Here is a 572,789-nt window from a genome sequence, read left to right on the forward strand (position 1 = left end):
TGAAAGCAATCCAGAAAGAAAGCCAAACTGAGAGGTGTAGACAAGGCTTTGCTTTGTCAAGTACCTGGATCTAGCCACGCTGAAGCCAGTGCTACCCATAAACATCTCAGTCCCACAAGCCAAAGAACTCCCCATTTTTGTTGAACCAGTTTGAGATAAGTTTCTCACACTCGCAAACAAAGGGGCTCAGATGAATACAATCAGTGAATATCATCACATTTTCTATCAGTCAACAGGCAAGGTCAAAAACATCTGGAAATCCTGTTCACTCTAAGTTCTAAATATAACCAAAATCCAACCATGGCTCACCGGCCTGGTGCAAGCCACAGTCGTCTTCTTCTTCTATTTATATTTTAAATTTTTTTCTTTTTGAGACAGAGTCTTGCTCTGTCACCCAGGCTGGAGTGCAGTGGTACGAGCATGGCTCACTGCAGCCTTGAACTCCTGGGTTCAAGGGATCCTCCCACCTCAGCCTCCTGAGTAGCTGGAACCACAGGCATGCACCACCACACCCAGCTAATTTTTAAAAATTTTTTGTAGAGACAGGCTCTTGCTACCTTGCCCAGGCTGGTCTCAAACTCCTGGGTTCAAGTGATCCTCCTGCTTCAACCTCCCAAAGCGCTGGGATTACAGGTCTGAGCCACCTTGCCCTGCCTTCTTATTCTTCTTCTTTTTTCACACAGGGTCTTGTCTTGCTCTGTTGCCCAGGCTAGAGTGCAATGGCCCGATCACAGCTCACTGCAGCCTTGACCTCCTGGCTCGAGCAATCCTCCCTCCTCAGCCTCCCAAGTAGCTGGAATCATAGGCATGCACCACCACACCCTGCTTGCAGTCTTCTGACTCATCCACCTGCTTCTATTCAGGCCCCTAGAGTCTGTTCTCAACCAGTGACTAGAAAGATGCTGCTAAAACTGAAGTCAGATCCCACTCTTCCTCTGCTCAAAACCCTCCAATGTGTTCATTTCATGGGGTAAAATGTTTACACTGGTCTCAAAAGCTCTCATGGGCCGGGCATGGTGGTTCATGCCTGTAATCCCAGCACTTTTGGGAGGCCGAGGTGGGTGGATCATTTGAGGTCAGGAGTTCGAGACCAGCCCAGCCAACATGGTGAAACCCCACCTCTACTAAAAATACAAAAGTTAGCCGGTCGTAGTAGTGGGCGCCTGTGATCCTAGCTACTCAGGAGGCTGAGGCATAAGAATTGCTTGAACAGGGAGGTGGAGATTGCAGTGAGCCAAGATTGCGCTACTGCACTCCAGCCTGGGCAACAGTGTGAGACTCAGTCTCAAATAAATAAATAATAAATAAAGGCTCTCATGATCTGGTCCCACTCCACTCTGGTCACACAAGCTTCCTAGCTGTTCCTCAGACACCTCAGGGGCTTGGCACATGCGGTGGCCTCTCTCTGAGTGCTTTTCCCCCCAGAGGTCCCCGGGATCACTCCCTCAGTTCCTTTAAGTCTTTGCTCAAATGTCACCTTTTTCATGAAGCCTGCTCTGCTTTTTTCTTTTTTCCATAGTACTTGTCACCTTCTATCATCCTTGATAGCTTCCTTATTCCATTTATTGAACTTTTTTTTTTTGAGACAGGGTCTTTCTCTGTCACCCAGGCTGGAGTACAGTGGTGTGATCTCAGCTCACTGCAACTCTGCCTCCCAGGCTCAAGTGATCCTCCCACCTCAGCCTCCTGAGTAGTTGGGACCACGGGCAAGAGCCACCATGTCCAGCTAATTTTTCATAAAGATGATGTTTTGCCATGTTGCCCAGGCTAATCTTGAACTCCTGAGTTCAAGCGATCTGCCTGCCTTGACCTCCCAAAGTGCTAGGATTACAGGCATGAGCCACCACACCAGGCCTAAATTATTTTATTTTTAAGACACGGTCTCAATCTGTTGCCCACGCTGGAATGCAATGGCACAAGCATGGCTCACTGCAGCTGCAAATTCCTGTGCTCATGTGATCCTCCCACCTCGGCCTCCAGAGTAGCTGGGACTACAGGTGCACACCACCATGCCTGGCTACTTTATCATTATTATTATTTTATTATTATTATTATTATTATTAGTAGTAGTAGTAGTAGTAGTAGTAGTAGTAGTAGTAGTAGAGACAGGGTCTCGCTTTGTTGCTCAGGCTGGTCTTGAACTCCTGAGAGATGGTCCCATCTTGGCCTCCCAAAATGCTGGGATTAGAGGCATGAGCCGCTGTGCCTGGCCAGCTTCCCTATTCAGTGACTGTGAAAACAGCTTTTATTTGTTTGTTGTCTGTCTCCCCCACCTAGAATGTGAGCTACAAGAGCACAGGGCTCTTAGCCTGTTTTGCTCTCAGACATATATCCCTAGCACCTAGAACATTGCACGGCACATGGCAGGTGCCCCATACTGGGAAACCATAAGCTGGGATGAAGCTGACCCAGGAAAAAGGAAACAGGTCTGAAAAACAGAAGGGTGGTGTCTGGGAGACTAGACAAACATGAGCCAGAGCCCAGAGGGTGCCCAGGGACGCCTCCTCCATCTGCCCCCAGCCTCAAGGTGGTATCTGGGCTCAGCCCACCCTCTCCCCTCTTGGTTCCACCTTACTGAAGACCCCAGCTACCGTCTTAGCAGACAACTAGGGGCAACCGGCTGCAAGGAAATGTGATTATACACATATGACTAAATAGTAGCGGGGGAAAGTTCTCCTCTTAATCTGAGTTAATTTAAGACTGCTCTTATTATAGTTAATCTGATCAAACAATGACCAGCTTCTCAGACCTGTAGCATGCTACCAATGAATTTTTCATAACTCTGCAGAGACATTTTCTGCCCTGCTGTTAATCATAAACCACAAAGCAGGAGATTTCAAATGTATTTCCGTTTCACCACCTCTTTTCTCCTGGCTTTATTTCCCCTCCCTCCACCCTACCCTTCTCAAGATCTTGCCCATCTATTATTATTATTATTACTATTATTATCATTATGAAGTGGCTTGTGTTTGTTCTGGTGTTAAAGAACCTGCCTCTACCTTAGGGGACCAATAAATTAATGTTATACTTTCAAATCATATTTGAGAAGTGGAGATCATATATTAGAGAGTTTGATTCAATTTGGCAAATGAGACTGCCTTATTTTCCTATAATAAGGAGATGAGGCAGGAAGGAGACGCAAAGGAACCCAGTTTAAAGACAGGAAAATATGTGGTCCTATCCCTTTGTCTCCAGATGAGCCTGAGCCAGGCACAGTGGCTCACCCCTGTAATCCCAGCACTTTGGGAGGCTGAGGCGGGTGGATCACTTGAGGTCAGGAGTTCGAGACCAGCCTGGGCAACATGGAGAAACCCCCATCTCTACTAAAAATACAAAAAAAAAAAAAAATTAGCCAGGCGTGGCAGTGCACGCCTGTAATCCCAGCTACTCGGGAGGCTGAGGCAGGAGAATCTCTTGAACCAGGAAGCAGAGGTTGCAGTGAGCCAAGACAGTGCCACTGCACTCCAGCCTGAGCAACAAAGACAGACTCTGTCTCAAGAAAAAAAAAAAAAAAAAAAAAGCCTGAAACATATTAGACTCCTCCCATGTTGGACTTCATTTGGTTCCTCAAATGCCCCATGCTATCTCCTAACTCTTGGCATTTGTGCATACTGTTCCTGCTGCTTGGAACACCCTTTCCTCGTCTCTAGCTAATGCTGTCATCCTTCAGGTCTTCGCTTTAGCATCACGTCACCAGATCCACGACGTGAAGGCATGTATTCTGTGTCCCAGTACCCAGCACGGTGCCTGACGTGCAACACATATTTGTACATCATTATTTCCACACATGCCAGACTGACATTTGTGTATCTAATGCATTTAACGTAAAGTGGAATAAATGAAGGACTGAATGAATGCTGAGCTCAACAACCAGCTTGCCTTTCAAAGCAGACATCATAGGCCAGGTGTGGGGGCTCATGCCTGTAATCCCAGCACTTTGAGAGACAGAGGTGGGAGGATCGCTTGAGTCCAGAGGTTCGAGATCAGCCTAGGCAACATAGAGAGACCTCATTTCTACAAAAAATTTAAAAATATGTAACTAACCTGCACATTGTGCACATGTACCCTAAAACTTAAAGTATAATAATAATAAATAAATAAATAAATAAATAAAGGCAAAAAAAAAAATTAACCGGGCATGGTGGTGTACCCCAATAGTCCTAACTACTCAGGAGGCTGAGGCAGGAAGATCACTTGAGCCCAAGAGTTCAAGGCTGCAGTGAGCCCATAATCATGCCACTGCACCCCAGCCTAGGCAACAGAGCAAAACTGTCTCTAAACAAACAAACAAAAATAACCACCAAGTAGACATTATAAATGGCTGAATTCTTATCCCAACACCAAAGCTATGACGCTGCTTCTTGAGTTCCCTTTCAGATACCGTGTCCAGAACATTATCGTGATCATCATCAATGGCAGCACATCTTGTTAAGAGTGGACTGGACTATTTATGCATTTTAAATGAACAAAAATCACTGGGAATCAGTCAAGCAGACACAGTAAATGCTACCATCTGGGGTCAAAAAAAAAAAAAGGAAAGTAAATAGACTTGTTTTCCTGTAAAGTGACTGAAGACAGCGTGTAAGAATATTTTAAGTACTGTCAGCAGAGCTAGGGCAAGGCAGATATAATCACAGTGACGACTTCAATAAATACAGTCCTCTTTTGTGTATAAATATTTCATTTTGTTGTTTCAGGAAATACCTGATTGAGGAATTGTTGGTATGACAATAGCACTGGTTGTGCTTAAAACATAGTACTTACTGTTTATGAGAAACATATATTGAAATGTATTGAAGATGAAATGCAATAATGGTTTGGGAATTGCTTCACAATAATCCAGGGAGATTTTTGACATGGGGAGGCATTGATTGACCATGACTTGATCATTGGTGAATTTGTGTGATGGGGACATTTTGCTATTCTCTCTTCTTTTGTATAGATTTGAAACGTGGCTGGGTCGGGTGCGGTGGCTCATGCCTGTAATCCCAGCACTTTGGGAGGCCGAGGCGGGTGGATCATGTGGTCAGGAGTTCAAGACCAGCCTGACCAACATAGTGAAAGCCCATCTCTACTAAAAATACAAAAAATTAGCTGGGCGTGGTGGCGGACGCCTGTAATCTCACCTACTCGGGAGGCTGAGGCAGGAGAATCGCTTGAACCCAGGAGGCGGAGGTTGCAGTGAGCCGAGATAGTGCCACTGTACTCCAGCCTGGGCGACAGTGCAAGACTCCATCTCAAACAAAAAACAAAAAACAAAAAACGATGTGAAACGTGGCCAATGTGGTGAAACCCCCGTCTCTACTAAAAATGGAAAAATTACCTGGGCATGGTTGCGGGCGCCTATAACCCAAGCTACTCAGGAGGCTGAGGTAGGAGAATTGCTTGAACCCAGGAGATGGAGGTTGCAGTGAGCCAAGATCGCGCCACTGCACTCCAGCCTGGGCGACAGAGCGAGACTCCATCTTAAAAACACACACACACACACACACACACACACACACACACACACACATTTTAATTAACAGCATGATGGTGAGGTTCTTGATCAGATGGTAATGAGGTACTGGGTACTGTCTGCTTTTTATAAAATACCAGGAATATAATTACCAGTTTATGCCAGAAACAAAGGCTCGGTCATATTCCCTTAAAAACGTCAATACTGGATGTCCTTCAGGAACCACTGATTCTAAGTTGTTGCTCTGGCCTCAAGGTAACTTCACCAAGGATATCACAAATAACATTACTTGGAAAATCTACCTAATGGGAAGTCTCTTTAATGCCATATCTTCAGTGACAAGACAAGGTTGAATTTCTAGGTAACTTTTATTCATACCCCAGCAAACTCTCTGTTTTGTAGGTATCTCAGAGCAACTGCAAGCCATTTATTTATTCAACTTATATCTATTCTCTGCTATCCATGTGTGTAACATATATTATAGAAACCCACGTATTTTGATTGTGAGGCACAATTTTGATTGTGAGGTACATGAACTTGGGACGCCATCAGCCTTATTTTCATCTGTATTTGAAAGAATGAGAACAATTCTTATTTTTCCCAGGGATTGAATTCAGTGGTGTACTGCAGTGTTCACAAACATAATGTATAAACCTTTTGCCACTTTTCACCAACCACATTCAATACCAATTTAAAATAGTCAAGTAGTCAAGACTGAAATTAAAATAAATTTTTGTTTGTTGGTTTTTAAGGAATATGGCAAAGAGCACAAAGTGCTCATGGGCTGAATCCAACCTACGGGTATGTATTTTTAACTTTTATAGCATTTTTTGTTTTGTGTGAAAAATTTCACACTTAAGATTTTGATTTTTGAGCCAGGCGCAGTGGCTCACACCTGTAATCCCAGCACTTTGAGAGGCTGAGGCGGGTGGATCACTTCAGGCCACGAGTTTGAGACCAGCCTGGCCAACATGGCAAAATCCCATCTCTACTAAAAATACAAAAATTAGCCGGGCATGGTGGTGGTTACCTGTAATTCAGCTACTCAGGGGACTGAGGCAGGAGAATCGCTAGAACCCAGGAGGCAGAGGTTGCAGTGAGCCAAGATCGTGCCACTGCATGCCAACCTGGGTGACAGAGCAAGATTGTGTCTCAAAAAAATAATAATAATAATAAGATTTTTATTTCTGGGGTTATATTGAAAAATGGAAATACTTGACAATGCTAGGTCCAAATCCTATTCATTGCCAACACCTGACATCTCTAAATGGATGCTGCCCAGGTCACCATGACCTCCCCACCATGTCACCCCCAAACATTCCACTTCTGCCCCATTTTCTTCCTGTGGGTTTCCTGCCTGGCCCCCAGAATCACTGTGTGACCCCCTAGAAATCAAGCAGCCTCATCCATAAAACTCACACCTCTTTCTGATGCCATTTGGGGAAAAAAAATCATCTTAAATTAGTCTTCCTTGTCATTGACATGATTCAAAATCTATTTATTTCAACTCAAAGTGTACATTTTTTTAAAACCAAGCCTGCTTCCAGCCTCTTAGCTCATCATGATCAGTTGATGCACAGATGTAGTAAAATGACTTTACATATTTTTATTAAGTTTCAGATTTATTTGAAACATTTGCCTCTACAGTTGTCATTCCTGAAGCTATAAAATCACAGGCTTTCCTTTTTTTTTTTTTTTTTTTTTTTTTTTTTTTGAGATGCAGTCTTGCTCTGTCACCCAGGCTGGAGTGCAGTGGCACGATCTTGGCTTACTGCAGCCTCCGCCTCCCTGATTCAAATGATTCTCGTGCCTCAACCTCCCAAGTAGCTGGGACTCGGGCATGTGCCACCAGGCCTGGCTAATTTTTTTTTTTTTTTTTTTTTTGCAGTTTTAGTAGAGACGGAGTTTCACCACGCTGGCCAGGCTGTTCTCAAACTCCTAACCTCAAGTGATCCACCTGCCTCAGCCTCCCAGAGTGCTGGGATTACAGGCGTGAGCCACTGTGCTCAGCCTACTCTTTTAAACTCTGAGAAGGTTATGAAGTAGAATGCTCTTTCCAAGGGATCATTAGGCCATAGATGAACAAAAGTCTTACATGCATGCATTCATGCCACTTCTAGGTATATTTCTTTCTCTTTTTGCTTACTTTTAATTTGTATGTATACATAATAGTTGTACACATATATGGGGTTCGTGTGCTATTTTAATACAAGCATACAATGTGTAATGATCTAATCTGGGTAACTAGAATATTCATCACCTCAAACATTTATCATTTATTTATCATCTCTTTGTGTTGGGAATATTCCAAATCTTCTCTTCTAGCTATTTTGAAATATACAATAAATTATTGCTAACTGTAGTCAGCCTACTGCGCTATCAAACACTCGATCTTATTCCTTCTATCGAGCTATATTTTTGACCCACTAACCAACCCACTTCACCTCTCCTTCCCTACAACCCTTCCCAGCCTCTGGTAACCACCACTCTACTCACTATCTCCATAAGATGAATTTTTCAAGTTCCCTCTATGTATATTTCTTTTTCTTTTCCTTTTTTTTTCTTTTTTTTTTTTTGAGACAGGGTCTTGCTCTGTCACCCAGGCTGGAGTGTAGTAGTGGGATCATGGCTCACTGCTGCCTCAACCTCCCAGGCTCAAGCAATCCTCCCACTTCAGCCTCCCAAGTAACTGGGATTTCAGGTGCATGCCATCACACCTGGCTAAATTTTTTTTGTGTTTTTTTTTTTTGGAGAAACAAGAGTTTTGCCATGTTGTCCAAGTTGGTCTCGAACTCCTGGGCTCAAGCAATCCTTCCGCCTTGGCCTTCCAAGGTGCTGGGATTACAGGCATGAACTACCCCACCCAGCCTATATTTCTTAAAGAAACAAATAAGAGTGCTTTACAAAGATTCCATTTCAAAAATATTTATTAAGGCTGTGTTTATGAGAGCGAAAAACTAGAAATAATCTAAGTCACTAAAGGGTGTCGTTCAACTCAATTATGCTTTACCGTATGCTGGAATGTTATATAGCCATTAGAAATGCTATAAAATATAGTTTTGACACTGAAAGACATTAATGTCTTATGTCAACTTTTCAGGGGAAATGAGGAGACTACAAAATACATACCATACAGTTACTCTTAAGAAACATAAACATACATGTTTGCATGAGGAAAACCCTCTAAGACTCTGTAACGAGGTGTCAACAATGTCCATATGTGGGTGGTAGGATCATAACAGTATTCATTTTTCTGACTAAGTACATATTCTGTTTTTTCTACAGTAAAGTACTTTGCCTTAATGACTATTAATTTCTCAAAACGACTATTTTCTCCATTTCTGAAATTAGTATGAACAATTCATAACCTGGTATATATAACCTGAATAGCCCCACTCAAATACGTTTAAGAGCTCCTGGGAATTGTCACATTGAACCATCATGTACAACTACAAAAGCTATAGAAGAAACTTCTGACTCTAGAGATCCTAACTGTGCACCAGCCTGAACCTGGGGACATTAGTTTGCTGTAGAGAACATTCCTCCTTATGTGTCCTTATCCACCTAGCCAAAAAAAAAAAAAAAAAAAAAAAAAAACCTCATAGCAGAATTATTCTCAAGAGCCACAAGTTGGAAACAACCAAATGTCCATCAACTGATTAATAGATCAACAAAATGGGCAGATACATACAATGGAATATTATTCAGTCATAAAAAAATGAAGTACTAATACATGGGTGAAACTTGAAGACATTATGTTAAGTGAAAGAAGTTGTAAAACAAAAGGCCATTGATATGGTTTGGCTGTGTCCCCACCCAAATCTCATCTTGAATTGTAGCTTCCATAATCCCATATGTTATGGGAGGGACCCAGTGGGAAATAATTGAATCGTGGGGGCAGTTTCCCCCATACTGTTCTTGTGGTAGTGAATAAGTCTCACAAGATCTGATAATTTTATAAGGGATTTCCCCTTTCACTTGGTTCTCATTCACTCTTGCCTGCTGTCATGTTAAGACGTGCCTTTCACCTTTTGCCATGATTGTGCCTTTCACCTTTCACCATGATTGTGCCTTTCACCTTCCACCATGATAGTGAGGCTTCCCCAGCTATGTTGGAACTGTGAGTCCATTAAACCTCTTTTTCTTTATAAATTACCCAGTCTTGGCCCGGAGCGGTGGCTCATGCCTGTAATCCCAGCACTTTGGGAGGCTGAGGCAGGCGGATCACCTGAGGTCGGGAGTTTGAGACCAGCCTGACCAACATGGAGAAAGCCCGTCTCTACTAAAAATACAAAATTAGCCAGGCATGGTGGTGCACGCCTATAATCCCAGCTACTCGGGAGGCTGAGGCAGGAGAATTGCTTGAACCCGGGAGACGGAGGTTGCGGTGAGCCGAGATCGTGCCATTGCACTCCAGCCTGGGCAACAAGAGCAAAACTCCAGTTCAAAATAAATAAATAAATTACCCAGTCTCGGGTATGTCTTTATCAGCAACATGAGAACAGACTAATACAGCCACATATTGCATGATTTCATTTATATGTGACGTCCAGAAAATCATTCGATTGTACAGTTTAAATGGTTAAAAGGTTGAATTTTATGTGAAATGTTATCTCAGTTTGTAAAATCCTGAAAAAAAAAATGGTCAGGTGCAGTGGCTCACGCCTGCAATCCCAGCACTTTGGGAGGCGGAGACAGGCAGACCTTTTGAGCCTAGGAGATCGAGACCAGCCTGGGCAACAAAGCAAGACCCCCATCTCTACAAAAAAATTTAAAAATTAGCCGAGGGTGGTAGCACACGCCCGTAGTCCCAGCTACTCAGAAGGCTGAAATGAGAGGATCGCTTGAGCCTGGGAGGCCGAGGATGCAGTGAGGTATGATCTCGCCATCGCACTCCAGCCTGGGCAACAGAGTGAGACCCTGTTTCAAAAAATAAATAAATAATAATAATAATAAGTTAAAACCTAAAAAAATAAAATCTGGAGTGACCATATTATATCAGAGAAAATAGTTTTCAGAGCAAGGAAAATTACCAGGGATTAAAGAGAACTTTAAGTAATGACAAAGGATCAACTGACCAAGAAGACATAACCATCCTAAATGTGTACACACTTAACAAAATATCTCAGAATACATGAAGCAAAACAGATGGAACTGAAAAGAAAAATGGATAAATCCACAATTACAGTAGGAGACATCAACACTTCTCTCTCTGTAATCAATAAGACAACTAGAGAGAAAATCAGCAAGGATATCAAGGATCTAAACACCATCAACCAACTGGATATAATTGACATTTATAGAACACTCCACCCATCAACAGCAGAACATGCATTCTTTTCAAGCACACATGGAACATTCACCAAGAAGTAACATATCCTGAGTTAAAAAAGAAATATTAAACATTTTAAGAGAATTGAAACCATAAGAAATGTGTTCATTGATCATAATTGAATTAAACTGGCTGAGCGCAGTGACTCACAACTGTAATCCCAGCACTTTGGGAGGCCAAGGCAGGTGGATCACCTGAGGAAAGGAGTTCAAGATCAGCCTGGCCAATGTGGTGAAACCCTATCTCTAAATACAAAAATTAGCCGGACGTGGTGGCGGGTGTCTATACTCCCACCCAGCTACTCGGGAGGCTGAGGCAGGAGAATTACTTGAACCTCGGAGGTAGAGGTTGCAATGAGCCAAGGTCGTGCCATTGCACTCCAGCCTGGGTGACAGAGTGAGACTCCGTCTCCAAAAAAATAATAATAACAATAATAATAATTGAATTAAACTAGAGGAGCGATGTCAGCAAGATGGCTAACTAAAGACACTTGGCACTCATCCTCCCACAAGAAAGGACCAAGGCAATGAATTAATAGGTAAGCTTTGATTGGCATATCAAAGGGAGAGTGCTAGCGTGCAAACAAAGGAGAGGAGATATACTTCTGGTAATTGGAAGTCCAGCAGAGAAACCAATAAACTAGAAATCAGTAAGAAAAATAGAATAAAATATATCCAAGCACTTAGAGATTAAACAAAAGACTTCAAAAGAAAACATGCATCAAAGAGGAAGCCTTAGAAAAAAATTAGAAAATATTATGAACTGGAAAACAATGAAAATATATCAAAATTTGTGGGATACAGCTAAAGTAGTTCTTAGAGGAAAATTTATGGCAATACTTACATCAGAAAGAAAAGAGTTCTCAAGTCAACTAGTTCTCAAGTCTTAACTATTAGTAAGTATCTGCCTCAACAAAACAGGAAGAAAAGGGCAAAATAAACCTATAGTAAGCAGAAGAAAGAAAAAATAGTAAGAATGAAAATCAATGAAATTGAAGACAGAAAAACATTAAATAAATGAAGCTGAAACCTGGTCTTTTGAAAAGATGAATTAAAATTATAAACTTCCAGCCAGACTAACAAAGGAAAAAAGAGAGAAAAAAACACACATTACCAACATCAAGAACGAAAAGAGGAGTATCACCATAGACCCCGTGACGTTAAAAGAATAATAAAAGAATACTGGGGACAACTCTATGCATGTAAATTCAACAATTTCAATAAGATGTACCAATTCCTTAAAAGCCACAAACTACCAAAATTCACCAAGAACAAATACACTACATGAATAATCCTAAAAACATTAAAGAAATTGAATTTGTAGTTAAAAACTTTCCACAAACACACAAAAAATTACTTAGGCCCAGTATTATCCTGATTCTTAAACTAAACAAAGGCAGTACAAAAAAGGAAAACCACAGATCAATATCCCTCATGAACACAGACAAAAAAAATTCTCAGCAAAATACTAACAAATTAAATCTAACAGTATATTCAAATAATATACCATAACCAAGTGGAGTTTATCCCAGGAATGCAAGGCTGGTTCAAAAATTCTACATCAAACATATTAACAGTCTAAAGAAGGTAAATCATATTAATTGTTTAAAGAAGATAAATGGGCCAGGTGCAGTGGCTCACACCTACAATCCCAGCAATTTGGGAGGCCGAGGCAGACGGATTACTTGAGGCTAGGAGTTCAAGACCAGCCTGACCAACATAGTGAAACCCTGTCTCTACTAAAAATACAAAAAAAAATTAGCTGGGTGTGGTGGTGCATGCCTGTAATCCCAGCTACTCGGAGGCTGAGGCAAGAGAATCACTTGAACCCAGGAGGTGGAGGTTGCAGTAAGCCCAGATCGCACCACTATACTCCAGCCTGGGTGACAGAGCTACACTCTGTCAAAAGAAAGAAAGAAAGAAAGAAAAGAAAGAAAAGAAAGAAAAGAAAGAAAGAAAGAAAGAAAGAAAGAAAGAAAGAAAGAAAGAAAGAAAGAAGATAAACCACATGACCATACTAATTGATACAGAAAAAGCATTTGACAAAATTCAGTATCCATTCATTATTGAAAACTCTCAAGGAGCCAGGAATAGAAAGAAACTTCTTAACCTTATAGAGAAAAGAGCATCTACCCAAATAAACAAACAAAAAACAAAACAAAAAAACTAAACCTAACATCATTATTAATGGTGGAAAATTTGAACACTTTCCCCTTAAGACTGAGAACAAGGCAAGGATATATACTCCCACTATTCCCATCCAACATTGTAATGGAAATCCTGGCTAGTAAAACAAAAATAAATACAATTTTTAAAAAATCAATTATCCCTATTCTCAGACAACATGATTAACTACATAGAAAAATCCATGGAATCCAGGGAAGAAAAGTTCCTAGTACTTATAAGTGTGTTTATCAAGGTCACAGGATACAAGGTCAACACAAAAATCAATTATATTTTTAATACTAAAAATAATCAGGAATCAAAAATTTTAAAGTAAATACATTTACATAGATCCAAAAAATATCAAATACTTGAGCGTAAGTCTAACAAAACATATTAAGAATCTATATGCTGAAAACTACAAAATGCTGATAAAAAAAGAAAAGAAGACTTAAATAAATGGAGAGACATACCACGTTCATAGTTTGGAAGACTTTAGTTAGTTAATATAGTTAATATGTCAATCCTCCCTGAGTTGAGAGACAGATTTAATGTAGTGGCAATAAAAATCAGATATTTATTATAAATATAGACAGGCTGATCCTAAAATTTATATAAAAAGACAAAATAACTAAATAGCTAAAATAATTTTTGAAAAAGAATAATAAAGGTGGAACTCACACTATTCAGTTTTTTTCTTTCCTTACCTAGATTTGACTGGTCAATTTTAAGAATTACAATAGGCCAGGCACAGTGGCTTATGCCTGTAATCCCAGTACTTTGGGAGGCTGATGCAGGTGGATCACCTGAGGTCAGGAGTTCGAGACCAGCTGCAGGTGGATCACCTGAGGTCAGGAGTTCGAGACCAGCCTGGCCAACATAGTGAAACCCCCTCTCTACTAAAAATACAAAAAAATTAGCTGGGCGTGTTGGCGTGTGCCTGTAACCCCAGCTACTCGGGAGGCTGAGGCAGGAGAACTGCTTGAACCCAGAAGGCAGAGGTTGCAGTGAGCCCAGATCGCGCCATTGCACTCCAGGCAGGGTGACAGAGCAAGACTCCGTCTCAAAAAAAAAAAAAAAATTATAATAAAGCTACAGTTACCACAAAAATGTGATATTGACAAAGGAATACACACATAGATCAGTGGGACAGGATAGAGTCCAGAAGTAGACTATAAATACAGACAATTAATTTCTTACAAAGGTGTAAAGGCAATTCAGTGGAGAAAGAAATCACCATTTCAATGAATGGTGTAGAAAAAAATTGTACATTTAAATGCACACACACAAAAAATGAATTTCAATTTAAACTCACACTATATACCAAAATGTATTAGGTTGGTGCAAAAGTAATTGGAGTTTTTGCCATTTTAAAAGTAATGGCAAAGGCCAGGTGCAGTGGCTCACGTCTGTAATCCCAGCACTTTGGGAGGCTGAGCAGGGTGGATCACCTGAGGTCAGGAGTTAAAGACCAGCCTGGCCAACATGGTGAAACCCTGTCTCTACTAAAAATATAAAAATTAGCCGGGCATGGTGGCGGGTGCCTGTAATCCCAGCTACTCGGGAGGCTGAGGCAGGAGAATCGCTTGAACCCGGAAGACTGAGGTTGCAGCGAGCTGAGATTGCACCACTGCACTCCAGCCTGGGAGACAAGAGTGAGACTCTGTCTCAAAAAATAAATAAATCAAAATAAAAACATATATAAATAAAAGTAATGGCAAAAACTGCAATTACTTTTGCACCAACCTAATACAAAAAAATGAATCACAGATTGAATGTAAATCATAAAAAAATAAACATTTTATGAGAAAATAAATTCAAAAGTGATAAATTGGACTTTATCATACCTTAAGTTTTGCTCTGCAAACAGTACTGTTAAGAGGAAAAAAAAAAAGAAAATCTTCGGAATGGGAGAAAATATTTGCAACTCACATATCTCACGAAGAATTGTATCCAGGATACATAAATAACTCTTGACGTTCAACAGTAAGAAAATAAATAGTATAATTTTGTTTCATGGGCAAGAGACTTCTCAAAAAGACAAAGCTATGGTAAAGGAGAATAGATCAGTGGTTGCCAGGGGTTAACAGTAGAAATATATTGGGGAAGCATGAAAGAAATTTTGTGGGCAAAAGAACTATTCTATATCCTGAATTGTGGCAGTAGTTACACAAATGTATACATTAAAGCTCACAGGACTGTACATCCAAAAAAGTCAAAAATAAAAAAGTACATGATGTATGATTTCATTTATATACAGCTCTTTTCCTTAGAACAGGCAAAATTCATCTATGGTGGAAAAAGAATCAGAAAAATTGGTTGATTTAAAGGTGGAGGGAGAATTAGCTACATGATGGTAAATGTTCTATATCTTGATGGAGGTTTAGGTTACAGTGGTGTATACATTTGCCAAAACTCAGTAAGTATATGCTTAAGATCTGTGTGTTTCACTGTTAGTCCATTTTACATCAAAAGAATAAATACTGAACTAATTAATGATAAATATACAGACATATATGGAAAGAAATGCACTGATGTCTGCAATTTACTTTTTTTTTTTTTCTTTTGAGATAGAGTCTCACTCTGTCTCCCAGGCTGGAGTGCAATGGGGAGATCTCGGCTCACTGCAACCTCCGCCTCCTGGGCTCAAGCAATTCTCTTGCCTCAGCTTCATGAGTAGCTGGGATTACAGGCACGTACCACCATGGCCGGCTAATTTTTTGTATTTTAGGAGAGGCGGGGTTTTACCATGTTGCCCGGGGTGGTCTCGAACTCCTGAGATCAGGCAATCCGCCCACCTCGGCCTTCCAGAATGCTGGGATTACAGGCGTGAGCTACTGCGCCTGGCCTGCAATTTACTTTTAATACATTAAACAATAAGATAGATTCATGGACAGAGAAAGGGATGGATAGATGAACAGACATGTAATAAAGCAAATATAGTAAAATGTTAATGGTACCAGGTGGCAGATGCTCACTGTAAAGTACCTTCAACTGCTATATGTTTGAAATCTTACATAAATGTTGAGGCCAAGCACAGTGGCTCACGCCTGTAATCCTAGCACTTTGAGAGGCTGAGGCAGGTGGATCGCTTGAACCCAGGAGTTGGAGACCAGCCTGGGCAACATGGCAAAACTTGTCTCCACAAAACATACAAGCAAAAAAAATTAGCCAGGCATGGTAGTGTGCACCTGAAGTCCCAGCTACTTGGAAGGCTGAGGTGGGAGGATCACTTGAGCCCGGGAGGTGGAGGTTGCAGTGAGCCAAGATCGCACCACTGCATCCTAGCCTGGGTGACAGAGCAAGACTCTGTAAAAAAAAAAAAAATAATAATAATAATAATAATGATAATAATAATAATAAAAGTAAAAATACACTGGGGGAAAACAAAATTATTTAGCATTCACTTCTATTCTCCTGGTATAAGCTATTAGGTAAGTGTGAGAGTATTTAAGGAAGGTCCTGCCAACCAGCGGTTCTTCTTATTTATTTATTTATTTATTTTTTGAGATGGAATCTCACTCTGTCACCCAGGCTGGAGTGCAGTGGCGCGATCTCGACTCACTGTAAGCTCCCGGATTCATGCCATTCTCCTGCCTTAGCCTCCCAAGTAGCTGGGACTACAGGCGCCCGCCACCACACCCAGCTAATTTTTTTGTATTTTTAGTAGAGACGGGATTTCACTGTGTTAGCCAGGATGGTCTCGATCTCCTGACCTCATGATCCGCCCACCTCGGCCTCCCAAAGTGCTGGGATTACAGGTGTGAGCCACCGCGCCCGGCGGCAACCAGTGGTTCTTCTAAGAGGGCTTTATTTGGAGCTGGTGGTAAGAAACTCATTCTTGCAGCTTAGGTTTTAAGCATATTTCTTGTTGAGTTTATCACAAAACACTGCTTCTCCAAGTCAGATATAGATAAAATAAAAACGGTGGCATCTAAACTTGCTCGGCCTCCTGATAAAAACAACGTCCATAAGTACCCACTTAACAAGTTCTCCTTTTATACCTATTGGCTTCAGTGCTCAAGTCCAAGCCACCAATCCTGACCAAGGATCATCCCAGTGCCTTCGTGGGTGGGCACACAGAGAAACACATGACTATTTCTGATTGGTGTGATACTCTGGGTAGGGGAGGTGGACAGACAAAGGGAAATTCACCATTCCAACAACTCCAGACCCCCCAGATGGATTAAGAATGGAACACACAGAGCAGGGGGATGCTGGCTGCAAAGTCTGGATCAGAGACTCATCAGAGGTCTTTGGGAGTGGCCATCTCTTGTCTCTACCTGCTAGGTTCCAGATCTTGAGACTATTTCCTCAACTAAAGGAGGGACTGGCCTCATTCCCTCTTCTCCAGAGAGCAAAATCAAAGGAGGGAGGTTCCCAGGAAGCGAATCCAACTCAACAGAAGGAGGACAATTCTAACCATCATAGGTTATCCAGATCAAAAGGCTGCCTTGTCATTCTGCTAAGTGAAATAAGGCAGACAGAGAAAGACAAATACAGTATGATTTTGTATGTGGAATCTAAAAAAGTCAAACCCATAGAAATAGAGTAGAATGGTGGCTGCCAGGAGCTGGAGGAGAAAATGGGGAAATGTTGGTCAAAGGATACAACCTTTCCGTTATGAGATGAATAAATTCTGGGGATATAATATACAATGTGGTGACTATAGTTAATAATACTATACTGCATACTTAAAATTTGCTGAGAGTAGATCTTAAATGTTCTCATCACACACACACACACACACACACACACACATACACATACACATACACACCCACACACACAGCAACTGTGAGGTGATGAATGTGTTAACTAACTTGATTGTGTGATCATTCCACAATAGATATCAAATCATCATATTGTACACCTTAAATACACACAATTTTGTTAAGTATGCTTCAGAAAAGCTGAAAAAATTTAATTTAAACAACTTTTGGGCCGGGAATGGTGGCTTATGCCTGTAATCCCAGCACTTTGGGAGGCCAAGGTGGGCAGATCACCTGAGGCCAAGAGTTCAAGACCAGCCTGGCCAACATAGCAAAACCCCGTCTCTACAAATACAAAATATTTGTAAAATATTTTTACAAACACAAAAATTAGCCAGGTGTGGTGGCATGTGCCTGTAATCCCAGCTACTTGGGAAGGTGAGGCAGGAGAATTGCTTGAACCCGGGAGGCGGAGGCTACAGTGAGGTGAGATTGTGCCACCACACTACAACCTAGGCAATAGCAAGACTCTGTCTCAAAAACAACAACAACAACAACAACTTTTGGCCGTGCGTGGCGGCTCACACCTGAAATCCCAGCACTTTGGGAGCTGGAGGCAGGAGGATCACCTGAGGTCAAGAGTTCGAGACCAGCCTGGCCAACATGGTGAAACCCCCATCTCTACTAAAAATACAAAAATTAGCTGGGCGTGGTGGCGCACACCTGTGATTCCAGCTACTTAGGAGGCTGAGGCAGGAGAATCACTTGAACCTGGGAGGCAGAGGTTGCCGTTAGCCAAGATTGCACCACTGTACTCCAGCCTGGGCAATAGAGTGAGACTCCATCTCAAAAAAAAAAAAAAAAAAAAATTTTAAAGGCTGCCTTGTGAAAGGACTTGAACAAACATTTCTCCAAAGAAGCTATACAGATGGCCAATAGGCACATGAAAAGATGTTCAACATCATTAGTCATTAGGGAAATGCAAATCAAATGCACAATGAGATACTACTTCACACCCACCAGGATAGCTATAATTTTAAAAATGAAAAATAACAAAAGTCATCAAGGATGTAGAGAAATTGCTGGTGGGAATGTAAAAAACGGTTGCAGCCACTGTGGCAAACATTATGGTGGTTCCTCAAAAAATTAAAAATAGCATTACCGTATAACCCAGTGATTCTGCCCCTGGTATACACCAAAAAGAATTGAAAACAAGAACTCAAACAGATACTCTCATACCAGTGATCATAGCAGTATTACTTACAATAACCAAAAGGTGAATATAACCTAAAAAATGTTCAACTTGATAGATGAATACACAAATGCTGACTATTCATACAATGGACTATTATTTAGCCATAAACACGAATGAAATGCTGATACATCATGAACCTTGAAATTGTATGCTAAGTGAGACACAAAATAACAAATATCATATGATGCTACTTACATGAGGTACCTAGAGTATTAAGTTCATAGAGAAAGTAGGATGACAGTTACCATGTGCTGGGCCAGGGGATGGGAGTACAGGGGAGTTACTGCTTAATGGATACAGAATTTCTGTTTGAAACAATAAAAAAACTTTTAGAAGTTGATAGTGGTAATGGTTACACAACATTATAAGTGTACTTAAGGCCAATGAATTATACACTTAAAAATAGTTGAAATGGGCAGGGCACAGTGACTCATGCCTGTAATTCCCAACACCGCTTTGAGGACAAGGTGGGAAAATCACTTGAGCCTAGGAGTTTGAGACTGGCCTGGGCAAGATGGCAAGACCCAGCCTCTACAAAAAATTTAAAAATTAGCTAGGCATGGTGGTGTGCACCTGTAGTCCCAGCTACTCAGGAGGCTGAGGCAGGACAATCACCTGAACCCAGAAGTTTAAGGCTCCAGCAAGCTGTGATCATGCCACTGCACTCCAGCCTGAGCAACAGAGCAAGACCCTGTCTCAAAAAAAAAAAAGTTAAAATGGTAAATTTTATGTATGTTTTCCATAATAAAAAATTGATTTAAGAAAATCATTTAGAGTGAGCTTGATGAGGTAGCACTCACCCTAAATCTGGACACTGGGCAAAGATGGGGCTGGACAACCTCTGAAGGGTCCCCCCTACCTTTACAGGATATGCTTTTCAGATGCTCAGACATCAGAGTTTTTAACTCTTCACCATGCAAGCTTAAGACAAGTCTAGAAGTTGCAAGGCCCAACCCCATACTTTGTTATCCAACTTAGAGTTGGGATGAGCATGTGGTTTAAAGACTAAGGCCTGCCGGCCACTGATGGGAGGTGCATCGTCTGTGGGCAAATTCAAAGATCCAGACGGAGTGTCAGGAATCCTGTTCCCTTCTGTCACCTGCAGCCTAGTGGGTGTGCCACTATGCTATAGAAGCCTTCTATGGGTTTCTTCTTCTCACACATTTGGGGCTCAGCTAACATTTACTGAATAAATGAATGATACATGCAAGGACGGTATCTCCCCAGATGGCAGTGCAGAGCTCAGCACCACACAGGGCTCAAGTACCCTCAGCTCCCTTCTGCCAATCTGCAGTGGGGATGATCATCAAAAATTGCAAAGCAAGAATTATTAAGAATTTGTGGCCGGGCACAGTGGCTCACACCTATAATCCCAGCACTTTGGGAGGCCAAGGCGGGTGGATCACTTGAGGTCAGGAGTTTGAGACCAGCCTGGCTAACATGGTGAAACCCCATCTCTACTAAAAATACAAAAAGTTAGCTGGGCATGGTGGCATGTGCCTGTAATCCCAGCTACTGGGGAGGCTGACACAGGAGAACCACTTGAACCCAGTACACGGAGGTTGCAGTGAGCTGAGATCGCGCCACTGCACTCCAGCCTGGGCAAGAGAGCGAGACCCTGTCTCAAAAAAAAAAAAAAAAATTTGCCATGTAACAGGCACTCGAATCTACTCAGCCCCTGAATGCATGATTCCATTTAATCACCTAACAACCTCATGTAAAATGATCATTTTATTTTATTTATTTTTGAGACAGGGTCTCACTCTGTTGCCCAGGATGGAATGCAGTGGCACAATCATGGCTCACTGCAGCCTCAATCTCCCTGGGCTCAAGTGATCCTCCCACCTCAGCCTCCCAGGTATCTGGGACCACAGGCATGCACCACTACTTAGACTCAGCTAATTTTTTATTTTTTGTAGAGATGCTATCTCCCTATGTTGCTCAGGTTGATCTCAAACTCCTGAGTTCAAGCAATCCTCCTGCTTTGGCCTCCCCAAGTGCTGGGATTACAGGTGTGAGCCACAATCCTGATTTTATAAACAAGGAAACTGAGGCTTGGCAAGGAAAGATCATTTGGCACAGGGTTACTTAGCTAGTTAAGTCCTGAACCAAATTGGAACCCAAACAATCTCACCTCAGAGCTCAAGCCCTCCTAACTACTAGTCTATATTGCTTAAAGCACCCATTTGAATTTGCAGGGAGTCAGGTTATTATTTCTGAGTCTTGATCTCACTTTTCTGGTTCAGGAAAATCAAACGCATCCATCTTTGGAATGCATGCACTGCTTTAATCAATGGCTGCCTGGTAACTCTCGGGGGATCAGATTTTCAGTCCTCATCAAGACCAAGATTTCTATTATGGCAAAACAGAGAAATCGCTTCAGTGCTCAAAAACAGCTCTGTTCCATAGCAATATACAGTGAGCCACCTTTGTAATTTAAAATTTTCTAGTAGCCTCAGGGGGTAAAAAAAAAAAGGAAAGTACATACAGGTGAAATTAATTTTAATATATTTTATTTAACCCAATATATCTAAAATGTTATCATTTTAACATGTCAATATAAAAATTATCAAGGCCAGCCAGGCGCAGTGGTTCACGCCTGTAATCCCAGCACTTTGGGAGGCCGAGACGGGCGGATCATGAGGTCAGGAAATCGAGACCATCCTGGCTAACACGGTGAAACCCCATCTCTACTAAAAATACAAAAAATTAGCCAGGCGTGGTGGCGGGCGCCTGTAGTCCCAGCTACTCGGGAGGCTAAGGCAGGAGAATGGCATGAACCTGGGAGGCGGAGCTTGCAGTGAGCCGAGATTGAGCCACTGCACTCCAGCCTGGGCGACAGAGCAAGACTCTGTCTCAAAAAAAAAAAAAAAAAAAAAAAAAAAAATTATCAAGGCCAGGTATGGTGGCTGATGCCTGTAATCCCAGAACTTTGGGAGGCCAAGGCAGGAGGGCTGCTTGAGCCCAGGAGTTGGAGACCAGCCTGGGCAACATAGCAAGACCCGCACCTCTACAAAAAATTAAAAATTAGCCAGGTGTGGTGGCATGTACCTGTAGTCCCAGTTACTTGGGAAGCTGAGGTAGGAGGACTGCTTGAGCTCCGGAGGTCAAGGGTGCAGTGAGCCATGATTGCACCACCGCATCCCAGCCTGGGCGACAGAGCAAGACTTTGTCTCGCTAAAAAATAAAAAACAGAAAATAGAAATTATCAATGCAATATTTTATATTTTTTTTCCTTCATACTAAGAGTTTGGACTGGGGGTGGCTGCTCACCCCTGTAATCCTAGCACTTTGGGAGGCCAAGGCAGGAGGATCACTTGAGCTCAGGGGTTCAAGGCCAGCCTGGGCAACATAGTGAGACCCTCATCTCTCTTAAAAAAATTTTTTTTAATTTTTAAAAAAAGTTTGGAATCTGGTGTGTATTTGACACTAACAGCACATTTCAACTAGGACTCACCGTATTTCCGTTGGTCAATGGCCACATGTGGCAAGTGGCTGCCATACTGGATAGCTCAGGTCTAAAATATCTCCCTCTCTTTATCTCATCCTCCCCTGTCTCTATGTTTCTACTTTGTTTCTATCAGTCCTCTATTTCTCTCAAATAATTGTCATCCATAATAGTCACCAAGGAAAGCATTTTAGAGACAGATTAAGTATTCCATCATCGTGATTGTCATTAATCCTATGGCTGCCACCTCTAATCACATCATTACCATTAACGTCTACACTTCCCCTTCGCCCTCTGTTTCTCCTCATCTTTCTTTCTTCTCTTCCAGGAGATTTCACCTTTGGGGAGTCCACAGGAGAGCAGTAAACCTCTGTCTGTTCCTGTGTCTGCGGCTGCCTTACTCGGTCAGTTTGGGTCAAATTGGTGACTCTAAACCTCAATAAACCTGCCTGTAAAGGAGCAACAACCACGGTTGTGGTCACGACCCATTGGAAGGACATTCCAAGCATCACAGAAGCCCTGCTGAAGAAAATCGTTCTATTTTTTTACTTTCTTCTCCTATTTTTGTCCCTTTTCCCTTCCCATCTTTCAGCTTCTCCATCCTCCTTCCTGGCCACCATGTGTCTCCTGTCCTCCTCAGCCTCTCAACACCTCCCCTGTCCCCACACCCAGAGCAGCACACGGTGGGCAAGAAGGAAGGCCAGGCCCTATCCCTCTTCCCAACAGTTGGGACCACATGGGTGGAAGCCCAGGAAATGACCCATTCTCTGGGGGTGGAAAGACTTCCTAGTTTTCTACTCATTGAAAGGTGATGGATTACAAATTGCCTGGTAGAATCCACTCTCAAAACCCAGAGGGAGGAGTGAACCCTTCAGACATAACATTTATCATGACTTAGAATTGTGAGTTACACACACACACACACACACACACGCACACCTTTATGAACACAAGGCAAAAGGAAAGGGCCAAGTCCTCACAGGCTGACCACCTTTTTTTTTTTTTTTTTTTAAACTGAGTCTCACTCTGTTGCCCAGGCTGGAGTACAGTGATGCAATCTCAGCTCGCTGCAACCTGCGCCTCCTGGGTTCAAGCGATTCTCCTGCCTCAGCCTCCCAAGTAGCTGGGATTACAGGCATGTGCCCCCACACCAGCTAATTTTTTTGTATTTTTAGTAGAGACGGGGTTTCGCCATGTTGGCCAAGCTGGTCTTGAACTCCTGGCCTCAAGTGATCTGCCTGCCTTGGCCCCCCAAAGTCCTGGGATTACAGGCGTGAGCCACTGCACCCAGCTGAGGTTGACCACTTTGTGCAGAAGACCAAGTATTCCCCATTACCCCAGGTACCAAGGCCCTACCCAGTTAAAAACAGTAAAGATCTCATTCTGACCTGAGACAACAGCCTCCTTAACCCTGAGCTCTTAGACATCAAAACACTCACACTCAAAAAATAAAATAAAATATACACCTGTGCTGAGGGTATGGGGAAATGAACCCTTTCCAACACTGCTGGTGAAGGGCAACTTGGCAAAACCCATGGAAAGTCCTAAACTTTTGCATATCCTTTGATCCAGCAGTTCCATTTCTAGGAGCTGAAAATAAGAATTAGCCACAAGGACGTCCACTGTGGCATTGTTATAAAAATGTAAAAGTATGAACATAAGCACCTGACAATAGAATTTTGGTTAAAGAAATGATGGGGGCCGGGCATGGTGGCTCAGGTCTGTAATCCCAGCAATTTGGGAGGCCTAGGCGGGCAGATCACTTGAGATGAGGAGTTCAAGACCAGCCTGGCCAACATGGTGAAACTCCATCTCTACTAAAAATACAAAAATCAGCTGGGTGCGGTGGAATGCGCCTGTAATCCCAGCTACTCGGGAGGCTGAGGCGCAAGAATTGCTTGAACCTGGGAGACAGAGGTTGTAGTGAGCGGAGATCACGCCACTGCGCTCCAGCCTGGGTGACAGAGTGAGACTCTGTCTCAAAATAAAGTGAGAAATGATGGGGCATCCATGTCATACTATGTAGCCATTACAAATAATACTTTTTACAGATATATAGAAAAAATAAGACCTAGTGTTGAACAAACCAGTAGAGTGAGTACAGTAAACAATAATCTATTGTATATTTCAAAATAGCTAGAAGAGAATAATCCGAATGTTCTCAGTATAAAGAAAAGATAAACATCTAAGGTAATGGATAGCCCAGTTACCTGGATTTGATTATTATACATTATATGAATGTATCTAAATATCACACATACCCTGAAAATATGTACATCTATTATGTATTAATTAAACAATAATAATACTTTAATAATTTGAAAAATTGGTTCATGGTCTATTAAGTGAACTTCGTATCTCCAGCCTTTCTCAGAGCTCCAAGCTCACACATCCAGCTGTCTACTTGACAAATGTAGCATGTCAAACAGGACTTGACTGTCAAACCCAATCTATTCCACCTCCAGTCTTACATTTCAAACAAGGGGACCCCCATTCTCCTAGCACTCAAGCCAAACACCTAGGAATAATCTTCGATTCTTGATTCTCCTTCACATCCACATCAGATTCATCAGCACCTTCCACATACTTGATCTTCTGAATCCAGCCACCTGCCCCATCCACCCCACAACAATCATACCAGTCAAAAGCACAGTCATTGAGGGCTTGGACTTCCACAATAACTACCAACTTGTCTCCCTGCTCTCATTCCTACCTCCTACAGTCTGTTTACCCTGCAGCAATCAGAAGATCATTTAAAAATATAACCCCTGGTTCAAAGGGCTTCTATCACAGTTAGAACAAAATCCAAGGCTGGACATGATGGCTCACACCTGTAATCTCAGCACTTTGGGAGGCCAAGGCATGAGCATCACTTGAGCCCAGGAGTTGGAGACCAGCCTGAGCAACATAGGGAGACCCTATCTCTACAAAATTTTTAAAATGTAGCCAGCGATGGTGATGCACATCTGCAGTCCCCGCTACTTGGGAGGCTGAAGTGGGAGGAAGGACTGAGCCTGGGAGGTCGAGGCTTCAGTGAGCCATGACAGTGCCACTGCACTGCAGCCTGGGTGACAGAGTGAGACCCTGTCTCAAAAGAAAAAAAAAAAAAAAACTTCAAGTACCTTAGCGTCTTAGCAAAGCCCCCTATGACCAGCTTCTGTCTCCCACTGCGTCCCTCTTCATCCTTTCCCTGCCCACTCCCTGCTCTCCAACCACAGTGGACTCCTTGGGGTTCCAATAACATGCCAAGCATGTTCCCATCCAAGAAGTTTGCATCTGCTGTTCCCTCTGCCTGGCACACTCTTCCCCCAAATATTTCATGGCTTGGCTTCCTCAAGTTAGTAAAACCTCCATGAAAGAGCCTTTGTTGATCATCCCATATCTTTCCCTTGCTCCCCTATGCTCTTTTTGTTTTGGTTGATTTTCATGGCTGTGGTATATTGTGACATTAGATTGTTCATTAGCCCCTCAATAAACCACACCTCCTGGAATCCATAGTCACACTGACTCTGGGCTTATCTATGTAACATGCTCTGGCAAAGAGGACATTAGCAAAGGTTGCAGAACCAGAGGCTTAGGAAGGGCTTGCACACTGGCGCCTGTCCTCTAGGAACACCGTTGCTGCCACCATGTAAGAAACCCGGGCTATCCTGCCAGAAAAGCCATGGAGCAGAGAAGTGAGGCACTGTAGCCAACCACCAGCCATGTGAGCAGGGCCATCTCGGACCCTCCAGCCACAGTTGAGCCATCAGATAAACACAACCACAAGTGAGTCAGGCAAGATCTGCAGAACTGGCCAGCTGAGTCCATACCTAACTGCAGGCATCTGAGCAAATGATGATTGTTTTAAGCTACTAAGTTTTGAGGTAGGTTGTTCTATAGCAATACATAACTGATATGACAGCTTATCATTAGCTGTGGCAGAGACTACTAGCTATTCAGCATATTTTCTTTTTCCTTTTTTTTTTTTTTTTTCTTGAGACAGGTTCTGGCTCTGTCACCGAGGCTGGAGTGCAGTGGTACAATCTCGGCTCACTGCAACCTCTGCCTTCCAGTCTCCAACCATCCTCCCACCTCAGCCTTCCGAGTAGCTGGGACTATAGGCACGTGCCACCACACCTGACTAATTTTTGTATTTTGGTAGATATGGGGCTTCACCACATTGTCCAGACTGGTCTTGAACTCCTGGGTTCAAGCAATCCTCCCACCTTGGCATCCCAAAGTGCCAGGATTACAGGTGTGACCCACCACATCCAGCCTATTCTCTTCTTCCTGAGCTCAGCTAAACTTCATTCTCCATTTTCTTTGCAGTGTTGTGACTAAATGCTAGCTAAGGGAACGCAAGCATAAGGGAATGCACTGATGAGGGCAACTTTGGGAAATAAGGCTTTGTCTTCTCTGCACTTTCTCCCCCTTCTAGATGCACCAATGATAATGCTGCAGAGGGGAAGGGGTCTGGAGCATGAGAGAATGGCCCGCCACCTGCAAACCAAGAACACCCTCCTTGGACTGTTTAGCGAACAAGAAAAAGACATTTAGGGGTCTATTTCTTACAGTCTGTCCTAATTAATACACTAACTTTGCAGCTTCTCTGACCAAGATGGGAGTCTATTTCCCCATCCTCTATACCCAGGCTGGCCATGGGACTTATATTATCTCACAACTCCAGTGGAAGTAACATCCTGTGATTTCCAAATACCAAGACTCCTTGCCACTTTCCCTCTTGCTCTCTAGGAACACTGGAGACCTGTAAGAAACCCAAGCTATCGCACCAACAGGCTGCAGGGAGAGAAAGTCTCAGCTTTCCTATCCTCCTCCCTTTCCACCAGCTGAATGTGGCCACGAGAGGAGCTCAGGCAAGACCAGCAGAACCCTCCAACCAAGCCCAACCCACAGAATCATGAAAATAACAAATTGTTGTCTTAAGCCCAAAGTTTTCCAAACGAAATTAAGTTTAAAGATAGTTCATGACACAGCAATAGAAAATTGAGATGGAATATATGAAGAGCAAAGAAATGATGGGAGGCCAGGCGTGGTGATTACACCGGTAATCCCAGCACTTTGGGAGGCCAAGGCAAGAGGGTGGCTTGAAGCTAGGAGTTTAAGACCAGCCTGGGCAACAAAGCAAGATACTGTCTCTATAAAAAATTTTTAAATTAGCTGGGTGCAGTGACATGTGGCTGTAGTCTCAGCTACCCAGGAGGCTGAGACAGGAGGATCGCTTGAGCCCAGAAGTTCAAGGCTGCAGTGAGCTATGATGGCACCACTGTACTCCAACCTGGGTGACAGAGCAAGACCCTGTCTCTTTAAAAAAAAAAAAAAAAAAAAAGCTACAATACCCTTGCTATACAAGGAGATTCCATACTTGTTCAACCTCAACTCCTAATATTTTTTTCCCCTTGCAATTTAACTAAAACAGAATCCAGCTCAAAACTACCTCTACTTGGCTAGTACTCTCCCATTCTAGTGTCACTTGCTCACCTTAGGATGGTCTCTGTCTTTCAGAGTTTTTCCCCTCTCATCTATCCTACAGCCTAGGGATTAGCAAGCTACAGCCCATGGGCCCAATATGACCCATCGCCTGGGTTTTGTTTTGTTTTGTTTTTTGGGTTTTTTTTTTTTTGAGATGTAGTCTCCCTCTGTCACCCAGGCTGGAGTGCAATGGTGCCATCTTGGTTCACTGCAACCTCCACCTCCCAGGTTCAAGTGATTCTCCTGCCTTAGCCTCCCGAGTAGTTGGGATTACAGGTACCCGCTGCCATGCCCCACTAATTTTTGTATTTTTAGTAGAGACGGGGTTTCGCCATGTTGGCCAGGCTGGTCTCAAACTCCTGACCTCAAGTGATCCACTCACCTCAGCCTCCCAAAGTGCTGGGATTACAGGCGTGAGCCACTGTGCCTGGCCACCATCACCTGTTTTTGTAAGGCCCAGAAACTACAGTTTGTACAACTATAAACATCAAAAAAAAAATCAAAAGAAAAATATTCATGACATGCAAAAAGTATATCAATTTCAAGTTTCAGGGTCCACAAATAAAGTTTTATTAGAAAACTGCCCCACCAGGCCCGGCTTGATGGCTCACGCCTATAATCCCAGCACTTTGGGAGGCTGAGGTGGGCGGATCACTGGAGGTCGGGAGTTTGAGACCAGCCTGGCCAATAGGCTGGTCTGAAACCCTGTCTCTACTAAAAATACAAAAATTAGCCAGGCGTGATGGTGCAGGCTTGTAATCCCAGCTACTCAGGAGGCCGAGACAGGAGAATCACTTGAAACTGGGAAGCGGAGGTTGCAATGAGCCGAGATCACGCCACTGCACTCCAGCCTGAGCAACGGAGCGAGACCCTGTCTCAAAATAAAAAGAAAACTGCCCCACCCATTCATGTATGTACTGCCCATGGCTGCTACATGCTACAGCACAGAGTCGAGTAGCTTTGATAAAAATTGCAGGGTCCACAAAGCCTAAACTCTTTACTATCTGTCCCTTTCCAGAAAAAGTTTGCCAGCCCCTGCCGTAGGCTGCCATCCAAGGCAGGCGAATCACTTGAGCCCAGGAGTTCAAGATCAGCTGGAGCAACATAGCAATACCTTGTCTCTATTTAAAAAATACAAAAAATTAGCCAAGCGTGGTGGTGCATACCTGTAGTCCCAGCTACTCAAGAGGCTGAGGCAGGAGGATCTCTTGAGCCCTGGAGGTCAAGGCTGCAGTAAGCCATGATCGTGCCACTGCACTCCAGCCTGAGTTACAGAGTGAGACCCTGCCTCAAAAAAAACAAAACAAAAAAGCTTATACTTTTCTATTGTATGCATTCCAAAACCTTTGAAGACTTCTATCTCCTTCCACAAAGGGATGAAACGTTGTTGGTCTGACTCTCTAATCTTTAGTTGGATCCCAGAAGTTAGTGGCCTAAATTCATTTCCTATGACAGGCTACCAGGTACCCTCCATTCTGGGCAAAATGGTCTCTAGGCTGCCCCATGAAGGCATTCAAATACCTTCATCTGGTTTGTTGTTCTTGTCCAGCATGCTCTCCCCTTTTGCTGCAATCTAAACCCTCCTCATCCTTCACTCCAAATCCCCATCTCCCCAACCAAGAAGGTTTCCCTGCTTTGCCAAATGTTTTCCCAGGTGTATCCTATGGAACAAAAATCCCAGGAGAAATCCTTGGGCCGGGTGCAGTGGCTCACGCCTGCACTTTGGGAGGCCGAGGCGGGCAGATCATCTGAGGTCAGGAGTTCAAGACCAGACTGGCCATCATGGCAAAAGCTCGTCTCTACTAAAAACACAAAAATTACCAGGGCATGGTGGCGGGCATCTGTAATCCCAGCTATTTGGGAGGCTGAGGCAAGAGAATCACTGGAACCCAGGAGGCAGAGTGAGCTGAGATTGCGCCACTGCACTCCAGCCTGGGTGACAAGAGCGAGACTCCGTTCTATCCTCTCTTGGAGGCCTAATACACATAGGTAGCATATTAAAGGCTCTGAGAAAAGTCCTGCAGTAAAGATGCCTGTTTCCCTTTGCTTAACTCAACCCTTCCCAAACTTATTAACCACAGAATTTGTTTTGTCCACAGAACACTTATTGACTACCAGCATTAAGTACAGTGCCTGGATGTCAGCATTTGTTGAAAGAATTAAAAACGCTAACATCCCACAGATTTAGGGTTCTACAGAACATACTTTGGAAATGCTACTCAAGCTCCTCCTTCTCTCTGTCCAATCTGAACTGCTCCCTTCCATGCCATCTAGTCAACACCATGTAATGCCAATCATTATCATCATCACAGCTGTCATTCATTTAGCACCTGCAGCCACTCTGTTCCAGATAGTGCTAGACCCTTGAAAACGTTATCTCTTTCAATCCTTATAACCATCCTCTGAAGTAGGGAATATTATTTAATTATTGCTGTTTTGCCAAAAACTTAAAACTATAAATCAGAAAACTTAAATCACTAGCCCAAGATAAAGTAAAAAGACAAGCTAGAATTTACAACTATATCAGTCTGACTCAACGTTCATGAACTTTCTTTTCCACCAAAATATCTTCTGACTATGTGCCATGGCTGCCATCGCTGGCTGTCCACTTACTTAATATCTACCTATGCCTCCTTCCACACTAGCAGAGCCCTGATTTTGCATGGAGTGGCAACATGTCATTTCAGGCAATGGATCATGATCCATCTAAGCCGATCCTGGTGGTGGTCCCACTTCCCCACTTCCCGGGCTCCCTTGCAGCTAGGACTCAGTTCTGGCCAAGAAGATATAATCAAATCATCTGCAAGGTGAGGAGGAAGAGATGTCCTGGGGAACCCTTTATTCCTTCACACTCACCAGGTCCTCCTCTTTCCTACCTTGAACTCAGATGTAATCGCTGAAGCTGCAGGAACCATCTTGCAACCATAAGAGAAAAGCCATGAGAATTCCCAAAGACATCAGCCCTGGTATTACTAACCTACTGAGCCAACTGAAGCAGCTATATGTCTCCAGAATTCTTGTTACATGAAGAGAAACCATTATTTGCCTTACTGCTAGGATTGGGTTTTCCATTTCATGCAGCTGAACACATGCCTAATGGGCTCACACATTGTCCCCCATATTATTTACCACTTAGACTTTATCATTATTTCACATACACATTATTATATCATGAAGTATGCTTCCTGAAGGCCAAGTCCACCTTGCATATTTTTGTTTCTACAGAAGTGTATACATGCTATTAAGTGCTGTTCATTATCACAGCACTGTTCAGGGATCATCTATTCAATTTATTACTTGCATTAGTGTTAGCAAGCAGTGAGTTTTCACCATTAAAGAGCTGAAATATCACATCTTTCTCCTAATGGTTTAGCATCTCAAAGTGTCCATTTGAAAACATGTATCAGAAATACCTGGACTGTTTATTAAACGCAGATTCCTTGACCCTCTTGCTAATCCCAGCTAAACTAGAATCTCTAGGGTTAGAGGCTAAGAATCTGCATTTTAACAAGCACCCTCATATGGTTTTGATATACAAAATTAGAAAATTCCGTGGACCCAAATGTTAGCGTTGGCTGGACTTGGCTGGACCCTAAGTTACCAGCCCCTCTGCAGGGGCCCTCCCTAACCCTGCAAATCTGGGAAATACAAATTGGAATAATTGCTCAAGAGCATTCCCTGGGCAAGATGGATGAAAGTGGTTGCATGCTCTGTAGCATACTGGGACAAGGGAACTGAAAACAGATGCATTTCCTACAACTGCAACTCCCCCATAGCCATCCTACCAGTGCCTCCATCCCCCCAGTTTAAAAGGAAAACCACTAGGCAGAAAGAAGGCAATGCCCACTGCGGCACATCCCCATCCAGGAAGCTATCAGAGGATGGAGCATGTTTGAAACAAAAAAAAAGAAAACTTCGAAGAAACTTACACAGGAATACACAAACTAGCATTTGGGACTCCTGATTCAGAGGAACAGAAGAGAGCTCAGGTGGCTTTTTTGGGGTTATTTATTGACTGCATGCAGGTCTGAAGAGTCTGCTCTTGGGCACTGTTCAGGCAGAGACAGAAGGCTGGATCAGAACATCCCACACTTTTTCTTCCAGCAACAGAGCTCCGGCCTCACCTGCTCTCCCAAGCTCCAGGAAAGGCAATACCTGTGCCTCCCAACACAATTCCCACTCTCCCGATACACCTTGACATTGATCTTATTTCATCTCTGAGGATCACATTTCCAGATGACAGGTGCACACAGACATGCATCCTAGGGTAGCAAACAGCATGTTCTCTCTCTCTCTCTCTCACACGCGCACGCACACACACACACACACACACACATGCTGTCTCTCTCTTTCTCTCTCTCCCTCCCTCTCTTTCTCCCTCCCTCTCTCTCTCTCTCTTCTTTCAAAGGGATGACCTCCTGCATGTTGACATCCAGCCAAATTTAAAAATCACGGAAAAAAAAGAAATACCCAAAGCGAATCCGAGAAAAGCACCCATCCAGGCTACAACAGGGGCAGGAGGGCCACAAGATTCACTACGGACTGACGAGTTCAGGCCTTGGGAACTCATGTGCCAGGACCAAGATGAACGTCTCAGTACTGCTCATGCCCACTCCACCACAGAGGGAACCCCTGTTCTCTCAGCCCCACTGCCCCCACCCTCGGCGGATGCCAGCTAATGGAAGTTCCCAAATTTAATCAACCCATGCGTATAGCTGGGTTGGTTTGGGAGAAGGAAGTGAGCTGAACCCTTCAAACATTTTGAACAATGCAGATGTCCAGTGATCTCGTGGACACCAGGCATTTGGCATTTCCTAAGCCTCTTTAAACCTTCCTCCTTTGACCAAATGGCCTTCAGAAAAAAATAATTTCTGCCATCTTCTTTCTGAGTAACTTTGCAACCACCCTTCATCCCATCCCACTCCCCCAAAAAACTGTTTCAAACTCCCCCTCAAGTTCTGCCGGAGAGAATGTCACAAGAAGCCAAAGATAACTCCTCCTCCCCGACCCCTTTCCTCTTTCCTCACAGTCCCACTGAGATTCAGGAGTATTCTCCCACACCACCTATGTGTGCTGATTGAGGCATATTTTTTTTTCCCTTTTGTACGTTTTAGGCCTGCAACAGCTCACTGCATCAAAACGATTGGATTGGAAATGGGTAGTTCCATAGGAATTTTTTTTTTCATGCATCTTGCCTCCTGACATGTATATCACTGATTTAAAACAAAAAATCTAAGGAGCAAAAGGAGGGAGGGGAAGAAGGCCAAGAGAAGAAGAGGTCTACACTGACAGGCGGCCCCATTCTGTGAGCAAAAACCACCTTTTGACCACCTGCAGAATGCGCAAGGTCACGTGGGTTCTCTGCAGCTCCTTAATGTATTACCCGGCACACAAGCCCCCGTGGCATATAAACAAATCCACAAGCGGAAAAAAGAGAGAACTCCCTCCTCAGCGAGGAAGCGAATGACAACGGTAACAGCCGCAACAATAATAATAAATAAAGAATAACAATTACTACTACTACTACCACCACCCAGCCAAGCGCAGACGACAGCAGCACAGTAAAAGGATATCCAATGCAGGCTTTGCAAGGAGAGAAATCACAGAAAAGCAAACCGTGCCCACCTTGCTTGCCCACACCACCACCCCCAGCCCCCAATAAACAGAATCAGAGGGAAAGGGGACCGTGGGGAGAAAGGAGGGGGAAAGAAGGATTGCTTTTTTTTTTTTTTTTTTTTTTTTTTTTCCCGTAGGCAACACCTACCTCCAGGGTCCGGATTTCTTTTTGTGTGAGGTCGTTGGAGGTAGCACATTTGGTCCTAAGCCCTTCCAGGTTGGAGATGCTCAAGTCTATCATGTTTTGGACCAGTTCGCACTGCTGTAAGGCTTTTTGCAAACTCAGAGGCTGCTGCTCCTCGCTTTTCGTCATGTTTTCCTCATCCATCGCTTGCTCTGCAACCCCCTTCCCCTCCTCCTCCTCCCAGAGAGAAAAAAGAGGGGGGGGAGTAGAGGTAGTCTACCCTCCGCCTCTCCAACCACTGCGACTTCTCAACAATGTCTCATGAAGAAGAAATCCAACATCTCACACAGGGTTGAGGGGGTGGGAGTGGGAGGAGGGGACAAGAGCCAAAATTTATTATTTTATTTTGGGATATCAAGCGGACTCCATTAGAATGTCTCCTCTCTCTCTGAGTCTCTGGTCCCTGAAAAGGAGAGATGCTGTTTCTCAGAAGCAAACCAGGTGATGTGATGCTGTCTGTACACTTAGGGAGGAGGAGGAGGAGGAAAAAGAAGAGGAGAAGGAGGAGAGAGAGGAGGAGGGAGAGGAGGAGGAGGGAGAGGAGGAGGAGGAGAAGGAAAATAGCGCTCACTCTTTACACACCGGCTCCTTGAAGGACAAAATTATATATTTTTGGCTGGCTTGCTTTTATGTCAAAAAAAATCTGGTTTTCCCCCCTCCCAGTTGCAGGGACACGGCATGGTCCACGGTTTGGAGTGCTTTAGCGCGTTCTCAAGGTGCTGTCTGCATTGCTCCCGCGGCTGCGGCGGCTACTGCGGCTGGCTGCTGTCTCCTCCCCGCGCTGCTGCTGCTGCTGCTGCTGCCGCCGCCGGGCTCCGGGGGTGACGGTTGCTGCAATCGCTCCTGCCTCGCTCCACACCGACATCTTGCCTGTCAATCAAAGGGCGGGGGGGAGCGAGGGAGCGCCGGAGAGGGATGGAGACCAAGCGAGGGACCTGCAGGGGAGCGGGTTGGTGGAGAGGCGCCGTGCGCGCAGCCGCCCCAGCCGGGCCCCGGCCCCGGCGCGCCAGGGACCCGTCGGAGGAGGCGGAGGAGGAGCGCGCAGACTCGCGCACCTGGCCGGGGGGCGGGATTTCTAGGGGCTGCGGAGCTCGCGTGGCAAAGTGAAATTACTACCGGGAGTGCGTGCGAGCGAGCAAGCGAGCGATCGGCGGGCGGGGGCGCGGAGACAGCGCGCGCATCGGGCCCAGCCTGCTCCCGGGGGCGGCGGGGGAGGCCGGGAGTGTGCCCGAGCCTGGAGGCTGGGCGAGGGGGCGGGGAGAGGGATTTGGTGGCGGGGAGCGGGTGGGGGCCACTACTCCTGCACCGCTCTCGCGAGACCGGGCCGGAGTGCTGCTCAGCAGGTGCGCTCCGGCTGGGAGCAGGTGTGCGCCCAACTTTAAAACCCTCGGTGCGCGCCGGAGAGGCGTCGGCGTGAACCTGGGCACATCCCGTCTGTCTTTAGCTCGGGGGTGGTGTGTGTGTGTGTGTGTGTTTGCCTTTTTTGTTCGTTTGTCCTTTGGGTGTGTGTTTGTGTGTGTGTGCCTTTTTTGTTCGTTTGTCCTTTCTTGTTACTGGGGAAAAAATAAAGCGAACCTGATGATCTTCCGTGAATTTCAGGAAGCTGCCTCCTAGACTTGGTAGCCTGGCCCGCCCTGATGGCTTTCCATTTGGCGAGGAAAAGGGCCTTTGCCTTATTCTGAGTATTCCCATGTCCTACAAGTGTCTGTGTGGCCTGACCCCAGCATACCTAACTGACGTTATATCAGCAAACGATGGCTCCACAGTTAAGATGGTTTTTACCTTTTGAAATTTTTGGAAGCCTGGTGAGGTGGCTCATGCCTGTAATCCCCAGAACTTTGGGAGGCAGTCAGGAGGCTCGCTTGAGGCCAGGAGTTTGGGACCAACCTGGGCAACAACATAGCAAGACCCTGTCGCTACTAAAAATTCAAAAATTAAAAATGTAAATAAAATGGTTGGAAAAAAATGAAAATAACATTTTGTGACACGTGAAAGTTATGTGAAATTCACATCTCAGTGTCCACAAGTAAAGTTTTATTGGAGTACCACCACCCATCTGTTTATTGTCTGTGGTTACTCCTGCGTTGTAAAGCAGAGTTGAGTAGCTGCAGCTGAGACCGGTGGTTCACAACACCTGAAAGATTTACTGTCTGGCACTTTACAGAAAAGTTTGCTGACTCTTGATTAAATCTTTGTACTCTATGTCCACAGTGCTCAGAACATGCTTCACCCTAATCCTCTCCTGGTGGGTTTCTTCTTGTCACTGTTAACTCAAATATCATCTCAGAGAGGCCTCATCTCCCTAACCACCTTATCTAATAGTATTCCCAACACACATTGCCCAACAGATGTATTTAGAATGATTAGCAAAAGGCACCTCTTTCTTTAGGTGAACAGAGCCCTGTGCTGAGGACTGAGTAAGACGTGATACTCAGAACACATGGTATAATATGTCACTCTTAAATGAAGCCACTTGAAAAGCAGAGCGAACAGGAGCCAGTGGTGGCCACGTTGAATGACAACCTTTATTTTTAAGTTCTGGGGTAAATGTGCAGGATGTGCAGGTTTGTTACATAGGTAAACGTGTGCCATGATGGTTTGCTGCACCTATCAACCCATCACCTAGGTATTAAGCCCAGCATGCATTAGCTATTTTTCCTGATGCTCTCCCTCAACACACTTTTTTTTTTTTTTAAGACTGCCAGCTGACCCGGTGTGGTGGCTCCCACCTGTAATCCCAGCAATTTGGGAGGCTGAAGCGGGTGAATAGCCTGAGCTCAGGAGTTTGAGACTGCCTGGCCAACATGGTGAAACCCTGTCCCTACTAAAAATACAAATAATTAGCCTGGCATGGTGGCAGGCGCCTGTAATTCCAGCTACTCCCAGGCAGGAAAATCGCTTGAACCCAGGAGGCGGAGGTTGCAGTGAGCTGAGATTGTGCCATTGCACTCCAGCCTGAGCAACAAGAGCAAAACTCTGTCTCAAAAAAAAAAAAAAAAAAAAAACACAAAGAAAGAAAAACAATACTGTAAGCCATGGGATTTATAGCTATACAGAACTGAGTCAGTATTTTCAACATCTGTCAATGAGCAGGTGAAGTAAGTTCTCTATGTTCTCAATCTTTTGGACGATGAAGTTTATGAAATCCGATTCTCTGGTAAAATTATCTCTTTTCATCTATTTTCTCCAACTTTTCATTTTTCTTAAACATGTTAATTATGGTTATTTTAAAGCATTTGTCTAACTCCAAAAGCTTGATCACCTGTGGGTCTCTTTCTATTGACTATTTTTCCCTTTATTTTCAGTGATATGGTCCTGTCTCTTGGCAGGCCTTGTAATTCTTATTGAATGTCAGACGTTGAAAAAATGTACAGTCTCCAGGTGATAATATCTAACTCTGGAGAGGACGCACCCTTTCTCTGCAAGACAAATGGCATACAGATCAATTATCTTAATCCAATCAGGGGCTGAGCTGGGTGGAGACCAGGTTATAGTTTTGATAAGACACCACTTCACTCTGTTCCCTACCTCTAATGCTGTGCCTTTCCAGGGTTCCAGCTAGGAACCTTGGGTGTTCACTAAGGCCCCTCTCTCTGGTCCTGAGCTCTAACCCTTATCTCCACAGCATGGCGAGACTGTGGGAACGGCTCTGTTTTTGAGGGACCTTCTGCTTGGCTTCTTTGCTTCTTGCCCTGCACTATTTCAAACTTTGCCAAATACCTCGAGGGGAAACCACCATCTATCAGGCTCACTTTTCTGCCCCTGTCTTCTCCCTGGGATAATGGCCTCTCAAGTCCCCAGTTTTGTCTTTCTAGCCCCATGAGGTTGCTAAAAGTTTTGTCAGTTTCTCTGTTCCCCCAAAGCAGCCTTCATGCCTGGGAAGAGTCTAGAACCTCGGCCTCTTTCCCTGTGCCCAAATGTGCAAATATCCCCAGGGAAAAATCGGCTGCAGAACATCAGCTCACCTCACCACGGTGTTCCTGTCTCCAGAATCTTGGCCCCTTTAGTCCTGGTTATTTCAGCAGTTCTCTGAATGTCTTTTAACAGATGGTGACGATGATGATGATTTAATCTTGTTTTTCTAGTTGTTCTCAGAAGAAGTGGAAGTTTAAACAATGAAAGTAGCCCATGGGGCAGATGTCATCAATGGGCAGGGCTGTAAGCAGCACACAAATGCATACTCTTCCTATGTTTGGAAAATGCCTCACATTATGAGTTCCACCTTTCCCTCAGAGAAGCCAAAGCACTTTTCCAGAATCTTCCTTGCAAACAGGTCACATGTGATCTAGGCTGTGCCATTAGAAGATCACATGAGATTTCTGCCAGGAAGTGAACAACAAAAGGGAGGAATCTATCTGATAGTGAGCCTGGCAGCCAAGCCATCTGCTTCCAGGTGCTCCACCCCTGTGTAAGCTTGGTGTCCACGGTGAAAGGCATGTCACGTGTTCACAGGGGCAGCCCCACAGCTGGTTTGGGAGTCATTTCTGGCTGCACAGACAGAACCTGGCTCTCTTGTCCTCCTGGAGATTCTACAGAGTTTTCAACCACCTGTCTTAGTGGCTGCCATAACAAAATACTGGGTGGCTTAAACAACAGAAATTTATTTTCTCGCTGGGCGTGGTGGCTCGTGCCTGTAATCCCAACACTTTGGGAAGCCGAGGCAGGTGGATTACAAGGTCAGGAGTTCAAGACCAGCCTGGCCAACATGGTGAAACCCTGTTTCTACTAAAAATACAAAAAGAAAAAAAAATTAGCTGGGCATGTGGCGGGCACCTGTAATCCCAACTACTCAGGAGGCTAAGGCAGGGGAATCGCTTGAACCCAGGAGGTGGAGGTTGCAGTGAGCCAAGATCACGCCACTGCACTCCAGCCCAGGTGACAGTGCGAGACTCCATCTCAAAAAAAAAAAGAAAAAAGAAATTTATTTTCTCACTATTCTGGAAACTGGAATTCTGAAATTGGGATGCCAGCATGGTCAGGTTCTGGGTTCTGATGAGGGCTCTCTTCCTGGCTTGCAGATGGCCACCTTCTTGTTGTGTCCTCACATGGTAGAGAGAGAGAAAGATCTATCACTCTCTCTCTCTCTTCTTCTCTCTCATCCTCTTCTTATAAGGCCGTAGTCCTATTGGATTAGGCCCCCACCCTTAAGACATCATCTAACCTTAATTACCTCCTAAAGATCCTGTCTCCAGATACAGTTACATTGAGGGTTAGGGCTTCAACATATGATTTGGTGCAGGGAAGAGGGACCACAATTCACCACCCTATTAAAATACTTCTGCTTAAACTACCTAGAGTGGATTGTGTCATTGGCAACAAAGAACCCTGACTAATGCTCTTGACAGTAGTTCCAAAATTAAGAGATGCTACCCCAAAAATGCAGATCTCTGGCCTTTCTGGAAAAATGGGAAGATCCGGCTACATTGGGCAATAATTGGTTGGAAGAGAGGTAACTGTCCTTTCAGATGGGGGCACAGACCCTCCACTACAGTGCCACTCAGTTCTCTACATTCATTATTTATATCTCCTCCCTGGCTCCTGTAGGCATTTGAGTTTGATGCCTCTGGTGTAGGGTTTTGCACCTCAAACTAATAAGAATGTCATCAATTTCAAAGAACGGGAGCTGACGGATGATAATTTTGTTGTTGATGATGATGTTGTTATTGTTGATGTACTTGACTTTAGAAACTGCATACTACCTCTGAAGGCCACATGTGTCAGAGTGGCTTTATTAATAGAGGGAATAAATTATTGTTACTGGGCTACTGAATGAGCTGGATTTGGCAGGAGGAGAGACACGTGGGAATCAAGAACTGGCTTTCTTTTCCTTCTTCCACTGCTTGTCAACCCTAAGATCCACTGTCAGGGCTCTCTCCTATGCCCGGGGCAATATCTCAGTAAATCTCTTAGCTTTTCAGTTAGTTTCAACTAAGAGTCTCATCAGACATTAGAAGTCCAGTCCAGGCCGGGCACGGTGGCTCACACCTATAATCCCAGCACTTTGGGAGGCTAGTTTGGGTGGATCAACTGAACCTGAGGTCAGGAGTTCGAGACCAGCCTGGTCAACATGGTGAAACCCCATCTCTACTAAAAAACAAAAATTAGCCAGGTGTGGTGGCGGGCACCTGTAGTCCCAGCTACTTGGGAGGCTGGGGCAGGAAAATCGCTTGAACCTGGAGGGTAGAGGTTGCAGTGAGCCAAGATTGTGCCACTGCACTCAAGCCTGGGAGACAGAACGAGACTCAGCCAAAAAAAAAAAAAAAAAATCCAGTCCAATCAAAACTTCATTCTCATATCCAGTTTAATACCTTGTTCCCTGCCCCTTCCAGCTTCACCCATGGATGGCTCAGGAATCTGCAGTGGAGACTAGGGTGTGTATGTCCTTCTCCTCCTGATCTCCATCTCACCTTGCAGGAGAGCAGGAGCTGAGGGCTAAGTGGAAAAAGTACCCTCAACGGAGAGCAGGTGAAGGGAGTCAGATGCCCTACTGTGTCCTGCCAGGCACTTGCAGGCTGACTTTTGAACATGGGGCACACTGGGGGAATCTTTGGAGACCATCAAGGGGACCTTATCGGGACTCAATGCACACACTGGGTGGCCTTTTGCAGACCAGTTTTCCATTTATACTCCAGCAAGTACCCCACATCTTCTTTCTGAGGTCCCTTTGCTGAAAGGATGCTCTCTTGGGTAAGTCTTTTCAGGATGGCTCAAGCCCAAGTATGCTCAGAGGTAGTCACCTGACTCACAGAAAACAGGACACACCTTTGCCCTGCAGAATGGTAATCGCAGGCTATTCCTCCTGCTGCCCTCTCTCCGCACCCTGCTATCTTGGGCAGCCCCAGGCAGCCTTCAGCCGGCAATGAGGTGCCAGCATATCCGCTTGGTGCACCCAAGTCCCACAAGTGACTTTTCGTTGAACCCCCTTCTCTTGGCTTGTGGTTGGGAGAGGAAAAGAAAATCCCCTACAAAGACCTGTCAAGGAAACCTCTTCTGGACAAAATCTTGATCTTGTCTTACATAGGCTGGAGGCTGATGGTTATTGATGGTCAAAGGACCAGTCTAGCTACCTCTTAATAGAAGGAGGAAGTGTCGTCACCCACTGCCCTCACCTTTGAAGCTTTAGCTGAAGTTCTGGGTCAACAAGAAAAGTCTCATTCCACATCCAGTTATGTTAGCCATGAGCTGGCCCCAATATTTTCAAAGTTGCATTGTGAGGACGCAAATGGGGAAATGGCAGATTAGGAGGAGAGGGGGCTACCAAGGACCCTGGAACTAAACAAAACTAATATTGACTTGTCCTTGAAGAGTTCACCATATTGCTTTCCCAGGGAATTTTTTTCTTTTTTTTATTTTAATAAATTTTGCAGAGACAGGGTCTCGCCAGTGTTGCCCAGACTGGTCTCAATCTCTTGGGCTCAAGTGATCCACTCACCTGGGCCTCCCAAAATGCTGGGATGACAGGTGTGAGCCACCACGCCCGGCCTCCTTTTGTCTTTTTCTACTGATTTTTGTGGGGAGAAAAAAAAAATCTCAGAATGCTATCCCCTAAGAGACAACCAAATCTTCTATAGCTGTTAGAGGATTATTATTGTTTCATTCTGACTCACTGATCCTCGAAACGTAAATGATTTTTTAAAAATACCTTCTACTTGCTGGCCAGGCGTGGTGGTTTATGCCTGTAATCCCAGCACTTCAGGAGGCCAAGGCAGGCAGATCACCTGAGACCAGCCTGGCCAACATAGTGAAACCCCATCTCTACTAAAAATACAAAAATTAACTGGGCATAGTGGCAAGTGCCTGTAATCTCAGCTACTCAGGAGGCTGAGGCAGAAGAATCGCTTGAACCCTGGAGGCAGAGGCTGCAGTGAGCCAAGATCGTGCCACTGCACTTCAGCCTGGGGAACAGAGCAAGACTCCATCTCAAAAAAAAAAACAAAAAAACAAAAACAAAAGCAAAGCCTTTCTACTTGGGAGGCTGAGGTGGAAGGATCACTTGAACCCTGGGATTCGAGGCTGTAACGTGTTATAATTGTGCCTATGAATAGCCACCGCACTCCAGCCTGGGCAACACAGTGAAACCCTGTATCTAGAAAAAAAAAATTACCTTTGATGAGGGCAGGCAGAAAGTTCCTATCTTTAACCTTGTAAGGTTTTTCTAACATCAGAAAACTGCTTTTTCACTCCAGCCTGGGCAACATAGTGAGATCCCATCTCCAGAAAAGAAATTACTATTGATGAGGATAGGCAAAATGTTCCTATCTTGAACTTGGTAAGGTTTTTCTTTACAATATCGGAAAACTTATTTTTCTAGAATTCTTCTCCTTTTGGCTTTTTGCCTCATTGTCTCTTTATTTCCATTGTGAGCAAGGCAACCAGATCACTCTCTTGATGGTGAGATAATTTGAGCTCACAGTAATGGACAATTTAGTCCAGTGATTTATGCTAGCTTTACAAATTAAGCACTCAACGATGCACTGTGAATTTTCACATATAGCACCCTAAGGATGGGAGAGGATGTGTACTGTGGTACTCTCCAAGTACTTAAAGATGTACAGCAAAGAAATATCATTGAAAATTGCAGTAAAGTAATGCCATCGACACAACTCACTCACTTCTTACGCCATCTTGTCTGTGAAGTTCAAGATCAGCATTAGCCTGAAGGGAGTCTTTGTATGAATCAGAAAAAGGCATCCACTTTGCAAAAGTACCAGAGGTCTGAACCCAGGGGGCAGAGCCCAATCTAGATTTCAGATTTGCACCCCAATCTGGGCGCCCTGTGCAGGCACAAGTTGTGTGGCATCCATCTGAGACAGCCCTGATGAAATTCCTGATTATTTTGTTTTTATTGTGGTAAAACATGTATAAGATAAAGTTTACCACTAGTGACTTTTAGTACATTCGCAATGCTGTGCAACTATTGCCACTACCTAGTTCCAGAATGTTTTTATTACCCTGAAAGAAAATCCTAGCCGGGCGTGGTGGCTCACGCCTGTAATCGCAGCACTTTGGGAGGCTGAGGTGGGCGGATCACGAGGTCAAGAGTTCAGGACCAGCCTGACCAATACGGTGAAACCCCGTCTCTACTAAAAATACAAAAATTAGCTGGGCGTGGTGGCACATGCCTGTAATCCCAGGTACTCGGGAGGCTAGGGCAGCAGAATCGCTTGAACCTGGGAGGCGGAGGTTGCAGTGAGCTGAGATCATACCACTGCACTCCAGCCTAGGCAACACGGTGAGACTCCATCTCAAAAAAAAAAAAAAAAAAAAAAAAAATCCTATACCCTTAAGCAGTCACACTGCTTATCAGCCTGTAGCAATCACTAATCTGTTTTCTGACTATGCATTTTCTATTCCAGACATTTCATATAAATGGAATCATACAATATTTGTCCTTTTGTGGCTGGCTTATTTCACTCAGCATAATGTTTTCAAGGTTTATCCATGTCATAGTGTGTATCAGGACTTCATTCCTTTTCATGGCAGAATAATATTCTACTGTACGGATAGACCACATTTTGTTTATCCATTCTTCTTATGATGGGCATTGGGGTTGTTTTGTCTTTTGGCTATTTGAATCATGCTGCTATGAACATTTGTGCACAAGTTTTTGTTTGAACACTTGTTTTCAATTCTTTTGGCTATATATGCCCAGGAGCAGAATTGAAGGGTCATTTGGTAATTCTGTTTAACATTTTGAGGAACTGATAAGCTGTTTTCCACAGCAGCTGCATTATTTTACATTCCTGCCAGCAATGCATGAGGGTGCTATCTTCTCCATATTCCCACTTCCTGACTCTTTATGCATGAATATTATTTCATTACTAAAAAAAATTAAAAACCACAGCAATGGCATACTTCTTAAAAAGCACACATGCAGCCAGGCACAGTGGCTCATGCCTGTAATCCCAGCACTTTGGGAGGCCAAGGCAGGAGGAGGTCAGGAGTTCAAGACCAGCCTGGCCAACATGATGAAACCTCATCTCTACTAAAAATAGAAAAATTAGCCAAGCGTGGTGGTGGGCACCTGTAATCCCAGCTACTTAGGAAGCTGAGGCAGGAGAATTGCTTGAACCCAGGAGGCGGAGGCTGCAGTGAGCTGAGATTGTGCCACTGCACTCCAGCCTGGGCAACAGAGCAAGAATCTGTCTCAAAAAAAAAAAAAAAAAAAAAAAAAAAAAAAAAAGCATGCATGCATTGACTTATACATTTCTTGAGTGGCTACAATGTGCCGGATATGATGCAGTATGTGTGAGATTAAAATATTAATAAAGTGTATGCATTAGTATTCTTTTAGTTGCAAGGAACAAAACCCCAACACACCCAGTTTAGGCAAAAGAAAGTAACTCACATAATCAAGAAGTTTAAAGATGACTCTTACTCTGGATAGGTACGTTTCTTTTCTGTCTGCATCTCTCAGCACTATTTTGTTGTTGGCATCATTTTTAGGTGGCTTTTTCCTAGATGTAACAAGGATGACCGCAGAATGCTGAGCAACCCTATCAGGGATACAGTCTCCCATTAGTTCTAGCATAAATTGCACGATTAACTTGCACTGACCTGGTTCAGGACACATATATACTCCTGAGCCAGTCACATTGACCAAGGGGATGGAATGTGTGTGTGGATGGGCCTGGCCTGGGTTGTAGGGCCACCCTGGAACCTAGAGAGTGGCACTGACGCTACCCAAACCATGTGGTATGAGATCAGGAGAGGGCTGATCTTTCCCTCCAAAAAGGTGGGGATGCTGTTATCAGAAGGAGCACGGATGCCCAGTCGCAGTGGCTCGTGCCTGTAATCCTAGTACTTTGGGAGAACGAGCCAGGCAGATTGAGGTCAGGAGTTCAAGACCAGCCTGGTCAACATGGCGAAACCCTGTCTCTACTATAAATACAAAAAATTAGCTGGGCGTGGTGGTGCACACCTGTAATCCCAGCTACTCAGGAGGCTGAGGCAGGAGAATTGCTTGAACCCAGGAGGCAGAGGTTGCAGTGAACTGAGATCACACCACTGCACTCGAGCCTGGGTGACAGAGACTCTGTCTCAAAAAAAAAAAAAAAAGAAGCATGGATGGATGTCAGGAAGACAAAAACATCAGCAATATTCCACCATCCTTGGGGAAGTCATAGTCTAGTTGGGGGACCTGTGTAAACAGAGCCTGTAATTATAACAAATTCTGAGAATAAAGGAGAGGAGTCCTTTAACCCCGGAAGGAAAAGGGGAAAGATTCTGAGAAGGCTCTGGCGAGATGATCCAGAGGCTAAGATTTAAAAAGGAATGGGAATCGTTCAGGTACACATAGAGGACCTGGCTTGTGAGTTCAGAAATCGCTGGTGATCACAGACAATCACAAGAAACATACGCTTGTCACTTTTTTTTTTTGTTAGATGGGGTTTCGCTCTGTCACCAGGCTAGCATGCGGTGGCATGATCTTGGCTCACTGCAACCTCTGCCTCCTGGGTTCAAGCAATTCTCCTGCCTCAGCCTCCCGAGAAGCTGGGATTACAGGTGTGCCCCTCACGCCTGGCTAATTTTTTAATAGAGACAGAGTTTCTGGTTGCCATGTTGGCCAGGCTGGTCTCAAACTCGAACTCTGACCTCAAGTGATCCACCCTCCTCAGCCTCCCAAAGTGCTGAAATTACAGGCGTGAGCCACTGCGCCCAGCCTTGTCACAATTATTTTTAAAGTTGAAACTGAAATACTAATCTATCAGATTCTATCTTAAGAAGGATTATGTTGGTGAATCACATGTGGCAGTCTCATACCTTGACTCTGAACTGGGATATTTCACTGATTAGCTTAAGCCAAGACACTACAGGGTGACCAGTCATCCTGGTTTACCTGGGACTAAGGGGGTTTCTAAGATGTGGGACCTCCAATGCTAAAGCTGGGACAGATGAAGGCAAACTGGGACAACTTCTCCATCCTAGAGATAAGTCCCCAGTTCACGAGCACCTAGAGTGTGCATGGAATTGGGATCGGTGCTACCAGAGCACACACTGTTATGTATGAAGGATCCCAGCATGCAAAGAAAACTCATACATGAATGTTCATGACAGTACTATTCACAATAACCAAAAGGTGGAAACAATCCAAATGTCCATCAGTGGGCCAGGCACAGTGGCTAATACCTGTAATCCCAGCACTTTAGGAGGCCGAGACTGGCGGATCACCTGAGGTCAGGAGTTTGAGACCAGCCTGGCCAACATGGCGAAACCCGTCTCTACTAAACATACAAAAATTAGCTGGGTGTGGTGGTGCGCACCTGTAATCCCAGCTACTCTGGAGGCTGAGGCAGGAGAATCGCTTGAACCCGGGAGGCAGAGGTTGCAGTGAGCCAAGATCATGCCACTGCACTCCAGCCTGGGCGACAGAGCAAGACTGTGTCAAAAAAAAAACAAAGAAGAAGAAGAAGAAGAAAGAAAAAGAAATGTCCATTGATGAATGAATGGATAAAGAAAAAATGGCCCATATATACAATGGAATAATATTCAGCCATCAAAAGGAAGTTCTGATACATGCTACCATATGGATGAACCCTGAAAACACTATGCTAAGTGAAAGAAGCCAGTCACAGAAGACCTCACTGTACAGGTCTTTTATGAAATATTCAGAATAGGCAAATCCATCCAGATGGAAAGCAGATTAGTGGTTGCCAGGGGGCAGGGGAAGGAGGGTGGGGAGCGACTGCTAAATGGGTATTGGGTAATGAAAAACTTCTGGAACTATATAGTGGTGATGATTGCACAATATGAATGTGCTTAATGCCACAGATTGTATACTTCGGTTAAATGATACATTTCGTAAGCGTATTTTACCACAATAAAAATGTAAGAATAATTTTTAAAAGAGTGAACCCTGCCTCTCAAAGGGTTTATTAACTAGATACACTAACAGGCAGCCCTCAGGGTCAAATTTAGCCTACACATGAGTTTCATTTGGCTACACGGAGTTTTAAAAGAGTCTGAGTTTGCTGCTAACATTTAGGAAATGGGATGTTTCACCTAAAAATTCTGACCACTAGTTTATTTTGAAAAAATCCCAAAATCTGGCTCCACTTGAGCTGCGTTTCCCGCTGGCAACATCAGGATGGGGGTGGAGTGGCTTCTCTCCTTGGGGACAGATGCTTTCCAGTTCTTTTAATCCCCTTCCCCCAACCCTCACTTTGGCTCCCTCCCACCTCTGCTGTGACTGCCTGGACCCCATAGGCACTAAAGTGTAGAATTTCCAGTACTTGCACAGAACAATTAGAAGACAGATAGATAATCAAGTATAGAAATGAAACAAAACGCATGGTGACTTCCATTTTTATTCCTTTCTAAATGAGATGTCAGTGGGTTACCATTTCACCCGAAATGCTATATGACTGTTGAAGTCTTTACCTTGAAAGGGGTAAGAAAATTTCCCCTTAAAGCAGCAGCTCATCACTTTAGCTGCACTCAGGAATCACCTGGGAAACTTGATTTTTTTCTTTGATACAGGGTCTTGCTCTGTCGCCCAGGCTGGAGTGCAATGGCGTGATCACAGCTCACTGCAACCTCGACCTCCTGGGCTCAAGTGATCTTCCCACTTCAGCCTCCCAAGTAACTGGGAATACAGGTGTGTGGCACCACGCCTAGCTATTTATTTATTTATTTTTTATTTTTTATTTTATTTTTTGTAGAACCAGGGTCTCCCCTGTGTTGCTCAGAGTGATCTCCAATTCCAAGGCTCAAAGCAGCCTTCTGTCTTGGCCTTCCAAAGTGCTGGGATTACAGGTGTGAGCCACCGTGCCCAGCCAAGGAAATGTTAAAAACTATCAATGCCCGGATCCTACCTGCTAAAGATTCTGATTTATCTGGTCTGGGGTACAACCCAGGCATCAAAATTTTTCAAAACTCCCCGGTGATTCTAATGTGTAGCCAAACTTGAAAATGACCACTTTACAGCTTCCATTTATTTATTTATTTATTTGAGACAAAGTCTTGCTCTGTCACCCAGGCTGGAGTGCAGTGGCACCATCTCTGCTCACGGCAACCTTCGTCTCCCAGATTCAAGCGATTCTCCTGCCTCAGACTCCCGAGTAGCTGGGATTACAGGCATCCGCCACCACGCCCAGGTAATTTTTGTATTTATAGTAGAGATGGGGTTTCTCCATGTTAGCCAGCAGCGGTGCTCAGCCAACTTCCTTTTGTTTATTTATTTACTTACTTACTTACTTACAGAGTCTCGCTTTGTCCCCCAGGCTGGAGTGCAGTGGTGTGATCTCGGCTCACTGCAACCTCTGCCTCCAGGTTCAAGCAATTCTCCTGCCTCAGCCTCCTGAGCAGCTGAGATTATAGGCGCCCGCCATCACACCCGGCTAATTTTTTGTATTTTTAGTAGAGACAGGGTTTCACCATGTTCGCCAGGCTAGTCTTGAACTCCTGACCTCCAGTGATCCACCCGCCTCGGCCTCCCAAAGTGCTGGAATTATAGGTATGAGCCACGCACCCGGCCCCAACTTCCGTTTAAAAAATTGTCTTCTGTTGGCCTCAGATGACAAGGACCCAACTACACAGAAGAATCTTTGTAGTTTCGCTGGCATGGTGGCTCACGCCTGTAATCTCAGCACTTTGGGAGGCCGGGGGGAGGGTGGAGAATTGCTTGAACCCGGGAGGCAGAGGTTGCAGTGAGCCGAGATTGCGCCATTGCATTCCAGCCTGGGCAACAAGAGCAAAACTCTGTCTCAAAAAAAAAAAAAAATCTTTCTAGTTTCAACTCAAGTGTGTTTTGTTGTTCTTGGTATATACCTTTACAGATACATTCTATCTTCAGCTGCCCACCAGGCATCTTGGCAGATACAAGAAACATATGAATAATCTATTTTCAGATTTTTTTTTTTTGGAGGAGAATCTGTTGATTCATTATCACATACAGCATTTGGCTGTAGCTCATGCCTGTAATCCCAATGTTTTGTGAGGCTGAGGTGGGAGGATCACTTGAGCTCAAGAGTTTGAGACCAGACTGAGCAACATAATGAGACCTCCCCACCCCTGTCTCTACAAAAATTTTAAAAATTAAAAATTAGCCAGGCATGGTGGTGCATACCTGTAATCCCAGCTACTCAGGAGGCTGAGACAGGAGTATCGCTTGAGCCCGGGATTTTGAGGCTAGAATAAGCTATGATCACGCCACCACACTCCAGCCTGAACGAAAGAGCAAGACCCAGTCTCTAAAAAATATATAGTATTTATTTATTCAATTATTTAAGAAAAACAGCATCTAAAGAATCTCATAAAATCTGAAAGTTACCCCACACTTGTTTAACTGGTGTTAACGACTCTAGTCCATAGTGTGCTATATTCTTTTTTTTTTTTTTTTTTTCTGAGACAGTCTCACTCTGACACCCAGGCTGAAGTGCAGTGGCACGATCTTGGCTCACTGCAGCCTTCGCCTCCCAGGTTCAAGCGATTCTCCTGCCAAAGCCTCTCAAGGAGCTGGTATTAATTTTTGTATTTTTAGTAGAGACGGTTTCACCATGTTGGCCAGGCTGGTCTCGAACTCCTGACCTCAAATGATCCACCCGCCTCGGCCTCCCAAAGTGCTGGGATTACAGGCATGAGCCATGTAATTTACATGGTTTGTCATGTAAATACACGTGCGCTCTTCCAAGTGGTCACCCCTTCTTTTTTTTTTTTTTTTTTTTTTTTTGAGACGGAGTCTCGCTCTGTCGCCCAGGCTGGAGTGCAGTGGCGGGATCTCGGCTCACTGCAAGCTCCACCTCCCGGGTTCACCCCATTCTCCTGCCTCAGCCTCCCAAGTAGCTGGGACTACAGGCGCCCGCCACTACGCCCGGCTAATTTTTTGTATTTTTAGTAGAGACGGGGTTTCACCGTTTTAGCCGGGATGGTCTCGATCTCCTGACCTCGTGATCCGCCCGCCTCGGCCTCCCAAAGTGCTGGGATTACAGGCGTGAGCCACCGCGCCCGGCCGGTCACCCCTTCTTAAAGTGCAACCGTGACACAATGGCTGATACCCTGGACATGCATCGTCCACGTGCTCCTGCCTGTGAGCTCTCTCCCAGCACACCGGAGCTCTTCCATGGTACATGATAACAACTGCTGGAAGAAAAAGCAAAACCCGTGCCATAGGCTGGACATATTCAAGGTATGCTTTCTACTCTAATACAGACCTTTCCTGCAGCCAGCTGTGCCCTAGTCAGAGAGGAAGCCTGCATCTGCCCTGCAGCTCCCATGTGGGTTGTCTGCCTGGTCGGTGAAAGCAGAAAGTGCCTCCTCTTTGTACCTCATCACAGCTGTCTGCATCTCGCCTTGTGGCACAGTGTTGACTCGGCTTCCAGCACCCATCTGTGACTTGGCAAAAAGAAAAAGAAAAAAGAAATGCATGTAGTGTGAGGACAAAAGAGCCCATAGAGTCCCAGATGAGCTCAAATCATCCCAAATTTGATTGCCTTCTGAAAGGTACAGACCCAGGGTTTATTAAGAACTCTCCCCATACTCCAGTCTGACAAAATGAACCGAAGGTCCTTTACAAGGATCTTCTGCAAGTTTTCAATTTTCCTTTTCTCTGGAAAAAAAATGGGGGGAGGAACTGAGAAATGCTGAGCTAAGCAGGTCACAGATTTTCCTGTTTTGTGCTTTTCTGCACAGAATCAGAAATCAGTTACCGGGTTAGTTTTCTTGGTAAATGGAGAACACTTTTTATTTTCATCATAGGAAATACACATGTTGGCTTTTCTTTTTTCAAGACAGACCTAGCCCATGATTTGCATTGAACTAGAAAGTTTATAGTCCTCAATCCTGGGATGTCACTGATTCATTAATTCATCCAATTCAAATATTGATAAATTTCTGATTGCACATAGTCTGATTGTCAATGATAGGATTGAAATCAGACTGACAGGCTAGAAGGACAAGAAGTTGCAGAATTGGAGGGGGTGATGAACTTTCATCATCACAAATAGAGGTGGGGATCCAGGAGAGGAAGTTGAGCATTGCAGGTAGGAATATTGGCCCTAAGCCAGAGGGCTTGAGTTCAAATCCCAGCTCTGCCACTTCCTGACTTTGTGACCTCAGGCTAGTGGTCTCATCTCCTGCATCTGAGTCTCCTCACCTGTAAAATGAGGGTAATAATAGAACCTGCTTCAAAGGGTTGTACCGAGGATTAAACATGTGTAAAGTGCTTAGAATACTGCCTGAAAATTACATGTAACTGCTGCCGCCTGGCAACAAAACCCACTATAGAGGCAGAAGCATATCTGTGGCATGACAGATTTATATCCAGCTAGCATTCTTGCCAATCTATTAAAAAATTTGGCTGGGTGCTATGACTCATACCTGTAATCCCAGCATTTTGGAAGGCCAAGGCAGGCAGATTGCTGGAACCCAGGAGTTCAAGACCAGCCTGGGCAACATGGTGAAAGCTCATCTCTACAAAAAACACAAAAATTAGCTGGAGTGGTAGTGCACCTTTGTGGTCCCAGCTACTCCAGGGACTGAGGTGGGTGGATTGCTTGAGCCTTGGGAGATGGAGGTTGCAGTGAGTTGAGATCATGTTACTGCACTCTAGCCTGGGTGACAGAGCAAGACCTCGTCTCAAAAAAGAAAAAAAATATATCGAAATTGGGTTAAAATGGGAAGGTCTGGTTCAGAATTTCTCTTTTTTTTTTTAATTGAGACAGAGTTTCGCTCTTGTTGCCCAGGCTGGAGTACAATGGTAAAATCTCAGCTTACTACAACCTCCCCCTCCCAGGTTCAGGATATTCTCCTGCCTCAGCCTCAGGAGTAGCTGGGATTACAGGTGCCCCCACCACGCCTGGCTCATTTTTTATGTTTTTAGTAGAGACGAGGTTTCACCATATTGCCTAGGCTGGTCTCAAACTCCTGACCTCAGGTGATCCACCCGCCTCAGCCTCCCAAAGTGCTCGGATTACAGGTGTGAGCCACCACGCCTGGCCTCACAATTTCTTAAAATGTCATATCAGTTGTACCAGAAGCACCTGGGTTGCATATGAAACTTGCAGAATCGCAGGTGACACACTCCAGACCTACTGAATCCAGCAGCTATGGTCCGAATGTTTATGTTCCCACAAAATTCATATATTAAAATCCTAACCCCCTAGGTGATGGCATATTAGAGGGGCGAATTTGGGAGGTGTTAGGTCATGAGGGTGGAGCTTGGAGACTGGTGCCCTTATAAAAGAGGCCCCAGAGAGATCCCTTGCCCCTTCCACCATGTGAGGGTACAGTGAGAAGATGGCTGGCCGGGCATGGTGACTCATACCTGTAATCCCAGCACTTTGGGAGGCTGAGGCGGGCGGATCACTTGAGGCCAGGAGTTTGAGACCAGCCTGGCCAACATGACGAAACCCCATCTCTACTAAAAATACAAAAATTAGCCAGGCGTGATGATGCATGCCTGTAATCCCAGCTACTCAGGAAGCTGAGGCATGAGAATCACTTGAACCTGGAGGTGGAGGTTGCAGTGAGCCAGGATCACACCACTGCACTCCAGCCTGGGTGACCGAGTGAGACTCCATCTCAAAAAAAAAAAAAAAAGAAAAAGAAAAAGAAACTCAGCAAGGGCTAGAGAGGTATTACAGGCTCACTAACACCACATGGAGACTTTCTCCTTGATGAAATGATTGGAAGGGAATTAAAAGGGGAATCACCTCCCCCTTGGGTGATTCAATGTCATTTAATGTTGGGTCTAAGCACCACCTAAAATCATTTCCTAGTGAGTCACAGCTTATGCTTTGTGGAGAACTTCAATGAAGTCTTTGAAAGTTTACTGACTCTGCATTTGCAAAAAAAAAAAAAAAAAAAGAACAAAACTAAAAATGACCCCAGGCGACTGGAGACACCACTGGTAGTCATGGTTCATGTAGTCCATAATTCTGTTGCCATGAAAATTTAGAACTTCTCTCAGATGTCATTCTCAAAGGGTGAGCGCATCAAAAGGATTTGGGTTAGGATCTGACCACCCACTTACTCACTGTGAACTTAAGCAAGTCTCCAGAAACCTTAGTTTTTTCACAGCTATAAAATAAGCTGATGCTTGTTTAAGCCAAGATGAAATAAAATGATGTATGAAAAGCCCTACCACAGTGGAGGACACATAGTTAATGTTCAACAAATGGCAGCTTTTAAAAATTACCAAGGCTTTATATTTTTAACCACTTTTACTAGTACTCTTTGTAAAGCACTGTTCTACTTCCTAAATGCAGTGTAACTACTGGATGACTCACGGTTATCATTTTTGAATGCTTCCATAGTCACTTTCTTGTCATTTGGACATATTTCAAACAACTTCCCATATTCGCCCTCCTTCTTGGCCATCTTGAATATGCAGTGGGCTGAGAACCAAGCTAAGTGTCCACCAATAGAGAATGGATTAAGTCAAGTATGGCAACATTACATAGGTAGCAAATAAAAATGCAAAATATACTTCACTAGTCATCGGAAAAATATTAATTAAAGCAACAAGATATTTTTGTCCATCAGCATAGCAAATACTAAAAAGTGTAATGTTATTTAAGGTTGTCGAGGATACAGCAAATAAGCACTCTCCTGCACTAATGGTGGGGGTATCAATTGGTACAAACTTTTTGGAGGGCAATTTGTTAGATGCATCAAAATTTAAGATATATATAACATTTGACCCATCAATTCCACTTCTAAAAAATCTATGCCAAGGGGTCTGTTCCACATGGACACAAGGATGTATGTGCAAAAACACAAGTGTTAGTTGGTGAAGCAGAGAAATTAGAGCCTTTGTGCATTGCCAGTGGGAATGTAAAATGGTACAACCACTACAAAAAACAGTATGGCGGTTCCTCAAAACACGAAACATAGAATTATCATGTGATCTAGCTGTTCCACTTTTGGGTACATACCCAAAAGAACTGAAAACAAAGACTTGGACAGATATTTGTGTACCAGTCACCAAGGTCCATACAGCATTATATGCAAGAACCAAAAGTTGGAAACGGTCAGGCGCGGTCGCTCACCCCTGTAATCCCAGCACTTTGGGAGGCCAAGGCAGGTGGATCACCTGAGGTCAGGAGTTCGAGACCAGCCTGGCCAACATGGTGAAACCCCATCTCTACTAAAAATACAAAAAAATTGGCCAGGCATGGTAGTGCATGCCTGTAGTCCCAGCTATCACTTGAACCCGGGAGGTGGAAGTTGCAGTGAGCCACAATCGTGCCACTGCACTCCAGCCTGGGTGACAGAGCGAGACTCCATCTCAAAAAAACAAAACAAAACAAAAAGTTGGAAACAACTCAAATGTTCATCAATGGATTAAATATATAAAATACATATAATGGAATATTATTCAGCCTTTAAAAAGGTAGGAAATTCTACAGTATAACATAGATAAACCTTGAGGACTGATATAGTTTAGATATTTGTCCCACTCAGATCTCATGTTGAAATGTAACCTCCCACCAAAAAAGAAATGAGATCCCTAATGTTGGAGGTGGGGCCTGGTGGGAGGTGATTAGATTATGAAAACAGTTTATCATGAATGCTTTAGCACCATCCTCTTGGTGCTATCTGTGACAGAGAGTGAATTCTCCTGAGATCTGGTTGTTTAAAAGTGTGTGGCACCTCTCCTCCCTCTCTCGCTCTCTCTCTCTTTCACTCCTGCTTTCTCCCTGTGATGTGCCTGCTCCCCCTTTGCCTTCCAGATGATTGGAAGCTTCCTGAGGCCTCCCCCGAAGCAGAGGCTGCCATACTTCCTGTACAGCCTGCAGAACCATGAGCCAGACAAATCTCTTTTCTTACGACTTACGCAGTCTCAGGTATTTCTTTATAGCAATGCAAGAATGGCCTAATACAAGGACATTATGCTAGGTGGAATAAGCCAGTCACACACACACACACACACACAACACCAATACTGTATGATTTTTTTTATATGAGGTACTAGAGTAGTCAAAATCATAGAGACAGAAAGTAGAATGATGGTGGCCAGGAACGGGCAGGAAAATGAAGGAAAGTTAGTGTTTAAGAGAGTCCAATTTGGGAAGATGAAAATGTTCTGGAGTGGATGGTAGTGATGCTTGCACAACATCATAAATGTACTTTATTTTATTTATTTTATTATATTTTTTTGAGATAGTCTTTTCTCTGTCGCCCAGCCTGCAGCACAAAGGTGCAATCTTAGCTCACTGCAACCTGTGCCTCCTGGGTTCAAAACATATGCCTGTCTCAGCCTCCTGAGTAGCTGGGATGACAGGCGCATGCCACCATGCCTGGCTAGTTTTTTGTGGGGTTTTTTTTTTTTTTTTGTATTTTAATAGAGATGAGGTTTCACTGTGTTGCCCAGGCTGGTCTCGAACTCCTGAACTCAGGCAATCCACCTGTCTCAGCCTTCCAAAGTGCTAGGATTACAGGCGTGAGCCACTGCGCCCAGTGTGTTTGTTTATTTATTTATTTATTTATTTATTGAGATGGAGTCTCACTCTGTCACCCATGCTGGAGTGCAGTAGCACAATCTTGGCTCACTGCAACCTCCACCTCCCATGTTTAAGAAACTCTCTTGTCTCAGCCTCCCGAGTAGCTGTGACTACAGGCACACACCACCATACCTGGCTAATTTTTGCATTTTTAGTAGAGACGGGGTTTCGCCATTTTGATCAGGCTGGTCTTGAACTCCTGACCTCAGGTGATCTGCCTGCCTCAGCCTCCCAAAGTGCTGGGATTACAAGCTTGAGCCACCGCACCCAGCACTATGTTGTTGTTTTTTTCTTTTTAGATGGAGTCTCGCTCTGTCACCCAGGCTGGAGCGCAGTGGCATAATCTCAGCTCACTGCAACCTCCGCCTCCCAGGTTCAAGCAGTTCTCCTGCCTCAGTCTCCTGAGTAGCTGGGATTACAAGCGCACGCCACCAGGCCTGGCTAAGTTTTGTATTTTTAGTAGAGACAGGTTTCACCATGTTGGTCAGGCTAGTCTTAAACACCAGTCCTCGAGATCGGTCTGCCTCAGCCTCCCAAAGTGCTGGGATTACAGGCATGAGACACCACTGTGCCTGGCCCTTTTTTTTTTTTTTTTTTTTTTTTTTTGAGACAGTTTCACTCTTGTTGCCCAGGCTGGAGTGCAGTGGCAAGATCTCAGCTCACTGCAGCCTCCACCTCCCGGTTCAAGTGATTCTTCTGCCTCAGCCTCCCAAGTAGCTGGGATCACAGGCACGTGCCACCACGCCTGGCTAATTTTTGTATTTTTGGTAGAGACCGGGTTTGACCATGTTGGCCAGGCTGATTTCAAACTCCTGAGCTCAGCTGATTTGCCCACCTTGGCCTCCCAAAGTGCTGGGATTACAGGTGTGAGCCAAAATGCCCAGCCATGAATGTACTTTAAAATGGTTAAAATGCATCCAGCGAAAGTTTGCTATCCAGAATCTGTAAGGAACTTGAAGAATTCAACAAGCGAAAAACAACCTCATTAAAAAGCGGGCAAAGGACATGAACATACGCTTCTCAAATGAAGACATACAAGCAGCCAACAAACATAGGACGAAATGCTCGACATCACTAATCGTCAGAGAAATGCAAATCAAAGCCACAAGGAGATACTATCTCACTCCAGTCAGAATGGCTATTATGAAAAAGTCCAGGGCTGGGCATGGTGGCTCACACCTGTGATCCCAGCACTTTGGGAGGCCGAGGCAGGTGGATCACCTGAGGGCAGGAGTTCGAGACCAGCCTGGTCAACATGGCGAAACAAAGACACACGTACTTATATGTTCATTGCAGCACTATTAACAATAGCAAAGACATGGACACAACTTAGGTGCCCATCAATGGAGGACTGGATAAAGAAAGTGTGGTATATATACACCAGGGAATACTACACACTCATAAAAAATAACAAAATCATGTCCTTTGCAGTGATACGAACACAGCTGGAGGCCATTACGCTAAGTGAATTCATGCAGGAACAGAAAACCAAATACTGCAGTTTCTCACATATAAGCAGAAGCTAAACAAGCACACATAGACATGAAGATCGGAAAAATACACACTGGGGACTACTAGAGGAGGGAGAGAACGAGGAGGGTGAGGGCTGAAAAACTGCCTATTGGTGATTATGCTCACACATGGGTGATGGGATCATTTGTGCCCCAAACCTCAGCATCACACAATATACTCACGTAACCAACTTGCACATGTACCTCTGAATCTAAAATAAAAGTTGAAATTATAAATAAATAAATAATAACATGGTTAAAATGGTAAATTCCTTTTTTTTTTTTTTTTTGAGACAGAGTCTTGCTCTGTTGCCCAGGCTGGAATGCAGTGGCACAATCTCAGCTCACTGGAACCTCTGCCTACCAGGTTCAAGTGATTCTCCTGCCTCAGCCTCCCGAGTAGCTGGGATCACAGGCACCCACCACCCTGCCTGGCTATTTTTTGTATTTTCAGTACAGACAGGGCTTCACCATGTTGGCCAGGCTGGTCTTGAACTCCTGTCCTCAGGCGATCTGCCCACCTTGGCCTCCCAAAGCGCAGGAATTACAGGTGTGAGCCACTGCACCCTGCCTAAAATGATAAATTTCATGTCAAGTATATTTTACCATAATTAAAAAAAATTGATACTACACCAAAGAGTGTTACTTTTAAACAGAACTTTGATGATCTGGGAATATTTTTCTTCTAATTGCAGGTTCAACACTATGTGCAATAAGAGAACAAACGATATTGGAAATCGGGTCTCAAAATAAGCAGAATGTTACTGGGTTTGTCTGTCTTTTTTCACTGTTTCTCCTATTCATCTTCATTTCCATAAAAATACAAACAGAATTCTGCTAATGTTTATTAAACAGTTAATAATTTAAAAACTAGACACTGTGATAACTATGCTCTTCACAAAGCTGACAGATTACAAGGATTCAATAAGACAATACATATAAGGCTAGGCACAGTGGCTCATGCCTAAAATGAGCACTTTGGGAGGCTGAGGTGGGTGGATTGCCTGAGGTCAGGAGTTTGAGACCAACCTGGCCAACATAGCAAAACCCCGTCTCTACTAAAAATACAAGAATTAGCTGGGCAAGGACAGGCGTGGTGGCTCACGTCTGTAATGCCAGCACTTCAGGAGGCTGAGGCAGGTGGATCACCTGAGGTCAGGAGTTCAAGACCAGCCTGCCAATATGGTGAAACTCTATCTCTACTAAAAATACAAAAATTAGCCAGGCGTGGTGGCGGGTGCCTGTAATCCCAGCTACTCAGGAGGCTGAGGCAGGAGAACCCAGGGGGCAGATGTTGCAGTGAACCAAGATCACGCCGCTGCACTCCAGCCTGGGTGACAAAGCGAGACACAGTCTCCAAAAAAATAAATAAATAAATAAATAAATAAATAATAATGAAATAACATGTATAAAGTGCTTTGCACAATTAATTAGGTATTGTTATTTTTATCTCATTTAATTCTCAAAACATTCCTATGACATTGTTATAACAATGTGATTATTATTATCCCCATTCTGCAAGCAAAAAAAAAAAAAAGGCTCAGAGAAGTTAAGTGATTTGTCCACGTTCACACAGCATATGGCAGAGCTGAGGCTAAAAGGCGAGCTGTCAGAGTCCAATGTCTACATGCTTGACCACTGTGCTGAAAACATTTTGCCAAATCTTTGATTTCCTGAGAATATTCTAACCATTGATAAATGTGCACCAAAGCAAGTTTTAATTAATTTTTTAAATTTGAAAATATTATTGGCCAGGTGCAGTGGCTCATACCTGTAATGCTAACACTTTGGAATGCCAAGGAGGGTGGATTGCCTGAGCTCAGGAGTTTCAGACCAGCCCGAACAACATGGCAAAACTCCATCTCTACAAAAAATGTAAAATAAAAAAAAAATAGCCAGGCATGGTGGCACATGCCTATAGTCCCAGCTACTTAGGAGGCTGAGGTGGGAGGATCACTTAAGTCTGGGAGGTGGAGGCTGCTGTGAGCTGTGTTCACACTACTGCACTCCAACCCAGGTGACAGAGTGAGACTTTGTCTCTCTCTATATATAGATATAGATATAGATATATAGATATAGATATGTTATTTACTAGCTCATTACTGTAGTCACACATAGTATATATCACTATCTTCAAAGTATTAAATGATGTATTCAAAATAACATGGTTCCTGGCTGGGTGTGGTGGCTTACGCCTGTAATCCCAACACTTTGGGAAGCTGAGGCGGGGGGAATCACCTGAGGTCAGTTAAAAATACAAAATACAAAAATTAGCCCGGCATGGTGGCGGGCGCCTGTAATCCCAGCTACTCCGGGGAGGCTGAGGCAGGAGAATCGCTTGAATCCGGGAGGCAGAGGTTGTGGTGAGCTGAGATGGCGCCATTGCACTCCAGTCTAGGCAACAAGAGAGAAACTCCGTCTCAAAATAATAATAATAATAACATGGTTGCAAAGTGTATTATTTAAAAGACTCTCCAATCCTATCCTTCCCCAGCCTATCTTTCATGTCCTGCTCCCCAGAGGCAGCCACCCTCAAACCTTATACCTTTTCACCTGGTACTTACCGCCATGCTTCTAAATAAGGAAGTTATACTGCAATTTCTTGACATCAATTTTTTTTTTTGAGACAGAGTCTTGCTCTGTTGCCCTGGCTGGAGCAGTGGTGCAATCTCAGCTCACCGCAACCTCTGCCTCCCAGGCTCAAGTGATTCTCCTGCCTCAGCCTCACAGGTAGCTGGGATTACCAGTTGTGCACCATGCCTGGTCTATTTTCGCTTTTTAGAAATGGGAATATGCTCTTGTTTTTCCATTTATGAATGCACAGTGGATCTAGTTTCAAGCTAGTTTCCCTTTAACTGTTTAATTCCCCTATTGACGTTCATCAAAATTGTTTCAAGTGTTGTCCCCCAAAATTTGCAGAGTACTAACTTCCTTTTGTAGTTTAAGTCCTGGTTACAACAACCTTGAAGAGTGACAGGTCTACCCCTTATTAAATCATCTGGGCCAGGTGCAGTGACTCACACCTATAATCCTAGCATTTTGGGAAGCCAAGTTGGGAGGTTCACTTGAGGCCAGGAGTTCCAGACCAGCCTGGGCAACATAGTGAGACCCTGTCTCTACGACAACTTTTTTAAAAACAGCTAGGTGTGGTGGTGCGTGCCTGTAGTCCCAGCTTCTCAGGAGGCTGAGGTGAAAGGATCACTTGAGCCCAAGAGTTTGAGGCTGCAGTGAGCTATGATTGTGCCACTGCACCCATTGTGACAGTATGGGTGACAGAGCGAGACCCTGTGTCAAACAACAACAACAACAACAACGAAAAAAAACCCATAAGTGCGACAATCTCTCCTATCCCAAATTTTCCCCTTGTCTATTGCCTACAGGATAGATTCAAATCTAAACTGCTTAGCCTAGCATACGAGGTTGTTCAGAATCTGGCCCAAAAAACCTTGCATTGTGACAATCTACACATACATCCAATGACCCACAGGCTCTCTTCACTCAACCTTATTGGTCTTTAGACTTTCAAGTGCATCAGCCTGTCTTGAATCTGGATCTTCCAACACACTCTCCTCTTTGTCTGGATAACTTTCTCTACTCCCTCATCACCAGGCTAAATGCTACTCATTCTTCAAGTCTCCATTGAAATATCACTTCCCCAGGGTCTTCTTTGACTTTCCTTCACCCTTGTCCATGCATCTTCACACTTGTAATTAACTTACTCAATGTCTGTTTTGTCTGCAATTCTCCATGCAGACAAAAGGAGGGTCTGTCTCCTTTACCCGCTATATCCCTAGCGCAATGTGTCACAGTGGGTGGCACATTGCAGATGTCAATAATTTTTTTGCTGAACCAGTGATGCTGAGTGACTCATTGGGAAATTTTACTGCTTCTAGATAATACCCAAGCACGTAGGTGCAGTCACATGTTGAATATTTGGTTCCAATGACAATGATAAGAAAGACACCAATCACTTACCAAAATAAAAGTATTCTAGTTTCTTTCTCAAAAGTGCCTTATACATTTTAAGAGATGCAATTATTTTCTAATATTTATTAATTTATTTATGGCTCTATCATTGTCAACCCATTTATTTTAAATGAGTCTTTTATAATCCAGTCATCTGAAGTAATTGAGATCCAATGTTTATTTCTACTGCCTCTTGCTCATGGTGGAGTGTTCCCTTGTGTGCTTTGTAATTTCAAACATGTAGATCTCTATATGTGGGAATCCCACACATCTAGGCTGAAGCTTTGTCATTTCCAAGTTTGTGTTTAGTTAATTTCTTGGCTTGGGGTTTCCATAGCATAAATTTGAACTCCAAATCTGTGTGAGTATAGTCTTGTTTTCTCATTCTAAAATATTTAATTAACAAATAAAGATTGGCTGGGTGTGGTAGCTCACACTTGTAATCCCAGTACTTTGGGAGGCTGAGGCAGGGGGATCACTTGAGCCTAGGAGTTTCAGACCAGCCTGGGCAATATAGTGAGACCTCGCTTTGTCACCCAGGCTGGAGTGCAATGGCGTGATCTTGGCTCACTGCAACCTCTGCCTCGTGGGTTCAAGCAATTCTCATGCCTCAGCCTCCCAAGTAGCTGGGATTATAGGCATGTGCCACCATGCTTGGCTAATTTTTGTATTTTTAGTAGAGACAGGGTTTTGCCATGTTGGACAGGCTGGTCTTGAACTCCTGGCCTCAAGTGATCCACCCTCCTCGGCCTCCAAAGTGCTGGGATTACAGGCTTGAGCCACTGCGCCCAGGCAAAAAGAAAAAAAAATAAATTAGCTAGGCATAGTGGCAGACACCTGTAGTCTCAGCTACTCAGGAGGCTGAGATGGGAGGATCACCTGAACCCAGGAGGCAGAGGTTGAAGTGAGCTGAGATCTCACCATGGCACTACAATCTGGGTGACAGAGAGAAACCCTGTCTCAAAAAAAAAAAAAAAAAAAAAAGCACAAAAAACAACAAATAAAGATTGTGCATACATATTCAAGGCATACAACATGATGATTTGATGTATGTATACGATATAAAATGATTGTCACAATCAAATTAATTAACACATCCCTCACCCGCCATAGTGCACATTAGATGCCCAGAACGTGCTCAATTTATAACTGAGAGTATAATCGTGACAAATGTAGAGGGGGAGTTTTTTCCACCTAGGACCCAGAATAAGACAGATAAGCTTCCTTGTCATTTCCCCACACTGGGTGGACAGATTTTTACGACCATTTTCCTTAAGGGTGTAACTCTTTGAGGGTCCTTATTTGGGTGGAGGTTGTAGTTCTAGTCCCACCAAAGCCTTGTCCCCTCCCTGTAGGAACTTTTAAAACTCAAACTCCAGCTGGGTGCTGTGGCTCATGCCTGTGATCCTAGCACTTTGGGAGGCCGAGGCGGGCGGATCATGAAGTCAGGAGATTGAGACCATCCTAGCTAACACGGTGAAACCCCATCTCTACTAAAAATACAAAAAAAATTAGCCGGGCATGGTGGCGGGTGCCTGTAGTCCCAGGTACTCGGGAGGCTGAGGCAGGAGACTGGCGTGAACCCGGAAGTTGGAGCTTGCAGTGAACCGAGATTGCGCCACTGCACTACAGCCTGGGTGACAGAGCGAGACTCCTTCTCAAAAAAAAAAAAAACAAAAAACAAAACCCTTCCAACCCCTTTCACCTCCATAAGGACCCAGTTCATCCTCACAGTTCTGTTTTTGTTTGTTTGTTTGCTTGTAGAGACAGAGTCTCCTGTCACCCAGGCTGGCGTGCAGTATTGCAATCATACCTCACTGCAGCCTCAACCTTCTTAGGCTCAAGTGATCCTCCTGCCTCAGCCTCCTGAAAGCTGAGACTAGTTTTTTTAAAAATGTTTTTGTAGAGACAGGGTCTGGCTATGTTGCCCAGGCTGGTCTTGAACTCCTGGGCCAAGAGATCCTCCCAGCCCTGCCTCCCAAAGTGCCAGCATTACAGGCATGAACTACCACACCCAACCCAAGTCTGGTTTTCACATCCTCTTTTTCTGATTCCTGAGGATTATCCCCATTTTCTGGCATTTAAGAGTGTGTTTGCTATATCTGGCCGGGCATGGTGGCTCACACCTGTAATCCCAGCACTTTGGGAGGCCGAGGTGGGTGGATCATTTGAGGTCAGGAGTTCGAGACCAGCCTGGCCAACATGATGAAACCCCATCTCTACTAAAAATACAAAAATTACCCAGGGGTGGTGGTGCGCACCTGTAATCCCAGCTACTAGGGAGGCTGACGCAGGAGAACTGCTTGAACCTGGGAGGTGGACGCTGCAGTGAGCCCAGATCACACCACTGCACTCCAGCCTGGGTGACAGAGCAAGACTCCATCTCAAAAAAAAAAAAAAATGTGTTTGCTCTATCTTATCCAGCATTTCTAGATGATTATTGGTATGAAAGTTTTTAGATTATCTGGCTCAAAATATTGCCAAAAATAGAAACCCAGTAGACTAATTTTTAGGCTTTTCCTCATTCGTGTTCAGGAGTCTATTTTTATAAAAAGTCACTTTGTTCCCCTCTTATTTTTTATATATTTACCACTTTTCTCTTCTTATATTTACAAGTTACATTACAGAACGAAATGCCCTATGCTAATCATATTCCTCGTATAAACTATTCTTTCTTCCCCCTTAGTATTTGGTTATCATTACTGGTTTTATTTCATCTCTTTTCCTAACAATGCTTTTATGTAATTTCCAGTAAACAGACACCTAATATAGCTAGTATTTGATCTGCTAAAATTGCCTTTTTTCAAAGAAAATACTATCCCAATCTTGCACGTTAAAAAAATACATACATTGGCTGAACACAGTGGTTCACGCCTGTAATCCCAGCACTTTGGGAGGCCGAGGCGGGTGGATCACCTGAGGTCAGGAGTTCGAGACCAGCCTGACCAACATGGTGAAACACTGTCTCTACCAAATACAAAAAAATCAGCCAGGCGTGGTGGTGTATGCCTATAATCCCTACTTGGGAGGCTGAGGCAAGAGAATCGCTTGAACGTGGGAGGCAGAGGTTGCAGTGAGCCGAGATTGCACCATTGCACTCCAGCCTGGGCAACTGAGCGAGACCCCATCTCAAAAAAATATATATATATATATTGTTGTCAACAAAACTGCTAGTGGTATTTCCATAATACCATTGGCAAAATGCTGGCAAACTTGGTAGCACAAGGTAGCTAAGTTTTTAAAAATTCAATACCAGTATTGCAAGTCATATTTATAATTCTTTTTAATTTTATTTTTTGAGGTAGAGTTTCATATGTCGCCCAGGCACGATCTCGGTTCACTGCAGCCTCCCAGTCCAGGGTTCAAGCAATTCCCCTGCCTCAGCCTCCCGAGTAGCTGGTATTACAGGCATGCACCACCATGCCCGGCTAATTTTTGTATTTTTAGTAGAGATTGGGTTTCGACACGTTTCCCAGGCTGGTCTGGAACTCCTGGCCTCAAGAGATCCACCCACCTCAGCCTCCCAAAGTGCTGAGATTACAGGCGTGAGCCACCGCACCAGGCCACAAGTCATATTTATAATTCTAATGAAAATTTTGACTTGCTTAAAACTTCCTTTTGGGCCCAGATAAGTTAAGTTTCTTTTGCTCTTAGATCTAAGAATGTATGCATATAAATATTTCTATTGTTATACAAGTATATCAGGTGTACTTCATATAGATCATATTTGCAGTCTAGGAGTGCCATAGTAGGGCACCCAGTTATTAATACTGCACATTCTTACACATAGCTTACTTGGAATTTCTCATTTACATGACACCAAGTGAAAATTAGTTAAGTACTGCAGTGACTGCTTTTGTTACTGCTATCATCAAAGTCACACATTAACTAACTTACAAAGAAATCACTCTTCATGACAGAAACACTTGCAGCTGAAACAGTTTGTAAATGCATCTATAAAGCTTTTTCAAAAGGACCTTAAAAAAAAGTTCTTATATTATGTCAGCTTGGGTCAATTAACATTCTACATTCTACCTGCTTCATATATATAGAGAGAGAGTCTCGCTTTGCCGCCCAGGCTGGAGTGCAGTGGTGCAATCTCAGCTCACTGCAACCTCCACCTCCAGGGTTCAAGCAATTCTCATGCCTCAGCCTTCCGAGTAGCTGGGTTTATAGGCATGTGCCACTATCCCTGGCTAATTTTTGTATTTTTAGTAGAGACGGGGTTTCACCATGTTGCCCAGGCTGATCTCGAATTCCTGACCTCCAGTGATCTGCCCGCCTCGGCCTCGCAAAGTGCGGGGACTACGGGAGTGAGCCACCTCACCTGGCCACCTACCTGCCTTTTTTTCTCAACCTCCAAAAACTTTTAAGAGTTTGTAAATCCCAATTTTAAGGATTTAGAAAATTGTCATTTTAATAAGTCATCTATTGCTGCATAACAGACCACATTTAAAGATAATGGTTTAAAAATAAAAATTAATTTATGTTATTTTATAGGGACAGGGTATTTCTCTGTTATCCAGGCTGGAGTGCAGTGGTTCAATCACAGCTCACTCCAGACTCTAACTCATGGCCTCAAGTGATCATCCCACCTCAGCCTTCCAAGTAGCTGGGAACTACAGGGATGCCACTATGCCTGGCTAATTTTTGTTACTTTTGTAGGGACAGGGTCTCACTATGTTGCCCAGGCTGGAACAACTGTTTTATTTGCTCATAAGTCTGTGGGTCTGGGACTCTGGCTGAGCTCAGAGGGGCAGTTCTGTATTGATATGGTTTGGCTGTGTCCCCACCTAAATCTCATCTTGAATTGTAACTCTCATAATTCCCACAGGTTGTGGGAGGGACCCAGTGGGAGATAACTGAATCATGGGGGCGGTTTCCCCTGTACTGTTCTTGTGGTAGTGAATAAGTCTCACAAGATCTGATGGTTTTATAAGGGGAAACCCCTTTTGCTTGGTTCTCATTCTCTCTCTTGCCTGCAGCCATATAAGATGTGCCTTTGCTCCTCCTTGCCTTCCACCATGATTGTGAGTCCATGTGGAACTGTGAGTCCCTTAAACCTCTTTCCTTTATGAATTACCCAGTCTCTAGTATGTCTTTATCAGCAGTATGAGAACAGACTAATACATGTGTTCCACGTGGTGTCAGCTCTAGTGGCTTCCTGTGGGGCTGGCAGATCCAAGATGGCCTCACACGGCTGTCACTTCAGCTGAATTGGCTCCAACGACTGGGCACTGGTGAGGATAGCTGGGCTTCTTTTCCTGTGGAGTTGGCTGGACTTCCTCATGAGTGTGGGGCCTGGGTTCTGGCTGTTATCTGGGTTCCTCGGGTCCCCTTTACTTCACCTCTTTCCCCAGTAGGATGGCATGGGTGTTCTCACAGGGCAGACGGTATTCCCTAGAGTTACAGTAGAAACTTCCAGACCTCAGCTTGGAAGTCCCAGAACAGCAACAGCATTTTCACTGCAATCCATTAGCCAAAGCAAGTCAAAGGCCGGCCCAGATTCAAGGATTGAGGAAAAAGATTCCACTTCTTGAGAGAAAAAGCTGCACGCACCCACTGGGATAAAGGAATTGTTGGCGGCCATCTTTGCAGACCAATCTACCACAGTCACTTTCCCCCAGTAAGACAGCAGCCATTCTATTAAAAAGTTGCTACCAATCAAAGGGGATGTTTATTAACTATAGTTTAGTACTAGTATTAGGGTAGTTCGTAGTACTTTTTTTTTTTTTTTTTGAGACAGAGTTTCACTCTTTCGCCCAGGCTGTAGTGCAGTGGCACGATCTCAGCTCACTTCAACCTCTGCCCCCCAGGTTCAAGTGATTCTCCTGACTCAGCCTCCTGAGTAGCTGGGATTATAGGTGCCCAGCACCACACTGGTCTAATTTTTTTTTTTTTTTTTTGTATTTTTGGTAGCGACGGGGTTTCACCATGTTGGCCAAGCTGGTCTGGAACTCCTGACCTCAGGTGATCCACGCACCTCAGCCTCCCAGAGTGCTAGGATTACAGGCGTAAGCCATCACGCCTGGCCAGTTTATAGTACTTTGACTAAAGACGTCAAGGTACTTTCCCAATAAAAATGTATTTAGGGCGGTGTTTGAATGTCACTGTTATTTTTTAACACTTACAATTTTAAGTGAGAAAGAGCAATCTCACTTAATTAACGTTAAAGCTTAAGCTAAATTCTCCCAGTCTTTAGGATCTGAGGGGTTACCTTTAGTTTATTACCTCTGTGTGTGTCTTCTGCCTGGTGGTCACTTAGGAGTATGGAAGACATGAATAAATTATCTTGTTTTGTTTGTTTGTTTGTTTGTTGAGACAGGGTCTCGCTCTGTTGCCCAGGCTGGAGTTCAATCACAGCTTACTGCAGCATTGACCTCCTGAGCTCAAGCATTCCTCCTGCCTCTGCCTCCCGAGTAGCTAAGACCACAGGCATGCACCACCACGCCTGGCTAATTTTTAATTTTTTGTAGAGATGGGGTTTCACCTTGTTGCTCAGGCTTACCTGGAACTCCTGGGCCCAAGCCCTCCTCCCGCCTTGGCCTCCCAAAGTGCTAGGATTACAGGCGTGAGCCACCATGCCCAGCCTTGTTTTCTCATTCTCATAATACCATATTGCAGACTTGGAATAACTTTCTAATCCTACTAATTGTTTTTAAAGAAAAAACACGATTTTGATTTCGCAAATTTTATCACACCAAGTTCCCCACATTTGGGTACACCAAGATCTTACCATTGAAACCCTTCCTGGTGTTAAGCAGATGGATAATTTTGAAATATGTATGTATGGAATTAAAGTTCTGTGACTATCCAAATATGACAACTTCTTCCATGGCATTTGGAATTATGCAATAGAAAATGTTTTCAGTGATGCCCTTTTATGTGTTAATTTTGCCAAATTTATTCTCAATTATAATTTCAAATCACCTGAGCAACAGAAGAAAACTAGAAGTTGTATCAAAACCAAGAACTTATTTGAGTTTAGCATTAAGGACAGATTTTTAATTAATTGGCTCAAACTGACGATAACCCATATTCAACAAGCCAGTTCTGGTTGACATTTCCCAAAATATGACATATTGAATATGTTATTTTTGTCCAATATCTCTTAAATTAAGAAAAAAACTAAAGCAGAGGATATAAAATGATTTACTCTCATGTGACTCAGGAAACTTTAGTTACTCTTTTAAGAAAGAAATTTGCTTTTGTTAAAATTTGTACTTTAAATGATCTTTAAATTTCAAGTCCTAATAAACAAAAACTAGCTGAGTGTGGTGATATGTGCCTGTAGTCCCAGCTACTAGAGAGGCTGAGGTGGGAGGATGGAGCAAGACTGGGGGATGGTGCCACCACTGCACTCCAGCCTGGGCAACAGAGCAAGACCCTGTCACAAAACAAAACAAAACAAGAAAAACAAATGTTTTTCAAGCCTTTTTCATGACACAATTGTCCAATCTTCATATTAGTGAATGTGCCAGATATTTTAATTTCCTGCAGATCTGCCAAGTTTCTTCAGTTCAGAGCAAGACTTACTCTAAGGTGCTTCTCATTTAAAAGAATAATCTTAAAGCATTTTAAAAAATATATTTTGATAGTCTATATTTGAACCACAAAAAATATCTTCAAGCTTAAAAATTCTCCTCCATATTGACTTGGGGCAAACTTGGTGCCTCAATTTTGTTTTCTTTTCTTTAGTATTATTATTATTATTATTATTATTATTATTATTATTATTATTATTCTAATAGAGATGAAATTTTGCCTTGTGGCCCAGGCTGGTCTTGAACTCCTGGGCTCAAGCAATTCACCTGCATTGGCCTCCCAAAATCTGGGATTACAGGTATGCAGCACCATGCCTGGCCCAATTTTCTTTTCTTTTCTTTTTTTTTTGAGAGGGAATCTTGCTCTGTCACCCAGGCTGGAGTGCAATGGTATGATCTCAGCTCACTGCAACCTTCACCTCCTGGGTTTCAGTGATTCTCCTGCTGCAGCCTCCCGAGTAGCTGGGATTACAGGCATGTGCCACCACGCCCGGCTAATTTTTGTATTTTTAGTAGAGGTGGGGTTTCACCATGTTGGCCAGACTGGTCTCGAACTCCTGACCTCAGGTAATCTGCCTGCCTTGGCCTCCCAAAGTGCTGGGATTGCAGGCATTAGCTACTGCGGCCTGGCCCAATTTTCAATGCTTACTCTCTTGCTGTAATTTTCAGCATTGCATTTATTTAAAATGTACATTTTAGGGGCCACGTGTGATGGCTCATGCCTGTAATCCCAGCACTTTGGGAGGCTGAGGCGGGGGGGATCACTTGAGGTCAGTAGTTCAAGACCAGCCTGGCCAACACGTTGAAACCCCATCTCTACTGATAAATACAAAAATTAGCCAGGTGTGGTGGTGCACATTTGTAATCCCAGCTACTTGGGAGGCTGAGGCAGGAGGATCGCTTGAACCTGGGAGACAGAGGTTACGGTGAGCCAAGATTGCACCATTGCACTCCAGCCTGGATGACAGAGACAGACTCCATCTCAAAAAAATAAAAATTAAAAATTAAAATATGCACTTTAAAAATCACATTGCCTGGCCAGGTGCAGTGGCTCACAACTGTAATGCCAGCACTTTGGGAGGCTGAGGCAGGTGGATCTCTTGAGCCCAGGAGTTCAAGACCAGCCTGGGCAATATGGTGAAACCCTGTCTCTACAAAAAATACCAAAATATTAGCCGGGCATGGTGGCATGTACCTGTGGTCCCAGTTACTCGAGAGGCTGAGGTGAAAGGATTGCTTGAGGCCAGGAGGCAGAGGCTACAGTGAGCTGAAATAGAGCCACTGCACTCCAGCCTGGACAAGAGTGATACCCTGTCAAAAAAAAAAAAAGCCATTAAACTTGGGCCAAATGCTTTGAAAGAGTGAGTTTAGAGGAACTGGAGGAATGGGATAAAATGTCTATAAACAGCCATTCTTTGTGTAGCATCTACTATATAACAAAATGTTGTGTAACTCTGCCATGCAACATAAATAATGCTACTGATTTGCATTTTCTTATTACTTGGCATTCTCAAATGAATTCTACAGTCTTTTGCCAATATTAAGGTCTATTTCTCACTTCCTTACATCCCCAGGGTCCCTAGTATGATGGCAGAGGGGCAATAAACTGTCCCCTTGTTGTGCACACAGAGCTTACAATAGGTATGCACCCAATTGCTTTTTCATCTCTGCATTTTCTTTTTTAATTTACTTGCTTTTTTTTTTTTTTTTTGAGATGGAGTCTCACTCTGTCACCCAGGCTGGGGTGCAATGGCATGATTTTGGCTCACTGCAACCTCTGCCTCCCAGGTTCCAGTGATTCTTCCGCCCCAGCCTCCTGAGTAGCTGGGATTACAGGCACCCGCCATCATGCCTGGCTAATTTTTTGTATTTTTGTAGAGACAGGGTTTCACCACGTTGGCCAGGCTGGTCTTGAACTCCTGACCTCAGGTGATCCGCCTGCCTTGGCCTCCCAAAGTGCTGGGATTACAGGCGTGAGCCACCGTGCCCAGCCCATCTCCGCATTTTTAATGTCACAAACCCAAAAGCTGTGTGGTCTCAGGCTGGACCACTGCCAAACATGGCTAGGATAATGTAAGTACTTTGACCACATCCTTATTAACACCTTTTTATCTTTCTCAGTCCCCACGACTTTGGGGTTTCTAGCCTAGGGAAATTACACGGGATTCCATGTAGGGAGAAAAAGGGAAAATTTCAAAATAAATCTTTTTTAAATTTTACCAGCCTAGAGGGACTATTATTAGTGTGACAGAATAACATGGTTGAGAAATTAACTAGACTTATTAATATTTACTGCTGCAGACTCAATACAAAAGACTAAGGAGGATTTCTTCCCCACAAGCGATTAAGCCTTAGAGTTCTGGAATATTGGGCTTGCCTCGTCCAGGGGAACTTGAAAGCCTAGAAACTTTGGGACTTAAATTTGAATTGTCAAAACGCCAGGCCCTTCAAGGGGAGGAGGTGAGAGTGTTGTATGAGAGCAGAGTGGCCCAAGTCCCTGAAGAATTCACAGTGAGGGTGTAGAACAGGCTTGAGAGGCAGGACAGTGGGATAGAGATATCAAGTTGGTGCAAAAGTAATTGTGGTTTTTGCCAATGGCAAAAACTTGATACAATGCAGTGGTATCTGGGGCTTGGCAACTGAAGTGTGCTTACCAATTGCCTGGAGACCTTGTTACAATGGAGATTTGGATTCAGGAGGTCAGGAGTGGAGCCAGAGACTGCACTTCTAAGAAGCTCCCAGGTTGTGTGAAGGCTGCTGCTCCCTGGACCTTGCTTTGAGTAACAAGAGTGCAGATCACATCCTGTCTTCATAGATTAATACTTCTCTTGGAGGAAAAGGAGGGGAGAGGTGATAAGAAGGACTTTGAAGGACGAGCACAGGGAAGTTTAAACCCCAAACTCTTGTGGCACTGGGTGCAATGAAAAATGTTCTGGGTGGCTAAGTTGTACACTGAGAAAACCAACACTATTACCCACAGATCTGCTGATCTTCAAGGGAATCGTTTCATCCTGCACAAAGAGCATCTATTACAACAGATGATATAAAGAATTGAAGACCTATAATCCCAGCACTTTGGGAGGCCAGGGCAGGTGGATCACCTGAGGTCAGGAGTTCAAGACCAGCCTGGCCAATATGGTGAAACCCTGTCTCTACTAAAAATACAAAAAAAATAGCCAGGCGTAGTGGTGGATGCCTGTAATCCCAGCTACTCAGGAGGCTAAGGCAGGAGAATTGCTTGAACCTTGGAGGCAAAGGATGCAGTGAGTCGAGATCATACCATTGCATCCCAACCTGGGCAACAAGAGCGAAACTCCATCACACACACAAAAAAAAGAATTGAAGACCAACTGGGCCCAGTGGCTCATGCCTGTGATCCCAGCACTTTGAGAGGCCAAGGCGGGAGGATTACTTGAGCCCAGAGTTCAAAACCAGCCTGGGCAACATGGTGAGACCCCATCTGTACAAAAAATTTAAAAGGCCGGGCGCGGTGGCTCACGCCTGTAATCCCAGCACTTTGGGAGGCTGAGGCGGGCAGATCACAAGGTCAAGAGATTGAGACCATCCTGGCTAACACAGTGAAACCCCGTCTCTACTAAAAATACAAAAAAAATTAGCTGGGTGTGATGGCAGGCACCTGTAGTCCCAGCTACTCGGGAGGCTGAGGCAGGAGAATGGCGTGAACCCAGGAGGTGGAGCTTGCAATGAGCCGACATCGCGTCACTGCACTCCAGCCTGGGCCACAGAGTGAGATTCCGTCTCAAAAAAAAATAAAAATAAAAAAATATTTTAAAAATTAGCTGGGCATGGTGGCACATGCCTGTAATCACAGCTACTCGGGAGGCTGAGGCGAGAGGATCACCTGAGCCCAAGGAGGTCGAGGCTACAGGGAGCCATGATCAGGGCACTGCACTCCAGCCTGAGTGACAGAGCGAGACTCTGAATCAAAATAAATAAATAAATCGAAGACAGCTGGGCACAGTGGCTCACACCTGTCATCCCAGCACTTTAGGAGGTCAAGGCAAGAGGATCACTTGAGCCCAGGAGTTCAAGACCAGCCTTGACAACATAGTGAGACCCCATCTCTACAAAAAATTTAAAAATTAGCCAGGTGTGGCGGCACATGCCTGTAGTCTCAGCTACGCCAGAGGCTGAGGCAGGAGGATCACTTGAGCCTAGGAGGTTGAGCCTGCAGTGAGCCGTGATTGCACCATTGCATTCTATCCTGGGCAACAGAGTGAGATGCTATCACTAAACTTTAAAAATAATAATAATAATAATAAAAGAATTGAAGACCAAAAGCCTTTCTCCAAATTTTCTGGCCTATTTCCACAACCTCCTAGGCATCTTGAATGGCCCCAGGGAAGGGAAGAAACCCAACCCGTCATTCCCAACAGAATCAATTTCCAAAATACCTTAGCTTGAGAGGGCAACAGTGAAGGACATTAAGCCGGATACATTTAACTGAGAAAAACAATGAAATGTGAATTTTCTTGAGCCCCAGTATATGGAGCAAATTCATATGAGTTAACCCTTCCAATCTGAAAATTAGAATCAGATTCAGGACATGGTAAATAACCATCTATTAGTTACTTAATCAACACATGTTAGAGGATGATGAACAAGAGAAAGTTTCTGACAAGAGAAAGTAGTTGGGGGAAAGAGGACCTCAGGTCTTTGAGTCCTGATCAGTCAGTCTAGGGTTTTGCCGTGGTCATCGAAGACAATGGATTTTCCCGTTATACACACTCTTCAAATTGCCCTTTGAGATGTTTTTCTCCTTCAAGTCCTCCCTGTTTATTTAAACATGATTTCACCAGTATAAACACATTCAGGAGAAAGACCCAGTTTGATTTTCTTCTGCCAGCATCTTCCAAAGATAGCCTTGAATTCCATTCTCATAAGAAGAAGTCTTAAAAATAAACAAAGGCGGCCAGGCACGGTGGCTGTAATCCCAGCACTTTGGGAAGCCGAGGCGGGCAGATCACTCCAGGTCAGGAGTTCGAGACCAGCCTGGCCAACACGGTGAAACCTCATCTCTACTAAAAATACAAAAATTAGCCAGGTGTGGTGGTGGGCACCTGTAATTCCAACTACACGGGAGGCTGAGGCAGGAGAATTGCTTGAACCCGGGAGGCAGAGGTTGCAGGAAGCCAAGATTGCGCCACTGCACTCCAGCCTGGGTAACAGAGCAAGACTCTATCTCAAAAAAAAAAAACTAAATAAATAAAATAAACAAAGGCAGTAAGTGCTTTGTCCAAACCCAAGTTTCTTCCAAAGCTGAGAGTAGTGAAATCCTGGGCTCCCTTTCTCTAATCCAATACTAAGAGCAAATGCCTTGTGTTGGTAATTTTGCTTGTAATGTATGATCCTGCCATCTCCAGGACTTGATGTTTTATTAAACTGTTTCCAAATCTGATGGTGATTATATAAGAAAAGTTTGTACTTGTGCTCATTAATGTTACAATTCACACAGATATATCACCTTTACTTGCCAGTAATGCCCCAGAAGGGCTAAACCACAGGCAGAAGGGGAAAGTAAAAAGAAATGACTACATCTTTGCCTGATCATCTGTCCTGACAAATTGGAAGTCACAAAGTGATCCGTATAGTGTTTGTGCCTGGCCAGCAGTTTGTTTTTAATTAGTTGCCAACATTTAATATAGAAGGATTTCATATAAAATCCAAATTTCACCCAGGCACCATGGCTCACACCTGTAGTCATGATGCTTTGAGAGGCCAAAGCGGGCGGATTACTTGGGCTCAGGAGTTCAACACCAGCCTGGGAAACATAGCGAGACCCCATCTCTACCAAAAAAATTTTTTAATTAGCAGGGTGTGATGGTGCATGCCTATAGTCCCAGCCACTCAGGAGGCTGACGGGGGAGGATTGCTTGAGCCCAGGAGTTCAAGGCTTCAGTGAGCTAGGATTCCATCACCCCACTCCAGCCTGGGCCACAGAGACCCTGTCTCTAAAATAATAAATAGGCTTGGTGAGGTGGCTCATGCCTGTATTCCCAGCACTTTGGGAGCCCGAGGCAGGAGGACTGCTTGAATCCAGGAGTTCGAGACCAGTTTTGAGACCCTGTCTCAAAAATAAAATAAGATAAAATCCAAATTTCTGATTTTGCTTGAAAAATCCGAAGAACTGGCAACATTTGACTATAATCCCTCATGGCGGAATACTGGTGTGATAAACACCTGTGATACCTTTGGTCACCAGCTTTTGAACCCCTCTCCTTTATTCAAGGATGTCCCCAATTCACAAGTCTTGGTGGGAGGCAGATGTCATTTCCCACTGTTCGAACAATATACCCGATACTTACCAGCATGCACCAGGCTTGGCCAATTAAGCGTGTCTCCCAGGCTTATAAATGGGGTGCTAATTTTAGGAAGAATCCAGGACAAGAAAGAATTGTTGAATTATTTCTGGCAGTGGATGGTGAAAGCAAAATCCAGTTTCTAGGAACAGCGAGGGCGGTAGGGGCAGTGGTATTCCATGGTTGGCAGCAGCAACAGTTTCTTAACTGGCTGGATTTGGTGGAGTAATTTTGATCATGGTTTCAGTTGCACAGCCTGTCTGCCCCATTTTCCAAGCTCAGTACTCCAGCCTCGTATAATAGTGATTATATGGCCGGGTGCGGTGGCTCATGCATGTAATTCCAGCACTTTGTGAGGCCAAGGCGGGCGGATCCTCTGAAGTTAGGAGTTCAAGACCAGCCTGGCCAATGTGACAAAACCCCGTCACTACTAAAAATACAAATAAATAAAAAAATAAAAATAAAAATAAGAATTAGCTGGGTGTGGTGGCGGGCGTCTGTAGTCCCAGCTACCCAGGAAGCTGAGGCAGGAGAATTGCTTGAACCTGGGAGGCGGAGGTTGCAGTGAGCCGAGATCGCGCCACTGCACTCCAGCCTGGGTGACAGAGTGAGACTCCGTCTCAAAAAAAGTGCTTATACAAGCTATCCAACATTTCATTATTACATTCCCCATCTGCTTAAATCTTATATTTAAAACTTCAGCCCCTGGCCAGGTGCGGTGGCTCATGCCTGTATTCCCAACACTTTGGGAGGCCGAGGCGGGTGGATCACGAGGTCAGGAGATCAAGACCATCCTGGCTAACACGGTGAAACCCCGTCTCTACTAAAAATACAAAAAAATTAGCCGGGCGTGGTGGCGGGCGCCTGTAGTCCCAGCTACTCGGGAGGCTGAGGCAGGAGAATGGCGTGAACCCGGGAGGCGGAGCTTGCAGTGAGCCGAGATCGCGCCACTGCACTCTAGCCTGGGTGACAGAGCGAGACTCTGTCTCAAAAAAAAAAAAAAAAAAAAAAAAAAAAAAACTTCAACCCCCTTGAGGCACGCCATAGTTTCCACCCAACCCTCTAGAGTCCTTTATAGATTAACTTCCAGGCTACTTAGAGACATGTGAGTTTGCAACTCCAGTCTTTCTCTCTCTTTCTCTTTACAGTGAAAGCATTTTGGTACTTACAAAGTAAAGACTACCTAGTGCAAGAATCAGCAAAGTTATGAGAAAAAGCTTCCCGAAAGCCCCTCCCATCATTTCATCTTACATCAAAATTGGGCAGAACTGAGTCACATGCACATCTCTTAAGCCAATCACGAGCAAGAGGTCCAGGATGGCTGTGATTGGCTTTATTTAGCACAGTAGTTCCACTTTGGCTGAATATTATAATCACCTGAGAAGCCTCTTTAAAATGCCAGACCGGGTGCAGTGGCTCACACCTGTAATCCCAGCACTTTGGGAGGCCGAGGCAGGCGGATCACCTGAGGTCAGGAGTTCGAGACCAGCCTGATCAACATGGAGAAACCCTGTCTCTACTAAAAATGCAAAATTAGCCGGGCGTGGTGGTGCATGCCTGTAATCCCAACTACTCGGGAGGCTGAGGCAGGAGAATCGCTTGAACCTAGGAGGTGGAGGTTGCGGTGAGCCGAGATTGTGCCATTGCACTCCAGCCTGGGCAACAAGAGCAAAAACTCTGTCTCAAAAAAAAAAAAAAAAAAAAGAAAAATAAATAAAATGCCAGTGGAGGCTGGGCGTGGTGGCTCACTCCTGCAATCCCAGCAATTTGGGAGGCCGAGGTGGGCAGATCACCTGAGGTCAGGAGTTCAAGACCAGCCTGGCCAACATGGTGAAGCCCCAGCTCTACTAAAAATACAAAAAAATTAGCCATGCGTGGTAGCCGGCACCTATAATCCCAGCTATTCGGGAGGCTGAGGCAGGAGAATCACTTGAACCTGGGAGGCGTAGGTTGCAGTGAGCCGAGATCACTCCACTACACTCCAGCCTGGGAGACAGAGCAAGACTCCATCTCCAAAAATTAAATTAAAAATAAATAAATAAATAAATAAAATGTCAGCGGAGGGTCCCGCTTCCAGAGGCCAAGTTTAATTGGTCTTGCTGAACTTCTGATAATGGAATTTTTTAATAAAGTTCTCCAGGTGCTTTTAGTGTCAGCCTGGGCTAAAAGTCACTGAGCTAGTCCAGTCCCTACCCCTGCCCATTTTACAGATGTGAATACTGAGGTCCAAAGACAAGTTAAGTAACTTGCTCAAAGGGCTATATCTTTAATTAATAGCAAAAACAGAAATAAGCAAAACCACACACACAAATGACATCTAGTAGGAAAACTTGGCTAAGCGCTGTGGCTCATGCTTTTAATCTCAGCACTTTGGGAGGCCAAAGCAGGAGGATCCCTTGAGGGTAGGCGTTTGAGAGCAGCCCTGGCAATGCAGTGAGACTCCATCTCTACAAAAAAAAATTTTTTTTAAATCATAATAATACTAGAACAACTTTGTTTTTCCACAATAGACATGTGAGTACTGTTAAATAAAATTTATGGTATGAACCTGACAAGTTTTCAGAAAATAAAACTTAAAAATTAAATAAAACTTATGAGAGGCATTGTTTGGACTAAGTTCCTGCACTAGGCCTTGATAGACCAGACCAAACCAAAATGGAGTCACCTACGCTAACCGCCATGCAATCAAATGGAACTTTAAAATGGGCCAGTTTTCAACCGGGCACAGTGGCTTATGCCTGTAATCCCAGCACTTTGGGAGGCCAAGGCAGGTGGACCACTTAAGGCCAAGGCAGGTGAACCACAGGAGTTCAAGACCATTGTGGCCAACATGGTAAAACACCCACTCTACCAAATTACAAAAATTAGCTGGGTGAGGTGCCAGGCGCCTGTAATCCCAACTGCTAGGGAAGCTGAGGCAGGAGAATCACTTGAACCCAGGAGGCAGAGGCTTCAGTGAACCGAGGTTGCACCACTGCACTCCAGCCTGGATGACAAAGCAAGACTCCATCTCAAAAAAAAAAGAAAGAAAGAAAAAGGCCAGTATTCAAAAAACCAGATTTACAGCAACCAATCCAAAAGGGCCTAGTCAAGTTGAACAAGCATAACAATGTCTCCTCTGCTTTAATCTTATAAGGAAAGTAGCTTTGAAATGATCAGTTCACTTTCTAGCCTGTGTTTCTGCCTTCTTTAGTTCTTCTGCATACAAAACCCATCCCTTGCTCAGCTCGCTGGAGCACCTTTCTGTTTTACAGATGGGATGCTGCCCAATTCATGAATTGAAAATAAAAGATGGCTGGGCACGGTGGCTCATGCCTGTAATCTCAGCACTTTGGGAGGCTGAGGTGGGTGGATCAACGGAGGTCAGGAGTTTGAGACCAGCCTGCCCAATATGGGGAAACCCTGTGTCTACTAAAAATACAAAAAATTAGCCAGGCATGGTGGCAGGCACCTGTAGTCCCAGCTACTCAGGAGGCTGAGGCCGGAGAATCGCTTGAACCTGGGAGGCAGAAGTTGCAGTGAGCCAAGATTGCCCAACTGCACTCCAGCCTGGGCAACAAGAGTGAAACTCCATCTCAAAAAAAAAAAAAAAAAAAAAAAGCAGAAAATAACAGACAATGAGATCATTAAATTCAATTTGATAAAATTTTGTTTTTAGACAGCATCCATTGTGTTTCTTAGAAAGTGAAGTCCTGCGGCTGGGTGCAGTGGTTCATGCTTGTAATCCCAGTATGAGCCACTTTGGGAGGCAAAGGTGGGTGGATTATTTGAGCCCAGGTGTTCAAGACCAGCCTGGGAAACATGGCAAAACCCTGTCTCTACAAAAAATACAAAAACTAGCCGGGCGTTGTGGCATGCGCCCACATTCCCAGCTACTAGGGAGGCTGAGGCGAGAGGACCACTTGTGCCCTAGAGGTGGAGGTTGCAGTGAGCTGCGATAGTGTCACTGTACTCCAGCCTGGGTGACAGAGTGAGATCCCTCTCTCAAATAAATAAATAAATAGGAAATCAAATTCCTGGAGTGCTTGAGGACTGAGAAGCAGGGTAGTATAGTGATATGACTCTCAAACCTGAGCGATTCAGAATCCCCTCAAGGGCTTGTCACAACACAGATGGCTGGGCCCCAGCTGTGAAGTTTAAGATGTCTTGGGTTTGAGGTGGTGGGAAGAATAATTAGAATGTCTAACAAGTTCCCAGGGGCTGCTGTTGATGCTGTTGTCCCAGCATGGGCTATATAGAATCAGACTATATTAGCAAGATCCAGTTCTGCCCCTTACAAGTGAGAACCTAAGCAAGGTACCTAACATATCTGCAAAATGGGGCCAATGATAGTAACTTGGGCTTCTTGTAACAATTGAGTGATCATAATAAACGTAAAGTGCTTAGAACAGTGTCTCGGCCATAGAAACTGCCTAATGGATATGAGCCATTTTCATTCATTCATTCATCAAACAGTTATGAGTTGAGTACTTCCTTTGAGCCAGGCAATGTTTCAGGCCCCAGAAGTACAGTGGTGAGTAAGTCAAGGTTCTCCTCCAATGAGCTTACATTCCATTGGGAAGGCATACAATAGATGACTTTGCAACATATAATCTAATGTCAACACAGGAGAATTCTACATTCCAAGTTAACGGAACAGCAGATGCACACAGAGTTTTATGATAAGTTGTTCTGTTCTTTTTTGAATCTTCCAGCTCAAGGAGGTGGCAGCATCATGCTTCTAATGCAAAGGTCCTTAGAAGGATGGTTCTTACCATGAATGGCTCGTACCATGATGGTAAGGATGGCCTTAACCATCAATAAGGGCAGATTATGGCATAGTTCCACTAGCCAATCCTTTGGGTTTTGTTTCAGAGGACAAATTTGAAACCAGAACAGTTTGGGTGGAGAGTGTTAGGAGGGAAGGGAAGAGTAGGGTGGCGATGTATTGGATGCTGCACATTTGTTCTTTCATTTAATCCTTACAACAATCTTTGAGTAAATATTATTGGATAAGGAGAGAAGAAACCTGCCCAAGGCTAAGTGGAAAAAGTGGCATCCCACCCCAAGGGTACCTAATGCTTGGCAAGGAGCAAAACCACTGAAGGGAGAACAAATCATGAACAAAGAGAGAAGGATCCAGAGTCCACGTGGCCATCTTCAAAAGTTTGCCTTTGCCTTGCAACTTAAATTGCCTTTCTCATGAGAAGCAAAAACATTCAAATGCACCATTTTCCTGGCATGTAGGAATGCTTTGGTCTACATGTTCACTGCACTGATTCTAATAATTCTTTAGCCTTTATAATTCTTTTCATTCTCCTGGAACACTTGAGGATTTGGGGACTTGCTTAGGTTTCTCTCCATAGGCTGTGTAAAGATTTTTAGAGTTGAACTGATTCGAGGCAGGTCTTCTGACACCCAAAGCAATGCTTTCTTGATGACTTCTCCTTTAGTTTCAAAAGCCACTGTATTAGTCCATTTTCATACTGCTATAAAGAAATACCCAAGACTGGGTAATTTATAAAGGAAAGAGATTTAATTGACTCACAGTTCTACATGGCTGGGAAGGCCTCAGGAAACTTACAATCATGGTGGAAGGCGAAGGGGAAACAGGCACCTTCTTCACAAGGCGGCAGGAGAGAGAAGAAAGAGTGAAGTAGGAAGAGCTCTTTATCAAACCATCAGATCTTGTAAGAACTCACTGACTATCACAAGAACTGCATGGGGGAAACCGCTCCCATGATCCACTCACCTCTCTTCCTGGACACCTGGGGATTACAATTCAAGATGAGATTTGAGTGGAGAAACAGAGCCAAACCATATCAGCCACCCTTTAGGATTTTACCCCAGTGTGAAGCCTGCGTCTCAACAATTAGATCGTTGGTGAGGAGGGTATAGCACCATTTATTTCTTTAGTAATCTTTCATAATTTTGCTTAGTTATTGTATCAGTTGTTTTCTAAAATTGTATCAGCTGTTTTCCTTTATTTTTATACCCATCACTTGTATTTTATGCCTTTTAAAAAACAGAAGTGGGCTGGGTGTAGTGGCTCATGCCAATAATCCCAGCACTTTAAGAGGCCCAAGGCAGGCAGATCACTTGAGCCGGGGAGTTAGAGAGTGTAGTGAGCCGTGATTGTGCCACTGCACTCCAGCCTGGGTGACATAGTGAGACCTTCTCTCAAAAACGAAACAGAACAAAACCCCAGGAGTGTTCAAAGACCCCAGAATTTGGCAATACATGACAAATATTTAATGTGTTTCTATAACTTTAATTCAGAGGCATCTATATCTCACCTCAGCATGTGTCAGCAAATTAATTGTAAACATGTGCTGATTTTTAGCCTTAGTATTTAAGAAAAACTTGTTAATCATTTATGATTCCCTTCCTGGAGATAAAAATGAATAAAACCAGTTTTATCTTAAAAGAAAGAAAGAAAAGTTTAAAAATGGCATGCTAATGATCTAAGCCCCCAGTGTTAAAGTTTCCTGGGAGCAAGCAGAGTAGGGGCACTGTCACATCACAAGCCCTAGCTGATCCCCTTCTTCGGGGTCCCCAGGCAGGGGCTAGGGTGAAGCCATAACTGCCATCACATACTTGCCACTGTCCCTCTGCTGTGTTCCTGAAGCAGGTGACAGTGATGTAATCCTATGCAAAGAGTATTGCTACCTCCTAATCAGAACACTGCTGACCCCAGGCCAGCCTCAAAAATCCTCCAGGATTTTTGTCTTCCTCATCATGTTAAAAGAAAAAAAAAAAGAAAAGACTTCAATATGGATGCTTTGCATGCTCATTGCTGGAAAATACAGACCAGGCCAGGCGCAGTGGCTCACGCCTGTAATCCCAGCACTTTGGGAGGCTGAGGCGGGTGGATCACTTGAGGTCAGGAATTCGAGACCAGCCTATCCAACATGGCAAAATCCCATCTCTACTAAAAATACAAAAATTAGCCAGGCGTGGTGGCGCGCGCCTGTAATCCCAGCTTCTCCGGAGGTTGAGGCAGAGAATCGCTTGAACCCGGGAGGCAGAGGTTGCAGTGAGCCGAGATAGCGCCACTGCACTCCAGCCTGGGTGACAGAGCAAGACACCAAAAAAAAGAAAAGAAAATACAGACCAACAAAAAAGAAGAAAATAAAAGTGATCTAGAATTCTCCTCGCCTCAGGAAAAAAACCTAAAATGTTGATATCGATTCTCCTCAGTATCTCAGATCACAAGGACCTTGTCCTCTGTGTTCATGAACTAGACCTTCCAGCGACACAGATTAACCCAACTGGAAGTTTCTGTTTGTTTTTCTCTGGAGTCGTTTTCTGGAGGTTGGTTCCCTAAACTTTTTGGGCGAGGGGCACGGATTCCGGAGATAGGTAGGTTGCAGTTGTGTTTGTTTGGGGTTGTTTTCATTTCCAAATATTCACCTCCCAGCTTGGGGGCCGAGAGGTATCTCAAGCCTTCTTTCGCAAAGGCATCTATATTCAAGACCCAGCCGTTTTACTCGGTGTTGTTTTTTTTCTTAGATTTTTTTTTTTTTTTTTGAGCCCCGGCAGCTTTTGTTCCTTTGAATTTAAGTGTTTGAAGCTTGGCGATGGCAGGAATTGGCTTTGGCCTTGAGATCTTAATATGTAATGATGACTGGGGCTGCAGGGGGCCCTGCCTCTCCCGCTGCCCTGCTCTGGAAGCGCCTGGGTATCTGAGAGTTCAGAGCAGGCTGGAGGGGCGGAGCTTGGAGGGACGCTGGCGGCCCGCGCCTCCGGTAACCTAGCAACCGACGCCCTAGCAACGCGAGGGGGCGGGACCGAGGGAGGAAGTCGGAAACTGGTGGCCGCGTCTCGCGAGAGTTGCTTTTGCGCGCGAACTGTAAGTGCCAGGGTCTCAGGGTCAGGTCGCGGCTGGTCACTGTGCAGGCGCTTGGGTGACGCGACGATCTCAGCGGATCTGGTCACCTTCGTCTCCCCGCCATGGAGACCTCAGCACTCAAGCAGCAGGAGCAGCCCGCGGCGACCAAGATCAGGAACCTGCCCTGGTAGGAGGAGGCCGAGCGGCGGCGGTGGGCAGAGGGGGCCAGGCGGCCGCGCGGGGAGGAGGTGGCTGGGGTGGCAGGTGACCGGACCCCAACCCGACCTCTTCCCGTCGTCTCCAGGCCTGCAGCCGGGACCGACCTGCAGAGGTTTCCCCCGACACCCCCCAGCTACCCAGACTCGTCCGTTCTGTTTAGGGCTTTTGCCAGTTCTCACCCTTTCACCCCCAGCTCCATTTGCCGAAGAAGAAGGCGGCTTTCGCACCTGGTGACAGCACAGGGGTTCGATCCCGCGTCTCCTGACGCCTGCAATGGCCTCCATGCCAAAATGCCCTCTTCCCACTCTTCAAAACCTGCGATGCGACTATTGGTCACATTTTAAACTAGTAATAACGCTCCCTGGTCAACTTTTATTGAATGGCATATTATTAGATTAGCAGACGCCCTGTTAGATGTTCGATCCTTACAAAGACCGTAGGAGGTAGGCACCGCTTCAAATTTTACACAGGAGGAAACTGCATTTTAGAAAGATGTAATGACTTCCCTATGGTCCAAGGGAGAAAATTGGCTTGGAGGTGAATCTAGGAAGTCTGAATTCAGATCTTGTACTCTTAACCATCCTACTTAAACAGCTATGTTCTCGCAATGCTTCCAAGACTTTGAAGCAATTTGGCTTGGCTTCGAAAAGCTGCAAGTTGTCATTGTCTAGTAACTAGTTCAATTTGTCTTTATTGTGGTTAAAAAAAACCCAGAAGATTGACAGTTGTAACTATTTTATGTATTTACGTATTTTTTTTTTTTAGAGACAGGGTCTCGCTCTGTCGCCCATGCTGGAGCGCAGTGGTGTGATCACAGCTCAGTGTAACCTCAAACATTGGGGTTCAAGCCATTCTCCTGCCTCAGCCTCCGAAGAACTGGGACTTTTAGAGGCGAGCTACCAAGCCCATCCTGTAACCATTTTAAAATGTACAATTCAGTGGCATTAAGTACATTCAGAATGCAGTGTACTGTTGTGGAGTCTTCCCGCTATCTAGTTCCAAAATTTCATCACCCCAAATGGAAATCCTTTACCCATTGACAGTTACTCCCCATTCTCCCCTTCCTCTAGCCCCTGGCAACCACTAATCTGCTTTCTATCTATGGATTTGCCTATTCTGGACATTTCATGTAAGTGGAATCCTACACTATGTGGCCTTTTGTGTCTGGTTTCTTTCACTCAGGATCATGTTTTCAAGGTTCATGCATGTTGCTGCTTGTATCAGTAGTTAATTTCTTGTTATGGCTGAATCATATTCCATTGTATGGACAGAAGAGATTTTACCTATCCATTCTTCTGTTGAAGTCTATTTGGGTAGGAGTTCAGTTTCAAATGCACTTTGCAATAGTAGGTGCCCATCAGGTTGAGATTATAGGCAAACAGCTGGAAAGATGAAGTTAGAACAGAGTTTTCAACCTCAGCACTATTGACATTTTGGGCCAGATACTCTGGGTGGGTTTAGGGGAGCTGTCCTGTGCACTGTAGCATGTTTAACAGCATTCCTGGAGACTACACACTGAGTGCCATAGGACCCTCTGCCCACCTGTGACAACTAAGTATGTTTCTAGATATCACTAGATGTTCCTAGGAAGACAAAATCACCTGTGGTTGGGAACCACTGGTCTGTTCAAACTTAAAGTGCTTTCTTATTCTTCCTTTTTAAATTAGGATATGAAAGGATTCTGTTTTTTTTTTTAAGACAAGGTCTCACTCTGTCGCCCAGGCTGGAGTGCTGGAGTGCAGTGGTGCAATCTCGGTTCACTGCAACCTCCGCCTCCCGGGTTCCAGCAATTCTCCCACCCCAGCCTTCGGGGTAGCTGGGGCTACAGGGGTATGCCACCATGCCCAGCTAATTTTTGTATTTTTTGGTATTTTTTATTGAATGGCATATTATCGGGTTAGCAGACACCCTGTTAGTTGTTCTATCCTTACAAAGACCCTAGGAGGTACCCATAGAGACAGGGTTTTGCCATGTTGGCCGGGCTGGTTGGTCTTGAACTCCTGACCCCAAATGATCCACCCACCTTGGCCTCCCAAAGTGCTGGGATTACAGGCATGAGCCACTGTGCCTGACCTGCAAGGATTCTTTTGCACATAAAATATTCTTGCATTTATATATGTCATAATACATACTAAATTGTATTTCAGGGTTGAAAAATACCGGCCACAGACCCTGAATGATCTCATTTCTCATCAGGACATTCTGAGTACCAGTAAGTATTCATGTGTCAGTTGCTCTTGTCCTGCTTGAGCGACTTGTATAAATTGCTTGGTGATGTTGTCTCTCCTAAGTAATAACTTCAAAGAATCTGATTGCGCTTTGTAGAATGTGGCTTTAAGATCATTCATTCATTTTCTTCAGGTTGCTACAGTCCAGTGGGTAAGTCACAAACATGAGCATAAAATTGCAACACAGTGGAGTAAAAATAGCATTACGGAGAATCATTTAAGTTCACAGATGTTGCCAGCACCCAGAAAGGTGCCTGTAACACAGTAGGCACTCAATAAATACTTGTTGACTGGCTGCGCTATTGAGTGAATTCCAGTTGTTCCACGAAAGTAGATATGAGGCCCCTACATCAAGTTGTATCTGCCTCTGATTTGGACATTGAATTGGGTTGAAGAGCTTTCAGCCCAACTCAGGAGCCCAGGGTGAATGAGGCAGCTCCCAAAGACTGATGGTGCCCTTCTTCCTTCCTGATCCTCAGTTCAGAAGTTTATCAATGAAGACCGACTGCCACACTTGCTTCTCTACGGTCCCCCAGGGACAGGCAAGACATCTACCATCCTAGCCTGTGCGAAACAGCTATATAAAGACAAAGAATTTGGCTCCATGGTCTTGGAGGTAAATAAGATTGTTCTTACTCTACAAATAACTTAAGAGACTCCAGTCTCTTAATTTCAGTTCTGCTGGTTTTATTTTACTTTAAAAGTAAGTTGCCCCACGGACAGTTAGGAAAGAAGTAAATTTGAATATTTTAATTCCCTTTTTCCTATAATGGTCATTTTGGTCTGGATTAGCGTTGGTCAGCTAGAGGGCAGTTGTAGGGTTTGGCACCTTTTTCTTTGCTCTTGCCAACTTCTCCCCAAACCTTACTTTATGGTGACTTGGTTGCTGCCTGTCTGCCATGGCCCCTCTAGATCAATTCTCCACGTTTCTCCACCATATTCCTGCCTGGAAGGCTGAGCCCTACTGACTATAAGCTCACTTACCCTCTGGCTCCTGGTTGGGTTTGGCCAATAGGGGCCTTGGCAGGGGTGGGGGAAGGAAGTGAGTGATGCCTGGGCCTTCCCTGGGGGCTGACACAGGCTGGCAGCATGGCCCACCTGTAGGGTACATCTCACAGGTGGTACCTTTCCTGCAGCCCTCTCCAGGTGCCTACAGCCACTCCCTTCACTAAGCCCTTCAGGCTCAAGGGTGACAGGTATTGCATAGCCCCATGGTTTTCCTATATCACACCTTTAAAAAGATCTTGTTTAATTCTCTTCAAATTGCTGCATTTGAGTATGCCATCTGTATATTGCTGGGACCTTGACTAATATACTTAGATTCAAAAATCTGAGTATTGTCTATTGCAAGAAAAGTTTAACTTACTTTTTAGACGCAGGTCTCAGAACTTTGCTGCTACTAATGTCCTTATTTCAGTTTATTAAGAACTTGGTAACTTAGGATTGTGGTAGCTGAAATTTGTATCATTCTGCTCATACCAGAGGTGCTGTTCAGTGTAACCATACCAATTAATTATTTCTCCAATTTATGTCAGTCATTGTCCTCAAAGGGTGGGGGTAATATAGCCATCTTTATTAATTTAGTGAATTTTGTGTAAAACTGATTTTTTATTTTATGATGATCTCTTAGCCATCATTAGACATAGAGAGCTAGCCTGCTGAGCTGGACTGATGAGGAAATACACTAACACCAAGAACTCACAGATAGCACAGCAACATGGTTTTTGTTTTGTCTTCTGTCTTCCACATTTAGCTGAATGCTTCAGATGACCGAGGAATAGACATCATTCGAGGACCGATCCTGAGCTTTGCTAGCACAAGGACAATATTTAAGTAAGAATTATTTGTGTAATTTCGCTCCCTTGATTTTGATTAGTAAGATGATATGGGTTAATTTTTTAATCCTCTCCTTAGCCAGTTTATATGGGTTGAAAAAAAAAGTGACTTTGTCCAAAGCAACCATGGAAAAGAGATAAACGAGAGGGATGGTAGTAAGAAGCGTTATAATGCAACTGTTAAAATAAAATGTTATCTACGCTTGTATTAGCAAGTTTGTTTTTTTTTTCTTTTTTTTTTGGAGACAGGGTCGCCCTGTATCGTACAGGCTGGAGTGCAGTAGCATGATCTCGGCTCACTGCAACCTCCACCTCCTGGGTTCAAGCGATCTTCCAGCCTCAGCCTCCTAAGTAGCTGGGACTACAGTCGTGAGCCATCACGCCCAACTAATTTTTGTATTTTTTAGTAGACATGGGGTTTTGCCATGTTGCCTAGGCTGGTCTCGAACTCCTGAGCTCAAGCAATCTGCCCGCCGCAGCCTCCCAAACTGCTGGGATTACATACGTGAGCCCAGCCTGCATTACCAAGTTCTTTAGGGAGCATTAACTTCATTTTTAGTTCCTGAGAACTGGCTAGATTACCCTAAGACTGGATGAGCTAGTTTGAATTTAAAAATAAATTGAGATCAGGAAGGACAACTAGGATGGTGGCTAAAAAAAAAAAAAGAAAGAAAGAAAAAGGGTGAGGGCCGGGCGCAGTGGCTCACACCTGTAATCCTAGGACTTTGGGAGGCCTAGGCAGGTGGATCACCTGAGATCAAGGGTTCAAGACCAGCATGGCCAACATAGTGAAACCTCGTCTCTACTAAAAATACAAAAATTATCTGGGCATGGTGGTGGGCGCCTGTAATCCCAGCCACTCAGGAGGCTGAGGCAGGAGAATCGCTTGAACCCAGGAGGCAGAGGTTGCAGCGAGCCAAGATCGCGGCACTGCACTCCAGCCTGGGCAACAGAGCAAAAACTTAGTCTCAAAAAAAGCAAAAGGGTGAGGGACTCAGGCATGAGTGAGGGAGACGGGAAAAGCAGTAGCATGGTAGGGTGCCATGTGGAGGAAAGTGAAGATGCCAGAGGACACAGCGCACAGAAGTAGAGAAGTCTCCTCCATTCCCACCAAGGGTTGAAGGAGTGATGCGGCATTTCCTCTCTGAGTGACCAAAGATGTCTGCCTTGGCCAAAGTTCTAGAAGAAATTGTCTTTCTGAGACAGGGCCCGATGGCACAATGGGAAGATATAGGTTTGAGCCCAGATGTTGAGATGAGATTGAAGAAATCTTTAGACAGCACCATTTGTTTTTCTAGGAAAGGCTTTAAGCTAGTGATCTTGGATGAAGCAGACGCCATGACTCAGGACGCCCAGAATGCCTTGAGAAGAGGTAAGCAGAGGCACTGTGGAGCGTTTGGGCTGGTGTGCACACTGGAAGGAGAATTAGGAACTTTGTGTTTGTTGCTGTTGTCATTGTTTTTTTAGGCGGGGGGGAGTTTTTTTTTCTTTTTTTGAGTCAGAGTCTTGCTCTGTCACCCAGGTTGGAGTGCAGTGGCGCAATCTTGGCTCACTGCAGCCTCTGCCTCCTGGGTTCAAGCGATTCTCTGACCTCAGCCTCTTGAGTAGCTGGGATTACAGGCATGCACCACCACACCCGGCTGATTTTTATATTTTTAGTAGAGATGGGGTTTCACCATGTTGGCCAGGCTGGTCTCGACCTCCTGACCTTGGGTGATCCGCCCGCCTCGGCTTCCCAAAGTGCTGGGATTACAGGAGAATTAGGAACTTTAAGCTTCCCAAAGTGCTGGGATTACAGGAGAATTAGGATGTGAGATATGGCTTGGCTTGTTTTCAGTTTTCATCTTCTGGCCCAGAGAAATCTCTATGCCTTTCTCTGTGTCTCCCATCTAATGACACAGGCTAGATACCTCTGTAGCGGGACTTCCCCTTCAGCAGCCTAGGGACTAAGCCCTGCGGGGACTTTTAAGTCTGGCCAGTCACTGGTGTTCAACCTCCTTTGACACTGGGTTCAATTTCAGAGTTGGGAATTCATATCTTTCCGTGGGATGGGGTGTGGAAAATCTTTCATCCTTAAGCTATCAGATAGTCCTTCTGCTAATAGTACCCTCTCCTTTCTACTAATGGTACCCTTTGAACCACAATGGCTAGGAAAAGCATATCTGAAGTTGAGGTGCTCAGAGAGCTGATATTACTTCACTGCTTGCCAAGTGAATGATTTGGCAGCGGGAGGGACAGCACCCTGCGATTTGTCTGTCTTCAGGGGCCTAGCGCAGTTCTTTTCTCTTAAAGGACACTTGTCATCTCTCATTAAGATTCCAAGTGAATCAGCTTTGAGAGAAGAACGATCTTTAGGAGTTTGTGGCGAGGGAGTAGATGGCAGCACATGTTAAGAGAAGGATGGGGGAAGGGGGAGGAGGAGGAGGGGGGAGGAGGGGAGGAAGAGGAGGGGGTGAGGAGGAGGAGGGGGAGGAGAAGGCGGAGGAGGAGGGTAGGGGGAGGTGGAGGAGGAGAGGTGGGGGAGGAGGAGGAGGAGGAGGACAGCGAGAATATCTTCTGGTCCTAGAAGCTTGGCAGCCTTTCTTCGGCATCTTGTTCTGCCGAGTGACTGTCATTCTGGGCAGATCCCCATGTGAGAACATTGGGTACCTACAGAATGGAACCGGTGTCATAAGCAACTCTTTGTTCGGGTTATTGCTCCCTTGAGTGCTCTAAGGCCTCCAGACAGTCTCCATGGAAAAGTCTGCAAAAAGCCGCCCTCCCTGCCCATAGAAGGTGAAGTGTCATCAACCTGCCAAATATAATTTTATGTAAAAGGACAAGAAGTCTCATAGTCTTAATGGGATTACATGGCAAAAGTGCCAGAATCATGGCAAATGGTAAAAAGGAAGCATTTTGTAAAATCCCACGGAGGCATGTTTACCAGTTTGTGAAAGAGGGGTGGCTAGGCAGGGCGCAGTGGCTCACACCTGTAATCCCAGTACTTTGGGAGGCTGAGGCAGGCATATCACCTGAGGTCAGGAGTTCGAGACCAGCCTGGCTAACCGATGAAACCCCATCTCTACTAAAAATACAAAAATTGGCCTGGCACAGTGGCTCATGCCTGTAATCCCAAAGGCCAAGGCGGGCGAATCATGAGGTCAGGAGATCGAGACCATCCTGGCTAACATGGTGAAACCCCGTCTCTACTAAAAATATAAAAAATTAGCCGGGCGTGGTGGCACGTGTCTGTAGTCCCAGCTACTCAGGAGGCTGAGGCAGGAGAATCGCTTTAATCCGGGAGGCAGAGGTTGCAGGGAGCCAAGATCGTGCCATTGCACTCCAGCCTGGGCAACAGAGCGAGACTCTGTTTCAAAAAAGAAAAAAGAGGAGTGGCTAATCTCTGATCTGAACAGGCCAGCACTGCCCTGTCTTGTCATAGGCTGCAGCCTCACTTGTTTACATTCTTTCTTTTTTGAGACAGAGTCTCACTCTGTTGCCCACGCTGGAGTGCAGTGGAATGATTTTGGGTCACTGCAACCTCCACCTCCCGGATTCAAGCAATTCTCCTGCCTCAGCCTCCCAAGTAGCTGGGATTACAGGCATGTGCCACCACACCTGGCTAAATTTTGTATTTTCAGTAGAGGTTTTGCCATGTTGGCCAAACCTCCTGACCTCAAGTGATCCTCCCGCCTCAGCCTCCCAAAGTGCTGGGATTACAGACGTGAGCCACTAAGCCACTACGCCCGGCCAACATCCTCACTTGTTTGCAGTATTGAATCTTTTCCTATACCCTTGTGACCACAGAAAAATTCAAGTTTTCTGGGCTCTCTGAAAAATCAGAATGGACTTTGACATGAGGTGGTTTTATTTTCTCTTACTAGTAATTGAGAAATTCACAGAAAATACCAGATTCTGCCTCATCTGTAACTATCTGTCAAAGATCATCCCTGCCTTGCAGTCCCGCTGCACGAGGTTTCGGTTCGGTCCCCTGACTCCTGAACTCATGGTTCCCCGCCTGGAACATGTCGTGGAAGAAGAGAAGTGAGTATTTTGCGGGCCTTTGGGGATGGAGTGTAGTAGAAACAGGCTTGTGGGATCACTGGCTGGTTCGTATGTAGAGGAGAGGAATGTTGGAAAACGACTTTGCAGAGTGCCTAGCACAGGGGAGGCACTGGGGACCGTCCACTGCTATCATTTTCTCTGCTGTCTCAAGGCCATTCCTCATAAAAGTCATTTGGTACTTCATTTTTCTTGATTCCATCCTCCTCCCCTGGAAGCTGTCCCAATTTCCTCCTACTCTTCTTTGTCATTGGAAACTGCAGGCTGCTGAGTCCCTTCTGCAAAGATGCTTCCAGCCTTTTTAGACTAGAAGGGAAGGTTCTAAGACATCACATTCTGTGTAGTCAGATGCCAAGCAAGTAGCCGACCTGAGCAGCTGCTTGTTGTGAAGGAGGAGTTTCGGCTGTGTGATCATGGCTTGTGCCAGGCCTCTGTCCTCCCCAGAGAGCAGAATTCAAGACGACTGGCTCCATGGGAGAATGCTTGTTCCTAAATTCAGGCTGTTCTCGATTTTGGTTGGCTGTGACTACTAATGTGAAGCCCAGGTCCCTAAAAACCAGAGTGAATTCTAGATCATATAGATCAGGAGATTATTAACTCTGTTCCTCTCCTTCCTTCATCCCTTTAAAGCCTTAATCATTCCAGGCCATCTTGTTCCTTTGGTGAATGCTGGTGCTCTCAGGGGGCCTCATAAATCCCTTTTGCTTATTTCTTTCAGAGTTGATATAAGTGAAGATGGAATGAAAGCACTAGTCACTCTTTCCAGTGGAGACATGCGTAGGGCTCTGAACATTTTGCAGGTATGGTCTCAAGCAAATCCTTTTTTTTTTTTTTTTTTGAGACAGAGTCTTGCTCTGTCGCTCAGGCTGGAGTGCAGCAACACAATCTCAGCTCACTGCAACCTCCGCCTCCTGGGTTCAAGCGAATCTCCTGCCTCCTGAGCAGCTGGGATTACAGGTGCCCGCCACCACGCCCTACTAATTTTTGTATTTTTAGTAGAGATGGGGTTTCGCCATGTTGGTTAGGCTGGTCTCGAACTCCTGACCTCAAATGATCCATCTGCCTCAGCTTCCTAAAGTGCTGGGATTACAGGCATGAGCCACCATGCCCAGCCTGGTCCCAGCAAATCCTGAGTCATTGTTTTGTAATAGTTTTTGAAGAAAGACCTAAGCAAAGGCATGATCAATCTGTAAATTTTGAAATCTACAGCTGGTAAGACCTTGGTCTCATAACCTGCAGGATTCCCCCTCCTCACTTTGTATTTTGATTAATTGAAAAAATCACTTGTTGCAGGCCAGGTATGGTGGCTCACGCCTGTAATCCCAGCACTTAGGGATGCCGAGGGAGGTGGATTGCCTGAGCCCACGAGCTGGAGACCAGCCTGGGCAACATAGTGAGACTCTGTCTCCACTAAAAAATCATGAGCCAGGTGTGGCGGTGCACACCTGTAGTCCCATCTACTCAGGAGGCTGAGGCAGGAGGGTGACTTGAGCCTAGGAGGTCGAGGCTACAGTGAGCCATGATCATGCCACTGCACTTCAGCCTGAGCAACAGAGCAAGACCCTGTCTCAAAAAACAAAGAGAGAGCAAAAGAAAATGTTTTAAAAACAAAAGGAATCATTTGTTGCAAAGAAGGCAAAGGGAGGGAAGGATTTGGCACTGGAATAGCCAACAGGCTGTGGCATCCTCTGATGAGGTGACTCTTCCGGTATTGAATATGTGGGTTCCCACTGCCTTGTGCCCATAGAACTTTGCTGCTCACCTGCATTGCTGCCTTGGCAATTTCTTCTTGGCTCCCTGCAGCTTGGTGGCAGCTGTGACAGCCACTGTGATCTCCCCTTTCCCCCTCTGTCTACACAGAGCACCAATATGGCCTTTGGGAAGGTGACAGAGGAGACTGTCTACACCTGCACCGGGCACCCGCTCAAGTCAGACATTGCCAACATCCTGGACTGGATGTTGAATCAAGATTTCACCACAGCCTACAGAAGTATCCTTTCTCATGACCTCCTGGCCACCGAGACCTGAAGGTGGCCCCAGGAGTTCAGGTTGCAGCCAGCACCCACACCTTGCTGGCAAAGGATGACTGGCTGCAGGCGACTCTGGTCAGCTTGTTGTGGGAGTGAGATGTCTGTAGGTGGAGTGGGTACTTGTCTTTAGCACTCCAGAGTTCTTCTTGGAGGGCTCTGACCTTCAAGTCAGGGTAAGGCTTGAAGCAGCTTCACTCACAGATGGGAGAAAAGCTTAGGCCTTGGCATTGAAGATGCAGGAATTTTCAAGTGGTCATGATAGTGATAGCTCTTGTGCTGTGAAATGAAAGGCTAGGAATGGTGACACAAAGCCTTTTTGGAAATGCATTTGGGGCTGGGTGTGGTGGCTCATGCCTATAATCCCAGCACTTTTGGAGGCTGAGGCGGTAGATCACTTGAGGTCAGGAGTTCAAGACCAGCCTGGCCAACATGGCGAAACCCCGTCTCTACTAAAAATACAAAAATTAGCCGGGCGTGGTGGTGGGTGCCTGTAGTTCCAGCTACTCGGGAGGCTGAGGCATGAGAATTGCTTGAACCCGGGAGGCAGAGGTTGCAGTGAGCCGAGGTCATGCCACTGTACTCTAGCCTGGGTGACAGAGGGAGATTCCATCTTAAAAAAAAAAAAAAAGAAAGAAAGAAAAAGAAAACGCAGTTGGCTTTATTCTCTACTAGAAGGAGTTACAACTCTATCTTTCAGAAAGCCCTTACTGAAGATGAAACAAAGAAAAATAAAGAATTGGAGTCCAACACGTGCAGCTTCAAGTTGAAAGAGAAACAGTTGTGTTGGGATTAAAAGCCTTACTTTAAAAAGTCTCTTGCCCGGGTTTGGATTCAAAATTCTCTGCAGTATGTTTGTTCTGGAACTTGTTCCCTTTGCCTTAACTGCTCCTCTAGATATTACAGAGTTGAAAACTCTGAAGGGGTTGGCACTGCATGATATCCTGACAGAGATACACTTGTTTGTGCATAGAGGTAACTTACATTATCCCCCAGCTGAGAAGCTGTGGAGAAGGTAGCCTGCTTTGGGGTTAAGGATGGTTAGGACAGGAGGCTTCATTCTTGAAGCAAAGAAACTAATGAATTGTAAATCAGACCCTTCTTGTTAGCAGTTCTGTCTTGCCACTGTTTAAAATTTTGTTCCAGAGCTGGGTACGGTGGCTCAAGCCTGTAATCCTAGCACTTTGGGAGGCCAAAGCAGGCAGATCACCTGAGGTCAGGAGTTGAAGACCAGCCTGGGCAACATGGTGAAACCCCGTCTCTACTAAAAATACAAAAAATTAGCCTGGCATGGTGGCGCACGCCTGTAATCCCAGCTACGTGGGAGGCTGAGGTGGGAGAATCATTTGAACCTGGGAGGTGGAGGTTGCAGTGAGCCAAGATTTGCCACTGCACTCCAGCCTGGGCGACAGAGCTAGAGTTTGTCTCAAAAAAAAAAACAAAACAAAACACAAAAAACGTGTTCCATAAACCCTCTTTTAATATCTAGAACTGCTGGGGAAAGTGAAAACTCCTGGAGGCTAACTTTATTTCCTCTAGGGGTTTATATTTTATAGCAGTAAGTAGTATATATTAATTCACATTTCTAAAAAAAAAAAAAAAGTCTGTCTATCTATCTGTCTATCTAGATATATATTCCCAGAAAAGAAAGAGAAGATATGTAAACCATGTAAACCAAAGCAGGCTTAAGGAAAACATCTTAAGTTCCACACTTGCCTGTACCTTCTACACAGAGAATTGGTTCTCAACCTTGGCAGCAGATAGGGGCACTCCAGACAAATTAAGTCAGCTTCTCGGAGGACAACCAGGCATCCGTATTCTCTAAGCTCCCCAGGTGACTTGTGTAGGCTTTCGGAGAAGCTCTTCCTTCCACAGTGGCCAACTGCAAGATGGAGACTTAACCGGGTCAATGAATGTTGGTTCTGCCCAGGCCTTCACAGGCCTCTTCCTGGCTGGCCCATGCCATGCCTTCTGCCCAAGGTATGGTTGGCTCAGGCCCAGCTCTGCACCTTGATTGTGGAAGCTGAGCATAAACCAACTTTAAAAAATCAGTTGTTTGTGCTTGGTTTTTAAATGGGGACAGGATCGGTATAGTGGCTGACGCCTGTAATCCCAACACTTTGGGAAGTCAAAATGGGTGGATCACTTGAGCCCAGGAGTTTGAGACCAGCCTGGGCAACACGGTGAAACCGCATCTCTACAAAAAGTACAAAACAGCCAGGCAAGGTGGCGCACACCTGTAGCCCCAGTTACTCAAGGGTCTTGAGGTGGAAGATCCCTCAAGCCCAAGAGGTCAAGGCTGCAGTGAGTCATGATCACGCCATGCCATGGCACTCCAGCCTGGGCAAGACAGTGAGACCCCGTCTCAAAATAAAGTAAAATATAAAATAAAAACAGCAAGTGGGAACTCAGCATTCAAGTTAACTTGTAGAGCTACCCAGCTGCTAAGAGCAGTGTGATCTTTGGTGCTCTTAGGATCACTTTGGTATCTGCTCATTTTCCTTTTTGTCTACCCTATAAAGCACAAAATCGAGTGGGTAAAAAGTATGAAACCAGCACTGTTTCTACTTTCTTAGAGGTCTGGTATCTAGTGAGCAGGCTGAGGCCTCAGGACTAGTTCAGTGTTAAGGATTTCATGTTGAAACTCATTTGTCCTCTGTGGGTTTTTTGACAGTAGAGAGTGACCTAACTCATTTGATTTTGTTTTTCCCTCAGTTGACTTTCCATCTTCAGTTCGAATACATTTATTGACCAAAATGGCAGACATTGAGTGAGTACTTCTTGCCCCAGTTTTAATTCTTTTCTTCCTTTTTTCCCCTGTTGTGAGTTATTTGTTTCAACTTTCTTGGTTTCAGGTTTTTTTCCTAAATCGTTCACATACGGTACAATCTAGTCTGGTGATATTGAATGGAATGTGGGGAAGGGTGTGAGCTGCTTAAAGAACATGGGGATAAATTCACAGGTCAAGTACAGATCAGTTACATATCTGAGATGAAGGCCTCTCCTTGGACCTCACAGGCTCGGCCCACATTGATTCTGAAAATGCCCTTGTTATTTGGGAGGCCTGCTTTGCTTCAACCACCCAGCTGTTATTAAGGCATTTTGGCATACTAAAGCATATTGGGGGGAAAAGTAAACACAAACTCAATTTTCTGCTTTGCCTGGTTCCGTAAACACTGTTATTAGCCCCCAGTGAAGCTGGCAGCTATCATTTAAGTAGACAGAGCATTGGGTTCAACATAGACGTCAGCATAGGCCAACTCTAATTTGTGGCATTGGCTTTCACAGGCACAAATTAGGTCACCTCTCCTCATTGCATTGTGAATATGATGATTTTGCTATCAGTGGCTGGGCATTTAAAAGGTGGCGAGATGAACTCCAGTGTCCTGCTTTACTGACTAGACCACAGACCCACCAATGTATCAGCCAAACTTCCCGATGAAATGGCTTAAGAGGAAGGAAATCTCTGTTTTGTTTCCCTCTTAACGTATTTTGCCGACGAAATAATCCTTCATTACATAAATTTTGTATATCTGTATAGTTAGGACAAAGTTAAGTTCAGAACACCGCTGTTGACACCTAATAATTTATTTCTTTTTTTGAGACAGAGTCCCACTCTGTCGCCCAGGCTGGAGTGCAGTGATGCAGTCTCGGCTCACTGCAACCTCTGCCTCCCAGGTTCAAGCGATTCACCTGCCTCAGCCTCCTGAGGAGCTGGGATTACAGGCATGCACTACCATGCCCAGCTAATTTTTGTTTTTTGTTTGTTTGTTTTGTAGAGACGGGGGTTTCACCATGTTGGCCAGGCTGGCCTCCAGTGATTGGCCCGCCTCCCAAAGTGCTGGGATTACAGGTGTGAACCACCACGCCCGGCCTGATACCTAATAATTTTTAAAATTGAATCGGTCCTTACAAGTTTGAAACATCACATTTATAAATCAATGTGTAGGGCAGAGAAGAAAATGTTAGGGGGACACATACAAGATTGCCATCCAGGGCACATTTGTTCTATCAATTCCCATCCCCACTCCTTCAACAGATTTTCAGCCCTAGATCTCTTGGTCCCTTAAGAAAAGGCAGCTGTGTTTGGTGTCTTTTTTCTTACCCTGTGTTTGGTTTCTGTTAGGTACAGGCTTTCTGTTGGCACCAACGAGAAGATCCAGCTGAGCTCCCTCATTGCTGCATTTCAAGTCACCAGAGACCTGATTGTTGCAGAGGCCTAGATGCTCTGAGGGCCATTCACAATTCTCAGGGCTCAGCAGTGATGGGAGAACAGAGGACAGTTCCAGGATAAACTGCTGCCTGGGGCTGTGGGATGAATCAGTCACCCCGAATCTTGGAAAAACCCCCTTCCAGGAGAGGATGGGCAGGCATTTAAAAAGTACCATTTTTGTGGTTGTTTGGAGCAGGGATGTACAAAATAATTTTAATGTATTAACTCATACTGCCTGTCTTTTATAGGGGAAAAAAATAACCTTTTTTATTTTAAAGTTATAAGGTTTTTACCTTTTAGTTGCTTGGATGACAGGGAATTAGCCTACCCCATTTTGGTCTGGAACAGAAGACTTTCAAATTTAATATGGTCCAAGTGTCTTCCTACTCAAGGTAAACATTATCTCCAAAATTACATTTATGATTCTAATATTTGGCATTGTGTCTGTATCTAATTTAAACAGATGTTAATGGACGTCTGGCCGAAACTATTATACTTTTATAAGATGAGCTGAATCCTCTTACTTTAAAAACTGGTCTTTTTATTTACCCTCTGTGGTAGAAGAGTCACCAGCAGGTTCCAAATTGATGTGTATGATAGGAAAAAAACCTTAATTTTAAATATAATATAGAGCCTTAAACTATGCCACTGGGTGGCAGAGGCTGTATAAAACGCACTTGTTTTCATGCAGGAGCGGGGCAAGTAAGGTTGAGCCTGACTGTAAACCTAGAACTGCGGAAGGACTGGGACTTTTGTACAAATTTCACATTTATTTTACAGCAATCATGCTGCATTTGTGTTAGTGTTCTTTATAATAAAAAACAAAGCAGCCTCCTGGCTGGCTGTGTTACAAGTGACTCTTCCTTAGACAGCTAGAAAGATGCTGACTTTGTCAAACTTGCATTTATATGAAAACCTTCTGTCTCTAATATCACAGAATAAACTTTCTTTAGATGCTGTTCTTTATAAAATGTCAAATTCTTAAACTGTCAAATGGAAAAAGTCACTATTCCCTTTGTTCATGGAGGACTCACCCCCTTAAGGACAGCGGCAAAGTATGAAGCTAAATATCTGATGGCCAACCAGGCCTCAAACCACCCAGAGGCTCAGCATCTGCTGTACCTGGAACTTCAAGATAACCATGAAATGTAAACGTTGGCCAATCCATTCCCAGCTCTTCTGCTGTACTACTTGTTTTATGTGTTTATTTTTTGAGGCAAGATCATGCTCTGTCAGTCACCCAGGCTGGAATACCGTGACACGATCGTGGCTCGCTACAGCCTCCATGTCCCAGGCTCGAGCAGTTCTCCCACCTCAGCCTCCTGAGTAGCCGGAACCACAGAACCACAGGTAAATGCCACCACATCCTCAGCCCCCTGAGTAGCTGGGGCTACCATGCACACCAGCACCACACTAAGTTTTTTTGGCTATTTATTTATTTATTTTTTAAATAAAGATTGGGTCTTATCTCACTCTGTTGCCCAGGCTGATCTTGAACTCCTGGGCTCAAGCAGTCCTCCCACCTCAGCCTCCCAAAGTGCTGGGATTACAGGCATGTGCCGTCACACCCAGCCCTGCTTGTTTTAAAAGGGGACTTTTTTTTTTCTTAATGGAAAAAAATGAAACAGAGAGCCAAAAGCTTTTAACTGTTGTTTTTTTCTTTTCTTCAATGAAAGCCTCTCATTTTGAAAAGACATGTTTTTCTTCAAGCAACAAAGGTGGTAGAGGAAATTCCTCAACTTTCTCAACGAGTCATGTAACGTTACACTGGCCTCCATAAAGCACCGATTAAGAAAGCTAAAGAATAAGATGTTGTATTTCTTTTAAAATAATTTAAAATATATTAAATTTTCCTAAGGCAGGTTTTGTTTGAATGAGGTGTCTTGATTAGATAACTACATGCCACTGAAGGAGAACAGTACTTTTAAGGAGCTATTTTTGTTTCGCAGTAGAGTTGAAACCAGCTGATTAATCCAATGAAGTTAAACAGCAGAGACAGATCTCGTACATAAGAGTATCAGCTAAAGTCATGACTACACCAATTCTTTACACAATTAAGACATCTTTGCAACTGTTCAATTTAAGTACTATGGTTTTTAGATAATCGAGAAAAACACAGTTGTACCTTAACATCTGTTGAGAAAATACAAATAAATATGATGCTAATAAATGGCCACTGATAACTCAGTAGCCATCTGAATAGTCATGCGGTTTAAGAATACATCCTTGTATAATCTGACATACAAATTTGTCATTTCCTGCACATGCACACCATTGTTAAAAAAAAAAAAAAAAAGCCAGTAATAGTGTCTGGATCGGTCAGGAGCACGGCCTCTGAGTCCCCTGTAATTTAGTTAAGCTAAATTAATACCTCATACCAAATGGCTCCAGGAAAACTGTCCTGCAGGTCAGAAGGGAGCCCAAGAAGAAAAGCACTTGGCCAACATCGAAGCAACTCTGACCACAGCAGGAGAGAACTTGAACCAATGCTACCACTGCATCAGAAACACAAGGATAGGTACTAGGCAGAAGCCATCGTTCCCAGCGGAGGGAGTGTGAGCTGCTCTGCCACTAGAGAGGCTCTGGAGGCCTACTTAGTTGCATAATCAAAACAACATCAGTAACTGCACTTTGAATCAAAACAAGCAGAAAGAGTTCAACACTTGCTGTTCATAACTGGACTGAAAATTTAACGTAAGGCTCTGTTGCCGTGCAAGTGGAATCTCTTCCTCTAAGACTGACTTTCACATGCCAGGGAGAGAAAGATCCATGACTAGTACACTGGAATCTGGTTTTGCTACATTCTATTCACAATCCCAAAGAAATGCTATTTCAATGCAAGACCAGATGTTTGGCCCATTATTCCAGCAACTCCCTTTGACAGGACGATTTACCCTGCTACAAAGAAGCACAAGATGTGGTGTTGCTTAAAAAGTCCTGTATGTGAGGAACTCTTTCATTTTCTTGGGGATTGGCAGTGCTAGGACTTGGTAAGTTGTTAGGAAACTTCGAAGGGCTTTCCGGCATAAGTGCTTCAGTGAGGACAGGACCCTAGGAGCTGTCCAGAACTGGACGTGGCCATCTCTTGTCCTAAAATGAAACAGAAACCGATGCTAAGACAGAGCTTGGATGTTCATGTTTTCATGAGGATGAATACTCATGTTTCTGTTTTGACTGCAAAGAGCAGGAGACTTCGGAGAGTGAAATGTAACCCTGACTGTGGAAATGGATGTAAAATTGTGGTGCTGAATAATTAAAGCTGCTGATAGGATTAGAAAAACTCAAGACACCTGTGATACCAAAGCGCTCTCTCTGTCTCTCTCTCGGCACAGCCCTTTCTAAATCTGACCACAGTTAGTTCAAAAGTATAAGGGGGAAGAGTGCCACCTACTGAATTATAGATGTTACCTGTAAAGTGGTCTTTTAGCCCTAAATGGTTTCCCATATATTATGCATCATCTCAATTTTATTCTCCCTTGTGAACTTGGCCCATTAGGTGGCATGACTTACAGATCTTTAATTACATTTAGGTTAAATATTCAGAGAAAATGGGACACCGTTATTAGCAAAATCGATCATTTGAGTTTTATATAATCTTGAATTGCCTTAAAGCTTTCCTCATAGGCAAGAAAATTCTAGATGGTTTCTTTCCTTAAAAAGCTCCATGGTATACTCAGCAGAAAGCACCACCCATCTGTTCAGCTAACAAATACATACCCTGTGGCAATGACTCCACCATGTGGAAAAAATGTGCAGCAAAGCCCATTGGTCATAGGAGCAAATGCAATGGGAGTTTTCAGTTCCAGGGCCCAGATCCTGAGGAGTCTGGATGGGGAGAGAGAACATCTGGATATTAGCTGACCCAGGGCCAGACCAAGAGGGCCTTGCTGCCATTACTTGCAAGCACTTGTTCTGAGGCCATGTAAAGAGAGTTCTCTTCGTTACCTGTCATCTGCCACCGTGGCAAGGTACAAGCCTTCTGGAGAGAAGCACACAGATCTCAGTGAGCTAATGTGGACGTCACTGTCATCCATGGCGGGGTCAACCTGGGTGTGGCTGGGAAGGAAAGAAACAGGATGGCAGGCCTGGAGTGATGGCTGCTCTCCACCCTCCATCATCACCCTAGGCAGGAAGCCAAACTGCCCTGGCTACAAAAGGGCTCAAGATGCATTGTGTGCCCCTCGTGGAAAAGCTTGGGATTTGCACACTGGGAAAAAAAAGGGTATCTCAGAAGGCTCCAGGTGTCCTGTGGATGAAGGGTTACTAACACTTCCTTGTGCTAATTTGCTTATGCAAAGTAGGTCAGCCCTCACTTTAATGCCACAGTAGAAACTGCAAGTCTTTTTTAGGCTAAGATACATGATAATTATAGGACTGCCTATTATTTGCTTCATAAAACAACAGACACAAAAGGAAAAAGGAGACCAAGTTTGTGAGAACATGAAACTCATTTTGGAAAGCACAGTTTCGATAAGAGGCTCTTTCTGAACTTGTTACTACAGTTATTAGTAAATGGAAATAAAGAGTCATATTGAGGCTTCATAATGCTGATTCCGAAGAAGTACACACAGCCACCTGAATCAGGAGACTGGAAGACACTCAAAGCTACTTGAGAGGGCTTAATTGACAAGGCATCACTAAGAAGCAATGAACCAGGCCAGGCGCAGTGGCTCATGCCTATAATAGCAGTTTGGGAGACTGAGGCGGTGGATCACCTGAGGTCAGGAGTTTGAGACTAGCCTGGCCAACATGGTGAAACCCCATCTCTAATAAAAATACAAAAATTAGCCAGGCCTGGTGGCGCACGCTTGTAGTCCTAGCTACTCGGGAGGCTCAGGCAGCAGAATCGCTTGAACCCGGGAGGTGGAGGTTGCAGTGATCCAAGATTGCGCCACTGCACTCCAGCCTGGGTGACAGAGCGAGACTCCGTCTCAAAAGAGACCCACTGTGCCTTTTTATCCAGCTTGTCCCCTCCCATGTCCCAGATTCTAAAAGAGACATGTCTAATCCCAGGCAGGTTCCTCATCAGTCCCCCCACAAAAAAGTCATAGCAGGGATTCAGTCCTTACTGGAGTGACCTCAGCCTTTCGCCGGTGTAGGGGTCCCACATAATCACATTGGTATCGTAAGAAGCCGTGACAAGCAGGGCAGAGTCGGGGGAGAAGTCACAAGAGACAACACTGCTTTGATGGCCCTCTAGCTTCCGAATTAACGTGTAGGACCTCATGCTCCATAGAAAGACCTGTGGAAAGTAAGAAGTGCCTGGTTAGGGCAGAAGCAAAGTGCTTAGGACTCAAACGGAGGGAGGGAAAGGTACCACCACCAAATCTGCAGGCCCTGCAGCCAGGGCTGATTCTCTATCCCTTTTCTACAGCTCTTCCAGAACGTGTGGTGTAGGTTTAAATAAGGCAACTGGTCTGGATTCTTGAGGATTTAAAACAATGGGCATGCTCAAGGAGCTCACTATAAGAGAGAATAAACCAGATCAGCCTTAGGAAGACCCCTGCTGAAACGCATGTGCAGAGACTTCTGAGTCTGCTTCTGAGTCCTGTTTGCCAATAGGGTAGTCGTATGTGCTGATGAAGACCTGAGCCAAGTGCTATCTTATTCCACTTAAAAATAAATGTCAGCGGCCAGGCACGATGGCTCATGCCTGTAATCTCAGCACTTTGGGTGGCTGAGGTGGGTGGATCACATGAGGCCAGGAGTTCAAGACCAGCTTGGTCAACATGGCAAAACCCCATCTCTACTGAAAATACAAAAATTAGCCAGGCATGGTGGTGCACGCCTGTAAGCCCAGCTATTTGGGAGGTTGAGGCAGAAGAATCACTTGAGCCTGGTAGGTGGAGGTTGCAGTGACCTGAGATCACGTCACTGCACTCCAGCTTGGGCGAAAGAGTAAGACTGTCTCAAATTTTTTTTAAAGGGTCAGAAGTGAAATCTGCGGCCACCCCACAAAGTAGTGGCAGGCTGCCAAGGCATTTTACACCCCCCACCTTGTGTATGGAACCATGGAAATCTGTCCCAAGACTGGGCCTCTGACCTAGCTCATCACTTTAAACCTTTGTGAGAAGCATTAAGAGGATTTTATTTTTATTCCTTTAAGAAAACCCTCAGGCCAGGCGCGGTGGCTCACGCCTGCAATCCCAGCACTTTGGGAGGCCCAGGCGGGCGGATCACCTGAGGTCAGGAGTTCAAGACCAGCCTGGCTAATATGGTGAAACCTCATTTCTACTAAAAATACAAAAAATTAGCCAGGCGTGGTGTAGCACGCCTATAATCCCAGCTACTCGGGAGGCTGAGGCAGGAGAATCGCTTGAACCCGGGAAGCGGAGGTTGCAGTAAGCCGAGATTGCGTCATTGCACTCCAGCTTGGGCAACAACAGCGAAACTCTGTCTAAAAAAAAAAAAAAAGAAAAGAAAAGAAAAGAAAACCCTCCAAACCACAAAAATAAATGATGAACCACCTGGGCTGTACCAAATGGTGAACTCTCAACCTTCCCTTCAGTCACAGCAAGTGACTCAACGCAACACAAAATTCAAACAGAACTGTTCTCAAATTGTTCTTGGATTTCTAATACCTGTTTGTTTTTTCAATTAACAGGATTTCAGGACAAAGTTCAACAAGTAACTGCACTGACATGATTTGAATGGGAAATCCGAATTAGAGGGATTCAAATTTGATGGTTCAAAGGAAATTTGGATTCACATGTGGGCTGCAACTTTTAAAATCTTAGACTCCAAGAAGAAAAGAAATTTAAAAAGCAATTGTTTTCCCATTTTATAAAGGGAAACAGCCCTCTGATGACAGGAGCAACCTGTTTCCAAATCCCTCCTGTCTTTGGGTTCGTGTTAAAGTGCAAGTCACAAGGGACTTTTGCAGGTGGTGGCCATGGCCCACCAGCATGCCTTCTATTGGGGTGGATTTGCGGACGATTTTGAGAACACTCACACACACCAGGCCACCACTTCAGACCTCCATGTCTCAGTGAATTAAAGCAATAACGCTGGAGACTCACCGACTTCTCTCCAGCTGCAGAGCACAGCATGCTGCAGTCTGGGGAGATGGAACAGCAGTAAACCCACTGCAGGTGGCCCGATAACACTTGAATCTGTTTACCTGGCAGGAAAAAGAAGCAAACAATGAGCCAGTCCTCAACAAAGCAGGAAGACTGGAGAACGGGAGAACTGGGGTGGTAACAGCCCCCAGCCCAGTATACCCATCAGCTCCTATCAGCTGGGCCCAAGGGTCCAATTTTTAATTCAGAGTAAGAAATATGACCAGATTTGTCATTTAAACACCTGTAATCTATGAATATGATATTCTAATTCCCCACGGAAACCAGTACCTATGGCTTCAACACAATCTATAAGATCAGTAAGGGTGAAGGGGTACATTGATCACTTTTTTGTTGTTTGTTTCTGAGATGGAGTCTTGCTCTTGCTCTGTCTCCCAGACTAGAATACAGTGGCGCGATCTCAGCTCACTGCAACCTCTGCCTCCCAAGTTGAAGCGATTCTCCTGCCTCAGCCTCCTGAGTAGCTGGGATTACAGGGATGTGCCACTGCGCCCAGCTCATTTTTGTACTTTTAGTAGAGACAGGGTTTCACCATATTGGCCAGGCTGGTCTCGGACACCTGACCTCAGGTGCTGATCACTTTTTTTATATAATCTTGAATTGCATTAAAGGTTTCCTCATAGGAAACCATATCAAAGGGACCTTTGATAGCAGAGAATGTTCTTTTTAGGCTCCCCAACCACCTCAAGTACCCTGAAGCATCATTCCCAATTTTAAGAGAGTGTTTATCTTCATTTAAACTCTGTAATGGTTTCTCTGTAATCACAAGGATCCTGCTCCAGACTGTCACCCTCCCAGCCTTGCCAGGATGTCCAGATGAGCAGTGGTGTGGAGTCACTAGGGGCACACATTCTAGAGTCAGACAGCTTGGGTTTGAATCCTGACTCCCCTGCTAATTCAGCAGATAACCCAGGGTGTCTCACACAATCTCTCCAGCTCTTGCTTTAAAAATAAAAAAGCCCGTCCATATAGAGGATGGGTGAATAAATGGTGGTATATCTACCCCATTAATGCAGTTGGAATTAGAGAGAGATTTTCCATGGGGTACCTACAGTTTAATGAAAAATGCGAGATGCAGGGAAAAATCGTGAAGATGTATGATTCCATTTTTGTCAAACAATGACCCAAAAGCCATGAATGCAAACGTGTGTGCACAGGATTATACAAGTAGACAGAAAAATATGGAAGGGTATATACTCCTAACACAGGGTACCAGGATGCAGGGGAAGAAGGGAGGATGGCAACAGCAGGGAGGGCAAGAGAGAGAATTGGGAAGGAAAGAGCCAAGCAAGAAAGAAGAAAAAATAATTGTTATACGCCTGTACATGGTCATATATATGAATTTATTTAAGTTTATGCGGATGTATGGATCCACAAAAATTAATATTTCTTTTTTATTTTTTTTTATTTTTTTGAGACAGAGTCTTGTTCTGTTGCCTAGGTGGGAGTGCAATGGCATGATCCCGGCTCACTGCAACCTCTGCCTCCTGGGTTCAAGCGATTCTCCTGCCTCAGCCTCCCGAGTAGCTGGGATTACAGGTATCTGCCACCATGCCCTGCTAATTTTTACATATTTTTAGTAGAGCCGGAGTTTCACCATGTTGGCTAGGCTGGTCTCGAACTCCTGACCTCGAGTGATCCGCCCGCCTTGGCCTCCCAAAGTGCTTTAATTAATATTTTTAAAAAGTTAGTCATGGTGCCTGTAGTCCCAGCTACTCCAGAGACTGAGGCAGGAGGATCACTGGAGCCCAGGAGGCAGAGGCTACAATAAGCCGAGATCGCAGCATTGCACTCCAGCCCATGCAACACAGTGAGACTCTGTCTCAAAAAATAAAGGTCAATCATGGTTTCTTCAGCTGTCAAATCTCAGGGTGCTGGGAGTACTGAATAAATTAAGGCATGTTAGGTCAGTGGGGCAGCGCCTGTCAGCTGGGAACCAACTTTATTCCCCTCCTCTCCTTGAAAAGCTCTCATAATTGGCCTACTCCATCCCGCCCACTCTTGGTCACTCTCACTTGGTCTTTCCTTCCAAGTCATCAAGTGATTTCCAGAGCCACTGCATGGACCTTCCTGAGATGGTGGCAAGCTGCCTCAGTACACACATTAAGCCAGCATTTAAAAAGGCACTGCCAGCCGAGCGTGGTACCTCATACCTGTAATCCCAGCACTTTGGGAGGCCGAGGTGGGCAGATCCCTTCAGGTCAGGAGTGCAAGACCAGCCTGACCTTCATGGCAAAACCCCGTCTCTACTAAAAATACGAAAATTAGCCAGGCATGGTGGCACACACCTGGAGGAGGCTCTGTCTCAAAAAAAAAAAAAAAAGAGGCACTGCCTTGGAGAAGCTGTCCTGATCAGCAGCACATCTTAGACTGTGGGATTACAGGTTCCACAGTACTGGGCAGAAACCACCTAGAGTAGGCCAGGCGCAGTGGCTCACGCCTGTAATCCCAGCACTTTAGGAAGCCCAGGTAGGCAGATCACTTGAGGTCAGGAGTTTGAGACCAGCCTGGCCAACGTGGTGAAACCCTGTCTCTACTAAAAATACAAAACATTAGCCAGGTATGGTGGCTTACGCCTGTAGTCCCAGCTACTTGGGAGGCTGAGACACAAGAATGACTTGAACCTGGGAGGCGGAGGTTGCAGTGAGCTGAGATCGTGCCACTGCACTCCAGCCTGGGTGACACAGTGAGACTCCGTCTCAAGAAAAAACAAACAAACCAAAAAAACACCTAGAGTTATCTTGGTGATCAGATGCCTTCAGATGAGGATGCATGTGCACTGCCTTAGTTTGTCTGACAAGTTGCTATGGACTAAATGTGCCCCCCACACATAAAGCCCTAATCCCCAATGTGATGGTATTAGGAGGCGGGGCTTTTGAGAAGTCAATAGGTCATGAGGGTGAAGCCTCAGGAATGGGATTAGTGCCCTTAGAAGAAGAGACATGAAAGAGAGAGATCCCTGCCAGATGAGGATGCAGAGAGAAGGTGGCTGTTTACAAGCCAGGCAGCAGGTGCTCACAGACACCAAAACTACTAGCACTTCGCTCACGGACTCCCCAACCTTCAGAACTGTGAGAAATAAATGTCTGTTGTTTAAGCCACCCAGTCTCTGGCATTGACTAAGATACAAGTTTTCAGGCTCATTGCTAAAAGAGCAGGAGAAAGGTCCCTCCCATGGCTGTGTGGAGCTGGACAGTCATAGCTTGGGAGAGAGTGCCAGTGCCTTCACACCATGGGGACAAGTGGCCTCTTCATGACCCTCCTTCCAATCCCTCCAGCCCCTGATCCTCTTCATGACCCTTTACCACTGCCTCCTTCCAATCCCTCCAGCCCCTGAGCCCCATCCAGGGCTGGAGGAATTGAAAGATGGCATTGCAATAAATTCCCCTCTCTTATGTCACTTTTTTTTTTTTTTTTTTTTTTTTGAGACAGAGTCTTGCTCTGTTGCCCAGGCTGGAGTGCAGTGATGCGATCTCAGCTCACTGCAACTTCTGCCTCCCAGGTTCAAGTGATTCTCCTGCCTCAGCCTCCCGAGTAGCTGGGACTACAGGCGCCCACCACCACGCCCAGCTCATTTTTGTATTTTTTAGTAGAGATGGGGTTTGGCCATGTTGGCCAGGCTGGTCTTGAACTCCTGACCTCAGGTGATCCACCCGCCTCAGCCTCCCAAAGTACTGGGATTACAGGCGTGAGCCACTGTGCCTGGCCTCTTATATCACCTTTCTAGTTAAGGATCAATCCAGAAATGTATGGAATTCCTTATTGGGCCACCCCTGTATATAGTTTGCTCGAGGCAGAATTTCACAAAACCTGATGCCCCATAGCCTGAGAGAATTATTCTAGGCTTAGAGTCTGCTTCAAAAAGAAAGTCTTTCTTTCTAACAGGAAGCACCCAACAGGGACTTCTAGATCAGTGGTTCTCAACCTGGGGAGACCTTGCCCTTCACAGGACATGGGGACTTTTTTGCTTGTCACAACTGGAGAGGATGCTACTGGCATCAAAAGAGAAGAGACCAGGCACGCTGCTCAGTGTCTTAGAATGCACAGGAGAGCCCACGACAAAGGGTTATCCAGCCCAAAATATCCATAGTGCCGATGAGAAAACCTGTTCTAGATCAAATATTTTTAACAGGGGCAATTCACCCCAAGAGGGTACAAACTAGTTCTTGGTAGCCAAAAAAATCTTAACATTTTTTTACATACAAAGCATAGACATGCATTCAGCACATAAGTAGATATACAATATATCTTCGATATTAAAATAGCCTAAATAGACACACAGTATATGTTCGGTATTAAACTCTATTTGGTATAGTATTATCTTTGGGGCGGGCAGGGGCGATTAGGAAAAAACTGTCTAAAAGGCTCCTTAAGGGGCAATCACAGAAAAAAACATCAAGAAACACTGTTTTAGATAAAAATGACACTGGTAAAGTGGAGAAAGCAAATACAGTATTTTTGGAGTTGCCGAGTAGTTCCTTCACTTCCCATACCGTGTTTATTCAGGTCCCAGATGCGAAGAGTCTTATCCCGTGACGCGGAGACCAAAATCAAACTGCCACTGGGTGTGAAGCTCAGATCTCTCACGACATCTTGGTGGCCGGAAAGATTCAAAAGCAGGAGCCCTGGCATGGGAGCAGGGGCACTGAGTCAGCCAGAGAGGGGGCACGAGGTGTGCCTGCCACGGCCACACCCCTTGGCCAACGTGAGTGGGGCAGGGAGGCGACATAGTCAGAACATGCACCCGAGCCTCCCAGAACCTTGTGCCAGCCAGGAATGACCTACCTGTCTGCACCTCCCAGATCTTGATCTGCCCATCGTTGAGTCCCGTAGCAAGAACCAGGCAAGAGACATCGGGCACTTGGGGGTGGTGGCGTGCCCAGAGCTTCCTGCTGGGTGGGGAAGGCCACGGGCTGAAGGCCAGCCCCCAGACAATCTGACCACAGTCCAGCGTCTTCTCTTTTGGGCTGCCCCGCCCTTTCGTCTCATTTTTGCTACTTCGGCTTTTGGCTTCAAACCCTTTAGGGATGCTGGGAGAAGCAGAGATTTCTTAATGAATCTGCAATTGTTACCAGTCTATCAACTTTTCATCCTGGGACACGTAAGACTTTTGGGGAGTGGAGGGAAGGGTCTGTCACCCAAGCTGGCGTACAGTGACACAATCATGGCTCACTGCAGCCTCGACCTCCCTGTTCAACTGATCCTCCTGCCTCAGATCCACCAAGTAGCTAGGACGACAGGCATGTGCCATTAGGCTCTGTTAACTTTGTTTGTATTTTTTGTAGGACGGAGTTTTGTCATGTTGCCCAGGCTGGTCTCAAACTCCTGAGCTCAAGTGATCTGCCCACCTTGCCCTCCCAAAGTGCTGGGATTACTGGCATAAGCCACCCCACCCGGCCACATAAGACTTTAAATCCTAGAAACAAGCTGGCCTTCGGTGAAATCTGCTGTGACTTTTCTTTTTGTTTCTTTTTAAGAGTTGATGTAGGCCAGGCGTGGTGGCTCATGCCCGTAATCCCAGCACTTTGGGAGGCTAAGGCAGGTGGATCGCCTGAGGTCTAGAATTCGAGACCAGCCTGGCCAACATGGTGAAACCCCATCTCTACTAAAAAAAAAAAACAATTCGCCGGGCGTAGTGGCGGGTGCCTGTAACCCCAGCTACTTAGGAGGCTGAGGCAGGAGAATCGCTTGAACCCAGTGGGTGGAGGTTGCAGTGAACCAAGACCGCACCATTGCACTCCAGCCTGGGGAACGAAGGCAAAACTCTATCTCAAAAAAAAAAAGAGTTGATGTTAACACAGGCTATACTGGCCATGGCTCAATCTATTTGCAACAGCCCTGCAATGGGGTGACCTGCCTTGTGGGATAACTAAATAACAGATGCTCCAGGGAGTCACATGCTTGCTCAGAAAGTTCTCTCAGGTTTTGATGAGTGGAAGGAAAAAGACACTCAGTTTTTCCCATGAGTAAGAAAGCATACTGCAGGTTTGGAACTAGGGCAGAACTTAGAGGCTGAATATCCACCACTCTCCTGCCTGATGAGTTCCCTTATCACTAGCTTAGAAATCCCCAAGGAGTTGGAAAATAAACTCATCTTGCCAACACCGTTTGTTTGGTACATGTTAATTTCCACCTTCACTCACGATGTTGCAACTGATTAATGAGGCTCCTTCATTTACTTCCTAACTGATGGTAACCCGCACAAGGATCAAACAGCAAGGTAGTCAAGAGAGAAAACGAATTCACAGGGCTGTGTAGAGGTATCCTGTCCTGGAAGATCTCTTAATCCCACCCTCTCCTACAATTCAACTTACAGTGAAACAGGCCCAGATAAGCTAAAACATGAGGCCCTGGCCACCACTGCGCCCAGGAAACAATGTCTCAAATGCACAAGCACTTGGCCGGCCCTGGGGTTGAGCCTGAAAACATGAAGCTTACTGTTTGCGGTACACAGCACAAAGGTCTCCATGTGACCCTGACCACACTCTGGTTGGTTAAACTGGCGGAAATGGAGATGAGAAAGCTGAACGCCAGGATGAGGTCAGATTTGATTCCATGAGAAATCCTAAACTCAATGCATACGTAGTTGAACATCTTTATGTATTAATTGGTGCGAAAATAATTGCAGTATTTGCAATTACCACCATTACTTTTGCACCAACCCAATATTATAGATGTTCCTGAAAAATTCTAAGTAAATCACATTTTTGTCAATTGTGTGGTGAAATACACAAAAGAATTTTAACTGGCCGGGTGCGGTGGCTCATGCTTGTAATCCCAGCACTTTGGGAGGCCAAGGTGGGCAGATCACGAGGTCAGGAGATCGAGACCACGGTGAAACCCCTTCTCTACTAAAAATACAAAAAATTAGCCGGGCGTGGTGGCGGGTGCCTGTAGTCCCAGCTACTCGGAGAGGCTGAGGCAGGAGAATGGCGTGAACCCGGGAGGCGGAGCTTGCAGTGAGCTGAGATCGCACCACTGCACTCCAGCCTGGGCAACAGAGCAAGACTCCATCTCAAAAAAAAAAAAGAATTTTAACCAAGCTCATTTACAAAATTAGAAGGGAGGGGCCGGGCACGGTGGCTCACACCTGTAATTCCAGCAATTTGGGAGGCTGAGGTGGGTGGATCACCTGAGGTCAGGAGTTCGAGACCAGCCTGACCAATATGGTGAAACCCCATCTCTACTAAAAATACAAAAATTAGCTGGACGTGGTGGCAGGGACCTGGTGGCGCATGCCTGTAATCCCAGCTACTCAGGAGGCTGATGTGGGAGGATTGCTTGAGCCAGGAGGCGGAGGTTGCACTGAGCCAAGATCACACCACTGCACTCCAGCCTGGGTGACAGAGTCAGACACTGTCTCAAAGAAAAAAAAAAAAAAAAGGTCTACACTCTTAGCAATTGTCAAGTGTACATTATTAATAACCACAGTCATCATGCCATACAATAGATCTTCTGAACTTACCCTGCTTAGCTGAAACTTTATACCTTTGATCAATATCTCCCCACTCCCTCTCCCACCCCCGGTAACCACCATTCTACTCTCTGTTTCTATGAGTTAGATATTTTTAGATTCTACATGTAAGTGAGATCATGCAGTATTTGTCTCTCTGTGCCTAGTGCATTTCACTTAGGATAAAGTCCCTCAGGTTCATCCATGTTGTAGCAAATGACAGGATTTTGTTCTTGTCAATAAAGTTTTATTGGAACGCAGCCACAGGCATTTGGTTAGGTATTGTCTGAGGCTGCTTTCACACTGTGACAGCGGAGTTCAACAGTCAAGACAGGGACCTTATGGCCCACAAAGCCTAAACTATTTATAGAAAAAGTTGGCCAGGTACCATGGCTCACGCCTGTAATCCCAGCACTTTGGGAGGCTGAGGCGGGCGGATCACTTGAGGTCGGGAGTTTGAGACCAGCCTGGCCAACATGGTGATACCCCATCTCTACTAAAAATACAAAAAAACTAGCCAGGCCTGGTGGGGGGTGCCTATAGTCCCAGCTACTCGGGAGGCTGAAGCAGGAGAATCACTTGAGCCCAGGAGGCAGAGGTTGCAGTGAACCGAGGTTGCACCACTGCCTGCACTCCAGCCTGGATGACAGAGCAAGACTCCATCTCAAAAAAAAAAAAAAAAAGAAAGAAAAAATTTGTCAACCTCTGGGTCTAAATCGCCAAATATAGGCTAAAACTTGTTATTCTGGCCAAACAATCTGAATGTGACCATGAATGTCACTTCGATCGGCTGCCTCTCCACAGACTGTCCAGACCTGCCTGGCTCTGGCCCTGGCACTGGCCCCTGAGTTTGTTGTCACGAGAAGCAGCACTTAAGAGGCAGGCTATGGGAAGAGGTTTAAGACAGCTTGGAACCACCAGTTAAATTTGTTTTATTTGTTATAAAATCCTGATTTCTGTATTTGTTTTATTTATTTTGGTTTTTTTTAAAGACAGGGTCTCTCTCTGGCACCCAGGCTGCAGTGCAGTGGTGTGACCATAGCTTACAGCAGCCTTGAACTCCAGGGCTCGAGCAGTCCTTCCATCTCAGCCTCCTGAGTAGCTGGGACTACAGGCGCATGCCACCATACCCAGCTAATTTTTTAATTTTTGCAGAGACAGGGTCTCACTATGCTGCCCAGGTTAGTCACTAAATCCTGGCCTCAAGCAATCCACCCCACCTCAGCCTCCCAAAGTGCTGAGATTACAGGCGTGTGACACCAAACCTGGCCCTAATTTCTGTATTTGAATTAAGGAATACACCTGTAGCTACTTTATTCCAAAAGAATTAAGGCATATTTATTATTTCATTTTAATATCCTAAATTTAATTTTTCTAGAAAGAGATACTAAAATCTCCATTTTATGGGTTATTAACTTTCCTGGGGTCACAAAATCAGGGGCAGAACTGGAACTAAGGTCTTAGGTATCCTGGCCTAATGCTCAACAAATACTTTGAGTTTGCTAATGAATCAAGGGATGAGTTACGTGAAAAGCAGGGAGGTCGTACCGTGGGAAAGAGCTGATGAGGCAAGACAGATTCATTGGCAGAATTTAGCTTCACTGAAGTTAAAGTTTCTAAAAACTTTATTTCAAAAAGCAGTATAATTATTTGGTTAATATCAATTATTTGCTCAATATCAAAAGCACTACATGATTTTTAAAAAATGTATAACTACCCTAACTAGAATATAAATGCCCCAAATTCTCTCTTTTAAAATACTTTTAAAATAGCTATTGTTGGCAGGGTGTGGCGGCTACGCCTTTAGGAAGCTGAGGTGGGAGGATCACTTGAGACAAGGAGTTCAAGGCTGCAGTGAGCTATGATCATGCCACTGTACTCCAGCCTGGGTGACAGAGCAAGACCTTTTCTCTGCCCCCCAAAAAGCCCGATTATTTTAAATTATAAAAATAATAAATAAAAATAGTAGCGAAACATGGGAGAAATGTGAAAATGAGACAAAGTAAAAATTACCTATAATCCTAACACCACCATTCTAAACGTCTCACTATAAATTTTTGTGTATATACACAAATGTCTTTTAAAAACAAATCTGATATCATACTGCATACATGGTTTTACAAACTGCTTTTTTTTGTTTTTTTAAGAGACAGTGTCTTACTGTTGCCCAGGCTGGAGTGGCCTGGTATGATCAGAGCTCACTGCAGCCTCTAATTCCTGGGTGCAGGTGATCCTCCCATCTCAGCCTCCTGAGTAGCTAGGACCACATGCACCTGCCACCACGCCAGGCTAATTTTTAAAACTTTTTTGTAGAAACCAAGTCTTGTTACGTTGCCCATGCTGATCTAGAACTCCTAGCCTCAAGTGATCCTCCCACTTCTGCCTCCCAATGTGCTGGGATTACAGGCGTGAGCCACCGCACCCGGCCATATAGCCTGTTTTTTTTCAATAAGCCTCATACTGCAAACATTTCCTCAGAATACTGTTCTTCAAAATATGTGATTTTGCCAGGTGCAATGGCTCACGCCTGTAATCCCAGCACTTTGGGAGGCCAAGGCAGGTAGATCCCTTGAGGCCAGGAGTCAAAGACTGGCCTGGGCAACATGGTGAAAACTTGTCTCTTCTAAAAATACAAAAAAATTAGCTGAGTGTGGTGGCACACGCCTGTAATCCCAGTTAGGAGGCTGAAGCAGGAGGACCACTTGAATCCAGGAGGCAGAGGTTAAAGTGAGCCGAGATGCGCCACTACACTCTGGCCTGGATGACAGAGCAAGACTCTCTCAAAAAAAAAAAAAAATGTGATTTTTCTCCAAAACCAGTAACTTCTCACTTAACATATGAAACAATAACACTTTGCTCATTATGTTAAATAATAAATATGAAAAAAAATGGTTAATACTCAAATACCTTTTTTCATTTTCCTTAGCTAATAGTGAAAAGATATATTCATCTATACAAATTTATGTTTTGTTCAGAAATAGGATTTAAATTTATGGTTTGTTCAGAAATAGGATTCAGAAAAAAAAATTGTTATTGTTTTCATTTACTGATACCAGTAATTAAAGTAAAGGAGCTTTCCCCAACCGACACATGCTCCACACTAGACCCTGAGCCACCCACAGTGCCCTTAGGGAGATGCAAGCCCAGGCCCTTCCTTCTACCCGGGAGCAGCTCTAGGTCATGTGACAGAAAAAAGACATATTTATCTATACAAATTTGAAAACAAGAGTGATTTTCAGGAAACTGACAGATCTTCCATGTTGTGCTTTTTAAAAAGAGCAGACTATAGAATTTATAATTCATATAGTAAATTTACTTACATGTCAAGTCTAGAAATGAAGGTGCATCCCTTGTATTTCAGGTAGGGAATTAGTAAACAATGTATGACCTTGGCATTATCATTAAACTGACCACAGAAGAAACTGAAAACTCTGATTAAAAACACATAACAAAATTTGATGGCTGCAAAAATATCATATGGAAATGGTAAAATTTTCGTAACCATCCTCTCATCCCTGGATTTCAAACTGTTTCCAATTTTCTTAACATGCAACTAATTTCATGATGAAGATCAGTGTATATAAATAGATGACACCATTTCTGAGATTTTTTTTTTTTTGAGATGGAATCTCGCTCTGTTACCCAGGCTGGAGTGCAGTGGCGCGATCTCAGCTCACTGCAACCTCCGCCTCCCAGGTTCACGCGATTCTCCTACCTCAGCCTCCTGAGTAGCTGGGATTACAGGTGCACACCACCACACCTGGCTAACTTTTTGTATTTTTAATAGAGACAGGGTTTCACCATGTTGGCCAGACTAGTCTCAAACTCCTGACCTCAAGTGATCTGCCTGCCTCGGCCTCCCAAAGTGCTGGGATTACAGGCATCAGGTACCGCGCCCAGCCCAGAAGAACATTTTTCAGGTCCTTGATGCATTTTGCCAGGCTTCCTTCCAAAAACTGCACAAATTTATCCCCCTCAACTCTAGCAGCATGCAGAGTACCCATCTCAACAAACTCCTGTCAACATTCCCTCTTATCAAGGCAAGTTTCATATCCAACTTATAAAAACCTTAAATCTAATGTTATTTATAAAAAATGCTTAAAGAAAAATAAATGAAAGCCTCAAGGGCAAGGGCCATGTCTGATTTATCTAACGACTCTCAGTCCCTAACTCAGTGTTACGCAAAGAAACTATGTAACCAAGGCTGGCCAACATAGTAAAACCCCATCTCTACTAAAAATACAAAAAAATTAGCTAGGGGTGGTGGCGCATGCCTGTAATCCCAGCTACTCAGGAGGCTGAGGCAGGAGGGAAGTGGAGGTTGCAGTGAGCCGAGATCGCACCATCGCACTCCAGCCCGGGCGACAGAGCGAGACTCCATCTCAAAAGAAAAAAAAAGAAACTACGCAACCAAGGCTGGCTGAATGAATAAATACAGACATAGAGTTGCCCTGGGACAAATGAAAACATACAGATGCTGGGCCATCTGAATGGGAGCTCACGGCATTCTGACACTGGGGCTTGTCCATCCCAAAGAAAGAAAAACTGGTATTAGAAACTAAACTTGGCCAAGCGCCATGGCTCACACCTGTAATCCCAGCTACTTGGGAGGCTGAGGCGGGAGGATTTCTTGAGGCCAGGAGTTCAAGACCAGCCTAGGCAAGACCCTGTCTCTACAAAAAATTTAAAAGTTGGCTGGGCATGGTGGCGCGCCTGTAGTATCAGGTACTTGGGAGGCTAGGGCAGGAGGATAGCTTGAGACCAGCAGGTTGAGGCTGCAGTGAGCCGTGACTGAGCTACTGCACTCAAGCCTGGACAACAGAGCAAGACCCTCTCTCTCTCTCAAAAAAAATAAATGAATAAAATAAACTTGGTTGATAATAAAAAGACAAAAACGAGCAAAGGCTCTGAGTAGACATTTATCCAAAGAACGTATACAAAGGACCAGTAAGCACCTGAAAAGATGCTCGGCCAGGTGTGGTGGCTCACACCTGTAATCCCAACACTTTGGGAGGCCAAGGCAGGTGGATCACCTGAGGTCAGGAGTTTGAGACCAGCCTGGCCAACATAGTGAAATCTCGTCTCTACTAAAAATACAAAAATTATCTAGGCGTGGTGGTATGTGCCTGTAGTCCCAGCTACTTGGGAGGCTGAGGCAGGAGAATTGCTTGAACCCAGGAGGTGGAGGTTGCAATAAGCTGAGATCATGCCACTGTACTCCAGCCTGAACAACAGAGTGAGACTCTGTCTCAAAAAAAGAAAAAAAAAAAGAAAGAAAGAAAAGACGCTTGACATCCATAGCCATCAAGGAAATGCAAATCGAAACCACTATGAAATGCCACTTCATACCACTAGGATGGCTGCCTGCTAGGATAATAAAAAAAGACAGACAATAACAACGGCTGGATGTAGAGAATCTGGAACCTGAATCCACTGCTGGTGGGAAAGTAAAATGGTGCAGCCACTCTGGAAAACAGTCTGACACCTCCTCAAATAGTTAAACATAGAAAACACAGGTTTTCTATAAATGTTCATAGCAGCACTATTTGTAATAACCAAAACATGAAAACAACCCAATGTCCATCAACTGATAAATGTACGAACAAAATTTGGCATCTCCATATGATGCAATAAAAGGAAATGAAATACTAGTATATGCTAGAATACGGATGAACTGTGAAAACATTATGTAAAATGAAAGGAGCTAGTCAAAAAAGGCTACGTGTTGTATGACTCCATTAATAGGAAATGTCTAGAATAGGCCAATCTAGAGAGACAAAGTAGATTAGTGGTTGCCTGGAGAGTGCAGGGGGGTTGGGGGATCTAAATTAAGGGGTACAGGGTTTCTTTCTGAGGAAATAAAGATATTCTAAAATTGATTATGTGCCAGGCACAGTGGCTCATGGGAGAAATGTGTAATCCCAGCACTTCGGGAGGCCGAGGTGGGTGAATCACTTGAGGTCAGGAGTTTGAGACCAGCCTGGCCAACATGGCGAAACCTCGTCTCTACTAATAATACAAAACTTAGCCAGGCGTGGTGGTGTGTGCCTGTAATCCCAGCTACTCAGGAGGCTGAGGCAGGAGAATCGCTTGAACCCAGGAGGCAGAGGTTGTAGTGAGCCAAGATTGCGCCATTGCACTCCAGCCTAGGAGACAGAGGGAGACTGTCTCAAAAAATAAATAAATAAAGTAAGACTGATGATGGTGATGGATGCACAACTCTGTGGATAGACTAAAAGCCACTGTATTGTATACTTAAATGGACAAACTGTGTGGTATATAAATTACATCTCAATAAAGCTATGGGAAAAAAAGCCAACTTGGGGCTAACATAATCTTGACAGAATTGACTTTCACATATACAGAACTTGGGGCTCTGGAAACCCCCATGATCAATTCCTGAACCATGAGCCACCTTCCCTCTCTCTGGTTCTTGGGCACAGAGATGGCAAAAGAACAAGGAGTGTTTGGAAATGCGCCGGATGGGGCCCCAGTACGAGAATACTTACAACTGCTCCTCCAACGGCCAGGGGATCAGTTTGACGATGCAGTGTCCTTGAGACCAAGCAAACCAGGAGCCATCTGGGGAGAAGGCGACGCTCCAGGTTTCACAGCTGGACTTCCAATCAAACTGGTGGGGGCGCCCGGGCTTGAGTTCGGCCAGCAGCAGCGGTTCCTCTGGGGCAGGAGACAACATGCTTCAAACACACACCCCCTTGCTCCCTGACCACCCAGACACAGGAAAGCCACTGTCTCCCTGTGGCAAAGAGCCACACTATCCATTCCCAGAGGGAGTTGTCACTTAAATGACCCAGGGCAATAACAGCAGCCACAGGCCACATTCCACCACGGTTACTCAATCCTGGCACTCCTCACTGCTGGTTAACCATGACTCACAGTAACCTTTGTGCCCATGAACCCAGTGAATGGAGGCCTCATTTTCCTATGAATACTTGAAGGGGAGGAAAGTGGAGAGACAGCCAGACCAGGAATATGCTAGACGGTGCTGATTATGGGGCCAAAATAGCAAGGCCTTCCAATGCATTTCAGGTTTCTTCAGAAGAACCTGCTGCTGTCAAAGAAGGAATATGTGAAACTCAAAGGCTCCCTCTCACTCGCCTGCATCCTCCCCATCATCAAGGCTAAAAACGTTCAGCCCTTGCCCTGCTTCCTCACACTCAGAAGTATGGATTCCATCTCCCCATCTCTCCCGCTTCCACGTCCTCTGTCTGGGGTTAAACCTTCATCTCATCTCACCCAGATCTTTTGCTACAGTCTCCTGATCAGTCTTCCTACCCCTAGAGATGCTGCTAAAGCTGAAATACCCACACATCACATCATTTCTTTCAAATACATTAGAAAGCTCCCGCCTGCCTACATCATAAAGGCAACTGAGACCAGGACTTTCACCACATGCCATCTGCCCCAGCCCATCGGTCCAACCTCCTTCCCTTGTCCCCTCCCTGCAGGCCACACTCTGGCCACAAAATCTCCTTGACATGCAAGGGGCTTATTTACGTTCACACCTGGACCCACTTTTGCTTATGAGAATCCCTAGCTTCTCAAAGTAACAAGAAAGAAAGAAAAAAGTAATAATCCCACCTAGATTCACAACTAAGAAGCGTACCCTGATCTCACACTATCAAAACGGAAATAAGTCGCACCTTGTTTATTTCATTCTCTCTTATGTAACCAATTTCTCTCTGCCCCCCGCCCTCGTCATCAGTGTCTAAGCACCTTGTTCCAACACCCAGATCATTTTGTCTTTGTTTCTCCCAGGACCTAGCACACCATCTTGTGAAAGAGTAGGCACCAGATTGGAGCTTCTTCATTGACTGACCCACAGTTCCTAGTTCAGTTCTCTACTCTGATGGAAGATTCTCATGGCTGATGAAGCTTATAAGTTAAAGGCCTTCAGAATGAATTTTTTGACCATTATGACTGTGATACTTACTAATATAAAAACTGGCTTCCATCCTGAATAAGGTCACTTCCTGATGTGTCCATTCCACACAAGGAATGTGGAATGTGGAAGACTTTGACCCTGGCTGTTACCAGATAGATATTCATTTTTAAAACCCGTATTTCATATATTTTAAGACACATCTTTATATATCTTACATTTTGACCTCGCTGAAATCAGGATGTATCTTATAATCAATGACTTTTCATAGTTAAATAGGTAGTATTTTTTTCTCAGTTATACATGATGATAATACAATCCATGGTATCTTGGATTCAATAAAACAGATGGTAGAGATGCATATGTGTATATTTATAAAATATTTTTGCCAGGTGCAGTGGCTCACATCTGTAATCCCAGCACTTTGGGAGGCCAAGGCAGGCAGATCACTTGAGGACAGGAGTTTAAGACCAGCCTGGCAAACATGGTGAAACCATGTCTCTACTAAAAATCCAAAAAAAAAAAAAAAAAAAAAAAATTAGCCAGACATGGTGGCGGGCACCTGCAGTCCCAGCTACTCGGGAAGCTGAAGCAGGAGAAGCACTTGAACCCAGGAGGCGGAGGTTACAGTGAGCCGAGATCGTGCCACTGCACTCCAGCCTGGGTGACAGAGCGAGACTCTGTCTCAAAAAAAAATTGGCTCATGCCTGTAATCCCAGCACTTTGTGAGGCCAAGGCGGGCAGATCACCTGAGGTCGGGAGTTCGAGACCAGCCTGACCAACATGGAGAAACCCCATCTCTACTAAAAATACAAAATAAGCCGGGCTTGGTGGCGCATGCCTGTAATCCCAGCTACTCAGAGGGCTGAGGCAGGAGAATCGCTTGAACCCGGGAGGCGGAAGGCAGAGGTTGCGGTGAGCTGAGATGGTGTCATTGCACTCCAGCCTGGGCAACAAGAGTGAAACTCTGTCTCAAAAAATAATAATAATAATAATAATAATAATAATAATTCTAGTATATGCATTTATAGGAAAATAATAACATAGGTATATCTTGTTATATAAAATAGGTGTGTGTTCCTGAAGTTTCTGTCTTTAAATAGAATGTTAATAAATCATATCAAGCCTTTGTAAAGAGACTATTCATTCTCAGAGGTTCTATGTGTAAATTTGGGTTTAATGTATTAGGTCTAGGCCAGGCACGGTGGCTCACGCCTATAATCCTAGCACTTTGGTAGGCCGAGATGGGATGATAGCTTGAGGCCAGGAGTTCAAGACCAGCCTGGTCAACATGGTAAGACTCCATCTCTTTAAAAAAAAAAAAAAAGAAAAAAGAAAGAAATATATTTTTATATATATGGTCTGAGTAAATAGCTATTTGTATAGACCCAGGTAAATCCTCCTAGAAATCTGTATGTTTGTATGTGTGACAGTTTCATTTATACAATCACATGTGTATAGCTATTTCTATAGACCCAGGGTTCTCAACTGGGGGCTAGTTTGCCCCTTAAGGACATTTGGCAGTAACATTTTTGGTTGTCACAACTGGAGTTGCTACTACTGCCATCTAGTGGGTGGAGGCCAGGGATGCTGCTCAACACTCTACAGCGCACAGGACAGCCCCCAGCAAAGAATCATCTGGCCCAAAATGTCAACAATGCCAAGGCTGAGAAACCCAGATGCAGTCAAGTATTAAATGACATTGACTGATCTAGAGAAACATTTTCAAATGACCTGGATGGCCTGGGGTAGTGGCTCATGCCTGTAATCCCAGTGCTCTGGGAGGCAGAGGTGGAAGAATTGCTTGAGACCAGGAATTCCGGATCAAATGACCAGGATGAAAATGTCTTTTTTTTTTCCATCCTGATAACATTCACAATTGGTTCACTTCCTCTACATTATCCTTTTTTTTTTTTTTTTTTTTTTTTTGAGATGGAGTCTCACTCTGTCACCCAGGCTGGACTGCAATGGCACAATCTCGGCTCACTGCAACCTCGGCCTCCTGGGTTCAAGAAATTCTTATGCCTCAGCCTTCCAAGAAGCTGGGATTACAGGCGTGCACCACCACACCCAGCTAATTTTTGTATTTTTAGTAGAGACAGGTTTTTGCTATCTTGGCCAGGCTGGTCTCAAACTCCTAGACTGAAGCAATCCGCCCACCTCGGACTCCCAAAGTGCTGGGATTACAGGTGTAAACCACCACGTCTGTTTTTTTTTTTTTAAATCTCCCAAACCAAATCCATTAGCAAGTTCTATCAAGTCTGTTTACAAAAGACTTGCCAAATCTAACCCCTCTCCATCTCTACTCTCATCTATGCAGCATCATCTCCCGCCTGGCCCAGTAGGCAACCTTCCAGCTGCTCTCCCGGCTTCCCCTCTAGCCCCGCACCATCGGTTCTCCTTGCCTCCAGAGTGGTCAGTTTCAAACACTGTTAGAATAAAACTCTAGCTCCTCACCCTGCCCTCAAAATCCAGCATAATCTGAACTTCCCTGGGCTTGTACTTCTCTCCCTGCCCCTGGCTCCAACACATTGCCCTTCTCTCTACCCTCTGCCAATGCTCAATTAGTTCTGACCCTAGGCCTTTGCACCAACCATGCCCTTCACCTGGAATGCCTCTCCTCGGCTGGCATCTACTCTTATTCAGGTCTGGCTCAAATGACAACTGCTTAGAGAACTCTTCTGACCCCTAGTCAATCTCCTTCACAACCCCTCACTTTATTTTCTTTACAGCTCTATCACCATTTGATCGCCATCTGTCTCCCCTCCACTAGGATATCAACTCCAGGGAGCAAGAACTTTGTATATTTATCCCCAGAGCTGGCAGAGTTCCTGGTGGAGGGCAGGCAGTGAGTAAATATTTGTCTAATAAATACATATGGTATAACTCTTTAAACAAAAAAGTAACATAAAGCTGGCCAGGCATGGTAGCTCATGCTTGTAATCCCAACACTTTGGGAGGCCGAGGCAGGCAGGTCACTTGGGGCCAGGAGTTCAAGACCAGCCTGGCCAACGTGGTGAAACCCCGTCTCTACTTAAAATACAAAAATTAGCCGGGCATAGTGGCGGGCGCCTGTAGTCGCAGCTACTCGGGAGGCTGAGGCAGGAGAATCACTTGAACCCGGGAGGTGCAGGTTGCAGTGAGCCAAGATTGCACCACTGTACTCCAGCCTGGGTGACAGAGCAAGACTCTGTCCCCAAAAAATAAAAAATAAATAAAGCCCCTTAAACTCTGATGATGCTTATGCCAAACATTTCACATGAAATGCTTCTTAAACACAAGCCCTACTCAGAATTCACACTCTATTTCTGTGATTTAGGGATTTAATCTCTTGCTATTTCAGGTTCAGGAATCCAGGAGCTAAAAGAAGAACAAACCCAGTGACTCCTGTCTCTTGGAGTCTGGGCCCAAACTAAACTTGGCTACACGGAGAGAAAGCCCTAATTAGTGCAGAACTTAAAAACAAAACAAACAAACAAAAACAGAGCTGGGGGTGGGGTATCTAGCTTCAACTGGTATGGTACTTGTAGATCCTTCTTGGTGAAAAGGCCTATGAATCAGGGTTTCTTTGTTTTCTCCTTTTTTTTTTGAGACAGAGTCTCACTCTGCTGCCCAGGCTGGAGTGCAGTGGCGCCATCTCGGCTCATTGCAACCTCCGCCCCCTGGGTTCAAGTGATTCTCCTGCCTCAGCCTCCCGAGTAGCTAGAATTACAGGCATGCGCCACCACACCTGGCTAATTTTTGTATTTTTAGTAGAGATGGGGTTTCACCATTTTGGCCAGGCTGGTCTCGAACTCCTGACCTCAGGTGATCTGCCCACCTCGGCCTCCCAAAGTGCTGGGATTGCAGGCGTGAGTCACCGCGTCCAGCCTCTTCTTTTTTAAACTGATAAATAAAAATTGTATATATTATGGAATATAACATGTTTTGATATATGTATACATTGTGGAATGGCTCAGTCAAGCTCATTACCATATATGCATTACCTCACATACTTATTTTTGTGTGGTGAGAACACTTAAAATCTACTCTTAGCAAATTTCAAGTATATCATATTCATATATATATTTGGGTTTTTTTTTTTTTTGAGACCCAGGCTGGGGTGCAGTGGCTGAATCACAGCTCACTGCAGCCTCAATCTCCCACCCAGATTCAAGTGATCCTCCCGCCTCAGCCTCCTGTGTATCGGGCTACGGGGGCGTACCACCACACTCAGCATTTTTTTTTTTTTTAAATTAAATTTTTAGTAGAGATGGGGGTCTGGCTATGTTGACCAAGCTGGTTTTGATCTCCTGAGCTCAAGCGATTCTCCTGCAGGCATGAGCCATTGCACCTGGCCCTGGATCAGGGTGTTCTAATTAAACAATGGGATGTGTTTGGACAATCAGGCTGAATGGAAAGGTATATATTATAAGCCTCTTCTAGGCAAAGCAGTTAGCCTTAACACAGAGATGAAAGCTATGACCCCAGCCAGCAGGAAGCTAGGTGATTTTTCCTGTATCAGGACATGTACATTAGATATTCCACCGGCCTCAAAAGCTTTCCTCAGTTGCTCCATCTTATCATTCAGGGATTGGTCCTCATGTCACCTTCTCAGAGACCATCCTGGCCTCACTATCTAAAGCGACCATACACTTTCCTTTTTTATTTTTTATTTTTTTTGAGACAGGGTCTTGCTCTGTTGCCCAGGCTGGAATGCAGTAGCACCATCACGGCTCACTGCAACCTCGACCTCCCCAGGCTCAGATGATCCTCCCATCTCAGCCTCCCCAGTAGCTGGGACTACAGGCACATTCTACCATGCACGCGCCTATAGTTCGGTATTTTTTGCAGAGATGGGGTTTTGCCATGCTGCCTAGACTGGTCTCAAACTCCTGAGCTCAAGTGATCTACCCAAGTTGGCCTCCCAAACTGCTGGGCCACTGCGCCTGGCACCATTCACTTTCCTTTAACCATTTGATTTTCTTTATAACCATCACTTAGATATTTTCTTCTTCTTTTTTTTTTTTTGAGATGGAGTTTCACTCTTGTTGCCCAGGCTGGAGTGCAATGGCGAGATCTTGGTTCACTGCAACCTCCACCTCTCCAGTTCAAGCGGTTCTCCTGCCTCAGCCTCCTGAGTAGCTGGGATTACAGGTATGCACCACCACGCCTGGTTAATTTTGTATTTTTAGTAGAGACGGAGTTTCATTATGTTGGTGAGGCTGGTCTCGAACTCCTGGCCTCAAGTGATCTGCCCGCCTCAGCCTCCCAAAGTGCTGAGATTACAGACGTGAGCCACCCCGGCGCATTTGGTTGATATTTTCTTGATTGCCTGTCATTTTTACGTATTTATTGTCTGTCTCTTTCTGAACCCACCCAAACTTGCCAGTTCACTGCTATTGGGCTACACTGTCTAATAGGGAAATCACATGTGGTTACCAACCACTTGAAATGTGGCAAGTCAGAATTCAGATGGGCTGTAAGTAAAAAATACACAACACGTTTTGAACACTTAGCACAAAAAAAAATCTAAAACATTACATTACAATTTATTTGATTACATGTAGCAGGAATATTTTAGACATGTTGTATTGAAAGAGTTTTTAAATTGTCACCTAGTTCTTTTTTCTTTTTTTTAATGTGGCTACTTGAACATTTTAAATTACATACGTGGCTCACATTAGACTTCTGTTGGTCGGGGCTGGCCTAGAGGGTGCCTGGCACATAGTAGACGTTCAACAAATATTTGCTGAATGAATAAGTGAAGTCTAACCATTGCTCTGAAGATTTCAACTGTTGCCCATTGTATTTCCTTTACAATGGGCTTTATTCCATTTGAAAATAAGTTAAAACTCTGGCCTTTTTTGTACAGTAACTTGGCAGCTCTCAACAACCCTGCCCACACCCTCAAAACGAAGTTGTCAATCTTTAGGAAAACCCCAGAACTGGAAACAGATTTCTGTTAAAAAGGCAGGCTAGCTACAGATTGCTTTCAGATTGAACTGTAAGGAGGCAATGGAAATCAAACGGAAGCTATAAAAAGATTCACATAGGATCTACACAAACAGTAGGGGCCCTTTTAAAAAGAATTCTACGGGTAACACTCACTGAAAAGAAAGCCCTTATCTAGATGGGAAGGAGAGAGAGCTGCCTTTAACTCAATGCCTGACTTCAGCAAACAAAGAAATGTCATTTCCTAAATTAAAAAGTAACACCACCCCAGGGAATACCCAGATTTCAACCTTCCCACCCACAGTAACAAGCCATCAGCAATCAGAACCCTCCAGACCAGGATGAAGCTTGAACTTGGCTGCAAGATTACCATGAAGTTCTGGAACAAATTCTGAGCCCTAGGCCTTGAACCTGCTCTGAAAATTTCTCCTAAGGAAATTACATTTAAACTCGGGTCCTTCAAGACCTGGGACTCCCGGAATCAATTCTAAATCTATCCCAAGTGGGGTTCCGAGGGAAGGTCGTTGGAGGGGAGAGGGCCAAGGCGTGCATGCGTCTTGGGGTTTTTTTCCCCTTGCATAAGAGACACACCTTTCCCACTGAGATTTTATGTTCATCTGGGCTGGCTTGAGGTATATCCAATATCCTCTGACTTCCACGCTGTCTTCTGATGGGGATGGCAGTTAACAAGAATAGAGGCAAGGTCCCCACCCATCAGTGTATCCTAAATTTGCCTGATCATACATGTCACCAGGGATCAGCGTCTCCAGTCCCGCCCCACCTCCACTGACTTAATCTCCAGTGGGAGAGGCTGGGAATAGATTGTTTCAATAGGGAACCCAGACCCCAGACCCCATTTTTACCGGGTCCCAGCCACCCTCCGAGGAAGGTACTAGGATTATCCCATTTTGCAGATCAAAACTGAGACGTGGGTGGCGGTGGTTCAGTGGCTTGTCCACTGTCACGATCACACAGCTTGTGAGGGACAGAGGTGACTCCCATCCAGACATGCAAGTGCGTCCCCTGGCACCTGGGTACCCAGGGGCACCCACCCCCTTGGGGATCTCCGTTTTAGGGCTTGGTGCCCCCCGCCCCGAGTCCCACCCGGGAGCCCCCTCTGTCCCGGTCGGGGGATCTCCTCCCGCAGAAGCCCGATCTTCCCGATCCTGTCGCCGGCGGGAGTCAGGGTGGCGGCCACTGACAACGAAAGTGAAACAAAGCTGGTCGCCGGGCGCGCACCCCCGCCGGCCCCGCGCGGACCTCCCAGGCCGGACGCCCCCGCCGCGTCCAGCCCCCGCCCCACCCCGCCCAGCCCGCCCCGGGGTCGCCTCCCCCCTCCCCGGGGAGAACGGGCCAGGGCCCCGCCGGGCGGGAACGGGCGCGCCCGGCCCCACTCACCTCCGGCCTCCATGGAGGACGCGAGCGGCCCCCGCGGCAGGCGGCGGGCGCCTCAGCCCCCCGGGCCGCGGGCCCTCATGCCGCCCCCGCGCCGCCCGCCCCGGCCAGGCCGCCGCCGCCGCCCGGAGAGGCCATCAGCTGCTTCCCGTCACATGGCGGTGGGCGCGGGCGGAGACGCGCGGGGGCGGGGCGCAGGGGAAACGGAGGGGGGGTGCGGACGGGATAAAAACGGTGGGGGGCAGCTGAGGGAAAAGATGGAAAATCGGGGAGGCGGTACGCTGACGGGATAAAAGCTGAGGGGTTGCTCAGGGGAAACGGGGGCGGGGAAGACGCGCGAACCAGATAAAAATGGGGCAGGGGTGGGGGGAGCTGAGCGGAAACGGGGTGGGGCGCGAACGGGATAAAACCCAGGGGTTGTGCGGGGTCCTGAGGGGAACCAGCGCCGGATAAAAACGGGGAAGGGAGGGAGGTGAACAGAGCTGAGGGAAACCGGGAAAAGGGGAGCGATAGAAACCGGAGTAGGGGAAGCCGGGCTCAGGGGAAAAGGGGGTGTTGGAGAGTGGTAGAGCCGGGCTGAGAGAAAAACCAAGCAGGGGAAGCGGCGATCCGGGGAGAACGGAGAGAGGGAGACCGAGGGCTGTGGGGGTAAGGGGAACCAAAGGGGCTGAAGCGAAATCGAGGGGAGGGGCAGGTGAAAATGGAGCCATGCGAAGGCCGATGAGGGGGGAAACGGGTAAAAATGGGGGCGGGAGAAATAGGTTGGAGGGAATACTGGCCGAGAAGAAACCTGGGGAGAGCTGGGCTTAGGGGAAAATGGGGAGGGGGTGGAAGGAAGGTGTAATAACCGGGTGCTGGGGAGGACGTAAGAATTGGGGGGTGCGGCGAGGGTCAAGGCTAGGGTAAAACAAGGGGGGCTACTCAATGGCTCCGGTAATGGGAGAGGGAAGTGAGGAGAACACGGGGCGGTGGGGAGAGGAGGGCAGGGTGAAAACCGGAGTGGGGGTGGGAACGAGATAAAAAACGGGGCAGGAGCGATTCGGAAGAAGACTGTCCCCTTACCTACCTACGGCGACAGCCTCGCCTGTCCCCGTCCCCCTGAGAAACCTGCTCTCCCTGTCTACCCGCATAGCCTCAAGAAATGGCTCGCTTGGGTCAGACGCCCCCTTTTTAACATTCCAGGGCCAGGGCAGGAGTCATCATGGAGGCTTTTCATGCCTGAAAGACCCCATTTCTTAGTTGTCCGGTCCCCAGTAGTATCAGTGGCTTGGGGATTTCTTACTGAGCTCAGCTCATTGTCCCCAAAATGCCTCCCCTTACCCCCAACTCGAGCGCTTCCCTTTCCTGCTTTGGGCCCAAGCTCTTCCCGCGGTTCTTGGTGTCAGCTTCATTCAAGTCACTCTCCCGCCTCTCATTCCTTTCTCCCCGCCTTTCTTCGCTTCCCTCCAAGTGCCCTCTCCATTTGCCGGTCACTGGTCCCAGAGCTCCGGATCGCAGTGGTTCCATTTTAAATTTCTTTGCTTCCTAACGCAACCTATGTTTTCTACGGTAACTGAGGTTCCCGTGTTCTTTTTCACCATGGTCTCTCCGTTTTAATGTTTCGGGTTTTTTTACCCAGGCCCCTGTTTTATGAGCCCTGGGTACGTCCTTCCTGTGTCCCGTTTGGCCTCCTGGGTTACACTCCTGTTCACCCCGCTTGGCCGGTTTTTTTTTTTCTTTTCTTTGAACCTGCCGGTTTCTCAGTCTCCCCCTTTTCCGCTGGCTACCTGTCCCTTTCTCGCCGCCCATGTTAACTTTAGCATGCCCCGTTCTCTCTCTTCATTTTCCACTGGGTATTTTTTATGTTTCCCAATTTTAAAAACGGCCCAGCGCACCCCTTTTTTTGGGACTCCACTTTTATCTCTGGCACCAGTGTCGGCCTCCTCCACCTCTGCTCCCATTTAATCGCTAATTTCCTGCCTCCTGAGGACCCCCGTTTTATTGTCCAGGCTCCCCCCTCCCATTTTTCTCTTCTCTAATTTTCTGAGTCTCCATTTTTTGTCTCCCAAATTCCTTCGATTCCTGGAGTCTTACAGGCCTCGTTTTTATGTACACGTCATGGAAAAGAATAAAAGGGTAAGGTCGCGGGGCGCGATGGCTCATGCCTGTAATCCCAGCACTTTGGGAGGCCAAGGCGGGCAGATCACCTGAGGTCAGGAGTTCGAGACCAGCCTGGCCGATATGGCCAAACCCAATCTCTACTAAAAATACAAAAATTAGCTGGGTGTGGTGGCGGGCACCTGTAAACCCGGCTACTCGGGAGACTGAGGCAGGAGAATCACTTGAACCCAGGAGGTGGAGGTTGCAGTGAGCTGAGATCTTGCCATTGCACACCAGCCTGGGTGATGGAGGCTCCGTCTGGAGGAAAAAAAAAAAAAAAAAACAAAAAAGGCGGGGCTGAGGTGAGAAGAATATTGTTACCAATTTTTAAAAAGCTAGTAAAAAAAATTTTTTTTGGCAAGTTCGTTTTTCCAAGTCTTTCAATTTACTAACCAGGTCTCAATCAAGATCACAAAAGCACTTACTTAAAAATAGCTTTATTCCATTATCTTTTAAAAAAGGCATATGATAACCTCAGAACTAATTTCTCCCAACCTCCCCCCACCACATCTTAAAATGTAAATAATGGAGAAGGAGCTGCTTATTTTTCTTTGCAGCAGTTCCTGGCCAGTCCCAACGTGAGAAATATCAGTTGGCACTTATTGCATCATAATACATTTTGCCTAGTAAGGATGATTTTCTAAGTCTCAGTGCATGGGTTATTGCAATTTTCCATCTTGTGTTTTCCTGCGGCAATTATGGGGCTTGTATGTGCTTGTGAGAATTGGGGCTAATATCAAAGCCACAGAATTGTGGAGGCCCCCTTCCCAGGCTCCACCAGGGTTTGAGAAAAACAAGAAAAAAGTCAGTTGCAATGGACCTGAAGTGTGTATCTTCCTGGTCCTGATAAATAGATCTCATGGTCTCTAAGTTAACAATACATGCAGATAAGATTTTTTTTAAAGCACAGTGTAACAACTTGGACTTTGCCACACAAACTGTAATCCACTGTCAACAAGCTTGTGGATTTGGGCATGGATCGTCTTAAAGAAGCCCGAATTCTTCAAAAAATCCTTAAAACTTGAAGACCTGGATTTTACCTGACCCAGGATATTACTGTGCACACAGGACTCAGATATGTGACAGCAGTCACAGCTCAGCTGGTCAAAGGTTTATAGTGTTTGACACCAGGACCATGAAGCTCCCATTTGGTAGTGGAAAAACCCTCAAATATTTCCTATCAACAGATGTGTGTGCTAGAGAAGAGGAAGTTGTGGAAAATATCCCAGTGATCCTACAAAACATTCTCTGTGTTCCTAGCTAGGGTTTTTTTTTTTTTTCACCTCAACAGTTTTTGTGTTTTCTTTTTTTAATCTTGTTGCCTCTGAGTAGTAGACTCTTCAATTCTGGAATTTGGTTGCCGAAGACTCTAAAGGAGAGACTCACTCAGTAATTCAGTGACTTTAGAAGCAAGCTGAGTATCTCATTCTAAAATGACACTGATTTACACTGTTGAGAATGGTTAAGTACGTGGGGTACCTTGCAGCAAAAGACAAAAAGCAAAAAGCCAGTAGACCTGCAATTCACAGCTATTCCTGAGGGGTGCACATTGCAGCCCACTCTTGAGCTCCCCAGTGTTCTGAGCAGGGGACAGGGCATACTTCTAGTGATTTGCTCAGTTTAATCCCTTCATCCAAGAAAACAGACCTTCCCCAACCACACCTGCAGGGTTACTTCAGACAACCAGCTTCTCATTTTAGAGTCCCAGTTCCTAGAATTGGAGAAAGGAAGTTCCCCTTTAAGCCCTAGGTCCTGCCCACTAGAGCAGATACGCAACATTAAAGAGTGCAAATTCAAGTCAGTTTTTCATATTTAGCAAACATCCATTGCACCCTTATAAGGTCCTCGACTTTAAGAAATTTATATGAAATCGGAAAACTTAAATCTTGAAACTATACAAGGATCTACTGGAAGCATCAGCAGGCTAAACTCATCACATGGTATTTTCATTCCAAATTTAGTGTTATTGATCAGTGTACCCTCAGAATATCCTTAAGAAGCAGGAAGGAAACAAGTTTTCCTCTTCCCACTTCCAAGACTGAGAAAGAGTCCAGATGAGCTGGTTTGCCCAAGCAATTCTTATCACCAGATACTCCGTTATTAAACGTGTCTCCTGCCTTCTTTGAAAGCAACAGGAGAAATGAAGCATAGGAAAGTCTGCAAGCTAACAGTGTATCACCTAGGAGGCTTGTATATAAATATGAAGCTCTGCAAAATGTAGTTATAATGAAAGGCACTTCCTATTACCAGCTCCCTAACTCTTTTTAAAAGAATTCTATCTCCAGGGAAATAAAACTGGTTAAGACAGTGCTCTGATATGCTTAGTTTAGTTCCTTCATCCAAGAAAACAGACCTTCCCCAACCACACCTGCAGGGTTACTTCAGACAACCAGCTTCTCATTTTAGAGTCCCAGTTCTTAGAAATGGAGAAAGGAAGTTCCCCTTTAAGCCCTAGGTCCTGCCCACTAGAGCAGATACGCAACTTTAAAGAGTACAAATTCAAGTCAGATTTTCATATTTAGCAGGTGATCTTACAAAGATATTTTTCAATAAATGGATTATGTTTTTCAATGAATGGATCTTACAAAGATGTTTTTCAATAAATGGAAGGAAAGATGTGTGTGCTTGGTTTTTTTGCTGAGACCCAAATGTTGCCAGTGCAATCCCCCACCAGGGGTACAGGTCAAATCAAAGCTGAATGAAGAGCTCATCTTCGATGTAGCTTTCCAAGCTTTCAGAACGAGACAATAATAAGTGAGCAGCTTCCTCATCTATTTTACAGGTGAGGAAATTGAGGCCAAGAGAGAGGTAAAGAGTCGTGCTCTAGCCCATGAAAGAAGGAAGCAACAGAGCCCAGATTCAACTTCAGGTGTTTCTAACTCCAAAGCCTGAACCAAACTGCCTTCCTCTGATTGGCATTGGTACCTGGAACTTCACCTGTTCCAAGGAGCTGATATTTGCAAGGTGCCGTGGCTGAGGCAGGAGAATCGCTTGAACCTGGGAGGCAGAAGTTGTGGTGAGCCAAGATCGTGCCATTGCACTCCAGCCTGGGCAATAGAGGGAGACTCCGTCTCAAAAAAAAAAAAAAAAAAAAAAAAAAGCGGCAAAAGGCACCAAGACCCAGTGCTTCCCTGACCTCTGTTCCCTCTAAATCAGCATCTATCACAGTAGATCAACCTGGATAAAGCCAGGATTCACAGCAGAAGTGGCACCTCAGACACCAAAGCAGCTTTCCTTCTCAAAGCTTTTAAACATCATTGGGAAAACTTAGAGCAAATCAAACCAATGTTTTTCAATACATGGAAGGAAAGATGTGTGTGCTTGGTTTTGTTTTTTGCTGAGACCCAAACATTGTTAGTGCAAGCCCCCGCCAGGGGTGCAGGTGGAGTCAAAGCTGAATGAAGAGCTCGTCTTCAATGTAGCTCTCCAAGCTTTCAGAGCAAGACAACCATGGACCATCCTCTTCTTCAGACTGGCCTGTCTTCTTCTTGAACAATGTCACTTTGCTCCTCACTGCTGTCATCTGTATGGGGGGAAATAAACCCAATGCTTTGTAATCAGAGTGTGATTCTATTTCCACCGTCAGTCATCAATCATCTCAGTGATTTCTAGTCCTTTCCTGGTGAGCCACAGAATGGGATCTCATGGAGAAGGTAGGGCAGCGTGTGTTTTCCCCTTTTCACCTGTTTTCTACATTCAGAACCTCTAGGCATGCTTGATACCAGTCACCCTTCATGTCCTCAGCTCACGCCCCTCCCCTCACCTGAAACGCCCTCTCTCCTTTCTGCTTATTCCAACTCAGCCGTCTTAACGCCTTGCTTCATGTCTACCTCTTCCATAAAGCTTCCCCTGACCAGCACACCTCTCCGGGCTCTTATCTTTCTCTGAGGTCCTATAAATTTTGGTGCAGTGGCACGATCTCATCTCACTGCAGCCTCAACTTCCCAGGCTCAGGTGATTCTCCCACCTCAGCCTCCCAAGTAGCTGGGGCTACAGGTACATGCCACACACCCAGCTAATTTTTTGTATTCTTAGTAGAGACACGTTTTGCCATGTTCCCAAGGCTAGTCTCGAACTCCTGAGCTCCAGCGATCCACCCACTTTGGCCTCCCAAAGTGCTGGGATTACAGGCATGAGCAACCGTGCCTATAATTTTTAAATGTGTTGTCCATCAGGCAATTAATCAAATATCTTCCTGCAACAGCTCCTCTACTGCTCTCTCAGTGTGTTGGTTCAATCTTGCTCCTGTTTCCATTTCCCCTGCAGGTTTTAGTTTGTTCCCCTAAACTGGCCTTTTTTTTTTTTTTTTTGAGACAGAGTCTCACTCTGTCACCCAGGCTGAAGTGCAGTGGCACGATCTCGGCTCACTGCAGCCTCCGTCTCCCGGGTTCAAGTGATTCTCCTGCCTTGGTCTCCCAAGTAGCTGGGATTACAGGCACCTACCACACCCAGCTGATTTTTGTATTTTTAGTAGAGATGGGGGTCTCACCATGTTGGCCAGGCTGGTCTCAAACTCCTGACCTCAAATGATCCACCTGCCTCAGCCTCCCAAAATGCTGGGATTATAGGCGTGAGCCACCGCACCTGGCCTGAACTGGTCTTGTAAAGCTCCCTGCATGCAGACACTACCAGTCTCTATTTTCTGTTCTCCCACAATGCCAATATTGTGCCTACCCTAGACCAGGACCTTGATAAGTGTTTGTCAATTTGATTTTCATGTTGGTAGTTGATAGTAGTCTCAGGTTCTAGACTAAAGTTTAGCTATCTTCCCCAGCCTTTTAAAAAAACTAAACTCACCCCTTAGAGATTTCCTGCTGGGAAGCTCACCGCAGCAGTTCAGAGGTTTGTGGGCTTTTTTTTTTTTTTTTTTTTTTCTGAGGCAGGTTTCCTACTGCTGCCCAGACTGGAGTGCAGTGGTGTGATCATAGCTCACTGCAGCCTGGACTTCCTACACTCAAGTGATCCTCAGCCTCCCAAGTAGCTGGGAACACAGGTGCACACCACCATGACCGGCTAATTTTTCTTTTTTTTTTTTTTTTTTTTCGTAGAGACAGAGTCTCACCATGTTGCCCAGGCTAGTCTTGAACTTCTGGGCTTAAGTGATCTTCCCACCTTGGCCTCCCAAAGTGCTGGGATTATAGGCGTGAGCCAACGCGCCTTTTTTTGTTTGTTTTCTGTTTGTTTGTTTAAGGAAAAAGAGCTTACCTTGAAGATCCTGGAATCCATTTCCCATCTGTTCTATGTTCCCATTCACCAAGGCGGTCACTCTGTGAATGTGGTCCTGCTTAGGTATTTCTTTTGGCAACTCCTCTCTCTCACGTGCTCCCTCCTGTTCCCCTACTGCAGCATCTTCCTCCTCCTCCTCCTCCTCCTCCTCTTCCTCTTCTGAATCCACCAAAACCATGACATCATCCATGTTTTGTCCCCTAATTTCCAAAGGGGAAAAATAATCAAGAAGATTTCTTATTTTTCCCAACTTCAGCCCTCACTGAATAGGAAACACTAGATTCTTTGCAACCCCATTAGTAATATGGAAAATTACAGCTTGGTGAAGTAATGAGGTGATGGTGTGGTAACCGCAGAGATGCTGCCACAAATTGCTTCAGATGATGGTATCTCATGCTGGTTTATTACTCCCCTGCTCCTTGGGCAGGTGACCATATTGTCCCAGGCATCTACCATTTCATGTCCCCTTACAGCAGGTAGACAAATGTTTTTCCTTTTCTGAAATGCCCTCATTCTGCTCTACTTACCAAAATCTCTCCCCTTCCTCATTTTGGAAGACCCAGGTAAAGTCCTCTCCCTCCTGCTAAAGACCTAAATTAATGACTGCATTTAGAGTCCATGCTATAGTTTATTTATCACCAGCTCACTAGCTTGCCTACCCAGCCAGACTTTGCATTTCAGACTATACATTTCTTTTTTTTTTCTTTTTCGGGATAGAGTCTTGCGCTGTTGCCCAGGCTAGAGTGCAGTGGCGCAATCTTGGCTCACTGCAACCTCCACCTCCTGGGTGCAAGCAATTCTCCTGCCTCAGCCACCCAAGTAGCTGGGACTACAGGCATGCGCCACCACATCTGGCTAATTTTTGTATTTTTAGTAGAGACATGGTTTCAACATGTTGGCCAGGCTGGTCTCGAATGCCTGGCCTCAAGTGATCCAACCACCTTGGCCTCCCAGAGTGCTGAGATTATAGGCATGAGCCACTGTTGTGCCCGGCCTGGACTGTGCATTTCTTCTTCTTCTTCTTCTTCTTTTTTTTTTTTTTTTTGAGACAGAGTTTCATTCTTGTTGCCCAGGCTGGAGTGCAATGGCACAATCATGGCTCACCGCAACCTCTGCCTCCCAGGTTCAAGCAATTCTCCTGCTTCAACCTCCCAAGCAGCTGGGATTACAGGCATGCGCCACTACATGCGGCTAATTTTTTGTATTTTTAGTAGAGATGGGGTTTCTGCATGTTGGTCAGGCTGGTCTCGAACTCCCGACCTCAGGTGATCCACCCGCCTCGGCCTCCCAAAGTGCTGGGATTACAGGCGTGAGCCACTGCACCCGGCCTGGACTATGCATTTCTTAAGGAAGAAGAATGAACGCCACAGGTCAGTCACCTGCCCGAGGAGCTGTGTTACATTGTCATTTAATCTTCACAAACCCCCTGGTGAAACAAATCAGGAGACTAAGGCTCAGAAAGGGTCAGGGATTTTCTATGGGTACAGGGCTTGGGAATGGCACAGCTGTCATTTGAACCCAGGTCCAATGGTCTCAGTGCCTTTTCCTACTACACCACACTGATGCCTCCAGTGAGAAATAAGCCCAGGGAATGACAGACTTACTAAGAATGGCCCTCCAATACAGGGCAGTAAAGGTAATGTTTTGCTACGAAAGATGGTCCCAGGTCAATAATATCCTGTCATTTTGAAGAGGTAAAGAACTGTTTTTCCATAGGATCATAGAGAAGAGTACTCTGCTCCCACCCAGAATCTCCTTAGGAAATGAAATACACAAGTTCCGTTTGGTTCCTTCGCCCCTACTGGGGTTTCCTTTTGGGAGGGGGTTCTGGGCATGCTCATAGTAGTCTTCCAAAACACTGTAAAACTGGCTGGGTGCAGTGGCTCGTGCCTGTAATCCCGGCACTTTGGGAGGCCGAGGCGGGCAGACCACTTGAGGCCAGGAGTTTGAGACTAGCCTGGGCAACATGGTGAAACCCTGTCTCTACTAAAAATACAAAAATTAGCCAGGCTTGATGGTGCGCACCTGTAATCCCAACTACTCGGAAGGCTGAGGCAGGAGAATGGCCTCAACCTGGGAGGTAGGGATTGCAGTGAGCTGAGACTGCACCACTGCACTCCAGCCTGAGCAAGAGAGAGAGATTCTGTCTCAAAAAAAAAAAAAAAAAGAAAAAAGAAAAAGAAAAAAAAACTTAAGACTATGACTGATTCTTTCTTTTAGCTCTTTTTAGAAAATTAAATAAAACAAATGCATGAATGACTGGCTCAAAATGTACACATTGTCTTTCTGTCTCAATGACAGACCTGCAATGTGTCCAGCCCTGAGGTTTGGCGCTGTAAAAGAACACAGACTTTGGAATTGATTAGACCTGGACCTGAAGGAAGGCACTGCTGCTTTCTTCTGGAATGAGCTTGCAGAAATTACTTCACTGAGCCTCCATCCCCTTATCTGGAAAATGGAGATGTCACCACCACCCTGAGGAGATGATGAAAGGGTTTATAAGAATACCTGATGAAATCCCTAGGCCAGTGTCTAGCACATCGTAGGTCCTCAATGGTAGTTGCTATTATTGTTCTTGTGAAAGGAAGGGAACAAAACAGAAGTGAAGACAGATGCGGGAATGGGTGTTTGGTTTGATTCTAGGGAACACTCACCTGGAAGTGTTTCCTACTGAAGAGAGAAAGGAAAAACCATTAATATCCAGTAACATCCACTTCAACCTGACAGGTTCTTAATCAGGCAAACATTTACTAGAGGAACAAATAAGAAAACTGACTCAATATGACAGGTGATAGGGTGTCCCGGGATGGTACTTAGGTGACTTATTACTGTGTATCTTGACCCAGCAAAGAAGCCCAGAGAACAGAACTTCAGGTGGGAGCAAGGCAGGGGCCATCCTTCCCCATCCCGCACCTTTTCAAAAGTCTGGAAGAGAAGCTAAAGGACCCAGGGAGTCCTTACCTTTCCAGCAGAACACAGGGCTATAATGCAACAGAAGCCCTGAGATAATGGCCAGTCCCAGCAGAAGGAGGCTCACAATGGTTCCCACAATCCCCCCGATATTTAAAGGTTCTGTAAAGACAAATCACACCATTGATTCTTCCATCAGATATGTGTGCAATTAGAACAACACCTCCCTTTCTCTGCGTGGATCCAGTTCTTGTCTTGATTCCTGACCTTGGGTAAGGCTTATGACCTGTCTGTAATGCCAGATAAATATTTTATCACCCAACCTCAGAGAGTTTGTGGGGATCAGATGGAGCAGGGAATGTGAACAAACAATGGAAAGTTAAAATCTCTCTGTCTACCAAACACTGAGACTATTTCTAAGGCCATGGTAAGTAAGAGTGTTGAGAGTTATCAATGCCATGATAAACAGAGTGATCAACGGAACAGAACAGAGAGTCCAGGAACGGGTCCACACGTAAGTATAATTGATATATGACAGGGTCTTGAGCAAAGGAAGCACTATTTAAGAATTGGTACTAGAGCCCGGGCGCAGTGGCGCATGCCTGTAATCCCAGCACTTTGGGAGGCTGAGGAGGGCGGATCACCTGAAGTCGGGAGATCGAGACCAGCCTGACCAACATGTTAAAACCCCGTCTCTACTAAAAATACAAAATTAGCCAGGTGTGGTGGTGCATGTCTGTAATCCCAGCTACTTGGGAGGCTGAGGCAGGAGAATCACTTGAACCCGGGAGGCGGGGGTTGCGGTGAGCCAAGATCGCGCCATTGCACTCCAGCCTGGGCAACAAGAGCGAAATTCCATCTCAAAGAAAGAAAGAGGGCCGGGCGCGGTGGCTCACGCCTGTAATCCCAGCACTTTGGGAGGCCGAGGCAGGCGGATCACGAGGTCAGGAGGTCGAGACCATCCTGGCTAACACAGTGAAACCCCATCTCTACTAAAAATACAAAAAATTAGCCGGGCACAGCGGCGGGCGCCTGCAGTCCCAGCTACTTGGGAGGCTGAGGCAGGAGAATGGCATGAACCCAGGAGGTGGAGCTTGCAGTGAGCCGAGATCGCACCACTGCACTCCAGCCTGGGTGACAGAGCAAGACTCCGTCTCAAAAAAAAAAAAGAAAGAAAGAGGAGGGGAGGGGAGGGAAAGAAAAGAAGGAAGGTAGGAAAGGGAAAAGGGAGAAGAGAAAGGAAAAGGGAGAAGGGAAGGGAAGAAAGAGGCCAGGTGTGGTGGCTCATGCTTGCAATCTCAACACTTTGGGAGGCTGAGATGGGAGGCTCACTTCAGGCCAGGAGTTCAAGACCAACCTGGTCAACACAGTGCGACCTCATCTGTATAAAAAATAAAATAAAAAGAAATAAGTAGAGACATATATAGTAAAACTTAAAATTCAGGACCATGGTTACCTTTCGAGAGAGGCCCAAGATGAGACTAGGCCTACAGGGAGGGTTCCCAGGTAAAATTCAGTATGCCCAGTGAAATTTGGATTTCAGATAAACAATGAATAGTTTTTTTAGTGTAAGTATGTCTCATGAAATATTTGGGACACACTTATACTTAAAAGTATTTATTTTTCTAAACTCAAATTTAAGCAGGCATCCTGTTTTTAAAGTTCTATTGCTATTTTCTTCTTTTTGAAGTGGATTCTCGCTCTGTCACCCAAGCTGAAGTGCAGTGGTGTGATCTCGGCTCACTGCAACCTTCGCCTCCCAGATTCAAGCAATTCTGCCTCAGACTTCCGAGTAGCTGGGATTACAGGCACCTGCCACCATGCTCAGCTAATGGTCTCGAACTCCCAACCTCAGGTGATCTGCCCATCTCAGCCTCCCAAGTAATTTTGTATTTTTAGTAAAGACGAGGTTTCACCATACTAGCCAGGCTGGTCTCAAACTCCTGGCCTCAAGTGATCCACCCGCCTCGGCCTCCCAAAGTGCTGGGATTACAGGCGTGAGCCACTGTGCCCAGCCCTATCGTTGTTTCCAAATCTGGCCCTGAGACATACAAGTAACCTAATGCATGTTGGTACTATTCTGTATCCTCAGTGGGATGATAGTTTCTTAGGTGTTCATTTTGCTGTTATGCTTTACAACTGACATACACTAGATATCTATTCGTTGGTGTGTATAGATATTATGTAATTTTTGCTACCTATGGAAATATTAGTGAGTTTAGGGTTGGATAATTTCTTCCAGCCACCTTGTCAAGTCATAAGCAAGCAGATATGCCTTCTCCCAGTTGGCAGTGACCCATGTGTAGGGAGGCACCAGGCTGTCCTCATGCTGATGCTGGGTGCTCTGAAGCTCTGAACCCTCCCTCCTTCAGGCCCAGTTCCACCACTCACCTTTCACACTCAGCCAGATTTCCATCTCCCTCACCCCTACAGGGCTGTCAGCTCGGCAGATGTAGTAGCCCTCATCCAGGTCCTGGGAGCAGTTGTGGATAGTGAGGGTGGAGTTCTGGCCATCCTGGGTAATGAGATGGCGGCTGCTAGGCTGGATGATCACCTCGGGCTGGGTAAGGTTCCTCAGCCACAGGATCTTGGCAGGGGGGTAGGCCCCAGACACCTGGCATGTAAGCGTCACATTGCCCCCAGTGAAGCAAGTCTTCATGGGCTCAGAGAGAAGGGAGGGACCCCCTGGTGATCAGAAGGTAAACAAAGACAAATGTTTAAAGAGATTCAAGTCATGGCCTGAGATCTGCAGGAAAACTGCAGTAGTTTTTTGTTTTGTTTTGTTTTGTTTTGAGATGGAGGTTTTGCTCTGTTGCCCAGGCTGGAGTGCAGTGGTGCGATCTCAGCTCACTGCAACCTCTGCCTCCCTCCCGGGTTCAAGCAATTCTCCTGCCTCAGCCTCCCGAGCTGGGATTACAGGCATGCGCCACCACACCTGGCTAATTTTTGTATTTTTAGTAGAGACAGGGTTTCACCATGTTGCCCAGGCTGGTCTCAAACTCCCAACCTCAGGTGATTTGCCCATCTCAGTCTCCCAAAGTGCTGGGATTACAGGCGTGAGCCACCGCATCCGGCCCCAGTCCCCTTTATCTGTGATTTCACTTTCTGAGGTTTCAGTTACCATGGTTGACTACAGTCCAAAAATACTAAATGGAAAATTTCAGAAATGAACAATTTTTTTTTTTTTTTGAGATGGAGTCTCACTTTGTCGCCCAGGCTGGAGTGCAGTGATGCAATCTCAGCTCACTGCAATCTCCACCTCCTGAATTCAAGAGATTTTCCTGCCTCAGCCTCCCAAGTGGCTGGGATTACAGGCATGAGCCACCACGCCCACCTAATTTTTGTATTTTTAGTAGAGACGGGGTTTCACCATATTGGCCAGGCTAGTCTCAAACTCCTGACCTCAGGTGATCCACTTGCCTTAGCCTCCCAAAGTGCTAGGATTACAGGCGTGAGCCACCGTGCCGGGCCAATTCATAAATTTTTTATTTTTTCATTTCTTGCAGTACTTTTAAGTATATTCACAATTTCCTAAGTTTTAAACTGCACATTGTTCTGAGTCGTGTGACGAAATCTCACACCATCTGCATGAGCCTTTCTTCATCACAAGAAGGCTGAGTAGATATTTTGAGAGAAAGATCACATTCGCATACCTTTTATGACAGTATATTGTTATACTTGTCTATTTTTTATTAGTTACTATTGTTAATCTCTTATTGTGCCTAATGTATAAATTAACCTTATCATAAGTATTTATGTATAAGAAAAAGCATAGTATATATATGTATATATGTATATATGTGTATATGTATATATATGTGTATATATGTATATATGTGTATATGTATATATATGTATATATATGTATATATGTGTGTATATATATATGTGTGTGTGTGTATATATGTGTGTGTGTGTATATATATATATAGGGTTCAGTGCTACCCATGGCTTCAGGCATCCACTGGGGATCTAGGAACATATCCCTCATGGGTAAGGCAGGAACACTACATTTCCTTCCTAATGAAGCAACTCCAGAAATTTCTTTTTTTCTTTTTTTGTTTTTGAGACAAGGTCTCGCTCTGTCACCCAGGCTGGAGTGCAGTGCTGTGATCTTGGCTCACTGCAACCTCTGCCTCCCAGGTTCAAGTGATTCTCATGCTTCAGCCTCCCAAGTAGCTGGGATTACAGGTGCCTGCCACCATGCCTGGCTAATTTTTGTACTTTTAGTAGAAACAGGGTTTCACCATGTTGGTCAGGCTGGTCTTGAACTCCTGACCTCAAATGATCCTCCACCTTGGCCTCCCAAAGTGCTGGGATTACAGGCATGAGCCACCGTGCCTGGCCAACTCCAGAAATTTCTCCACCACACCTCGTCTTACATCATAATAAGCCTAAGATTACTAGGCATTTACTGTGGGCAAGGCACTGTTACATGTATTAACCCAATTCACTCTCACAGCAACCCTGTTATTATGCCCATTTTGCAGATAAGGAAACTGAGGCACAGAGAAAGTTAAGTAATTTGCTGAATGCTACAGAACTAAATAGGCAATGCAGCTAGGATTCAGAGTGATCAACTGCCCCAGTCTGCCCAGGACGTGGAGTATTCCCAGAATGAGGAGTTTTCAGTCCTAAAACCAGGAGAGTTCTGTGCAAACCAGGATAAACTGGCTACTGTATCCATAAGCCTTCCTTCTATGCTATACACTTTTACACATAAAAACTGTACTGATCGTATAAAAATGGACACATATCTGACAAGGATTTCAAGGGGACAAGAGGGCAGCTGTATTTGTTTCCAATTGCTGATGTAATAGATTGTGACAAACTTAGTGGCTTAAAGCACATTTATTCTCTTAACAGTTGTGGAGGCCAGGAGTCTAGAACGTCTTACAAGGTTAACATCAAGATGTTGGCAGAGCTGGTTCCTTTTGGACGCTCTAGAGCAAGCTTTTCCAACCTGCAGCTGCGGGCTAAATTCGGCCCAGGATGGCTTTGAATGTGAGGACATTTTTGTTTATCTGTGTGATGGATATCATGAAAATTATGCACGGTCCCTTTTTTTTTTTTTTGGCTCATCACCTATCGTTAGTGTTAGTGTTTGTGTGAAATACATTCCCATGATCAAATTACCTCCCACCAGGTCCCTCTGCCAATATTTGGAGTTACAATTCAACATGAGATTTGGGTGGGGACACAGAGCCAAACCATATCATGGTGTTTCGCTGTGTTGCCCAGGCTGGTCTCAAACTCCTGGGCCCAAGCAATATGCCCGTCCTTGGCCTCCCAAAGTGCTGGGATTACAGTCATGAGCTACCACATCTGACTGATCCTGGCGCTTCTGATCTCTCTTACCTTTCCCTTTTTTTTGTTTTGAGACAGAGTTTCACTCTGACACCCAGGCCTGGAGTGACCGCTCACTGCAGCCTCAACCTCCTAGGTACAAGCAATACTCTCACATCAGCCTCCCCAGTAGCTGGGATTATAGGTGCATACCACCATGCCCAGCTACTTTATTTATTTTTTATTGTTTGTAGAAACAAGGTCTGTGTTGCCCAGGCTGGTCTCGAATTCCTAGCCGTAAGCTATCCTCCTGCCTCTGACTCCCAAAGTGCTGGGATTACAGGCGTGAGCCACCACGCCCGGCCTTCTCCCTTCTTACAAAGAAAGACATCAGTCATTGGATTACAGCCTACTCTAATCCACTATGACCTTATCTTAACTTGATTCCATCTGCAAAGACTCTTTCTGAATAAAGTCATATCCACAGGTATTAGGGTTTGGACTTGAACATATCTACTGGGGGGACACAACTGAACCCCCAACCTCCACCCAGCTTTATCAGTACTTTACACACGATGCCCCGGCCACACTGGTCTTCTCTCGGGTCCTCAAATGCCAAGTTTGTTTCCACCTCAGGGCCTCTGCGTTTGCTGTTGCCTCTGCCAGGAACACTCAGCCCACGGATCTTCACCTAGCCAGCTCCTTCTCATTCTAAGGATAGATTATTACCATCTCACGGAGACCTCCCTGCCACCCTAGGAAAAGTGCCCCTCTTCTTATAAAGGCCTCCCTTTTATATATACCATTTTATTATCCTCATATTATCATCATATCTGGACCTATCTTACTTGTTTTTGTACTTTCTGTCTTCCTTCTACCCCCATGCCACCCAGAATATAAGCTCTGTGAAAGAGGAATGTTTGTGGTTTTAATATGTACAGACATTCTCTGACACTCCTCCCTTCAAAAAGTGGTGCCTAATTCTTCCCAGCCCTCTTCAATGTGGGCTGGACTTATTTCTAAGACACAGAGTGTGGCAGAAGGGATCCCATGTAACTCCTGAGGCTAGGTCATAGAAAGGATAGCATCAGCTTGACTCACTCCATTTTGGATCATTTGCTCTGAGGGAAGCCATCTGCCATGTTGGAAGGACACTCAAGCAGCCTTATGGAGAATCCCACATGGAGAAGAAATAGTTGCCAGGCATGGGAGTGAGGACTTCAAAAGTAGATCTTTCAGATGATTTCAGCCCCGCAACCTTCAATTCTTCCGGCTGACACCCCAGACATACAGAGCCAAGACAAACCATCCCCAATGCCCACTGTGCCCTCTCTGAATTCCTGACCCACAGAAATCATCAGATAATAAATGGTTATTCTTGTTTTAAGCCACTATGTTTGAGAGTAATTTGTTACATAACTAGAAGCTATAGTTTGAATGTTTGTCCCCTCCAAATCTCATGTTTAAATTTGATCCTCAGTGTTGGAGGTAAGGCCTAATGGAAGGTGTTTGGGTAAGTGAATTCTCATTCTATTAGCTTACTGCAAAAGTAATTACAATTTTTGTCACTATTTTCTTTTTTTGAGATGGAGTCTCACTCCATCGCCCAGGCTGGAGTGCAGTGGTGCGATCTCGGCTCACTGGAAGCTCCGCCTCCTGGGTTCACGCAGTTCTCCTGCCTCAGCCTCCCGAGTAGCTGGGACTACAGGCATGCGCCACCACGCCCAACTAATTTTTGTATTTTTAGTAGAGATGGGGTTTCATCATGTTGGCCAGGCTGGTCTCAGACTCCTGACCTCAAGTGATCCACCTGCCTCAGCCTCCCAAAGTGCTGAGATTACAGGTGTGAGCTACCACGCCCAGCCACTGCTGGTTGTTAAAAAGAGTTTGGCACCTCCCTTCTCTCTCTTGCTTCCTCTCTCACTATGGAACTCTGCATAAGCTGGCTCCCCTTTACCTTCTGTCATGAGCAGAAGCAGCCTGACGCTCTCACCAGAAGCCAAGCAGATGCTGGTGCCATGTTTCTTGCACAGCCTACGGAACTATGAGCAAATAAAGTAATTTTCAGCTAGGTGCGGTGGCTCACACCTATAATCCCAGCACTTTAGGAGGCCGAGGCAGGTAGATCACTTGGGGTCAGTTCGAGACCAGCCTGGCCAACATGGTGAAACCCCATTTCTACTAAAAATACAAAAATTAGCTGGGCATGATGGTGCACGCCTGTAGTCCCAGCTACTCAAGAGGCTAAGGCAGGAGAATTGCTTGAACCTGGGAGGCAGAGGCTGTAGTGAGCCAAGATCATGCCACTGCACTCCAGTCTGGGCAACAGAGCAAGACTCTGCCTAAAAAAAAAAAAAAAAAAAAAAAAAAAAAAATTTTCTTTATAAACTACCCAGCCTCAGGTATTCCTTTACAGCAACAGTAAATGGACAGACACAAAAGACGATGAACCTCATATGTCTTGTTCACTGCTCCATCCTCAGCACGTAGAAACTGTACCTGGCACATAGCAGGGGTTCAATTAGTATCTGTCAAGTGGAAAATAGCTGGGACTAGAATGAAGAAGCTTGAGCTAAGCATCTCTAAAATTTGAAAAAAGTGAAACATAAAGAAAAAGAAAGGGAGAAAGGGAAGGAATTCAGTCCACCCTGACATCCGGGGATTTCTTCCTCAGAAGAACTCTCAAATGCTTCTCCTAGGAGAAAGGAAGGCAGGGAAACTCCAACCCCAAGACAAAGCAAAACAGACTCACTGATCTGCACCATGCAGCTGGCGCCCGACTCTGGCCCAACTATGTGGCTTGTAACACACTTGAACTTCTTGCCATCCGACAGCTGGGACTCGCTCAGCATTTCCACCCCCAGCTTTGACTTCCCCACGATTACACCTCCTGGCTCTTCTATCCACAGGAAGTCAGGGTCAGGGTATCCCCCATCCCAGCGACAGGTAAGCTGCAACATGAACGATCCTGATGCCATCTGTGCCCAGCACTGGGGAGCTGATGGAGGGGGATCTGCAAAACACCAGAGGAAAGCATGGGCTGAATCACAGACTCTAGGATCAGCCACTGGACTGGCTCTAAGGATGGCAGAACCAGGGTCTCAGAGGGACATCAACCCCAGTTAGTGTTAGCATCTAATAGCTCCTAGCACAAATTCATGCCTGACAACAGTCAGGCTTCCTCTGTTGGGTGTTAAATTTCCGACCTGGGTCTCATTCACCTTTGCATTTCTTTCTTTCTTTCTTTCTTTGTTTTTGAGATGGAGTTTCACTCTTGTTGCCCAGGCTGGAGGGCAGTGGTGCAATCTCGGCTCACTGTAACCTCGACCTCCCAGGTTCAAGCAATTCTCCTGCTTCAGCCTCCCAAGTAGCTGGGATTACAGGCATGCGCCACCACGCCCTGCTTATTTTTATATTTTTAGTAGAGACAAGGTTTTGCCATGTTGGTCAGGCTGCTCTTGAACGCCTGACTTCAGGTGATCCACCTGCCTCAGCCTTCCAAAGTGTTGGGATTATAGGCGTGAGCCACTGCGTCTCGCCTCGCTTTTGCATTTCTTATTTATTTTTTCTTTTCTTTTTTTTTTTTAATAGAGACAGGGTTTTGCCATGTTGGCCAGGATGGTCTGGAACTCCTGGCCTCAGGTGATCCACCCGCCTCAGCCTCCCAAAGTGCTGAGATTACAGACGTGAGCTACCGCGCCCAGCCTCACTTTTGCATTCCTAATTTATTTTTTCATTTTTTTTTTAAATAGAGACAGGGTTTTGCCATGTTGCCCAGGATGGTCTGAACTGCTGGCCTCAGATGATCCACCTGCCTCGGCCTCCCAAAGCGCTGAAATTATAGACGTGAGCCACCGCGCTCAGCCCCACTCTGCATTTCTACCGTGGTTTTCGTCCAAGATATTTGTGTATGGGAGTGTTTGGTTGGTGTTTCCCCACTCCTGAGATAAAGATTCACACGCTACTTGTTCATAACAGTGCTAGAGGGCCCGGTGCCTATGACAGCCACACAGGTCCACAAAAACAATGTATACAGATGGATGGATGAACAAATAAATTGTGGTCCATCCACGCAAGGAACGGACTATTATTCAGCCATTAAAAGGAATGGATTACTGATACATGCCTCAATATAGACGAACCTCAAAAACATGAAGCCAGGTGAAAGAAGCCAGACACAAAAAGCCCCACATTGTATGAGCCATTCATATGAAGTGTACAGAACAGGCAAACCCACAGGGACAGAATGCGGATTGGGGGTTGTCCAGGTCTGGGGAAAAGAGGGAATGAGGGTGACTGCTTATTGGGTACAGGGTTATTTGGGATGACAAAATGGTTATCTGGGATAACAAAAATGTTTTGGAGGGCCAGGAATGGTGGCTCATGCCTGTAATCCCAGTACTTTAGGAGGCTGAGGTGAGCAGATCACTTGAGCTCAGGAGTTTGAGGCTAGCCTGGGCAACGTGGGGAGACCCTGTCTCTACTAAAAATAGAAAAATTAGTCGGACATGGTGGTACCTGCCTGTGGTCCCAGCTACTCTGGAGGCTGAGGTGTGAGAACTGAATTGCTTGAACCTGGAAGGTGGAGGCTGCAGTGAGCAGAGATCTCGCCACTGCACTCTAGCCTGGGTGACAGAGCGAGACTCGGTCTCAAAAAGAAAAACAAAATGTTTTGGAACCTGATACAGGTGATGGTTGCATAAATGCACTGAATGCCACTGAATTATACATTTTTATTTTTACTTTTTTTTGAGACGGAGTCTCGCCCTGTCGCCCAGGCTGAAGTGCAGTGGCACATCTTGGCTCACTGCAACCTCTGCGTCCCAAGTTCAAGGGATTCTCTGCCTCAGCCTAAGTAGCTAGGATTACAGGTGTGAGCCACTGAGCCCATTCAATTGTACATTGCTAAATGGTTAATCCTACGTACTTTCACCTCAATTTAGGGGAAAGAAAAAAAAAAGAATGCATTAGTGTTCTTCCGTGGTTCCCAAGCACTCTCCTGCACCCCTGCATAGCAGCAAGCTTCCAGAAGGGATGATTCCTTCCCTGAGTGCAGCAGCCCTGGATGTGTGTATTGAGGGAGCCACAGATACATGTTCAGAAGAATCATGCAGCAGGCACCCCCTTAAAGACAAATGGGAGGCCGGGCGCAGTGGCTCACGCCTGTAATCCCAGCACTATGGGAAGCCAAGGCGGGTGGATCACCTGAGGTCGGGAGTTCAAGACCAGCCTGACCAACATGGAGAAACCCCGTCTCTACTAAAAATACAAAATTAGCTGAGCGTGGTGGCCCATGCCTGTAATCCCAGCTACCTCGGGAGGCTGAGGCAGGAGAATCGCTTGAACCCATGAGGTGGAGATTGCGGCGAGGTGAGATCGCAACTTTGCACTCCAGCCTGGGCAAGAAGAGGGAAACTCCATCTTAAAAAAAAAAAAAAAAAAAAAGACAAATGGGAGAGGCACAAACGTGCAGTTCATAAGTTCACAAAGGGTTAAGGGGAAGAAGCGGGGCAGAGGAGTGCTGCTTACGCACAGTAGACCAGGAGCTCGGTGGTCACCTTTCGATGTCTCTTGCTGAGCTGATTCAAGGCTAAACAGGTGTAGTTCCCTTGGAGGTTTGGCGATATCAGTAACAGTGAGAAAAAGTTGACTGTCAGGTTGTGGCCAAAGGACTCGCTGCTGGAATTCAGGGCCTGGAACCACCATTCAACCACGGGTGGTGGCCTGGAGCTGCTGTTGCAGCTGAAGTCCACCTGGGAGCCCCTGGCTGCGTAGAGGGTGCCGTTGGGGAGTGTGCCGGTGGCCACGATGTGGACCTCAATCTGATAGGGGCCGCCTGGGGATGACAGGGGGAATAGGATGGCATTAATTATGTAAGAGCTCATTCGATTGCCTTACCAACTCTAATATATAAATGAACAGAAAATAGCCAATGAAGAGTATGGTATCTATCTAATACTAGGTGACAAATGCTATGCCAAGTGCCCTGATACATTATTTCATTTAATCCTGGGTGACTATGTGAGACTTTTTTAGGGGGATAAATCTTTACAGAACAGCAAAAGTATACATTGCTCCTTTAAAAAACAAAAAACTGTAAGGGCTAGGCACAGTAGCTCATGCCTGTAATCCTAGCACTTTGGGAGGCTGAGGAAGGAGGATCACTTGAGGCCAGGAGTTCCAGACCAACCTGGGAAACATAGTGAGACCCCATTTCTACAAAAAAATTAAAAATTAGGGCCAGCGCGGTGGCTCATGCCTGAATTCCCAGCACTTTAGGAGGCCAAGGCAGGTGGACCACTTGAGGTCAGAAGTTCAAGACCAGCCTGGCCAACATGACGAAACCCTGTCTCTACTAAAAATACAAAAATCAGCTGGGCGTGGTCGCGCATGCCTGTAATCCCAGCTACTAGGGAGGCTGAGGCAGGAGAATCACTTGAACCTGGGAGATGGATGTTGTAGGGAGCCGATATTGCGCCACTGCACTCCAGCCTAAGCAACACAGCAAGTCTCCGTCTCACAAAAAAAAAAAAAAAAAAAAAAAAAAAAAAAAAAATCACTGCAAGGGCTAGGCACAGTAGCTCATGACTGTAATCCTAGCATTTTGGGAGGCTGAGGTAGGAGGATCACTTGAGGCCAGGAGTTCCAGACCAACCTAGGAAACATAGCTAGACCCAATCTCTACAAAAAATTTAAAAATTAGGGCCAGCACGGTGGCTCATTCCTGAATTCCTAGCACTTTGGGAGGCCAAGATAGGCAAATCACTTGAGGTCAGGAGTTTGAGACCAGCCTGGCTAACATGACTAAATCATGTCTCTACAAAAAATACCAAAATTAGTTGGGCGTGGTGGCACACACCTGTAATCCCAGCTACTTGGGAGGCTGAGGCACGAGAATTGCTTGAACCTGGGAGGAAGAGGTTTGCAGTGAGCCAAGATCACACCACTACACTCCAGCCTGGGCAACAGAGTGAGACTTCATCTCAAAATAAATAAATAAATAAATAGCCAGGTGTGGTATCATGTGCCTATAGTCCCAGGCGCCCCCAGCAGCTGGGACTACAAGCGTATTCCACCATACCCAGCTAATTTTTGTATTTTTAGTAGAGACAGGATTTTGCCATGTTGCCCAGGCTGGTCTTGGACTCCCAGGTTCAAATGATCCACTCACCTTGGCCTCCCAAAGTGCTGGGATTACAAGTGTGAGCCACCACACCTGGCCAAAAAAATTTTTTAAAGTTTTGCTGGCCAGGGACGGTGGCTCATGCCTGCAATCCTAGCATTTTGGGAAGATGAGGCAAAAGATCACATGAGCCCAGGAGTTCGAGACCAGCCTGGGCAACATGGCAAAACCCCATCTCAAAAAACACCAAAGAATTTGCCAGGCGTGGTGGTGCAGGTAAGTAGTCCCAGCTATTCAGGAGGCTGAGGTGGGAGGATCACTTCAGCCCAGGAGGTGGAGGTTGCAGTGAGCTGTGATTGTGCCAGTACACTCCAGCCTGGGTGACACAATGAGACCCTCCCTATCTCAAGAAAAAAAAGAAAAGGAAAAGCTTTGCCAAATCCTGTTCTAGAACAATCTACAGCTGCTGCCTTCCTGTTCTTTGCTGTCCTCTTTGACATCAGAATTCACTTCTTTCCTTACCCACCACAAATATAGGTTGGCCAGTCAAGAGCTGCAAAAGGTTCATTTACATCTCAGTATCTTGAATTCCTTGCTAACAGGAAAAGTTACCTTATCTTCAGCTATTTACTCTTTAGACCAGGAATTTTATTCGAAAATGACTTCAGAATGCACCACACAGTCTGTGCTAATCAGTTAATGTGTACTTCTTCAATGGGATAAGGTCTGTGGGAAGACTTACAGACTGTGATATCACCTTTATAGGCAAAATCAACAACCGACTTTCTCTTGATCTCCCTAGTGACTGCCACGCAAAGAGCCCATCCCAGAGATCTGCAGGCTCCTATAAGCACCAATCTCTGCTACAGATAAGCTTGGCAGGCCAGGCACGGTGGCTCATCCTGTAATCCCAGCGCTTTGGGAGGCCGAGGTGGGTGGATCGCTTGAGGTCAGGAGTTTGAGACCCACCTGGCCAACATGGTGAAACCCCATCTCTACTAAAAATACAAAAATCAGCTGGGCGTGGTAGAGCATGCCTGTAATCCCAGCTACTCAGGAGGCTGAAGCAAGAGAATCACCTAAACAAGGTCAGGAGATCGAGACCATCCTGGCTAACACGGTGAAACCCCGTCTCTACTAAAAATACAAAAAATTAGCAAGGCATGGTGGCGGGCGCCTGTAGTCCCAGCTACTCTGGAGGCTGAGGCAGGAGAATGGTGTGAACCCGGGAGGCGGAGCTTGCAGTGAGCCGAGATCGCGCCACTGCACTCCAGCCTGGGCAACAGAGTGAGACTCCGTCTCGAACAAACAAACAAACAAAAACAGATAAGCTTGGCAAGACCTAAATTAATCAATCCTTGGGCAAGAATCACCCCACCTTCTGACCAGGCACAAACAAGTTTTCTTCGGTGTACCCAGCATTCCCTTTCCCTAGGGGCCTACACTGTGAGAAGACATAGCGACACCACCACCAACACAGACAAAGAGCTGTTGGTGGGTCCATATCAGACAGGTCCATCAGCCAGGAAACATGGATCTTTCTGAGATTCCCTTTCTTGGAAGTTTGGACTGAAGGCCACATCACTGGCTAGAGAGGAGGTCCCCATCCCCCAAACCCAACTGAATCCTAAGCCTCTTGGAGGTAGACACAGACCAGCTTCCTCATTGCTCACGTGCGAGCTGGTTCCATTGTTCCCCAAACACTTGTTTGGCCTGAGAAAAACAGACACAGGGAGAGCCTGGCACTGTGTGCCATGAAATCTGACTGGGGTCTTTCATGGGCTGATTTATCTCTCGATAGCTAAGCTCCTCAAATGCATATATAAGAGACAATATCTTTAAGAAAAAGAAAAACACAAAGTTGGCTGGGCATGATGGCTCATGCCTGTAATCCCAGCATTTTGGGAGGCCGAGGCGGGTGGATCACCTGAGGTCAGGAGTTCAAGAACAGCCTGGCCAACATGGTGAAACCCTGCCTCTACTAAAAATACAAAAATTAGCCAGGTGTGGTGATGCACGCCTGTAGTCCCAGCTACTTGGGAGGCTGAGGCAGGAGAATCATTTGAACTCAGGAGGCAGAGGTTGCAGTGAGCCGAGATCACACCACTCCTGGGCAACAGAGCGAGACTTCGTCTCAAAAAAAAAAAAAAAAAGTTGGGCCCAGGCATGATGGCTCACGCCTGTAATCCCAGCACTTTGGGAGCCCAAGGCGTGTGGATCACCTGAGGTCAGGAGTTCAAGACCCAGCCTGGCCAACATGGTGAAACCCTGTCTTTTCTAAAAATACAAAGAATTAGCCAGGCGTGATGGCAAATGCGTGTAATACCACCTACTTGGGAGGCGAGGCAGGAGAATCGCTTGAACCCGGGAGGCAGAGGTTGCAGTGAGCTCAGATTGCACCACTGCACTCCAGCCTGGGCAACAAGAGCGAAACTTTGTCTCAAAAAAAAAAAAGCACAAAGTCAGCTGGGCACGGTGGCTCACCTCTGTAATCCCAGCACTTTGGGAGGCGGAGGCAGGCGGATCACTTGAGGTCAGGAGTTCAAGACCACCCTGGGCAATATGGCAAAACAAAACCCTGTCCCTACTAAAAACACAAAAATTATTCAGGCGTGGTAGTGGGTGCCTGTAATCCCAGCTACTTGGGAGGCTGGGGCAGGAGAATAGCTTGAACCCAGGAGGCAGAGGCTGCCATGAGCCGAGATCATGCCAGTGTGGGTGACCAAGTAAAACTGCGTCTCAAAAAAAAAAAGTGTACCAGGATATGGGAAAGGCTGTGACACCTTCCCTATCTGACCAGCCTGTCTGCAGGTAAACACATGGCTGTTCCAATATCATACCCACTCCAATTTGGAGGTAGCAGGGATGGGTCAATTGATGAAATAAACAGCTGTGTGGCCGGGTAAGATGGATCCTGCCTGTAATCTCAGCATTGTGGGAGGCTGACACGGGAGGATCGCTTGAACCCAGTAGTTCAAGACCAGCCTGAGCAACATAATGAGGCCCTGTCTCTGCAAAAATATTTGTTTAATCAATTTATTTATTTACTTATGTATTTTTTTGAGATGGAGTCTCACTCTGTCACCCAGGCTGGAGTGCAGTGGTGAAAACTCAGCTCACTGCAAACTCCGCTTCCTGGGTTCAAATGATTCTCCCACATCAGCCTCCTGAGTAGCTGAGATGACAGGCGTGTGTCACCACGCCCAGCTAATTTTTTTGTATTTTTAATAGAAATGGGGTTTCACTATGTTGGCCAAGGCGGTTTCAAACTTCCGACCTCAGGTGATCTGCCCACCTTGGTCTCCCAAAGCGCTGGGATTACAGGCGTGAGCCACCACTCCCAGCCTAAATTTAAAAATTGAAAAAAAAAAAAAAGAAAGAAAGAAAGAAACGGCGTTGGCAGCCCTTAACTGCTCTGGACCAAGGGATTTCTGTACATTTAGAAGCAGAGTCTCAATCCTAATGGCAAGACCCTTCAACTTCACCTTTCAATTAACAGGGAGCAGTGCATACTCTTGTTGTGGGATGAGTGATGAAATCACACCACGGGTGCCCATTCCAGGCAGGTTGAATTGCCCCGGGCCTACAGAAAACCTGACCTCCTACAAGACAGAGACACCAAATGCCCACCGATGGACAAGCAGAGGACCAAGGGGTAAGGAGGGAGAAATCTAGCAACCTCCCTACTTCCATTTCCATGTTTCTACAGCATCTCTGTCCATTCACACATCCCCAGCCACTTGCAGATAACAAACTGTCATATCTTGGAATTTGTTCCCCCTAGATTCCAAGGCCATGTTAGAATGTTTCCAAATTGTTCTCCTTAAGAGAAGGAGGGGGCTGGGCGAGGTGGTTCATATCTGTAAGCCCAGCACTTTGGGAGGCCAAGGAGGGAAGACTGCTTGAGCCCAGGAGTTCAAAACCAGCCTGGGCAATATAGTGAGACCTTGTCTCTACAAAAAAACTAAAAAATTAGCCGAGTGTGGTGGCACACACTATTAGTCTCAGCTACTCAGGACGGTGAGATAAAAGAATCACTTGAGCCTAGGAATTCAAGGCTGTAGTGAGCCGAAATCACACCACTGCACTCCAGCCTGGGTGACAGAGTGAGATCCTGTCTCAAAAAAAAAAAAAAAAAAAGAGAGAGAAGGAGGTAATGTGACTCAGCTAGCAACTACATCAGTGAAAAGATCTGGGCACAAAGAGTCCCTAACCCACAGCAAGACCTGTTCGAAAGACCCAGATGAGGCTGGGCGCGGTGGCTCATGCCTGTAATCCCAGGACTTTGGGAGGCCGAGGCGGGTGGATCACGAGGTTAGGAGTTCAAGACCAGCCTGGCCAACATGGTGAAACCCCGTCTCTACTAAAGATACAAAAAATTAGCCAGGCGTGGTGGCGCACGCCTGTAATCCCAGCTACTCGGGAACCTAAGGCAGGAGAATCACCTGAACCCGGGAGGCGGAGGCTGCAGTGAGCCGAGCCATTGCACTCCAGCCTGGGTGACAGGGCGAGACTGTGTCTCAGAAAAAAAAAAAAAAAAAAGGACCCAGATATAAACTGGTTGATTGTTGAGAACTTGAGATGGACTATCCCACGGGAATCCCATCGCTGGCTTAACCACTGGATCCAGTTCAAGTGTGCTGAGGGCTACATGAGTTTATCTCATTAATGCATAACACAAATCCGTAACTCCTTCCACCGTTACCCTCAATTTCACAGACAATAAAACTAACACTGGAGTTCAAGGGACTTTCCCAAGGTCACACAGACAACAACAGCTAATAGAACGTGGATTTGAACCCAGTCATCTGGACCACTCCGAAATACCACTGCCATCCCAGAAAGAGGCTGAATCAAACCTAATCTATTTTCCTAAATCTACGCAAAAATGAGGGCCAACTCCAATCAGAGATGTCACGCCCTCCCCGCTGGCCACTGTCGGGGAGCAACACAGGCTTCCAAGGCAGAGAGGAGTCTGCTGTTTAGCCCAGGGACCTCCTAAGATGAGAACCAGGAGACCAACCCCAGACGGCTCTGGTGTATTTGAATCAAAGGGTATCTGTGTCTGGTTTTCACAAACAAGCCCTACATCAGTCAAGGACCCCATGTATTTCCACGTGAAGAAATTTCCATACTATGAATCACAGCACAGTAACTAAGACATGCACAGGACTTCCCTGGAGGGAGTACAAAGTGCCACTGGAATTCAGTGACATTTTTATTCCTTTTTCTTTTTTTTTTTTTTTTATGAGACAGACTCTTGTTCTGTCACCCAGGCTGGGGTGCAGTGGTGCCATCTCGGCTCACTGCAACCTCCGCCCTCCCCGGTTGAAGCTTTTCTTGTGTGTCAGCCTCCCACGCATCTGGGATCACAGGTGTGCATCATCACACCTGATTAAGTTTTGTATTTTTAGTAGAGATGGAGTTTCACCATGTTGGCCAGGCTGGTCTCAAACTCCTGACCTCAAGTGATCCACCCGCCTCAGCCTCCCAAAGTGCTGGGATTACAGGCATGAGCCACTGCACCCAGCCATGAGTTCAGTGACATTTTTAAAGTTGCAAGTTCACGTTCATTGCAACAAGACCTTGCCTTTATCTCCCTACAGGGCAATAATGAAACTAATCCATCCTCCAATAAACTTAGCCAATGATTAACAAATCAGTGTCTGATCAAGTCATCATAAACTAAAGAGAGTGATGATAAAGAAACAAAAAGTTGCAATGTCGCCTTACCCCACTGTGGATAAAAGATAAGGTTATTCATTGATGAGATGGACAGGAAGCGATGACTAATTATTTTGGGCAGGTGGACTGAGGGAGACCAGCCAGCACTTGCCCGTAGGCTCACAGTGGGAACCAAACAGTGGGGCCAAGATGGGTGACATTTTTTAATGCACCCCCTTCATTCCTGGCATCACCCAGGAATTTATCTATGGCCTCTCCAGACACAGAAACACTGCTGTAATGGACGATGCCCTAATCTTTGAGAATTGGCAGAAACCTTAGACATCACCCAAAACCAAGAAGTGTCCTGGAAGCCTCTCTTTCCTTTATCCTCTACTTCTGATCCAGCAGCGAGTCCTGCTGGTCTCCTTCCAAAATATTTTCCAAACCTGTGCATTTTCACCAAGGCCACTGTCGCCACCCTGTCTGGTCACCGACTCTGTATACCTTCAATTCTCCCTTCCCTGTTTTATTTCATCAGCTCTTCTTGATACCAAACACATACATTTTCCATGTGCAAATGAAATGGTGCCACACCCCTGCTGGAAGCTCCCGGAGTTTCTCCTGCACACAGAATAAAATCACAACTCCTAGCCAGGCACAATGGCTCACGCCTGTAATCCCACACTTTGGGAGGCTGAGGCGGGCGGATCACCTGGGGTCAGGAGTTCAAGACCAGCCTGGCCAACATGGTGAAAACCCCTTTCTACGAAAAATACAAAAATTGGCCGAGCATGGTGGTGCGAGCCAGCTACCCGGGAGGCTGAGGCAGAAGAATCGCTTGAACACAGGGGGCGGAGGTGGTTGTGAGCCGAGATCATGCCACTGCACTCCAGCCTGGGCGGCAGAGCAAGACTCTATCTCAAAAAAATAAAAAATAAAAAACTAAGGATGTCAGTCAAACTGGGCTAGTGCCCACCCTAATGATGTCTTCTTAACTTGATTGTATCTGCAAAGACCCTATTTCCAAATAAGCTCACATTCGTAGATACCAAAGGTTAGGACTTCCACATATCTTTTTGGGGGACATAATTCAATCCATAGCACAGGTCCTACTTGGCCCCAGTCTGGCCTGGCCTCCCATATTTCACACGGCCTGCCCTCTTACACACGAGGCGAGGCCCCTGCCACGCCGGCCTTCTCCCTATCTGTGAATGCACCACACTCAGCTCAACCTGTCCTGTTCTGCCTGGAAAGAGAATTGGCAGAATTCTTCTCCTTTTATTTTTTCAGAGACAGGGTCTCTCTGTCACCCAGGATGGAGTGCAGTGGTGTGATCATGACTTACTGCAGTTTTGATCTCCTGGGCTCAAGCGATCCTCCCACCTCAGCCCCTCAAAGTGCTGGGATTACAGGGATGAGCCACTGTGCCCAGCCCTACTTACCAATCAGTTTAAATGTCACTACTTCCAGGCCAGATGCAGTGGTTCATGTCTGTAATCCCAGCTTTTTGGGGGACCAAGGCGGGTGGATCACTTGTGGTCAAGAGTTCGAGACACGCCTGGCCAACATGGAAAAACCCCATCTCTACTGAAAATACAAAAAAATAGCAGGTTTGGTGGCACACATCTGTAATCCCAGCTACTCAGGTGGCTGAGGCATGAGAATCACTTGAACCCGGGAAGCAGAGGTTGCAGTGAGCCAAGGTGGCGCCACTGTATTCCAGCCTGGACGACAGAGGGAGAATCTGTCTCAAACAAACAAACAACAACAAAAAAGTCATTACTTCCAAAATCTCCCCTCTGGCCTCCCAAGTTAAAATGTTTCAGGGGCTGGGTACGGTGGCTCACGCCTGTAATCCCAACACTTTGGGAGGTCGAGGCAGGCGGATCACGAGGTCAGGAGATCGAGACCATCCTGGCTAACATGGTGAAACCCCATCTCTACTAAAAATACAAAAAATTAGCCGGGTGAGGTGGCAGGTGCCTGTAGTCCCAGCTACTCGGGAGGCTGAGGCAGGAGAATGGTGTGAACCCGGAAGGTGGACCTTGCAGTGAGCTGAGATCGTGCCACTGCACTCCAGCCTGGGCAACAGAGCAAGACTCTGTCTCAAAAAAAAAAAAAAAAAGTTTCAGAAAAATCACATTAATTTGTTTCTCATCTGTGTGCCCCACTAGGCTGCTCACTCCTCAAGGGCAGAGACCTTGTCTGCCTTCTTCACACCTGTGGTCCAGTGCCTAGAACAGTGTCTGGCATCAAGCTCTCAATGAATCTATGTTGAATAAAGGAATTAGTAGGTTCTTTATTTTACAGATGAGGAATCTTGGATCCAGAACAGTGATCACATGGGTATTTCCCTATTTTATTATTATTATTATTATCATTTCTTTTTTTGAGACGGAGTTTCACTCTTGTTGCCCAGGCTGGAGTGCAATGGCGCAATCTCAGCTCGCTGCAACCTCTGTCTCCCAAGTTGAAGCGATTCTCTTGCCTCAGCTTCCCGAGTAGCTGGGATTACAGGTGCACACCACCACACCTGGCTAATTTCTTGTATTTTTTGTAGAAACGGGGTTTCACCATGTTAGCCAGGCTGGTCTTGAACTGACCTCAGGTGATCTGCCCGCCTCGGCCTCCCAAAGTGCTGCGATTACAGGCGTGAGCCACCACATCCAGCCTATTCTTTTTATTTTTATTTTGAGGCAGGATCTCACTCTGTAGCCCAGGGTGGAGTACAGTGGCACCATCTTGGCTCACTGCAACCTCCGTCTCCCAGCTCAAGCGATCCTCCCCACTCGGCCTCCTGAATGGCTGGGACTACAGGTGCATGACACCATGCCCAGCTAATTACTATTTTCTAAACTTTTTGTAGAGATGGGGTCTCACTACATTCCCTAGGCTGGTCTCAGACTCCTGGGCTCAAGCAATCATCCCGTCTCAGCCTCCCAAAATGCTAGGATTATGGGCATGAGCCACCGTACCTGGCCTCCCATGGGTATGTCTACTAAACTACATGCCCTGAATCCAGAGCATGGATGTCCTTCTAATCCAGTGACCAGCAAACTCTCTCTGTAAAGGGCCAGAGAGCAAATAAATTTGGCTTTGAAGCCCATAGGATCTATGTTAACAGCCACTCACCTCTGCCATAGTTAGTAACAAAGGTAGAGATAATATGTAAATAAATGAATGTGGCTATATTCCAATAAAACTTTATTTACGAACACCAACATTTCAATTTCATTTCATATGATTTTCTTTTTCTTTTTTTTTTTTTTGAGACAGGGTCTTGCTCTGTCACCCAGGCTGGAATGCAGTGGCGTGATCACAGTTCACTGCAGCCTCGACCTCCCTGGGCTCAAGCAATCCTCCCACCTCAGCCTCCTGAGTAGCTGGAACTACAGGCACACGCCATCACACCCAGCTAGTTTTTTCACTTTTTGTAGAAATGGGGTCTTGCTATGTTGCCAGGGCTGGTCTCAAACTCCTGGGCTCAAATCATCCGTCCGCCTCAGCCTCCCAAAGTGCTGGGATTACCGACGTGACCCACTGCATCTGGCTTTCATATGATTTTCATGTCACAAATATCCTTTTTTTTCCAACCATTTAAAAATATAAAAAATATTCATAATTGGCTGGGCATGGTGGCTCACGCCTGTAATCCCAGCACTTTGGGAGCCCGAGGCAGGCAGATCACAAGGTCAGGAGATCGAGACCATCCTGGCTAACACAGTGAAACCCTGTCTCTGCTAAAAATACAAAAAAAAAAAAAAAATTAGCTGGGTGTGGTGGCGGGCGCCTGCAGTCCCAGCTACTTGGGAGGCTGAGGCAGGAGAATGGCATCAACCCGGGAGGTGGAGCTTGCAGTGAGCTGAGATTGCGCCACTGCACTCCAGCCTAGGCGACAGAGTGAGACTCCATCTCAAAAAAAAAAAAAATTCATAATCTGCAGGCCATACAACAGCAGGCTGTAGTTTACAACCTCGCACTCTAAATTCTTTTTTTAATAATTTTTTGTAAATATGGGGTCTCACTATGTTAACCAAGCTGGTTCCAAACTCTTCGCTCAAATGATTCTCCCACCTCAGCCTCCCAAAGTGCTGGGATTACAGGCATGAGCCACAGCACCCGGCCTGCTGTAAATCCATATGTGTATATCAGCAGATATGACAGACTGTTTTAGGAAAGTGCAATAGGAAAGGTGGCTCATGCCAAGCCCTGTACTTAGCACCGTAGTATAAGAGTGCTCACTATAGCTGGACACGGTGGCTCATGCTTGTAATCCCAGTACTTTGGGAGGCCGAGGTGGGCAGATCACGAGGTCAGGAGTTCAAGACCAGCCTGAGCAACATGGTGAAACCCCATCTCCACTAAAAATACAAAAATTAGCCGGGAGAGTTGGCAGGCGCCTGTAATCCCAGCTACTTGGGAGGCTGAGGCAGGAGAATCACTTGAACCCGGGAGGCAGAGGTTGTGGTGAGCCGAGATTGCATCACTGCACTCCAGCCTGGGCGACTGAGTGAGACTACGTCTCAAAAAATAATAATAATAAAATAAAATAAAAATAGATAAGAGTGCTCGCTACACTTGACAAAGCAGGCAATGTATTATCCCCCATTAACAAATGAGGAAAACTGGAGCTCAGAGATATGAAGCTACTTATTCAAGGTGACACAGAACTCAGTGACAGCCTTCGCCCTGGAATTCAGGCAGTCTGACTTGACTCCATATGTTTTTTTTAGAGGCAGGGTCTCCCTGTGTTGCCCAGGCTGGAGTGCAGTGGCTATTGATAGGTGCAATTATGGTGCACTGCAGCCTGGAGCTCCTGGACCCAGGCAATCCTGAGTAGCTGGGACTACAGTCCCACACCACCGCACCTGGCTTTGATTATGATATACTGTAACTTTGTTACATAATAAAATGATATTAATAGCAAAGATGATATTAACAACAAGCTAAAAATAAAAGCTTATTAATATGCCAGGAGCCTTTTAAAGCACTTTATTTGTTTATTTTTCTTTTTTTTTGAGACGGAGTCTAGTTCTGTTGCCCAGGCTGGAGTGCAGTGGCACGATCTCGGCTCACCACAACCTCCACCACCCGGGTTTAACCGATTCTCCTGCCTCAGCCTCCCGAGTAGCTGGTATTACAGGCACCCACCACAATGCCTGGCTAATTTTTGTATTTTTAGTAGAGATGGGGTTTCACCATGTTGGCCAGGCTGGTCTTGAACTCCTGACTTTGGGTGATCTGCCCACTTGACCTCCCAAAGTGCTGGAATTACAGGCATGAGCCACCATGCCTGGCCTAACGCACTTTATAAACTGGTATCTATTCTTCACAGCAATTCTAAGAAGCAATAATTTTTTTTTTTTTTTCTGAGACGGAGTCTTGCTCTGTCGCCCAAGCTGGAGTGCAGTAGTGCGATCTTGGCTCACTGCAACCTCCGCCTCCCAGGTTCAAGCAATTCTCCTGCCTCAGCCTCCCAAGTAGGAGGGATTACAGGCGTGCGCCACCATGCCTGGCGAATTTTTTTTTTTTTTTTTTTGAGACGGAGTCTCACTCTGTTGCCAGGATGGAGCGCAGTGGCGCAATCTTGGCTCACTGCAACCTCCGCCTCCCAGGTTCAAGCAATTCTCCTGCCTCAGATTCCCAAATAGCTGGGACTACAGGTGCGCGCCACCACGCTCAGCTAATTTTTTATATTTTTAATAGAGATGGGGTTTCACCATGTTAGCCAAGATGGTCTCAATGTCTCGACCTTGTGACCCGCCCACCTTGGCCTCCCAAAGTGCTGGGATTACAGGCGTAAGCCACCGCACCCGGCCGGCATTTTTTGTATTTTTAATAGAGATGGGGTTTCACCACGTTGGCCAGGCTGGTCTCAAACTCCTGACTTCAAGTGATCCGCCCGGCTTGGCCTGCCAAAGTGCTGGGATTACAGGCATGAGCCACTGCGCCCGGCCACAGAAATTCTTTTTATCTCCATTTTACAGGTGAGGAAATAGAGGTGTGAGAGGTCCCTCAGCTTCCATGTGGCAGGGCCCAGAATGATTTCCAGGCCATCCGAACCCAAAACCCATATTCCTGACCATGGTCTCCTCCTTTCCAAGGCTCCGAGCACCTCTCCAGCCCCGGTCCCTGCCAGCCCCACTTACTGGCCACCTGCAGCCACACTTGGAACCACTGAGTCACATTCAGGATCTCCTGGCAGGTGTAGATTCCCTCATCTCCCAGGCTCAGCGATTCAATGTGCAGGGAGGTGGCATCCACTAGAGAGAAGCGAGGCTCAGCTGGCCGGAGGCTAGAGTTGGACGAGAGAAGGAAGACAGGCTCCGAGTTGTTCCGGTACCAGGTCACCTGGCCCCTCAGTCCCGAGATGTTGCCACAGTGCAGAGTAACATTCTCATGAACTTCTCCAATGACAACAGCCTCCAATCCTGTACAAGGCAAGATCAGGCTGTTACTACCCTTCTTAATTTCTAAACAATGTCCCTTTTTGGACAGTACTCCTGTATTAGGATTTTTTTAAAAATCAGGTATATGTTCTTTTTTTTTTTTTTTTTTTTGAGACGGAGTCCCACTCTGTCGCCCAGGCTGGAGTGCAATGGCACTATCTCGCCTAACTGCAACCTCTGCCTCCCGGGTTCAAGCTATTCTCCTGCCTCAGCATCCCAAGTAGCTGGGATTACAGGCACGTGCCACCACGCCCAGCTAATTTTTATATTTTCAAAAGGGACAGGGTTTCACCACCACATTGGCCAGGCTGGTCTTGAACTCCTGACCTCAGGAAAAGTCAGGCTCATGCCTGTAATCCTGGCACTTTGGGAGGCCGAGGTGGGCGGATCACAAGGTCAAGACATCGAGACCATCCTGGCCAACATGGTGACACCCCGTCTGTAATAAAAATACAAAAAATTGTGGCCGGGCATGGTGGCTAACGCCTGTAATCCCAGCACTTTGGGAGGCCAAGGCGGGCGGATCACCTGAGGTCAGGAGTTCAAGACCAGCCTAACCAACATGCAAAAACCCTGTCTCTACTAAAAATACAAAATCAGCTGGGCGTGGTAGCACATGCCTGTAATCCCAGCTACTAGGGAGGCTGAAGCAGGAGAATCGCTTGAACCTGGGAAGCAGAGGTTGCGCTGAGCCGAGATCGCACCATTGCACTCCAGCCTGGGCAACAAGAGCGTAACTCCGTCTCAAAAAAAAAAAAAAAAGCACAAAAAATTAGCTGGGCATGTAGTCCCAGCTAGTTGGGAGTCTGAGGCAGGAGAATCACTTGATCCGCCGGCCTCGGCCTCCCAAAGTGCTGGGATTACAGGCATGAGCCACCGTGCCTGACCATATGTGTTCTTAAGATGCAATAACACATACAGAGCAGCTGGGCGTAGCGGCTCATGCCTGTAATCCCAGCACTTTGGGAGTCCAAGACAGGCAGATCTCCTAAGGTCAGGAGTTCGAGACCAGCCTGGCCAACATGACAAAACCCCGTTTCTATTAAAAATACAAAAATTAGCCGGGCGTGGTGGCACACGCCTGTAATCCCAGCTACTCGGGAAGCTAAGGTGGGAGAATCGTTTGAACCCAGGAGGTGGAGGTTGCGGTGAGCCGAGATTGCGCCACTGTACTCCAGGCTGGGCGACAGAGCGAGACTCGGTCTAAAAACAAAACAAACAAACAAACAAACAACACATACAGAACGTCTGGTATGTTGGGACTCTTGGCCAGTCACTGACAATAATGAACTTGTAGTAGGTAACAAACATAGCCCCAGTTGTCCACCCAGTCTGCCCACCATCCATGCCCCACATCACTGGGGGGCCATCCCACTCTTTGTGAGGACTCAGCCATGAGCCCTGTTTTGGCCCATGGGATGTTGGGAATGTGACACAAGCAGAGTCTTTAAAGTGTTTGTCTATAATCACTACAGAAATGCAAATCAAAACTGCAATGAGGCCGGGAGCCGTGGCTCATGCCTGTAATTCCAGCACGCTGGGAGGCCGAGGGAGGAGGTTTCACTTGAGGCCAGGAGTTCGAGACTAGCCTGGCCAACATGGTGAAACCCCGTCTCTGCTAAAAATGCAAAAATTAGCCAGGCGTGGTGGCGCACACCTGTAGTCCCAGCTACTCAGGAGGCTGAGGCACGAGAATCACTTGAACCCAGGAGGTAGAGGTTGCAGTGAGCCAAGATTGTGCCACTGCACTGCAGCCTGGGTGACGGGGCAAGACTCTGTCTCAAAAACAAGAAACAAACAAACAAACAAACAAAAGGCCGGGCTCCACGCCTGTAATCCCAGCACTTTGGGAGGCTGAGGCGGTGGATCACCTGAGCTCAGGAGTTCGAGACTAGCCTGGCCAACATGGTGAAACCCCGTCTCTACTAAAAATACAAAAACTTAGCTGGGCATGGTGGCAGGTACCTGTAATCCCAGCTACTCGGGAGGCTGAGGCAGGGGAATCACTTGAACCCGGGAGGCGGAGGTTGCAGTGAGCCGATATTGTACCACTGTACTCCAGCCTGGGTGACAAGAGTGAAACTCTGTCTCAAATAAATAAATAAACAAACTACATGGTACAGACCCAAGTTGTCTCAGTGGCTCCAGCCTGGCCCATTCTAGATCAGCCTTCAGCTAGTCATCGATCCCCAGGCAGATCAGCAGAGCCCCCTAACCAACCACCCCAGCCTGTGGGTAATAAGCACTACTGTCATTTTGGGGTTGTTTCTTATACAGCATTACTGTGGCGATCAATAATTGATACAGAACCCAAGTGGCTTTATTTGCCTAGAAATCCAGAAGGGGTAGAAAGAAGAGGGCTTTGGCTTTGTTTCCACTGTCCCACTGCTCTCTCTGCCTCTCCCTCTCTCTCCGCCTCTCCCTCTCTCTCCGCCTCTCCCTCTCTCTCCGCCTCTCCCTCTCTCTCCGCCTCTCCCTCTCTCTCCGCCTCTCCCTCTCTCTCCGCCTCTCCCTCTCTCTCCGCCTCTCCCTCTCTCTCCGCCTCTCCCTCTCTCTCTGCCTCTCCATCTCTCTCCATCTCAAATGGCCCTAGAGTTCAAGTTCTCTCAGAAGCCCCATGGAAGAATGGGCTGGCAGTAGGGACTGTGTGCCCACTCTGGACAAAGCACTGGGAATCCCACTGTGGACACAACACACAGAAACCTCCAAGAGTTCACAGTCTAGTGAAGAAAAGAGACAATAAACTGGCAAGTACAATGCAGTGTGATAAACACCAAGATAAGGCCTCAGAGAAAGGGCTCCTAAGTCCAACTAGGGCAAATGTCAGGAAACACTTCCCCCAGGAAGCCAAACTGAGATCTGATGGACAAGTAGGAATCAGCCAAGAAAAGGTGAGGATGGGTTCCCAGGCAAACGGAGCATGTTCCAAAGCCCAGATCGGCAGCCGCAGCATGTTAGAAATATAAATTATCAAGCCTCACCCCAAAACACCTAGATCAGAAACTGCGGGAGAGCAGCAGCCCTTTGTGTTTTATTTATTTATTTTTAACAAATCAGCAATTATTTAACTTTTTTTTTAAGAGATGGGGGTTGGGGGGGGTCTCACTCTGATGTCCTGGACAGTCTTGAACTCCTGACTTCAAGTGATCCTCCCACCTCAGCCTCCCAAAGTGCTGGGATTACAGGAATGATTCATTATACCTGGCCCAGCATCTGTGTGTTAGCGAGCCCTCCAGGTGATTCTGACGCCCATTCAAGACTGACAGGTGTCCGGGTGTGAGTGTGCCTGCTCAGGCCTGTAATCCCAGGGCTTTGGGAGGCTGAGGTGGGCGGATCACTTGAATCCAGGAGACTGAAGCTGCAGTGAGCCACAATTGTGACACTGCACTCCAGCCTGGGCAGCAGAGATACCCTGTCTCTCTTTTTGTTTGTTTAAGGTAAAAAACTGTTTTTTTCTTTTTTAGAGATGGTGGAGGGGCGGCGGGTTGGGGTGGGGGGTCTCACTATGTTGCCCAGGCTGGTCTTTGAACTCCTGGACTCAAGCATTCCACTCAGACCCACCTCGGGCTCGCAAAGTGGTGGGATTACAGGCGTGAGCTGCCACGCCCAGCCAACCCTGACTCATAAAAAAAGACCGACAGGTGCTAACGGGCATTAGACTGTCACTAGGTAACAAGAAGCAAATGCAACCCATTTTGCTGAGAAGTTTCACAATTGTCCAGCCCCCTCCACAATCAAGACCCAATACAAAGAGGCTGCAGGAATAGGAAGATGGGCAGAACCTGTTGGGGTGATAAAAATGATGAATTAGTGGTGATGGCTGTATAACCCTGGACTACACTAAAATCCCCTGGGTGGTACACTTAAAAAGGGTGAATTTTGTGGCATGTAAATTATATCTGAATAAAGCTGTTATAGAAAAAATAAACTGCCACTTGCCCCTGGCAATCCTTCCCATTTAAGTGAAAGAGTAATCATTATCTGTATTTGGCCTCTTGTCTGGTTAGAAGGGGCTCCCTTTTAAAGATCTGAAGCCAGCCTGGAGCCCCAGGAAGTTCTGATTCTCTCACCATTTTGGCCACACCATTCCCAAGACTTTTCAGCCAAGTCAGGATGAAAACAAACGAACAAACAAACAAAACACCAAATTTTAAAAACTAAGCCACTTGCTGAAAGGTGGAGAATGCCATCTAATGACAGAGATTCCAAAACAGCAAGAAATGCTTCTGAGCAATCACTTTAAAAAGCAGGTGAGGGCCGGGGGCGGTGGCTCACGCCTGTAATCCCAGCATTTTGGGAGGCCGAGGCAGGTGGATCACTTGAGGTCAGGAGTTGGAGACCAGCCTGGCCAACATGGTGAAACCTCATCTCTACTAAAAATTAGCTGAATGGCCGGGCGTGGTGGCTCCTGCCTGTAACCCCAGCACTTTGGGAGGCCAAGGTGGGCAAGATCAAGAGCTCGGGACCAGCCTGGCTAACACGGTGAAACCCCGTTTCTACTAAAAATACAAAAAGTTAGCCGGGCGTGGTGGCGCACACCTGTAATCCCACCTACTCGGGAGGCTGAGGCAGGAGAATCCCTTGTACCTGGGAGGCGGAGGTTGCAGTGAGCCAAGATCGCACCATTGCATTCCAGCCTGGGTAACAGAGCAAGACTCTGTCTCAAAAAAAAAAGCAGATAAGAATTCTTTTTATTTATTTATTTACTTTTTTTTTGAGATGAAGTCTCGCTCTGTTGCCTAGGCTGGAGTGCAAGGCGTAATTTCGGCTCACTGCAACCTCTGCCTTTGGGTTCAAGCAATTCTCCCGCCTCAGTCTTCTGAGTAGCTGGGATTACAGGCACCCGCCATCATGCCCCGCTAAGTTTTTGTATTTTTGTAGAGACAGGGTTTCACTGTGTTGGCCAGGCTGGTCTTGAACTCCTGACCTCAGGTGATCTGCCCACTTCGGCCTCCAAAAGTGCTGGGATTACAGGCGGGAGCCACCGCACCCAGCCAAGAATTATTTTTAAATTATTAGGATTGGGAACCCAAATTATCCAGTGGCAACCGCCACAATGGAAAGGAAGATGAACTTCAGAGTTACAGATGCAACATGTGTTCATGCAACCTGCAGACCTGCCCCTTGCCTAACTCCTTGGCAAAGAAATAAAGGAACAGTGGCTTGGAAAAAAGCCGTGGTGAAACTTTAGTCTTGGAACTTGAGCTAACATTGTTTTCTCCTCCAAGGCATAGAATGACATGATCACAAAAGAAACCATTTGAAGACATTTCACTTCTCCTGGTTTGGCTTACTCCGTTCTTTTTTAAACCACTGTATCTGAAGGTGCCCTTGGAGATCATCTAGTCCAGAGATGTGGCTGCCCTGTGGGCTGGGTTGAAGATGAGATTGAGTCCTGGTTCAGTGGAAAAGAACACAGTCATCGATTTAGTGATGTCTGACATAGACATGGAAGGGGTAGTTCTTGCCTGGCAGTCCTAAACCTCCTCACTTTACTACTGAGAAAATTGAGATTTAGGAAGATTAAGTTATCACTTAAAGTCCCAAGCAAATCACTGGGAGATGTGGGATTGTCACTCAGGTCACGTTACTCTGGTCTCCTGCACCAGACAGGATGCAATGATAAAATATAGTAACAAGTTTAGAAGTCATTCATATGGTGTCCAGAGGGTCCTTCTTGCCCCCCAACCTTAAATGTACAATAGAGAACCGAAGAGGGAGTAATATAAACTCCCTGATGCTGCCCATGTATTATTATTTACAGAGTAGGAGTTATACCCAAACATTTATTTATTTTTTTAAAGCAACTTTTCCCAAGAATAACCTAGGATTTACAATCCGGGGTAGCTAGTGGATGCATATAAGTTGTCTGGCATTGAATGTCAGGAGAAAAATTTTTTTCCCCAAAAACTCCCAACTTAAAAAACAAACACACAACAAAAATACACCAAGCTCAGGAAGCCCCCTGGCATCATACACAAAGGTGAAGCAGGTCTGGGCATCAAAATAGCTGGGCAAAGGCCCAACACGGTGGCTCACACCCATAATCCCAACACTTTGGGAGGCCGAGACAGGAGGATCGCTTGGGTCCAGGAGTTTAAGACCAGCCTGGGCTCAAGCGATTGTAGAGACCGTCTCTACAAAAAAATTTTAGAAATTAGCTAGGCGTGGTGGTGCACGCCTGTAGTCCCAGCTACTTGTAGGCTGAGGTGGGAGGATCAGTGCAGTGATTGCACCACTGCACTCCAGCCTGGGCAACAGAGCGAGAGCCTGGCTCGAAAAAAATAGCTGGCCATAGCAGTGGAGATAGGTTCCCCATGGGGCGGGTGGCAGTCAGCCTGAAAGCCAGGTCATTCCAGCAGGATGACTTCATCCCAGGGTTCTTCTCACTTCCCAGGTTCCTGGTGTTCATCGTGCAGGAAACACTGCAAACAGCTGGGGAGATGGGAATACTTGACAACCACCTTTCACGTCCAGAGATGACCAACTAGGAACTGTCCTCCCCCATCACCCACACCCCAGCACAGTGATTACTCAGCCAAATGCCTGCAGGGCCAGCAGGTAACACCCATGACTGAAGGTGGCGGGGCAAATATTACAACAGGGAGAGGTGGAACAAATTTGGGCTCATATGCCCTAGATAAGAGGATGACCACTGCCCAATTCCAACTGGGAAAGCAGGCCCCGTGTTGCCAGACCTTCAGATTTTTCCAGATAAACTGGAAATCTAGAGATGTTATTGTTTTTAAATGGTTGGTTAAAAAAAAAAAAGCAAAATAAAATTGTATGAGCCTAATAATTAGGAACTCTTGGCACTTGCTGCTAAGAAGCTCCAGCATACTTTACAACCCATCTCCAGAAACGTGCAAGAGGAGACCCGTTGGGTGGAGCAGACCCGGGAACACAAAAAGTAGCGCTCTGCCTGCATCCTGGCAAACTTCACCACCTCCTGGCTCCATCTCCTCTCCCTGCACCCCAGCCTCCTCCCAGCTTGTCACACTCCCAGCACACAGTAGGCATGCACAGTAGGCATGCTGGTGAATTAAATTCAAATATATATAAATAGTTCAATCTTTTTACATTCTACATATTTTTGTAAGCACCCCTCCAATTCTTTTTTCGTAGCAAAGCAGACCATAGATGAAGCATTTCAGACCTTTTGTCAATCATGTCAAGTGTGAGGGGAAGTCTTTTGTAAGTCAGCCAAGTATTTCAAAATAAAAAGCTTTTCCAAAAGTAAAGGCGGAAGACCCCGCTTTGAAGGCGCTGGTCGGCACAGGAAGACTTGCAAAGGTGTGTAGGGAAGTCCACCGGTTACAGGTGTAAGGCGAGTTCAACCTTGGGCAGAGGGAGGAGAAAAATAAAGTGGGAGTCTCGAGTTTGAGCACCAGCGTATCAGTTACTACTAAAACCAGAACGCGAATTTACATCCGACGCTTAAAAAAAAAAATCACTTTCCCGGCACACGTGCCTCTTTACTTTGCCCCCGCACGTCGGCTCGGCTCGGCTCCTCTGCAGCCTCACCGGCTGCCCACCCCAGGAGGCTGGGGGTATCTCGCCCCGCACCGGGCGCCCGGGAAAACTCCTTCCTGCAAAGACGGCCGAGCTGCGAGCAGGAAACCAAGACCCTCCTGGGGCAGCTTCTAGGCTGGGGCCACCACGGATCCGGGCGGAGTCGGAGGGAATTGGGTCTCTCGCTGTCCCCTCCCCACCGCTGACTGGGAAAACTCAACTTTTCCCTCCAGATCGCGGCCCCTTACCTACGGCGACCCAGCCGGCCAGGAGCGCCCCGAGGCAGACGAGGACGCGGGGCTCGGGCGCACTGCCGCCTGCGGCCATCTCGCCCCAGATCCCGGCTCAGGAAACGCAGGCTCGGGCTGGGCTGGACGTGTGTGCCCCAGGGCCCCGGGGCCCGGGGTACCGAGGGCTCCTCCCAGGTCCTCGGAACGGCAGAGTGGCCCCACTTCCTCGGCCCCCAGGAAGGATGCTTGGCTGAGCCGAGTGTCCAGGGCCGGCAGCGGAGCTCGGCTGCAGGCTCGGGTCCCCGCTCCCGAGCGCCCTGGCCGGGGAGGGAGGGCGCACCCCGCCCCCTGCGCCCGCCAGCCTACTCCTGCCGGCGGAAAACAACAGGAGCGGGATCCCTCCCGCCTCCCAGCCAGGCGGGAGCCCAACTTCCTCTACCTTGGCCCGGGAGGAGGGCTTTCTGCCGAGGGCGCGCCGAGCCGGGTCCCGCCGGGCCAGGGGCGGGGCGCGGAGGCTGGGCCCTCCCCAGTCCACTCCGCCCGGGACAGCAGTACCGAGTCGCGGGGACAGCGGGCGGGACGGAGCCCTGCAGCTGCCGCAGGACGCAACCCCCGCCGCTGCCCCGGGCTGCAGAACCCGGAGGAAGCGGTTGCCAAGCTGCAGAACGCAGGACCCCCCTGGCAGTCCCCGCTGAGCGTCTCGAGGGATTCCGGTCTGTGTCCCTGGGCGCAGGGCGGGCGCCAAGGCCGCCATCGCTTCCTTTCCTTACCCTCTGCAAAAGGGAGCCAGAGAAAGATGATCCCCTGACTTTCAGCCAAAGCAGCCACGAGACTCCGGTTCTCCAGTGAACTGGCTGGGACCACACAGTGACAGCGAGAGCCAAGGAGTCCCCAGGACGTGTTTCTCAAGAGTTTTGTTTTTGCTTTTCCCCTTTTAGTTCTCCCACCCCTTACCCAGTCAGATTCCCAGGCTAAGCTCCTCTCTTCCCTGCCATGCCCTCATCCCATTCTGTCCTGGGGAAAATGCGGCTTTGATATCCTCAGGAAGAGCCATCCATAAAACAGCCCTAGGAGAAACTTCCTGTTTCAAATAATAATAATATGGCAGGGCGTGGTGGCTCACACCTGTAATCCCAGCACTTTGGGAGGCCGAGGTGGGCGGATCACAAGGTCAGGAGTTCGAGACCAGCCTGACCAACATGGTGAAACCCTGTCTCTACTAAAAATACAACAATTAGCCGGGCATGATGGCGGGCGCCTGTAATCCCAGCTACTGGGTAGGCTGAGGCAGGAGAATCGCTTGAACCCAGCAGGCGGAGGTTGCAGTGAGCCGATATCACGCCATTGCACTCCAGCCTGGGCGACTGAGCGAGACTCCATCTCAAAATAAATATTAACGTTAAAAAAAAATCATTAGTTCTGTTGTTCAACGGTCCCCTTATTGAAATGCTTCTTCCATGAGGAAATCCTCTTGAAACCACTTTAAAAAAAAAATGTTTCTCCTGGTGAACTGAGCAATGAAGCTGAACAGTTCTGCCTTTTTTACTTTTCTGTTTTTTATTTTTTTGAGACAGGGTGTCACTCCAGTTGCCCAGGCTAGAGTGCAGTAGCACAATCATACCTCGCTGCAGCCTCAAACTACCAGGCTCAAGTGATCCTCCCACCTCAGCCTCCCGAGTAGCTGGGACTACAGGTGTGCAGCACCACGCCCAGCTAATTTTTGTAATTTTAGTAAAGACAGCGTTTCTCCATGTTACCCAGGCTGGTCTCGAACTCCTGACCTCAAGTGATCCACCCGCCTTGGCCTGCCAAAGTGTTGGGATTACAGGTGCGAGCCACCGCGCTCAGCCCTTTTTTATTCTTTGCTCAAATATTTTTAAATAACTGTTCATCAGCCGGGCACGTTGGCTCATGCCTGTAATCCCAGCACTTTGGGAGGCCGAGGCAGGTGGATCACCTGAGGTAAGGAGTTCGAGAGTAGCCTGGCCAACATGGTGAAACTTCGTCTCTACTAAAAATACAAAAATTAGCCCGGTGTGGTGGCAGGCGCCTGTAATCCCAGCTACTTGGGAGGCTGAGGCAGGAGAATCGCTTGAACCCAGGAGGTGGAGGTTGCAGTGAGCCGAGATCGCGCCATTGCACTCCAGCCTGGGGAGAAGAGCGAGACTTCGTCTCAAAAAAAATAAATAAATAAAAAATAAAATAAAATAACTGTTCATCAGATTCTTGACAGGAATTTTGTTTGTTTGTTTTTTGAGACGGAGTCTCGCTCTGTCGCTGCAAGCTCCGCCTCCCAGGCTCATGCCATTCTCCTGCCTCAGCCTCCCAAGTAGCTGGGACTACAGGCTCCTGCCACCACGCCCGGATAATTTTTGTATTTTTAGTGGAGACGGGGTTTCACCGTGTTAGTGTGGGGAAAAGCAAGAGAGATCAGATTGTTACTGTGTCTGTGTAGAAAGAAGTAGACATGGGAGACTCCATTTTGTTATGTACTAAGAAAAATTCTTCTGCCTTGAGATTCTGTGACCTTACCCCCAACCCCGTGCTCTCTGAAACATGTGCTGTGTCAAACTCAGGGTTAAATGGATTAAGGGCGGTGCAAGATGTGCTTTGTTAAACAGATGCTTGAAGGCAGCATGCTCCTTAAGAGTCATCACCACTCCCTAATCTCAAGTACCCAGGGACACAAACACTGCGGAAGGCCGCAGGGACCTCTGCCTAGGAAAGCCAGGTATTGTCCAAGGTTTCTCCCCATGTGATAGTCTGAAATATGGCCTTGTGGGAAGGGAAAGACCTGACTGCCCCCAGCCCGACACCCGTAAAGGGTCTGTGCTGAGGAGGATTAATATAAGAGGAAGGCATGCCTCTTGCAGTTGAGACAAGAGGAAGGCATCTGTCTCCTGCCCCTCCCTGGGCAATGGAATGTCTCGGTATAAAACCCGATTGTACGTTCCATCTACTGAGATAGGGAAAAACCGCCTTAGGGCTGGAGGTGGGACCTGCGGGCAGCAATACTGCTTTGTAAAGCATTGAGATGTTTATGTGTATGCATATCTAAAAGCACAGCACTTAATCCTTTACCTTGTCTATGATGCATAGACCTTTGTTCACGTGTTTGTCTGCTGACCCTCTCCCCACAATTGTCTTGTGACCCTGACACATCCCCCTCTCGGAGAAACACCCACGAATGATCAATAAATACTAAGGGAACTCAGAGGCTGGCGGGATCCTCCATATGCTGAACGCTGGTTCCCCGGGTCCCCTTATTTCTTTCTCTATACTTTGTCTCTGTGTCTTTTTCTTTTCCAAGTCTCTCGTTCCACCTTACGAGAAACACCCACAGGTGTGGAGGGGCAACCCACCCCTTCAGTTAGCCAGGATGGTCTCGATCTCCTGACCTCGTGATCCACCTGCCTCGGCTTCCCAAAGTGCTGGGATTACACGCGTGAGCCACCACACCCGGCCTGGAATTTTTTTTTTTTTTTTTTTTTAGACAGAGTCTCCCTATATCATCCAGGCTGAAGTGCAGTGGTGTAATCATACCTCACTGCAGCCTCAACCTCCTAGGCTTAAGTCAATCCTCCCAGAGTGCTGGAATTACAGGCATGAGCCACTGCACCCAACTTGGTTCTTGCTTTTCATGTTTGACCTTGTGGAGATCCTATACTAACCAGACCTGTTTCCTGTATCCTCAGTACCTGCCAGCTAGTTGCCATTCTAATATACATTTGTTGAGTAAACAAATGAGAATTGATTAGTTTTGATATTGTAGTTCCTCAGCTTTTCTGGCAAACACCTTACATCCTCACCTGCAATAAACAAGCGGTAAATAAAATCAGTAACTGGGCCAGGCAAGGTGGCTCATGCCTATAATCCCAGCACTCAGGAAAGCCAAGGTGGGCAGATCCCTTGAGGTCAGGAGTTCGAGACCAGCCTAGCCAACACAGTGAAACCCCATCTCTACTAAAAATAAAAAATTAGCTGGGCATGGTGGCGCATGCTCGTAATCCCAGCTACTTGAAAGGCTGAGGCAGGAGGGTTGCTGGAACCTGGGAGGTGGAGGTTGTAGTGAGCTGAGATTGTGCCACTGCACTCCAGCCTGGACAACACAGAGAGACACTGCTCAAAATAAATAAATAAATAAATAAATAAATAAATAAATAAATAAATATTTTTAATTAAAAAAATAAAACCAATAACTGGCCAGTTTTCAGCAGAGGGCCTGGAATTCTCCATGGCCTCATGGTGGCTTGCCCAGGGCGGCCTTCCTGACATATTGGCGAGGTCGATGCATAGTTCTAATCTCACTGGACCCTCCCTGCAACCCTTGGACCTAAGGTGCAGTGCCACATACCATCGGTTTTATTTATTTATTTTTGAGATGGAGTCTTGCTCTGTCCCCCAGGCTGGAGTGCAGTGGCATGATTTCCGCTCACTGCAGCCTCCGCCTCCTGGGTTCAAGCCATTCTCCTGCCTCCGTCTCCCAAGTAGCTGGGATTACAGGTTCACGCCACCACACCTGGCTAATTTTTGTATTTTTAGAAGAGATGGGGTTTCACCTTGTTGGCCAGATTGGTCTTGAACTCCTGACCTCAAGTGATCTGCCTGCCTCAGCCTCCCAAAATGCTGGGATTACAGGCGTGAGCCACCACGCCTGGCCGGCCATCCAGTTTTATAAGTGAGCAACCTACAGCTCTGGGAGGTTAACTCTGAGTCACACAGCCGGCTGGCTGGTGGTAAAGCCACGACTGACTGTGTGACTGCAACTCCAGCCCCACAAAGTTGCACATTTGTCACATGTGCAAAGGCTGCCAGGGCTAAGGGGACATGCATCTGAATGCTCTGTGTGTCACTGGATGATCAGACACCAGCCTTCACCTGAGCAGAGCTGGCCTGGAAAACACCACCCTCTTTGTTTTGACTGCAGGGGCTCAAGCCAGCCCTGAGTCAGAAGCTGTGTAAGGAGCTGCCCTGATGTCCACTTGCATTTCAGGTCACTCTGGACAGTAGAAAGTACCCTGCCTAGAACAATGTTCAGTGAGTTGGGAGTTTTGCATGGGGTCCCCAGCAATGTAGGGTCCTTTTAGAGCCCAAGTTTCCCTATCAGCAAAATAGACCTAATATTTATCTCATGGGATGTTGTAAAGATAAACTAGGTTGGGCTTTGAGGCCTAGGCTGGAAGACTTCTTGAGGCCAAGAGCTTGAGACCACCATGGGGCAACATGGCAAGACCCCCATGTCTCAAAAAAAAAAATTTTTTTTTTAATTAGCCAGGGCCAGATGCAGTAGCTCACACCCATAATCTTGGCACTTTGGGAGGCTGAGGCTGGAGGATCACTTGAGCTCAGGAGTTCAAGATCACCCTGAGCAACATAGTGAAACCTTGTCTCTACAGATTTTTTTAACTTAGCCAGGCATAGTGGCACACCTATAGTCCTAGCTACTCAGGAGGCTGAGGTGGGAGGATTGCTTGAGCCCAGGAGGTAGAGGCTGTAGTGAACAATGATCATGCCACTGTACTCCAGCCTGAGCAACAGAGCAAGACCCTGTCTCTGAGAAAATAATAATAAAAATAATTAGGATAAACTGGGTTGACTTGTATGAAGAGACTCAACAAAAATCTAAGGCATGGTTTTGGAGCCTGTCATTTGATATGCCACTGATCCCACAATCCTATCTGGACCTTGGGGCTCAAACACTTCTCTGTCCAGGGTGCTGCATGTATGGGTTTTCCCCTGTCACCCAAGCTGGAGTGCAGTGGTATGAACAGAGCTCACTGCAACCGCCTCCTGGGCCCAAATGATCCTCCCACTTCAGCCCCCAGAGAAGCTGGGACTACAGGCACAGCCACCACACATGGATCATTTTTTTTGTATTTGTATTTGTATTTATTTTATTATTTTATTTTTATTTTTTTGGAGACAGGATCTCACTCTGTCTCCCAGCCTGGAGTGCAGTGGTGCAATCTCAGTTCACTGCAACCTCCACCTCCCAGGTTCAAGCAATTCTCCTGCCTCAGCCTCTGGAGTAGCTGGGACTACAGGCACGTGCCACCACACACAGCTAATTTTTGTATTTTTTTGTTTGTTTGTTTAGTAGAGATGGGACTACAGGCACACACTACTACCTCAGTTAATTATTTTTTGTAGTGATGTGGGGTGGGTCTCACTAATGTTGCCCAGGCTGATCTCAAATTCCTGGGCTCAAGCAATCCTCTTGCCTTGGCTTCCCAAAGTGCTGGGTTTATAAGGCTGAGCCACTGCACCCAGCCTGATTCACTTTTTAATTCAAAAAAACCAATGGAGTATCTCCATCCTCTGTTTTCTAAATGTGTCACTTTTTTTTCCTCATTATTCTTTCACTTTACAGTTTTCTTCTGCATTAAAACAATTTTTTTTTGTTTTTGAGACAGAGTCTCACTCTGTTGCCTAGGCTGGAGTGCAGTGGTGAAATCTCAGCTCGCTGCAACCTCTGCCTCCCGGGTTCAAGCAATTCTTCTGCCTCAGCCTCCCAAGTAGCTGGGACTACAGGCGCCCACCACCATGCCCAGCTAATTTTTGTATTTTTAGTAGAGACAGAGTTTCACCATGTTGGCCAGGCTGGTCTTGACCCCCTGACCTCGTGATCCACCCGCCTCGGCCTCCCAAAGTGCTAGGATTACAGGTGTAAGCCACCACGCCCGGCCCTAAAATAATTTTTAATTGTGGTAACATTAACATAACATAAAATCTATCATCTAGACGATTTTTTTTTTTTTTTTGAGACTGAATCTCACTCTGTCGCCCAGGCTGCAGTGCAATGGCATGATCTCGGCTCCCTGCAACCTCCGCCTCCCAGGTTCAAGCAATTCTCCCTGCGTCAGCCTCCTGAGTAGCTGGGATGACAGGCGCAGACCCCGCACCACACCCGATTAATTTTTGTATTTTTAGTAGAGACGGGGTTTTGCCATGTTAGCCAGGTCTCAAACTCCTGACCTCAGGTGATCGCCCAACTCAGCCTCCCAAAGTGCTGGGACTACAGGCAGGAGTGACCACGCCCAGCTAAGCCCACTTCTTAAAGGGAGGAGAGCAAAGAATTGATGGAAAAATATATGTCTGTGAAAGAACTAATGTAGGCTGGGCACGTTGGCAGATGCCTGTAATCTCAGCACTTCAGGAAGCTAAGGCAGTCATCAGGAGTTCAAAACCAGCCTGGGCAACATGGCTAAACCCTGTCTCTACCAAAAAAAAAAAAAAAAGGGCCAGGCACAGTGGCTCACGCCTGTAATCCCAGCACTTTCGGAGGCTAAGGTGGGTGGATCATGAGGTAGGGAGTTCAAGACCAGCCAGACCAACACAGTAAAACTCTGTTTCTACTAAAGATACAAAAATTAGCCAGACACAGTGGTATGTGCCTGTAATCCCAGCTACTCAGGAGGCTGAGGCAGGAGAATCACTTCAACCCAGGAGGCGGAGGTTGTGGTGAGCTGAGATTGCGCCAATGCACTCCAGCCTGGGCAACAAAGCGAGACTCAGCCAAAAAAAAAAAATTCAAAAATTAATTGGGCATGGTGGTGTGTGCCTGTTGTTCCAGCTACTTGGGAGGCTGAGGCAGGAGGATCGCTTGAGCCCTGGGAAGTGGAGGTTGCTGTGAGCCAAGATCGTGCCTCTGCACTCCAGCCTGGGCAATGGAGCCAGACCTTGTGTCAAAAAAAAAAAAAAAAAATTGATCAGGCCAGGCGTGGTGGCTCACACCTGTAATCCCAGCACTTTGGGAGGCTGAGGTGGGCAGATCACAAAGTCAGGAGTTCAAGACCACACTGACCAATATGGTGAAACCCCGTCTCTACTAAAAATACAAAAATTAGCTGGGCGTGGTGGCACGTGCCTGTAGTCCCAGCTACTCGGGAGGCTGAGGCAGGAGAATTGCTTGAACCCAGGAGGCAGAGGTTGTAGTGAGCTGCGATCGTGCCACTGCACTCCAGCCTGGGTGACAGAGCGAGACTCCATCTCAAAAAAATAAATAGGCCAGGCGCAGTGGCTCAGCCTGTAATCCCAGCACTTTGGGAGGCTGAGGTGGGTGTATCACCTGGGTCAGGAGTTCGAGACCAGCCTGGCCAACATGGTGAAACCCCGTCTCTACTAAGAGTACAAAAATTAGCCGAGCATGGCAGCGGGTGCCTGTAATCCCAGTTACTCAGGAGGCTGAGGCAGGAGAATAGCTTGAACCCAGGAGGCGGAGGTTGCGGTGACCCGAGATTGCGCCACTGCACTCCAGCCTGGGCAACAAGAGCAAGACTCCATCTCAAAAAATAAATAAATAAATATTTTTTATTAGATGATTATTTCTGTGTCTTGTCTAATAAACTTTTGCCTACCTGCAGGTCACAGAGATACGCTACTGTGTTTTTCTAGAATTTGTATGGCTTATTTTATTTTATTTTTTGTAATTTGAGACAGAGGAGTCTGTTGCCAGGCTGGAGTGCAGTGCACAATTTCGGCTCACTACAACTTCCGCCTTCTGGGTTCAAGCGAGTCTCCTGCCTCAGCCTCCCAAGTAGCTGGGACTACAGGCACATGCCACCATGCCCAGATAATTTTTGTATTTTTAGTAGAGACAGGGTTTCACCATGTTGGCCAGAATGGTCTCGATCTCTTGACCTCATGATCTGCCCGCCTCAGCCTCCCAAAGTGCTGGGATTACAGGCGTGAGCCACTGCGCCCGGCCATATGGCTTAAGTTTTATCATTAGGTATGTAATCCTATATAAAATTTTTTTTTTTTGAGATGGAGTTTCACTCTTGTTGCCCAGGCTGGAGCGCAGTGGCGTGATCTCCGCTCACTGCAACCTCCGCCTCCTGGGTTGAAGTGATTCTCCTGCCTCAGCCTCCTGAGTAGCTGGGATTACAGGCATACGCCACCACCCCTGGCTAATTTTTTTTTTTTTTTTTTGAGACGGAGTCTTGCTCTGTCGCCCAGGCCGGAGTGCAATGGCGCGATCTCGGCTCACTGCAACCTCCGCCTCCTAGGTTCAAGTGATTCTCCTGCCTTAGCCTCCCAAGTAGCTGGGATTACAGGCACCCACCACACCCAGCTAATTTTTGTATTTTTAGTAGAGACGAGGTTTCACCATGTTGGCCAGGCTAGTCTCAAACTCCTGACCTCAGGTGATCCGCCTGCCTTGGCCTCCCAAAGTGCTGGGATTACAGGCGTGAGCCACCGCACCCAGCCTAATTTTGTATTTTTAATAGAGATGGGGTTTCACCATGTTGGTCAGGCTGGTCTCAAACTCTTGAACTCAGGTGATCCACCTGCCTCAGTCTCCCAAAGTGCTGGGATTACAGTCATGAGCCGCCACACCTGGCCAAATTATTTTTTTTTGTATGGTGTTATGGTCAGAATATTTGTGTCCCCTCAAAACTCATATGTTGAAATTCAAATCCCTAAGTTAATGGTATTAGCTAGAGGGGCCTTTGGAAGGGGATAAGGTCATGAGTGTGGAACCCTCATGAATGGGATTAGTGCCCTTATGAAAGACACCCAAAGGAGCTTGTTCACTTCTTCCACCATGTGAAGATACAGTGAAAAGACAGCCATCTATGAACCAGAGAGTGGACCCCCACCAGACACCAAGTTTGCCAGCACCTTGATCTTGGACTTCCCAGCCTCCCAAACTGTAAGAAATACATTTATGTTGTTCATAAGCCAATAAATAAATAGATTATTAAAAATTTAAAAATTAGCCAGGCATAGTGGTGCATGCTTGTAGCTCTGACTACTCTGGAAGCTGAATCAGGAGGCTCACTTGAGCCCAGGAGTTCAAGACTTCAGTGAGCCATGATCATACTACCACACTCCAGCCTAGGCAATAGAGTGAGATCCTGTCTCAAAAGACAAAAAACAGTAAGTGAAGCAAACAAACAAGAAAAAATCCAAGCAATTTATAGTGAAATTCTCCTTGAAAGAAAGCCTTTTGGCTGGGCGCGGTGGCTCACACCTGTAATCCCAGCACTTTGGGAGGCTATGGTGGGAGGATCACCTGAGGTCCAGGAGTTCGAGACCAGCCTGGCCAACATGGTGAAACGCTGTCTCTACTAAAAATACAAAAAAATTAGCTGGGCGTGGTGGCGGGTGCCTGTAATCCCAGCTACTCGGGAGGGTGAGGCAGGAGAATCACTTCAACCTGAGAGCCGGAGGTTGCAGTGAGCCAAGAATGCATCATTGTGCTCCAGCCTGGGTGACAAGAGTGAAACTCTGTCTCAAAAAAAAGAAAAAAAAAATAGAGAAAGAAACCCTTTTGTCCACCCCAAACCCCTAGTCTTCTTCCCCAGTGACGAGCTGTCTCACCAACTTCCATAGACTACAGTCTTTACTGTTTACCTAATATGCCCCTGTCGGAATATCATACAGCCATTAACACTTGTGTTTTCCAGTTTTTTTTTTTTTTAGAGAGCTGGGGTCTCACTCTGTTGCCTAGGCTGGAGTGCCACGGCACACTTATCAAACTCCTGGGCTCAAATGATCTTCCCACGTCAGCCTCCTGAGTAGTTGAGACTACAGACCCTCACCACCATGCCTGGCCAATTTTTAAAATTTGTAGAGATGGAGTCTCAGTATGTTGCCCAGGCTGGTCTCAAACTCCTGGGTCAAGCAATAATCTTACCTCAGCCTCCCAAAGTGTTGGGATTACAGGCATGAGCCACTGCGCCTGGCAATTTGTATTTTTAAAGTTTATGTAACAATAAAGATCCCTCTATTGTGATTATCCAGATTTGTAACATTCAGTAAAAGTTTTTTTGATAGCAGCTTTATTTTTATTTTATTTTATTTTGAGACAGAGTCTTCCTTCGTAGCCCAGGCTGGAGTGCAGTGGCTCAATCTTGGCTTACTGCAATCTCCGCTTCCCAGGTTCAAGTGATTCTCCTGCCTCAGCCTCCCGAGTACCTGGGATTACAGGTGCTCAACACCACACCCGGCTAATTTTTGTATTTTTTAATTAGAGATGGGGTTTTACCATATTGGCCAGGCTGGTCTTGAACTCCTGACCTCAGGTGATCCACCTGCCTTGGCCTCCCAAAGTGCTGGGATTACAGGCATGAGCCACCACCCTCTGCTGATAACAGCTTTATTGAGATATAATTCATCCCATAGAACTCTCTCAGTTAAAGTCTACAATTCAATGGCTTTTAGCATAGTCACAAGGTTGTACAACCATAACTACCATCAATTTTAGATTTTCATCACTCCAGAAAGACACCCCATACCCTTTAGCTATCACCTTGCTATGGTTTGAATGTGTCCTCCAAAAGTTCATGTGTTGGAAACTCAGTCCCTCTACCCTCAAGAATGGATTAGTGTTGCCATCGTGGGAGTGGTTTTGTTATAAAAGCAAGCGCTCTCTGGCTCTCTTGCTCTTGTCCTCTTGCCATGTGATGCCCTCTGTTATGTTATGATACAGCAAGAAGGTCCTCACCAGATGCTTGTTCCATGCTCTTGGACTTCTCAGTCTCCAGAACCATGTACTAAATATACTTTTTTTCTTTATAAATTACCCTACCCAGTCTGTGGTATATATGCAACAGAAAACAGGCTAAGACACACTCACAATTTCCCCACCCCCTCCAACCCCCAGCAATCATGAATCTACTTTCTGTCTCTATGGTTTTGCCTATTCCAGACATTTCATGTTAACAGAAGCAAGCAATATATGTTGTGACTGGCTTCTTTCACTTAACGCAATGTTCTCAAGGTTCATCTACATTGTAGCTTGTATCAATACTTCATTTCATTTTATGGCCAAATTATATTCTGTTGTATGGAGATGTTAGTAGCAGTGAATCCATACGGGCCTGCAGCAACCTGAATCCTTGCCTCCTCAGAAGAGAGAATTCAACCAAGGGGCATAAGACAGAGTAAGAAACCAAGGCAAGTTTCACAGCAGGAGTGAAAGTTTATTAAAAAGTTTTAGCTGGGCATGGTGGCTCACGCCTGTAATCCCAGCACTTTGGGAGGTGGGCAGAACACCTGAGGTCCGGAGTTCGAGACCAGCCTGACCAACATGGAGAAACCCTGTCTCTACTAAAAATATAAAATTAGCCGGGCATGATGGCACATGCCTATAATCCCAGCTACTCGGGAGGCTGAGGCAGGAGAATGGCTTGAACCTGGGAGGTGGAGGTTGCTGTGAGCTGAGATCGCGCCATTGCACTCCAGCCTGAGCAACAAGAGCGAAACTCCGTCTCAAAAAAAAAAAAAAAAAAGTTTTAGAACAGGAATGCAAGGAAATAAAGTACACGTGGAAGAGGGCCAGTAGGGACCTTGAGAGATTCAAGTGCATGGTTTGACCTTTGACTTGTGGTTTTATATGTTGGCAGTCTGCATGTACAATGGCCTGCCAGCACTTGGGAGGGGCTGCATGTGAGTGTGTTTACTGAAGCTATATGTGTGCTCACTTGAGGTGTTCTTCCCTTATCAGTTGAGTGTTCCTAGAGGAAGGTCATGTACCAGCTAAGCTCAACCATTTTGCCTCTTCATGCACATGCTTAAGCCCACTCACCCACCTCCTGAGATCTTACTGGGAAGCTGCTGATCACCAGTTTCTGGCGTTTCTATCTACTGGGAGACTGTCTTTCCCTGGCATCGGCTGCAACCAATGATTATTTGAGAGAGACAGTTTAACAACTGCCTGATCATCTCCTGATGGGGCGGAGGAGCCTCTCCTTCCCTGCTCAGCTCTGACTAACTACCTGCTGCAACAGAGATACCACCTTTTGTATATCCATTCATCTGTTGATTGATAGTCAATGAATATTGAAGCCATGAAGTGACTCAGAAACTGGGGCACCTCTTTCCTAAAGTCTTCCACTCCCTACCCATTATCCCACCTCTAGAAAGAAATTGATTTTGCTTCCCTTGCTTGCCTTACTGTGAACAGAGTGACATTTTTAAAAGCCTACCTCTCTTTATTTACAGTGGGGTTTCTGTGCCTGTGGTCCCAGCTACTCAGGAGGCTGAGGTGGGAGGAGTGCTTGAGCCTGGGAGATGGAGGTTGTAGTGAGCAGAGATCGCGCTGTGGCACTCCAGCCTGAGTGACAGAGCGAGACCCTGTCTCAAAAAAATAAAAAATAAAAAAGATAGAATGGGCTTTCTTTTTGTTTGTTTTTCATTTTTGTTTTTGTTTCTTGAGACGGAATCTTTCTCTGTCACACAGGCTAGAGTGCAGTGGTATGATCTTGGTTCAATGCAACCTCCACCTCCTGGGTTCAAGCAATTTTCGTGCCTCAGCCTCCAGAGTAGCTGGGATTACAGGCTTCCGCCACCAGGTCCGGCTAATTTTTGTATTTTTAGTAGAGAGGGGGTTTTACCATTTTGGCCAGACTGGTTTGGAACTCCTGACCTCAAGTGATCCTCCCGCCTCAGCCTCCCAAAATGCTGGGATTACAAGCATGAGCCACCACACCCGACCTAAAGTGGCCAATGCACCTGGCTGGAATTTAGTCAAGCAATACTTTATGCCATTATTTTTTTCTTTTTTCAACAGTTTTAGTCAAACTATTTTGGATGTGTAGTTGGAATTCCCAATTTCTTAGGGTCCCAGTGAGACAGGAATAATACAGGGTGGTCACTAGAGAATAGAAAATTCCAGGTGGCAGTTTCACATGACTAGCAAAAGGAAACTTTTGCTGCAGAAGTAAGGGGCCAATAAGACCCTAAAAAACCAGGGTGTGGACCAAGCTGGCTAAGACAGACTGGACCCAACACGGTGCTGGATTTGATGTAGGTTTCACCAAGGACCTCATTATACACTCATTAATATACTAAATCCCACACCCATTGGGCATGGTGGCTCACGCCTGTAATCCCAGCACTTTGGGAGGCTGAGGCAGGCAGATCACCTAAGGTCCGGAGTTCGAGAACAGCCTGGCCAATATGGTGAGGCCTCGTCTCTACTAAAAATACAAAAATTAGCCGGGCATGGTGGTGGGAGCCTGTAATCCCAGCTACTTGGGACGCTGAGGCAGGAGAATCGTTTTAACCCGGGAGGCAGAGGTTGCAGTGAGCCAAAATCACGCCACTGCGCTCCAGCCTGGGCAACAGTGCGAGACTCCATATCAAAAAAAAAAAAAAAAGAAACCCAAAAGGTAGAAACCCCAAGTCCCATCGGACTCTGTCTTGAGTCCACCCATACTCCCCTTTCTTGAGTGTGTATTTTTCGCTTTGCAATAAATCTTTGTACTTTCATCATTTTCTGACACACTCTTGAATTCCTTCTCCAGATGGTGTCAAGAGCCTGGATACCAGCTGGGGTTGAGGTCCCACCAGCCTCCGTCTAAAAAAAAAAAAAAAATTACAGTTTAGGGGACATGCAGCCTCTGGCTCCAAGAGTTTGAACTTCCCCAAATTACTCCTGGAAATAACATCACTATTGTAAAACCTAAGATCAGAGCTTGGGAAATTTTCAGACCCTGCACTTGATGGATGGATCAGCTGATACCACCCAGACCGGTAATCTGGCTCAACCAGCTCTGCCATCCCACCCAGGAGCAGAAGACAGCAAGAAAAACTCACTTCGATCCCCTGATTCTATCTCCAACCTGACCAATCAGCACTCCCCACTTCCCAAGCCCCAACCCGCCAAGTTATCTTTAAAAACCCTGATCCCTGAATGCTCCGAGAGACTAATTTCAGTAACAGTAAAACTCCGGTCTCCCGCATAGCCAGCTCCGCATGAATTACTCTTTCTCCGTTGCAATTCCCTTCTTTTTTTCTTTTTTCTTTTTTTTTTTTTTGAGATGAAGTCTCGTTCTTGTCCCCCAAGCTGGAGTGCAATGGTGTGATCTCGGCTCACTGCAACCTCCGCCTCCCGGGTTCAAGCGATTATCCTGCCTCAGCCTCCTGAGTAGCTGGGATTACAGGCGCCTGCCACCATGCCCAGCTAATTTTTGTATTTTTAGTAGAGACGGGGTTTCACTATGTTGGCCAGGCTGGTCTCGAATTCCTGACCTCGGGCGATATGCCGGCCTTGGCCTCCCAAAGTGCTAGGATTACAGGTGTGAGCCACTATGCCCGGCCTCCCCTGTCTTAATAAATCCGCTCTGTCTAGGCAGCAGGCAAGGTGAACCCAATGGGCAGTTACATTATCGTTTTACAGGTGAGGAAGCTGAGGCTCAGGGAAGTGAAATAACTTTCCAGATAAAGTCATAGCCTCAAGTCCATGTTTATAAAATGCTGCCCTGGGTTATAGCATTCCCTACAGTAGTGGTTCTTTTTTTTTTTTTTTGAGACGGAGTCTCGCTCTGTCGCTCAGCCTAGAGTGCAGTGGCGTGATCTCGGCTCACTGCAAGCTCCGCCTCCCGGGTTCACACCATTCTCCTGCCTCAGCCTCCCGAGTAGCTGGGACTACAGGCGCCCGCCACCACACCTGGCTAATTTTTTTGTATTTTTAGTAGAGACGGGGTTTCACCGGGTTAGCCAGGATGGTCTCGATCTCCTGACCTCGTGATCCGCCCACCTCGGCCTCCCAAAGTGCTGGGATTACAGGCGTAAGCCACCGCGCCCGGCACCTTCTTTTTTTTTTTTAGAAGGAGTCTCACTCTGTATCCCAGGCTGGAGTGCAATGGCACGATCTTGGCTCACTGAAACCTCTGCCTCCTGGGTTCAAGCGATTCTCCTGCCTCAGCCTCCCGAGTAGCTGAGATTACAGGCGTGTGCCACCATGCCCGGCTAATTTTTGTATTTTTAGTAGAGACAGGGTTATACCATGTTGGCCAGGCTGGTCTCGAACTCCTGACCTCAGGTGATCCACCCGCCTCAGCCTCCCAAAGTGCTGGGTTTACAGGCATGTCACCATGTGTGGCCAGTAGTTGTTCTTAAACTGGAGTTGGGGGTTACGGAGATTAAGAACTTTCTGATAAGCCTGGGCAACATGGTTAGACCCATCTTTACAATAAATTATAAAATTAGCTGGGTGTGGTGGTGCGTTCCTGTGGTCCCAGCTATTCAGGAGGCTAAGGTGGGAGGATCACTTGAGCCCAGGAATTCGAGGCTGCAGTGAGCTATGATCACACCACTGCCCTCTAGCTGGGCAACAGAACAAGACCGTCTCTGCTGGACGAGATGTCAGGGCCCGGCACTGGCAAGTGGTGGGCTCGCAGGTCGTAGGTTAGTACAAAGAATTTACTGATGTCAGCATAGGTTTGAAAAAGAAAAAAATATATTAGAAAGAACACTGCATAAAAGCGCTGCGGGACTCCTCAGCATGAGAGGACTGAGTGCCCTGCGGTGAATTTTCCTTCCAGGTATTTATGGACCTTAAAGCAGGAGCTTAAGGGTAATTTGGACCATATTAGCTGTGTAGGCCACGATACGTGATTACATTTGTAGACATTTTGGTCCCTTAATGTCAGCCAGGGTTTGCACAATGAGTTTTGATATGCATGCATTTCAGAGATGTATAGGAATTCTTGTTACAGACCAGGCGCGTTGGCTCATGCCTGTAATCACAGCGCTTTGGGAGGCCGAGGTGGGCGGATCACTTGAGGTCAGGAGACCAGCCTGGCCAACATGGTGAAACCCCGTCTCTACTAAAAATATAAAAATTAGCTGGGCATGGCGGTACACGCCTGTATTCCCAGCTACTTGGGAGGCTGAGGCAGGAGAATCGCTTGAACCCAGGAGACCGAGGTTGCAGTCAGCCGAGATTGTGCTACTGCACTCCAGCCTGGGTGACAGAGCTAGACGCCATCTCAAAAAAAAAAAAAAAAAAAGAGAAGAGAAGAAAAGAAATCCTAGTTAGAAATTTTTTGAGGAAAGAAGCCTGGAACCAGATGCCAGCTTTAGGTTAAAAATAAATAAATAAATAAAAAGAAAGAAAGATCAACTCAACAAAAGGCAGATTAATTGGAGAAAAGGCATCTAGATTTATTAACGTGAACAAGAGGGGAAACTACAGAGGAATTACCCACACCTCAAGGGAGTGTGAAACATTAAATATCATTTTGAGATTACAGAAAGACAGGGGCTTCCATCCTGGCAAAACGGGTTATTGGAGGGAAAAAAGGAATTTGGGGGAAATAAAGGATTACTAGGGAAATGAATGGGTCAGGAACTAGAAGAGAAATTAACTTGTAAATAGATGTCTTTGAAATGTGAATGAGCCTGACATTATCTTATGAAAGGATCTGTTCAGGTGTGGTTACCTTCTGTGTCTTCCTTTCTGCAATAAAGAGATAACAGAGAGGGAAAGAAAGAACAATTGTTTCTAATTGGGGGGTCTGGATTTTAGGTGGATAAAGGAACTTCCTGTGCTTTTGGATGGGAGGGAATATCAGAGAGATCCTTCTTCAGTTCAGCGTATCAAAGCCTCCATTTCTGAGCCCCAACAAAACAAAAAAGCCAATCCTGCTGGTCTAAACTGGAATTCTAAACTGGGTCAGTCTGGCCCAGGAAGTGGGGCGGGGGGGCGGGGTGACTCACTTACAAACTGGAATCACCAGGTGGCGCTCTCGGCCCTGAACAGAATCTGGGTTCCACAGCCAAGGTCATCTCAGGGATAATAGTTGGTGCAAGCTTCATGGAACTCCAAAAATTTCAGAGATTATTGGTTCAACGAATAACCTTCACCTTCCAGAGGAGGAAAAGTGTCCCAGAGTTGTTAAACAGCTTGCTCAAGGTCACAGCTCATGGACAAAGGCAGGGCTCACCCGCTTGTCCAATCCTGATATTTCTAAAATGTATCACATATAGCTCCCAGACCCATTCAACAAAGCACAGTATGCACCATGCAGTATTTTCTTGTGATAATTCAAAGAATGAACTTTTGTGTATGAATATCGGGAACATTGGTGTCTGTCCTGTGCTATCTGTGGGAACTAGATAGATTAGAGGACCTTTATCCCACACACAAAATGCTCTGGACTACTGTTTCTTTGTTCCAACAGCTACCTACATTTTTGTTAATTCCTCCGAGGGGTGAGGCACTGTGCAGAGGTTTTGGTCCTTCTATTGGTCAGGTTTGTTTATGTTTCTCTGTGTCTTTAGGAAGAGATATTTTTCCATTCTCTGAGCTTCAGTTTATGGCAGTCAGTAAAAGTTGCCAGCAGGGAGGAGATAATAAATAATTGATAATTATTAATATAAATACACTTCTTGACATATTAGCAGCCAACAAACAGGAAAAAATGCTCAACATCATTCATCATCAGAGAAATGTAAATCAAAACCACAATAAGGCTGGCTGGCTCACGCCTGTAATCCTGGCACTTTGGGAGGTTGGGGTGGGAGGATGGTTTGAGGCCAGGAGTTTGAGAACAGCCTGGGCAACACAGTGAGTCCCCCATTTTGAAAAAAGCTCTGTCACCAGGCTGGAGTGCAGTGGCGCGATCTCGGCTCACTGCAACCTCTGCCTCCTGGGTTCAAGGGATTCTCCTGCCTCAGCCTCCTGAGTAGCTGGGACTACAGGCACCCACCACCATGCCCGGCTAATTTTTATATTTTTAGTAGAGATGGGGTTTCACCATATTGGCCAGGCTGGTCTCAAACTCCTGACCTTGTGATCCACCCGCCTCGGCCTCCCAAACTGCTGGGATTACAGGCATGAGTCACCACGCTCGGCCGCAAATAATTTTTGTTGCTGGCCTGTTTCTGTTCAAAATTCTGCAGCCATAGATTTATTCTTTTGGCTAAACATTGTGCTTCCTGGATTTATTTTAATTTTAATTTAATTTTTATTTTTAATTATTTATTTATAATTTTTTTTTTCAGACAGGGTCTTGCTCTCTCGCCCAGGCTGGAGTCCAGTGGTGTGACCCCAGTTCATTGCAACATCCGCCTCCCAGTTTCAAGCAATCCTCCTGCCTCAGCCTCCTGAGAGGCTGGGATTACAGGCGCCCTCCACCACGCCCAGCTTATTTTTGTATTTTGGTAGAGATGGGTTTTTGCCATGTTGCTCAGGCTGGTCCCAAACTCCTGACCCCAAGCGGTCCACCTGCCTTGGCCTCCCAAGTGCTGGGATTACAGGCGTGAGCCACCATGCCTGGCCTAGTTTTATTTTTTTAAAGAGGAAGTCTCTGGAGGAGGCAGCACACTAAATTACTTCAGGATAAACAGTTCTTAGATAAAGTCTTTGTTTGAGACAGGGTCTCACTCTGTCACCCAGGCTGGAATTGAGTGGTGTGATCACGGCTCACTGCAGCCTGCACCTCCCTGGCTCAAGCTATCCTCCCACCTCAGCCTCCCAAGTACCTGGGACCACAGGTGCGTGCCCTATGCCCAGCTAATTTTTTGTATTCTTTGTAGGGATGTGCTCTCACTGTGTTGCCCTGGTTGGTCTCAAACTCCTGGGCTCAAGCGATTCACCTGCCTATGCCTCCCAGGCGTGAACTCCCATGCCCAGCCGATCCTTAGTTTCTTGATGGCACCCAGAAGTTTGATCAGCCCAGGAACCCAAGCAGCCTTGATCACCAGGGCTCTCTCCTTTTGCATACCTTACTCAAAAAAGCTCCCAGCAGGCTGGGAGCAGAGGCTCACGCCTGTAATCCCAGCACTTTGGGAGGCCGAGGTGGGCGGATCACCTGAGGTTGGGAGTTTGAGACCAGCCTGACCAACATGGAGAAACCCTGTCTCTACTAAAAATACAAAATTAGCCAGGCGTGGTGGCGCATGCCTGTAATCCCAGCTACTCGGGGGGATGAGGGAGGAGAATCGCTTGAACCCGGGAGGTGGAGGTTGCAGTGAGCCGAGATCGTGCCGTTGCACTCCAGCCTGGGCGACAAGAGCAAAACTCCGTCTCAAAAAAAAAAAAAGAAAAAAATCTTTCTACATTTTTTATCTCACTCTAAAAAATACCACAGTTAACTATTTGTTTTTTATTCTTTCAGATATGCATTTATGTACATATGCATTATATGGACACATTAACATAAATATATTTAAAGACATAGATAAGGTCACACACTACATGTTGTTGTTTTTTGAGCCTCTCTCTGTCACCCAGACTGGAGTGCAGTGGCGTGATCTTGGCTTACTGCAACCTCCACCTCCTAGGCTCAAGTGACCCTCTTACCTCAGCCTCTGGAGTAGCTGGGACCACAGGTGAGGGCCACCACACCTGGCTAAATTTTGCATTTTTTGTACAAATGGGGTTTCGCCATGTTGCTCAGCTGGTCTCAAACTCCTGGGTTCAAGCAATCTGCCCGCCTTGGCCTCCCAAAGTGCTGGGATTAAAGATGTGAGCCACTTTGCCAGGCATGTATGTATGTGTATGAGTGTGTGTATATATGTGTGTGTATATATATATATATATATACACACACACACACACATACATATATATTTGTTTGTTTGTTTTGTTTTGTTTGAGACAGAGTTTCACTCTTGTTGCCCAGGCTGGAGTGCAATGGCATGATCTGGGCTCACCGCAACCTCCACCTCCCTGGTTCAAGCGATTCTCCTGACTCAGCCTCTCCAGTACCTGGGATTACAGGCATGCGCCACCACGCCCGGCTAATTTTGTATTATTAGTAGACATGGGGTTTCTCCATGTTGGTCAGGCTGGTCTCGAACTCCTGACCTCAGGTAATCCACCCACCTGGGCCTCCCAAAGTGCTGAGATTACAGGTGTGAGCCACCACGACCGGCCCACCTCAGCCTCTTGAATAGCTGAAACAACAGGCACCCTGCCACCCCACCAGCTAATTTTTGAATTTTTTCTTCTTTTTTTTTTTGTCATGGAGTCTAGCTCTATTGCCTAGGCTGGAGTGCAGTGGCATGATCTCGGCTCACTGCAACCTCCACCTCCCAGGTCCAAGCAATTCTCCCGCCTCAGCCTCCTGAGTAGCTGGGATTCCAGGTGTGTGTCACCATGTGCGGCTTTTTTGTATTTTTAGTAGATACAGGGTTTCACCATGTTGGCCAGGCTGGTCTCAAATTCCTACCCTCAAATGATCCACCTGCCTTGGCTTCCCAATGTGCTGGGATTACAGGTGTGAGCCATGGTGCCCAGTCATATTTCTGTATATGTGACATTTGCCCTTCTAGAACTTTGATCCAACTCTAGGGAATTGGCTTGGCAACCCTTTTTAATCTAATCTCTTTGTTTACTTACCTTGAACTTTTGGTCAAATGTTCACTACAGATAAACATGACTAAGTCAAAACAGTTGGAGAAGTAGAAATAAATTCCAGGTTGATGTGTTTTAATGAATACAGTTTCTTAATTTCCGGAGCTTGCGGAAAATTCCGGAGCTTGCAGAAACTCATAACATTTTGATAAGTAGAGATGGAGTCTGTTTTAATTAAGTGGCCAGTATCATACATAATTAATATTAGCTGTGTACACACGCAAGGGGCTTACTCACCTGCTACTTAGATGCTGCTCTCTTAGGCTGATTAACAAGCTCTTTGCATTGGTGTGTGCATCACTCATTTGCTACTTGCAGAAGACATCTTTTGCCTTTACGTTTCCTACCTGTATTTCTTTTTCTTTTCTTTCTTTCTTTTTTTTTTTTGAGACAAAATCTCACTCTGTCACCCAGGGAGTCTAGCTCTGTCTCCCCGGCTGGAGTGCAGTGGCACGATCTCAGCTCACTGCAACCTCTGCCTCCTGGGTTTAAGCAATTCTCCTGCCTCAGCCTCCTGAGTAGCTGGGATTACAGGCACCTGCTACCACGCTCACCTTTTTTTTTTTTTTTGTATTTTTAGTAGAGACGGGGTTTCACTATGTTGGCCAGGATGGTCTTGATCTCCTGACTTCGTGATCCACCCGCCTCAGCCTCCCAAAATGCTGGGATTACAGGGGTGAGCCACCACACCCAGCTGTAATTTTGTATTTTTAGTAGAGATGGGATTTCTCCATGTTGGTCAGGCTGGTCTGGAACTCCTGACCTCAGGTGATCTGCCTGCCTCGGCCTCTCAAAGTGCTGGGATTACAGGCGTGAGCCACCACACCCGGCCTTTATTATCTTATAATTTCTATAGATCAGGGGTTTGGGGATACCAGACCTGGGTCTTCCGCTGACCCAGGGTCTCGCAAGGTTTCAATAAGGTCTCAGCCAGGTCTCGGGTCTCATTGTCAAAACCTTAGTCAAGCTGGGAGGGCAAGCTGAGGTGTCAGGTGTCCAAATAGCCAATTAAGCAATAAGCCATTGGCCAGGTGTATTGGGCTCATACCTGTAATCCAAGCGCTTTGAGAGGCCAAGGCAGGAGGATCACTTGAGCCCAGGAGTTTGAGACCGGCCTCGACAACATAGTGAGACTCTGTCTCTCCAAAAAAAAAAAAAAAAAAAAAAAAAAAACAATAAAAAAATTAGCAGGGCATGGTGGTGCACACCTGTAGTCCTAGCTACTCAAGAGGTCGAGGTGGGAGGATCACTTGAGCCCACATGGTTGAGGCTGCAGTGAACCATGATTGCACCACTGCACTCCAGCTTGGGTGACAAAGCGAGGCCCTGTCTCAAAAAATAAAAAAAATAATAAAAAAGATAGAAAGCAATAAGCCAAAAATGAAAGAGGAAAGGCTTTATCACTTGACTGTGATGGTATAAGGGCTAAGAGTGGAAAAGTACTAGGTATGAAATCAGGGTAGGAAACAGTGGGTTCAAGGTTTCCCGCTCCCATCCCTAGAAGGGGGCCTTGGCAGAAGCCCCATAGAAGACCTCTGCCCAAGGCCCCAGATAAAGAGACCTAGGATCAAAGGTGCTGCCTGGCTAGGAATGCAAATGTGTTCAAGAGCATGGCCGGCCAGGGCCACTGGAGTCTCTGACTCCAGTTCCCTTCAGACACTGCAGTGCATAGGCTGGGCACCCAGTGTGGTGTGGGGAGGGCAGCTTTCCCCGAGGCCGGCCAGGGAAAGCCTTCATCATTGCCCACAGTCAGGCAGGCCTGAAGAATCTCACCTAGGTTTTCAGCCAGGACTCGTACTCCCCACTCACCTGAAAGCCGGGCTTTCGGGGGAAGGATCCACTTCCAAGGTCACTCACTGGTTGCTGGCAAAATTCAGTTCCTGGAGGGGTGTTGGGCTACGGTCTCAGGTCCTCGCTGGCTGTTGGCCAGAAGCCGCCCTTGGTTCCTTGCCACCTGGGCCTCTGCCACACGATGGCTTGCTTCCCAGAGGCCTGCAAGCTGAGAAAGTAATGGAGAGCGCGTGCTAGCAAGATGGAAGCCACAGCCTTATTTATGTATTTATTTATTTATTTTTTTTTTTTTGAGACGGAGTCTTGCTCTGTCGCCCAGGCTGGACTGCAGTGGCGCGATCTCGGCTCACTGCAAGCTCCGCCTCCCGGGTTCACGCCATTCTCCTGCCTCAGCCTCCCGAGTAGCTGGGACTACAGGCGCCCGCTACCACGCCCGGCTAATTGTTTGTATTTTTAGTAGAGACGGGGTTTCACCGTGTTAGCCACGATGGTCTCCATCTCCTGACCTCGTGATCTGCCCGCCTCGGCCTCCCAAAGTGGTGGGATTACAGGCGTGAGCCACCGCGCCCAGCCCACCACAGCCTTATACAACGGAATCGGAAGTGACATCCTGTCCGCACGTCATATGTTGTTTGAGATAGGGTCTTGCTCTGTCGCCCAGGCTGGGGCGCAGTGGTGTGATGATGGTTCACTGTAGCCCTGAACTCTTAGGCTCAAGCCATCCTCCAGCCTCAGCCTCCTCAGTAGTTGGGACTACAGGTGTGCCACCACACCTGGCTAATTTTTTAATTTTTGGGGGAGATGGGGGTCTTACCATGTTGCCCAGGCTGGTCTTGAGCTCCTGGGCTTAAGCAATCCTCCTGCCTCGGCTTCCCAAAGTGCTAGGATTATAGGCGTGAGCTGCTGCACCTGACCCAGCCTTACATAACTTAATCAGAAGTGACATCCCGTTTACATGTTATGTTATTGATTAGAAGCAAGTTACTCAAGGGGAGGGGAGCACACGGGGCCATGAATACCAGGACGTGGGGTTCACTGGGTCCATCTTAGAAACTGTCTACCAGAATGGTTATCTGGAAACATGAAGGAGGAGTCTACTTGAAATTGAAACCACCCCACAGGTGGAAACACAGGAGGGAGACAGATACCTAAGGTATTAGGTAAGTCCCTGGATCCAGACACTCCTGAAGCCAATCACCCACCAGCATCTCAGTACATGAACAAATTACTTTTCTTCTTCTTCTTCTTCTTTTTATTTTTTTATTTTTTGAGACTGAGTCTCGCTCTTGTTGCCCAGGCTGGAGTGCAGTGGTGCGATACCAGCTCACTGCAACCTCCGCTTCCCGGGTTCAAGCAGTTCTCCTGACTCAGCCTCCAAAATAGCTGGGATTACACGTGCCCACCACCGGGCCTGGCTAATTTTTGTATTTTTAGTAGACAGGGTTTCACCATGATGACCAAGCTGGTCTCAAACTCCTGACCTCGGGTGATCCACCCGTCTCAGCCTCCCAAAGTGCTGAGGTTACAGGCATGAGCCACTGCACCTGGCCTTCTTCTTTTAAAATACCAGTTTGTCCAGGCGCAGTGGCTCATGCCTGCAATGCCAGCACTTTGAGAGGCCAAGGCAGGAGATCACTTGAGCTCAGGAATGTGAGACCATTAAGAGCCTTGTGGGGCTGGGACTACAGGCCCATGCTACTAGGCCCAGCTAATTTTTTTTTGTATTTTGTGTAGAGACAGGGTCTCACTATGTTGCTCAGGCTGGTCTCAAACTCCAGAGCTCAAGCGATCCTCCTACCTTGGCCTTACAAAGAGCTGGGATTACAGGTGTGAGCCACCATGCCCGGCCCTACAAAGCTTTTGATGGCCCCTCTGTAGTCTCTAAGTATCACCTCCATTCTATATTAGCTCCTACCATTCACAACAGCTGTTTCTCCTTAGGCACTAGTGCTGATTAAAAAGTCGAATCTGACAATGCCATCCACATCAAGCTACCAATGACTTTCTTCACAGAATTGGAAAAAACTACTTTAAAGTTCATATGGAACCAAAAAAGAGCCTGCATTGCCAAGACAATCTTAAGCAAAAAGAACAAAGCTGGAGGCATCACGCTACCTGACTTCAAACTATACTACAAGGCTACAGTAACCAAAACAGCATGGTACTGGTACCAAAACAGAGATATAGACCAATGGAACAGAACAGAGCCCTCAGAAATAACACCACACATCTACAACCATCTGATCTTTGACAAACCTATCAAAAACAAGAAATGGGGAAAGGATTTCCTATTTAATAAATGGTGCTGGGAAAACTGGCTAACCATATGTAGAAAGCTGAAACTGGATCCCTTCCTTACACCTCATACAAAAATTAATTCAAGATGGATTAAAGACTTAAATGTTAGACCTAAAACCATAAAAACCCTAGAAGAAAACTTAGGCAATACCATTCAGGACATAGGCATGGGCAAGGACTTCATGTCTAAAACACCAAAAGCAATGGCAACAAAAGCCAAAATAGAAAAATGGGATCTAATTAAAGAGCTTCTGCACAGCAAAAGAAACTACCATCAGAGTGAACAGGCAACCTACAGAATGGGAGAAAATTTTTGCCATCTACCCATCTGACAAAGGGCTAATATCCAGAATCTACAAAGAACTTAAACAAATTTACAAAACAAATCAAACAACCCCATCAAAAAGTGGGCAAAAGATATGAACAGACACTTCTCAAAAGAAGACATCTATGCAACCAACAGACACATGAAAAAATGCTCATCATCACTGGCCATCAGAGAAATGCAAATCAAAACCACAATGAGATACCATCTCACACCAGTTAGAATGGCGATCATTAAAAAGTCAGGAAACAACAGGTGCTGGAGAGGATGTGGAAAAATAGGAACACTTTTACACCGTTGGTTCAACCATTGTGGAAGACAGTGTGGCGATTCCTCAAGGATCTAGAACTAGAAATACCATTTGACCCAGCGATCCCATTACTGGGTATATACCCAAAGGATTATAAATCATGCCAGTATAAAGACACATGCACATGTATGTTTATTGCGGCACTATTCACAATAGCAAAGACTTGGAACCAACCCAAATGGCCATCAATGATAAACTGGATTAAGAAAATGTGGCACATATACACCATGGAATACTATGCAGCCATAAAAAAGCATGAGTTCATGTCCTTTGGGATGAAGCTGGAAACCATCATTCTGAGCAAACTGTCGAAGGACAGAAAACCAAACACCGAATGTTCTCACTCATAGGTGGGAATTGAACAATGAGAACACTTGGACACAGGGTGGGGAATATCACACACTGGGGCCTGTCGTGGGGTTGGGGGAGGGATAGCATTAGGCGAAATACCTAATGTAAATGATGAGTTAATGGGTGCAGCACACCAACATGACACATGTATACATATGTAATAAACCTGCACATTGTGCACATGTACCTTAGAACTTAAAGTATAATAAAAATAAATAAATAAAGCTTAAAAAAAAGGTACACCCACTTTGGAGAAATGTTTGACAGTTTCTTACAAAATTAAACACCATATAATCCAGTAATCCTACTCCTGGATATTTACCCAAGAGAAATTAAGATACATGTCCACAAAAAGATATACTAGAATGTTTACAGGAGTTTATTCATAGTAGTAAAAAAACTGGAAACAGCCCAAAGTTCATCAACAGATAAAAGGATAAACTGTGATTTTAAAAAAAATAAGTGGCCGGGCGCAGTGGTTCATGCCTGTAATCCCAGCACTTTAGGAGGCCGAGGTGAACGGATCACCTGAGGTCGGGAGTTCGAGACCAGCCTGACCAACATGGAGAAACCTCATCTCTACTAAAAATACAAAATTAGCCGGGCATGGTGGTGCATGCCTGTAATCCCAGCTGCTTGGGAGGCTAAGGCAGGAGAATCGCTTGAACCCGGGAGGCGGAGGTTGTGGTGCGCCGAGATTGTGCCATTGCACTCCAGCCTGGGCAACAAGAATGAAACTGTGTCTCAAAAAACAAAACAAACAAACAAAAATAGTCAACTCTGATTGGTCCAGGTCATGCTGTTGAGTCAGGCCATTTCATAGGTGGTTTGAGAAGCCTTTGAATTGGATGAAGGTGGGAGGGGTGTCAGTGGAAGGGCCCCTGAGGATGTCCTAGGGGCTGTGGGCATGGCAGGTATTCTGCAGCTTGTCTTGTTTAAGACACAAAGCAAGCCATTCTTCACAAAGATTGTCATGATTCTGGTTTGAATGATCACTAATTTTATTTTTTTTGAGAGAGGGTCTCACTCTGTCACCCAGGCTGGAGTGCAGTGGCGCGATCTTGGCTCACTGCAACCTCCACCTCCTGGGTTCACGCCATTCTCCTGCCTCAGCCTCCCGAGTAGCTGGGATTACAGGTGCCCACCACCACGACTGGCTAATTTTTGTATTTTTAGTGGAGACGGGATTTCACCATGTTGGCCAGGCCGGTCTTGAACTTCTGGCCTCAAGCGATCTGCCCGCCTCGGCCTCCCAAAGTGCTGGGATTACAGGGGTGAGCCACTGCGCCTGGCCTGAATGATCACTAATTTAACATTGCTAAAGTCTGCATGATGAGGCTTTCCCGAGTTTACGCATGATTTGACATACCTGGTTTCCTTTTGGATGTGTGGTCGTCTGCATCAACCAAGGACTGTCGGAGATTAAGTGAGAACATAGAGGGTATTTTTTTTTTTTTTTTTTTTTTTTGAGACAGAGTCTCCCTCTATCACCCAGGCTGGAGTGCAGTGGCGCGATCTCGGCTCATTGTAAGCTCCGCCTCCCGGGTTCACGCTATTCTCCTGCCTCAGCCTCCCGAGTAGCTGGGACTACAGGTGCCCGCCACCACGCCCGGCTAAGTTGTTTGTATTTTTAGTAGAGACGGGGTTTCACCGTGTTAGCCAGGATGGTCTCGATCTCCTAACCTCGTGATCCACCAGCCTCAGCCTTCCAAAGTGCTGGGATTACAGGCGTGAGCCACCGCGCCCGGACATAGAGGGTATTTTTAAATGCTTTGAAATTCTCAAAGAGAAAAGGGAAAAAAAAAGTCTCAATAGGAAAAATGTGACAAACGGAATCCCGGCGACCTGTTAATGGTTAATTCTCACAACAGTGTCTCAGTGCATATCCTTGGCCAGCAGCCAGCACCTCGGTCCCCTGGAGTGGCAGTTCCAAGTCACTGGCATGGCCACAACAGTTTCTGAACTCGAGCTAAGGACAGAACTTTGTTTTTGTCCAAAATTCCCTCATTATTATTTTTGTTTTGTTTTGTTGTTTTTTGAGACGGAGTCTTGCTGTGTCGCCCAGCCTGGAGTGCAGTGGCACGATCTTGGCTCACTGCAACCTCCGCCTCCCGGGTTCAAGCGATGCTCCTGCCTCAGCCTCCTGAGTAGCTTGGATTATCCCAGGCGCTCACCACCACGCCCGGGTAATTTTTGTATTTTTCACAGAGACAGGGATTTCACCATGTTGGCCAGCCTGTTCTCCAACTCCTGACCTCAGGTGAACCACCCGCCTCGGCCTCCCAGAGTGCTGGGATTACAGGCATGAGCCACCGCCCCTGGCCCCAAATTCCCTCATTAAACAGTTTCTCTTGCAGAAGCACAATGAGTGAAATTGGCATGAAGCCATTTCACTAAATAACCACATCAGTGAATTTCCTGGTCCTCACTCAACAAACAAAAACAACTGGTGGTTTTCCAGGCTGGTTCATTTGAGTCTACCCTCAACCAGCACCTGCCCAAGCTTCTGGCCTAGAAGAGGCACACGTGGCAGAAATACAAGCAGACGGCAGAATAAATAGCATCAATGAAAAGAGTCAAACTTTGTAAAACATTTGAAGAGATTCATTCTGAGTCAAATATGAGTGACCATGGCCTATGACCCAGCCCTCAGGAGACCCAGGGAAAATGTGTGCAAGGTGGTTGGACACAGCTGGGTTTTATACATTGCAGGGAGACATGAGACAGCAATTAAATACATATAAGATATATATTGGGGCCAGCTGTGGTGGCTCACATCTGTAATCCTAGCACTTTGGGAGGCTGAGGCCAGTGGATCACTTGAGCTCAGGAGTTCGAGACCAGCCTGGGCAACGTGGCAAAACCCTGTCTCTACTAAAAATACAAAACGTAGCCAGGCATGGTGGCACACACCTGCGGGAGGTGGGAGGACCGCTGGAGCCGGGAAGTTGAGGCTGCAGTGAGCCGTGATTGCACCACTGCACTCCAGCCTGGGTGACAGAGCGAGACCCTGTCTCAAACACAAAACAAAACAAAACAAAACAAAACAAAACAAAAAAACAAAACCTTGGTTTAGAAAGGTAGGATAACTTGAAGTGGGAGGGCTTTCAGGTTATAGGTAGATTTTAAAATTTTCTGATTCACAATTGGTTAAAAGAGTTACTATCAATAGAAAGGAATGTCTGGGTTATGATAAGGGGTTGTGGAGTATCCCCCCCAAAAAAAAGCCTCCAAGTAGCAGGCTTCAGAGAATATATTGTAAATATTTCTTTCTTTTTTCTTTTTTTTTGAGATGGAATCTCACTCTGTCGTCCAGGCTGGAGTGCAGTGGCACAATCTCGGGCTCACTACAACCTCCGCCTCCCAGGTTCAAGCAATTCTCCTGCCTCAGCCTTCCTAGTAGCTGGGATTACAGGTGTGTGCCATCACGCCTGGCTATTTTATTTTATTATTTTATTTTATTTTATTTTATTTTATTTTAATTTTATTTTTGAGACGGAGTCTCGGTCTGTCACCCAGGCTTGGAGTGCAGTGGCGCGATCTCGGCTCACTGCAAGCTCGGCCTCCCAGGTTCATGCCATTCTTCTGCCTCAGCCTCCTGAGTAGCAGCTGGGACCACAGGTGCCCGCCACCACGCCCAGCTAATTTTTTTGTATGTTTTTAGTGGAGACGGGTTTTCACCGTGTTAGCCAGGATGGTCTCGATCTCCTGACCTCGTGATCCGCCCGCCTCGGCCTCCCAAAGTGCTGGGATTACAGGCATGAGCCACCGCGCCCGGCCACGCCTGGCTAATTTTTATATTTTTAGTAGAGACAGGTTTCACCATGTTGTGCCACTGCATCCCAGCCTCGGCGACAGAGCAAGACTGTCTCAAAACAAACAAAAAATAAAGTGTGTATTTTTTGACCTAATTAATAAAAGTTCCCATGTAATAAAATTTTCCAAAAACAGTCTTTCAAGTTTTTAAAGATATATGTATAAGGAAGTTCATTTCAGTGATATTTGTAAAAGGAAAACAATGAACAAAACAGAGTACATCAAGAGGCTTGTTGAATAAATGATGGTGCATCTAGAGAAGTCATTAAAATGTTGAAGACTTTTTTTATTTTGCTTTATTTTTGTAGAGATAGGGTCTCACTCTGTCGCCCAGGCTGGAGTGCAGTGGCACAATCACGGCTCACTGCAGCCTCAAACTCCCAGGCTCAAGTGATCCTCCTGCCTCAGCCTTGGTAGTAGCTGTGACTACCGGCACATCCCTCCATACCGGGCTAATTTTTGTATTTTGTTGTAGAGATGGGGTTTCACCATGTTGTCCCGGCTGGTCTCAAACTCCTGGACTCAAGTGATCCTCCTGCCTCAGCCTCCCAAAGTGCTAGGATTAGAGGCCTCAGCAACCGCACCTGGCCTGACGACCTATTTTTGATATGACTATTTTATAATGGTAGGATATAATGCAATCTTTTGGTGAATAAACAACAAAATCATCTATACTCATATTATTTTTAAATAGGAAAGATATACCCTAAATGATTACTGACGTTTATAACAAAGTAGTGGGATAGAAGGGGATTTCTACTTCTTTGGGTTTTTTTCTTTGATTTTCTACAATGAACTCGTATTATTTCCTAGTAAGAATGTAAATCAAGAGACAACTTTTTATTCCATGGGAGGAATTATCAATGTCAAGAGTCAAAACAGATAAGAACTGTTAAATAGTGCTTATTGGCTGGGCGCGGTGGCTTATTGCCTGTAATCCCAGCAGTTTGGGAGGCTGAGGCAGGCGAATCATGAGGTCAGGAGTTCGAGACCAGCCTGGCCAACATGGTGAAACTCTGTCTCTACTAAAAATACAAAAATTAGCTGGGCGCGGTGCCGCCTGCCTGTAATCCCAGCTACTCGGGAGGCTGAGACAGGAGAATTGCTTGAACCCGGGAGGCAGAGGTTGCAGTGAGCTGAGATCACGCCACTGCACTCCAGCCTGGGCGACAGAGCAAGACTCCGTCTCAAAAAAAAAAAAAAAAAATAGTGCTTATCATATTCAGCAAAAAGCAAGCAGCTTGTGGTCACAGTAAGAGCAGTTTTGGTATGAATAAATATGGTTTAAAATTGTTTTTCAAAAAACAAACATAAAAAACCAAAACCCAAACATTTCTCAGGAATTTTGTGAGGACGAATTTTGTGTGTGGAGAAAACGGACAAATACATTTCCCCATATATTTAAATGCTCAAAAGTTCACTCAGGTGCTCTCACCAGGCAATTACTATGACAAGTGATCACGTGCGAAAATACAGAGAATCTGGCTCGTTTTAAAGTGCAGGAGAAAAGCAAGGCCTTACTGTTTCTGAATTTGCTGTGTGTGTGTGTGTGTGTGTGTGTGTGTGTGTGTGTGTGTATGAGAAGATGGGATCTGGCTCTGAAGCGCAGACAGGAGTGCAGTGGCAAGATCGTAGCTCACCGCGGCCTCAAACTCCTAGATTCAAGAAGTGATCGGCCGGGCGTGGTGGTTCACGCCTGTAATCCCAGCACTTTGAGAGGCCGAGGTCAGGAGATCAAGATCATCGTGGCTAACACGGTGAAATCCCGTCTCTACTAAAAATACAAAAAATTAGCCGGGCGTGGTGGCGGGCGCCTGTAGTCACAGCTACTCGGGAGGCTGAAGCAGGAGAATGGCGTGAACCCGGGAGGCGCAGCTTGCAGTGAGCCGAGATCACGCCACTGCACTCCAGCCTGGTCAACACAGAGAGACTCCGTCTCAAAAAAAAAAAAAAAAAAAAGTGATCCTCCCGCCCCAGCCTCCGGAGTAGCTAGGACTACAAGCATGCACCACTGTGTCTGGCTTTTTTCTTTTTTTCTTTTTTTTTAAGTTTTCTGTAAAGACGGGGTCTTGCTACCTTGTCCAGGATGGTCTCAAACTCCTGGGCTCAAGCGATCTTCCTGCTTTGGCCTCCCAAAGTGCTGGGAATACAGGCATGAGCCACCGCGACAGGCCATGTTGCTGAATTTGGAAAGTGGAGCAAAGAATCATGCAAAAAATTAAGAAAACCAAAACGCAACCAAGGCGAATTCAATTGCATTTTTTTTTCCCAGCGACACTTTCTGAGACACGAACCTCTCTCTTCGGCGAACCTATTCCAGGGCGCCCTTCATTTTCATTTCTTGAAACAACAGCCTTGCAGGCCGAGCCGCTGTTCCCGAGAACTCGGCAGCCACAGGGAGCAGGTTGCATGGACCCAGGAGCGCGAGAGGCCCTGCTCTGCCAGCTTCGGCCAATCAGAGGCCAGGGAGCGGTGGGCGTGACGTGGGGCGGTGCGCGGGGCTGGGCGGCGGCTGAGGCGCGTGCTCTCGCGTGGTCGCTGGGTCTGCGTCTTCCCGAGCCAGTGTGCTGAGCTCTCCGCGTCGCCTCTGTCGCCCGCGCCTGGCCTACCGCGGCACTCCCGGCTGCACGCTCTGCTTGGCCTCGCCATGCCGGTGGACCTCAGCAAGTGGTCCGGGCCCTTGAGCCTGCAAGAAGTGGACGAGCAGCCGCAGCACCCGCTGCATGTCACCTACGCCGGGGCGGCGGTGGACGAGCTGGGCAAAGTGCTGACGCCCACCCAGGTACACCGGGCGGCGGGCGTGCAGCGAGCGGCACGGCGCGGAGGCCTGTGCCGGCCTCCTGGGTGGGACCCAGCGGAGACAGGGCCAGGGGCGGTGGGGAGGTTCAGCCTGCGTGTGTCGAGGCCCCCCCAGGCCAGAGGTCCCGGGGTCCATGTCCCATGCCTGGGGGCCACCCCGAGCACCGGGAACCCGGCCTGTGGCGTGGCCAGGCAGGTTCGGCCTGCGGCAGAAATTCATTCACTTTTCCCGGGCTTCAGACCCAAGAGGGACCTAGGTTCGGAAACAGGCCGGATCCCCCTCTCCCCCCACAGGCCAGGGCGCTGGAGAGGGACGTCGCCGGGACAGAGTAGGCTGTGGCTGCCCGGACGCCCCCAGAGCTTCCCCTAGGGCCTCAGCATTTTAGGCCTGGTTTTGGAGGGCTGAAGCCTCACCCGAGAGCCTGTGACGCATTATGTAACTGGCGATGAGCGCGCCGGCCGATTTCTCCTTTGTTAAATGGGTCGAGAGCGTCCAGCCGGTACGCTGGAGGGCAACGGTTTAGTTTTGGTCTTTGACCTCCCACGCCCACGGCTGGGGCTGCCGAAAGTGAAGAAACTAGATTTGCAGACGCCACTGCTAGTTGGTTATGAAGCTCCGGGCAACAGCGTAAAATAAACTGCCCCGACCTTACATTGTTTTGGATGTTCACAGAATTTAATTTTTTTGGATGTTTAAATATGTAGTGCCCATCTAACACAGCCTCCCTTTTCCTGCTCCCTGCCCGCCTCTCATCACCTTGGCTTTCTCCTTTTCTTTGCACTTTGAAACGTACAGTTAATGCAGATTTCACTTCAGCAGGCTCCAGGTAACCTCCTGATCACCAAATCCAGAAACGCTGTGATTCCGGACAGACAATGTAAGGGTGTCGTTGAGAGGGGACTCAGTGCCAGGGTTGGAATCCCAGCCTTATCTGTTTCTCTTAATAGTGTGCTGGGATACTAGCCCCATGGTGTTGTTGGGACTGAAATAATATACAGCCTGGGCAACATAGCAAGACCCCAACTCTACAAAAAAAAATTGGCCAGGTGTGATGGTGTGAGCATGTAGTTCCCAGCTGCTCAGGAGGCTGAGGTGGGAGGATCGATCGATTGAGCGCTGGAGGTTGAGGCTACAGTGAGCCTTGATAGCGTCACTACACTCCGGCCTGAGTGACAGAAGGAGACCTGGTCTCAAATAAAATACATAACGTATATAAAACTCCAGCTCCTGGCTCTTACAGTCAATACAGGGTCATTGATTTTATTAAAAATCTATTCTGTTTTGTCTTTGGAGAGTCTGAGATCAAAGAAAGAGTATTGGTTTCTTCAGCATTTCTTGTTTTTGAGACAGAGTCTCACTCTGTCGCCCAGGCTGGAGTGCAGTGGGGTGATCTTGGCCGCCTGCAGCCTCTGCCTCCCCAGCTCAAGTGATCCTCCCACCTCAGCCTCCCGAGTAGCTGGGATTACAGATTCCCGCCACCATGCCCAGCTAATTTTTGTAGTTTTAGTAGAGGCAGGTTTCACCGTGTTGGCCAGGCTGGTCTCAAACCCCTGACCTCAAGTGATCCTCTCTCCTAGGCCTCCCAAAGTGCTGGGATTACAGGCGTGAGCCACCACACCCAGCCAGTTTCTTCAGCATTTCTGACTTTTTTACTGCAAACTGGTTCCTTCATACAGGTTAAGAATAGACCCACCAGCATTTCGTGGGATGGTCTTGATTCAGGGAAGCTCTACACCTTGGTCCTGACAGACCCGGATGCTCCCAGCAGGAAGGATCCCAAATACAGGTGAGAGGTGAGAAAGACGAGAAGAGCAGGTCATGCAGAGATGAGTTATCGGGTGTAAGTCCCTTGCTGGACACAGAGAAGTAGACCTGGTTTGGGATGCCCCCACCCATGCTTAAGCCAGAGAGTGCCTTTCCTGCCCTTTTGCCCCCCTACAGCAGGTGTCTGTAACTCACAGCCGAGAGCCATATCCACCTGTGGCCTGTTTTTATACAGCCCCATGAGCTAAGAATGGTTTTTACATTTTTATTTAGTTATTTATTTTTTATTTTTTTGAGACAGAGTCTCAGTCACCCAGGCTGGAGTGCAGTGGCATGATCTTGGCTCACTGCAACCTCCACCTCCCAGGTTCAAGTGATTCTCATGCCTCAGCTAACCGAGTAGCTGGAATTACAAGCGCCCACCACCATGCCTGGCTAATTTTTGTATTTTTAGTAGAGACGGGGTTTCACCTTGTCCAGGCTGCTCTCGAACTCCTGACCTCAGGTGATCTGCCCGCCTCAGTCTCCCAAAGTGCTGGGATTACAGGTGTGAGCCACTATGCCCGGCCTGGTTTTCACATTTTTAAATGATTGGTGAAAAATTGAAAGAAGAATAGTACTTTATGATGTGGAAATTACACAAAATTTACCTGTCAGTGTCCATCAGTTAACGTTTTATTGGAGCAAAGCTATGTGTCATCTGTGGCTGCTTTCATGCTGCCAAGGCCAAGTTGAATAGTTGCAACAGAGACTGTGGCCCCCAAAGCTTAACAAATTTATTCTCTGGCCTTTTAGTGGAAAGTTTGCTGACCTTTGCTCTAGAAAATGTCAGAGGGTGGGAGGGGCTGGGTCTGCTCTTCTGCAAACACATGAGGTTCGTGCTGGCCTCTAAGAAAGTGAGGACTGGGCCGGGCGCGGTGGCTCATGCCTGTAATTCCAGCACTTTGGGAGGCCGAGTCGGGGGGATCACGAGGTCAGGAGTTCAAGACCAGTCTGGCCAACATGGTGAAACCCCGTCTCTACTAAAAATACGAAAATTAGCCAGGCATGATGGCAGGCGCCTGTAATCCCAGCTACTTGGGAGCCTGAGGCAGAGAATTGCTTGAGCCCAGGAGGAGGAGCTTGCAGTGAGCCGAGATCGTGCCACTGCATTCCAGCCTGGGTGACAGAGTGAGACTCTGTCTCAAAAAAAAAAAAAAAAGAAAGGACTGTTGTTCGTGGCTGTGTTGTGGCAGCCAGCATGTTCTTGATGCCCAGTTGCTGACTGTGCAGTGAATGTTCCCTGATCTCCTGTGGTGCTGACATCCCGTGTTTCTTCATGCAGAGAATGGCATCATTTCCTGGTGGTCAACATGAAGGGCAATGACATCAGCAGTGGCACAGTCCTCTCCGATTATGTGGGCTCGGGGCCTCCCAAGGGCACAGGTTAGTAAAGGTTGTTTTTGGTGGGAGGTTGGGGAGGGAGCTCGGGGGCACATTAGGATTGACCCAATGCTTTTCTTTTGAGAGCCCTTAACCCTGCTGGAAATAGCATCTCAGCTTACCTCTAGGGCAGCTGCCTTCAGGGCACACATTCAGACCTGCAGCAGTGTCAGGTGGCTAGAGCCTTGGGTTCTGGACAGACGGACCCTTTGTGTAGAGCTGTCTCTGCACCCCTAGCCCTTTAGCAAGCAGGGAAGTTGGTGAGAGGGAAGCACTGTTGCAGAAAGCTTAGCATGGCCTTTTGGGGCTGCAGTGAGTGGAATACACAGTTAAACTATCTCAAGCCTTTGCCCGGGGTGATCTTTGAGTTTCTTTAAAACATTTCAGAAATGATCATAGTTTCCAAATTAACTATATAAGGTTGCTTTCTGTATTTGTTTCTGAAAAAGTCTAGCTGGGTATATTGAAAACAGATTTGGAAGACTTCAGTAGAACTATATTGAAGGCGCACACACACACACACACATTGTATTGTGTAGTATCGTGTTATAGCTATTATATATAAAATACATGTAGATATTTAGAGATAGAAAGAGAAAGCCCACCGTATTGAAACTTTCCAGGTTGGGTAAGTGCCACCTAAGCTGATGGTGAGATATGCATTCTTATTGCCTGGTGTTCAGTTCAGGATGTTTCCATTTGGTGGAACTGTCATAATCCTAGCTTTTTGTACAGCTTATCCAGCCAGGAGTTAACATGAAGAGGTACAAGAACATCTCTGACATGGACAGTTGGTCATGGGCTCATGGTTTCTCTGTAGACCCGGAAGCTTCAGATGCCTTTAAACCCTCTCACGCATGCATAGTAGATGGTAAAGGGACAGATTTCCCAGGGACCTAGTAAGTTCTCTAGGGCAGTTATAAAATTAGGCAGGTTAATTATGGGAAGCTTACCCATGAGAATAAGGCAATTCTCTCAAGTAAGAGCTGTGTTCTCATTTTTTTTTTTTGAGATGGAGTCTTGCTCTGTCTCCCAGGCTGGAGTGCAGTGGCACGATCTCGCTCACTGCAAGCTCCACCTCCCCGGTTCATGCCATTCTCCTGCCTCAGCCTCCCGAGTAGCTGGGACTACAGGTGTCCGCCACCATGCCTGGCTAATTTTATGCATTTTTAGTAGAGACGGGGTTTCACCGTGTTAGCCAGGATGGTCTCAATCTCCTGACCTTGTGATCTACCTGCCTCGGTCTCCCAAAGTGTTGGGATTACAGGCGTGAGCCACTGCGCCCGGCAGAGCTGTGTTCTCATTTTTAAAAAAGCCTCAGTAACTCATTTTCTTGTTGTTTTTTCCATATTCTTGTAATATGGTATAATTTACATGGTAACAAAATCCACAGATCGGAAGGGTTCAGTCAGCAAATGTGATCAATGCATACACCCATGGAAGGTAGCAGCCATTGGAAAGACAGATGACATTTCCATCGCCCAACGACATTCTCATGTGACCTTTTTACTTAAATTCCCCCAGAGCTAACCATATTCTGACTCCTGTCTCCATAAATCACTTTCACTATTCTTTTTTTTTTTTCTGAGATGGAGTCTCGCTCTGTCTCCCAGGCTGGAGTGCAATGGCGTGATCTCGGCTCACTACAACCTCTACCTCCTGTGTTCAAATGATTCTTCTGCCTCAGCCTCCTGAGTAGCTGGGATGACAGGCGCCCACCACCACGCCCAGCTAATTTTTGTATTTTTAGTAGAGTCAAGGTTTCACCATGTTGGCCAGGCTGGTCTCGAACTTCTGACCTTGTGATCCGCCCGCCTTGGCCTCCCAAAGTGCTGGGATTACAGGCGTGAGCCACTGTGTCCAGCCACTTTCGCTATTCTTGTGTTCATATAATGGTATCATGGACCAGGCACGGTGGCTCACGCCTATAATCCCAGCATGTTGGGAGGTGGAGGCAGTTGGATCACTTGAAGCCAGGAATTCAAGACCGGCCTGGCCAACATGGTACAACTCTGTCTCTACCAAAAATACAAAAATTATCCAGGCATGGTGGCATACGTCTGTAGTCCCAGCCACCTGTGGGGCTGAGGTGGGAGGATGGCTTGAACCCGGGAGGTGGAGGTTGCAGTGAGCTGAGATTGTGCCATTGCGCTCTAGCCTGGGCGATAGAGCAAGCCTCTGCCTCCAAAAAAAAAGTATCATGCAATGTGTATTTTAAAAAATTTGGGTGACTGGTCTGCTTCATTCCAGATAATATCTGTGAGATTGGTCCATAGATTGTATCAATAGTTACCCCTTTTTATTGCTCAGTAATATTCCCGTTGGTGAACAGGCCAGTTTGTTTAGCCATTCTCTATTGATGGGCATTTGGGATGTTTCCAGTATTTGGATATTATGAAGAAATATCCAAATATTATCCAGTCTTTTTGTTTAAACTTCTGTGTATTATTCTAGGACTATTTAGCTTTGAAAAGAAATTTGGGCACATGCTACACCAGGATGAACCCTGAGGAACATTATGTTAGTGAAATGAGCCAGTCACACAAAGACAAATACCGTACAATTCTATGAGATACCTAAAGTAGCCAAGCTCACTGAAACAAAGTGGAGTGGCTGCCATGCATTCTTTTTTTTTTTTTTTTTTTAAATTTTTTTTTTTCTTGAGACAGAGTCTTGCTCTGTCACCCAGGCTGGAGTGCAATGGTGTGATCGCGGCTCACTGCAACCTCCACCTCCCAGGTTTAAGCGATTCTCCTGCCTCAGCCTCCCGAGTAGCTGGAATACAGGTGTCCACCATCACACCCGGCTAATTTTTTTTACTTTTAGTAGAGACAGGGTTTCTCCATGTTGGGCAGGCTGGTCTTGAACTCCTGAGCTCAGATGATCTGCCCACCTCAGCCTCCCAAAGTGCTGGGATTACAGGCAAGAGCCACCATGCCTGGCAAAATTTACCATCTTAACTCTTTTTTTGAGGCTGGAGTGCAGTGGTGTGATCTCAGCTCACTTCAGCCTCCACCTCCCAGGTTCAAGTGATCCTCCCACCTCAGCCTCCTGGGTAGCTAGGATTACAGACACGTGCCACCATGTCTGGCTAATTTTTATATTTTTAGTAGAGACGGGGTTTCACCATCTTGGCCAAGCTGGTCTCAAATTCCTGACCTCAAGTGATCCACCTGCCTTAGCCTCTCAAAGTGCTGGGATTACAGGTGTGAGCCACTGCGCCCCCTCCATCTTAACCATTTTTAAGTGTACACTACAGTAGCGTTAACTACATTCACTTTTTTTTTTTTTTTTTTTTTTTTTTTTTTTGAGATAGGGTCTTACTCTGTCCCCTAGGCTGGAGCACAGTGGCACGTTTTCAGCTCACTGCAGGGCTCAGCTCACCTCCTGGGCTCAAGCAACCCTCCTACCTCAGGCTCCCGAGAAGCTGGGACTACAGGCACAGGCTACCTACCACATCCAGCAAATTTTTGTATTTCTAGTAGAGACGGGGTTTCGCCATATTGCCCAAGCTGGTCTCAAATTCCTCCTGGGCTCAGGTGACCCTCCCACCTTGGCCTCCCAAAGTCCTGGGATTATAAATGTGAGCTACCATGCCCGACCACTACATTCACATTGTTGTGAAACAGATCTCTAGATTTTTCATCTTCCCCAACAGAAACCCTGTCCCCATTGACCAACAGCTCCCCATTTCCCTTCCCCTAGCCCTGGCAGCCACCATTCCACTTTCTGTTGCAGTGTTTGTCTACTTTAGATACCTCGTGGAATTGTACAGTATTTGTCTTGCGACTGGCTAATTTCACTAATGTAATGTTCTCAAGGTTCTCTGGTGTAGCATGTGTCTGAATTTCTTTTTAAGGCTGAATAGTCCTAGAGTAACACAGGGGAGTAAAGAAAAAATAAAAGGCTGGATAATATTCTGTTGTGTGTATAAACCACATTCTGATCATCTTTTCATCCATCAGTGGACAGTCGGGTTGCTTCTGCTTCTTGGCTATTGTGAATACTGCTGCATTGAACATGGGTGTGCAAATATTTAAACAACTTTTTAAAAAATAACTTTGTTTCTGGCCGGGTGCAGTGGCTCACAGCTGTAATCCCAGCACTTTGGGAGGGCGAGATGGGTGGATCACTTGAGGTCAGGAGTTTTGCCAACATGGTGAAACCTGGTCTCTACTAAAAATACAAAAACAAAACAAAACAAAACATAACTGGGCGTGGTGGCACGTACCTGTAATCCTAGCTACTCAGGAGGCTGAGGCAGGAGAATTGCTTGAACCCAGGAGGCTGAGGTTGTAGTGAGCCGAGATCATGCCACTGCACTCCACGCCTAGGCAACAGAGTGAGACTCCGTCTCAAAAAAAAAAAAAAAACCCACTTTTTAAAAAAATAAGAGCTCATGGTACCTATTTGCATCCAGTACATCATTGAAGCTTGTAGAAAGCTGCTTAGTTAAAGTGAGGTTGGGTCACTTCGAAGTAGTCCTCCAGTTTTCTAAGCAAGTAAATTTTGGAGGTAGAAAGAAAATGTTCTCCTTTATCCTAGAGGCTCGACTGTGGTATGGTGGGCCCGGGTCATTGATTTGCTTTGTCCTTAATTGGTTGCTCCTACCTGACAGAAGTGAAATGGGTGTTCTGATGGGGGGTGGTGGGTGGTGACTTGAGAAGGTCCGGGAGCCTGAAGTGGGATGAATGAAGAGCACAGAGGCTCGTTGGGAGGCGAGGATAAGGGGGTGCAGAGGCCAGATCCCACAGGCCAGGAGAGGCTGGAACTAAGGGCTTGGGCTTGACACCAGTTACAGCAGGGGCCTAACACATTCTATTAGGTTGATGCAAAAGTAATTGCGGTTTTTGCCATTAATGTGTTAATTGCCATTAAATGTTAATTTGCACCAAATACCTGTCTGGACCCTCGGTGTCCTCCTTGTAAATGGTGTGGTCTGGGTGCCTCCATGTTGAAACATTCGATAAAAATGGATGATGTCCCCATCTCAAGTGCTGGGCTGTGTGTACATCTTCCCTCTGCCTCTCCCCACAGGCCTCCACCGCTATGTCTGGCTGGTTTACGAGCAGGACAGGCCGCTAAAGTGTGACGAGCCCATCCTCAGCAACCGATCTGGAGACCACCGTGGCAAATTCAAGGTGGCGTCCTTCCGTAAAAAGTATGAGCTCAGGGCCCCGGTGGCTGGCACGTGTTACCAGGCCGAGTGGGATGACTATGTGCCCAAACTGTACGAGCAGCTGTCTGGGAAGTAGGGGGTTAGCTTGGGGACCTGAACTGTCCTGGAGGCCCCAAGCCATGTTCCCCAGTTCAGTGTTGCATGTATAATAGATTTCTCCTCTTCCTGCCCCCCTTGGCATGGGTGAGACCTGACCAGTCAGATGGTAGTTGAGGGTGACTTTTCCTGCTGCCTGGCCTTTATAATTTTACTCACTCACTCTGATTTATGTTTTGATCAAATTTGAACTTCATTTTGGGGGGTATTTTGGTACTGTGATGGGGTCATCAAATTATTAATCTGAAAATAGCAACCCAGAATGTAAAAAAGAAAAAACTGGGGGGAAAAAGACCAGGTCTACAGTGATAGAGCAAAGCATCAAAGAATCTTTAAGGGAGGTTTAAAAAAAAAAAAAAAAAAAAAGATTGGTTGCCTCTGCCTTTGTGATCCTGAGTCCAGAATGGTACACAATGTGATTTTATGGTGATGTCACTCACCTAGACAACCAGAGGCTGGCATTGAGGCTAACCTCCAACACAGTGCATCTCAGATGCCTCAGTAGGCATCAGTATGTCACTCTGGTCCCTTTAAAGAGCAATCCTGGAAGAAGCAGGAGGGAGGGTGGCTTTGCTGTTGTTGGGACATGGCAATCTAGACCGGTAGCAGCGCTCGCTGACAGCTTGGGAGGAAACCTGAGATCTGTGTTTTTTAAATTGATCGTTCTTCATGGGGGTAAGAAAAGCTGGTCTGGAGTTGCTGAATGTTGCATTAATTGTGCTGTTTGCTTGTAGTTGAATAAAAATAGAAACCTGAATGAAGGAACTGAGTCCCCGGATGTTTTGTTCTATTGGGTATAGGTTTCATAAGTGTGAGAAGTCAAGTCTCAGGGTGAGTCGTCTCCGTGACCAGCAAGTAACAGCTGGGACTTGTTCTAGGGGCCATATGGAGGGTCTGTGCCTCTACATGTGCCATTAACCCACAGCAGGAGCAAACAGTTCAGATTTGAGGTTTCTAAAAAAAAAATCATAAAATGTGAGGCCGAGTCTTATTGCCCAAAAAGCACCTTTGCTTCAAGTGGTCCTTTTGACCCAAGAAGGATGTTCTAAAGAAGATGGCTGAAAACCTTCCCCCTTGGTGAAGTCTGGCGCGGACACCGTAACAATGCCTAAGAAGTAGCCTGCACTTCCCGTTCTGATGTGTTATCCACAGAGGCTCAGTACCAAAGAGGTGCGCAGGGTAGGAGGGTGAGAAGGTCACGGTCTCATGCCATCTGATGTACCGAAAGAAAGGAAAGGAGGTGTTTGAAGGTGCAAATCACTGTGATTTGGTCTCTGCGATGCAAAGGGGGGGGTCCTGAATCAGGCCTGACAGGTGCTAATGACTAGCCCTTCCCCATCTTTCACTGCAGTACTTTTTTCTCTGAAAAAACTTGGAAATGTTGCCTTGCTGGAAGCACATAAGGTAGATGTAAGTTTTCTTTTTTTCTTTTTTTAATTTTTTTGAGATGGAGTCTCACCCTGTCACCCAGGCTGGAACGCAGTGGAATAATCTCGGCTCACCGCAACCTCCACCTCCTGGGTGGGTTCAAGTGATTCTCTTGCCTCAGCCTCCTGAGTAGCTGGGATTACAGGCATGCACCACTATGCCCAGCTAATTTTGTATTTTTAGTAGAAAAGGGGTTTTGCCATGTTGGCCAGGCGGCTCTCAAACTCCTGACCTCCTGACCACTTTGGCCTCCCAAAGTGCTGGGATTACAGGCATGAGCCACCATGCCAAGCCTGGAAGTTTTTTTTTTTTTTTTTTTTTTTTTACTTTAGAGTTCTAAAATTCGTTTTTTTACGTAATAAGATTTTGTTGAACACAAGTTACAAAGAAAACAACTGTCAGCTGGGCGCCGTGGCTCACGCCTGTAATCCCAGCACTTTGAGAGGCCGAGGTGGGTGGATGAACTGAGGTCAGGAGTTCAAGACCAGCCTGGCCAACATGGTAAAACACCATCCCTACTAAAAATACAAAAATTAGCTGGACATGGTGGCGGGCGCTTGTAATCCCAGCTACTAGGGAGGCTAAGGCAGGAGAATCGCTTGAGCCTGGGAGGCGAGGTTGCAGTGAGCTGTGATCGCGCCATTGCACTTAAGCCTGGGTGACAAGAGCGAAACTCTGTCTCGAAAAAAAAAAAAACTGTCCTGTTGACCTTGGAAATAAATGTAAAGTCTGGGCATGGAGACTCACACCTGTAATCCCAGCACTTTGTGAGGCCAAGGTGGGGCAGATCACCAGCCTGGGCAACATGGCAAAACCCCTCTCTCTCTAAAAAAATGCAAAAATTAGCCCGATGTGTGGACTCGTTCCTGTAGTCCCAGCTACTAGGGAGGCTGAGGTGGGAGGATCACTTGAGGTCAGGAGGTCAAGGCTGCAGTAATTCCAGCTACTTGGGAGGTGGAGGCAGAAGAACTGCTTAAACCTGGGAGGTGGAGGATGCAGTGAGCCAACATCACGCCACTGCACTCCAACCTGGGTGACAGAGCGACACTCCATCTAAAAAAAAAATAGAAAAAGAAAAACATATTAATACTAACACGGAACTAAAGAGAAAAAAAAATACATATATATGAGAAGGCAGTAGTCATCTAAGAAAGAAGGGTGATGCCTTCAACTGGTATGTGATGTGAACTTCCCCAAGGGCGGCTAGGAAGGGGGTGACCCCCATTCTGAACTCAACTCTGGCCTCAAGGTCCAGCTGATAACCACCGGGCCCACTGGGTCACAAATTCCAGCTTCCTCATTTGAAAAAACATCAGGGTTGCAGGGGGTTGTCAGCCTGCCTTATTTACCTCACAGCGTTGTTGGAGGACAAAATCATCTTTTTTGGGATTAAGAGTTAATGTATGTAAATGACTAAACTTGGCCTGATTGTCATATAAGAACAAAGTACAAAAGTCCAGTTTCCTCAGGTCTGTTTCCTCACTGCAGCCTCCGCCTCCTGGGTTCAAGCGATTCTCCTGCCTCAGCCTTCCTAGTCCCCCTGCCTTCCTTACTGCCTCCTCAGGCAGGTACTAGGAGGAGTAGGACAACTCTGTCCATAGCAGGTGTTTGTTAGGAGCAGGGACCCACATCCCTGCTTCCGGGTAACTGCCCTGGGACACATCCTTGACAAACTTGCGCAGTGGGACTTTTTTTTGAGACCGAGTCTCATTCTGTTGCTCAGGCTGGAGTGCAGTGGTGCCATCTTGGCTCACTGCAGTCTCCGCCTCCCGGGTTCAAGCGATTCTCCTGCCTCAGCCTCCCGAGTAGCTGGGATTATAGGCGCCCACCACCACGCCCGGCTGATTTTTGTATTTTTAGTAGAGACGGGGTTTCACCATGTTGGCCAGGCTGATCTCAAACTCCTGACCTCAGATGATCCACCCACCTCGATCTCCCAAAGTGCTGGGATTACAGCTGTGAGCCACCGAGACCTTTTCTAAAGATAGCACCTACAATCTCAGACATAGGGCCCTTTCCCAAACTAGCTAGACATTTCTCACCACAGTGAGAAATGGATGAAAGAGGCTACAGGAAGCTTTTCTACCCTACTGAAGGTGGAATACTCCTTTGGGTATAGATCAGACAGGTCTCGATTCAGACCCCACCCTGCCACTGGAGTGAGCTTATTTCTTCATTTGTGAAAGCCTAGTGTTCCATCATGTGGCAAGCGTAAGCACGCCATCGACGTTATCTGTTTCTCTAACCCTTTCCAGTATTATTTTCAGATGTACCTAATATAGAAACTCCAATGAACAGAGGTACTTAGGAAACACAATTATCACTGAGTGTGATGTTACAGAAGGTTTTGTAGTTGGGATTAACCCATGTTGATAATTATTTATGAGTATACCTTTCTGCTTTAGCCTATCAGAGTGAACATGACTGGTCACATTTGTCTCCGATACATGAACATCCTGTAGGAAACAAGAGTGATCTTTAGGTCATCATATTCTTTTCTTTTGAAACAGAGTTTCACTGTTGTTGCCCAGGCTGGAGTGCAGTGGTGCCATCTTGGCTCACTGCAACCTCCGCCTCCCACGTTCAAGCGATTCTCCTGCCTCAGCCTCCCGAGTAGGTGGGATTACAGGTGCCCGCCACCACACCCAGCTAATTTTTGTATTTTTAGTAGAGATGGGGTTTCACCATGTTGGCCAGGCTGGTCTTGAATTCCTGACCTCAGGTGATCCACCCACCTCAGCCTTCCAAAGTGCTGGGCCCACCCCACGTCATCATACTCTAAAGAGCAATTTCCAGGAGTGTCCAAGGGAGAGAACACAAGTCATGGGTTCTTAGTTTCTGTTTCTGGTTGGGCCAGTAAAGCCCCTTCCTCGTCCCCCTTTTCCATTTATCACTAGACACAGAAACCAAAAACCATAGCTTCAGGCTGCCAAAAGCCTAGAACAAAACAAAACAGAGTAACAACAAAATAAGGTGGGTTGGACAAGCCTGATTGATAGAGGCTTAAGCATTTGGGATCTTACTGAGATTGTCCTGACTCCCAAATCATATCCCTGAAATTTTATATTTTTTACTATCTCATTGTTTTACATGTAAAATTATTCTAATAAAAGCAGAATATGAGGGGAGAGGGATCTAATATTACAGTGGGGTCATTTCAAATATTTGGTTATAGTGCCTTCTCCACAGCCTGCTTTTCTTTAAGGGTGCCCAATTTCTCTCTTCAGCAATGCATGCTTCTATGCACGACTGGCACGTGGGGGGTTTTGTGTGTGTGTGTGTGTGTGTGCGCGCGTGCGCGCGCACATGCCTTCTATTCTTTAGGACAGAAAGGTGCAGTTGACCACGTGCCCACATCGAATGGTGCAACACTATCTTCAGCCCCATAGAAGAACTTGGAAGACAGAGCTTTACCTGAAAGGCTTGAATGGCTCTTCTTGGAGCGACCGAGGCTATGGAGAACAGTTTCAGGAGGGTGGCTGTCCCTCTGAGTTGTGAACTGGTGAACCTAGAAGGGAAACTTCCTGCTACAATAACACAGCAAGGCGATGTGATGAACACTTTTATTTACAAATATAATTAAAAGCTCTGACAGTTATCATGCTCTTCCTTGGAACCTGAAAAATGTTTTGTTTTGTTTTTAAAGTGCATGCAAAAGAAGTAAAGCCTTTTTTTTTTTCATCATTTTTTATTGTAAGAAAATACACAGTTTGAAAGTGTGAATAATGCAATATTTATGACCAAGAAATGGGACTTAGGAAGGGGAAGGGAGATAAAGAAAAAGATCAAGATGATCTGATTGAGAGACAGTGTTGAACTCCAAATACTGAACTGGAAAAGGAGGGAGGTGGGGAGGAACAGGAGGAGGAAGTAAAAAAATTTGATCAGAGAAACAGTTAAAATACAATATGAAAATAAGTAATACCTCTCCTTAAATTCCTTCTATACACAAAATACACGATTTGCCAAAGCCCAATTTGTGCTACTGGGATTCTGTGAGCTCCTTAAGTGTATTCACATCCTCTGCAACAGCAGAAAATGATTATGATACAATCAGAATATGCTGAAGACAAGTTAAACTCTTGCCAGCAGGTTCTTAAAAATCACAAGATCTCTTCACCCCACCCACCCCCCGTCCCCAAAAAAGTAATAATATGTCACCACTGATATGTACATCACAATTAGTTTCTGTAAAATGTATCAAATTTTCAATCTTTAATAAAACTTTGTTTTTTTTATTCCTGATGAATAAATACCAAAAAAATAAAATAAAATAAAATAATGCAGCAGCTAGTTAAGGTGTAAGGCTGCGGATATTGTGTCTCTCTCCCCCTTGGCATTTATTATTATTATTTTTTGCTTTACTTTCACAGATTGGTGGTAATGAGTGATTGCTTAAAGCAATATACATCCACTTTTTTTGTTGTTGGTTTATTGGTTTTGTTAAAACTGTCTCCAAAGTTTTCACTGAAACATTTTGAATCACATCAATACTGTGACGTGTACTGTGAATAGAAGAGACGGCCAGGTTTTGGCCAGCACTGAAAGTTGACACGGGGGGAGGAAGGGGGCCCCTGATGGAGTAAGAATAAACAGGCACTAGTCCGACACGATGTCAGTAAGAGTAAGAGAGAGAGAGAGTGAGAGCAACGCCCGTTAAAATGGGGAATGTGGTTTTGCAGGGTCTGAATTTTTTTCTGTTTTCTTTTTTTTTTTTTTTTTTGTAAATGGCAAAAAATTTAATCTCATCTGTAGTCCTCCTTAGGAAAATCTAATGTAACCAAATTCCCAAATCCCATTCTGAGGCTCTCCATGTCAAAAGTTTCAATCTCTCGCTCTTGCCTTTCCAATAGGTTCTTTATTCTCTCGCTGCGTTCCTTCTGAAGGGCAGCCAGCTCCTCTTCAATCTGAAAGAAGCACGATGCAGTTCTTAATGGAAAGCATCTCCTAACAGGCACCCACGTGCACGCGATACACCCATAGGCACACATATGACATGCACACACACATAGGCACACACATGAAGTGCGCGCGCGCGCACACACACACACACACACACACACACACAGGAACTACGGGAGGACCGAGGAAGGCTGGCTGAGTCCTGTGATCAATGCATCTAAATCATTATATTTAAAACTTGCTCACAAGAATATCAATGTTTGGGGTCCACCTGGGGCTGGCAATGCCGTTCTAGCAAGCCCAGCGGCTGGGCGGATCTAGGTCAGTGTCCTGTGTTAGGGGATGGCTCATGAGAAGCTAAAAGACACTCAAGCACAATTGGATTGTGCTGCTTTCCCACAGAGAGCCAAATGCCTCCTGGGTCATTAGTAATTTAGTTCTAGAACAGGAGCTGGGAAAATAGTCTGTTACGTTGGTCTCAGGGAACTACTGGAAGAAAGTGCAAATAACTGGTTAAGCAAATAAATGCTTAACAGCTTTGAGATGCCTTATGAAATGTTTTCTACTTCATATTCCTCAGAATTTCTAAAGCAATGAATATTTCAGTTGGGATAACATTTATGCATGGCAATATCAGCCTATCATCATTTTAATTTTTTTTTAAACAGCCCTGCTGGTGATTTCTCTCGGTTTAAAAATAGCTGAAAAGTCAAATCTATTGTACATTTGGCTTCCTCGTGCCATTTGGCAGCCCTGCTGTCAGCTCACAGTACCTTTCAGGTGTCACATCAACCACCCCAGCAACCCACATCATTCCTCTGGCTGGGAACGTTGAGGGTTTCCTAGCAGAGCAGAAGAAAGACTTAGGATGTGGGGTCAGACATGCGTGCCTTGGTGTTTCGGTCTGTAGAAGGGGGACAATGCCTACCTCACAAGGGTACCAGTAGCATAAAGCAGATAAGTGAAAAGTGCCCAGTTTAATCTCTAACTAAGGAAGGCTGCATATATGGCAGTTCCCTCAGCCACGCCCCCTTCCACCCAGTGGCACCGGACCCCTGGTAATGCTCCCTTACCTTCTGCTCAAGGTGTGCTCTGCGCAGAGACACTCTCTGCTCTAGCTTCTGGAGCTCACGTTCATGTTGTGCCTCTGTTTGCATCTTGATTTTGCTCTGGTAGGCGTTGAGCAGCTCCATTTCCTGCTGGAGCTGTAGCCTCAAGGCCTGGCATTCTGCTTCTTGAGCCTCATCTAGCCGTAACTGCGGACACAGAAGACACACACGGTCATGCACCCTTGCCTACAGCCCTTGGTGGCCTACAGCCCTTGGTGACTACTGGAAGAGGTTTCCTCATTTGGATTGAAATTGGTTGCCCCCTCAAAAACACAGATGCTCTGGGTACATTCAGAGTTGGGAATCAAAAACAGTCAAGTCTGCCCAATGGGCTACAATACCAAACACATTCTTTTCAGTATGATCTGAAACCACAGCAGCAGGCGTCAGGAAGGCTACACCTGTGGGCTTTGGAGGTAGGCTCCTGGGCTTGAATTACAGCTACACCATCCACTTTGTGTGTGTCACACCTTGGCACATTACCTACCTCTCTAGATCTCATGTGTTTCATTCTCAAGAAAATAACAAGAATAGTTCCTATTGCCTGAGATTGGTGGGAGGATTAAATGAAAGAATTAATATAAAATCCTAGGCACAGTTCTCAATGCATTACAAGTTTTCAATAAATAGTAGTGGTTATCATTATTTCGGTTTCAACTGATCATGTCCTTATTTCAAGTTCTTTAACCCTAAAATCATTTAGATATGCTTAGCTCTAAAAAATTGATTCCAATTTCCATAAAACTTGAGGAATATACCACAGTACTGTTATGCTCCAAGTAGTAATGTTGGCACCTATTGTTGGCTATAAAAGTTACATTGCTAGCCAGCCAATCCAAAACTCCAAATGGTTCAAAATCTCTTCCCTGGCTGGTGGCTCACCTCTGTTATCTCAGCGCTTTGGGAGGCCAGGGTGTGAGGATTGCTTGAGGCCTGGCATTCAATACTAGCTTGGGAAATATTGTGAGACCCCCATCTATACAAAGATTTTTTAAAAAATTAGCCAGGCATGGTGGCATGTGCCTGTAGTCCCAGCTACTTTGGGAGGCTGAGGCAGAAGAATCTCTTGAACCCAGGAGTTCGAGGCTGCAGTGGGCTATGATCACACCAATGCACTCCAGCTTGGCAGACAGAGACTTTGTCTCATAAAAAAAAAATCTCTTCCTCTCAGAGGGTAGGTAGGCTTGACAATTTTAAGAGGCATAACTGCTTTGAAGCAGTGCCTGAACTTTGTCTTATACAAGATACCCAGATCCTGCGTGGAGAATGAACCAAGTAGAAGCGCCAACTTCTCAAAGCAGAGTAGAAGGTTTCGGACCATCAGCAGGACAGTGTTTAGGAATGATGACCCTGGGTTGCAGGCTTGGTTTGGTCCAATTTTGGCAGGCCCACAGTTTGGCTGAGAACTATGAGATTAGAACCCTTGAATCAGTCCATTTACCCTGAGCTTATCTGTGTTTCCTTATTGACCACTTTTCCAAGATACTTATTCTCCACCTTATGTACAATTTGTGACAATATACATATCTTGATTGAAAAATTACTTTTTGAAATGTTATATTAAAATAGTTTTAGTTATTTGCATGTATCTTCTTTTAGTACTTCTGGAGAAACATACTATAGAGATTAAAGGAACAAAATAAATTACATAATCATATTTCCAAGGTACCTTCTAAAAATTAATCCTAACCAGGTTTCATTAAAACCCTTAAAGAGGACAGACAGTTCTCATTTTCCCAGTAAGGAATGAAGGGATAAGAGACACTAGACACAATACATAGTCTTTGGCAGGAACAGACTCACAGGTAAATGCCAAAGGATTTACTGGCTCCCAATGAGGGTTGTTACTGATTCCCTCTTGATATGGGAGGTTCCTTATCAGTAAAGGCAGTGAAAGTCCTGTTCTTTTCTACTTGTCTGCATTAGTTGCTGTAAGCCCCAGCTAAGTGGGTGAGAGGTTCATTCTATGGTCAATTTAGACCATCTAAACATCTAAATATCTTTAAACATTTAGAACATCTCCATTTCCTTTTGTTTCTGGCACGCTATTATTATTAGCAGTAACTGGTACCATTGTTCTGTACCAGCTCTGACTGATGGCCCAGTGCTAGAAATCAGAGGATATTCCAGCATTTAGTTTTTATCACCCAAGGTTACACACATCAAATCCATTAAAAAGTTGTTTTTTCGTGGTTTTTGAGACAGTCTCACTCAGTTGCCCAGGCTGAGTGCAGTGATGTGATCTCAGCTCACTGCAACCTCCTTCTCCCAGGTTCAAGTGATTCTCCTGCCTCATCCTCCCGAGTAGCTGAGATTACAGGTAAGTGCCACCAGGCCCAGCTAATTTTTTGTATTTTTAATAGAGATGGCATTTCACCATGTTGGCCAGGCTGGTCTCAAACTCCTGAACTCAGGTGATCCGCCTGCCTTGGCCTCCCAAAATACTGGGATTATAGGTGTGAGCCACCGTGCCCAGCTCCATTAAAAAGTTTTATAAGAGTATAGGTAAATATGTCTGATCTTTACAGTGGCTTACACTGAAGATACGATAAGAGGCAACATAATGTAGAAGCAGCCAAGCATACAGGCGCACAGGATTCCCCCCAAGATGGGTTCAAATCCTAGCTCTACCACTAATTAGCTATGTGACCTTCCCCCTTATCCCCCCAAGCCAGTGGTTGGCACACTACAGCCCATGGGCCAAATCTAGCCTGGTGCCTGGTTTTGTAAATATATATATATATTTTTTTTTGAGATGGAGTCTCACTCTGTCACCAGGCTAGAGTGCTGTGGTGTGATCTCAGCTCACTGCAACCTCCGACTCCCTGGTTGAAGCGATTCTCCTGCCTCAGCCTCCTGAGTAGCTGGGATTACAGGCACGTGCCACCATGCCTAGCTAATTTTTGTATTTTTAGCAGAGATGAGGTTTCACCAGGTTGGCCAGGCTGGTCTCGAACTCCTGACCTCCGGTGATCCACCCGCCTCAGCCTCCCAAATTGCTGGGATTACAGGCATGAGCCGCTTCGCCCAGCCATAAATAAAGTTTTATTGGACATTGATAATACTCATTAATTTATGTTTTGTCTATGGCTGCATTTGTGCTACAATGGCAAAGCTGAGTAGCTGTGACAGAGACCCTGTGGTCCACAAAGCTAATTACTATCTGTCCCTTTACAGACAAAGTTTGCCAACTCCTGTCCTAAGAAAGTAGCTTTACTTCAGTGAACTTCAGTTTCCTCACAGGTAAATTAGGGTCAAAACAGTAACTACTTCAAAGGGGTTTCACAAAAATGAAATGAGGTAACACTTATGAGATGTTTAACATTGATTGTACTTGCCACATGGTAAGTAGTCAGTAAAGGATGCTGTAATGATCACACACTTATCTTCTCCCTGTCTCAGAAGAAAGGGCATTTCTCTCCTTTTATTCAAGGGTAATCATTGACCTGTATTTCTGATCCTGTTCTCTCTCATCTTATTTATTTTTTTTAAGAGTCCCAGTCTTGTTCTGTTGCTCAGGCTGGAGTGCAGTGGTGTGATCATAGCTCACTGCAGCCTTGAACTCCTGGGCTTGAGTGATCCTCCTGCTTCAGCCTCCCAAGTTACTGGGACTACAGGCATGTGCCACCATGCCTGGCTAATTTTTGTATTTTTTGTAAAGACAGGGTCTTGCTATGTTGCCTAGGCTGGCCAAGAATTCTTGGCCTCAAGTGACCCTTCCCACAAAGTGCTGGGATTACAGGCGTGAGCCACCGCGCCTGGTCTCTCCCATTTTATATAACAAACATTCATTGAACGCTTGTTGTATGCCACACATTGTTGCAGAGGCTGAGCATATAAAGATTAACAAGACAAAAACCCTATCAACCTCCATGTGTCTATCAACTTCTTCCTTCTCTTTGCCTTTCATCTCCCTCTGCAAACCTTTCCTCGCACTCATTCTGATCCTAACCCTCTACTTCTACCGCTCACATTAAGGTGACCCATGATAGCCTGGAAGTGGCCTGTTACCTGACCTTCCAGCAGCATTTGGTATTGCTGACTGCCCCTTCCTTCTTGAAATCTTTGTCTTCTGAGATACCACAACTTCTTGGTTTTTGTCTTCCCTCTCTGACTATTCCCTTTCCAGTAGTCCTTACCTACCTGGTCCTTAAATGTGGGTGTTCTTAAGGGCTTTGTCCTGGGCCCTCTTCTTCCTCTAACCGCTCTTCCTAAGAATCTCATCTATTTCAAAAGCCTCAATTACCATCTACATATGTACAAATGACTCCCACACTAAACCTCTATTTCAGACTTTCCTTCTGAGGTCCAGACGAGCTCCTGTAGTCTACCAGAGACATCCTCCTCTGGATGTTTCCCAGGCTCTCAGGCTCCCCGCAGCCAATACATCACCTTTTCCTTCCCACACCCCAATCTGTTCCACTTCCTTTTTTACCATATAGGTAAATACAGGTAGACCATCATCTACTGCTTTATTTTTGTTTTTTTTTTAGATGGAGTCTCACTCTGTCACCCAGGCTGGAGTGCAGTGGCGTGATCTCGGCTCACTGCAACCTCTGCTGCCTCCTGGGTCCAAGCGATTCTCCCGCCTCAGTCTCCCAAGTAGCTGGGATTACACAAGTGTGTGCCACCAAGCCCAACTGATTTTTGTATTTTTAGTAGAGACAGGGTTTTACCACACTGGCCAGGCTGGTCTCGAACTCCTGACCTCAGGTGATCTGCCTGCCTCGGCCTCCCAAAGTGCTAGGATTACAGGCATGAGCCACCATGCCTGGCCCATCATCTACTGTTTTGTTCAAACCAGAGACTGGAAGTCATCCTGAACACTGGACTCTCCACATCCAACCTGTCATTAAGTACTCTCAATTCTACCTCCCACCAAATTTAGTAACTTCCCCCTTCATCCCGACTGCCCCTTTTCTAGTCTGGCTACCACTCCCTCATACCCCAGGTAAAAGTCACTTCACAAATCATCTCCTAATATCCATTCTTCCCATCTCCCAGGCCATTCTCCATGTCACCAGAGTGATGGTTCAAAAACACAAATCTGATGTCACACCCTGCTTAATACCCTCCAGTGGCTTTTCATTGTTTCGGATAAAGACAAAAATTCTTAACAAAGCCTGAAAGCCCCTACGTGACCCAGCCTGTTTACCCCTCCAGTCTTGTTCTCATGTTAGTCCTCTCCTAGTTCCCTACATCCCAAACATAATAGATTTCTGTGAATTCTTCCAAAGTGCCACTGCCTTCCCAATGTTCACACGTTCCTCATGTGTAGGTTCCTCAGCCTACATAGCCATTGTGCCAGGGAGGCCTCTCCTGACTCTCCAGACCAGGTGAGCTCTCCTGCTTTGCAGTCTGTTGGCACCTTGCTCTTGCTCTGACATTACACGGAGTAGACTTTTCCAATGTCTGTTTCCTCCATGCTTCCATAAACTCCATAAAGACGTGATTCATGACTGTCTTATCCACCACTGTATCTCCAGATGCCTGGTACATCACGTAGGCACTCAATGAATACTTGCTGGATGGATGAATAGATGAATGCACTAGCTCCCATCCTCGGCCTAAGAACATGCATGCTTAAGCATCTCCCAACTAACAGAAGTCTTTCTTCAACTCTCTCTCCTTTTGCTAAAGCTCTTGTTCTCTTTTCCTTCATTGATGAGGATCTGGGAAAAGCAGTCTCACTTACCATCTGGATTTCACTTTATAATCCCTCATTCAATGCTCTATAATGTCTCCCAGTCCCACCACTCCACTGATTGTCCGAGACAAGCAATGGACGAATCCAGTGCTAGGTCCAATGAACACCTCAAAGTTTATTCTTCTAATTGATCTCTGCAACATGTGACGCTGTCAGTTAGAAACTCCTGCTCTGGCTCCTGTGACATGCTCTCTTCGGGTTCCCTTCCTGTGTCTCTGATTATTCACTTTTGTTCTACTTCTACCTCAGCCCTCAAATGTTGATGTCTACCAGACTCTGTCCTTAGTTCTTTCCTCTCTAAGAATACCTCCCGTCCCCAGCAGATCTCATCCATTCCTACCAGCCACAAGTGCACACATATAACAATGAAGTCTAGCTTTCTGCCTTTAATCTTGACATCCCTCCTAAACTGCAGGTTTCCATTATCTGTACCTCTCTACCTGGTCACCCACAAAACGCAGACACCAGGTCTACAACTTAGTCAATTATCCTTGCAGGCATCCAAACTCACTCTTTTATTGTTCTAGCTTGGTAAGATAATGACCTATTCTACTCTGTTGTCAAACCTCTCAAATTGGTCACTAAGTTATTTCTATTCTTGCCTCCTAAATATTTCTTAAAACCTTCCCCACTCCTCTCCATCTCCATTAGCATGTTCTCTCATCACCTTTTTCCTGAACTATTATAATGGCTTCCTAACAGGTCTCTTTACCTATATTTGCCACATTTCTGCTAATATCTTTCTGTAACACAAATCTGATCCAGTTATGCTTTCCTTCTTAAAACACGGTTCAACAGCTCTCCATTGCTTACAAAATAACATTCAAACTCCTGGCTTCTGAGGCTCTGACCCTGACTATCCTCCCGCTTTCCCTCAACAAGCATCCTATACTCTTGCCATAGCAATTACTCATTGTTTCTCAAATGTGCCATCCTCTTTCACGTCTCTAAGTCTTTGCATATACTGTATCCTCTGTCAGGAACAACTTTTTCTTTTATGCCTATTTGGTAAACTATTACTCTTTAAGACTCATCTCCTTGGGAAAGCTTCACCGAATTACCAGGCAAGCTCCCATCCCAAGCTCCCTTTATGACCTCTCCATTCTGGGTTCCTGCAATCTTCCTCCTTGAACTTTGGGCTCACACCAAAGTTCTTTCTGTCTCCATATATTTTCCTCTGTTTGAACCTTTGCCTATGTAGGTCCCAGTTTCAAGGAATCGGTTTATGTCAATGAATTCCTTAAAGTTTCTTGGCTCCCTCTAGGAAGATTTCCCTAGACGAGCTTAGTTAGTCCTACTTGTTCTCCCCTAACCCCCAGTACCTCCCATTTCAAATCACTCACTTTTTTTTTTTTTTTTGAGACAGAGTCTTGCTCTGTCACCCAGGCTGGAGTGCAGTGATGTGATCTCAGCTCACTGCAACCTCCACCTCCCGGGTTCAAGTGATTCTCCTGCCTCAGCCTCCTGAGTAGCTGGGACTACAGGTGCCTGCCCAGCTAATTTTTGTACTTTTGGTAGAGATGGGGTTTCACCATGTTGGTCAGCCTGGTTTCGAACTCCTGACCTTGTGATCCACCTGCCTCGGCCTCCCAAAATGCTGGGATTACAGGCGTGAGCCACCGCGCCCGGCCCCACTTACCATGTTTTACTATTACTGCTTAATTATCTGACCACCTGGCTTGACTGACAAATTGTCTGTCTAGCTCATCCTCCACCTCTGAGTCCAGCAGAGTGCTGAACACTGATGCTTAATAAAAGTTTATTGCATGAGTGTGTCTGTGTATCTGTCTTCCTCACTTGACTGTGGGCTCCCTAAGGGCAGGGACTCTTATTCATTTGTGCCTGATATTAGTTGCGGGGAGGGCAGTCAGTAAAATCTTTCATAAATGAACACATGGTATCATATGTGGTATCTATCACATTTGCCCTCAAAGTCCCTATGTGCCACAGGTCTGATGTGGCATGTCACTCCTTGAGTTCCATCTTATAAGACACTCCAGCAAGTATCCACATTGGCTTGGCTTTATTCAACGTCGTCCTTTCCTCAGTCCTTTGGGCAGAAAAACATCAATATCCTAAATTTGTGCAAGAATCATCTTGGGAACAACAGGCTGGATCTTGGATTTTCTTGATTCCCAAAGCTCTCGAAGCCGTGGCACCAAACCTAACCACTTACCGCTTGAGAGGCCATCATTTCATTTATACTCTGTTCATACTGCTCTGCCAAAATGGCAAGTTTTCTTGTCTGCTCATCTTTCAGTGTCTTTAAGATTGTTTTGTGCTCATTCTTTGGAGTAACTTCCAACTGGTGATTCTTGAGTGCTTTATACTGTTTGGTCTGTACTTTGCAAGTGTCCTGAAACTGTTTTTTAATTTGCATTTCCATGGCCTGGGTAGAAAAAGTGACAAAGGAAAAATAAAGGCACATCAGTAAATACAGAAAGCCTTCTACCATAATGATATAATACAAGTGCTGAGAGCGTCTGTTTTTTGGTGCAGTGACTCACATTGCTAATCAATAAAAATCAAGCAGTATGTATGACACAGACAAAAGTTAACTCTACCTGTACTTTTGGTTTTATATTGAATGACTATAAGTAATTTTGAATTTACAAATGGGGTCAAAGAAAATATGGACTGTTACAAGGGGATGACAACTCTAAGCAGATTGAGCGATACTATGAAGCTTAGCTTGTTGAAAGAGTGGCAACTCTTTTCATGCTTTCCTAGTCAGACACTTCAGTGTCTTCCATTGTTCATTGTTTTTCCCCCCTTTTTTTTTGTTTCTGTGTTTCACCCTGTTTTCAAGTGAGACAGGGGATAGCATTATATAAGCCAGCTCTCACTGCTCTGGTTTATAGCAATTTCTTATCAACTCCATAAAGGAGAGTATATGGATGGTACCTTATATCCTAACGCATTTCTACTGGATTTCAGCGTAAACTGAGAGAGAAAAGTGATTTAGAATTTTTTTCCCCATTAAGAGGTTGTGCTTGCATGTAGCAATATAAAATATGCATTTGGGCAAAGAGAAGGTAGAGTATATTATTTTGAGCCCAGAAGGCATTCCATCAGGTTGCCCCACAGTCATGTGTGCACTTCACGAACACTCTGAGGACTTATGGTGATAGAAATCATTGCTTAGCTTAGAATTTGACTGAAGAGACGCATAGCCAGTGTGATCCAGGTTGGCCTCATATCTGTGGCAACACTGACAACGTCCTCCCGGATATATAGCAATGGCTTAGTACACAGAGCTTGTTAATTAGCAGTCAGCTAAAATTAGCTGGAGGCAGTGAGGGCTACAGGAGTTCCTCCACATCTCTGCATCTCTAGTGCAGAAGTGGTAAATGCCTGGCACTTATAGATTCATTCCTGATGACCATGACAGACATCACTAATAAATGACACTCTTTCCTCCTAAGCTTGGATGTGGCTTTAGAGTCTTTCTCAATACAGCAGTGCTCAAAGTACCTAACACCAATAGAACTTCCTTATTTCCTGGGATTAAAACCATAAACTGCTATTAGTCCAGTTTTGAAGATGGCAGGTCATGAAGTGCTCAGAGAAATTCCATAATGGATATGATGACAAATTGATAGATAATGTAGTATAATAATAGTTTCCAAACCAGCTTGCCCAACATCTCCTTTTCAGGAGCTTAAATATAGACTCTGTGCTTTGCAACTGGAGATTCTGATACAATAGGTGTGGGGTGCAGAAATTTGTGATTCTGAAAAGTTGCTCAGGTGACTCTGACACTTCAGGTAGAGAAACCACTGATCTGGTCCAACACTGTCCAGCAGCACAAATCTTACCTTTAAGTTTTTTGGCTGTTGCCGAAGTTCCATGACATGCTTTCTGTGCAGTTCTCTTTCTCGCCTCTTATTGTACTCCAGCTGGTTTTCCAGTTCCGTCTGGTGCTGTAAACGGATCAGATCCATGCGTAGCTTCTGTAACGTGTGCAGCTGCCTGTACTCTAGCTCTCGGGTGGACTCGTCGTGCCGGATTAGCATGGCATGCTCCATCTCCTTCTGGGTCCTCTTTTTATTTAGTTCCTGCGTCCAGGAACAAAAGATAAACGGAGAGAGGTGAATGGAGATGAACTGGAAGGAATGCACAACTAAGTGAGGGAGGGCAAGGAATGGCACTGCTAACCATCTCTTAATTAAACCCATTAGTGTTTGGCAGCAGGACTTAATGAGATTAAATTAACAATCTCTTCAGGTTTAGGTTCTGTTCCTGGGTCCACCACTTACAAAATGGGCAACTTCACAGCAATCACTACTGTACTCTCTGTAAAATGGGATTAATTCTACCTGACTCTCTCTTACCTCACAGAGCTGCTGTGAACCTTAGTTAGGTGATGTGCTATGCATAGGTCTACATAAATGTTTCTTCAGTGAAGCTAGTGGTCCTACACCCTGACGGCCCATAAAAATCATGTGAGGAAACTTTTCAAACATAAGATGCTTGAATCTCACAGGGTGAAATTCTTATAACTGTCTGGGGTGGGAGCCTGATGTCAGTATTGGGAAGAGTTCTCCAGGTGGTGCCAATAAGCAATCAAGATTGAGAATTAAACTGATAATATCTGCAATGTTCTTAGCTTTCTGGGAAATACTCTGTTTTTGCATGAATCAGAGGTAGGCCAATTGTCTATTTTTTAAAATCTCAGAGTTCAAGGCATGTTGGGGAAAAAAAAACAGATGAGATCTCTCCCCTTTCATCTTCTGCATTACAGTCTGTTTGATCATTTATAGATCTAATCACTCTGTTCTTTTCCGTTCTACTCATGTCTTTCTTTCTTCCTTTTCTTTCTTTCTTTCTTTGGTATTGAAGGAGGAAAGGAAAGCAAACTAGAAAAAAGGGGAAGTTGGGTGAAATCTTTTCATTCCTCAATTGAAGAATATTTCCTAAATAGCACTATATATGAAGATCAGAACAATGTGCTCTCAGTACATAAAAATATTTATTAAACCATGACTTCTGTCCTCAACTCACTGACACTCCAACAGGGAAGTGCACTAGACATTTATTGAAGTATATGCTCTGCTCAAAGCTCACTGAATCAGATTTAGATACGTGGCCCAACCTGGGTCAATTTATTTTCTCTACTCGGAATTTGGAATTGATATTCAGAACCAGTTAATCTCTATGTGTGGCTGGAATTAAGGCATATAAAAACCACATATGTGGTAGTCATCTGCTGCTATGAGGGCTGAGGATTAGAGAAAGCTGGGCTTCAGATCAAGAAGAAAGGAAAAGAAAGAAGTGCAGGGAATATACTGATGCCTAAGTTACTTACTGCTTCTGAGCCCTCCAGTAGGTCTAGCTGTATTACTGCTATTCGATTTTATAAGACATTCCTGTATTTCTATAGTAATTTCCCTGGTTTTGGCTTAAGCTAGCTGAAATAAATTTCAGTTAACATGCAAACAAAAAAATCTTAATTAATACAGGGACATACTTTTTTTTTGGGGGGGGTGGGGGTAGAGATGGGGTCTCACTATGTTGCCCAGGTTGGTCTCGGACTCCTGGACTCAAGTGATCCTCCCATCTCAACCTCCCAAAATGCTGTGATTATAGGCATGAGCCACCCCACCATGCCCAGCCAGGAAATAAGTTTTACGTCCAAATTAAAAAAAAAAAAAGAGAGAGAGCAATGTTGGATAAGTGATGAATGCTATAAAAGGGGTAAAGATTTTATGCTATAAGATTTCTGAAAAGGGTGGTATTATTATTACTATTATTTTGAGACAGAGTATTGCTCTTGTTGCCCAGTGCAATGGAGTGCAATGGTGTGACTTCGGCTCACAGCAACCTCCGCCTCCCAGGTTCAAGCAATTCTCCTGCCTCAACCTCCAGAGTAGCTTGGACTACAGGCACATGCCACCACGCCTGGCTAACTTTTGTATTTTTAGTAGAGATGGAGTTTCTCCATGTTGGTCAGGCTGGTCTCGAACTCCCGATCTCAGGTGATCTGCCCGCCTTGGCCTCTCAAAGTGGTAGGATTACAGGCGTGAGCCACCGTGCCCGACCTAGCAGTATTACTATTAAGAAGGTCAAGGAGCCTGGGGCGGTGGCTCACGCCTGCAATCCCAGCACTTTGGGAGGCCGAGGCGGGTGGATCACGAGGTCAGGAGATCGAGACCATCCTGGCTAACATGGTGAAACCCCGTCTCCACTTAAAAATACAAAAAAAAAATTAGCCGGGCCTGGTGGCGGGCACCTGTAGTCCCAGCTACTCGGAAGGCTGAGGCAGGAGAATGGCGTGAACCCGGGAGGCGTAGCTTGCAGGGAGCCAAGATCGCGCCACTGCACTCCAGCCTGGGGGACAGAGCGAGACTCCGTCTCAAAAAAAACAGAAAAACAACAACGAAACAAACAAACAAACAAAAGAACGTCAAGGAAAGGAGAAAGCTTTTGAGCTGTACTTTATTTATACTTATTTATTAAATTTTTGAGACGGAGTTTCTACTTTGTTGCCCAGGCTGGAGTGCAATGGTGCGATCTTGGCTTGCTGCAACCTCCGCCTCCAGGGTTCAAGCAATTCTCCCGCCTCAGCCTCCCGAGTAGCTGGGATTACAGGTGCCCACCACCACGCCTGGCTAATTTTTGTATTTTTAGTATAGATGGGGTTTCACCATGTTGGCCAGGCTGTTCTCAAACTCCTGACCGCAGGTGATCCACCCGCCTCGGCCTTTCAAAGTGCTGGGACTACAGGCGTGAGCCACCATGCCCCAGCCTCAGCTGTACTTTAAATTAGAACAATAGAGGGCCTCTCTTCTCTGATGGCATCCACTATAGGAGAAAATGCAAATTATTTATTTTAATAGATATCATCGATAACATTTTTATACTGGCGTGGTTGGAAATATCTTGCACACTTGGGCTCCCTATTGATTGAAGAGAAATCCTTTTAATAGCACAGCATCTAGTACTAGAGTACAGTCACTAATCATTCACTTATTCATTCAACAAGTAGTTATTGAGCACCTACTATGTGCTGGGCACTGTTGTAGGAACTAGGGATAGAACAGTGAACATGTACACCCCCTCAGCGACCTTATAAGGAGAAAAAACCCAAAGTATAAATACAATTTAAATTTGTTTTAAGGAATAAAAAATAAGCCCTTAGAGTTATCTCTCTCATCTCCTCCCGTGTTTTCCTTTGTTTTATTTTTCTTCTTTACCTAGACCATCAAATTTCTTTTTTACAAAGCAGTAACTGGCCCGTAGGTGGCACCAAAGGATGGAGAGCCCTTCCCACAGACGAAAGCTCTCCCAGGCCAAGGAAAGCCCTTTAAATGAGGACTTTAATTGAGGTCCAGGAGTCCCAACACCAGGCATTTATTCATCCCACACTTTCCTAAATTGAGAAATGCAAACTGAGCCTGAGTTGCTAAGAGCCCTGAAACTCATGGGCTCTTGACACAAAGCAAAACACACAAAGCAAGCAAACACCTTCAGAAGAAATCAAGTGCTTCTCTTCCTGCTTAATGAAATGCTTCAAGATACTGTCCACAGAATACCTACATCCGAATTACCTGTGTTATAAGGGACTAGTCTCTATAACAAGCTACGCAGCTAATTCTGATATATATGAAAGTTTGAGAATCAATGGAAAAGTGCTAAGGGTGTGAGTCAGTTTCAGCTCCTCTATAAGTCTTATGTATGGCTTGGGGCAAGTCTCTTAATCTGTATTTCAGGTGTAAAATGAGGATAGCAGTACACATTGTGAACTATCGTAGTTGTAAAGATAAAATGAAAGACCATAAGAAAGTGCTTCAGAATACATAAATGTCATTATTTTTCTCTATTCAGAAGGGAATACATGGCATATAATATCTTAAATCTAGTTTTTATAAACTATTAGAAGAGTAAGAAAAACATGATACTGAAATGGCTTTTCTGTTACAAGTTGTTCCCTTCACCTTTAATTTGTACATCTGAGTTGCTGAGGTGTAAGATGGTAAGCTACCTTTAATATTTGAGACATGGGGGAAAAATTATTCACCTTATTATGAGGCCAGTGCTGTGCCTACATAATAATGTTTAATGTGCTTTCCATTTTTAAAAGTTATTCCATACATCTCATTCAATCCAAATTGCCACCCTATGAGGTGATAAGACTGTAAGGATTTCCCCCTTTTATATGTGTTAGTAGGCATTTGGGAGTTGAAGGACTAACATAAAGTTACACAACTTCTATAAAGAGAACTGAGGCTAAAACTCAGGTATTTAGCTTCTCAGCATTTTCCATTAGAAATGTTCCAATAAATGAGGCCAGACGCGGTGGCTCATGCCTATAATCCCAGCACTTTGGGAGGCTGAGACAGGTGGATCAGCTGAGGTCAGGAGTTCGAGATCAGCCTGGCCAACGTGGTTAAACCCTGTCTCTACCAAAAATACAAAATTAGCCAGGTGTGGTGGCACATGCCTGTAATCCCAGCTACTTGGGAGGCTGAGGCAGGAGAATCACTTGAACTCGGGAGGCGGAGGTTGCAGTGAGCTGAGACTGCGCCATTGCATTCCAGCCTGGGCAACAAGAGCGAAACTCCGTCTCAAAAAAAAAAAAAAAAAGTTCTAATAAATGGCATACTTTCCTGTTTTATACTTTTTCAGTCTGTGATAAAATATTTTGAAGAATTCTGCTCTAGCTAGACATGATACAATGGTTACTTTATTTGTACAAATGACACAATATACACACTAGAGCCACATCATGTGCACCTTTAGCTTATACAAATTTAACAAAATGAGCTGAGCAAAAACTAAAAAATCAGTTTTAATGGTACAGATCATTCTGCCCACCCATGTACTCAATGTATGTGTGTGTGTGTATATATATATATACACACACACACACACACATACACACACACACACACACACACACGTATAAGCCCTGGAGGGAGTGTGGGATAAGATACATGCAGCTTCCTTTCCCTCGGTCAATGTCCAGTGTGTTTCAAGCACTCTAACTTCTAATGGAAGTAGTATTGACTTCTTTAAAAGCAGCGGATTTCACTCATGCCAAATTTTTATGCTCAGGCTCACTGAGGTTGAGTAAAAACGAGAATTCTAACTTTTAAATAGAGATGCTGTCAGCCTATGACATTTAATGCCTTCTTAGTTTCAGTTCTTAGTTTCAACACTGGTCAGAAAATGCTGAGTGTCTGTGTGTGTTGGTGATAGAGAAAGAGGCTCAACCCAGTTTCAGTGATCTTCTTGTTTTCACTAATTAAAAGGATTGCTAATACTCAATCCTTTAGGCAAAGACACAGGAAACCAGGCATTCTTGTGCTTTGTTGGTGGGAGTATAAACTCCTTTAGAGAGCAATTTAGTGATATTTATTTTAAAAATTTAGATGTATGCATTCTTTGACCCAGGAATTCCACTTCCGAAAATGTATCCCCCAAAATACTTGTTTACATGTAAAAATATCTATGTACAACAATGTTCTTATATTATTAATAATACTGTAAAACTTCAACAAAATGTCCACCGAGAAGTGTCTCATTAAATAAATGATATTGAGGCCATACAACAAAATACTATTAGATGAAAAAGAATGAAGCAGAGCTGTACGTGCTGGAAGGTAAATGGAAAAAAGAGTTACAAAACAGTGGAGTGGACATCTGTTACTTTTTGTAAGGCTCAGCTTCCATTTTTCCTGCTTCTCTTTATAGGCTCTTTTTTTTTTTTTTCCTTTTTTTGCAAAATGACTCCCCCTTATCTGGAATCAGAGAGAGTGTTGAATAAGGCATAAGCACATGACCCAATCAAGTTATATCTCTCCTAGGAATTTTAATCTCGAACAGAAACGATACAAAGACAAAAAGTGGTTGGAGGAGGTACACTGAAATGGCAGTGCCTGGAGAACTGCACATGAGCCCTTGCTCTCTGTGTCATGGAAGTTGCTTTACCAGCGTGGCTCTTCATGTTTTCCCGCTCAGTTCTTCAGCTCTTTACCTACCTCATATCCTTCCAATAAATTCCTTTTCAGCCTTAAGTCAGCCAGAGTTTATTTCTATTGCTTGCAAATCAAATAATCCTACTGATACAAAAGTAATCTCATTTTTGTAAAGTCATATATAATATAGCTGTACATATGTATATAGAAAAAAACCTAGAAATATACATGCCAAATTAATGGAGACTGTTTGAGGGTAGAGATTGGGTGGAATGGGATTGTCGAAAAGGTGAAGATGGGCTGATGCTGGTCAAATGGTAGAAAGTTCCAGTTATGCAAGACGAATAATTACTGGAGCTCTAATGCACTCACTGCATGGTGATGATAGTTAACAATGTTGTATTACATGCTTGTAATTTGCTAAGAGGACAAGTCCTAAATTAAATCTCCCTACTCAACCCCATGCACACATGCACACAAATGTAACTATGCGGAGGTAATGGATATGTTAGTTAGCTTTCATGTGGTGATTATTTCACAATGTATACATATATCAAAACATCAAGTTGTATACCGTAAATACATACAATTTTTATATGTTGATATCTCAATAAAACTGTTAAAAAGAACTTTCACTACTTAGCTTTATGTGTTTCTGTTTTCGTCTATTTTCAATGTTCTTGAGTTACTTTTGTAAATAAAAAAGCTTTGAACATTTTCATGAAGGTGGGCTCTGGAATAAGACTAAACAAAAGAAAATCTAGACTTTTAAGAAAAATACTCTTACAGAGTTATTTTTTGCTCAACTGGCTAGAACCTAATACTAATGAAGTCACCAATATAGTTTCTATCATTTTTAGGGAGTAATTATCTTCTGTAACTTTTATTGACATGAATTGTCCCCTTAGCCTCAGACTTCCTCCAAATATCTATTATTAGAATAACAATAAATGTTACATGAAAAGACTCCCAAATGACTTATTTCCAACTGGCCATTAGCCTTTTTCATTTTGATTTTTTGACTTCTGACAAACTCAAAATGTGCAGTACTGAATCAGCTTGCTTGCTTTCCTTCCTTCCTTCCTTCCTTCCTTCCTTCCTTCCTTCCTTCCTTTCTTTCTTTCTTTCTTTCTATTTTTTTGAGACAGAGTTTCACTCTTGTTGCCCAGGCTGGAGTGGAATGGCGCGATCTCGGCTCACTGCAACCTCTGCCTCCCAGGTTCAAGTGATTCTCCCTCCTCAGCCTCCCAAGTAGCTGGGATTACAGGCACCCACCACCACACTTGGCTAATTTTTGTATTTTTAGTAGAGACAGAGTTTCACCATGTTGGCCAGGCTGGTCTCGAACTCCTGACCTCAGGTGACCCACCTGCCTTGGCCTCCCAAAGTGCTGGGATTACAGGCGTGAGCCACCACGCCCACCCCCACCCCCCCCCCTTTTTTTTTAAAGACAGTCTCACTCTGTCATCCAGGTTGGAACGCAATGGCATGATCTCAGCTTACTGCAAGCTCTGCCTCCTGGGTTCAAGCCATCCTCCCACCTCAGCCTCCCGAGTAGCTGGGATTACAGGCGCCCACCACCACGCCTGGCTAATTTTTGTAGTACAGATGGGGTTTCACCATGTTGGCCAGGCTGGTCTCGAACTCCTGACCTCAAGTGATCCGCCTGCCTGAGCCTCCCAAAGTGCTGGGATTATAGGTATGAGCCAGCATGCCCGGCCTGAGTCAGCTTCTTACCAAAACCTCTCTTTAATCTCTTCTCTGTTTCTACCACATCTTCATTTCCCCTAGTGTTAAGCCCTAGAAATAATTTTGATTCCATCATCTTTTCTCTCATATCTTTTTTTTTGAGACGGAGTCTCCCTCTGTCACCCAGTCTGGAGTGCAGTGGCGCAATCTCTGCTCACTGCAAGCTCCGCCTCCCGGGTTCACGCCATTCTCCTGCCTCAGCCTCCCGAGTAGCTGGGACTACAGATGCCTGCCACTGCGCCCAGCCAATTTTTTTGAATTTTTAGTAGAGACGGGGTTTCACCATGTTAGCCAGGATGGTCTCCATCTCCCGACCTCGTGATCCGCCCGCCTCGGCTTCCCAAAGTGCTGGGATTACAGGAGTGAGCCACTGCGCCCGGCCTCTCTCGTATCTTAGTATATGTCAAGTCCTGTTTACTTTAAACTTCAAATGGTGTTTTGAATCTACTGCTCTGACAGCCACTACCACCAGCCTTGTCCATATCCTATTTCCTGCTACTAGTCTCTTCTCTCTAATCCTGTGTTTCTCAAGCAGTTTTTTTTTTCATCATTGCCCCTATAAGGAGGCTTTCTAGGCTTTTTCTCCCTTAATTATCCCCATCACTGAAATATTAATACCACAGGTAAACTGTGTATCTGTTTATGCACTGTGGTCCTTTGAAGCTGTAATAAGACCTAGGTCACCGCACCCCAACAGGAACCCACTTTCACCCACTGGGGGCGTTATCACCCCCATTGAGAATCTATGTTCAAATCATTCTGTGTATTACTGTCAATCTGGGCTAATCTCTTTAAAGTACAATTTTAGCCATATCACTGCCCTTCTCAAAAATGTTTAGCAGGCTGGATGTGGTGGCTCATGCCTGTAATCTCCACACTTTGGGAGGCTGAGGCAGGCAGGTCACTTGAGCTCAAGAGTTTGAGACCAACCTGGACAACATGGTAAAACCCCCACCTCTACTAAAAATATAAAAATTAACCGGGCGTGGTGGTGTGTGCCCGTAATCCCAGCTACCTGGGGGGCTGAAGTGGGAGGATCGCTTGAACCTAGGAGGTGGAGGTTGCAGTGAGCTGAGGTTGCGCCACTGTACTCCAGCCTGGGCAACAGAGCGAGACTCTGTCTCCACAAAAAAATGTTCAGCAGCTCACAGCTCTCCCTCTTCCAATAAGACAGCATGCAGAAAGAGCCTGAGCCTGGCCTACATGTGTTCAATACATTTTAGTTTGCTTCACCCTTTTTCCTTCTCATTTCAATGCAGCTCTCTAACAAGGTTCTATCAATTCACTTTTGTATTAACTGTGCTGGAAGTGCTTGTTTCCCTCATGTAGGCTAACACTGGGCTTTTCTCAGACTTTGATACTGTTACCACTGTGCTAGATCATTTATAAAGTTTTCTCTGCTTACTCCAGGTCACAATGATTTTCTGTTGAACACAGTATTCTGTATTCCTCATCTCAGTGAATGCCAGCATATCCATCCAACCTCCCAAATTAGAAACTTGGAAGTCACTTCTGACTTCCTCTTCTGAAATTCCCATATCTATTTGGTAAGGATTAACTATCAGTTCTGAGTAAGAAATGTCACTCAGATCTAATTGCCTCTATCCCCACAGCCTCTTCCAGGCTAGAACTGGAGAAAGAGCATCCTGGCTGACCTCATTGCACTTTGCTTTTCATGACTTCTATCTCTCTATCATACTGAAGCACTAATTCTTTTGTTTGTTTGTTTGTTTGTTTGAGATAAGTCTCACTCTATCACCCAGGCTGGAGTGCAGTGGCACGATCCTGGCTCACTGTAACCTCTGCCTCCTAGGCTCAAGTGATTCTCCTGCCTCAGTCTCCTGAGTAGCTGGGATTATAGGCGTGCACCACCATGCCCAGGTAATTTTTGTATTTTTAGTAGAGACGGGGTTTCACCATGTTGGCCAGGTTGGTCTCAAACTCCTGACCTCAAGTGATCCTTCTGCCTTGGCCTCCCAAAGTGCTGGGATTACAGGCATGAGCCACCATGCCTGGCTGATGCACTAATTCTTCAAAATAAAGAAATGTCTCATCATGTCATTACCCTGCTTAAAAATCTCTCATGGCCACTGCCTTCAGGCTAAAAGTCAAATGCCTTGCCTTAAACAAGGGTCTCTACATTCTGCTTCCAACTAATATTGTTCTGCCCGCCACTCTATATACACAGAACTCTGGTCACACTCATCTTTTCATCAATAGCAGAGTCATCTAAGCCCTCTCATGATTGTATGCCAATGATACTTTATTTCTATGTCTAATATGTCACCTAACATATTGTATTGTAATTAGTCTGTTACATGTTTTTTTCTGCTCTTAGACTCATAGCCATTTGAAGGCAGGGAGTACAGCTTCTTGGTATCCCTGGTGTCTAGCACTCACTCTGAGAGTACTGGATGATGGAATAAATGCACTTAGTTATAGAGCATCATAATGTTACTTAAATGTTTTATGCGGAGTCACAAAAATACAAGTCCTTGACAAGTAGGCTGAAAACAAAAATTCTCGATTCTACTTCTTTTGATTCTTCATTGTGTGATATGGCTTATAACGGGAGTTCAATAAAATTCTATTACATGTATTTAGATGGAGTTGATTCCTTGTTCTGTGAGTGGGCTTCCTCTTATCAATAGTAAGTTCATTCCCTGACTTTTTTTGTATACCTACTCTGTGTTAGCCACTGTGCTAAAAGGCTAGAAAGGCTAGGGATATAGGAATGGACCAGGCAGACATGGTCACAAGCCTCACATAGCATATTGTCTCCTATGTCAATGACAATAGTTACGAGCGTAATAAATACCTCCCGAATGTTCTGCTGCTCCACCTCGTGCCGCTTGATCATTATTTTCCGCTTGAAGAAACGACAATTTTTGTCGTAGTACAGTCTCTGTTGAGTGAGAAGGTGGGCTTCCTCTTCAGCCTGTGTGTGCTGCAAGTTCTCTTTATGTTTGGAGATCCGCTCTTGCTTCTCTTTCTTGGGTGTGCTATGGTCCTCATTCATTTCCTAAAAAGAACAGACAAAAACCAAGCCAGCCTTACTAAATGAAAGGGACTGTAACAGCTTATTGCAACTGAAGATTAAGTTATTTGGAAAGCCAATGCAGATGTAAGCACAGAAAAGCTTAGTGTTGCACATCCTTCCCCCAATTTTTTTTATTTGCTCATTAATTGAGTATTAAGTGAGAGGGACACTTGTGAGTTTCTGTATCTTTGGTTTCTCACTAACAGAAATTATTTGTTCACTCATTCACTCAACACAAACTTAACAAGCTCCTATCATGTGACAGGCAGTGTGCAAGATACAGGACACAAAGGTGAGTAAAAGGCCATGATAACTGCCACCGTGTGTCTTTATTATAGAATCAAAAATTAAAGAACCGCAGAAATGAACTAAAAATTACTGTGATCACTGCTTTGAAGAGGACGTACTTGGCCCTAGAAGAATTTAATAGAAAATATTTAATCTTGGTAGTAACTAAGAAAAATTATTCAGAGTTAACCAGCGGAAAAGGAAAGGGAAGAATACTCTCAGTAGAGAAAACAGCATGTGCAAAACCCTAGGGGTTGGAGAGGAAACATGGTGCCATCAAGGGCTGAAAGAAGGTCAGAGGGGCTGGTGTAACGTAATATGAGATAAGTCTGGCCAGGTAGGCAGGACCATTGAGGCTTTACAGGCCAATATAAGGACACTGATCTTTAGTATAGGAGAAATGGATTTCATGCATGTGAGAGTGTCATAATGAGATGCATTTGAAAATGATTACTCTGGCTGCCATGGGGAGAACAGAATGAAGGAGGCAAGAACATATGAAGATAGCTGGGAGGCTACTGGAAAGGTCCAGGCAAGAGAGATGGTAGTAGCTTGGACAAAGGAAGTAGTGACAAGACTGAGAGAAGCAGACAGATTCCAAAGAGAAGAGGTGACTATGCAAATGTCACTAGTTTGAATTTTAGGAAAAAACATTCTTCACTTGGGATTATAGAGTAAACAAACCATCTATATTTTCCAAGGACAAAATTCACAATTTTTCCAGAACATCTGAGCAAAGGAAACAAAGCAGTGAATCAGGACTGTTAAGATGTTAAACTGTGGTGAAAAGAAGAAGACTACTTGTTAAGAAAGTACAGTATACTCTTCTTTCTTCATTTGGTTAGCTACTCACTCAGCTAAAATCTCCTTTAGTTGCTAACACCTATTTTACTTAATGTTTTGTGATGCCGATATCATAGACTATTTTATCTCTTAGCCAAGAAGTCTCTGTAAATCAACTTTCAACTATCCTGTTCCAGTGAAGCTGTAAGTGAAATCTTAGAATCAACAAGAGAAAGTGTTGTTTTCAGAGTAAGCTGGAGTAAGCTGGGATCACAAGAGGAAGCCTGGGTCATTCATCTCTTCATGCCGTGATGTCACTACTTGGTTGGCCATTAACCACTAGACTGCAGACCCCGATTCAAATATAATCACAAAAATTTACTCCAAAATCAAGAATAAATTATTTCTGGACCATCTATCATTCTGTATTAGATACTCCTGTTATCTATCAAAAGTGGTGATAATGAAAAAATTTTTTTGTCATTCCAAGGACAATATCTGTAAGTATATAAATATCTAAATATATATGCCACTTTAAATAGTCTGAACTAAGCTTTACTTCAGAAAAAGTAATATTAGCTTTTGCATAGAATGGTCTAGTGGGGTTATCTCAAATTGGCTTCTGGCTTTTTTTTTTTTTTCATGAGCATGTTCAAAGACAGAAGTGTAGGCCTGTGGGCTTTGGCACTCAAGTCTGAGTATGGTGAGCCAAAAATTGACGTATGCTTGAGGACTGAGTGGGGACTCTTAAATGCTGTTCTGTGGGAAAATCTTCTAGAAGGTAGAGTTCATGAAATTTCCAAATATCTCAATGTTACAAAAACTCAAAATGGTGGCCATAGTCATAAAGTATGGCCTCCAGTGGATGAGTGGACGCGTGGAGTTAGAAATAAGGAAGGTATCTATTTATTTTATTTTACGATTTTTTTTTGAGACAGAGTCTTACTCTGTTGCCCAGGCTGGAGTGCAGTGGTGTGATCTCGGCTTACTGCAACCTCTGCCTCCTGTATTCAAGCAATTTGTCCTGCCTCAACCTCCTGAGTAGCTGGGATTACAGGCGCCCGCCATCAAGCTCAGCTAATTTTGTATTTTTATAGAGATGTCGTTTTACCATGTTGGCCAGGCTGGTCTTGAACTCCTGACCTCAGTTGATCCACCCACCTTGGCCTCCCAAAGTGCTGGGATTACAGGCATGAGCCACCGTGCCCAGCCAAGGAAGGTATTTAGAGTGGAGAAAAACCTCAAAATTTCTTAGGCTATCTCTGATCCAGCAACATCATATTATGATATAAAAATTAAGCTCAAGCCAATAACTCAGAGAAAATGGAAAGAATGTGAACCTTCTGAGTTGGGCTATTCTCTCTACACCCGGGTTTTCTAGACCTTATGGTGTCAGAGATTCTACCCATTCAGCCAGTGTAAATCAAATACAATTTTCTGTTAGGTCTAACAATTACCAGTGGCTTACCTGGGCAGGACAAAAAATCCCTAGGCCCACCCCAACCCCCTTGGTTTCACTTCCTAACTAAAAAAGAATTGGAGGAGAACCTTGCTGAGTCCTCTATTGCTAACCTACAAATCAGAATATGAGCTCAGGCCAGGCGTGGTGGCTCACGCCTGTAATCTCAGCACTTTGGGAGGCTGAGGTGAAGGATTACCTGAGGTCAGGAGTTCAAGACCAGCCTGGCTAACATGGTGAAACTCTGTTTCTACTAAAAATACAAAAAATTAGCTGGGCATGGTGGTGCACGCCTGTAATCTCGGCTACTTGGGAGGCTGAAGCAGGAGAGTTGCTTGAACCCGGGAGGTGGAGGTTGCAGTGAGCCGAGACTATGACATTGCACTCCAGCTTGGGCAACAAGAGCGAAACTCCATCTCAAAAGAAAAAAAAATAAAGAATATGAGCTCAAACACATGATTTTATATATACTAAAACAATGCGCCATATTGAATTTTATTAAACCTTAATACACTTAGTAAGTCTACAAATAAGAAATACTAAGGTTTATGAGAAGAAAAGTCCATGGAGCTGCAGACGATTCACCTGTAAGTACTGGTAAAAGGAGAACTGAAGAAATTTGAGCTTTCAGATCAAAGTGCAGTTCTTTGGGAAGAACTCCTAAGTCCACTAGTGGTCTTCAACCAAATATTCCAGAATCAATCATTCATTTACCAAATATTCATGTGTACAGGGCACAGGGATACAGTTGTGAGCAAACAAAAACATGGTCTGTGCTCTTATGATGCTTACCAGTTAGTAGAGTAAGTAGCTCAAATAATCATTAAACAAATGTATAATTAAAGGCTCTAGTTAGGAAACCAGAGACATCTGTCTTGGCTGAGGCAGTTAGAAAAGGCTTCCTTAGGAAAGTGACATTTAAGTTAAGATCCTAATAACCAATCCCGCATTGCACAAGGAGGAGAAGTAGGAATTAACCGAGCAAAATTGTGGTCAGGGAGGGCTTGGGGGTAGGGAGAACATCTTGGTGGAAGAAACAGTATGTGGAAAGACCTTGGGGAAGGGTGGAGCTTGATAAATTTGAGGAACTGAAAGGTGACCATGGTGGCTGGTGCAGCGAAGAGTGGGTTGAGGGTAGGGGCAGCATTAGTGTGAGATGTCACTGAACGAGTAGGCTAGGAGGGGACTGTGTAGGGACTTCTAGGATTTTGACTTGTCCTAAAAGCAATGGGAAGACAATGGATTTCAAAACTATGCAGTAGAATGACCAGATTTATGGTTTGAAAAGATCACTTTGACTGATGTGGAAAATACATAGGAAGAAGACAAGAATGGTTTAGAGTTATATCAATGGTTCTTGAAATGTGGTCCCTGAAGCAGTAGCAGCAGCGTCATCTGGGAGCTTGTTAGAAACACAAATTTTCAAACTCTACCCCAGAAAATCTAGGGATAGATTTTTAAAATCTGAAAATCAGTCAGATAAAAAAATAAATAAATAAATAAAATAAAATCTGAAAATCTGGGGGTGGGTTAGCAATCTGTTTTAATAGCATTTTAGGTAATTTTTTTTTTTTTGAGACAGAGTTTTGCTCTTGTCGCCCAGACTGGAGTGCAGTGGTGCGATCTCAGCTCACTGCAACCTCTGCCTCTTGGGTTCAGGTGATTCTCCTGCCTCAGCCTCCTGAGTAGCTGGGATTACAAGCACGTGCCACCACGCCCAGCTAATTTTTGTATTTTTAGTAGAGACGAGGTTTCACCATGTTGGCCAGGCTGGTCTCCAACTCCTGACCTCAGGTGATCTGCCTGCCTTGGCCTCCCAAAGTGCTGGGATTACAGGTGTGAGTCACTGTGCCCGGAAAGCATTTTAGGGTATTCTAATGTAAAGTTTGAGACTCACTGGACTAGAATATTGATCACAATGCAAGATGAGTGAATGTTAAGTTCCAACCATTCTAATGGCAACTTGGTGAGAACAAACATTGGTATCCTTACCTCTTTTATTTTTTCCTTACAAATCTTATACTGCTTCTTCTGACTTTCTAAGAAAGTTGTCAAATCTTTCTTCTGCTGGGCCAAGATCTGTTGCTGGAACTTCTTCTCATCTGCTGCAGCTACCTTTGCCTGATAAAATAACAAATACAATGTAGGATGAATCTATTCTTTACACAGAATTCAGTGATCTATATTCTCCAGTGCAGTAAGACAGTCCATGAGTGCTAATAATGAGACATTTTTGAACAAATATTAAAAAATAATTGTTTTTCTGATTTTCTTGTATCTTAAAGAAACACAAAAAAAAAAACACCAGAAATTTTCACCATTAATAAATTCTGGGCTGGGTGCAGTGGCTCATACCTGTAATCCCAGCACTTTGGGAGTTCGAGGCAGGCAGATCACCTGAGGTCGGGAGTTTGAGACCAGCTTGACCAACATGGTGAAACCCAGTCTCGACTAAAAGTACAAAATTAGCTGGGCGTGGTCGTGCATGCCTGTAATCCCAGCTACTCTGGAGGCTGAGGCAGGAGAATCGCTTGAACCCAGGAGGCAGAGGTTGCAGTGAGCTGAGATCACACCACTGCACTCCAGCCTGGGCAACAAGAGCAGAACTCTGTCTCAAAAAAAGAAAAAAAAGAAAAAGAAAAAGAAAAATACATTCTGAATTATGGGAAAAATATGAAGGTGAACCATAAACATGCTTTACTGAACACAAAAACATTCATGGGATGAAAGGAGACCTAAGAATAACATTTTTTTTTGAGATGAGGTCTCGCTCTGTCGCTCAGGCTGGAGTGCAGTGGCTCGAGCATAGCTCACTGCAGCCTAAAAATCCCGGGATCCAGCGATCCTCCTGCCTCAGCCTCCTGAGCTGCTGGGACCACAGGCGTGCAGCACCAGTCCTGGCTAAGTATTTTTAAAAAATGATCGTAGAGACTGGGTCCCACTTTGTTGCCTAGGGTCATCTCAAATGCTTGGCCTCAAGCTATCCTCTCTCCTCAGCTTCCCAAAGTGCTGAGACTACAGGCGTGAGCCACCATGCCCGGTCAGAACTAAGGATTTAGTTCTGATATAAATCTAATAAAGGTTTTTACATCATATTGTTGATAGCCCAAAGGTTAAGTTGTAAAAATGTATAAATAACCATGCCTGGCCAGTTTTATTCCAAGAATCAAACTCTAACTGATTAACTATTCCAACTATCAGATTTTCCAGTGGTATCAACTCAAGTGTAATTGGAACGCTAACGGCATTTTGTTTTCTTTTTTTTTTCTGAGACAGTCTCCCTTTGCCACACAGGCTCGAGTGCGGTGGCATGATCTCGGCTCACTGCAACCTCCACCTCCTGCGTTCAAGTGATTCTCATGCCTCAGCCTCCCCAGTAGCTGGGATTACAGGCACAAGCCACCACATCCACCTAATTTTTGTATTTTTAGTAGAGACAGGGTTTCACCATGTTGGCCAGGCTGGTGTTGAATTCTTGAACTCAAATGATCCACCTGCCTCGGCCTCCCAAAGTACTGGGATTACAGGCATGAGCCATTTTATTCTCTTAGGCACCTGCTGCAATCCACAACAGTCACACATCATGACATTTTTTGGGGTCCTAAATGAATAAAACACATACTATATAAAAGGTCATCCAATAAATACTGGCTCCTGAAAGTGACCAAATCTGTTTCTGGTAACCACTGGGTGAAGGATATACGTAAGACGAGCGACTTGGGAGATAGAGGGGGAATTATGCTTCATGGCTCATGGCTCTTTTTACGTATCTTTTTCACCTGCAACTTCCATGAAGGACAATTCTTCCATTATGAACAATTCTCACAACATATTTACCAAGTCAAATCCCAAGAAAGAATCTGACTGATTTATTTAATCAACATCATCCTTGTCTGGGCAGAGGTTTTCATGCCAGACTGCCTCACAGATTGATGGCTGTTGGGGGAAATCTTTCTTCTACAACCTGATTGTTCCTTCCATGTGGAGACAGAGAGAGACAGAGAGACCAAGAGAGACAGAGAGCAAGCTCAATTATGGAAACACCCTGGAACTGTGTCCCCAGTCACTGCATGCCCAGGGAGCACATGTCCACCACATTTTTCAACACTATGGAAGTCTCATGGGGGTGGCAGGAAAGGTGACTCAGTTTTAGCACTGCTTGAGCAGGCAGATCTGCTTAATTTTGTTTTCCTGCAGACATAAATCACCTCTTGTACCTAACATGTATCAGTAATAGATGATATTATGGGGAGGGAGGAGGGATAGCATTAGGAGATATACCTAATGTAAATGACGAGTTAATGGGTGCAGCACACCAACATGGCAGATGTATACATATGTAACAAACCTGCACGTTGTGCACATGTACCCTAGAACTTAAAGCATAATAATAATAAAAAAAGATGATATTATGACTATCTGCCTTACCCTTCTGTTTTTTTTTTTTTTTTTTCAGTCGGAGTCTTGTTCTTGTTGCCCAGGCTGGAATGCAATGGCGTGACCTCGGCTCACTGCAATCTCCGCCTCCCGGGTTCAAGTGATTCTCTTGTCTCAGCCTCCCGAGTAGCTGGGATTACAGGCACCTGCCACCATGCCCAGCTAATTTTTTGTATTTTTAGTAGAGATACGGTTTCACCATGTTGGCCAGGCTGGTCTCAAACTCTTGACCTCAAGTGATCCACCCACCTCAGCCTCCCAAAGTGCTGGGATTACAGGCATGAGCCACCATGCCTGGCTGGTTTTTTTTTTTTTTTTGGAGATGAAGTCTCGCTCTTGTCACCCAGGCTGGAGTGCAATGGCACAATCTCAACTCACTGCAACCTCTGCCTCCCAGGTTCAAGCGATTCTCCTGCCTCAGCCTTCTGAGTAGCTGGGATTATAGGCATCTGCCACCACGCCCAGCTAATTTTTGTATTTTTAGTAGAGACGGGGTTTCACCATGTTGGCCAGGCTGGTCTCGAATTCCTGACCTCAGGCGATCCACCCACCTCGGCCTCCCAAAGTGCTGGGATTGCAGGCGTGAGCCACTGTGCCTGGCCTTTTTTTTTTTGAGACAGGGTCTCGCTCTGTCACCCAGGCTAGAGTGCAGTGACACAATCTCGGCTCACTGCAACCTCTGCCTTCTGGGCTCAAGCAATCTTCCTGCCTCAGCCTCCCAATTAGTTGGGACTATAGGCATGTGCCACCACACCCAGCTAACTTTTGTATTTTTTGTGGAGACGGGGTTTTGCCACATTGTCCAGGCTGGTCTTGAACTCGTGGGCTCAAGAGATCCACCCACCTTGGCCTCCCAAAGTGCTGGGATTATAGGTGTAAGCCACCACATCTGGCCTTGTCTGCTTTTAAAATTAGTTTAGAACGTGGATGGGGACGAGAGATGTTCCCTAGAAAATCCAAATAATTGCCGGACTCATTATTTGCTCCTTTTGCTCAGGGGCTCATCAGCTGTAGGCAGGGATTATCACTACTATAAGAGACTATTTGTAAAGCAGTTTTCTTTTGAAGAGGACTGTGGGTATGGCAGATACAGTAACAGACTTTTGTTGTGCACGTTCTCAGAAGATGGAAGCATCTTGTTTCCCTTTACTTGTACCCAGGCCACCATCAAGGGACTGATACTCAGAATATACATAAGTATAATTTTTTTTTTTTTTTGAGAAGAGACTTCCTCTGTTGCCCAGGCTGGAGTGTAATGGCATGATCTTGGCTCACTGCAACCTCTGCCTTCCAGGTTCAAGCAATTCTCCTGCCTCAGCCTCCTGAGTAGCTGGGATTACAGGCATGTGCCACCATGCCCGGCTAATTTTTGTATTTTTAGAAGAGATGGAGTTTCACCATGTTGGCCAGGCTGGTCTCGAACTCCTGACCTCAGGTGATCTGCCTGCCTCGGCCTCCCAAAGTGCTGGGATTACAGGCGTGAGCCACCACGCCTGGCCTCAGAATATATTTGAATGGACAAGAATGTAACATATATTTTCAGTTGCTATTTTAGCTCTGAACGACAATTTTACATAGCCCTATAAAATCTAGAAACCCAATTTTGCCACCCCGGAAACAACAATTTTCCTCCATCCCCCACTCCTGCCTCTTGCTAACATCCTGCCACTGACCCCAACAGGCTGGGCTTGGTTGTGGCATGAAGGCGTGTGTGCACATACTGACCTCCTTTTCTATGATAGCCACTTGCTTCTTGGCCAGCTTCTCCAGCTCGATGGACGAGTTGTTGGCATGCGTCTCCACCTCCTTCTGTAGCTTGAGGCGGTGCTCGTCCATCTCAGCCTTCAGCTTGTTCTCCAGGGCGATCAGCTGCTTCTGGTGCTGGCGCCGCATCCGCTTATAACCTGACATCTGTTCCCGCAACTCGTTCTCCTGCTCATGCTCATGGATCTGTCGTGTAACCTGAATTGGGTTAGGAAACAGAACTCAGGTAACCAGGTTCATGGGAGACAAGCTTTCATGCAAAGTAGAACGGCCCTGTGGCATAATTTTATCCATCACCTTCACCATCAATTTACCTACTGTTTAGTGAATGCTCACCCGTAGGGGGCACTGTGCTAGATAGATACTCTTTATGTATTTTATCCCTAGTCCTCAAAACCATCTCATTCACTCATTCATTTCATTCATGAGGTAGGTGATAACATCTTAGTTTTATAGTTGAAGAAATTGATTCTTGAAAGAAACTCTTTATTCAGGCCGGGCACGATGGCTTACGCCTGTAATCCCAGTACTTTGGGAGGCTGAGGCAGGCAGACCACTTGAGGTCAGGAGTTGGAGACCAGCCTGGCCAACATGGTAAAACCCCGTCTCTACTAAAAATACAAAAATTAGCCAGGCATGGTGGTGGGCACCTGTAATCCTAGTTACTTGGGAGGTTGAGGCAGGAGAATTGCTGGAACCCGAGAGGCGGAGGCTGCAGTGAGCTAAGATCACTCCACTGCACTCCAGCCTGGGTGACAGAGACTCTGTCTCAAAAAAAAACAACAACAACAAAAAGAAATTATTTATTCAGTCAAAATATGTTTACATATTTTTGATATACCATCACATATATTACATGTTCACATTAACACAGCTAATAAGGACTGGATTGGGAATCAGGCCCATCTCTGTATAACTCCAGAGCCATGTTATTTCTACTGCACCAAGATTTCTCACCAACACTACTGACAACGAGCCCGATAATTATCTGTTGTGGGGGCCGTCCTGTGCATTGCAGGATGTTTAGCAGCATCCCTGGCCTCTACCCACTAGATGGCAGTAGCACCTCCCACCACATGACAATGAAAAGTATCTCCAGATATTGCCAAATGTTCCCTTGGGAACAAAATTCCTCTAGTTGAGAACTACTACACTGGTTTGTTTTGTATATGTGTGTGTGTGTGTGTGTGTATATATATATATATATATATATATTTTTTTTTTTTTTTAAGGATCATGTCTCTAACAGTCATAGACCTTTTAAATTAGTCTGAACATGATTTATTTCCTATTCCTAATATGAAGAGGTGAGTATGAGATCAAGAGATCTCTTAAATCATGTCTCCCCCATCCCCTTCTCTACAAAAGAAATGTTACCAAATTATAATACATTCACTCACTCTCCTAAAGAGGACAAAGCATTGCTATGATTTTTGGAAGGCTACTTTTCTTAGTAACTTTTCCTTAACTCATTTTCAAGTGAACATCCAACAAATTAAAGCTTGTAAATGTACATTTCAGCACCTCTTGCTCATTTCTATTAAATCTTTTGTGATTTTTCCAGTCCTTCCTTCAATTTATCTTCTCTCTTTATTTTCCTGATCACTTCCTCCCTATTTTTCCTATTTTAGAAAAAAAATCTTAATTCCAGGATTGTAACTTTAGTCTTGTTCTTCACTAAGTGATTTGGTCACTCCTATCTACTGTAAGGCCCATCTCCCCAGCCTAACACCCAACCAAGCTTTACAGGAAATTTTCAAGCTGCTATTAATTTTCTGTACTATTTTCAGTTTATGGGTTAAAATACATTTTATACAAAGAAGAGTTTGTTTCTCTGCTCTTTTTAGAAGGTGGCCCTGCATACTAAATTGAGTCCTTACTAACAAGAGAGTGCTGTTCTGTAACTAGATAGTATTATCAAAGTACACCATTAAACATTAGCCAAACTTTGAAACCTTTCCAGTTGAAACTAACACTGGGTTTCATATTCATTTCTCTTTTCTGAAGGATAATACTCTTTCAAGTATTAAGAATAAGAGCAGAGGATATTTTAAGACCAAAAAAGGATAGCATCACCCAAAAGGCACCTAACCCTCTAAAGAAAATAAATGATCTATTTTATTATCAGAAAATGTGTTTTTTTAATGGACATAATTCAAGATGAAAGGAGGAAAAGAAGTAGTTTGAAATATATGTATCAATTTTACTTCTTCACGCTTATATGTTTCTGAAGTACAACTTTAAGGAAGAAACAATTCTAATCAATGGAAAGGATACCATTTAGTCCTTTCTGAATTCAACTATTTTTCAGAAAAATATGGCAGTAAAGTATCAGGGTTAGGGTAATGAATTTTAGATATGTTTTAGCTAGAAACTTTTTCTTATTTTAGCATTCCTTCTTTAATCAGATTCCCAAAGCTGAGGCATGGCACACTCTAAGCTATCATGACACATTTAAAACTTGGCATAAGCATTGGCTTACAGCCAATAAAATATTCTCAGGATGGTCATTTCCCTAAACCAGGATGCCTAAAGATAAAAGGGAAATGAGTTGTGTCAAGAAAATTTTCTATTTCAGTTGGTGGGTGGGTGTCTGTAAAGAGGGTGGCTTTCTACTTGTACCAGATCACATACAAGGTGATCTGGTACAAGGATGTGGCAAAGAAAATTTACAGAGCTCAATCTGCTATCATTGTACACCACTGAATTCCAGGAGAGACATTTTGCTTTTGAATGCTTCCCATAATGTGGATAATTACCTTCTTAAACTCCTAATATCACCTTTCATTTGTCACAACTAAACTTTCCAAGTTTCAAATTGTCTTTTTGGGTATATATATAGAGATACTAAGCTTTATAATTCCATGCTCAAGCTGGATAGATGAATTTAAATAAAAGTATAACCAGATATTTCAATTGAAAAGTCTAACATGAAATATACAAAAAATATGATATTTACAGTTATATGTGCCTGTGTGTCTTAAGTGTACACTATGAGTTTTAAGAATACACCTTTTGGTCAATAAAATAAAAAATAATAGCTGATAACTTTTTCATGCATATGGTTTAAAAAGTGCTTTCACATATAATTTACCTCTTTAATTTTTAGAAGGCCTTGGATTCCTATGGTTCTTGAATTGCCTGAGGAAATTCATATCACCAAGGCAGAAAAAGAGTGACTATTTTCTGTTATAAAGTAATAGAGGGAATCAACACCCAAAAAAGTCAAAGCTAGAGAGGGTGGTAAGTCTAAATTACAAATTGAGTAAGTCTGAAATGGGAGAAAGTTATAAAGATGTAGTAACTGTAGTTTTTACAATGGCAGTCTCAAAAATGTGATCAACTAAAAGTGGGCAGTACCACCTTGCTCTACCCAGTGGATTGTGTGGAGAAAAACCTCATCTATCTCTTACTATATAATTGACCTTGGGCAAATTACTTAACCTCTTAAAGTCTCTCAGTTTCTTAATGTGTAAAGAGAGAGGAACTACCACTGTCTTCCTCAGGGTCAGAGGACTTTCTCATGTGAAAGTGCCTAGCAGGGTGTCTGACTCCTAGGAAATGCTCAACACATGCTGGTTTCCTTCCTTCTGATGCCAGGCTCTGCGAAGCATGTCCCTTGGCCCTCCACTTAGTATTTCTGGTGATGGAGACACAGAGCACAAGTGGATCCAGAAGAAGGGGCACATTTAAGGAAAAAAAAAAAAACTAGCTGTATCCAGGTTGTGGATTATAAAATTATGTATAATTTCTGAATCTGAATTATTACTTATTTCATGTATCTAGAATATGAAAAATAAACAAATAATAAATAATGTGCCATGAAAAGGAAGACCAAAACTTTTTTTCTAAAGGTTCCTATAGCTGTTCAATGCTACTTTATTTAATTCCAGCAAAATTCGGCCCTAAAACAAACCACTTCATCTGAAGTGCAGAGTGTCCCTACTGTGTACAAAACACTGCACTAGAAGGGTAATAAGCAACTTCCTGAACATAAAACAAGAGCATGGTGGCTGATGATGTTACCCTCTTAAGAGATCAAAGCCAACTTACAAGATTAATAATATGTAGGAATCAAAATGATGCATATGATAAAAGTGGCCACCTCAGCACTTAGAACAAATGAAATTTATAGCAAGTTCTTAAAAAGAATACAGTGAGTCACATTTTGGCATTAGAAACTTAACATTCTATTCTTTAGAATACCTAAGGAAAAACTGTTTTTTAAATTTTTGCTAAAAGTAATGACTGATAACAGGCAATTCTGCATTTATAAAAGAATATGTTACATGAGGAATTCTGAAATGCAAACTTATAAATCCAAATTCTCATGTGATAGCAAGGCTGGAGGTGACCTCATTCATTCGTTCATTCATTTATTCAATACACATTTATTGACAGACTTTGACCATATGGGTTGGGCATGTAGATTGGACAGCATAAGTGAGAAATGGTATCAGCAATGACCTTAGTGAGTTAAGAAGCCAAGAATAAGTAAAGAGATATGCAATATTTTGATAAGCATCCTCTGGTATACTGTCCAGGAAGAGAACACATTTTCAAGCATTTAGAAACAGGATGAAACAGTAGCATTTACTGCTGAGGCTCTCATATTTTTATTTTTAGGTATCAAATTCATTCACGTATCCAATTTCACAATTAGCTGAATTATTAGGGTGCATTTTAAAAACTCCAAATGAAGACTCTCTATGAGCTTTTCTATCGAATCTGGCAAAGCGAAGTAAAAGACTCTATATTTGCATGAATAGAACAATAATACTTTTCTCCTACATGCCTCCTTGGGAATTCCCCTATCACACCCTTCTCCCTGACATGTGTTCTAACATAAATTCGCCTCTGTAATGCAGTCACAGGTGAATTTGTGTTAGAACACACATTAGGAAGAGGGGCAGTGAGAATTCCTTCACAAAACCAAAAGCTGAACTCTGATAGATACACTGCTCTTTATATTAATATCTCTATCACAGAAACGGCCAAGAGCCCCAGACACTACAAAGTTTTCAGAAGAAATGACATCAGATGTAGCAACAGCTAAAAACACCCTCATGAATCACTAATATAATTAAAATATGAGGCTCTCCATAAAAACTCAAGGAAGGCACATCTCAAAGGCCCAAGAAGTCAGATTAGTGATTCTGCAGAACTATATAAACAACTTTTTTCCAGATAACACATGAGCCCAATATGAACTTCCTTACAGAAGAAGGAAAAGAAAGGTTAAAATAAAGATGCCATGAAATACCCTTCCTTTTCCTAATTCTTCAAAATAAGGGCAATAATCTCTGCCCTTAGAAAATTATAAAAATTATACAATTGTAATAAAAAGTTACAATGCTAAAGTTTTCTCAGGATTTCATCTGGTATCAAAGTTTATAGTCCTTCCTTATCCTTTGTTACAAATCCAACTGTGCAGCAGTGCATAATACAAAAATCTCAGTTATAAGGTGCCAAAATAATAAAGACATGTAGCAATACAGACCCAATGCCCATGGGCTTCTTCATATACTTGTCAGTAACCTCATTCAAAAGCACAATGTTGAAAGTGATACTAAGGGGGAAAAGCACAAAGCCAGGCCTCTTTTAGGCTTATGTTGAAGAAGTAGGCTCATAAACAAATTTTAGGAAGACTAATATCTTTGTCAGTTTGCAAGTAAATTTAAAATATGCATTTCATCATTTATTTATCTAGTTATTGAAAAACTAATTTCTAAATTCCTTTTCCCTGTTCACCTTTGGACCTCTTTGTGACTTGTTAGCGCCTCTACTAGAAGATGTTAAAGAACGAGTAAAACCAAAATAAATGAATAAATAAATATAGTATTGCCACCAACTATGAGAAGGCAAGGTTTCAACAATGACTTGATTTTTTATTATACTGGACTTTCACTTTCCCATGATCTTGCTCTTACTTTTATGTCATTTTAGTCATTTTCATTTGAGCTGGGGTCCATAAAACACAACAGAATTCATAATATATTTTTAAAAATTAAATATTTTATGATATTCCAGTGTCCTCATTTATACACTACTGTTGGCATTAGGCTTTAAAATAATATAGTGGGTAGAATTGTAGTACTTGGTAATATACATTAAAAAATCCATACCCATAGTTAGATTGTTCAAAATGGGACATGGAACCATACAACACCATACCTTTTCCCTTCCATTTTTTTTCCCCTCCCTAAAAGCCACTAGATACAAATACCATTGAACTCTGGTAAACTACCATCAATCCCAATCATGACTCCCAAAGCACTACATTTAGAGAGGGCACCCCACAAAAACAACTTATTTTGTGGCTAAAGCAACAGCATATCAGCTACTCTGTTTGTAACTTAATATAGGAGCAGGGGCCTTTTAGCAAATCAAAACTTCATTAGAGAGACTGGTTGCAGCTGTTCTCTGGATGGGCACTAGGAAGCCTGTACGATTCAGAGGGTTCCTGAGGACACTGCCCATAGCCCTGAGGTGGCATAGTAGGGAAGCAGCTTTTATCATCCACAGAGAAGAAGACTGTGATGGCTGATATACACACAGAGTAGCCCTGGGTGAGTTCACAGATGCGAGCATGAGATTATTCTGGCATGGCTGTAGTAATCTCTTGCTGGGAGGTAGGAGAGGTCATGAATATATGATGTGGGAATGAGGGTGTGGCAAGAGAGAAAAAAGAACCTGTCCCAGAGGGGGAAAGCCACTTGGTATAATGTCTGCTTCACATGTAAAACCACTGATGGTACTCGGTTGCTCAGAGCTTGTTATCATTTCCCCACTCATTTCAACATGAACGGGTCTGGATAAAGGTCCAAGTCTCACAAGAGTCGATGGTAAGTAGTCATAGTTCTCTAAAGCACCGTATTTCTTCTTTTGTCAGATATCATGGCATGAAGACAATGACTATTTGGTAATCTTATGATGCTTTATCTAGACTCAAAAGCACATTTTTAGGTGCCTAACAATCATTAGCAAATACATAGTGGACATTTTAAGATCTCCATTACATAGTGTAGCATTCCTTTAAAATGAAAAATTGCTCATCAAAGAGATCACAAGAAACTTCTACATAAAGGAACTTTAAAGTGGGCTTATTTATAAGCAGTTTAAATTAAATTGCTTGCTTTTAGACAGCAGCAGGCACAGCAATATGTACGTGCTTTAACTTCCATTTTTCCTTGCATTTGGGTTTTTAAAGGTTATAATCCATTATAATTTTCAAAGATAATCGAAGCCTTTAAAAGACTTGAGAAATAGAAGTAGAAATCAGGTTTAAAAAATAGGACAAGAAAAATGATCATTTCTGGGTCGGCCTTGGATGATGTCATCATAGGTTCTAAATGTAATAGCCAAGCAGTGTACACTAACTCTTCCTGCCCATGTGACCTCTAACATTAATTTGGGCAAAACAACTAATATTTCAATAATTTTTTGGCTGAGAAGTGAGATTCAGAAGCAAAAGATTAAAGAGAGTTTAGAGTGCCAAGGATGAAACGATGTGAGTGTGTGTGTGTGTGTGTGTGAGTGTGAGCGCGCACGCGCACGCGTGGGGGCCGAGGGGAGGAGGCATGAAAACTAACTCTTCCAGCACACACCCCTTTTGCTACTACAAGGGCATCCAGCAATCACATTTGCAATAGTAAAAATGCTGAAGAATCCTACAGTCTCTTTTCTTCCACAATCAGCCCTATCCTCTCCTACAAAGCCCTTCTTGCTTTATTGGTGCCAGGAAATTCTTCAGGGGTTAAATGGGGAAGTGCAGCCACTACCATTGTTGCAATAAATAAATGAATGAACCAGAAGGAACCAGCAATCCGTCCCTGGGAAACAAGTATCTTATTTTCTACAATTATATACATTATCCAGCAACCATATATTCTTTAAAATTATATTTTATCTTTTGATGTGTGTGTATACATTATAGACACATATGCATCTATACAAAAAGCAGCACAGTGCCGTGCATACATATACATCAATACCTTAAAAAAATTTAGCATTATTTATTTCAATGAAAAGACAAATAGCTTTTAAAAAATTGGACAGGCTAGCAACTTCATCTCAAAGGCCTTATATTTTGCACATACAGCATATACAAACACACACAGACACAGACACACACACACACACACACACACACACACACACACACACACAAAGGTTTTTTTTTTTTTCCATGCCATACACAATGCTAAAATATCTGAAATCAGGTTGCTATGCCAACAGATTTTTTTCCTAAAATGAATAAAATTATTAGGAGAGAGAAAACATTCTTGACTCCTTTCCTCCCATCCATGAAGCCGAGACAGGCTCAGGGAGGGCGAGAGGCTGCCAGATGGGGAGGAGGGGAAGGAAGGGAAGGTGGGTAGAGGGGTGTTTGCTTACCAAAGATGCTGATTTGATCGTGGCAAAGCGCTCTCTGTTCCGGTAGTGGAGGGCCTGGCTCTGAACTGACTGGGTAGGCCGCGGCTCAGGCCTGGGATCGCCGTGGCCCGCCTCATCCCTTATGAATACATGATCCTGCAGAAATGGATAAAAACAAGGAGAAAGTCCAGCTGTGCTCTTTCCTCGCCGGCTGCCTCTCTCTCACCCCTCTTTCTGCACAAGCACTGCTGTTTGAAATGCATAGTTTAGCTCTCTGCTAGTCCCCGCAGCTCCCACGGTACAAAATGAATAAGCAACACATTGCAGCCTTCAGTTAGGAATGTCAGCTGATCGCTAGTGGGATGCCTTCTGAATCCCTGGCAGGCTTTTTCTTTACCTCCAGAATTACATATATGCAAAAGAAAAAAAGAATAGAAAAAATAATGCAATGTACAGACTCCTTAGAACAGTTTGCTTAAAACGCTGTAACCAGATAATTCCTTTAAAAATGTCATGTCCATGTCTAGCAAGGAGGATGCTGGTGGCTTTTAACATAAAAGCGAGCCTCCGCCTCATTCCCTTGAAAGATCTGCTTTCTCAATTTAATTTTATTTGAGATCTGTTCGGTAGGATCATCGTTCTGCCTAGAACCAATGTAGGCTTGTGCTGAACTGCCTCTCTATCTTGTGCTGGGAAGATTCGGCAGTCACTGAGGGATCCTGCTTTCCAGTCATGATCGTACACAGTTCTAGCACCTTCTCTCTACAGCTTCTGAAAGGATTTTTTTTTAGATTTAAAGCGACAGGCGTACAATTTTAACCAAATGATACGTTCACAAATTCTTCTTCAACTCAGCATCGGTATGGTCACCAGAGTGAGTAAAGCTGGAATTTAATGTCCTTGACTGATTTAATCAAGCCCATGCTTCTTGATAGGCAAAGATAATTAATCTTGTTCTAACGTCCAGTGAAAAAATAGCATTCCCTGGAAGGATAATAATGGATGTTTCTTAAATGCAACTGAAATGACTTTTAAAGGGGAAAATGCTTTCAAAGGATGATGTTCCTCTCTATAAAGATGAAGTAGTGGTCAGTCATTAAGTGGCTATAACCCTTTAGAAAAAAGGACGCTATAGTAATTTGTACCTCAAAAACATGTACAACCATGGGGGATTTTAAAATAGTACATGTTCAGGGTGGAAAAGGAGAAATTAATTCCTTATTTCCCTAGGGTTTTAGGAAAACCATTTGTGAGAAGTCAGTATTGCATTTTATCCATGACCACTTGAAATTTTTTATAATGGCTTTTTTCTTCATCAGGAAACAAAAATTAAAGAAGTTTAGAAAATACAAAATTTTATTATAGTCCAAAATTTGGGGAGAAATTAAATTTTACATCCAGATTTTTATGTAAAAGCCAAGACCCAAGATTAAATTGGGCTGATTTTCTTTTTCCTTTTATACATTTAAAATGCTTTGATGTATTGGGAAGGTATCTACCATTACACCTATATGGAGAATTGTTTTAAATTTATGTATTATAGCTCAAATAATGAAGGGATCTTTAATAAACTTGCCATTGAGGGCATATATATCAAATTCACGTATATTCTGCAGCTGCGCTGTCCAGCAAGATAGTGACCAGCCACATATGACTATTTTAATTAAAAATTAAATTCAATTAAAATTAATTAAAACAAAATTAAGTGCAAAATTGAGTTCCTGAGTCATAATGGCTATGTTTCAAGCACTTAGTAGCCATAGTTAGTGGTGCCATATTGGTGGCTTATAAAACTTGTAAGTTTTTAAAACTTATAAGAAAATATTTGAAAGGTCAGTTAAAATTATTCTACATGATTTCTCGCGAAATTTGAACTCCTGTTTTACAGGGAAGAGCGAGAACGTGTGTAATTGGGATTCATTCACTAGGCTTAAGGTTCTAAAGAGGAAGGCACTGGGACCTGCTACCATTTACATTACTGCATATTTGCTAATAAATTTATGTACAAAATTCAACTTAATATTACAGTGCCAGAAAAGCAAGCAGCTCTTAAATGCCAGTAATCAAAAGAGATATGCTAGGTAGAGGCCTGTGATTTTATAGGAGGCTTTAACAAGTCGTAGTTTTGGTGAATATTAATTGGCTAACTTACCAAGTACATTGATAGAGGGGGAGACCCCAAATACATGGGCAACAGTTCAGTTTCACATTGTAATAACTTGATTTATAAGGATAACCAATGACACTAGAATCCACATTCTCCACAGGGCAGACCAAAACAAAATTTATTCATGTACAAATATGTGCAATTTTATTTAGTCTGTTTTATCTCTGATAAAAATTAACTCCTTAGAAACACGGTTTAGGGCTCTGCTTCTCCAATTAAAAGCCACAATGTATTTTCTAAGTTTACTAAACTTGAGGAAGTTGAAGTACACCGGAAAAATTAAAACTTGAAATGACATTGATTTTAGTTGACACATATGTAATTAAGTAACTCAAGTATATTTTTAAAATAATGCTATTTTTATAGTCCAAAGAATAGGTTCAAAATTTTAACCCACTTTAAATATAATAATGCTAATAGTATAATTCTTTGCTTCCCCCTACATTTTTTTCCTTTTATAAAATTATTCTTAGTTTTCCAGATCATTTTCATAACAGAGATCACTATCACTAAAGGTCTTCAAATATTATACAAGAGACCACAAAATGGAACAAAATTTTAGTCTAACAGTGGATATTCATTTCAAGTGCATTGGGAAATGAATTTTAATATTCAGTTCCACTGCATAAAACAGGTTCAAAACTCCAAAGACAGCTTATGAAGCTATTTAAAAATGGGAGAATGTAACTTGAGAAGTAAGCTCAAAGAAATTAAAGTATCAACTTTACTGGAAATATTTTCTGTTGGTTATACTGCCCCTTTAAGTAACAGTGCCTCTGTAAGAGACCACTATACCTGGCTCCCAGAGTTTCTGAACTGCACACATCTTAAGATTAACAATGGAAAGGGTTAATTTCTATTTTTATGCAGTTATGCACTAGATACAGATTATTTACAAATGATAAGGCTGAAATCTTCAAAGAAGGATTTTAGAAGATTAAGAAGAATAAATCTATTCTACTTTGCCAAGGCAAAATATATGGCATGGTTATAATTTATCTTTAAAACATTATCATCCAGGAAAAAACAAAAATAACTCCTTGAAATACCAGTTTTAAGTAAACCTACGTTAACCTGGTAAACTTACCACGTTGTTGTTTTTTTTTTTTTTTTTTTTTGAGACAGTCTCGTTCTGTTGCCCAGGCTGGAGTGTAGTGGCACTATCTCGGCTCACTGCTACCTCTCCACCTCCTGGGTTCATTTTTGTGCCTCAGCCTCCTGAGTAGCTGGGACTACAGGTGCGTACCACCATACCTGGCTAATTTTTTTGTATTTTAGTAGGGATGGGTTTTCACCATGTTGCCCAGGCTGGTCTCAAACTCCTGAGCTCAGGCAATCTGCCTGCCTTGGCCTCTCAAAGTGCTAGGATTACAGGCACGAGCCACCGCACCCAGCCCACGACATTGTTTCATCATAAAAAATAAATTTCTTCAGATTAAAAAGGAAGCTGTCATAATGTTTCTTCAAGATCTTTGGTAAAAAGAATTGAATTTCTATACAAGAGTGAAACATGTGAAGCATGAGGCACACAAACTTTACTATTATACCTTAGACAAGGGGCTTTCCTTTTATTTGGAAGTCTTTCCTTTAAGTGTCTGACCATTACACTTCTGAAATGAAGGTTCGTGGTTAGGCACTTGCCTAGAGTTTCTTTTTCTAAATATATTTTCTTCCCTAATAGAGCTGGGGTCTCACTATGTTGCCCAGGCTGGTCTTGAACTCCTGGGCTCAAGCGATCCACCCACCCCGGCCTTCCAAAGTGCTGGAATTACAGGCGTGAGCCACCGTGCCTGGCTACTTGCCTACAGTTTCTAAATGAACTTGACTTTAACCCAGGAATCACTCCTCTGGACTCAGTTGTGCTTTGGGTTTACTTTTATCACAGTACTCATCACACTTACTTGTCTGCCTCTGCATAAGGCTGTGGGCTTTTTGAAGGCAGAGTAAATGTCGTTTGAAAAATCTTAGTCTCCCTAGCACCTGGCATAGTGCTTGATACTTAGTAGGTATTCAGTAAATGTTTGCTGAATAAACAAACACAAGAATATAGGTCTGAGGAGATTTTGAGAAAATGACATTTTCTTTTGGATTATTTAACAGAATTCAAATTTGTATTTCATAAAAACCTGCCACTCTGTACTCTAAGGAAGTCGTAAAATAGTGACACACACATAAGCACACCTTTACACAGCGGGGTGCGGGGGGATGTATCTAAAAATGGCTCTTATCCGGTGATGAGAAACCTTTGTATAGACTCCCACACTTTCTACGCTGTGGAGAAGGGATCAGCAGACCCACCACTCTCCTTTGTTTTGTTCATTTCAAAATTATTAAATTATTGTCGAAGCAGGGGTAGCTATCAAAAGCTGGGGCTGGAGGAAGGGGAGGAGAAGATGAAAAAGCATATCTTAACTTGGAAGGATAGTTGGAGAGAAAAGATGACTAGCAAAAGGCTGAGGAGAAAGACGTTACTACAGAGAAGTGTTGTATGACTGCTCTGTTTAAGAAACATTACCTTCATATGTTAATTTACTTTTACTTTGCCAAATGTGAGTTGAAGAGGCAAAGGACCCACCCCTCTATTCAGCAAAAATAATAGGAAAGGCCACTGAAGCAAGTGAAAATTAAACTAGAACATCCTATTCCCTCAAGGACATTTCTTTTTTTTTTTTTTTTTTTTTTATCCCGCAAAGGTGGTGAAAGCTGTTCTTTTTTTAAAGAGGGGATGGGAAAAGAACTAACATTGACTAACAGGAAGGGTCAAATAAAGCTTTAGGAGTCAGGGTAGAATGGCTTTTTTTCCCCCTCCACCAGACGGAGTCTTTGCTCTGTCACCCAGGTTGAAGTGCACTGGCACCATCTTGGCTCACTGCAACCTCTGTCCTCCCCAGGTTTAAGCAATTCTCCTGCCTTAGCCTCCAGAGTAGCTGAGATTACAGGCGCGTGCCACCACGCCCAGCTAATTTTTGTATTTTTAGTAGAGACAGATTTTCACCATATTGGCCAGGCTCGTCTCGAACTCCTGAACTCTTGATCCACCCGCCTTGGCCTCCCAAAGTGCTGAGATTAAAGGTGTGAGCCACCGTGCCTGGCCAGTAGAATGACTTTTTTAAACAATAGTTTCTGGAACACTTATTCTGTTTTATAGAATGAAGTGTTGTCCCATTAAAAAAAAGAAAAAAATGTTCTCTAAATAATCCCTAGAAAGGGACCCTTATGACTGGCGTTCAATAAGCATACCTAAAATAACACTGATTCAAGAACAATGCTTTTAATATATTAAAGTCTTATGATCTATACTAATAGAAGGCAGCAACAGGCAAAGGGAATTAATTTTATACTTTAGTAAAATAAAAATACACCTTTTGATTAACAAATTTAAAAGACAGACTTTGCTGCTTAGGATATTATTAAAATCTATTTGCTATGGCTCTATACACAATGATTTTAAGGAGTAGGATGAAGGCTCAGAAGCAGGCTAGATGACAAGGAAACAATCTGGATTAAAAATTTGTACCGGAGTCACTTGTGAATAATCAAGAATTGAGGTGTGGAATTGTGTCCTTGGCCATCTTCAATTTAGTTCACAGAACATTTGTTGAGCGCTTACTATGTAACAGACACTGTGCTACGTGGTAGGTGAAAAAAAAGGTTCCTGAAGAACTACCAGTCTAGAGATGTGGTGATGTTCTTGTTATTGAAAAAAGTAGTGTGGCAACACTAGCCAGGGGGAAAAATAAGTACCTAAAATTTATTTTGTCAGAATATGCCTTTAGCCTTATCAAATCATTCTTGCTCAAAAAGAAGACTGGATTGGGCCAGTCGCAGTGCCTCATGCCTGTAATCCCAGCACTTTGGGAGGCCAAAGAGGGTGGATCACGAGGTCAGGAGATCGAGACCATCCCGGCTAACACGGTGAAACCCTGTCTCTACTAAAAATACAAAAAATTAGCCAGGTGTGGTGGCAGGCGCCTGTAGTCCCAGCTACTCAGGAGGCTGATGCAGGAGAATGGCGTGAACGCAGGAGGCGGAGCTTGCAGTGAACTGAGATCGCGCCACTGCACTCCAGCCTGGGCGACAGCACGAGACTCCATCTCAAAATAAATAAATAAATAAATAAATAAATAAATAAATAAATAAATAAAAGGAAGTTTGGATTAGGATCCCCTCAGGGCCTGGGAAAGACCAGAGTAGAGGCAAGGACTGGAGAGTAAGTAACCTGGAATTCTGATGTCAAAGGAAAATTTTCAGTGTCCCACTTTGCATTTTGGGGGCTTGATCTGTGGTAGAACTGTCCTGCTAAAATCAGGGCATCTTTATTCTGGAAGCAGAGCAGTTAAGTGCAAGTCATGCTCTCACTAGCTACTCATGGATTTCATTTTATTTATTTTTTTAAGGTCCTTCTTTGAAAAAGCAAATTTATTTCCTATCTAAAATGGTAATCTGTTTCAGATCTGTTTTGACTACCAGTCAAATTAATTTGACTAATTTAAGATATGTCTGCTTGTGAGCCGAGATTGCACCACTGCACTCCAGCCTGGGCAACACAGTGAGACTCTGTCTCCAAAAATTAAAAAAAGAAAAGAAAAGATATATCTGCTTGATTATAACAATCAAGGGACAAAAGATTCCTTCTCCCATATTCATATATTTTGGTATTTATTAAGCACGTTCTTATTGTGTTGGGTACTCATTTAACTTTCATTTAACTATTATTTAACTTTCTCAAACTGTAAAGATAGCTAAGATTATTTAATCCTTTTGATCCATTATGTTCAATGAACCAGTAGAGTATGATATTTAATATTTGGTAATTAATTTATTCCCTGCCTTCTTTTTGGTTTTGTTGGTCTATTCATTCATTCCACAGTTATTTACTGAGCATCTATGCTGCGCCAGGCACTATTCTAGGTATTGGATTTGTTATTTGTCCAAAGTAAAATAAAACTAACAGAGGCAGATAGAACTATAAATTAGTTTCCTCATTCCTAAGTTTAATATACAAAATTTTCTGTTGAGAGTTAAAAATCCTATTTATGTTCCCAAGTGAAAAAGTGTTAGGAATTTGAGTAAACCATCCAATACAAACTTCATGAATAATTTTTATTTCTATTGTTTTTAAAGATAACATATTTTAAAGCTCAGGTACAAGAACTAAATGGATTTCATGAAAAGATACCATATCTTAAGTTTTCATATATATTCTATTTTTTGAGCTCACTTACATTTTAAAGGTAACTCATCCAAAGTTTTATTTGCAAATGTGTTTTGATTTTCTTCCATCATATTTCCTCTATATATTTCATGATAAAATAGGAATATATAACTTAAATTCTTCCTGACCTATATATTTTTTGTGGATCAAATGCAATTATCTTCTACTTCAGAATATAAATTTTATCTGTTCTACTTAAGTCATCACACATCAGGGAGAGAAAAGTATTGAAACACTCATATTATCACAAGGTAGGTCTATGACAGCATGCAAAAATAAAATTAAAAATCCCATTAGTTCTAGACCAGGGTTTTCTTTCTTGTTGATTATGCCAGTAGTGTCTTTCTTCTAATTCTGGTTGCCTATCTGAGAAGTCCTGGAGCAAAAAGATCCAACTGAATTCCTCTCTTTTGCCCCCTCTACTCATAGAGCCCCAGGGGTAATAGAAAGGAAAGTGCCAGACCTGTCAGCACTCATGATCACTCCCTCCAAAAAGACAGCCCAGCAAAACCTTCTTTTTTTTTTTTTTTTTTTTTTTGAGACGGAGTCTCACTGTGTTGCCCAAGCTGGAGTGCAGTGGCGCAATCCTGGCTCACTGCAAGCTCCGCCTCCCAGGTTCACGCCATTCTCCTGCCTCAGCCTCCCGAGTAGCTGGGACTACAGGTGCCTACCACCACACCCGGCTAATTTTTTGTATTTTTAGTAGAGACGGGGTTTCACCATGTTAGCCGGGATGGTCTCGATCTCCTGACCTCGTGATCCGCCCACCTCGGCCATTGCGCCTGGCCTCAAAACCTTCTTTTTTACTCTTCAAATACATGATCACTTGCCCATGTTGAAAGGACACCAGCTGGCAATGCTGATCTCTTGGTAGATTTCTGCATCTGTCTGACATCTTTGCTTTCCTCAAATTGCTTCCATGTCTTCCTGATAATCTGGGTCCTTTGCTGTCTCTCTGGTCCTGAGGCACTGTCCACATAGCACACCAGCCATAGCTTCTATGGCCTTCCCCTTTTCCTTGAACATACAAAGCTCTCTCTGTCTCAGTGCTCTTGTACTTGTTGCTTTCTGACTCATCCCCATCTCTTACCCCAGCTGGCTAGCTTCTATTTGTTTTTGAAATTTCTGCTTAAATGTCACCTCATCAGGTAGGCTTTTCTTACTCCCTGCTAGAGTAAGTCCTCCTTTTACCCGAGGCAAGTTTCTTTCTTTCTTCTTCTTCTTTTTTTTTTTTTTTTTTTTTGAGTCTCACTCTGTTGCCCAGGCTGGAGTGCAATGGCGCGATCTCGGCTCACTACAACCTCTGCCTCCTGGGTTCAAGCAATTCTCCTGCCTCAGCCTCTCGAGTAGCTGGGATTACAGGCATATGTCACCAGGCCCGGCTATTTTTTGTATTTTTAGTAAAGACGGGGTTTCGCCATGTTGGCCAGGCTGGTCTCAAACTCCTGACCTCAAGTGATCCACCCGCCTAGGCCTCCCAAAGGGCTGGGATTACAGATGTGAGCCACCACGCCCAGCCAAGAAACATACTTTTGAAAGAGCATACTTCTAAAAGGGCACAACCAACAGGTACACTCAGGAAGACTTGAAGGTCTACAGTATTAAGATTATTGGTTTAGAGAAGGACTTATCAAATTCTTCAACTTATTTATTGATGATGATGGACATCAGAGTAATGAGAGAGGGAGATGAAGAAATAGGCACAGATGTAGCCTGTGTAGTCCTTTGTTACTTTTTGACTGTAAGAAAACTGTCACATGCCAGGTTTAGTACCACACTGCAGTTGCAAAAAGGTAACTGAAACATCTGGAAGCTAAGTGACTTGAACTGGATTCGCTATGATTGACAAAGCTCACCTCTGTGGAGGGTACCAAGAAACCTACTTTCTTATGCACGACGGAGGAGCTGGAATTGATTGTGCTTTCGTCATCGTGCATCATGACAAGTTCGGAACTGCTCTCGTCCATGACTTCCTGCATGCTGTTCACACTGCTGCTCTGGCTGCCTGTGCTCACGGACATGCTTGGAATGGAATGGTTGCTGCCCAGGCTGTCCATTTCCCTGTTCAGGCTGGTTCCATGTTCACTGTCCTGTAAAAATGGGGCACTGAGGTTAGAAAAAAAGACTGAAGATAAAGAGTCAATCCATTGACAAAAGTGTCAAGCACACTCAATTTTGCAGTGTCAAGTTGCTTTTCTGCCAATCTGCAAAGACAAACTTTTTATGTACTGGCTCCACTACTCCTCCACCATTTTCATACATCTCATATTTGCTTCCTATGCCTTCCCCAGGGGCCATTCTGGACGTGGGTCATAAGGCTCCAAATGCTGCCATCCCAGGGCTTTCCCCTGTCATACACACTATCATATTATCGTGTTGCTATTCAGTAAGCAAAATCAAGCCAGGTTTGTAAGGGACCTTCTGGAACATCAAGGAGCTAGAGGAAGACTGCTGGCCACTAAACAGGTGAGCTCTAGGATATCTTCAAATACAGCAGTGGTCACTTGAAAAAGTAGAGTGGAAAGAGTTTTCAGATATTTGACAAGCAATATGCTCCCTCTGCAAGTCATTATTGAGTAACTTCATATCTAAGCAGAAATATTAATTCTACTTTCCTGGACAGGTAATTAAAGTCTGCCTCCCTCAAGCGATTCTATCATGCTTATCTCTGTAATCTTATTATATATATCTGTTAAATAATACTGGTATTCATCATTACTGGCCCAAAGACTACTATTTGAAAAGTGGTAAAATAATCAGAACATATAATTTATCCATCACAGTGGGATATCTTTTGATATAAGATTGAATAATAAAATTAAATCCATTTAGCTACAAATAAACCTTGTTCTCAAAAAACCATATGGTACACATATAACTTTAATAAACTGTTACTTAGCCATGGCAATATAAAAAATTACTGGGTAATATAAAATGGAAGATAATACATTATTTTTAACAGACTTATTTTCCCAATTAAAGGGGATCATTTCTATATATGCAATCAAGAAATTTTATAGTTCAATGCAACTTTCCGAGCTTCATTTTTAAAATTATTGATAAAATACTTTTATGTTTATTTTATTTTCTGTTAAAAAGCTAAAATACTCCTGTTCTTGTTATGTCTACGTTCTGAAATCCTGCCTCTTTAACTATATCCCTTTCTTCTATCTTCGGTGCCTCTGACTCTGCCCTGGCTCCATCTCTACTGCATTTAAAGATGAAGAAGCCTGCCTTATATTTATGGATCTCTCTACATGCTGCCCACTCTTACTTTTCCTTCTTAACCCAATTTCTGAATCTTAACATAATTATTTTTTCCTGTCTCCCTCTTATCAACTCCCATGAATTATACAACTCCAGTAATCTACTATTCATTCTACCTAGTCCTGTAAAACTGCTTTTACTAAGGTCATCAAGGATTCTCTAACTGAAAACTTCTATCTGTATACTGGCAAGAGTTTATAATGCCAGGACCTTAAACTCAAAAGGCACGAAACTGAAATCATCCTAAATCTACTCTTTCTCCCTGGTTCTTTTTCTCTGTTCTTGGTATTGACATACTCCTAGCCACCCAGGCTCCAATGCTCAGAGTCACCTTAAACTCCTCCTTATCTGTCACTGTCAATGAGAAGCCATGGATTATGAAATCTACCTCTACGATGTTTCTCTAAAGTGCTCCCTTTTCCCCATTTGCATCGACACTGACCTTATTACCTCTTGCATGGACTATTAGCCAGGATGTTGCCCATTCAAATCCATGTTACACTCTGTTGCTAGGATAATCTTCCTAAAGCACAACACCTTTCTGAGTCTAGAACACCCTATGCCCATTTGTCAGAAACTACCCACATCATGTCCTCCAGGAAACCTTCACTAATCCCACCAGCAGACTTATTTTCTCCCCATGATGGACCCCTGCAATGGGGTTACACCTCTGTAGCACTTTTCATATTTTGCCTTATATAAGTGTTATTTTATGAATGTCTCTTGTACAACCCTTCATGTTTCTTAAGGCGGACAGCATCAATTAATTTTTATCTTCAAAAGTTTTTCATAGTGCCCAGTCTAGAACTTTTTCACATAGTGGGCATTCTATAAGTGCCTGCTAAAATAAATTGAACCTACTTCCTCATCCTCCTGTGACTCATTCAAGGGTCCATTCCGTGTCTCTTGGAAAAGTATTTTTTTCATTTTTCGGTACTGTAGGTTATCTAGCTCACGAACTGCATCTTTTGTCCTCTGTATGAGGTCAATGAGGACACGTAGTGGCCGGTCTCGTCGAACAAAGTCATGCTGATTGAGGGAGGAGGAAAAAATAAACTGATAATGAAGAAATGTCCTTAGGTGCAAGGTACAGATATAAAAGGAAATAGAGAATCATAAAATAGTTCTATGGATATTACAGAAATAACAAAATATGATTTTCATGTCATGTGTCCTTCCATATTTTGTAAATCTCATAAAGAGATAGCTATGCTTTTTTCTTCTTCCTTAAGCCCCATTTTGCGGATGTGAGAATTCTTTTTAAAAATTGTACATATTTAAAGTATATGGCAACATGTTTTGATACACATATATATAGTGAAATGATTTCTACAGTTAAGCAAATTAACATATCTATTATCTCATATAGTTACTTCTTGGTGGCAAAGTACCGAAAATCTTTAGTCTTAGCAAATTTCCCAGATATAATACAATATTATCAACTATAGTCCTCATGCTGTACACTGGATCTCTACACTTATTTATCCCACATAACTAAAACTTTGTACCATTTGACTTTCATCTTTCCATTCCCCATCCCTTTCAACCACCTTTCATTTTGTGTTTTATTCTTTGTTTACTTTCCACATGTAAGTGACATCATATGCTATTTTTTTGTGTGTCTGGTTTATCTCACTTAGCATAATGTCTTCTGGGTTCACATGTATTGCTGCAAATGGCAGGCCCACTTTCTTAAGACTATATATAAAATAAATATTATAAATAAACAAATATATAATAAATATATATAATAAAATATTCAGTCATATATATTATTGAGTCTTAAATATCTATATCACATATACCATAATTTCTTTTATCCTTTCATCCACTGATGAACACATAGGATGTTTCCTTATTTTGGCTATAGAGAAAAATGCTGTGATGAACATGGGGGCACAGGTATTTTTATGAGGTGCTGACTTCATTTTCTTCAGGTATATAACCAGCAGGGGGATTATTGGAACAAATTAACATTTTGTTTTTTGGGTTTTGGAGGAACCTCCATACTGTTTTCCATAATGGCAACCCCAATCTACATTCCCACCAACAGTATATAAGGATTCCCTTTTCTCTATACCCTTGCCACTTATTATCGCTTATCTTTTTTGATAATAGCCATTCTAACAGGTGTGAGGTGATACCTCATTGTGGTTTTCATTTCCATTTCCAATAATTAGTGAATGTTGAGTATCTTTTCATATAAGAATTCTTGAGGTTTACTTTATCATATAAGTAATAAAAAAATCACTAGAACTTTAAGAAGTAGGAGGTAGGCTTGTACCTTTTAAATCTGAAACTACATAATAAGCAGAAGCAATGCATAGTATAGTCTATTCTTTTTTTTTTTTTTTTTTTTTTTTGAGATGGAGTCTCGCTCTCTCACCCAAGCTGGAGTGCAGTGGTGCGATCTTGGCTCACTGCAACCTCCACCTCCTGGGTTCAGGTAATTCTCCTGACTCAGCCTCCCGAGTAGCTGGAATTACAGGCATGCACCACCATGCCTGGCTAATTTTTGTATTTTTAGTAGAGACGAGGTTTCACCATGTTGCCTTGGCTGGTCTTAAACTCCTGAGCTCAAGTGATCCACCCGCCTCAGCCTCCCAAAGTGTTGGGATTACAGGCGTGAGCCACCGCACCGCACCTTGTTCTATTCTTATTATAACTTGCCTCAATCCTCACCCCCATACACACTATCCCTTGAAAAACAGACTTGTGAATATTTTGTTCTCTATTTCTGTGGCCGTATAGTGTATGCTTGAAAATATGCCAGTTGTTCAATTTATCCAGAGGTCAAAATTCTGGCAACTTCATTTCCCCAATTAAAAAAAAGGGTCTCTGAGGAGTGAAAACAACTGCCCTAAAGTCCATAAATTAATCTTGATATAAACATCCCTCACTTTCAATATTATTAATGATTGTTACATAATCTGGTTTCCTAGTTTCTCAGCCCATAGCAGGTTAGACAGAGAATAAGAATGGAGAAGTAAGCCTGGCGCGGTGGCTCACGCCTATAATCCAACACTTTGGGAGGCTGAGGCGGGTGGATTACTGGAGATCAGGAGTTCAAGACCAGCCTGGCCAACATGGTGAAACCCTTTCTCTACTAAAAATACAAAATTAACTGGGCATGGTGACGTGCATCTGTAATCCCAGCTACTCGGGATGCTGAGGCAGCAGAATTGCTTGAACCTGGGAGGCAGAAGTTACGGTAAGCTGAGATCACACCATTGCACTCCAGCCTGGGCAAAAAGAGTGAAACTCCATCTCAAAAAAAAAAAAAAAAGAGTGAGGAGTAAAGGATTGAGGACTGGGAAAGGTAGGGTTACCACCTGTTGTAAAAAGAAGTAGCTTTTGTAAGTTCTCTGACAGCTTGAGAGTAGAGAAACAGAGAGAAATTTCATGACTAACAGACCTATCAACCAAACAAATAATAATAAAACAGGTTTGTGGGCTATTTTGCAAAAGGGCAAATGCCCCTTATATAGCCCCTTTTATGCCTCAAGAGTTCACGAAACACTGTTTCTGAGCCCTCAAGAAGTGACATTAGGCTGGGCGTGGTGGCTCACATCTGTAATCCCAGCACTTTGGAAGGCCGAGGCAGGCTGATCACTTGAGGTCAGGAGTTTGAGACTAGCCTGGCCAACATGGTGAAACCCCGTCTCTACTAAAAACACAAAAAATTAGCTGGGCATTGTGATGCATGCCTGTAATCCCAGCAAGCCAGGAGGCTGAGGCAGGAGAATGGCTTGAATCTGGGAGGCAGAGGTTGCAGTGAGCCGAGATTGCACCACAGCACTCTAGCCTGGGTGACAGAATGGAAAAAAAAAAAAAAAAGACATTATTTTTTAAAGGCAAAAGTTCAGTTATGTGGAAAATTTACTTATGTAAAATTGTAATTTGAAGACATTGGGAAAATGAGATATAATGTAGTGGGCCTTAGCTGATGAAATGAATTTAATTTCTTTATAATTTAAACAGATAAAAAATAATAGGGCCCTTGTGAGAAAACAATCTATATGTCTTGTGGTTCTGCATTCTGACTCTCTTAGAGGAATTGTGGTTTTTGCTGTTGCTTTTATAAAATACCTCTTCCTAGGTAGAGTCCTTTTTGAATAAAAAACATCATTCCCAGAAGCAAGTGTAGCCTGCACATTTCAAGGATGAGAAAGAAAGGAAGAAAGTATTATCATTTTCCTCCTCTAGTGCTTACAATTATAAAGAGCTAATCGGTTTTTAGTAAACTTAAAGCTATGACTTAACATCATAGAATTTTAGAACGGGAATGCCTCTTAGAAAACTTTCTGTTTCAAGGCTGGGCATGGTGGCTCATTCCTGTAATCCCGGAACTTTGGGAGGCCAAGGCGGGCAGATCACCTGAGACTAAGAGTTCAAGAGCTGCCTGGCCAACATGGCAAACCCCCATCTCTACTAAAAACACCAAAATTAGGGACCGGGCATGGTGGCTCACAACTGTAATCCCAGCACTTGGGGAGGCCGAGGCAGGGGGATCACATGAGGTCAGGAGTATCAAAGACCAGCTTGGCCAACATGATGAAACTCCGTCTCTACTAAAAATACAAAAATTAGCAGGGCATGTTGGCACGTGCCTGTAGTCCCAGCTACTCGGGAGGCTGAGGCAGGAGAATTGCTTGAACTTGGGAGAAGGAGGCTGAAGTGAGCCGAGATCATGCCACTGCACTCCAGCCTAGGTGATAGAGTGAGACTCTGTTTAAAAAAAATAAAAATAATAAATAAGAAGTAAAAATAAAAAATACCAAAATTAGCCAGGCGTGGTAGTGCCCGCCTATAGTCCCAGGTACTCGGGAGGCTGAGGCACGAGAATCAATTGAGTCTGGGAGACAGATCTTGCAATGAGCCGAGATCAGGCCACTGCACTCCAGCCTGGGTGACATAGAAAGACTCTGTCTCAAAAAAAAAAAAAGAAAGAAAATTTTTCTTTTTCAAAGTGAGAAAATTTGGGCCCTGAGAAGTTAGGTGATTTCCATAGCTAATTAGTAGAAGAGCTACGGCTGCAACTCAGGCTTTAAAAATTTTTTTCTGCCAGGGGTGTGGGTGGTGGTGGTTATTTTCTGGTGTCCTACTACCATAATTATCTTTCTAAAATACAGGTATGATCATTCATTGCAACAGATACTACATGTCATTCCCCCATTCCAACTTCTTTTTTTTTGAGACAAAGTCTTACTCTATCACCCAGGCTAGAGTGCAGTGGTGCAATCTCAGCTCGCTGCAAACTCTGCCTCCCAGGTTCAAGTGATTCTTGTGCCTCAGCCTCCCCAGTAGCTGGGATTACAGGCGTGCACCATTACGCCCAACTACTTTTTGTATTTTTAGTAGAGATGGGGTTTCACTATGTTGGCCAGGCTGGTCTCAAACTCCTGACCTTAGGTGATCCACCCACCTCAGCCTCCCAAAGTGCTGGGATTACAGGCATGAGCCACAGCTTTCAGACCCAATCTCTCTCTCTCTCTTTTTTTTTTTTTTGCCTTACTTGAAGCACTAGGAAGTAAAGGAACTGAACCCAAGCCTTCTTTGTGGTTACAGATCACTAAGTGACTAAGTTCTGGCCAGTGAGAGGTAGGCAGAAGTTCTCAAGGAAGGTTTTATTTTCTAGAATAAAAAGGCAAGACACATGAGGACAAGGTGTTTTACCCTTTGTTCTCTCTCCTTCTTCCTGCCTGGAATGAAAACTTGAGTCATGGCAATGTAGCAGCCATTTTATGACAAAGACAATAAAAGCTACATGCTAAGGATGGTGAAGTAGAAAGAGAGAAAGAGCTTGGGTCGATGACGACATTGTTGAGCTGCTTAGAGCTTTGGACTGCTTACGCCACTTCCTTTTCCAATGTCCTGGACTTCCTATTACATGAGATAAACTCTTACCTGTTTAAACCTTTTACAAACAGATACACTCTACATCTTAATATCTCACTGTCTCTTAGATAAAGTGTAGCCTTTTACAGCCAGGTTCCTGCTTGTATTTCTAGGTTTAAATCTAGTCATTGCTACTCCTCCTTCCTACACAATTCTAGGTACATTCTAGGTAATTCTAAACCCGTGCATACCTTTCACACCTCTAGGCCTTTGCCTTCACATCTCTATGTTCTCTCTGCCTGCAATCCCATCTCCTCATTGTTTTTTTTTATTTTTATTTTTTGGGACAGAGTCTTGCTGTGTCGCCAGGCTGGAGTGCAGTGGCGCCATCTCAGCTCACCGCAACCTCCACCTCCCGGGTTCAAGCAATTCCCCTGTTTCAGCCTCCCAAGTAGCTGGGATTACAGGCATGCACCACCATTTCCAGCTAATTTTTTGTATTTTAATAGAGATGGGGTTTCACCATGTTGGCCAAGATGGTCTCAATCTCCTGACCTCGTGATCTGCCCACCTCAGCCTCCAAAAGTGCTGGGATTACAGGCGTGAGCCACTGCACCCGGCCTCCTCATTGTTTTTAAAAGCCCACTGTTCTCCAAACCCCTACAACTGGAATGCCCTCGGACTCTTTTAAAAGGACAATTTTATTGTTCTCAAAAATATGTTTACTTTCAACACTCAAATAACACAGAAAAATGTATAAAAAAAGAAAATCGGCCAGGCACGGTGGGTCATGCCTGTAATCCCAGCACCTTGGGAGGCCGAGGAGGGTGGATCATCTGAGGTCAGGAGTTCGAGACCAGCCTGACCAACATGGAGAAACCCTGTCTCTACTAAAAATAGAAAATTAGCCGGGCGTGGTGGCACATGCCTGTAATCCCAGCTACTAGGGAGGGCGAGGCAGGAGAATCGCTTGAACCAGGGAGGCAGAGGTTGCCATGAGCCGAGATCGTGCCATTGCACTCCAGCATGGGCAACAAGAGCGAAACTCCGTCTCAGGAAAAAAAAAAAAAAAAGAAAGAAAATCACCCGAAATTCTACCATCTCGAAATAAATACATAAATATTAAGTTACAGAATATCATTTTAGACATGTCCCTTTCTTTCTCTCAGAACAATGAATAACTAGAAATCATTTTACATGGGAATCTGATTATACAAGCTAATTTTATGTATAATCGATTTAATTAAGGTATATTTGAATTTAACAGGATTAGAAGAGACTGAATTAAAACGATTGCATAGGCTGTATGCAGTGGCTCATGCCTGTAATCCCAGCACTTTGGGAGGCTGAGGCGGGTGGATTACTTGAGGTCAGGAGTTTGAGACCAGCCTGGCCAACAGGGTGAAACCCTGTGTCCACTAAAAATAGAAAAACTAGCCAGACATGGTGGCGTGTGCCTGTAATCCCAGCTGCTCAGGAGGCTGGGGCAGGAGAATTGCTAGGGAGAATCTCAGGAGGCGAAGGTTGCAGTGAGACGAGATCGCGCCACTGCACTCCAGCCTGGGCAACGGCGCGAGACTCTGTCTCACACACACACACACACACACACACACACACATGCACAAATTAAAAAATAAAACAATTGCTTAACTTTAGTTGTAATTTCTTCACCAAAAGAGTTATCTGTTCCTAACAGATCCTCTAAAGTTAAAAAAAAAATTATTAAAGGCTTTACGAGATTGAAGTTACTTTAGTTCTTTTGTCCTATATATTTTAAGAAATGTTATTGTCCATCTACTTGGAAAGATAAGGAAATTAGTATGCATACGTTTTTCCTGCCCTTAGATTTTTCTAATTACATTATTTTTACATTGCAAATGTTTCTAACATTTACATCTGTCCTTTAACCATTTCAATAATTTTACCTCAGTTGTTTATTTAAATGGATTAAGTGTGAAAGTGATGTTTTAATGTCAGGGCAAAAATGCATGGAAAAGATGTATTATTGAAAAATATCTGGGAGTAAGTAGATAGCTTAGCTGGGGGAAAAAAGGTAGATTTTTACCTCACTCCTTGTAACAAATTTTTGCATAACTCTCCCCACCTCCTTTCCACAAAACATCAGCATAAAGAATGTCAAAAGAGAAATAGGAAAAAAAAAATCCAAGATCTACTATAAATTAAAAAGGAAATACAAATGGCTTTTCAACTTACGAGAGAGATGTTCAACATCTCCCATAATGTGAAATAGCAATTAAAACTATAGTGAGAAAAGTTTTCACTGATCTGACAAAGTTCAAAAAGTATCAGTCTTCATACTTTCACGGTGGGACTATAAATTGGTGCAACTGCTTTGAAGGACAAATGGGCAATATCTATCTAAATTTAAAATCCACATTGATGAGCAATCCCACTTCTAGGAATTTCTTTATTTTATTTTTATTTATTTATTTTTTTGAGATGGAGTCTTGCTCTGTTGCCCAGGCTGGAGTGCAGTGGCACGATCTCGGCTCACTGCAAACTTCGCCTTCCGGGTTCAAGTGATTCTCCTGCCTCAGCTTCCCGAGTAGCTGGGATTATCGACGCATGCCACCATGCCCAGCTAATTTTTGTATTTTTAGGAGAGATGGGGTTTCACTATTTTGGCCAGGCTGGTCTTGAACTCCTGACCTTGTGATCTGCCCACCTTGGCCCCACAAAGTGCTGGGATTACAGGCATGAGCCACCGTGCCCGGCCAGAATTTATTCTTTAGATATTCTTATACAGGGACAAAATGCCATATACACAAAGATATTCATTACGGCACAGTTTGTAATAGCAAAAGATTGGAAACATCCTAAATGCGTTGGTTAAACAAATTATGGTCCATCTAAGAATATTATGGAGCCATTAAAAAGAATGAGGTAGCTTTGCATGTAGTAATACAAAACAATATCCTAAGCACACTGTAAAGCAAAAAGAAAAATCAGGGTGGAACGGTTTTTATGGTTTGCTGTCATTTGTGCAAAAATAAAAACAACATTTACTTTTATATGCATAAAATATCACTAGAAGGAGAGGTACAAAATAGGTGCAGTGGTTGCTAGTGAGGGGGCCTGAAATGGGAGGGAGATTTCTTTTTCATGTTCTACCTTCTCTTATTATTTTTTGAGACAGAGTCTTGCTGTTGCCCAGGCTGGAGTGCAGGGGCACAATCTCGGCTCACTGCAACCTCCTAGTTGATCAAGCGATTCTCCTGCCTCAGCCACTCGATTAGCTGGGACTACAGGTGTGAACCACCATGCCTGGCTAATACTTATATTTTTAGTAGAAATGGGGTTTCTACGTGTTGGCCAGGCTGGTCTTGAACTTCTGGCCTCAGGTGATCTGCCTGCTTTGGCCTCCTAAAGTGCTGGGATTATAGGTGTGAGCCATTGCACCCGGCTCTTCTTCTTCTTCTTCTTCTTTTTTTTTTTTTGAGACAGGGTTTTACTCCCATCACCCAGGCTGAAGTGCAATGGCAGGATCTCGGCTCACTGCAACCTCTGCCTCCCAGGCTCAAGTGATTCTCCTCCTTGAGCCTCCGAAGCAGCTGGGACTAAAGGCGCATGCCACTGCACCTGGCTAATTTTTGTAGAGATGGGGTTTTGTCATGTCCAGGCTGGTCTTGAACACCTAGGTTCAAGTGATCTGCCTGCCTCAGCATTCCAAAGTGCTGGGATTACAGGTGTAAGGCACTGTGCCCAGCCCCAGGTTGTACCTTCTACTGTATTTTTCCTTTTGGAAATTTGTGAGACCTATTTAAAATGAAGAACATACAGCTTCTTTAGCCATGCAAAATAAATAAATAAGTATTTGGGGAGGGGCCTCTTTAAATTCAATATTTACCATCAGCCCTTTTACCAGTTTCTCCAGTCCCTCATTCATTCTTCCTGCTTGCCTTCCTCCCTCTTTTTCTTCTTTTTGCTTCATCTCTATATTGGCTAGATTCTGTTATTGAGCAATTTTTAAAAGGAAAGCGCCGAAAGGTTGCATTGCCTAAATGTGTGGGGCTCGAAGATGTCAGCTGCCTTTATAATTTAAGAACATCTTGGCTGGCTCACAATTCCTGGCTTATATTTTATTTCCCTTAGAACTCTGCAAACACTGTTCTATTGTTTTCTGGCTTTGACTGTTCCTGAAGAGGTAGGTCTGGAGTCAGTTGGTTTTTCCACCCCAAAATAAACTTTTTCAGTCTGCTTGTATGAATCTTTCTTTATTCCTAGAGTTCAGGGACTTCACCAGGATATGATTTACTGATCAATGAAGATCAGTTTCATGGTCCCCCTCTTCATGCATGTATCTGCTTAAATGTTACCTCCTCGAACGGCCTTCTCCTTACCTAAAATAGCAGCACCTGTCAATCTTGATGCTTGTCTAATTTATTTTTCTGCACAACACTTAACATCAACTGGCACTATAACATATATTTATTTCTTTTCTTTTTTCTTTTTTTTTTTTTTTTGAGACCTAGTGTCGCTCTGTTGCCCCGGCTGGAGAGCAGTGGTGCTATCTTGGCTCACTGTAACCTCCGCCTTCCGGCTTCAAGTGATTCTCCTGCCTTAGCCTCCTGAGTAGCTGGGAATATAGGTGCCTGCCACCATGCCCAGCTAATTTTTGTATTTTTAGTAGAGACGGGGTTTCGCCATGTTGGCCAGGCTGGTCTCGAACTGGTGACCTCCTGATCCTCCCACCTTGGCCTCCCAAAGTGCTGGGATTACGGGCATGAGCCGCCACGCCCGGCCTACTTATTTATTTCTTACTCCTTCTTGTAAGTTTCACAAGGGCAGGCACTATGTTTTTATTGTGTACTACTGTATTCTCTGCGCTTAGAATAGTACTTGACACCCAGCAGACAATCAGTAAATATTTGTTGAATAAATAGTTGGCCCATTTGATTTGGTCCATCAAATCAAGATGGAATCAAATCAAAGGAAGATCCAAACATTTCCAGAAAAGTTTTCTTCAAGGATATCTTTAAAAATCTTCTCCTCCATGTGTTTTGTTTTCTTTTTCAGGAATAATCGGTTGGCATATATTAGATCTCCTGTGTCTTCCAAATGTATCATTTTCTTTATATTCATCTTTAGAAGTTTTATTTTTTGCACTTAATTCTATTTTATTTCCTTAAGCCTATTCACCATTGGAAACATCCTAAATGGGTTGGTTTACTACATGTTCGTTGCTTATAATATGATTTTTTAAACTGTTATGTTTTTTCTCTTCCATTTTTTTCTTTACCTCTACCCATTTGCTTTTTATATCCTTTTGTTGTCTGTAACCCTTAACTTTTAACATCGCCCAAATTTATTCATATTTTCCTTTTTTTTTTTTTTTTAAAGAGATGGTATTTTCACTCTATTGCCCAGGCTGGAGTGCAGTGGCACAATCATACCTCACTATAACCTCAAAATCCTGGGCTCACGTGATCCTCCTGCCTCAGCCTCCTGAGATGCTGGGATTATAGGCGTGAGCCACCATACCCAGCTCCACATTTTTTCCCCTTTTATGGTAGTAATTTTTATGTCTTGGTTTTTTGTTTGTTTGTTTTTAAGATCTTTGTGTACTTCAAGGTAATAAAGATATTATTGTGTGTTTCTGGTGTTTTGTTCTGGTTGCTATTTTCCCCTAAAGAAACATGGAATTGTTGCTAAGTAGTTCATGTTTAAAACATGTAAGGGCTCCACAACAAAGGAGAACAAGATCAAGCTCTTTGTCCTGTTGCTTCTCTTACCATACTCCTGTGGCCTACCGCTCACAAGAAGTAAAAACTTGTCACCTAGCCAAGGTGTTCTTAAATTATAAAGGCAAACATTTTTAAGCTTTACAAATTGAGGCAATACAACTCTTCTGAGTTCTTCTTAAAAACGAACAAACAGAACTGCTATACAATAAAAGCCAGCCATTCTAGAGACGGAAGAAACAGAAAGGGTTGAAAAACAAACATGCAAAAGAAGGATTAAAGAAATTTGGACTATTGTGCGCCAAATAAAAGAAAACACTTCTACTGTAAAAGATTTCCACATACTACACTGATATTGATGCAACACACTGCCTATGTATAAAGTCTACAGTAAAATATTACATGAAAAGAGATGCTTGGTGATAATTAAATCAAATAAATGTGGTTAACACGATACTCTTATCACTAACATGTCATAATACTATGTAAATGTCTACTCTATATAGTTATCATACACCTTCACTGCCTGAGGATTTGGCAACAACCTAACTGAAAATCCCAGAGTTGGTGTTTGAACCACCAGCCAGCTCTGTCCTGAGACCACTGGATTAATGTTTATGCAGATGTTAGGCCCAGGAACATCACAATGATGACTAGAGCAAGGAGGAGAAATATTATTTGTTATAAGGCAAAAAAGGAACAGGGAGGGAGGGGAAAAAATAGAAAAGATAGGGAAAAACCTATCCACAGGGAATACATAGCACATAACGTTGCAATAATCTTGCTATTTCTATGCCTAGCTACTTATCTCAGGATAAATGACAAGGCAGCACGTCCTAAACCACTTTGTCATGATGAGCTGCCACAGGAATGATTTATTATATTCCATTATAACATGACTTTAAATCCCCCTCCTCAAATATAAATTTGAAAAATTACCCTTAATAGTTCTGCTGATGTTGGCCTTTCCTGAGGTATTTTCTGCAAGCAGTAATCAACAAATCTCCTAAAGGAGTCTGTCCTGTGTGTGCAAATACACAAAAGAAAATAAACTCAGGGTCTGTAGAGCACACTGATTACTTAAAACAATTTTCATTCAAGGGAAAATTTTGCATTTAAGGAGATTTTAAAAAAATGCTTTGGAATATCAGGATAACTGGAGCATTTTCAAGTTACGATATCTAAAATTCTTTTGGATAATGAGTGAGGACAAGTTTCAAGTTAGTCAACATATTAATACATCTTAATATATAAGGAAGGTCAAATCATAATATACATCAGAAAACAAAAATACTATGTTTAAATAAAAGTTTTATATACATTTTTCTCTCCAAAGACAACAATTCTCATAGTCTCAACTCTATATTCTTAATTACCAATTGTTAATTCCTCTACCACCCACAATCTATAACAAAGTAGTAAAATTTGAAGCATGAGGGATGGAGAACCCAGGAGTAGGCTTCCTGAACAAAAATTCTTCCTATCTTAAAAGTTCCATTTTATCCGTTCTTCTTTAATATTGCCCCTTTTAAAATAACTCTTGTGGCCCAAATAGTTATAAAAATGTCATACTTTTCAGCAAGGAACACTGTATCTGAATAGATAATGTATGCTCTGTCTCAACACATTTAAGTGTACATATAGTTTAAAAAAAAAAAAGACAACTGGAGAAATAATGACATCATAGAGGGCCCCTTATCTCTGCTGAGAAGTGATATCAGCTGAGATGATCAATACAAGACCATCATGACCTGGGACAATAGACTTGTTAGGAGGGTAGCAGGGCATGTTCCCTGCAGGATTTTGGTTACTAGACACATTAAGAACACAGTGCAAGCCATGGTGAAGGCAAAAATAAGAAAATCTATGCATGTGTGCATGTGTAGACAGTTGATGCTTGTGAGGCATCAGTGTCACTTGTAACAACATACAGTGAAGGAAAGAAATGCTTTCTAGGTCAGATATTTAAAATGTAATGTAATAAAAATGTCAAATACATACGGTGATTTTCTTAGAGATTTAAAATGATAGCAGAGTCTTACCATTCATTAGACTGTAACGTTGGGGAGTCATTCTGGGCAATGTGATATAAGGCACTCATTGCATTCATGTTGAAAAGGGGCGGCTTCCGTTCCGCTGGAAGAGGAAAGAAACACAATAAAGTAGTTCTTGAAGGAAACCAGGCAGACAGAGAAATAAGAAACTATGAGCAAAGCTTTGCGGCTAAATCAATAGCTCATTACTGTCATCATGCCACATAATCCACTTATTTTAATCTCTAAGGTTGGCCCAAGATAGCCATTCAGAAGAAGCTGCCGGACATTAAATGTACATTGGCAAAGCTCCTAACAGAACTCATTTCAAAAGAGTGAAAGAAAAGTTTTTTTCTTTTTTTCACATAGCTTCAAAAAATTGGCTTTTGCATATTTTCCCACAATAGGTATGAAGATCTTTGCATGTGCGTTTTAGCTCAAAAATATATATTCTCTCCTTGAAGTCTGGGTATTTGGTGAAAAAGAAAAAGAAAAAAATTCATATTCACTTAAAAAAGTCAGAAAGCAAAGAAACATAGAATAAGGAAAAAAGATTACTATAAAATGCAACTTTTTTTTTTTTTTTTGTGACGGAGTCTTGCTCTGTTGCTCAGGCTGGAGTACAGTGGCACGATCTGCAACCTCTGCCTCCTGGGTTCAAGTGATTCTCCTGCCTCAGCCTCCTGAGTAGCTGGGACTACAGGTGCCTGACATCGTGCATGGCTAATTTCTTTCTTTCTTTTTTTTTTTTTTTTGAGATGGAGTTTCGCTCTTGTTGCCCAGGCTGGAGTGCAATGGAACGATCCCAGCTCACTACAACCTCCGCCTCCCAGGTTCAAGCAATTCTCCTGCCTCAGCCTCCTGAGTAGCTGAGATTACAGGCATGAGCCACCATGCCCGGCTAATTTTGTATTTTTAGTAGAGATGGGGTTTCTCCACGTTGGTCAGGCTGGTCTTGAACTCCCAGCCTCAGGTGATCCACCCACCTCAGCCTCCCAAAGTGCTGGGATTACAGGCATGCGCCACTGCGCCCGGCCTAATTTTTGTATTTTTAGTAGAGAGGGGGTTTCCTTATATTGGCCAGGCTGGTCTCGAACTCCTGACCTCGTGATCCACCCGTCTTGGCCTCCAAAAGTGCTGGGATTACAGGCGTGAGCCACTGCACCCAGTCCCATAATGAAACATCTTAAACATCACTAACAAAATGGCCGGGCGCGGTGGCTCACGCCTGTAATCCCAGCACTTTGGGAGGCCGAGGCGGGTGGATCACGAGGTCAGGAGATCGAGACCATCCTGGCTAACACGGTGAAAGCCCGTCTCTACAAAAAAAAAAAAAAAAAAGAAATACAAAAAAATTAGCTGGGCATGGTGGCAGGCACCTGTAGTCCCAGCTACTCGGGAGGCTGAGGCAGGAGAATGGCATGAACCCGAGAGGCAGAGCTTGCAGTAAGCCAAGATCGCGCCACTGTACCCAAGCCTGGGTGACAGAGTGAGACTCTGTCTCAAAAGAACAACAACAACAACAAAAATCACTAACAGAGCATGAGAGATAAGCCAATTATATTCAGTAAATACTGTCTGATGCCTGATTCAGGCCAAATAATTGCTAGGGGTGACAGTAGAGAGAGAAATGGAAAGGAGGAAGAGAACTATAAATTATAAATAAAGTCTGGTCCATCCCACTCTAAAGAGAAACTCAGTGAGTCAGGCATTTATTTTTTAATTATTTATTTTTTGAGATGAGGACTTGCCCTGTTGCCCAGGCTGGAGTGCAGTGGCACAATCAGGGCTCACAATAGCCTTGACCTTTCAGGCTCATGAGATCCTCAACCTCTTGAGTAGCTGAGACTACAGGTGTGTGCCACCACGCTGGACTAATTTAAACAATTTTTTTTTTTTTTTTGTATAGAGGCTGGGCGCGTTGGCTGACACCTATAATCCCAACACTTTGGGAGGCCGAGGCCGGCAGATCACCTGAGGCCAGGAGTTCGAGACCAGCCTGGGCAACATGGTGAAAATTGTCTCTACTAAAAATACAAAATTAACCGGGCATGTTGGCACAAGCCTGTAATCCCACCTACTTGGGAGGTTGAGGCAGAAGAATCACTTGAACCCAGGAGGTGGAGGTTTCAGTGGGCTGAGATCGGCCCCTGCACTCCAGCCTGGGCAACAGAGTGAGACCCCGTCTTAAACCAGGCTGGTCTTGAACTTGTGGGCTCAAGCTATCCTCCTGCCTCAGCCTCCCAAAGTGCTGGGAGTATAGGCATGATGCACTGTATCTGGCCAGGTATTTCCTGGTAGAGGATTTACTCCTCCCCAGCCCACCACGATCTCTTTATTGGAACTCCTCCAACTCTCCCTTGGCATACTGGTCATTTGGCATGTGCTCACCTATCATATCTACATCATCATACAAATCTTTTCTCTCAAAAGAAATCATAAGCTCTAAGAGCACAAGATCTTATAACCTGAATATTCTTTTTCTTTTACTTATTCCCCCAGAATTTGTAATAAAATGTGATTCACATATTAGGGGTTCCATTTGTGGATCAAAGGAAAGAAACAAGGCTCTAGTTCTGAGTACAGTTAATTTTATGGTATTTATTAGTTGTTACGGAATAGAAGATAAATCACTATCAGGCCAGGCACGGTGGCTCACGCCTGTAATTCCAGCACTTTGGGAGGCTGAGGTGGGTGGATCACGAGGTCAGGAGATCGAGACCATCCTGGCTAACACGGTGAAACCCTGTCTCTACTAAAAATACAAAAAAATTAGCCAGGCGTGGTGGCGGGCACCTGTAGTTCCAGCTACTTGGGAGGCTGAGGCAGGAGAATGGCGTGAACCCAGGAGGCGGAGCCTGCAGTGAGCCGAGATCGTGCCACTGCACTCCAGCCTGGGCGTCAGAGTGAGACTCCATCTCAAAAAAAAAAAAAAAAAAAGAAAAAGAAAAGGAAGAGAAGAAGAAGATAAATCACTATCTCTTTCTACTGTGCTTACCCTAATGGATTTTTTATATAGTCTCACTTTCTAATTCATAATCTGATCTCTAGTTTCATCAGAGCACCTTAGTTTTTAAGTAAAGGCTCTTCTTCTATTAACCACTTCTAAAATGACAAATCGGGCTTATTCTATGCAGTTCAAAAAACAGAACAAGGCTAAGAGGTGAAGTTATAGAAAAGACATTTTCACTCACAGAAGGAAAAATTTGGACACAGCCAGAGTAGTTAAAACACAAAACAAGAAACCAGAATGGACAAGGTTGAAAAGTAGTAAACTTTAAGTCATTTAGTAGCACTTAAGCAGATGACAACTATACCTATTCATTTGTTATATTTTGGAGGGGCATCTTATAGTCTTGATTAAGTGATTTCTGTACCTCTGAAATACAGTAGTCTAGGCCAGGCATGGTGGCTCATGCCTACAATCCCAGAACTTTGGGAGACTAAGCGGGCAGATCACCTGAGGTCAGGAGTTCAAGACCAGCCTGGCCAACATGGTAAAACCCTGTCTCTACTAAAAATACAAAAGTTAGCTAGGCCTGGTGGCATGCGCCTGTAATCCCAGCTACTTGGGAGGCTGAGAGGAAAATCACTTGAACCCGGGAGGCGGAGGTTGCAATGAGCTGAGATCATGCCACTGCACTCCAGCCTGAGTGATGGAGTGAGACTCCATCTCAAAAATAAAAAATAAATTAAAAAAAATGAAATATAGTAGTCTCTCTCTATATATAGACAGTTAATTTTATGTATATATATGTATTTTATGTATATATGTATATGTATGTATGTATGTGTGTGTGTGTGTATACATATATATATATATATATATATATATATATATATATATATATATACACTTTTTTTTTTTTTTTGAGACGGAGTCTCGCTCTGTCACCAGGGTGGAGTGCAGTGGCGTGATCTAGGCTCACTGCAACCTCTGCCTCCAGGTTCAAGTGATTCTTCTGCCTCAGCCTCCCGAGTAGCTGGGACTACAGGCGCATGCCACCACGCCTCGCTAATTTTTTTGTATTTTTAGTAGAGACGGGGTTTCACCATATTAGCCAGGATGGTCTCGATTTCCTGACCTTGTGATCCGTCCGCCTTGGCCTCCCAAGTATTTTTTATTGACCTCTCAATAGGATACTTTATACTTACCAAACAGATACTGGTATTACAGTGATATGAACTGTTAACAAGTGGAAATTTGGAAGTTGCTGTGTGGTCGAATGGATTTATATCTGTTTCAAATGCAAAAGATTAAAAAAATCTGGTTTGGGTTTATTTTTCAGGGGGCAGATTTTAGAAAGTTTGCAGAGCTTGCTTTCTGGCAACTTCAAGTACAGTCATCCCTAGGTATCTGTGGGGGACTGGTTCCCGTTCCCCCCTGCATATACCAAAATCCATGGATCTCAAGTTTCCTATATAAAATGGCATAGTATTTGCATGTAACCTGCACACATCCTTCTGTCTGTATACTTTAAATCATCTCTAGATTACTTATGATATCTAGTGTAATGTAAATGTTATGTAAATAGTTATACCGCATTGTTTAGAAAATAATGAGAAGAAAAAAAGTCTATACATGTTCAGACTTGTATAGACATTTTCTTGTCATTATTTCCTAAACAATTTCCTATAAAGACTCAACCCTCCTTTTTTTTTCCTGAATATTTCTGATCTGTGGCTGATTGAATTCATGGATGTGGAACCCACAGATTTGGAGGACCAACCGTATTTAAAACCACGTGGAAGCCTGGCCAACATGGTGAAACCCCGTCTCTACTAAAAATACAAAATTAGCCAGGCCGTGGTGGCTTGTGCCTGTAATCCCAGCTACTTGGGAGGCTGAGGCAGGAGAATCACTTGAACTGGGAGGTGGAGGTTGCAGTGAGCCGAGATCACACCACTGCACTCCAGCCTGGGTGACAGAGTGAGACCTTGTCTCATAAATAAATAACTAAATAAATAAAACCACGTGGAACTAGGAACTCATCACGTAACCATCAATGGCTTCCCATCATTCTTAGGCCAAAGTCCAAATCCTTAAACATAGTCTCTTGGACTTCATTATCATGGGACTGGCTACTTCCAGAGCCCGATTCTGAGAAGTAACCTATTTTTCCCTCTCTCATGCTTTACGTGTGCTTCACTCAAAGAACCAAGCTCGGTGTTTTTCACAAATGCTGTTTTCTTGGTCTGGACACCCCTCTCCCTTTTGCTCCCTAAACTTTATCTGGGTACATCTTTTTGTGTATGTGTGTGTGTGTCGGGGTCTTGCTCTGTTGCCCAGGCTGGAGTGCAGTGGCGTGATCAGCTCATTGCAACCTCAAACTCATGGGCTCAAGTGATCCTCCTCCCTTAGCCTCCCAAAGTGCTAGTATTACAGGCTAATTCTCGACAATCCTTTCAGGTTTCATCTCAAATATAATTTCATTTCTACATGAATTTAATAAGTATGTATTCAGGATTCATTATGTGTTTATAATCACTTCCTCAGGGAAACCTTCCCTGACCTCTCAGACTAGGTCTCCTATTAGATTTTGTCATTGCAAATTATATTTTTTGCTTTCTTCCACATATCACAGCCCTAGTTATTTGTGTAATTTTTTTGAGACAGGGTCTTACTCTGTCACCCAGGCTGGAGGGAGTGCATCTCAGCTCACTGCAGCCTTGACCTCCTGGGCTCAGGTGATGTTCCCATTTCTGTCTCCTGAGTAGCTGGGATTATAGGCATGAGCCATTAAGTCCAGCTACTTTTTTGGCTTTTTTTTTTTTTTTTTTTTTTTTTTAGAGATGGGGTTTTGCTATGTTGCCTAGGCTGGTCTCAAACTCCTGGGCTCAAGCGATCTGCCCGCCCCAACCTCCCAAAGTGCTGGGATTATAGGCATGAGCGACCATGCCTGGCTTATTTGCATAATTATTTTCTTCCTTCCTTCTTTCCTCCCTCTCTCCAACCCTCCCCCCTTCCTTCCTTTCCTCCCTCTCTCTTTCTCACTCAAGCCATCCTTCTACCTCACCCTCCCTAGTAGCCGCAGCTACAGGCACACGTCACCATGCTTGGCTAATTTTTTTAAGGTTTTCGTAGACATAAAGTCTCATTATATTGCCCAAGCTTGTCTCAAACTCCCAGGCTCAGGCGATCCTCCCACCTTAGCCTCCCAAAGTGCTGGGATTAGAGGCATGAGCCACTGTGCCTAGCCTAGTTCTTTATTTAATGTGTGTCTTCTTTGCTAAACTTCATGAGGGCAGGAACAACATCTATCATGTTCATCTCTGCATTCTCAGTGCTGAGAACAGTACCTGGTACACAGCAGGTGGCCCCTAATACTTTTAAATAAATAAATGAAGGTGAGGGAAATTAAAGCACAGAATAAACTCTGTCAACAAACAAAGAATCTTTGTTCAGTAAGTAATTACAAAATTACAAAAATGACTGAGAAGACACTAAGTCTCGGGGCTCATGACAGATACTATTTGATGGCTTCATTCACTATTAGAAGGACCAGAACCCTCCCACTTACTGGCAAAAGGTTAAAAAAAAACAATCCCAGCTTCTCAGAACACTGAATTGCATAGGAGAAACAGTGAAACAGAAGGGAAAGGAGACTGAAGCAAGAGAAAAACAAATTTGAAAAGAAAAGGATGAAAGAACAAAAACACAAAGAAAACTCAGTTCAATAAAAGGCAGTGGCTTGGATTTGAAGCAGCAAAGAGAAGGCCTGTAAGTAGCAAGCACTCTGCCTAGGAACAAGCAGAAAAGATGGCTGACCATGTAATGGTAGAAGAAATAATTTTAATAGAGAAGCACATGACTAAAGGTACTCTAACCATAGAACAGCTCTATAGTCTGGGAAGCATTCTCTGAGTATTAGCTTCAAGTGATCTCATCTATGTTCAAGTCTTTGCTAGATGTAATAAATAAATCCTCTGAGCAATGGTGACAAGGCTCACTGCTGAGCCAGAATACTACAGAGCAAGGGCTGGCAAACTATGGCCCATGGGCCAAATTCAGCTATCAGCCTGCTTTTGTAAGTTTATTGGAACACAGCCATGCCTGTACATTAATGTATTGTCTATGACTGCTTTCATCCTCCAGCGGCAAAGTTGAGTAGTTATGATAGACATTAGATAGCTTCCAAAGCCTAAAATGCTTATTATCTGGTCCCTCACAGAAAGTTTGTCAATACTTATTGTAGAATATAGCAGTTTTCTTTTCTTTTTTTTTTCTTTTTTTGAGACAGAGTCTCGCTCTGTAGCAAAGGCTGGAGTGAAGAGGCATGATCTGGGCTCACTGTAACCTCCGCCTCCCAGGCTCAAGAGATTCTCCTGCCTCAGCCTCCTGAGTAGCTGGGATTACAGGCATGTGCCACTGTGCCCAGCTAATTTTTGTATTTTTAGTAGAGATAGGGTTTCTCCATGTTGGCCAGGTGGCTGGTCTCAAACTCCTGACCTCAGGTGAACCACCTGCCTCGGCCTCCCAAAGTGCAAAGTGCTGGGATTATAGGCATGAGCCACCGTGCCCAGCAAAATATAGTAGTTTGAATAAAGCTTCTTCTACATATGCAGCAGAATAGGAATTGGGAACGCTTCTGAAGAAGTCACCTTGTGATACGGAATACATATAACCTTTTTTTTTTTTTTTTTTGAGACAGAGTCTTGCTCTGTCATCCAGGCTGGAGTGCAGTGGCGCGATCTCAGCTCACTGCAAGCTCTGCCTCACAGGTTCACGCCATTCTCTTGCCTCAGTCTCCCGAGTAGCTGGGACTACAGGTGCCCGCCACCACGCCCGGCTAATTTTTTGTATTTTTAGTAGAGATGGGGTTTCACTGTGTTAGCCAGGATGTTCTTGATCTCCTGACCTCATGATCTGCCCGCCTCGGCCTCCTAAAGTGCTGGGATTACAGGCGTGAGCCACTGCGCCTGGCAGAATACATATATTCTTAAATGAAAGGAAAAAGGTAGAAGCATACAAACGTTGAGCTAGCTACATTAAAAGAAAAAACAGTAGTTTCCCTTTAACTTAGAGACAAAGATCAAGTTTCTGTGTATGATCAATCTCTGTCATGTAAGATCAAGGTTCAGGAAGGTCAGTTTGATCAAGTTTCTGGATACTGCTCTGCTTGGTAAAGAGTAAACTAAATTAGAGTGCCTACATGTATGTTTATCACAGCCCAATTTACAAACGGAAAGATATGGAATGAACCTAAGTGCCCACTGACCAAGGAGTAAATAAAGAAAATGTGGTGGCCAGGCGTGGTGACTCACGCCTATAATCCCAGCACTTTGGGAGGCCAAGGTCGGAGGATCACGAGGTCAAGAGATCGAGATGATCCTTGCTAACAGGGTGAAACCCCGTCTCTACTAAAAATACAAAAATTAGCTGGGTGTGGTGGCACGTGCCTGTAGTCCCAGCTACTTGGGAGGCTGAGGCAGGAGAATTGCTTGAACCCGGGAGGCGGTGGTTGCAGTGAGCTAAGATCATGCCACTGTACTCCAGCCTGGCGATGGAGTGAGACTCCCTCTCGAAAAAAAAAAAAGAAAGAAAGAAAATGTGGTATATATACACCATGGAGTACTACTCAGACAGAAAAAGTAATGAAATAATGTCTTTCTCAGTAACTTGAATGGAGCTGGAGGCAATTATTCTAAGAGAAGTAACTCAGGATTGGAAAACCAAACAGCATTATATTCTCACTTACAAGTGGGTGCTAAGCTATGAATACACAAAGGCATACAGAGGGATCTAATGGACTTTGGAGACTCAGAAGAGGAAGGGTAGGAGGGGGTGTGGGATAAAAGACTACGTATTGGGTACAATGTACAGTACTCAGGTGACAAGTGCACTAAAATCTCAGAATTCGCCACTATATAATTCATCCATGTAAACAAAAAAACACCTGCACTACAAAAGCTATTGAAATAAAAAAATGTAAAAAACAAAATAAAATAAATCAGAGTGTCTACTGGGCTTAATTTTACTAAGGAAAATGAAAGAGTACGCCTATCTTTAGATAAACACTACCTGAAAAGGTATAAGGGTTCTTTTCTTTCTTTCTTTTTTTTTTTTTTTTTTTTTTTTTGAGACGCAGTCTCGCACTGTCGCCTAGGCTGGAGTGCAGCGGCGTGATCTCGGCTCACTGCAAGCTCTGCCTCCCAGGTTCACGCCATTCTCCTGCCTCAGCCTCTCCGAGTAGCTGGGACTACAGGTGCCCGCCACCACGCCCGGCTAATTTTTTTGTATTTTTAGTAGAGACGGGGTTTCACTGTGGTCTCGATCTCCTAACCTCGTGATCCGCCCGCCTCGGCCTCCCAAAGTGCTGGGATTACAAGCGTGAGCCACCACGCCTGGCCATTTTTGAGGCAGAGTCTCGCTCTGTCGCCCAGGCTGGAGTACAATGGCGTGATCTTGGCTCGCTGCAATCTCTGCCTCCCGGGTTCACGCCATTCTCCTGCCTCAGCCTCCTGAATAGCTGGGACTACAGGCGCCCGGCACCACGTCTGGCTAATTTTTTGTATTTTTAGTAGAGACGGGGTTTCACCATGTTAGCCAGGATGGTCTCGATCTCCTGACCTCGTGACTCACCCACCTCGGCCTCCCAAAGTGTTGGGATTACAGGTGTGAGCCACCGCACCCGGCATTTTTTTTTTTTTTTTGAGACAGAGTCTCTCTTTGTCTCCCAGGCTGGAGTGCAGTGGTACAATCTTGGCTCACTGCAACCTCTGCCTCCTGGGTTCAAGCAATTCCCATGCATCAGCCTCCCAAGTAGCTGGGACTACAGGTGTGTGCCACTACACCTAATTTTTGCATTTTTAATAGAGACAGGGTTTTGCCATGTTGGCCAGGCTGCTCTAGAACTCCTGACCTCAAGTGATCTGCCCACTTTGGCCTCCCATAGTGCTGGAATTACAGGCATGAGTGGCCAAGCCCAGCCCATAAGGTTTCTTATGAACAAATATGGTTGAAAACCATAATAACTAATGATAACAAAATAATCGCTACCATTTACTGAATTCCTACTATATGCCAGGCACTCACTGCCTTAGGCATGTTACATATGTTATTCATAATTCTCAAAATAGCTTGTCAAGATAGGTATTATTTTTCCAGTTTCCCAACTGAAGAAACTGAGGTTCAGCTAAGTAACAAAACCAAATCACATAGTGTTTACGCTGAAATTTCAACCCAATCCTATGAGACTCCAAGGCCTGTGTTCTTTTTACTAGGCCATGGTATCTCTTCAATAACTCTGTACATTTTAAGGTAGATAGCACTAGAATTTCAAAATGAAAAGAAAAACTTTAGAAGACTAAATATAACCCCTTCTCCCCAACAACGATCATGGTATTCATTTATTAACAGATAAACTATAAGGGGCTAATGTATAAGAAGAAAATTCCAGGCAGAGAATCTATAACATTTATGTTTGTGTTTTGTTCTTTCCTGGAGAACTTATTTCTGGACACAATCCATTCCCTGACAGTGCCGACAGACTATTTGCCAGTTTCTACCATAACCTTTGTTGGTGAACTAAATGCCTGTAGTTTAAACAGAAGAGAACCAAGATTAACTTCTCCTGAATGTAATCCTGAAAAATAAAATATCTGGTGACTGGACAATTTCAACCTCCAAGAGTTTTAACTAGTCCTTTCAACAGGAGATCAATTTACCCAAAGATAATTTATAAAACAGGATTAAACACTTAGGAGCTGTAAAGTTTGATCTTTAGGAAAGAAGGACAGTGTCAGTAACACTATCATCATCCTGCTTTTTGATGCCATCCCAGCAATTCAACTTCTAGATTAGGGTGTTTTTAAAAAAATATATACTATTATAGAAGAGACAGACACCATAAAGAAAGGGGATAACAAGCTATTATGGAAGAGAGAGATATCAGAACAAAAGGGAACAGGACTATCCACAACTTTCCATGTAATTTCGATGTTAAAAGTACAACTTGGGCTGGGCAAGGTGGCTCATGCCTGTAATCCCAGCACTTTGGGAGGCTGAGGTGGGTGGATCACCTGAGATCAGAAGGTTGAGACCAGCCTGGGTAACATGGTGAAATTCTGTCTCTACTAAAAATATAAAAATTAGCCGGGAGTGGTGGTGGGTGCCTGTAATCCCAGCTACTCGGGAGGCTGAGGCAGGAGAATCACTTGAGTCCAGGGGGTGGAGGTTGCAGTGAGCCAAGATCGCGCCATTGCACTCTAGCCTGGGTGACAAGTGCGAGACTGTCTCAAAAAAAAAAAAAAAAAAAAAAGATACAACTTAAAAATATACTATTGGTATTAACAGTTAGAATTTCATTATGCCCCAAACATACAGAAAATAGCAAAATCATTGCTTAGGGAATATTTGAAACAGTTTAACCTTTGTCTTGCATGTAAAAAAAAAAAAAAATACCCTTCTTTTACATGTCCATTAGCAAAATTAATGCTAGGGAGATGAAAATGTATGATAAAGCTGTCAAAGAGATACTTGTATGACTTATTACATTACTGATATAATAATTTTCAAGTAATTGCTGAGAAATTAAATGTTCTTGGTAATAATTTTATTTTGTGAATATTTACTGACCATCTACAATCACATTTCTTTGAGTCTGAGATGTCATTGACTGTAAGGTGTACTACCGTTAAATATTCACCACGATTTTATAATATGTATAACAGAAAAAATGCTGCCAACTATAAGAGGCTGTTGCCTATAAAATACCTCCTACTTTAAAAAAGTTATTTCCTTGTTTTTGACAAAATTGTATATATTTAAGGTGTACAATGTGATGTTTTGATGTTCATATACATTGATTAATCACAATCTGTCCATCGCCTCATATAGTTACTATTTTTTTTTGTTGTAGGAACATTTAACATCATTTACTCTCTCAGCAATTTCAACTTTCAATGCATTTTACCATGTTGCTTCCTAGTGTTAAAGAGATGTTAAAATGGGCTGGCATGATGGCTTGCGCCTATAATCCCAACACTTTGGGAGGCCGAGGTGGGTGGATCATTTGAGATCAGGAGTTTGAGACTAGCCTGGCCAACAAGGTAAAACTCCGTCTCTACTAAAAATACAAAAATTAGGCCGGGTGCGGTGGCTCACGCCTGTAATCCCAGCACTTTGGGAGGCCGAGGCGGGCAGATCACAAGGTCAGGAGATCGAGACCATCCTGGCTAACATGGTGAAACCCCGTCTCTACTGAAAATACAAAAAAATTAGCCAGGCGTGGTGGCGGGCACCTGTAGTCCCAGCTACTCAGGAGGCTGAGGCAGCAGAATGGTGTGAACCCGGGAGGCGGAGCTTGCAGTGAGCTGAGATTGCGCCACTGCACTCCAGCCTGGGCGACAGAGCGAGACTCCGTCTCAAAAAAAAATTAGCCGGGCGTGGTGGCAGGCGCCTGTAGTACCAGCTATTCGGGAGGCTGAGGCAGGAGAATCGCTTGAACCCGGGAACTAGACGTTGCAGTGAGCCGAGATCGTGCCACTGCACTCCAGCCTGGTGACAGAGCGAGACTCCGTCTAAAAAAAAAAAAAAAAAAAATTTACAGACTTGAGATAATTTGACCAAAGTCAGACAACTACAAAATGGCAGAATAAGAACTGAAGTTTATCTGACTGCAGAGTCTATGCTCTTTAGCACAATTTGACACTATCACTTATCAATTTGCAGAAATAGCTGTCATAGAGGATTAGACAATTTGGGAGAAGGCTACTTTGTCCTTTAGTTCAGTAAATCATTTTATAAAATGCAATCAAAGGCTGATACAGAGAGCATGTAGTTATACATATTTCAATTCATTTTTATAAGAAGGTAAAATCAGAAAGCACATATAAGGGGCTGTCTTAAGAGAGGAAGCACTAAGGTATCTCTTGGGGTCTGTACTTGTGTCCAATGTCAACTGCTGTTGACATTTTAGTCATTTACATGTACACGGTACAAAATCTGATGTGATGATGATCTTGAATCATCATAAAAGGGTATATGTAGTTTGTACAATTGAAGAAGATTGGAAAGGGAAGAATCCATGTCAAATTTCGGAAAGATTTTGGTAAGAAAAAAACTTGTTAAGAAAAAACTTGGTAAGAAAAAACTAGTTAAAAAATGGGTAGGCACTAACAGTAAAATTCAACACAAGTGGCACATTCTTTTAAAAGATCGTAACTGAGGTGTTGCTATGATGGTCTCAGTGTTATAAGGAAAATTTTGGTTTATTTTTATAAAATATTACTTTTATATTTTAATATAATATAAAATTATGTTATAATTTTATAATATAAATTTATATATAAAATATAAATATATAAAATATAAAATATCTGTGTTATAAGTAAAATATAAAATAAGTAATATTTTATAAGAATAAACCAAAATTTTACTTATAACACTGAGACCATTGTAGCAACTCCTCAGTTATGACCCTAAAGGTACTATGACCTCTAAAAGTAGCATAATTTTATATGGCCTAAAACATAAATTACAAAAAACAAAAAACAATCCTATATATGAATACAATTAACTGTTACTGAGCACTTGCTATATGCCAGGCACTATGCTAAATACTTTACCTAAGTTATCTTATTGAAGCCTGTAAATATCTATGATATATCCATTGTTATTTTTACTTAGATGAGAAACTGAGGATTAGGGAAGTTAACAAAATGATCCATGATCACACAGTCAGAATCAATATGTTACACAGTCCCAGGAGGGATCATCTGCATCCCAGACTATGTGAATGCCTGATGGCATTATGTTACAGCCACACATGGTGGTCCTGCCAGCTAAGTGCTGGTAAAGCCAAGATTCACATCTAGGGTGTCTAATTCTAAAACTTACTCCATACTGCTAACTCTATGCTATGCACAGAGTAGTTTTGTTCCCCCAAAGGAATATATATTTACTTCTAATTTTTGAAAAGTTCAATTATTCAATATTTAAAATGTGTAAAATTTTGTAGAATATTATAACAGACACCTATCACTTAGATTTATTATAATCTTGTCATATTTGTTTCAGGTCCTTTTTCTTCTAAAAAAATAAGAAAGTAGATACAGCTCTATTTGCCTTCCTTTCTCCAGTGTTTACTGTTCTAGAATTATATCTTTACAACTGTATTCTTATGTTTTATTAGTATATATACTCTTTTTTTTTTTTTTTTGAGATGGAGTTTTGCTCTTGTCGTCCAGCTGGAGTGCAATGGTACGGTCTTGGCTCACTGCAACCTCCGCCTTCTGGGTTCAAGCAATTCTCCTGTCTCAGCTTCCCAAGTAGCTGGGATTACAGGCATGCACCACCATGCCCAGCTAATTTTTGTATTTTTAGTAGAGATGGGGTTTCGGCATGTTGGTCAGGCTGGTCTCAAACTCCTGACCTCAGGTGATCCATCTGCCTTGGCCTCCCAAAGTGCTGGGATTACAAGCGTGAGCCACTGCGCCTGGCCAGTATATATATAGTTTTAACAATATATAAAAGAACTTATAAAATTTTCATAACTGGCATCAAACCATCCTTGTACTTTTGCAATTTTATTTGTTCACCAAATATTCAATGTTATGATTTTGAGATTTATCCATGATGATACATGTAGATCCAGTTCATTCTTAACTATGATACAGTATTCCATAATTTATACATTCTCCTTTGGATAAGAATTTAGGCTAGTTCTACCTTTTCTGGCTACTATAAAAACAGTTGCACCCTTGTACACATTTTCCAGTGTGTATGCATACGGAGTTCTTCCTTCCTTGGCAGCTTCTCCAAATTTATTATTCGAGGACTTGAAATTCTTGCCAGTCTCATAAATGTGAAATTGTTTCAAATTGCATTTCTCTGATTACTAATGAGGCTTAGTGTCTTCTGATGTTTGTTTTCCATTTAGGTTTCCTCTTCAATGAATTGCTTAATCATATTCCTTTTTATTTTTATTTGAGATAGGGTCTTACTCCCATCACCCAGACTACAGTGCAGTGGCGTGATCATGGCTCACTGCGGCCTTGACTTCCTGGGTTCAGGTGATTCTCCTACCTCAGCTTCACTTAATCATATTCCTTACCCATTTCTCTACTGGTTGTTTGGCTTTTTCTTTTTTTTCCTTTTTTTTTTGGGGGGGACAGAGTTTCGATCTTGTTGCCCAGGCTGGAGTGCAGTGGCGCAATCTCGGCTCACTGCAACCTCCGCCTCCCAGGTTCAGATGATTCTCTTGCCTCAGCCTCCCTAGTAGCTGGGATTATAGGCGTGCATCACCACACACAGGTAATTTTGTAATTTTAGTAGAGGTGGGGTTTCACCACGTTGGCCAGGCTGGTCTCAAACTCTTGACCTCAGGTGATCTGCCCACCTTGGCCGCCCAAAGTGCTGGGATTACAGGCATGAGCCACCGCATCTGGCCAGCTTTTTCTTTTTCAGAAAGAAATTGTAGGAGTTATTTATAAATTTTGGACCAATACTTTGTTGGTTAAATGTATTTCAACTACCTTCTCCTAGTCCATAGCTTGTCTTTTAATGTTTGTGCTTTACATGGTTTTATATTTTAAAGTAGTAAAAGTTATGATATTTATCATTATGTTTTAAAAAACATTGATTAGAAAAGGTCTTCATTATACTAGTAAAAGTATTTTAGAGTAATAATAATAACACTAGGCCGGGCCTGGTGGCTCACGCCTGTAATCCCAGCACTTTGGAAGGCTGAGGCGGGTGGATCACAAGGTCAGGAGATTGAGACCATCCTGGCTAACACGATGAAACCCCGTCTCTACTAAAAATACAAAAAATTAGCCAGGCGTGGCGGCATGCACCTGTAGTCCCAGCTACTAGGGAGCCTGAGGCAGGAGAATCACTTGAACCTGGGAGGTGGAGGTTGCAGTGAGCTAAGAGCACACCACTGCACTCTAGCCTGGGAGACAGAGCGAGACTCTGTCTTAAAAAAAAATAATAATAACACTTACATAGTGCTTATTACATGCCAGGCCATGTTCTAAGCATATAATAGATATTAATTAATCTTCATAACAACCCCACAAAGTGGGTACTATCATTATTTCTATTTTACAGATGAGGAAACTGAGGCATTGGGGGGCTTCTTCTAAATGTTTAAAGTTTTACTTTTGGGCATTTAACCAATCTAAAATTTATTTTTGTGTATGACATAGCTAGGAATCCAGTTTTAGTTTTATCATATAATTAACACATTTCTCAGTATTATTTACCAAATGAGCCATCATTTCCCCATTGATCTGTAACGGCTTTTGTGTCTTATACCAAAATCTGACTCATACTAGAGTTTCCTAGTCTGTTCTACTGGATACTAGTCTTTCCCTGCAACAATACCATATGGATTTAATTAATATGGTATGGATTCTGGGGCAGTGATTCTTCTGTTCAAATTCTATTTCTCCAAAGTTGTTTTAGCTAATTTTGGTCCTATGACTTCTGGGATTACCCTGTGAAGTGTTTTTTTTTTTTTTTTTTTTTTTTTTTTTGAGACAGAGTCTTGCTCTGTCACCCAGGCTGGAGTGCAGTGGTGCGATCTCTCACTGCAAGCTCTGCCTCCCAGGTTCACACCGTTCTCCTGCCTCAGCCTCCCGAGTAGCTGGGACTACAGGCACCCACCACCACACCTGGCTAATTTTTTTGTATTTTTAGTAGAGACGGGGTTTCACCTTGTTAGCCAGGATGGTCTCGATCTCCTGACCTCGTGATCCGCCCGCCTCGGCCTCCCAAAGTGCCGAGATTATAGGCGTGAGCCACCACGCCCAGCCTACCTTGTGAACTTTTACGTAGTATTGTGGGAAGTTCGTTATAAGCCCTTTTTAAAACATGCAAATATTTCTGCTGAGTGGCCCCCAAAATCAGTATGAATAACTTTGATCAATTTCCTTTGGAGTGAAATAAACAGTAGTACCATATTATAACCTAAAAAAGAAATTCATCAACTCAATATCCATCAATACAAGACCAGTTAAATAAACTATGGTATATCATGTAATGGAATAACATGATGCCATTAAAATGATGAAAAACATGTCTAAGTTAGTCATAGAAAACAGATCTCCAAGATATTATTAAGTGAAAAACCAAAGTACAGAACCACATATATACGTTACCTTGGGTGTGAAAACGAATATAGGAAGTGTATATTCATGTTTGTTTGTATATTTACCAAGAAGATCTGGAAGGACACACCAATTAATAAAGTGGTTCCCTGCGTGTGTTGGCAGGGGTGGTGTAGGAACTGTGTAGATAGGGCAGGGGTGGAAGAAGATCTTTCACTGTATGTCTTTTTATGTTTTCTGATTTACAAACCTTGTGATTCTGCTACCTAATTGAAAAAAATAATATTCAAATTTTCCTCCAGGAATTCTTTTTTTTTTTTAATTAATACTTCTTTAATGTAAAAAAAAAATCCAGATAAATTGTGCATCTTTATCATATGTTGTTTTGTCGGAAGGGGTCAATGAAACATTGGCAATGTAATATAAAGTATCCCAAGTTGGCCTAACATTTTAGGAAAAGAGAAGACCATAGTCTGTGAATCAAACTAGAACTCAGAAATACTTATAGGATCAATTTGGAAACCTTAATAGAATTACATGAAATTAATATCTTAAAAAATTAGACAAAGAATTTTTTTAGGCCAGGCACAGTGGCTCATGCCTGTAATCCCAGCACTTTGGGAGGCCGAGGCGGGTGGATCATCTGAAGTCAGGAGTTCAAGACCAGCCTGACCAACATGGCAAAACCCCATCTCTATTAAAAACACAAAATTAGCCAGGCGTGGTGGTGCATGCCTGTAATCCCAGCTACTTGGGTGGCTGAGGCAGGAGAATCGCTTGAACCCAGAAGAGAGAGGCTGTAGTGAGCCAAGATTGCACTGCTGCAATGCAGCCTGGGTAACAGAGCAAGATTGTGTCTCAAAAAAAAAAAGAAAAAAAGAAAAAAAAGAATTTTTTAAAAACTGATTTTTTAAAAAGTTTAACATTTTTGATTTAAAATTTATGAAAATATGTAGATAAAGGCAGTATTATGCTGTAGCTAGCACATACTGGCTTTGGAAGGCCCATTGTGCACATCTTTCCCCATTTTCACATTTAGTGAATAGCATTGGCTATAGTAAGAGTATTTACATCATGGAAATTGGCAAAGCTACAAATCAAGGCCTTTTCCCCTCTCCACAAGAGATTGATTTGTTAAATTTACCAGTATACCACTGGATAGAAGTAAGCTTAAGATATATTAAAGTTCAAAATATACAACCAAAGGAGAGATTCTGTGGCACTTTAGACAATGTTAGATAACTGTAACAATATTTGGGGAATAACTTAATGGCTGAAGTTTATCTTATAACACAAAGTTTTCTTCACAGTTGTGCTCTACATGGGTCAAATACAGTTTTAGAGTCAGATCCCTGATAAGCTTTCTATTACTTTTTCAGATTTCCCTAATACAAGTTGGAGTATAAATTAAGGTAATGGGAACTCCCATAAAGGTAGGACATATATTATCATTCATAGTATGGAGAATGGATATTTTTCATATATTACTATGTGCTATTTTGTATTTCATTTGTTAACTGCCATATCTGCTTCAACTCCTTCAATTAAATTAATAACATGAGACTGGGTGTGGTGTCTCACATCTATAATCCCAGTGCTTTGGGACCTCGAGGCAGGCAGATCACTTGAGGTTAGGAGTTTAAGACCAGCCTGGCCAACACAGCAAAACCCTGTCTCTACTAAAATACAAAAATTAGCCAGCCTTGGTGGCAGGTGCCTATAATCCCAGGCACTCAGGAGGCTAAAGGAGGAGAATTGCTTGAACTTAGGAGGTGGAGGTTGCAATGAGCCGAGATTGTGCCACTGCACTCCAGCCTGGGTAACAGAGTAAGACTCTGTCTCAAAAAAAATAAATAAATAAATCATGCTGCTATAAAGACACATGCACACGCATGTTTATTGTGGCACTATTCACAATAGCAAAGACTTGGAACCAACCCAAATGTCCAACAAAGATAGACTGGATTAAGAAAATGTGGCACATATACACCATGGAATACTATGCAGCCATAAAAAATGATGAGTTCATGTCCTTTGCAGGGACATGGATGAAACTGGAAACCATCATTCTCAGCAAACTATCGCAAGGACAAAAAACCAAACACCGCATGTTCTCACTCATAGGTGGGAATTGAACAATGAGAACACATGGACACAGGAAGGGGAACATCACAATCCGGGGCCTGTTGTGGGGTGGGGGGAGGGGGGAGGGATAGCATTAGGAGATATACCTAATGTTAAATGACGAGTTAATGGATGCAGCACACCAACATGGCACATGTGTACATATGTAACAAACCTGCACATTGTGCACATGTACCCTAAAACTTAAAGTGTAATAATAATTAAAAAATTAAAATAAATAAATAAATACATAAATAAATAAATAAAAATAAGAACATGAAAATGTAGCAGAGAGAAAGCAATCTGTGTTATGAGTATAAAAAAATCTAATAAATTCGCATTGCCTAGCACACATATACCAGTAACTCATTAAGTAATAGCCAGATGAATAACTCCTAATCATTATGATTCTTAAAAATACAATGAAAATTCATCTGCAAAATAGAATTTTAAAAAATACAATGAAAACAAATAACTCTTTACTCACCCAATTCAATACAAGTGATGCCAAGTGACCAAATATCAACTTTCCCATCATACTGTCCTTCATCCATAGCTAAGATCACCTCTGGAGCCATCCTACCAAACATAAGGTACAAAACTCAAGTTGGAGATTAAAAACAAAATTTCTCCAGGAAAGTGATTCAATGAAATAGCTGTTCTTAAGGGTATTCTGAAATTTTATCTGATATAGATATTATTTCCTTACACAAATAATTTTGAAAAACACTATTCAAAATATAATCTACTTGGTGATTTACATGACACAGTATATTATTTTCAATAAAGACTGGCTCCACCCCTTACTATCAGTTTGATCTTAGGGAAGTTACTTAACCTATCTGTACATCAGTTTCTTCATCTGTAAAATGGAGATAATTCTCATAGCAACTTTACAGAGATTTGTAAAGGATGAATATACATAAAGTACTTAAATAATTACTTTGGAACATCTGATTATATTGCTTTATATAGTTCCATAAAGTATTTTTCATATTGTTTAAAGTAATTAAATAAAGCAGGAAATTTTTTTTTTTTTTTTTTTTTTTTTTTTTTTTTTGAGACGGAGTCTGGCTCTGTCGCCCAGGCTGGACTGCAGTGGTGCAATCTCAGCTCACTGCAAGCTCCGCCTCCCAGGTTCATGCCATTCTCCTGTCTCAGACTCCCGAGTAGCTGGGACTACAAGTAGCTGGGACTACAGGCGCCTGCCACCATGCCTGACTAATTTTTTGTATTTTTAGTAGAGACGCGGTTTCACCATGTTAGCCAGGATGGTCTCGATCTCCTGACCTCGTGATCCACCCGCCTCGGACTTCCAAAGTGCTGGGATTACTGGCGTGAGCCACCGCGCCTGGAGTCTTTTTTTGTTGTTGTTGTTGAGAGTCTTACTTTGTAGCCCAGGTTGGGGTGCAGTGGCGCCATCTTGGCTTACTGCAGCCTCTACCTCCTGGGTTCAAGCGATTCTCATGCCTCAGCCTCCCGAGTAGCTGGGATTACAGGCATAGGCCACCACACCTGGCCATATTCTTTTAAAATAATTAAACAACATGAAAAATACTTTATGGAGCCATATAAAGCAATATAATCAGCTGTTCCAAAGATACTAAAACCTACAAAAACCCTAGGTTGTAGTAATGGATGTTACTTTACTTGTTTGTCCATAATGCATCTTCATTAGGAGGGCAGGGGCCCTATCTGTTTAATATGCTTTGAACAGAACTGTACTCTATTATGATGTGTAAGCAGTTGCTTAGTAAATGTTATTTGGTGATAGAAAAAAATTCAAAGACTAGCTGATTTTTTTTAGTAGACAAGTAATTTTGCAGAGATCTAAGTCATTCTGTAAGGCATAATGAAATTCCAACGTGTCTAGGAAAGGAAGGAAAATAATCTGGAAAAGAATAGGGTGAAAAACTCTGAGCCAGACTGACAAGCTAGGTAACCTATCAGAACTCAACAAAGACAAGAACTTGGATTTCTTTCACTGAAAGGTACCATCTCTGCTTGTTGGCTAGTCAGGGAAGGTGAAAGAAGCTGCCCTGTCCTTACCTGGAGGCTTTGCCTCAAGAGAAAAGTTCAAAAGAAACTGCAAATGAAATCGAAAACCTGAACTTGGTCAGTGAATTGATAATCCTGCTCAGTTTACACACAGTGACACCAACCTTAACTACACAATTTAAAGTCATTGTAAATTTTATACAAAGCCAGAGTGTTTCTTTTTATGCCAGTGGGCTTTCTATCCTTCTCAAATGAAACCTCGTTTTGAGGCATATTGGTAAGACACTGTCACAAAACCAAGCCAAACCAGCACCATAGTTGAGTTCATGTATGCAGATTTTAAAACTATGTCATATAGCCTAATTCTACATACCAGTAAGGTGTGCCCACGAAGGAGTTGGCAGGAGAAGCCATTGAAGCAGATCCAAAATCAGCTAGTTTTACCTGACCTGGCTCTGTTAGAAGAATATTTCCTGCTTTAATATCCCTATAGGAAAAAAAAAAAGGGTTAGAAAATTACTTTTCAATTTTGATTATGGAATAGGTCAGAGCATGCAATTAATAAGACAAAAAGTTTATTTAAACGAACAAACAAACAAACAAAACAAACCTTGCTCAGATAGCCAGAAGGAGATTTAGTAATTACTGCATGTTGTAAGGGGGCCCAGATTCCTGGGTGTACTTGCAGGTAGGTCATACTAGTTACTTAAAGGTAGAGCTTTCTTCAGAGGGAGGGAATACAAATGAGAAAAAAGGCAGACATGGCGAACAAGAAAACCTATTCAGCTGCTACACTTACAAAGGCATATTCTTAAAGGCTAAATCCAGTTATCAATAGTATTCCCTGTGCTGAGAAAATTGGTGCCAATTTTAACTGCTTTTTCTGCTTTTCCAAATTATGTGACATTTTTGGAGCCTAAACAAACCTGCAATGATTCCGTATTGACCACCTACCAATAAACCTCAACTACACACATACCTTTTCTTTCTTGCCTGTGACCCTTTCTCTCTGTCTTTAATTGTAACTGCAACTCTAAGGCATTTGAGGTACATGTTATATAGAAGGTGATATTTTAAAAATAACTCTGTACAGTAAAAAGAAGACCCTGAAAGATCAAAACAAACAAGGATTAGGGGTTAGGAAATTACATTTCTATTGTATTACTACAAAGAATTGCACGTGGTTACTACTAAAGCTAATAGAGGTATTATATAGCAAAAAGTTTTAAAAATATAATTCAAAAAATTCATTTTTCATTATGGTAATTTAGAATGAGAAGGTGTGGATGTACTCCTTATTCTTTTTAAAAAAGGCATGAGGTGTAATGAGCACTAGAAACCATGAATTGGAAGTTGATGGTCAGTGAAAAGATAAAACAGAGAAGATGAGGAAATTTATGTCAAGCTGAAAATGATAAGGTTCAAATGCTTCAAAATAACTTTTATAAAAACTTCCCTTGAAAATTCAGTTTCCTTCCTCATGGTGACATTAGGCATTGGCAGACAGAACTAAAAAAAAATGCATTATTTATTTTTCTTCACAACAGAAAAATATATTTTCTCTACTTATCTTTAGTTAGGAGATTGAATTGCCTTTAAAATCAAAACAATAAAAATCTGAGACACAGTATTTACTTTTAAATTAAAAAAACATTATTTATAAGTATTTTGACTCTTCAACAAATTATTTTACATACTAAAGAAGATAAAGCATAATACAGACTAAAACATTAAGTTAATGTGCAGATTAAGGTAATAATGGCACAAAAAACTGAACTGTAGCTTTAAATGAGAGCAGGCAAAATAATCACAAGCAAGTTGGCAGTAGTATTAACACCTTGGTACCAAAGACATATATTTACAAAAAGTTGTCAGATCCATAGACATTATGATAATTTTATTTAATCAGTATTTATTAACATGATTAGGTTCACTCTTTGTCCTTAATTCCCAGCAGGATTTCGGTCTGCCTATCTTTAGGAAGTTCTGCTTTTGTGGTACCAGTAAGTGGTCATGGCTACACTGGGGTGATTAAAACAGAAGCAAAAGAGGAACCATAACCCAATAGTTTCACTTCTTCCTAGTAAATGCCAGTTGTTTTCTTTCATTTGTGAGCCATCTCAGATTCTTCATACCTAATATTTCACTCCTCCTCCCCTCATTCATTAATGTAACTGTACTAAAAGTTCATTACTGAGAGAAGAAAAGATTGGTAACATGTTTCTCTAGAAGTTAATGGAGGGAGGGAGGTTGCAGGGAGGAGAGTGTGGTTGTGGTAGAGAAAATACAAGGCAGAGAAAAGCCCTAGAATAGGAGTCAAGAAACTTGAGTTTCAATCCTTAACATATTACTTAAATTCTGTGAAACTCTGGGCAAGTTAAGTCTTTCTGAGCCCTGGTCTCTTCATATGCCAAAATACAGTAAAGATAATATCTTCCTAAGTATCTATATGAACTATAGAAATGAGAAATATTTTAAAGTTATAAAATAGCATATATTTATATAAGACTAGCTTGTTATTTGTAATAGGAAAGGGACAATAACTCTGCTAACAGATAAATATATGCAAGGAAGGTTAATTTTCTTTTCTTTTCTTCATGACACAGTATCTAAAGATTGGTGGGCCCTTTTTCAAATTTCCCTGCAACATTTAGCCTGGAGAACAGTTACCTACTGAACAAAGATGATATAATTGTGGATACGTAGGAGAGAATAAGAGATAGAAGCTAAATTCTGGCAACTTTATCCTTTATATCCAGAAGCAGCAATCTATTTGCTTCCCATGAATGCTTAGGCAACCTAAAAATTGGAGCATGCACTAATTTTCAAGGTTCCTGGAATAGACAGTCCTGCAACTGAAAAGAAACATAACTGGTCTCTAATCTTACCTATGAATCAATGCATGAGAATGTAGGTAGGCTAGTCCATGCAAGGCTCCATGAGTAATGGCAGCGATCTCCACTTCCTGAAGTGGTTTTTTATGAACTGAGGAAGGAAAAAAAAAAAAGTCAGTAGATGATCAGTTTCATTCCTCATTTTATTATTTTATACAGCTATACCAGACTGGGTTACATACTTTCTCACATGACAATTTGGGAACACATTCACCTAGATCTTCTATAGAAGATAATAAGTGATCAGACAACAGGAAACCCAAGTATATAAACACAAATGACCCTTCAAAACAAAAATAAAACAAAGAAAGCCTGATATTCCTTAAATGATGCATTGTTAATTTACTTATCAGTTGCAAGCCAAGCCACACTGATTCCAATTAACCAGGCCCAAATTAACCAGTCCCTTCCAACATTTCAATGTCTGGAGTGTTCTAGGTTACATTTTCCTCCTCTGCCACAAAGCCATCTTTAATTACCCCTTCAAACTACAGGTTTTCATTATTTGTGAAAGAAGCTAATAAGCAATTTCTATTCAGAGATCAACAGTGATTTAATTTTTTTTTTTTTTTTGAGACAGGGGTCTCACTCTGTTACCCAGGCTGGAGTGCAGTGTTTCAATCAAAGCTCACTGCAGCCTTGAATTCCTGGGCTCAAGTGATCCTCCTGTCTCAGACTCCTAAGTAGCTGGTATTATAGGTGTTAGCCTCTGTGCCTGGCTCAAGATATTTTTTTTAAAGTAAATTTTTAACACAGCCTCTGGTTATAGCAGCATCTGCAGAGAGGAATGGGGTCAGTCAAGATTTCTGAAAGGGTTTAACATCAATATAACGTGAGACTATCTACCTCTCTTTCACATATACCCATGAATATGATGTTTTTGGCTACATGTACCATATCACATTAGCCAAACATTTTGGTAGTACCTGCCCTGGATGGGCCATGAACTAAAACAGCAGGAAGACTGCTAACATCACTCAGACACTTTCAGTGGCATTGAAGAGAGGAAGTGTGCATGGCTTATCCACACCACCCTAAAGCTCAAGCCATCATTCAATTAGACTGCCCAAACTACACTTTAGTATGGCGGTAGATAACATTCTGATCAAAGTAAAACAGAAAGGAGAGTTTAATTCCTTCTTTCTTACCTTCTAATAAATCAGAGGCTGAGCCTAAGCAATATTCCATCACCAACTATAAGAGATTAAAATAATATTCAGAATAATGAAAGTTAATTTAAAAACTGCTGAAACCAACTAAACAACCAATCAAGGAACTAAGAATACTAGGTGAATAAATATTCTGATCTACCCGAACTTGGACTGAATTTTTGTCATCTGGCACTAATTGATTTTTATAATTTTCATCATCTCAGTTTTTATTATTTCTTGTTTGAAATTGGCCTAAAGATTATTGGGGGACTAGATATAGAAATATTCACTATAAATGGTGAAGCCAAGATTGCCAATTTATTTATTAACTCCTTCACTACTTTATTTCAAAAAGGATTCAGGTGACTATGTTGTACTATAAATTTGTAACTCAGAAAGTGGCAAACAAATACACGAGCCAGTAAAATCTATTTTGGGGTTATACCAGTTAAATAAAATAAACCAGTAAGTAGTAAATTCCTTTTTTTCACACTTTAAAAAGTTTTAAACAAGAAACAGATATTGTTTTGAACTGAATCTGAAGATGTAGCCTGCTATGTATCATTACATTACCTTGAATCCCTGAGATATATGTGTTATTTACATTTAGATCTTAAAATATTTCCAGAATAATATTATTATAATACTATTGATAGGCTAGGTGCAGCGGCTCACGCCTGTAATCCCAGCACTTTGGGAGGCTGAGGCAGGTGGATCACCTGAGGCCAGGAGTTCAAGACCAGCCTAGTCAACATGGTGAAACCCCATCTCTACTAAAAATACAAAAAATTAGCTTGGCATGGTGGCTTGCACCTGTGGTCCCAGCTACTTGGGAGGCTAAGGACGGAGAATCGCTGGAACTCGAGAGGTGGAGGCTATCGATAGTTATTGGGTTTGCAATCTGCGGAGGCTTTCTAAAAGCAAAAGTGAGAAACCTCTTTCTTTACTCTTTTTTTTTTTTTTTTTTTGAGACGGAGTTCACTCTTGTTGCCCAGGCTGGAGTGCAATGGCACGATCTTGGCTCACTGCAACCTCTACCTCCTGGGTTCAAGCACTTCTCCTGCCTCAGCCTCCCGAGTAGCTGGGATTACAGGCATGCGCCACCACACGCGGCTAATTTTGTATTTTTAGTAGAGACGGGGTTTCTCCATGTTGGTCAGGCTGGTCTCAAACTCCTGACCTCAGGTGATCTGCCCGCCTCAGCCTCCCAAAGTGTTGGGATTACAGGTGTGAGCCACCGTGCCCGGCCTCTTTCTGTACTCTTATCCTCGATTTCTTTTTTTTCTTTGTATTTTTAGTAGGGACGGGGTTTCACCATGTTGGCCAGCCTGGTCTTGATCTCCTGACCTCGTGATCCACCCACCTAGGCCTCCCAAAGTCCTGGGATTACAGGCATAAGCCACTGCACCTGGCCCTTCTTATCCTAGATTTTTAGGTGCCCAAGACTACTGATTTGTAGTCAAGGTCAAAACTATCAGGGTTCAGCAACCAATCTCCACACACACATGCAAGCATTCACACTCCTACAAATTATTGTTATTTAAAAGAATAGTAGATGCTCATTATGAAATATAAATTTCCTATAATAAACTAGACATAACCAATATCAACATATTAGTTCCTTTCATTAAAAAAATTAATGTGAAAATATATTTATATTATGTACCTTGCATTACTGAGATAATTTAGAATATGTGATGTCTAGAAGTTTAAAATTTAGAAACTATTATACTTTTATAGTTATATATTATAAATATCAATATATATGAACATATTATAAATATAAGTATACTGTGTCTATATTATATAGAATGCAATTAAATTAGATATAACATACTTATAATACTATTTATATATTACATATGATTATGTCTTATATTTTATAGTTTTACAGTTATATATTTATATAGTATGTACCTTGCATTTCTGGAATAATTTAGAACAATGAGAGGTTTAGAAGTTTAAAATTTAGAAACCATACTATAGTTTTCTGCTTGACATTAAAAACAAACAGATTCAGAAACATTAATCTTATTTCTTATTATAAAATGGAAGATTCTACATGAGTAAATGTTATAATGAACACTAGCCTTTATGTGCCCTACTTTTTCTTTAATCAATTTTGATGAAAGCATTTCTAAATTTTATTACATAATTTTCTAATTTTTAAAAGTAACTGAATATGCATACATAACCTCCTTAAACCAAGCATATGAAATGTGAATATAGAACTTTAAAACTGAATAGAATGAATATGTTTCTAGCTGCATTAAATGTTTTAAATTACATGTTTAAAAACTCAGCATTTTTGTCACAAATATTTTTTCCCCTATTATTCTATAACACAAAGGCACCTGAGATGGTTGTTTGCTCCTGACACTAAACAGCTCTGGCTGCTCTGCCTTTAAATGATTAGCTCTGCCTTCTAGCTCCCCTGACTTTTTCCGTATGGTTAAATTATTCTTGTGCCTGTTTGTATGCATGTATCTAACAGCTCAGTTCCTTAGAGCTCTTTCTGATTGGTCTATCAAACCAGTTGTAGACAGAAACCAGGTAGCCATGCTTATTAGCAGTCTATATAATCTAAGAATAAACAGGTGGCCGGGTGCAGTGGCTCATGCCTGTAATTCCAGCACTTTGGGAGGCCGAGGTGGGCGGATCACCTGAGGTCGGGAGTTCGAGACCAGCCTGACCAACATGGAGAAACCCCGTCTCTACTAAATACACAAAATTAGCCGGGTGTGGTACTCCGGTGGCTGAGACAGGAGAATCACTTGAACCCGGGAGGTGGAGGTTGCAGTCAGCCGAGATCGCGCCATTGCACTCCAGCCTGGGCAACAAGAGCAAAACTCTGTCTCAAAAAAAAAAAAAAAGAGAAAAACGAGCTTCAAGTAACAGTGTGAAGGATTTTCTGAAGACTTGAAATACATGAGATTTTAGCACTTGGATTTTGTAACATTTATTCTGCCTGCTTGAAATCCCTTTCTTGACTCCTTCAAGACAGCTGAGATTGCCAGAGAACTGATTTCTAGACAATGAGATATGTCTTTGATTAATTTCTTATTTTCAGAATGGAAGCAATAGCTCTACATAAAAGTTCCTTGAACAGAAATATGTATGTTTAGTATACTGTTTGATAGTCTATTTAAGAACAAAATTCCATTCCCTAATTAGAGATCACATACAGGAAAGGAGTTGGTACATGGTAAACAATAAATGCTAGTTAAATTGGAGTTTAAGTAGGAATGTGCAATTTGAAAAAGTAGAAAGCATAACATTTTCACATCCTAAATGTGCCTAATGTGCCAACCTAAAACCAGAAATACAATCATATAAAAATATACTAAGGGCCGAGCACAATGGCTCATGCCTGTAATCCCAGCACTTTGGGAGGCTGAGGCAGGTGGATCACCTGAGGTCAGGAGTTGGAGACCAGCGTGGCCAACATGGTGAACCCTATCTCTACTAAAAATACAAAAAATTAGCTGGGTGTGGTGGCATGTGCCTGTAGTCCCAGCTACTCAGGAGGCTGAGGTTCAAGAATCACTTGAACCCAGGAGGCAGAGGTTGTAGTCAGCTGAGATCGCACCACTGCACTCCAGCCTGGGCAACAAGAGTGAATCTGTCTCCAAACAAACAAACAAACAAACAAAATATATATATATATATGAGTGTGTGTGTGTCTGTGTGTGTGTGCATGTGTATATATATTTATATATATATATCACAATAAGATGACAGAGTGGAACAAAAGTCTCTTATTTTAATCATATGGTGGCCCCTGTTTGGTAAAAATCACATAGCAATTAAAACATCAAGAACAATTCCAAATATGGGGGGAACTGGAGTGGAGGATGAGAAATGACAAAGATAAAAATTCTAGGATGAGAATATAAGGCTGTGCCTTTTACTTTTACAAACAAATAATTATAAAATGATGTCAACTTTTCACCATCTCTTTCTGAGTGTTTATAGAATGGAATTTCTAATAGGCTAGATATCATTTAATCTTACAGAATATATACCAAGTGACACACCAAAGTATTAACAAATGTTAAATACTGATAACAAAAGTTAAATGGAACAGAAATGAAATTAGTAATTTTACAGATCAAATAGATAATAGAAAAAAAAGAAAAAGAAAAAAATGTAATAGTAAAAGATAATAGAGGTCCTTCGACTTACCCAAGCAGTGTGTTCTTTCAAGTAACAGCCTTTGTACTCAATAGTATTAGGATGCTTCAATTGTCGTAAAAATTTAACTTCCTTAAGAATATCTTGCCATTTCTATTGAAGTCAGAAAAGGAACATTTTAATTTAATTTTTGATAGGAAAATAGTATTTCCTATCAAGTATACGTATATATCATTTATATTATTGTAAATGGACATAAAGTAAATGTTTAATAAATGAAGAAGCTATTTAAACATGCTATTTCTTTCTCTCTCTCTTTTTGTTTTTAATTGAGACAGAGTCTTGCTCTATCGCCCAGGCTGGACTGCAGTGGCACGATCTCGGCTCACTGCAACCTCTGCTGCCCGGTTCAAGGTTCAAGTGATTCTCGTGCCTCCCAAGTAGCTGGGACTACAGGCGTGCACCACCAGACCAAACTAATTTTTTTGTATTTTTAGTAGAGACGAGGTTTCTCCGTGTTGGCCAGGCTGGTCTCGAACTCCTGACCTCAGGTGATCCGCCCACCTTGGCCTCCCAAAGTGCTGGGATCACAGGCGTGAGACACTGTGCCCGGCCTAAACATGCCATTTCTTTAGTTTGAATACATGTAAACACAAATCTATCACCAAATACATTACAAAAAAGCCATTACACATACCCATGTTCTGGTCTGCAAAATAGTTTTTTTCCTTTTCAGGCACCCAGGCTAGAGTACAGTGTTGCAGTCACAGCTCACTGAAGCCTCCACATCCCAGGCTCAAGCAATCTTCCCACTTGAGCCTCCCGAGTGGCTGGACTACAGGCACACACCACCACACCCAGCTAGTTTGTTTGATGTTTTGTAGAGGTGGGGTCTCACCATATTGCCCAGGCTTGTCTTGAGCTCCTGGGCTCAAGCGATCCTCCAGCCTTGGCTTCCCAAAGTGCTGGGATTACAGGCCTAAGCCACCTCATCCAGCCTGCAAAATAGTTAATTGAGCTAGAACATTAGCCTTTTTAAAAATAATTATGAATGTTCACACATTTGTATGAAAAACTTCAGGAACTTTTATTATATGCTCCACAAGAAGGAAAAAAAAATTGTTCTAAAAAAAAGTTTAAAGAATTTTGTTAATTTCTTTTTTCTTTTTCTTTTTTTTTTTTTGAGACAGAGCCTCGCTCTGTCACCCAGGCTGGAGTGCAGCGGCGTGATCTCGGCTCACTGCAAGCTCCGCCTCCCGGGTTCACGCCATTCTCCTGCCTCAGTCTCCTGAGTAGCTGGGACTACAGGCGCCCGCCACCACGCCCGGCTAATTTTTTGTATTTTTAGTAGAGATGGGGTTTCATCATGTTAGCCAGGATGGTCTCAATCTCCCGACCTCGTGAGCCGCCCACCTCGGCCTCGCAAAGTGCTGGGATTACAGGCGTGAACCACCGCGCCCGGCCAGAATTTTGTTAATTTCATACTAACTTGTTTATTTCAGTTTAGGTATACAACTGTCTCTATCTCACCTCATGGGTCTGCTTCCCACTATAGGACATCTTCTTAATTGCCACCACCTCACTGGTGTGAGCATTTGTAGCCTGTGTTAAGAGGGTAGAAGAAAAAGAAAAAGAATTAGTGATGTTTCAGCCAATTTAACTTAAATATTTGACTAGAGACTATTTATTTATATATTTATTTATTGACAGTCTCATTCTGTCGCTCAGGCTGGAGTGCAGCTCACTGCAACCTCTACCTCTTGGGTTCAAGCGATTCTCCTGTTTCAGCCTCCCAAGCAGCAGGGATTACAGGCACGCACCACCATGCCACGCTAATGTTTTTTGTATTTTTAGTAGAAATGGGGTTCCACCATGTTGACCAGGCTGGTCTTAAACTCCTGACTTCAAATGATCCGCCCGCCTCGGCCTCCCAAAGTGCTGAGATTACAGGTGTTTTATTTTATTTTTGGAGAAAGAATCGAGCTGTGTTGCTCATGCTGGAGTGCACTGGGGCACGATCTTGGCTCACTGTAGCCTCTGCCTCCCGGGTTCAAGCTATTCTCCTGCTTCAGCCTCTCAAGTAACTGCGGATTATAGGCACCCACCACCACACCTGGCTAATTTTTATATTTTTAGTAGAGATGGGGTTTCACCATTTTGGCCAGGCTGGTCTCAAACTCCTGACCTCACGTGATCTGCCCGCCTCAGCCTCCCAAAGTGCTGGGATTACAGACGTTAGCCACCGTGCCTGGCCTCATATTATATTTAAAATAATATCTCCATACTGCAGTATCACAGTTCAAAGATGCTTCACTTTTTGATAGGCTAAATAGACATCTCCACTCCCATTTTAATGTATAGTTTATCTATATTCTTTTCTGGATACATGTAAAGATTGTAATATAAAAAATGATTAGGGTTTAATATATCAAACCAAACAAAAAATGTCATATTCCCAAATGACCCATTCTGGCTTCACCTTGTAAACTGTCCATCAATGGAGAACCAGTTAAATAAATAAATATGATATGACCATATAATAAAATAACCACTTAAGGAATGAGGTAATCTATGTGCAATGCAATATGAAAAGATGTTAAAAATGTTTTGGTCAAAAACAAGCTATAAAGTAGAATCCAATTTTTGCAAAATAGTAATAATGTGAGTATACGTGTAGAAAAAATTATAAAAGAATTGCTTCTTTTCCGAGAAAACAACAAATGGCGGATGACGCCGGTGCAGCGGGGGGGCACGGAGGCCCTGGTGGCCCTGGGATGGGGAACCGCGGTGGCTTCCGCGGAGGTTTCGGCAGTGGCATCCGGGGCCGGGGTCGCGGCCGTGGACGGGGCCGGGGCCGAGGCCGCGGAGCTCGCGGAGGCAAGGCCGAGGATAAGGAGTGGATGCCCGTCACCAAGTTGGGCCGCTTGGTCAAGGACATGAAGATCAAGTCCCTGGAGGAGATCTATCTCTTCTCCCTGCCCATTAAGGAATCAGAGATCATTGATTTCTTCCTGGGGGCCTCTCTCAAGGATGAGGTTTTGAAGATTATGCCAGTGCAGAAGCAGACCCGTGCCAGCCAGCGCACCAGGTTCAAGGCGTTTGTTGCTATCGGGGACTACAATGGCCACGTCGGTCTGGGTGTTAAGTGCTCCAAGGAGGTGGCCACCGCCATCCGTGGGGCCATCATCCTGGCCAAGCTCTCCATTGTCCCCGTGCGCAGAGGCTACTGGGGGAACAAGATCGGCAAGCCCCACACTGTCCCTTGCAAGGTGACAGGCCGCTGCGGCTCTGTGCTGGTGCGCCTCATCCCTGCACCCAGGGGCACTGGCATCGTCTCCGCACCTGTGCCTAAGAAGCTGCTCATGATGGCTGGTATCGATGACTGCTACACCTCAGCCCGGGGCTGCACTGCCACCCTGGGCAACTTCGCCAAGGCCACCTTTGATGCCATTTCTAAGACCTACAGCTACCTGACCCCCGACCTCTGGAAGGAGACTGTATTTACCAAGTCTCCCTATCAGGAATTCACTGACCACCTCGTTAAGACCCACACCAGAGTCTCCGTGCAGCGGACTCAGGATCCAGCTGTGGCTACAACATAGGGTTTTTATACAAGAAAAATAAAGTGAATTAAGCGTGAAAAAAAAATTATAAAAGAATTTATACCAGAATATATATCAGTGATAATCCCTGGAGCAGTGCTATCTGATAGAACTTTCTTTGATGATGGGACAGTTCTATTTCTAGATTGTCCAAAAGAGTAACATGTGAAATGTGGCTAGTGTGACTGAGAAAATAAATTTTAAATTTTAATAGTTAACGTGCCTACTTGCTATTGTATTGAACAGTACAGCAGAAAGTAAGATTAATCCTAAGGGGGACTTTGGTTTTCAGGATTACTTATATTTTATAATAAGACTGTATTACATATATACATGCCTACATTTATGTATGTATATATGTGTATTTTTTATCTATAGAGGTTGCCTTGTCTCATAATTATGTCTACTTGTCTTCTCCATACTCCAAATGTAACAGTTCATTGAAAGTACATATGAAAACCATTAATAATTCAAGTAATAGTCTTTTCCTCTCAACTTACTCAAGATATACATATATATATATACACACACACACACATACATACGTACATACTTTTTTCTTTTTTTAAGACAGGATCTTGCTCTGTCATCCAGGCTGGAGTGCAGTGGTACAATCTCAGCTCACTGCAACCTCTGCCTCCCAGGCTCAAGTGATCTTCCCACCACAGCCTCTTGAGTAGCTGGGATTACAGGCGGCCACCACCACGCCTGGCTAATTTTTATATATGTAGTAGAGACAGGGTTTCACCATATTGGCCAGGCTGGTCTCGAACTCCTGGCCTCAAGTAATCCGCCCGCATCAGCCTCCCAAAGTACTGGAATTATAGGCGTGAGCTACTGCTCCCAGCCTCAACTTATTTAAAATATTTAAAACTATTAGTTTTCTTAAAATTTTCATAAAAATAAATACAAGACATTAAAAGATTACCTCTGCATCAGTGCCATACCCCTAATGTAAGTAAGCTATTTTGCTTCTGTCACATTATTATCATTGTGGACCAATAAAGCTATCGCAGTGGTTCTGAAGTAAAAGATTGGAATTCATTCACTGATAAAGTCAGGTTAACAATTTTAGAGAAAAATTCATAATCATTTTCTTAAATACAACTAATTTAAAATGAACCTCTTCAGATACAATGGTTTCTTTATGATTTTTAAAAACGGTTAATTCAAACAATAAACAATAATGTAGTATGTACAAATAATTTGACCACAGATTCTTATGGAATGTCAAAATGAAAAAAAAAAAAACCCACAATAACGTACTACAGGAGTTTTTTTTAAAAAAGCATTAAGGTAAAAGTACCTATTATATATTAATGAGTTATCCACTAGACATAATTTTCCAGTCTGCAGAACTCCACAAAAGCATATTTTAGATATTTTATTGATTTAGAAAGTACAGAATGACTTTTGTTAAAAACAAAAATCTCTAACACTGTTCTGGCTTTTAAACTTTAACACTAAACTGTGCTTATATGGCAATCATAAATAAAAGCTGATGTAAATTCAGTATTACAATAAAGGTTAAAGGGACTATATCTGAAAAGTAGATATTTGAGGCATCAATATATATAGTGCAGCTTAAGGAGCCTGAGAAAGATTTAGGAAATATTCAGGCAATGAGAAATTTTAACTTCTTGTGAGGTTTTAAAAAATAATTAACCATTACTAAAAAATAGAAAAGCCCACAGAAATAAAATCAGATAGTATTATTATTTAATTGCTTATTAAGGTTATTTATAATTAATGCTATATTTGGACCTAAAAACATGAAAAATAACCACCCTAAAATAAAAATATATTTCTTACATTTATAGGATAATCACTGATTAGAACTTAATGCTTCCACTCACTTACACATCCTAATGTATAGGCAGAGACTTGAAATTTGAAAAACATTTCCATGTTGATTATTCTATAGATGTGAACTTTTTAGTGCAAATGTTAATTTTGCTATAGATGTGAATTTTTATACTGGCTAAAAGTCAAAACATGCTAGATAGAAACTTAAAAAAAAATCAATGTTTTAGTACAGAAAAAGGAGAGTATCAATGGGGTCTCAGCTTTCTAGTGCATACAGTACTATGAATGACTACAGCCTCTATCATTTCAAGTTTTATTCTTGAAACTTACATTCATGCTTAATACTTCCAATAGTCTCAATGGTCTCAGTAACTATTACCAAGATCATTGATTCAAGAAATACTTATTAAGAACTTACTATTATGTGTTTATATTTTTAAACATTTTACAGCTATACCTTTTGCTATTTTATAGACAAATATAAAAAATTATGTTAATTTAGGAGGCAGGCCAGGCATGGTGGCTCACTCCTGTAATCCCAGCACTTTGGGAGGCCAACGTGGGTGGATCACCTGAGGTCAGGAGTTTGAGACCAGTCTGGCCAACATGGTGAAAGCCTGTCTCTACTAAAAATATGAAAATTAGCAGGGCGTGGTGGCACACGTCTGTAATCCCAGCTACTTGGGAGGCTGAGGCAGAAGAACTGCTTGTACCCAGGAGGCGGAGGTTGCAGTCAGCCAAGATTGCACCACTGCACTACAGCCTAGGTGACAGAGTGAGATTTTGTCTAAAAAAAAAAAAAAAAAAATAGGAGGCTGAGGCAGGAGGATCACTTGAGCCCAGGAGTTTGGAACCAGCCTGGGCAACATAGCAAAACCCTGTATCTACAAAAAAATTAAAACCAAAATTAGCTGGGTGTGGTGGCACATGCTTGTAGTCGTAGCTACCTACTCAGGAGGCAGAGGCAGTAGGATTGCTTGAGTCCAAGGGTTCAAGGTTACAGTGAGCTATGATCACACCACTGTACTCCAGCTTGGGTGACAGAGTGAGAGACCCTGTCTCTAAATAAATGAATAAATAAAAATTTTAAAAGTGAAAAAGCTTTCTTTTTGCCCTATTTTTTGAACCCCAACTAAAAGGTAATTATATCCAGAAAGATAGAATTAAACTATTTGCTTTAGGTGGGTTATGGATAATATACTGAGTTCAACAAAGGTGATCTAGAAACCTACAAACTTTAGAGTTGTGTTTAGGTGAATACAAAAATGAACATGCGCAGTCCTTTTTTTGTTTGTTTTCCTTTAGTACAGTTTCTTACTACCTCATTTGTTAATGCTGCTAATTTATTCTTTATTTTTTTAATTTTTTTTTTAGAGATGGGTTCCCACTATGTTGCCCAGGCTGGTCTCGAACTCCTGGGCTAAAGTGATTCTCCCACCTCGGCCTCCCAAAGTGCTGGGATTACATGTGTGAGCCACCACGCCCAACCAATGATGCAAATTTCAAAATTACTTACGTAAATCCAAACACACAGAAATACTTCATCAAGTTAATAATTTCTGTTTTCTCTGAACATAACATATACTCTCAGCTGATTGATTTTACAAGAGCTGTTCCAGCTTACAATTCACACTAAGTTTATTCCCTGGCAGCATTCAGTGTAAAAAGCTGTGACCTACAGAGGCTAACAGAATTATAGTGTTTAGGTATAAAAATACTAGCTGCCAGACTCTGGTCTTTATGGCTTGCCAGCATGACTATGACTTATGAAAAGTACTAATTAGCAGTACCAAGTTCTCAGAGTTCTTCATCATTCATTCATTCAACAAATACTTATTAGCTGCCCACAATTTATCAGGAATTGGGCTAAGTGCTAGGGATAAGATAGTGAGTTAATATGCCCAGTACCTATCTCTCCTCTAGGAGGATAGACAATAACAAAAATAAAACAATAAAAGACAAAATGTAAAACTGCAATTCTGATATGTGCCACAAAGAAGGGTATTTGTTACTTTGAGAACCAACAACGGTGGATGTGACTTAGGGAGGTCAGGAAAGCCTTCCCTGAAGAAATGAGGTTTAGGCTGAGAGCTAAATGATGAACAGGAGTTAAGAAGGTGAAAATAGAAGGGAGAAATATTCGAGAGAGAACAGTTTACGCAAGATTCCAGGAAGGATGATCAGAAGAAAGGAATCAGAGCTACAGCAATGAGAATGAGAGAGAAGATAGCTCAAGTAGAGATAGGGACCATGAAGGACCTTGTGGGCTGGCTATAGTAGGGATTTTGATCTTGGCCTAAGAACGAGGGAGAGCCCCTAAAGGCTTTATAGGGAAAGGGGATGGGATGAGATTTACATTTCTTTTTTCAAGCTCATCGAGGTATGCACAACAGACTGAAGAGACCAAAGCAGGCAATCATAGTTGTCCAAATAAGAGATAGCAGAGTCTTCCTGGTAATAATGGTACAAGTAACAAAAGGAAAAATCTATTAGCACGGAGTAAGAAGCAACTTATATAAATACTACTTTGGCCAACAGGAAAATCCATTTTTAAGGTACTGCCCATGTGACCACTACAGATAAAAGGTTAAAGCTTTTCGTAAGTTCTATAGTACAGTGTCAGTTAATTCCCTTTTAATCTGTTTTTTAGTGCTTTATGGGTGTACATAGGCCTGTACTTTTCACATTTATATACAGGCCCTATAGAGTTAATGATTACGTTTATCAATGCCACTCTGCTACCTGTATCATTTCTCTAGTCTATCATCAGCAACAAATAATATATATTTAGTGCCTACTGTAAATGAGATCGTGCCAGCCTTTAGAGTTGTAAACAAATATTAGAAATAGTCCTCACCTTCAAAAACGCACACACTCTAGCTAAATAGACAGGGCTTAGCCCAAAAAGCAAATAAACCACTAGGTCTTCTGCAGCCTAGTACAACGTAGGTCTCATTTTGCCACTATTATAAATGGCTTTTAGTAAGTTTCAAAGCATGCTTGGTTTATTGTAGTCATTCTGAAACATTAGCACTTTAAGAAGGGTTTGGCTGCTTTTTTTTTTTTTTGAGACAGAGTCTCACTCTGTCCCCCAGGCTGGAGTGCAGTGGCACAATCTCAGCTCACTGCAAGCTCCACCTCCCGGGTTCATGCCATTCTCCTGCCTCAGCCTCCCCAGTAGCTGGGACTACAGGCGCCCGCCACCATGCCTGGCTAATTTTTTGTATTTTTAGTAGAGATGGGGTTTCACCATGTTAGCCAGGATGGTCTCGATCTCCTGACCTCGTGATCCACCCGCCTCGGCCTCCCAAGTGCTGGGACTACAGGCATGAGCCACTGCACCCGGCCTTGGCTGCTTTTTAAATGAGAAGAGTCAAATAGAGACTGACTCTTGCCAGGAGAGATTCTGAGAAGATGAATTAGATTTAAAATAATAGAAGAAAAGAAAGCAAAGATGACAGAAGAATACATCTGTAAGCAAAACAAACAGGTCACAAATGAATATATACAGATGTTTCCATTTTTAAAAAGTTCAAAACTAAGCAAAACCAATTTACATTTTTAGGAGTACAGATTAAGTGGGTTATAACTATAAAGAAAAGTAAGAAAATAATCACCATAAAAATCAGAATGGTGGATACTCTTAAGGGGACGGAGAGGGTTCTGACTGAGGGAGACATAAAGAGGGGCTTTTGGGATGCTGGCAGTATTGTATTTCTTGATCTGGGTGGTGTTTTTACACAGAGATTTACCTTTTAATTCTTTCTGAAGTTCTATATTAAAATAGATATGTATATTGTATATACTTCTTTATGTATACTTATAATAAAAACGCTTTGTTAACAAGAGGACCTGAGACTAAAGAAGACAGAACTTTGGGCCTTAAATGATATTCTGACTACACACTAACAAGGGAGTGTTAACTAAGAAATTAGCACCCTTTTTTCTTTTCTTTTTTTTTTTTTTGAGACAGAGTCTCACTCTGTCCCCCAGGCTGGAGTGCAGTGGCACAATCTTGGCTCACTGCAAGCTCTGCCTCCCGAGTTCACGCCATTCTCCTGCCTCAGCCTCCCGAGTAGCTAAGTAGCTAAGTACAGGCGTCCACCACCATGTCCGGCTAAGTTTTTCTATTTTTCAGTAGAGACGGGGTTTCTCCGTGTTAGCCAGGATAGTCTCGAACTCTTGACCTCGTGATCCGCCTGCCTCAGCCTCCTAAAGTGCTGGGATTACAGGCGTGAGCCACTGCGCCCAGCCGAAATTAGCACCCTTTTCAGCCAGAAAAATCTTTTATTGTATTTAATGACAAAATATACTTCAGTGGGAGCCAAGTTATTGATGGTAGTGAGGGAAGCAGAAGTAATGGTAGGGCTGAGCATAGACGCAGTGGTTGAGAAACAGTTTAGAGAAAATCCAGGCTGAAGATTTGGCTAGAAGCAAAAGGACAAAGTAAAGATGCAATTCATAAAATAATCTCATTTGGAAGGACAACTAAAGATAAGCCCTATCCAGATGGCAGAACATAAAGGACCACTTAAAATGGAAGAGTCAGTAATGTTTGATTACAAAGAAATTATTTGATTACAAGTTTGGAGAAGTAGGTAATAATTAGTACTTAATTTATTATTTGCTTTAATGGACTATTATGCTTAAGGAAGTATTTGTTAAATTAAATAACTATATTTTGGCCTGGCACGGTGGCTCACGCCTGTAATCCCAGCACTTTGGGGAGGCCGAGACGGGTAGATCACCTGAAGTCAGGAGTTTAAGACCAGCCTGGCCAACACAGTAAAACCCCATCTCTACAAAAATACAAAAATTAGCCTGGCATGATGGCAGGTGTCTGTAATCCCAGCTACTCAGGAGGCTGAGGCGGGAGAATTGCTTGAACCCGGGAGGTGGAGGTTGTAGTGAGCCGAGATTGTGCCACTGCACTCCAGCCTGGGCGACAGAGCAAGACTGTCTTAAAACAAACAAACAAACAAACAAAAAAAAAAAAACAGGGCCCGGTGCAGTGGCTCACGCCTGTAATCCCACCACTTTGGGAGGCCGAGGTGGTCAGATCACGAGGTCAGTTCAAGACCAGCCTGGCCAACATGGTGAAACCCGGTCTCTACTAAAAATACAAAAATTAGCTGAGCGTGGTGGCACATGCCTGTAATCCCAGCTATGTGGAAGGCTGACGCAGGAGAATTGCTTGAACTGGGATCCAGGAGGCGGAGGTTGCAGTGAGCCAAGATCGTGCCACTGTACTCCAGCCTGGGCTACAGAGCGAGGCTCTGTCTCAAAAAACAAACAAAAGAACAAACAAACTGTATTTTATGTAATGAATTTCAGGTGAATAAGCTGTGTTAAAATTTTGGCTATTTGTTTTTCTCATCAGGAGATAGTCACATTCTTGGAACTAAAACTGATTCTAGGGGTACAGCCTTGTACCCCTTAAACGAAAATACTGACTTGACATGATTGCCACTAAAAATCACTGTCAGTCCCTTTCTCTGAATAGTTGTCTGTTCATCTGTTTATCTGTCTATCCACCATCCATCCATCCATCCATCCATCCATCCACCCATCCATTATTTATCAAATTCCTACTACTGTCAGGCATATACTAGTTCTTGAGTCTGTAACGATGAACAAGATAGACATAAACCCTGTCCTCATGACACTTGTTATTTAGGGAAAAAGACATATATAAAGCAAAAAATCGTATACGTAATTGTTTTATTACAACTGTGATAAATGCAACAAAATATAAGAACAAGATGTTATGAAATCATAAAGTATTGATTTAGGGGTGGAGTCTTGAACAGTAAAGGGTATCTTGCAAAAGTAATACTTAAGGTAAAACTTGTAGGATGAACGGACAGGCATGGGGATGTAATGTGCAGAGTTTTCTAGGTGGGGTAATAGCACATATAAGGCTCTGAGGCAGGAAAGAGCTTAGCATACAGTGGAAATGCACAAAGCTCAACTTCAAGCTCTTAACTTTTTTTTTTTATTTTTTGAGACGGAGTCTCACTCTGTTGCCCAGGCCAGAGTGCAGTGGCACAATCTTGGCTCACTGCAAGCTCCACCTCCCTGGTTCATGCCATTCTCCTGCCTCAGCCTCCCGAGCAGCTGGGACTACAGGTGCCTGCCACCACGCCTGGCTAATTTTTTTTTTTGTATTTTTAGTAGAGACGGGGTTTCACCGTGTTAGCCAGGATGGTCTCGATCTCCTGACCTCGTGATCTGCCCGCCTCAGCCTCCCAGAGTGCTGGGATTACAGGCGTGAGCCACTGTGCCCGGCTGAAGCTCTTAACTTTCTTATACTACTTTAATAAGTGAGTCAATTGATTATAAATACCACTGAATTGAATAAAGCCTAGGATTCTGGAACTGGCTTTTCAGCAATGACTATTTGCCTCTACGGTAGATATCATTTAATTTATAGAAAAATCACTGAAACCAAGCTTATTTTACGAGCAACAGCTATGTGTAGAGAACATGTAGAGTTCAAACTTTATTTTATTTTAGTTTTTTGTAGAGACAGGGTCTTGCTATGTTGCCTAGGCTGGTCTTTCCTCCCACCTTGGCCTTGCAAAGTGCTAGGATTACAGGCGTGAGTCACTGTGCCAGGCCTAGAGTCCAACCTTTCTTAATCTGATCTATCTAAAAGACTCTTTTAAGTACTTACAAAATAAACTGCTCCAAAACTTCCATGTCCAATTTCATGCAAACCAATAAAAAGTTCCTCAGGATCATCTTTGTAGAATAGATCGGCAATCTCTGGGTCCTTCAGCACCCCTTTACGCATGATGGCCAGTAGAGCAGGCTCTGCTTTTTGATATCAGTTAGCTTTATTTCTCATTGACAATTTTTTTTGGGGGGTAAATCTTCAGTACCTGTAGAAAAATAAGGTTTGCCATTAAATTATTTCTAACACATTTTACTTGGTGGCAATACAAATACATACAAATATTAAAAGCCTCTTGGTCTCACAACTCAATAACAAAAGGACAAAAAAACCCAAATAAAGAATGGACATATGGCCGGGCGCGGTGGCTCATGCCTGTAATCCCGGCACTTTGGGAGGCTGAGGCGGGCGGATCACCTGAGGTCGGGAGTTCGAGACCAGCCTTACCAACATGGAGAAACCCTGTCTCTACTAAAAATACAAAAAATTAGCCAGGCGTGGTGGCACATGCCTGTAATCCCAGCTACTAGGGAGGCTGAGGCAGGAGAATCGCTTGAACCCGGGAGGCTGAGGTTGCGGTGAGCCGAGATTGAGCCATTGCACTCCAGCCTGGGCAATGAGAGGGAAACTCTGTCTCAAAAAAAAAAAAAAGAACAGACATATGATTTGAATACACATTTCTCCAAAAAGATATACAAATGACCATTAACATATGAGAAGATCCTCAAACATCATTAGTTATTAGAGAAACGAAAATTAAAACCACAGTGAGATACCATTGCATACTCACTAGGATAGTGATAGTCAAAAAGTAAGATAAGTGTTTGTGAAAATGCTGAGAAATTAGAACCCTCCAACACTGCTGGTAGCTGTGCCATTTTAGAAAACAGCCCTGCAGTTCATAACAAACTTAAATACCGAGTTACCATTTGACCCAGAGTTTCCACTTCTAAGTACACACATACCCCCAAGAGAAATGAAAACATGTGTTCACACAAAAACTTGTGCACAAATGTTCATAGCACCATTATTCATAATAACCAGAAGATGGAAAAACCCAAATATCCTTTAACTGATAAAGAATAAACAAAATGTGGTATATCCATATAATGGAATATTATTCAGCAGTAAAAAGGAATGAAGTATTGGCTGCAACATGAATGAACCTTGTAAAAATTATGCCAAATGAAAGATACCAGTCACAAAAGACCATATATTGTATGATTCCATATATACACACACACATATACATGTAATTTCCAGAATAGGCAAATCTATAAAGACAGAAAGTAGATTATTGGTTAGAGATGGGGGTTTGGAGGGTGATAGCTAAAAGATACAGGCTTTCTTTTCAGGGTGATGAAAATGTCCTAAAATTGACTGTGGTGATGACTGCATAACTGTGACTATACCAAAAATCATTCAGTTACACATTTTAAGTGAGCAAAGGGTATAGAATGTAAATTATATTGTAGAGATATTACAAAAATTCATTTTGGTGTAATTAATGTTGAAATAATAACGGTTGGTATTTATTAATCGATACTATGCGCCAGGCAGCACTAAAACCTTATATATATTATCTCCTTTAATCCCTACAATAGCTTCATAATATAATGACTTTACTGTCTTAATTTTATAGAACCAACTAAGACTTTGATGGGCTAAACTACTTCCACATGGTCAGAAAGCCAGTATTTGTCAGGACCGCAATTAAAACTCAGATCTAACAGCAAAGCCCATGCTCTTGATTGACATGTGGTATATTCATATAGAAATACAGGCAATTAAACAATTCTTTACTGACTACTAGAAGAAATTACTATCACATGGAGGCTAGGTTAAATGCCCATGTAAAGAGGCAAGTTATTCTGCTGCTACATAAAACATTCTGAAATCAAAGTTTCTATTAATAAAAGGACATCATTTTGACATGCTCATATATTGATCTGCCATTAGTTACATAAATTTATTTGATGTAGATTCTTTTTTATTTTTTGAAAAATATAGAAATGTTATCAATCATCTATATTTTTCATTTTAAATAACCGCTGCCCTCATACCCAGATAATCATTTATTTATGCCAACGTTTACACTGATCACAGGATAGTTGGTGTTTCTTCTTTGACCAACTAGATAACCAAGATAGAAATTTGGTTATTGGCCAATAAAACTATTTTTCAAAACATGGGCCAGTGGGTCTCATGCTAGGAGAAGAAAAAAAAGAAACTAATTAATTAAGTAAAACTGATAGTGCTAAGAGGTATTTTTTTCTTGAGACATAGCCATAGGTGACAACATACATTACTTCATAGTCTAGTTAGTTCACTAGTATACACAGGTCATCAACCTAAGGATCCATCCACTTACCCAACTCATTCTTTCATTCAACAAATATTGTTGAATGCTCACTATTTGCCATACCCTGTACTGAGTTTTGGAGGTAGAATGGGATGTAGTCCCTATCCTTAAAGGGCTTAGGAGTCAAATGGACTTATAGACATTAAATTATAAAGACACAAATGATAAAGTGGTTTTAACTGATTGGATCATGAGGGGAAAATAAATATTTTTTAATATAAGGATATTATAGGATGACTCAGCCTGTTTTTGACTTAGATGTGAAAAAGCATGCCTTTTTAGGGAAAATAAAATTAGTTCATTCAATATGAATTGTATGGGAGAGTTGGAAGGAGAAAACATGAAGCTGGTGTTGAGCCAAGGAAAATTGCAAAAGACCCTTTAAACCATATTAAGAAGTTTAGACTTTATCCTGAGGGAAAGGGGAACCACTGAAGGTTTATATGGGAAAAAGGATCCCTCCGCCAACAATGCACCTATAATCCTAGGCAGTCATCCTGCCAATCCATGGATGCCAATAATCAAGTATAAAGTTACTACATCAATACTACTGGGAAAGTAACTTAAATCCAGCTATTTGTCAATCAGGTAAATGAAAGCACAAAATGAGAGTTCAAAAACTGGCCGGGCGCAGTGGCTTACACCTGTAATCCCAGTACTTTGGGAGGCCAAGGCAGGCAGATCACAAGGTCAAGAGATCAAGACCATTCTGGCCAACATGGTAAAACCCCATCTCTACTAAAAAAATACAAAAATTAGCTAGGTGTGGTGGTGCTCCTGTAGTCCCAGCTACTAGGGAGGCTGAGGCAGGAGAATTGCTTGAATCTGGGAGGCGGAGGTTGCAGTGAGCCGAGATCGTGCCACTGCATTCAAGCCTGGTGATGACAGAGCAAGACTCTGTCATAAAAAAAAAAAAAGCTCAAAAAGCATTTTGATTTTATTGCTTATGTCTGAGAACAACAAAAAAAGAATCAATGGATTAAATCAAAGATATACCTTTTTGGAGACTATACGTAAAAGGGAAATTATGAGACTATCTTTAAGAAAATCAAAAAGACCTATGAACTAAACTTATGATAATTAAAATATTTTCAATCACCAAAACACATTATAAACTTTAGAATATTTTGGCTTCCATGTGAATAAAGCTAAGTGCTATGGATTTGGGGGGAAAACAAGGATTATAGACTAAAATCATTTTATGAAGAAATAAATATTTAAATGTAAAAATGAGACCATAAAAACTTCTAGAATAAATTACAAGTGAATATTTAATTACTTAGCAAGATACCAGAGGCAAAGCCATAAACTAAAAATCAATAACTGTAACTATATATAATTAATAACTTCTTTATCTTAAACATGTAATGAAGGGACTTCTGCTTCTAGCCAAGATGGAGTAACAGGGGCTGGATTTATTATCTGCCACCGGGAACAATTAAAACACTGGACAAGGCCAGCCACGGTGACTCATGTCTGTAATCCTAGCACTTTGGAAGGCCGAGGTGGGCAGGTGGCTTGAGCCCAGGAGTTTGAGACCAGCCTGGGCAACAGGCTGTATCGCTACAAAAGATACAAAAACTTAGCTGTGTATGGTGGTGTACGCCTGTAGTCCCAGCTACTCAGGAGGCTGAGGTGGAAAGACCACCAGAGCCCGGAGATCAAGGATGCAGTGAGTCAAAATCATGCCACTGCACTCCAGCCCAGGCAGCAGAGTAAGACCCTATCTCAAAAAACAAACAAACAAAAAAAGCACTGGATAGAACATATAAATGATGGTATTTGAAGACAATGGATATCAGGCAAAGAAAGACAATGATCCCTGACAGAAGATAGGCAAATGATGTAAGCCATTAAATGTTTGAGCTTAATGCCCTGGGAGAATTTCTAGGCCATGCTGCAGAGAGGGGAAATCCAGTTAGAGCCTGGTGGACTCCCTGAGTTGAGGAGACAAAGATGACAGTCCAGGTTGACCAAGGTGAGTAGAGTTGGCAGGGCAGAGTGTCAAATAGAAGAGAGCAGCAGAGAAACAAGATATGGAGATTTGCAAAGGGTTCCCCTCAAGTCTTCAGCTGAGCACTGATTAGTGCATGCATATGAGAAAACTACCTTAGACCAGGGGAAAAAAACAATCTGAAAGGAATACAAACTATAGTACCTATAGCTCAAAAAGGGCTGTGAATAGTACTCATTCCCCCTAGCCAGGATAAGAAATCTCATAATTCACAGGGCATTCTGGAGGCTACTCAGAAGAGTCTTGCCTTCATAGTAGGGACCCTAGACTAAATGCTGGTCTGTGATGCCTAACAATTTTTATTTTATCTATTTTTTATTTGTGAGACAGGGTCTTGCTCTGTCACCCAGGCTGGAGTGCAAGGGTACAATCATGGCTCATTGCAGCCTCAACCTCCGGGACTCAAGTGATCCTCCCGGCTCTGCCTCCCAAAGTGCTGGGATTACAGGCATGACCAACTGTGCCTGCCTCTAACAAATTTTAAAAGCAAGACCTAAAAGGATGAAATTATTTCCAAGTAACTTAACTGTGTTCCAGAACAAAGTCCAAGAATACTTGAAGGAATATAAAAATATCCAGTATCTAAAAAGGTAAAATTCACAATATCTAACACTCCATAAAAAATTACCAGGCATGCAGAAAAGCAGGCAAATATAATTCATAATGAGGAGAAAAATAATTGAAACCAAACCATAATTGATATAGATGATACATGTTAAAATTAGTGGTCAAGGACATTAAAACATTTAATACAGTTGTATTCCATATATTGAAAAGGGTGGAGAAAATTTCGAACATGTAAAGCAGAGACAGACAAAATATAAACAGATTCAAAGTAAACCTTTATTTTATGCATATATGTATGTCATTATTTTGAGATGGAGTCTCGTTCTGTTGCCCAGGCTAGAGTGCAGTGGTGCAATCTCAGCTCACTGCAACCTCTGCCTCCCAGGTTCAAGCACTTCTCCTGCCTCAGCCTCCCAAGCAGGTGGAATTACAGGCATGCGCCACCACATCCAGCTAATTTTTGTATTTTTAGTAGAGACAGGGTTTCACCATGTTGGCCAGGCTGGTCTCAAACTCTTGACCACAAGTGATCCACCCACCTTGGCCTCCCAAACTCCTGGGATTACAAGTGTGAGCCACCACACCTGGCCCTCAAATCAGACCTTTAGAGATGAAAGCTACAATGTCTGAGATTTAAAAATCCTCTGCATGGGTTGCATAGCAGAGGAGACTTTGCCGAAAAAGGGGTTACTGAACTTGAAGACACAACAACAGGAACTATCCAAAATAAAACAGAAAAAAGACTAACAAAACAAAAACCAAACCCACGACCCAGAGCATCAGTGAGCTGTGGAACATCTTCACGTGGCCTACTGTATGTCTAAGTGGAGTCCCTGAAGGGGAGGAAAGATATTAGGACAGAAAAAATTATTTGAGGAAGTAATAGTGGAGAAAATTATGAATTTGATGAAAAGTATAAACCCACAGATCCAAGAAGGTCCATGAACCTCAAGCACAAGAAATACGAAGAAAATTATACCAAGGCACATCATAATAAATTGCTCAAAATTTGTGATAAAGAGAAAATCATAAAAGTATCCAGAGAAAAAAAGCATGTTAAATACAGAATCAGGAAGGAGGCAAGGATGTTTACTCGCAACACTTACATTCAACATTGTGCTGGGGCTGGGTGTGATGTCTCATGTCTGTAATCCTAATGCTTTGGGAGGCCAAGGTGAGAGGATGACTTGAGACCAGGAGTTTGAGACCAGTCTGGCAAACATAGCAAGATCCTCTCTCTTTACAACACCAAACCAAACCAAACAAAAACATTGTGCCAGATGCTGTACAGGTGCAGTAAATAAGAAAAAAAGAAACAAAAAGCATCAAGACTGAAAAGGAAGAAGTAAGACTTTCTGTTGTCAAACAACATAATCATTGTCAAAAAATTCAGTGGGATCTACAAAAGCTACTAGAACTTATTAGTTTATTAAAAAGTACAGAAGATCAACACATAAAATGATTACACTTCTTTTTTTTTTGAGACACAGTCTTACTCTGCCCTCTGTCACCTGGGCTGGAGTGCAGTGGCACGATCTTGGCTCACTGGAACCTCTGCCTCCCGGGTTCCAGCAATTCTCGTGCCTCAGTCACCCAAGTAGCTAGGATTACAGGCATGCACCACTATGTCTGACTAATTTTTGTATTTTCAGTAGAGACGGGGTTTTGTCACATTGGCCAGGCTGGTCTCAAATTCCTGGCTTCAAGTGATCCACACACCTCGGCCTCCCAAAGTGCCGGGATGACAGGTGTGAGCCACTGTGCCTGGCCTGAAATGATTATGTCTCTATGTATAAATAAATGAAAATCAAGGCCAGGCACGGTGGCTCATGTCTGTAATCCTAGCACTTTGGGTGGCCGAGGCAGGTGGATCACAAGGTCAGGAGTTCAAGACCAGCCTGGCCAAGATGATGAAACCCCATCTCTATTAAAAGTACAAATAATTAGCCGGGCGTGGTGGTGGGTACCTGTAGTCCCAGCTACTCGGGAGGCTGAGGCAGAGAACTGCTTGAACCTGGGAGGTGGAGGTTGCAGTGAGCTGAGATCGCACTACTACACTCTAGCCGGGGCGACAGGGCGAGACTCCATCTCAAAGAGAAAGAAAAAGAAAATCAAATTTAAAAATATCATGGTAGCATAAAAAATGTGAAATATGGCCGGGTGCGGTGGCTCACGCCTATAATCCCAGTACTTTGGGAGGCTGAGGTGGGTGGATCACTTGAGGTGAGGCGTTCAAGACCAGCCTGGCCAACATGGTGAAACCCTGTCTCTACTAAAAATACAAAAATTAGCCAGGTGTGGTGTCACACACCTGTAATCCCAGCTACTTGGGAGGCTGAGGCAGGAGAATCGCTTGAAACCGGGAGGCAGAGGTTGTAGTGAGCTGAGATCGTGTCACTGCACTCCAGCCTGGGTGACAGAGCAAGACTCCGTCTCAAAAAAAAAAAAAAAAAGCGAAATACTTAGGGATCAATGCGACAAAGGATATATAAGACCTGTACACTGAAAATGACAAAATAATAATGACATAAAGACATAATGAAGGGATATACGGTGTTTATAAATCAGAAGACTCAACATTTTTTAAACTCTGAGAAGTTTAATCTAAAATTCATATGAGAATTCAAAGGACCCAGAATAACCAAAGCAACTTTGAAAAAGGAGGACAAAGTTGGAGAGCTAGCATAAAATAATTTCAAACTTTATTATAAATCTACAGTTATCAAGACCATGCAATACTGGCACAGAGATAGACAAATTAATCAGTGCAGTGGAATAGGAAGCCCAGAAGTAGACCCACATATTTATGGACAACTGAGATTTGGTAGAAGTACAAAGGCAATCCAATGAAGAAATAATTGTCTTCAATGAATGGTACTGGAACACTTGCATCCAAATATGCAAGAAAACAGATATTTGGTCCATACTAACAACCTGTGTAAAAACTGACTCCAAATAGGTTATAGAACTAAATGTAAATCTACAATAATAAAACTTCTAGACGAAGGTACAGGAGAAAATATTTGTGACCCCAGGTTAGTTAAAAATTTCTTAGTTAATAACCCAAAGCACAATCCATCAAAGGAAAAATTCATAAATTAGACTTCGTCAGGATTAAAAATGTCTGCTTTTTGAAAGACACTTGAGAAAATCAAAAGACAAGCAAGATATTGGGAGAAAATCTTTGCAAATTATGTCTCATAATGGGACCCCTGGATCCAGAAAACATAAAGAATTGTCAAAACTTAATAATAAGAAAATAAGAAAACCCAATTTTTTTAATGGACAAAAGATTTGAACACAAGCACTCTACCAAGTGAGATGGATGAATGGCAAAAGAAAGATGCATACTATCACTACTCATTAGGGAGATGCAAATGAAAACCCATGAGAGGCCGGGCACGGTGGCTCACACCTGTAATCCCAGCACTTTGGGAGGCGGAGGTGGGTGGATCACCTGAGGTCAGGAGTTCAAGACCAGCCTGGCCAACATGGTGAAACCTCATCTCTACTAATAATACATAAATTAGCCATGTGTTGTGGTGAGCGCCTGTAATCCCAGCTACTCGGGAGGCTGAGGAAGGAGAAGTGCTTGAACCCAGGAGGTGGAAGTTGCAGTGAGCCAAGATTGTGCCATTGCACTCCAGCCTGGGCAACAAGAGCGAAACTCTGTCTCAAAACTCAGTCTTTTTAATGTTAGCCATTAGCATATGGAGTGACTGTATCTTTCATACACTGCTGGTGGGAATGTAAAATGGTAAAACACTTTGGAAAACATTGGGCAGTTTCTTAAAAAGTTAAACATACACCTATCATATGATGTAGCCATTATACTCAAGTATTTACCCAAGAAAAATGAAAGCTTATGTCAATACAAAGCCATGTATACAAATGTTCACAGTAGCTTTAATAGCCAAAATTGGAAACAACCCAAATGTATATCAACAAATGAATGGACAATCTGTGATAAATACAATGGACTGTAACTCAGCAATAAAATAAACTACAGATATACACTACAATATGAATGAATCTCAAAATATGCTGTGTAAAAGAAGTCAGACAAAAAATAGCACATACTTTATGATTTCATTTATATGGAATTCTAGAAAATGCAAACTAATTTAAAGAGATAGAAATCATATCAGTGGTTACCTGGGGGAAGGGGGTGGTGATGGCAGGTAAAAAGGAGTAGGTAGGAGGGGCTAAAAAGGGGCCTGATGAAGCTTTTTGGGAGTGATAGTGGATATGTTTATTTCCACTATGATGGTGGTTTCACAGATATATACCTGTTAAAACAAATTATGCTCTTTAAATATGTACACATTATTGTTGTAGAAAGATGTACCAAATTGAAATAAGTCTGGGTGTGGTAGCTCATGCTTGTAATCCCAGCTCTTTGGGAGGCAGAAGCAGGCAGATCATTTGAGGTCAGGAGTTCGAGACCAGCCTTGCCAACATGGTGAAACCCTGTCTCTACTAAAAACACAAAAATCAGCTGGGTGTGGTGGTGCATGCCTGTAATCCCAGCTAGTTGGGAGACTAAAGTGAGAGAATTCTTTTAATCTCGGAGGCAGAGGTTGCAGTGAGCAGACATTGTGCCACTTCACTCTGGCCTGGGCAACAGAGCGAGACTCTGTCTCAAAAGAAAAAAATACATAAATTAAATGAAGTAGAGAAAAATTTTGCAAAATATTTGCCAGTTAAAAGCTATTCTGGGCCGGGCATGGTGGCTCACATCTGAAATCCCAGCACTTTGGGAGGCCGAGGAGGGCAGATCACGAGGTCAGGAGTTCAAGACCAGCCTGGCCAACATGGTGAAACCCCGTCTCTACTAAAAATACAAAAACTAGCCGGGCATGGTGGCGCTTGCCTGTAATCCTAGCTACTCAGGACGCTGAGGCAGGAGAACTGCTTGAACCCAGGAGGTGGAGGTTGTAGTGAGCTGAGATCATGCCACTCCACTCCAGCCTGGGTGACAGAGTGAAACACTGTCTCAGGAAGAAAAAAAAAAAAAAAAAAAAGCTATTCTGAATATCAGAGAGGTGAACACACACACACATACACTTACCTACAAACTCAAAAGAGACAGGTAGGAAAACAAAACAAAAAAAAGAGTAGTGTCCATTTAAAATATGAAACATGTAACTTCACTAATGATCAAGGAAGTAAAAACAGAAATAATATAACACCTCATTTCACCCACCAAATTGGCAAATAAGAGGAAAAAATATACTTTTTTTGGGGTAAGGGTATAAGAAAATAGTTTCATACATTGCTTGAAGAATAGGATGGGTATGCTCTTTGACCTAGTAATACACTTTTGGGAATTCACACAAGGCAGTTTCTTGTTTGTTTTGTTTTAGCAAAAGAGGCAAGGCATAATTAGGGAACGTACAGAAGGAATACGACAGTGCATCTGGGAAACGTGACTTCTTTGATCTGTAAGTTTGGGTTTCTTTGTAGCTTGTGTTTTATCTGAAGTTAGGTGTTGAAATTTTGGGTAATTTTTTATTTCCTTCTTTTTGTTTCTGTGTATTTTCTAAAATCATATTTTGCAAAGTCTATTACTTCTGTAATTAGAAGAAAAGTGATACGAAACCTTTTAGGTAATTTCAAATCTAACTATAAACTACCAACAAAAAAATGGCAATATATATATTTCCAGAAAATAATTTGACAATAGGAATCAAGAAAGTTTAAGTAAGCTCATTTCTTTTAACCAAATAATTCTCTATATTGTAAACTATAACTGAGAAGAAAAAAAATTTTAGGAAATAAATAGAAACTCAAAGATTTTTATTTTTATTTTATTTTTTTCAGACAGAGTTTCGCTCTTGTTGCCGAAGCTGGAGTGCAATGCACGATCTCGGCTCACCGCAACCTCTGCCTCCTGGGTTCAACCAATTCTCCTGCCTCAGCCTCCCCAGTAGCTGGGACTACAGACATGCGCCACCACGCCCGGCTAATTTTTTTTTTTTTTGCATTTTGAGTAGAGACGTGGTTTCTCCATTTTGATCAGGCTGGTCTCGAACTCCTGACCTCAGGTGATCCACCTGCCTCAGCCTCCCAAAGTGCTGGGATTACAGGCATGAGCCACCGCACCCGGCCAAAGATTTTTATAAAAGAATATTTTATCCCAATTTTATTAATATTTTTACTTTCCCTTTTATTTTTCTTTCAAAGATAAAAATTCATCCAAAAACCCAGAAAATATTATTTTTTTCCATTTCTTAGGAGAAAGCTAAGTTGTATGGACAATACCTTTTTGTGTGTGGCACAAAATATTCCATATTGCTCAGATTCATTTTAGCAGCAAACTTCTCTTTTCTCTTTTATAACTTCAGTCCTTTGTATTTATGATGCAACCTATAGAAAAAGAAGAACAAAATACATAATTATCAGCCAAATTAAAGAATCAATAATTGCTCATGTGGTAGTTTTACATATTTACAAATGTAATATTACAAAGTTAAAATTTTATCTTCATCTGTTTGTGGATGGCAAAGTTAAAAGGTAAGATGCTCAAAACAAAGATGCAAGCTACTCTTTCACAGGCAATATCTGGGAAACAAATGTGTCGTTAGATTTAAGAATCTATACTGAAGCTTCCACTGGTTTGTTTGTGTCCAGGTAACTTAATGGAGATTACCAGTAGACAGCACTAATCTGACAGCACGCGGTAATGCTACTGATTCTCTGTTGTTAAGGCTTCTATTTTGAATTGCTTTTCCAATAGACATGATGATTTGCATTGATTACTCTACCTTTCCTTTCCTAGGCTCTCCTATAACCAATCTTCCACATTTTCAGGGTGATGATTATTATTTATTTATTTTTTTTGAGACGGAGTCTTGCTCTGTTGCCCAGGCTGGAGTGCAGTGGCATGATCTCGGCTCACTGCAACCTCTACCTCCCAGGTTCAAGCAATTCTCCTGCCTCAGCCTCCCAAGTACTGGGATTATAGGCATCTGCCACCAAGCCTGGCTAATGTTTGTATTTTCAGTACAGACGGGGTTTCACCATGTTGGCCAGGCTGGTCTCGACCTCCTGACCTCAAGTGATCCACCCACCTTGGCCTCCCAAAGTGCTGGGATTACAGGCGTGAGCCACCGCGCCCGGCTGGAGTGATGATTATTTTTAAATTATCTATTAAAGAAGTACATGCCCAATGTAGAAAACTTGGGAAATACACATTATTAAGAAAAAAATCCGGCCGGACGCAGTGGCTCACGCCTGTAATCCCGGCACTTTGGGAGGCCAAGGCAGGCGGATCACTAGGTCAGGAGTTCAAGACCAGCCTGACCAACATGGTGAAACCCCGTCTCTACTGAAAATAAACAAACTAGCTGAGCCTGGTGGCATGTGCCTGTAATCCCAGCTACTCAGGAGGCTGAGGCAGGAGAATCGCTTGAACCCAGGAGGCAGATGTTGCAGTGAGCCGAGATCGCACCACTGCACTCCAGCCTGGGTGACAGAGTGAGACTCCATCTCAAAAAAAAAAAAAAAAAAGGAAAGAAAAAAATCCATAATCCTATCCAGGCAAAACTCCATTAACAATCTGGCATACTTTTCTCCATGGACGTATTTATTTCTGCCTGCATTTTTAAAATGCAGCTGAGATCACATTATATGTGTAATTCCATAGTTCACCTCTTTTATCTAACTCTATGACTATTTTGCCATATCACCAAATACTGTTCACAAAGGTCATTTTAATGACTACTTATTGTCTGTCTTATGGAAGAGCTGCAATTCATTCACAACCATTTCTCCACAATCAAAAACCAAGGCTGTATTCAACCTTTTGTTGAACTATTGAAAATTATTGTGTCTGGAAGATCTTGGTGCCTATTACTTATCTACATTTTGGAGGCTTTCTTGAGAATGGCTTTCTAGAAGTAGAATTATTGGGTCAAAGAATATAACAATTTAAAACCTACATATATTGGAATAATTTTTAGATGCTTGACTAGCATTGTAGATGAAGGCCTTACAGGAAAAAACTAGAAAAAAACTATGGACTTCCATTTTCACATTTTTCTTGCTGAGAATATCCCACTCTTGTCTCATGCCTATAGTTATAAACTGAACGTTTTCATTATTTCTGTTACTCCTTCCGATTCTGTCTGTGGCTGTGGAATGCTTCAGATTAACTGGTAGCTAAAACTTGCCTGAATTCAGCATCACATTTTACCTAACCACTAACCAATCAATAACTGCAATGTTTGCATGTCTACTCTGCTAATGTAGTCTGACTATAGCTCCAATAAACTAAAATATTCCTTATGACATCATATGAACACTAGTTGCTAAATTTCTAAGAAAGTAGTTTCAGCTAGGCACAGTGGCTCACACCTGTAATCCCAGCACTTTGAGAGGCCAAGGCGGGTGGATCACCTGAGGTCAGGAGTTCAAGACCAGCCTAACCAACATGGAGAAACCCTGTCTCTACTAAAAATACAAAATTAGCCGGGTGTGGTGGCGCATTCCTGTAATCCCAGCTACTCGGGCAGCTGAGGCAGGAGAATCGCTTGAACCTGGGAGGCGGAAGATGGGGTGAGCCGAGATCATGCCATTGCACTCCGGCCTGGCAACAAGAGCAAAACTCTGTCTCAGAAGAAAGAAAAGAAAAGAAAACAAAAGAAAAGAAAAAAGAAAAGAAAGAGAGTTTCAAATAAGGCATCTTACAAATCAGGAAACATTCATTCCTAGAAAATAGTTTTCTTTCTCTTTCTTTCTTTCTTCTCTTTCTTCTCTCTCTTTCTTTCTTTCTTTTTTTATTTTTTGAGACAGAGTCTGGCTCTGTTGCCCAGGCTGGAGTACAGTGGCGAGATTTCAGCTCACTGCAACCTCCACCTCCCAGGTTCAAACGATTCTCATGCCTCAGCCTCCTGAGTAGCTGGGAGGACAGGCTCTTGCCACCATGCTGGGCTAATTATCCTCTCTCTAAATAGTTACATAATTAATTTTCTTTCTCTATCTCTCTCTTCTTTTTTTTTTTTTTTTTTTTTTTGAGACTCAGGCTGGAGTGCAGTGATGCAGTATCGGCTTACTGCAACCTCTGCCTTCTGGGTTCAAGCGATTCTCCTGCCTCAGCCTTCCAAGTAGCTGGGATTACAGGCGTGCACCACCACGCCTGGCTAATTTTGTATTTTTAGTAGAGATGGGGTTTCGTTATATTGGCCAGGCTGGTCTCAAACTCCTGACTTGCGATGATGCACCTGCCTCGGCCTCCCAAAGTGCTGAGATTACAGGCGTGAGCCACTGCGCCCAGCCCACTTTTACATAATTTTCTTAAAATGCATGCATATTCTCTTCATCTTTGGTTGCCAAGCTCTATATATGTTCTAAAATTATCTCTCTAAGACTTCTAGGAATTAAGCCTTCTCAGTTTTATCTTTTCTTTGTTTGCTTTTCTGCTACAATATTGCATTGCTATTGAAGCTGAAGACAGTATTCCTGAAGTTCATCCATTGAACCTAAAGGATATTTTCAATTTTCTTCCATTTTACTACCCCCACTTCCTTCTTCATAAATGTCTCTTGGATCCCATGAAACTGTCTTCTGTTTTTCCAAATTATTCTGATTATACTTCCTCTTCTCTCTGATGCCTAAATGAATGTGTTCCTCTAAGGATTTCCCCAAGTCCTCTGTGTGACTGCAAGCTGCTATCTTAATTTCTGCCCATTTAATGATTTTAAGTAATACTGTGTCACTAGACAGTACTGACCATTATTCCAAGCCCCAGTCCTGTATTTTCAAATATCTATTCGGCTTCTCCCCTAAATGGCTCACATACACCTCCCATTAACTTTGTTCTTTTTCCCTGTCCCTTAACATTCAATTAATCCCCAATTTCTGCTTCCTGTTTTTCCATTTCTCTGGCATTCATATGCTCTCTCCTTTTCTTTTCCTCTTACAGCCTCTATCTTTTCTGGAATTAGAAAAACACTATTACCATAATCATCTTTCTAAAGCATGGTTCAGATAATATCACAGCTCTGCTCAAAATCTTTCAAAATCTCACTACTTCCTATGGGATAAAGAATAACAATAATAATAATAATAACTTTACCTAACGAACATTCAAAGCTGGCTTCAAACCAGTAGTCTAACCTAAATTCTTAAACTCTATAATCAGGAAAAAATAAATTCCATTCAGTTACATTTGTATATATACTTTGTATTTCACTTCTCACTTGGTCTTTGTCTAAGTTGTGTCCTCTGCTTATAAGGCCCAAATCTCAGCTATTCTTACAGTCCAGCTAAATGTCACTTTTTTTTTTTTTTTTTTTTTTGAGACAAAGTCTTGCTCTGTCTCCCACGCTGGAGCGCAGTGGCGCCGATCTCGGTTCACTGCAAGCTCCGCCTCCCGGGTTCACGCCATTCTCCTGTCTCAGCCTCCCCAGTAGCTGGGACTACAGGCGCCCGCCACCACGCCCAGCTAATTTTTTTTTGTATTTTTAGTAGAGATGGGGTTTCACCATGTTAGCCAGGATGATCTCGATCTTCTGACCTCGTGATCCGCCCGCCTCAGCCTCCCAAAGTGCTGGGATTACAGGTGTGAGCCACCACGCCCGGCTAAATGTCACTTCTATAAAACCTACTATTTTCTCCCTTTGCATCAGTTTTCAACACACATAGTTAGTATTCTAAAACTGGATGGCAAGTGCTTCTTCAGAGAAGGGTAATTGTCTAAGTCCACATTTGGATTAATCATTGTAACCCCTGATATTTTAAAAAATAAAAACAGTGTTATTGAGATATAATTCACCTATCATACACTCTGCCCATTTAAAGTGTACAATTCAATGGTTTTTAGTATATTTAGTATTTAGCATTTTAGATATGTACAACCGTTACCAACCACAGTTATTTTTAGAACATTTTCATCACCATACATACACACACAAAACCATACCCTTTAGCTATTACCCCAGCCTCGCCCCACCCCATTCCCTCCATTCCTAAGAAATTTACTAACATACTTTCCATCTTTATAGATTTCCTTGTTCTGGGAATTTCATATAAACGGAATCATACAATATGTGGTCTTTCATGACTGGCATTTTTCACTCAGCATGTTTTCAAATCCAATGCATAGCATGAATCAGTATTTCTTTTTATTGCCAAATAATATTCCATTATATGGATATGTCACATTTTATCCATTTATCAGGTGATGGACATTTGGACTGCTTTAACTTTTGGCCATTATGGATAGTGCTACTAGAATTATTCATGTATAAGTTTTTAGGCGGATATATGTTTTCATTTTTCTTGAGCATATGCCTATGAGTGGAAATGCTGGGCCCTACGGCTTCTTTAAGTAGCAGATATTCCATAAAAATCTGATGAAATCACCTTCCCTGTTCCATTTCAATCTTATAATTAAAATGACCATTCAAATTAATCCTTTCCCCAAAAGATAAACAAGAATATTTTTTCTTCTAAGAGGATAAGATGAAATAACAGGCATAAAATAAGTTTTTCCCTCTTCCTTAACCTCCTGCAACCTCAGGTATTACATTTATAGTGAGAATGTAGAACTGCGCCAAGAATGTAGTATTTCAGGTTTTAGGCCCTTGGGCCAAATAAACAATCCAACTAGCACGGAGTAGAAGATTTCATCAGAGATGTGCAATTGAAATAATTTTCTTCGCAAACACTTCTTTATTCTAAGAAATGGAAACCTTCTAACAATGGTAATCAAGTAAATTATTTCTCACAAGACATTCTAACTTACTATAAGAAAGAACACTGGTGGCGCATGCCTGTAATCCCAGCTACTTGGGAGGCTGAGGCATGAGAATCACTTAAGCCCAGGAGGCAGAGGTTGCAGTGAGCCGAGTTACACCACTGCACTCCAGCCTGGGTGACAGAGCAAGACTCCATCTCAAAAAAAAAAAAAAAAAGAAAGAAAGAAAGAAAGAAAGAACACTTGATAGAGAGTAGAAATATATATTTTTAAAATAATTTTCCCTTTCCCAGAAACTTCAAGAAAGATGATTCATTGAAGATCTTAGTTGTGTTTCAATGTTTTTTTCAACAATAATGTTCTTCTCAACAATGTTTTTCTCTGGCAGCACTATCCTGGAGCCAGTGAATTCGAAAACTCCACAATATTTCAGTATTAATAAAGTAAATAAGAATTAGAATGTTTCATACTGGAAAGAATTTTAAAGATACACCATTTCAACTCCTTTTTTTCTTTTTATACTCAATCTCAGAAAAGTTAAGCATCACATCACACCTCTGTGGCAGCATTATCCCCAAATTAAAATCCCAGACTTCTGGCCAGGTGCAGTGGCTCATGCCTGTAATCCTAGCACTTTGGGAGACCGAGGTGGGAGGGTTGCTTGAGTCCAGGAGTTTGAGAACAGCCTGGGTAACACAGTGAGACCCCCGTCTCTATGAAATAAAATACAAAAAAATTAGCTGGGCATGGTAGCACGTGCCTGTAGTCCCAGCTACTTGGGGCTTGAGGTGGGAGGATTGCTTGAGCCCAGGAAGCTGAGGCTATAGTGAGCCGAGATTGTGCCACTGCACTCCAACCTAGGTGACAAAGTAAGAACTTGTCTGGAAAAAAAAAAATCCAGGACTTCTGATTTTCCATTACAGAAATTTATTCTCCTGAACCATGCTGCCCTAAGTCATACTTTACTATTTTGGAGGGTAATCAAGAAAATTTTAAATTTAATGTAAGATTGAACTTCTGTTACTATTCCTCCCAAGGATCTCAGGACATTTAAAGATATGGTGCTAGATTCAGTTCTTACGAGGACTGCAGAGTAAACAAATTTGAGGGCCTCTTTAAGAAAAAAATAGGGCCAGCGCGGTGGCTCATGCCTGTAATCCCAGCACTTTGGGAGGCTGAGGCAAGCAGATCACAAGGTCAGGAGATCCAGACCATCCTCGCTAACACGGTGAAACCCCATCTCTACTAAAAATACAAAAAATTAGCCAGGTGTGGTGGTACACGCCTGTAGTTCCAGCTATTCGGGAGGCTGAGGCAGGAGAATCGCTTGAACCAAGGAGGCAGAGGTTGCAGTGAGCCGAGATCGGCACCACTGCACTCCAGCCTGGGTGACAGAGCGAGACTCCGTCTCAAAAAGAAAAAAAAGAAAAAGAAAAAAATAGGTCGGGCATAGTGGCTCATGCCTATAATCTCAGCACTTTGGGAGGCTGAGGCAGGTAGATCACTTGACGTCAGCAGTTCAAGACCAGGCTGGTCAACATGGTAAAACCCGTCTCTACTGAAAATAGAAAAAAATTAGCTGGGCGTGGTGGCGCATACCTATAATTCCAGCTACTCAGGAGGCTGAGACAGGAGAATAGCTTGAACCCAGGAGGTGGAGGTTGCAGTGAGCCGAGATCGTGCCATTGCACTCCAGCCTGGGCGACAGAGCAAGACTTTGTCTCTAAATAAATAAATAAATTCTCACTTAAAATTAAGTATAGAGTCTTAGATGAAGCTGGTATAAGAAGCTCTGAAACACGCTTCACAGTAAACCAGCCTTTGAAAATTCCTAATATTTCATTCATTATCTTGCTCCCAGAGGGTAGACTGAGGCAGGTAAAATCTTAACTTTACAGCAGTGAAAAATGAAGTATAAATATATAGTATCTTTTTCGAAGTCACATAGTTAGGACTAGTCGAGTATTTGGTTTCTTCCCCCGTTTCCTTCCACACGACTTCCCATAAGACTTGAAGAGAACTGTCTAAAAAAAACAAACCAAAAAAACAAAAAAAAAACTAGCAAATTTTGTTGTAATTGCTGTTCCTGTTTGCCACCAATATTTAACTATTATCCTGAGGTAAGAGAACTGCTTTTAAGGTACTTTCACGTTGAAAATGAAACTAGATGATAGCTGCTTTTTATGCCACTATGGTTCTATAGCCCAACTGTGAACAAATATCCTCACATTTAAGAGCTGAAAAAGGACCTTAGTGATCATCTAATTTCTACGTGGCAAATAATGCAGAAGTAGCTGGGGTTTTGAGGATCCTAACAATGATAACCTTTAGACTACTCCTGGGTCAACTGACATTAAATTATATGAAGATTCTTCTAGTCACTCTTTAAGACTTTATCTATGTAGGCTCAAAAGCAAAAATATCAATTATTTTGATTTCTTATGGAGTATTATTTTCTTCCTCCCTTAATAAAAAGAGGTTTAAGATAAGAGACAGATGGGAAAGTAGAGGCCCCATTGGATCTCTTAAATTTAACACTGAATATCTTTTATTTTTAAAGACAGTCTCACTCTGTTGCCCAGGATGGAGTACAGTGACACCATCTCAGCTCACTGCAACCTCTGCCTCTCAGGTTCCAGAGATTCTCGTGCCTCAATGTCCCAAGTAGCTGGGACTACAGGCACGTGCGACCACACCCTGTTAATTTTTTTTTTTTTTTTTAGTAGAGACAGGGTTTCACCATGTTGGCCAGACTGGTCTTGAACTCCTGGCCTCCCAAAGTGCTGGGATTACAGGCGTAAGCCACCACGCCCAGCAACACTGAATATCTTTGTTCTGTCTGATACTTTGATATGAGGCCAGCAACTTGAAATCAATTATGCATCTACTTCAGAAAAAAATGGCACCTCACATGAATCTGAAAATTAAGACCAGTATAAGAATGGTGGTGATGTGTCTACATAAATCCCAAATTATTCTAAAATATTTGACTGGGTTTTTGAAATCTTCATTTTGCACTATAACTTTTTTTTCATTTAAAAAAAAGTTTCATTTTTTAGAGAGACAGGGTATTATATTACTCTGTCTCCCAAGCTGGAGTGCAGTGGTGTGATCACAGTTCACTGTAGCTTCAACCTCTGGGGTTCAAGCAGCCCTCTTGTCTCAGCCTTCCAATTAGCTGGGACTACAGGCGTGTGCCACCATGCCCAGCTAACTTATTTTTTGTAGAGATAGGGTCTTGCTATGTTGCCCAGACTGGTCTCCAACTCCTGGGTCAAGCAATCCTCCTGCCTCAGCCTTCCAAAGTGCTGGGATTACAGGCATGAGCCATTGTGCCTGGCTGCCCCATTATTCAATCTTATGCCCCAATATTCTGTTATATAAAGAATGTATAATATGAAAACTTTATGTAACTATAATACACAATAATTTGCTCTTAGGATTTCTCAAACATGATTAATAATCATTCATATCTCTTATTTTTAAAATCCTCACAGATCCCTAACATTTTCTTCAATTACTTTTAGTCATTTACTTTACTCATTTATTCATGTATCATTCATTTGGCAAATATTTATTAAGTACCTAATATTCATCTGGCACTGAACAAGGCTTTAGGTTCTTTCCTGTTCTCATACAGCTTATATTCTAGTAGAGAGATATATAAATATTTATACATGAAGTATTAATAAATATAAAGAGAAATATAAAATGAAACAGGGCCAGCAGGCAGGATAGATCTCTCTGATAGGTAACAGTTGAGTAGAGACCTGAAAGATGAAGGAAGTGAAGGAGTAAGCCCTGAAGGTCCTGGCAAGGAAGAGTGGTACAGGCGAGGGAATAGCAAGATTGTTTTGTGTACTCCAGAAAACGCCAGAAGGCCAGCGTGGGTAAGGGAAAGTGAACAATGGGGATGTAGTAGGAGAAGAGATAGGGCCTTTCATAATGTGATGGAGATTTTGGATTTTATTATAAGTGAGATGGGAAGCCACCGAAGCATTTCATGAGAGATGCCACTTCTGTGTTTAAAAGGATCACTCTGACTATTCTGTGGGAAATAGATTGTGTAGAAGCAAGGTTAAAAACACTGAGACCTGAAAGAAGCCATTGCAAAAGTCTAAGAAAGAAATGATGACAGCCAGCACCAAGGTGCTGGTGGTAGAGGTAATAAGAATTGGTTGAATTCCAGAATAATTGAGAAGGAACAACCAAATGCGCTTTGCTGCTTTGATTGGAATATGAAAGAAAGAGAGGAGTCAAAGATGACTCCAAGCCTTAGGGCCTGAGCTACCAAAAGATGAAATTGCCCATTTATAAAACTGTAATATGGCCGGGCGCGGTGGCTCACGCCTGTAATCCCAGCACTTTGGGAGGCCGAGGCGGGCAGATCACGAGGTCAGGAGATCAAGACCAACCTGGCGAACACTGTGAAACCCTGTCTTTATTAAAAATACAAAAAAAATAGCCAGGTGTGGTGGTGGGCGCCTGTAGTCCCAGCTACTCTGGAGGCTGAGGCAGGAGAATGGCATGAACTGGGGGGGCGGAGCTTGCAGTGAGCAGAGATTGTGCCACTGCACTCCAGCCTGGGCAACACAGCGAGACTCCGTCTCAAAAAACAAAAAACTGTAATAGGCTGGGTGCAGTGGCTCATGCCTGCAATCCCAGCACTTTAAGAGGCCAAGGCGGGTGGATCACCTGAGGTCAGGAGTTCGAGACCAACCTGGCCAACATGGTAAAACCCCGTGTCTACTAAAAATACAAAAATTACCTGGGCATGGTGGCTCACGCCTATAGTCCCAGCTACTCAGGAGACTGAGGCAGGAGAATCACTTAAACCCAGGAGACAGAGGTTGCAGTGAGCTGAGATCACGCCACTGCACTCCAGCCTGGGCAACAGAGTGAGAGACTCCGTCTCAAACAAACAAAACTGTAATAAACCTCTTATGGCTTTTATACAACTTATATGAAACAAATTCACAATGTCTCTCCAAATCAAACTCAACAATTGCTTTGACAGTACAGATGTTATTATTTTGTTGATACAATAACTTCCAAAACAAATATGGCCCATTCTACTGTGTTTCTTATTATTCAGTATGGAATGCTCATTCACCATTAGACCACGTTTCTCTACCTGTACTCCTAGGAATACTTCATTTGTATAACCTGGCTTGATATCATCTGGCCTTCACAAGATGTGAGTTTAACAGTTACACATTAATTCCACTTCCATTTCTATTCTTTTCTCATTTGTCTAAGACAATTCAAGTGGTACCACTTGGCATTATGGTAAACACAAACACAGGCCCTGAAATCCCAGCAACCCATAGGACTCTTTAGTGATTATGTGGTCATCCAGATGATCCACCATGTATTTTTTTTTTTTTAAGACGGAGTCTTGCTCCGTCGCCCAGGTTGGAGTGCAGTGGCATGATCTCGGCTCACTGCAACCTCTGCCTCCTGGGTTCAAGCAATTCTTCTGCCTCAGCCTCCCGAGTAGCTGGGAGTACAGGCGCGCACCACCATGCCTGGCTAATTTTTGAATTTTTAGTAGAGACAAGGTGTCACCATACTGGCCAGGCTGGTCTCAAACTCCTGATTTCGTGATCCACCCACCCCGATCTCCCAAAGTGCTGGGATTACAGGCATGAGCCACCGTGCCTGGGCCCACCATGTATTTTTTAAAAGATCATCATCAAAATGAAAACATAACATTAAAAAAGTTGTGGAGAACTTTTAGACCTATTTTCATATCTTTAAGTTCCCAGGGGTCTATAGATTTACTTGAAAACACTAGGGAATATAATCTTGTCTTACCCAAGGTGGTTGGGTACAAAGGTCAACACCTAAGGCCAAAACTGCATACAGCTCTAATTACCCTTGAAAATTCCAGTGTTTGTGGTTTTGTTTACAAAACTCTTTAAAGCAATTTTCACACACAGTCAAGTTTGGGAACCACTGAGCAAGTCAAACCTGCCCCCACCCCAAAAGCCTATTTATAAAAGGGATTTTTTTTTTTGCACCCAGCAATAAAAAAGTAGAATTTGAATTTATTTTTTAACATTTACTTTAGGTTCAGGGGTACATGTGCAGGTTTGTTATATAGGTACATTGCACAGGGGTTTGGTGTACAGATTATTTCACCACCCAGGTAATAAGCATAGTACCCAATATGGTAGTTTTTTGATCCTGACCCTCCTCCTTCTTTCCACCCTCAAGTAGGCCCTGGTGTCTGTGATTCCCTTCTTTGTATCCAAATGTACTCAGTATTTAGCTCTCACTTAAAAGTGAGAACATGCAGTATTTGGTTTTCTGTTCCTGTGTTAGTTCATTTACTAAATGACTCCCAGCTCCATCCATGTTGCTGTAAAGGACATGATCTCATTCTTTTTTCATGGCTGCATAGTATTCCATGGTGTATATGCACCACATTTTCTTTATCCAGTCCACCGCTGATGGGCATTTAGGTTGATTCCATGTCTTTGTTATTGTGAAAAGTGCTGCAATGAGCATATGGGTACATGAGTCTTTATAGTAGAATGATTCATATTCCTTTAGGTAAATAACCAGTAATGGGATTGCTAAGTCAAATGGTAATTCTGCTTTAAGTTGAGAAATCGCCAAACTGCTTTCCACAATGACTGAACTAATTTACATTCCCAGCAGCAGTGTAAAAATGTTCCATTTTTTCTGCTACCTTGACAGCATCTGTTATTTTTTATTTTTATTTTTTGAGATGCTGTCTTGCTCTGTCGCCCAGGCTGGAGTGCAGTGGTGCGGTCTCGGCTCACCACAACCTCCGCCTCCCGGGTTCAAGCAATTCTCCTGCCTCAGCCTCTTGAGTAGCTGGGATTACAGGCATGCACCACCACACTCAGCTATTTTTTATATTTTTAGTAGAGGCAGGGTTTCACCATGTTAGCCAGGTTGGTTTCGAACTCCTGACCTCTTGATCACCACAGGTGATCTGCCTGCCTTGGCCTCTCAGAGTGCTAGGATTACAGGTGTGAGCCACCAACAGCCATTCTGATTGGTGTGATATGGTATCTCATTGTGGTTTTGATTTGTATTTCTCTAATGATTAGTGATGGTGAGCATTTTTTCGTATGCTTGTTGGTTGTGTGCATGTCTTCTTTTGAAAAGTGTCTGTTCATGTCCTTTGCCCACTTTTTAATGGGATTGTTTTTTGCTTGTTGATTTGACTTCCTTATAGATTCTGGATATTATTAATAGATCTTTGTTGGATGCATAGTTTGCAAACATTTTCTCCCATTCTGTAGGATGTTTATTCTGTTGATAGTTTCTTTTGTTGTACAGAAGCTCTTTAATTCTCATTTGTCAATTTTTATTTTTTTTTTGCAATTGCTTTTGGTGTCTTCATCATGTAATCTTCGCCAGGTCCTATGTCCAGAATGGTATTTCCTAGGTTACCTTCCAGTGTTTTTATAGTTTTAGGTTTTACATGTAAGTCTTTAATCCATCTTGAGTTGATTTTTTTTTTTTTTTTTTTGAGAGAGAGTCTCACTCTGTCACCCAGGCTGGAGTGCAGTGGTACAATCTTGGCTGACTGCAACCTCTGCCTCTGGGATTCAAGCGATTCTTCTGCCTCAGCCTCCTAAGTAGCTGGGGCTACAGGCATGCAACACCATGCCCAGCTAATTTTTGTTTTTATTGTTGTTTTTTTTTTTTTTGAGACAGAGTCTTGCACTGTCAACCAGGCTGGAGTGCAGTGGCTTTGATCTCCGCTTACTGCAATCTCCGTCTCCTGGGTTCAAGCGATTTTCCTGCCTCAGCCTCCCAAGTAGCTGGGATTATAGGCGCCCGCCACCACGTCCAGCTAATTTTTTGTATTTTTAGTAGAGATGGGGTTTCACTATGTTGGCCAAGCAGGTCTTGAACTCCTGACTTCGTGATCCGCCCGCCTTAGCCTCCCAAAGTGCTGGGATTACAGGCGTGAGCCACCGCGCCCCACCTTTTTTTTTTTTTTTTTAGATGGAGTCTCGCTCTGTCGACAGGCTGGGGTGCAGTGGCGCCATCTTAGCTCACTGCAACCTCCGCCTCCCGGGTTCAAGTGATTCTCCTGCCTCAGCCTCCAAGTAGCTGGGACTACAGGCGTGCGCCACTACGCCCAGCTAATTTTTGTATTTTTAGTAGAGACAGCGTTTTGCCACAGTGGCCATGCTGGTCTAGAACTCCTGACCTCAAGTGACCCACCTGCCTCAGCCTTCCAAAGTGCTGGGATTACAGGTGTGAACCACTGCACGTGGTGTGATTTTTGTATATGGTGTAAAGAAGGGGTCCAGTTTCAATCTTCTGCATATGGCTAGCCAGTTATCCCAGTACTATTTATTAAATAGGCAGTCCATCCCCCATTGCTTGTTTCTGTCGACTTGGTCAAAGATCAGATGGTTGTAGGTGTGCGGCATTATTTCTGGGCTCTCTATTCTGTTCCACTGGTCTATGTGTCTGTTTTTGTACCAGTACCACGCTCTCTTGGTTACTATATCATTATAGTTTGAAGTCTCGTAACAGGTAATGTGATGCTTCTAGTTTTGTTCTTTTTGCTTAGAATTACTTTGGCTTTTCAAGGTCTTGTTTGGTTGCATATGAATTTTAAAATAGCAGTTTCTAATTCTGTGAAGAATGTCATTGGTAGTTTGATAGGAATAGCACTGAATCTGTAAATTGCTTTGGGCAGTATGGCCATTTTAACAATATTAAGTCTTCCTATCCATGAGTATGAAATGTTTTTCCATTTGTTTTTGTCATCTCTGATTTATTTAAGCAGTGTTTAGTAGTTCTCATTGTAGAGATCTTTCACCTCCCTGGTTAGCTGTATTCCTAGGTATTTTATTCTTTTTGTGGCTATTTTGAATGGGATTGCATTCTTGATTTGGCTCTTGGCTTGGACGCTCTTCATATATAGGAATGCTACTGATTTTTCTACATTGATTTTGTATCCCGAAACTGCTGAAGTTGTTTATTAGATCAAAGAGCATTTGGGCAGAGGCTATGCGGTTTTCTAGGTATAGAATCATGTTGCCTGCAAACAGGGATAGTTTGACTTTCTTTCTTCCTATTTGGATACCTTTTATTTCTTTCTTTTGCCTGACTTCCCTGGTCAGGACTTCCAGTGCTATGTTGAATAGGAGTGGTGATAGGGTCTTGTTCTGGTTTTCAAGGGGAATGCTTTGGCTTTTACCTATTCAGTATGATGTTGGTTGTGGGTTCGTCATAGATGGCCCTATAAAAGGGATTTGTCACCTTTTATGTGACACTGACCTCTTTGGCAGTTCAAGGATGCCTATGGACACCTTCTCAGAATAATGTTTTACATGAAAAAAATTAACCACTTAGAATTATGAAGGAAACTAGTTATACTGAAATGAATTTATAAAAATATTAAAAAGCGTCCAGGTGTGGTGGCTCATGCCTCTAATCCCAGCACTTTGGGAGGCTGAGGCAGGCGAATCACCTGAGGTCAGGAGTTTGAGAACAGCCTGGCCAACATGGCGAAACCCTGTCTCTACTAAAAGTACAAAAATAGCCGGGGGTGGTGGTGGGTACGTGTAATCCCAGATACTCAGGAGGCTGAGGCTGCAGTGAGCCAAGATTGCACCATTGTACTCCAGCCTGGGCAACAAGAGTGAGACTCTGCCTCAGAAAAAAAAAAAAGAAAAAAATTAAAAATTAAAAAGCAAATTTGTCACGTAGTAATATATGTGCTTCTTTATTAATGCATTTAGTAATAAGAGAGAGACAGGAGTCTAATAACTACAATAATTTCAACAAGTGATGAGCATAAAAAATATTTTGATGTACATGTAACAACTAATGTGATATAAAATATTTGTTATTTTTATTGTGAAAAAGTCACAGGTATTGCTAATACTCTTGCGGTTTGTGGCCAACATTTAAAATTATAGAAAATGCTAAATTTCAGTTAGAGTTTAGTAAAAACAAAAATGGAATGTTTTCTAGAAGATTCCTTGATCTACAGTAACCTGGCATACAAACCACTCACTCTTTCAAATAACCAGTATAAATGGGTATTGGTGAGGAATTCTAAAAGTTCTTCTTATGTGTAGAGTTTATTCCGTTCTGTTTTCTACCAAACCTCTATAACCTCTTTTGGTAGAAATGCATAAAATGTTGTGAGGATTAAATGAGATAATATACTCCAAGTATGTAGTAGGTACAGAACAAAAGGTCTGCCAGATGTGAATCTAATCTTACTTGATCACATTGTTATTTAAAAAGTTATAGAGAATTACCTTGGCATTTCCCACTGTGATTCCACTGAACAGCTATCACTCCTATGCCTTTTGGCATTGGTAGTTCCCTTACTGTAGAATTTCATCTTATGTTGTGGGAGTTCATTGAAATGTATTGATGAGGCTGTTCCACTGTAAGTACTAATGAAAATCATCACTGTTAGGGTTTTTAGTTGCAAATAATAGAAACCAACTCTGGCTAACTTAGGCAGAAAATAAATGTATTTGTAAGATAGCTCATAGAATGAATTGGGAAGCTCAAAAAATGGGTAGGCCCCTAGGGAGGAAAGACACAATCAAGATCATGTCATTTGCTTAGGATGCTGTTGATGCCATCATCATTCGATTCTGCTCTACTGGACTCTTATCATCTTCACAACTGCCACAATCATCTCTGCTGTGCCCTGAGCTTGCAAGATTCAAAGTTCTGGGTGGGAGTATCTGATTGACCAAAGTCACATGCCCGCCTGAAAGCTGCCAGGCAACTGAAGATGGAATATCGACCTGTACTCCTTTCGCTGTATCCACAGCAGAAGGAAGAACACTGGCTTCCACCTATCCAAAATAGGATAGTGTTCAAGCAATAGGCAACCACACTATAAATAACTTATTAATGATCAAGAGCCACAGCACAGCTCAAAGGATAAGTGACAAACTTGGATTTAGAGTGTTCCAGTTTCTAATTCTGTCTCCTTAATTCCCTGTAGCCTGAGTAAGTTTTACAACCTGTTTAAGCTTCTTCCATATCTACAAAATATTATTCTTCTCATGAGTTTTATAAGAGGTATAGTAGCTGAAGCAGTGCTCAAGTATTCATTCATTCTTTCAACATTTATTGGATACCTGCTATACTTAAGATATTGTGTTAGGTGCTGAAAGATATATAACACATAAAATATGTATACAGATATGTGTTCACCAGAAACTCATTACCTAGAACCAGTGAATGTTGCAAGTACTATGAAAGTTCAAAATAGGGAGCATTTTTCACTCTCTAAGAAGCAGGGGATGGAGATGGGTAGGTGCTTAATGCTTTAATGGAAGAGACAGTATTTTGATTGTTCTGTAAAGAACAGGCACAATTGGCCGAGCACAGTGGCTCATGCCTGTAATCCCAACACTTTGGGAGGCTGAGGTGGGCGGATCACAAGGTTAAGAGATCGAGACCAACCTGACCAACATGGTGAAACTCTGTCTCTCCTAAAAATACAAAAATTAGCTGGGCATGGTGGCACGCACCTGTAGTCCCAGCTCCTCGGGAGGCTGAGGCCGGAGAATTGCTTGAACCTGGGAGGCAGAGGTTGCAGTCAGCCAAAATCATGCCACTGCACTCCAGCCTGGTGACAGAGCAAGACTTCATCAACAAAACAAAACAAAACAACAACAACAACAACAAACAAACCAGACAGAATTTTTTATAGGAAATGGTGGGCACAAAGGATTGGAGGTTGCAGCGTATTAGGAAATGGCATGTTACTTAAATGTCTGTTCTGCGGATTTGGGAAATCATTCATTGGAAACAAAGCTGGAACAGTCTATTGGGTCTAGATTGTCAAGGAGCTTGAATACCATGTAAAGGTTTTTAAGCTTTTTTTCTACTGATGAAAACGTTTTCAATTAGATTCAGGCTTTAAGAATAATACTGTAGTTGCCTGGAGTAACATACAGGCCGGACAAAGAATATTTTGTTTAAAAATATTGTGCACACATCACAGAAAAAGAATTGAAAGAATATAAACCAAAATGTTAATAATGATTATCTTTGGGTATAAAGATATTTTCTGTTTATCTTTCTTTGTTTTTGATATTTTCTACATTGAACATGTAGAATTTATTTTTTGTAATGAAAAAATAAATTAAAAATATTTTTTGAAGACTGAATTGGAATAGAAGGAGACTAGAGCAGGGAGGTCAGGTTATGGCTACCAAACAACAAAGAACGATAATCTTATTCCAGAATGTTGGCAATAAAATTGAAAGCAGAAGGCAGTTACCATACCATGGTTCCATGAGTGTGGAGGTCAAGAGAAACACGGTAGTAACACAGTGAAGAGTCAGCAGTTGATTGGCTACAGAGCCTCGAAAAGACATGGGAGTTATTAGCTCTGAGGCCCTAAGAACAAGAGATAGGAAGATGTTTGTTCTCTGAATAAAAATGGGGAATTTAGTGGAAGAAACAAGTTTAATGGGAGAAAGATAATGACTGTTTTCTAGTAAAACTGAATTGAAGGTGATGGATAGACATACAGGTAGAGATATAAAGAAAATAGAAAGAGATGGAGATTGGTGTGCAGGGGAAATGTTGGCGCAAGGTCGGATCTGGGAGTCACTTGTGTAAGGTAGACAGGAAGCTCAAGAAGCAGCTATGGTAACCCAGGCAAAGACTGCAGACAAAAGAGAAGGTTAACAACAAAAGTAAGAATTCAACTTTGAGGGTAAGTTGAATTCTTAGCGAATGTCATGAAAGCTAAGTATAATATTATAATTCTATAATTAGGCATTCACCTATTAAATATATAGTCAAAAGGTTAAAATGACTTCCTTAATAGCAACAAATTGAGATGAGTAGTCAAAAGATTATTACCAGAAATAAAATTTAGATTGTTATATTTTTTAAAGATTACTCTGGCTTTTGCTTCATTGTAAAAAAAAAAAAATCAAGCCCCTTGTCTTTCTATGGGAATATATATTTTTAAAAGGGAATTCTGTGCATTACAGTAATAAAATGAACAAACTAACCTTTTAATTGCTGAATTAATCTATATATATCTATATATATAGATTCTCATGCCTCAGCCTCCTGAGTAGCTGGGATTACAGGTGCACGCCACCATACCTGGCTAATTTTTATATTTTTTGTAGAGACGGGGTTTCTCCATATTGTCCAGGCTGGTCACGAACTCCTGACTTCAAGTGGTCTGCCCGCATCAGCCTCCCAAAATGCTGGGATTACAGGCGTGAGCCACTGTGCCAGGCCTAATCTATTTATTTTATTTTATTTTTTGAGACCAAGTCTTGCTCTTGTCCCCCAGGCTGGAGTGCAATGGCGTGATCTCAGCTCACTGCAACCTCCACCTCCCGGGTTCAAGTGATTCTCCTGCCTCAGCCTCCCAAGTAGCTGGGATTACAGGCGCCTGCCATCACACCCAGCTAATTTTTCTATTTTTAGTAGAGAGGGGTTTTCACCATGTTGGCCAGGCTGGTCTCGAACTCCTGACCTCAGGTGATCCACCTGCCTTGGCCTCCCAAAGTGCTGGGATTACAGGCGTGAGCCACCATGCCCAGCCATAATCTATACATGCTATATAATTTTTAAATATTCTCTTGTGAACCCAGAAAATCTGAGACAGGTTTCAGTTAATTTAGAAAGTTTATTTTTCCAAGGTTGAGGACGTGCACCCATGACACGGCCTCAGGAGGTCATGACAACATGTGCCCAAGGTGGTCAGAGCAGTTTGGTTTTGTACATTCTAGGGAGAAATGAGACATCAATCAACATATGCAAGATGAATATTGGTTTGGCCTGGAAAGGTGGGACAACTCGAGGCAAAAGGCGGAAGGACTCCAAGCGGGAAGGTGGCTTCCAGGTCACAGGTAGGTAAGAGACTAATGGTTGCATTCTTTTGAGTTTCTGATTAGGCTGTCCAAAGAAGGCAATCAGATATGCATTTACCTCAGTGAGCAGAGGGGTGACCCTGAATAGAATGGGAGGCAGATTGGCCCTAAGGAGTTACCAGCTTGACTTTTCCCTTTAGCTTAGTGATTTGGGGGCTCCAAGATTTATTTTCCTTTCACACTCTTTATAATCCGAATTTTAGATTTAGAATGAATCTAAGAGAGGCTCAAGGAGGTTAAGTTGCTTCAAAGTAGTTTAATAGTAATGACTTAGTACTTGTGCCATTAGAAGCTAGGTTGAATTCCTACCTGCAGAGTGGGAGAAAATCTTCACAATCTATACATCTGACAAAGGACTAACATACAGAATCTACAACAAACTCAAACAAATTAGCAAGAAAAAAACAAACAATTCCCTCAAAAAGTAGGCTAAGGACATGAATAGACAATTCTCAAAAGATATTACAAATGGCCAACAAACATATGAAAAAATGCTCAACATCACTAATGATCAGGGAAAAGCAAATCAAAACCACGACACGATTATCACCCTACTCCTGCAAGAATGGCCATAATAAAAAAAAAAAAACAGATGTTAGCATGGATCCAGTGAATAGGGAACACTTCTGCACGGCTGGTGGGAATGTAAACTAGTACAACCACTGTGGAAAACAGTGTGGAGATTCCTTAAAGAACTAAAAGTAGAACTACCATTTGATCCAGCAATCCTGGTACTGGTTATCTACCCAGAGGAAAAGAAGTCATTATACAAAAAGATATTTGCACATGCATGTTTATAGCAGCACAATTTGCAATTACAAAAATGTGGAACCAATCCAAATGCCCATCAATCAATGAGTGGATAAAGAAACTGTGGTATATATATTTAATGGGATACTCTCAGCCATAAAAAGGAATTAATTAATGGCATTTGCAGTGACCTGGATGAGACTGGAGACTGCTATTCTAAGTGAAGTAACTCAGGAATGGAAAATCGAATATAGTATGTTCTCACTCATAAGTGGGAGCTAAGCTAAGAGGATGCAAAAGCATAAGAATGACACAATGGACTTTGGGGACTCGGGGAAAGGACGGGAAGGGGGTGAGGGATAAAAGACTACAAATTGTGTGCAGTGTATACTGCTTGGGTGATGGGTGCACCAAAATCTCACAAATCACCACTAAAGAACTTACTCATGTCACCAAACACCACCTGTTCCCAATAACCTATGGAAATTTTAAAAAATTAAATTAAATTTAAAAAAGAACCTAAGTTGAATTCCTTTTTTTTGAAATGGAGTCTCACTCTGTTGCTCAGGCTGGAGTGCAGTGGTGCGATCTCTGCTCACTGCAGCCTCCACCTCCCAGGTTCAGGCAATTCTCCTGCCTCAGCCTCCAAGTAGCTGGGATTACAGATGCACACCACCATGCCTGGCTAATTTTTGTATTTTTAGTAGAGATAGGGTTTCACCATGTTGGCTAGGCTGGTCACGAACTGAATTTCCGATCAAAAAACACTTGCCAGTTGGGTAGCACTATGACATAGTGGAAATAACCCTAAACTGGAAAACAGAAGTCTTAGGTCCTAGTGTCACAGCAGCTCTGAGTGGCTCTGTGGTATTGATCAAGTGGTTTAACTTCTCTAAGCCTCAGTTTTCCTGGTCTTGGAGTTGGTCAAGACAATTTCTAAGTTTCATTTCAACTCGAAAAGTCTATGATTTTGCCATGTTGCTCAGTTTAAAAATCTTTTATTCAGATACACACATACACACAGACACACAACATACTCTGAGTTCAATATATAAGTAAAATTCCCAGCATTCTTAATTGTTCCAAAACCAAATAAAAGAAAAATCCAAGATGTAAACACCTTTAGCCTCTGCAAATTTTACCTGCCACTGATCACCAAATACACAACAGCACTGTGAGAGCTCTGTATTTATAACTTTTGACTCCCTCCTACAGGATTACAATGCCAGGCACTGGAGATAACAGAACATGCAGAAATAAAAGCTTAGAAAATAAACCTTCATACAGCTAATGAAGGATTATCTAGTGTGCAATTTTTCTAAAATGTCACAGCTATTAGCAAGTTATTTTTTTGTTTGGGACAAACAAAATTTCTCCTGTTTCTCCCCTGTTTCTACTTTGTTGCCCTGAAAAGTTTCCCTTAAGTATTATCAGATTTAGAGACTCAAAAACTTCAAAATTATAATGTATATACTTAAATTTATAAACTTATATTTACTTCTCCGGGAAAAGGTCTGCTCAGGTTCTGCTATGGACTGAATTGTATCTCCCTCCCTCCCCCAATTCATATGTAGAAACTGGAACCCTCCAATGTGACTGTATTTGGAGATAGGGCCTTTAGGACATAATTAAGGTTAAATGAGGTCATATGGGTGGGTGGCCTTGTAAGTAGAGGACTAGACAGTGATAAGAAATGCCCATATGGGCTCACAGTGGGAAGGTTAAGATCTGTAAGCCAGGAAGAGAGCCCACACCAGAAGCTGAATTGGCTGGCACCTTGATCTTAGACTCCCCAACCTCCAAAACTGTGAGAAAGTAAATTTTATTTCACCACAGAACTGTATGCCATTCAACTGGTGGTATTTTCTTAGAGTAGCCCAAGCAGACTAAGATAACATGCTTAAGCCAGGGGCGGTGGCTCACGCCTGTAATCCCAGCACTTTGGAAGGCCGAGGTGGGTGGATTTCCTGAGCTCAGGCATTCAAGACCAGCCTGGGCAACACAGTGAAACCCTGTCTCTACTAAAATACAAAAAATTATCTGGGTGTGGCAGCATGCACCTGTAATCCCAGCTACTTGGGAGGCTCATACAGGAGAACAGGTTGAACCCAGGAAGTGGAGGTTGCAGTGAGCCGAGATTACACCGTTGCACTCTAGCCTGGACAACAGAGCAAGACTCTATCTCAAAAAAAAAAAAAAAAAAAAGAAAGAAAGAAAAAGAAAGATAGCATGCTTAGGAACTATTTGGACAATTTTCATATGGCTACTAATTTAGAAGTCAAAATTCGGCTGGGCATGGTGGCTCACACCTGTAATCCCAGCACTTTGGAAGGCCAAGGCAGGTAGATCACTTGAGGTCAGGAGTTCAAGAAACAGCTTGGCCAACATGGTGAAACCCTGTCTCTACTAAAAATACAAAAATTAGCTGGGTGTGGTGGCATGCGCCTATAATCCCAGATACTCAGGAGGCTGAGGCAGGAAAATCTTGAACCCAGGAGGTTGAGGCTGCAGTGATCTGAGATTGCGCCGCTGCACTCAAGCCTGGGTGACACACCAAGACTGTCTCAAAAAAAAAAAAAAAAAAAAAGAAAACAAAAGTGTTATTCTTCTTCAGGTATTTAGAATAACTGATCTTTTGATGATCCTTTTCCTTCCAAAAATACATCCTGTTAATTCCAAGAATTGGGTAAAAATTATTCTTTGAAATAGAGGGAAAAGTTTACAATTATATTTGTCTATACCCAAGAACTTAAAAAAAAATAGAGTATACATCCTTCTTAAGTATAAAATCTTGACCTAAAATATGTTTCCAAAGACTCTTTAAATTTATTTGATCTTTCAACAATACTATCTCTAAATACGAACACAGATGTTTACATTCCTCAAGATGTAAGTAATTACAAGTACTTCCCTGTTTAGATATTTAAAGCAGTTTCTTTATCCTTCAAAGATTTATTTAAAATTTAGAAACAGAATGAACCTGGCCAGGCGTGGTGGCTCACAGCTATAATCCCAGCATTTTGGGAGGCCAGGGCAGGCGAATCACCTGAGGTCTGGAGTTTGAGACCAGCCTGGCAAACATGGCGAAACCCCCATCTCTACTAAAAGTACAAAATTAGCTGGGCGTGGTGGTGGGCGCCTGTAATCCCAGCTCCTTGGGAGGCTGAGGCAGGACAATAGCTTGAACCCGGGAATGTAGGTTGCAGTGAGCCGAGATCACACCATTGCACTCCAGCCTGGGCAAAAACAGTGAAACTCCATTGCAAAAAAAAAAAAAGAGAAAGAAATAGAATGAATCCTATCAGTCCTTATATACCATCTGATTTTAAATACTCTTTAAAGCTGTTAATGGAACCCATCCTCTATACTACTGCCAGTGTTATTAACCTGAAAGTAAAATCTGACCATGCCACTCTCTAACTTAAAACCCTTTAATCCTCATCATGTACAGGATGTAAGATCCAAACTCCTTGTAAAGGGCGTATGAAATCCTCTGCGATCTGCTCCTTGTCTACTCTTGGATCTTGTCCTTAGTAACTCCAAGGCCTCACACTGGATGCCTCAGCTATCTCAGACTACTTCCCTGAGATATCAAGTAACATCGGTTGGCAAGAAAGCAAGAAAAGTTATCTGCCTTCCTAGCTAACCAGAATCTGTTCAAGAATCTGCTTTCCTTCAGGGAAATCTTCCTGACTGTCCCCTAAGCTAGGGTAGGTTTTTTTCCTTTATGCTCCTGTAGAAGTGTACTGTTAACATTTATTTCAGACACAGGACTTCACCACACAAGATTTAGGTTATTTTAGGTTAAGTATCTCTCCATTAGGACCATAAGCTGCTTAAGGTTAGGAATCTGATTTATTTATTTATTTCTGCCACCCAGGCTAGAGTACAGTGGCCAGATCTCAGCTCACTACAACCTCCGCCTCCTGGGTTCAAGCGATTTTCCTGCCTCAGCCTCCCAAGTAGCTGGGACTACAGGGGTGTTCCACCATGCCTGGCTAATTTTTGTATTTTTAGTAGAGATGGGTTTTTGCCATGTTGGCCAGGCTGGAGGAATCCTATTTATATCGCCACTACTTAACACGGTGGCTGATACACTGCCTGTGGCTAAAAAATGCTTGTTGAACTATACCATCATATGTCAAAAGTATTAGGGCGTTTACTTTTTTTTTTTTTTTCCTGAGACGGAGTCTGTTGCCCAGGCTGGAGTGCCGTGGCGTGATCTCGGCTCACTGCAACCTCTGCCTCTCGAGTAGCTGGGATTACAGGCGCCTGCCACCATGCCCAGCTAATTTTTGTATTTTTAGTAGAGATGGGGTTTTGCCATGTTGGCCAGGCTGGTCTTGAACTCCTGACCTCAGGTGATCTGTCTGCCTCGGCGTCCGAAAGTACTGGGATTACAGGAGTGAGCCACCGCGCCCGGCCGGGTTTTTACTTTTTTTTGAGATGGAGTTTTGCTCTTGTCTCCCAGGCTGGAGTGCAATGGTGAGATCTCAGCTTACTGTACCCTCTGCCTCCTGGGTTCAAGCAATTCCCCTGCCTCAGCCTTCCGAGTAGCTGGGATAACAGGCATCTGCCACCATGCCCAGCTAATTTTTTTTTGTCGTTTTAGCAGAGACAGGGTTTTACCATGTTGGCCAGGCTGGTCTTGAAGTCCTGACCTTAGGTGATTCGCCCGCCTCGGCCTCCCAAAGTGCTGGGATTACAGGTGTGAGCCACCGTGCCCAGCGGGGTTTTTACTTTTTAAAAGGAATTATAGTAAATGTTTTTGTAAAGCAAGTAACCATTACTACTTCATGTGCTTTTTTTGAATGACTATTTCCATACACTGTTTTACTTAAAACTAACCTGACCTTTATTCCGGAAGTTCATTACTTTATTAAACTACATGGTATCCAAATGCCAATAATTTCAGAATTATCAGCACTCTCAACTAATTTGTTCAATAATCTGTTTTAATGGACGTCTTAAGGAACTGGCATTTGAGATCATTCGATTTAAACATTTATAAACCCCCTTGCAGTCGGAGTCTAGTCTATGTTATTTTTAAAAATTGAAATAAAATGTATACTACATATGAAATGAAAAAAAATTTTTTTTTTGAGATGGAGTCTCGCTCTGTTGCCCAGGTTGGAGTGCAGTGGCATGATCTCAGCTCACTGCAAGCTCCACCTCCGGGTTCAAGCGATTCTCCTGCCTCAGCCTCCCCAGTAGCTGGGACTACAGGTGCGTGCCAACACACCTGGCTGATTTTTTGTATTTTTAGTGAAGACGGGGTTTCACCGTGAGGATGATCTTGATCTCCTGACCTCGTGATCTGCTGGCCTTGGCCTCCCAAAGTGCTGGGATTACAGGAGTGAGCCACTGCGCCCAACCCCATGAAATGAAAATTTAATCCTGCTATACAATATTTTTTCCCCGTGGATAGTCATAATACATGGTGGCTTTGCACTAAGTAGTTTAGAACCCATTACTTGGGCCTGTCTTCAATCGACAAGTCTAAAATATCACTTACATTGATTTATAGGGCTTCATTCAGTCTTTTATTAGAATTTTTTTGAACATTCACTCATTGTTGCCTTTGGTAAATGAACTAATCTTGGAATAGAAAAGAGAAAATCCATAAGCCTTTATCTTAGACTATTACAGGCACTGAAGACAGAAAGAAGTAAGAGTTACTTTTTTTGGTTGGGCCTAGTTTAATGTAATCAACAACATCATCATCACCACACTAACATTTACTGAATGTTCACTCTGAGGCAGGCACTGTACATTATCTCATTTTACCCTTAACACTATGAAAGAGTTACTATTCCTGATCTCTTATTACAGATAAAAATCTGAGGCCCAACTTCACAGAACATGGACAGTAGAGCTGGATGCAAATCTAAGCTGTCTAATCTCAAGCCCAGTCTTTTTAACAACTATGGTATAGCTTTCAGTTAAATCATGACATGAAGGATTTCAGAATTAGTGGCTTGATAAATTATAAAGAACTACAAGACTGCTGAATACTAAGCCCCTCCATCTAAAACTTTCTTTTCATTTTGTGCTTTAATAAAAGGCAACGTCATCATTGGGAATTTCTGTTCAATGAAGAGGAGTGTACCAATTCAAGACAAGGGAAGCCTAAGTATTTATTCCAAAATCTTTTCAAGTAATCCTGTAATGGGACTTTTGGGGATGCCTTTATACCCTAGAAAGCATTTAAAACTTGAAACTCTTGCCTAATTTCTAATGTCGAAAGGACAATTCAGCATTCTTACTCACTTTTAATTTTGCTTTGCCACTAGCAGATATGGCAAGCATGCATACATGCTGACATGATGCATGTTAGAGCAGTTTACTCCTGTTGAAAGTTGCTTCACACTGCTTCAGCAATTCTCTCACAGGAACTGGAGAAACTGCCTTTTTCAAAAGTATATGAGACTGTATCTATTCCAGCTAATATACAAGTCAACATGGAAAATCAATATTTAATTGCTTTTAAAAAGTAAACAGTTCTATAACAACTGACTTGGGATGCCTCTATGTTCTTAAATTGACTTTGAGGGGTTAAAGTGTAAAAGGTACCAAGCTTAATTAATATGCAGACGAATGTTAGCGATACACAGTCAAGTTTTATGCTTAAGGTGTTTATTACATAGAAGGAGAGACAAGCCACTTGGCTGGGTGTGGTGGCTCACGCCTGTAATCCCAGCACTTTGGGAGGCTGAGGTGGGTGGATCACAAGGTCAGGAGTTCGAGACCAGCCTGACCAACATTAGAAACCCAGTTTCTAAAAAAAATAAAAAATTAGCTGGGCGTGGTGGCACGCACCTGTAATGCTAGCTACCAGGAGGCTGAGGCAGGAGAATCCCTTGAACCCGGGAGGCAGAGGTTGCAGTGAGCCGAGATCACACCATTGCACTCCAGCCTGGGTGATAGAGCGAGACTCTGTCTCAAAAAAAAAAAGGAGAGACAAGCCACATAAGCAAATAATGATACAAAAGTGATTCTTCTGATGGGTGTGGTGGCTCATGCCTGTAATCCCAGCACTTTGGGAGGCCGAGGCAGGCAAATCACCTGAGGCTGGGAGTTCGAGACCAGCCTGACCCACATGGAGAAACCCTGTCTCTACTAAAAATACAAAAAATTAGCTGGGCATGGTGGCGCACGCCTGTAATCCCAGCTACTCAGGAGGCTGAGGTAGGAGAATCGCTTGAACCCGGGAGGCAGAGGTTGCGGTGAGCCGAGATCATGCCATTGCACTCCAGCCTAGGCAACAAGAGGGAAACTCCATTTCAAAAAAAAAAAAGAAGAAGGCTGTTATAACTGAGGTGGTGTCATGAACCAAGTAGACAGCAGTGGAGGTGGAGAGAATCTATTTTATATATGTATATTTATATATGTGTATGTGTATCAATTTTATTGAGGTATAATTTACATAATAAACTATATCCATATAAAATGTACAACCTGATGAGTTTTGTCAGATGTATGTACTCATGAAACCATCAACACAATCAAAGGAAGATTTTCATCCCCCGCAAACTTCCCTTTTGCTCCTCTGCAGTCAGTAAACGTCTCTCTCCAAATCTATCTCCTAGGCAAACACTGATCCACTCTCTTTCACTATAGATTAGTTTACATTTTCCAGAATTTCTTTTCTTTTCTTTTTTTTTTCTTTTTTTGATAGAGTCTCGCTCTGTGGCCCAGACTGGAGTGCAGTACTGCACTCTCGGCTCACTCCAACCTCTGCCTCCTGGGTTCAGGCGACCCTCCAGCCTCAGTCTCCCTAGTTGCTCGGACTACAGGTGTGCACCACCATGCCCAGCTAATTTTTGTATTTTTAGTAGAGATGGGGTTTCACCATGTTGACCAGGCTGGTCTTGAACTCCTGACCTCAGGTGATCTGCCTGCCTCGGCCTCCCAAAGTGTTGGGATTACCTGCACCCAGCCTAGAATTTCATATGAATACAATTACACAGCATACACTATATAAACTTTTTTGTATCTGGCTTTTTGTCATTCAGTATTAAGATTCTGAGATTCACACACATTGTTGTACCATAGATACTGGATTTGTGGACGGACTAGATTTAGAGTTTGAAAAAACGTAACTGAGGATGATTCCTCAAGGCTTTTGGTCAGAGTGACCGGAAAAATGGAACTAACATCAAGTAAGATAGAGAATGATCCAGGTGAAGAGGCTGGGGAAAGATTAGGAATTAAGCTTTTGATATATTGAGGATCCAAGTGGACGCACTGAGTTGTATGCTAGATATAAATATGGAGTTCAGAAGTGAGGTGTAGACTGGAAATAGGAATTTGGGAATGGTCAGCATTTTTTTTTTTCTTTTGGAGACGGAGTTTTGCTCTTGTTGCCCAGGCTGGAGTGCAGTGGCGCAACCTCTGCCTACCGGGTTCAAGCGATTCTCCTGCCTCAGCCTCCTGAGTAGCTGGGGTTACAGGTGTGCACCACCCCGCCCAGCTAATTTTTGTATTTTTAATAGAGATGGGGTCTTACCATGTTGGCCGGGATGGTCTCAATCTCTTGACCTCGTGATCCGTCTGCCTCAGCCTCCCAAAGTGCTGGGATTACAGGCGTGAGCCACCGTGCCCGGCCTCTACTAGCTTTTTATTACTTCATCCCTTTAAGCCTTGGTTTCCTTGTTTGACAATGAAGATTGAAAATGTGTTTTAGAGAGGATGAAATAAGAAAACATGTTTCTGACCTTGGTCGGTATACTCATTATATGTTAGCTGCCCTCTCTTTCCTCTCTTTATTTATAACTCTTAAAATGAAAGTAACCACATTTCATTTTGTGTAATAGTTAAAAATGTACATGTTTTCTCTCTCGATTATAAACTTCTTGAAGGCAGAAATGGTCTTTTGGCCTTATGCTCCTTAGCACAAGGTTCTTGACTGAAACAGTTTCTCAATAAATACTCTATGAATTTGTTTCAATAATACTGGAAGAAACCTCTACAAATTGTCAAAAATGTGAATAATTCTATCCAGTCTCTAGGTTCTAGTCCTGTTTGTCCATCTTTTAAAAAATCTGTGCCCATTTCTGATAAACATAAAAATCTTCTCTTTATAAATGATTTAAAATTTCAAAATATCTCACCCACATCCATTCTGAGTAAAACATTGCATTTACTAGGCATTAGAAATCATTGTTCTAGTATTAAAAAATAGGAAGAATGGGCAAGATATGGTTAGAGCAGGCAGTAGCTAATACAAAATATTCATGTGCCAATTGATTCAAATCCCCTAGAAAGTCCTAGGATGATACATTGACAAATGACTAGATCACCTGTGTGTATGTGTATGCATATGTGTGTATCTGAGTGAGTTAGATCCAGGGAGTGGGGAAGAAATAAAACATTAAATGTGGCAAACACTTAAAATTTGGTCAATAAAGGTAAAACGTATGTGGGACTTCTCTGATTTTTTTCTTTTCTTTGTGCAATGGTGCGATCTTGGCTCACTGCAACCTCCATCTCCAAGATTCAAGCGATTCTCCTGACTCAGTCTCCTGAGTAGCTGGGATTACAGGCATGCACCACCACGCCCAGCTAATTTTTTTGTATTTTTCGTAGAGACAGGGTTTCACCATATTAGGCAGGCTGGTCTCGAACTCCTGACCTCAGGTGATCCACCCTCCTGGGCCTCTCAAAATGCTGAGATTATAGGCGTGAGCCACTATGCCTGGCCTGATTTTTTTCTAATGGACAGAGCAATATGAACACAACTTTTCTGAATTATTCTTATAACTTCTATAAGTTTCGGGAAAAAAGAATGGGACGGGGGAGACTGTCAGTCACTTCTCTTTAATTAAATAGTTGACTGACAATGTAACACCTAGGCTGTCCATGTAACCTCTGTACCTCATTTTATTTTCCTGTAGCATGGGTGATATTTTCAGTGTCTTAACAGTTAAGATACATGACATTTAATTGATATATGTGCATTCTCAAACTTTTACAAAAGCCAAAGTATTTTCACCTAAAATTTTAAAAAAGAATCAATATTTCAAATTACATTTAGCCTGCTACATCTAGCTATTGAGCAGCTGCAATAAACTTCACATAACGTAGGTAGGAGGAACTGGGTCATTGTATAGGTATATGGATTTTAAACAACCATATTATAAGAGACAAAACTTACCAACAAATAGAGCCACTGGCTACTATAGTGTTTTAGAAAATAGACAAACAACTACCTGATTTGACTGCCTTCAGGCGGGACATGAACTCTTTCCTTTGCCTCAGTTTCTACTATGTGTATGGCTTCATACCCTGAAGCTTTATATATTTATCTTATCTCTCCGGTCCTGAGTTTGCTGCTCCTGGAAAGATTTCTTCTTCCGCATGATTAATAAGAATTTTTTAAAGGATGGATATAGGCCTCAGTCATATCAGAAGAGATCAAGGTAAAAGTTGCCCTGAGAATTAGAATGCAATAAATAAATAAATAAATAAGAATAGAATGCAAGAAGAAGGGCTTAAGGGTTTAAACAAAGAGGTTTTGAAACCCCAGATACCAGTCAATAGCCAAATACAGAGATATACTATGACAACTATTAGTCAAATGTTACAGTGTTAAACTTTATGTAATCTGGCCCTTCCTTACTTAATTTCACGTCTGCTTTCTATGTCATTCTCTGCTACTTTTTGTTGTACTTCAGCCACACTGGCTTTCTTTTCATTTATCAGAGCTTCACAGGGCTGGTTCCTTTACTTGCAGATTTCTGTTTGAATGTCACCACCTCAGAGAGGCCTTCCGGGATTACCCTTATGTAGAGTGCCTTTTCTCCCTTGTAGTGACCAGCACCAGACTGTTTTCATCATAGCACCTGAAATTATCTGAAATTATTTTATTCATATGTTCCTTATATGTTTATTGTTTCTCTCCTGTCTGTCCTATTCACTGCTATATCCCCTCATATATCATACATCATAGGAAATCACAAATATTTGTTAAAAGAATAAAAGGAGATATCCAAATTATGTTTCTGTATTAAAATCAATTACATGGTAAGAAGTAATCTGCAAAGCCTTACTAAGAATCCAAAAGAACTAGTATCTATTCAGATAATAATATTTACACTGAATATTAGTAGTACTCCCAGTCACTCAGGAGGCTGAAGCGATCCTTCCGGTATGTTATGGGGGAAAAATAGTAACAATAATGAAGACTATAAGCACGCACCACCACAACCAGCTAATTTTTAAATTTTTTGTAGAGATGGGCTCTCACTGTGTTGCCCAGGCTGGTCTCAAACTCTTGACTTCAAGTGATCCTTCTGTCTTGGCCTCCCAAACCACTAGGATTATAGGCATGAGCCATCATGCCTAGCCACAATTTCTTTTGAACAATTAGTTACCAATTGGAGAAGACATATTACTCTGAAATGACCTAGATGATTTTACTTTTGGATGTTTATAGAGGTCACTAAAAACAAAGGGGAGATTTTAATTAATCTGGAGAGTATCAACTCCAAATTGTAAGTAACAAATCAGAAGTTCTCAGACTTTAAAGTATATGCATCACCTGAGCATCTTGTTAAAATGCAGATTCCTAGTTTCAATAGGTCTGAGACCAGAGATCCTGCATTCCTAACAAGCTTCCAGGTAATGCCATTGCTGCTGGTCCACGGACTATACTGAATTGCAAGGCTCAAGATGAAGCTGTAAATAACCTTTAGAAAATCACTGAGAGCAAAACAGTAAGTGTTATATTGTCAAGATCACAAATAAACACTCATATAGACAAAAAACTAACAAATAAAACCCCACACCTGTCCTAATGTTATGAGAATGGATTCTTGTGTTTTGAGATAAAAATTTCTGTGACAGCATTATATATAGGTTCAAAAAGAGTTGGATAGAAGTGAAGATGATATGTTATGGGGGAAAAAAGTAACAATAATGAAGACAAAGATACCAATATTGAAGATACCTATGAAGAAAATGAGAATGAAACATGCAATGTTTCTAAATTGTTACTATCAACTTGGATATAAACCAACATATTAAATATTCCATATAGATATTTGACTTTTTCATTTACATTTCCAGAAGTTGGTATATTCAAGGTGGCTAATAAACTTTAAAAAATAATCTTGTTATGAAAAGTTGAGGTTATCCTTGTACTTGTGATCACCTTATATTCAGGCAGATGCGCTTTGTTGTTCTGACCTAAATCTATGCCAGAGCCCATAATCTATATCCTGGAAGGTACTACTTCCCTAGCTTTCATATTTGTTAGAAAGAAAGCCATTTGTATTTCATATTGCTCTTTGTTACCTAAGCTGGCAAGTTCCTCCCATGGTTCCTGTGTTCCTCTTGTACTTGCATGATACTATGCAATGACAAATTCATAAGTTACACTGGTCCCAAACTCTTTAAGACCAGGTAGTAAAAAATACAAGATTAAATTGAAAATATAATTATACAAAAAAAGTTAAAATGTAGGATCCCTCAAATACACAAAATATTAAAATCTTCCAAACTTTTGAATAATATTCACTTGTTTCAACAGTTTTTTCTTCCCTATATAAACTTCTCTCAATTTCACAAAAAACATTCAACAAACTCATATAACCTTTTGCCATTTATAGCTATCTTGAGTTCAAATATAGTACTTTAAAAAAATCAATAAATTATACCCTTTGAAGGCATAAAATGTGTTTTGAGATGTTTTTTATGGGTCTACGGTACTTAAGGTTTCTGATAATTTTGTGAATTATTAACAGAGTTCTATTTGTGGTCTGTTTAAATTACTAAGGGTTATTTATTTATTTTTTAAGACAGAGTCTCGCTTTGTCACCCAGGATGGAGTGCAGTGGCTCGATCTCGGCTCACTGCAACCTCTGCCTCCCAGGTTCAAGCAATCCTCCTGTCTCGGCCTCCCCACTAGCTGGGACTAGAGGTGCACACCACCACGCCCGACTAACTTTTGTATTTCTAGTAGAGACGGGGTTTCACCATGTTGGTCAGGCTGGTCTCGAACTCCTAATCTCAGGTGATCCACCTGCCTTGGTCTCCCATAGTGCTGGAATTACAGGCGTGAGCCACCACGCCCAGCCACTAAAGGTTATTTTATTTTTTTTTTTAAACTTTGAGTGTTTATCTTTCTGGCTGACATCTAGGAAAACAACCTCAGTTACAATATAATTGTACTCCTGCAAGTTGAGGGAGTCAAGCTTCTTCTTGTTCTTCCACTTGGGGGCAGTGGGTATTTTTGGCTTTCTTCTCCTTCCCCCACTTACCCCTGTAATTAAAGCTGAATATGTACAAATAAAGCAGAATTACTGGGCAAGAGCCATTTTCACGAGGGTACCAATTGCTTCTGTGCTAGGTCTAGAATATCAGCAGGGAAACATCATCAAAGGAAATCAAGGCAATTCCTTTGCTGATACGGAAATTGTAAAGAATCTCTTTAGAACTAGAGACAGCAAGCTCAGTAATGCAAATGTACTCACGTGTTCATCTGAAAAACAACAATATCCCCATTTACTATTTAGCAAAAATTGAAAGAGTAGGACCAAAAGCTCAAAAGATGGAAGGTGTAAAAGAAAGTCTCTTTTCTGCTCAGCACTTTGGCAGGCATCGCACTGAATTTGCATCTGTCTGAGTGGTAACTTCCAAAAGTCTGAGAAAGTAAATGTGAGCTGAATATCAAGTGATAAAAGAGATAATTCTGACAGACTCTGTTTGTGTGGGAGGATTGGGTGTTGAGTACCAAAGAGGCGAGGATTAGCATAGTCAAGAAAGCTCACAAATCTAAAACCAACCCTAAGTGAAAATGAACTCAGGGCAAGTTTTCTAAATAATCTCACTATAGCGCACACACATGCACGCACACACACTCACACACACTCACACTTTTTAGTATACTGAAGGATATTTTGTAAAGTGCTCTTTTCTTCCTGATTCTATTGTTCTTTCTGTTCCTCAACAGTTGTATGTGTCTATCACCTAACTATTTCCTTATTCTTTGCTCACCTCTCTCCTTTCTTAGGACCTTCCTTTTTGATTTTTTTTTAAATTTTAATTTTATTTATTTTTTTGAGACGGAGTCTTGCTCTATTGTCCAGGCTGGAGTGCAATGGCACAATCTTGGCTCACTACCACCTCTGCCTCCTGGGTTCAAGCGATTCTCCTGCCTCAGACTCTCAAGTAACTGGGACTATAGGCATGTGCCACCACGCCCGGCTAATTTTTGTATTTTTAGTAGAGACGGGGTTTCACCATGTTGGCCAGGCTGATCTTGAACTCCTGACCTCAAATGATCTGCCTGCCTCAGCCTCCCAAAGTGCTGGGATTACAGGCGTGAGCCACTGCATCCTGCCTATTTTTAAAATTTTTACCTCCATCATACAGCCAGAAGTATCAAATTCAATTCACTTTCAAATAGTGATGGTTTAGTTCTACAATTTTTGCCTTTTCCACACACACCTGCCAGGGTTTCCTTGGTGCTTAATAAATGTTAGATAGTGTAATGCCATAAGCAGCTGCAAATGTCACTGTCAAGCAAAGCTCCATTAAAGCTGCAAAGAGGTGGAAACATCAAGCAAAATAGTTAAGGGAGGCTAAAAACAAAACCAAAAACTCTAGCACTTAGCACAGTTCCTGGTATACAGGGAACTTGATAATAAAAGTTTGCTTAAGTGTTTGTTGAAATTTTAAGGACCTTTCTCAAGGAACCCTGTATTTTGTAGCTACCTTCCTCTCCAAAACTAGAATTCATGAATGACGATCCAGCAAAGATACTTTCCTTTTTTCCATTTACATCTGCAGTCATTAAAGCCTGAAGTAATGGTCAAAATATTCAAACCTCAGCTGGGCACGGTGGCTCACTCCTATAATCCCAGTCCTTTGGGAGGCCGAGGCAGGCGGATCACGAGGTCAGGAGTTCAAGATCAGCCTGACCAACATGGAGAAACACCGTCTCTACTAAATACAAAAATTAGCCAGGCATGGTAGCGCTTGCATGTAGTCCCAGCTACTCAGGAGGCTGAGGCGGGAGGATCGCTTGAACCTGGGAGGCGGAAGTTGCAGTGAGCTGAGATTGTGCCACTGCACTCCAGCCTGGGCAACAGAGTGAGACTCCATCTCAAAAAAAAAAAAAAAAAAAAAATTCAAACCTCAAAGCACAATAAGGGTTAAGTACATCAAAAGTAAGAAAGGCTGGGGGTTATATTATGACCATATTTTTTCTCCTCAGGCTATTCCTCTTTAACTTTTGCAGAGTTGCATTAATTGTGAAGAAAATTTAAATTCAAAATGCCTCTTTTAGAATATTTGTATACTCTCAGACACTTGTCCAGTATGGTGGGGTTTTTGATCTGTTTTGGTTTTTTTGTCATTCTCTGTCCCTATCCACTCATCTTTAAGTGGAGAAAGTACAGCATGCATTTCTGCACAGATCAAGGAAGGAAATCAGGGTGACCTGTACTATCCACACCTTACTGACCACATCCATACTCTGTTGGCAGTGACAGGAAGCAGAGCAAAAATGCTGGCAAGAGGGAAAATTAGGTCAAGAGTCCCAGGTTCTCAGAATGAACAACAGTATAGCCTGGAGGGTTTTGGCACTGCCTCATCTCTCTTGTCCACTGCTGAAGGCAGTCTAGAGTGCTAGGTAAGAACATTACTCAGATGCAAGATTATCTGTGTTTGAATTTTGCTTCTGCCTCTGACTTGTGGTATTGGTTAAGTAACTTAAACTCTCTAAGCCTCAGTTTTCTTATGGGTATAATAGGGAAAATAAAATAAAGTGAGAATAGCAGGGTCAGGTACAAGTTTTTGTAAAGAAGAGATCTTTGCTGGAGAGAGGTAAGAGGTCAAAGGTAAGAAAGAGACAGGACAGCTAATAGTCACTGTTTTTAATTGTGGCAAAGCAAAAAATATTTAGATGTGTTTAAAAAAATCTTCTGCACATATTAGTGCAGAATATTAGTCACTCAAGACATGTTGGATAAATGAATAAAAAATGGAGGAACAACTATTCAATGCTGATAACTGATAAACTTGGTATTAAAAAGAGATATGGGAACAGACAGATTTTCCTTAACTATGATGACCTCTCAAAATATTTGGAAAACACAGCATTTTTTTTCTACAAGTGAAAATTCCAATATCACGACTACCATTTTGTAAACTTCATAAATGCACACAGATCTCAGGGGAAGATGAGTGGAACCGTGCACTATTCTATCTTCAGTACCACCACTCCATTTTGACTCTACCAAAAAACCAAATATACTACTAAACACCCACCCAAACAATCAAAATATCAAGACCAGAAAGTGGATAAACAAAGTACCTGACACCACTCTCATTCCTTTACTGAATTCCTTTCACTTATTCTGTCACTAGAGAAGTGGCCCTATTTCAGCTTGGCCCTATTTCAACTTCAGCTTCCATAGATTAATATGATTTTAATAAAAGATGTATTATAAGCCCTATTTACTCTTCTTAAAATTGAAATCAGCCCCCATTCCTTATCCTCCTCCTCTGTTTTTTTGCTTCACAGCATTTGCCACCTTTTAATAAAATAGGTATTTCACTTAATTTGCATATTTTCTCTCTCTCCTTTCTAGCATGTAAACTCTATGAGGACAGGATTTTCAATCTGTTTTGTTCACTGTTGCATCTTCAATGCCTGAAACAATGTTTGGCAGAATGTACGTGTGCAAAGAACACTTGCCAAAAGTCTGAATAAATTAATCAACTCCATTACAATAGAACAATGCTATGAGACATTTCTTTTGCATTGACTTTTATCTGTGCACTGTTTTCGCCATGTTAACGTCCATTTACAAACTTCATATTATGTTCTAAGAATTGGTTTCTCTCTAGGCCATAACTTTCTTGAAGGGGAGCACTGCATATTACTTTTTAATTTTTCCCTTACTGCTCTCATATTTTATTTTTTAGAGATGGAGTTTTGCTCTTGTCACCCAGGCTGGAGTGCAATGGCATGATCTCGGCTCACTGCAACCTCCACCTCCCGGGTTTAAGCAATTCTCCTGCCTCAGCTTCCTGAGTAGCTGGGATTACAGGCACCTGCCAGCATACCCAGCTAATTTTTGTATTTTCAGTAGAGATGGGGTTTCGCCATGTTGGCCAGGCTGGTCTTTAACTCCTGACCTCAGGTGATCCACCTGCCTTGGCCTCCCAAAGTGTTGGGATTACAGGCGTGAGCCACCATGCCTGGTCCCATATTTTAAATACTAATAAATAAAGTTCAGGTAACTTCTCTCTTTACACTCCTGGTCTTGCCCTTCCTTTTGCCTCCCTCATGCCAACAACACTTTGCTGAAGAGAGTCTGGCACTGTTTCAGTGAAGTCATTATCTATACTACTTGGTTATGAGGTGAATGAATAGACTATGGTTTTAAGTTGTTGAAAAGGCAAGCACGTTTTTCAGAAGAAATTCTTTTATGAGTTCCAATGCAATAAAATAGCTCAGTGATTCAACGGGCTGAATTACATTTCATTCACTTAGAGGTAAATTCCACTGAAGAAAACTAAAGAGCACATACTTCCCCCTTTAATTTTGGCTCTCTAGAAATTTCTCATTTAGTGATATTTCTCATACCAAGAACTAGAACCCTCAAAGGTCTCAGGGAAGAGACACAGGCTGTTTGAACTAGGCCGACTACAAAATATATAATATTAACCAAAAAGAAGCCTTCACCAATTGGTGCTGAATTATTAATTACCTCTTCCTAGACTTCTTCGTATGATAACTTGATTATTTCTTCATACCCCAGTTTAGAAAAATTACCATAATTTATGCTTACACTAAGGAAATCCCTAAATATTCTTCAACAACTTTGCATGGTTACAATGTTCTCTTAAAAAAAATGTAATCTGAAATAAGAAGCCACTGATACATATTATCTACACTGCTTTAAGGCTTTTGCTTTTTGAATGTTATATGTGTACAACTTGTATTTCAGTTTGTCCTAATTTGTGATGTTTTTAGCAATTTGTTCAGATAATGTTCCTAAATCTTGATATGAACTAAACTTATGAAAATTGATTGTGCTTATAGGGATGCCAATAATTTCATTAGATATTATAAAATTACAGTTATTCCCTCATTTTCCGTTGCTATGAAAGGCAAATGGCAAAGAGAAACAACACGACACCTGGAGTGAAAAAGATTTATGTTTAAATCCTCTGCTTAAGAGTGTAGTCTTCAGCCTGCTATCTGGAAAAGCAACCATGGTTAAGAACACGGGTTATGATTAAAGTAGAACTGAGTTCAAATCCCAGATCTAATCCTAACTAACCATATGGCAGGTTTCAAATCTAAGGTTCAGTTTCCTCATCTGTACAAAGGACATAATATAATAAATATATCGAGCACAGGATTGTTTATTGTCAGGATTTAATAAGATAGTGTATGTAATGTGTTAAACAAGGTGGCATGCATAGAATAAGCATTCAATAAACTTAACCCGCCGGGTTTGGTGGTTTATGCCTGTAATCCCAACACTTTCGGAGGCTGAGGCGGGAGGATTGTTTGAGGTCAGGAGTTCAAGACCAGCCTGATCAACGTGGTGAAACCCTGTCTCTACTAAAAATACAAAAATTAGCCGGGCATGCATCTGTAATTCTAGCTACTAGGGAGGCTGAAGCAGGAGAATCCCTTTAACCTGGGAGGCGGAGGTTGCAGTGAGCTGAGACTGTGCCACTGCACTCCAGCCTGGGTGACAAAGCAAGACTCTGTCTCAAAAAACAAAAAAATAATAAAAATAAACTTAATCCACTACTACTAACAAATGACATAATTAAATGTGATATTCTATAGAGAACATATATATCAACTGTTAAGTATTTAACTGTTAATTTTTTACTATTTTATGCATGTCAAAAAGTTGGCGGCTGGGCGTGGTGGCTCACGCCTGTAATCTCAGCACTTTAGGAGGCAGAGGTGGGCAGATCACTTGAGGTCAGGAATTCAGACTAGCCTGACCATCATGGTGAAACCCCATCTCTACTAAAAATACAAAAATTAGCAGGGTGTGGTGGCGGGTGCCTGTAATCCCAGCTATTTGGGAGGCTGAGGAAGGAGCATTGCTTGAACCTGGGAGGCAGAGTTTGCATGAGCTGAGATCACGCCACTGCACTCCAGCCTGGGCAACAGCAAACGAGACTCCGTCTCAAAAAAAAAAAAAAAAAAAAAAGTTGGCTCAATTGCCATTCGATTTTCTCCTCTGCTGCTTTGGAGAGGTTAGTCTTCTTCTGTCATAGGATAGAAATCACTTTTCAGATATTTACAAGAGGACACCATGTTTCATAAAATAATAAAGAATGTAGAAAGGATTCTGTGTCATTTTTTCTGGATACTCAGAGTAATTTATTTTCTCTTAAAGCTCGACCACTGCTGGTTTTTGTTTTTTAACTTTTATTTTAGGTTTGGGGCACACATACAAGTTTATTATATAGGTTAACTGGTGTCATGGGGTTTTGGTGTATAGATTATTTTGTCACCCAGGAACTAAGTATAGTACCTGATAGTTGTTTTTTCTGATCCTCTCCCTCCATTTGGAGTTTTCTTATTCTATTCCTATTTACTGCTAACTTTATTTTTTATGTTTTTATTTAATTTTTTTAGAATTTAGATAGGGTCTCACTATGTTGCCCAGGCTAGTGTCGAACTCCTGGGCTCAAGTGATCCTCCTGTCTTGGCCTCCCAAAATACTGGGATTACAGGGGTGAGCCTCCTCACCCAGCTTATAATTTTAATTATTTCAACACTTGGTTTAAATTTTTCTTTTTGACTTATATTCTTCATGATTGTAAATGGATGTGAAACGTTTCATAATTTTTATAAAAATCCATACATGTTTCCCTCAAGTTCTTGAGTCTAAAATTAACATAGATCTGTCCTTACTTTTATTTAGTGGACCTTAATGTTCACTGAAGAAATATTATTGATACTTAGAGTAACTAAGCCACAATGGTAGGTTCCATAGTTAAAAGATAATTTTATATATTGTACTTTGGACTTAAACTAATCATTCAATTGTAAAGTAGTAACATCAAACTTTTGCTCTCAGAGTTTGTTCTGCTTCATCAGTACATTCAAATAGAATGCTCCATAATGAAGAAAATAGTCTATCACTTCATTTGCACTATCCAATAATGGTAGCCATTAACAACATGTGGCTAGTAAGCACTTGAAATGTGGCTAGTGCAACAGAAGAACGGAATTTTTAAGTGTTTAATTTTAATTAATTTTCATTTAAATAGCTCTTTGGCTAGAAACTACAATGTTGGACAACACAGTTCTAGATAGTTCAAAAAACATCAGTAATTATGTGGAAATAGAATAATAATGATTCTCATTACTAAACTATACAGGTTATATCATTGCCTCAGGAATTGCTGACACATCTCTTGACCAATTGTGCAAGAAGCAATGAGGTTTTGAGCACGGTTTTTTACCACTTTATGAATCAACCTTCCCGCCTCCTCTTCCCCCCCCCATCTCTGGAGTCCTCATAGTTTTCTCTTTAAAATCATTTGTAAAACAGAAAGCAAAGCTCTCAGATCTAACCAGTAGTCTAACTCTGACCTTAGGCTCCCACGGGAATTCAATTATTTTTGTTGGCCTAACCTCTAAGGGATGATGGATTTGCTATCTCTGTGTCCTCCTTCTTCCCTGACTCCCCCTCCCACCCTCACATCTTCTCCTCTAACTAGTCACATTTAGTTAGTTTCTTGACCTGCTGCCTTTGTTTTAAACAGGAATGAAAGAGAACCATAACTGGAAACAGAAACTGTTGCATTCAGTTATTAGGTCGCAATGGGAAAAATGAGGCTGTGTATGTATAAGTGTTTTTGCAGGGTTTAGGATAGCAGCTGCAGCTACCCCTTCTTTCCTTCCACTGCTAGACAAATTTCCAAGCACTTGATACTAGAGTTCTACCACTAGCTAGCCAGCTAGAGGTCTCGGTATCCTCTATGAACTGTTAATGAAGTTCCGGAAGTTCTTTCCTTAAAAAACAAAAGTTCTGAATGCTGACTCTCTAACCACGGAAATGGTATCTTATTACTAAAACACTAAAAATGTTAAGCTGCATACTGCTCCAATGAGTAGTCTGTAGACTTGTTACCATCTGTACTGGCCATAGCGAAAAAGGGTTTGACACTACATGATAGTTACTGGTACTTGTTCCCAATAGCTGCTTAAAATAAGCTGTTGGCAAGTTTGACTACTTTTTTTTTTTTTTTACATTTAAAAAATAACAACATTAAACAGTTATATCTGTAAATGTAAGAAGGTTAAGGCATTCTAAGTCACAGGATGGGATAGGAGGTAGGCACAAGATACAGGTCATAAAGACCTTGCTGATAAAACAGGTTGCAGTAAAGAAGCCGGCCAAAACCCACCAAAACCAAGATGGCAATGAGAATGACCTCTGGTCGTCCTCACTGCTATACTCCCACCAATGCCATGACAGTTTACAGATGCCACGGCAACATCAGGAAGTTACCCTATATGGTCTAAAAAGGGGAAGCATGAATAATAGACCCTTTGTTTAGCATATCATCAAGAAATAACCATAAAACTGGGCAACCAGCAACCCCCCGGGGCTGCTCTGTCTGTGGAGTAGCCATTCTTTTATGCCTTTACTTTCTTAATAAACTTGCTTTCACTTAAAAAAAAAATTAAACATTTACATTTGTATAAAGTACTTTCACATACCTAACCAAATTCAATTATTTTAACAACCCAGTAAGGCAGGAAAATCAGTTATTATTATTCTGATTTTTATGAGTGTCATCTGACTCCTAGGATAGCAGCATGTTTCCCAGTATACCAGTACTTCTACCTGGCAAGGGTGCTGCCCAAAAATGGTCTTGGGAGAATGTAGACGGTGTAGAAAAGTCTGTAATTTGGCCGGGCGCGGTGGCTCACACCTGTAATGGCAGCATTTTGGGAGGCCGAGGCAGGTGGATTACCTGAGGTCAGGAGTTTGAGACCAGCCTGACTAACATGGTAAAACCCTGTCTCTACTAAAAATACAAAAATTAGCCAGGCGTGGTGGCACATGCCTGTAATCCCAGCTACTTGGGAGGCTGAGGCAGGAGACTCGTTTGAACCCAGGAGGCGGAGGTTGCAGTGACCTGAGATCGCACCACTGCACTCCAGCCTGGGGAACAGCAGCGAAACTCTGTCTCCAAAAAAAAAAAAAAAAAAAAAAAAAAAAGCCTGTATGGTTGTAATTAATTGAGCACTCAAATTTAGTTCTTAAAACATTTTCTTTCCCCTCTTTGAATTATATTATTTTAAATGTCACTGGGCACGGTGGCTCACGCCTGTAATCCCAGCACTTTGGGAGGCCAAGGAGGGCGGGTCACCTGAGGTCAGGAGTTCGAGACCAGCCTGGCCAACGTGGCGAAACCCCATCTCTACTACAAATACAAAAATAAGCTGGGCGTGGTGCTGCATGTCTGTAATCCCAGCTACTTGGGAGGCTGAGGCAGGAAGAATTGCTTGAACCCAGAGGTAGAGGTTGCAATGAGCCGAGCTCGGGCCACTGCATTGCAGCCTGGGCAACAGAGTGAGACTGTCTCCAAAAAAAAAAAAAAAAAAAGCCAACCTTCTAGGGTAGATTTTGTAAAAACCAAATTATGGACATCCTAAGTTCTCAGATGTACAAATGAGTTACAGCTCTAAGTTGCATCTCTTCAATTTTATTTCTTGAAACAACTGCCCTCCTCCCTGCAAATCTACCCTCCCTTCTTGGCTCAAATGGTGGTTTTCTTTCCTTTTTTTTTTTGAGATGAAGTCTTGCTCTTATCCCCCAGGCTGGAGTGCAATGGCACGATCTTGGCTCACTGCAACCTCCGCCTTCCGGGTTCAAGAGATTCTCCTGCCTCACCCTCCCGAGTAGCTGGGATTACAGGCGCCTGCCACCACGCCTGGCTAATTTTTGTATTTTTAGTAGAGATGGGGTTTCACCATGTTGGCCAGGCTGGTCTCAAACTCCTGACCTCAGGTGATCTGCCCGCCTCAGCCTCCCAAAGTGCTGAGATTACAGGCCTGAGTCATCAGGCCCCGCCACATGGTGGTTTTCTTTATCTTCCTCCTGGCTATGTGCTGGGTAGCAGATTATCCACAATTATTATTGTAGCTCAAAAACCTGAGTTTTCCTGTTTCTCTTCTTTTACCATTTTCTTATTCTTTCCCCCCATAGGCAACTCCCTCCCTTCTCATAATTAGCTTAAGACCTTAATGTTGGCTGGGTGTGGTGGCTCACACCTGTAATCACAGCATTTTGGGAGGCTGAGGCAGGCAGATCGCTTGAGCCCAGGAGTTTGAGGCCACAAGATCAGCCTGAATAACATGGCAAAACCCAATTTCTACAATAAAATATAAAAATTAGCTGGGCATAGTGGCGTGCACCTGTGGTCCCTGCTACTTGGAAGGCTGAGGTGGGAGGATTCCTTGAGTCAGGGAGATGGAGGTTGCAGTGAGCCGTGATCGTGCCACTGCACTCAACCTCTACAACAGAGTGAGATTACAGAGTGAGACTGTGTCTCATAAATAAATGAACAAATAAATAAGACAGACCTTAATGTTTTCTAACAAGGTGGTTTTGATATTTGGTGAGCTATGTATAGACTCTTCTGAAATGTGAAATATGTATGTCTTCAAACATATAAACAAGGTAAGTTCTTCACACACTATGAAGCTTCATAAAAGGTTCCATTTAAATTTGTATCTTGGCAAAATTATTGAACTTGGGGAGTATCCCTAAACTGTTAAATCAGCAATATTACATCTGTTCCAAACTGGTATCTCATTTTTCTTGGAGTTCACAGAAAACAAAAAATAAGGCAACATAAAAATTATCCAGAGTTTTGCTTGGACAGATTTCTATTATCTGCCCATTTAATATATAATATCTATTTGATATAATTTATTAAATGTTTATAATCATCCTTCTATTATATAAATAGGTTTACCACATCTGCTTGGTGATGTTGGTAGCTTTTTTCTTCTGTTATAAGGGAGAATATGGAGGAAGGATTTAAAGTACAGGAGGTCAAATGGAGTCAAGAATGTGTAAACCGTGTAGTGTAGATAGCCTTAATATATTCTGGACTTAGAGTTTTAGGGCAGTGGGAAAACTAATCACATTCATAAGACATTTTGCAACTACATTATTCCCCCACAAATAATAGTTATTTTAATCTATATCCACAAATAATAGTTACTGGCTATATCTACAAAGTTTGTGTAGATATCTACAGATTCTATGACCCTACAGTGTTTCATAGGTATTCATGTAGCACTTTTAAAGTACAATTAATGAACTGTGTCCAGCAAAGGTTTATACTGGCCTTTCCTTCAAAATTAATGAAATAAAACTGTACATTGTTGTCTCAGTAAAAATAAAGGCACAAAGAATTCACAAATAGGGGCCGGGCATGGTGGCTCATGCCTGTAATCCCACCACCTTGGGAGACCGAGGCAGGTGGATCACCTGAGGTCAGGAGTTCGAGACCAGCCTAACAAACATGGTGAAACCCTGTCTTTACTAAAAATACAAAAATTAGCTGGGTGTGGTAGTGGGCACCTGTAATCCCAGCTACTTGGGAGGCTGAGGCAGGAGAATCGCTTGAACTTGGGAGGCAGAGGTTGCAGTAAGCCAAGGTTGTGCCATTGCACTCCAGCCTGGGTGACAGAGAGAGACTCTGTCTCAGAAAAAAAGAAAAAAAAGAAAGAGCTCACAAATAAGTTTGTTATAAGGATTTTCACCATGAGATAGGGAAAACTCTTATTAGCCTGAAACATGGCCTTTGGCCCTTCCTCATAGGAATCCCAAGAGACAAAGAATAAGTCTCATTTAGAGTTGAATAATTTTTTTTTTTTAAAAACAGCATTAGATCTATGTAAAGATAGTATTTAAAAACCAAACAAAACTAAGAAATGGGAAAAAGAAATGGCAGGTGAAGAACTCTTTTCAGAGAATAAAAGTTGTCATATAGCAATGGATGCTGTGTCAGAACATACTGCCAATAAACTTTAAGAAAAAAGGAACTCAATGAAGTTACTGTTATATAAAACAGGAGCTCACAGCAGGGATGTAAGAGTTAATGGAAGATATCGTGAGCCAAAACAGGGAATAAAACATGATTTGGCAGAAGTCAAGAGAGATGTGGGGAGAAAAATAAAACCACTAATGAAATGAAGCTGGCAAGAAGCAGCACAAAGAACTGGCAATGGTGGAGACGTGGTAAGGGACATGGGTGGAGAATTGAGGAAAGTAGCAAAACAACAGCACCTTGAATAAAGTTTTTAAAAACTAGAGTAAATTATAGATTTGAAAGATAATATATTCAAAATCAGTTTCCTTGAAAAATAGAAATATAATTGTAAATCTATAATTTTAAAAAACTTTCTACAAATGAAAATAAACTTGAAGCTACAGACTGAAAAGGCACACAGAAGCCAGGGGAAACAGGCACAGAATAATTAAACATTGAGACATAGCTTTATTAAGCTACTAAATTCCAAAGATTAAAATAAGGGCTTGACATTAAAAAAAAATCTAGTCCCTTAATTTAAGACTACTTTAAAGCCTATAGAAAAAATATGGCTAAATTATATAAGCAAGTGTAATTCTGAAAATAAACAATGCTAAGATTTTAGATAATAGTTACCCATAATGTTCCTATAACCTGTAACTAACCATACCTTGGACAACTAAAATAAATTAAGATTTTTCTTGGTCTGGGGAAGTAGACGGTAGCAAGGGATGTTTCTTGAAATTACTTATTAAAGGCTTATTACTAATATCTAATTCAATAAGCATCACAACCTACAAATGTTTTATAATAGAATTATTCACAAAATCCACAAAACAGCTTATGTTAGCCTGATTTTACACATGAAGAAATGAAAGCAAAGCTAAAGGAAATTAATTGTCCACAGTTGCATGTTGAATCATCAGAAACAGGAGAGTATCACTTCTAGTACAATTTTTTGTTTGTCTTTAACAGGTTTTGTCACTACCTTGCACTCTGACATTATTTTTGGCTACTGAGTAACACCGATCTTAACTAGAGGCCTGTAGTATCATGATCTAACACAACAAAACTATAATGAGTGTTGAAAGACTGTGGAGAAAAAAATAAATTTGGGGAAACATAACAGATGTGAATTCCATCAATCAAAAATGCTTATCTGCTGGTGAGGCTCTATTCTGCTGAGCCCTGTATTAAAATCTGGAGTGAAAATAAAACTGAACCCAAAATCCCTAACACTAAAGACGGAAAAATGCAGAAAAGAGGCTAAATAGCTATTTTAAAAGAGTTAAAAGCAAACAAAATGAAATCTTTAAAAACTGAAAATTTAAAAATCATATATAAAGAGACAGCTATCCAACTAGAGATAATGCTAGATCCTAGTAGGACAGTCAGGCAAGACATTACAGAAGACAGACATTTTCAGCTCTATTACAAGGAAAGAGAATGGCTGTTTCTTTTCTTTTCTCTTCTTTTTTATTTTTTATTTTATTTTATCTTTTTTTTTGAGACCGAGTTTTTGCTCTGTTGTCCAGGCTGGAGTGCAATGGCATGATCTTGGCTCACTGCAACCTCCGCCTCCTGGGTTCAAGTGATTCTCCTGCCTCAGCCTCCCAAGTAGCTGGGATTACAGGCATCTGCCACCACACTTGGCTAATTTTTGTATTTTTAGTAGAAATGAGGTTTCACCACATTGGCCAGGCTGGTCTCAAACTCCTGACCTCAGGTGATCCACCTGTTTCAGCCTCCCAAAATGCTAAGATTACAGGCGTAGCCACCGCATAGGCTGAGAAAGGCTGTTTCTTATAACTTCAACTAAGACTGGGACCCTCTAATATTTAAAAGGGTTTTATTTTGTCAAAAGTAACCTCATGGTAAGGTTGTATCAGACACTTGAATAGTAAGCTTTTACATTACAGAAATGACTAAACTGTCCAGTAATCTAAGGCTAAAATTTAGGGAAAAGAAAATCAAATCTATATTAAAGAATAACCAGAAGAACTTCTTATGTAAAAATCAAACTGGAATAAGTAATTATGGATTTATCTTACTTGGCGACTGAGTCAAAGAAGTTAATTTATCCTCATTGCCATTAAAGTTGTCTTTGCTCTTTTGCACAGTATAGTATTTCTCAAATTGTTCTCCTTGCCATGCCTCTAATCCTGCCTGCCTTTCTCTGGAAGTAATATAATGCAAGAGCCCACTAGTGAAGAGAAAGCCTAAGAAGGAAGTTTTAGGCCCTTCCAAGCCCACAAAATGCAAACCTTTTAACAGTGACATTTTAATTTCCATCACAGTACACACTACCTATGTATCTTCTAGAACAGTAACTGCATATTTGCCTAGGATTTCCTGAAATTAACGTTACAGGAAGCCTCCAACTTGCAAAAGAGTTGGGTCCCAAAAGTTCACTTCTAAGCTAAGTATCTGTAACTCTGAATATGTTTTTACCCAAAATCAATGTTTCATATGGAATTTAGGTTTTCAGGTTTGTCCACAAAGGGTTTGTCCCTAAAGCAAATTCAATATCTTATTTTGCATTTTAAAATATCTTTTAAAAATACTATTGAGATACAACTAATTATGCAAATCAAAAAATATTGAGTAATAACTCTAAAACAATATCGTGAATTAAGATGGAGTGCATAAAAATGACATGGTAAATGGAGACTTGAGGATATCCTGAACTTAACTTTTGGATTACTTGAGGATTTTGGGAACTAGTGACATTAGTTCTTTATTAGATCTAATGTGATTTTAAAATGTATGACTCTTATTTCTCTTGAAATACAATAAATCATTAGCACTAAAACCACAGAACATCCAAGGTTGGAAAAGACTTCAGAGATCATATTCAATCTGACCTTAATTTGGAGATGGAGAAATTGAGACTCATATGGATGGACTAACCTGACATAAGTTATCCAACTAATTAGTTCCGGAGCTGATATCCCATCCTGTATCTTTTCCACCATAACAATGCTTATCAATTATTATCAAGACCAGGTTTTTGCTCAGAATAAGGTGAAAAAAATTACTACAACCATTTTATCAGCATAATTTAGCACTATCTAGTGAAGTTGAAGATGCGCATGACTATTGCATGGGCACATGAAGGAGTTTTTGTTTCTTTTTCTTTTTCTTTTTTTTTTTTAAGATGTAGTCTCACTCTATGGCCCCGGCTGGAGTGAGTGCGTGCAGTGGCAAGATCTAAGCTGGCTGCAACCTCCGCCTCCCACATACAAGCAATTCTCCTGTCTCAGCCTCCCGACTAGCTGGGATTACAGGCATGTGCCACCACCCCTGGCTAACTTTTATACTTTTAGTAGAGATGGGGTTTCACCATGTTGGTCATGGTGAACTCCTGACCTCAAGTGATCTGCCCGCCTTGGACTCCCAAAGTGCTGGGATTACAGGCGTGAGCCACCACACCCAGCAGAAAATTTTTCATAATGGTAAAAAATGAGTAATGTATTAAACATCCATCGGTGGGGAAAAGGATAACTGATATAATCATGTGATGTAATGCCATGTTGTAGTTTAAATCAATGAGCTAAATATAAATTTATCAATATAGACACATTTCCAAAACACAATAAAGGAAAAACCAAGTTGAAGAATCATATGCAGGATATATTCAAATTTATGCAAATGTTAAAACCCACAAAAATGTATTGTTTGTAGCACACATAAATAAGAGTACAAATGGTAAAAAGAATAATATGCACCACCTTCAGGAGAGTAGATGGATTTGGGGTGGATGGAAAAGAATGGAATTGGAAAGAAGTACAAAGGAGACTCCAAATATATGTTTTTATTTCTTTAAAAAATTAATTCTGAGAGATAGGATCATGGATATTGGTTATATTCTGCAAGTTTGAAATATTTTGTTAACATTTTTAAAAAGAAAATAATCCTCCTCCCCCCAAAAAGGAAAATCTAAAAATGAAAGTGATAGGATTGAATAATTATTTGAAGTAATTATGACAGTGTTGGGAAAGAGGGAATACATATATGCACATGAGAGAAAAAAATTGGTTAGGGTAAAAGGAGGCAAATGCAAGTATAAATGACAAAGGAAAATTGAAACAGATAGTAAATAAAGGAGACTGTGAATTTTGGATCAGATAGTTTTCCAGGCTCACTGTGAGGTAATGGTATGGACTCAAGACAGCTTGGTTGCTGCTGGGATATTTTTACAATGGAAAAAGGAGTAGGGAGGTTATTAGGAGGTACTGATGCCAAGATCCCAAGGGGAATGTAATGAGACATCATGCACATGTGACTTAGAGACTGCCTCTAATTATTTGATTTCTTACATCTCCCTTCAATTTATTCCTAATAATGGGTGTTTCTGCCTTCTTAAATAAATTTATGTGCAGTGTCTGGTTTAAAAATGTTCAAGAAAAGGAATCTAAAAAATGGCCTAATGATCATGGATTTGTTAATGTAAATCTTACCTTTTAACTTCCCTTTAACTGCAGCATACCTGCTACTCATAAGAGTCTGGTTAAATATACTAGCTTACATACTGTCCTACTGAAAGAGCTCCTACTCATTTGGCATACATTATTTTCTTTGGTCTGATTCATAAAAGATAGGATGGTAAAAAAATATTTTGCCTCAAGGACATCATTTTTTTTTTACTCTCTCTTAGAGGTGGGGTCTCGCTCTGTCATCCAGGCTGGAGTGCAGTTGTGCAATCTCGGATCACTGCAGCATCCTACCCTCAGCCTCCTGAGTAGCTGGGAACACAGTCGTGTACCACCCTGCCTGGCTAGATTCTCTCTCTTTTTTTTTTTGATTGTTAATAAAGACAAGCTCTTACAATTTTGTCCAGGCTGGTCTTGAACTTCTGGCTCAAGCAATCCTCCTGGTTCGGCCTCCCAAAGTGCCAGGATTACAGGCATGAGCCATCGTGGCTGGCCAATGACATGATCTTATATCCAGAAAACCCTAAATAACTCACATCTACAAACTACTAGAGCTATTAAATAAATTTAGCAAAGTTCCAGGGTATAAAAATAACAAAATCAGTTGTATTTCTATATACTGGCAATGAACAATCTGAAAAGGAAATTAAGAAAACAATCTATAATAAGAGCAAAAAGAATACTTCAATTATTCCTCCTTGGAATAAATTTAACCAAGGAAGCATAAAAACATGAACAATGAAAACTACAAAACATTGCTGGGGCTGGGCACGGTGGCTCACGCCTGTAATCTCAGCATTTGGGAGGCCAAGGTGGGTGGATTGCTTGAGCTCAGGAGTTCGAGACCAGCCTGGCCAACATGGCGAAGCCCCGTCTCTATTAAAAATACAAAAATTAGCTGGGTGTGGTGGTGCACGCCTGTAACTCCAGCTACTTGGGAGGCTGAGGCAGGAGAATTGCTCGAAACTGTGAGGCAGAAGTTGCAGTGAGCCGAGATTATTGTGCCACTACACTCTGGCCTGGGCAACGAAGTGAAAGTTTGTCTCAAAAAAAAAAAAAAAAAAAAATCGCTGGGAGAATTTTTTTTTTTTTTTTTTTTTAGACAGTCTTGCTCTGTTGCCCAGGCTGGAGTGCAGTGGCGCGATCTTGGCTCACTACAAGCTCCGCCTTCTGGGTTCACGCCATTCTCCTGCCTCAGCCTCCAGAGTAGCTGGGACTACAGGCGCCTGCCACCACGCCAAGCTAATTTTTTGTATTTTTAGTAGAGACGGGTTTCACCGTGTTAGCCAGGATGGTCTCGATCTCCTGACCTCGTGATCCACCTGCCTCGGCCTCCCAAAGTGCTAGGATTACAGGTGTGGGATTACTGCACCCAGCCAGAAATTTTTAAAGACCTAAATAAATAGAAAGACATTATGTGTTCAGGAGCTAGAAAACTTAATATTGTCAAGGTGACAATATGACTCCAAACAATATACAGATCCAATACAATTTGTATCAAAATCCCAATGGTGTTTTGTACAGAAATGGAAAAACCTGTCCTAAAATCCATATGATTTCAAAGGACCCAGAATAGCAAAAATAATCTAAAAAAGACAAACAAACAAAAAAAACAAAAACCAGTTGGAGGACTCACATTTCCTGCAGCTTATTACAAAGCTCAGTAATCAAAACACTGCAGTACTGGCCTAAGGACAGACATATATAGACCAATGGAATAGAACTGACAGCCCAGAAATAAACATTCATATCTACAGCAAATTGATTTTCAACAAGGGTGCCAAGACAACAGGGAAAGGTCAGTCTTTTCACCAAATGGTACTGGGATAACTGGATATCCATAGGCCAAAAAAATGAAGTTGGGCCCTTACTTTATACTATATACAAACAATAACTCAGAATAGATCCGAGACCTAAATAAGATATAAAGCTATAAAACTTTTTTTTTTTTTTTTTTTAGATGGAGTCTTGCTCTGTCACCAGGCTGGAGCGCAATGACGCGATCTTGGCTCACTGCAACCTCCGCCTCCTGGGTTCAAGCGATTCTCCTGCCTTAGCCTCCCAAGTAGCTGGGACTACAGGAACGCACCACCACGCCCAGCTAATTTTTGTATTTTTAGTAAAGACAGGGTTTCACCATGTTGGCCAGGATGGTCTCGATTTCTAGACCTCGTGATCTGCCTGCCTCAGCCTCCCAAAGTGCTGGGATTACAGGTGTGAGCCGCTGCGCCTGGCCACAACTCTTAAATATAGGGACAAATCTGCATGACCATGGATTTGGCAATGATTTCTTAATTAAAACCACAAGGAGCTACCACCTCACACCTGTAAGAATAGTTTTTAGCAAAAAGACAAAAGACTGAGTGTTGGTGAGCATGTAGAGAAAAGGGAACCCTTGTACACTGTTAGTGGGAATGTAAATTAGCACAGTGATTATGGAAAGCAGTATGGAGGTTTCTCAAAAAATTAAAATTAGAACTACGATATGACCTGGCAATCCCACTAATGATACACATCCAAAGGAAATGAAATGAATATGTGAAAGAGATATGTACTTTTCATGTTCATTGCAACATTATTCACAACAGCTAAGATAAGGAATCAACCCAAGTGTCCGTCAGTGGGTGAATGGAAAATGTGGCATGTGTACACAATGGAATACTATTCAGCCTTCAAAAAGAAGGAAATCCTGTCATTTGCAACAACATGGATGAACATAGAGAACATTACACTCAATGAAATAAGGCAGGCACAGAAAGACAGAAGTTGTATGATCTCATTTATGTGTGGTATCTGAAAAAAAACAGAACTCAGAAGCAGAGAATACAATGGTGCTTTCCAGGGGCTGGAGAGGTGAGGAATTGGAGAAATATTGGTCAGAAGATACAAATTATCAGCTGAAATCTGGTGATGGATATGTTATCTAGCTTGATGTATTCATTCTACAATGTATGCATATATCAAAACATCACATTGTATACCATAAATATAATTTTTCATTTGTCAATTATAAAATAAATATTTTAAAAGCAAAAAACCCCTCAACAATAAAATGACACCAAAAGCTTTTACAGGAAACAAAAGAAAAATAAATTGGACTTTACTAAAATTCAGAACTTATGTGTATCAAAGGACGCTATCAAGAGTGACAGAGAAAATATTTGCAAATCATAAACCTGATAAGAATTTAGATAATCTAAAATTGTTTTATTAGAAACCTGATAATAATCTACAACATATAAAGAACTGCTATAACTTAACAACAAAAAGACAAACGACCCAATTTTGAAATGAGAACTAGAAAACTTAATATTGTCAAGGACTTGAATAGCCATTTACTCAAAGAAGATGTACAAATGGCCAATAAACACATGAAAAAATGCTTATCATTAATTATTAGGGAAATGCAAAACCACGATGAGATATTATTTTATACTCATTAAGATGATTATAATTAAAAAAAAACCAGAAAACAACAAGTGTTGGTGAGGATGTGAAGACACTGGAACCCTTTCGCACACTGCTGGTGGGAATATAAAATGATGCAGCCTCTATGGAAAACAGTTGAACAGCTCCTCAAAAAGTTATACATAGAATTACCATGACTCAGCAACTCTACTCCCAGTTATATACCCCAAAGAATTGAAAAGAGGGACTCAAACAGATACTTGTATGCCAATGTTCATACCAGCATTATTCACAATAGCCAAAAGGTGGAAACAACGTGAAGTGTCCATCAGCAGACAGATACACAGATGAACAAAATGTGGGATATAGATACAGCAAAATATTACTTAGCCATAAAAAGGAATGAAGTACTGATAGATGTTACAGCATGGATGAACCATTGTGCTAAGTGAAAAAAGCCAGACAAAAAAGGACAAATATTATATGATTCCACTTGTATGAAATATTTAGAATAGGCAAAATTCATACAGACAGAAAAATAGATAAGGGCCTAGGCAGAGAGGGGGAAATGGGGAGTAAGTGCTTAATAGGTACAGAATTTCTGCTTGGGATGATGAAAAAGTTCTGGAAATAGATAGTGATGTTCCCATAATTATTTCCTTATGACAAGTTTCTACGAGTAGCCGGGTATGGTGGCTCTTGCCTGTAACTCTAGCACTTTGGGAGGCTGAGTTGGGAGGATCGCTTGAGCCCCAGGTATTTGAGACAAGCCTGGACAACGTAGCAAGACATCATTTCTTAAAAAAAAAAAGTATATAATAAGATACTGAACAATAATATACTTGATTATCAACACATCTCTGGGTAATCTGCTGAAAGCCCAAGGCAAATAAGTGTATCAGTTTATAGCCACTGCTAACATTTTACAAACAAAATAATTAGTAATAGTTATGATTGATTGGACACATACTGGCCAGTCACACTAGACTATAAGCTATTGAGACCAGGGCTATTTTATTATTAAAGAAACAAAAAACAAAAAGGACTTCCAGTTAGCACACTGCTTTATACAACTGCTTAAACAATGCTGTTTAAACTAAAAGAGACTTTACACTGCTAGAAGTTTGTGAAAAAAGAGGGTCCCCAAGCTGAATATTTTAGAGTCAGAGTAGAATAATTGAAAATGAATCACACTGCTATTTATAATGATAATTACAGCATGGTTTGTAATAGAAAACATTTGGAAACAACCCAAATGCCCATCAAAAAGGAATTGGTACAATTACACACTTTACTAATGTGTAGCTAATATAACAAGAAGCAGATCTATAGGAAGGAAGTCCTACTAAAGTACTGTTAAGTAACACGTAATGTGCATACGTATATGCATAATGTGTTACATTTTAAAATAATGTTAATAATATAAACAACATTAAAAAAGATCATGGAAAAAATCTAGAAGAATATGCCCAAACTGCTTATAGTGGCTATATGTTAGGGAAAAGGTTGGTATGGTTTGTAACTTTTATATTTGTTTGGGGGCATCTATTTTCTAAGTTGTATATTACTATATTGTTTAACACTGTTGTTTAACATGTATACATGCAAATACACACACACACACACAAACATACACACACACATTTTTTTTCAGACAGGGTCTCACTCTGTCGCCGAAGCTGGAGTGCAGTGGCACAATCACGGCTCACTGCAACCTCGACCTGCCAGGCTCAAGCTATCCTCCCACCTCAGCCCTCTAAGAAGCTGGGGCTACTGGTGCACGCCACCACATCTGGCTAGTTTTCATATTTTTTGTAGAATGGAGTTTTGCCATGTTGCCCAGGCTGGTCTTGAACTACTGGGCTCAAGCAATCCTCCTACCTCGGTTTCCCAAAGTGCTGGGATTACAGCCACCACGCCTGGCTGCAAGTATGTTTTTCATAAAAAAGTTCAAACAAGAAAACTAGTCATTTTGCCTTCGACTCATAATTAAAATATATGCTTCAGCAATCCAGTTAGATTACAAGACATTTCAAAAAAAGAGAACCTAAACTTTCAGAAAAATAATTTTTCTACCATCACCTATATTTTTACCAAGTACATAATTTCCATTTCCTTTGTTGTTTCACTTATCTGAGATGGCAATGTTGCTACAAAAGGACCTAATGTCATCGCTATTTTTGTGAGTATATTTTATTTTTGCAAGTTTTTTTTTTGAGACGGAGTCTCACTGTCTCCCAGGCTGTAGTGCAGCCTGGAAAAGATGGAAAGGTGGAAAAGATCCCATTAACAATTGCATTAACAACAACCAACCCAAAAAATCCAGGAGTAAATTTAAAAGCAATGTGTAAGAACTGGGATGGAAGAAAATTATAAAATGTCACAAAAGATATAATAGAAAATTTGGGCCGGTGCGGTGGCTCATGCCTGTAATCCCAGCACTTTGGGAGGCAGAGGCAGGCGGATCACTTGAGGCCAGGAGTTAGAGACCAGCCCAGCCAACATGGCGAAACCACCTCTCTACTAAAAGTACAAAAATTAGCTGGGTGTGGTGGCCCATGTCTATAATCCCAGCTACTCTGGAGGCTGAGGCAGGACAACTACTTGAACCTGGGAGGCAGAGGTTGCAATGAGCTGAGATCGCGCCACTACACTCCAGCCTGGGCAGCAGAGTGAGACTGTCTCAAAAAAAAAAAAAAAAAAAAAAATTGAAGAAAGACACTGCGTTTGTTCTTTGATGATTACTCAATATTGAATAATTATTTCTCCTCAAATTAATCTATATATTATATGAAATTCCAATAGATTTCCTTTTAAACTGCCTAAAATTTGATACAGAACAGAGGTCAGCAAACTTTTCTATAAAGCTCCTGTAATCTTTTAGGCTTTGTGGGCCACATGGTCTCTGATATAACTATTCAACTCTGTGTTGTAGTGTGAGAGCAGCCATAGGTAATAATAATAAATGAGCGTGTGTTCCAATAAAACGTTGCTTATGAACATTGAAATTTGAATTTCGTATAATTTTCCCATGTCAAGAACTATCATTCTTGTGATTTTTTTCCCCCAAACATTAAAAAATTTAAAAACCTTTTTTTTTTTTTTTTTTTTTTTTTGAGACGGAGTCTCGCTCTGTTGCTCAGGCTGGAGTGCAGTGGCACAATCTCAGCTAACTGCAACCTCTGCCTCCCAGGTTCAAGCAACTCTCCTGCCTCAGCCTCCCGAGTAGCTGGGATTACAGGTGTGCACCATTTTTGTATTTTCAATAGAGACGGGGTTTCACCATGTTGGCCAGGCTGGTCTTGAACTCTTGACCTCAGATGATCCACCCGCCTCAGCCTCCCAAAGTGCTGGGATTACAGGCATGAGTCACCCCGCCCGGACTTAAAACCCATTTTAAGCATCCAGGTTATACTAAAACAGGCAGCACAACAGATTTGGTCTGCAGATTATAGTTTGCCAACTCCTGATCTGGAAGAATAAACATCCCATAAACAGCTAGGTATATTCAGGTAAAAAGAAAAAAAGTGTCATGAAGAAGGGCTTGTCCTATTGTGTAGTAAAACAAATTGTAAACCAACAATATATCTAATATTGAGATCTGGCAATGAAATAGAAAGATCAATGAAACAACAGGGTCTCAAAAACAGAACCAAATACACATAGATATTTAATATATATGTTGCCTCTAAAATCAGGGTAAGGATAAATTTCTTATTCAATAAAATGACATAAGGACAGGTGAGTAGTCAAAGTAAAAAAATGTACACTCATTCTCCACGCCAAAATAATTTTGATTTTTACACAGGAAAAAATAAAACCATTAAGCCACTAAAAATATGGGGGAATATTTTTAGAATTTCATATTTTAAGTATAACACAAAATGCAGAAACTCAAAGAAACACTTATTAATTTTGCTATAGAAAAATGTAAACCTGTAGGATGATGTTGGGGGGAAATAAGATGATAGCTTCAGCAGAGGTGCAGAGAACAACAGTTTAGTACTCAAATAGAATAGGATAGGTATATATGTACTGACCTTATATAAATATATTAAGTGGAAAAAGCATGTTGCAGAACAGTATATGTCATAAAATCTCATTTTTATTTAAGAAATGATATGCATATAATCATATATAGGTTTATGTAGGTGATGTAGCATTTCACTGTGGTCTGGAGCAGGAGAACACAGGGATCTTGTAGGGAGGTCTTCATGAAAAAGATGAAATTAATAGACTACCTGATATATCTGAACAAATTAAGAGGAATAACATATGGGAATGAACTGATACAAATTAATAAAAGAAATGAAGCAATTGTTTACCCTGGGGAAAACAAAATGCTATACGAAGGAAGTACATTTAATCATAGTCCACTAAAAATCACAGCTGTGAATAATACAGTCATAATAATGTAAGCACTGTCTGCTGAGCTAACAAAAATTATGATATAAATCTGGAAGATGGAGGGGAAATGTATATGTGTAAGAAAGCCAATTTCTCATCTTTCATCAAAAGTGGAAATATTCAGATAGCAGTATAAATATGGTGTTTAGAAATACGGAGAAAAAAATCAGAAAAACATCTGTATAACTTTAAAGTGATTGCCTCTGAGAAGGAGGAATTGGGTGCAGGAGTATAGATATGAGGCAGGAGACAGTCTTTTTCATTGTAAGACTTGAAAATTTTGACTTTTTAAACTGTAGAAATATACAATATAGATACATATCAAGCATCTATCATTTGTGTTAGGAACATTCCAATTCCACTCTCTTTTAATTATTTTAAAATATCCAATGGTTATTGTTGACTGGAATCACTCTCTTGTGCTATCAAATACTAGATCTTATTCATTCCATGTAACTATACTTTTGTACCTATTAACCAACCATGCCTTCTTCCTCCTTCATCTGTCTTCCCTGCTATCCTTTCCAGCCTCTGGTAACCATCATTCTAGTTTCTATCTGCATGAGTTCAATTGTTTTAATTTTTAGTTCCCACATGAGCGAGAACATGCAAAATTTGTCTTTCTGTGCCTGGCTTATTTCACTTAACATTAATGTCCTCCAGTCTCATCCATGTTGTTGCAAAGGACAGAATTTCATTCTTTTTTTTTTTTTTTTTTTTTTTTTTTTGAGACGGAGTCTTGCTCTGTCACCCAGGCTGGAGTGCAGTGGCGCGATCTCGGCTCACTGCAATTTCTGCCTCCCGGGTTCACGCCATTCTCCTGCCTCAGCCTCCCGAGTAGCTGGGACTACAGGCGCCCGCCACCAGGCCCAGCTAATTTTTTTTGTATTTTTAGTAGAGACGGGGTTTCACCGTGTTAGCCAGGATGGTCTCGATCTCCTGACCTTGTGATCCGCCCGCCTCGGCCTCCCAAAGTGCTGGGATTACAGGCGTGAGCCACCGCGCCCGGCCCTAGAATTTCATTCTTTTTTATGGCTCAATAATAATCCACTGTGTTTATGTGCCACATTTTCTTTATCCATTCATCTGCTGATAAACACTTAACATTGCTTCCAAATCCTGGCTATTGTGAATAGTGCTGCAATAGGCATGGGACTGCAAATATCTCTCTGATTACTGATTTCCTTTCTTTTGGACTATAACTAGGAGTGGGATTTCTGGATCGTATGGTAGTTCTGCTTTTAGTTGTTTGAGGAACCTCCATACTATTCTCCATAGTGGCTGTACTAATTTACATTTCCATCAACAGTGTACGAGGGTTCTCCTTTCTTTACATTCTTGCCAGCATTCATTATTGCCTGTCTTTTGGGTGAAAGTCATTTTAACTGGGATGAGATAATATCTCATTGTAGTTTTGATCTGCATTTCTCTGATGATTGATTAATGATGCTGGGCATTTTTTCATATACCTGTTGGCCATTTTTATGTCTTCTTTTGAGAAATGTCTATTCAGATCTTTTGCCCATTTTAAAATCAGATTTTTTCTCTTGAGTTTTTTGAGCTCCTTATACATTCTGGGTATTAATCCTTGTCAGATAGGTAGTTTGCCAATATTTTCTCCCATTCTGTGGGTTGTCTCTTTATTTATTTATTTATTTTCTTTGAGATAGAGTCTCGCTGTCTCGCCCAGGCTGGAGTGCAGTAGCATGATCTCGGCTCACTGCAACGTCTGCCTCCCAGGTTCAAGCAATTCTCCTGCCTCAGCCTCCCGAGTAGCTGGGAATACAGGTGCCCACCACCATGTCAGCTAATTTTTATATTTTTAGTAGAGGCAGGGGTTTCACTATGCTGGCTAGGCTGGTCTTGAACTCCTGACTTCAAGTGATCTGCAGGCCTTGGCCTCCCAAAATGCTAGCACAACAAGCGTGAGCCACAGCACCCAGCCTGTCTCTTCACTTTGTTGATTGTTTCTTTTGCTCTGGAGAAGCTGTTTAGCTTGATGTGATCCCATTTGTCCATTTTTGCTTTGGTTGCCTGTGCTTCTGCCAGACCAATGTCCTAGACTCAGAGTTTCCCCAATGTTTTCTTTTAGTAGTTTCACAGTTTCAGGTCTTAGATTTAAATCTTTAATCCATCTTGATTTTATTTTTTGTATATGGTTGAGAGATAAGGGTCTAGTTTCATTCTTCTGCATATGGATATCCAGTTTTGCCATTTATTGAAGAGATTATCCTTTCTCCAATGTATTTTCTTGCCACCTTTGTTGAAAATAAGTTGACTGTGGATATGTGAATTTATTTCTGGGTTCTACTGGTCTATGTGTCTATTTTTATGGCAATACCATGCTGTTTTGGTTACTATCGTTCTGTAGTATAATTTGAAGTCAGGTAATGTGATTCCTCCAGTTTTCTTCTTTTTGTTCAGGATGACTTTCGCTATTCTGGCTCTTTAGTGGCTGCATATAAATTGTTTGCATTTTTTATAGAAAAGAAATGACTCTGAATTAAAAACTATCAAATATACATTTTTAATGTATCCAGCATTGTCAGGCACTTAGGATTAATTATAATTTTAATAGCAACCCCTCTACATTACTTAATTTTTGTAATCATGGATATAATTCTACTCATTGGTAATAATAAAAAATAACTTCCTCTTGAATTTTACCAGCACATTAGGCAGTTTATTAGTTCTACTTACAGTTGTCACCATATCAGTTGCTGGTAAAACATTCAGTGCTCTGGTTTTTTTATTATAAAGGTAATACGTGTTCAACAACATTCCAGCGATACAAAGGGGCAGAGATAGAAAATTTTCTTCTGCACTTAGCCTCCCCATTCTGACTCTTCAAAGGTAATAATTACTCCTAAGAAACTATTGTGTATTCTTCAGAAATTTTTCTATAACTATGTATAATGATCATTCCCTTTTTATTACCCAAATGGAGTCACACTTTAATACCAATTTGCAACTTGCTGACATACATCTGCACATATCAGTCTAAATAACTACATGATTATTGCAAAACATCTCTTAATGTTCTTATTTAAAAGACACATTTGGGCTAATTTGGGATCACAGTGATAAAAAATAAGCAAGGAAGCAAAATAACAAAGTTAATCCCTGCATCTGGTTTTAATAATAAAAGCCACTACTAACTCCACCCTATCACCACCATCTACAATATGCTTACTTTGTGCTGGAGGCTTTATGTATATTATATCAAGTAACTCCCACAAGAATCCCAAGATGTAGGCACTATTATCCTACTTTTACAGATGAAGAAGCTGAAGTTCTGAAAATGTTAAGAACTAGAATTAGTGAAAGTTCAATTTCTTAACTTTCTAATCATAGCATGAAAGCTAAAGTTGAAACAAGTTTGAAACACTTATTTATATAATGTAAGTATATTCACTTTGAAAGAAAAACATATATTAAGAAATAATAATAGTGAAGGAAAATGTTTAAACATTCTTATAAATGCTATGTGTAAGCTATTTTGATCTTTTGCCAGAAATACTAAAATCAATCTGTGTTAGACAGAGTTAAGTTCATTCAATATCAAGTCCTTGGAGACTGGTTCTCAAACTCAAGTTTCCTTTCTGGCAGAAGAAGAACTTCTATAAAAATCCTAAAATATAATGTTCATAAATAAGCCTTAGGATTATTGGCATGTAGAATTTCCATTTTATGTCTTCCTGAAAAAGATCTACTTACAGACCACAAACATGATCCTTCTTAATTCCTATTGCTAAATAAAATTTGAAAGGTCCACTTGCTCTGTATCAATTAATTTTAGACCCATTTTGACTGAAAGAGTGACACTATTATATAAAACTGACTATAAAGTTATAATCTTCTGAATCCCAACAGGACCCTTTTTCTTATTTTCAGAAAGCATATGTTTAGACACTAACTTCCACTTACTGAATCAGTCATAAATGTATTGTTCCACATAGTGTTTATATGCAGAACTAAGATCTCCACCGTGTTTCCCCTTTCACGAGTTTATTCAACAGGTACTTTTTTTTTTTTTTGAGACAGAATCTCACTCTGTTGCCCAGGCTGGAGTGCAGTGGTGCGATTTTGGCTCACTGCAACCTGCAACCTCTGCCTCCTGGGTTCAAGTGATTCTCCTACCTCAGCCTCCCGAGTAGCTGGGATTACAGCCACCCGCCACCACGCCTGGCTAATTTTTGTATTTTTAGTAGAGATGGGATTTCACCATGTTGGCCAGGCTGGTCTCGAACTCCTGACCTCTAGTGATCCTTGGCCTCCCAAAGTGTTGGGATTACAGGCATGAGCCACTGCGCCTGGCCTAACAAATACTTATTGAGTTCTTAAAATGACCAGAGTTTGTGCTAGGTAGTAGACAGAAATACGACTAATACAAACGTTACTTTCAGGGAGCTTGCAGTCTATAGAACAAATGTATTAAAGAAACGTACATTTAATTAATTTAATCCTCTACCCCAACTTACATGGCGATGGAGAACATAATCTTACTGTTCTCTCAAGCTCAAAACTCAACAACTAGAGTATAGCAAACTGTATTTTACTATTAAAAAAACAAAAACCACAGTTATTTCAGAAATTCACAGTAATGGTAACATTTTATGCTAATTATTTCCTCTGGGATATGAGTTACAATTTTTCTTCAAGTGGAAGTGGGATCTCTTACTAAAGAATTCATTTTGCCAGTCCCAAATTTAAAATCTAACCAAATAATTGAAACTTTCCACTTGTATAAAGAAGTGCAGTGTTAATCAAGATAACAAGTGGATATTTTGGCATGAGGGATTTATAATGGTTTTTAAATCTGAAAGAAATATGAAAGTAAGTAACTATTTTGCCTGTAATTCTATTCATTCATTCGGCAAATCTATTATGTGCCAGGCTTCATGACAGGTAGCAAAGATATTATCTTGAACATGTTAAGGTCTCTGTCCTCAAAGAGATTGCATCTAGTGAGAAAGCAAGCCTGAAATGCAGGCAATAACAGAATAATGTAGCACACTTAAAGGGTATTTAACCCAGTCTCTTAGGGAAAGGAAGTAAAGAAGTACTAGAGAAGCCAAAAGATATTTGAGGAAGGGGGGCAGTTAATGCAAAAGCCTAGAGACACAGTTCATGACTAATAAACACAACTGACAGACTGGATAAGAGAATATAGATGTTTGGACCTTTAAACTCGCTTTAAACTCTACATGATGTTTCCTGAAAGAAAAGGCATGATAGCCCATTCTACTAGGAATAGTGACTTGGTTGCTAGAGTTTGGATTATTTTCTCCAGAATTAACATGAGAACACACCAGGATTTGTGTCCTGAAGGATACGAATTGCAAAGCAATTCAAACTGATTATCAAACTTTTAAAATCCAACAAAATGTCAAAAATATTATATCCATTTCAGAGTCTAATTAGGAAAGATAAAATGGAGAAAAGGAATAATTTATTAAAATTAATATTAAACATCTGTCAAAACCATCATGAGAAAAAGGACTATATTCTGTATCAAGAGTTATCTTCCATATGTCCCATACTTATGGGGGGGTTGGAAGAGCAAGATTTTTATATCAAAATATAAAGCTTGTTATATTCTATGACTTTGGTTTTTTCTAGGAAGGTCATTCTCTGTGCCCTCTTCTTAAAATGGAAAGTAACATTCAATTAACTACTGCAAAGCTAAATAAAAACAAGGGACATGGAACACAAATACTCCCTTAATTCTGATTATTTCATATATAGATCCATGATAACTTCTGATATAATAGTGGTAAAAACTTAAGATTTGCATAAAGATTTGTATATAGCCACTTCCGCCAGGACTCAGAAATGAAACTCTGGTATAACCAAAAACATAAGGTAGAGCATTGGTTATTTGCCTTTTAAGTTTCAAAAATAATGACAAGAGAATGATAATATACCATCAATCTTTCCATTCAGTCAGAACTCTGTATCAACAACAACCCCAAAAATATGTGGATATCTTCAATATTTTGGAGGAAAAATACATCAGGGGTTCAATGATGCATGCTTTCTAGAAAATAATGACAGAAGTCCTAAAATCTGAACTCTCATTTCCTGTCTTCTTTTTTCACAATTTATTTATATCTAGAGATGTGAGGATGAGAAACAAAATAGAACCCTCACTATAAAAAGTCAAAGTGACAGATGAGAAAATAAAAGTTAAGATTACATTCAAGTCTATAAATAAAATTGTTTCAAAGTTGTTTGCTTAAGTTATATTAGAACAGTGAGGTCTGATAGGTCTTTACGTCTTTTGTCTGTAACAATAGTTGTGTTTTTATATATGCCAATATAAATATATCTATTGGTGGTAGAAACAAAAGTCCCATTTCTAAGCGAGTTTTAAAATATGCCAGAGCAGCTTTGTATATTTTTAGATAGTGTTCAGATTCCTGACCCAAACTACATTATCATAACTCAGGCCTCAGGCACTCTCCAGATGGTTAAGATATGGTGTAAGTGTATGTGCGTGTCTGGCTGCAGTTGATAGTTGGGCAAAGAGGAAACTATCACAAAGAGGAAGTATACTGAATGGCAGCTCCTTTAGGTTACAAAAGAAGATAGCTGCTAATAAAACTTTAAATGTGTTGATTGATAAAAAACGAGAAGAAAAAGAAACCAAGAAAAAAAAATTCAAAAAAAGAGGTAAAGAGGAAAGGGAAAAGAAAAAGAAAGAAGGAAAGAAGAAAGAGGAGGACAAAAAAAAAAAAAGGTAGAAAGAGCCAGAAAGGGGCAGAAGGTTAAAAAGGCAATCTCAGTGAACGATGATCCTTTGGTTTGACAGTACCCATTTATCTTTATGAGGTTCATAAGTCTGAAACTGCCATAAACTGTGTGAAAATGTGGGACATCTGTTTCCTTTGGTATGAAGAACAAGAATATGGAATTTATCTCATCTATGCCCAACTGCCACCTACCAAAAGAAAAACAAGTAACACAAAACTCTAGATTATGGCATACACAGGTCTGCAGTCTCGTTTTATATTAGAAGGCAGAAATTCTAGAACAACATATACTACATATGATTAGTATTTTTAAACAGTGACTAATTACTAGAGAAAATAAATGTAATTTGGAATTCAATTCCATTTCCTCTAGAACAAGGTCTGTAATACTTAACCTTTGATTACTGAATTGACTTAGAGAGGGAATGAATGTAAGAGGCATACAGCATGGAGTCCCAGAAAATGCTAACACCAGGCTGAATTAAGAAGTAAGGAGCCAGGTTCTGCCCCCAGCTGCACCATTTGCCAACCCTGTGACTTTGGGCCCACTGCTTACTCTAAAATGAGAATAATGGCTAGGCATGGTGGCTCGCACCTGTAATCCCAGCACTTTGGGAGGCCGAGGTAGGTGGATCGCTTGAGGCCAGAAGTTCGAGACCAGCCTGGCCAACATGATGAAACCCAGTTTCTACTAAAAATACAAAAATTAGCCGGGCATGGTGGCACATGCCTGTAATCCCAGCTACTTGGGGGGCTGAGGCAGAAGAATCATTTGAACTGGGGAGGTGGAGGTTGCAGTGATCCAAGAACATACCACTGCACTCCAGCCTGGGCAACAGAACGAGACTCTTATCTCAAAAAAAAAAAAAAAAAAAAAAAGAATAATATCTGACTTTACAGTAGTCTTAAGGATGAAATTTAAAAATGCATGTAAAAGTGCTTTATAAATTGCTATAAATATATTATTAGTATTAATAAATAAAAGCATTTTGAAACCTATGAAGGTAAAGTATGATTATCACATTACAAATACATGAATTTTTTTTTTTTTTTTTGAGATGGAGTCTTGCTCTGTCACCCAGGCTCGAGTGCAATGGCACGATCTCAGCTCACTGCAACCTCCGCCTCCTGGGTTCAAGCAATTCTCCTGCCTCAGTCCCCTGAGTAGCTGGGATTACACGTGTGCATCACCATGCCCTACTAATTTTTGTTTTTAGTAAAGGAGGGGTTTCGCCATATTGGCGAGGTTGGTCTCGACCGCCTGACCTCAGGTGATCCTTCCACCTTGGCCTCCCACAGTGCTGGGATTACAGGTGTGAGCCACCACGCCCAGATATAAATTTGTTTTTAACACCTATGATACCTATGAATAGGACAGAAAATTAGGAAGTATTTCTAGAGTTTATACTAATTGTTTCTTTCTTAAGAAAGACAGATAGTCTTTATGTATTTTCTTCTCCTTATCCACCTCCACCCTTCCCCCAACCCCCACCCACATCCACTTTCCAGCCTTCAGTTTCCATTACATTATTTTTTTGTACTTAAATATAAAGCTATCTTTTCTCAGATACTCTTGTTCCACTTTTGTTTTTCATTAATAAGCCTATCCTGAAGCTTCTCTCTTTTCTCAGTCTTTTATTTTTTTAAAGAATTCACTGTTTTCTAAAAGTACAACTACAGAAATCTTTTTCTTATTTTTGCAGGCCAATGGACATCTCCATGGCACCTATATCTTGTACTTCTTTTTTATTATGAGGCTATAGCTAGATAAAAATAAATAAAGAAGATTAAATCTTTATTTTGCTGCATTCTTTCCTTAGGATACACAGAAAGAAGCCATGTTACTGTCCTGCTGTTCATTAAGTCAATTAGCCATTCCCGACTGCGGGATGACATAATTTTCCATAAACAGTCTCTTACGCAATGGTGTGGGTTGGTGGTGTAGAAGTAGATCACATAATCAACTTAAAGCAGTTCCTTTATTTAAATTAACCATTTGAAATCATGTGAGACCTTATCTCTTAAAAATATAGATACTCGAGTAGCTATATTAATATCAGATAAAGTGGACTTCAGAGAAAAGAAAATTACCAGCAAGAAAAAGAGACATCACATAGTGATAAAAGAACGAATCTACCAAGGTGACATAGTAATTTTAAATGTACATGCACCAAACAACAGTTTCAACACACACACACACACACACAGATAGAGCTAAAAGAGAAAATAGACAAATCTATAGTTATGCTTGGGGGCTTGAACACTCCACTCTCAGCAATTGATAGAATTACTAGACAGAAAATTAACAAAGACAAAAGAATTGAACAGTGCTATCAACCAACAGGATCTAACTGATATTTAATAAACACTCCTTCCAACAACAGTAGAATATACATTCTTCTCAAGTGCCATGGAATATTCACCAAAATAAAGCAGATTCTGGGTCAGAAAAGTAACTCCAACAAATCTAAAACAACTAAAAATCATACTGAATATGTCTTCTGATCATAATGAAATCAAACTAGAAATCATTAACAGAAAGACAACAGGAAAGTCTTCAAACATTTGGAAATTAACACATTTCTAAACAATGCATGAGTTAAAAAAGAAGTTTCAAAGGAAATAAGAACGATGCATAGATCTGAATGGAAGTGAAAATACAGCATATCAAAATTTGTGCAATGCAACTAAAGCAATGCCAAGAGGGAAATGCATACTATTAAATGCTTACATTAGGAGAGAGAAATGGCCTCAGATTAATAACCTAAGTTTCTACCATAAGAATCCTAGAACAGGAAGAGCAACATAACCCAAAGTAAGCAGAAAGAAAGAAAAAATAAAGAACAGAAATCTATTAAATTGAAAACAGGAGAAAACATGAGAAAAATCAATGAAATCAAAACTAGTTATTTGAAAAAAAAATCAATAAAATTTGTAAACCTGCAGCAAGACTGACAAAAATAAGGACAAAGGTAATTTTTTTTCCTCAAAAAATTAAAAATAGAACTACCATACGATTCAGCAGTCCAGTTCTGGGTATTTTATAAAAAAAAAAAAAAATTGAGGCTGGGTGTGGAGGCTCACGCCTGTAATCCCAGCACTTTGGGAGGCCGAGGCGGGCAGACCACCTGAGGTCAGGAGTTCGAGACCAGCCTGACCAACATGGAGAAACCCCATCTCTACTAAAAATACAAAATTAGCCAGGCGTGGTGGTGCATGCCTGTAATCCCAGCTACTCAGGAGGCTGAGGCAGGAGAATCGCTTGAACCCAGAAGGCAGAGGTTGCAGTGAGCCGAGATTGCACCATTGCACTCCAGCCTGAGCAAAAAGAGCAAAACTCCCATCTCCAAAAAAAAAAAAAAAAAAAGAAAAAAGAAATAATGATATTGAAGGGATACTAGCATTGCCAAGATGTGAAATTAATCTAATGTCCATCAATGGATGAACAAATACTTTTTTAAAATTGTGGTATATATATGTAGTATACAATGAAATATTATCCAACTTTAAAAAAGGAAATCTTGCAATATGTGACATGATGAACTTTGAGAGCATTATACTAAGTGAAATAAGTGGGTCACACAAGGATAAATATCATGACTCAACTTATATAAGCTATCTAAAATAATCTAACTCATAGAAGCAAAGGTTGCCAGGGCCGAGGGCTAGGGAGAAATGGGGAGTTGCTAATCAACCAGTATAAAATTTCAGCTTTGTAATATGAGTAAGTTCTAGAGATTTGCTGTACAACACTGTACCTATAGATAACAATACTGTATTGGATACTGAAAAATTTGTTTCGGAGGCCGGGTGTGGTGGCTCACACCTGCAATCCCAGCACTTTGGGAGGCTGAGGTGGGCAGATCATGAGGTCAGAAGTTTGAGACCAGCCTGGCCAACATGGTGAAACTCTCGTCTCTACTAAACATACAAAAAATTAGCTGGGCGTGGTGGCACGAGCCTGTAATCCCAGCTATTAGGGAGGCTGAGGCGGGAGAATCACTTGAACCCAGGAGGCAGAGGTTGTGGTGAGCAGAGATTGTGCCCTTGCACTCCAGCTTGGGGCTTGGGTGACAGAGCAAGACTCCGTCTCCAAAAAAAAAAAAAGGCCGGGCTTAGTGGCTCATGCCTGTAATCCCAGCACTTTGGGAGGCTGAGATGGGTGGATCACCTGAGGTCGGGAGTTTGAGACCAGCCTGGCCAACATGGTGAAACCCCAACTCTACTAAAAATACAAAAAAGTAGCCAGGCATGGTGTGGTGGTATATGCCTGTAATCCCGCTACTTGGCAGGCTGAGGCAGGAGAATCACTTGAACCTGGGAGGTGGAGGTTTCAGTGAGCCAAGGTTGCGCCATCCCACTTCAGCCTGGGCAACAAGAGCAAAACTATGTCTCAAAAAAAAAAAAAAAAATCTGTTTCAAGAGTAAATCACATGTTAAATGTTCTTACCACAATAACATAAAAAAAGAAGAGATAAATCACTAATATCAGAAGTGAGACAGGAGGTAATACAGATCTTGAAGCTATTAAAAGGATAGTAGGGGAATACTATGAACAACTTTATGCTCACAAATTTGACAACTTAGAAGAAATTGACCGATTTCTCAATTTCTCTAAAACCACAAACTGATATCTTGAGTAGTTCTTTAACCATGAAAGACATTGCCTTTGTAATGAAAAGCCTCCTGGAAAAGAATTTCCCAAGCCCAGCTGGCTTCCTTGAAAATTTTTACCAAATATTAAAGAAGAATTAACACAGCCAGGCATGGTGTCTCACGCCTGTAATCCCAGCACTTTGGAAGGCCGAGCTGGGTGGATCAACTTGAGGTCAGGAGTTCAAGACTAGTCTGGTCAACATGGTGAAACCCTGTGTCTACTAAAAATACAAAAAATTACCCGGGCGTGGTGGTGGGCACCTGTAATCCTAGCTACTTGGGAGGCTGAGGAAGAATTGCTTGGACCCAGGAGGCAGAGGCTGCAGTGAGTGGAGATGGTGCCACTGCACTCCAGTCTGGGCGACAGAGTGAGACTTTATCTCAAAAATAAAACAAAAACTATCACTTATAATTACTTTAAGCAAAATAAAATGCTTAGATATAAACTTTAAAAACATGTCTATAAATATTCATGGTGACAATTCCAAAATGTTGATTAAAGAAATCTAAGTAAATGAAGAGACATACCATATTCACAGATTGAAAGACTCAACATAGAAAAGACGTCAATTATCCCCAAATTGTATATAGTTTTAATACAATTCCTATCAAAATCCCAGCACGGATTTTCGTAGACATAGGCAAGCTAAATCTGACGTTTACATGGACAGGCAAAAGAGCTAGAATGACTAAACAATCTTGAAAAGGAAGAATATGAGGAATCACTTTACTCAATATTAAGTCTTCCTATGTAGCTACAGTAATCAAGGCAGTTTGTGCTGGTAGAGAGATAAAAATATAGGTCTACTGAACAGAATAAAGAAAGAACCCAGAAATAGACATACACGGATATGTCCATCTGATTTATTTACAAAGGTGATTATTTACAAAGTGATTCAACGGAGAAAAAATTCCTTTTCAACAAATGGTGCTGGAGGAATGGGATGAACATAGGCAAAAAAATAAACCATGACCTAAACCTCTTATCTTATACAAAAATTAACTCAAAATCAATTACAGATTTAAATGTAAACATAAAACTATAAAATATTTAGGAAAAAAGTATAGGAGAAAATTTGGGGGATCTAGGAATAGGCAAAGAATTCTGAGACACCAAAAGCATGACTCAGGGAAAGAAAAAAAAATCAATAAATTGTACCTAATCAAAATTTAAAACCACTGCTCTGCAAAAGACCCATTAAAAAGATGAAAATGCAAGCTACAGACAGAAAGTATTTGCAAACCACATATCTGACAAAGGACTAGTATGTAAAAAATATCAAAAACTCAAAACCCAACAGTAAATTACAGCAAAAAAAACTCCAATTACAAAAAGGGCAAAGAGGCTGGGGGCAGTGGCTCACACCTATAATACCAGCACTTTGGGAAGCCGACGCAGGAGGATCACTTGAGGCCAGGAGTTCATGACCAGCCTGGCCAACATGGCGAAACCCTGTCTCTACTAAAGATATACAAATTAGCTGCCCACCTGTAATCACAACTACTGGGGAGGCGGAGGCATGAGAATCGCTTCAACCTGGGAGGCAGAGGTTGCAGTGAGCTAAGATTGCACCACTGCACTCCAGCCTGGGCAACAGAAGGAGACTCTGTCTCAAAAAATAAAGAAAAAAGAAAATGGGCAAAAGACATAAAACAGGAATTTCACTAAAGAGGATTTACAAATGGAAATGGCAAATAAACATATGAAAAGATGTTCAATTTTGTTAACTATTAGGGAAATGTAAATTAAAGCCACGAGAAAATATTACTACTTACCTATCAGAATGATTAAAATAAAAAATAATGACAACACCAAATGCTGGTGAGGATATGGAGAAACTGGATTTTTCAGTGCCCAACTACTCTCTTACATGTAGAATGGTACAGCCACTCTGGAAAATAGTGTGACAGTTTCTTATAAAACCAAACACATAATTACCATACAACGCAGCAGTTGCATTCCTGGGCATTTGTCCCAGGGAAATGGAGAATTATGTTTACATAAAAACTTGTACGAGAATGTTCACAGCAGCTTTATTCCTAATCGCCAAACGCTGGAAACAACCCAGATATTCTTTAATGGATAAAGGATTAAACAAACTATAATACATCCATACCATGGAAAATTACTCAACAACAAAAAGGTATTAACTATTGACACACAACTCAGTTAAATCGTCAGAGAATTACACTGGGTGGGAAAAAAATCCACAAAGGTTACATACTGAATGATTTCATTTGTATAACATTCTTGAAATGACAAAATTATAGACATGAAGAACAGATTAGTGGTTGCCAGGGATTTTGGATAGAGGGTGGTGGAAGGGGGATGGGAGGGAAGTAGCTGTGATAATGTAGCCTCATGATAACACTTCTTCAATCTTGACCATTGTGGTGGATATATAAACCGACATGGGAAAATTTCATAGACCTAAATATACACACATGTAAAACTGAGGAAATCTGAACAAGGATGGGGAACTGTATCAATATCAATATTCTGGCTGTGATACCATCTTATAGATTTGTATGATCTTATTGTTAAGGGAAATTAGATAAAGGGTACACCCGACCTCTCAGTATTATTTCTTACAAGTGCGTGTAAATCTACAATTATTTCAAAATAAAAAGTTTAAAAGAAATCCATGTAGCTCATGTACAGTTATATATTCATCATTCACTTCTTTAAGCATTTATTGAGTTGCTCTTTTGTGTGAAGCATTAGCTTATGTGCTGGTGGGATGCGGGTGGGAAGATGGAAGGTGGGCAATATACAGAGAGATACTGAACAGAGACCCCACCTTCACAGATGTCACAATTGTGATTATATGGATGTTTTTGTGATTCTTTAACATATGTGTCCTTCACTAACAGAGGGAAGAGACAGCGACTGTTTTAATAACTCTATTTCCAGTACCAAACAGTGTCTGGAACATAGTACCTTTTAGATTAATACCTCCAAATGAATGAATGATTGCATCAATCAATCAATAGAAGGGATGATTACCACCAAATGGTTACAATACAGTACAAAAGGTGTTTATGAAAACAGAGGAAGTGGGCTGGGCTTGGTGGCTCAGGCCTGTAATCCCAGCACTTTGGGAGGCCGAGGTGGGCGGATCACAAGGTCAGGAGCTCGAGACCAGCCTGGCCAATGTGGTGAAACCCTGTCTCTACTAAAAATACAAAAATTAGCCAGGCGTGGTGGCCACGCGCCTGTAGTCCCAGCTACTCAGGAGGCTGAGGCAGGAGAATCACTTGAACCTGGGAGGCAGAGGTTGCAGTGAGCCAAGATCGTGCCACTGCACTGCAGTGTGGTCGACAGAGTGAGACTCCGTCTCAAAAAAAAAAAAAAAAAAAAAAAAAAAAGAGAAAACGGAGCAAATGAATAACTAGCCCTGTCTGAGGGAACTGGGGAGGCTTTAAAGATGTGATCTTTTAGTTGTGTCTTACAAGATAGGAGATGGGAAGTGGAGAAAAACCACTCCAAGCAAAGAGAATAGAACATTCAAATGCACAATGTGATAAGAAAAGCATTGCGTACCCTGGGACCAGCAAAGAGTGTGGTGTGCTGCTTGAGTTTATAGTTCTTTACTGAGAGAGGCAAAGGATGAAGCTAGAACTGTGGATGCTACAGGAAAGAGATTTGGACTTTCACATGAACAACGTGGTGACACTAGAGTTTTGAAGCCAGTGAATGATAATCAGATTTGTCACTTATTAAGTTAACTCTAAAGGCAGTGATAGGATTCACAGCAGGGAGAAGAGACAAGCTGAGAAACCAACACAAGAGTTGGAAGTAAATGAAAATTCTCCGTTCTTCATCATACTTTTTTTTTTTTTTTTTTTTTTTTTTGAGATGGAGTTTCGCTCTTGTTGCCCAGGCTGGAGTGCAATGGCGCGATCTCGGCTCACCGCAACCTCCGCCTCCAGCGTTCAGGCGATTCTCCTGCCTCAGCCTCAATTTTCCGGAAAACTCAATTCTCAAATACACTGCGTTAATGGAAGTTAAGTCTTCAAAACTACTCTCCTGAACGGTTTATAACATTGTTATCTTTAAATCTGTGTAATGAATCATATCAGAGGGCTTTGAAAGAGAGATATTTATTAAGCATTTTAGTTGCTCTTTTTTTTTTTCGAGACGGGGTCTTACTCTGTCGCCCAGGCTGGAATGCAGTGGTGCGATCTCGGCTCACTGCAACCTCCACCTCCCGGGTTCAAGCGATTCTGCCTCAGCCTCCCGAGTAGCTGGGACTACAGGCGCGCCACCATGCCCAGCTAATTTTTGTATTTTTAGTAGAGACGGGGTTTCACCATGTTGGCCAGGATAGTCCCGCCTCGGCTTCCCAAAGCGCTGGGATTACAGAAGTGAGCCACCGCGCCCGGCTTTAGTTGCTCTTTTCTATAGATTCTTCCAATACTTTATAGATTTTAATTTGAAATTCCTCTTTTCCCAACTTTTAAAAGTTTGAAATAATAAACTACTATTCATATTTCACAAAATCTTGCATGTTGTCAAATTATTAATATCTTAACCACCAAAAAACGATCACTTCCACATACCATTCCTGCTACTGAGGAATTACACTTATTTCTCTTAAAACACAAAATAACTATTTTAGCAAAAAATTAGATACAGCTTCAGTAACTAAGATATTGATCTCTGGAGAGAATAAACCATATGCCTGAAATATGGAGAGTGACTAAGTACTTTCCACATATTTCTGTGTATATATACATGTATTTGTTTGTGATAAGATGCAGATACAGTTGAATGTTAACTATAATGTAACAATAACTTGCCTGTGGACACCCCACCTTCCCTCCCAAGAGCAAAAAAATTTTTAATCAGGTTGGAAAGGGAAGAAAAGTAAAGGTGTTATATAAAATTCATTGTAGGCACAGTAAAGTGACTCCTTCTCCCCCTTGTTTTCTTTTGACATCATGTGACAATTTTAAGAGCTCTTTTCTCACAGCAGAGAATAAGGAATATGGATTATGAGAAGAAAAATTTTTTATGAAAAGAAAATGGGGTGGAATTTATTGTAGGTAATGCTTTTATGTCATTTTACAAGGAATAAAGACATCTAAATCATTTTTATAAACCTCATAGATGGTTATTAAATATTATTTTTTGGACTTTCTAATTATAGAAAATGTTAAATAAAAAAGTAACAGAAGAATATAATAAACTGCCTCATACCCAGCTTTAACAGTTATCAATTCATGGCCCACGTACTTCCCACAGCACTCCGTTATTTTGAAACAAATCCTAAATAAATCATTTCATCTATAAATATTCAGAATGTATGTCTAAAAGATAAGAACCATAAAAAAAAAAAAAAACATTGGCCGCACATGGTGGCTCATGCCTGTACTCCCAGTGCTTTGGGAGGCCAAGGAAGGAGGACTGCTTGAGCACAGGTAGTCAAGGCTGCAGTGAGCCACGATTACACCACTGCACGACAGCCTGGGCAGCAAGTGAGACCCTGTCTCAAAAGAACAAAAAGAAACAAAAAACATTAACTCTACCATTAATATATCTAATTTTTTTTTTTTTTTTGAGACAGAGTCTCACTCTGTTGCCCAGGCTGGAGTGCAGTGGCGCCATCTCAGCTGACTGCAACCTCTGCTGCCCTGCCCCAGGTTCAAGGTATTCTTGTTCGTCCTCAGCCTCCTGAGTAGCTGGGAGTACAGGCACCTGCCGCCATGCCTGGCTAATTTTTTGTATTTTTAGTAGAGACAGGGTTTCGCCATGTTGGCTAGACTGGTTTCAAACATCTGACCTCAAGTGATCCGCCTGCCTCGGCTTCCCAAAGTGCTGGGATTACAGGAGTGAGCCACAGCACCAGCCTAAATTTTTTTTTTTAACCTAAAAATTTAACGATAATTTTTTAATGCCATAAAATACAAGGTCAAATTTTCAAATCTCCTAAATGGTCCCATAAATTTCTTTTATTCCATTTTTTTCTATATGAGTCCAAATTAGGTCCATCTGTCCAAATTTTGTTTTAATGGCAATAATGCAATGCATTTTAAAAATTAAACTTAGAAGTTTTAATAAATAATTAAATCTAATATAAAAACCAGATTAAGTTGCCCTAGCAGGGCAACGTTGACTATGTGTACTACAAATGTATGGACACATGATCAAGTTAAGTACTTAGGAGAAAAGGAGGGGAGGGTTGACTTCATTTTTGCCTTTTATCAAAACACTTCCTTCATTCACAAGTTTTAATATTATTTTTATCAAGGAATTCCACTAAACCATGCTAAAAAAACCCTTCTGTGTTGGCTAGGTGTGGTGGCTAATGCCTGTAATAATCCCAGCACTTTGGGAGGCCTAGGCAGGTGGACTGCCTGAGCCCTGGAGTTGGAGAGCAGCCTGGGCAATATAGTGAAATCTAATGTCTACAAAAAATTAAAAAATTAACCAGGTGTGGTGGCACACCTTGTAGTTCCAGCTACTTGGGAGGCTGAGGCAGGAGGATGGCTTGAGCCCAGGAGGTCAAGGTTGCAGTGAGCTATGATTGTACCACTGCACTACTGCCTGGACAACAGAGTGAGACTCTGTCTCAAAAAACAAAAAACAAACCAAAAAATTAAAACCTTCTGTGATCTCTCATTTTTTTTTTAACATTTTCACTATTTTACTTTGACCAAATACTTTCTCCTTCATTTGAAATTAACTTGAAATCACAGGATTTCAGAGTTGGGAGCAATTATGTGGCTTCCTCACCTCAGAGTAGGCAGCTTTGGTATTACTACATTATTGGTGTTTCCAGTGAGAAAGCTACCACGAGGAAGCAATCTGCTCACAGCTACAGGCTGTGTTCTAATTTGTTAACAGATACTACTATGTAAGTATGATCAGGAAAAGTTTTATTAGCACAACATGAAATAGCCTTGACTTTGATCCTTTCATAAAGGTTGGTAAAGCTAATATTTCCTTTGACATGTTGAAAATACCTTGTTATACAAGTAATAAAATAGTACATTTCATTTAAAATTTGAAACAATAAAGGTTAGAAACGTGTCATCCACAGAAGCATGCAGAAATCAACATAGTTAAAGCCAGACTTTTTACTATGCCATGACAAGATAATATAAAATTGTGTACTATCAATAAATAAAACATGCAGTATAAAATATCTCATTGTACTCTGTTTTGGGACATTTGAAACCCCAGTTAGAAATTAAAAAGTCATCTGGGCTCTACAGCTCACACCTGAAATCCCAGCAATTTTCCCGGCTGAGGCAAGCAGATTGCTTGAGCTCAGGAGTTCGAGACCAGCCAGGGCAACATGGAGAAACCCTGTCTTTACAAAAAATACAAAAATTAGCCAGGCAAGGTAGCAGGTGCCTGTAGTCCCAGGTACTGGGGAGGCTGAGGCAGGAGGATCACTTGCATCTGGGAGGCCAAGGTTACAGTGAGTGGCGATCCTGCCATTGCACTCCAGCCTGGGCCACAGAGTAAGCCTCTGTCTGCTAAAAAAAAAAAAAAAAAAAAAAAGAGAGAGAGAGAGAGAGAGAAATGAAGAAGTCTTGCAATATTTGCATATCAACTTCAGATACTGTTTCTTAGGCTTAAAAAAAAAAACTATCAGTGGTTCCTGCTACATCTATTGGCAAATTCTAGATAGCATTTCATTGTGGAGTAAATTTATTAATCAAAACATAAATTTTTAATAGAAATTCGTGGCCAGGTGCGGTGGCTCATGCCTGCAATCCCAGCACTTTGGGAGGCTGAGATGGGCAGATCACCAGAGGTCAGGAGTTCAAGACCAGCCTGGCCAACATGGTGAAACCCTGTCTCTACAAAAATACAAAAATTAGCCAGGCATGATGGCGGGTGCCTGTAATCCTAGCTACTCAGGAGGGTGGGGTGGGAGAATCGCTTGAACCCAGAAGGCGGAGGTTACAGTGAGCTCAGATTGTGCCATTGCACTCCAGCCTAGGCGACAGAGTGAGTCCCTGTCTCAAAAAAAAAAAAAAAAAAGAAATTCATGAGTCTCAGTGCACTCTATGTAAGTGACCCTTTACATTAAACCTAGGAATCAGAATGCCCAGTAAAACAATTTAAGATACTAGTTGAGCATTTGATATGTGCAGGGAACTGTATGGGGTGCACCTGCAAACTGCAGAATAAAGTATCAGAATGATACCAAATTAAATCATTAATACATTTAGTTTAAAGGAAGTATTTAAAGTCAGCAATTTAAATATGAGAATTTTTGAGATTTAATTTTTGTTAACTCTATGAGTCTTATAAAAAATCCACTAGAGGCTGGGCGCGGTGGCTCACACCTGTAATCCCAGCACTTTGGGAGGCCGAGGCAGGTGGATCACGAGGTCAGGAGATCGAGACCATCCTGGCTAACATGGTGAAACCCTGTCTCTACTAAAAATACAAAAAATTAGCCGGGCATGGTGGCAGATGCCTGTAGTCCCAGCTACTCAGGAGGCTGAGGCAGGAGAATGGCATGAACCTAGGAGGTGGAGCTTGCAGTGAGCTGAGATGGTGCCACTGCACTCCAGCCTGGGGGACAGAGCGAGACTGTCTAAAAAAAAAAAAAATCCACTAGAATTTATTTGTTCCAAGCTCTACAAGATTAAGAAAAGAAACAAAACCCTGTGTGGATTTTACAAATTTAGAACATTGGCAATGGTCTGACTTCAATGCTGTTTCTTTTATTGTTTAGATTGACTTCATTCATTTTCTCCCAGAGCCCCTAATGTATTGAGTCCTTTATCTTGTATGCAGTCTGAATTTTTTTTCCTGATTTACCAAAATACAAAGATTCAAGCTCTTGATTATTTTAAAACAAGACAAAAGCATGTGTCATAGTAAATACATTCCACCTGATTCAGGTAAGGCAATTACAGAGTTGATTTGTTCAGTTACTATACAAAAGTGCAGGTGTAAATCTCTGTTAATATACAAAACAGATGACCACATTGTAACACATCCATTCATCTTGCCTGGCTCACAGGGGAGAAGCAGTGTTCACATCAACAATACCTATTCATATTTTGAGAATGATGGAAATCCCACCTAAGAAATGTGGTATCAACAATACCACTTTACAGCATATTCAATAACGCAAAAAATACATGGCAATTGGAACTTTTTGATTTCACAGTCCTGTTTTTTAACACTTGCATTTGCCTCTCTCTCCACTGTCTCAATTCATATTTGAAACGAATGGGAAAAATTTTGCAGAAGTAAAAAAAATAAATAAATAAGGCTTCCTCTTAACTGCAAAATAAATCATGACCAATTAATAATATCACTGTTAAAAATACTATTAACAGTGTTATGGCTTTAAAAATAATAGTACTTTATTTTCTGATAATTAATAACATTTATTTTTATTTTTCTCATGCTTTTTCAAAGTATGGTGCCCCCTGTTATATTTACACTTTATTTCTTTAGTCCTTTATTGAATCACCCAGCATGTCTTTGGTTAACTTCCTCTTGTTAATACCCATGCCCCTCTTCACCTTGTCAATGCTAATTAGAACCTTAATCTGTTTTTCCAAGGTGTTAGCCAGTTAAAGGATCACTAGCAAATTTCATGAGGTTAGTCTACTGAATCACTTACTTATTAAGCAAAGTGTTAAAAAACCAATCTTACTGAACCATATCCACTTTCTGGAAGCAGCTTCCACTAAAATTGTATTTATATTTAGTGTAGTGACATAAATTTGAAGTAAGACTTTTACTAAGATGGGAATGAAATGTCTATTTTTTAAGGCCAATCATGATAGAAACTTAAAAAATGATACAAAGTAGAATAGATTAAATTAAGGAGGCTGAAATATAGTCTTCAAAATGGACAAGAAATATTCATTAATTAAATGCCTGTAATAACCGGTTACTTTGGACAAATTCAACATTTCTCCTTTCTTAAGGATGATCTCAAAAGGGTTCATAACCAAGAAGTTTGAATGCAAAACGAACAAAATAAACAAATCCTGAACAGGCAGGAATAGAAGAGGAAGGAAGGCTGGTGATAGTCTAAGAGAAGACTTGTAGCAGGAGCTCCTGTAGAGCAGATGAAGACCAAGGAAAAAGCCATGTGTTTGGGAAGATAAGTGCATGCTTTCAAGCCCTGGCTGCTCAAAAGAAATGTCAGACACTAGCTTATGTTCTGGTGGGTGGAGAAAAAAACAGACAGTTTTCAAGCCATGAGTGCCTTTGTCAGGACATACAATGTAATAATGCTGCTCACCCATCCTGCTTGAAAAAAAAAAATGAACTCATGCTCCTGGAAACCAAGTTCTTATGGTCTACCTGATGTAGAATCTCCTTATAACTGGAAAGAAACCAAGAGTTGTATTGGGGACAGAGATATTGATTAAGGAGCGACTTAGAACACTTTGTAAGAATAAAGACTAAGAAAAAAAATCCACTTTGAAAAATCCATGCAACAATGCATGCAGGCTTGAAAATGAAGTGGAAGTTATATTTAGAGACAGATGAATATTGATACGGTAATGATATACTGTTAAAGTAAAAGAAATAAAGCAGCATAGAAAACAATATATGTACTATAACTGTCCTAATTACTATTCCTAAAAATACTTTACCTAAAAAAAATTCTGAAAGGCTGTCAAAATATATCTAGGTATAGAATATAAATTTTATTTTGTTCTAACTACTCACATGTATTTTTTATTTATTAAAGCAAAAAACATGTATTACTTGTATAGCTATTAAAAATATATGAAAAGAACTATCTTAGGTCAGGGACTTCTCACCACTTTGTTGAGAAGAGGAGAAAGGGTTAAGGGTAATGAAGGAGGCTTAGCTTCCACATCTACTCATTTACTAATAAGTCTTCTAGTTGGAAACTCCCAACATCAGGACTGATAAAGAACTGATTTGGCAACATCTTAAAACAGGGAAATTATAATTTCAAAGTGACATATATTTGTCATTACTTTCAATGAAATGAATAATTGTACAGTGTGCCTGCTAAGCTATAGAACATACTACTAATAAATTTCTATTCTATAGAAAATACAAAATATTGTTTTGGGGCATCTTTTAGAAAGAATAAAACATTTATACAAAAATTTCAAACTGAAGGTTATAAACTAATTTTTAAACAAAATACTGTACTTGAGTTCCCACTATTATTAGCACTCAGAATACACAGCTTGAATAATTAGCAGAAATGTGGACTCAACAGGCCTAACTGGTAGTCTATATAATTACATCACATAGCTATGTTTTGGCAGGCAAATGCATTTAAAAGCATAGGCAAAGATATGTTCAATGCATAGCTAAAAGAATGAAACATTTATACAGAATGGAAAGTTTAATCTTTCTACATGTGCCTGAGATAATGCAAGGTATTTTCTAAATCTAACTTGTCTATCTGTAGTTACTATTCTATCTGTAGGTACTACTAATAAGCAATAATAGTATAAATTTTACAGTGAAGCCATTATGTAAGCTTCCTCAATTTAAAAATTTCTCTGTATATGCATTCGTCTTCCTCCTTCAGTTTTCCTTTATCAGGCCAAGCACTTCTGTCCAACAATAGGCCTTTTTTCTTTTTTTAGACCAGGTCTCGCTCTGTCACCCAGGCTAGAGTGCGGTGGCACGATCATGATCCTGGCTCACTGAAGCCTTGACTGCCCGTGCTCAAGTGATCCTCCACCTCAGCCTCCTGAGTAGCTGGGACCGCAGACACGTGTCACCACACCCAGCTAATTTTTTTAAAAAAATTATCATTTGTAGAGATGAGATCTCACTTTATTGCCCAGGCTAGGCTTGAACTCCTGGGCTCTGGCAATCCTTCTACTTAGGCCTCCCCAAGTGCTGGGATTACAGGTGTGAGCCACAAGGCCCAGTCCAAATGACCTCTTAATTCTTTATCCTACTACCTTCTCACTTCATTAATGCACCCCTCTCATTTTTCTTCAATCCGCAGTTGCTTCCTCTCTCCCAACTCCTCCTTTTGGCCTACAGCATGCTCAAGGTATCATTTATTGAGGGGAGGAGGGGGAGCTTTTCCTGACAGGAAGATGCTCTGGCAACTCACTAGCTCCAGCCTCCTCATTTCCAAGTCCAACAGGAGTCCTCTCAGGTCATATCCTTCCATAACCTCTATGCCGCATCTCCTTACAAGGTTGTTTCTTGGTTTGTGTGGCACTGTCCTCTAGGAGTTTCTTTCCAACCCACCTCTTCTGGCTTATCCTACTTCTCTCAACCTCTTAACACAAAATTCTGTGCTGAGCTTCCCCTCTCTACCCTGCACTTTCTCTCATTTATCTGATTCACTCCTGTTCTTTTAGCTCTCTATGCCAAGCCGTTAATGCCCTCAATAAATCTCTCACAAGCTGCTTTTCTCCTTTTCCATTGAGGCTGTCCTAGTTCCAGAACCTCACTACTAGTCCAAGTTCTCATTCTCAATTTCTTTCTTCCTTTAAGTCATTCTACAAACTATTGATAGAGTAATCTTTCAAAGGCTCTGATTGCATCAGTCTTTTCTATTCAAATATCTTAAATGGTTCCTCACTATCTACTGTTCAAAGTTCAAACCTCCTGTTATGTGGCTCTAAGGCTTTTGATTTGCCACTATCCCTGAATATCCTACATTTTGTTCACTATGTCTGTAGGCCAAAAAATACATTGATTATGTCCACCACGCCTGCTGAAAAGGTATCCACAATTCAAGACTCAGTTCAAACTCCATCTCCATGTTACCCCATCTCCCTAGTACGGAAGTAATCTCTTCCTTCTTCATGTATAGAAAGTACCTGACAGCTTCTTGCTGACCTTGATGTCATTCTATTTTGCCTTTAAAGGACATGGACCTTTCTTAATTCCATTAATTGAATATGACTTGCATCAGGATTCTTATTCGCTTTCCATAGTGCCTTCAATGGAGGAGGCAGTGTTAAACACAGACTATTCATCTGGAATTAAAGACTACTTGTCCAGCCTCTGAGCTAAAGTCTAAGTCTGCTTCTGCCTTATTTCTTTCTTTCTTTCTTTTTTTTTTTTTTGAGACGGAGTCTCGCTCTGTCACCCAGGCTGGAGTGCAGTGGCACAATCTTGGCTCACTGCAAGCTCTGCCTCCCGGGCTCACGCCATTCTCCTGCCTCAACTACCCGAGTAGCTCGGACTACAGGTGCCCGCCACCACGCCTGGCTAATTTTTTGTATTTTTAGTAGAGACAGGGTTTCACCATGTTAGCCAGAATGGTCTCGATCTCCTGACCTCTTGATCCACCCGTCTCAGCCTCCCAAAGTGATGGGATTACAGGCGTGAGCCACTGCGCCCAGCCTCTGCCTTATTTCTGAAGAAAAGATATGGGATAAGAATTAGCTAAATACACAATATTATGTGTGTTTTTGTGAGGGGGGAGAAAAAAAATAATTTCTTTTTTTTTTTTTTTTTTTTGAGAACGGGTCTCACTCTTGTTGCCCGGGTCTCACTCTTGTTGCCCGGGTCTCACTCTTGTTGCCCAGGCTGGAGTGCAGTGGCGCGTTCTTGGCCCACTGCAACCTCTGCCTCCCAGGCGGTTCAAGCAATTCTCTTGCCTCAGGCTCTTGAGTAGCTGGGATTACAGGTGCTCACCACCACACCCAGCTAATTTTTGTATTTTTAGTAGAGTTGGGGTTTCACCATGTTGCCCAGGCTGGTCTCAAACTCCTGACCTCAGGTGACCGCCCACCTTGGCCTCCCAAAGTGCTGGGATTACAGGCATGAGCCACCGCGCTGGCTGATTCAAATCATTTCAAAGCATTTTCATTTTAATTATTTTACAAAAAGTAATTATGAGCAATTCCACTCTAGGTATATACCCAAGAGAATGGAAAAATATGTTCATTTAAAAACTTGTATATTTACTGTCACAGAAACATTATTAATATCCAAAAAGTAGAAGCAGCCAAAATATCCATCAACTCTTGAATAATCAGAATGTGGCACACAGATATAATGAAATATTATTTGGCCATAAAAAGGAATCATCACTGATGTACGCTACAATGTGGATGAATCTTGAAACATTATGCTAAGTGAAGATGTCAGACACAAAAAGACACATATTGTCTTGTTCCAGTTATACAAAATGTCCAGAGTAGGCAAATCCATAGAGACAGAAAGTAAATTAGTGCTTACCAGGGGTTGGGGATAATTGAGAGTGGCTGCTAACAGGTACAAAATTCTTTTTGGTGTAATGAAAATGTTCTAGAGTTAGATAGTGGTGAGGTTAGATATTGTAACAACATCACAAATATACTAAAAACCTGAATTTCATAATTTAAAAAGGTAAGTTTTATATCATAAAATTTTATCTAAATTAAAAAAAACACAAAAAACAGTTATTAGTTTCATGCCCCAAATGACAGCTTCAATTTGTGGTATAAAGGAAAAGAGCTCTGACCTTTCAATCAGCAAATCTAGGTTTCAGCCAAGTCACTTAACTCTCTTACTTAACTGTGGCGTCTTTAGGATGCAGCTGAACTTCTCTAAGCCTTCATAACCTCATCTACAAAGTGAGGATATAATGCCTTACAAAGTCACTGTGAGACTCACAATATAACATAAAATTATTATTTCAAATGAATAAAATCTGATAGTTATTTTGCATGCCTAAAATGATTTTTTAAAAATCCTAAACTGTATTGAATAGCCCATAACTTCACTGAATAGTCCACAACTTTTTATTGTTGCCATGTTATCTAACCAGCTTTTGTATTGTCATATATGAATGACATCTTGGGGCCACGTAGCACTTATCCTGTAGGCACTAATAGAACAGTACAGAGTTATTTAATTCCAATCTTCACAATGAGGGGTACATGGCCCAACAGTTATAAACACAGGCATAGAACTGAGTTTAAGTCCAGGTTCTGCCACAGATCTTGAACAAACCACCTAACCTCTCTGAACATCAGTATACACCCCTGTAAAGTCTATGTAAGAATATGTATGTGAATCTACACAAATATCCATTATAGAGGTTCGTTGAGATACTCATTATATAAAGCATGTATTGTAATACCTAGCACCTAACAAGCACTCATTCAGCAATTGTTATTGTTGTTGTCCATCCTATGGAGTAACAAGTTTAAATGACGGGTCTTCAGCTACAAGACAAATTTGAGGCCAGGCATGGTGACTCACGCCTGTAATCCCAGCACTTTGGGAGGCTGAGGCAGGTGGATCACCTTAGGTCAGGAGTTCGAGACCAGCTTGGCCAACATGGTGAAACTCTGTCTCTACTAAAAATACAAAAAATTAGCTGGGTATGGTGGTGGGCACCTGTAATCCCAGCTACTCGGGAGGCTGAGGCAGGAGAATCGCTTGAACCTGGGAGGTGGAGGTTGCAGTGAGCTGAGGTCGTGCCATTGTACTCCAGCCTGGGCAACAAGACCAAAACTCCGTCTCAAAAAAAAAAAAAAGAAAAGAAAAAGAAAAAAAAAAGGCCAGGTGTGGTGGTTCATGCCTGTAATCCCAGCACTTTGGGAGGCTGAGGCAGGCGGATCACTTGAGGTCAGGACTTTGAGACCACCCTGGCCAACGTGGTGAAACCCCATCTCTACAAAAAATACAAAAATTGGCCAGGCGTGGTGGTGCATGCCTGTAATCCCAGCTACTTGGGAGGCTGAGGCACGAGAATCACTTGAACCCGGGAAGTGGAGGCTGCAGTGAACTGAGATCACAGCACTGCACTCCAGCCTAGGTGACAGAATAAAACTCTGTCTCAAGAAAATAAATTAAAAAAAAATCTGAGGCATAACTAGGAATAGAGAAGTAGTTTGTATACTTATTTAGGTAACTAGAACAGGGGATGATTCAGTGCCCTTCCTATGTGTTTTTCTAGCATCACATGGGTCTCTGTAGCATTGCTGTACCTAAATAGTTTGTTTCCTTATTAGTTAAGGAAGAAACATAGTCCTATTCAGCACTAGTCCAAGGCCTGACCCGAGTAGATGCTCAGTAAATGTTTACTGAGTACATAAATGGACAAAGAGTATGGTGTTACTGGCTGCATCTATAGCCAAGCATCAAAACAAACTCAAAGCATTAACTAGACATTTTCAAATATCCATACTCTTACATATATAAAACATTTTGCATTTTAAAAGTTTTCATTTAGGTGTCCTATAAGCTTCTTGGCATCAATACAAAGGAAAGTATATATTATTTAAAAAGATAAGAGACCGATTATAACACCCAATTGAAGTAATAAATATTCCTATCTTTAAGCGTCTGAATATATACTTTGTCTTGCCTAATGGAATTCCCTAATAGTTTTTGCAGGGCACACCTTCACAGAGCCTAACCTTGTAACACAGCAGGCACTTAATTGTACTTAGGTTACTTAAATAATTGGATAAAAATGCTTCTTGGTTGTGTAAAATTAAATGATTATATTTAATCTATAGTTCTTTTTTTTTTTTTTTTTTTTTTTTTTAGTGGCGGAGTCTCCCTCTTTCACCCAGGCCAGACTGCAGTGGCGCTATCTTGGCTCACTCCAAGCTCCGCCTCCCGGGTTCATGCCATTCTCCTGCCTCAGCCTCCCGAGTAGCTGGGATTACAGGCACCCGCCACCGCGCCTGGCTAATTTTTTTATTTTTAGTAGAGATGGGGTTTCACCGTGTTAGCCAAGATGGTCTCGATCTCCTGACCTCGTGGTCCGCCCACCTCGGCCTCCCAAAGTGCTGGGATTACAGGCGTGAGCCACCGCGCCCGGCCTAATCTATAGTTCTATAGGATGGAAAGCTGTTATTATCAAAACTATATCTCTCCAACGGCAGCTGGCTATATCACTTTAATAGCAGCACTTTGGGAGGCCAAGGCAGGTGGATCATGAGGTCAGGTGTTCGACACCAGCCTGACCAACATGGTGAAACCCTGTCTCTACTAAAAATACAAGAATTAGCCAGGCATGGTGGCATGCACCTGTAATCCCAGCTACTCAGGAGGCTGAGGTAGGGAGAATCGCTTGAACCTGGGAGGCAGAGGTTGCAGTGAGCCAAGATTGCGCCACTGCACTCTAGCCTGGGCGACACAGCGAGACTCTGTCTCAAAAAAAAAAAAATCATATATATACACATATATATACACACATATATAGTTTCTCATAAAGAAAAGCAAACATATCAATCTGTAACCAATTACAAAACTGTCTTCATTTGTCTCACATTTTTCTGTAAATGAGGTGACAGACTGGACCCAAATAGGAAAAATACTCAGGTCCCTTCAACATTACTGTATTACCAGGGTTACTGATCTTATCTTATTTATTTTTTGAGACAGAGTCTCACTCTGTTGCCCAGGCTGAAGTGCTGTGGCACGATCTTGGCTCACTGCAACTTCCACCACTGGGATTCAAGCAATTCTCCTGCCTCAGCCTCCCAAGTAGCTGGGATTACAGGTGTGTGCCACCATGCCTGGCTAGTTTTGTATTTTTAGTAGAGACAAGGTTTCACTATGTTGGCCAGGCTGGTCTCGAACTCCTGACCTCAGGTGATCCATTTACCTTGACCTCCCAAAGTGTTGGGATTACAGGAGTGAGCCACTGTGCCCGGCCTGAGTTGACTTTAGATAAGCATGATGAAATACATTTACTATTTTTTCTTTCTCTTCAAAATCAGTTTCCTCCGCCTTATGCTAGGAACTGTGAAAGATTTAGCTAAAAGATATGGTGTTTGTATTCAAAATGTTTACATTAGTGAAGATACAAGAGTGTGTGATAGAAGACACTACACAGATTTTTGTTCATTGGTTTGCTAAATTAAAAATCACCCGAGAATTTGCAGGAAAATAGTAGGAGTAGGAAAAGCATCTAACAGGTAGTACACTTCACACAGGATCTTGAAGGAATGGTAAAATCTGCGTAGGCAGCGAGAAGCTCCAAGCAAGGGCTTTTTGGGTGAAGTAAAAGGCAGAGACTTGAATGAGTTTGGTGTGTTTGAGAGACCGACTTCAATAGAACAGAAAGAATAGGCCCAAGATCATAGGAAATGAAGCTGGATAAATAGTGTACAGGCAAATCAGAAAGGGTGTCGAAAGTCAAGCAGAAGAAGTTAGATTTAACATAGTGGAAAACAGGGAACCACTGAAGCTCTCTGAAAAGGGAGTGACATGCTAGAAGTAGCATTTAAAGAAGATTCATCATGATGAGTTGGGAAAAAGAGACTGAAATGAAGGCAGGCCCCTGTGGTAGTCCAGGAACGAGGCAACAAGGGTCTGAATGGGAAAGGTGCACGAGGTGCAGTGCATTTTACCAGCGATGTAATGAGCCTTGAGACTATTATGTTAGGAATTCTCAGAAACAAGGAAAAACATGGAATAAGCCAGGAGCTGGCTAGGAGACAAAGGGGTTACATTACAGATTAACACCCTGAAATTTTAAACACTAAAAGTATATTCACAACGGCTAAACATTTTTTTTTTCAAGTATCCTATAAGGAGTTTCCTTGTTTGGTTTAGTGAATTGACTGCGGGTGTCCCCTAAATTTCACATCTGTTTTGCTAACACATCCCTATGAAAATCTGCTTATGTAAGAATTAGTTTTAATATTTTCAATACGTCAACAAAGTTAACTGACCCAATACAAGATATGAACCCTAGAGTCTCAGATTGTGAGAACGGAAAACATTCTTTATGCAGTAGTTGTCCTTATGTGTGGGGAATATGTTCTAGAACATCCAGTGGATTTATGAAACCATAGATAGTATGGAACTCTATATATACTATTTCCTTTCCTATATATACATAACTACAATGAAGCTTAATTTATAAATTAGCCACAATACTCTTGCACTTTGGGGATGTTATTAAGTAAAATCAAGGTTAGTTGAACACAAGCACTGAGGTACCACAACAGTCAATCTGATAACCAAGACAACCAGCTACTAAGTGACGAATAGGCACGTAGCATCTACAGTGTGGATAGGCTGGATAAAGGGATAATTCATTTCCCTGGCTAGAAGGAGTAGGTCAGCAGGAGATTTCATCACACTACTCAAAAGGGTAAGCAATTTAAAACTCATGAATGGGGCCAGGCACAGTGGCTCATGCCTGTAATCCCAGCACTTTGGGAGGCCAAGGCCAGAGGATCACTTGAGGCCAGACCGGATTTGGCTATGTCCCCACCCAAATCTCATCTTGAATTGTAGCTCCCACAATTCCCAAGCATTGTGGGAGGAACTCGGTGGGAGGTGAGTGAATCATGGGGTGGGTCTTTCCCGTGCTGTTCTTGTGATACAGTCTCATGAGATCTGATGGTTTTATCAGGGGGAGTTTCTCTGCACAAGCTCTCTTTTTTGCCTGCTGCCATCCATGTAAGACATGACTTGCTCCTCCTTGCCTTCTGCCATGATTGTGAGGCCTCCCAAGCCATGTGGAACTGTGAGTCCATTAAACCTCTTTCCTGTATAAATTACCCAGCCTCAGATGTCTTTATTAGCAGCGTGAAAACAGACTAATACATCCTGTCTCTGCAATTTTTTTTTTTAATTAGCTATCTGGGAGGCCAAGGCAGGAGGGTCCCTTGAGTCTAGGAGTTTGAGGCTGAGGCTGTGGTGAGCTATGATCGCACCACTGCACTCCAGACTAGGTGGCAAAGTGAGACTCTGTCCCAAAATAAATAAATAAAATAAAACTCATGAATGGTTTATTTCTGCAATTTTCCACTTTAGTATTTTTAGACCACAGTTCACCATGAGTAATTAAAACCACAGAAAGCAAGACAGGATAAGAGGGGACTATTGTATTCAAATATACATGTAAATATCTATGTTCTATTGTCACCAAAACAAAAAAAATTTTTTTAGCTGATCTAAAATCTTAAGACACAGTCCTAACTTTATCTGAGTGGTGTACTCAGAAGAAAACAAACACACTCTGCTGAGAAAATAACATTTTAAGAAATCAACACTTCACCATGTTGTTTCCCGGGCTGTTCCATCAAATTGGGAGGAAATGATCTCAATTGAAACAAAATGAAAAATGTTACTAAAGTGAAATTTGTCAGATTATATAATCATTTTGATGAATAATTATTAAATCTACAGTCGATCCCTGTCTCCTTCTTCCTATCCCCTTGGAATGGGTAGTACACAATGTGGTAAGAGGAAGGGCATAAATAAGATCGGTGGATTTCATCCCTGTGTTCCCTGGTACTTTCTAAATACTTCTATTATTATAACGCTGATTTTATTATCTATACATAATGCCATGTGTTGTTGTATCTCTTTCCATGATCACTTTCTGGTGAAGCTATGAATGAGAACTGAAATATCCAAAAATGGCAAAAATAAGCATAACTATTCTTGCACACTGAGCTCTTCCTTTACAGTGTGTGGCCAAAATTATGCTTTTCATACATTATTTCATTTAATCCTCACAACAATCCTGTGAAGTAGGTATTATAATTATATCAATTTTACAGAAGAAGAAACTGAGGTTTCGGGGAGGTTAAGGGATTTGTGCAAAGTCACAAAGCTAGTAGGTGGCAGACATGTTTATCTGCCACACTCTTATTAAACATTAAACTATCCTGCCAATCCCAAACCTATGTGACAGAAACTGAAAGTAAGAAATACCAGAAACCTGGATATGCTGCTGATCATGTAAAAGAATTAGGGAAGGGCATCAATTCTAAGAATTGTGTGATACAAATGATAGCTTCCTTGACTCACTTCCAACCTTTCCTTGAACTGAAAACATGGCATTCCATTCCTGAAGGAGAATGGGACACTACTATGCACTGGGAATGTAACTGTCCCCTCCCCTCTTTTAGTAGGATAACTTGCATTACTATTTGATGGTATTGACAGGATCTCAATATCTTCTCAATTTGGTCACTTTCTTTTTTTTTTTTTTTTTTTTTTGAGATGGAGTCCGGCTCTGTCGCTCAGGTTGGAGTGCAGTGGCACAATCTCAGCTCACCGCAACCTCCGCCTCCCAGGTTCAAGTGATTCTCATGTCTCAGCCTTCCGAGTAACTGGGATTACAGACTTACACCACCACGCCCAGCTAATTTTTGTATTTTCAGTAGAGACGGGGCTTCACCATGTTGGCCAGGGTGGTCTCAAATTCCTGGCCTCAAGTGATATTCCAACTTCGGCCTCCCAAAGTGCTGGGATTACAGGCGTCAGCAACAATGCCCGGCCTCAATTTGGTCACATTAAAAAAAAATGATATGGCCACGTGCAGTGGCTCACACCTGTAATCCCAGAGTTTTGGGAGGCAGAGGCAGGAGGATCTCTTGAGGCCAGGATTTTGAGACCAACCTAGGCAACACAGCAAGACTCCCTCTTTACAAAAAAAAAGAAACTTTAAAAAATTAGCCAGGCATGGTGGCACATGCCTGTAGTCTCGGCTACTGGGGAGGCTGAGGCAGGAGGATCACTTGAGCTCAGGAGTTCAAGGCAGCAGTGAGCTATGACTGTGCCACTGCACACCAACCTGGGTGACAGGGTGAGACTCTGTCTCTAAATAAACAAGCAAGCTACTACTTAGATCAGCCAGTTTAAGACTAACTAGGTTGGTTGGTAACATAAAAATGATTTCTTAATAGAATATCCAGTGACCCGAGCAACTTGCATAACTCCTACCAGTGAAACTAACCTTTAAAAAATGTTCTCAGTACATGAAATGTATTCATAAGATACTTCTAAAAATAACTCCCCACTGTAATTCCCTCCTTATGCATCTGGGCAGAGATGTCATATTTCCTTCACAAAGCTTCCTTTTATGTTGCAACAGTAAGAATCTCAATTTCAAGCTAAACCAGAACAATCTAGAACTATAAACTTTTTCATAAGACATGATTATTTGTATTAGTATGCTATATTTTATATAAATTGTCCACATGTGATGGGACATCCTTACGTTTTTAACTCAGAACTATTTTTAACTGGAAAACAAAGCAGCTGTAGTTTTAAATTCTGTCATCCTTCCCCCATCTTTTTTCTGCTAACACGTGGCTTTCCACAAAAGGGTCAGTGTGATCTTTGCAGATCAGAGATAAGGAATATAGCCACAATAAACTAGAGAAGGTTAAGCACGTTTTAAGTAATTCAGGAGTTTAAAACTTGTCATCTATGTATAAAACAAGCAAACAGTTATAAGTGGTTAAATAAACATGTACAAATTAATAGGATGGAGTTTGTAACTTCTACTTTTCCCTTCAACGAGTGTCATTTTGGCAGGCAGCCATATAATCTGCAATAATCTGTCATCACGAAGCACCACCCACTTCCTCTGCTTCACCCCCATCCAAGCTATGACTGGGATATTTCTGGACTGCTAATATAACATTCAGACAATCATAAAAGGCCTCTCAATGAAAGCTGAAATTAACATAATTTGTACTTTTAAGTTTTAAACATGCATAAATCTTAAGGAAAAAGAACGTGCTATATGACATCACATTTTAAAGATTATTTGACACTTAAAATTTCCTTTTTCATACATTAGAAAGAATAGCGCCCCCATTAGTAATATCCACTGCAATGCTTCTTAAATGAAAACATCCTATGCATAATTATAAGACTTAATTTACACATTTAACCTGCACAGTATTATGAGTTTGGATATGACAGTCACATGTTAGCCTATGCATTTTATTTAAACCTCATTCCAAGAGACTAGTGAAGTTGGTAAAGAAATTATTAAGGTAGCTTTCCTGATTTATAACATATTTTGCATTAACTTTTTAACATACAAATGATGACATGTCAAAAAAAAAGTATCTGTTTTCCTACTTAAACTAAATTCATTTTATGGACTATAGTAGTCACATAAATTGTTAATAACCGAATGGCCAACATGTTTTATTTTTATACTTTCATAAGTAGCTAACTCTATGTATTAAATTGATTTAAAAAGTTACAAAACAAAATAAATGTGACCAAACCCTCTGACTTTTCTGTCTCTAAATTTGGTATTACATTCAAGAAACAGCTCTGCTTTCTATACTATTTTCCCTTTCTGTGAATGAAGAAAAATAGGAGGCAGGCTTGTTACTTTTAAAGATCTCTAGGATGAATAGTGTGCCACTTGGAGTAGCTTGATTGTAAAATATTGTTTTAAAGTAATAATATCATCCATTAGCATAAACTGTATCCATTTAAGATGACCTTCAGTATATTTCAAGTTTTTTATTTAAAAGACTCTTCCGACAAAATATTGGTATTGTATTTCATGCTCAGCATTTACCTTAGTTATTCAGGAGAAAGAAAAAAATTAAATTTTTTTGAAAAATTGCCACTTTTATTTGTGGAATATCAAACTACAAATTAAATTAAATAGAGCACATGAATCCAATGACTTTTGAGGTTGATTACTCTCAGCTGGACTTTGAGCTAAGGCCATAAATATTTCACATGAAATTCAACAGAGTTTACTCATTTTTTTTAACAGTGTTTAGACACAAACCATATTTATAATCAACATTAAATGTAAAATAAAATACCAATGACACTTACTCACAGTAGATCTCAAACGCATGTCCTATATTTCCAGTTCAACATACTAAAGACTTTAAAAATTCCGTATTTAGCTACAACAATCAATACGATTTCCCCAGAGATGGCTTCATTTAAAAAACTGCCTCTTCCTCACAGGAAAGAAAAAACTGAACTTAAGTTATAAGAACACCCCAGGCTATCAGCACCTTCATCCCGAGAAAGGAAGTTATTACAGACACTTAGTTTTTTAAGTGAGGCTTAAAGAGAGTACTTCCTGGTCAGACAGCTAACGTCAACAGCAATTTATACAGCTTTGCATTTCGACATTTTAGAAAGAACTCTCTAAAAATTTTTCCAGAATTTTCCCCCCAGTACCTACAAAAGAGGAAAACTTGCTCAAGCTAATCTTATGTAAAAATCTATGAAAGTCTATCAATGCTCACCGTTATGGTATCAAGTAGATATCAGAACTGGTTACTATTATTGATAATTATATCAGCTTAAGTTTTAATTATTTTACACTTAGGCACCCTCCACTCTCCCTGCATACTAGAGTAAGGTTTCAAGGAACACAATATTAGAAAGAAAAGAACCAATTTACTTACAGGAGGACAACTCACCATCTCTTGATAATGAAGAAAAGGCAACCATTCTCATTTTAATTTGCAAATTGAAAGTTAATTCTCTTTTAAACTTATGTATTTAAAAATCTTCAAGAAACTTTGTACAATACTAAAAAGGAACTGCAGATAAAAACAGCGTGATCTGGGTGCCACACATTACTATCAGTATTGCAAGCTGAAGTATTTCCTGTTACAACGCCCATTGGTTCCCACAGGTGCAAGTGCCTATGGGTGGTGGCAATTCACCCTTCCTTTTGTAAGAGATCCACTAAAGGAGATTTAAGATTGGCACAAGCAATGCTAGGAACTATTCGAACAGAACTACCTTGGGCTAATACCGAGAGACACCCAAACTAGGATGATTGTGAATTGATGATTACCTAATTCAAAAAAGCTGGAGAAAATTTATTTCAATACTTTCATTATTTTTCTAAGATGCGCGATTATTAAGAATGTATGTGGTCAGGCGTGGTGGCTCACACCTGTAATCCCAGCACTTTGGGAGGCCGAGGCAGGCGGATCACCTGAGGTTAGGAGTTCAACACCGGCCTGGCCAACATGGTGAAACCCAGTCTCTACTAAAAATACAAAAATGGCTGGGCGTGGTGGCAGGAGGCCGTAATCTCAGGTACTCGGGAGGCTGAGGCAGGAGAATCACTTGAACCCAGGAGGCGGAGGCTGCAGTGAGCCAAGATTGTACCACTGCACTCCAGCCTGGGCGACAGAGTGAGACTGTCTCAAAAGAAAAAAAAAAAAAAGTATGGCCGGGCACGGTGGCTCACGCCTGTAATTCCAGCACTTTGGGAGGCTGAGGCAGGCGGATCACGAGGTCAGGAGATCGACACCATCCTGGCTAACATGGTGAAACCTCATCTCTACTAAAAATACAAAAAAATTAGCCGGGCATGGTGGTGGGCACCTGTAGTTCCAGCTACTCGGGAGGCTGAGGCAGGAGAATGGCGTGAACCAGGAAGGCGGAGCTTGCAGTGAGCCAAGATCGCGCCACTGGACTCCAGCCCGGGCGACACAGCGAGACTCCGTCTCAAAAAAAAAAAAAAAAAAAAAGTATGTGATTTCATTCAACAAATGCTTACTAATTGGCTTCTATGTGCAGGGCACTATTCTAGGCACTAGGAATACAATAATGAACAAAATAAAGTCCCTGTGGTCATTCATATAATATTTAGTGGACTTTTGAGCATTTCATATATAATGAGGAAACTTCCATAAAGGCAGAGATTAAGAAATTTGTATGGAAATTTGGAAACTCATTTGTAGTTAGTGTAGTTACTAAGAAGCATTGTAATAAGTGGTCACCAATTTAAACCTAAACAGAACTTTTCCAGAAACTGTCACACAAAAGTAGTGTTCTTTATGTTTTAATTGTTTTTAAAAGGCCATGTTGGAGGTAAAGGCATATGTTCCAGCAGGGAAAAGGAAAAACTTCTCACTATGAGTCATCAGTGACTAAGTTATTTTAATTCAGGCTTAAAACACATTTCAAACCCAATTACTTGTATATGCAGAAAACTGATAACAACCCTAAATTAACATCAGAAGCTTGATTTGACCAATTTTCAGGGTCAATATCAGCATCGAAGCAAAACAAGTGAAATTTTTTCTCAAGGGATAATGCCCCCGTACTGAATTTTATTATTATTTTGGTCTTATTAGACTTTAATGCCTAAAAGCCATGTCATCAAGCTTCCACTAGACTTCGTTACAGTGAACAGAGTTTTCTTAGGTTTTAGCCACAATGAGATACAGCCATCGTGGATGTATGGTGTGGTAGTAGGAATGGCTTTCATTTGTATTCAATGAAATAAAAATATAGTAAATTCAAGGCTGCTCCAAGAAAAATGTAAAACCCCGAGAGTAGAATTTGCAGATGAATACTACTCTTCCAAACTATCATTTACTTCCTTAGGATTTTTTTTTCTTTTTTTTTTTTTGAGATGGAGTCTGACTCTGTCACCCAGGCTGGAGTGCAGTGGCACGATCTTGGATCACTGCAACCTCCGCCTCCTGGGTTCAAGCGATTCTCATGCCTCAGCCTCCAGAGTAGCTGGGATTACAGGCATGCACCACCACATCCAGCTAATTTTTGTATTTTTAGTAGAGACGGGGGTTTCACCATGTTGGCCAGGCTGGTCTTGAACTCCTGACCTCAAGTGATCCACCTGCCTCAGCCTCCCAAAGTGGTGGGATTACAGGTGTGAGCCACTACACCTGGCTAGGATTTTATTTCCTTATTATTTTTAAAATTTCAACTTTTATTTTAGATACGGGGGTACATGCACAGGTTTGTTACATGGGAATATTGCACGATGTTGAGGTTTGGGGTATGGATCCCATCACCCAGGTAGTGAGCATAGTCAAACTATTAATAAAAATAATAATAATAAAAAAACATGCTGGTGAGGCTTCAGAGAAAGGGGACTGCTTATACACTGATGGTGCGAATGTAAATTAGTCCAGCCACTGTGGAAAGCAGTCTGGAGACTTCCTTATTTTTAAAATAACGAAACCTTTTTAGCCAACAAATCGGAGGAACTCTCAAAGTCAAATTTCTCTATTTAGTCAGTCAAGAAATATTTATTGTGCAACTACTAACTGCTAGGCACTGTTCTATGAGTTGGAGATACAGCAATTAATAAAACAAAAATCTTTGCTTTCATAGACCCTAAAATTTAGGGGTGTCCAATCTTTTGGCTTCCCTGGGCCATAATGAAAGACGAAGAATTGTCTTGGGCCACACATAAAATACACCAACACTAACAATAGCTGATGGGCTAAAAAAAAAAAAAAAAAAAGGTCCATGCATAAATCTCACATAAATCTCACAATGTTTTAAGAAAGTTTACAAATTTGTGTTGTGCCCCATTCAAAGCCATCCTGGGGTGCATGCAGCCTGCGGGCTATGGGTTGGACAAGTTTGCACGTAGGAATATAAGACAAACAAGCAAAAAATTCGGCATGTGAGGTGGTAAGTGCTATGGAGAAGGATACGGTAGGAAAGATGGAACAATAAGTTTATTTGTTCACAGTCGCAAATTGCCTAGATCACACAGTAAGAAAAATTGCTTTGGAAGACCAGAGTGCTAAGCCTCCCTCTCCCAGGCTCTACCTCTGACTCAAGTGAACATCCACCTTCTGTTGAAAATGACAATCTTATTTCAATTGTTGCTAATAGCTAGAGAAAGGAAAACAGGCCAGGTGTGCAGCGGCTCACATCTGTAATCCCAGAACTTTGGAAGGCCAAGGTAGATGGATCGCCTGAGGTCAGGAGTTCGAGACCAGCCTGCCCAACATGGCAAAACCCCGTCTCTACTAAAAACACAAAACACTAGCTGGGTGTAGTGGCATGCGCCTGTAATCCCAGCTACTTGGGAGGCTGAGGCAGGAGAATTGCTTGAACCTGGGAGGCGGAGGTGGCAGTGAGCCAGGATTGCACCACTGCACTCCAGCCTGGGCAACAGAGAAAGACTCCGTATCAAAAAAAAAAAAAAAAAAAAAAAAAAGAAAAGAAAGAAAGAGACAGGAAAACAAACTTTCAAATACCAATCTGATAAAAATACCACTTAAGGAAATAAAATAACAAATATGAAACACTGAGTCAAAGGCCACTTTAGAGAATATTATCAATGTTAAAAACGAACATACAAGTATCCATATACTTGCTACCACTGGTATCAGATTTACCAACTGTCAGGGTCACAAGTGAATTCTTCTCTTAGGAATGCACATTATCTTCACCAGCAGCAATAATTATATCTTACAATTGCACACAGAATTGTATGTATAATTATATTTAAATATTATTTTGAACCTAAAGTATTTAAATTTCCATACAATTTGACAATTAAGATACTAGTTGCAAGACACTAGGTTAGATGTATAAGACACTGTCCTTTTAAAATTAAGAATATGGATATCTAAGAAGGATAAGATAAGTACAAATCCTACAATGTAATATTAGAGAGTATTATGTAATAAGAAAAAGTACAAATCAAGTACTTAGGGAATTCAAAGCAGAGAGTAGCAAGGAGGATAATCAGAGAAGGACTCATGAAAGATGGCATTAGAGGTAGTTATGGAAAATGAGGAACAGAAGGCATACTACGTAAAAGAAATGGAACAAAATCCTGAATGGGGCACATCACTAAGCGCTTGGCTAGTTAAGAAGACCAGTCTGGTCAAGGCAGTGTGTGTGTGTGTGTGTGTGTGTGTGTGAGAGAGAGAGAGAGAGAGAGACAGACAGACAGACACACAGACACACACAAACAGGCTGATAGGAGCCTAAAAACAGGTTTACAGGCCAGGCGCGGTGGCTCATGCCTGTAATCCCAACAGTTTGGGAGGCTGAGGTGGGCGGATCACCTGAGTTTGGGAGTTTGAGACCAGCCTGACCAACATGGAGAAACCTTGTCTCTACTAAAAATACAAAATTAGCTGGGCATGGTGACGCATGCCTGTAATCCCAGTTACGCCTATAATCCCAGTTACTCGGGAGGCTGAGGCAGAATTGCTTGAACCCGGGAGGCAGAGGTTGCAGTGAGTGGAGATGGCGCCATTGCACTCCAGCCTGGGCAACAAGAGCAAAACTCCATCTCAAAAAACAAACAAACAAACAAATAAAACAGGTTTATAAATCTGTACTGAGTTTGGTAGGTCATGGGGAATTACTAAAGGTTTTGAACATGTGAGTGTCAAAATCAGAGCCGTACTTTAGGGAGAATAAAAGAGTAACAGTGTATCTAGGAAGAATGAAAACGAAAAGGAGACTGGAAAATTGTCATGGCTGTCCTTCCCTTGCACCTTATTAAGGCCCTCGTAAGATCCTTTGACCACTGAGAGGTATAAAGTGGAAGATGTTCTGAGTTGAAAAACCAGATCTAGGTCATAGTGGTCTGGTTTACCATGGTCTCTGTGACCTTTGGAAGTCATTTATCCTCTCTGAGTTTCAATTTCCCTATGTATGAATCTATTAATTATTCTTTTTGGAAAAAGTCAGGAGCCAGCTATGAGATTCAGCAAATGATTAGATACTAGGAGTAGAACACACACACAATATGAAATTGTTTCAAGTGATTAAAATAAGAGGCCAGGCACAGTGGCTGGTGCCTGTAATCCCAGCACTTCGAGAGGCCAAGGCAGGAGGATTGCTTTAGCCCAGGAGTTTGAGACCAGCCTGGCCAACACGGTGAAATCCCCCTACTAAAAATACAAAAATTAGCCAGGCATGGTGGCGGGTGCCTGTAATCGCAGCTACTCCAGAGGCTGAGGCAGGAGAATTGCTTGAATCTGGGAGGCGGATGTTGCAGTGAGCCAAGATCGCACCACTGCACTCCAGCCTGGGTGACAGAGCAAAACTCTATTTCAAAAACATAATAAACAGCTACCATTAAGCACTTCCTATGTGTCACTGTGCTTGGCACTTTAAAAAAATCACTTCACTTATTCCTTTCACAGATCCCAAGAGGTATGGATTCTTATTTTACAGTTGAGAGAATTGAGAGCTTTAATCAAGACTTTAGTAACTGCCCAGGGTCAGGCAGCAGACATAGTAAAGGGGCCAAAATAGGTGCCTAGATCTTTCCCAGTCTAAGGCCCTCTCTCCTTCCACTGTATCTTGCTGTTTTTTATGTAGCAGATGAATAATGCTAACATTTATTCTTACATTCCAAAGAAATCAGTATCTCTCTCTCTTTTTTAATTTTTTTATTTTTAGACAGGGTCTTGCTCTATCAGCCGGGCTGGAATGCAGTGGCTTGATCATTGCTCATGCAACCTCCATCTCCCAGGTTCAAGTGATCCTCCCACCTTAGCCTCCTGAGGAGCTGGGATTAGAGGCGTGCAAACACACGCCCAGCTAATTTTTGTATTTTTTGTAGAGATGGGCGGGGGCGGGGGCGGTGTTTCACTGTGTTGCCCAGCCTGGTCTTGAACTCCTGGGCTCAAGAAATCCTCCCTCCTCCCTCATTAGCCTCCCAAAGTGCTGGGATTACAGGTGTGCCCATTGTCTCTTTAGTACCTTTTAGATATATGTATTTTAAAAAGCACTCAATGAGGGTAAGAAACAAAGTGTGGACATAAATATAATCTACTAGTTTGCTGATCATTCATTAATTCACTCAATTCCCATTTACTGAGCATCTTCATACTCTGTGCTTCGTACTATACTTACCACAGAGGATGCAAAGATGAATAAAACCCATCTCTGTCCTCACAAGCTAGTAAATAACACGTGTTAACAGGAAACTGCTATAAAACAACAGAAGAGAATTTTGCCAAGAGATGATGGAGGCATATTACTATAAATTTAAATCTCTGCTATTAAATCTTGACCTAGGTCATTTAAAAACTGTATGTATACGGTTTGAAAGTATTTGTGTATTTACACATACATACCCTGAAACTAAAAGCTAATGTTCAGAACAGAATAGAAAATTGGCCATGGGCTGGGCGCAGTGGCTCACACCTGTAATCCCAGCACTTTGGGAGGCTGAAGCAGGCGATCACCTGAGGTCAGGAATTCGAGACCAGCCTAGTCAATATGGCGAAACCCCGTCTCTACTAAAAATACAAAAATTAGCCAGGCGTGGTGGTTGGCGCCTGTAATCCCAGCTACTCTGGAGGCTGAGGCAGGAGAATCACTTGAACCCAGGAGGTGGAGGTTACAGTTAGCCAAGATGGCACCACTGCACTCCAGCCTGAGCGAAAGAGCGAGACTCAATCTCAAAAAATAAATAAATAAAAAATAAAAAATAAAGAAAATTGGCTATGAACTATGATTCTGTTTAGTATGTCTGCTGCCAAGAATAATTAAGTTATTAATGTATTTAAGAAAGCATTCTGTCTTGATTAGTGCCATCTATTGTAATGGGTAAATAAAACATATTTGAATTGTCATAGCCTTGATTGCCATGGACATAAGCCAATATCATTAGAAAGTGAAACACATAAAATTAAATATATACTGCACAGAGTCCCTGTTTGAGTGGAAATAAAAGGTTCTCTTATTGACACTCAAAAATAGTGGAAGAAAGTAAAATTGATCCCTTCAATAAGTACTTTGATAACTGACTACAATATTAATATAAAGTATACAATGTGAGGTTGATTTCACTACCCATCATTTCACTGAGGCCAGAGGTGAAGTGAAAGGGCCCAGAACACTAGACTCCAGCATGTAAATTCCTACTGCTAGGAGTTAAAGTCACGTGGACCACACCTCTTTGTTTAATGGAACTAGGTTTTTCTAGGTATAAAATGTTTACTCCAGGCCAGGCATGGTGGCTCACGCTTGTAGTCCCAGCACTCTGGGAGGCTGAGGTGGGCGGATCACTTGAGGCCAGCAGTTCGAGACCAGCCTCACCAACATGGTGAAACCCCATCTCTACTAAAATTACCAAAATTAGCTGGGTGACGTGGTGGGTGCCTGTAATCCCAGCTATGAGAGAGGTGGAGGTTGCAGTAAGCCGAGATGGCACCACTGAAGTCTAGCCTGGGCGACAGAGTAAGGCTGTCTCGAAAACAACAACAAAAAAAATGTTTATTCCAGGCCATCTTCCTTTTCTCACACACTCTAGGGATTAAACATGTTTAATTGTGAGACAGCTGACAAATGGTTAGGAGACTAATCTCTGATAACAAATAAAGAAATTGGCCCCTAAGTCATTCTGTTGCCAGGGAATTAGCCCTTTAACTTGCAAATTAGAAATAACTTAGAAAGATTTTAAATATAATTCAATATCCCTAACAAATCTCAATTCAGACAGGAAAAAAATGTATTATGTTGATTTATAAAGCAGGTAACTTTAATAACGTATGTCTGGAACAAAATTTATCAATTTAATTCTATCAGTTATTACTAAAATTTGAAATAGTTTTTTTTTTTTTTTAATTTGGTGCTTGTAGCTTGGAAATGAGGGAGATCACATTTTGGCCCATAAATTCAACATAACTAATCTATAATTATAGGTGTATAGATAAATATCACTTATGTTTCTTTTACTTAGCTGAGCCTAAGAAACAGTAAAAAAACTTTTAACATAGCTTACAAATAATAAAGCAACCAATTAAATGGGTGATAAAGCTAAATTGTCACAAATTAAATTCCCTATGCTGATATGCAATCTTATAATATCCTACAACTTAAAAATATGAATTCAAAAACTATACATTACTGAAAAGTCATCTTTTTTCGGAGAGTCACAAAATCCTCCCTCCCTCTCTCCCTTCTATTTTTTTTTGGCGGGGGGTGGGGAGAGCGAGGGAAGAAATGAAAACTAGGGAAAAAATTATTTTAAAAAAAGGGGCACTTAATTAAGACTCTAATTTTTAAAAAAGTACCAACAGTTTTCATCTATTCCCCTATGCTACTGATAGCAACAAATATGAATACCGGCCGGCAATGAAAATGTTTATTCAGGTTGGCTTAAACATTACACCAAATTAGATATCAAGGTAGTCTCTAAGATTACAATAGTTTGCCTGTATACGACTCCAGTAGTATAGAAAGTGTAAAATGTGTTATTGTATATATTGGGAAGTATTTGCATCCTGCTAAACAAAGACTGAAAACAGTTTGAGAACCAAAAAGACCTTGCAATGTGTGGCTGCTGTAAGCCTTCATACGGAACTGTAAGGCTCCATCTTAACGACTTTTGGTTATTATTATTATTTTTTGAGACGGAGTCTCGCTCTGTCGCCCAGGCTGGAGTGCGAGGGCGCTATTTTGGATCACTGCAAGCTCCGCCTCCCGGATTCGAGCGATTCTCCTGCCTCAGCCTCCCGGGTAGCTGGAATTACAGGCGCCTGCCACCACGCCCCGGCTAATGTTTGTATTTTTAGTAGAGACGGGTTTTCACCACGTTGGTTAGGCTGGTCTCGAATTCCTGACTTCAGGTGATTCACCCGCCTTGGCCTTCCAAAGTGCTGGGATTACAGGCGTGAGCCACCGCGCCCGGCCTGGTTATTTTTTTTTAACAGAAAATAGGCCGGGAGCGGTGGCTCACGCCTGTAATCCCAGCACTTAGAGAAGCTGAGGTGGGTGGATCATTTGAGGTCAGGAGTTCTAGATCAGCCTGGCCACCGTGGTGAAAAACCGCTTCTAATAAAAATACAAACATTAGCCGGGTGTGGTGGCGCACGCCTGTAATCCCAGCTACCCGGGAGGCTGAGGCAGGAGAATCGCTGGAACCAGGGAGGCGGAGGTTGCAGTGAGCCGAAATCGTGCCCCTGCACTCCAGCCTGGGCGACAGAGCGAGACTCTGTCTCAAACAAAAAAAATAAAAATAAAAGTAAAATGAAAAAAAAAAAGAAAATAAAAAGTTTAAATAAACAAAAGGGCTGAGGATAGTGGGTTTATGCCTGTAATCCCAGCACTTTGGCAGGTGGAGGCGGATGGATCACTTGAGCTCAGGAGATTGAGACCAGCCTGGGCAATGTTGTGAAATCCCATCTCTACTAAAAATAGAAAAAAAAAAAAAAAAAAAGAAGAAGAAGAAGAAAAAGCCAGGCGTGATGGTATTTGCCTGTGGTCCCAGCTACTCAGGAGGCTGAGGCAAGAGGATCGCTTGATCTTGGGAGGCAGAGGCTGCAGTGAGAGAATATCCCGCCACTGCACTCCAACCTGGGTGACAGAGCTACATACACCCTGTCTCAAATAAATTAAATAAATAAATAAGCAAGTCAAGGTACAATGATTTCATATATTTATAGCTTCTCGTAGTATAGTTTTAGTTTTTTGAAACAAATGAAAAAATTTTTCACAGAATCCCTACCTACTCTCCTAACCCCCCAGGGAATGAAGTTATTATAGGCCTTTACTATCACTACAAATTCTACTGCAAAGAATCTCTCTTTAACGTCTCTGGATCAATACCATAATATAATGTGGTTGAAATGACTGCTTTAGTAATCACTTAGGGGAGTATCAGAGCACTTTCTTTTCTTACAAGGAAATAAATTTAATGTTTTGTCTTAAGAAACAACCATTTGTACCAGTCAGAAATGAGCTAACAAATATGGTGAAAGCATATCTGCTCAAATATTTCTATTACTTTGTAGAACTATTGATATTGAGATTCTCAATCCTTCCACAGGCCATTTCATACATTATATGCATTGCAAAATGAATATATGCCTGTTCTAAATACCCTTTTGAGTTAACCGACCTTATTTTTACTTGAATTCGATCTAGCATTCTGGAAAAATAAATTTAATGTAAAAAAAAATACACTCAATACATCTTAAATATAGTGTCTCATATTTTAAATCTGTATTTGCTGTTGTTGTTTCTCTCATCTGTATAATTTCTATGTCTCAGGAGAGGACTTCTAGTTAGCGGAATTTTTTTTCTTTTTGAGACGGAGTCCTGCTCTGTCGCCAGGCTGGAGTGCAGTGGCGCGATCTTGGCTCACTGCAACCTCTGACTCCTGAGTTCAAGCGATTCCTCTGCCTCAGCCTCCTGAATAGCTGGCCCTACAGGCACACACCACCACGGCCATCTAATTTTTTGTATTCTAGTAGAGACGGGGTTTCATCATGTTGGCCAGGATGGTCTCCATCTCCTGACCTTGTGATCCGCCTGCCTCGGCCTCCCAAAGTGCTAGGATTACAGGTGTGAGCCACCGCGCCTGGCCATGTTAGTGGAATTTTCATAACCACATCAAGCTGCACACTCTCTGAAGCCATAGAAGAACTGCTCTGTATCAGGTAATGTCAAATAAAATCCCTAAACAGTGCTTCTCCTCTACTTATTATTACCCTGATAAAAATAACTTCAGTAATTTTTGTCTTGGATTTACATAGCAGTTATATGTAAGGCATCTGCATTATATATTTAGGAAATAATACAACATTCCTTTATTCCTCTTAGTTGAAACTGCCTATATTGAACACTGGCAAAAGACTTCTAATAAAACACATTCTAAACCTGAAACAAAGGCGATATCTAAATAACCGACATTACATAGTAATTACATTCCTCACTATTTTCCTAAAACCATCATTTTCGATGTCTGCTTCTATAAAAAAAGAAACCAGTCCAAGAGGTGAGGAGATACAACCTATAAACATTGAAAAGGAGGTTTTAAAAATTCAAATACAAAACTGCTGGGTACAACCATAACAAAGCATGTGCATTCGAGTTTGAAAAGTAGGTAGGGCAGTATTAACATATCCTAAGTACTGTGAACAACTAGCCTGATCATTAGTTTAATTTTCACATCCCTCAGAGTAGGAGGCTGTCCCCCAACTCCCACCCCCTATTGCTTCCCACTATTTGTTTCAACCTTTTAATAGATACACTTGCCTCCCACCAGGACACACAGTGTCTGGTTTAAATAGGTTTATCTCTCTCCTTAGCTTGTCCTGGAATTACGCCTAAAGCTCAATCCTGGCAGCTTTTAGGATAAGAAATCTAATTGGAAAGAGCTCTTAGTTTTGCGACTCCAAAACCTCTTTTGAAAATTTAGTTTGACCTTCCAACTATCTCCAACAGATCAAAGTTAAACAGTCCAGATTCCAAACCTAGTATAGTTCCTTTAAATCTGCATTGTAAACATTGATACTGATATGCTGCCAAATCTAAAAAAGTTTCTTAGCTCCTTGAGCTAAAATGAAAAACCAGTAGTCCAGGAAAACGCAAGGGTCTATCAAAGAAATATTCTTATTAATCTAAAACACGGGTCTCCAAAAGGATCCCTGTCCCTTTCAACTTCTTGTGGAGGGGGAAGTGGGGGAGGTTTGAAGAAGCCCCTTCCAACTTTTCACCTGACCTTTTCATTAAGATCAGGAAGCCCCTCGCTTTCAAGACATCCACATCAGACTCTAAGGAACGAATGCGAAGCCAGCGGGCCAGTGAGAAGAGGTCAGGCCGCGCAGGTCTCTTGATCATTCCAAGATCTTTGTCCTGCAGCCAGCCCCACCAGCCCCTCCAGCTCCTCCAGCCCATGCGTTTCACTTCAGAGATGTTTCATGACATAATCCGGCTCCGGAGTCCCCCGGAGTCCCGGGGGCTCACACTCCACCCTCAGGGAGGTCGCTGATGCCAGACCCTGGGAGCACCTCCCCGCTCCACTCGTCTGCGCTGCAGCCGGTTCCTATTTGCCCGACGCCGCGACTGCGACCCAGGCTCCCCGCCGCAGCCGTTCTTGGGGGGGCTCCCGCAACTCAGCGGGCGCGACCCCCCGCCCGCTCCCTCGCTGCTCACGCCGGGCCCCCGCTATGTGACTGGGGGCCCGACCCGCACCCATGGGGCACCGCTCCTCCCTCGGGGTCCGCGCCTGCACCCGACGCTCAAAGCCCCTCTCGGAGTCCCACGCTCGCATGCGCTGTCCCGAGCCCTCTGGGGGTCCCCTCCTCTCACCCCGCTGTCCTGGCCCCTCTCGGGGTCACCCTGCTCCCACCCGCTGTCCCGGCCTCTCTCTAGGTGTCCTGCTCTCAGCCCCGCTGTCTCAGCCCAGCCCCCTTCCGGGACCCCTCCTCTTCTCCCACTGTCTTGGCCCTTCCTGGGGTCTTCTCACACTCTGTTCTAAGCCCTCTGGGGATCCCCTGTCTTCACATCCCCTGACCGGTCCCCTCTCTTTACTCTGTCCTGGATTCTCTCTGGGTCCCCTCCCCTCACCTCGGGGTCTCCTCTCCCCGGGTGCTGTCCCAGCCCCTCTCGGGGTCCCCATCTCTCAGACTCTCAGTGCCGGCCCCTCTCGGGGACCCTTCCCCTCTCCCCGCTGTCCCTGACCTTTTCTGGGACCTGGTCCTTCAGGGGACCCCCTCCCCTCATCCCCCTATCCTAGTGCCTCATGAGGCACCCACCCCTCACCCCACTACCCCAGCCCCTCTCCGGGTCCCTTCCTCTCACGCGCACTGTCCCGGCCCCTCTTGGAGACCCCTCCCCTCAGACTTTCAGTCTTGGACCCTCTCGGAGTCCTCTCCACTCAGAGCCACTGCCTCGGTCCCTCTCGGAGTCCCCTCTCCTCACCCGCTGTCCCGGTCCCTCCCGGGGTCTCCTCTCCACAGTCTGCACTGTCGAGCCCGCTCCCGCAACTCCCCTCACTCTGCCTGGGGTCCCGCCGCCTCGGCTCCCACTGTCATGCCCCGCGCCCCGGTGCTCTCACCTCAGACCTGCTGTCACCACCCCCGGGCCCGGCGCCGCCGCCGCCGCTTCCTCTCCCACACTTGTTCCTGAGTCGCTCTCCTGTGGCTTGTTCCCCGGCGGATCCTTGGGTCCGGTCGCTGAGTGCCGGATCCGGCTGTGCGCAGCCTCTGCTCGCGGTCTCGGCGTTGCGTCCCACTCTCCACGCAGGACCCCGCCGCCCGGCGCCACAAGGACCCTCCCGCGGCCGCCGCCGCTGCTGCTGTCCGAGGTGCGGCTCCTGCCAGGGGTGGCCAATCGCACCGGACTGCGCCGAGCACGCCCCGCCCCACCGTCTCAGTCCGCCCGCCCCCTGCCCCGGACCACGCCCCAAGCTCGGCTCCAATAGGCTCTCTACTGACCTTCCCTGATCGCGGGGCACAGGGCCGGGGCCGTATATAGGTATTTGATTGATGGAGCCTGGGAAGCCGAGCGGTCGATGGAACCCGAGGATTGGCGGAGTTGTCGATGGGCGGGACAGGGCAGGGCGGGGTCTCCTCAGACGCGGAAGACCTTGCAACTTTAGTAACCTACGGGCCCGCCTGGGGTGCGGTCAGTCTTGTTTGTGCTGCTCTCCGGTCAAAGTTCATGGCGCTTCTCCCCACGCCTTTACTTTTCTTGGGAGATTCCCAGGGACCACCATGTTAGAGCCTTTGGGGAGGACCCCAGTCTCTCGCTAGACCTTGCACAGCTTTCTTAGTAATTCTGCCATGAACTAATATAGCATTAATTTGCCCAGGATTTGTAAAAATTTCCTGGATTTAAACCATTTCTTTTTAAAATCTCTTGCAAGGGAGTTGCCTCTCCTTGAATTGAGTTCAGCAGCCGTCAGTTTGATACCGTTGGGGGAAAAAAAATCTATATACAGTACTAGGTGCATACTTTGCCCAACTAAGCGTTCAATGCGGGGCACATTTTGATAGGTGCAAGGACAAAGCTTTAGAAATTTTCAGTTTGTAGGTTTTTATGACAGTAGGAAGACTGTGGTAGGGGAACCCTATTATTAGCTTAACAAGGTTTCAGCAAAGCTATTCAATATAACCTTTTTCCAGGGCCACAGGTTTTAATGATTCTATGTGAACGTGTGGCCAAAGGATAACGAGCTTTGACCCAGGTTTAACATGTGATAATCAGAGACTCCTCTTGATCCACGCTAAAGGATAGTGCCTGCCAGGGGTGAAAGTGCATCATGCTACTAAGACCCATTTGTGTTATTTTTGTGAAACTGGATATGCTGATCAAATCAACACCGGAAACAGAAAACTGCTTTCCTTACTCTTAACGCCAAAAGTAAGTTTATGGACTTTAGAATTTAGCATTTTATGAAGAAATTGTCTCAGGAACACATTTTGATCCTAAGTTTTGTCAGATGTATACAGGCCTTAGTTCTCAGAGAACCCTCGATTGTTAACTTTTTAACTCCAGCTGACAAAATGTGTTTGTGTTCTAAACAGTATACATGTTTCTTCTAGTGTTTTAAGAATCATACGCCATTCATCACCTGAGGTCAAGGGTTCCAGACCTGCCTGGCCAACATGGTGAAATCCCGTCTGTACGAAAAATACAAAAATTAGCCGGGCATGGTGGCACCCACCTGTAATCCCAGCTACTAGAAAGGCTGAGGCAGGAGAATCACTTGAACCCGGAGGCGGAGGTTGCAGTGAGTCGAGATCGCATCACTTCACTCCAGCCTGGGTGAAAGAGCAAAACTCCGTCTCAAAAAAAGAAAAAAAGAAAAAGAAAAAAAAGAATCATACTCCATTCCAATTGTGATGTCCCCCTTTAAAGTTTCAGTTTGGGTGTTAGGGTAGGCAGAGAAGGCCTGGAAGCAAAGAAGTTGTGGAAATGGGGCTGGCAGGGCTTCGTTTCAAGTCAAGTCGAGTTCCTGAGCGGTGTGGCTGAGTACCGTTTTGAGAAGGGATATATAAAAAGATTTCAAGGTGGTAAAACTTGGTTTTGAGGGAACTTGATTTTTACAGGAGTATAGCGACTGTCCAAAATCATATTAAATAAATCTAAAGGTTAGGTAAGACTAAAGCCATAAGAGAATTTTTTTGAGTAGGTCCACCTTCACTAAAGAGCATTTTTTAGTTCTGCAGCTGGCAATCTGGACAGAAAAAAATGGGGTAAGTTTTCATAACCCAAGTGCTCAGTTGTGTCTATTCATTACATATAAAAAAGAAATGCATGACCATTAACAGATGCTGTTTGCAGTCAAGAAGACAGCAGTAAAACATAAGCAGGATAAAAATCTCAGCGTCTTGAAAGGAAACCATTTAGCAACGAAATAAACTTAAAAATTAATTGTATCAATGAACTCTTGATTTCTAAAATCTTTGCTTTTTCTGCACTATGATTACTGCTACTGACAGGAACGCAAGTTACTCAATATAGTTGATTGCAAGTAATTTAGATGTTCTCCAACAGCACAAAGAAAGAAAATGACTTCATCTTTTGGACAAGAGACAGTTCTGGAATCCTAGTTTAAATATAGATGGCAGACCTACGGTGCGATCTGAGAATGATTCTTATTTAGAAGGGGCTTCAGAAGATCTCAGAACTCCTGGAAAGACATCTTAGCATTCCATTCTGGAAATTCTTTAGTTTTGTTGGGAGAAAAAATCACTTACAAATAGAGCCAAGATTTTAATTAAAACAAGGTAGTAAATAAATGTCAAAATAAGTGGGATGAGAATAACGTTTCATTTTCAGAAGAGTCCATAGGGAACAATTCAGAGATAAATTTAATCACAAAAGGTCTGAGAATGGGAATATTCGGTTCCACCCTGGTTTTCACATCTGTTCATTTTCACTACTGGTTGCGTTTCCTACGGAGACTCGGGTGGAACATAAAAGTGGGGCTACTTTGGACAAACCATTAAAAACCTTACCCTTTTTTCTCGCTACACACAACTAGACCACATTGCTCTTAGCTAAAGGGACACCTTAAATCTATTCGTTCAGCAAAACTTATAACACCGTGTTCCTTTTCTACTCAGAGGGAATCGCACAAATTAATTCTTGCAGATACTCAGCTCTCCTGTTTTTTAAGCTTCCACGTGGGCCTTAGCCAAATAACTTCTGGTAGGCAAATTCTCCCCTTCTTCAGTTGAGAGCTCAGAGCAAGCTGTTGGATTAAGCAAAAGCACCTTTTAAAAAATTAATATTCAAGGCAGCTGTACCGCGGAGGGCCTGGGTCTCGGAGTCTAAAAAATCAGACTGGACGTTACTATTTTTTTTTAGGCAAACGACAGCTCGTTTCTCATTTGTAAAACCGGGGGAACATCTTACCGAATAAACCTTACACAAACAGAAAGGATTCCTAAGGGCTGGGAAAATACTATTTTGCTGTCCCCAGGATGGAATATCAGCATCCTTGTCTTTTAGCTCTTAATAAAGCTCTAACTAGTCACAGGAGGAGCCAGGCTGCATGATCACGCACACTCTGGACGTCTAGGTTTTCCGACCTAATAAGGGGGCAGGTCGCGTCGTTCCCTGCTTAAATTAGAGACCACCTCCACCTGCCAAGGGCCCTTCAAACCCTCCGCCCCTAGGTCGCTAACGATCACCGCTTTAGTTCTAGCTCCAGGCGCCGCCTGGCGGCTGTCTCCGGAAGTCGCCTGCGAGCCTCGGGGTCCTGACCGCTGCTGGGCCTGCCCGTAGATTTGCCTGACTCTAGCGAACCTGGCTCCGCCCCTCCCCCACTATACGTTGAGGATTTTAAGACGGCGATGAAAGGGCTGAGGTTGTGGCGACGGGGGCGTCCAGCGGCATCTCCACTCCCCCAAGGATGGCGGAATCAGGCCGTTGTCGGGCAGCTCTCGACCCGGAAGTCGCTCGCGGCGCGAGGCCCCCGTTGCCGAGCGCGGGCGCGGGGGGCGGAGCTCGGCGGAGACGGGGAAGGGGTCGCCGTGGCTGCCGGTCCTCGAGTTGGGGGCTGCCGCGGACACTGCTAGGCAGACGGCGAGTACCGAGCGCGGGTGGCCGCGGTGTCCGTGGGCCACGCTCAGCTGCGGTCAGAGGCGACATGAGTGCCGCGGGGCTGCTGGCCCCGGCCCCGGCCCAGGCTGGAGCGCCGCCGGCCCCCGAGTACTACCCCGAGGAGGATGAAGAGCTGGAGAGCGCCGAGGACGACGAGCGCAGCTGTCGGGGCCGCGAGTCGGACGAAGGTGAGTCCTGCCGCTCGCCCGGCCGCCCGGAGCGGAGGTGGGACCGCTGGGGGAGGGGGTGGGGCTGTTCGGGAGAGGGGCGGGGCGGCCTCCGGGGCCTGGGGCTGCGTGGAGGGGCCGCCGGGAGTTGCGGGGCTCGGGGAAGTTACCCCCATCCGTGCTGGAGTAGCGGGGAAGCCCTGGGTGCGTTACACTCGACCGTGATGGGGAGAGGGGACTTAGATGTTGTCACGCTGGGGGTCCCTTTAAGACCCCGTCCTCCCTCCCAGCCGTTTCTGATTGAACCTCACTCACTAGTAGGAATTAGAAACTCATTTACTGAATACATCGAGTGTAGTTCGCCCCTTTTTTGTGTGTGAGAGCATCAGAGTCCAAAGTTGCCCCTCCCCACCCCCGAAATGCATAAGTCATCTATACTTTAGGTAGTACACTATTGAGAACTCAGGTTGGTTAAAGGAAAGGGACCTAGAACCAGCCAGATACAGGTTTAAATTTGGCTTTGTCACTTAACTCAGCTTTGTAAACTTAAGTTTTCCAGCCTCGATTTACCCAACTGTAATGGAGCTGTTTAATTCCCACACCTGCCCTAGAAGGCACTTCCTAGGGTCGGTATAGGGATTAAATGACATGCGCATAAAGTACTTGGCCTGGTACTGTAAATACTCCGTAAATGTTCTCCCCACCCGCCCCCCTCCCGGAAACAGGTAAGAGAGGGAGAGATTTGCTTAATGGTCCCCAGGTGTTGTGTTTTCAGTCCCACGCTCTTTGCACTGTCATCACAGAGTCTCAGAGCCTTGCTTTTCAAACTGGGCTTTATAATTTGGCAAGTGTGAGGAACGCTATTTTGGAGGGATGGAGGAGGAGGAAGGTGATGAAATGTGAGAGATCAAGGGAGGAGAAATAGGAAACAAAGAGAGACCGATATATGAGCGGAATATTCTGGGACAAAATCGGGCCGTGGAGCAAAAGCTAGACCAGCTGTTTGGAATGGGGCCTACGTTTTATTCATCTGAGTTTCCCGAGTGCCAAGTAATGTGGCTGACCATGACAGGAACTCAGGGAAGGCCTCTTGACTGAAGGAGGGGAGAAGGGTTTGTGGGGAATTGGATCTGCAACAGCCTTACAAAAGACAGCTGCATATGCATGACATACAAAGTTGAGGGACTGCATTCGATTTAATTCCATCAGAAGACACGGCTTAACCAGAGATTTTGAATGTGAAGCACTTGCACTTCATCTCATACCCACGAGGGGGCGCTGTGGAGCCAAAATTGAGTTTTTTTTTCCTTCCAGTATAGGGGCTATTAAAATTTTGTACACACCCCAGCCATTAGCTTGTTCTAAGAACAATGTTTAAGATGTTCTGAAACAGTTTTCGTTTGATCATCTGGCCTCCTCCTTGTTCCCTTTAGTTGTAACTTGGAAAATATTTATTTGTGTCAGATTCCCCTTTTTTATTGTATACAGTTGGCTCTGCGTATCTGTGGGTTCTGCATCTGTGAATTCAACCAAGCGCAGCTCAAAAATATTCAGGAAAAAAATTGGATCTGTACTGAACATGTGCAGACTTTTTTTTTGTTATTCCTAAACAGTGTAGCGTAACAACTACTTACATAGTATTTACATTTTATTGGATATTGTAAGTAATCTTTTTTTTTTTTTTTTTAAGATGGGGTCTCACTCACTCACCCAGGCTGGTGTGCAGTGTCACGATCTCAGCTCACTGCAACTTCCATCTCCTGGGTTCAAGCAGTTCTCCTGCCTCAGTCTCCGGAGTAGTTGGGATTACTGGCACCTGCCACCATGCCTGGCTAATTTTTGTGGTTTTATTTGTTGTTTTGTTTATTTTATTTTTTTTTGAGATGGAGTTTCACTCTTGTTGCCCAGGGTGGAGTGCAATGGCGCGATCTCGGCTCACCACAACCTCTGCCTCCCGAGTTCAAGCAATTCTCCTGCCTCAGCCTCCTGAGTAGCTGGGATTACAGGCATGTGCCGCCACCCCCAGCTAATTTTGTATTTTTAGTAGAGACGTGGTTTCTCCATGCTGGTCAGGCTGGTCTCGAACTCCCGACCTCAGGTGATCCACCTGCCTTTGCCTCCCAAAGTGCTGGGATTACAGGCGTGAGCCACTGCACCTGGCCCTAATTTTTGTGTTTTTAGTAGAGATGGGGTTTCACCACGTTGGCCAGGCTGGTCTGGAACTCCTGTCCTCAGGTGATTCTCCTGCTTTGGCCTTCCAAAGTGCTGGGATTACAGACATGAGCTGCCATGCCTGGCCTGGATATTCTAAGTAATCTAGAGATGATTTAAAGTGTACTGTTGGCCTGGTGCAGTGGCTCATGCCTGTAATCCCAGCACTTTGGAATGCGAAAGCAGGTGGTTCACTTGAGGCCAGGAGTTCGAGACCAGCCTGGCCAACGTGGCGAAACCTCATCTCTACTAAAAATACAAAAAGTAGCCGGGTGTGGTGGTGCACCCCTGTAATCCCAGCTATTTGGGAAGCTGAGGCAGGAGAATCGCTTGAACCCAGGAGGTGGAGGTTGCAGTGAGCCGAGATTGTGCCACTGCACTCCAGCCTGGGCGACAGAGTGAGACTGTGTCTCATTAAAAAGAAAAGTATACTGGAAGATGTGCGTAGGTTATATGCAAATACTATGCCATTTTGTCAGAGACTTGAGCAGCTGAGGATTTTGGTATCCACGGGAGGTGCAGTAACCACTCCCCCACGGATACTGAGGGACAACCGTGTATCCTGATGTAAAATGTGCGAAGGGTTCCAACTGGGTATGTATCAGAAGAGAATGTACATACTAGTTTTTTTCTGGAGCAGCGAGTAAGGCTTGACTGCCTGCAGTGTCCAGTCTTACGCCTGCATCTCCTTTCTTGAGTTGCCAGCATTGTTGTTTCTGCAGAAGTAGCAGCCTTCACCATAACTGCCTGTGCCTGAGACACCCTATTCTGTGGCTGCATTTCAGGTAAAGGCAAGCTTTTTGCATAAATCTGACTGTAAGTTGGAAATGGCCTTTTCTTTTCTGAAGTACGGCTGTCCCTCGGTATCTATGGGGGACTGGTTCCAGGACTTCATGGATACTACAACCTGAGGATACTCAAATTCTTTGCATTGGCCTTTTGTGTCCACAGGTTTCGTGTTTGCAGATAGGGATGGCCTACTAACTGTATGTAATGTTTTTCATTGATGGCTTTGTGCAAGCCTGCCTTGAATAGAAATTGATTTTACGGGAGTTTATTGAGTGCATACTCTGTGTCAGGTGACGCCAACTCCGTGAATTATGATTTTAACTAGCCCCTATTTCCTAACTTTATTCAGACACTGAGGATGCTAGTGAAACTGACCTGGCAAAGCATGATGAAGAAGACTATGTAGAAATGAAGGAACAGTGAGTATGATATGCCTATGTCTTTTTGGAACATAGAATTGACAACATCTTTATATAGATTGAGCATCCCAAATCTGAAATCTCAGATGCTCCAAAATCTAAAACTTCCTGAGTGCCAGCATGATGCTCAAAGGAAATGCTCATTGCACTATTTCAGATTTCAGATTTTTGGATGTGGGATGCTCAGCTGGTAAGTATATTGCAAATAATCTAAAATTTGAAAAAATCCAAAACACTTCTGATCCCAAGCATTTCAGATAAGGGATACTTAATCTGTAGTAACCTTGTGTGTATGAGTTTGACCATAGCGCTTCCAAAGACCATGTATGTTTACAATTTCTCCACTTTAAATTAATTACATTTAATCAGTCTTCCCGTTATAAGACTTTGTTGAGTACTCTCTAGAAAGAATCTTGAGGGCAATGGACCCAGGGGAGGGAATGAGGCCGTACAACAGGAGAGGACCTTTTACTACTTACTCTTTTTTTTCCTTGAGACAGAGCCTTGCTCTTTCGTCCAGACTGGAGTGCAGTGGCAGGATCTCCTCACTGCAACCACCGCCTTCCGGATTCAAATGATTCTCCTGCCTCAGCCTCCTGAGTAGCTGGGATTACAGGTGCACGCCACCACGCTCAGCTAATTTTTGTATTTTTAGTAGAGACAGGGTTTCACCATGTTGGCCAGGCTGGTCTCGAACTCCTGAGCTCGTGATCCGCCCACCTTGGCCTTCCAAAGTGCTGGGATTACAGGCGCGAGCCACTGCGCCCGGACCTTTTTTTTTCTTTTCTTTTTTAATGGGCAAACCAATGCACAGAGAGGGTAATTGTTGTCTTGAAGCAATTGGGTTCTCAGGTGAGTGTAAACTCACTGCACTAATGTGCTAGACAAGGTGCCGGAGGCCTGGAGAGCTCAGAGAAGCCACGATTGAAAAGCAGGCTGCTGACTCTTATTTATTTATTTATTTATTTTTATTTGTTTAATTTTTTTTTTTGAGATGGAGTCTTGCTCGGTTGCCCAGGCTGGAGTGCAGTGGTGCAATCTTGGCTCACCACAACCTCCACCTCCCAGGTTCAAGTGATTCTCCTGCCTCAGCCTCCCAAGTAGCTGGGATTATAGACATGCACCACCATGCCCGGCTAATTTTTGTATTTATTTATTTTTTTTGTGTGGAGATGGAGTGTCGCTTTGTTGCCCAGGCTGGAGTGCAGTGGCCTGATCTCGGCTCACTGCAACCTCTGCCTCCTGGGCTCAAGCAATTCTCCTGCCTCAGCCTCCCGAGTAGCAAGGACTACAGGCACATGCCACCATGCCCGGCTAATAATTTTCGTATTTTTAATAGAGACGGGGTTTCTCCATGTTGGCCAGGCTGGTGTCAAAACTCTTGACCTCAGGTGATCCACCTGCTTTGGTCTCCCAAAGTGCTGGGATTACAGGCGTGAGCGACCCTGCCTGGCCACATGCTGACTCTCAGGCCAGTGCTCTGTCCACGTTTGCACCTGCTCTCACCCAAACCTTCTCATTGTCTTCAGACAGAGCCACAGCCGAACAGATTCAGAGAAACGAAAACCTCACTCACTTTTAGCGTACACCCAGATGGAAAACGGTATAAAGTATATTTAATGTATATTTGTTGAATGTGTTAGGTTTTTAAAGTTCTTTACCTTTTAACAGGATGATCCACATTCATTTCCCTTTAGGTCCTTTTTGCAAATGTTTTGTGGCCATCCTCTGGATTCTCACATTGTTTTTGTGCTTTGGAACTCAAAGGGGTAATTCAGCTAGGTCTAACCAGTGCTGAATAAAGATGGATTACTTTTTTTTTTTTTGAAACAGAGTCTCACTCTGTCACCCAGGCTGGAGTGCAATGGCATGATCTCGTCTCACTGCAACCTCCACCTCCTGAGTTCGAGTGATTGTCATGGCTAAGCCTCCTGAGTAGCTGGGACTACAGGCATGCGCCACTACGCCTGGCTGATTTTTTTGTTGTTGTATTTTTAGTAGAGACGGGGTTTCACCATGTTGGCCAGGCTGGTCTTGAACTCCTGACCTCAGATGATCTGCTTGCTTCAGCCTCCCATCGTGTTGAGATTACAGGCCTGAGCCATCGTGCCAGGCCACTTTTTTTTGAGACAGTAGCCACTTTTTTTTGAGACAGTATCTTGTTTTGTTGCCTGGGCTGGAGTGCAGTGGCATGATAGCAGCTCACTGCAGTCTCAACCTCTGGGGCTCAATCCATTGATCCTCCCACCTCAGCCTTCCAAGTAGCTGGGACAACAGGCACGTGCCACCACGCCCAGCTGATTTTTAAAATTTTTAGTAGAAACTAGGTCTCACTGTGTTGCCCAGGCTGGTCTTGAATGCCTGAGCTCAAGCATTCCTCCTGTTTCGGCCTCCTGGAGTGCTAGGATTACAAGAATAAGCCAATGTGCCCAGCCTTTTTTTTTTTTTTTTTAAGAGACAGGGTCTTGCTCTGTCGCCCAGGCTGGAGTGCAGTGGCATGATCTCGGCTCACTGCAACCTCCAGCCCCTGGGTTCAAGCTATTCTTCTGCCTCAGCCTCACGAGTAGCTGGGATTACAGGCGCCCACCACCACGTCTGGCTAATTTTTTTTTTTTAAGTAGAGACAGGGTTTCACCATGTTGGCCAGGTTGGTCTCGAACTCCTGACCTCAAGTGATCCACCCGCCTCGGCCTCCTAAAGTGCTGGGATTACAGGCGTGAGCCACCTTGCCTGGCCTCCCTTAGTATTTGATGATACAGAAAAAATTTCGGTTAAAATGGAATGCCTTGTGTAATTCAAGGGGAAATCTAAAGTGCATCAGAATTTGCCCTGAAAGAGTGAGATGTGTGTGAGTCTCAAATTCTGCCTACTCTCCTCCCCTTACAGAGGGTTGGGTTGTATTTGCAGCCCTTATTTGAGCGCTAAAAAGGTTATCACGCCCATGTGCTCACTTCAGCAGCACATATACCAAAAGGTTATTGTGCTTGTTATATGTTGGACAGTGTTCTTTCAGATCACAAATCTTGTTTTTATCACTGTTAAATTGAGGGTGTTTTTCAGGTAGAAGCAAAAATACTTGCTGAAATGTGATTTATATGTGGAACCCACCTTCAAACCAACTTGCTGAAGTTATGACTGCCTATAATCCATTAGGTGTGAGAGGAAAAAACTAACATGCCAAATGCTTTTGCTTCGTGTGTGCTGTGTATTCCCATCCAGCTGGGGCTGCCAGTAAATGCTGCCTTTTAACTTTTCTTTCTGAATTACTATTATTTCTCTGATCCTAAAAGAGTAGTGCTTTAAAAAATGACATGAAGGTTTATTGACTTAGTTCTTACACTGCTAAGCATATCTGCATAGAAAAACATGCTGAAGGCATAATCTTACTCTCCTGTAACTTACAATCTAATTGTAGAGTTGATGTAAGAGTTGTGTTTAATGCCATTTCTACATTGTGTGTGTGCTTGCCTGTTTATAATTGTCATTTATTAAAATCTGCTATCGTTGCAAGTTTTAGACGGATTCTGTAAAGATGGGATAACATGGGAGAATCTACAAAATTAGAATAAGATTGAGGAACACAGGGTTCTTTCTTGTTCCTTTCTGATCCCTGTGGCTGCTGGTGCATTTTAAGCCAGCAAGCAGACTTTACTTTCCTCTCTTCCCTGAAGGACATTAATGACCTTCCCATAACAGCCCAGCTAATTTCTGTGAGTAGGTTATTTTGGAATTGAGTATTGAATGTTTTTATCTGTTAGTGTGACTTTTTTTTTTTTATAGGATGTATCAGGACAAACTGGCTTCTCTCAAGAGGCAGTTGCAACAACTGCAAGAAGGTTGGTGTGTGATTGAATCCTGCATTTCTAAATATGCTTCTTAATATTACAAACCCTTGAAATCTGTGTATTTCACTTCTCTGTGGGAGTTATTTAAAACACGGTCTGGCTGATCTTAGCTATCCAGTACATTTTGCTATCTTTTGCTGTCAGTAAAGTGGTGATTTTCCAGCTCCTTGATTTTGAAACATTTATTTCCAGTATGTGTGAGATTCTTTCTTCAAATGAAATCTCACTTGGGACTTTCAATGGAGCACGAATTGAACGCCACTGTGCCTAAAGCTAGAGATTTTTAGGAGAGACATTGTTATCAAAGAATAAAGTTTTTACTGTTTTTTCTAAACCAAATGTTAATGACCTTGTGGATTATTCACACTGTGTTTTCTCCTTTTTGCTTGTTACATTAAAAGTAGATTGTATTTTGTCAAATGCTGCTAGCTGCTAAAGGCAGTGCAGCATCAGAGTTAAGAGTGCAGGCTGTGAGGCCAGGCGCGGTGGCTCACACCTGTAATCCCAGCACTTTGCGAGGCCGAGGCGGGTGGATCACGAGGTCAGGAGATCGAGACAATCTTGGCTAACATGGTGAAACCCCGTCTCTACTGAAAAATGCAAAAAATTAGCTGGGCGTTGTAGTGGGCACCTGTAGTCCCAGCTACTCTGGAGGCTGAGGCAGGAGAATAGCGTGAACCTGGAGGCGGAACTTGCAGTGAGCCAAGATCGTGCCACTGCACTCCAGCATGGGCGACAAAGCGAGACTCAGTCTCAAAAAAAAAAAAAAGAGTGCAGGCTCTGGAGTTTTGTGAGGGATTGGAATCCCAGTTTCCCTGCTTCTAGTAATGTGACCTTGGACATGCCAGTTTCTCTTGTTTAATCTGTTTTCTGATCTGCAAAATGAAGCAAGTAAGAGTAGATGTGATTATGCATGAGGAGCGTCTAGCACAGCAGTGTGCACACTGCAAGGTCCTGGGGACAGTTAGCTGTGGCAGTGAGCTCTTCGGTTTCATATTGTGGAGTCCCCTTGTCAGTGAAACTGTTTTTGCTTTTCTTTTTTTTTTTTTCGAGGCTGAGTTCCGCTTTTGTCACCCAGGTGGAGGGCAGTGGCGCGATCTCAGCTCACTGCAACCTTCACCTCCTGGGTTCAAGCGATTCTCCTGCGTCAGCCTCCCGAGTAGCTGGGATTACAGACGCCTGCCACCAGGCCCGGCTAATTTTTGTATTTTTAATAGAAACGGGGTTTCACCACATTGGCCAGGCTGGTCTTGAACTCCTGAACTCAGGTGATCCGCCCACCTCAGCCTCTCAAAGTGCTGGGATCACAGGCATGAGCCACCATGCCCAGCCTGATACTGCTGTTTCTACTATGTGCTTTTATTGCTGGTGAGTGATCCACGCCCTTGGACTAGCCCATGGTCAGGCATTATAATCAGGAAACACTTCCCCCCACAAGATGGGCCCCTCATAATTAACTGTTTTGTGGGAAGAGCAATGAAATGAATAGCGATTTGGTTAGAATCTATACCTGAATTGTTTAATGCTGTCACTAGCCACATGTGGCTGTTTAAATTTAATTAATAATTTAGTTCTTCGGTTCCACTAGCTACATTTCAAGTGCTAAAATAGCCACAAATGGTTAGTGCCTGCCATGTTGGACATTGCAAATATAAAACACACCATTGCAGAAGGTTCTACTGGAGAGCGTTGACCTAGACCTTACTGAAGGAGAATGAACCTTTTCCAGTAAAGGAAGGCCCGTTGATTCAGACTGTTGCAGCAACTGATCAGAATAGTGTGGAGATATTGGCAATTTTCCACTCCCCCTCACTCACTACAGACCCTTGATCCACTGGGTTGGGTAGACTTTGAATGGGCCCCTAGTGGTTTCTGCTGTGTGCCTTGGTTAAGAACCAGAGTTAACTTTGCTGAGGTGTGTCTTCCTTTGGTGTTACTGAAACAGTCAGTGTTGATGCTAGATAATAATTTTAGGAAGCAAAATGTAGAGCAGATTTATATTCACAATAATTTTATTTTTCAAATGTTCAAAATCAGGTACATTACAGGAATATCAGAAGAGAATGAAAAAACTAGATCAGCAGTACAAAGAGAGGATACGGAATGCAGGTAAGGCTCCTTTAAATGGCAATGAATCATCTTTCAATGTTTGACCATTTGCCGATCGTCGGTGTAATGCAGCCCTAAGAGCTATTCTCCAAAACATATCCCAGATACTCTGTCAGGGAGAGTTTTCAGAAAAGAGACTTCCAAGCTGCAGTTATGGAAAGTGGTTTCATCTTCTGCTTCTGTTGCTAAGGAATGGCCCAGAAGTGGAGGGTGTCTGAGGAGGCTCCTTGGAGTTAGGTTGTTCTCCCTGGTACCCCAAGAGTAGTCTTGCACCCTCTTGCTCATTTCTGCATGGCTGGCCTGATGTACAGTCAGAAGTGCGGATGAGGAAAAGGATTGTAGGTTGTTTTTGTCCCATTTTAAGTTTTTTTTTTTGGTATTTTGTGCTAGGATTGGGGAGGGTCTTCTTGTTATTTTCCCCAAGTATTGTTTTTATAAGAATTTAGAGAAAACGCACACTTGATTAGTTGTATACAGTAAATGTATTCATTCAACAAAAATGAATTGAGCACCTGCTACATCTAAGCACTGCGAGCAATATAAAGTCATGTAACACATTGCTTTGACTTTAGGACACTTGGTGTTTCATTGACAAAAGATACCACATGTATAACGTGTAAAGTTAAGGAACACCGAGTTAAAGAGCCATGCAGAAAGTAAGATGTGACAACTGTTTAAAGTGTGTAAACATGGATTCCTGAGGTTACAGGAAATCGCGTGTATGTGTTGAATTTTTAACGCTCATCATCAGCCAGCAGTTTGGGTGCCAGCAGAGTCCTTGTTCCTGCGATGGTAGAAGTAATGATGGGTTTTAAAATGAGGGTTGGGTGCCACTCCTCATGCTGCTGTCATCTTTCATTCTGGGCCAGTGACTCTCCAACGCTTCACTGTGTCTCCTCAGTGAGAAGCTGCCCAGTGCACACCAACAGAGAGAAAAGGGGTTGAAGTGTGGGTGGGCGCTGAGAAAGTGGAGCCCCAGCTATTAGCTGTCTGCCTTTCCACCTTCTACCTCTCCCTGCTGTTACCCCCTTTCTACTCTGAGTTCCTGAAGCACCTCCTTGAGATGTCTTGAAAATCCTCAACCGGTTGCTCTTCCTAGACTTCCCTTTTAGCAGATAAAGGAGGTGGCATTTGTGGAAGGAGGTCCTGCCTCCTCACTTTAGATCTGATCCTTTAAGCAGAATATTTGCTCTTGAAACCTCAATTTCTCCATCTGTAGAGGGGAATATTAATACCTCATGGAACTGGCATAAGATGGAAGTAAGGAAAGAAAATGGATGTGAGTCATATTTCTGAAGTTAGAACAGCAGAGTGAGTATTGAGTTGTTTTTCTTCATTCTGCTCAGACTCTCAATCATGTCCTCATGTGTTCTTTTTTTTTTTTGAGACAGAGTCTCACTCTGTCACCCAGGCTGGAGTGTGGTGGCGCTATCTCAGCTCACTGCAACCTCCACCTCCTGGGTTCAAGCGATTCTCATGCCTCAGCCTCCTGAGTAGCTGGAATTACAGGCGCCTGCCACCACACCTGGCTAATTTTGTATTTTTAGTAGAGATAGGTTTTCACCATGTTGGCCAGGCTGCTCTCAAACTCCTGACCTCAGGTGATCCGCCCGGCTCGCCTTGGCCTCCCAAAGTGCTGGGGTTACAGGTGTGAGCCAACGTGCCCGGCCCTCATGTGTTCTTTCACATTTCTCTCTCCTAGGTAAAAATGCAGAAGAGCTCCTAAATCAGTCACGACTTGAGCTTTAAAAAGCACATTCTTTTCAGAGATGATCCACCTGCTTTAGTGGTGTCTGGCTGCTTTAACTGAAACAACTGCCACCTCTAAGTGCTAATTGTCATTTTGACTTGGTGCAAGGCATGATTTCTCGGAATGGCACAGGACTTCAGCTGTCTGGCCCACTTGTGCATGGTACAGATCTGAAGCTGTTATAGGAATGATCACATTGGGTTGGGTGTGCCTGGGTTCCTATGCCCAGCAATTCCCAGTGCCAAAGTGGGTAGGACTTCTGGGGGCTAAAAAATAATGAGTGGCTTGTCCCTTTCCTCAGTTAATTTTCTCTGTCAACAACTGTTAACATCTGGGCTTTTAATCTGGGGTTCCTAGAACTGTCAGAATTCTGTGGAGTTTGTATATGTGCTTTGTTCTGGGGAAGGGGTCCATAGCATTTGCCAGGTTTGCAAAGGGGCCCCTGGTAGACTGAGAATAGCACACCCTGGAGAATCTTTGTGGACTGTACGCACAGCCCCCTGTCACCCAGGAAAGAGTAGAAGCCATGGAGCAATTTTGCTTCAAGTTGCGGGTTTGTAGACAGGTTTGTGCTCTATTGTAAATCTAGTGGTGAGGGGAGCTGCTAGGTAACAGTTACTAATCATCCGGCACATGGTAGGTGCTAACTAAGTTGTTGAGTGCTGTTAGATGGGTGCTTTAAGGCATCTGAAGGGCATGATGTGTGAAGAGTCAGCAGGAAAGGCCTCAGGAGGGGGCTGCATTCAGTCAGGAACTTGGGAATGTGAATAGGAGGTCAGAGGGCATTGCAGGGACAGACAGCGTGAGCAGAGCTTGGTGGCCTGACAGTGAAGCCCCAGGTGTCCCTGGAGCCTCTGTCCTATGGATTATCTGTGGAGGTCCTTCCTTACCACATATAGCCCTTCATATAGTGCTTTAAAAAGGAGGTCCTGGCCGTAGGCAGTGGCTCACGCCTGTAATCCCAGCACTCTGGGAGGCTGAGGCTGGCGCATCACCTGAGGTCAAAATTTCAAGACCCTCCTGGCCAACATGGTGAAACCCCGTCTCTACTAAAAATACAAAAATCAGCCAGGTGTGGTGGTTTGCGCCTTTAATCCTAGCTACTTGGGAGGCTGAGGCAGTAGAATTGCTTGAACCCAGGAGGTGGAAGTTGCTGTGAGTCGAGATCATGCCACTGCACTCCAGTCTGGGTGACAGAGCCAGACTCTGTCTCAAAAAAACCAGAACCCCCCAGAAAACCAGGGGTCTCCATCCTTCAGGCTGCGGACCACTGGGCTGCTTTCCCCCACCTGCCGCCTGCCCCCCTACCCTGCCCCAGCCCGTGGGAGAATTGTCTTCCACCGAACTGGTCCCTGGTGCCAAAAAGGTTGGAGACCACTGCTTTAAAACATCACATCCACTCTGTTTCTGGAGTAATTGCATTATTTCTTCTTGACCCATCCTGCCACTGTGGAGACTGTTGGCGGGTGGACTGAGTGAAAGATGGGATAAGTTTATTTTGCCAGGGGAGTTTGGTTCCTGCTGCACGTTTTTTGCCCTCAGGCAGAACTGCCACAGCTGATATGTTCAGGGCCACATTTTTTTTTTTTTTTTTGAGACCAGGTTTCGCTCTGTCACCCAGGCTGTAGTACAGTGGCACAATCTCAGCTTACTGCAACCTCTGCCGCTCAGGTTCAAGTGAGTCTCCTACCTGCCTCAGCCTCTCGAGTAGTTGGGATTACAGGCGCCTGCCACCATGCCTGGCTAATTTTTATATTTTTAGTAGAGATGGGGTTTCGCCATGTTGGCAGGCTGGCAGGGTCACATTTTAACTAGACTTGAGTACTTGTCATGTCCTTTCCCTTCGTGTATATCAACATTTCACTGATGAAAACATTTGCTTTGTAACATGCTTTCAGAAAGCAATTACTGCTTCTAAATGAATGCTAACATCACTGTCTAGAAAGGTGGCACAGCCTAGCAAATCTAATTGCACTTTTTATCTCTTGCAGAACTCTTCCTCCAGCTGGAAGTAAGTACCACGGATCTTCTGGGTTTGCAGGCCCTGTCTGAGACTGGAATCTTGCAGTCCTGATCTGGTGGCTTTTCCTTCTATCACCAAGTAGATAGTTTGGAAGCCTTCACCACTGTTCTGTTTGACTTAAGGACATTTGGTCTCAGCTCAGACATCCTGTCTGGTCATTTGTTGTTGCGCAGCCTCTGCTTATCACAGGGGAATAAGGAATACTCATCCCTAACTGCTTATTGACTTCTATCCCGTGTTAGAGCTGTTTGGAAGTCTCTGAGTTATAACGGCCTAATAGTTTGATATTGGTCCTTGAAGCAGTTCAATCTCTGAATTGGCTCAGCAGTTCTGTTTTACAGCTGCAACTCTCTGGGCCAGTAAAAAAAGACAGATTTCTAATTTTTCCTTTCATTCCATGGACACCTGAGTGCTGGTTCTGTGTCAGACTCTGTGCTGTGATACAGAGATGAGGGCCTGAATCTTGAATGATGTACTGCTCCCAGAGTGGCTAGCATGTGTGTGGGGGTTACTTTTTGAGAAAGTCATGGTTTTTCAGAGCCACATTATTGGAACCCAGTTTCCTTAAATCAGTGTGGTGCCCATAGTCACTCAGCCAGAAGGATCACGTGATCAGCCTGAAGGTACACTCAAGTGAGGTACTCACATCCTTAGCCCACCATAGGCCCCTATGTCAGTCACCACAATGGCGAGATTTGAAAAGCGGAGGCATATACAATTTTTGTCTTAGTATAATATCAATATATGTATACTTTGGGGTTCAGGCACTTACTAAATGTTGTTCCATTCTTTTGTCTTGCTGTATCAAAAATAATAGTAACTTTTTGAATATACACAATTTATCTAGAATCTATTTTCCTTTGAAGCTGTAACTTTATGAGCGATTATTTACTACCTTTGAGAAATGTGTTTTAGTATAAAATATAGGATGTGGAAGCGAAAAAATATCTGGGTAGCAAGTGAGGTGTACTCAAAAATAAGCAAAAGTCACGTGGGTCTGATTTTATACCCTCGCTGGAAAGCTTGTTCTCAGACACACTGTTACTGCAAGTGTGTGTGAGGGGGAAACTCTCACACACTTTGCAGTTGAGGACAGGGCTAGACTTTGAGTTGGAGCCCTGGCTCCCAGGGCTGTGTACTCCCAGCCCGTGTTTCTCTTTTGCTCAGACTGAACAAGTGGAACGAAATTACATTAAAGAAAAGAAGGCAGCAGTGAAAGAATTTGAAGACAAGAAGGTTGAGCTGAAAGAGAACCTGATTGCTGAGCTAGAAGAAAAGAAGAAAATGATTGAAAATGAAAAGCTGACAATGGAACTGACTGGAGGTAGGAAAGCCCTATGGGGTGGGATCTTGGGGGCCCTGAGCGGGGGGGTGTGAAGGGCTGTTCCAGTTACTTTTGTCTTACATTTCAAGAGCAGAGCAAGGTGGAGAGTGGGTTTTGACCTCATAGATCAGAGTTCCTCCTCCACCTTCTATTGGCTGTGTGACCTTAGTCAAGCTGCTTAACTTCTCTTTTCTCCTCTATGAAATGGGGCTGATCATACCCTCTCACAGGATTGTGGTTAGACATATGAGTGCCTAGTACAGTGTCCTGTGCATAACAGATGTTCAATAGTTGCTAGACCTTTAATAGTAATTGCAAGCTCTGGCTTAGACTCTACTTAATTCCTGGGTCTGCTGCCATTTGTATCTTGGTTATGTTCCCAAATTGCTTACGCAAGTCCCTCTGTGGTGATGGGAATCCCTCGCTTTGTTTTTTTCCAGTCTGCCTTAATTACAGAAAAGGTATTGTCTCCCTTTGACCTAGATGTAAGAACAAAGGCTTTTGGCTATATCCTCTATGCTATTAGATCTCTCCTGCCAGGTGTTACTGAACATTTCAGAAAGATTTGATATGATTCCAACAGGATAGCCAAACTGAACTAGTTTCCCATAAAGGTAGGAAAGTTACATGAGACTCAGAGCCAATGCCTTTCTAACCTTCTAGAATTTAGTAATCCACATATGGGAACTCAGCAGGTTGTAGGCAGGTTTCAGGGAGAAACAATATGGGCCAACTCTTCTGTTGCCATATGTAGACTGATGATTCCTAGAAGGATACAGGGAATTGGCTTGAACTAGCTATTTTGGAACTTGGCAAATACTGCAAGGCAAGTCAGTGGTGAGTTTGTCACTTGGATATGGAGGTGGCATGCCTTTCTGTACATCCCCAAATTTAACTCTTACAATTCGGAAAGTGCTGGGGCTCTGGTGTGTCTGATTTTAGCAGGGTTCTGTAGGAAATGCATGCAGTGTTTTTGTGGACGTTCTCAGGGCTGACTTTGAAATTAAAAGTAGCCAGTTAAGATCTTTGTTCCCCTCTATATATTCCTGGTGCTGTGAACCAGCTTGGCCTTCTGACTGACACAGACTTCTGGCTCCAATCCTCATGATACACTTAAGAGAATGTGGTTGTGCCTAAGGTGGGGTCTGACTTTTGAAAAATCTCTCTTCTGTTAGCTTCCTCATAGAGAGAGTTGGCAAAAGAAATGAGCTCCTTGAAGGCCTCTGAAAGCAGCTCAGAAATGTTTTTTTGTGAGAATGGATGCCAAAACAGCAGCTAACAGCAGCTTCAGGCAGTATAGTCTTGTTCTTGTGAAAGTGCTTATTTAATGAGACCAGTAGCACCGTGGTACCTTATCTGGTACCAGTCTGCCTGCCGGCTTTTGGACCTGCACACCATTTTCTCTGACAGTGGCTGTGACTGGCATTGATGCCTCATTGTTCTCTGCTAGAGCCACCAGATGTTTGGGAGCCTTCATTAGGCTAGTGGGAAATATTATCCGTTTACAGCTGCTCCCTTTCCGTCTGTGGGGAACGGGTATCATCACCTTACCTGTGATTTGGCGTCCTAATTATTGACAAGCGATAGACATTGTTTGGCCAGGCAGTTTTACAGCCAGAATCTTAACTGGGACAGGAGGCATCCTCAGTGACTTGAGGCTGAGCCTGCCAGGGTAGAAAAGACAAATAAATGTAGGGAAATCATTTGTAACGCAATAAAATAGATTACAGAAGTGTTTAAAGCTAGCCATGGGCATTAAAGGTATGGATGTCCTTCCTCAGGGCACCTTTGATACCCTTGGTATGGAAAGCACTGCCAAGGTAATGATGGAGTGTTGGAAGACAAGGTGCTGGAGCTAGAAGGGTAATTAACATTTCCACAGATGGCGCTGCTATGGTGTTGGATTAAAGGCTTGATTTCATTCCTCTAATTGAGTGACTTAGTTCATCTTTGTGGATTGATGCCCAATATCATTGTTGCCCAGCTCTGCCCTGAAAAATACTTTTTAAAGTCTCCTTTTTTGGTTCAACATGAACGTCTCTTGAAAAGCAAAGTAGGATAAGACGCTGATGAGAAGCTTAGTCTAAATAACCCACTGGAAACGGGTGTATTTGGCGACCTGCTCTTTCCCACCATGACTTAAAGCGTTTATAAACCTCCATAGGAATTGGCAGGATGTACTGTTCACCGCCCAAACCTCTTGTGGAAAACTGGGTTGTTCAGGTAGAAATGAGTAACTGTACATAGAGAAGCTAGGAAGAATTATAGGTCAGTGCATCCCAACTTCAATGTGTTAGGTCAGTGGGGTCTTGATAAAATGCAGATTCTGTTTCAGGGGCTTTGGAGTGGAGGCTGAGATCCTGCATTTCTTTCTTTCTTTTTTTTTTTTAAATTTAATTTTTTTTTGAGACCAAGTCTTGCTCTGTCGCCCAGGCTGGAATGCAGTGGCGCAGTCTCGGCTCACTGCAACCTCCACCTCCCATGTTCAAGTGATTCTCCTGCCTCAGCCTCCCAAGTAGGTGGGATTACAGGCATGCACCACCACGCCCGGCTAATTTTTGTATTTTTAGTAGAGACAGGGTTTCATCATGTTTGCCAGGCTGGTCTTGAACTCCTGACCTCAGGTGATCCGCCTGCCTCAGCCTCCCAAAGTGCTGGGATTGTAGGTGTGAGCCACCGTGCCCCGGCTGAGATCCTGCATTTCTAACCACCTTCCCCAGGGGTCGCTGATCCTGCTGGTTGATAGCTGATACCACAAGTCATTACAATGTCAAAATAGAAGTCTGTTTCCCAAGCACTTACACTGAGCCAAGCATTACATAAATATATTAGAGCTAACTTTGCAGGCTGATGGTCCAGGGCTGAATCCTGGCACTGTCACAGATTTAAATCTGAGGTAGGGTTTTCTCATTTGGCAAGGGGATGATAGAACCTACTGCAGAGGGTAGATGTGACGTGAGATGAGATAATGCCTATAAGTTGCTTCACAAAGTAGCTGGTTTACAGAGTGAACACTCAGGGATTGGGAACTCACTGAGTTCCCGCAGCTCCCTTTGACCTTGGGGGTATCGCTTCTGATTTTATAAATGGCAGAGGTGGCTCAGAGAAGTGGAGCCATTTGCTCACAGTCCCTCAGTGAGATAGATAGTGGTTCAGCCAGTGTCTGTCTCACTCCAAGCATATTCTCTTCACCACCACTACTACTGACTCTCTGCAGATACCATAGATACATGTGGTGGCACTAAGTGACTCACAAAATCAGGCTAATGGATAAAGTCTGTGTCTTCTAGGAGGCTATTTTCTGGTAGTTAGAAAGCTGACACAGCTTCCTTGACTTCCCCAAGGTAATGTGTTGAGATGGAGGGCCCCTAAATAAAGGTAACAATTTGACAGGCTTGTTTTTGACTCATTGATTTATTTAAAGACAGGGTCTCACTCCAGTTGCCAAGGGTGGAGTGCAATGGTGCCATCGGGGCTCACTGCAGCTCGACTTCCCAGGCTCAGGTGATTCTCCCACCTCAGCCTCCTGAGTAGCTGGGACTACAGGCATGTGCCACCTTACCTGGCTCATTTTTGTACTTTTTGTAGAGATAGGGTTTTGCCATGTTGCGTAGCTGGTCTTGAATTCCAAGGCTCAAGCAATCTGCCTGCCTTGGTCTCCCAAAGTGCTGGGATTACAGGAGTGAGCTACTACATCTGGCTTTTTTACTCATTTTAAAACCCTAAGATATATGTGGTTGTACTACTATAGGAGCAGTAAGTTTCACGCGTATGCAATAGATGCTAATGAGTAGCTATTTGGGTGTCAAGACAAGAGGAAGAGGCCCCACACAAATATCTGGAGAGGGAGAATGGAAGAGGTGACCTGGATTTTGGGCAGAGTGGGCCTTTCCTCAAGATGTTCTTTCCTGGTGCTGGCATTGTGGAATCAGGGTTTTTTTTTTTTTTTTTTTTTTTTTTTAAGACGGAGTCTCGCTTTGTCCCCCAGGCTGGAGTGCAGTGGCGCGATCTCGGCTCACTGCAAGCTCCGCCTCCCGGGTTCACGCCATTCTCCTGCCTCAACCTCCTGAGTAGCTGGGACTACAGGCACCCACCACCACGCCTAGCTAATGTTTTTGTATTTTTAGTAGTGATGGGGTTTCACTGTGTTAGCCAGGATGGTCTCGATCTCCTGACCTCGTGATCTGCCCTCCTCAGCCTCCCAAAGTGCTGGGATTACAGGTGTGAACCACCACGCCCGGCCAGAATCAGGTCTTTTAATGTGCTTGAGGGTGCAGAGAGGAAGGCTCGACTGGCTCACTGTTTATTGCTCTCCCTTCATAATGGCCAACTTTGGCTTTAAAGAGATTGGTCCCTTTATTCCTACTCTGATTTGGCCTCCAAAGACCTAACATTAATTCTTGTGGATTGATTGATTGATTGATTTTGAGACGTAGTCTAGCTCTGTCACCCAGGCTGAAGTGCAGTGCCACGGTCTTGGCTCACTGTACCCTCTGCCTCCTGGGTTCAAGCGATTCTCCTGCCTCAGCCTCCCGAGTAGCTGGGACTACAGGTGCGTGCCACCATGCCTGACTAATTTTTATACTTTTTAGTAGAGACGGGGTTTCACCTTGTTGGCCAGGCTGGTCTCGAACTCCTGACCTCAGGTGATCTGCCCAAAGTGCTGGGATTACAGACATGAACCACCGTGCCCAGCCCTAACATTCATTCTTATTCCCCACCCCCACAAACCTTAGGCGCTCTTCTGTTACCACCGCAGCATTAATTTGTGTCAACATTGATGGCGCCCTCCATCCTGCTAGAGAAGGGCATGATGTCTGCTAGGATTGCTCTGGGCTGCTAGTCTAGCCTATGGGTCCCTGCCCTGGTTTGGAGGTAATTGCCAATCTGCTATAATGTTTACTCTGCAGTGGATTTTCTTTCTGCCAGTTATATCCCATTTCTTTTTAAAGAAAATTTCCTTTTTAAATTTAAAGTACATTTAATTTTTTGAGACGGGGTCTTGCTCTGCCACCCAGGTTGGAGTGCAGTGGCACGATCTCAGCTCACTGCAACCTCTGCCTCCTGTGCTCAAATGATCCACCTCAGCCTCCCAAGTAGCTGGGACTACAGGCACCTGCCACCTAGCCCAGCTAGTTTTTTGTATTTTTCTGTAGAGATGGGGTTTTGCTCTGTTGCCCAGGCTGGTCTTGAACTCCTGGGCTCAAGCAATCCACCCTCCTTGGCCCCCCCAAAGTGCTGGCATTACAGGCGTCAGCCATTGCACCCAGCCTTATATCCCATTTTTTAAGGATGACCCTTTGAATCACTGCAATTAATATTTTTCCCAATAGATAAATATGAGCTTGTTTTAATAGTTAAAGTATGTTGCATTGAAGCTTTTCCTGCCGTTGTACACTATAGGCAGGTATGCTGTTGGAAATGAATGAATGGGCCTAGAGAAGTGCACAGCAAAAGGCCAGCCAGTAAACTGGTAATTGTATGTAAATTGCAGGTAATTAATTTATCAAGAATATCTCTCCAGAGGGACTGTGCTATAATGACTCTACCACCTAGCATTGCTTCAACCTGAGCTCCCATTTTTTAGATGTCGGAATCTGTGCTCCCTGTGGTGAGGGGTGAGGGGGTTCCTGTATCCATCAGGTTTCCTAGTGAGTAGAACAGGAGGATTTGCACTATTAAAAGTCATATTGCAGGGTGGTTTGGAGAGGAGTTATATGCCTAGTCTTGTTGCTTGTTTGATGTTTTTTCTCACATAACGCTCTCTCAAGTCTGCTTTAAGTGCTTGATGTTTAATGATAAAATAGTATCTCCACTGAAGCAAACCTATGAGGAGACCTCTGGATCAGAGAGGGTTTCTAATTTCAGCCAGTTCGAGTTTTTTTATGGTTGGTGCATGATGTCGGAGAGGAAGCCTGACTGAATCCCTGCTCAGGTGTCTTCTCTGGGGTTGTCACACCCCAGGGTCTGAGCTTCAGTTCTGGAAGTTTGATTTTTGTCAGTGTAGCCAGATTGAGCGTCTTGGGACTCTTAGAGTCCCAGTCATAGGAGATTGATGGTAAAACTCAGGATACCAGCTCGTTGCTTACAGTGAGAAATAGAACTTCCAGGTGCACTCAGACCTGGGTTGTCAGACTCCATCCTTCTATGAAAAATCCACCGTAAAAGCCAACTAGACCAACCTGGCGTTGGAGCAAGGTGACTTAAGTGGATAATCTTACTGTGTCTGTTGGGGCTGTGATACATGTTGATCATGGCCTCAAATCATGTTTTCCACCTGGGCTATTGGCCAGGACTGCTCCCTTCTGTCTCCTCTTTCCTAGATGGAGATGGAGACATGCTGATAAGTTTTAGGGGCTTCTCCAGAGTCTCTTCCTTCTGCAAAGCAGTCTTTTGGATAAAATTAATCAGATTGTTGCTGTGACCAGGCTAATAAAATAGATTTTTTTTTTTTTACCATTTCATAAGAATTTGATTGTATTTTTTGGTTTGTAAGTGATACAGTTATGATTTTCAGAGTTCAGTGGCCGTGATTGGCCTTTACTTGGCTTACATCCATCATGCATTGTCCACCCTCCCCACTCCCCAGTCTTGGCAGCCTGTGGAGCAGAGCACACTCAGCCACTCTCTTTGGCAGACAGAACATTCCATAATGTTCATGGGCTATGTGCTTTTCCTTTGGTGCTCTCTTGGGTTGGGTGAGCTCCCTTTACACTTTATTTTCCAAATTAGGTGTCAGTGTTGCACAGCCTCACAGTTGACATCAGCTGCTTTCGACTATGTAACTTTTTTTCAGCTCTTTGTGCCTTGAGTTTTAAAAAGGATCTTTGTATAGTTTTTTCCTGCCTGAAAATATAATAATAAAAACTAGCATTGATAGAACTCCCGTTACGCCAGGCACTGTGCTAAGATTTCACACATATCATCACATGTAACCCTCACGGCGCACTGTGGGGGAGGCATTATTGATACTTCTATTCTCTAGATGAGGACACGTGAGACATACAGCACTTACAAACCTGTGTTAGGTCACACAGCCGTTGCAGGGATTCAAACGCACGTTTGTGTGACACTCCAGCTCTTAACTGTGGTGCTGTGTCACTGGCCAGTAACTAACTGGAGAAGGGTGGCACCTCAGCATAGGATAGGAGATTTCTTTTAGGGAGAAGCCTTCACCACTTGTTTCTGGTGTGTGTGTGTGTGTGTTTATACTTCCAAGTACACTTTTATAAATATTCATTAGGGCTTTGGTTCTTATTTTACCTCTATTCCATTCATAGGAAAAAAATATTTAATACTGCCCATTTCTCTTAAGAGCAACATGCAGAAGCCTTTTTTTTTTTTTTTTTTTCAAATTTTCTGTGGCACATGTATGACATGCTCTAAGATCCTGCACACTGCTTGGTAGAATTCCCTGAAGCTGCCCTGCCTGTTCTGCTGATTGTGTGCATAATCACAAATTAACTTCCTCCCATGATCAGACTTGACCTCATCTACCCGTTCTGCACAAAACATTATGCACCCCTACTGTGCCAGACTATTGCTAGGTGTTGGGGTGGAATTCAGACATCCAAAGGGGTAGGTAATGACCTGTACACCGTGGCACTTGGTCTACTTGAGGTTTGTATAGATGCTCTGGTTACTTGGAGGATGGAATGAGTTTCTGCCTTTGAAACCTGTTACAGAAGGGAGAGGGTATTAAACTGACTTTCAACGGGTATTATGTAGGAGTTTGCTGGGCAGAAAAGAGGAAGCTAGACAGAGGAGAGCCATGCAAAGGCTTGAAGGCGTAAAGTCTGGTGCCCTTGGGTAACAGGATAGCTAAAGGCTTGCACACGGTGTAAGCGTGAATGAAGAAGAAGGGAGGAAGACCAGAAATGAGGCCTGGCTTATATCCTGTGGAGAGTGGTGAGCCATTGAAATATTTAGTAAGAAGATGGCTGGGTGTGGTGACTCAGCCTGTAATCCCAGCACTTTGAGAGGCTGAGGAGGGCGGATCACTTGAGGTCAGGAGTTTGAGACCAGCCTGGTCAATATGGTGAAACCCTGATTCTACTAAAAATACAAAAAATTAGCCGGGTGTGGTGGCGCATGCTGTAGTCCCAGCTACTTGGGAGGCTGAGGCATGAGACTCGTTTGAACCGGGGAGGCAGAGGTTGCAGTGAATGAAGATCGTGCCACTGCACTCCAGCCTGGGTGAGAGAGTGAGGCCCTGTCTTGAAAAAATAAGAAATATTTAGTAACAAGAGTGATACACAAAACGATCTGATTTGTGTCTCAGGAAGATCACTTTGAGGGAGGGGAGGATGGATGGGACATGGGAAAGACCACTGAAGGCCGTGGAGGTAGCCAGTGAAAGGATGAAGGGATGGAGTGGAGGCAGGACCAACATTAGTTGGTGAACCTCATGCCTGGATGAAGGAAGACAAGTCACAGATGCAGATTTGTTCTCGCATGGAAGGAGGGATAGATTGGATGTCCCTGAGATACAGGAAAAGAAGCAACCTTGGGAGAGGAAACGAGGAGAACTGAGTTTTTGTGGGGCATGGAGAATGTGTGGTGTCAGGTATCTATTGCCATTCAGAGGGATGTGTGGAGCTGGAAGTGGTGATTGCAGATTGGTTGGGATACAGTCTGAAAGGAACTGACTGGACCCCAAAGATGATCAGTATTCAGGGAGCAGACAAGCGAACCCCGAGGAGGCAGGTTCACCTCCTTGTGCGCCACCTCTTGGGAGGAGCTATTTGAAGGCGTGGGGAGTCAGCAGCAGTGTGAGACCACAGAGAGGAGTGAAGAAGAAGGGAAAGAGGCTTTTATTGTGAGCCCTCATTGTGTCATCTTGATAGTCAAGTAGCTACAAAAGGTTATAGAGAAAAAAAATCCGAGTCTGTAAATGAAAACTTCGTATAAAAATGTTGGCACTGAGGCCAGTGGCCTCTAAAAGAGCCTTTCATACCAATGGGCTTCAGCACACCCACCCTCTTTGGGAGCTGCAGAAATTAGTCAGCTGAGATGACCTTCAGGTTCCTTCCTATCCCGAGAGCCTGTGACTCTGGGCTTCTTAATTTGAGGGAGAGGAGGAATATCCCCTAGGTTTTGAGGGTGCTGGAGAGATGCCCACAGTGGCTGTAATGCTTGACGGTAGGGCTGCATTTCTGAGAGGGGTGTGCACTTAGGGCAGCTGGTCTGAATCTTACAAGTATAAACGCTTTCTAAAATCTAATGGGGTGTCTGGCTACGACCATGTGTAGAACAAACACCCCCAGTAAAACAGTTCTGATTGGGTGGCTGGGGGGCAGATATTCTTATACTATAGAAATTCTTACTGACTTCAAGTGGGAGTTGGATAGATTTACCCATTCCATTCTTGCCACAGATTCTATGGAGGTGAAACCTATCATGACCAGAAAGTTGCGGAGGCGACCAAATGATCCCGTCCCCATCCCAGACAAGAGGAGGAAACCTGCTCCAGATATCCATTTACATCAAGCCTTAACCGCCTTTCTTTTTTAAGACTGTGGAATCCTATGTTTATCCGTTTGCTAGGGTACACATGGCCGTTGTCCTACAGAAAATAGTAACATTTAACTGGAAAGCGTGTGTTAAATGTTTGTCCACAGGTCAGGGGTTGCTCATTTTATCATGGTAGTCCTCATTTGCTACTGCTTTTGGTGGGAGAGATGTATAGAGTTGTGATTTGGAAAGGTGCTTTGCATGCAAAGTTCAGCCTGGTTTTAATGCTAACATCAAGATTCAGGGGCATCTGAAAACTTGATGTGCCTTAATTTTTTCACCTGTAATTTTCCACCTTCCAACTGTAAAATGAAGGCAGTAATATCTACCTTTATGTACCTCTGTTATCTATGTCCATAATGTAGTGGATTGCAACCTGTTTTTAAATTAAAGCAAATGAGATTTCAGTCAGACATAAAGCAGCCCTTTAATCATAAAAATGGTAACGGAAACAGGAAAGATGGAGAAGCGTTGTTTCTGTTCCTTTCGAGGAGATGGTGAATAGCTCTCTGCCCAAAATGGCTTAGTCATTTGTGTACCATCAGGAAAGGGCATAACTTCAGGTTGCTTCTCCTTCACAACAGGAGTTAAGTTGCTGAGGGAAGATTGGCCTTACCTTGGGTGAGTGTGTGTGGAAGTCTTTAGATCTTTGGAACAAAAGCGCTTTATACATTCATGATGAAATTCTTATTTTACTGTTTCCTTTGCTGTGTTATTGTAGATGCCTAATGAAGCTCATTCCACCTTCTCATCCTAGCAGTGGGGGATGTGAATTCTTTTATGTATTGAAGTACCATGACATTTAGTAGGAGAATCATAAATTTCTAAGAAGCAAACTGTTACTGTAGAAACATCATTTAACAAAATCATACTTTGTAAATTCTAAAATACTGGTACCATTGTGTTGATTACTCTTTGCCTGGAAACTGTACTTTTCACATACAGTCCTTTAACTCTCAACACCCCAGCTAAACTATTTGTTAACAGATGAACAGATCATGGAGGATCTGAGAACATTAAATAAGGTACGGTTTGACTTTTTTGATTTATTTGAAAACTCAGGCTTTTGTGGTTTTCTGATTTTGTTTGTTAACATGTTACTTGTTAATCATTATGATACCTTTGACACCTGAAGTTGCACCTGAAATGATTTTCTCTAAGATTTTTTGTTGTTGTTCTTCCTACAGCTTAAGTCACCCAAGAGACCAGGTGAGTGCATGATGTGTTGGCATTTGTGCAACCTTTTTATCATGTTGTTGGAAAAGGGTGTGAATACCTGTCAGGAAATGGTTGCAATTTTCAAAAATGAAATGTTCATCATTTGCCTAAGAGTAGTCATCATGAAAACTGAAGGGGACCTTAACTATACCCCTCCCTGATTTCTTTTTTTTTCATAACCCCTGCTTTGTTGTTTTTATTTTTTTCTTAGGATTTATCATAAAAGAGACATTTGATTGATTGATTGATTTCCTTCTGTGTAGGCATCAGGCATAAGATTTAAGTACACATCCATTTTTGAAAATGAAACCAGAAGGATTTTTAAGTATTACTGGCTTTCTAAAGCCAAGTCCTAGGCAGTTCTGCTCCCGTGGCTTTTCGTGGCCTGACTCTGGTAAGGCATTCCAAGGCTGCTCTGACTCGCAGTTCATAGAAGAGACCAACCAGCTCAGTATTCATAGTTGTTCCTTCCGGAACAGCACTTGAGATCATCAGTGCTAGCTGCCAACTAGAATTCTGAATTGGTGACATCTTTTTTTTGTTTAAAGCACCATGATTACTCGATTACTCGATTACTCACACATCCCTCTACTTACTGAGTCTTGTGGAAGAAAACAAGAGTCTTCTTTTTCTAGGTAATATCTTCCTGGGGGCCACTGCGGTCCACAGACATCCTGACCTTCTGAGGCACGATGGGGAGGGGTGAGGGAGTTGTGTGAGTGTAAAGTTAGTAGTTCTTTAAGTGATTCCTTTTTTTTTTTTTTGGATTATGGAGTCTTGCTCTGTCGCCAGGCTGGAGTGCAGTGGCGTGAACTCGGCTCAGTGCAACCTCCGACTCCCAGGTTCAAGTGATTCTCCTGTCTCAGCTTCCCAAGTAGCTAGGACAACAGGCATGTGCCACCACACCCAGCTAACTTTTGTATTTTTACTAGAGATGGGGTTTCACCATGTTGGCCAGGATGGTCTCATCTGTTGACCTCGTGATTCACCTGCCTCAGCCTCCCAAAATGCTGGAATCACAGGTGTGCGCCACCGCACCCTGCTGAAAACGATTGCATTTTTAAGAGATTTTCATAATACTTGCCCTTTGATCACCAGGGCTTTAGTCCTACTCTAAGTGACCTTATGTATTTGCACATTTGACCTTAATCTTCCTGAAACCCAGGTGTCTCTTCCATTTGAGAGGCTAATCTGCCTTGCCTACTTCCCAGGGTTGCTTTGATGATCAAGTTTAGATGGAATATACAAGAGTTTTGCTGAAATCCCATGCATTATCACTGTAAGGGCTCAGTGATGATTATTACCACATTCTGATAGTGTTTCAATTAAAGCATGTTAACTGGTAGACTCGCATGTGTTTGTTACATTCTTAGTCACGTAAGTATTGGTTTCCTCCAGCATCTCCATCCTCTCCTGAGCACTTGCCTGCAACACCCGCGGAATCTCCAGCCCAGAGGTTCGAAGCTCGGATAGAAGATGGCAAACTGTACTATGACAAAAGATGGTATGTTATGGGAAAACCTGGACTAGTAAGAGTCTCATATGAACCACTTGGAAAGAGGGCTGGGGCTATTGTAGTTATTTCAGATCACGGCTGCTGCTAAACTTACATAGTACTAAAAGTAGAAACCCATTAAAAAATGTATTAGCAGTCATTTAATCAATACTTCCGGTGGATCTTTGAAAGCAGCGTTTCCCAAAACCATGTTCTGCTCCCCTTCCTTCTCCATTCTGGTGTCTCTGTACTAGAATTTGCAGGCTGGTATCTTGTGTGGTACCCCTGCCAACTGGGGCTGGGGTGTATGTCCCCCCTCTGACCCCTCTTACCTCTGCTCCTGTGTGCTAAGGTTAATAGGTGCTCTTCGGATTAAAGGATTTTGTGGTCAAATCAGTTTGGGGGATGATCATGTTAATTAAGATAAGTGGGTTGCTCCCTTGTAGTACCCTTTGGGTCCTGCGATATGCTAATGTACACTGTGAATTTCTAAGATGTTATTAGATGTTTTTTGATGACACATACCCTTTTTTCTTACATGATCCAGCTGCAAAAGTGGTCAAGGACACTTGCTTGGGGGAACTGTATCCTAAAACATTCCTAGTTTGTTTTTTGTTTTTTGAGACGGAGTCTTGCTCTGTCGCCAGGCTGGAGTGCAGTGGCGTAATCTCGGCTCACTGCAACCTCCGCCTTCCAGGTTCAAGCGATTCTCCTGCCTCAGCCTCCCGAGTAGCTGGGATTGCAGGCACCCGCCACCATGCCCAGCTAGTTTTTGTATTTTTAGTAGACACGAGGTTTCGCCATGTTGGCCAGGTTGGTCTCGAACTCCTGACCTCACATGATATTACTGCCTTGGCCTCCCAAAGTGCTGGGATTACAGGCATGAGCCACTGTGTCCTGCATTCCTGGTTTACATTGAAGACTCTTTGAAACGTTCAGACCGCCTAGCATTTTTCATTGGAAAGGTAATGGCAAAACAGTATGAAAGAACCTTAAAAGCTCATACTTTTGTTCATTCAACAAACATTTCTTCTGTTCTGTATTACGCTTTCTGCTAGATATGAAATGGATACTGCCATCATTTCTCAGGTCTTTTCATTCTGATATATTTCTTTTTATTCTTTATCCATATGCAGGCATAGTCTATTCATTCTAAGGCATAGTGGACATACGGTTTGCTTTGCCTTTCTGTTTGGTTATATTGAGAATGTTTTTCTGGGTTACTGTAAGGTGTCTCATTATCATTTATAATGGCTATATAATGACCCTTTGAGTTTCAGTATCTAACCAAAAGTTCCAAAATTGGGGTAATGATTATTTATTTTGAATTCTTAAAAAAACCCAGCATTGTGTTAGGTTGGTTACCCGATAACATTGTACTTGTCAAAAATGCTTAGGGTTCTAGTCATGGCCGAAGTAAATCATTTCCACCTATTAAGTTGCAGTGAGTTAATTGCCCAGTAGATGCTGGAGGCTGGCTTTATCTCTAAGGCTGATCTTGATGACTTCTTCCCCTCTGAGTTGGTGTTCTTTGGCATTCTTCAGAAAGGTCGGTTTGTGTTATATCTTAACATTATGTCTCAGAACACATCGCCACTAGGTGGCAGGCTCTAACAGCTTAACACTGAGAAGGGCAAAATGAGATGAAAAATGTTTCTAATAATGAAAACCAAATAACCTTTAAAGATCAAGCCCACACATAAGAACCATCTTTGAAAATGATGAGATTTATCACTAACATTTTTACAAATCTATGAGTCTTAAAGCCATGTGATATTTCCAGTGATGTTCATTTTGTAATTGTGTTGCTTTGAATCTTCCTCTTTCTAAGCTTAATCCTCAGACTTTACGAGACATGTCTTGAGGGTGAAAATGCAGTAAAATAAAATTCTTGTTTTTTTAAAGAAGAGATCCACAATGTCTGGTGTTTCCTAATGTAAACAAAATGATCAGATTTGATGTGTTAGAACTCCTAAGCATTTTGAAGGAATTTTCACCATCTTTCTTACATTAACAGCAGAAATTTAGAAAATAATGTCACTGGATGCATTTTACTTTTTCAGTGAAATTGAAATTGCTTATTCTCTTGTTAAATATACTTTGAGAATGTTGTTTTTTTTCTCTATTCTGTATACTTTTCATTTTTGGCCTTGGCAGTCAGAGATCATAATGCAGTTGTTGAAGGTGGGTCTCCCTCTTCCCCAATGACAATTGAAAAGTGTTCCTGGGAATACTGGCTGAGGTGTTCACTGGTGCAGTGCCAGCCTCTCCCATCTCACCAGGCTCATGTTTGGCTTTTGTATCAGTTTGGAGGTTTTGTTTTTCTTTCTTTGGCAGACGTGGCCTGTGGCTGAGAGGTCAGCTACATTGCTTTATGCTCTTTCCAGAGGGTATGGAGTATTTTGGTGCAGCCGTATTTTTGGCAGAAGATGTCTTCCTGAGTTTTAAATGACTTCAGCAAAACAAATGGGATTCAGGCATCGCATCTTGGTGTGAATACTTGCCAAGCTCCCTTTCATTTTGAAAGATAAGGATCTTCCCTTTGCCTTGGTCTTATACTGCTTTTAAGGCATTCTATATCATGCTATGTAAATTTGCCTCACATTTTGATTTGGACTAATGATCTCTCAAAAAATACTGTGAAAAAGTAGCTGATATTTGAAAATAACTAATTGATGGTACGGGTGGACTTCTGTTTTTCTCTCCTTGTTTTAAATCTGGGGCTGCCTGTGAGTCAGAAACGAAGCCACCCACTTGCTCAAGAGCATTTTCCCCTTCAGCCTTCGGTCGACACAAAAGACTTAAAACAGTGAATATTTACCAGTAGAATTGGGACTCCTTGAGGTTCTGTAGCTATAACGTGGACTCACTTATTGGGGAAATAAAGTGTTAATACCAGGATTCTCAGTAGGATACAAAATTAAATTAATTTTCCTACCTCCTCGCCCCACTTTTGTGTCCACCTTCTTAAGAAATTGCTTTTCGAAAATAGTACAGTAGTGGTAATTTCTAGTTTTGTTCGGTTTAATAGTAGAGGTTCAAAGCTTTAAGAACTTAATTGTAGAGATTCCCAGGTCAGAATTTCCATTAGTTACAAAGTAATAGAGTCAGTTTGACATTTGGGGCTTAGTCTTTGAGGCTATTTAAATATCTTTTTTCAGCAGCTGAGTTGCAGCTTGTAAAACAGGTTAATTGGCCTAAAAAAAAAACGCACATTTTTACTACCCTGTTGATGTTGCTTCGTAGCACATTTTATATCTAAACATATTTTTAAATTTCTTCCCCCCCCTTTGATTTTTCTTTAGAAATTAAAAAGTAAATTCTTATGTTAAGGTTGTCACATACTTCTTGGTTTCATCTTTAACCGCCCCCGCCCCCCCATATGAACACTTCATTTTTTATTTTTTTGAGACAGGGTCTCACTGTCCCCCAGGCTGGCATGCAGTGGTGTGATCATAGCTCACTGGAGCCTTGATCCCCCTGGCTCAAGCGATCTTCCCACTTTGGCCTCCCGAGTAGCTGGGACTACAGTCCTCCATTACCATGCCTGGCTAATGTTTTTTTGATTTTTAGTAGAGATGAGGTCTTGCTATGTTGCCCAGGCTGTCCTCAAACTCCTGAGCTGAAGTGATCCTCCTGCCTCAGCCTCCCAAAGTGCTGGGATTACAGGTATGAGCCCTGAACACTTTAATATCTAAGGACTTATCTTTTCAGAGAATTCAAATAATTTAATAGATTTGGTATCTAGGGATAATGGTTCCCCCAAGACATCGTGTAGTGCATGAGGATCCCTTGAAGGTCTCAGAGACTGCGGTTCAGGAGGGACCTGGTGATCAGTTGGTTTGGAAGTTGGCTGCTTTGGGAAGCATGTTGGCCACCTCTACTTTGGAGCAAATAGGGACCAATGGTGGACATTCAGGCCACCACCATTCAGTGATTCCAAAGGAGGCGGATCTGGGAGGTGGCCACATTCCCAAGTTCCAGACCACTTCCCAGAGGTAATAGACCAGCTTGCATTGTTTACTCTGGGTGTTCGCTTTTAAGTCAGTTGAATTTCTTGGGTTTGGGTTCTAAGTACCACTGAAGGAAAATACAATGCATCTCATGAGAATTGTTGGAATAGCCTTCCAGAGTCAGCTGTTTTCTTTAAAAGACCTTTGTGAGGATATGATACATGGATACACATGTAACATGTATATGTGTTATTTTTGGTTTTTTTTTTTTTTTTGAGACAGAGTCTCGCTCTGTCGCCCAGGCTGGAGTGCAGTGGCGCAATCTTGGCTCACTGCAGACTCCGCCTCCCAGGTTCAAGCGATTCTCCTACCTCAGCCTCCTGAGTAGCTGGGACTACAGGCACACGCCAATATGCCTGGCTAATTTTTTGTATTTTATTTATTTATTTATATTTTTTGAGACAGAGTCTCGCACTGTCACCCAGGCTGGAGTGCAGTGGCGCCATCTCAGCTCACTGCAACCTCCGCCTCCCGAGTTCAAGCTGTTCTCTCCCTCAGCCTCCCAAGTAGCTGGGACTACAGGCACCCGCCACCACGCCCAGCTAATTTTTGTATTTTTAGTACAGACGGGGTTTCACCATGTTCGCCAGGATGGCCTCTATCTCCTGACCTCGTGATATACCCGCCTCGGCCTCCCAAAGTGCTGGGATTACAGGCGTAAGCCACTACGCCTGGCCAATTTTTTGTATTTTAGTAGAGACGGGGTTTCACCTTGTTGCCCAGGCTGGTCTCGAACCCCTGAGCTCAGGCAATCCACCCACCTTGGCCTCCCAAAGTGCTAGGATTACAAGCATGAGCCACCATACCTGGCCAGTTTTTTTTTTTTTTTTGAGACAGAGTCTCGTTCTTCCAGCCAGGCTGGAGTGCAGTGGCATGATCTCAGCCCACTGCAGTCCCTGCCTCCTGGGTTCAAGCAATTCTTGTGCTTCAGCCTCCCGAGTACCTGGGATTACAAGCGCACACCACCATGCTGGCTAATTTTTGTAATTTTAGTAGAGATGGGGGTTTCACCATGTTGGTCGGGCTGGTCTTGAACTCCTGACCTCAAGTGATCCACCCACCTCGGCCTCCCGCAGTGCTGGGATTACAGGCGTGAGCCACTGCACCCAGCTGTAACATGTGTATGTTTTATCATAAACACAGGAACATAGTTGACATAGTTTTTTTTGGTTTTTTTTTTTTTACCTACCAGTATATGGAGCATGTTTCCACACTCGTAATATTCTACACCACATCCATGACCTTTCTTTATTAAAGTGTTTAGAAAGTTGTATCAGAATGACTTGAGGGTAGTTGCATTTTGTTTTGTGTCTTTATCTCTTTAATAACTTACAGTCCCTTTAGAACAACTGTGAGTATTCTCCCTCTGTATTTTTATTTTAACCATTACTCAAGACATGACTGTTTACATAGGAGAGCTGGCTCAGATGTGAGAGAGAAACAAGGGGAAGTGTTAGTGTTAGTATGAACTTAGCCTTTTCTTATGCATTGTACAGTTCGGCCCTTGTGATAATACATATTTAGCATAATGAAGGTCCCCTGCCAGTTTACCAACTAATAAAGGGCCAAAAGCAACTTTAAAACTTGCATTTAAACCATTCTCGCTGTTCTAATTGAATTTAAAATTCTTTTTTTTTTTTTTTTAAGATAGAGTCTCGCTCTGTTGCTCAGGCTGGAGTGCAGTGGCATGATCTTGGCTTGCTGCAAGCTCCGCCTCCGGGGTCAAGCAATTCTCCTGCCTCAGCCTCCCGAGTAGCTGGGATTACAGGAGCCTGCCACCACTCCCGGCTAATTTTTGTGTTTTTAGTAGAGATGGGGTTTCACCATGTTGGCCAGGCTGGTCTCGATCTCCTGACCTTGTGATCTGCCCACCTTGGCCTCCCAAAGTGCTGGGATTACAGGCGTGAGCCACCACGCCCGGCCTAAAATTCTGTTTCTTTTAACAGTATTTTCAGAAAGTACATTGACTTGGAAACCTGAGTTTTCAGTTCATAAGTAGCAGGTTAAAGAGAATTGAGACCCTAGACTGGAAAAAGCTCATTATGGGAGTGAAGTGCATCCTTTACTTGCCATGTCTTGGCAATAGGTTATTTCCTTATACCAGCAAAACAGAATAAGCCATCATGCTTTGCTGGGAGATGTGTTTTACTAAATTTACACGAGTTTATGGGTCTGGTTAGCCAGATCTTTGCAGCCAAAATGAACCAAAGTTTATGTTATTAATCGACGTGGGGCTGGCCCAGGCCAGGGTTGCTAGCTGCAGCTCCGCTGATACTTCCAACTCTTGTAATCCAGCAGGGGCTCCTTCATCCTGTGGCAGCTGCTTTTGTCCCATTTGGGCTTTGGCCCCCAGCAACTTCACTTTCATCCTTGGCCTTGTCTCTGAACTTGTAGAAATAAGAAGTGGCCCTACACTACAGGTTGAGAGTAGATGCAGGAGTTGAAAGGGGAGTGTCTGTCTTATCTACTGTATTCAAAGCAGCTTTCCCAACTGTCCAGGCCAAATTAGATACCCTTTGGTATACGTCATGGCACTTGGAACTTTGCCTGATTAGCTGTTACCAGGTGTGGTTATTTAATGTTCCTTATCCCCAGTGTATTTGAATCTCTGTGATAGTGGAGAACTTGTGGCCTTTCTCACTGTTTGTCCCCAGCCTCCAGCATAGTCCGTGGTACACAGTAAGTGCTTAATGAGTATTTTTGAATGACTGACTAAAGGGTTAAAGTCAGCCTTCCTTCTTGTTGGTGACTGACTTGGACAAATAGAAAATAAATAACGGTGGCTTATGCCTGTATATTTTGTCTGTCCAACCTTCTTCAGTGTTCTGGTGTGGGGTCAGAAAGGGGAAACAGAGTTTTTATTTAACAATTTTTAATTTACTTTTTGAACTGGGTCATATAGTCCAAAAAAAGGGAAAAATACATAGTTTTCCAACACTTTCCTCAGCCTTTTCCCTTCTGTAGAGGGACCAAGGAATATAAGCTTTAGATCCCAAAGAAGATTAGGTGGTCTTCTAACCTAAGGATGGAAGCCTTTATTTATTTATTTATTTATTTATTTTATTTATTTATTTATTTATTTATTTATTTTTTGAGATGGAGTCTTGCTCTGTCGCCCAGGCTGGAGTGCAGTGGCGCCATCTCGGCTCACTGCAAGCTCCGCCTCCCGGGTTCACACCATTCTCCTGCCTCAGCCTCCCAAGTAGCTGGGACTATAGGCACCTGCCACCATGCCCGGCTACTTTTTTTGTATTTTTAGTAGAGACGGGGTTTTACCGTGTTAGCCAGGATGGTCTTGATCTCCTGACCTTGTGATCCGCCTGCCTCGGCCTCCCAAAGTGCTGGGATTACAGGCTTGAGCCACCGCGCCTGGCCTCAGGATGGAAGCCTTTAAATTAAGCTAAATGGGAAATCCAGGCTATTCCTCAAATGTGAATTATTAAGACTTCTTTAATTATAATTTTTGTTGTGATGGTGTTTTTGTTTTGTTTGGTTTTTACTTCCTGTCTCTGTCCCTCCCTTTTTAAAAATGTGTGCCTTGTTTTTGTCAGGTACCACAAGAGCCAGGCCATCTATCTGGAGTCAAAGGACAACCAGAAACTGAGCTGCGTGATCAGTTCTGTAGGAGCCAATGAGGTGGGAACCACACTCCCTCACCTTTAGGGAAGCAAAATGTGTACTGCGAAGTGTTGGTAGGGCAAACCTGAAATGAAAGTGCCACCAAGGAAGTACAGTGGAGTACTGTCTTCTATGTGGGTTAGATTCTAAAGTCAGGCAGAAATTGCACATTGTCAAAATCATCCTTGAAAAGTCCTTACATTCGCTTGACTACAACATATGCGGATTTGTCTATTCCATGGGGTATTTGTGAACTCCCGGTACAGCTACTGATTTGGGAACCACGGAGCTAGATTCCAGGAAAGAACAAAAAGCAAGTCTGTGTGGTGTCTGTACATTCAACTCCTGCTTCTTTTTTTTTATTTTTATTTTTTTTGAGACAGAGTCTCACTCTGTTGCCCAGGCTGGAGTACAGTTGTGCTATCTTGGCTCACTGCAACTTCCACCTCCCAGGTTCAAGTGATTCTCCTGCCTCAGCCTCCTGAGTAGCTGGGATTACAGGCACCCACCACCACGCCCGGCTAATTTTTGTATTTTTTTTTAAGTAGAGATGGGGTTTCACCACGTTGGTCAGGCTGGTCTTGAACTCCTGACCCCGTGGTCTACCCAGCTCGGCCTCCCAAAGTGCTGGGATTACAGGCGTGAGCCACCACACCTGGCCAACTCCTGCTTCTTTTTAAGGTAACCATCTACTGAGAATGGAGCTTGACTGTGGAGCATACTCCATCTTGGTTTTGTTTCTCTAGAACTTTCACACATACCAGTAGATTTGTTTCTTGCTGTGAGGATTGAATGAGGCACCTGGCACAGGGTCTAGCACCCAGTAAGTGCTCACTAAGTGAGTGCTGGCCTGAAACGACCCACACGCCACTTGCCTGCCGTCTTTCCTAGCTGAGATGTCCTATTGTGCTTCAAAACAAGTTGCCAGGGTTATGCCCTTGGTTTTTGGTCTCCTCGAGACACTCCTTTAGGATGGATGGGGTCTGGTTTTAAAGTCAGCTCAGAGGGTTATACCTGAGGATGATATGACTGCCCTCTGAGTTCTCCAAGTGGTCTTTCATGAGGAGTATATAAGCAATGTGTAACTTATGTTGTTAGTTAAAGTTAAAAACTTTAATAGCTGGATTGGCTTGATCTTTTATCAGTCCACAAATGTCTGCAAAGAAATTGATTTCTATGTGTCTGCCCTCTGTAACTTATTCGTGCCAGTGCACAGTAAATGTAATGAAACTGGATTATGAAGTAACTTAAGCCTCTTCTATTCTTCCAGCTTCCTGAATTGAAAATGCCCTGAAATGTGACTAGTTTGCAAAATGATTGTTTACTTAGAAGTTAGGGAGAGCCTTCTAGATAAATGAATGCCATTCTTCTCTGGGCTGAGGATCCGTGTGAGTCCCCTCAAGCCAAGTCAGAACCAGAACAGGGAAGCTAATAGAGAGACCTGGTCCTCAGCCAAGAGGTGTCACGATTTCATGGTAATCATTTGCACCTGGCTGTCTGGGTTGTTCCACAAGCACATGTGGCCTTCTAGTACCTGACCCTAACTTCAGAACCAGTGCATTATTCTCCTCTATGATACCTCAAGATTTTTCAGAAAAATATAAATGCAAGTTAGATTGTTTTTCCCCTCTCTCTGCCGAATATTGTCGCGTCTTGACATAATAGAGTGTCAGTGAGATCTGACAAATGGTGACACTGAAACACGTCTTCTGGAGGGGAGAAGCTTCAGTGCACTGAAGACATGCAACTCTGGCAATGGGGAAACCGTTCTCATTTCTTGAAAGTGTTCCAGCTCATTTTTCAGATCAAATTCTAGGTGACACTGGAGCTACTTGGCTTTAGCATAGCTTGACTCCAAGCAGGTTTGGTGGGTAGCTCTGAGTGTGTGGATGACTCCCTGACTTAGCTTTTCTTGGGATCAGTTTTTCATTTAAAATGATTCTGCAAGGTCCCTTGGAGGCTTAGCTTCATGTGAGGTCTTTAACTTTTTAAATTTTTAAGCCAGTGTATTTGACTTTAAAGCAGTAGAGATACTGCTGAATAATCACATTAAAGAAATTGAGATGAAACAGAATAAGCTTTTTTAAAACCTGAAAACTGAGTCCAGGAAGGAGGAGATAAATCTGTAAACTTGTATATTTGGGTGAGATGCAGACCTTTCAAAAAACTGTGCTTTTGGCTCTATTTAATTGCATGTTACAGAAAAACAGGCAAGAAGAAGCCAGAGACTGCTTTAGTAGAGAAGAGCCAGGGGCTTTGATGTCAGACACCAGAATTCACGTCGTGATAAGTGACTCAGCCTTGCTGAGCTTTGGTTTCCTCTTCTTTAAAATGGGGCCAATGATAGTAGTTATTTCATAGGGTTGTCTTGCGGGTGAAAAAGCTCAGCCTGATCAGCATGGTGTCTGGCACACAGAGCTCAGTAACCCTGGCTCAGGGGGTCAGGTGACTGGCAGCAGCTCCCCTTCTCACCCATGGCTTTAGGATGCCCCTTATTGAGTGCACTTTGTCAGCCCTGGCAGTCCCCTGTTGCAAGAGTTCATTCTCAATTCAATGGAAGAATGCATCTGCCCTGTAAAATGCACTGTAATCTAATACTGTCTGTGAGAGGGGGATATGGTGAGGAGGGAAGGACTCTCGGAAGTGCTTCAACCTTCTCATGATCCTAATTGGGCCTTAGCTCATTAGTGGGCATTTTTCTATTGTTGATATTTTTTCCCTGTTTTTCTGCACAACCATTAGCCTTCATTGCCAGGAAACCAAAGTATTGAAAGTTTGTATAATATGGAAGTCCCTTGGAGCAAGGAAAATACTTCCAAATTTGAAAGTTTGTGTTTATGAATAGATGTCTCTTGAGTGTTGATAACACAGTAATCAAACCAAATTTAAAAGCATCTTTAAGATCAAGGCAGAAATGGAACCCAAGATTGCTGTGCTTTCCATTTTCGTAATCACAGGTGTGAGAGAGATGGCTGAGAAACGAGTTCAAGGCTGATGCCTGTTCCCAGCGGCATGCCTTTAGATGGCCCGAGGTCAGGGGTGCTTATGAAGCCCTCACAAGTTGAGACAGTTTATTCCAGCAAGAGGCTACCAGCCTTCTGCTTGCATCTCACTCGTGCAGATATTTTGATGGTGTAGGAGATTTGCTCTTCTGTATTTAACTTTTCATCTTGTTCCCTTTCCTCTCCCCTGCAGATCTGGGTGAGGAAGACAAGTGACAGCACCAAGATGAGGATCTACCTGGGCCAGCTTCAGCGCGGGCTCTTCGTGATCCGCCGGCGCTCAGCTGCTTGACTTTCTACAGTGCTCTTCTCTTGACCCTTTTTCTGGAGTGGGTTTTATTTTTGTTTTGTTTCGTTTTCTCCTTAATAGAAAAATGTTAACTTACTGGGAATAGCTACTCAGCCTTGGAAATGGAGAGCACTGCAGTGAATTCTTTAGGGCACTTTTGTGGCCGGATGCTTCCAACTTTGTCAGTCTTTTCTGCCTCAACTTCTTCCAGACATCAGTCACCATGAGACTGTTTTACTTTCAGGCGTATTGGGGGGTTTGATTTACTTTCCTTTTATTTCTTTATTTTTTGCTTATACTTGTTTTTGAAAACCTCCTCTGAGTTTGAAGGGACAGCTATTTTTATTGATTATCTTTAAGTCTCTCTACCATGGAGAAGAGCAGGAAGGGATACACTCTCCAGTGCATTTTCATGTTTTGAATCTGATTAGTGGATCACGTAGCTACTTTCCCTGTCGCGTCCAATTCACTATTTGCCCAGAAGCTTGGGGCAGAGGTCCTAGCAGGAGATGATGAATTCTCGTGGCTCTCGGCCTTCTCAGAGAAATAAATGCTTTGTGTAACATCTGTGCACACCATCCATTCCGCTCGCTGAGCGATGGAAAAGCTTGCCTGGAAGACTATGTGCACTGAAGTAAATGGGGTTGGGGGAGGGGACATTTCATATTTATAATGTGCTGAAGGTACCATATTTTAAATGTTATTTAATGCAGGTGATTTATTCAAACATTTGTTCTAGCTTAAGCTGGAATAAGCAGTGGTCATTTCAGAAGTTTTCATTTGTAATTCCTTCCTCTCCCTTGTTCCCAAGTAGGTAGTAGTAAGTATGTGCCACAGGCTGATTATCTGGGTAATCTTTTACGGGTGGGAGGTGAGATTGATAGTGCAATAATCAGTGATCTATAGACCCTCATGCACGATTCAAGTTTCACTCTTGTGGCTGATGCCATTATTGCACATTGGCCATTCCAAACCTGTGGAGAACTTTGTTGTCAGGCCCTGAGCGCTCACAGCTTCATTTGGCCCAGGTTGAAGACAAGGAAAGCTCTGCTGTGGCTGCCTCTGGACTGACACCCTCCCTAATGAGTCCTGATGAAACAGCCTTTCCTACATCCTTCCCTCACTCCCATGATTGGAGAAATGATTCATTGGGTGATGAGTGTTGGGGTTTTCTATACTCATGTTGCCATCTTGAGATGTTCAAAAAATTTGGGGTTAGAGCAACTGTTAGCGTCTCTATGAGCAATCAGTAGAACTTACACATCCTAGGAAATCTTTCTTTGTAAGTAATTCTTTTGGTCTCAAGTGATTCTCTTCATGTTGTCTCTTGATGTACATACCCCCAAGCAAGTTGGGGGGACTGTGATGACAATTAAATCACCTTCTCTGAAGTTCTGGCTCTGCAGAGACCAAACCTTACTGACTTGTACAGACTTGTACAAGTAAAGACTTATACAGATAGATTTTTGTTTTAACTTACAATCCGTTTTTTCCTCTTTTTTTTTTTTTTTTCTGGTGTTGGAGTCTTATTTAGAAAACAGGATAAATGACGCTGTTATCAAAAGTTGCCTGGGGTTCTGTATTTCTTCTCTGCCCTCCAATCCCCGACTGCTATGATGTTTACTACAGTGAACCCAGCCCATGGTAAACACAGGCTTCACCTGTTCTTGTTTGTTAGCCTTGACTGTGAGGCAGGACTTCCCTCGCTTGAACTGTTACACATACGATGTGTGTGTCACATCACATATTGTGCAGCTGTTGGTTTTCATGTAGTGCCCTGCGATGGAAATTAGATATATTTCATGTATTTTTCCATTGAAGGTGGAGTTTTTCAATGATCATGTGTTTTGTCCTCCTAAACAGTATACCAAAGTTTGTTTTTATAGTTGAGGATTGTATTGATAACCACTGGGGTTCCGCATTGAAGCAGGAACAAATTGCCTCTTTTTCTGGCCTTCTCTGTGGGACCTCTGCTTTTGTGAAGCAACTATTTATTTGAAGACCAGGGTATGGGCACTTTTGCCTTCTCTCCTCTCTGACTTTTGAGGGTATTGAGGGCGCCCTTAGTCATAGTCTCGACTCCGCCATTGCCTTCTCCTCGGCGTCCTCACAACTCTTAATTGGGCCTAGTGAAAATGGGGGCAGGTGAGAAGTCCATTTTGAGAATCAGCATAGTAAATTACATTTCTAATCCCAGAGGACTTAATATTTTCTTTTGTCACCCCAGAGGTGAAAAATCAGCAGTTGAAGCCTGACAGGCCTCAGTGGTGACCAGGAACAGAAGCAGCCTTCCTGTTAGTAGATGGGGGTACTTCTGTGGTGGGCAGAAGCCTTACTAAAGGGGAAGACAGACTTTGAAGTTTCTAGACGAGAAGGAGGCTAGCTTCTAGCCTGGGTGGCCATTATTCCAAAAGGTCATTGTTTCTCACTAGACCCCAGGGCACCAGATGAATTTCCAAGTTTAAACTCTTTCCTGCAGGTGATTACTTTGAAAAAGGTTGGTCCAGACCATTTTGATCAAGAACCTGTATATGTGTTGTGTTAGAGGCATCTGCCTCAAGTCTATGTACAGTGTTTGCTGCGGGTGTGTTCCAATATTCATTTTACCTCTGCTTGGGGGTTTTGTGTGTTCCCCTCCCCCCATGCCCTGCCTACCCCCTTTTCCCTGAACCACGTCCTTTTGAATAATTTCCAGATGGATTTCTGTAGCCATACCAAAGCCAGGGTGTTTTCATTCATGCGGATACTAGTATTTATAGATGTCTGACTACCTAACTTAATTTTTGTTTTTGAACTTCTAATTGGGGCCAGTGTAAGGTCGATCCCAGAGGCTGATCTGCAAATCAAGCTACATGTATTTGTGTATAAGACCCTGTGTTCAGGACTGGGTGACTTTTCTAAGAAATATGGGGTTTAGAATGGGGTTGACTGTATTTTTTAACCTAATTCTGGAGAGAAGATTGTATTTTTTACAGTTTTTTGGGTTTGGCTTCCTTCTCACATTTCTTTAGCTTTGAATTTTTACTAAATAAATTTCCTCCTGATTAATTTTTTTTTTCTCATCTGGGAATTTGAAATCTCGGTGCTTACTGTTACACCAATTTGTCCAAAGAGTTGAAATCACTTTAATGCCAGAACATGGTAAATTTGCAGCCATTTCAAGCAGGTGATGGTCTTTTTTTATAACATCGTTAACGGGTACCATTAAATATTCTGAGAGGTGAATGTAAAATATAAAAGGTATAGGTTTTTTTTTTTTTTTAAAGAAAACAATAAACTTTCAAAGAGAAAACCAGCATGAAGTCTGTATTGTATCCATTGACTTGATAAGTGATAGAAATTTATTTTAGGTTTTTGATCCATTGCTTATGGGGAAAGGAAGTTAGGGCAGAGGAAGGGATATTCTAGACATTTAATTCTTAGTGAAGACTAAGATACAGAATGATGTCAGGCTAATACTCAGTTTTGTAAAGAGCAATCTGGGGTGTTGACCCTTAAATGTTTGTGCACTCTTCTTGTTGCAGATAAAAGTCATTAAAAATCAAGTGAATAGAATGGATCTTGGGTGGAAAAACAATCTTGAAATAAACTTGTGATTGAGGATATTGTTCATTTGGTGCATGATTAAGGAGGATATTGTTCCTGGCTTTTGAGATAGTGCCTACCAATCTTAACCAAACAGTGATGGTATTTGTACTGCTCCCGGGGTCAGCCAACAAGCCTGCGTGCTGCCACAGGTGACCGACCTGTGACCCAGTTATGGCACCCCTTTGGGAAAGACTGCTTTATGCTTTAGATGATGGAGAGGGGTGGTTTCTGTTTTTAAAATGTTTGAATTAGACAGAAATGTGCACAAGTTTTAATTGTAGAAGTTGTTGAAATCTCTCAAAGTGAATTCATCCATGTAACTATTATAGCATCCAGATCAAGAAATAACATTCCCAGAACCCACAAGCCCCTTAGACTTTCAGCTACTCCTCCCAACTAGTTTTCTCTATTTTAAGTACCTTAACCTTCAAGCTCTTGAGCTGCTTCCTTCCATGGTTGTTCTAGAAGAGCCAGGTACCTGGTATAGGCTAGGGATTGACCAGGAATGCAAAGAGCTAGCAGCAAAGGATATGACTAATTGGGGAGGGGAAAAACAGATTCAGGTCAACCTGCTCACCCTCCCCATTGTTCCCAAGGCAAGTGGGGCTTGCCCTTGATGTCATAGTCTGCCTTTTCCTGAGTACTTTGTATATATGCCAGGCACTGTACTAAACCCCTCATGGGAGGCACTTTCTCACTAATCTTCACAATCTCTGAAAGAGTACTAACTCCCAAATTTAAGGCTGGCTCAGTCTAAGCCTTGACTTAATTCTAGAAACCCAGAGCTCAGCACTGTGCCTCATACGTAAATACTCTGTAAATGTTAGCAAATGATATTAGGGTATGATGTGCCAAGGCAAACTGGTGAGTAATAGTGCATGTTCTGGGTGCTGGCCCCTTCCCTTGTGTTACCTCATTTAAGCCTCATAATAAATTAAGGAGAGTACACTGCTGCTGTCACCAGTATTCAATTATTATTTTGGTCACCCATGAAGCAAGCATCTCACCAGTTTTTAAAGAAGGAAACAGACTCCTTGAATTAGAGGAGGTGATTCTCCAAGGTCACACAGTACATAACAGTCTGGATTTAAAGTTTCCAAGCCAGGTTTCCCCTAACCACTACACTTTGCAGTCCTTCCCCATGTTAATCTGTTAAAATTACGTTCAACATTTCTGCCTTTCTTCAGGATTTCCCTGGGAGGTTTTGTTTGTTTGTTAAAATACATAAGCTGCTTTCACCTCCTATACACACATGCTCCCAGAGCAAAATGCTAGAAGTACAAACACTATTATTTGCAGGACCCTTTCCCCTGCCTGATAACTCTGGGTTTCTCTCTTGGCAATATAGTTGAGAGCCATGGTGACCAGCCAAGAGCTTGCTTTCTGTTGATCCTGCATGAGTATAACCATCCTAAAAAGGAATGGAAACAGCTCATTGGTCGTGATGAGAACTGCTTTATCCAATAAGCTACAAGAGAGCCTTTGGGCAAAAACATGTATCGGTATTTTTTCAGATCACTTCCTCCCTCCCTGCCTTATCATCTATGGAGTTGGAGCCATTGAATTGGTTTCTAAAAATGTCGGTATGGAGTTGGGCCTTCAGCATCTTGATGCTCTGATGTCACTGGACCTTTCCATGGCATGCCCTCCTGTAGAGGCACTGTAATGGAAGAATAAATACCTTAGCTCCATGTCACCTGCCCCGAAACTGCTCAGTTCTAATTGGCGACCTGCTTATCAACCAAACCAGGAGTGTGCAGTCTTTGGGCAGAGGCAGGAGTAGAACCAATTTCTGGCCTCTTGCACTATCATTTGAGGAACTCTAAGCCCCATCCTTGGGAAGGCTAAGCACTTTTCCTGCTTTTAAAAAGCACCAGATGGAATGAACTAGAAACATCATTTCACTCCCTTTGAACATAATATGGTGAGGAATACATTTGCTTTAGGAACTTTGGTGTTTACCAGAATAGATGTTTTTGTGAATAACTGATTATTAAGACAAAAAAGTAGATTTAGGAGGATCCTTAGAGGAGAGAGGTAGATAAGAGACAGCATAGGTACCGAGATGCTTAATCCCTTTGCTCATTTTCTCTAATCTGTGTTTACTCGATTCCCTGAAAGATACAGATCTATAAAATATTCACTTTACTGATACGAGAAGACCAATAACCCGAATCTTAAAGATTCATATTTTTCAGAAGTCGGAGACTTAGCGGTGTGTTGTGTTTTTCCGTAGGCTGATGCTCAGATCTGTTGGCATCACCTCTCTCTGCCAGTGGTGTGGACAGGCAGGGGGTACAGTAGGTGGCATTCCCAGAGCCAGTCAGGAAAACAATGCCCCAGGTCCTGGGAGTCAGCAACACCGGTACGGAGCAAGCAGATACTCAACGCAGGAGTACAGTACAGGTTAGCAAGCCCCTGCAGGTAACCAGGAACCCCCTTTATTTCACCACCAATTATTTTCATAAGTGTTTGAGTGTTTACTGAGATGCAGGGTGGCATTATGGCTAAGAACAGAAGCTTTGGAATCAGGATTTGAATCTGGCTTTACTGTTAAGCTGGCTAGGTGTGACCTTGGGCAACTTAATTTCTTTGAACCTCAGTTTCCTCATTTGCTAAATCATATCTACTTCAGATATGTTTTTGAGGATTCTAATAATATTAACACAGCCCCAATTTCCTTCTGGTAGGAATACAATTTAAAAACATATTTAAAACATAGCACCTACTGTGCTAAGTATTCTGTTAACTCACTGAATCCTCGTAACAACCCTATGAGGTAGCTACAATTATAGTCCTTGTTTTGTAATTGAGGAAATCGAGAAACAGAGAGGTTAAGTAACTTGCTCAAGGTCACACAGCCAGTAAATGGCAAGCCGGGATTCTGAGCCCAAGCAGTCTCTCCAGAGTCCCTGCCCTCATTCACCCTGCTGTACTGTGAGGAGTACATAACACAGGGTTGGACATGGTTACTGCCAGTCTGTGGAGACTGTCCCTACCATTACAGATGCTGTGGCCATTTGTATACTTCTCTCTTTGGATGCTAGTCTGACTACTAGATCCTAAGCGATCAGAACCATTTCAGGAAAGCTACTTCAGCTAACAGCAGACCACGAAGGTAAAGCTGCTGGCTTTAGAGACCATGCTCAGCATCACCTCCTACAAATGGGTGGGGACTGCCCCAGGTGCAGGGGTGAGAAGGACTCTGAGGCCCAAGTTCCAGTAGAGCAAGAAACAGTTGCCCAATCCATTTTTTCTGCTGTGAGCAAGGGAGTCCATTTAGTGTTCCTGATTTAGTTTGAGCCCTTCATTTGAAGATGAAAACAGCTGCAGCCCAGAGATGTTAAATGACTTTCCTGTGGTCTTAGAGCTATAGTCAGTACCACAGCTGGGCTATAGTCAGTACTACAGCTGGAATATGGTTAGGACAATCATTTGAGGACCTCTTTATGCCGGGCTGGGTGCTGGAAAGCATAGTGGACAGCTCCTGGGATATGAGACTTTCAGGACTAAAACCAGAAAGTCCCAGGCACACTGGGATGGAAATACCCTAACACTGCCATCGTTCTATGGGTTCATTTTTGCCTCTGTCTGTACCTGCCCAGTGGAGGTGATGAAGGCCCTGAGTTCATAATCCTGGCCTAGCCACTCATTAACCTTGGGACATTTTCTTAGTCTCTGTGTGCCTCAGTGTTAGGGTATTCCCATCCCAGTGTGCCTGGGACTTTCTGGTTTTAGTACTGAAAGTCTTGTATCCCAGGAGCCCTGTCAGACTGGGGCAAGCTGGGATGGTTGGTCACCCTACCCAGTTTCCACTGTAAAATGGGGGTGACAACTGCTGTTTTTTCACAGATTTGATTTGAGGGTTAAGTAATTTATTATTGATAAAGTACTTAGAAATAGTGTTTGGGACATAGTCTTTTCTCTCTCCCTTTCTGTGTATATAGATATACACACACACACGTACATATGTGTGTGTGTAATATAACACATATGCACATGTATATATACACACACATATACATACACACATTGTTAGAGATGAGGTCTCACTGTGTTGCCCAGGCTGGAGTGCAGTGGCTATTCACAGGCACCATCATGGCTCACTGTAGCCTCAAACTCCTGGCCTCAGGCGATCCTCCTGCCTCAGCCTCCCAAGTAGCCGGGACTAAAGGCAATACATATTTATTTTTCCTTGTTATTCTTGTTTTCATTATTATTGGAAGAAAGTGTTTCCACCACAGAACGGGTCCCTGGAGACCTTCACTCTTATCCCAAACAAGACAGGGAACTTTGCTATGATAATCTTTTGGTCACCTGCAGCCAGTTGTTTGGAGTGTTTCTTCATCTACTTGAAATAGTAAATAATCATAAGCTTGAGGAACACATTTGTCATTGCATTCAATTCAAAAACCATTTATTGAATTTTACTGCATGTTAGGTAGTGTTCTAGGCTCTTTTGGGGGATTCAGAGAAAGCTAGGCAGGCCTTGAGCAGTGTCTATGACCAAGAATGGGAATTCCATACAGAGGAAATGGCTTGAGCAAAAAGACAAGTGGATATGAGTCATGTTTAAAGTCAAATAGTAGCGTGTGTTTAACATACATCACAAGCCTTGAACTTTTTTTCTTTTTTCTTTTTTTTTAGACAGAGTCTTGCTCTGTCGCCCAGGCTGGAGTGCAGTGGCACAATCTTGGCTCACTGCAACCGCCGCGTCTCACAGGTTCAAGCGATTCTCCTGCCTCAGCCTCCTGAGTAGCTGGGATTACAGGTGCCTGCCACCATGCCCGGCTAATTTTTGTATTTTTAGTAGAGACGGGGTTTCACCATGTTGGACAGGCTGGTCTTGAATTCCTGACCTCATGATCCACCCACCTCAGTCTCCCAAAGTGCTCGGATTACAGGCGTGAGCCGCCACGCCTGGCCACAAGCCTTGAACTTTAAAACCAGTTTGCTCCCTGTTTGGTTATCTTTTTGCCCTTTCCCATCGAGGACTCGCCTTCCTTTCCTTTCTGCCTCTCTCCTTTCTTCTCCCCACTGTGCCTGCCCTGCTTGCTCTTCTTCCCCTTTCTGTCACCAGTGCAGTGGCTCATGGCTGACCTGCAGTGATGCTTTCCAATTTCACACTAACATGCTCCTGAAAGTATTAATAAGCTAACTCATATGTAAAACCAATAAAGGGCAACAGCACACATTCCTGTTAGACAGTAATTTTACCTGATTCCCTTTCTCCTACTTTGATCAGTCCTCTTCTCTCAAACATGGTTCTTTGACCTTCCCAGAAGTGAAAGCTTATGGGAATTCAAGCTTGGTGGAGCCCTGCGGGCATATTAGGAAGGAATAAGGGCTCAAATTTATTGAGCACTTATGATGTGTTTGGGTGAGGGCTAAGTACTTTTTATACATTATTGTATTTAATATACTAAACTGCCCTGTGATGTGTGTCTTCGTGATTTCCATTTTACAGATGATGAAAATGAGGCTTGAGGAGGGGAAGTGTTCACCTCTGCACCACGTTCACACATTTCCTTTCCCCTTTGGCTTCTGTCTTCCTAATGTAGATGGCCAAAGCATAAAGGACCCTTAGTTGTCATCTTAGCCAACCCCTTCCATTTTTCGCTTCTGGAAACAGACGCCAAGCTAGAACTCAGTTCTTGTAACTCTCAATTCAACAATCTAAATGGAGAAAAGAAATCCAGTTGTGAGACTCAGAGGCAGGGGCTTGAGACAGGTTTGAATCTGGATTGAACTCTGCTGCTTACAAGCTGTGTGAACTTAGGCAAATCACATAACCTCTCGGGGCTCCAGTTTCCTCATCTAGAAAGTGGGACTAATAATAGCAAGGTTTATTGTCAAGATTAAATGAAGTCATGCAAGCAAAACAATATAATAACTATTGTGCTTCAAACAAACTCTGTAGGTCACTTGAGTGCTTTAGAAAATATAACCTGGCCAGGTGTGGTGGCTCACACCTGTAACCCCAGCACTTTGAGAGGCTGAGGTGGGAGGATCACTTGAGCCCAGCAGTTTGAGACTAGGCTGGGCAACATGATGAAATGCTGTATCTACGAAAATTATCCAGGCGTGGTGGTGTGTGCCTGTAGTCCTAGCCACTCAGGGCCTGGGGTGGGAGGATTGCTTGAGCCCGGGAGGTTGAGGCTGCAGTGAGCCATGATCGCACCACTGCACTCCAGCTTGGGAGACACAGACCCCATCCCAAAAACCAAACAAACAGAAAATGTAGCCCACACCATGCCCGTGCCGGGTGGGCATGGTTATCACAGGGATTGCCTACCCCAACTCCTGCCCCACCTGCTCAGGCAGGTCCCATTGTGCCTCAAGGATAAGCCCATGGTGAACTTCCAAGGGTACGCCATCCAGGGAAGGCCAACAGAAGCCACTAGTCAAGTGGCTTGACTAGTTCAAGACAAGCAGATCTCCAGGCATCTGTTTTCATCTTGTTAACCTTCTCACTAGAGAAGAGTTTGAATTGCTGCCTCTCTGGGTGTGTGGAGATAGCCACTGGATTGTGAGCCAGAGAGGACAGGGACTGGGGCTTTTTGTTTTTCCTCCAAATCTCCCAACACGAGTACATTGTAGGTGCCCATTGAGTGCTTGCTGAATGGAGGAATGGTTAGCTACTGCCTCCTACTTCTCGTTGCAGGACATCAATATCTTTCTAAAATCATAGTAATGTGAAGGCTATCCAGAAAGTCAAAAGGTTCCACAGAGTTGGCCACAAAACAGAGTAGCCCCCTGCCCTCTGCTTTATTTCCCCCTCCCAGAGATTATTTTATCTCTTTTGGCTGATTATTTTATCTCTTTTAGCTGATTATTTTGGTATCTAGTATCTATTTCTAAATAGGCTGCTTATTATTAAAGCTAGATATTTCAGTTCCAGGCGTTATCTACTAAATTCCCACTGTGGGGTCATCCTTCGCTCTCCCAATGTAGTTATTTCAGGATTTTCGTTAGGTCAGTATTCAACGTTTATGTTATTATGACTATGTAAATGCTAGTTGCAGCTGAGCCGTGTTGTACACTATGATTGCTTTATCTTTCCTTGACAGCTTTTCCCCCCGGGAGTTAATAACTGTCTTTTTTTTTCTTTTTGTTGTTTGCTTAGTTTTCTGTGTACTTATTACTAATTCGACCTTAAACTCTTCACCAAGTGCCCAAATTCTCCCCCTAAGGCATTCTGATGCACCAGGAATTCCAGCAATTTTGTTACCTTGAAAAATCTTCCTTCTTGAGGACCCCAATTTGCTCTGCACTGGACTGGTTCCTCCTGGCGTGGCACACAGCTGTCACTCTGGAGTTCCTGCATCACCATGCTAGAGCTCCCTTATCCCTTCTTTGGGTTTGAATCTTTCATTTTTTGTCTTCCTGTTTCTTCCTGTTTGTCTTCCTGTTTCTCTACTTTACTCGCCCATTTTGTTAAAGCACATTTCCAGCCACTTCCCAAGCAGGGTTGAAAAGACTTTCATTCTGTTCTTCTAAGTACTTGGCACTTAAAGTATATTTTAACCACCCCACCCGTTCCTTCATTTTCATTTCATTTCCTCGTGCTGTTCATTCATTATTGTTGGCATTCTCCACTGTCAGTCTTAAGACGCAGATGTTTGCATGTCTGTGTTAATCTACTTTCCATCCACTAAAATTTGGTTGTTTCTTCTGCAATGCCCTTTATTTTGGTGGGTTTAATTCTAGTCTGGACATTTTTCTTCAAGATTTTGAAGACATTGTTTTATTGCTTTTAGCTTCCAATGTTGCCCTTGAGAAGTCAGAATTATTCTGACTATTGATTCTTCTAGATGACTTCTTAACATCTCTGGAAGCTTATAGCATTCTCAGTGTTTTGAAGTTTCATGATGATGGGCCTTGGTGTGGGCCCACTATGTTAAGCTGTTAGGAGGTCTTTCTTTCTTTTTATCATCTGGGGAGAATCAGTGCTTATGAGGGTTTTTCAATTCTGAAAATGTATGCCCTTATATTCTGGGGGAGAAATATATATATAATGTGATAGTCAGCCTCCAAATGGCTTCCAGTGATCCTGTCTCTGGTAGTCACACCCTTGTGCAGTTTACCCTTGTACTGGACCAGGGTTGATCTCTGTGACCAATAGCCTACAGCAGAAATGATAGTATGTCACTTCTGAGATTGGGGTATGAAAGATAGTGCAGTCTTGGATCACTTGCTTTGGGAAATGCCAGCGACCATGTTGACCAGCCTTATGGGAGGCCCGTGTGGCAAGAAACTGAGGACTCCTGCCAATATCCAGCTGGTAACTGAGGCTTCTTGAAGCCCTGTGAGTGAGTCACTTTGAAAGTGGATTCTGTAGCTCCATTCAAGCCTTCAGATGAAACTGCAGCCCTTGCCAACAACGTGACTGCAACTTCACGGGAGACCCTGAGCCAGAACTATCCTATTAGGCTGCTCCCAGATTCCTGACCCTCAGAAATTGGGTAAGATAAAAAAAATTGTTATTATAAGCTGCTGAGTAATTGGGCCAATTTGCTATGCAGCACTGGATAACTAATGTAATGGATAATACATTTTCTCTGTTCTTGCATTCAGAAATTTCTGTTACTTGGATTTTATACTTCCTGTAACAGTCTTCATATTTTCTTTTATCTCTTATTTTCCATCCTTGGTCTTTTTACTCTACATTCTGGGAGATTTTCTAAATTTTATTTTCTAACCCTTCTACTGAGTTTTACCTTTGTTCTTGCATTTACAATTTTTTTCTAAGAGCTATTTTTGTTACCTGATTTTTATCCCCTCCTTCTTTTTAAACAATAGTATCCTACTCTGGAGTTCTTTAATCCAGAGACTCTTTATTTTACTGTCTCTACAGAAGAAACCTCCACTATTTTGCCAGGTTAGGATCCAGGCAATTTTGCTGTGTGAAGTGGGGAACTAGGGATCTGAGAGCCTCTTAAACTGAATTTCAACCAGCCCCTTTGCTTCCCCTTCCATGAATAGAGGTCCCTGGTGCTGCTAATCTATGATTCTCAGTTTTCTCCACTGTCAGCTTAAGATTCGGCTGTGTTTTTTAAATTTACATTCAGCTTCTATAATTTTTTTCTCTCTAATTTCTTTATTCTAGTGGGTTTAATTCTAAACAAACAAACAACCTTTTTTTTGTGGGATTTCATGGAAAAGGGGAAAACAGATATGTATATTTAACCAACACTTTTTTTTTTTTTTTTTTTTTTGAGATGGAGTTTCGCTCTTGGTTGCCCAGGCTGGAGTGCAATGGCGCAATCTCAGCTCACTGCAACCTCCGTCTCCCAGGTTCAGGCTATTCTCCTGCCTCAGCCTCCCAAGTAGCTTGGATTACAGGTGCCCACCACCACACCTGGCCAATTTTTGTATTTTTAGTAGAGACAGGGTTTCACCATGTTGGCCAGGCCGGTCTTGGATCCCTGACCTCAAGTGATCTGCCCACCTCAGCCTCCTAAAGTTCTGGGATTACAGGCATGAGCCACCGTGCCTGGCTTAACCAACACTTTTTACCTCAGCTCTTCATGCCACACCTGCTCCCACCTCTCTTTGGGACTTTCTGTGATTCATTGACTATCTCGTAGTCACTGTGGTTCTGAGGTCATGGTCCTGAATAACTACAGTGGGAACATTAGTAGGTCTTTTCCAAATAATCAGTACATCCTTACTTATTGCAAAGCTGCTGACTTGTGCCTGAAGTTACATCAGTGGCCTTTAACTGCAGACTTTGATTTCAGAGCTGAGTGTCAAGATTTAAGAAAAGGAATTTACATACATGCACCTTGAAGGTCTGAATGTGTGTATATAACACAATGCCTGTGGGTTTATATGCATATATGTGGAATACACACATCTCAAGAATAAGCCTTTTGCCAAACAAAACCCACCTTTGGACTGTGGGTGAATTGAGAAGCATGAAAAATGTGTAGCCTAAAGTATATTTAAATATTCATGACGTCTTCAAAGCAAAGCTGTTGGGAAGACTAAGCCACCTGGAACACAGCTGTGATAGCACAATGAGGCCTTCTGAAAAATCACAGTCTCGTGCAGTGCTGGGAAGAATATTCGGAGGTGACCAAGTCAGACCCCCTGCTGCCACTGTAATAAAAGCTATTTTGGATTTGCCATGTCCATTAGTGAGATTAGATTAATATTTAGAAAGTGTCTTCCTGTCTTAAAGATAATTGTATTTTGAATTATACAACTTATATGGGGCAACAAATTTCATTTGTTTACTGCTTATCCTTCATGTGATAGGATTTTTAAGGATGGCAATTATGTGGCACACTTGCCACTACTCTTCCCCCTTGTACCCATGGCAGACATTAATAATTAATCATGGCCCTCATTTCCTCTAGGCTCAGATGTGAGATCTCAGAATCCTTTTCCATGCATGTTCCTGGAAGCCACTGAGAATTGACTGGGAAGTGGGGAGCACACCAGATGAAACATACACGCCATTTCTGGTTGGGTCTTTTATCCCCAGCCTCAGTTGAACAGGCTTCAGTTCACATCGTTTTAGCCAAAACTCATCTATGCACGGTCTTTTCAGAACAGATTAGGGTAGAATTTTGTGGTTTTTTTTGTGACGAAAATAACCTTAGTAATTTTGTTTTTGTTTTGGTAACTCAGGACAACTCACACCCCCTGGTTGTCTTGATTTTTTATTTAAATGCTGAGTTTAAGTGCTTGTGCAGTTGGTTTCTTGAACTGAACAGCACACTTTATGTTTATTCTATTGCATGTCATTGTCTTTTTATTCTAAGCAAGAGGTCAGCAAATTATGGCCCACAGGCCAAATCTGGCTCACCCTCTGTTTTTGTAAATAAAGTTTTATTGGAACACAGCCACGTCCCTTACTTTGTGCATTATTTATGTCTGCTTTTGCACTACAAGGGCAGAGTTGAGTAGTTGCAACAGAGATTGGCCCACAAAACCGAAAATATTTACTATCTGACCCTTTACAGAAAAAGTTTCCTAATGTGGTTCTAAGTTATCACTTAAGCCTCTTTTGGTCGTCAACTTTACCCAATATTTTATCCATGTACATTAAACTTATTTACTAACCCACTTAATTATACTTCTTTCCAGCCTACCTTTCTCCATTTTGTTCACTGATTCTCCCAAGCAATGTTAAATACCCTGTTGCCATTCAGATATACTAGTAATAACACTCCTATTTGTTGAGCACTTACTATGGTCCAGGCAGTACTAAGCAACCTACATAAATTAAGTGAGCAAAAATGTAAGTGAATTGCTTGGCATAATGCCTGGCATATGGTAAATACTCGATTATTATCTTTACTTTTTACAACAGCTCTAGGAAAGGGTAGGTATTACTAAATAAAGAGTTTAAGTAACTTACCCAGGGTAGCTGAGCTGCTAAGTGATAGAACTACATTCCAACTCAATTTGGACTGGTTGTAAGACTTGTGACCTTTCTGTTAAGCCTTATTGCCTTTTTCTGCCATATTTTCCGGGCTTACCAGTCTAGTAATCTGTCAAATAATTATAATAATGATTATATAAATATGTAATTATATAAGTGTACAACATATGTAGTTGTGTTAGGGATGGCAAATATCCAAGTTACTGGTGGTGAATCTGTATGGGTCTGCAGCAACCTCAATCTTGCCTCCTCAGAAGAAAGAATTCGACTGAGGGGGATAAGGCAGAAAAAGAGTCTGAGGCAAATTTCAGAGCAGGAGTGGAAGTTTATTAAAAAACTCTAGAGTAGGAAAGAAAGGAAAGTACACTTGGAAGACACCCAAGCAGGCACTTTGGAGGTCAAGTGCCTGTTTAACCTTGATCCTAGGACTTTATAGGCTGGCCTACTTCCAGCACCTCTCACCCCTTTCCTTTCATTCTTCCGGCATGCACGGTGCCCTCCTTGCACTTGGGAGGTGAGCATGCGCAGTGTGTTTAAGCAGTTGTATGCATGCTCACCTGAGGCTTTCTTCCCTTTTCCTGTGAAATGCCCCTGGAAGGTCATATTTCACCATTTTGCCTCTTAATGCAAGTGCTCGAGCCCACTTGCTTAATCCTGAAAACTGCCAATTACCAATTTCAGGTGTTTTTATCTATTGGGAATCGCTGGTGCCAGCTGTGACCAATTATCATTTTCATGTGACAACTGCTGGACAATCAGGAAACTGCCAAGTCATCACCTGATGGTCGTCTGACATTCCTGGTGGGTGGGGGGAGCCCTCTCTTGCCCTGCTCATACCTGACCAGCTACCTATTGTAACAGTTGTATATATGTGTGGTACAGTGCATTATCTCAGATATTCCTTTAAAAATGGCCAGGTTAGGTATTGTTCCTGTTTTATAGATGAAGAAACTGAGGCCGAGAGAATGTCATACAGTTAATAAGCTGTTTGCTGGTATAATTCAAAGTTTGTATGATTTAAAATACTTTATACCACACTGCTATGATAAAGAACCATGATATGTGGCTGAACTGACATTCATTCAGCAGTTTTTACAGTATACATTTATAGAGTACCTACCCTATACCAAGTCCTGTGCTCAATCCATGCTGTATTTTTTTCTGTAGTAATCCCCCCTCATCTGCAGTTTTGCCTTCTATGGTTTCAGTTATCCAGTATTAGCCATGGTCCAAAAATATTACATGGAAAATTCCAGAAATAAACCATTCATAAGTTTTAAATTGTGCACTGTGCTGAGTAGCGTGATGAAGTCTTGAGTTGTCCTGTTCCTTCCAGCCCAGGAAGTGAATCATCTCTTTGTCCAGCGTCTCCACACTGTAGACACTACCCATCCATTAATAATTTAGTAGCTACCTTGGTTATCAGATTGACTGTCGAGGTATCGCAGTGGTGGTATTCATTATTTTAATTTTAATAATGACCCCAAAATGCAAGAGTAGTAATGCTGGCATATTGTTATAATTATTTTATTATTGTTAATTTCTTACTGTGCCTAATTAAACTATAATATGTATATATGAAAAAACATAGTACATACAGGGTTTGGCACCATACAAGGTTTCAGGCATCCACTGGGGGTCTTGGAATGTATCCTCCTTGGATAAGGGGGGCTACTGTATAGTGAATTCCTTTCCTAAGTGCTCACAAACTGTCTAATTATCTAATGTTTGTTTTTTCATTTAGTGTATTTGGTAACAGATGTTTTGGGTTACATTATCAACCCTTCTAATGAATTTCTAATGAATTTCAAATCCTACCTGTTTTGCACCTCAATTTCCCTACCTGTGAAGTGGGAAAGATAACACCTGTTTTCACATCTTCTAATTCTCTATGTTTAGGAAACCTTGAACAAGAGGGTTTACATTAAACAGAGGTAGCACAGTGGCAATCTGTGGGTAGGATCCAACCCAGAGATTTTTGGGCTTATGCAGTGAGTTTTAAGAAACTGAATTAATTTAAAAAGCTTAAAATGGAGAGATTTTTGAACTTTTCTTTAGTAATTAGATAACCTTGCAAGACTGGGCTTGTCCCACATGGGCACAATGGACTAGAGGAAGCTTCTTTCTTTAGACAGAGCACACACTCTCCTGTTACCCATCTCCATCATGCCTATTGTCTTCCCCACATTGAAGCCATGTCACTTACTGTTTTAAATGTCCCACTTTAGTCATTTGCTCTACTGGTCTTTGTAGACATTTGAATTTGGACATTCAATCAGGAGAGATTTCAGCTGGGCATAAGAAAGAACCTCATCAACAGGATGAAATAAATGTGCTTTACAATCATTTGAACTGAATGGATGGAAAAACCTTAATTCCTTGATTCTATGTAATTTTTTTTTTTTTCAGACAGAGTCTCGCTGTGTCATCCAGGCTGGCATGCAGTGGTGCAAGCTCAGCTCAATGCAACATCTGCCTCCAGGGTTCAAGTGATTCTCATGCCTCAGCCTCCCGAGTAGCTGGGACTACAGGCGCATGCCACCCACCACGTCCGGCTAATTTTTGTATTTTTAATAGAGACGAGGTTTTGCCATGTTGACCAGGCTTGTCCTGAACTTCTGATCTCATGAGATCCACCTGCCTCAGCCTCCCAAAGTGCTGGGATTACAGGTGTGAGCCACCACGCCCAGCTGATTTTATGTATTTTAAAGGAACTTTAAATCAGAATAGGACATTTTAAATAAAAATAAATGCAAGAAAAGCTGTTTTTAACATGCACATACATCAGTATAGACTGTGATGCCCACCTGCTTATTAGGGGCAAAATGTTAACTCTTATTAGGCTACTAAGGAATACATACAAATTCCAGCTGGTCTCACTGAGAAGCCCCTGGGTACCTTGGACAGCGCACCACCATCACCAGTTCTTTTCCGAGTTTGCTCTCCTGCAGGAGAAATACTTTATTTGGTATACTCTCTTAAAGTCCAACTAACTCCGGACTCTTCTTTTTAAAACAATTGTCTCTCTTATAAACGGGACTATAAAGGGGACTAGAGGCCGGGCGCGGTGGCTCACGCCTGTAATCCCAGCACTTTAGGAGGCCGAGGCCGGCGGATCACGAGGTCAGGAGAGCGAGACCATCCTGGCTAACACGGTGAAACCCCGTCTCTATTAAAAAATACAAAAACAAAATTAGCCGGGCGTGGTGGCGGGCGCCTGTAGCCCCAGCTCCTCGGGAGGCTGAGGAGGGAGAATGGCGTGAACCCGGGAGGCGGAGCTTGCAGTGAGCCGAGATCGCGCCAGTGCACTCCAGCCTGGGTGACAGAGTGAGAATTCGTCTCAAAAAAAAAAAAAGGTGGGGGTGGGGGAGATTGAAAAGAATGGATAATTCTGCCAAAATGTCAATTCTTCTGGATATTTGATTTCCTTTATGCCCTTTTTTGGTTTGTTGACTGCCTATTTTCAAAGACTGGTGGTGCAGGGGTTTATTTCTTCTTCCTGAAAGCTACAACGCATTTGCTGTTTGCTTTCTACACTGCTATTATTAACAATGCCTGACCATCGTGAGTGGTCAGTAATGCTCAAAGAATGCATGCCTGCTTTCCTATGGTAATAGTTACAGTTGCTCATCTCAGTCACAAAGAGCATGGTCCTGATGGGAAAGGAGTAGAGTGTTTGATCCCTTTCTGGAAAGTGTGTTTTGTTTGGGTTCTCTGAAGTAGGCTGCATCTACTTCCCTGACAGTTTCCCAAAACCGTCAGCTTTGTTTATAAGCAGGATGAGTGAAATAAGAGAATCAGGTCTGGCATCCCCCCATAATACTCTCAAGACACACACACACATACACACACACACACACACTGCAATTTGAAGTGTACTTCCCACAAAACACACAGCTCATGTTAGGCACCAGTCATTCCTTGAGTCTAGGACTTTGCCCAGGCTTTACATTTCACAACCGTCCTTTGGCAGCAAAGCAAACAGCAGTTGGATCTTGTGGGGCCAAGCAGAAATCTCCTTCCCCAACCGTACCATTCCATATTAATATCATTTCTCCTTTGAACTCTTAGCACTTGCTCTCTGTACTACTCATTTGAGAGGTAATTATGCACATCTCTTGTTCTGTTATTTAAATCTGGTATTTAACCTCTTCTCTGTTAGTGTCTTTATCTCCCTACAGGATCATAGCAAATTGAATATAAAGAAAGGTAGATATTAACATGATTTCCTGTACGTAGTAAATCTGTTCCTTAGTTTAGGTTACCCTAAAAAGTATGCCTCAAGACAAGGTTTGGGTTATATTAATTGATTTGGGGGGTGATCCCACGTAAGTTGGTGAGGAAGTAGGAAAGTGAGACAGGGAAAGGAAGGACAGAAAAGGATGTGACAAAGTGAGTTACCTCCTGTGTGCAACGGGGCACAGTTCTGTGGGGGACCCTTTCAGACAGCTCTATCCAACAGAAATACAGTCATGCACCGCTTCATGATGGTACAGTATGAGAAATGCATTGTTAGGTTGGGAGCAGGGGCTCACACCTGTAATCCCAGCACTTTGGGAGGCAGAGATGGGTAGATCATTTGAGGTCAGGAATTTGAGACCAGGCTGACCAACATAGTGAAACCCCTACTAAAAATACAAAAAAATTAGCTGGGTATGGTGGCGCACGCCTGTAATCTCAGCTACTGGGGAGGCTGAGTCAGGAGAATCACTCGTACCTGGGAGGTGAAGGTTGCAGTGAGCCAGGATTGTGCCACTGCACTCCAGCGTGGGTGACAGAGTGAGACTCTGTCTCAAAAAATAATAATAATTTTAAAAATGCATTGTTAGACGATTTTGTCATTGCATGAACATCATTGCACTCACAAACATAGAGGGTTCAGCCTACTACACACCTAAGCTATATGAAGTAGCCTCTTGCTCCTAGGCTACAAACCTGTACAGCATGTTACCATACTGATCACTGTAGGCAATTATAATGGTAAAGATTTATATATCTAAACTTACAAAAAGTACGGTAAAGATACAGTATCATAACCTTATGGAAGCACTGTTGTATATGCAGGCTGTCGGTATATTATGTTGTTATGCAGTGTATGACTATAGAATGCAAGCCACAAATGCAAGCCACATGTGTAATTCTAAATTTTTCTTTTTCTTTTCTTTTTTTTGAGACGGAGTTTCGCTCTTGTTGCCAAGGCTGGAGTGCAATGGTGCGATCTCAGCTCACTGCAACCTCTGCCTCTCGGGTTCAAGCAATTCTCCTGGCTCAGCCTCCCAAGTAGCTGGGATTACAGGCACCCACCACCACGCCCAGCTAATTTTTGTATTTTTAGTAGAGATGGGGTTTCACCATGTTGGCCAGGCTGTTCTTGAACGCCTGACCTCAAGTGATCCGCCCGTCTCAGCCTCCCAAAGTCCTGGGATTGCAGGCGTGAACCACTGCACCCAGCCTACTTCTAAACTTTGTAGTGGCCACATTTAAAAAGTAAAATGAAATAGATGAAATTATATATTTTATTTAGCCTAATATATCCAAAACATCACTTCAGCATGTAATCAATATAAAAATTATAAATGAGATATTTTACATTTCTTTTTCATACCAAGTCTCTGAGATCTGGTGTATTTTTATTTTATTCTTGTCAATTTGGACTAGGCACATTTCAAGTGCTCAATAGTCCCTTGTGGCTAGTGACAACTCTGTGGAACAGAACAGCTCTAAGGGACACTAGAAAAATAGCACAGAGTTGTCTCAGAATGGGGAATGTATTTATTGGCCAATACCCGTTCATAATTGGTTGAGTGTCACTCTTGGGAACGTTATCTCCTGGGCACTTCTAGTTCACCCTGTGGCAGAAAACATCCTCAGGTAGAGAGACACAAGAGGCCATAACCATGGACAGGAAATGTCTACAGGTGACCTGGTGTATTAGTCCATTTTCATGCTGCTGATAAAGACATACCTGAGACTGGGTAATTTATAAAGAAAAAGATTTAATGGACTCACAGTTCCACATGGCTGGGGAGGCCTCACAATCATGGCACAAGGTGAAAGGCAGGTCTTACATGGCGGCAGGCAAGAGAGAATGAGAGCCAAGCAAAAGGGGAAACCCCTTATAAAACCATCAGATCTCATGAGACTTATTCACTATCACAAGAACATTAGGGGGGAGACCACCCCATGATTCAGTTATCTCCCACTGGGTCCCTCCTACAACGCAACATGTCAGAATTATGGGAGCTACAATTCAAGATGAGATTTGGGTGGGAACACAACCAAACAAACCATATCACCTGGGATATGGGCAGAGCTCCTACAGTTTCTGCTGTAATCCTTTATAATCTTTTTTTTTTTTCTTTTTGAGATGGAGTCTCGCTGTTGCCGAGGCTGGAGTGCAGTGGCACGATCTCAGCTCATGGCAACCTCTGCCTCCCGGATTCAAGTGATTCTTGTGCCTCAGACTCCTGAGAAGACAGGAAGCCGAGATTACATGTGTCCACCACCACACCCAGCTAATTTTTGTATGTTTAATAGAGATAGGGGATGGCCTTGTTGGCCAGGCTGGTCTCAAACTTCTGACCTTAGGTGATCTACCCAGCTTGGCCTCCCAAACTGCTGGGATTACAGGCATGAGCAACGGCACCTGACTTCTGCTATAATCTTAAATACTTATGTGTTGGTTGATTGAAAAACTTCTGGATTCCTGCCATGGCAGCCTTTTCACCTTAGTTTTGGACTCAGCATTAAAGACTGCCATACATGGTTGTGCGGGCTGAGCACTATGTAACTCTAGGGGGCACCACTCACCTAGGTTTCTTAGACTGCCATATGCATGGCACCCCTAAAGTTACACAGTGCCCGACCTTCACAACTCCTCTTACCCTTCGACTATTACAAAGCTCATCACTTTGGGGAAAGAGTAAAGGATTGATAGAACAGACATATACACTTGGGCTTAGCTACAATATTCTGTCTTTTAAGGGTCACTAAACATTTTAAGCACCTGCCACCATTTCCCTGCAAAGCCAGCATCATGAGTAATCAGCAGAAGCCAGCACCTCCAGGCCCCGCAATCACTCTGAAGGAGTCAGCTTCACGCCCGCTGCTAATTTTAGCTTGCAATCTACGAAGGGTATCAACGAGTCTTTTTGCCAAGCACTCTTACAGACATGGCTTGAAAGTGTCTCTCCCAGTCTGGAGCCAGGATCTAGGTGAAAGCAGTATATGTGATCCAGAGCATTCTGCCCAATGGGAGCCTTCCCCATTGCCCCTGCCTGAGCCCCTCTATCTCTACTCAGCTTTCTTACCACGGTCACCAACAAGGTGTCTGGGCTGTGAGAGTCAGTGAATTCTGGATGCCCAAGTTCAGTCATGCAGTCACAAAGGGGCTCTGAGTTGACTTCACTCTGGTTTCATTTATTCTTCTGTGGTGGGTGACAAGTCATGCAAGTAAAATCAAATTGGTGTGATTGATAGCATCTAGAAAAAAAATTCAGAGCAGTTTGTGGAAAGGAAGTCATAGAATTAATTGAATACAGAATTGGAAAGCAACTCAGAAATCATCCCAAGCATTTCCTGTTCCAGATGATGAGTTGAAGAATCAGAGGTCAAGAAGCTCACTGAGGGCCATATAGTGGGTTAGTGGGAGAGGACCAGCGTCCTCTATGGAAGAGACTATGTCTGCCTCCCCAGTGCATTATATCTGGCACATAGTTAGCATTCAACAAATGTTTATGGAATGAGTTTATGCATTTTTATAACATTCAGGTTACCAAGAGGCCAAAACTATATAGTTTTTTTCCTGTATCATGTCGTGAGCATTTGTTGTTTTTGCAAATCCAGCATCTATTACCCTTCCTGCTTATAGTGCATCCCTCTCCTGCACTAGGGGGAGGAAGCATATGATCCAATTACAGCCAGTCAGAGCATTTCATTGCCCTAGTCATGGTGATTTGTTCAATGATTGACATGCGATTCAAGTCAGACTGGTCAAAGCCAATGAGACTCAGTTCTTGGGACTTTTGGGTCGTGTTATCAACAACAGAGCTAGCCTGAGAATGAAGCCGATACAGAGGAAAGCAGAACTAAGGGCTAGAAAGATCAAGGGCAAGTTTGGGTGATGGCATCCGACCCCAATATCCATGTGTATCTGAAGCCAGTGTCTATCCCTGAAATTTTTAGTTATGTGAGCGGATAATGTCCTCTCTTAATAAAAAACCAATTAGGAATTTATCATTTGCATCTGAAATCAAATACCAGCTAGCTTGGAAGCACCATTGAAAAAACCTTCAGGTTAGTTTGGTTCTTTCAACATCTCCTGTCATTTGGATGTTCACTGTTCCATAAGCTCAGGGGAAATGGTCCCTCTGTAGCCTGAGGGGGTAAACTTTGATTAGCCTAAACCTAATGTCGCAATTTTATTCTCTTTATCAGTGATTGCTTTACACATGAACATGTGATGCAAATCTTGTGAATGAGACCGAGATGAAAGGTGCTGCATAGGTTCTGGAATAGGTTTTCTTCTTCCTACTCAAGAGGAAAAACTGCCCTTTTCTGCCTTTGTATATGGCTTTATGACGATGTGATACCTGGATCTGCAGGAATCAGTTTGAGACCATGAGGAGTCAAGTTTGAGGCTAAGAGCCAGCATTCCTGGGTGGTAAAGCCGAGAGATGGAAAAGCCTGCATCTTTGATGGCATCACTGAGCTGCTAAACTTCCATGATTTCTGGGCTTTAAAAAATTTGAGGTGCCATGATTTTTTAGTCAGTTTTAATTTGGGATTCTATTACTTGCAAATTTCCTCTGGAATCTTGTGACTCTGTTGTGTCTAGTTTGAAGACCAGCCTCTAGGCTAACTTTTTAACTATAAAACCTTTTTTTTTTTTTTTTTTTGGCTGGGCACAGTGGCTTGCAACTGTAATCCCAGCACTTTGGGAGGCTAAGATGGGTAGATCCCTTGATCCCAGAAGTTCGGAACCAGCTTGGGCAACATGGCAAAAACCCTTCTCTACAAAATGTACAAAAATTAGCTGGGCATGATGGCACATCCCTGTAGTCCCAGCTACTCGGGAGGCTGAGGTGAGAGGATGGCTTGAGCCCAGAAAGTGGAGGCTGCAGTGAGCTGTGATCGTGCCACTGCACTCCAGCCTGGGTGACAGAGAGGGACCCTGTCTTAAACAAAAAACAAGCAAAAAAATGTTTTTTAACCTTGGCGCTATTGATATGCCCAAGAAATATGCCCACCATAATTCTTTGTGGTGGGAGGCTGTCACATGCATGTAGAAATTTAGAAGCATCCCTGGCCTCTACCCACTTGATGCCAGTAGCTCCCTGCCCCCAACTGTGAAAACTAAAAATGCCTCCAGACATTGCAAATATCCCCTGGGTTGGGGCATGGGGGCAAAATTGTCCCTAGTTGAAAACCACTAAACTAGAATTACTTACTTCCCAACTATTTTAGAAAAATAAGTTTACTATATTGTGATGGTTAATTTTATGCGTTAAGTGGACAAAAGGAGGAGCAGATAGTTGCCAAACATTATTTCTGTGTATGTCTGTAAGGGTGTTTCTAGAAGAGATTAGCATTTGAATCCGTAGACCAAGTAAAGAAGATTGTCCTCCCAATGTGGGTGAGCATTGTCTAATCCATCGAGGGTGCAAATAAACAAAGAGGTGAAAGAAGGTTGAATTTGCTTGGTTTTATCTGGGATATCTGTCTTTTTCTGCCCTCAGATACCGACACTCCTAATTTTTGGGCCTTCAGTCTGGGACTGAATTACACACCAGCTTTCCTAGTTCTTTGCTTTGCACATGGCAGATTGTGGGACTTCTTGGCCTCTATAATCACGTGACCAATTCCTATAATTGATTGATCAGTCAATCAATCCTCTTGGTTCTGTTTCTCTGGAGAATCCTGATTAATACATATATTATTGAAACAGTCTTGAGATGTCATTAAAAACAAATGAGTTACCAAAAATAACAAGTGTTGGAGACAATGCAGAGAAATTGGAACCCTGCATTGCTGGCAGGAATGTCAGATGGTGTAGCTTTTGTGGAAAACAGATTGATGGCTCTTCAGAAAGTTAAATATAAAATTACCATAGGGTTTGGCAGTTCTACTCCTAGGTATATGTCCAAAAGAATTGAAAACAGATACTCAAACAGATATTTGCACCTGGATTTTTTTTTTTTTATTTTTAAGACAGAATCTCATTCTGTCACCCAGGCTGGAGTGCAGTGGCGCGATCTTGGCTCATTGCAACCTCCACCTCCCAGGTTCAAGTGAGTCTCCTGCCTTAACCTCCCAAGCAGCTGGGATTACAGGCATGTACCACCACGCCTAGCTAACTTTTTTTGTAGTTTTAGTAGAGATGGGGTTTCACCATATTGGCCAGGTTGGTCTCAAACTCCTGACCTCAGGTGGTCTGCCCGCCTCGGCCTCCCAAACTGCTGGGATTACAAGTGTGAGCCACTGCACCTGGCATACCTGAATATTAATAATAGCATTATTCACAGTAACCAAAAGATGGAAGGAATCCAAGTGTCCCTGGGTGCATGAATGGGTAAGCAAGATGTAATACACACATATAATAAAATATTAATCAGCTTTGAATGAAATTCTAAAACATGCTACAGTATGGATGCACCTTGAAAGCACTGTGCTAAGTGAAATGGCCAGTCACAAAAGAACAAATATTATGATTCCATATGAAATATCTGGAATAGACAAATTCACAGAGACAGAAAGTAAAGTAGAAGTTATCAGGGGCTAGGAGAGGGGAGAATGGGGAGTTATTGCTTAGTGGGTACAGAATTTCTGTTTGGGGTGATGACAAATTTTAGAACTAGATAGTGGTGATGGTTGCACAACACTGTGAATGTAATTAATGTTGCTGACTTGTGCATGTAATAATGCTTAAAATAGCAAGTTTCATGTTATATATATTTTACCATAAAAAAATTCTCTCCAAACCCCAAATCAGTTAAAGTACTGAACTTTTGCCAGTCCTAGAGTGTTTGGTGCAATGCATTACCTAGATGCCATAGCATATGAAAGAACATTTGAGGGGAAGGAGTAGGTGGGATTTCATTATTCTGTTTTCTGGCTATTAAGATTAGAGTCTGCTGAGCTCTAAGACACCAATGTTTTAGTTATTGGTTGATATCCAAATCTCATCTTAAGCTGTGGCTCCCATAATCCCCATGTGTCATGGGAGGGACCCAGTGGGAGGTAATTGAATCATTGGGGGGCATTTTTCCGATGCTGTTCTCATGATAGTGAATAAGTCTCATGAGATCTGATGGTTTTATAAAGAGCCGTTCCCCTGCACATGCTCTCTTGCTTGCCACCATGTAAGGCATGCTTTTGCTCCTCGTTTGTCTTCATTGTGAGGCTTCCGCAGCCATGTGGAACTGTGAGTCCATTAAACCTCTTTTTCTTCATAAATTACCCAGTCTTGGGTGTTTCTTCATTGCAATAGGAAAATGGACTAATACATGGGTTTTGCTGAGTTCTTGCCATGTACAAGGCACTATGTTAAGGTCTTTACACAAACCACCTCAATAACTCTAAAAGAGCCCCACAAAGTAGGTGTTAATATTACCCCATTATACACATGGGTAACCAGGCTCAGAGAAAAGTGGAGTCAGCATTCAAAGAAATCCAAGTAGTTTGATTCCATACAGGTCCCATGCATTTAACTATTGGACTTGGTTTTTTGCTGAAGGTTGGAGCCAAAATGCTTAACTTTGGTTTAAAGAAAACCTATTTTGAGAATTTACATAGTTAAACAGTAATAAGGGAGAAATGAAGTTGTTAGCAGCTCCCAAGCAACTCCTGTCTTTCTGACTTTGCAGTTAAAAAAAAAAATCACATTGCACAGAAGATGTGTTTGCCTCTGAACAGTGTCAATTAGATCAGAGGAGCGCTTTTCCCAGGCAGACAGCCGAAGCACTTGGGCTTTCCTGAGGTCCAGGATGCTCCTCAGGGGCAAATTTACAGTTCCCTGCTGGGGCTTAGATGGCTGGATCTGAATGTTATTGTCTCTTTCTGCCTTATTGGGGGGTGGATTATGGCACTTGATGATTTAATCTGTGTAATCTCTAGACAAAACATGTCTCCACTTTGCTGCCAGGAAAATGTTAATTGATTCTTCTGGAGATAGAGAGGTAAATGAAGTGATTGAAGATGCAGTGTGTGTATGCGCACTTGTGTGCACGCGCACTTGTGTGCACGCATGCATGTGTGTGTGTTGGTACACTAGGGTCTATGTGAAGTGAAGCAAACAGGCCTAAAATGAAGGAATTTTTAGTGGAAAGTTTGTCAGTCTCCTTTAGGGAAATGCAGTCCCCACCCCTTGCCCAAATTGTATACAACATGTTGTGTCTAAGGTGTGATTATTTTCCTGGAGGGTGTGTGGTGTCATGTTCATCAAAATGTCCATGGGGTTTTGGAGAATGTCAGTCTGAAGTTTTGGGAGCCACAATTACCTTAGGTATAAAAGACTCTCCATATTTAAGAAGGACCTTTATTTGGTAAGGAACTGGGGCAGACAGCAGCAATGGGAATTGTTATTTTGAGCTTGTTAAGTTGGAAGCTTGAAAACACCCAGCCAGGTTGAAATAATCTTTGGCAAAACAAGCACAAGCGTCCCAGTCTGCTCCTTCAACTGTCCCCCTCTCTCACTTTCTTCCAGTCCTCCTCTACTGTGCAAGGGTCTGCCCACCTTATGTGCTACAGGACTGCAACCTGGGGAATGTAAAGACCAGGCACTTCCACTTAGTCAACTTGTGTCTGGCACATAGTACGAATTAAATAAACAGTAGTTTAAAAAGTTGCAGCCATCCAGATCTCTGAGAAATGGTAATTTCTTCCAGGCATAGAACAAAGAGATTCCCTTTCTTCTCTTACAACCTAAGAGAAGAAAAAATAAACAAGCTAAGGAAAATAGACAAACTCAGAGAGTACTCATTCATGGCAAGTGAGAAACCATATATATGTGAGTTTCTTCATTTAGAAACAAGTAAGCACCGTTTGTTGACTGTCACCACATCATGCCATGCTCCGTATACGATCCTTAACATGCATCACCTTCATTAGTCATCACAGCAACTTGGGGAGGTTGGAACTCTCAAACACATTTTACAGATGAGGAAACTGGAGAAGTTTACAGAGATGAAGCAACTCGCCCAAGGTAAGTAGACAGCAAACATCAAGAGTCAAGATTTGAAAGGTCACTGTTTTGACAATGCTATGCCAACTCCTGTGAACCTTGCATTTTCTGATTTGATTAGGGAAGACTTCCTGTGGGAGAAGGACCATCACTAAATGTTGAAAAAATGATACATACAGTAGATGGGAGAGATATTATAGTCTGAGTGTAATTGGTTTAGGATTAAGCCATCCTTTTCAAACTTTATTGTGTATACACATCACCTGATTCCTGGCTGGGTGTAGTGGCTCACGCCTGTAATCCCAATGCTTTGGGAGGCCAAGGTTGGAGGATCACTTGAGGCCAGAGTTTGAGACCAGCCTGGGCAACAGAGTGAGACCCTGTCTGCAAAATAAATAAATAAATAAAATGCAGATCCTGATTCAGCAGGTTTGGGGAGGAGCCTGAGATTCACATTTCTTTTTTTTTTTTTTGAGACTGAGTCTCACTGTTGCCCAGGCTGGAGTGCAGTGGCATGATCTTGGCTCTCTGCAACCTCCACCACTGGGGTTCAAGCGATTCTCCTGTCTCAGCCTCTAGAATAGCTGGGACCATAGGCGTGCACTACCATGTCCAGCTAATTTTTATATTTTTAGTAGGGATGGGGTTTCACCATGTTGGCCAGGCTGGTCTCGAACTCCTGAGCTCAAGGGATCTACCCACCTTGGCCTTCTGCAGTGCTGGGATTACAGGTGTGAGCCACCGCGCCTGGCTGAGATTCACATTTCTAAGCAGCTCCCAGGTGATGTTGTTGCTGCTGTGCTGTAGACATTTCAAGTAGCCAGGAGATAAGATACAGTGTTTATAAACAACTTGCTCATCTGTGATATCATTTGATCCTTACCTAAGCCCTGTGAGGAATCCATTATTATTTCTACATTATAGATGAAGAAATTGAGAGTTTGGTTGAAAATAGCTACCATTTTCAAGTGTCAGGCATTTCTAGGGATACAATAGCAAACAAGACAGACGTAGTTCTCATTTCAAGAAATTGACAATCCAGGAAACAAAGCTCTAGATAATTAAATTTGAAAGGCTCTGGGTGCTCAATGAATGTTTGTTAAATGGGTGAAAAACTTCAGCTCTGGGTGTTTCCATTCATCACAGGAGGAAGAGAAACAGGCTTAGGATAGTGGAGGATGATGTATTTAGTCTTAGACATTGTAGGTGACATCCTGGTGTAGCTGTCTAGTAAGCAGGTCAGGGTCTGGAGTTTAGGAGAGAGATCCAAGGTGAGGAGAGCTGAGAGTTTGAGAGCTGTTACTGCACAGGTGGTAATTGGAGTTATAAAAGATTCGATTCAGAATACAGAGGAGAATGAAGTTGGCTAGAAGAGTTTAAACTATGAAGATCCTTGAATAGGCTCCTAAAATAGGAACCTGCCTGGCCAGAAATTACAGGTTTTAAGAAGAAGAGGAGCCCAGTGAAAATGACTAAGAAAAACTCACAAGAGAGGTAGGAGGAAAGCCACAGAAGCCATGGGATGAAGACACTTCAATGAAGAAGAGGTTCATCACTGATGATGGGATAAGCCAGTGTCATATGTGCCTCTTGATGCGATGTACTGAGGTGGACACAATATGTCTTCTGTAATATCCTTCAAAAAATGCATGTCTAGAATCTAATCATGAGAAAACCCAGACAAACCCAAATTGAGGGATATTATACAAAACTACTGGGCTGTACTTTTCAAATTTTTTTTTTTTTGTATCTTGAAAGACTAAGAAATAACAGTAAGCTTCCTGACCGGGCACAGTGGCTCACACCTGTAATCCCAGCACTTTGGGAGGCTGAGGCAGGCAGATCACCTGAGGTCAGGAGTTTGAGACTAGCCTGGTCAACATGGCGAAACCTTGTCTCTACTAAAAGTACAAAAATTAGCCAGGCGTGGTGGTGCGCACTTGTGATCCCAGCTACTCGGGAATCTGAGGCAGGACAATCGCTTGAACCCGGGAGGCGGAGGTTACAGTGATCCGAGATCATGCCATTGCACTCCAGCTTGGGCGACAAGAGCAAAACCCCATCACTCCATCTCAAAAAAAAAAAAAAAAAAAAAAAAAGAAAAGAAAAGAAAAAGAAAGGCCTCCAGATGTAATAAAAGGAGACTAAAGAGCCATAACAAGTAAATGTGGCTCTATATTTGATCTTGCATCAGCAAAGAAAAAAGTTATGAAAGACATTATAAAGACAACTGACAAAATTTTAAAATGGGCAGCTGACTAGATAATAGTATTACATCAATGTTATTTTTCCTAAATTTGATAATTGTGTTGTGATTGTATAATAGAATACCTTTGTTCTTAGGAAATATGTGCTGAGATATTTTGAGGTGAAAGTTTGGGATGTATTCCATTTACCCTTCTGCTATGATCTGAATGTTTGTGTCCTTCCAAAATTCATATGTTGAAGCCTAATCCCTAATGTGTGAAAATTTGGAGATGGGACCTTCAGAGGTGATAGGTCATGAGGGCTCTAATCTCCCATTCATGTCAGAGGTTACAGTGAGAGAACAGCTGGCTCTCACCAGATACTGAATGCCTGGCAACTTGGTCTTGGACTTCCCAGCCTCTAGAACTGTGGGGGAAAAATTCTGTTGCTTATAAACTGTCTAGGTTATAGTATTTTTTTGTAGTAGCCCAAACAGATTAAGCACCTTCCATGGTTCTGAAAAAATAAAAAGGATAAATAGATACTTAAGGCAAATGAGGCAAAATATTATTTGGTAAATCTGGGTAAGGATACATGAGTATTCACTGTACTATTCTTACAACTTTTTTATAGACTTGAAACATTTCAGTGTAAAATGTTTTTTAAAAAGGAATGCATGTACACTATCAAATTTTGTGCAGAGGGGAGAAAAACCAGTGGTCCAAGGTCTCCATTGGGCTAGGCATGGTGGATCATGCCTGAAATCTTAGCACTTTGGGAGCCTGAGGCAGGAGGATTGCTTTAGGTCAAGAGTTCAATACCAGCCTGGTCAACAAGGAGACCCTGTCTCTACAAAAATTAGCTGGGCATGGTGGCATGTACCTGTGGTTCCAGCTACTTGAGAGGCTAAGGTGGGAGGACTGCTTGAACCCAGGAGGTTGAGGCTGCAGTGAGCAGTGATTGCACCACTACACTCCAGCCTGGGTGACAGAGCAAGATCCTGTCTCAAAAAAGAAAAGAAAAGTATCCTTTGGATTCAGCAACATGGGTTTAGCCTTGAATTTACTGCACTTACATTCTAGAAAGAAATCCATAATTGAATATACAATTACAAATTGGAATAGTGATTGGAAGGAAAGAACAGGAAGCTGTATAGATAGATGAGAGAATGACATGGATGTAATTAGTGCCTTGGGCAAACCAGTTCCAGTGGAGTGCAGGAGCTGACGGCAGTGGACTGAGAGGGAAGTAATTATGTGAGAACAGAGTGTAGACACCTCCTTCAGGGGGCTTGGGTAAAGAGGGTGGATCACAAAAATTAACTACTATAGGGAGAGGTGGGGTCAAGGTAGAAAGCTGGGGAGTCATGGGAGGTTTTGAAGAAGTTGTTACATCTGGGCAGGGTATGTGATGACAGGCAGGGGTTTCCAGGGAGGTAGAATGTAAATGTTCTACACTGAGGGAACAAGGACGACACTTAAGGAAGGGAGAGGTGTTTGCAAAAGGCGAGAAACTTGGTCCGTCCAGAGCCTGAGATGTCTGTGGGTGGGCCATGAAAGGGGCAGCTGAAGAGGCCGGGAGGGGGTAGATTTAGCACCTTGTTTGCCAAGCTAAGCACCTTGACTTTTGCCAGAAAGAGGTTCAACCTCTTGTCTGGTGTCTCAGCCAGCAGATGGCAGGGTGGAACCCACACTCTCTTCCAAAAGTTTCTCTACACAAAAGAAAATGTGTTATATTAAGTGCTCCCAGGTATTCAAGCCAGAAGCTGATGTACCATCTGTATTAGTCTGTTCTCACACTGCTGTGAAGTCATACCTGAGACTGGGTAATTTATGAAGAAAAGAGGTTTAATTGACTCACAGTTTGACAGGCTTAACGGGAAGCATGGCCAGGAGGCCTCAGGAAACTTACAATCATGGTGGAAAATGAATGGGAAGCTTGTAGATGGCCACCTTCTCCCCATGTCTTCACATGGTCTTCCCTCTGTGTCTGGGTCTAAATTTCCTCTTTTTATGAGGACAACAGTCAGATTAGGACCCACCATAATCATCTCATTTTAATTTAATTACCTCTTTCGAGACCTCATCTCCAAATACAGTCACACTTTGAGGTACTAGGAGTTAGGACTTCAACATGTGAATTTTGGTAGTGGGTGGTGGGGGTGGGGAAAGGACATGATTCAGCCCACAGCAACTCTTCTCATCATTTAGAATGCAGCTTAAATGTCCTTGAGAAGGCTTTCTTTTCCTCCACCCTACCCAATCCAAATTAGATTTCCCATTATTTTCATATATAGCACCCCATTCCCCCCATACCTATTCCATTTTGTAATTGCACATTGATTTATGGGTCTCCATCTAGAATATTAAGTGTCATGAATTCAAGGACCATCTCTTTTCTGATCACTGCTATATCCCCAGGATTAGCACAGTTCCTGACCCATAGTAGGCAGTTGATATAAATTTGTTGAATGAACAAATTAATGAAAAGTCCAGAGACTGAACAGAATCTAGCAACTTTGCATCTAGTTGAACTGAGGCCAAAACCACCGAAAGGAGAGGTGATTCTTACTTACGTTTAAAGATCTGCAAAACAAGTGATTTCACACCAACCCTTAGTAACCCTCACTGCAGCCTTTTGGCACGAAATGTGCAAGGTGTGACCAGAAATCGATTCAAGCTCAGAGGTAGGAAGCTGGGAAGAACACATTTATAAAATTATTGCTGGTGTGTGCTGTGACATAGCAGCCCAGTATAGCACCATAGGCCAGTGTATGACCAAAACTAATGGCACTGGGCCTTTTGTTTAAAAGATAGGAAAATTCAACCGAAAGCAGGGACAGAACAAATTTCATTCTTGTTCAATTGTTTTAGAGGATGTTTAGATTTAGACTCAATTTGAACTGGATTTCTAGGTGGATCCATTTCAAAATGTAATATTTGGGTTGTGCTGAGGCTTAGTGCATCTGTGCAGTTTCACTCTAGCTTCTGGTTCATAGACGGTTTCCAAAAGATCACTGTGAGTCTCAGCCATTTCAGGCAAGATCATACATCCCAAGAATCTTCTTGCTAGAAGGTCCTGCAGACTTATTTTGTGTAGTCCCCTGCCTGCAAAGGGGTCATTTGATTTATCCAGGCAAGATTGTTCATTTATTTTTATTTATTTAGCAAACACTTATTAAGAGTTTACTCTCTGCCAAGCACCATGGATTAGCAAAGAAGCGTAAGATATAGCCTCCACTCTCAAAATTGCATCTTGAGAGCAGAGGCCAAATCTTGGTCTTATTTTTTCCTATCCAGTGCCTGGTGCAATTGTTGTGGCAGGAACAGTTGTGTGGTGACATTTGTCATTTTTTGGCTGCCCAGTGTTAGAATCTTCATTCTATATTTGGAAAATTTCCCATTATATGAGTCTTGTGGGGAGGCAGAATGCTCCTCTCACAAGAGAAGCTCTGACAATGAGGTATTTGCCTTCCCAGGATCCTTTGCAGCTCAGGTGTGATCATGTGACATGGAGTTGGCCAGTCAGATGCACTTGTGTGAGACTTTGAAATGGAATCAGTGTCATGCAGAATAGGGGCAATGGAGGAGCAGTTATGGAAGTGGCAGGAGCAGCAGGGGGTTTCTAGAGGGCAATAATGGTGCCAGTGGCAGCACTCAGTGCCCAGGGCTAGCAGGGGCCAAGGTCTAAACTGTAGTGCCCTCAGCTTGGGGATTGCTGCAGTCCTGTCTTCCTTGAGCTGCTCTTGCTGCCTGAATCTGGCAGAGGTCCTGGCAGCTGGCCAGTCTTGCTTTTTGCCTATTCACTTGCCAGGCTTGGCTCTTCAGCCTTTCTGGTCATTCTATGAGCTCCCCATCATCTCCAGAATGCTTACAGGAGCCAGAGGTGATTTCTATAGCTTGCATCTAGGAAACCTGGCGCATGTAAACTCTTGGTCTACTAACCCAGGAATAACATAAAGCCACTTTCTTACTTTTCCATCATTCAATTAAAATTTTATTCTGAGCTCCCATCATGGGGGTGGTTGTTACTTGATCTCAGTCAGTTCAGAATCTCTTCTCTCCACTTCCCTCTCTTTTTTAAAAAAATAATTCAATTTAATTTTAAGTTTCAGGATACATGTGCAGGATGTGCAGGTTTGTTACATAGGTAAATGTGTGCCATGGTGGTTTGCTACAAAGATCAACCCATCATCTAGGTATTAAGCCCTGCATTCATTAGCTACTTATCCTGATGCTCTCCCTCCCCACCACCCCCACAACAGGCCCCAGGGTATGTTGTTCCCCTTCCTGTGTCCATGTGTTCTCATTGTTCAGCTCCCACTTATAAATGAGAATATGTGGTGTAATGGTTTTCTGTTCCTGCATTATTTGCTGAGGATAATGGCTTCCAGCTCTATCCATGTCCCTGCAAAGGATGTGATCTCACTCCTTTTTATGGCTGCATAGTATTCCATGGTGTTATACATACCACATTTTCTTTATCTGGCCTAACATTGATGGGCATTTGGGTTGATTCCATGTCTTTGCTATTGTGAATAGTGCTGCAATGAACATATATGTGTATGTATCTTTATAATAGAATGATTTATATTCCTTTGGGTATATACCCAGTAATGGGATTGCTGGGTCAGATGGTATTTCAGTTCTAGGTCTCTGAGGAATCGCCATTCCCCTTTTTTAAAGGTAACATTTTAAAGTACTTGTTTAATATCATCAAGTACAGAACAGATGAGAAATAGAGGAAAATGCTAGAGATAACCCCACCATTCTAATTAAATAACTATTTACTTGTATCGTCTTCACTTTTTCATGTGTATGTTTTTACAAATTTATGAATATACTCAATGCAAGCCATTCTTTATCCTACTTAAAACATTTTAACTTATTATTGCATCAACATTTTTTTCTCATGCCTTCTGGTATTTATAATTACAATTATTAGCTTTATTATAAAAATGTATTATAAAAGTTTACATATTTTTAAAGTTAAAATATGTAGAAGTTACAGAAATAATACAATAAGTATCCACATACCCCTCTTAGATCAATTGTTAACATTTTGCTATATTTGCTTTCTCTCTTTGAAGATAATTTGCCAGAAATTATGACACTTTACCTCTTAATACTTCAGCATGCATTTTCCTAAGAAAAAGAACTTTCTTCTACATAATCGCGTTACCATTACCATGGTTAAGAAAATTAGCAATAATTTTCATAGTATCATCTAAAATCTAGCTTGTAGTCAAAATCCCCCAATTATCCCAAGAATGCCTTTTATAACTGGGGTTTTAGAGCTCGACTTTTTCTTTTTTAAGTTCCAGGAGGCTTAAATAATGCTTAGTAATAGTAAAGTATTGGGGGGCAAGTGGGGAGATACTGTTTCCTGTGACTGGATTGTAGCTATTTATCCCCTTGGTTCCTTCATGGCTTCTTGGGTGAACACTCAAAACAGAGCTCAGATTCCCAGCTCTGATTCCTTTCTGGAGTTTCTGTGGCTTCGAATGGGGTAGGAGGCATGTATCCCTAATGCCCAAGCTCTCCGCCTCCTCCCTTTCCCTTTTATGGAGTCTTGAAGGCAAGAAACCCTGGTCTGACTCGTGTTTGTTTTCTTGAGGCCCAAGACCCTTCAGGGTTCACAGGGTTTTGAAATTTAAAAGCCCTTCTTCTGCTTTCAACTCTCTGTGGTCTGACCACTCAAACAGAGAAGGATCATGGGATAACATATGATAATGAGAGGAAAGGACATTGGTTCACTTTTCAAAATATTATCCTGGCTTATATGTTCTGTGCAGACATTAGGACACACGCTTAGCTGTTATGCCCCAGGACAGTCATACTGGTTGTCAAAACATTACTTCTCAACAAGAGCATGAATTTTGTCATCCAAAAAAAGGTGACTTTTGCTTGTGTAGCATTCCTTCATCTTTCTCATATGTAGATTTTTAGATATAATCCATGCATTGGTAAATGATTAGCAGAAAGTACACTGTCCCGGGGCCCCTGTCCTCTAGACAGCCCTACCTCTTCCCTGGGACACTTCAGATCTCCAACAACCAATGGGTGAATGCCTAGAAGAAACAGACGCCTTCAGGACCCTGTCTACATCTCTTCTGATGGGTCAGTGCCAAGACTTCTGGGCTGCTGAGTGTTTTGAATAGCCCCATGGAGCAAATGTAAATCGGATCATATCACCCTCCTGCTTAAAATCCATCATTGACTTCCTGCTTCACTCAGAATTAAGTTCCAGCTGCTTCACAGAGCATGTAAAACCTTAAAAGATCTGGCCCTTGCTTTCCTCATTAGCTTCTTCTCTATTTCCCCCACCTGCTTTGGACCCTGCTCTTCCTACTGATGTTCTAGCCGAAAGAGACTTGTTTGCTCCTTACAGATTCCATGCTTTTTTTGTACTCTGGATCCTCTCACGGTTGTTCCTGCTGCCTGGAGTCACCTCACTAATTGCTATTGATCTCTGGATTTTAGTTTAAATGCCATCTCTTCTGAGAAGTTGTCGCTGAACCTTCCAGGTCTGGGTTCAGGCTTCCTATGCGCTCTGAACTCCTTTTATTGTAGAATTTATCCCAACAATTTCATATTATTGCTATGCCTTCCTGTTAGGACTCCGGACTCCAGAGGGCCAGCACCCATTCTTATCTTGCTCATCATTTGACCCCAAATGTCTAACATTGTAATAAATGTTCACTGGAAGAAATAATGACATTGATATAGACATTCATATACATCTATGCGTATGTAAGTATATACACACAGAGATACATATGAGAGAGTGAACAGATGAGAATCAGAAAAAGGGGAAGATTTGGGACATGGTTAAAATTAGAATGATGTCATCTCAAGTTTCCAAATAGGAACACTGGTATAGGAGGAGATCATTTAAAAATCTGGTAGCCTGGTGGAAGGGAGGTAGCAGAACCAATGCTGATTGGGACAGGAGATTATTTCACAAATAATTCGTAACCTAGGTTTCTTAGAAATAAAGGTTCAGAAAAAAGCTATACCTTTACAACACAAAGGAAACAACCCTCCATGCCCCTGAATCCATCAACAGAGCAAAGAGACTCCTCTTTCTTGCCACTATGGGAGACAAGGTATTTGAGAAGAATATTTGATCCCAAGGCCATTACAAAAAATAATGAGGCTGCACCCAGCACTTTTTTTCACCTATCAGTGCCCCTTACCTACCACGGATGCTGCCTCCTCATTCCTACAGAGCCCCACCTGTTTCATAAATGATGACCAACCTGTCCTGAGTCATAGCTGCTCAGTCACTTCATTTGTGCTGTAATTGCGGGGCATCTGCGTAGGGGTGTTTTCCGCCCTGTTCAGCTAATGCAGTGGTCCCTGGGGGTGGAGCTAGTCCAGGCAGGGGTGCCCCGAAAAAGGCAGTGAGTGACCAGCCAGGGCATGGTGTGAAGGGATGCATCTCAAGAAGCCGGTTTTCACCCATGCCATAATAAACAGAAGGGCTTATTCATTTATTCATGTATTGATTCTTTTGCAATCCCTACTAAAAGGGGTTGTAAAGTTAAATTCCTGCAGGGAGTTGGTGTAATATACGAAGAGTAATGAATGAAGAGAAGTGTGTGTCAAACTAGAGAGTAAATGTCCCCTCTAAAGAAGACAGCTGCTTTTCAAGTTTAGACAATTGTTTCTCTGGGATAGATGTGTATTACTGCATTCCAGATGTGCTGTTTCCCCTCCTGAAGAGGGATTACATCCCATTACATCCCCATCCCACCGACTGATTTGGCCAGTGAAACATGGGTGGGCTGGGCGTGGTGGCTTACGTCTGTAATCCTAGCACTTTGGGAAGCTAAGGCGGGCCGATCACTTGAGGTCAGGAGTTTGAGACCAGCCTGGCCAATATGGCAAAATCCCATCTTTACTAAAAATACAAAAATTAGCTGGGTGTGGTGGCGGGCGCCTGTAGTCCCAGCTACTCGGGAGGCTGAAGCATGAGAATCACTTGAACCCGGGAGGTGGAGCTTGCAGTGAGCTGAGATTGTACCACTACACTCCAGCCTGGGTGACAGAGCGAGACTCCATCTCAAAAAAAAAAAAAAAAAAAAGACTGGACATGGTTTGCTTGGGTCTCATTTCCCTTCAGCCACAGTGACAGTTGATGCTCCAGTTAGAACTCAGGCAATGGGAGCAGAGCCCCGGCCTCCTACAGTGGACATGGAGTGTGAGTGAGAAATCCATCTGAGTTTTTGAGATTGTTACTGCAGCATTGCTCACCTATCCTGACAGTTGTGCAGTCATTTCAGATCTTTGGATTCTTTTCTTTCAAGAGAAGCCAGAAATTCAGATTTTTAAAAATATATATATATATTTTAAGTTTTATAATGAATTCAAATTGTAGGAAAAAAACATCTGGAGGGCAGGTCAAAAAAAATATGTATGGGCCATTGGTTTCCTACCTCTGTCCTAGGTACTAGATAACATGGTGAAAAACTAAAACAGACACACTCCTTATCTCATGGAACTTATAGCTGAATGGAGGAAATAAATACTAGATAAAAGAAACACAAAAATTGTCTGGGTGTGGTGGCTCATGCCTATAATCCCAGCACTTTGGGAGGCTGAGGTGGGTGGATCACCTGAGGTCAGGAGTTTGAGACCAGCCTGGCCAACATGGTGAAACCCCGTCTTTACTAAAAATACAAAAATTAGCCAGGTGCGGTGGCGTGTGCCTGTCATCCCAGCTACTCGGGAGGCTGAGGCAGGAGAATCTCTTGAACCTGGGAGGTGAAGGTTACAGTGAAATGGTGCCACTGCACTCCAGCCTGGGCGACAGAGCGAGACTCTGTCTCAAAAAAAAAAGAAACACAAAAACAATAATTTATTCTTGTGACAAACACTGCAAAGCAGTGGTACAGGATACAATGAGAGCTATATGAAGTGTATTAAGCTAGAGATGGGTCAGGAAAGACTTCACCGGGAGACAAGAAGGACTTAGCCAGATGAAGGAATAGCAGTGGGATTGGGAGCAGGTGATGATGGGCCAGGTGAAGGGCCCTGAGTGGGGAAGTAGGGACTCTGATCTTTACCCTAACAATGAATTTGAGGAGCTCCAAGTTTAGTGTAGCTGGAATTCCAAGTAAAAGAGATGTGGCTTGAGTGCTAAATCTTTGTAGGCCATGGAGAATAGTCTGGACTTTAGCCTAAGAGTAATAGGGAGGCATTGAATGATTCTTAGCAAGAGAATGTTGTATCTGAAGTGGTGGAAAAGTGACATTTATTTAATCATCTATTCTTTTATTGATTTATTAAACATATCTTTGAGTGTCCACTCTGTGGCAGGAATTGTTCTTATTACAGGAAATGCAAAGATAAATCCAACCCTCAAGGAACTCAGCTTTACTTGAAAGGTGGATGACACATAGACACAGCTATAAATAAAAGTAGAAAGTGGTGTATTCCATCATTCATTCATTCACTTATCTATGCAACCAATGTTTATTGAGCACTTACACATATGTGCCAGGTACTCTTTGTATATCTTGGTTGTATGTTGAACAAGACATCATGAATCTTACAATTTGGGTCATTTCATAAAACAAAGTTTCTTTCTTTTTCCTTCCTTCCTTCCTTCCATCCTCCCTCCCTCTCTCTCTCTGTTTCTCTCTCTTTCTTTCTTTCTCTCTTTCTCTTTTATAATGCTTTTTTTTGTGGGACAATGTCTTATTATCTCTATTTGCCAGAAATCTTTTTATTGTAGCTACATGTATGTCATTTTTTTCTCTTGCAGTGATTACTATTTTTTTTTAAGATGTCACCCAGGCTGGAGTGCAGTGGCACGATCTCAGCTCACTGCAACCTCTGCCTCCCAAGTTCAAGCAATTCTTGAGTCTCAGCCTCCTAAGTAGCTGAGATTATAGGTGCGTGCCACTGTGCCCAGCTAATTTTTGTATTTTTAGTAGAGACGGGTTTCACCATGTTGGCCAGGCTGGTGTCGAACCCCTGACCACAAGCGATCTGCCCACCTTGGCCTCCCAAACTGTTGGGATTACAGGCATGAGCCACTGCACCTGGCCAGTTTCCTTATTTCTAAAATGGGATATGTATCCACACCACAAAATTGTTGTAATGCTTTCATGACAGAAAGTGCTCAGCATAATGTCCGGAAGATAAGTACTCCATAAAAGGCAGCTATTGTATTATTATTATTACCATTTTATTTACCAGAAGGAAAAGAATTCCTAAGATCAATATAATTAGATATGTTGGATATAGAAGGAGTCAAGCCAGGGGAATATGTGAGTGGCTCCCAGAGAGGCTAGAATCGATCAGGAGTAGCAGGTGTATATGTGTGTGTGCACCTGCTGGGGGAGTCATTATAGCATTTCTTGGACAGTAGAAATATCAATATTATGATTGATAGGTAATATTACTTTCCCTCAGCTAAGAGAGGAAAGGAAAACACAGAGAATGAGATTGAATGGTAAAGCTGATGCATGAAGAGATTTAAAGGGAACACAGGAAGTAGATATGCAACCATTTCCTGTGTGATTCAGAATGTCTGGTCATTTGGAGTGCATAACCATTAGCAGCATGGCCATAATCCTTTCTGAATTAATAAGGTAAAGAGAAAATATAAGAACATGCCATCGAGTTTGTCATCTCTGCCAAGACCCTGCAACATCAGACTAAGTTAGTTAGGTGAATGTGTACACCTAGGCTGAGTCTAAAGGTACTCTCTGCATTGGAAGTAGGGGCTTCAGATGACAGCCATTTTACTTGACATTAAAAAGCTGGCAGCCATTTTGACACTGAACAAATTTTCCCAAGTGTTTGTAATAATATGGTGATAGATACTATTTAAAGACGCTGTATTATAAACCAGTTATAAATATATTATATGTACATACATGTGTATATATATGTATATATAACGTATATATATATGTTAGGGTGATATGTGTGTATATATATGTATGTGTGTGTGTATATATATATATATATACACACATGCACAATACTTTACTAAGACATATAGAACACCACTGTCCAATAGGCATATAATGACCACCACATATGTAATTTTAAATTTTCTAGTAGCCACATTATAAAAAAGTTAAAAGGAGCATGTGAAATTAATTTTAATAATGTTTTCTTTAACTCAGTATATCCAAAATAAAATGTTATCATTTCAACATGCACTCAATCTAAAAAATTATTATTATTATTATTTTTAGATGGGGTCTCATACTGTCACTTAGACTGGAGTGCAGTGGCGAGATCTTGCAACCTCCACTTGCAACCTCCACCTCCCAGGTTCACGTGATTCTCCTGCCTCAGCCTCCCTAGTAGCTGGGATTACTGGTGCACACCACCACACCCAGCTAATTTTTTATATTTTTAGTAGAGATGGGATTTCACTATGTTGGCCAGACTGGTCTCGAGCTCCTGACCTCGTGATCTGCCTGCCTCGGCCTCCCAAAGTGCTGGGATTACAGGTGTGAGCCATCGCACCCAGCATAAAAAATTATTAATGATATGGTCTACATTTTTTTTTTTTGAGACAGTGTCTCACTCTGTTGCCCAGGCTGGAATGCAGTGGCACTATCTTGGCTCACTGCAACCTCTGCCATCCAGACTCAGGTGATCCTCTGACCTCAGCCTCCTAAATAGCTGGGGCTACAGGCATGTGCCACCACGCCTGGCTAATTTTTGTATTTTTTTGTAGTGACTGGGTCTTGTTATGTTGTTCAGTCCAGGCTGGTCTTGAACTCCTGGGCTCAAGTGATCCACCTGCCTCAGCCTCCCAAAGTGTTGTAAGAAACGCGTGAACCGCCAAATCTGGCCCCCTTTTTCCCCACAGTTAGTCTTTGAAACCCAGTGTGTATTTTATACTCACAGCACATGTCAATTCTGATCAACCATATTTCAAGTGTTCAGTATCCACATGTAGCTAGTTACTACTGTGTTGAACAGTACAGAATACAGAATGATGACTTTCAAGCATCTTTGACCTAAGTCAGAAATATATGTTTAATCACAACTCAGTACACACATATACACACAAAAAAGCAAAAGTGGTATGAAAAAATAATTATACTATGAATCATCCTCCCTGAAATTTTCTTTTTCTGTTCTGTCTCATTCTTTAAAAAAATGCTGATCATGACCCACTAAATTGATTTCATGACTATACAAGGTAGAGTCCTGTTTGAAAATGATTGGTATGGAAAGTATGTGGGGTTATATCTTGAATAGGAGGTTAAATGTTAGTGCTTAAGGCAAAAATTTTGTGTGGCCAAAATTCTCTTAAATTGTCCTGGGTCTTTACAAGGTCAAAAGGCAAGAATTAACTTGTTTCTTTTTGCATTTTGATTGTGACCTTTCTTTTCCTGAGGCATTGGGGTCAAATTCTAGTGTGACTGGTTTTAAGAGATGCAGGATGAATTTTTTGCTTTTTCATAATCAAATTCATAAGGTAAATGTGGGTGTGTTGCCAACACCCTGGATATAATATATGTTTAATTGATTTATATATATTATATTTCTATATATGTGTAAGATCTTAGAGGATACATGGCATGGCATTAGGATAAGGGCAATGAACTGCCCTGAAATTGTATGCAACTTAAAAATATTTATTGCCTTCCAAAGGGTTGTGTTCCAAGTAAAACTAAGAAAACACATTGGCCTAGTGTGCTTATAACACTGTAGGGAAGAGAAAAAGCTTTCCCTCTACTCTTTTAGGTTCTATAGGTGGGACCCATGAGTTAGACTGACAAAAGACAGATTAACAGGAGAAAAGGCAAGCAAGCTTTATCTGATTTTAATATTTTAATTTTTATCCTTTATGTTTTTCACATACATAGAGGACTTCATAGCAAAGAAATGAAGATCCAAATAGGTGGTTAAACCTGGGATTTTATATACCATTTTAACAAAAGATGATAAATTTGTGGAGCAGTGACAAGAAAAAGGAGAAAGAATTTGGGCTTCTAGGTGTGGTAAATTGTGAGAAGATAAATGGGAAAAACGAATGGAAAATAAGCATTATTTTTGTAAGGTTTATTTGCATAGACCCATCTTTGTATCAATTTTATGCCTCCAGTGATAATGGCTGTTTTTCCTCTTTCTGGTATGGGAGAAGGGAGAGAGACGATCTTCACAAAGGGAAATTTATGTCCTGCTTTTAGGCACAGAGTGGGGAGTTAAAGAGCTCTTTCTGAATTTGCTGCTTCTTAATTCCTTTTAGCTTCAAACAATCCTTATGCCAAAATGGCATATTTTGGGTTGGCATATTATGATCCCTTTTAATACTTCACCAATTTGCCACCTTAATTATTTGAATCAATCCTGAGAATCCAAGGGGAGTTAAGAAAGTTCTCTTAAGAAAAAAAATAAATGTTTTGACATTACCTGGGATTCATTTTTGGAGGCTGTTCATTCTTTGAAAGCAGTATTCAAAACCTGTGACTGACGAGAAGCAAAAAATTGATAGAAGCAGGTGGGGACAGGCTCCTTGGCAGTGGGAGATATGTTCAAGGACTACTTGAGGGAAAGAGAGAAGGCAGATGCCATAGAAATGGGTTCGGGGATACCTGATGTGGCCACACTTCTTTCTTGAAAGCACCCCAGGTCACCTGCTGAAAGGGTGGGATCCCACGATTTTATGTTCATTCCAAATGCTGCTTCTCTGCTGGTCACAGCTTATTGGACTAGAGTTTGATACTTGATCCTGGTTTAGCCAATCAGAGTCTTTATGCAATCTGCATAAAGAGAAATATAAGTTAGCCGTTTGGATGCTGGAGCTATTAAGGCAAGGACATGTATGAGGGTCAGGGTTGGTATCATGTCAAGCTAAAGGCTGGATAGACTTAAGTTATGGGGGAGCAGAAAGGGTGAAATTTATAGAGAAAGCAATTTGCAGAACAATTTAAGAAGTAAAAAGGAGCCAAGAAGATAGAATAGTATGGGTCAACGTCTTTCTGGGCCCCAACAGGGTAGCCCACTGGTTCTCAACAGGAAGCTATTTTGTCCTCCCTGACCCCCACCAAAGGGACATTTGGAGATGTCTGGAGATATTTTTGATTGTCACGACTGGTCAGGAGGGATGCTTATTTGCATCCAGTGGGTAGAGACCAGGATGCTGCTTAAACATCCTACAATGCATAGAACAGCCCCCGCATCAAATAATTATCTGGTCTACATGCTAGCAACTTGTTAAGCACTTTACAGGGTTTATCATATTGAACCTTCAAAACCAACCTCCGGAGGCAGGAGTTATTGTTAGGTCATTTTATAGATAGAGACACTGAGGCTTAGAGACTGAGTTAAATTGCCCAAGACAGGACTCGAGGTCACGGATCCAGAAAATCTGGCTACAGAGCATAAGCTCTTAACCATTATGTGTAGGGACTAAGGCCAAGAAACTATAAGAAGCAGCACAGCCCAAAAGACCCAGTAGCTTTGGGAGGGGAGTATTTAGTTTAGGAGTGAAAACTTTGCACACTTCAATAGCAACAGAAGAGAATACTATTTTAGAGTCCAGTAACCATAATAACAATAATTAATATTTTCAAGTGTTTACTGTGTCTAATACTTCTATGCTTTATAAATATTGGCCTATGAGTCTGACTTTATTAACACCTCCCCCCTGCTTTTCTTTTGAGATTGAGTATCCCTTTGTCACCACTGGAGTGCAGTGGTGCGATCTCAGCTCACTGCAACCTCCGCCCCCTGGGTTCAAGCGATTCTCCTGCTTCAGCCTCTCAAGTAGCTGGGATTACAGGTGCTCATTACCACGCCCAGCTAATCTTTGTATTTTTAGTAGAGACAAGGTTTTGCCATGTTGGCCAGGCTGGTCTTGAACTCGTGACCTCAGTTGATCCACCCGCTTTGGCCCCCCAAAGTGCTGGGATTACAGGCGTGAGCCACCACGCCCAGCCTATTATCCCTGTTTAACAGATGAGGAAAACAAGGTGCAAGTAGTCAAGTAGCTTGCTCAATGTCACAGAGCTTGTCAATGGCAGTTGAGATTTTATTCCAGATGATCTGGATCAATGTCTATGTATTTTTCCCATCATGCTAGGCTACCTCTCAGTAGAGTGAGAAGAAACATTTATAGTGTTGAACGTTAAGTCAAGGTCCTTGTGTTTTAAAAGATGGGAATTAAAAGAAGGGATGTGGGAAAGGAGAAAACCAGCGTGAACATAGATTTAAAGGTATGAAGATTCAGATTCCAGATCAGGAGGTCCATGAATGTGGCTGTATCTGGGATGGGGTTTGGGGTATGGAGGCCTCGGATGTTTGGCTTCAGCCTAAAATGGCAAAATGGCGCTAAAGTGAATGCTGAAATCTGCTATGGTTTGAATGTATATGTCCCTCCAAAATTCCCATGTTGAAACCTCACCACCAAGGTGATGGTATTAGAAGATGGGGGCCTCTCAGGCTGAGCGTGATGGCTCATGCCTGTAATCCCAGCATTTTGGTAGGCTGAGGCAGGCCAATCACTTGAGCTCACAAGTTTGAGACCACCCTGGGCAACATGGCAAAACCCCATCTCTACAAAAAATACAAAAATTAGCCAGATGTGATGGCATACACCTGTAGTCCCTGTTACTCGGGAGGCTGAGGTGGGAGGATCACTTGAGCCTGGGAGGTGGAGGTTGCAGTGAGCGGAGATCATACCACTGCACTCCAGCCTGGGTGATAGAGCCAGACCTTGTATTAAAAAAAAAAAAGAAGAAAGAAAAATGGGGCCTCTGGGAGATGATTAGGCCATTAGGGAGTCACTTCTGTGAATGAGATTAACATCTTTATAAAGGGAAGCATCAGAGAGCTGACCCTTTCTTCTGTCTCTTCTGCCATGTAAGAACACAGCATTTGCTTCTTCCATGATGTGAGGGTGCAGCAACAAGGTGCCATGTTGGAAACAACCAGCAGCCCTCACCAAACACTGAAGCTGCCAGTGCCTTGTTCTTGGACTTCCCAGTCTCCAGAACTATGAGGAAATAAACCTCTATTCTTTATAAATTACCCAGTCTCAGGTATTTTGTCATAGCAACAAAAATGGACCAAGACAACATTCAAGGTAAAAGTTGGAGCCTTATTCTATTGGTTTAGAAGAGCCTAAGTTTTTTGAGCAGAAGGATAAAGAGATTATATTATGTATGTTAGAAAGAGCTCCCTGAGAGTGCAGAGCACACATGGGGACAGGAAGGAAGTGGAGCAGGGAGACTGGCCAGATGACACTGACATTGTCAGAGGGAAGAGTATGGGAAGGATTTGAGAAACGTTTCAGAGGTGGAAAGGTTTGGCTCAGGAAGTGCCTGGATTTAGGGATAAGAAAGAGAAAGGAGGTGAAAGTGAAGGTAAGATTCTAGTTGGGGCACTAGGTGGTTGGTGAATCTGGGAAAGGAATAATGCAAAAGACACTCATTACGATTGTAATAAAAAATAAAAACAATACAACTTATCTTTTGAACATGATCATATGGAGTAAAATTCTCCAATTCTGGTAATTAGGATCCCTAGAAGAAACCTACTTTTATCAAAGACCTAAAAATATGCTTTTACAAAAATGTGTGTGCATTAATCTTGGATCATGTTGTCGTGTGCCTTCTTTTTAACTACAACATATTGTATGCATCTTTCCAAACCAATTCATATAAATTTACAACAGTATTAATGGCTGTATAGTATTCTACTGTGTGGATGGTATGAAGATTCATGTAGCTGGCTATTGACAGAACTTTGGGTTGTTTTTCATTTTTTTTCTTTCTGTTATTACCATCAAAGCAAGAAATGACTTTGTATATCTTTGGCTTTTTAGTGCTAGTCAATTTATAAGGGTAAAACTTTTAGAGTAGCATTGCTGGGTCAAAGGCTAAGCACATTTAAAATTTTGATAAGTTCTTCCAAATTGCCAGAAGGCCAGATTTTTAGGATAGGGTAATGAGTTCTGTTTCGGTCAAGTAAGGTCCAGGTGCCAAAGGCCTAAGGTCACTATGAATACCCCCAAATCAATTAGTAACACAGGTTGCAACTCTGAAGAGAAGTAACAACAGGAGAGGTGCCAGAATCAGAGGTATGAGAACCCTAAAGCTCATAATGATTTAAGATAAATAAACTATGCTTCAAATGTAAATACAGCTACACTAGACACATTAATTATCAAAGGTTCTCAATGTACTGTGAAAGTGTATATACAACACATAAAAACACAATCCCATCTCAACTTTACCATAAAACTAATACGTTAGCTATGATAAATATTAATTACACATTCATATAATAATCTTTTTTTGCTTCCTTAAATTTGGAAGTGCTTTTGGAGGATGATTTGAATTCCTTAGATTTCTTAAAAGCATTTACAAGTGTCGGTGCCCTTCAGCTAAAGACCACTAGGTGCACGCTGGCAGCCGAACAAGTTGGGGTCATTACTCATTGCAGTGAGGGAGAACTGGCGCCATCGAACCTGTAGGACATCTTGGTAGGAGGGAGTGAGGAAGGATTTATTACAAAATTTGGACTTTTTTTTTTTTGAGATGCAGTCTTGCTCTGTTGCCCAGGTTGGGGTACCATGTCATGATCTCAGCTCACTGCAACCTCCGCCTCCTGGGTTCAAGCGATTCTTCTGCCTCAGCCTCCCAAGTAGCTGGGATTACAGGTGTGCGCCACCACACTCAGCTAATTTTTGTATTTTTAGTGGAGACAGGGTCTCACCATGTTGCCCAGGCTTCTCTCGAACTCCTGACCTCAGGTGATCTGCCCACCTCAGCCTCCCGAAATGTTGGGATTACAGGCATGAGCCACTGTGCCTGGCCACGAAATTTGGACTTTGACTGGGGAGTCTGGGTGAGGGGTTAAAGAACTGGGGCTTTGGCCGGGCACAGTGGCTCATGCCTGTAATCCCAGCACTTTGGGAGGCTGACGTGGGTGGATCACCTGAGGTCAGGAGTTTGAGACCAGCCTGGCTAACATGGTGAAACCCGATTTCTATTAAAAATACAAAAATTAGCTCGGCATGGTGGCAGGTGCCTGTAATCCCAGCTACTCGGGAGGCTGAGGCAGGAGAATCGCTTGAACCTGGGAGGCAGAGGTTGCAGTGAGCTAAGATCGTGCCATTGCACTCCAGCCTGGGTGACAAGAGTGAAACTCCATCTCAAAAAAAAAAAAAAAAGAACTGGGGCTTTCCTCAGGATTGGATACTGATAGGAAGTGGGAGGAATTCTACGATTGGGCTTCTTAATAAATCTTATCTAAAGGGAGAAAAGACTAGAGCAAGCCTCAGCCTGTAATCAGTAAAGAAGTAGCAGCCACACATATTAGGCAGGATAGGCAATATTTGGTCATTTTTGTGATTTGGATGGCATTCATGTTTTGTCTGTGTCCAGATATGCTTCTTTATGTCTTGCTCCATCATGGTCTCAGAGTGGCCTTGTCCAATTTTTTAAAAAGTTTATGCCTTTTTGAGACAGGATCTCATTCTATTGCCCAGGCTAGACTACCGTGGCATAATTACCTCACTGCAGCCTCAACCACCTGGGCTCAGGTGATCCTCTCACCTCATCCTCCCAAGTAGCTGAGAATACAGTCATGTGCCACCATTTCAGGCTAATTTCTTTTTTTCTTTTCTTTTTTTGTAGAGATGGGATCTCGCTATGTTGTCCAGGCTGGTCTTAAACTCCTAGGCTCAAGCAATTCTCCCTCCTCAGCCTCCCAAAGTGCTGAGATTATAGGTGTAAGCCACCATGCCCAGCCCAAATGCTGATGTTCCATGAAATTGTTTATGTTCAACAGAAAAGCACCAAACCCAGGCTAGGACTATCAGTAGATCAGCTCATAGCAACACCAAAGACAAGCTGACAGAACCAGGTCAGTTCCTGGATGTCAAGGTGTCTTATCTCTTTCAAGGAAGTTTCCACTATCTTTAACTGGCTAGTCCCTACTGATCCATCATACTTCAGCTTTAGCCTCATTTCCTAAGGAGTCTTTCCTGATCCACCCTCCTCCCAACCCAAATAAATAGGCCAAGTCGTCTTGTTATACAGCCCTTAACAACTTCTGCTGCTTCTTTGCAGCACTCATCACAATTGTCATTGCTTAATTGTGCAATGAGTCATCTAACACCTGTCTCATCAGCGCACATGTAAACTCCAGAAGAGGAGGGAGTGTGTCCATCTTTTTCATTTCAGTATTCTCAGTGACTCACACAGCAATGAACACCAGGTTGATGCTCAAAATTAGAATTTGACGAGGGAATATCGGATGAACACAAGACAGTGAGCTTCTTGTGTTCACTTATTGTGCCCATTTATGTCTGTACTCGAGGGGCTATCACAGTGCTCGGCATATAGTAGGTGCTGAATAAATATTTGCACAATGGGTTGTGATAGCTAATTTTATGGATCAACTTGACTGGACCACAAGATGCCCATATAGCTGGTTAAACATTACTTCTGGGTATGTCTGTGAGGGTGTTTCTGGAAGAGATTAGCATTTGTTTTTAGTTATGAAATTATGGCAGTTTTTAATTACTTTTTATTTCAATAGGTTTTTGGGAAACAGGTGGTGTTTGGTTACATGGGTAAGTTCTTCAGTGGTGATTTCTGAGATGGTGTACTCATCACCCAAGTGGTGTACATTGTACCCAATGTGTAGTCTTTTATCCCTTATCCCCTCATCTGACCCTTTCCCCTGCATCCCCAAAGTCCATTGTATCATTCTTATGCCTTTGTGTCCTCATAGCTTAGCTCCCACTTACAAGTGAGAACATACGATGTTTGGTTTTCCATTCCTGCATTGCTTCACTTAGAATAATGGTCTCCAATTCCATGCAGGTTGCTACAAATGCCATTATTTCATTTCTTTTTATGGCTGAGTAGTATTCCATTGTATGTATATACAACATTATGTTTATCTACTTGTTGACTGATGGGCGTTTGGGCTGAATTGGTTGACTGAGTAAAGCAGATGGCCTTCCTCAAAGTGGGTAGGTATCCTCTAATCCATGAGGGCCTGAATAGAACAAGGAGACACAGGAAGGTTGAATTAAATCTGCCTGATGGCTTGAGTTGGGGCATTAATCTTCTGACGTCCATGCTCCTGGTTCTTAGACCTTCAGATCTACTGGAATGGATATCACTAGCTCTCTAGCTCTCAACTACACCATTAGCTTTCTGGGGTCTCTAGTTTGCAGATGGCAGCCCATGGGATTTCTTAGCCTCTATGATTGCAGGAGTCAATACCCTATAATAAATCTCTTCTGGGCCGGGCGCGGTGGCTCATGCCTGTAATCCCAGCACTTTGGGAGGCTGAGGTGGGTGGATCATGAGGTCAGGAGTTCGAGACCAGCCTGACTAACATGGTGAAACCCCATCTCTACTAAAAATACAAAAATTAGCTGAGCGTGGTGGATGTGCACCTGTAATCTCAGCTACTCAGGAGGCTGAGGCAGGAGAATTGCTTGAACCCGGGAGGCGGAGGTGCTGTGAGCCGAGATAGTGCCACTGCACTCCAGCCTGGGCGACAGAGGGAGATTCCGTCTGAAAAAAATAAAAAAATTAAAAAAAAAATAAATAACTCTCTTCCTATATATCTGCATCTGTATCTGTGTCGACATCTACCTATGTCTATGTCTATGTAAATATGTATATTTATATATCTACATACATATATGGATCTATATATAGATTATACATAGATATACAGAAATATAAAAGTGTGTGTATGTATTCTATTCATTCCGTTTCTCTGGAGAACTCTAAGATGTGGGTTAATGACCTAATTCTTTTCCATTCATTTAATTCTGTTCAAGAAATCATTCCAGTGGCTTCAGAGTCAAATAATTGAGTATATTCAGTGCAAATATGTTGGTGGCAGAGGCTTAGATGTGTAGAGAAGTTAGCTGAAAACCATTTTGAAAAGTAAGATTTGACCCAAATTTTCTCCACTTTGCCTCACATACCTTTTTATCTTATTGGAAGCTCTGCAGAGTCTCAGATCAAATAAAGGCCCTCAAGAAACCAGTGACAGCTATCAGAGCCCTGCACACTTCATTGGAAAGCACATAAACACAATTACTAGCTCATTAAGGACTAAAACAGAGGCTTTGAAGTAACATGTGTGGAATTGCTTAGTTAGGCATGAACAGTGTCCTACACATGGCAGCGCCTCCCTGCTGGAAGCCACCTAGGAAAAGACAAAGGACTGTGGCAGGAATGAGGAAATCTGAAAATGCTAGGTTCTATTCACAATTCTAACACCCTTTAGCTGTTGCCCTTGGGCAATAAATTAATCTGGACTCTCTGGGCCTCAATTTCCTCACCTGTAAAATAGGGTATTGAGAACTGATTGCTGGCTGGGCGAGGTGGCTTGTGCCTGTAATCCCAGCACTTTGGGAGGCTGAGGCGGGCGGATCACCTGAAGTCAGGAGTTTGAGACCAGCCTGGCCAACATGGTGAAACCCCGTCTCTACTAAAAATACCGAAATTGGCCAGGCGTGGTGGCTCACGCCTGTAATCCCAGCACTTTGGGAGGCCGCGGCAGGCGGATCACAAGGTCAGGAGTTCGAGACCAGCCTGGCCAACATGGTAAAACCCCGTCTTTACCAAAAAAATACAAAAATTAGCCAGGCGTGGTGGCAGGCGCCTGTAATCCCAGCTACTTGGGAGACTGAGGCAGCAGAATTGCTTGAACCCGGGAGGCGGAGGTTGCAGTGAGCCGAGATTATGCCACTGTACTCCAGCCTAGGCAACAGAGTGAGACTCTGTCTCAAAAAACAAACAAACAAAATTAGCCAGGCATGGAGGCCCACACCTGTAGTCCCAGCTGCTCAGGAGGCTGAGGCATGAGAATTGTTTGAACCCTGGAGGCGGAGGTTGCAGTGAGCCGAGATTGTGCCACTGCACTCCACCCTGGACAACAGAGTGAGATTTGATATTAAAAAAAAAAACAAACAAAAAACTGATTGCATTAATGCCTTAATTATTTACCCTTTGTATTAGTTTGCTAGGCTGACATAACAAAGTACCATAGACCTGGTGGCTTAAACAACAGAAACTTATTATATTAGTGTTCTGGACGCTGGAAATAGGAGATCAAGATATCAGCAGGGTTGGTTCCTTCTGGAGGCCCTACAGGAAGGATCTGTTCCAGACCTTTCTCCTTGGGCTTACAGATGGTTGTTTTCTGCTGTGTTTTCATATCATTTTCCTTCTATGTGTGTCTGTGTCCAAATTTTTTTTTTTTTTTTTGAGATGGAGTCTCTCTGTCTTGCCCAGGTTGGAGTGCAGTGGTGCAATCTCGGCTCACTGCAGTCTCCACCTCCTGGATTTAAGCTATTCTCCTGTCTCAGCCTGCCGAGTAGCTGGGATTACAGTGTGTGCCTCCACACCTGGCGAATTTTGTATTTTCAGTAGAGACGGAGATTCACCATGTTGGCCAGGCTGGTCTGGAACTCCTGACCTCAGGTGATCCACCCACCTCGGCCTCCCAAAGTTCTGGGATTACTGGTATGAGTCACTGTGTCTGGCCCCAAATTTCTTTTTCTTATAAGGACACCAGTCACACTGGATTGGGGCCCACTCTAATGACCTTATCTTAACTTGGTTACTTTTGTAAAAACCTTATCTCCAAATACTTTCACATTCTGAGATTCCAGGGGTTAGGACTTCAACCTGTGAATTTTGGGAGGGACACAGTTCAACCCATAACACCTCTCCCATCTCCAGAGCCTTTGCAGTTCCTTTCATAAAAGAGGTGGAGCCGATTTCCCCATCCTTTGAATTTGTGTTGGACTTGTGACTTGCCTTGGCCAATGGGATATCAGCAGAGGTGGGGCAAACAGAAGCCTGAAAAAGTGCTTGTAAATTTCTGCTTTCACTCCAGTTCCTCTGCAATTGCCATGGGAAAATTACCAGGCTAGCATGTCAGACGGTGAGAGGCCAGTCTTGTGGAGCCAAGTTGTCCCAGTCATGATCCAAGCTAGGGCCATCCTAGATCAGCCAACAGCTAGACAACCACCAGACATGTGAGTGATTCAATCAAGATCAGCAGAGCTGCCTGGAGAGGCTGCAGTTAACCACATATGTGTGAGCAAGGCAGCAAGATCAGATAAGCCCAGATCAGCTGAAACCCATGTAAATGTGTACTGTGCTGTACCCTGATGATTTTGTGTTGTTTTGCAGCATTATTGGGGGCAATATATGACTAATACAGGATTAGCAATACTTACTGAGTTGTGAGGACCTGTAAGAAAGGTCACAGCACTTTTAGTAAGTGTTAAATGAATTATGGCCATGGTATTACAATATTTCACAAATTCTTGAGTACTCTGTAGAAATAATGAGTCACCAATATACAATAACACGCTATGTAGCAATAATGATAAGGCGGTTAGAATGAACCAAGCTAACAAATTGGGCACAGGCTATAATGTATAAATCTGAGCCTAGACTCATGCACATAAACCATTAATAGTATTAAATGTTGGCTCTGTGCAGATTCTTAGGGACCACTTTGAGAAAACAAGGCTCAAGGAAACAAAATGACTTGCTCCAGGCCACATAGGTAGTAAGTGGCAGAGCTTTCACCAGAGTTTGAGATACTCATAATTTGCCTAACATGGGAAACATGGTGTCTGGGTCCATTTGGCAGTATTATAACAAGACCACAGGCTGGCTAATTTATAAAGAAAAGAAATCTATTTCTTAGTTCTGAAGGCTGGGAAGTCCAAGGCTGAGGGATTGTATCTGGTGAGAACCTTCTTGTTGCCTCATAACATGGCAGAGGGCATCACATGGTGAGAGGGCAGGAGTATGCGGGTCAGCTCAGGCCTCTCCTCCTCTTCTCATAAAGCCACCAGTCCCATCATGGGGGTTGAGTATATAAGCATAAATACTCCACTGCCATTTTCCAGTTGCCCAAATCAGAAGCTAAACAATGTATTTCCAAAGCTCACAGTTATTTCCAGCCACCATCTATTCATTCATCTATTCCTTTGGTTACTTTTTTTTTTTTTTTTTTTGAGATGGAGTCTTGTTCTGTCACCCAGGCTGGAGTGTAGTGGTACAATCTTGGCTCACTGCAACCTCTGCCTCCCAGGTTCAAGTGATTCTCTTGCCTCAGCCTCCCGAGTAGCTGGGATTACAGGCGTGCACCACCACACCTGGCTAATTTTTGTATTTTTAGTAGAGATGGGGTTTCACCGTGTTGGCTAGGCTGGTCTTCAACTCCTGACCTCAGGTGATCTGCCCGCCTCGGCCTCCTGAAGTGCTGGGATTACAGGCATGAGCCACCATGCTCGGCCCTGTTGGTTACTTTTTATTCTTCCCTATGGGTCAGGCTCTGTATGACTACACTAAACCCATGGGTGGACACCAATCATTCTGCTTCATCAATCATGATAATGGCACACAATTACATAAAGCTTATTAGATGCCGATACTGTCCTAAATGCTTTACACGTATTAACTCATTTAGTCTTCACAAAAACCCTATGAGGTATGTAGCATTATTACCCCCTTTTACACATGAGGAAACCGAGGCACAAGGAGGTCACAGGAATGCATGAATATTAGGTGATAGAGCTGAGACTGGAATCCTGGCAGCTGGATCCAGAATTTGTCTTCTATGGAAAAATCCTCTCCCAAACCTCTCCTGGCATCACTATTGAAGGCGAAACCCTCCTGTGGAGCACTGTGGGGTGAGTTTGCGCTGCCACTCTTGAGTGTGCTGGGTGGCAACACTGATAGACACGTGAACGGAGGGTGCTTTCTTCATAATAATGCTACTTTATATCCCAGCCTGAAATCTGAATCCAGACCCCCCACTTTCCCCATGGACTTGATCAATCCCACAACCTTTTTTCTTTTTCTTTTTCTTTTTTTTTTTGAGATGGAGTCTCGTTCTGTCGCCCAGGCTGGAGTGCAATGGCACGATCTCAGCTCGCCACAACCTCCGCCTCCCGGATTCAAGCAATTCTCCTGCCTCAGCCTCCCAAGTAGCTGGGATTACAGGTCTGAGCCACTGTGCCCGGCCAACACCAGTGGTTCTTATAGGAGTAAGGCTGCCCCCCAGGACTCACTTCAGAGATGTCTGGGGACTATTTTGGTAGTTACAATGATGGGGAAGGTGTGATATTGGCATGATTTGCTTTAGGGGACCAAGAGAGCTAGACATATAGCAATGTCCAGGGAAGATCTGTCCTGTGTCCTGCTTGCCTTCCCAGTGTCCTGTCAAACATTCACATAGGTGAGAAATCTGTTTATAATCATCTGAGCCATTCTGCATATAAACATAGGGTATATTTGCATGGTTTTAGCATACTCTGCTTTTATTAGAATGCAACTTTCAGCGTACATGGAGAACGATTGTAGTTTACTTTGTCGCACGCTTTATCCACAGTTAGACACCATTTCGGAAAAGTGACATTATCAATAGCAAATGCTGTTCAAGCTAGTTGAGAAGCCTATACCACACCCCTGAATTGGCTTGCATTTTGTAACTGTTATGCACACAGTGGTGTTTGTTTAGGTGCTGATATGGTTTGGGTCTGTGTCCCCACCCAAATCTCATGTTGAGTTGGAATCCCCGATGTTTAAGGTGGGGCCTGGTGGGAGGTGATTGGATCACGGGGCTGGGTTTCTTATGAATGCTTTAGCACCATCTCCTTGATGCTGTCCTCATGATAATGACTGAGTCCTCGAGATGCGGTTGTTTAAAAGTGTGTAGCGCCTCCCCCACGCTCTCTTGTGCTTGCTTTTGACGTGTGAAGTGCCTGTTCCCACTCTGCCTTCTGCCATGAGTAAAAACTCCCTGAGGCCTCCCCAGAAGCGGATGTCATCATGCTTCCTATACAGCCTGCAGAACCATGAGCCAATTAAATCTCTTTTCTCTACAAATTACCCAGTCTCAGGTACTTCTTATAGCAGTGTGAGAACAAACTAATACAGGTGCTAACATCAGATAATCCCAGTGTCTTTTAGCATTTACATATAAAATTGATTTTTGAAAATGTTGGCTGGGCGCGGTGGCTCATGCCTGTAATCCCAGCACTTTGGGAGGTGGGGTGGGCGGATCATGAGGTCAGGAGCTCGAGATCAGCCTGGCCAACAGGGTGAAACCCCGTCTCTACTAAAAATACAAATATTAGCCAGGCGTGGTGGTGTGCGCCTGCAATCTCAGCTACTCAGGAGGCTGAGGCAGGAGATTCGCTTGAACCCGGGAGGCGAAGGTTGTAGTGAGCTGAGATTGTGCCATTCTACTCCAGCCTGGGTGACAGAGCAAGACTCCATCTCAAACAAAAAAAAAAAGAAAAAAAGAAAATGTTATATGTATATATATTTGCAGGTTATATTATCTCTGAATTTCATTTCAGCATACTAAAAGGCACATTACAATATATGTTATAAAAGGGCAGGTAAAATGGATCATAGCTTCCAATTCTTCATTCTCTCCCTTAATGAAATTATTAATACACATTAACACCCTTTGCTGTGTGACCTCGCAGTACCTCCCACTAGAGCTGGTGGAGACTATTTCTCTGCCTCATTGATTTTGGGCCTGGCCATGAGACTTGGCTTTAGCTAGTGGAATGAGGGCTAAGTGGAAATGTGACAGGCTTGAGCCTGGCCCTTAAGAGGCATCATGTCTTTCCATTAGTCCTCTTGCATTCCTGCTATTTGCTATGAGAAAAAAATGCTTTGGAAGGCTGTTGGTCTGAGGAGAATGGGAAGACCCTTGGAATAGACCAAAACCCACCCTGAAACCTGGTGTCAAGCCCATGGGATCCCAGATGAGCTCAGCAAAACCATAGCCAACCACAGACTCATGAGTAAAAAAAAAATATTCATTTTTGTAAGTCATTGAAGTATTGAGATTGTTACACACCAGAAACTGACTGATACAAAGGCTTATTGGATCTGATAGACTTGATAAGCATTACGTTTTGCTATTCCTTCTGTAAGTAAAGTGCTTAAGTCTTGGCACACTCCGAGTGAGTGCTTTATAATGCTTTATAAATAATTTCTTTGGTTAGCATATGGAATGGCTAAATGATATCCTGATACTGTGTTAAAGTAGATTATAGATACGTGGCTTTCAAATCCTTAGGTTTAGGGGCTCTGCCATTACCATTGAACCCTCCGACCACCAGGGTGAGTTTTGGTGGTTTGGGAGGTTGTAAATTCACAGAGCAGGCAGGTCAGAGATAATTGACGAGTTATCTTCCTTAAAAGGGGATGTGGCCCCGTGGAAACAACAAGTGCGTTCAGCTTTGTGACTGTGGATGATAATTATCAAATTATTAACCGGAGCGTTACGTGAAAGATTGATGATTCTTGCTCAATGTAATGTGTCCTTTAAATGCTAAATAATAAGTTAAATGCAAGGAATAAATAAGTTCAGTAGCTTATTTATGGGGTAATTAGGGGATATTTTCAGCCCATAAACTAGGGGCATCTGTAGAAGCCCAATGCTGTGGAGGAGAGAGAGCCCCAAATTAGAAATCAGGAGACCTGAATTCTCTGCCACCTGCCAGCTAGTAACCTCGAACAGGTTACATCATGGCTTTGAGCCCCAGTTTCTTCATTTGGAAAATTGTTTGGGGGAGGGAGTAATAAAATTACTCATCTCAGAGTGGTTGTGAGGAGTCAATGGCATGATTATATGTATGGTACTGAGCAAAGTGTCTGGCACATAATGAGTGGTTACAAAATGTTAACTATCATTATATCATCATATTTGAAATAAGACATTTGACCTGTTTAGTAAGAGATTTCCTACTTTATGTTTTCAGTCAATAAGTAATAGCTACAATTTGCAATTGACCATCAATGAATTCTTATTTTTTAAAACACCCTTTAATTGTCCTTTCCTACTTAAAAAATAATCAGAAACTTGGGTAAATAGAGACGAGAATAAAGAGAAAAATAAAAATTGCCCATCTAATCCCATCATGTAAATATAACCCCTGTTAACATTTTTATGTAGATTCTTAGTTGTTTTTTTTAACCCATGTATAGAATTTCCTTTTAAAACCTGAAATTGAAATCATGCTGTACACGCTGATTTGCCACCTGCTTTTGAGATGTTTCCAATGTCATTAAATATTCTCCTAACACATACTTGTTAATGGCTGCAGAGTAGGGTGTTTCTGAGAATATCGCCTAAGTGGAAGAGTTATTCGTAGAAGCCTACTTAGCCCATTCACTTAAATTATACTTTCAGACTTTCTGAAATCTTCATTTCAAATTGGTCTTAAATGGGCCAGGGCTTGGCTTTAAGATTCCTCTCCACCTCCTTGTTCCTCCTCCAGCTGCCCCCAAGCTCTCTGTCAAGTAGTTAATGATTGTACCAGGCACTTATTCAGTAGGGGAGCTCTCAGTGTAAAGGGTCTCTATGGTGAGCCATTTTGTAAAAGGGAAGAATGTCATTCAAATATTCACCCTCTAATTTCTCTGCTTGGCTGAGTTTTTTTTTCCCCCTGGAAACTGAGTTCTTTCTTAAAGTAAGGTCCATCTACAGGTAAAACATTCCCTTCCCTATTAGCCTTTTTTTTTTGAGACAAGGTCTTGCTGTGTTGCCCAAGCTGGAGTGCAGTGGCATGACCACAGCTCACTGTAGCCTCAACCTCCCAGGCTCAAGTGATCCTCCTATCTCATCCTCTTAAGTAAATGGGATCACAGGTGTGTGCCACCATGCCCAGCTAAATTTTAATTTTTTTGTAGAGATGGGGTCTTGCTGTATTTCCAAGGCTGGTCTCAAACTCTTGGGCTCAAGAGTCCTCTTACCTTGGCCTCCCAGAGTGCTGGGATTACAGGCATGAGCCACCATGCCTGGCCCCTATTATCCTTCTTAAACCACTTTACTTGATGCCAGGTAGCACTTTTTCTCTGAATAACAAGAAATACATTTTTCTGTCCCCTCTGCCACCCATGATCCTGGTTTATTGACTCCTACTGGTAGTAGGAGAGTCAAGATGGGTTTAAATGATCTGTACATAACTGTTAAAAAATTAATAGTTATGTACTTATATGTGTTAGAAATATATATATCTGTATCTATATCTATCTATCTATCTATCTATCTGTCTATCTATCTATCTATCTATCTAATCTATATATATCTTGTAACTCAAACCTGAGATGTCATGGATATTATTGCTTAGGGTGAGGTAGAATTTATTTAAGCACAAAAATCACTTATGTAAGAATAGTGCAGCAACAAGTCAGAGATGGGATGGGAGTTAGACATTTGGTGAATCTGATGATTACCATTTTGCACCTGTCATTTGGTAATTGACACTGGGTAAATGTTGTCCTTGTTCAAGCCATCATCATCTGCCTGGACTTCTAAAGCCTCCTCCTACCAGGTCTTTCTGCTTTGATTCCTGCCCTCCTCCAACCCACTCTCCACACAGCAGCCAAAGTGATATTTTCAAAACATAAGTTGAATAACTCTTCTCATTCACGTCTGTAAAGGGCTTCCCATTTTTCTTGAGCTAAAAATCAAGACTCTTAATATTTGATTCTAACAACAAGGCTGTGAGTTAGGTATTAATATCTTTATTTTACAGATGAAGAAACTGAAGTTCACAAAGGGTAAGTGACAGGCTCAAGGTCACACAGCTAATAGGAAGTAGAAGAAGAATTCAAACCCAGGTCTTGTGATTCTAGGTTTCTGTTTATTATACCTATGCCATCTTCTGAAGCCACCCCCTAGTGCATGTAACTGCAAGATGTCCTTTTCCCGGGCAATTATAAGAAAACAGCAGTGGCTCATGCCTATTATTCCAGCACTTTGGGAGGCCGAGGTGGGTGGATCACTGAGGTCGGGAGTTCGAGACCAGCCTGACCAACATGGAGAAACCCTGTCTCTACTTAAAATACAAAATTAGCCCGGCGTGGTGGCACATGCCTGTAATCCCAGCTACTCAGGAGGCTGAGGTAGGAGAATTGCTTGAACCTGGGAGGAGGAGGTTGTGGTGAGCCAGGATCACGCAATTGCACTCCAGCCTGGGCAACAAGAGCAAAACTCCATCTCAAAAAAAGAAAAGGAAAGAAAAGAAAACAAAACATGTATGTCAATTGGTAGTGTTTGGTTGGAAGTCAGAAGAAACACAACTCAAATTAGCTTAAGCAAAAGAGGGACTTTTTTTGGCTCCGGTAGCTGAAAAGTCAGAGTTAGGACAGTTTTCAGGCATGGCTGGATCCAGTGGCCTAAGTGACATTGTCAAGATGCATTGTCTCTGCCTCTTCATCTTCACCTCTTTGTTCTGCCTTTTATGAGTTAACTCCATTGACAGACAAATTTTCTCTTTATAGGCTTACAATGACTTCTATCAATTCCCAAGAATACACCCTTTTAGATCTACATCCAAAAGGAAGGAGTAAGATAGTCTGTCCCAACATTCTCAGTAAAAGTCTCGTTGCATCTCATGGACTCTAATAATTATTCCTGAACCAGTGGTTTTGATCAGAAAAATTGAGCGTTGATTGGCTTGAGCCAATCACAGGATTTTATCCTGGGCTAGGGATGGAGGCCCACCTATAGGTGGTAGGAATACCGTCTAATTCAGGATATTTGCCAGGAGAAGGGTGAATGGATGCAGGTTGGCAAACACTACAGATGTCCAATACCCAAAGAAAACAAACAAACAAACAAATAAATAAGACATCCAACACCTTGGTCCTTCCTAGGAACATGACCCTGAGCAGTGGTGTGGAAAATTCAAAGACTTGTGCAGGAAAGTGGAGAACTAGGTAGGAAAGGGGAGAAGTGAGTGGGCTTTGTACATCTGGGGGATGGCCACGTGGATGATGGTGAGTAGCCACTTTGGGTGATGGGGGTTATGGTTCTGGGCAGAAGCAATACTTGGCTCCCCACTTACCCTCTCTTTCCTTTGAGGCTCCTGTAGTGGTCAGATCCCAGGTTCAGGTGCTCAGGTCGAGTGCAAACAACAGTTCAGACTTAGGGGAAGTAGAGGGAAGCTGGTATTCCATTTCATTCACAGAGATCCTTTTTTATTCCTTTAAAATAAACACTTATTGCTCTTTTATAATTACAAAGATAAAGCATGTTCATAAAAAGGGAAATGCAGAAAATGCTTGGTAGGTACACAATAATTATGAGGTTATTAGAGGAATAAACATTAAAATGACCTATAATTTTATACCTCAGAGGGAACCCTTTAATATTTTGTTTTACGGTCATTCTGACATTTTTCTATCCATGTAAATGTATTAGTTGTATATAATGCACATGAATACACACATATTTTAAAGCAAAGATTTGGATCTTGTATATAAACTCTTTTTTAAAACATTTCTATTTTTTTTTTATGAGATTAGTTGTTTCTCTGCTGCCCTGGCTTAAGAGCAGTGGCATGATCATAGTTCACTGCAGCCTTGAACTTCTGGGCTCAAGTGATTCTCCTGCCTTAGCCTCCAGAGTAGCTAAGATTACAGGCATGAGCTACTATGCCTGACAATGCTGTTTACATTTGTTTTTATTTTTCTGCTTAATATATCATTGGTATTTTCCTATTCATTAAATGGTTTTGGAAAAATAGGAGTTTTAATGACTTTATAGTGTTCCGATGTATGTATGTAGCATAATTCACTTAACCAATGCCCTATTATTGGATGTCTGAAAATTTCCCATATTTTAAATAATATTGAGACAAACATCCATATGCACAAACACAGCTCTATTAATTTCTCTGCAGCATATTTTTAAAGTGTGTAATACATATCCCCAGTTTGTATGAAAACCTTAAACTGTATTTTTATTAAAACATCCTTATATATTGTTTAAAATATTCTAAAGATACAAGGGGGTATTATATAAATAGTGAAAGAGCCTAGTCACTCCTGCTTATTACTAATATGTTCTTTCAGACACTTTTTTTTTTTTTTTTGAGATGGAGTCTCGCTGTCACCCAGGCTGGAGTGCAGTAGCGCAATGTCGGCTCACTACAACCTCTGCCACCCAGGTTCAAGCGATCCTCCCACCTCAGCCTCCCAAGTAGCTGGGATTACAGGCACGCTCTACCACGCCTGGCTATTTTTTGTATTTTAGTAGAGACAGGGTTTCATCATATTGTCTGGGCTGGTCTCAAACTCCTGGCCTCAAGTGATCTGGCTGCCTGGGCTTCCCAAAGTGTTGGGATTACAGGCGTGAGCCACCACCCCCGGCCCAGACCCTTTTCTATGTGTGCACACATCTCTGTATACACACAAACCTCCCTCCCTCCTCTACTGCCTTCCTCCCTTTCTTTCTCCTCTCCCTTCCTCTTCTCCCTCCTTCTCTCCTTCCTTCCCTCCCTTTCTTCCTTTCTTTTTCCTTCCCCCCTCTCCTCCTTTCTACATTCCTTCCTTCCACAGATTATTTCCAGACTGCCAGTCTTGTGCTAGACACCATGCCAGGACATTGGATTAGTGATTGTTTTTAGGAATTTTCAGAAGAAAGAGCTAATAACGGGCCAGGTGCGGTGGCTCATGCCTGTAATCCTAGCACTTTGGGAGGCCAAGGTGGGAGGATCACTTGAGGTCAGGAGTTCGAGACCAGCCTGGCCAACATGGTGAAACCCCGTCTCTACTAAAACTACAAAAATTAGCCAGGGTCGTGGGCCCCTGTAATCCCAGCTTCTCGGGAGGCTGAGGCAAGAGACTCACTTGAACCTGGGAGGCAGAGGTTGCAGTGAGCCAAGATTGTACCACTACACTCCAGCCTGGGCGACAGAACAAGACTCCATCTCAAAAAAAAAAAAAAGTAACCAAAGGAATAGACGAATGAATGGATGATGGTTGGAAATAACTGTGAGCTTTGGAAATATATTGTTTAGCTTCTGATTTGGGCAACTGGAAAATTTCAGTGGAGTATTTATGCTTTGAGGATCTTAAATAAGACACTTCATTGCCTTTAGCAGTGCTGCTTTAACAAGGTCTAACGACAATCTGATTTCATTTTCCTTATAAGTGACTTAGTCTTTTTGGTTCAGTGCTCAAAGTATTATTATTTAAAGTTTTTTTCTAAAAGAATGTTTCAGTGTTAACCATTCTGGGTTCAATTTTTTTTTTTTTTAATTATAGTCCTTAGTCTTTGTTCTGTTTCATTGTTTTGAATTTCTTCTTTAGGGACTTGTATAAATATCCTATACCTATCATTTTCTTGATTTCTTTTATGCTGTTTTGAAATGTTAGGTTATAGTTGTCTTTTTCCTTTCTTCCCTCTTTCATGGGCATGTATTTCTTGCATGCTTTTATCGTCTGTAAATTCTCTGATATCTCAGAATTTTGGATGAGATTTGACAGTGACACTTTTTGACTTGTTTTGTACTGAAGTGAGATTTCCTATACTTTTCTGTGGAGAAATCATACTAGGATAACTTATCAAACTTCCTGTCTCTAGAGATTCATCTTCAGTTGTTTTTACTAAGTAATCAAAAATATGGCCTAATACTTTCAGATGTGTTCTTTCACTACTTCCCTCTTCTGCTTGTGTCCGGACCTTCTCTTTCCTCTGCCCCACTGTCCTTGTCCTGTTTGAATTCTTCTCTTCACAGTTTCTCCTCAGTGCACGCCTTTTCCCTAGAAGGGAGCTTTGATTTGCTAGACTGGAGAATTTGCAAGGCGAGACCATCAGGCACTCAGACCTTATCTCCTGGTGGACCCCTTGCACTCACCTGTGAGCTGCAATCTGCAGACTCCTCCCCATTTCAGCTGATGCTCTCGGGTTGGGCTGCCTTGCTTTCTTATGAGCATCAGCTGGTGGTTTGGTGATCTCAGGGGAGCCCTTTTTTCTACTCCCTATTTCGTCTTGCAAAGATGCTGATACTCTTATTAGAAAGGGGTCCTAATCCAGACCCCAAGAGAGGGTTTCTGGATCTTGCACAATAAAGAATTCAGGGGGAGTCCATAAAGTGAAAGCAAGTTCATTAAGAAGGTAGAGGAAAAAAAACAATGGCTACTCCATAGACAGAGCAGCCCTGAGGGCTACGGTTGCCCATTTTTATGGTTATTTCTTGATGATATGCTAAATAAGGGGTGGGTTATTCATGCTTCCCCTTTGTAGACCATATAGGGTAACTTCCTGATGTTGCCATGGCATTTGTAAACTGTCATGGAGCTGGTGGGAGTGTAGCAGTGAGGATGACCAGAGGTCACTCTCGTCACTGTCTTGGCTTTGTTGGGTTTTGGCCGGCTTCTTTACTGCAAACTGTTTTATCAGTGGGGTCTTTATGACCTTTATCTTGTGCCAACCTCCTATCTCATTCTGTGATTAAGAACGCCTTAACTTACTGGGAATGCAGCCCAGCAGGTCTTAGCCTTATTTTACCCAGCCCCTATTCAAGATGGAGTTGCTCTGGTTCAAATACCTCTGGCAATACCATGTGGGTCCAACAGCTGCAGATGGTTTGTTCCCATACACATATTTTGGGATTTGTGGGGACACTTTGTCACCCAGTTTTGTTGTAGATGGTGTCTGTGAAGTTCTGGTTTTGCAGTCTGTTTTTGGTCAAGTTCCCTGGAAGAGGAGTCTGAGATGAGGACTCGTGTGTGATTTTTTTTTTTTTTTTTTTTTTTTGAGCAGAGTCTTGTAATGTCACCTAGGCTGGAGTGCAGTGTTGTGATTTTGGCTCACTGCAACCTCTGCCTCCCAGGTTCAAGTGATTCTCCTGCCTCAGCCTCCTGAGTAGCTGAGACCACAGGCACACATCACCACTCCTGGCTAATTTTTGTATTTTTAGTAGCGATGGGATTTCACCATGTTGCCCAGGTTGGTCTTGCACTCCTGACCTCAGGTGATCCACCCACCTTGGCCTCCCAAAGTGCTGGGATTACAGGTGTGAGCCACCACACCCGGCTCCTTGTGTGTGGTTAACTGGGGGAGTGTTCTTAGGAGAAGAAGGAGGGATGCAGGAGAGAGCAGAGGAAAGAGCTAAGCAGAGAAGTGGTCTCAGCTGGAGAAGAGCATCAGCATGGCTTCAGGAAGGGCCCCGGTATGTGAGCTGCACTGCAGACTTGTCCTACCTTAGATAAGAGGGGTGGCCTTTTTATCCCATGTCCCTCAGTCATTGGCTATGGGCTGCTCCTGAGAGGTGTAATGTCCTGGACAAGAGACTGAAACAGTGTTTGCAAAATTATGACTGAGACAGTGAAAGAGATTTAACATAACCAACTCCATCTTGCTTCTAACCTTTAAGCTGTCCTTGTTCCTTCCTGGGCATAGGCTGAACTAACTTTGAGAGGAACTTAGTTTATAGTTTAAAACAAAGACAATAACAGCCCTTTCCCAAAACAAACCTTCTTCTTGCCTGGAGGCTAGACTGCCTTTGTAGGACTGAGAAATTAGCCACAAGATTAGAAATTATGATTTAGGAGTCATGCAGCTGGAGGCTACAAGATACTGACCTCCCGTAAACTGCTCCTTGTAAGGGGTAAAGAAAGAAGAAAGAAACACAAAAAGTGGCTCAACAGTCAAAGACAGGTTTATTTTGGAGAATAAACCTGTGAGGGGCTTCTCGACGATTTTGGTCAGGAGCATTCTCTTTTATAGACTAAGGGTATTTAAGGGTTCAGGGAGGGAGGGCTTATTGCAGGCTCGGAATGTTTCTGTGTGGAGGGGAGTTTTATTCTGGGATTGGAATGTCTTCTGGTTGGAGGGGAGGTTATCTTGGGTTTGGCATATTTCTGTTTGTGCTGGGGGTTTATCTCAGCGTTGGAATGTTCTGGTCAGAGGTGTCACTTGTGGTTTATGGTCATGCTGACATTAGCCATTAGGCTGATGTTTTGGGGCTGGATTTAGGTGGTTTTTAATCAAGGGGAACTTAAAATGATGGTGTTTGTCCAAGATGGTGATGCTCCTGCTCTGTCACTCCAGACCCTATAGTCATAAAAGGATGAGGGGTTGTGTGTTCTTTCAGGCTACTTCCTGCTGAGGGGAAGGGCAGAGAGTTTTCGGCTTTGAATTGACTATAGGAGTAACGCCACCTGTAGATGTTTCTGGGTAGTTGTTTGTGAGATGGCCATGATCCTGTTGGTTAAAAATCTTTGAAAAAGGTTACTCAGGGTAAGAACATTTGTCCTAGGCATATTATTAGGAGAGGGCCCAGGAATACGATGACCCATGTTATGATTTTGTTTCCAAACAAGAATCTATTTGGTCGTTTTGGTATTCCCTTAGCTTTTTAGCCCTTTCTTTAAGTTTTTAAGCAGTGTCTGTTACTAGGCCCAATTGGTTGAGATAGAAGCAACATTCTTCATTTTTCAGCCGTTATAAGATCTAGTCCCAATCTATTTTGGAGGACTATTCTAGCAAAGGAGTCTAGTTGGTCTTGGACTCTTATAAGGCTTTAGGCTATATCTTCTAAAGAACCCTATAGTTCTGTTGAAAGCACTTTAAAGTATGTTAAGGAGGTGACTAATCCAAGTCCGGAGGTTATACCTAAGGCAGCCGTCAAAGGAATGACATGGATGGCCCTCTTTTCTCTAACATATTGGATGGATGGAATAGGCAAAGGTTGATTAGGAGGAACTAGTCCAATGGAGGGAGAAAGATAAACTAGGGTATAGGTTATGGTCCAGTTGGTGGGGAGACAAAGATATGTGTTGGTGCCACACAAAAAGAACAAGGCTTTTTCATAAATACAGGCAGAGATATGGAAAGAAAACAAGTGAATTAAAGATGGGGTGTTTTTTCTTTCCTGTGGCCATTACTCCAGGTGGACAAGGAGAGGAGGCCAGGGAGACACCCACTATAGTAGAGATATAGGAAGAGTTATTTTTTACACATCTAATGCGATCAGATATTGCACCATTGATACCGAGCCATGGATAAAAGTGAGCACCAGGGACAGCACAAGTTAGGCTGGAGGCATTGGTTGAGGGAGAGGCCACAAAACGAGCCGGTTGCAGCAACGCTCTGTTTGCTTCAGGTGATACTTGGTAGTCAACCTGGTTAGTCTGATGGTCAGAGGGGTGTAGCGCAGTTGCATTGGCTAGGTGCTAAGGACCTTACAGGGAGATTTCCCTCAGAGGCTGAAAAGGAAAGTGAGGCTTGTTGTAAAAGGGGGCTATGTTTAGTTATGGGCCCTTCAATGGGAGGGCCTTGGGGCTCGAGGTGTTGTAGGGAGTTTTAATAGGTCTGAAATAATTTGTTGGCCTGATTGGCCCTGGAAGTGGGATAATCACCAACCAGAGTGTCAACTCTTTTAAAAAAGGAAACTCCTTTTTGGAGTTTATAAATTAGGGTTATGTTTCTGATTAAAAGGACATGAAGGGGTGTAGGAAGAGCTGTGTAAGCTAAGGAAGACAACAATAAGCACATCCAGCATTCTGGAGCAAAGGAAGAGTTAGTTTGCAGCAAGAGGGATCATGTAAGGTTTATAGAGCATTCTAGTTTGAGTGCAGTGAGGAGTGGTTGTATTGATGAGGTTAACATAATTAGGAAATTTGTATTGAAAGAAACAAGCAAAAAGAGAAAAAAGTTACTTGGGTAACTTCAAGTCCTGGAAAGTTCCTTGAAGCCATAGGTCCCATAGAACAGTAAGGAGTTGCTCAGGATGTGTAATGGGAGTTTCGTAAGGGTACCACTGGAGGTCTGTAACAAGGTTGGTTAGGAAGTGATGAAAGTTTGGGAGAGAAAGAGACATAAGTGGCTTACGTGGATTTGTCTTCTTTTTCCTCCAGGATTCAGGTGAGGTGAAGGGAAGTGGGTCCTGTGGAGACACAGGAGAAGGCTGAAGGGGTCTTATATTTGGTTGTTTGGGTATGTGGTGATTGCAAGTTTGTTTTCTTGTGAGAAGTGTAATGAAACCAGTTGGGGGGGTCCCTGGAGTTCTGCTGCCATGGTGTGGTAAGGATGATTTGGTAAGGTCCCTTCCATTTAGGTGTGAGGGGGAAATTGGGGCTAGGACTGGGATTTCTTACCAGAACCCAGTCGCCTGGCTGTAGGAAGGGATTAGAGGAGTCAGTGACAGGTTGTGGCATGGTATATAGACAGGTGGATGGTATATAGAAGAGGGGAAATGAGAAGGGTTGGTAGAGGTGGGGCTTGACCCTGAGGTGGAACAAAAGGGGCGAGTGGTCTCCCATATATGAGTTCAAAGGGGCTGAGCATTGGCCAGACACAGTGGCCCACGCCTGTGATCCCAGAACTTTGGGAGGCCAAGGCGGGCAGATCACGAGGTCAGGAGATTGAGACCAGCCCGGCTAACACCGTGAAACCCTGCTTCAACTAAAAATACAAAAAATTAGCTGGGCGTGGTGGCATGCGCCTGTAGTCCCAGCTACTTGGGAGGCTGAGGTAGGAGAATCGCTTGAACCCAGGAGGTGGAGGTTGCAGTGAGCCAAGATCATGCCACTGCACTTCAGCCTGGGCGACAGAGCGAGACTCCATCTCAGAAAAAAATGGGGGGCCGACCATTAAAGGTTTATATGGGAGCACCCAAATTTTTAGAAGGGCCAAAGGTAAAAGTGTAATCCAGTCTTTATGTGTTTGGCGTGAGACCTGGTGAGGGTGTTTTTTAGAATACCATTCATTTTCTCAACCTTTCCTGAAGATTGAGGTCAAGAGGGGATGTGTAGCTTCCAGGTGATTTGTAGGGCTTATGCAAGTGTTTGAGTAATTTGAGAAATGAATTCGGGACCATTATCAGATTGAAAAGAAACAGGTACCCCAAGCCTGGGGATGATTTCTTTTGTCAATTTGGTGGTGACAGTAGAAGCTCATTTGTTGGTTGTGGGAAAAGCCTTGACCCATCCTGGAAAAGTATCAACCAGAACTAAAAGAAATCGAACGTTTTTTACTGAGGGCATATGGATAAAATCAATTTGCCAATCCTGTCCTGGAAGGTATCCCCTAGCTTGGTGGGTTGGGAAAGAAGAGGGTCTTGTGTTGGAGTGGGGTGAAGCTTTCTGGCAAATAGAGCATTGATGGGAAATGGCTTTCAACTATTTCTTTATATCTGGGGTTATGTGTATATGGGAACTTAAGAAATGTTGTAGAGGGAGGGGAATGGCTAGCGTGGAAGAGGTTGTGAATGTCTCATAAAATATATATATATATTTTTTAGGGTCAGGTAGGACTAATTTGTTTGGTATAAACCAGTATGAGGGTTTGAATTGTGCCCCCACCATGATTAGTTGTTGTATTTGGTGTTCTGGATAAAAGGAGGGCATATGTTGTATGAGGGGAAATAGGTATTGGGGAATTGGGTGATTGATTGGTTGAGGCATGTTTTGCCCAATAGTCAGCCTCACGGTTTCCTAAAGAAACGTGGCTTTTATCTGATTGATACCCTTTGCAATGGATAAATGCAACCTTTTCTGGAAGTAAAGCTGCCTTTAGTAGATGATGGATTGGTTTTCCATTAATGATAGGAGTTCCCTTAGCTGTGAGATAGTCCCACTCACTCCAAATTTGGGCATTGGAATGGATGATGTTATAGGCATATTTAGAATTGGTGTATATATTAACCTGTGGGGTTTTTTTTGCTAGTATTAGTGCTCTTATTAGGGCAATTCATTCTGGTTGTTGGGAAGATGTGCCTAAAGGCAACGGTGCAGTCTCTACAACTCTTCTAGGTGGGAGAGAGTGGGTATCATCATGATATCCCTCAATAATGGCATATTCTGCTTGGAGGGGAGGGTGTTTTGATGCATTGCCATCTATAAATCAATCTGGGGCTCCCTTTATGTGAGTGGAAGTAAGGTAGTGAAACATGGTGAGAGAACTCTCAATTAGATCAGAGCATGAGTGTTGGTCAGGGTCCAAAATTGATGTTGAAGGTAAAAGAGTGGCAGGATTGGCAGGGGGGCATCTGTGAAGAGAGATAGAGGGCTGAAGGAGAGTTGAATGTAGGGCTTGCATGCGAGAGGATGAGATGGAGGTGAGCGCCTTATGGATGAGCATATTTTGTAGACTGTGAGAAGAAAATACCTGAAGGGGTTCATAGAACATGAGTTTTTGTGCATCAGGGATAATTAGAGAGGCTGTGGCCAAAATTTTTAAGCAAAGGGGCCAGCTTTTGTAAATGGGATCTAGTAGTTTTGAAAAATATGCCACTGGTTGGAGGGAATCTCCTGCGTGTTGGGTTAATAGTCCAAGGGCCAGATTATGAGAACTATGTGAATATCGATGAAAAGGTCTTAGGGGGTTTGGAAGTCCTAAAGCAGGGGCCTGTAATAAGGCACATTTTAGGTGAGAGAAAGCATGACAAAGGTCTGGGGTGGGAGTGAGTCATTGGTCAAGAGTTCCTTTTGTGTGTTCATAAAGGGGTTAGTGATAATGGCAAATTTGCTATCCATAATTGGAAATATCCCACTAATCTGAGAAAAGAAAGTCAGTCTCTTTTTGTCTTGGGAAATGGAATTTGTTGAATGCCTTGCTTTCTTGCCGGTGGATTTTCTTGAGTATTTGGAGTTATGATTAATCCTAAGTATAAGACTTTTGGAGAGGTTAATTGGGCCTTCCTTTTGGATACCCAGTACCCACATTCAGCCAAAAAATTTAAAAGCTTGGTGATGTGTTGAATACAATGTTCTAGAGAGGGGCTACAAAGGAGTAAATCATCCACATATTGAAGCACAATGTTAGGTTGTAGAGGTAGTTGTGAAAGTTTCAATAGAAGTGCCTGACCAAAACAGTGAGGGCTGTTCCTAAACCCCTGGGAGAGGGCAGTCCAGGTGAGATGTTGGGAGTAGCCTGTGTTAGGTCAGTCCAAGTGAAAGCCAAAAGGTTTTGAGAGGAGGGTTGTAGAGGTGTAGTAAAAAAGACATCCTTAAAAGAAAAGAAAAAAAGCCATCTTTGAGGTTAAATACAGAGAAATGGCTGGGGTTGGGAGGAATTCACGATAGGAGGGTGTAAGGGTTTGGGACAACAGGACAAACAGGAAAAATAGCGGAGCTGATTTGTCACAAATCTTGAACCAGTCTATAGGAGCCATCTGGTTTTTTAACTGGGAGAATAGTAGTATTGTGGGGAGAATGCATGGGGATTAAAATACTGGCAGCCAAAAGTCGGGAGATGATGGGCTTGGGTCCCCATAATCCATTAGGGTTGAGGGGATATTGTGGGACCTCTATATAGCGTTTAGGATCTTTCAGTGAAATTTGAATTGGAGAATGGTTGGTAGCTACCATGGAGCAGTCAGTGTTCCATACTATGGGTTTTACTTGGCTGAGGAATTTGGGACTTAAGTCTGTTTGATGTCAAGTGTTTGAGGAAGGGTCCTGTTCTTGACATAATAATAAATAAGGGTGGCTTTGGTGTAGGGCTGATAAATGAATGATTTCTCCCAGGTTGTGTAGGATGTCCCCTCCTAGTAAAGGAGTGGGGCAATGAGGAATTACCAAGAAAGAGTGAGTGAAGGTGACTCCCTGAAATGTGCAGTGTAGAGGTGGTGTTTTGTATGGGGTTTCTTGTATGCCCTTCGTGTCAAGAACAGAAACAGAAGAATGTTCTAATGGGCCTTGATATTCAGTTAATACTGATAGGCTTGCCCCAGTATCCAAAAGAAAGGAAATAATCTTACTGGATACCATCCCAATTACCCTGGGTTCCATGGACTCACTAGATGTAGGAGTGAAGAATCCTGGGCACCCTCAGTCTTCCATTGTCGGCACCAGCAGTGAAGAGATTTCCTTCTGTGATGGTCAGGGGGCTTCATTATGAGACACATCCAAATGGGGAAGGTGTCCCTGTTGGGGGCAGTCCATTTTCCGTGTCCCCAAAGGCAAGTTGGGCATGGTTTAGTCGGGGGCCAGGGGTTAGGACAAGACTTTGACCAGTGTCCAGGGTTGTCACATCAGAAACATATTTCCGGAGAGGTGGGGGAGTTTCCTTTTGGGTTACTGGGGGGCTTTTATGTAACTGACTTTTGGACAGCAGAGGCAAGCATCTGGTATTTTAAATGGAGATGTTTGTCTTTTTGAATTTTTTGTTCCTCATCTCTGTTGTTAAAGACATGGAAGGCTGCATTTAGAAGGCCCACTGAGATGTCTTGGGACCCTCCTCTAATTTTGGTAATTTTTTTGTTTTTTTGAGATGGAGTCTTTCTCTGTCACCCAGGCTGGGGTGCAGTGGTGTGATCTTGGCTCACTGCAACCTCCGCCTCCTGGGTTCAAGAAATTCTCTTGCCTCAGCCTCCCAAGTAGCTGGGACTACAGGCACATACCACCATGCCTGGCTAATTTTTGTATTTTAGCAGCGATGGGGTTTCACTGTGTTGCCCAGGCTAGTTGCGAACTCCTGAACTCAGTCAATCTGCCCACTTCTGCCTCCCAAAGTGCTGGGATTACAGGCATGAACCACCGCACCTGGCCTAAGTTTTGTAATTTCTTTTCCTGATTTCTGGGGCAGATTGAAATAAACTGAAGGTGGAGAAAAGTTTGATCTTCTTTAGATTCTGGGTACAAATTGGTATATTTTAACATAGCGTCAGTGAGGCATGATAAGAAAAGGGCAGGATTTTCCTGGGGCTCTTGTGTAATTTCTCTAAGTTTTTCATAGTTAACTGCCTTATGAGCACTTTTGTCCATGACAGCGAGCAGACAGGTAACCATGTGGTCTCTTCGGCTGATGCCATTGTCTCCCTGTTGGTAAGTCCAATCTGGGTCTCTACAGGGGACAGCACCATTGGCCACTGGATTTTGTATAGGGGCTTGATTATGGAGTTCATCTGCATGTGTTTCAGCTGAATGCCAGATGCACTCTTTTTCATCAGAAGTGAGGGTGGAGGTTAGAATTATATAAATGTCATACCAAGTTAAATTAAAGGATTGGGTTATGTGTAGAAATTCCCTGTGATAACGAGAAGGATTTTCAGAGAAAGATCTGAGACGTTGTTCAATCTGCAACAAATCAAACATGGAGAAAGGGCCATGAACTCAAGCAATGCCTTCAACCTCAGCTACTTCCTGGAGAGGGAGAATGGCAGAGGTGGTTTGACTAGCTGGAATAGTTTCTGAACGGGTAACAGGTGGAGAAGGACGTGGGTGTTGGGGCCAGAGGCTTGAGGGCAAGAGGGGCCAACAGGGAGAAGGGTTCAGATGGGCAAGGAGCAGATGCAGGGAGTTGAGTATACAGAAGGGGTCATCTGCAGGGTCAAAAGGGGTTTCCGAGGAAGAAAAGACCCAGAGAGGATTTTCATTAAGAAGAAGGATTTCATGAGGGATGCAAGCTTGACATAGGGATGGTTGGGATTTAAGGTAGAAGAAAGCCTGAATATAGAGAATCTCTTGCCATTTGCCATGCCTGGTTATAAAGATGTCAAGTCCCTGAGAATTTGAAAGTCAAAGGTGCCATTTTTGTGTCATCAGTTATCATTTTGTAATTTGTATTGGGGCCAGGCCATGTTGCAATAAAAAACTAAATGCTTTGGCTTTAGGCTCCCTCATAAGCCAAGTTTGGTGAGGTTACAAAGGAAACAGCCCAGTGGGGAGGACGTAGGAATGTAGGATTGTTTGGCACCCATGCAGACTGGTAAGAGGAGGCCAAGGGTGTCTGTTTTTGTTCCAGGCATCCCCAGACAAAAGACAGAGATCTGGCCTCCTCTTTCTAAAGAGAACATTTAAGCTGAGAAGAAACTGGGCATCCCCAAGATTTCTTCTAGCTGAGTCCCACTGGTCCTTCGAAGACTGGGATGGCAGACCTGACTTTCCCAGGTACCACAAGAAAGCCAGGGGAAGGCATCTTACCACACGGCTGGATTAGTGTCCAATGTTGGATGTTCTGGTTGGAATTGGCAAAGGGCCTCCTGGACTGGAGCTGTGTGAGGAAGAGAGAAAGAGAGAGAGGGGAGAGAGGAGAGAGAGGACAAGGGTCAGAGAGTGAAATACCCATTGCAGGTGGTCAGAGGTGGATTCCTGAGATCTGAGGGTTTTGAGAGCCCACTGGGGAGTAGCCCTGGCCCGAGCCTTGCAGTTCCCTTCAGATTAGTTGTCCTTTTCATACAAATTGCTCAAAAAAGTGAAATGAGAGAAGAGTGAAATGGTGGGTGGCCAGAGACCCTCAGGATCCAGGAGTTAGCTTGGGAGGAGCTGCTGCTGCCACTGCTTCCTGGGTTGCAAGAGAACCTGTACACCCAAATAGAGAGAGAAAGAGGACAGGGCATGTGGTCAGAGACCCTCAGGATCCAGGAGTTAGCCCAGGACAAGCTGCCACTGCCCACTGCTTCCTGGGTTGCAAGAGAGCCTCTGCCCCCAACACCTGGCCCAGGTTTTGGCACCAAATGTAAGAGTTAAAGAGAGAAGAAAGAAACACAAAAAGCAGCTCAACAGTCAAAGACAGGTTTATTTTGGAGAATAAAACTGAGAGGGGATTCTGGACGATTTTGGTCAGGAGCATTCTCTTTTACAGACTAAGGGTAATTAAGAGTTCAGGGAGGGAGGGCTTATCACAGGCTCAGAATGTTTCTGTGTGGAGGAGAGTTTTATAGTGGGGCTGAAATGTCTTCTGGTCGGAGGGGAGGTTATCTTGGGGCTGGCATATTTCTAGTCAGAGGCGAGGTTAATTTGGGGTTGGCATGTTTCTGGTCAAAGAGGGGGTTTATCTCAGGGTTGGAATATTTCTGGTGAGAGGTGTCACTTGTGGTTTGTGGTCATGCTAACATTAGCCATTAGGCTGATGTTTTTGGGCTGGATTTAGGTGATTTTTAATCAAGGGGAACTTAAAATGGTAGTGTTTGTCCAAGATGGTGATGCTCCTGCTCTGTCACTCCTAAGATCAGTGCTTGAGATATTTTGCAGACCCTGCACTTGATAGATCAACTGGCACCACACAGAATGATAAACTAGCTCATTTGATCTTGTAGCTCCCCCAACCCATGAACTGACTCAGCACAAGAGGACAGCTTCAACTTCCCATGATTTCATCACTGACCCAACCAATCACCACTCCTGGCTCACTGGCCTTCCCCTGCCCACCAAATTATCCTTAAAAACTCTGCTCCCTGAATACTGGGGTGGTGGGGAGACTGATTTGAGTAATAATAAGACTCTGGTCTCCCACACAGCCAGCTCTGCATGAATTACTCTTTCTCTATTGCAATTCTCCTGCTTTAAGAAATCAGCTCTGGACCAGGCACAGTGGCTCATGCCTGTAATCCCAGCACTTTCGGAGGCCAAGGTGGGCAGATCACTTGAGGTCAGGAGTTTAAGACCAGCCTGGCCAACATGGTAAAACCCCATCTCTACTAAAAATACAAAAAAAAAAAAATATATTAGCTGGGTGTGGCGGTGGATGCCTATAATCCTAGCTGCTCTGGAGGCTGAGGCAGGAGAATTGCTTGAACCCAGGAGGCGGAGGTTGCAGTGAGCCAAGATCGTGCCATTGCGCTCCAGCCTGGGTGACAGAGTGAGACTCCATCTCAAAAAAAAAAAAAAAAAAAAGAAAAGGAAAGAAAAAGAAATTGGCTCTGTCTAGGTAGCAGACAAGGTGAACCCATCGGGTGGTTACAGGACTCCCATTTAACTGAGAGCAAGTCTCTGGAGATGGGGCAGGTGTGAGCCATTAGTGTAGGGGATGGATGCTTGGTTACTACAGAGCATCTAGGGGGCATCAAGAGCATCCAATGCCATCTACTACGCTCTCTTAGTTATTCTCTCTGTTTTTATGGGGAGAATTGGGGCAAGCCTAGAACTGCCTTCATCACCTTTCCAGAATCTGAGTTTTCCTTTATGTGTGGTCTTTCTTTCTCTAGTAGGTACCCAATCCTTTCTTTTTCACAGAGTTTAGGTCTGAGAGAAACAGAATTCTACAATACAGGTGGAGTATCTTTCATCCAAAATGCTCGGGGCCAGAAGAGTTTCAGATATTGGGTATTTTCAGGTTTTGGAATATGTGCATTATACTTACAGGTTGATCATCCCTAATCTGAAAATCTGAAATCTGAAATGGTCCAAAATGTAAAACCTTTTAAGTACTGACATGATGCCTGCCCCCCAAAAATGCTAACTGGGGCATTTTGGATTTAGATTTTTGAATGAGGGATACTTGCCTGTAATAAGTTAAGAATTAAATAGCAATTTCCTTGAGGCAAGACTTTATGTCTCTTTAGTTTTGAGCCCCAGTGCCTTGCAGAGGGCATGTGATAGGTATAACTATTAATAGTTTATTGGATAGGTTTTTCTTGATGGGGTACTGTGAGGACAGAAGTCTACTGTTTGTGGACTTCTTGTCTCCTCTTCTTGGAAGAAATCTCTGACAGGTCCCATAGCTTCTGAGAACCATTCAAGTTACAAAGATGGGCTCTTTTTAGCAACCACAAAGCTGGGTCTGTTATCTCATTTAAATCTCCTCCTCCTCTCTTGGAAGGAGCTGGAGGAGGGAGCATGGGCAGATTTTTTTTTCTATTTCTTTCTTCATTGTAGGCTGCAGTGTTTGACACCTCAGGGTTGGAGGAGGGTGGGTGGAAGGGAGAGACTGGGGTAGGGGTGGGAGATAGCGGTGGTGAAGCTGTTCTGCAGCAGGTGCAGTAGCCATGTGAGATTTTTATCCTCTGGGTGGGGTGGAAGTCAAAGCTGACTCTTTCCCAGGGGATACTGGTGTGGGTTTTCAGGAGAGCCTCCCACTTGGATATGTGACTACAGAGCTCTTTCCACTTTCAGCCCTGACCCCTTGCTGCACCATGATCCCTTCACATCTCCAAGTGATATTCTTGGACAGGATGCCTTTAAGATGATGCCAGCCAGCTCCCTTCTATAGGAACCATATGAGAGTCCAGGAGACTCATTCCTTCATCCCCCCAACCCTCATTAGTGGAGCTGTTACATGAAAGAGACCCCAGTCCAGACCCCATGAGGGTTCTTATATCTCACTCAAGAAAGAATTCAGGGTGAGTCCATAGAGTAAAGTGAAAGCAAGTTTATTAAGAAAGTAAGGGAATAAAACAATGGCTACTCCATAGACAGAGCAGCCCCAAGGGCTGCTGGTTGCCCATTTTATGGTTATTTCTTGATGATATGCTAAACAAGGGGGTGGTTTATTCATACCTCCTCTTTTTAGACCATATAGGGTAACTTCCTGATGTTGCCATGGCATTTGTAAACTGTCATGGTGCTGGTGGGAGTGTAGCAGTGAGGACTACCAGAGGTCACTCTCGTCATCGTCTTGGTTTTGGTGGGTTTTAACTGGCTTCTTTACTGCAACCTATTTTATCAGCAAGGTCTTTATGACCTGTATCTTGTGCCGACCTCCTATCTCATCCTGTGACTTAAAATGCCTTAACATCTAGGAATGCAGCCCTGTAGGTCTCAGTCTCATTTTACCCAGCTCCTATTCAAGATGGAGTTGCTCTGGCTCACATGCCTCTGATAGAGGGGCAACTTGTTCCCAAAGCAGTCCTAGTCCTCTCTTCACTCTGTTGCCAAGCATGGAAAACCCCAGATGCACACAGCCTCTTGTCCTACTGGACAACACACCACTTCTGTTGATGTTCCAACACCACTTTGAGTTCATCAGACTCCAGGATGTGTGTACCTCTTCAGCTTGGCTTGACGCGAGAGGACGTACTTCCTTCCCCACTGTGATGAAGTACAGGGAGCACAGCCCCGCAACAAATACTCATCACAAAATTCTCACTCTACCCACCTCTAACCCCAATCTCATTTTTGTAGCCCAGAGATGTGAGATTGGCTAATGCCTTGCCAATCCAGTTTAACGATACCTTGGCATGTCCTGTACAGGTGGCATAGTACCTTAGTTTAGGATGTGAGGGTGTTGGCCCGACTTCAAGAAAGGAAATTATTTCAAGATCCTGTTCTTTAGCCATTCAATAAATATTTGTTTGGTGGCTAACTTGTACAGGATTAGCATTGTTTTTGTATTTATTTATTCATTTATTTTTTGAGATGGAATCTTGCTCCATCACCCTGGCTGGAGTGCAGGCAATCTCAGCTCACTGCAACCTCTGCCTCCCAGGTTCAAGCCATTCTCCTGGATCAGCCTCCCAAGTAGCTGGGATTACAGACATGCACCACTATGCCCAGCTAATTTTTGTGTTTTTAGTAGAGACGGAGTTTCACCATGTTGGCCAGGCTTGTCTCGAACTCCTGACCTCCGATGATCTGCTTCACCTCGGCCTCCCAATGTGCTGAGATTACAGGCGTGAGCTGCCACGCCTGGCCTTTTTTTGTTTTTGACTGAGGGTGACTAATCTTAGTTCTTTGTTGGGCAAATGTAGGGTGCAATCTGGCCTTTGCCCTGCGATTAGTGTTTCAGGAAATTTTTGGGGATTTATCAGGATTGCCTCCTCAGTTGCTTGATGTGCAAAGCCCACTAGAGGCGAAAGTAGGGATCAGTTTGGATAAGGGTTCTGGGGCTTCCTGGGAGAGTAGGAACCAATACACAAACCTTTGATTTCCCAAATTGATAGTTAGAGATATCCAGTGAGAGGGATTTGTGGGGTTACTGACCAAAACCCAGTGGCACAGAGAAGAGCTTTAAAAACCATGCAATAAAGTCAAGTTGAAGAAAAGGGGAGTGGAGTTTGATGACACAGGCTCTACATGAAGCTGTTAAAATTTCCTCTGGAATTAAAAGCAGGGACTCAGATACTTGTATACCAATGTTTACAGCAGCATTATTCACAAAAGTCAAATGGTAGACACAACCCAAATGTTCATCAACAGATGAAGGGATAAACAAATTTGGTATATTTATACAAGGAATATTATTCAGCCTTAAGGAATGAAATTCTTTTTTTTTTTTTTTTTGAGACAGGGTCTTGTCATGTCACCCAGGCTGAAGTGCAGTGGCACAATCATGGCTCACTGCATCCTCGAACTTTTGGGCCCAAGCGATCCTCCCACCTCAGCCTCCTGAGTAGCTAGGGCTACAGAGGTGCATCAGCATGCCCGACTAATTTTTTAAAGTATATTTGGAGAGGTGGGGTTTTGCTATGTTGCCCAGGCTGGTCTTGAACTCCTGGCCTCAAGTGATCCTCCTGCCTTGACCCCCTTAAGCCCTGAGATTATGGGCATAAGCCACCATGCCCAGCTGGAGTTTGTAAATATTATTTAAAAAGAGACCATCAGGCACAAAAGGGCAGTGGTTAACACAAAGGAATGTATTGATAAAGGGGGATTTCAAGAAACGATTGGGAAGATACTGCTTTGAGATGAGGCTTTTTTTGAAATATTAATATATTTTACCTACTCTAGCCCTGAACATGGCAGTGAGTATTTGTGTGCATGTGTGTTTTCAAGACACAGGGAAAAGGCAGGGAGAAGGGACTGATGAAAGAGAAAGAACAGATCACACCTATGTGGCGTCTTTAATTAGGAAGAATAACCCACCTGGGATTTTTTTATGACTGGGTATCCGTTTGAACTCCACTGGGCAGGGATCATCTTTCAAAGCCTTTAACACTCTCTCCAGAATAGCAACAGCATTGGCAGGTTTTGCAGGTCAGGCCAACTCTGTTTCCCTGACAATAAGATCATCCTAGCTAGGCTCAGGGACTGCTTAACCAAGTTAGGCACAGAATAATTTAAAGCCTCAGCACTCTGGATTTGGAAAATAGCTGGAGGAATGACAGGTTAAAGGCTGATTTATGCTTTATTTGACTTGGAGGGGTAAAGGGAAGAATAATTGAGCACATGGGTCTTGGAAAAAATCGGTATGAAGGCATCTTGGAGAGGATTGTTATATTCCCTGAATCTCATGATGTTACAGACTCTGTCCTTTATACCTGGACAATATTTTTATATCTATTCTGGTTACTATGTCTAAAAAATTTTATTCTCTGCATAAAATGCACCATGCAAGGGCACTAGGTGTCTCTGAAGATCTACTCGTCCACCCATCCATCCATACACATATTTGCTCATCATCTACCCATCTACCGACATATCCATTCATCCACTCACCTATTCATCCACTCATCTGTCCCCCCATCCATTATCATTGGGTGTCTGTTTGAACCCCACTGGGTAGGAATCATTCATCCACTCACATAGCCACTCATCTACACATCCACCCATCTGTTTACCCACCCATCAACCCATATATTCGTTCATTCATCCATCAATTCATCCACTCATCCATCTCTCCCACCTACCCCACCCACCTTCTTAAAATCTCTCCAATATAGTAACTTCTCTCCATCCAATTTTCTTTTTCTTTTCTTTACTTTTTTTTTTTTTTTTTTTTTTTTGGAGACAATGACTCACTCTGTTGTCCAGGCTGGAGTGCAATGCTATGATCTCATCTCACTGCAACCTCTGCCTCCTGGATTCAAGTGATCCTCCCATCTCAGCCTCTTGAGTAGTTGGGACCACACTCATGTGCCACCATGCCTCACTCATTTTTTTTTTTTTTTATTTTTTTTTAGAGACAGAGTTTTGCCATGTTGCCGAGGCTGGTCTCGAACTCCTGGACTCAAGTGATCTGCCCACCTTGGCCTCCCAAAGTGCTGGGATAACAGGCTTGAGCTACTGTGCCAGGCCCATCCAGTTTTCTTTATTGCATGTCTACAATGATTTCCTCACTTGCCTTCTTGCCTCTGGCCTTTCCCATCTCACTTTTTTTTTTGTCCACAATGAAGGCTGAATGAATGATCTTTCTACACTTCAGTTTCTTCATTTAAAATAATCAAGGCAATACAATTCATTTCTCTGGATTATTGTAAATGGGATCATTCTCTTCATCCAGAAATTACTTATTGAGCTCCTACTGCAGGAGTCAGTCTCCATTTTAGGCACTGGGTAGACAGCAGCAAACAAGATAGACAGGTTTCCGTCTGTCTTATGGAACTTTCATTCTAGTGAGAGAGACAGGCAGTAACTGCATAATCAAATGTGTGATGCAATTTCAAGCAGTAATAATGCTTAGGAGAAAAACAGTGATGTACATGAAGTGCTTAGCACCGTGCCTGGCACATACAGATGTTAAATTAATGGTAGTTGTCATATTAACAGTGATTTATATTACCATGTTATTAGTCTCCCTAAAATCTTTCAATGATATTTATAATTATTGAGCATTTATTGAACACTTAATATGAACCAATCATTATGCTAAGCAGTTTAATCTCACAACAACCCTATGAGGTGGGTATGATCATTTCCCCCCACTTCAGCTGTGGATGCTGAGGCACAATCCCTCACTGTCTTCTAGGAAATGTCCAAACTCCTTATTCAGGCTTTTCGTGATTTGCTTCTGCGTGTCTCTCTGGCCTTATGTCTTGCTGACCTCCCTGTCTGCTGCCTTTTTACCCCTGTTTTTCTTTTTCTTTCTTTCTTTTTTTTTTTTAGGTGGAGTCTTGCTCTGTTGCCTAGGCTGGAGAGCAGTGGCGTGATCTCGGCTCACTGCAACCTCTGCCTTGTGGGTTCAAGAAATTCTCCTGCCTCAGCCTCCCATGTAGCTGGGATTACATGGGTGTGCCACCATGCCTGGCTAATTTTTTGTATTTTTAGTTTCACCATATTGGTCAGGCTGGTCTCGAACTCCTGACCTCAAATGATCTGCTCACCTCAGTCTCCCAAAGTGCTGGGATTAACGCATGAGCCACTACATGGGGATTTAACCTCCATTTTTCTTTTCTTTTTTCTTTTTCTTTCTTTCTTTCTTCCATTTTTTTTTTTTTTTTTTTTTGAGACGGAGTCTCATTCTGTTGCCCAGCCTGGAGTGTAGTGGCACGATCTTGGCTCACTGTGACTTCCACTTCCCAGGTTCAAGTGATTCTCCCACTTCAGCCTCCCAAGTAGCTGAGATTACAGGCGCCCGCCACCACACCTGGCAAATTTTTGTATTTTTAGTAGAAATGGGGTTTCACCATGTTGGCCAGGCTGGTCTTGAAGTCTTGACCTCATGTAATCCGCCTGCCTCAGCCTCCCAAAGTGCTGGGATTACAGGCGTGAGCCACTGGGCCCGGCTGAAAAATGATTTTAACTGTTAACAAGTTTTGCTTTATATTCACCTTTTGAGACCATCAAGAGAGAACATCCATTCAACCAGAGAATCAGAAGCTAAGTAAAAGTAAAAAAAAAAAAAAAAAGGCCAGGTGCGGTGGCTCACACCTGTAATCCCAGCCTTTGGGAGGCCAGGGCAGGTAGGTCACCTGAAGGCAGGAGTTGGAGACCAGCCTGACCATCATGGTGAAATCCCATCTCTACTAAAAATACAAAAATTAGCCAGGTGTAGTGGCACATGCCTGTAGTCCCAGCTACATGGAGGCTGAGGCAGGAGAATTGCTTGAGCCCCAGAGGTGGAGGTTGCAGTGAGCCAAGATCATGCCACTACACTCCAGCCTGGGCAACAGAGCAAGATTCTGTCTCAAAAAAAAAAAAAAAAAAAAGGAAGAGAGAATCCTGGTGGCCCAGGTGAAAAGGGAAACATGATAAAAATAGTTATGTATCTGGTTAGCTAACATGGAGCACTAGGTGGGAAGAGTCAAGTAGTAAGGCAAGCTGGGTCCTGTTGTTCTCTTTCCAAAAGCAAATTTGTCATGGGTTTGATCTTGGTGAAAAGTGATAAGCTAGTTGGCTGGGGAGAAGTTTAAGTTGAAAGGAGATGCGCTTCTCAGGGTTGGTGGATGTCTATCTCTAAGCCAGGCTAAGGATCCTAGAAGGGCCCTAAACTGAATTTAAAACTTGATAGGCCTCCAATCCATCTCCCCACACTGCAGCCAGCTAAGCAGGTGGCTCCCACTGCACCCACAAGAACATGCTCTCTTGGTGAGACATACAAGCCCTGCTTGGTCCAGCCTCTGTTGAGTCCTTAGCCTCATCTCTTACTTCTCCTTACTTCAACTTCCAGCCAGGAGGACCCCTGGGAAACTTGTATTTCCCAGGTTTCCTTTTATTTTTCGAGATGGAATCTTACTCTGTCACCCAGGCTGGAGTGCAGTGGTGCGATCTCAGCTCACTGCAGCCTTCACCTCCTGGGTTCAACCGATCCTCCCGCCTCAGCCTTTTGAATAGCTGGGATTACAGGCACCTGCCACCACACCCAGCAAATTTTTTTTTTTTTTTTTTAGTAGAGACAGGGTTTCACCATGTTGCCCAGGCTGGTCTTGAACTCCTGACCTCAAGTGATCTGCCTGTCTTGGCCTCCCAAAGTGCTGTAATTATAGGCATGAGCCACTGCGCCCAGCTGTTCTATCCTTTGTATGTGCTGATCTCCTGGAACAGCCTCCCTCTTCCATTGCCCCTGCCTCCAGCAATGCCCTTGACCCAGACAACCAGGGCCCCTGTTTGATCTTTGAGCTTCAGATGGCCCCACTCTGGCTCCCCTCTGGCCACACTCTTCCTCACAGGGAGAGGAATCCATGGGTCCAATGGGATCTGCCCATCTGGAATAGGTGCTTCCCTTCCAGATCACACTTAAGGTACCCTGGACCTCCAAATTCTCTGCCCAAACAGCTCTGAGCCCATTTCCAGGGACTGCCCAAACCTCCTCCTTGTGCCTGTCTTCCCAAGGGTGGATGACACCACTTGTGTGTGTACCTGCCAGGCCTTCTGGGGGCCAACAGATGCTTGTTGCTGGCATATGAGCAGAAAACTTGGATGCATGGGCTGGGATCTACACATATATGCAGGGCCTCTCATGGGCAGGAAGGGGAGGCAGAGAGCTGGAACTTCTGTTCATACTGGTATTTGTCAGATAGGGTTGCCATAGCAAAATACCACAGACTGGGCAGCTTAAACAGAAATGAACTTTCACACAGTTCTGGAGGCTAAGATGCAGGTGCTGGCAGAGCTGGATTCTCCTGAGGCTTCTCTCCTTGGCTGGTAGGTGGCTGCCTTCTCACTGCATCCTCACACGGCCTTTCCTCCGTGTGTGCACATCCCCGGGGCCTCTTCTTCCTCTTGTAAGGACACTTGTCCTGTTGAATTAGCCCTCCCATGCCCAGGATCTCATTTAATCTCAATTACCTCCTTCAAGACTCTATCTCAGGCCAGGCACCATGACTCACACCTGTAATCTCAGCAGTATGGGAGGCTGAGGCAAGCGGATTACCTGAGGTCAGGAGTTCAAGACCAGCCTGGTCGACACAGCGAAACCCCATCTCTACTAAAAATACAAAAAAAAAAAAAAAATTAGCCAGGCATGGTGGCACATGCCTATAGTCCCAATAGTCCCAGCTACTCATGAGGCTGAGGTAGGAGAATCTCTTGAACCTGGGAGGCGGAGGTTGCAGTGAGCTGAGATCATGCCAATGCACTCCAGCCTGGGCAACAGAGCGAGACTCCATCTCAAAAAAAAAAAAAAAAAAGAAAAAAAAGAGACTCTATCTCAAAATGCAGTTGCATTGGGCACATGTGAATTTTGGAGAGAGACAATTCAGTGGATAACAGTACTCTTTATCTTTGGGGCCCTGCAAGTGTCAGGGATGTCTTAATTGCTGTGAAGTCCTCAATGTTTAGCCCAGACCCTGGCATACATGGAACATTCCTTAAGTGCTTATGGAATGGGATGGTCTACTGTCTTAAAGAACAACCTCATCGCAATTTAGCCTTGGTGAGGCATTCGCTGACCCCACTGACTGCTTTATCTTCCAGGGCTAGAAGGCCCAAATCAGCAGCATCCTTCCCTGTCTTTCTCCTAGTCCCATCCTAGCCACATAGAATCTTTTCTCTCCTCTCCTCCCCTCCCCTCCCCTCCCCGCTTCCCCTCCTTCCCCTCCCCTCCCTTCCCCTCCCTTCCCCTCCTCTCCTCTCCTCCTCTCTCCTTCCCTTCTCTTCCCTCTCCTTCCTTCCTCTCCTTCTTTTCTTGATGGAATCTTGCTCTGTTGCCCAGGCTGGAGTGCAATGGCGTGATCTCGGCTCACTGCCTCCTCCACCTCCCAGGTTCAATCAGTTCTCCTGCCTCAGCCTCTTGGGTAGCTGGGATTACAGGCGCATGCCATCATGTCTGGCTAATTTTTGTATTTTTAGTAGAGAGGGGTTTTGCCACGTTGGCCAGGCTGGTCTCAAACTCCTGACCTCAGGTGATCCACCCACCTAGGCCTCCCAAAGTGCTGGGATTACAGGTGTGAGCGACCGCGCCCAGCTGAATTTTTTCATTTCTAAGTTGCTAAGTCCTGCCCTTCCTGCCTCCCTGTCTGTGTCCACATTGCTCCCTATGCCTGAAATACCCTCCTTTTCTCCCTCTTGTTCTCCCCTTTTCTGGCTCATACTCATCCTTCAAGGTCAATGCCAGGGAGGTGTCAGTCTCTGTGGGCCAAGCTCTCAACGCCTGTCCTGCACCACGATTCGCACCATACTTTATCATTGGCACTTGTCTCATTTTCTGCTATCCCTCTAGTTCTATAAGCACCCTGAGGGCAGAGATCCTTGATTGCAGAGGGATACCCAACACCTGGGTCAGTGCGTGGCACCTTGCGTGTGATCAGTAATAGAATTCACACACACACACACACACAGAAAGAATGAGTAGAACATACACATTCCAATTCAGGTTCTCAAACAAAAGTTCTATCTGAGCTGAACCAGGTGACCTGAAACCCTATTCTACCCTGTTTTTTGCATAGTGCTAGGCACATAAGCAGTGAGTCTTTGCTGATGAATTAGGAGGATATTTGCATGAAAAAATTCAGTCCAAGGACACAGAGCTAGTAAAAAGCTGTCAGTGTCTTGAGTTCCTCTGGTACTCAGCCTTCAGGCCCAAAACCCTCTGATATCAGTAGGTCCCAACAACAATGCATTTCTATGTATCTCTTAAGTGTGTCATCAACACACAAGCTGCTGCTGTGCTGTGGGAGGCGGGGCGCCATCACTTCTAACGGACGCAGTCTTTGGCAGACGTAAGCTGGATGGCTGCCTGCACAGTGTGGTCTCAGCCACACTGAGAATGTAATATATTCTGGTGGGGACCGGGGGATCACATACTATAGTGTGTTTATACAGAAATTGGGTTTTCCCCCAAAACTCAAATAACTCTAGTTAGTGATATTGCAGATATTGGACGTGAATATAATGTATATAATACTATAGTGTGTAATCGGGATCCAATAGATCAAATTTCTACTGGAGTGTATGCTTTCAGTTCTTTTAGACATATACCAGAAGTGGAATTGTATGTGATCGGGGTCACATACTATAGTATTATATACATTATATTCACTTTTAATATCTGCAATATCACTACCAGAGTTTGAGTTTTGGGGGACAACCAGATTTCCCTATAAACACTATTTCCTTTTCTTTTAAAATTGAGATATAATTCACATATCATAAAAGTCACCCTTTCAAAATTTTTTTATTTTGAGACAGAGTCTTACTTTGTTGCCCAGGCTGGAGTGCAGTGGTGTGATCTCAGCTCACTGCAACCTCTGCCTCCCAGGTTCAAGCAGTTCTCCTGCCTCAGCCTCCAGAGTAGCTGGGACTACAGATGCCCACCACCGCACTCAGCTAATTTTTGTATTTTTAGTAGAGACAGGGTTTCACCATGTTAGTCAGGCTGGTCTTTAACTCCTGACCTCAGATGATCCACCCGCCTTGGCTGCCACTAAGTGCTGGGATTACAGGTGTGAGCCACTGCACCCGACCAAAAGTCACCCTTTTAAAGTGGTTTTTAGAATATTCACAAAGTTGCATAACCATCATCACTACTGTAGAACGTTTTTTGTTACCATTAGAACTGATCTATTAATAAGTGGAAAAAAGCAAGGCACAGAATGGCATGTTCCCATTTGTGTGTGTGTGTGAAAGAATATATAGATGTATATGTTTGAAAAAGCACATAATATACCTCTTTCCTACATTGTTTGTCTTCACCAGTTGTCCCTCTGCTTGGAAATTTCTTCCTACCCTCCCTATTTGTGGAGTTAATTCTCATTCATCTTTAAGACCCATCTCAGAGGCTGAGTATGGTGGCTCATGCCTATAGTCCCAGCAATTTGGAAGGCCAACGTTGGAGCCCAGGAATTCAAGACCAGCCTGGGCAACATAGTGAGACCCTGTCTCTACAAAAAAAATGTAGCTGGGCATGGTGGTATGTGACCATAGTCTCAGCTACTCAGTAGGCTGAGTAGGGAGGATCACTGGAGCCTGGGAGGTCGAGGCTGCATAATCTGTGATCATGCCACTGTACTCTGGCCTGGGCAACAGAGCAAGACCCGGTCTCAAAAAATAAAAGACTCCTCTCAGGTGTCCCCTTATCCAAGAAGCCTTCCTTGATATGTGCCCCTCTTCTCTTGCTTGTTATATTAATAACAATAATGACACCAGCTGACATCGCAGAAGAGGTTTCTTTGTGCCAGGCACTGTGCTGACTGCATCACATACTCATTCTTTACCAGGAATCTAGGAGGGTGGCCCTTTAAATACTTGCATTTCGCAGGTGAGGAAAGCAAAGCTTGGAGAGAGAATGTGATATTTCCAAGTGGCTGTATAGGATGAAAGCCTCTTTGTCGCTGAAACTTAAACTCTTAATTATGACACTCTAAGTCTTCCACAGATGTTTGGTGTCTCTACAACTTCCTCTCTGGGTTATGGCCCTTCTTGGTGTTATTTTTTCAATTGCCTTATAATTATTCTTTTTGTATTGTGGTAATGTACACGTAAAATTTACCATCTTAACAATTTTTAAGTGTACAGCTCAGTGGCATTAAGTATATTCATCTTGTGCAATCATCTCTACCGTTTATCTCCAGAACACTTTTCATCTGCAAAACTGAAACTCTATATCCATTAAGCACTGACTCTCCATTTCCTCCTCCCTCCACTCCCTGGCAACCACAATTCTTTTTTTTGAGACAGAGTTTCACTCTTGTTGCCCAGGCTGGTGTGCAATGGCACTATCTCAGTTCACTGCAACCTCCGCCTCCCGGGTTCAAGTGATTCTCCTGCATCAGCCTCATGAGTAGCTGGGATTACAGGCATGCGCCACCACACCTGGCTAATTTTTTTTTGTATTTTTAGTAGAGACGGGGTTTCTCCATGTTGGTCAGGCTGGTCTCGAACTCCTGACCTCAGATGATCTGCCTGCCTCGGCCTCCCAAAGTGCTGGGATTACAGGCGTGAGCCACCATACCCGGCTTATTCTACCTTCTCTATGTCTCTATGGTTTTCACTACTTCAGGTACCTCATATAAGTGGAAACATATAGTATTTGTCCATTTGTGTCTGGCTTATTTCACTTAGCTTAATGCCCATAAGGTTAATCCATGTTGTAGTATATATCAGAATTTCCTTCCTTTTTAGGGATGAATAATATTCCATTGTGTGGATATGCTACATTTTGTTTATCCATTCATCTGTTTTTTTTTTTTTTTTTTTTTTTTTGAGACAGAGGAGTCTCGCTCTGTCGCCCAGGCTGGAGCTCAGTGGCACGATCTTGGCTCACTGCAAGCTCCGCCTCCCAGGTTCATGCCATTCTCCTGCCTCATCCTCCTGAGTAGCTGGGACTATAGGCGCCCCCCACCACACCAGGCTAATTTTTTGTATTTTTAGTAGAGACGGGGTTTCACCACGTTGGTCGGGCTGGTCTTGAACTCCTGACCTCAGGTGATCCACCTGCCTCAGCCTTCCAAAGTGCCGGGGTTACAGGCTTGAGCCACCATGCCTGGCCTCCTGGCTAATTTTTTTTTTTGTATTTTTTAGTAGAGATGGGGTTTCACCATGTTAGCCAGGATGGTCTCGATCTCCTGACCTCGTGATCCGCCCGCCTCGGCCTCCCAAAGTGCTGGGATTACAGGCGTGAGCCACCGCGCCCGGCCTATCCATTCATCTGTTGGTGGACCCTTGGGTTGCTTCCACTTTTTATCTGTTGTGAATAATGCTGCCATGAATATATGTGTACAAATATCTATTTGAGTCTATACTTTTAATTCTTTTAGATATATACCCACAAGAATTGCTGGAGATGATAATTATACTTTGAATCTTTTTGGGGAACTCCCATATTGTTTTCTAAAGTGCTTGCTGCACAATTTTACATTCCCAACACCAGTGCCCGAGGGCTCCAATTTTCTACATCCTTGTCACCACTTGTTGTTATCTGTTTTTTTCCCTTTTGGATAATGACTATTACGTGTATGTGTATGAGGCAGTATCTCATATGGCATCTCATTGTGTAACGAAGTGGTATTTCATTGTGCTTTTGATTTGCATTTCCCTAATGATTAGTGATGTTGAACATCTTTTCATGTGCTTTTTGGCCATTTGTTTATCTTCTTTGGAGAAATGTGTTTTCAAGTCTTCTGCCCCTTTTAAAACTGGTTTTGTTGTTGTTATTGAGTTGTAGGAATTCTTTATATACTCTGGATTTTTTTTTTTTTTTTGAGATGGAGTCTCGCTCTGTCACCCAGGCTGGAGTGCAGTGGCATGATCTCGGCTCACTGCAACCTCTGCCTCCCGGATTCAAGTGATTCTCATGCCTCAGCCTCCTGAGTAGCTGGGAATACAGGTGCGTGCCACCACACCCAGCTAATTTTTGTATTTTTAGTAGAGATGAGGTTTCACCATGTTGGTTGGGCTGGTCTTGAACTTCTGACCTTGTGATCCATCTGCCTCGGCCTCTAAAAGTGCTGGGATTACAGGTGCACGCCACCACACCCAGCTAATTTTTGTATTTTTAGTAGAGACGGGGTTTCATCATGTTGGTCAGGCTGGTCTTGAACTTCTGACCTTGTGATCCATCCGCCTCGGCTTCCCAAAGTGCTGGGATTACAGGCATGAGCCACCATGCCCGACCTATACTCTGGATATTAACCCCTTCTCAGCTATATAATTTGCAAATAGTTTCTTCCCTTCTGTGAGTTGCCTTTTCATTCTGTTGTGTCCTTTGATGCATAGTTTTAAATTTGATATAGTTCAATTTGTCTATTTTTTCTTTTGTTGCCATATCCAAGAAATCATTGCTAAATCCAATGTCATGAAGCTTCCCTCTATGTTTCCTTCTAAGAGTTTTGTAGTTTTAACACTTATGTTTAGGTCATTGATTCATTTTGAATTAATTTTTTATATGATTTAAGGAAAGGATCCTATACAAGGTAAGGGTCCAGACTATCTTTTCCCTATTGAAGAGTCATGGAACCCTTCTCAAAAATCACTTGGCCATGTATACAAGGGTGGATTTCTTGGCTTTCCATTCAATTTCATTGTTTTATGACAGTGCCATGCTGTCTTGATTGCTGTAGCTTTGGACTAAGTTTTGAAATTAGGAAGTGTGAGACCTTAAACTCTGTTCTTTTACAAGATTGTTTTGACTTTTCAGGGTTCCTTAAGATTTCATATGATTTTTTATTATGAATATTTATATTTCTGCAAAAAACACTCTTGGAATTTTGATAGGGGTTGTAGTAAATCTGTAGATCACTTTGAGTGATATTTATGTCTTAACAATGTTAAGTCTTCCAATCCATGAACATGGGACATCTTTCCATTCATTGCTGTCTTCTTCCTTCATGTTGTTTATTTTTATTTTTTTTTGGGACAGGGTCTCACTGTGTCACCCAGGCTGGAGTGCAGTGGCATGATCATGGCTCACTGCAACTTCAACCTTCCAGGTTCAAACAATCGTCCTACCTCAGCATCCCAAGCAGCTGGGACTACAGGCGCCTGCCACCAGACTTGGCTATTTTTTTGTTTTTGTAGAAATAGGGTTTTGCCATGTTGCCTAGTCTGGTCTTGAACTCCTGTACTCAAGTGATCAGCCTGCCTTGGCCTCCCAAAGTGCTGGGATTATAGATGTGAGCCACCATGCCTGGCCCTGTTTTTGTTTTTTTAACTTATTTTTTGTGAGTACATAGTAGGGGTATCTTCACGTCATTTTATAATTGTGTATACATCTGTTCCACTTCTAAAGCTGTGCTGCCCAGTACAGTAGCCACTAGCTACATATGACTAATGAACACTTGAAATGTGACTGGTCTGAATGAAGATGGCTGTAAGCATAAAGTACATCCTGGGTTTCAAAGGCTTAATAGGAAAATAATGTAAAATACCTCATTAATAATTTTTTGGTATTGATTACATGTGGAAATGATGACATTTTGGGTTAAATAAAGCATTATTAAATTATCTTGACCTGTTTCTTTTTACTTATTTTAATGTTGTTACTAAAAACTTTCAAATTACAAATGTGGCTTGTGTTATATCTCTATTGGACAGCCTTGCTCAAGACTGTGGCTTCCTTAAGGGTGTGGACCGTACCTTCTCTGTCTCTGTCTGTAGGCCCCAGCACAAAGTTGTAGCGTGTTCCCTGAATATGTTCACATGAAGTGTTTGGCTTCATTGTGATCTTGCTTCATCTAGCAGTTTTCTTTCTGCGCAGTGAGGCTGGGAAGAAATCAGTTGTTTAGCTCAGAATCATCATTTGATTGATCCTGCCTTATTAGCTGTGGTGCAAATAGAGGTGGCCCCTTTTCCAAAGGCTGCAGGATGAGGAAGGTGGATTGCAAATAGCAGAGGCAGAAACTCAGCACTACCATCCTCCATCCTTTATAGGCAGCTTGGAAATCTGGATGGTGGCCTCCGGAGAAATACCTACAGGACAGATTTGCCTCCAGGAGGTGAATGGTTCTGGCTTTAACAAAGAGAATCTATTCCAGAAGAAGTCAGAAAGAAGATTTTGTTCCTAAATATTGCCTCAGGGGCTCCCAGGAAAAAAACAAAACAAAACAACCCCCTCCCAACCCAGAGAAGCAGCAGATGGGGAACATTGGCCAGGATATAACAGTTCTCATTCAATTATAATATTAAATAAAGAAATAATAGGAACAGGGCATTTAGTGGTGGGCTTCTGATAACTTAAACCAGGCTAAGTGAACAGGAAGATCAAAGTAACATTATCACAAGTTGAAAAGAAACGGCCATCAATTTTTTTTTCACTTAATTTTTTCCCGTCTTAATCCTTTTTGAGAGTTGATACTGACTTATATTTGACAAGTCTGGTAACCATTTATATTTACTATTAAAAGGGACATTTAAAGCATCTATAAAAAGTCAGGTACTATTTTCCCACTTAGATTTTTTAAGTTTTTAAGTCTTAAATGTTATGTCAGGTCTTTGGGTCTGTCCAACCTCCTGCCAAGTGGAATGGGAATCCCTGGGTGACTAGGATCAAAGGAGAGAGAAGAAGCCAGTCAAACTTTTGGGCAAATATTTGCCTTGTCCCTGAGAGAGAGTGATACGGTTTTCATGTGTGTCCCTGCCCAAACCTCATGTCAAATTGCAATCTGCAGTGTTGGAGATGGGGCTTGGTGAGAGATGGTTAGATCATGGGGGCAAATTTCCCCTTCATGCTGTTCTCACAGTAGAATTCTCATGAGATCTTGTTGTTTAAAAGTGTGCAGCACCTCTCCCTCTCTCTCCCTTCTGCTCTGGCCATGTGAACATGTGCCTGCTTCCCCTTCGCCTTCTGCCATGATTGTAAGTTCCCTGAGGCCTCCCCAGCCATGCTTCCTGTACATCCTGTGGAACCATGAGCCAAGTAAACCTCTTTTCTTTATAAATTACCCATTCTCAAGCGCTTCTTTATAGCAATATGAGAATGTATGAGAATGGACTAACACAGAGGGCGTCCAGTGATTCAGTGGGTCTCATCT

General features: G+C 43.0%; 7 protein-coding genes, 4 long non-coding RNA genes and 1 pseudogene across 59 annotated transcripts in view, besides 46 other annotated features; 5 read left to right on the top strand and 7 right to left on the bottom strand.

The window, feature by feature from the left end:
- KSR2 (kinase suppressor of ras 2) overlaps positions 1-34,518 on the bottom strand; it is a 515,979-nt gene extending 481,461 nt beyond the window's left edge. For all 6 annotated transcript variants that reach the window (XM_011538224.4, NM_173598.6, XM_017019208.3 and 3 more), the window contains exon 1: positions 33,604-34,518. In XM_011538224.4, coding sequence (XP_011536526.1) covers positions 33,604-33,783 — 180 coding nt within the window. In that variant the 5' untranslated portion in view covers positions 33,784-34,518. The remainder of the gene's footprint in view (positions 1-33,603) is intronic.
- Positions 34,531-34,800: a silencer, noted in NCBI's record as "silent region_4918". NCBI's record gives its function as "represses an Ori minimal core promoter by ATAC-STARR-seq in GM12878 lymphoblastoid cells {active_cell/tissue: GM12878}" and the evidence as "EXISTENCE:reporter gene assay evidence [ECO:0000049][PMID:35858748]".
- Positions 34,811-34,920: a silencer, noted in NCBI's record as "silent region_4919". NCBI's record gives its function as "represses an Ori minimal core promoter by ATAC-STARR-seq in GM12878 lymphoblastoid cells {active_cell/tissue: GM12878}" and the evidence as "EXISTENCE:reporter gene assay evidence [ECO:0000049][PMID:35858748]".
- Positions 69,894-70,086: a silencer, noted in NCBI's record as "fragment chr12:118442171-118442363 (GRCh37/hg19 assembly coordinates)". NCBI's record gives its function as "represses an EF-1alpha promoter that drives an FKBP-Casp9 reporter gene in an ReSE screen in phorbol 12-myristate 13-acetate-treated (for megakaryocytic differentiation) K562 erythroleukemia cells {active_cell/tissue: K562(+PMA)}" and the evidence as "EXISTENCE:reporter gene assay evidence [ECO:0000049][PMID:32094911]".
- Positions 75,578-75,778: a silencer, noted in NCBI's record as "peak1990 fragment used in MPRA reporter construct". NCBI's record gives its function as "represses an SCP1 promoter by STARR-seq MPRAs in K562 erythroleukemia cells {active_cell/tissue: K562}" and the evidence as "EXISTENCE:reporter gene assay evidence [ECO:0000049][PMID:32103011]".
- Positions 79,562-79,731: an enhancer, noted in NCBI's record as "experimental_24987 CRE fragment used in MPRA reporter constructs". NCBI's record gives its function as "activates a minimal promoter by MPRAs in K562 erythroleukemia cells, with activity observed for both the introgressed and non-introgressed 12:118451924 or rs79669344 variant alleles {active_cell/tissue: K562}" and the evidence as "EXISTENCE:reporter gene assay evidence [ECO:0000049][PMID:34662402]".
- Position 79,647: a transcriptional cis regulatory region, noted in NCBI's record as "Neanderthal adaptively introgressed variant 12:118451924 (GRCh37/hg19 assembly coordinates) or rs79669344 in the experimental_24987 CRE". NCBI's record gives its function as "modulates activity of the experimental_24987 enhancer by MPRAs in K562 erythroleukemia cells {active_cell/tissue: K562}" and the evidence as "EXISTENCE:reporter gene assay evidence [ECO:0000049][PMID:34662402]".
- Positions 81,939-82,108: an enhancer, noted in NCBI's record as "experimental_24992 CRE fragment used in MPRA reporter constructs". NCBI's record gives its function as "activates a minimal promoter by MPRAs in K562 erythroleukemia cells, with activity observed for the non-introgressed 12:118454301 variant allele {active_cell/tissue: K562}" and the evidence as "EXISTENCE:reporter gene assay evidence [ECO:0000049][PMID:34662402]".
- Positions 82,231-106,976, top strand: RFC5 (replication factor C subunit 5). Of its 10 annotated transcripts, none has more exons than XR_007063112.1 (13): positions 82,231-82,420; positions 84,600-84,664; positions 85,160-85,296; positions 86,434-86,513; positions 87,814-87,887; positions 90,379-90,538; positions 91,275-91,356; positions 92,417-92,546; positions 93,481-93,558; positions 95,299-95,353; positions 96,710-97,188; positions 98,013-98,146; positions 103,401-106,976. XR_007063112.1 is itself a non-coding variant. In NM_181578.5 (12 exons), coding segments are annotated over exons 2-12 (960 nt in total). In that variant the 5' UTR covers positions 82,231-82,420; positions 83,218-83,579; the 3' UTR covers positions 96,807-97,762. The 10 variants fall into 10 exon arrangements, 6 of the variants coding, with proteins under 6 accessions (NP_853556.2, NP_001123584.1, NP_001333744.1 ...); XR_007063111.1 differs by lacking the exon at positions 103,401-106,976 and adding an exon at positions 98,473-100,076; XR_007063113.1 differs by lacking the exons at positions 82,231-82,420; positions 103,401-106,976 and adding exons at positions 83,523-83,581; positions 98,473-100,076.
- Positions 82,473-82,522: a silencer, noted in NCBI's record as "silent region_4920". NCBI's record gives its function as "represses an Ori minimal core promoter by ATAC-STARR-seq in GM12878 lymphoblastoid cells {active_cell/tissue: GM12878}" and the evidence as "EXISTENCE:reporter gene assay evidence [ECO:0000049][PMID:35858748]".
- On the bottom strand, positions 98,215-127,702 carry WSB2 (WD repeat and SOCS box containing 2). Of its 3 annotated transcripts, none has more exons than NM_001278557.1 (9): positions 127,627-127,702; positions 117,838-118,006; positions 108,661-108,905; positions 108,369-108,500; positions 103,816-103,916; positions 101,866-102,038; positions 100,742-100,852; positions 100,514-100,621; positions 98,215-99,886 (listed from the first exon to the last, which is right to left on the bottom strand). In NM_001278557.1, the coding sequence occupies exons 1-9, from the start codon at positions 127,688-127,690 to the stop codon at positions 99,724-99,726; spliced, it is 1,266 nt and encodes a 421-aa protein (NP_001265486.1). In that variant the 5' UTR covers positions 127,691-127,702; the 3' UTR covers positions 98,215-99,723. The 3 variants fall into 3 exon arrangements, with proteins under 3 accessions (NP_001265486.1, NP_061109.1, NP_001265487.1); NM_018639.5 differs by lacking the exon at positions 127,627-127,702 and adding an exon at positions 126,564-126,707; NM_001278558.2 differs by lacking the exons at positions 108,369-108,500; positions 108,661-108,905; positions 127,627-127,702 and adding an exon at positions 126,564-126,707.
- Positions 101,141-101,200: an enhancer, noted in NCBI's record as "active region_7105". NCBI's record gives its function as "activates an Ori minimal core promoter by ATAC-STARR-seq in GM12878 lymphoblastoid cells {active_cell/tissue: GM12878}" and the evidence as "EXISTENCE:reporter gene assay evidence [ECO:0000049][PMID:35858748]".
- Positions 101,211-101,260: an enhancer, noted in NCBI's record as "active region_7106". NCBI's record gives its function as "activates an Ori minimal core promoter by ATAC-STARR-seq in GM12878 lymphoblastoid cells {active_cell/tissue: GM12878}" and the evidence as "EXISTENCE:reporter gene assay evidence [ECO:0000049][PMID:35858748]".
- Positions 117,402-118,601: an enhancer, noted in NCBI's record as "MED14-independent group 3 enhancer chr12:118489679-118490878 (GRCh37/hg19 assembly coordinates)". NCBI's record gives its function as "activates an origin of replication core promoter dependent on BRD2, BRD4, P300/CBP and CDK7 cofactors, and independent of MED14, by STARR-seq in HCT116 cells {active_cell/tissue: HCT116}" and the evidence as "EXISTENCE:reporter gene assay evidence [ECO:0000049][PMID:35650434]".
- Positions 126,117-126,166: a silencer, noted in NCBI's record as "silent region_4921". NCBI's record gives its function as "represses an Ori minimal core promoter by ATAC-STARR-seq in GM12878 lymphoblastoid cells {active_cell/tissue: GM12878}" and the evidence as "EXISTENCE:reporter gene assay evidence [ECO:0000049][PMID:35858748]".
- LOC124903030 (uncharacterized) lies at positions 126,988-143,508 on the top strand. The gene is made up of 2 exons (XR_007063479.1): positions 126,988-127,208; positions 141,702-143,508. It is a non-coding gene; the product is annotated as an uncharacterized LOC124903030 (long non-coding RNA).
- VSIG10 (V-set and immunoglobulin domain containing 10) lies at positions 129,121-169,539 on the bottom strand. Of its 8 annotated transcripts, none has more exons than XM_011538502.2 (9): positions 169,121-169,539; positions 161,061-161,342; positions 147,655-147,957; positions 144,874-145,134; positions 139,227-139,520; positions 136,887-136,997; positions 136,580-136,592; positions 133,905-134,125; positions 129,121-132,222 (listed from the first exon to the last, which is right to left on the bottom strand). In XM_011538502.2, the coding sequence occupies exons 1-9, from the start codon at positions 169,197-169,199 to the stop codon at positions 132,167-132,169; spliced, it is 1,620 nt and encodes a 539-aa protein (XP_011536804.1). In that variant the 5' UTR covers positions 169,200-169,539; the 3' UTR covers positions 129,121-132,166. The 8 variants fall into 8 exon arrangements, 6 of the variants coding, with proteins under 6 accessions (XP_011536804.1, NP_061959.2, XP_006719530.1 ...); NM_019086.6 differs by having other exon boundaries at positions 136,580-136,595; XM_006719467.3 differs by lacking the exon at positions 147,655-147,957 and having other exon boundaries at positions 136,580-136,595.
- Positions 150,895-151,437: an enhancer, noted in NCBI's record as "H3K27ac-H3K4me1 hESC enhancer chr12:118523172-118523714 (GRCh37/hg19 assembly coordinates)". NCBI's record gives its function as "activates a minimal SCP1, AML or CMV promoter by ChIP-STARR-seq in primed H9 embryonic stem cells {active_cell/tissue: H9 hESC(primed)}" and the evidence as "EXISTENCE:reporter gene assay evidence [ECO:0000049][PMID:30033119]".
- On the bottom strand, positions 167,133-169,110 carry LOC124903029 (uncharacterized). Its single transcript, XR_007063478.1, has 2 exons — positions 168,517-169,110; positions 167,133-167,795 (listed from the first exon to the last, which is right to left on the bottom strand). It is a non-coding gene; the product is annotated as an uncharacterized LOC124903029 (long non-coding RNA).
- Positions 169,383-169,632: a silencer, noted in NCBI's record as "silent region_4922". NCBI's record gives its function as "represses an Ori minimal core promoter by ATAC-STARR-seq in GM12878 lymphoblastoid cells {active_cell/tissue: GM12878}" and the evidence as "EXISTENCE:reporter gene assay evidence [ECO:0000049][PMID:35858748]".
- Positions 171,274-171,989: an enhancer, noted in NCBI's record as "NANOG-H3K27ac hESC enhancer chr12:118543551-118544266 (GRCh37/hg19 assembly coordinates)". NCBI's record gives its function as "activates a minimal SCP1, AML or CMV promoter by ChIP-STARR-seq in naive H9 embryonic stem cells {active_cell/tissue: H9 hESC(naive)}" and the evidence as "EXISTENCE:reporter gene assay evidence [ECO:0000049][PMID:30033119]".
- Positions 174,692-174,986: a silencer, noted in NCBI's record as "tiled region #1292; HepG2 Repressive non-DNase unmatched - State 18:Pol2, and K562 Repressive non-DNase unmatched - State 24:Quies". NCBI's record gives its function as "represses a minimal TATA promoter and a strong SV40 promoter by Sharpr-MPRA in HepG2 and K562 cells {active_cell/tissue: HepG2 | K562}" and the evidence as "EXISTENCE:reporter gene assay evidence [ECO:0000049][PMID:27701403]".
- On the bottom strand, positions 179,873-201,520 carry LOC101928274 (uncharacterized). 10 transcript variants are annotated; one of them, XR_007063476.1, is made up of 6 exons: positions 201,385-201,520; positions 201,167-201,270; positions 192,009-192,198; positions 187,029-187,146; positions 186,561-186,703; positions 179,873-183,410 (listed from the first exon to the last, which is right to left on the bottom strand). It is a non-coding gene; the product is annotated as an uncharacterized LOC101928274 (long non-coding RNA). The 10 variants fall into 10 exon arrangements; XR_945407.4 differs by lacking the exon at positions 201,167-201,270; XR_429192.5 differs by lacking the exon at positions 201,167-201,270 and having other exon boundaries at positions 186,557-186,703.
- Positions 185,599-186,311: an enhancer, noted in NCBI's record as "OCT4-NANOG-H3K27ac hESC enhancer chr12:118557876-118558588 (GRCh37/hg19 assembly coordinates)". NCBI's record gives its function as "activates a minimal SCP1, AML or CMV promoter by ChIP-STARR-seq in naive H9 embryonic stem cells {active_cell/tissue: H9 hESC(naive)}" and the evidence as "EXISTENCE:reporter gene assay evidence [ECO:0000049][PMID:30033119]".
- Positions 185,599-187,023: a biological region, named in NCBI's record as "OCT4-NANOG-H3K27ac hESC enhancers GRCh37_chr12:118557876-118558588 and GRCh37_chr12:118558589-118559300".
- Positions 186,072-186,366: a silencer, noted in NCBI's record as "tiled region #8543; HepG2 Repressive non-DNase unmatched - State 6:EnhF, and K562 Repressive non-DNase unmatched - State 5:Enh". NCBI's record gives its function as "represses a minimal TATA promoter and a strong SV40 promoter by Sharpr-MPRA in HepG2 and K562 cells {active_cell/tissue: HepG2 | K562}" and the evidence as "EXISTENCE:reporter gene assay evidence [ECO:0000049][PMID:27701403]".
- Positions 186,312-187,023: an enhancer, noted in NCBI's record as "OCT4-NANOG-H3K27ac hESC enhancer chr12:118558589-118559300 (GRCh37/hg19 assembly coordinates)". NCBI's record gives its function as "activates a minimal SCP1, AML or CMV promoter by ChIP-STARR-seq in naive H9 embryonic stem cells {active_cell/tissue: H9 hESC(naive)}" and the evidence as "EXISTENCE:reporter gene assay evidence [ECO:0000049][PMID:30033119]".
- Positions 186,412-186,706: an enhancer, noted in NCBI's record as "tiled region #576; K562 Activating DNase unmatched - State 5:Enh". NCBI's record gives its function as "activates a minimal TATA promoter and a strong SV40 promoter by Sharpr-MPRA in K562 cells {active_cell/tissue: K562}" and the evidence as "EXISTENCE:reporter gene assay evidence [ECO:0000049][PMID:27701403]".
- Positions 187,737-188,448: an enhancer, noted in NCBI's record as "H3K27ac-H3K4me1 hESC enhancer chr12:118560014-118560725 (GRCh37/hg19 assembly coordinates)". NCBI's record gives its function as "activates a minimal SCP1, AML or CMV promoter by ChIP-STARR-seq in primed H9 embryonic stem cells {active_cell/tissue: H9 hESC(primed)}" and the evidence as "EXISTENCE:reporter gene assay evidence [ECO:0000049][PMID:30033119]".
- Positions 188,449-189,161: an enhancer, noted in NCBI's record as "H3K27ac-H3K4me1 hESC enhancer chr12:118560726-118561438 (GRCh37/hg19 assembly coordinates)". NCBI's record gives its function as "activates a minimal SCP1, AML or CMV promoter by ChIP-STARR-seq in primed H9 embryonic stem cells {active_cell/tissue: H9 hESC(primed)}" and the evidence as "EXISTENCE:reporter gene assay evidence [ECO:0000049][PMID:30033119]".
- Positions 191,572-191,866: an enhancer, noted in NCBI's record as "tiled region #10186; HepG2 Activating DNase matched - State 5:Enh". NCBI's record gives its function as "activates a minimal TATA promoter and a strong SV40 promoter by Sharpr-MPRA in HepG2 cells {active_cell/tissue: HepG2}" and the evidence as "EXISTENCE:reporter gene assay evidence [ECO:0000049][PMID:27701403]".
- Positions 192,042-192,578: an enhancer, noted in NCBI's record as "H3K4me1 hESC enhancer chr12:118564319-118564855 (GRCh37/hg19 assembly coordinates)". NCBI's record gives its function as "activates a minimal SCP1, AML or CMV promoter by ChIP-STARR-seq in naive H9 embryonic stem cells {active_cell/tissue: H9 hESC(naive)}" and the evidence as "EXISTENCE:reporter gene assay evidence [ECO:0000049][PMID:30033119]".
- Positions 201,447-201,947: an enhancer, noted in NCBI's record as "H3K27ac hESC enhancer chr12:118573724-118574224 (GRCh37/hg19 assembly coordinates)". NCBI's record gives its function as "activates a minimal SCP1, AML or CMV promoter by ChIP-STARR-seq in primed H9 embryonic stem cells {active_cell/tissue: H9 hESC(primed)}" and the evidence as "EXISTENCE:reporter gene assay evidence [ECO:0000049][PMID:30033119]".
- Positions 201,652-211,112, top strand: PEBP1 (phosphatidylethanolamine binding protein 1). The gene is made up of 4 exons (NM_002567.4): positions 201,652-201,872; positions 203,567-203,676; positions 204,979-205,079; positions 210,114-211,112. Exons 1-4 carry the CDS (start codon positions 201,738-201,740, stop codon positions 210,329-210,331), a joined length of 564 nt encoding a protein of 187 aa, NP_002558.1. The 5' UTR covers positions 201,652-201,737; the 3' UTR covers positions 210,332-211,112.
- Positions 201,940-202,029: a silencer, noted in NCBI's record as "silent region_4923". NCBI's record gives its function as "represses an Ori minimal core promoter by ATAC-STARR-seq in GM12878 lymphoblastoid cells {active_cell/tissue: GM12878}" and the evidence as "EXISTENCE:reporter gene assay evidence [ECO:0000049][PMID:35858748]".
- On the bottom strand, positions 215,329-438,435 carry TAOK3 (TAO kinase 3). 12 transcript variants are annotated; one of them, NM_001346493.2, is made up of 23 exons: positions 438,176-438,435; positions 332,183-332,287; positions 320,976-321,183; positions 310,422-310,493; positions 308,943-309,044; positions 304,755-304,800; positions 303,601-303,697; positions 301,323-302,221; positions 301,086-301,199; positions 299,202-299,293; positions 279,545-279,638; positions 278,442-278,523; positions 266,824-266,991; positions 264,579-264,785; positions 255,335-255,469; positions 246,899-247,135; positions 242,729-242,857; positions 237,985-238,188; positions 227,316-227,555; positions 225,674-225,886; positions 217,755-217,937; positions 216,622-216,686; positions 215,329-215,610 (listed from the first exon to the last, which is right to left on the bottom strand). In NM_001346493.2, the coding sequence occupies exons 9-23, from the start codon at positions 301,124-301,126 to the stop codon at positions 215,565-215,567; spliced, it is 2,136 nt and encodes a 711-aa protein (NP_001333422.1). In that variant the 5' UTR covers positions 301,127-301,199; positions 301,323-302,221; positions 303,601-303,697; positions 304,755-304,800; positions 308,943-309,044; positions 310,422-310,493; positions 320,976-321,183; positions 332,183-332,287; positions 438,176-438,435; the 3' UTR covers positions 215,329-215,564. The 12 variants fall into 12 exon arrangements, with proteins under 12 accessions (NP_001333422.1, NP_001333420.1, NP_001333421.1 ...); NM_001346491.2 differs by adding an exon at positions 327,025-327,201 and having other exon boundaries at positions 215,329-216,686; NM_001346492.2 differs by having other exon boundaries at positions 215,329-216,686.
- Positions 219,478-219,678: a silencer, noted in NCBI's record as "peak1994 fragment used in MPRA reporter construct". NCBI's record gives its function as "represses an SCP1 promoter by STARR-seq MPRAs in K562 erythroleukemia cells {active_cell/tissue: K562}" and the evidence as "EXISTENCE:reporter gene assay evidence [ECO:0000049][PMID:32103011]".
- Positions 232,424-232,473: a silencer, noted in NCBI's record as "silent region_4924". NCBI's record gives its function as "represses an Ori minimal core promoter by ATAC-STARR-seq in GM12878 lymphoblastoid cells {active_cell/tissue: GM12878}" and the evidence as "EXISTENCE:reporter gene assay evidence [ECO:0000049][PMID:35858748]".
- Positions 232,714-232,823: an enhancer, noted in NCBI's record as "active region_7107". NCBI's record gives its function as "activates an Ori minimal core promoter by ATAC-STARR-seq in GM12878 lymphoblastoid cells {active_cell/tissue: GM12878}" and the evidence as "EXISTENCE:reporter gene assay evidence [ECO:0000049][PMID:35858748]".
- Positions 255,892-256,186: a silencer, noted in NCBI's record as "tiled region #13893; K562 Repressive non-DNase unmatched - State 16:ElonW". NCBI's record gives its function as "represses a minimal TATA promoter and a strong SV40 promoter by Sharpr-MPRA in K562 cells {active_cell/tissue: K562}" and the evidence as "EXISTENCE:reporter gene assay evidence [ECO:0000049][PMID:27701403]".
- Positions 294,235-294,736: an enhancer, noted in NCBI's record as "NANOG hESC enhancer chr12:118666512-118667013 (GRCh37/hg19 assembly coordinates)". NCBI's record gives its function as "activates a minimal SCP1, AML or CMV promoter by ChIP-STARR-seq in primed H9 embryonic stem cells {active_cell/tissue: H9 hESC(primed)}" and the evidence as "EXISTENCE:reporter gene assay evidence [ECO:0000049][PMID:30033119]".
- Positions 302,839-302,908: an enhancer, noted in NCBI's record as "active region_7108". NCBI's record gives its function as "activates an Ori minimal core promoter by ATAC-STARR-seq in GM12878 lymphoblastoid cells {active_cell/tissue: GM12878}" and the evidence as "EXISTENCE:reporter gene assay evidence [ECO:0000049][PMID:35858748]".
- Positions 303,049-303,098: an enhancer, noted in NCBI's record as "active region_7109". NCBI's record gives its function as "activates an Ori minimal core promoter by ATAC-STARR-seq in GM12878 lymphoblastoid cells {active_cell/tissue: GM12878}" and the evidence as "EXISTENCE:reporter gene assay evidence [ECO:0000049][PMID:35858748]".
- RPS2P5 (ribosomal protein S2 pseudogene 5) lies at positions 311,589-312,530 on the top strand (annotated as a pseudogene).
- Positions 373,727-373,826: an enhancer, noted in NCBI's record as "active region_7110". NCBI's record gives its function as "activates an Ori minimal core promoter by ATAC-STARR-seq in GM12878 lymphoblastoid cells {active_cell/tissue: GM12878}" and the evidence as "EXISTENCE:reporter gene assay evidence [ECO:0000049][PMID:35858748]".
- Positions 406,714-406,941: a silencer, noted in NCBI's record as "fragment chr12:118778991-118779218 (GRCh37/hg19 assembly coordinates)". NCBI's record gives its function as "represses an EF-1alpha promoter that drives an FKBP-Casp9 reporter gene in an ReSE screen in K562 erythroleukemia cells {active_cell/tissue: K562}" and the evidence as "EXISTENCE:reporter gene assay evidence [ECO:0000049][PMID:32094911]".
- Positions 437,275-437,364: a silencer, noted in NCBI's record as "silent region_4925". NCBI's record gives its function as "represses an Ori minimal core promoter by ATAC-STARR-seq in GM12878 lymphoblastoid cells {active_cell/tissue: GM12878}" and the evidence as "EXISTENCE:reporter gene assay evidence [ECO:0000049][PMID:35858748]".
- Positions 437,465-437,524: a silencer, noted in NCBI's record as "silent region_4926". NCBI's record gives its function as "represses an Ori minimal core promoter by ATAC-STARR-seq in GM12878 lymphoblastoid cells {active_cell/tissue: GM12878}" and the evidence as "EXISTENCE:reporter gene assay evidence [ECO:0000049][PMID:35858748]".
- Positions 438,309-438,558: a silencer, noted in NCBI's record as "silent region_4927". NCBI's record gives its function as "represses an Ori minimal core promoter by ATAC-STARR-seq in GM12878 lymphoblastoid cells {active_cell/tissue: GM12878}" and the evidence as "EXISTENCE:reporter gene assay evidence [ECO:0000049][PMID:35858748]".
- Positions 438,879-438,928: an enhancer, noted in NCBI's record as "active region_7111". NCBI's record gives its function as "activates an Ori minimal core promoter by ATAC-STARR-seq in GM12878 lymphoblastoid cells {active_cell/tissue: GM12878}" and the evidence as "EXISTENCE:reporter gene assay evidence [ECO:0000049][PMID:35858748]".
- Positions 440,826-441,655, bottom strand: LOC124903031 (uncharacterized). The gene is made up of 2 exons (XR_007063480.1): positions 441,484-441,655; positions 440,826-441,319 (listed from the first exon to the last, which is right to left on the bottom strand). It is a non-coding gene; the product is annotated as an uncharacterized LOC124903031 (long non-coding RNA).
- Positions 442,080-442,299: a silencer, noted in NCBI's record as "silent region_4928". NCBI's record gives its function as "represses an Ori minimal core promoter by ATAC-STARR-seq in GM12878 lymphoblastoid cells {active_cell/tissue: GM12878}" and the evidence as "EXISTENCE:reporter gene assay evidence [ECO:0000049][PMID:35858748]".
- Positions 442,080-442,638: a biological region, named in NCBI's record as "H3K27ac hESC enhancer GRCh37_chr12:118814415-118814915".
- On the top strand, positions 442,083-483,561 carry SUDS3 (SIN3A corepressor complex component SDS3). 6 transcript variants are annotated; one of them, NM_022491.3, is made up of 12 exons: positions 442,083-442,361; positions 445,690-445,759; positions 449,540-449,595; positions 451,642-451,713; positions 455,455-455,474; positions 456,654-456,810; positions 466,187-466,282; positions 467,287-467,348; positions 467,511-467,532; positions 468,940-469,045; positions 476,601-476,685; positions 479,863-483,561. In NM_022491.3, exons 1-12 carry the CDS (start codon positions 442,220-442,222, stop codon positions 479,959-479,961), a joined length of 987 nt encoding a protein of 328 aa, NP_071936.2. In that variant the 5' UTR covers positions 442,083-442,219; the 3' UTR covers positions 479,962-483,561. The 6 variants fall into 6 exon arrangements, with proteins under 6 accessions (NP_071936.2, XP_047285311.1, XP_016875306.1 ...); XM_017019817.2 differs by lacking the exons at positions 442,083-442,361; positions 445,690-445,759 and adding an exon at positions 446,498-447,362; XM_047429356.1 differs by lacking the exons at positions 442,083-442,361; positions 445,690-445,759 and adding an exon at positions 447,388-448,912.
- Positions 442,138-442,638: an enhancer, noted in NCBI's record as "H3K27ac hESC enhancer chr12:118814415-118814915 (GRCh37/hg19 assembly coordinates)". NCBI's record gives its function as "activates a minimal SCP1, AML or CMV promoter by ChIP-STARR-seq in naive H9 embryonic stem cells {active_cell/tissue: H9 hESC(naive)}" and the evidence as "EXISTENCE:reporter gene assay evidence [ECO:0000049][PMID:30033119]".
- Positions 442,330-442,479: a silencer, noted in NCBI's record as "silent region_4929". NCBI's record gives its function as "represses an Ori minimal core promoter by ATAC-STARR-seq in GM12878 lymphoblastoid cells {active_cell/tissue: GM12878}" and the evidence as "EXISTENCE:reporter gene assay evidence [ECO:0000049][PMID:35858748]".
- Positions 470,526-470,575: an enhancer, noted in NCBI's record as "active region_7112". NCBI's record gives its function as "activates an Ori minimal core promoter by ATAC-STARR-seq in GM12878 lymphoblastoid cells {active_cell/tissue: GM12878}" and the evidence as "EXISTENCE:reporter gene assay evidence [ECO:0000049][PMID:35858748]".
- Positions 527,648-527,806: a silencer, noted in NCBI's record as "fragment chr12:118899925-118900083 (GRCh37/hg19 assembly coordinates)". NCBI's record gives its function as "represses an EF-1alpha promoter that drives an FKBP-Casp9 reporter gene in an ReSE screen in phorbol 12-myristate 13-acetate-treated (for megakaryocytic differentiation) K562 erythroleukemia cells {active_cell/tissue: K562(+PMA)}" and the evidence as "EXISTENCE:reporter gene assay evidence [ECO:0000049][PMID:32094911]".

Source organism: Homo sapiens, chromosome 12, assembly GCF_000001405.40.
Source record: "Homo sapiens chromosome 12, GRCh38.p14 Primary Assembly".
Classification (NCBI taxonomy): Eukaryota; Metazoa; Chordata; class Mammalia; order Primates; family Hominidae; genus Homo; species Homo sapiens.

Bases quoted from the DNA above. Each gene is read 5' to 3' on its own strand.
- PEBP1 (NM_002567.4), top strand. From the start codon at position 201,738: ATGCCGGTGGACCTCAGCAAGTGGTCCGGGCCCTTGAGCCTGCAAGAA. The intron at 201,873-203,566 runs GTACACCGGGCG...TCCTTCATACAG, and splicing joins AAGTGCTGACGCCCACCCAG to GTTAAGAATAGACCCACCAG. The intron at 205,080-210,113 runs GTTAGTAAAGGT...CTCTCCCCACAG, and splicing joins GGGGCCTCCCAAGGGCACAG to GCCTCCACCGCTATGTCTGG.
- TAOK3 (NM_001346487.2), bottom strand. From the start codon at position 321,095: ATGCGTAAAGGGGTGCTGAAGGACCCAGAGATTGCCGATCTATTCTAC. The intron at 309,045-310,421 runs GTGAGATAGAGA...TGACTTCAATAG, and splicing joins GTGGGAAGCAGACCCATGAG to AAATGGCAAGATATTCTTAA. The intron at 217,938-225,673 runs GTAAGTGGTTAG...CTGTGTCCGCAG, and splicing joins AAATGATGGCCTCTCAAGCG to TTACGGCTAGATGAGGCTCA.
- WSB2 (NM_001278557.1), bottom strand. From the start codon at position 127,690: ATGCGGGTAGACAGGGAGAGCAGGTTTCTCAGGGGGACGGGGACAGGC. The intron at 100,622-100,741 runs GTAACGAAGAGA...CTCCCCATCCAG, and splicing joins GCCACGGTGGCAGATGACAG to ACTCCTCAGGATCTGGGCCC. The intron at 99,887-100,513 runs GTATGTATTTGT...GTTTCATTTTAG, and splicing joins GGTGGAGTCATTGCCACAGG to GACAAGAGATGGCCACGTCC.
- RFC5 (NM_007370.7), top strand. From the start codon at position 82,356: ATGGAGACCTCAGCACTCAAGCAGCAGGAGCAGCCCGCGGCGACCAAG. The intron at 87,888-90,378 runs GTAAGCAGAGGC...TTCTCTTACTAG, and splicing joins CCAGAATGCCTTGAGAAGAG to TAATTGAGAAATTCACAGAA. The intron at 92,547-93,480 runs GTATCCTTTCTC...CTGCTCCTCTAG, and splicing joins TTTCACCACAGCCTACAGAA to ATATTACAGAGTTGAAAACT.
- SUDS3 (NM_022491.3), top strand. From the start codon at position 442,220: ATGAGTGCCGCGGGGCTGCTGGCCCCGGCCCCGGCCCAGGCTGGAGCG. The intron at 442,362-445,689 runs GTGAGTCCTGCC...AACTTTATTCAG, and splicing joins GGGCCGCGAGTCGGACGAAG to ACACTGAGGATGCTAGTGAA. The intron at 469,046-476,600 runs GTATGTTATGGG...TGTTTTTGTCAG, and splicing joins CTGTACTATGACAAAAGATG to GTACCACAAGAGCCAGGCCA.
- VSIG10 (NM_019086.6), bottom strand. From the start codon at position 169,199: ATGGCCGCAGGCGGCAGTGCGCCCGAGCCCCGCGTCCTCGTCTGCCTC. The intron at 161,343-169,120 runs GTAAGGGGCCGC...TGCCTTGTACAG, and splicing joins GGCCGGCTGGGTCGCCGTAG to GATTGGAGGCTGTTGTCATT. The intron at 132,223-133,904 runs GTAAGCTCTTTT...CCCCCCATACAG, and splicing joins TGGATTCCAGGATCTTCAAG to ATGACAGCAGTGAGGAGCAA.